The sequence below is a fragment of the Drosophila miranda genome, chromosome XL (assembly GCF_003369915.1).
Source record: "Drosophila miranda strain MSH22 chromosome XL, D.miranda_PacBio2.1, whole genome shotgun sequence".
NCBI lineage: Eukaryota > Metazoa > Arthropoda > Insecta > Diptera > Drosophilidae > Drosophila > Drosophila miranda.
Genome location: NC_046673.1, coordinates 9,643,978 through 10,189,504, shown reverse-complemented (window position 1 = coordinate 10,189,504; position 545,527 = coordinate 9,643,978). Strand labels below are relative to the sequence as shown.

General features: G+C 47.2%; 72 protein-coding genes and 6 long non-coding RNA genes across 133 annotated transcripts; 31 read left to right on the top strand and 47 right to left on the bottom strand.

Annotated features, from left to right (window-relative positions):
• Positions 1–6,695: 6,695 nt before the first annotated feature.
• On the top strand, positions 6,696–7,694 carry LOC108152683 (40S ribosomal protein S10b). The gene is made up of 2 exons (XM_017282186.2): positions 6,696–6,800; positions 7,058–7,694. The coding sequence occupies exon 2, from the start codon at positions 7,059–7,061 to the stop codon at positions 7,539–7,541; it is 483 nt and encodes a 160-aa protein (XP_017137675.1). The 5' UTR covers positions 6,696–6,800; position 7,058; the 3' UTR covers positions 7,542–7,694.
• Positions 7,695–8,282: 588 nt separating this feature from the next.
• LOC108152631 (sin3 histone deacetylase corepressor complex component SDS3) lies at positions 8,283–10,554 on the bottom strand. Its single transcript, XM_017282114.2, has 4 exons — positions 9,973–10,554; positions 9,755–9,872; positions 8,976–9,684; positions 8,283–8,918 (listed from the first exon to the last, which is right to left on the bottom strand). The coding sequence occupies exons 1-4, from the start codon at positions 10,046–10,048 to the stop codon at positions 8,832–8,834; spliced, it is 990 nt and encodes a 329-aa protein (XP_017137603.1). The 5' UTR covers positions 10,049–10,554; the 3' UTR covers positions 8,283–8,831.
• A 5,186-nt stretch (positions 10,555–15,740) lies between these two features.
• Positions 15,741–20,829, top strand: LOC108152655 (heat shock protein beta-1). Of its 3 annotated transcripts, none has more exons than XM_017282153.2 (5): positions 15,741–15,919; positions 19,452–19,481; positions 20,111–20,192; positions 20,267–20,362; positions 20,429–20,829. In XM_017282153.2, the coding sequence occupies exons 1-5, from the start codon at positions 15,741–15,743 to the stop codon at positions 20,621–20,623; spliced, it is 582 nt and encodes a 193-aa protein (XP_017137642.1). In that variant the 3' UTR covers positions 20,624–20,829. The 3 variants fall into 3 exon arrangements, with proteins under 3 accessions (XP_017137642.1, XP_017137648.1, XP_033244147.1); XM_033388256.1 differs by lacking the exon at positions 15,741–15,919 and adding an exon at positions 19,138–19,157; XM_017282159.1 differs by lacking the exon at positions 19,452–19,481 and having other exon boundaries at positions 20,429–20,623.
• Positions 20,830–21,120: 291 nt separating this feature from the next.
• Positions 21,121–22,560, bottom strand: LOC117186927. Its single transcript, XR_004471773.1, has 2 exons — positions 22,470–22,560; positions 21,121–22,416 (listed from the first exon to the last, which is right to left on the bottom strand). It is a non-coding gene; the product is annotated as an uncharacterized LOC117186927 (long non-coding RNA).
• Positions 22,561–22,676: 116 nt separating this feature from the next.
• On the top strand, positions 22,677–24,963 carry LOC108152594 (solute carrier family 25 member 40). 2 transcript variants are annotated; one of them, XM_017282061.2, is made up of 5 exons: positions 22,678–23,270; positions 23,335–23,504; positions 23,571–24,083; positions 24,158–24,239; positions 24,315–24,963. In XM_017282061.2, the coding sequence occupies exons 1-5, from the start codon at positions 23,102–23,104 to the stop codon at positions 24,602–24,604; spliced, it is 1,224 nt and encodes a 407-aa protein (XP_017137550.1). In that variant the 5' UTR covers positions 22,678–23,101; the 3' UTR covers positions 24,605–24,963. The 2 variants fall into 2 exon arrangements, with proteins under 2 accessions (XP_017137542.1, XP_017137550.1); XM_017282053.2 differs by having other exon boundaries at positions 22,677–23,270; positions 24,158–24,963.
• A 497-nt stretch (positions 24,964–25,460) lies between these two features.
• On the bottom strand, positions 25,461–26,874 carry LOC108152701 (putative uncharacterized transmembrane protein DDB_G0285049). The gene is made up of 2 exons (XM_033388899.1): positions 26,631–26,874; positions 25,461–26,561 (listed from the first exon to the last, which is right to left on the bottom strand). Exon 2 carries the CDS (start codon positions 26,556–26,558, stop codon positions 25,461–25,463), a length of 1,098 nt encoding a protein of 365 aa, XP_033244790.1. The 5' UTR covers positions 26,559–26,561; positions 26,631–26,874.
• Positions 26,875–26,934: 60 nt separating this feature from the next.
• On the top strand, positions 26,935–27,589 carry LOC108152691 (coiled-coil domain-containing protein 86). The gene is made up of 2 exons (XM_017282198.2): positions 26,935–27,158; positions 27,220–27,589. The coding sequence occupies exons 1-2, from the start codon at positions 27,010–27,012 to the stop codon at positions 27,509–27,511; spliced, it is 441 nt and encodes a 146-aa protein (XP_017137687.1). The 5' UTR covers positions 26,935–27,009; the 3' UTR covers positions 27,512–27,589.
• Positions 27,590–27,623: 34 nt separating this feature from the next.
• On the bottom strand, positions 27,624–28,570 carry LOC108152639 (L-seryl-tRNA(Sec) kinase). The gene has a single exon (XM_017282129.2). The coding sequence runs from the start codon at positions 28,541–28,543 to the stop codon at positions 27,689–27,691; it is 855 nt and encodes a 284-aa protein (XP_017137618.1). The 5' UTR covers positions 28,544–28,570; the 3' UTR covers positions 27,624–27,688.
• LOC108152697 (mitochondrial import inner membrane translocase subunit Tim10B) lies at positions 28,531–29,255 on the bottom strand. 2 transcript variants are annotated; one of them, XM_033388273.1, is made up of 4 exons: positions 29,137–29,255; positions 28,984–29,079; positions 28,650–28,922; positions 28,531–28,587 (listed from the first exon to the last, which is right to left on the bottom strand). In XM_033388273.1, exons 1-3 carry the CDS (start codon positions 29,155–29,157, stop codon positions 28,671–28,673), a joined length of 369 nt encoding a protein of 122 aa, XP_033244164.1. In that variant the 5' UTR covers positions 29,158–29,255; the 3' UTR covers positions 28,531–28,587; positions 28,650–28,670. The 2 variants fall into 2 exon arrangements, with proteins under 2 accessions (XP_033244164.1, XP_017137701.1); XM_017282212.2 differs by having other exon boundaries at positions 28,550–28,922.
• A 325-nt stretch (positions 29,256–29,580) lies between these two features.
• Positions 29,581–32,976, top strand: LOC117186924. Its single transcript, XR_004471772.1, has 2 exons — positions 29,581–29,672; positions 29,755–32,976. It is a non-coding gene; the product is annotated as an uncharacterized LOC117186924 (long non-coding RNA).
• On the bottom strand, positions 32,806–34,403 carry LOC108152671 (N-alpha-acetyltransferase 20). Of its 2 annotated transcripts, none has more exons than XM_033388259.1 (6): positions 34,264–34,403; positions 34,078–34,193; positions 33,884–34,013; positions 33,678–33,814; positions 33,555–33,616; positions 32,806–33,032 (listed from the first exon to the last, which is right to left on the bottom strand). In XM_033388259.1, exons 1-6 carry the CDS (start codon positions 34,314–34,316, stop codon positions 32,994–32,996), a joined length of 537 nt encoding a protein of 178 aa, XP_033244150.1. In that variant the 5' UTR covers positions 34,317–34,403; the 3' UTR covers positions 32,806–32,993. The 2 variants fall into 2 exon arrangements, 1 of the variants encoding a protein (XP_033244150.1); XR_001774843.2 differs by having other exon boundaries at positions 32,807–33,032; positions 33,159–33,616; positions 34,264–34,402.
• A 37-nt stretch (positions 34,404–34,440) lies between these two features.
• Positions 34,441–36,540, top strand: LOC108152620 (dual specificity protein phosphatase MPK-4). 2 transcript variants are annotated; one of them, XM_017282094.2, is made up of 6 exons: positions 34,441–34,515; positions 34,590–34,758; positions 34,815–34,946; positions 34,999–35,098; positions 35,170–35,855; positions 35,918–36,021. In XM_017282094.2, the coding sequence occupies exons 2-6, from the start codon at positions 34,638–34,640 to the stop codon at positions 36,019–36,021; spliced, it is 1,143 nt and encodes a 380-aa protein (XP_017137583.1). In that variant the 5' UTR covers positions 34,441–34,515; positions 34,590–34,637. The 2 variants fall into 2 exon arrangements, with proteins under 2 accessions (XP_017137583.1, XP_017137591.1); XM_017282102.2 differs by having other exon boundaries at positions 34,476–34,758; positions 35,918–36,540.
• On the top strand, positions 36,526–38,316 carry LOC108152646 (pyridoxal phosphate phosphatase PHOSPHO2). Its single transcript, XM_017282141.2, has one exon. It carries the CDS (start codon positions 36,547–36,549, stop codon positions 37,342–37,344), a length of 798 nt encoding a protein of 265 aa, XP_017137630.1. The 5' UTR covers positions 36,526–36,546; the 3' UTR covers positions 37,345–38,316.
• On the bottom strand, positions 37,385–49,020 carry LOC108152583 (supporter of activation of yellow protein). Of its 2 annotated transcripts, none has more exons than XM_017282032.2 (12): positions 48,417–49,020; positions 45,005–47,451; positions 43,634–44,933; positions 43,229–43,551; positions 41,778–41,881; positions 41,547–41,702; positions 41,012–41,461; positions 40,661–40,936; positions 40,323–40,599; positions 40,062–40,263; positions 39,793–39,981; positions 37,385–39,712 (listed from the first exon to the last, which is right to left on the bottom strand). In XM_017282032.2, the coding sequence occupies exons 2-12, from the start codon at positions 47,408–47,410 to the stop codon at positions 39,042–39,044; spliced, it is 6,354 nt and encodes a 2,117-aa protein (XP_017137521.1). In that variant the 5' UTR covers positions 47,411–47,451; positions 48,417–49,020; the 3' UTR covers positions 37,385–39,041. The 2 variants fall into 2 exon arrangements, with proteins under 2 accessions (XP_017137521.1, XP_017137529.1); XM_017282040.2 differs by having other exon boundaries at positions 48,810–49,020.
• A 3,239-nt stretch (positions 49,021–52,259) lies between these two features.
• On the top strand, positions 52,260–53,649 carry LOC108155292 (pyridoxal phosphate phosphatase PHOSPHO2). Its single transcript, XM_017286011.2, has one exon. It carries the CDS (start codon positions 52,356–52,358, stop codon positions 53,238–53,240), a length of 885 nt encoding a protein of 294 aa, XP_017141500.1. The 5' UTR covers positions 52,260–52,355; the 3' UTR covers positions 53,241–53,649.
• Positions 53,650–53,803: 154 nt separating this feature from the next.
• On the bottom strand, positions 53,804–55,549 carry LOC108155279 (CCR4-NOT transcription complex subunit 9). The gene is made up of 7 exons (XM_017286000.2): positions 55,455–55,549; positions 55,245–55,326; positions 54,807–55,181; positions 54,553–54,747; positions 54,393–54,484; positions 54,137–54,337; positions 53,804–54,047 (listed from the first exon to the last, which is right to left on the bottom strand). Exons 2-6 carry the CDS (start codon positions 55,302–55,304, stop codon positions 54,169–54,171), a joined length of 891 nt encoding a protein of 296 aa, XP_017141489.1. The 5' UTR covers positions 55,305–55,326; positions 55,455–55,549; the 3' UTR covers positions 53,804–54,047; positions 54,137–54,168.
• Positions 55,550–55,585: 36 nt separating this feature from the next.
• Positions 55,586–55,937, top strand: LOC117193152. Its single transcript, XR_004474519.1, has 2 exons — positions 55,586–55,699; positions 55,799–55,937. It is a non-coding gene; the product is annotated as an uncharacterized LOC117193152 (long non-coding RNA).
• A 717-nt stretch (positions 55,938–56,654) lies between these two features.
• LOC108155303 (protein transport protein Sec61 gamma-2 subunit) lies at positions 56,655–57,742 on the top strand. The gene is made up of 2 exons (XM_017286021.2): positions 56,655–56,762; positions 57,216–57,742. The coding sequence occupies exon 2, from the start codon at positions 57,238–57,240 to the stop codon at positions 57,442–57,444; it is 207 nt and encodes a 68-aa protein (XP_017141510.1). The 5' UTR covers positions 56,655–56,762; positions 57,216–57,237; the 3' UTR covers positions 57,445–57,742.
• Positions 57,743–57,954: 212 nt separating this feature from the next.
• On the top strand, positions 57,955–61,029 carry LOC108155262 (signal recognition particle receptor subunit alpha homolog). Its single transcript, XM_017285966.2, has 3 exons — positions 57,955–58,159; positions 58,238–58,888; positions 59,732–61,029. Exons 1-3 carry the CDS (start codon positions 58,043–58,045, stop codon positions 60,827–60,829), a joined length of 1,866 nt encoding a protein of 621 aa, XP_017141455.1. The 5' UTR covers positions 57,955–58,042; the 3' UTR covers positions 60,830–61,029.
• A 52-nt stretch (positions 61,030–61,081) lies between these two features.
• LOC108155269 (26S proteasome regulatory subunit 6B) lies at positions 61,082–62,657 on the bottom strand. Its single transcript, XM_017285979.2, has 3 exons — positions 62,515–62,657; positions 62,368–62,451; positions 61,082–62,301 (listed from the first exon to the last, which is right to left on the bottom strand). The coding sequence occupies exons 1-3, from the start codon at positions 62,548–62,550 to the stop codon at positions 61,180–61,182; spliced, it is 1,242 nt and encodes a 413-aa protein (XP_017141468.1). The 5' UTR covers positions 62,551–62,657; the 3' UTR covers positions 61,082–61,179.
• Positions 62,658–62,899: 242 nt separating this feature from the next.
• On the top strand, positions 62,900–75,524 carry LOC108155248. 2 transcript variants are annotated; one of them, XM_017285953.2, is made up of 4 exons: positions 62,900–63,564; positions 63,888–66,813; positions 66,912–72,354; positions 72,423–75,524. In XM_017285953.2, exons 2-4 carry the CDS (start codon positions 63,939–63,941, stop codon positions 75,100–75,102), a joined length of 10,998 nt encoding a protein of 3,665 aa, XP_017141442.1. In that variant the 5' UTR covers positions 62,900–63,564; positions 63,888–63,938; the 3' UTR covers positions 75,103–75,524. The 2 variants fall into 2 exon arrangements, with proteins under 2 accessions (XP_017141442.1, XP_017141434.1); XM_017285945.2 differs by having other exon boundaries at positions 72,420–75,524.
• A 5,930-nt stretch (positions 75,525–81,454) lies between these two features.
• On the bottom strand, positions 81,455–84,312 carry LOC108164570 (heat shock protein 60A). The gene is made up of 3 exons (XM_017300389.2): positions 84,200–84,312; positions 81,967–83,337; positions 81,455–81,904 (listed from the first exon to the last, which is right to left on the bottom strand). Exons 2-3 carry the CDS (start codon positions 83,335–83,337, stop codon positions 81,554–81,556), a joined length of 1,722 nt encoding a protein of 573 aa, XP_017155878.1. The 5' UTR covers positions 84,200–84,312; the 3' UTR covers positions 81,455–81,553.
• Positions 84,313–85,885: 1,573 nt separating this feature from the next.
• Positions 85,886–89,920, top strand: LOC108165001. Of its 4 annotated transcripts, none has more exons than XM_017301032.2 (3): positions 85,886–86,027; positions 87,597–88,660; positions 88,727–89,652. In XM_017301032.2, exons 2-3 carry the CDS (start codon positions 87,775–87,777, stop codon positions 89,650–89,652), a joined length of 1,812 nt encoding a protein of 603 aa, XP_017156521.1. In that variant the 5' UTR covers positions 85,886–86,027; positions 87,597–87,774. The 4 variants fall into 4 exon arrangements, with proteins under 4 accessions (XP_017156521.1, XP_017156523.1, XP_017156520.1 ...); XM_017301034.2 differs by lacking the exon at positions 85,886–86,027 and adding an exon at positions 86,503–86,951; XM_017301031.2 differs by lacking the exon at positions 85,886–86,027 and adding an exon at positions 87,003–87,360.
• Positions 89,921–90,253: 333 nt separating this feature from the next.
• On the bottom strand, positions 90,254–98,472 carry LOC108159116 (protein ELYS homolog). The gene is made up of 8 exons (XM_017292101.2): positions 98,210–98,472; positions 97,457–98,101; positions 97,072–97,379; positions 96,641–97,004; positions 96,376–96,566; positions 95,462–96,283; positions 90,626–94,562; positions 90,254–90,553 (listed from the first exon to the last, which is right to left on the bottom strand). Exons 1-8 carry the CDS (start codon positions 98,301–98,303, stop codon positions 90,471–90,473), a joined length of 6,444 nt encoding a protein of 2,147 aa, XP_017147590.1. The 5' UTR covers positions 98,304–98,472; the 3' UTR covers positions 90,254–90,470.
• Positions 98,473–98,717: 245 nt separating this feature from the next.
• On the top strand, positions 98,718–103,195 carry LOC108163878 (exportin-5). Its single transcript, XM_017299395.2, has 2 exons — positions 98,718–99,175; positions 99,343–103,195. The coding sequence occupies exon 2, from the start codon at positions 99,375–99,377 to the stop codon at positions 103,071–103,073; it is 3,699 nt and encodes a 1,232-aa protein (XP_017154884.1). The 5' UTR covers positions 98,718–99,175; positions 99,343–99,374; the 3' UTR covers positions 103,074–103,195.
• Positions 103,196–104,719: 1,524 nt separating this feature from the next.
• LOC108161444 (actin-related protein 10) lies at positions 104,720–106,168 on the bottom strand. The gene is made up of 3 exons (XM_017295709.2): positions 105,994–106,168; positions 105,754–105,906; positions 104,720–105,689 (listed from the first exon to the last, which is right to left on the bottom strand). Exons 1-3 carry the CDS (start codon positions 106,062–106,064, stop codon positions 104,777–104,779), a joined length of 1,137 nt encoding a protein of 378 aa, XP_017151198.1. The 5' UTR covers positions 106,065–106,168; the 3' UTR covers positions 104,720–104,776.
• A 281-nt stretch (positions 106,169–106,449) lies between these two features.
• LOC108161434 (CWF19-like protein 2 homolog) lies at positions 106,450–108,953 on the top strand. Its single transcript, XM_017295700.2, has 3 exons — positions 106,450–107,855; positions 107,923–108,645; positions 108,704–108,953. The coding sequence occupies exons 1-3, from the start codon at positions 106,563–106,565 to the stop codon at positions 108,833–108,835; spliced, it is 2,148 nt and encodes a 715-aa protein (XP_017151189.1). The 5' UTR covers positions 106,450–106,562; the 3' UTR covers positions 108,836–108,953.
• A 59-nt stretch (positions 108,954–109,012) lies between these two features.
• LOC108161453 (40S ribosomal protein S19a) lies at positions 109,013–110,063 on the top strand. The gene is made up of 3 exons (XM_017295719.2): positions 109,013–109,094; positions 109,403–109,473; positions 109,543–110,063. The coding sequence occupies exons 2-3, from the start codon at positions 109,403–109,405 to the stop codon at positions 109,940–109,942; spliced, it is 471 nt and encodes a 156-aa protein (XP_017151208.1). The 5' UTR covers positions 109,013–109,094; the 3' UTR covers positions 109,943–110,063.
• A 1,144-nt stretch (positions 110,064–111,207) lies between these two features.
• LOC108159259 (rho-associated protein kinase 1) lies at positions 111,208–122,746 on the top strand. 3 transcript variants are annotated; one of them, XM_017292423.2, is made up of 13 exons: positions 111,208–112,289; positions 112,369–112,403; positions 112,485–112,581; positions 115,725–115,870; positions 115,940–116,196; positions 116,251–118,882; positions 118,944–119,218; positions 119,323–119,516; positions 119,596–119,789; positions 119,845–119,950; positions 120,018–120,242; positions 120,419–120,461; positions 120,592–120,683. In XM_017292423.2, the coding sequence occupies exons 3-12, from the start codon at positions 112,559–112,561 to the stop codon at positions 120,450–120,452; spliced, it is 4,086 nt and encodes a 1,361-aa protein (XP_017147912.1). In that variant the 5' UTR covers positions 111,208–112,289; positions 112,369–112,403; positions 112,485–112,558; the 3' UTR covers positions 120,453–120,461; positions 120,592–120,683. The 3 variants fall into 3 exon arrangements, with proteins under 3 accessions (XP_017147912.1, XP_017147902.1, XP_017147892.1); XM_017292413.2 differs by lacking the exon at positions 120,419–120,461 and having other exon boundaries at positions 119,350–119,516; positions 120,592–122,746; XM_017292403.2 differs by lacking the exon at positions 120,419–120,461 and having other exon boundaries at positions 111,209–112,289; positions 120,592–122,746.
• A 3,188-nt stretch (positions 122,747–125,934) lies between these two features.
• On the top strand, positions 125,935–131,307 carry LOC108160638 (brain acid soluble protein 1 homolog). The gene is made up of 3 exons (XM_017294771.2): positions 125,935–126,259; positions 130,047–130,558; positions 130,641–131,307. The coding sequence occupies exons 1-3, from the start codon at positions 126,243–126,245 to the stop codon at positions 130,787–130,789; spliced, it is 678 nt and encodes a 225-aa protein (XP_017150260.1). The 5' UTR covers positions 125,935–126,242; the 3' UTR covers positions 130,790–131,307.
• A 2,367-nt stretch (positions 131,308–133,674) lies between these two features.
• On the bottom strand, positions 133,675–137,995 carry LOC108160627 (nardilysin). 3 transcript variants are annotated; one of them, XM_033397170.1, is made up of 6 exons: positions 137,971–137,995; positions 137,861–137,871; positions 137,374–137,528; positions 135,552–137,303; positions 135,191–135,475; positions 133,675–135,127 (listed from the first exon to the last, which is right to left on the bottom strand). In XM_033397170.1, the coding sequence occupies exons 1-6, from the start codon at positions 137,978–137,980 to the stop codon at positions 133,963–133,965; spliced, it is 3,378 nt and encodes a 1,125-aa protein (XP_033253061.1). In that variant the 5' UTR covers positions 137,981–137,995; the 3' UTR covers positions 133,675–133,962. The 3 variants fall into 3 exon arrangements, with proteins under 3 accessions (XP_033253061.1, XP_017150248.1, XP_017150243.1); XM_017294759.2 differs by lacking the exons at positions 137,861–137,871; positions 137,971–137,995 and adding an exon at positions 137,725–137,831; XM_017294754.2 differs by lacking the exons at positions 137,861–137,871; positions 137,971–137,995 and having other exon boundaries at positions 137,374–137,824.
• A 9,083-nt stretch (positions 137,996–147,078) lies between these two features.
• LOC108164536 (myotubularin-related protein 10-B) lies at positions 147,079–150,705 on the top strand. Of its 2 annotated transcripts, none has more exons than XM_033397193.1 (2): positions 147,079–147,365; positions 147,548–150,705. In XM_033397193.1, the coding sequence occupies exon 2, from the start codon at positions 147,724–147,726 to the stop codon at positions 150,223–150,225; it is 2,502 nt and encodes an 833-aa protein (XP_033253084.1). In that variant the 5' UTR covers positions 147,079–147,365; positions 147,548–147,723; the 3' UTR covers positions 150,226–150,705. The 2 variants fall into 2 exon arrangements, with proteins under 2 accessions (XP_033253084.1, XP_017155825.1); XM_017300336.2 differs by having other exon boundaries at positions 147,544–150,705.
• A 693-nt stretch (positions 150,706–151,398) lies between these two features.
• Positions 151,399–151,761, top strand: LOC108157134. The gene has a single exon (XM_017289074.1). The coding sequence runs from the start codon at positions 151,399–151,401 to the stop codon at positions 151,759–151,761; it is 363 nt and encodes a 120-aa protein (XP_017144563.1).
• A 29-nt stretch (positions 151,762–151,790) lies between these two features.
• LOC108164949 (glutaredoxin-related protein 5, mitochondrial) lies at positions 151,791–152,546 on the bottom strand. Its single transcript, XM_017300941.2, has 2 exons — positions 152,140–152,546; positions 151,791–152,077 (listed from the first exon to the last, which is right to left on the bottom strand). Exons 1-2 carry the CDS (start codon positions 152,453–152,455, stop codon positions 151,878–151,880), a joined length of 516 nt encoding a protein of 171 aa, XP_017156430.1. The 5' UTR covers positions 152,456–152,546; the 3' UTR covers positions 151,791–151,877.
• Positions 152,547–154,065: 1,519 nt separating this feature from the next.
• Positions 154,066–261,156, top strand: LOC108155864 (flotillin-2). Of its 7 annotated transcripts, none has more exons than XM_017286986.2 (8): positions 154,066–154,164; positions 155,893–156,044; positions 250,617–250,804; positions 252,060–252,098; positions 253,292–253,400; positions 258,413–258,980; positions 259,045–259,228; positions 259,296–259,475. In XM_017286986.2, exons 2-8 carry the CDS (start codon positions 155,996–155,998, stop codon positions 259,473–259,475), a joined length of 1,317 nt encoding a protein of 438 aa, XP_017142475.1. In that variant the 5' UTR covers positions 154,066–154,164; positions 155,893–155,995. The 7 variants fall into 7 exon arrangements, with proteins under 7 accessions (XP_017142475.1, XP_017142501.1, XP_017142511.1 ...); XM_017286995.2 differs by lacking the exon at positions 154,066–154,164 and adding an exon at positions 154,197–154,297; XM_017287012.2 differs by lacking the exon at positions 252,060–252,098 and having other exon boundaries at positions 253,262–253,400.
• LOC108155822 (glucose dehydrogenase [FAD, quinone]) lies at positions 157,807–159,952 on the bottom strand. Its single transcript, XM_017286915.2, has 2 exons — positions 159,686–159,952; positions 157,807–159,616 (listed from the first exon to the last, which is right to left on the bottom strand). Exons 1-2 carry the CDS (start codon positions 159,846–159,848, stop codon positions 157,890–157,892), a joined length of 1,890 nt encoding a protein of 629 aa, XP_017142404.1. The 5' UTR covers positions 159,849–159,952; the 3' UTR covers positions 157,807–157,889.
• LOC108155841 (glucose dehydrogenase [FAD, quinone]) lies at positions 157,850–163,975 on the bottom strand. Of its 2 annotated transcripts, XM_017286961.2 has the most exons (3): positions 163,763–163,974; positions 161,986–163,696; positions 157,850–157,893 (listed from the first exon to the last, which is right to left on the bottom strand). In XM_017286961.2, exons 1-3 carry the CDS (start codon positions 163,920–163,922, stop codon positions 157,890–157,892), a joined length of 1,875 nt encoding a protein of 624 aa, XP_017142450.1. In that variant the 5' UTR covers positions 163,923–163,974; the 3' UTR covers positions 157,850–157,889. The 2 variants fall into 2 exon arrangements, with proteins under 2 accessions (XP_017142450.1, XP_017142444.1); XM_017286955.2 differs by lacking the exon at positions 157,850–157,893 and having other exon boundaries at positions 161,982–163,696; positions 163,763–163,975.
• LOC108155826 (glucose dehydrogenase [FAD, quinone]) lies at positions 169,092–171,490 on the bottom strand. The gene has a single exon (XM_017286931.2). It carries the CDS (start codon positions 171,311–171,313, stop codon positions 169,427–169,429), a length of 1,887 nt encoding a protein of 628 aa, XP_017142420.2. The 5' UTR covers positions 171,314–171,490; the 3' UTR covers positions 169,092–169,426.
• On the bottom strand, positions 173,085–175,365 carry LOC108155815 (glucose dehydrogenase [FAD, quinone]). Its single transcript, XM_017286903.2, has one exon. It carries the CDS (start codon positions 175,238–175,240, stop codon positions 173,336–173,338), a length of 1,905 nt encoding a protein of 634 aa, XP_017142392.1. The 5' UTR covers positions 175,241–175,365; the 3' UTR covers positions 173,085–173,335.
• Positions 178,937–179,948, top strand: LOC108155905. Its single transcript, XM_017287053.2, has 2 exons — positions 178,937–179,054; positions 179,114–179,948. Exons 1-2 carry the CDS (start codon positions 179,032–179,034, stop codon positions 179,754–179,756), a joined length of 666 nt encoding a protein of 221 aa, XP_017142542.1. The 5' UTR covers positions 178,937–179,031; the 3' UTR covers positions 179,757–179,948.
• On the bottom strand, positions 184,652–193,793 carry LOC108155787 (glucose dehydrogenase [FAD, quinone]). Its single transcript, XM_017286850.2, has 2 exons — positions 193,618–193,793; positions 184,652–187,680 (listed from the first exon to the last, which is right to left on the bottom strand). The coding sequence occupies exon 2, from the start codon at positions 187,354–187,356 to the stop codon at positions 185,278–185,280; it is 2,079 nt and encodes a 692-aa protein (XP_017142339.1). The 5' UTR covers positions 187,357–187,680; positions 193,618–193,793; the 3' UTR covers positions 184,652–185,277.
• On the bottom strand, positions 199,973–207,856 carry LOC108155923 (glucose dehydrogenase [FAD, quinone]-like). Its single transcript, XM_017287078.2, has 4 exons — positions 207,304–207,856; positions 202,228–203,141; positions 202,088–202,124; positions 199,973–201,973 (listed from the first exon to the last, which is right to left on the bottom strand). The coding sequence occupies exons 1-4, from the start codon at positions 207,370–207,372 to the stop codon at positions 200,219–200,221; spliced, it is 2,775 nt and encodes a 924-aa protein (XP_017142567.1). The 5' UTR covers positions 207,373–207,856; the 3' UTR covers positions 199,973–200,218.
• Positions 213,381–223,478, bottom strand: LOC108155776 (glucose dehydrogenase [FAD, quinone]). Its single transcript, XM_017286839.2, has 3 exons — positions 222,555–223,478; positions 215,459–215,709; positions 213,381–215,390 (listed from the first exon to the last, which is right to left on the bottom strand). The coding sequence occupies exons 1-3, from the start codon at positions 222,998–223,000 to the stop codon at positions 213,949–213,951; spliced, it is 2,139 nt and encodes a 712-aa protein (XP_017142328.1). The 5' UTR covers positions 223,001–223,478; the 3' UTR covers positions 213,381–213,948.
• Positions 228,739–231,348, bottom strand: LOC108155857 (glucose dehydrogenase [FAD, quinone]). The gene is made up of 2 exons (XM_017286974.2): positions 230,232–231,348; positions 228,739–229,722 (listed from the first exon to the last, which is right to left on the bottom strand). Exons 1-2 carry the CDS (start codon positions 231,202–231,204, stop codon positions 228,830–228,832), a joined length of 1,866 nt encoding a protein of 621 aa, XP_017142463.1. The 5' UTR covers positions 231,205–231,348; the 3' UTR covers positions 228,739–228,829.
• Positions 234,652–236,817, bottom strand: LOC108155796 (glucose dehydrogenase [FAD, quinone]). The gene is made up of 2 exons (XM_017286879.2): positions 236,456–236,817; positions 234,652–236,400 (listed from the first exon to the last, which is right to left on the bottom strand). The coding sequence occupies exons 1-2, from the start codon at positions 236,780–236,782 to the stop codon at positions 234,802–234,804; spliced, it is 1,926 nt and encodes a 641-aa protein (XP_017142368.1). The 5' UTR covers positions 236,783–236,817; the 3' UTR covers positions 234,652–234,801.
• Positions 237,116–237,794, bottom strand: LOC108155915. Of its 3 annotated transcripts, none has more exons than XM_033392983.1 (3): positions 237,565–237,794; positions 237,357–237,515; positions 237,116–237,273 (listed from the first exon to the last, which is right to left on the bottom strand). In XM_033392983.1, the coding sequence occupies exons 1-2, from the start codon at positions 237,722–237,724 to the stop codon at positions 237,400–237,402; spliced, it is 276 nt and encodes a 91-aa protein (XP_033248874.1). In that variant the 5' UTR covers positions 237,725–237,794; the 3' UTR covers positions 237,116–237,273; positions 237,357–237,399. The 3 variants fall into 3 exon arrangements, with proteins under 3 accessions (XP_033248874.1, XP_033248870.1, XP_017142555.1); XM_033392979.1 differs by having other exon boundaries at positions 237,117–237,279; XM_017287066.2 differs by having other exon boundaries at positions 237,236–237,515; positions 237,565–237,793.
• LOC108155806 (glucose dehydrogenase [FAD, quinone]) lies at positions 238,245–240,219 on the bottom strand. The gene has a single exon (XM_033392928.1). It carries the CDS (start codon positions 240,192–240,194, stop codon positions 238,296–238,298), a length of 1,899 nt encoding a protein of 632 aa, XP_033248819.1. The 5' UTR covers positions 240,195–240,219; the 3' UTR covers positions 238,245–238,295.
• On the bottom strand, positions 241,064–243,359 carry LOC108155790 (glucose dehydrogenase [FAD, quinone]). The gene is given in 2 exon segments (XM_017286865.2): positions 241,064–242,027; positions 242,030–243,359. Coding segments are annotated over 2 exon segments (1,959 nt in total). The 5' UTR covers positions 243,318–243,359; the 3' UTR covers positions 241,064–241,356.
• LOC108155831 (glucose dehydrogenase [FAD, quinone]) lies at positions 244,791–249,276 on the bottom strand. Its single transcript, XM_017286944.2, has 3 exons — positions 249,057–249,276; positions 246,646–247,146; positions 244,791–246,577 (listed from the first exon to the last, which is right to left on the bottom strand). Exons 2-3 carry the CDS (start codon positions 247,025–247,027, stop codon positions 245,079–245,081), a joined length of 1,881 nt encoding a protein of 626 aa, XP_017142433.1. The 5' UTR covers positions 247,028–247,146; positions 249,057–249,276; the 3' UTR covers positions 244,791–245,078.
• LOC108155896 lies at positions 254,152–255,613 on the bottom strand. Its single transcript, XM_017287041.2, has 2 exons — positions 255,493–255,613; positions 254,152–255,431 (listed from the first exon to the last, which is right to left on the bottom strand). Exon 2 carries the CDS (start codon positions 255,409–255,411, stop codon positions 254,428–254,430), a length of 984 nt encoding a protein of 327 aa, XP_017142530.1. The 5' UTR covers positions 255,412–255,431; positions 255,493–255,613; the 3' UTR covers positions 254,152–254,427.
• An 823-nt stretch (positions 261,157–261,979) lies between the features above and the next one.
• Positions 261,980–268,787, bottom strand: LOC108163267 (probable 4-coumarate--CoA ligase 1). Its single transcript, XM_017298463.2, has 5 exons — positions 268,352–268,787; positions 264,702–264,912; positions 263,508–264,047; positions 263,325–263,439; positions 261,980–263,255 (listed from the first exon to the last, which is right to left on the bottom strand). The coding sequence occupies exons 1-5, from the start codon at positions 268,631–268,633 to the stop codon at positions 262,613–262,615; spliced, it is 1,791 nt and encodes a 596-aa protein (XP_017153952.1). The 5' UTR covers positions 268,634–268,787; the 3' UTR covers positions 261,980–262,612.
• A 116-nt stretch (positions 268,788–268,903) lies between these two features.
• LOC108163272 lies at positions 268,904–272,441 on the top strand. Its single transcript, XR_001775658.2, has 3 exons — positions 268,904–269,123; positions 271,875–271,900; positions 271,963–272,441. It is a non-coding gene; the product is annotated as an uncharacterized LOC108163272 (long non-coding RNA).
• Positions 272,442–273,075: 634 nt separating this feature from the next.
• Positions 273,076–339,220, top strand: LOC108164890 (potassium voltage-gated channel protein eag). 15 transcript variants are annotated; one of them, XM_033391948.1, is made up of 18 exons: positions 273,076–273,870; positions 300,126–300,840; positions 317,689–317,809; positions 322,019–322,131; positions 322,737–322,787; positions 324,212–324,343; positions 324,810–324,943; positions 325,002–325,145; positions 327,038–327,134; positions 327,208–327,554; positions 327,624–327,779; positions 327,878–327,950; positions 328,942–329,141; positions 331,546–331,798; positions 331,883–332,307; positions 334,272–334,562; positions 335,002–335,019; positions 336,189–339,220. In XM_033391948.1, exons 2-18 carry the CDS (start codon positions 300,762–300,764, stop codon positions 337,419–337,421), a joined length of 3,867 nt encoding a protein of 1,288 aa, XP_033247839.1. In that variant the 5' UTR covers positions 273,076–273,870; positions 300,126–300,761; the 3' UTR covers positions 337,422–339,220. The 15 variants fall into 15 exon arrangements, with proteins under 15 accessions (XP_033247839.1, XP_033247832.1, XP_033247870.1 ...); XM_033391941.1 differs by having other exon boundaries at positions 317,689–317,815; XM_033391956.1 differs by having other exon boundaries at positions 273,077–273,870; positions 317,689–317,815; positions 324,837–324,943.
• A 3,213-nt stretch (positions 339,221–342,433) lies between these two features.
• On the bottom strand, positions 342,434–343,906 carry LOC108165078 (cathepsin E-B-like). The gene has a single exon (XM_017301129.2). It carries the CDS (start codon positions 343,904–343,906, stop codon positions 342,578–342,580), a length of 1,329 nt encoding a protein of 442 aa, XP_017156618.2. The 3' UTR covers positions 342,434–342,577.
• A 3,102-nt stretch (positions 343,907–347,008) lies between these two features.
• Positions 347,009–348,748, top strand: LOC108164612. The gene has a single exon (XM_017300452.2). The coding sequence runs from the start codon at positions 347,156–347,158 to the stop codon at positions 348,641–348,643; it is 1,488 nt and encodes a 495-aa protein (XP_017155941.1). The 5' UTR covers positions 347,009–347,155; the 3' UTR covers positions 348,644–348,748.
• Positions 348,749–348,950: 202 nt separating this feature from the next.
• On the bottom strand, positions 348,951–353,359 carry LOC108164613 (branched-chain-amino-acid aminotransferase, cytosolic). The gene is made up of 6 exons (XM_017300453.2): positions 352,959–353,359; positions 351,213–351,632; positions 350,674–350,904; positions 350,306–350,612; positions 350,084–350,238; positions 348,951–350,009 (listed from the first exon to the last, which is right to left on the bottom strand). Exons 1-6 carry the CDS (start codon positions 352,986–352,988, stop codon positions 349,821–349,823), a joined length of 1,332 nt encoding a protein of 443 aa, XP_017155942.1. The 5' UTR covers positions 352,989–353,359; the 3' UTR covers positions 348,951–349,820.
• An 8,533-nt stretch (positions 353,360–361,892) lies between these two features.
• Positions 361,893–363,012, bottom strand: LOC108158478 (mpv17-like protein 2). The gene has a single exon (XM_017290786.2). It carries the CDS (start codon positions 362,730–362,732, stop codon positions 362,013–362,015), a length of 720 nt encoding a protein of 239 aa, XP_017146275.1. The 5' UTR covers positions 362,733–363,012; the 3' UTR covers positions 361,893–362,012.
• A 218-nt stretch (positions 363,013–363,230) lies between these two features.
• Positions 363,231–364,768, top strand: LOC108158487 (protein yippee). 2 transcript variants are annotated; one of them, XM_017290799.2, is made up of 4 exons: positions 363,231–363,442; positions 363,611–363,833; positions 363,924–364,083; positions 364,151–364,768. In XM_017290799.2, exons 2-4 carry the CDS (start codon positions 363,716–363,718, stop codon positions 364,236–364,238), a joined length of 366 nt encoding a protein of 121 aa, XP_017146288.1. In that variant the 5' UTR covers positions 363,231–363,442; positions 363,611–363,715; the 3' UTR covers positions 364,239–364,768. The 2 variants fall into 2 exon arrangements, with proteins under 2 accessions (XP_017146288.1, XP_017146296.1); XM_017290807.2 differs by having other exon boundaries at positions 363,231–363,446.
• A 40-nt stretch (positions 364,769–364,808) lies between these two features.
• On the bottom strand, positions 364,809–365,500 carry LOC108158502 (mitochondrial import inner membrane translocase subunit Tim9). The gene is made up of 3 exons (XM_017290820.2): positions 365,336–365,500; positions 365,114–365,209; positions 364,809–365,044 (listed from the first exon to the last, which is right to left on the bottom strand). Exons 1-3 carry the CDS (start codon positions 365,393–365,395, stop codon positions 364,916–364,918), a joined length of 285 nt encoding a protein of 94 aa, XP_017146309.1. The 5' UTR covers positions 365,396–365,500; the 3' UTR covers positions 364,809–364,915.
• A 416-nt stretch (positions 365,501–365,916) lies between these two features.
• LOC108158469 (RNA-binding protein 1) lies at positions 365,917–371,307 on the top strand. 2 transcript variants are annotated; one of them, XM_017290763.2, is made up of 2 exons: positions 365,917–366,650; positions 367,317–368,464. In XM_017290763.2, the coding sequence occupies exons 1-2, from the start codon at positions 366,253–366,255 to the stop codon at positions 367,648–367,650; spliced, it is 732 nt and encodes a 243-aa protein (XP_017146252.1). In that variant the 5' UTR covers positions 365,917–366,252; the 3' UTR covers positions 367,651–368,464. The 2 variants fall into 2 exon arrangements, with proteins under 2 accessions (XP_017146252.1, XP_017146263.1); XM_017290774.2 differs by lacking the exon at positions 367,317–368,464 and adding an exon at positions 370,528–371,307 and having other exon boundaries at positions 365,964–366,650.
• A 6,794-nt stretch (positions 371,308–378,101) lies between these two features.
• LOC108164610 (alanine aminotransferase 1) lies at positions 378,102–387,606 on the bottom strand. 2 transcript variants are annotated; one of them, XM_017300449.2, is made up of 7 exons: positions 387,389–387,606; positions 383,903–384,230; positions 383,671–383,809; positions 380,514–380,603; positions 380,171–380,433; positions 379,285–380,108; positions 378,102–379,207 (listed from the first exon to the last, which is right to left on the bottom strand). In XM_017300449.2, exons 2-7 carry the CDS (start codon positions 384,220–384,222, stop codon positions 379,059–379,061), a joined length of 1,785 nt encoding a protein of 594 aa, XP_017155938.1. In that variant the 5' UTR covers positions 384,223–384,230; positions 387,389–387,606; the 3' UTR covers positions 378,102–379,058. The 2 variants fall into 2 exon arrangements, with proteins under 2 accessions (XP_017155938.1, XP_017155939.1); XM_017300450.2 differs by lacking the exon at positions 387,389–387,606 and adding an exon at positions 387,118–387,214.
• Positions 380,995–383,664, bottom strand: LOC117187820. Its single transcript, XR_004472371.1, has 2 exons — positions 381,800–383,664; positions 380,995–381,737 (listed from the first exon to the last, which is right to left on the bottom strand). It is a non-coding gene; the product is annotated as an uncharacterized LOC117187820 (long non-coding RNA).
• Positions 387,607–389,493: 1,887 nt separating the features above from the next.
• LOC108151748 (doublesex- and mab-3-related transcription factor 2) lies at positions 389,494–391,157 on the bottom strand. The gene is made up of 2 exons (XM_017280587.2): positions 390,540–391,157; positions 389,494–389,888 (listed from the first exon to the last, which is right to left on the bottom strand). The coding sequence occupies exons 1-2, from the start codon at positions 390,994–390,996 to the stop codon at positions 389,587–389,589; spliced, it is 759 nt and encodes a 252-aa protein (XP_017136076.1). The 5' UTR covers positions 390,997–391,157; the 3' UTR covers positions 389,494–389,586.
• Positions 391,158–391,644: 487 nt separating this feature from the next.
• On the top strand, positions 391,645–392,177 carry LOC108165179. Its single transcript, XR_001775952.2, has 3 exons — positions 391,645–391,753; positions 391,819–392,021; positions 392,095–392,177. It is a non-coding gene; the product is annotated as an uncharacterized LOC108165179 (long non-coding RNA).
• LOC108165178 lies at positions 391,818–399,259 on the bottom strand. Its single transcript, XM_017301249.2, has 6 exons — positions 399,028–399,259; positions 396,391–396,656; positions 395,101–396,332; positions 394,903–395,047; positions 394,236–394,580; positions 391,818–394,182 (listed from the first exon to the last, which is right to left on the bottom strand). The coding sequence occupies exons 2-6, from the start codon at positions 396,592–396,594 to the stop codon at positions 393,793–393,795; spliced, it is 2,316 nt and encodes a 771-aa protein (XP_017156738.1). The 5' UTR covers positions 396,595–396,656; positions 399,028–399,259; the 3' UTR covers positions 391,818–393,792.
• Positions 399,260–413,938: 14,679 nt separating this feature from the next.
• On the bottom strand, positions 413,939–415,894 carry LOC108163716 (nuclear speckle splicing regulatory protein 1). The gene is made up of 2 exons (XM_017299168.2): positions 415,797–415,894; positions 413,939–415,736 (listed from the first exon to the last, which is right to left on the bottom strand). The coding sequence occupies exons 1-2, from the start codon at positions 415,805–415,807 to the stop codon at positions 414,404–414,406; spliced, it is 1,344 nt and encodes a 447-aa protein (XP_017154657.1). The 5' UTR covers positions 415,808–415,894; the 3' UTR covers positions 413,939–414,403.
• A 66-nt stretch (positions 415,895–415,960) lies between these two features.
• Positions 415,961–417,370, top strand: LOC108163724 (40S ribosomal protein S15Aa). The gene is made up of 2 exons (XM_017299179.2): positions 415,961–416,058; positions 416,785–417,370. Exon 2 carries the CDS (start codon positions 416,787–416,789, stop codon positions 417,177–417,179), a length of 393 nt encoding a protein of 130 aa, XP_017154668.1. The 5' UTR covers positions 415,961–416,058; positions 416,785–416,786; the 3' UTR covers positions 417,180–417,370.
• A 3,144-nt stretch (positions 417,371–420,514) lies between these two features.
• On the bottom strand, positions 420,515–422,215 carry LOC108155609 (peroxiredoxin 1). Its single transcript, XM_017286538.2, has 2 exons — positions 422,072–422,215; positions 420,515–421,443 (listed from the first exon to the last, which is right to left on the bottom strand). Exon 2 carries the CDS (start codon positions 421,441–421,443, stop codon positions 420,859–420,861), a length of 585 nt encoding a protein of 194 aa, XP_017142027.1. The 5' UTR covers positions 422,072–422,215; the 3' UTR covers positions 420,515–420,858.
• Positions 422,216–423,434: 1,219 nt separating this feature from the next.
• LOC108155578 lies at positions 423,435–431,181 on the bottom strand. 5 transcript variants are annotated; one of them, XM_033398686.1, is made up of 6 exons: positions 431,005–431,181; positions 425,422–426,616; positions 425,002–425,251; positions 424,649–424,920; positions 424,323–424,433; positions 423,435–424,266 (listed from the first exon to the last, which is right to left on the bottom strand). In XM_033398686.1, the coding sequence occupies exons 2-6, from the start codon at positions 426,484–426,486 to the stop codon at positions 423,916–423,918; spliced, it is 2,049 nt and encodes a 682-aa protein (XP_033254577.1). In that variant the 5' UTR covers positions 426,487–426,616; positions 431,005–431,181; the 3' UTR covers positions 423,435–423,915. The 5 variants fall into 5 exon arrangements, with proteins under 5 accessions (XP_033254577.1, XP_033254571.1, XP_017141973.1 ...); XM_033398680.1 differs by having other exon boundaries at positions 425,422–426,610; XM_017286484.2 differs by having other exon boundaries at positions 431,009–431,181.
• A 1,968-nt stretch (positions 431,182–433,149) lies between these two features.
• Positions 433,150–447,222, bottom strand: LOC108155592. Of its 3 annotated transcripts, XR_004474733.1 has the most exons (3): positions 447,079–447,222; positions 445,164–445,305; positions 433,290–433,370 (listed from the first exon to the last, which is right to left on the bottom strand). XR_004474733.1 is itself a non-coding variant. In XM_017286513.2 (2 exons), exons 1-2 carry the CDS (start codon positions 444,550–444,552, stop codon positions 433,305–433,307), a joined length of 1,947 nt encoding a protein of 648 aa, XP_017142002.1. In that variant the 5' UTR covers positions 444,553–444,698; the 3' UTR covers positions 433,150–433,304. The 3 variants fall into 3 exon arrangements, 1 of the variants encoding a protein (XP_017142002.1); XM_017286513.2 differs by lacking the exons at positions 445,164–445,305; positions 447,079–447,222 and adding an exon at positions 442,672–444,698 and having other exon boundaries at positions 433,150–433,370; XR_004474732.1 differs by lacking the exon at positions 447,079–447,222 and having other exon boundaries at positions 445,164–447,072.
• A 1,242-nt stretch (positions 447,223–448,464) lies between these two features.
• Positions 448,465–450,882, bottom strand: LOC108155600 (pre-mRNA-splicing factor 38B). 2 transcript variants are annotated; one of them, XM_017286526.2, is made up of 6 exons: positions 450,740–450,882; positions 450,486–450,644; positions 450,282–450,406; positions 450,045–450,180; positions 449,776–449,882; positions 448,465–449,679 (listed from the first exon to the last, which is right to left on the bottom strand). In XM_017286526.2, exons 1-6 carry the CDS (start codon positions 450,747–450,749, stop codon positions 448,840–448,842), a joined length of 1,377 nt encoding a protein of 458 aa, XP_017142015.1. In that variant the 5' UTR covers positions 450,750–450,882; the 3' UTR covers positions 448,465–448,839. The 2 variants fall into 2 exon arrangements, with proteins under 2 accessions (XP_017142015.1, XP_033254605.1); XM_033398714.1 differs by lacking the exons at positions 450,282–450,406; positions 450,486–450,644; positions 450,740–450,882 and having other exon boundaries at positions 450,035–450,126.
• A 1,559-nt stretch (positions 450,883–452,441) lies between these two features.
• Positions 452,442–455,585, top strand: LOC108155566 (raf homolog serine/threonine-protein kinase Raf). 2 transcript variants are annotated; one of them, XM_017286472.2, is made up of 6 exons: positions 452,442–452,628; positions 452,717–453,504; positions 453,586–453,714; positions 453,802–453,942; positions 454,016–454,389; positions 454,473–455,585. In XM_017286472.2, exons 1-6 carry the CDS (start codon positions 452,466–452,468, stop codon positions 455,050–455,052), a joined length of 2,175 nt encoding a protein of 724 aa, XP_017141961.1. In that variant the 5' UTR covers positions 452,442–452,465; the 3' UTR covers positions 455,053–455,585. The 2 variants fall into 2 exon arrangements, with proteins under 2 accessions (XP_017141961.1, XP_017141951.1); XM_017286462.2 differs by having other exon boundaries at positions 452,717–453,714.
• Positions 455,586–455,723: 138 nt separating this feature from the next.
• Positions 455,724–456,368, bottom strand: LOC108155618 (39S ribosomal protein L14, mitochondrial). Its single transcript, XM_017286550.2, has one exon. The coding sequence runs from the start codon at positions 456,287–456,289 to the stop codon at positions 455,795–455,797; it is 495 nt and encodes a 164-aa protein (XP_017142039.1). The 5' UTR covers positions 456,290–456,368; the 3' UTR covers positions 455,724–455,794.
• Positions 456,369–457,480: 1,112 nt separating this feature from the next.
• LOC108163102 (proteoglycan 4) lies at positions 457,481–462,683 on the bottom strand. Its single transcript, XM_017298195.2, has 4 exons — positions 462,662–462,683; positions 462,075–462,346; positions 461,706–462,011; positions 457,481–461,620 (listed from the first exon to the last, which is right to left on the bottom strand). Exons 2-4 carry the CDS (start codon positions 462,130–462,132, stop codon positions 457,989–457,991), a joined length of 3,996 nt encoding a protein of 1,331 aa, XP_017153684.2. The 5' UTR covers positions 462,133–462,346; positions 462,662–462,683; the 3' UTR covers positions 457,481–457,988.
• A 21,343-nt stretch (positions 462,684–484,026) lies between these two features.
• Positions 484,027–486,465, bottom strand: LOC108165183 (sporozoite surface protein 2-like). Its single transcript, XM_017301254.2, has 6 exons — positions 486,182–486,465; positions 485,860–485,977; positions 485,650–485,799; positions 485,392–485,589; positions 485,111–485,329; positions 484,027–485,045 (listed from the first exon to the last, which is right to left on the bottom strand). Exons 2-5 carry the CDS (start codon positions 485,973–485,975, stop codon positions 485,188–485,190), a joined length of 606 nt encoding a protein of 201 aa, XP_017156743.1. The 5' UTR covers positions 485,976–485,977; positions 486,182–486,465; the 3' UTR covers positions 484,027–485,045; positions 485,111–485,187.
• A 369-nt stretch (positions 486,466–486,834) lies between these two features.
• LOC108151071 (putative uncharacterized protein DDB_G0268364) lies at positions 486,835–487,620 on the top strand. The gene is made up of 2 exons (XM_017279453.2): positions 486,835–486,958; positions 487,018–487,620. Exon 2 carries the CDS (start codon positions 487,041–487,043, stop codon positions 487,455–487,457), a length of 417 nt encoding a protein of 138 aa, XP_017134942.1. The 5' UTR covers positions 486,835–486,958; positions 487,018–487,040; the 3' UTR covers positions 487,458–487,620.
• A 2,739-nt stretch (positions 487,621–490,359) lies between these two features.
• Positions 490,360–512,727, bottom strand: LOC108164652. 6 transcript variants are annotated; one of them, XM_033391047.1, is made up of 17 exons: positions 512,355–512,726; positions 509,910–510,824; positions 509,520–509,796; positions 505,167–506,583; positions 503,214–504,114; positions 502,969–503,146; positions 502,728–502,899; positions 497,886–498,425; positions 495,749–497,632; positions 495,574–495,689; positions 495,256–495,264; positions 494,671–494,752; positions 492,816–493,532; positions 492,232–492,752; positions 491,505–492,173; positions 490,782–490,983; positions 490,360–490,718 (listed from the first exon to the last, which is right to left on the bottom strand). In XM_033391047.1, exons 2-17 carry the CDS (start codon positions 510,811–510,813, stop codon positions 490,632–490,634), a joined length of 8,676 nt encoding a protein of 2,891 aa, XP_033246938.1. In that variant the 5' UTR covers positions 510,814–510,824; positions 512,355–512,726; the 3' UTR covers positions 490,360–490,631. The 6 variants fall into 6 exon arrangements, with proteins under 6 accessions (XP_033246938.1, XP_017155993.1, XP_033246945.1 ...); XM_017300504.2 differs by lacking the exon at positions 495,256–495,264; XM_033391054.1 differs by lacking the exons at positions 490,360–490,718; positions 490,782–490,983; positions 491,505–492,173 and having other exon boundaries at positions 492,622–492,752; positions 494,667–494,752; positions 512,355–512,727.
• Positions 512,728–529,304: 16,577 nt separating this feature from the next.
• LOC108150940 lies at positions 529,305–530,841 on the bottom strand. Its single transcript, XM_017279274.2, has one exon. It carries the CDS (start codon positions 530,720–530,722, stop codon positions 529,589–529,591), a length of 1,134 nt encoding a protein of 377 aa, XP_017134763.1. The 5' UTR covers positions 530,723–530,841; the 3' UTR covers positions 529,305–529,588.
• Between the last annotated feature and the right edge of the window lie 14,686 nt (positions 530,842–545,527).

The window sequence follows — 545,527 nt, the reverse complement described above, 5'->3', positions numbered from 1 at the left end:
ATGTAATTTCTTCGAGAATCCTTCGAGAATTATACTCTCTGTATTCATATTGAGCTTCTTAGTAATAAGCACTAATTGAAATACAAAAAAATTTTGAAAGTTCGCTGAAGGATTTTCGATCCATAGCAAATTTGAGGCAGACGCACGCTGAATACCCTAGAGACCCTAGAGACAATTATTATTCAATTATTCTTCAAAAAGTGACAATGATAGAGGCAATTCTCTAATAAATTCTGGGTGGGAATAATGGGTGTATGCTTCAACAGCGCCGTCATAAGAAACCAATACAAGCAGGCAGACCTAAAATGTGTTTTCATTGTGAACTTCAAGCACATTTGCACTCATCCTCATATACATATGTGTATCTTTAGTAGATCGAACCAATCTTTGGTCTGTGTATTCGAAATTATTGATGCCGATAGTTATTGTTTTGACCAATTTATAGCACTCTTTGCAATTCTTTGTTTTTAAAAGTACAAGTACAAGATTTTTGCAACGGATTGAAGAATTGCAGAAATGTGTATTCTATGTGCCCAAAGTTGCAGCAATATCTTCTTTTGTCCAAGATTAGAGATTTAAAATTTTTCCATCCGTAAAAATTGTTTTCAGATGATTTACCAAATTATTTGACCGCCATTCTGACCTTAATAACATGCTTTTAAATTTTCACAATTCATATCCCTTCTTTTTAAGCAAATGGTGGAGTTTTTTAAGTTTCTCTTGTAGTATTTTACTTATAATTTAAATGCAAAATGTAAAATTATATATTAGCCAAATATATTTTTTTGAACCCACTTTTCTTCTGTTAAAGTCCGAATGCACTGCTGCATCGCTGCTCAAACGTTTTTGGAAAGTTATTGGACTGAATAAAATGTTCCTCCCCAGCTTTCAAGCCAAGATTAGTTATAATACTGTTTTAAAAGCCAAACAAATTTTATTCTTTACCTGACAACAGGACGATTTTACGCTCTTTTGGAAAATACAAGAACGAATTGTTGGTCTTTGCATTCCTTGTAAACCGCTCTTCGCTTCATTTTAGCGACGAGATTAAGATCTGCAAAAATGAATTTTATGTTACGAATTATCCGTACAACGAATTTCCCTTGAGATTCGCTATATGGAAGTTCGACTGTATGTGCCAAATACATAATTTTTTTCCGAGAGCTTAGATTTCTCAACTAGCTCTAGCTATATGTTAATAAGACCTTCATTCTGATCCCTTATATTTCTCAACCAGTTTAAGGTACAATTTAATGAGTTTGTGCAAATTAAAATTTTAAGGTTTAAACTGAAATTTTATTTTTAATTTGTATTATACAAATTAAATTACATTTTAATTTATACTTATAGCCTACAAAATTATCGCTTCGCCTACCTCTGCAGAGTGCCCAAAATTTGTTCGTTGTTTACCGGGAGGACAGACACAAGCCGCTGGGACAGTACAGAGATGTCTTGGATGAAGTCGTTCAGACAATGGTATTATGATAAAATAGATGTACAATACAGTGACGAACTTAAGTATTAGCAAAGCAAGACGGTTTCAGTTTGCTGCTTTTCTAAGAGATGGAACACCGCGATTTTTACAGGAAATATATTGCATCCTATAAATTAATAAATTTTCTATATGCTAGAAAAATTGTTATAAGCGTAATTTTACTGTTTATTTCAACAAAATTTTAAACGAAAAATATCTAAAATTAGATGAACAGAAGTAGTACTTAGCACTTAACACTTTTTAATGAGCTTTGTAAATATGATCTTGTGATTTTCTTAACTAGTCACGTCCCTATTTGTGGAAAAGAGTTCGCCCTTAGCTCTAGTTCTGTGTAAGTGTCCAATATTCAATATCAAGGTACTTTCAATGGAATTCATTTATAACTATAACAAACGAGCGAAAAGGCGCGGTCCCTTTGCTCGCTATCAAATCCGTACTTGTTCATTAGTATTTGTATTTGACTGCCTCAGGTCTATTATTAAGATCGTAGAGCAATTAGACCTCTTCCTAATGTGGGTACCCGGCCACATGGACAGCGATGGGAATGAATCCGCCGCCTAACTGACTGGGCAGGGCACTACCACCCCTATCCCATAGGAGAGCGAATGGGTAGAGATGCCAACAAGCGATGGAAGCAAACCATTACTATGGCCATACACTATGGCCATATCGATCCAAGAAATGCTCGGCAGGAAGATATATGTATATTCAGCAGAAAGCAGGCCCGAGACATCACAGGACACTGGCAGATTGGGACTGGGTCACACGCCTAAAGAAGACTGTCAATCCCTTACAATGATTTCTGCAGAAGTTGTTGGGACGAGGAAGAGTAGGAGTCGGTTCCCAACTGTGGACTTGGACTTCTCGGGGGCCCATTCCTTAGGGAAACCAAACCAGGGATAACAGATACTAAAGTCCCGCATTAATCCAAAATATTTATAAAATCTCAGCTATACTGATGCCTCTTTAATGCTTCCGATCAACACGAATCCTGCCTTCAGTCAGATTGGGATTTTTAGACCCTTTGATCATTACACTTTTCTTAATAAGACCAAGACAAAGTTTTCATACAGAAAATGCCACATATTTTATATAAATGTTGGCGATTATAACGTATCAGTCGTGTCAGTCACAAAAAATGATATTTAAAGTAAAAGTACTTAAAAATTTGATGCAAATTGACTTCGAACAGAATCTACATATGTATGTGCCAGACATTCGTGCTGGCTCACCGTGAGTGAGTTTTTACTAGACCCCAAGACGAAAACATTGTACAGTGGAGTCTCGGCGGTTTAAAGTGCAGCTGATAGCAAAGTCTACCCTATATCAGCTGGGACTGTCTGGACGCTTTCGTCATCGTTTCGAGCCGATCGGATAATTCCACTAGCGCCATTGACAGGTGTCTAATCAGCAAGTACCGACTAACGCAATTTATTGGATCCAAGCACCGTCCACGTGAAATATTCTACTTTGGATCTTTCACAAGCACCACTAAAACATACATACATACATATGTAAGTAGACTATGCTTTGATACAGCCATGTTATAAAAGTATAATTTTTAGGGTCAGGGTCTCAGATTATCTGATTTTGTAACACCCAATTCTGCAAAATTGTTCGATCGTTTTAATATTTCCAAGGCCTTTGTAATCACAAATCTTTCAGAATGGCTTAGTAATGAAGACTATCAAAATGATTTACTAAGTAAGTATTTAAGTATTAAAAAGTGGTTAATGATACGGTCGAGCGGGCTGTTGAACTTAGAAAAGACTATAATCAAATACAGACAAAAAAGGAGATTGTATATCAATACTAGGTTCAGGCGGTAGCCTGGGGGAGTGATGAAACCCTCCCAAGCTCACTTGGACCTGTAGAAGGTCCGTTGAGGTGATATCAATACTAAAAATTTAAAAAAAAAAGACTCAATCCGACCAAAGCGATACATCCATAGTGACAGAAAAGAAGATTCTATTTTAATACTACAATTTAAAAAAAAAAAGCCCAATCCGACCTAAGCGATATATCCATAGTACTGCTGCCATTGGAACCATCGGCAAAACATCGTATTTATCAACTATGAGCTCAAGTCTGCACCTCTAAACGTTGCCGAATCGGGCTACAACTTTATATTTTATTGTTTTATACCAAAAATAGCATTTTCAGACCCAGAGTCCCTAGATTCCAGCGCATTTTTTGAAGCTCTTGCATTGCATAGAGTACATTGGAGGAGTATTCCTAGTGAGAGAGTTCAGAAAGAAAGGTATCATTGAGTATATGCCAGTCATTAAAACTCATCTTTTACTGTAAACTTCTAATGCTACTGTGGACATTTTTTACTTAGCTCTAATAATACAATCGCAAACAGATTCCTCAATATGGGGCACAAGATATCGTCCCTTAAAAATGGTGGATGTTACAAGATTTGGCGATTTTAGGGGCATGGTAAACTTTTTAAACAAACATGATGTATGTAAAGTATATAATGGAGTCCTTGAACTATTTATAATAAATTTATTTTAAATGAATTTAAAAACTTAATGCTATGTTTTTATTTCTTTTGTGGCATAGACTGCTATGCGTTGGCGTATCAAAGCAAACAGGGGACTGGGACATAATATAAGGCGGCCAAAACTGTGCTCTACGCCAGCGTCAGCATCTTGCTCTGGTAGCTAAAGATTTACAGCCATTCAGTGTGGCTTTAATACTTTTTTTTTTTTTAATTTGATTCCACATAACCCGATTTTTCTCGTGCAAATTTGATGGGATCGGGCTGTGCCCAGAGAATGGCAACCAGCCACCGAAATTTTGTACAGTTTAGTCCTATCAGAGTGGTTTTTGATTTATTTTGTCAGCTTTGAACAGTATAAATTACGCTCATATTTAATGTAATTGCTAATCTTTAAAAGAAAATCAATTTGTGAGGTAATTGTTAAAGTTGCAGGGGAAATTCGAAAGTATTTAAAAGAAACTAACTTGAAGATCAAGCTTTTTGGCTAATGTCTATCGCTAGACTATATTTAATTTATATTTAATTTATATTTATTTTATTATTATATTTACATATATAATAAATTTCACAAGCGTGACCGGCTAATGCGGGTAAATAATATGATGGATGTATTCCAAAGATCTATGTACTCTTCAGATCCCCTTATCTCAAGTATATCCACTAAGAAAAGAGCAGATTGACATAAAAAACAAACCCTTCCGCGTAATTTCGTTAAGGTCTTCCAAAAATATGCAGCCTTTAAATAATGATTTCAGTTTTGATTATGACTCGGATGAGTGGGAAATAGACTATATAAATCCATTTTCGCTTGAATTAGCTGTACAAAACAACTAAATGCAAAATTTATCATACATTTTTAGAAATAGTTAAATAGTATTATGAACGGATTATTAAGTAAGAATTTGATCAACATAAGAACTGTTTATCAACAAATTTGTTTTATTATTATTATTACATCAAAATTACAACAAAATAATCCATTCCCTTAAAATTGTAGTACTTTATTTATAGCTCTCATGACTTTCCTTTGTGATCACGTATACGCCTTTTTGCCATGTATGGGCTATTGGGGTAGGCGTGGTCAAATGAACTTAAAAATTTGTTCAAATATTTAGAGTGCTATATTTATCAAATATACCAAGTTTCAGCTCGATATCTGCTTTATTCGACTTTATGACACTTATTTGGGAATTCCGCCCAGTGTGCATTGGCAGATCTTTAAAAAACTGAAGTTAAGTTTTGTAAATAAAATTGAAACAAACTTTGTAATCTATTGCTATTGCTGCGTAACTTTATTTTATGAAAGGGATCTAAAAATTAGATCCTCAATGGTGGGCCAAAAAATAGGCCGCAAGAAAATGTTCTTTCTATGAATAAAACATTATTATTAGCTTAAAGAGTACAGGGATATGTTCAATTTTGTTAAATTTATATAACAGCCAGAAGGATCCATCAATTCTTATGGATATCAGCGTTGTAGATGCCAAGTGAATACAAGCGGGAGCGTTTTGGAAGGCGTTACGTAGCCAATAAATTTCATTTTTTCCTTTTGGCTAAGATAATGACTCGGTCTGATCCATTCGGCAATCTGCTAGGTATGGTCATTCTCTATGATTCTGGGTCTTTTTGGTGTTCTCGCATCTTCAAATTGGGGATGCCACAGATTTTCGTCCTTTGTGGGGGTGTGAAATACACTTTTAACAGTATGATATCACAGGAGTCTGGATTGCTCTAGTTTTAAAAATCTGTGAGATCTATGAGCCAATCGGGACGGGCAGATGGACAGACAGACATGGCTCGCGGCTCAAAACTCTCGCTAAAAATTCTTTTTGAAACTTTTCGTTTTATGAATGACACATAATACATATATATATGGTTAATGGTACTGGGATATAGACGTCTGTATGGAAAAAGGTTATAAGCTTAAATTTAAGTTTAAAAGTTGCACTCCAACCGATAGTTGTGTTTGTATAGTTAATATATTTTTAATTAATTAAATTAATAAATTGAACTCTGTGTACTCTGTGCTGGGGTACAGGCTGTTTTTTGGTAAAACCAACAAGAAATTGAAGCCAAACGACATAACTTTCCCAAGCGCAACCCAACGTACTACCGCCATCTAGAGAGAAGCGGAGGTACTATATTGGGCTGAAAGTCTATCGCAGCAACTCTGAGTTTGTGTGCGCGGCTACGAAGAAAAGCGTTGTCACACGGTGACCGCTTACAGTACTTTTAATACTTTTCGGTATTTTTAGGTCGGTATATTATTATATTCCACCGAAAATAATAAAAACTTTGCGCAGTTCAGGTGAAAGATATAATGTTTATTTTAATCCATTGGCATGGATTACAAGAAGAATTTACAATCAGTAATATATGCCGCCATTTAACTCAAGTCGTTCAACTGTTTAAATAGAAGGGGTTAAGTACTCTAAGTTCGATTTCTTATCGATATACGCGATATTGCTGTTGAGGCACCAAATTTGAGGCAAAAAAAAATCTAAGCAATAAATAGAAAATTGGTTCATGGATTGGATAAAATTATGTGGGCATGGCTAAATGTGCTATATAGCTGAGAATATTCCACGGAAGATCAAAAACGATGAATATGTAAAATAGAACTTGAAGTCGTGAGTATATTTACGGTATATTTTTTAAATGAGACGGTATGTTTCGGTATATTTCTGACGGTCGGACGGTATTTTTATCGATAAGTCCGATATCAGCTAGCCACTGACACTGGCTGTCAATTTTCTTTTCCTTTCTTTCCGGTCTCCGCTACATAGAAGACGCAAAGTACGTTAAATTGCTGAAAGTAATCTTGAATTTAAAACGAAATCCGAAGCAGTGATGAATTAAAGAAATTAGCAGTGCCTGTGGTGGCATTCACCGGTGGCATTGCTATTAATGTTGTGCTCTTTTTTTGTTTATGTGTGCTAAAAATGTACATTGGTTGGGCCTCCTGTACCCCCTACTCCTAAAGATCGAACAACAACAACCATAACAAAAGCAAACTAATAAGTTTTTTATTCTTTTTTTTTTTGTTTGTGCAGCATGTTCATGCCAAAGGCCCATCGTGTCGCCATCTACGAGTACCTCTTCAAGGAGGGCGTCATTGTGGCGAAAAAGGATTTCCATGCACAGAAGCACCCCGAGTTGGAGTCAATTCCCAACCTTCATGTCATTAAGGCACTGCAGTCGCTGCATTCTCGCGGCCTTGTCAAGGAGCAGTTTGCTTGGAGACACTACTACTGGTATTTGACCAACGAGGGCATTGAGGAGCTCCGCAGCTACCTGCACTTGCCCCCAGAGATCGTGCCCTCGACCCTGAAGCGCCCTGCTCGCTCTGAAACTGTGCGCCCACGCCCATCTGCTGGCGGTCCACGCGGTACTGGTGATGCCTCCAAGACTGGCGAGGATCGCTCGGCTTACAGACGCGCCCCCGGCGGCAGCGGTGTGGACAAGAAGGGAGACGTTGGACCCGGCGCTGGAGAGGTTGAGTTCCGTGGCGGATTCGGTCGTGGCTCGCGCAACTAAATACGCGGCGCCCTTCTTTTTTTATGTATCCATTAAACAAATGAGGATGTTTAGAGGTTTTCATCAGTCCGCAACAACAACATAAAAGAGTTGTGTTCATGTTTTATGATATGAAAGACGATAAATTATAAAACATACGCAAGTGAAAATCAACGTTTCGTTTCTATTTTTTAAATGTTTGTGTGCAAACCAAGGAATGCCGCTGGAACATTCTGTGCACAGCCCACCGGGGATTTCCGCTTCGACAAGAATTGCATAGTGTCATTGCTGGAGGCTCCAAAACGTTTCTCTATTAACAAACATTGTTTCTCTTAGGATTTGTCCCGTTAGCTAGGCCGACATCGATGTGCTGCTATTTAAACAGGAACACTACTTCGAAGTACTGGTTTTCCACTGGGCTAGGATCCACTAAACGCCGACAGCTCAGCCAAGACTTGGCCAAATCTGGCTGTAAGGATGCAATCTCGGACACAATGACGCTCTATGTAGCCATAAACATATTAAGGCCTGATGGTCGTGTGGTTCTGGTGGTTTGTTGGTTCACATTATTAACTCAGAGTACGACTTTATCGTTTCCCTGTTGCTGGCCTGTCAGCAGATAAAATAGATTGCAAATCTAAGCTACAGAAGATTTCTTTTGCTGCCATGACTTGAAGGCTAGTGGAATACGATTCCAATATTCCTGCTGCCTTTGTAAACCACGATCCTCTGAAGTATGGAAATTAAATGAAATAAAGAATACTACTTTATAAGAAGAGTTTTTTATTATTTACAGCTTGCTAAAAGCATTTTTGTAATTAACCTACGGCTCAGTTCGCACCGAGCAATACATAGAAATGCGTGAAAGCCAACCCCGGCAAGCCGATGTTTGTGTACCCTTCCAGTTCCACTAGTTAATTGATATACTTAAAACCGAAAATGTGTGCTTATCTGCCTTCAGCAGAAACCTAAAATTTGGTTTTTCAAATATAAGCACGTGCCAGGCGCACATTTGAATAAATTTTACTAATCGAAAATGGCAACTTAATCGAATGCAATGATGATAGGCTGCTGATGATTAAAACGGTCGATCCGACCTAGGATACAAACAAATAAACACAGTAAGTAAATGGTATAGGAACAGACTGACAGGACTGGGCTTGGCTGTGCTGCCAGAGATGATTCTATCTGGGAGTAACGATCTGCAGCTGTATGTAAAAGCTTTCTAGCATACGAACTTGAAGGTGGTGCTTGTCTGAGGGGCTAATTGTTCGACCTATAGAACCAAAACTGTTATTGGCACTCTGCTGGCTATCGACGCTTGATCGATATCTTTCCTTTGGCGAGATGCGACATGGCGAGCTTGACCTTGCTCTCGTTCGTGCGCTTCACCCAAACCTGAAAGTGGCAAGCGATTAGCCAAACAAAAAGCAGACAGCTGAGAAGAGTACGTACCACTTCGTTACCGATGGCCGTGATGGTAGCTGCAAATTTGCTCAGCTCCTTGCCCTCTACGTAGACCTGCTGGCCGCGACAGAACCATCGTCGCTCGTAGAGCAACTTGTTGTCCTCGATGCGTGTTTCCACGTAGCTGTTGGCCGGTGGGTCGGCCAGTAGCATGTGTGACTGCTGCTGTTGGGCATTTGTGTAGGAAACAAGGCCGTTCTGCTGCATGGCATTTGGGCCCAAGGGCTTGCCGCGTTGTATAACCTTGAGATCAGATTCGATTTCCTTGTCGTCTAGCTGATAGACTAGGAGCTGCCCGGTGGCTGGTTTTCGACGCTTCTCTATCACCGGCATTGGTTCGTTCGGTCGTCGGCGTAACTTTCGCGTCACCGTCGTTTTGATCTCCATTGAATCGCTGGTCAGCTCCAAGCTATACCGTTCGTTTTCGATCAATCGCTTTCGGTCCTCAAAATCTGATATCAGATTGTCCTTAAGATCCATCATCTTCTCGTCGTATTCCTTCTGGGCGGCCTTCTTCTCCAGAATATAATCCCGTTCGACGCACTCCCGCATGTAATCCTTATATATCTCATTCAGCCTACGTCGCTCTTTCAGCTGGTTGTCCAGCTTCTTAACGCGTTTTATATACTCTGGATGGATGAGCTGATCCAGTTCCTCCATTTGCTTTTGCAGATTGAGAAGCTTGTGCTGGTACATTCTGTGGAAAAGGGAACACAGAATGAGTAAGCAATTTCAATCGCTTATAAAAATCGATTCCTCGGACTTACTGCTCTTTGAGCTCGCTGTTGCTGCCAATGTTGTTGTTTGTGATGTTGTTTGATGTGCCGTTAGTGCCACCGTATCGGTTGGGACTCCGGAACTCTGTTTCACTCGCGTCGTCCGTATCTACAGAATGAGTTTTAAAGCGTTACGGCTAGTTTCTTACTGATAAATCGTTTGCAAGTCTGCTTCTGTTTCGGGTAACACAGCTGCACTACGCACTTACCTTCTTCACTTCGCTCGTCTCCAATGGACTCGTCGTCATAGTTGTCACGTGTGTAGAGGCTGTAGTAGCTGGACATTGTTTTTTCTTATTTTTATTCTTGATTATTTATTATTATTCTTTATTATTCAGCAGTTGTTTATTTTTTTTACAATGAAACCCTGATGAGTATCTTGTGTATGTATGTATACTAGTGATGTAAAAAAACATCGAGGCATCGAGCATCGATGTTTTTCTGCCGATGTTTACTGATATTTTCCGATGTTTTTGCTGATACCGATGTTCAGTGATGCATCGATGTTTTGCAAAACATCGGTAGCTTAATTTCATATCATTGCGTATTTGTCTTTTGTAAGCAGCAACACAGCAATGCCAAAGTAAGTAAACATATTTGACTTAAAATGAATCAAATTTACTATAGATGGTATACATTTGTTTAAATATGAAACTGCGAACGCCGTTAACATCATTCGAAGGCAACCCGTTGTGTGTTTGGGAAGGGTACTGTTCAGTCACAGACATATACCTTATTAATATTACAGAATAGACAGTACAATCTCATACACATATACTCATAAATACAATTGTCCATGTCACTTCATGTCAATGAATATGACGACATGAAAATTACCTTAGCAATTAAGAATAGACAATTGCACTTGTAAACTCGAACCCACCAAAAAGGGTGAAGCAATAAACTACTATTTACTCTATTGCTGCCAAGTAATGAAATGAAATGTAACCACCGCACAGAGTAAGTGAACCCTATCTAGGATACCCACTCCGCAGTCCAACTGGTTCAAGTTCTAGTTGCGACGACCAAACTGTAGACGGTTTATGTACCGAATACAACCCAGCTTCCGACAACACAATTTTTTAGTTTTAAGATTTTTTGTATAATAATAACGCAATAATAATAATTTAATCAAATGGGAAAGTTTTCAAACATCGATACATCGATGCATCGAAGAATAAATCCGATGTATCAATCCAGCATCGATGTTTGATTTTGATAACATCGATGGACATCGACATCGATGTTTTTATTCAAATTTACATCACTAATGTATACACGTATGTATGTATAGTGTGTACACACGCATTTATTTATTCAATGCGCATCAGTGTGACCGCGGATTCTATCAAATATACGGTCTGACCGTCGGATGTATACCGAAATACGTCACAAATTTCGAAATATACCGTAAATATACTGAGGAATTATTTGTATTCAAGTTGTATCGTTGTCCTTATTTTTTATATTCGGCTTAATGTTGCTAGCTAGTTAGTCTCAGTTAGTCTACCATCCCATCCGGGATGTTCCTAATACGCTCTTTTCTATGCGATATTTAGCCGATAGCTTAAAAATGCAACACTAAAAAGCAATCAATGGCAAGATAAAATCATTCGCGCCAAGATATATTTAAAATCGTATTTTAAATTTCAAATTTCATTTTTGAGTATTATGACAGCTTTTGAAGAAGCTTTGCCCCCAATATCAAAAGAAAAAAATAGTTTTGTATACCCTACATACTAATTTACTTTTAATTATAATATAATAATATATACGAATATAATGAACTGTGTGTTTGTCAACACACAAATAAGCCGTTTTCCTAGCTTTGGATAAAATGAATAAACGCATCTAATAGAGAATTTTTCAAAACTTTAAAAAATAAAAAAAACTCAATTTAAAAAACTGGCCCATTGCATGGACAGTTTTAAAGAAAAACTTAATTTTTGGGCTGTTTTTCAACTTTGACTTGACTTGAGATTTTTGTTGTTTATGTTATTTGAAAATTCCTTTATCTATATATAAAAGCTCTTTCTGCGATTTTGAGCCGTTCGGCTTCTAGATCAATTTAGCTGATGCAAGCTCACAAGGAAAAGAGACAAAAAAGGGCTGTAGCTATTGATGATGATCACTACTTTATGGGGTCGAAAACTCCTTACACGAATTTAATATACCCCCAAATCCTTCAGTACAGACTATGTTATTTGCAGAAGATTACTACGGCAACAATCCATCAATTTTGTTAGATTTCGTCTCCCTATAAATAACTATTTGTACTTTTCACTCCCCCACATACATACATTCTCATGTGCACATAATGTATATATGTACACGCATTGTATAAAAATATGTACACGTGTGAGTGTAATGCGTACTTCTGTTTCGAATATTAACAGTTGCCCGCAGTTGCTGTTGTTGACTGGCAAATTTCCGAGCTGTCGTCATGGGAGAACGATGCCAATGGATGGCGACTCTCCGTGCGCCCACGCACACAGAGAGATATCCACTGCCTGGGCTGCGCTATTTGCCCACGCTGAGAAATTAGTGAATTATGTATACGTATGTATATATGTACATACCTCAGCCAGAAATTCCATACTAAATCATCGCGGGCAAATTTTGATTGATTTGTGCATGGGTGGGGGAGGGTCTGGCAGTGGGATGACAAACTATGACTAATAGATCTGTGGAATCATTTTTCTCTCTTTCGTCTGGTTTTGCGAAATCTACTAGAATGATGCTGATGACTAGACCGAGGCATTCGAAACTCGAATGTTCTCGTTTGGCGGGGAAAATTTGTTTTCCGAACAACCAAAAACACTTCTACACGCAAACAAACATAGATATGATGAATATTCACGTATCGTATGTATGTATATACGGTAATCGGCACAGTGATCCTCATGAGCCACACGCCACACACACACACAACAGATGATCTATAATTACGTGCCTATGTACATGCATACATACATATGTATGTACCTAAAATGTATGGATGCGTTGTAGCCTCTGAATTCTTGTTGATTGCTGCTTTGTTAGCTTTTGGCCCGTTGTCTTCGTTGAGATTTTGTCGCCTTCAAGGTCGAAAATTTCGATGAAAATATGTTTATTGTTTGGACAGGGGCATTAACAGCCACGTCCATGTGGGCGATGCCAAGACCAAAACACCTTAACCGCAGCGGCAGCGGCAGCAACGGCGAACGCGACAGCACTGATCGCAAATGATTGTCATTTTATTTTTGTAATTCATGACTTAATCTATTTGTATTTTGATGGACTGGTTTTCGTTGCCCCCGTAGGAACTCAAAATGGAACCAGGAATGACTCATTTGCATATGTACATACATATGTATGCATCCAGCTCAAAAATAATTACTGCAGCGGCACTGTTGCAGCTCATTGACTTGCCATAGCCGTCACTCCATAAAAAGAAAAATCGGTGCACGACACACGATTCTCGAATGTCCTCCTGTATCGCCACTTAATCACCGCAATTTGCATTTGTTTACTAACAATCCGAGACAACGTAGAAATTAACCTGCAACGCCAACGCCGACACCCACGTGGCCTGTTCGGAGAGCTCGCCTCTGACCAATTTGAGGCTTCGGAGTTCTGCCAGCATTACAAACGTTCTCTGCCCTAAAACGGCACGAAGCGTTTAAATCGAGCCGGTTGGCATTGTCACCTGAAGCATACATGCATACAAATATATGGACCCTACGCGTCGGTCATCAACAACAGCTACAATATCAGTTCATCTGTGTAAATCTTTGCCTATTTTAAGTGGTGGAGAAGTGAAGTAGGAAGTGTCGCAGAGTGCTTAGTTTGGCATGCACTTGGATGACAGACACACATGAATGACACGCAAATGTGTATATACGTATGTATGTATGCACGAATTTACTATTGGTCGTCATAAATGGTAAAAACCGGCATTCAAATCAACAATACTCAAAATGATTTGAGTAACATAGAATGCTTCGCCGATAGTTTGAGTGAATTAGTAAGCTCACGTTAGCCTCGGACGAAGAGGTAGAAATGAAATGAGTGGGAGTGAGGGGCTGTTTTCGAATTCATTTGAATGTACTCATTGCCTCATTTGCATATGTACATATACATATATATATATCATATATGTATGCTAATGATAGAATACACAAAGTGGCCATTCGAGTAATTCGAATGTCTTTGGCTCAACCTTTCTTTTTGTTTTGCCCACTCCATTCTAATTAAAGCTTAAACCGCAGCGCCAATATGCACTTTTATACTATTGCATCTTCTAGATATACATATCAGTGTTCGTTTTGTCGTCACTGTAAATGTTGTGCTTGGAAAATGCAAATGCGGCCATAAAATATATGAGTATTGTTATCGATAGCCGTTATTTTTCAGGCAGCTATGTAAGAAAAAATATATTTTTGAATAAAATTGGTTGCTTATTGTCGTATTCCACTACACCTCAGGACCAATATAGTCTGAAAGACGATAAATTTACACTAGGGTTGATTTTTGCAGCTATTGCGATTTGTTTTTTCCAAACACAAAGTTTGTTTACATATGTACATATTTAGCTGTACTGTGACACTGCGGTTTTGTTGCGAGAGTTCCTGTACGTGTACGTATGTGTGTGGGTGTCTCTGCTTGCTGCCATGCAGTCTTTGTTTTTTGCGCTCTCTGGCTTTCTCTTTCAGTCTCTCGCCTATTAGTTCTCTTTTCACCTCTCCCGCGCTCTCGCAGTATGAACGAATAATGCAAAATTAAAACGCGATACGGTTTTCCTTTCAAATCTAATGTTTGTGTCTTTAATGTGTCATTGAATAGTAGTTTAAAATCTTAGAATTCAGTTATTTTGTTACATTTGAGAGAGAGAAACTGAGTAAAGTGGTCAGTGCTGTCAACTTTTCAGCAGGAAAAAAATATGTTCTTAGCTTGAAGAACACGAAAAAAAGCTCAAATATTTCAGAAAAAAAGCGTAGTCAATGGTTATTTTTTATTATTTATTTAAAGTGATTTTATTGATATATATAATAATCGATTTTTGCGTTTGACCACGGCAATGATAACATAATCAGAATCTTTATAAAAGTAAACCTCACTCCAACACTTATTGGTGTCGCTGATGTTTTCCCATTTTATTAAATGAATTTGGCCTTATTTTCGTTCAATTTCTGAATATTATCAGCCTTAAGATACTTCAAAATGGCGGTTATTTAATTTTTCTTAGCGCACACGATTTTTTGACGGAAATTTCGAAATTATCTGGTAAACTAATAGTGGTATTGGCAAATGTCGATCAAAAATAATGATAAACCTGCTAAATTTTTATGTAAACGGTAGTATCCGCAAAAAAGCCATATCTAATGGGAAAAAAGCGAAATCGGCAGCCCTAAAAGTGGTTGAATGGATTCTTGAGAGAGTGGGAGAGTGAGAGAAAGAGAGTACGATTTTGTACAGGCCCTGACAAAATCACGGTATATTATGAATTGGGGTGGATTTTACCTTGCAAGCGTTTGATTTTTTGGCTCGTTTTGCTTGTTGTCCATACCTTTTCTTGCCTTGCTGGCAACATGTTTACTAGCAACATGTGTATTTTCGACCAGCAACATTGCGGGTGTTTTTGAAAGAAAAGGCATGCCCCCAACATTTTTACTATAAAAGCGTCAGCACGATACAGAATTAAATTTAAATTAAATTAAACAGAACTAAAACGCGGCAAATCGTGCGACGCGCTGACACGCATACACGTGCATACATATATAAATATTAAAAATACATTGTATTGCTTAATTTTTTTTTGTTGGTTGCTTCGTCAAGTCCGTTGATTACAAGTGCATAAACTCGGGAGCTCTTCGAACGGGTCCAAGTTAAAGAAAACACCACCACCACAAAAGCAGAAGCGACAACTTCGCCGTGTGTTTTTATTGAGCTATTTGTAGCTCAACGCAACCACCACAGAAACTCGAGGAAATCAAAAATGGCCGAAGCCAATAAGAGGAATATCCCCATCAAACTGGGCGACTTCAGCGTCATCGATACGGAGTTTAGCAATATTCGGGAAAGATTCGATTCCGAGATGCGCAAAATGGAGGAGGAGATGGCCAAGTTCCGCCACGAGCTGATGAACCGGGAGGCAAACTTTTTCGAGTCCACAAGGTGAGCGCCACGGTTTTGGATTTTCATGGATCTGGGGTGCCGGGCACGCTAACCAAATATAATCGTACAGATATCAGCGTACATACATATGTACATGTTTACAAGTGTATATGTGCGTGTGTATTTTCAAAGGTTTCGTTAGCACTTTTGGTCTCTACGCTGCCTGCCTGGCAGCAATGTATCTTGTGCTACATTATCGGTGGCCGGTTTCTCGCCGCTCGTCGGCCGACGCGAACTCATCTCATATTTTCTTGGCACTAAATATAGGCACACATCTTGCCACATTGCCACCACCCCGACCTTCTCGTTCTCTGGAATACATACACACACTTGGCTAAGGCAAGGCAAGGCAAGGCCTTTTCTTTTTTCTTGCCACTTGGCTCTGGGGGAGGATGAGTCATCAGTCTAAATTATCCGTTGCAGTCTCTGCCCCCCCGAACAACTGTCTAACCCCAAATGTATTTGGCGTTACACCCGCCATCACGAGTGCAGATCACAACCCACCCACGCAGTTCAAAGGCGTTTTGTGGGTTGCCATATGATATATCCGATCACCGAAATTTATATATGTATACCTACGATCCCTCTTGCGATGAACGGCCCCATCTCTGGCTAGCAAACGACCTGGTCCCCCCGGGGAGCTTCTGTTTATGCAACCGCTGTTATGGGGCATAACGGAATTCTCTAACATCGCAGCCTTCTACATGTTCATGTGTGTGTGTATGTGTGCAGCCATAGTCTGGCCATGGCAGAAATGCTCATCCTGAGGTGCGTGTCTGTGTGGATACATATACACGTGTGTAAATATGATTTAAATTTGAATATTCACTAAACAAAAAGACAATGCTGCCACTACAGTTTAAAAAAAGATGCAAAAATGTTTTAAGAGCTCACGTCAAGCAAGAAATGATGTCGACACGGACACGAGCATCTCTGGCTTTCTTGCTTCCGACCTCGACCCATGACATAATCGACATACATACATATGGATGTGTGTACTGTTGCTCGCTAGCTGTTGTTGATATTGGCGTTGCCGTGGATGCCACTTCATTTGCATGACCACATCAAAAATCTAGGCTCCAGTCCAAAACAAACCTTGTCTGCAGGACATGGCAAACGGACTCCGAGCGTACGACTCCCTACCAACGCACCCACCGCTGCTCAACTTTCGCGGAGGCCGACCGAAAGCAAAGTTTTTAACAAAAGGAAATTAACCCAAATTGGTTTGTTCACGTAGCCCCACCTGTGCATCTCCCAACATACATACATACATACTCTGTTTGTGGCTCTGCCTGCAGGTGCGCTGGGTGGCGACGGAGACTATTAAAACAAATTATTGATGCGTGGCGACCTTTGGCATCAGCGACTGTGGCGTGTCGTCGATAAATAAGCACCAGGCTAATGGGATGACTCACAGAGCCCAAGTCCCGAATCGTTTAACAGGGATAGCACACTAGCCCCCGCAATTTCCAAATACTTTGTCCACTCTACGCCAAAATAATTCTTATTCTGATTTAAAAAATTTGTGTCAGATGTTCATAGCAGAACATACATGTGTATGTTTCTATGTAAACACAAAACCGATTCGATACAAATATATTTTGAATTGTTTCGGTGAATGTCCAGACATTTTGGCCTCAAAAGCTGCCTCGCTCTTCGATCTTTTGTACTTAACCCAAATTGAAAGTAATTGATTCAATCCGCCACCCGTTTTGTCCATTCAGCTGAGTCGTGCATTGAGAAGCACCTATCGGGACCTGTTCAATTCAATTCAATATAAACCGCATAGCCGGTAGCGCCCCCGCATTTAGTTACCACAAGCGCTTTTAGCGATTCAATTGAATTTGAAAATCAATTGATTCGATCAGCAGATTCCGTCGGATCCCCACGAGCCGCACAATTGTACGTTACACAGACAGATAGAGTGGTGAATACAAATAAATATTTGTTACCAGCTTTCGAAATGTATAAATACAGGGAATATCGATCTTAGCCATGTACATAGTACATAGTTCACATCCATAAATAAATATAAATATATCCTCCTACAACCATTCACGTTAAAATATCATCGTGCACGCTGTGGGTACGGAGTGCAAGGGAGAATGAGCACACAACTATGTACATACACAAGTATGTATACATATGTATGTATGAATGATTTACATACTTGCCATTATTCGCTGCGATGCTGATGATGATAATGAACGAGAGAAGATGATATCATGATAATTTTTTGACATGATCGGTATTTTGTTGCCAGTAATCAATATTTACATACAATTTGTACCCTGCAACCATGTGCTGACACACACACAGACACACACACATTTCCACAAATTCGAGCTTAGAGGGGAAACAACAAAAATAACGCAGTTTTATTTACGCCCGTTCTTCTCATGTCTCTTCCCTTTCCCGTTTCATTAATTTCCTTGCGTTTGGATTTTCAATAACGAAAAAATATGCATGACATCACCATCGGATGCCGGAGAGATAGAGGCACGAGAACATGGCACACTCACACTCTTGCCAACACACCGAATGCCAGTGCCAGCATGCTGGTGTGTGTGTGTGTGTGTATTTGTCAGGTCCGCCAAGAGAATAGGGCGCCCGTGTGTGTGTGTGTGTGTGTGCCAGTTCGAGTGTAGCGAGAGGCACCATTACCGTTTTTGCAGGTGATTGTCTCTGCCTCTGATATTGCCATTCCCTTTTCCTAATTCTCCTTCCCTGTTGATTAGACGCCTCGAGCAGTCCCAATCTAACGGGTATTGGATTGTTCATTCGCGCGACAGGTTTGGTCAACTTTTTTGCACATGACTGCGCAAGATGAGTTAGTAATAGGGTGACGCCGTCGCCAAATCTGCTGACCAGCCGTCTGTCAGTATGCATGCAAACTTCGGCCATCGCTTTCTAGCGATTGTCTCTCTGAGAGCCGAGAGACGTCACCTTATTACTAAATTCACCTTGGTCTGCCCCTGTACAGGCGATCATTAGCCTCGCACTCCCAGCAAGGTCGGCGCCATCCAAGAGAGACCAACCAACGGTTCGACTGATAAGCTCGACGTGAATCGGTACGGAGAGGTGGAGGGGATTGTAGCGTAAGTGCTCGGCCACGACTCGCACACACATACATATGTATTTTCCACATACATGTACACATGCACATGAGTTTCTCCCGCACAGGTGCGTCGCTAGCTGGCGCTAGTCGGTGAAATTGGATCGGCCATTCTGACATGGTGTGAGTGCGAAAAAAAAGCGCAAAGTACATACATTCAATATATGTATGTATGTACACATGATTACCCATGGAGTTTCTCGAAATCTTGTACTGTTGCCCTCTACTAATCGATCAGTAAATATATTTGCATATATCTATATGTAGATGTATGTGTATGAAGATGTGTATTTATCTTGATTGCTATAATTCTATATTTCCCGTTCTTTTTATCGCCTTACATGCTGCTTGAAATGAATTAATTTACCGCAATCATTTTATATAACTATGATAATCTCGTCTTCTATCGAACAAAAGCTCTACCAAAAAAACTACAACAACAACCAGGTACAAGAAATATCTAACTAAAAAAGGTTATTTTTTTGTTTCTGTTTTTAATGGTTTAAATGTTCATCATTTCTTTAGTTTTCGTTGTATTTAGTTTTCGTGTCTAATAATAAGTTACACCACACTAGAGATTGATTTGCATACATATGTAAATGTATATTTATTTCCCCTGCACAACAAATAAAAACGAAAACACATATACATATATGTACAATATTCGACAATTGCCGAGTGAAGCCCAGAATAACTTTTCGAAACCACATTTGCATCACTTGATTGTAGTCTTCCTTTATACATACATACATAGTATGTACATATATTTATTATTTGATTGTGCTACCAATTGAATTCTTCTATCAGCTGATCCATGAGTGGCCTCCAGTGTACTCAAAAAACGGACGCACATTAAATTCAGGTTTTATTTTTAATTTTATAACTTGATCGAAAATATTGTAAGGAAATAGTTTTTAGGCGCACATTCCACAACACTTTTCGCACACACCAAAAAACGAAAAAATTCCCTCCTACTCCCCCTCCCAGTGTGGATAATTATTTTGATTTTAAACTATTTGTTTTCATTTAATTTGATTGATTTGCAACTTTTCTATTGGCTTATGTTATTATTTTAGCTCAACGACAAACTCGGCGCTGCCATCGCGAATCCCCAAGCAACAGAACTACGTGTCCGACATCAGTTCACCCTTGATACAGGTACGTACATCCATGCCATTGCTCGCTTCGATTTTGGTTTGACTTCGATCTAACCTTCTATTGTCTGGTTGCAGGATGAGGGCGACAACAAAGTGCTAAAGCTCCGCTTCGACGTCAGCCAGTATGCGCCCGAGGAAATTGTTGTGAAGACCGTTGACCAGAAGCTATTGGTAAGCACAAGAGGATATTCGGCTTCTTGTGTTGCCTTGCTAATTATGAATTTGTTTTTCGCTTAGGTACATGCCAAGCACGAAGAGAAGTCGGACACAAAGAGCGTATACAGAGAATATAACCGTGAATTTCTACTGCCCAAGGGCGTGAATCCCGAGTCCATCCGTTCGTCCCTCAGCAAGGACGGAGTGCTAACAGTGGATGCGCCGTTGCCAGCCCTCACCGCCGGCGAGACATTGATTCCTATTGCGCACAAGTAAAGGCCATCAAACCATCCCATCCCATCCAATCCCATACCACCTTCCGGCGCGAGAGATGAAGGATCAGATCAGATCGTCACGCCGATAATATTGGATTATCCTATCAAAATGATTAACTTTTTTGGTTCTGACTTAAAGCTATAATATGATACTGACTTACTACTCATAATTAACTTAAATGTAATGCAAATTATTATTAAATTTGATTAAATGATTAAATTAATTCATATTTATAATTTTCGCAATTAAACGTAATCATTTTTGTCGTATTCGCACTCGGACTGTATTCTACATAGTAGTTTCCTCAAAAGAAAACCCATCCCATCCCATCCCAGTCTCGAAGAACATAAACTGGTGGCTGGCGGCTGGTTAGCTACCTTCAAAACTGAGATAGCTGTGGAGAGAGATCAAAAGTGCCTATTTTTCTATGTCCAAATCAAGATGCTTTGGGAATAATATAATACATTTTAGGAAACCACATTTTTTGTAGCTTTACCCAAATAAGAGCTTAGTCTCTCAGTTATATGAAGCGATTGAATGGGTGACGGCTGTCGTACGGCCTGAGATATAAAGTTGGGGAAAAGTCCCGACCAACAAAATTTACAGATCGAGTGAAAGATGGGGAAAGGGGATACGCGCATGGGGGGAATGGAGGTGGAGGAAGTTCCGGTGCATCTACCGGCACAGATTCCAAATCAGGAGCCGCGATACCAGATCAAACCCATGGAATATGTTATATCCGCACTCATCGGCGGACTCATTACGACAATTGTGGGTGAGTAGAGGTCTTGTCTTGAATATGCAAAGCTCGCGTAGTGGCTATGATATTACATCTTACGTTCGTGCACGCTAACCTCCAGTGACGCCCTTGGAGGTGGTAAAGACTCGGGTCCAGACCCAGCATGCGATGCGCCATAAGCCGACTATCTCCAAGATGTGCTACGTTTTCCACAATGGCCTGATGACGCATGTCTGCAAACGGAACACCGAATGCGTGCCAAAACCCGGAAGGGACATCAACAACATGCGTCCGCTACGCGGGGCCATGGTAAGTGCGACAGAAAATGGTGATTGCATGGCATGATTGCTCTCTGGTATCTAATTCTGATATGCCACAGGATGCGCTACTTAAAATAGTGTGCGGCAGCGGAATTGCCGGCCTCTGGTCTGGCCTGAGTCCCACACTCATATCGGCCCTGCCTTCCACAATTATCTACTTCCTCACCTACGAGTACCTGAACAGCTCGTTCTCCAAACTCTACACGAACTCCCGTCAAAGCAGTCAAACAGTGGAGACAGGCCATAAGGGGTCATTTGATTTGGCACATGCACCTTTGGCGGTGCCGTATTTTGTTCCAATGGCCTCCGGCATTTGCTCGCGCACCATAGTCGTAACGGCAATCACGCCAATTGAGATGGTCCGCATCAAGATGCAATCGGGCTACATAACATACGAGGAGCTGTGGCGAGTGATGCGCACCCTGGTGCGACAGCACGGCGTGCTGGGCCTCTGGCGCGGTTGGCCGCCCACAGTAATGCGGGACGCGCCCTTTTCTGGAACGTACTGGGCGACGTATGAGTCAATAAAACGGAGCTTTGCCGTGACTGAGCCTACGTTTTGGTTCAGCTTTTTTTCGGGTGCAGTGTCCGGAGCGGTGGGTGGTGGTGTGAGAATTTTAGCCCACGTTGCTTGATTGTGTCCTTTCCTGTCCTTTCCAGCTGGCTACCTTCGTGACGATGCCGTTCGATTTGATCACGACGCACACGCAGATTGAGCTGGGCCAGGATGTTCTCTATAAAGATTTGTCGTCAGGAGGCAAAACAAAAAATGCAGAAAAAGCCAGACCGTCGGTCTTCTCACGCCTCGCAGAGATCTACCGCAAGCAAGGCGTCCGTGGGCTCTACATGGGCGTTATGCCTCGCATCCTGCGCGTGGTGCCAGCCTGCGCCATCATGATTTCAACGTTTGAATACAGCAAAGCCTTCTTTTCTCACCATAACCTCGATATGAAGTAAACTGGAAGGTGTCTCAGGCGCCTAGACGTTAGCGTTTTTATGTCGAATGGTGAGGCTCAAGCGAAGCTTGAAGGTTTTTAGGTGAAGTTTCATACAAAAGTAGGATCAATTATACCAAAGTTGTCACGACGGTAATGTTTTATCAGTTAAAAATGTACCCAAGCTTTTTTTAAAAAAGGCAAAATAGTATCGACTGTGCCAATCGATAGTCCGGTCACATGGCAACAGCTGTTCGGCATCATCACCATGGGAATGTACGGAATCGAAATGAATCAAATCGGTTGGACAAGATATTTTATTTTTGACCTGGAAGCTATTTCACAATGATTAAGAGGCTTGCCTGATTGCCGGTTTTGTACAATAGATGACAATAGCAACGCGACAACGTGCGCAAACACACAACTTCACATATAATCAGCTTACAGAAGAACAGAACTCATTGACTCGCGTACAATTAAAACCATGCCCATGAGGGAATCGAGTGGGGCTTTTGCGGCCGCGGCAGGCTTATGTGGAGTACTACCGGCGCAAACCCATTCGAAGGCCAAAATGACAGATCCCAGATTTCGCATACGACCCCTTCAGCAAGTAGCATCGGCCTGCACTGGCGCCATGGTCACCGCCTGCTTTAGTAAGTTTGTGTAATGTTCCAGAAACTGTTGAGCTGTTGGTATTCATGATTTTAATTATTGCAGTGACACCCTTGGATGTGATCAAGACACGCTTGCAGGCTCAACAGTCGGCCCTGCTTTCGAATAAATGCTTCCTATATTGCAACGGCCTCATGGATCACATCTGTCCATGCGGTCCTGGCACGCCAAGCCCGACACTGTCCAAGCCTGCTCCGCACTTTTCTGGCACCATTGTAAGTATACAATAGATAGCACAGTCTAGTGTGTGCAGTATTAACAAGTTTTCTGTGATTTTGCAGGACGCGTTTATTAAGATAAGTCGCGCAGAGGGAATTGGTTCGCTATGGTCTGGACTCAGTCCTACGCTCATCTCGGCCTTGCCCTCGACCATCATCTACTTTGTGGCCTACGAACAGTTGAAAGCTCGCTTTACCGACTTCCATTACAAATACTTGCTGAACCTGGACCCAGTTCAAGACTCATCCGATGTCCGTGACATTCCAATGCTTGTTCCCTTGCTGGCTGGCGTGACAGCTCGCATTCTGGCCGTGACCTGCGTCAGTCCTGTAGAATTGATACGCACCAAAATGCAGTCTCAGAAGATGACGCACGCCGAAATGTTTGGCACTATCCGCCAGGTTGTACAGTCGCAGGGACTTCTTGGACTGTGGCGTGGACTGCCGCCAACAATACTACGGGACGTCCCATTTTCGGGCATCTACTGGACCTGCTATGAGTACCTTAAAAGCATCTTTAATGTGGTCGAACCAACGTTTGGCTTCAGTTTCACAGCGGGAGCAATATCGGGATCGGTATGTCAATCAAAGTTGCTACAAAGTATTGAGATTCGAACTAGTGGTAATTAATTGAACGTTAAACATTTTAGGTCGCTGCCATGGTTACCACACCGTTTGATGTGATCAAAACCCACGAACAAATCGAATTTGGCGAGAAGTTTATTTTCTCAGGTAAACCTATTGCTATCTCGGGCGCTGCAACAAGCTCCTCACGCATTGACAATGGTTCGGTTTGCATTACGGCAGATAATCCACCCAGAAGCGTGGCCACAAAGTCGGTGATGGCTCGCCTGTCTAGCATTTATCGCCTGGGCGGTGTACGCGGCATTTTCGCTGGACTTGGACCGCGCCTCTTCAAGGTGGCGCCCGCCTGTGCAATCATGATTTCATCCTTCGAGTACGGCAAGTCCTTCTTCTACCATTACAACGTCGACCAACACAATGAGGCGCTTCTCGCGATACCACACAATCGGAGGACAACGGCAGCCGCCCATGGCTTGGACTCGGCCCCAGGGAAGTGCGACAAGTTCAACTAGCGTCGCTGCCATACCCCACTCCTTCTAGATGTATATAAATGTGTAAATTATGCCAAAGATGCAACCGAATCGCTGGATTGCAGCTATCTGCTGGGGTTATTCGAACCCTAACGCGTTGGTAAATTGTATAGTGAAGCAAAATTTTTGTTATTTTCTTTTTGAACTATGCATGAACCCCGGAAGCATTGTCCCTACGAAATAAGAGGCAACACACCTTACGCTTTCTGCTGGAAACTTTATGGACGGGTGCCATAAGTACCCAGAAATAAAGAAGGCGCCATTTTTTTCATTTTAGAATTTTTCACCCGATACAAAATAAAATATATCAAAATATTATTTTGATACGGCACAAACTTGAATTGCAGCATACAAATGTTTATTTATAGCCGTACTGGGGAGTGTGTGGGGTAGCCAAAACTATTATATATATTAGATAGATGCATGCATGCATAACTGGCGGCCCATAGGGACGGACACAGCAGGATCGACTTTGTTTTTGGCTCTTTCTCAAGAATTTATTCATGTACATATGTATTTTTCCCCTCCCCTCCATAAACCTTATCTTCCAACACGCAGAAATAAAGTCGAAGTATTTTTTGAAATTAAAAAAAAAGACTTCATATATTTCTATATATACTAGGTAGTTTATAAGTAAAAAAAAAAACAAAAATCTTCTTATTTAAGAGATCAAACGTCATACGTCTGTAAAAAAAGAACAAAAAAATTGTCGACACGCTTTCAAAGGTCGCAGTGCTTTAGTTTCTTAAATTATAGTGTGTAATTTACGTTCTTAATTAATGGTATGTATGTAAACGAAATGATATTGAAAATTGTTTAATGTTCCACCAGGGATCGGTTATCCCGCCATATCGACTATGTATTGAAGTCTGTTAGGTAAGGTCCTAACCAAGCTGTTTACCATTTCGGGCGTTATTTTGTTCCATTCCTGAGAGAGTGCTGCTTTTAAGTCATTTTCATCGATTACCGAATGGTTAATCATGTTTTGATCCAAAATTTCCCATAAATTGTCAACTATATTAATGTCCAAGTCATAGGAAGGTGGTTTCATAACGTGTGGACACTTCCAAATAGTCCAGTCCTGAACAGTTGCATCATGATCGATATTATTATTTTGGTAGTAGTGAAATTTCGTTATGCCAAATTTCTGGGCATGCTGGACAACATTTTCTTTCAGTATTGAAAGATGCATCTCTTTGGTAATTTTTCGATCAAAAAACACCAAGTTTCCTATCCCAGCCGCGGAAATACAGCTCCAAACGACGAGTTTTCCACCTTTGTATTTCATTTTCATCTCATGGTGTTCCTTAAGTCCGATTTTTGAGTACACTGGACTAAACGAAGCTACGCCTGTAAATATTACAGAGTCCCAAAAATCCGAGTTTTTCGACAAATGATATTTAGCAAACGAGAGCCGACTCGGTATATTTCCAATGATTGAAAAGTCCTGGTTATTATTGTTATTTTCTATGGTTGAGAAGTCCTGGTTATTATTGTTATTTTCTATGGTTGAGAAGTCCTGGTTATTATTGTTATTTTCTATGGTTGAGAAGTCCTTGTTATTATTATTATGCTCATCGGTTGATAACGCCAGGTTATTTTTAAATACACCTCGCGCTCGGAGCAATCGACGAATTGTGTTCAAACTACACGTTTTGTTAAATGTTTTTTCCACATATTCAATTAGATCCTTCAATGAACTGGATACGGTATGATATTTTACAACTATCAATGTTTCTTCGTGTTGCGTAAAAATTTTATTCTGTGGCTTCCTGGACTTATAGCACACCCGGTTCTCTCGGACGAAACGTGTAACAATTGATTGCACTGACGATCTCGCCATATTAACCATATTTCCGATCTTGCCATATGAGAAGCCATTTTGATAATGTGTAATGACCAATTGGCGTTTCTCTAATGTTGGGCGCGGAGCCATTATCTGTTCAGATCAAAATAAATTGTGTGAAAACAACGAAAAAACCAACAAGGTCGTATATAAAGAATTTACCGCTGTTTTGTGGAAGTGGCGGGACAACTGTTGAATAGCAACGCATGTACTTGTTTACCGAAAAGGTTCTTCAATTTGTATGTTTGTCTGCATAAAAAATTAAAAGGTTTAATTGCCATGTGGTTGATCGTGTTCTTCTGACAGCAACTAACTGTAGTCTCCAAAGTATAATGGTGTGTTTGATACGCAACGAAATTTTGTTGAAATATGTATGTTTAAGCGGCGCTCGTCTGATAGTGTGACCAAGTGCTGCACTGTGACTGCCGATTACATATTGGAACATATGTTTAGTGCCATCGATATATCGATAACTAACCAACACGTGCACTCTTGTGCATTGTTTAGATCGCGTTTTGGACAAAAAAGTTAAGTTTTAGCTATGAGCAAACCTGAAGCCGAGACCATGGACGTTGCAAGCGTCGAAACCACATCACAGAAAAAAGCGAATTCTAAGAAATCAAAACTGCCGGTGAATGTGCCGCGCGGTCAACCTAAATCCAATCGGCCCTGGAAAACTCCGAAACAAAAGTGAGGAGTCTTGCTGCGATGTAATGTGATCAAATTGATTGATTTTGAATGTTTTGTTTAGATTCAGCACAATCAAGAAGACCGTGAACCGTCTGTCGTTTGAAAAGAAGGTAGCCCTGCGTGATGAATTGCGCTACATCAAGGAAAAATCAAAGGAAATTAAAAGTCAACGTAAGGAAGCGGCCGTTCAGCGTCACCAGCGCCGCGTGGAAAACGCAGAGCGTCGTTTGGCCAACGAACGTCGTTCAGAGATCGTCCAAGTCATCAAGAATCCCTCAAAGATCAAACGCATGAAGAAGAAGCAGATGCGTATGATTGAGAAGCGCGACATCAGCCAAGTGAAGGTGGTCTAAGTCGCAAGTGTATAGGAAACCCCACGCTAGAATGTAAATTTATTTTTTGGATAAATAAATGAATAGTTTTAATATACACTTTGTGTGTCCCGCATAGACGTAAATGCAGAAGTACTAGTACAAAAAGAACATTTATTTCTATCATGTGCCGTAAAACCAAAATTAGTGTATCTTAATCTATTTTAACAGATTTACATAGTAATTCAAATCCACACTATCTGGATCTGTCTGCTTGTCGCTCATTTTAGCCCGAAATTGTACTAATATCTCTTTTCGTTTCTCATTTAGTTTCATACTTATCAATTTCTTAGCTTTTGCATCGACCAGAGTCTGTAGATGCACCTTTATGCTTGCCCGCAAGGCCAAATCCAAGCAATGTGCTGGGGACTGCATCTGAGTTTGCGTGGGCGAAGGGACTAAAGGGGACAGCGCCGTGGGCAAATGGAATAAAGAAAGGATGAATGTAAGAATCAACTGTGACACGGATTCAGTGTCTGAATTTTGAAGTGTTAGGCTGCTGCACTCCCAGGCCTCATGACCTGGTGGCTCTAGGCGTTCGTTCATTTTACGTAAAACTAGCTCGGGCACGCAGTCTGCTCCCCGCGTTGAGTTCGCCTGAAGGCAGCTAGCCAACGGGGTCGCAATGAAAATCTGCGAATAGATGCAGCCGTAGGTGCGGCACAGTTGATAGAGCTTATAGCGCATGCTGCGGTAGTAAAAGTTGTCGTCGCACAAGATGAGGTAATCACAGCTTCTGCTATTGTTGGTCGGTCGGCGAACTTCTGGTGGCCAGTCGGCCGCACCTTGGATGTAAGCTATTAGTTTTTCTAAAATTTGTATAATAATTATTCGCTGCTCCCTATAGGCTAATTCTGTATTGATGTGGGTATTGATGTAGTCGTCATAGCATAGGTGAACAATTTGACATTCATGCAGAGCATCCTGCTGCTTACTTAGGAGCCAGTTACTGAGCGACGACTTGCCCGCTCCTGGCAGACCAATGAGCGCAAGCAGACAAATTTTCGGCGGCATCGTGTGTTGCTTTGTCGGTATTGTGTGTATTTGAGTGTCGGTTTCTACGTGTATGTTTTGGTTTGTTTAACTATTTCGTACAAGGAACAGCTGCAGCTTGGCATACCACTCCGGAGTCGGTCTGGTGCTACATGGATAGATTTCCAGGGGCGTTTGGAGGAATTGGCGTCAGCACAGAAGGGCCGGCGGCTGAGGCTTCCTTCTGAGTTTGCTCCTCCTTTTGACGGTCTTCCTTTTGCTGTTGCTCTAACTTTCGGGCATTCTCCTCAACTTCCTGCATGCGGCGTGTATTTATTTTGGTTTGAGCATCCACGTATACTTTCATAATATTTTGGTTAAAGCGAGCGAACTTGGTGACGCATCTGTCCACGCAAGTGTCCTGATTGGAAGTATACCATAAGGTGTGGACTACGAATTAGCAAGCGGACATTTGTACTCACCTCCTCGCCGCCCAACTCGCGCTGATTAAAGTTATCGACGCATCGGTTAAAACACAACTCGGTCACTTTGTTGTATAATGTAAGAAAGTCTTTCATCTGCAAGCGAGTGTGTAGTTAGGACTACCGCACATTCTACCAGTGAACAGTACTTACATTACGCAAGTTGGGATCCATCGCTAAGCCAAGATCAACAAAAAAGTTGGGTTTTAATACAGAAATAGAACAATTAAAATTTGTGAGTCCCTGCGATTGGGAAAACAGCTGGTTGAATGTTGTCAGTCTACAAACAGTGACATCGGTATAGCGATATACCGATAGTATGTGCACATATAGAGATGAGAATCATAAATCGTATAATAATAATCGTATGCACTAAGTGGACAGTTAACAGTTTATTAAATATTACTTCTTTGATAATAATTAATACAATTATAAACTGAGGAACATTCAGTTGAATGATACATATTTTCCTCATTTTAATATGTCACCTGAGCCGCGGTCTGCAGAGGAATTGGTGCCATCAGCAGTGGGTGGGCGACTCTCACAGCTGTCCTCCCCACTACTTGTCGTGGAGGCCCCTTCTTCTGGCGTGGTCTTTGCCGCTTCATCTGATTCGTGTTGGGCTTCTGAGGGACCAACGTCTTCCTTTTCGTTGTCCGCTGCACCATCTCCCTTTTTGTTCTTTACATGTATGTGAAATTGTTCTAGTATCATTTATGGCACAGAAAAACAACAAATTTGATACCTTTTTGCGTTTCTTTGGCTTTTCAGCTTTTACTGCGTGTAGTTCAGCCTCCTCCTGCAATGCTGATTTGTAATTGTCCGGGAAAAACTGACATGCCTCCTTGTGGCCAACGACCGAGTTGGTGCTTACATAGCTCGGACCGTAAGCCATTAACATCGGCAGAGTTGGGGTATTGACTTTGTTTACCTTCAGGACGATCTTATCGGTGCTTCGTGCGTGTACAAAAATCGACGGTTTAAGTTAATTGCGGCAGTTACCGAGATATGTATGTATTTACTTACGGTACGTAGGGTTTTGCATTGTATTTCTCGACCGAATTGGCTATGAACACCGCTGTCTGAGGATTGTCGCTGGTGAAGAAGCCATAAAGCGGAATGTCTTCTCTGCAGGACTCAAGAATATTGTCCAAATCTTTCTTCTTGTAGGCGTCGAATGTCATTATAATGTGCGGTGGCTCCGGGACAGGATCGGGCGGTAGAAAAGTGGATGTTTGTCCCCGGAAATATGTGTAAATTAGAGCTGCATGTGTGCGCTGGTCACTGGGCACCCAAATCGGAGGAATGCGGATGGTCTTATAAGTTTTAGCATCCTCCAATTTCACTTCGTCCTGAGCCTCTACTGCTTTGTTGTCAATCTCGCATTCGCCTTCGTCTTCTTCCATATTCTCTTCATTGCGCTGTTCGACACCTACTATTTCTGCCTCTTTCTCGGACACTGTTGAAGGTCCCACATTAGTTGAGGGCACAACACCAGCACCTCAGCACTTACCTTCTCTTTGGATTTCAACATTAACCTCGAGCGGCACTATTATGGGTGGTACTGTGATCTCCTCCTCGTTGAACTCATCCGGGGGCTTTATAGTCTCCTTGGTCAGCTCATGGGCATACTGGCGCAGCACGTTGGGCGGACTGCCAAGAGCCTCCTCCACCTTCCAGAAGCACATCAGCAGCTCCTTGTCGTACAACTGCTCGATGACGTCGCTCGCCAGTGGATTCTCAGCTGCAAAGTTCACGGTGGTGAAGTCATTGGGCGTTATGGCAAAGACTTTGCGATCCTTGCACTGGATCTTCAGAGGATCGGCCGGCTCCGAGAGCTTCTTGAACATTTCCCGGTTGACTTGTGGCCCAAAGACAGTTATCCCAATATCGGGAAGGTTCTGCATTATGCAATCAGTGACAGACTTCAGGTACTCTAATCGCTTCCTCTTGCACTCTTGCAGCTCAATGTCCTCGGCCAGCCGCAGCGCCTTGTTCTTCACCTCCTGCTGCTCCAGTTCGATGGGCTGTAGTTCGGTGATCTCGTAGCAGTGATGGGCCTCCTTGGCAATGGTTGACTGCAGCATCTTGGTGATAATGGCCACCAGCTTGGGCACGTCTGTGCCGAACATGATATTGATGGCCTTTCCGCTCTATAAAGTACCAGATACCAGATGCCAGAACTAGACTTCTCGCCGACAGATTCACTCACCGTTACAAACATCCAGGTCGGCTCACTCTTCTTGTTAAACCTCTCCAGATAGGAGATGGAACCAGCTTTGCACTATTGGTCAAGCAAACGAGAGAATGAGAATATCCGTTCTTGTCAAGTGTGGGCAAGCAGGCAAGGTCTTACGATGGCCAGCTGTAAGTTGTCGCCTCCGAGCTCCAGCTTGATCTTCCGCAGACTGCCCACCATTCCCAGACAGGGTCCACACCATTCCGAGTATATGTCGAGCACTGCAGAGAATCGATTGCACAGGCATCATAAATCATACATAAGTCCCAGTCCAAGGCTTACCGAGCAACCCGGATCGCTGCAGGAATTTCTCAAACTCCTCGTCCGTACTGATGTCCGCCTGAAGCTGTTGGACTCCGCCCTTCTTTGCCATTTTCCGCACACTGATTCATGATTATTCACTCCATCGCCAGCAACATCCATACATATGTACATACTTAGTGCAACATTAAATATTGATTAAACTATGGTTGTCATGAAGACAATTCTTCAATGCCAAACGCCAGCATCTTCATGAATGTGCTTGAATAAATAAAGTACAACAGTATGTCCATAAAAAAACGCCTTAGATATATGTAGCAGTAGTAGTAGTAATAGAATATCTATGTACATGCATTCCCAATCGGTTTTTGTTGAGCCAAAGACAATAAGTAAGATGAGTAACGCCGATTTGTTCTGCCTGGCTCTAGAGCTGGATCCAGGCTCTCTTGAAAAGCCAGAGAGAGAGCCAGACGCTCTCTGAGGATGAGATTTAACTGTATGTGGGCACACGATTCTCATAAATTTGAGGTCTGCCTGTTTGTATTGGTTTTTTTTGACGGCGCTGTCGAGCATACAGCGTATGCCATATGAGCGATTCTTGCATGGGACAATCGTACCTATTGCAAAATATTACTAGTTTTCTATTAAAAAGTAGCTATTGATTAGTGGACAAAAAGTGGTTTTGTGGCGATCAATTCCAAAACAGATTTTAGCGAAAGTTCTGATAAATGTTGTGCATTTTTTTTCATATCAAAGTTAATGAAATTATCAGTTAATTAGATAAATTAGCTAAGCTTCAACATTTTTATAAAATAACATCCTTAAAGAGAACACGGATATATTAGCGAGAAGGACATTTTACCAGGATAAAACGCCAATTCATGTTTTCTCGGGCTGCAATGGGCCAGAATATACCGTTGATGAGGTGGCCGGCAATGAGTCCGGATCTGTGAGGCATCCGGGCAGCTAAAGTTTCGGCCTGTACAAGGCAGTACGATACCTTGAAGGACTTAAAACAAGCGATCGTTGCAGAATGAGACAAGGTTTAATACCCCGTAGGCTGCAACTCCATTAATTATTAAACTCTCTTAATTTTCCTTGAAACTTGTTCCTTGGAAACGTGTTTTCATTCAAATTTTATATGGCTTATATACCCATATTAATTTATTATTTTTTGTTATTTAAAAAATTAATATGGAATTTCTCTTGTACTTGATAACAGTTAACCAAATAAAAATATAAAATAAATCAAGAAAATAGGTATTGAAAAAAAGGCATCCAAAGCCGAAGGAACACCGGAAACACCCGAAACACTGCTGCACTGCTGTTGAACATGTTTAATTTTTAAAAACTAAATACATATGTACTTATGTGTTACAATTTTGGGCAAAACATAGTCTTTCACAATTCAGAAATCGTCGAAAAACACCGTAATGGGAATTTGTTTTCTACAAATATACGATACGTTTATGTATTTGAATGAGTGAACTAAGGTGTATTGCTGCTAGAGCTAGTGATTGGTTTGGTGGCGCAGCTCGCGCATTGTGATCTGGAAGAAAGGTATGAGAAAATTAGAGAAAATCATACATACGCTCCACATAAGGATACGCCGGCCGTGTTAGATACTTGTTGTGATTTACAGATTTGAACTGAACTAGTTGCTTACGTTATTTACCTTCAGACGTGTTGAACATTCTATTCAAACATGGTTATTTACCGATGCGGCTTAAGAAATCTTTAAATAATTTCAAATTCAATAAAATTATAGAAACGTCAAGGCCTTAGATAGACTAGAGGTATTAATGAAGAGTAATTTGGGTTTTTTTTTTTTGGTGGATCTCATTGTACATAGGCATAGGCAGGCAGTCAATGGGATAGATTTTCTTGTTACCACCGGAAAAAGCTAACAGTTTTAGATTATTTACGAATTGTATCTAAATACTAATCAACGGATAGCGTTTTAATGTACGCGTGCCCTTTTGAAATTATGAATCTCGACCAGTTAGACATAAATGCGAATGCGGGCACTAGTGGGTTCATATCAATTCATATCTATATCTTCCAATCGTACAGGTTGCGTGTACGGTATCACCGATTTCTTGTTGACATCCCTCGATAGGGCCTTTCTCATATCTGCGGTGGGGGAGGCAAATAAATTAGCGAGTCCTCAGTACAGTGTACACAAATCGGTTACCATACGCATCCTCGTCCTGATCGCCCGAGTAGTATTCGAGTATGGTGCGGTAGATGATGTAGCCTAGGTTCTTGTACATGTTAATGGCCACCTGGTTGCTCTTGCGCACAAACAGATCCACAAAGTACGCCCGCTTCCTAGGGAGACAATGCAGTTAAATGATTTGATCTCTTTTCCCTGCTGCGGGACCAAGGCCCAGTAACTACTTCTCCGATATGTCTTCCAAGAAGTTCATCAGTAGGGCAGCTAAACCGAGCCGTCTGTAGTCGGGCGACACAGTTAGAGCCGTCACATGTCCGTGCCAGTTGTCCAGGTGTCCCTCTACTTTGCCCATAACTGCAATGGATAGGCAAATTATATAGGAATGTTTTTGTAGAATATTCCGTGGTGGGTGAATTACTGTAGCCCATTATTTGACCACTAGGGGATTCGGCCAGCTGAAAGTACTCCGGCCACTTCGCCAGGTACTGAGTATAGAAGGAGAGTCCGTAGGTTTCCGTAAGTGGGTCAAAATTCCTAAATAAACACGTGAATACAGTTGGTTAAGTCTTTGCCCTCCTCGCTCCTCTTTGCACACGCAGCTTACACATTGTTGAATTTGAAAAGATCGTCACAAGTGAAGGGTCTCAGCGTAGTCATTCTCACTAATTGAGATTTCAATACATCGGCAGAGCAGCTAACCGGACGAAAATTTACTAAGTTCAGTCAAACATCTGGTAGAGATGCGAAAACGTAGATGAATCCAAGGCCTCCTATTATCGATATGTGAGATATCGGTGTATCGATATAGCAGCAACAATTCTTGAACTCTGTGCGGACGACGAGGATTGGAATTAAGGTAGAATGGCCTCGACTCTAATACCTGATCGATTCGTCTGTATCCAGAATGGTTGTAATCCCAATTCCAAATAGTGAGCACTGGGTAGACTGCATCCCCGAGCGTAACAGTGGTCAATAAAAATGGCGCAAAAACAGCAGACACGGTCGTCGGGCAAGCCGCAGGACTCTGGCTCCTTGACACGTGAAGACTTCGATGGTGGGCCTGTCAGCATCGACGAAATCGAGACGGGCTTGTTTCTGGGTAAGCATTATTGCTGGTCAACGCTTGATTTTGTCACAATCAGGCTGCTCGCTTAGGCAACTTGACGGCGGCCACGCATATGGAAACACTGAAGTCGTTTAAAATCACGCACATCCTCACGCTTGATTCGGTGCCACTGCCGCAGCACATCTTAGAGGCTAGCTTCCTCACAACCAAATACATTCAAAGTAAGTGCAGCCAGAAGGCGTTCGAGTCCCCCACTGAATTGTGCCTTTTCAGTTGCTGACATGCCGCGTGAGGACATCCTGCAGCATCTGGAAAGCTGCGTGAACTTTATTAGCTCAGCTCTGGATCAGCAGGGCAATGTGCTGGTGCACTGGTAAGCATATCGGATTCAGCGTATTCCGCACGAGATGAAAATCAGTTTATAATTTCCCGTTGCCCCACTAGCTATTTCGGAGTAAGCCGTAGCTCCTCAACGGTTATTGCCTATATGATGAAACGACACAATCTGGACTTCCAACCCGCCTATGAGCTGGTCAGGGGCAAGCGACGCTTTGTGCAACCGAATTCAGGTTTTATTACTCAACTGAAGCTGTTCGGGCGCATGGGATGCAAAATCGACCCTAGCTACCAGCGCTACAAAATGCATCGCCTGCGCCTTGCTGGGGAGCAAATGCGGAAGGCCAAGATTCTACCGCAGAGTTTTCACAGCGTTGTGCGTCCGGATCCAGACATAACGCGCGAAAATCCCGAGCCAATTGTTTTTCGTTGCCGACGTTGCCGTCGCGTTCTGGCTTCCAAGTCGCATGTCCTCGAGCACAAGCCGCGCGACAAGCTTCCTCGGGAGGGAGCATCGACGGCTGTCCCAAATGAAGATGCCAGCGGTGAGACTCCGCCGCCGGCCCAGACCCAGGCGGACAACATCAGTGCACCCCGCATGCTGGAACAAGTTGCTGAGCGCCTACGCCAATCTTCCCTGGGCTCGCCCAATCTCGAGAGCACACCCAACCATTGCCGCAGCATGTTGTTTATAGAACCCATTGCCTGGATGCACCGCATTATGCTCAACACGCAGGGACGTCTATACTGCCCCAAGTGTGAGCAAAAGCTGGGCAACTTTAGCTGGATCAATGGTTCGTTTTATTATAAAGCCATCATATACTCTGCTAATATACCTTTAATTATGTCGTTGCAGCCTGCCAGTGTCCTTGCGGTGAGACATTGTCGCCTGCATTTTATTTGATACCTTCCAAGGTGGAACTCTCCAAGGCCGTTCAGAATGTTCAGACGACAGTTTAAATTGGCATTTGCCGTCAGCGTTACAGTGCGTTACAGGAGCAGTGCGCCTAATGCACAGAAACCAAACTCAAATTTTTATTGTTACGCAATGATTACATATACATGCACACATACGTGCATCTATATACATATGTATATGTGTAAAATATCGCGTTTTGCTGCTTTATACGCATTTGCATTGTTTGTTAGATAGTAGCATCTACTCGACTACTTATAAACGTATTTTACATATTTAACTGAACCTTTTGGAAACGAATTTTTCGCTGAATATGAAACATAAGCATATTTCCGGGGACAATACATAAATTTACGCTATCAATGTTGCATGTTAAAGATTCATTTGTCAGCCAATACTGTGTGTGGGCCCGCTTGATTGGATATTGGCCGGAAACATGGTTTCTCTTATGTACATATATAGACGTCTAGACATTCACATAAGCTAAGCCTATAGATATCGATGTGCTCTGACCTGTTGTACGTGTATTAAATCAAAATGGAGTTGTTTCCTTTTCATTCAAATTTAAGATGATTATCATTTCGAAAAGCCTTTTACCTATAGGGAGCTGGCTGTGGCGCTGCCCGCGACCCCTGTGCCAGAGTGGCGAGCCTGTCGAGAATCGCGTTCTGGTCGCCTTTGACTTTGACAAGACGATCATTCAGCAGGACTCGTACCTGGCCGTGAGCCAACTTCTACCGGGGGAAAGGCGCAACATGGCATTGCTGGAAATATTACCGAAGTTTGGCTGGCAGATCTTCATTAACCGCGTGCTCCAGCTGCTGCATGAAGACCACCAGCTGGACTCCAGGGCGACAGCAGTCGGCCAGCAAGTGCGCAGCATTCCAGCGGTGCCAGGGATGCTGCATCTGATGCGTTGCCTCGACAGAAATCCCACCGTGGACATGTGCATCATAAGCGATGCCAACTCGTTCTTCATCTGCGAGTGGCTGGAATCGTACGGCATCAGGTCCCTGTTCACCGACATTGTCACCAATCCTGGCTGCGTCCAGGCGGACGGTAAGCTGCTGGTGCTGCCCTACGAAGACCAGACTGGCTGTGATCTCTGTGTCCGCAATCTGTGTAAGGGCGGCGTGCTGCAACAGATGCGCTGTGGCGATCTCTATAAGCAAGTAGTCTACGTGGGTGACAGCTGCAATGATCTGTGCCCCATGAAGAGTCTCCGCGCCGGCGACGTGGCCTGCATACGGCACGGGTTTGAGCTGCACGGCAGGATGGCGGCACACAGCAATTTGCTGAGTTGCTCGGTTCTGATGTGGCGCGATGGGCACGAGCTGGAGGAGCACTTGCTGCCCAGAATCGCTTGATATGTGCATGATGTGTGTAGGTAGCAAGGCAGGGGAGTGGTTAATGTTAATTCTGCTGTTTTATTCGACTTAAAAATAAATCTTTCACGTACGCATACAATCATTATTCACTTAAAAAAAACTTAAGCATTAGATTTCATGGAAAAGTAGAATTTTACCGAATGCTCAACTGCACTCTGCATCCGCTTCTGGTTAAGTAGATTTGATGCTTACTACTAACTAGTTATTTATTTATTTATCGATCGCTATTGCTATTGCTGCTGCGGCGGTACCAGATATTAGATATGGAATCTAAAATTATTTCACACATAGTTTACCTTTTCAATCTGCTCTGTTATGCTCTGTTCTGCTCTGCTCTGAACGGTTCTGAACTGCTCTGATCTCTGCCCTCTTTCTAGTCGATTTGTTGCCGTACGTACTTGTTCTGTGCTCATGTGCTTACTCTTACTATTTAAAGTTATAAATATATCTGCATGTATTTGTTTGCATCTGGGTGTGTGTACGCTTGTGGTAGCATAAATTACATGTATAATACATTCTTCTTAGCCATTTAAATTACAGAATACAGAATAACTGCTCAACCTGCTCGGTCTGAGGTCTGAGCCTCGAACGAAACTCAATCATGGCTTACAGACTACCGGAACAAAGGGGAAACTCGGTAAAAAACTAAAAACTGATAACTGAAAATTACCCAGTAGTCCAGCACAAGAGGCTACCGGGCGTATGCGCTTAACTACTTACATTGCTACAATCCTTATCTCCTTATAGATACATACACATACAGTTTGAAAAATTCGGCGCATAAGATATTACAAAATCAAAGAGTGTTCCGTACACATATATGTAAATCTATAAAGTACAGCAATGGTGGCTGGGGCTGGGGCAGGGGGAAGGGGGAGTAGGGCTGAGACACATTACGATAACTTAAATACAAACATTAAACACACTATGTATTTCGATAAAAAAAAAAAACAAAAAAAGCCAACACGGAACAGCGCCCATAGCTGGATGCAGTGGCCCATGAACGAGGATGAAACTGCTGACATGCCGCTGCACAGCTATTTGAATCCAGCGTTTCCAAAAAGCGTCTCAATCATGCAGCTCCGGTATTAAGCTAATAATGAAATGTACACATATGCCAGCACACGTACATATGCATATAAATACACTTGTATATACATGTATGTACATGTCCATGTATGCACGCAATTGAACTAATTTAGTTTCTGTGAATCGCCATAAACAAACGTACATAAGTGTGAAATACGAGGGGCTGGCTGTCTGGGCCGGGCCGGGCGATATGCGAAGAGTTCCACATGCGCTCCGCCCACCGAGTGCAGTGAGTGTGTGCTTGTCATGTGTGTGTGAGTGTGTGTGTGTCTGTGTTTGTGTGGGTGTGTTTGTAACATTAGGTAGCAACGTTAAGTAAAATTAGTATAGTACGTTGTACTGACAGTAAACTATAATAATAATAATTATAAATCCTTATTTAGTTTCGCTTCATTTTCTCTCCTCTCCTTTCCTCTCCTTTTCTCGCATTCGTTAATACTATGCATGTGTGTGTTTATGTTTTTGGGGGCGGGGGCGGGACTGGTATTGGGGCTGGAGCTTGGGGAGGAGGGGTTGGTTGAACCCGCGTCCGGCGCTTTCTATAAGTCCGTTAAAGTGCGCTTGCCACAATAACGAATAACCCCCACTCAGGCAACAACCGGAGGCGGCGCTATGCCGATTGCTGTGGCAGCTCCCGTGGCCGCTCCAGTCCCAGACGTGACTGTGAGGACAGGCGAGGAAGCGGCTGTGGCTGTGGCCGTAGCCGTCGCAGTAGCTGCGCTGGCAGCTATTGAAACTTCACTGACTCCGTTCCGGTTGAAGCTGCTGCACTCCATCGTGGTGATACTGGGTGCTGCTGCCCCATGCGGCTGTTGTTGTCGCCTGCCTGTCATGGCCAATGCTGTTGTTGTCGCCTCCTCCTCGAGACCCACCACCGCTGGGCATTTGGGACTCAGCGCAGCCACTGGCCATGGAGACGGGACTTGGCTGCCATTGGCCGTGGGGCTTGAGCTTGGACTTGTTATCAGGGGTACCGTGATCGATACTGCCGATCCGACTGTCGCCTCTGCCTGTCCAGTCTGTCGTTTTGCCGGCTTGGTCCGCGCACACGGCACACAGAACATGGCGGCATGCTCCCGCAGCTTGGTGATGTGGTCGATGCGATATTCGTGTATCCATTTCATCTTTTTGAGTCGCGGCGAGGCCTTCGTCGCCTCGGCCCCACCGGGCGATGCCATTTCAGACACCTGGGGCAGGCCTTCGGGCTTAACGGCGCCACATCGCATGCAGATACAACAACGTTCACAGCTCCAACGCCCTGCAATGTGGATAGATCGGAGATTAGCAATTAGCCATGCCATTAGCCAACCTCCTGCTGGTTGGATGTTCGTTACTCACCATCTGGTACCGTCTTCAGGCCGAGGCAGTAGATGTGATAGCCTCGGTCGCACTGCTCGCAGTACAGCATCTTTCCGGGCCGCTGGCTGCTCTTGCACTTGATGCAGCACTTGCACCCGGCACACTGCCAGTTGTAGTTCCTCACGCGGCCCACCATGCGCTGTGGCATATCAATGCAGCTCGGATGGACTGCAATAGTAATAATGCAGATGATTAGGCATATTCGAGCGGAAAAGAATGGAGGAGGAAGGGAAGGGGTGGCGACTTACCACGCTGTCGACAACTGTAGCAGCGTATGAAGACCTCGGGCACGTCCCTGGCATTGCGGTGCTGCGTGCGCAGGCACACGCCGCAATTTGATAGCCGGGAACGGGCTGACTCGTTCCCTTCATTGTCGCTGCCCGCGGCACTCGAGGCAGCCGTTGAGATGCAGCTACTCGAGCTGCTCGAGTCGCTCTCATCGTCACTGTCCTGTAGTGGAAAGTAGGAATTAGCTTTACGAACTGCTCTAACTGCAGAGAATCACTTACCGTATCACTGCTGCTGCTCGTGTCGCTGGATGAGGATGAGAGGGAGGCTGCGGAGGATGTGCTTGAGTTGCTGGCCGTGCGCACCTTGTCCGACTGCTGCCGCGTGGCCCGTCGACTGCGGCGGACAGAAACCGACACTTTTGGCTTGGCTGCAGGCTGATCCTCGGTTGCGGAGACAGAGACAACGCCGTTGATGCGCTCCAGCAGCTGAGCTTCCAGGCCCGCCTTCTGTGACTGTGTCTGCGGCTTGTCCAGTGATGTATCCAATGGGTGGGCTCTGCAATGACGAATTGGTGGTTTGCAATTTGCGATCCAAAGGATTCGGGGTCAGGGCTTACCTCAGTTCGACGTAATCCAGTTTGCGGTAGGCGAATGAGAACTGGTCCGGCACCACGGGGAGTGGATACGCATAGTCCGGTCGACAGAAAGCTTCATCGTAGTTTCGCGAACCCAGCAGGTCCGGGGGCACCATCATATTCTCCGCCTTGGCTGCCGCCCGCACACCACTTGCAACAGTGCGATATAGGCGGGTGGTCGTGGGCGATGTCTGCAGCTGGGGCTGGTTCATCGTAAAAGTTTGTAGGTCTAGGCAGGCCAGACGCTCGTCTTTGCGGCTGAATAGATTCGAAATGAAAACGAGCATTTTCAGACTCTCTCTTGTGGGATTTTGTTTTTGTCGTTGAACTCACGTCTTGTTGAAGTAAACATTCCATTTGCTGGCCGAGAGCATGGCTCGGTCTCTGGCCTGGAGTCCACGGCCAGGGGCAACCGAGATGCCGAGCGCCTTTTGCTTGGCCTCCATCTCGCGCAAATGCTTGAGACGCATATACTCCTTGTACTCCTCGTACTTGTCGTAGAAGTCTGCGTACATTATGTCCAGTATGTCGGAGGCCCACACGGCGGTGATTCCCAGGTCGCACATCTTCTCGCTCACCAGTCCCTTCTCCTGCAGCCAGTTGCGCTCCTCCATATCGACGGCGCGGCGTGGCAAGTCCGGGTACTTGCGCTTAAAGCTGGTTATCCCCAGATAGAGGGCCACCTGCTCCTGGATCATGAAGGTATCGCGATTCTTGGACGGGCAACAGCCTTTCGGTGGAGGCCAATCGTACTCGGCAATGTTGGATGCCTTAAAGTCCGTGCTGCACGCGCAATATCAGGAAGGAAGGAAGGAAACAGAAGGTTAGTTTATGGAGATGGCAAGTAGGTGATAAAGGATGCACTTACTCTTCGGCCACACAAATCTCCATTTTCTTTTTCTTTGGACGTTTCTGCGCAGACCCAAGGATGGCGTCAACGGATTGACCCTGATTCGAGTCCAGCATGCTTACGTTGCTCACCACCGATGACTGCGACTCCTCGTTGTTGAGGAAATCGGGTTGCCTGGGGAAAGATCTGACAATGTAGTTCCGTTTCTCCCTCCTAGAGGGGGGGTCTCGTTACTCGTTAGAAACTTACTTTTGAGGCGTCAGAGGCGGTTCCATTAGGCACCCCATCATGGATTGGTTGCTGTTCCCAAGATCGGCGCTCATGCGGGTGTCCTCCTCAAAAACTTGGGGCGACTGAAGAGAAGTATTCAATAAAGGAGAAAGTTTAAATATATATCATAATATACTATTTCTTTATATATTTATCTTAAAAAACAAAAATTAATGGCAAGTTTTAAACTCGTACACCCAATATTTGGACCTGAACGCCGATTCTGGAAATCAAATGCAAAAACATTGGGTATGTATGGGTTTAGTATGCATGTCCCGAAGAATCGAATAAGTTTTCATGAATGGCGAATAATATTATTTCCTTCTTTCTTTTTTTTTTGTGTTTTTTAAAGCAAGTAAATTTGTTATTTAATATTAATAAAGAAACATACATATATAAAGAGCCTGTTTTATTTTTATCAGGTGTGTACATGGTAAATATCTACATATTTACAAATTGATCAAATTATTAATGAATAGGAAATAATGGCACACATATACATATGTACATGTGTGGGTATATACGTATGTATATTTTGAAGCTTTTTTGCAACTGCATTTTGCATTTGCACATGTTCAGACATGCAGCAGCACTAGCAACAATCGTGCACGGCATTGCCAGTGTGCAGAAAAAAAAATCAGAGCCCGAAAGCTTCGTCGAGAGAGTGCTCGTCGGATAGGGGCAGCTAGAGCGAGAGAGCAAATGTTCGCACATGACAATGAAAAGCCAGCAGCGATGCTCACAGAAATCAGCAGCAGGTGTGGTGAAGGTGGACTCCCCAGCGAATAAGTGCATCACCAACGCACTCACACGTACACGCTTTCTTGTATGTGCGTGTGGGCGTGAGCCAAACAAAAACTTCAGCTGATTAAAATCGCAGGCAAGCTGATGGTCTTCTTCATCTATGTACATATATATATGTACCGATGTATGGATGTATGCTGGTTTGAACATACGAATTTGCGCGCGACTTTGATTTTAATTACGAAACGATACGACATTTGCATCAGTGGGCGTCTGTAAACGTCGATAACATTTACGTAACAGAGCCCCTAGCAAACAGCGAGGCAAAATGTAAACGCTTTTGCCCCACCGTGCACCGAAATGAGAGAAAAATCCGTGCACTGCACACAAACCATTTGTACCTGTTACATGTCGCCCGCGGCGGGTCACAGCCAGTCAGAACCAAACACTAACGTCCTATAATCAATCAAATCGGCAATCGCAGCTGATTTAATGGCCTGCGACCCATAATAATAACCATCGTTGGCTCGGGTGCATGGAAATATGTACATATTTACATATGAACCGGTTTGCTAGCGATTTAATGGGAAACCAGGCTTGTCCAACCCATCGGTCGCGCTTATGGCCCGAAGGATGCCTATCTCAAGGGTATTGGTAACAGTCGTGTGTGTCCTTCCATCACTTACCGGACTAAACAAGCCTTTGAGCCTCTCCGGATCGGGTGTGTGCTTCAGTCCGCCCACGCAGCGGGGGCGACTCATGGCAATGGCCTTGGCAACGGCACTGGACCCTCGACTCATGCGCGGCGCCCGCGGCTGCGTTGTGGCCGTGGAGGAAGCGTTGCTGGAGCTGCCGCCAGCGCGATTGGATGAGGAGGAGCCACTGTTGCTGCTCCGACCAGCGCCACCGCCTCTCGAGCCACGTCCCCGTCCGCGTCCCCGTGTGGAAGTGGCGCCGCCGCTGGCAGCTCCCATCGAAAGCATTTGCATCGTCACCGCACCGGATTCGTCTGAAAGCGAAGGAAAATACATGTTTAAGGATACATATTCTCCACGTCCCCGGCTTCTTTGCGTTTAGAAGTCTCTTCTTACCGCCAGAGTTTTCCAGCGCGCTGTTATAGTTGTCCTCGTCGTGGGAGTCCAGCTGACTGCCCCCGCTCATGCTGCACGGGCGTGGCGAGCGCAGCTGCTGCGTGGCCATAATCGAGGAGAAGTCGTTGGGCTGGAAGACCACATCCGGCAGGGGATCCGACGACGACAGTATCGTTGTGGGCGGCAGCATCGATGACATGGACATTGTTGAGCTGCTCCCACTGCCGTTGCCGTTGCCACTCCCCAATTGGCAGCTGGTGGCTGGCACCCCGGACGACGTCGACGAGCTGGACGAGCACATGGTCAGATCTATCTGCGCTGCCAGGGCAAAGGCCATGTTGTTGTTGTTGTTGTTGTTGTTCGATTCCGTCTCGCCAAACTGGGCCAGACTGAGCGTTGGGGTAGAAAGTGGCTGCGGCTGCGACTGCTGCTGCTGCTGCTGGAGCGACAGCTTGCTGGCGTTGGCCTTGCTCTGGCGCTTCCTGGTGGTCTTGGGAGTATTGGGCTGAAATGGATTCAACGCCTTCGAGTTGGGGGTCTGGGTGCGCCTCGTGGCTCTCAGCTGGCGATGATCGCGACAAATCACCTTTCCCACTGCGCTCGGCGAATCGTCGACCCTCCCCTGGTGGTCCTCTTGCTGGTCCATCGAGGCGATGGCCGCCGCCTCCGGCAGCTGCTCCTGGCCCGTAGTTACCATGTCGATGGCCAGCCGCTTGCGGAGCAGCTGCACCCGTCGCGACTTCACCGCACTACTGGCCACGGTATCCTGGCTGTCGTGGGTCTCATGGGTGGGCGTGGCAGGGGCAGGCGTGGCGGGTAGCAGATGCGCAGACAGATCTCCAGTTTGATTCCTTTTCGGTCTGCCTCGTCGTTTGCCCGTCGGTGCTGGTGTAGTCATCACCTCTGTCGGAGCGGGTGGATTTCTCTGCCGCTCTGGCTTCAACTCCAACGAGTTGACATCCTCCGCGGCCCCAGACACCGCGAAGGGAGTTCCATTTTGGTTTCCATCCGACGATGCCAAGGGGGGCTGCTGGGCAGGACCTGGACCTGGACCAGGGCCAGGGCCAGAACCGGGTCCTGTTGTCCCGGATGGAAACAGACCGTCCTCTAGGTCTGTGTTGAGAATTCTCTCGTGCTTCTGCTTGCGGGAGCGGTGGGACGGCTGCACTGTCGGCATCTGTAACTGCATCTGCATCGTCTCGCTGGCACTCGATTTCTTGCCAGCCTCATGGCAGTTATGCGTTTGCTGATCGTTCTCATCGTTGTCTGGGTCCAATCGACGCTGCTTGCTGCGCGGGATCTAGAGGAGGAATTGGAGAGCATTAGAGCTAGGAACTGAACAAAAGCAAAGCCGAAAGGCAAAGCACTTACGCTGGGAGATTCGCTGCCGTCGCTGCTGTTGCGCTTCAAGTGATTCTCATTGTTGTTGTCCAGCTCCTCCAGCCTTCCGTCGGCCCCCGGCTGGCGATCCTGTTCGATCCCGTCGTGCTCTCCAAGGAGCTGCTGATGATTGGCGTGGTGATTCTTAACCAATTGGTGATGATCCATGTAGGTGATGTGCGGGCTGCCTTCCGGGGTGTCCAGAATCTCAATAGAATCGATGATGGACTGGGAGGGGCTGGAAGGGCGCGCTGGAGGAACTACGCCCGAGTGCTGAGAGCAGTCCTCATCTACGACAACTACTGCAGCTGCTGCTGCTGCTGCTGCTGCTGCTGCTGCCGCTGCTGCAGCTGCTGCGACCCTAGCACCTCCTCCGTTCGCCATCAGCTGTTCGGTCAGCTGCGGATACTTGCTGGAGTTATTGCTCTTGACGGGGGCAGCGGAGAAGTGGGTCTTTGCCGGACCCGTCAGTTGGCTCAGCAGAATGTTGGAGTTGGGCGACCCAGGGCCGGGCGCTGTGCCGGCTGGCGCCATGTGCAGACGGAGAGGCAGGTGAAGATTATGGGCCGGCGTGATGCGACCAGAGAAGTCTATGGTTGCATGCGCCGGCGAGGACCCTGGCGATGGCGATGGCGATGATGTTAGATCCACTAGATCCACGACGTTGTGCTGCTGGTGCTGTAGCGGATTCGAATTCGGATTAGGATTGGAAGCAGCCGTCTTGTACTTGTTGGCTTTGGTTTCACTTGCCAGGCCATTGCTGGCTGCCGGCTGCAAGGGCGGCAGGTTGTGAAACATTTTGGGATCGTGCTCCTTCGACAGGGACTCGTCAATGTCCATGTCGTCAGAGTTGCGCCGCATCTCGTCCACCATCATCTGCTCCCCATCCGGATCGGAGAAGCCGCAGAACTCCTGGCTGCTGCTGTTCGACTCGCCGCCGTTCGCTATTGGAATGGGCATGGGCATGGATGTGGGCATGGACGTGTGTGTGTGTGTGGGTGTGGGTGTGGGTGTGGGCGTGGCCAGCTTGGAGGCAGCTGAGGGCGGCTTCTCCTCAAGCACGGCTCGGACCTTGTGCTTCGGAGAGCACAGGTTCTTAATGGTTAGCTTGGGTAGGGGCTGCTGCTGCTGCTGCTGCTCGGCCTTGGCGAGTGGTGCTCCGCCATCGGGGTCCTCGATCTCGATGGACTTGGTCTTGATTGTGAGCTTGGGTATGCTCTGAGCGTTGCTGAGGTCATGCGTCATGATCACCGTGTGCATGTGCTCCTGACCGCTGCCGCCCGTCTTGATGGTTAACTTTGGTATCTGCTGCGGCTGATCCTCGCTGTTGCTGCTGATGCAGCTGCTCCCGGCCAGGGTGGTCTTTATCATTAGCTTGGGGACCGTCTGCATCTCCACCATCGACATCGACAGCGAGGACGACGACGACGATGAGGAGGAGGAGGACGAGGCCGATGAGGAGGAGGCGGAGGCGGGCGAGAGGCTAGACAGATGTGCCTCGTTTTTGGCCGGCGTCGCTGACTGACTGCGGCCAAGGCAGTTGGACAGACTGCCGTCTGTCGAGCAGGAACCGGAGCCGGACCCGGACCCGGATCCTGTGCCAGAGGAAGCAGCGGGATTCTCAGGCATTTTGATGGTCAGCTTGGGCACAACGCTGCCCACACGCTCCTCATTGGCTGCCCGGATAGTAAGCTTTGGCACAATGTGCGGTGTGCTCCGGGGATTCGGGGTCGGACGATGCTGGCTAAGACTGCTCAGCTCTTCCTCCGCCTCGGCGCAGGAGGAGGAGCACGAGGAGGCGTCCGCGTCCGAGGCGTCCTGCGGCTTGGCCCCCGTCCCGCTGATACTGCTGGGCAGATGGATGCGCAATGGTTCCACACGTCTCTCGTCTCCCCCGGACTGAGATTCATTTGGAGCGGTATGCGAGTGCTTCGATAGCTTGAGGATAATCTTGTGTCCTTGGCTGCTTCCGCCCCTGCTTCCCTCCTCGCCCTTCACGTCAAGTGCTGTGGCAGCCATGGCTGCGGCTCCCCTCGGTGCTGCTGCAATTGCAATTGCTGATGCTCCAGTAGTGCCTGCAGCAGCGCTTTGGGCATCGTCGCGCGGCGTCGACGGCGGCGGCGGCGGCGATGCTGTGGTGCTGGTTATATGACCCGGCTGCTGTTGTTGCAGTGCCTCCTCGGCTCCCAGCTGCTGCTGCTCTGCATTCAACTGATGCTCCCGCTGTGCCGGCGATGACGTGGAGCTCACGCGTTGCTCCTCCTCGCTCGTGGTGCTCGTCGCAGATTTCACGCTAGAATTGACTCGACCTGTTGACCCCACTGCTATGCCCGTTCCCGTTCCTGATCCTGATGACGATGTCGCTGCTACCATCTGCTGCTGACGTAAATCATTCATTGCTATATCCAATTATCCTGTTGCCGCCGGGTGTCGCCAGCCTGCAAGGAAGAGCGTCAATGTGATTATCCTCCTCGTTACAGTACGTACAGGGGGGGGGTTTTCCCAAGCCATCTTTTCAACTGCAGACAAACAACACTCAAAACTATCCCACACACCATGCATCCATACATCCATTACGGAGAGGTAAATCAATCAAAGAACCAAATTCCCACTCAAGCCACACTCAAGGGCCACAACCGAGTGGGAAAGGAAAAGGGTAAGGATGGTGAGGCTACTGCTAGGGGCAGCATTGGGTACGAGAAGCATGGCTATGATTTCAATATTGATACTGCTATTTTTTAAAGGAAACAGCAACAATTGGAAATATACTTGTTGTACGGAAATACATAAAAGAAAAAAAAAAATGCGCGCAAACTCTCGCAGAAAAACAACAACAAGCACAGTTTATAAATAATAAGCGTTGAGAACATGCGCACACAGCTGCTGCAAAGAAGGCGAGAGGCGAGAAGCGAGTAGGCTGAGCAGAGCCATGGGGAGAGACAGAGCGAGGGAGAGAGCATAGAAAAGAATTGTTGAGAAAGCCAAACGTCTGCTCTGGCCTGTTCTAATGTGTGTTGGCAACACTGCTACCGCACGGGGTAAACTCAACATCCCAATGAAATTCACCACAGTCACCGTTGTTGTTTCTGCTGCTGCTGCTGCTCTTCACTGATGGCTGGATGCATGGAGAAAATACACACACTCAAGCAAAAACACGCTGCACACGAACACGAACACGCACACAAGCACACAACACACATAGTTGAAACGAAACATGCAAGCATCTGCACTATACACCCGCAACTCAATTCCCCTGGGCAGCAGCTTGTCAGCGTTCGTCTGTAAAAAAATGTCTGCATATAACGCAGCAACATCAACAAAAATGTGCAAGGCAAAGCAAAAAAAAAAACAAAAAAACGACGCCGAAACCCTGACCCAAGAACAACAGCAACAGCGAACTCACCATGCGGCAAAATCGTCAGTCAGAGTCAGACAAAAGAAGATGGAGTAGAGGAAATCAATCGCCTTCTCAGCATTGACATAAATTATTTGTGGACATATTATGGTTTTGTCTGCTTCATAGGCCAGCTCATGGGTGCGACATTCTGAGGCACTTTTTTTTATTTTTGCATTTGATATTGTAGTGGAAATATTAAACAAGAAATAAAACACATTTTTAAGCACTCTAGGGGAGACGGGGGCCGAGAAGACTGTAGTCACACATACACTCACTGTGGACCAACACACACGCACACATGTATAGAGTCGCACACAAACAGCGGAGACAAGCGCAACGAGCTCTCTCGGTTGCCGTTGTCCCACTTTCCGTGTATTGGTTTCGTACACTTCCACGCACTTTTAACGATTTGGGCACAGGCAAGAAGACATCGCATGAAACTGTCTTAAAAAAAATCAAATTGCTGCTTTAACCGCGCGAATGCGTAAGCAGACTTGATCGGCACGCATAGAACACTTTCAAGAATTCATTATTAAATTGTATGCTTTGCTTCGCCTGGCTAGTTGTGTTTTTTCTTTTCGATTCCGACGTCGAAAAAGTAATGCTACGGAATAGGGATGTTATACATTGATATCGATGTATCGATATATTTTTGTATAATATATTTGTAGGTGATATTATTTTGGCCGGAAAACAGAAATTTTATATATTTGTGGGGTATATAAACGTATCAAATATGAGTTAGGGACCAATCCACACTATCTTTCTGTTGTTTTAAGTGGTTAGATTAGATGTACCGACTTTTGATTCTACTTATCGATGGACAGGGTAGCTTTCAGAGAAATATCGGTATTTTTGGGCGATCAATTAATGCAGAGCTCGGCGGTGGCATAACTCTATTTCGAAAATAGCAACAAAATTTTAATTTTAATTTATTCGATAAATTGATCAATTTTAGAAGATTGGCCGATGGGCCAATGCAAAATGATGGGCTAAAAGTTTAAACTTTAGACATCAAAAAATTGAACTAATTGGCCGATGGGCCAATGCAAAATTATGGGCTAAAAGTTTAAACTTAAAACATCGAAAAATTGAACTAATTGTGATACATGCTACATGCTGCACAGGGATGAAATTCCTATGGAACCACCTGACGAGGAACGTAACCTGGAACCTGGAAATATTATACTACATTGGCAACTACATAAAGATGTAAAAAAGCTTTACGATTTTAGCGGACTGGGGTCATTTTTGAAAAAAATGTATCTCCATCGATCAGGAATCGATGCTGATCGAAAATAGGTATTTGATAAGGGCTAGACATGTTGCAAGCGAACTTTCTGGATTAGATCCCAGGGTCTTCGGCTCCGGCTCCGGCTCCGGCGTCATCATGAGCCAGCCAGCACACACAATATTGTATTGTATATTGTATACTTTTTTCGTTTTTAGCGGTTGAACTGTTTTTTTGGTTTCTGTTTTCTGTTGGGTCTTGCCATTTCGTTTTTGTTGACTGAACTGACCGGTTTGTAAACCATGTTTTAGTCAACAATGAGTCCTATTCCATACTTTTAAATTATGTACTTAAATTACTGTACTTGGATCGACATAATAATATAAGAAAGCTGGAGAGAAGCTGGAGTCGCTTGAGTGAATATGCCGGATCTATTGGGGAATATTAACACGATACATCGGACATTCTGTCGCGGCCGTTGCCTCCCCATCCCGCTGTTCAGCAGGGTACTGCCATGTTGGTCACCTTAACGGAGCCCAAGGACTAGTATTGAAATTGGTGGTAAACAGTTAGTTTTAATATGTATTTGATATACACCACTTATAATATATCCATATAAACTTAGTTTTTTTTTAAATATACCGCCAAATACAAACGGTTAAAACGGGAACGCTTTTTTTGCTTTCGGCTAATGAAATCGCCAAAAATGTTCTAAAAACATAAAGCTGCAGCAACAAGTTTTAAAATGCATTTTTGACGAATTTCATTCTAATATCATTCATGTTGCGCGCAACACTAATTTTCATACTCTAGGGATACTCTCATCCCAGGCTCTTATGAATGCAGAAACTAGTCAGTCTCTGTTTAAAAGCTATTTTAGTCAGTCTCTGTTTAAAAGCTATTTTAAGCGATATCTTGCAGCTTATTGTTTTCTTACAGAGACCAAGAAGGTAATTAACGAAATAGGGTATGCAAAGGCCTATACTACGGCTTACACGAAACATATCTTCAAATACCAGCAACATGACATGACAACATTGCGACGGTTTTTTTGTCGAACTTTTTTGTTAAAACTTTGTTGTAGAAATAATGCAATAAAAGCAAGGACTAAAAACTAGCCAATCTTGTAGAAAATGTATTCATTAATGGCTGGAAATAATATGGGCAAAGCTAAAGGTTTTAATTAGGCAGCATTATTCAACGGAATAAAGAAATTGAGCAATTGGAACGATTTTTCTCTTACGTTTTATTACGTTTCATTTGTTTGACCATTTTCGCTAAAACCGTTTTTACGCAAAATGCAATAAAAGCAAGTATTTAGAATAAGCCAGTTAAGTAGAAAAATTATTCATGAATCGTATAAAATTATGTGGGCATGGCTAAATGTGCTATATAGCTGAGAATATTCCGCGGAATATCAAAAACGAGGAATATGTGAAATATAACTTGAATTCGTCAGTATATTTGCGGTATATTTTTAAAATGAGACGGTATATTTTGGTATATTTCTGAGGGCTTGATGAACTTCCAGAAAGCTGGATAACGCTTATGAAATACGCAAACATTTTGCTAATTCCATGCACACATACCCTGGAGGAAATGGATGATATAGAATTGCGGAAATGTGTGTCATCCCATGCTCTAATTAATGCAGAAACGAGTCAGTCTCTGTTTTAAACGTTATTTTGCAGCTCATCGTCTGTCTACGGAGACCAAGAACTGGTACTGGGATCAGGTTTTATATACAAATAACTAAATCTAAAACAAGGCCTTTATTAATTACATTTGAAAGCAGCTTGAAAAAAGTATTTTAATATAATATTAACGAAATAGGGTATACAAACGCCCGTACCCTGGTTGACAACAAATGAGTCTGCAAATACCAGCCACATTGAACTCACAACCTGCGACTATTGAAAATTTTTGTTGAAACCGTGTTTTTGTCAAAACAAAAAACATGCGAGTACTTAAAAGTAGTTAATCCTGATTAAAATTGATTCATCAGTCATATAAAATTATCTGGGCAAAACTTAGAGATCTATATAGCTGGGAATATTCGACGGAAGAAGAATAACCAGGAATTATTCGTTATAACTGGTCATACCCTAGCGAAAAGGATGTTATAGAATTGAGAAAATGTTTGTCATCCAAGACTCCGTAGGTATCAGGATCGAGATAAATATACACAAGATACTAATAATGTACTTGAATATGTCTAAAGAATATCAATTTGAGAAAAAGTCTTTATAAATTACGTTTCATCTTCATATAAAAATAACGAAATAGGGTATAAAAATGATATACACGCATAATGTCTTCAAATACCAGCAACATTGCGACTGTTTTTTTTAAACTATTTTGTTTAAGGCTTGTTTTAGCCGAAATACAATAAAAGCAAGGACTAAAAACTAGCCAATCTTGAAGAAAATTTATTCATCAACGGCCTAAAATGATGTGGGCAGAACTAAGGGTTTTAGTTAGCCAGCATTATTCAACGGAATATCAAAAACGAGGAATATCTAAAATAGAACTTGAATTCGTCAGTATATTTGCGGTATATTTTTTAAATGAGACGGTATATTTTGGTATATTTCTGAGGGTCTGATGATGTTAAGCTTCCAGAAAGCTGGATAAAGTTTATGAGAAAAAGTTTAAACAAAAGAACAACGCATCGAGCTGCTGCCCTGTAGTTGGCATTGAGAGAGAAGCAAAAGATGTCCTCGTCGTCGGCAGCTGTCGCTGAAGCCGTAGCCTGCTGTAGGCTGGAAAAGCAGCAACGGCGACGACTGGCAGCCTTCGACTTTGATCATACAATTGTGGCCCAAAATACGGACACCGTGGTGAGGGACTTGCTGCCTACGGAAGTGGTCAGCTCGCGGGCCCTCAACGAGCTGGTGGAGAACGATTGTTGGACCGAGTACATGTCTGAGGTTTTTCGTTTGCTGCATGAGCAACAAGTCACGGAGGCGCGCATTCGCGACACCATCCGAGTCATACCCGAGGTCCCGGGCTTCGTGCGCCTCATCAAGCATCTACACAAGAAACTCAACTTTGACATGATCATCATTAGTGACTCGAACAGTGTTTTTATCGATGAGTGGGTAAAGGCGCACAACCTGGCCGACTGCTTTGTGGCCATCTTCACCAACCCCGCCGAGTTCGACTCTAACGGGCAGCTTCAGGTACGGCCCCACCATCAGCAGAGCGAGTGCAAGCTGAGCGCCAGCAATCTCTGCAAGGGGCGCGTCCTTGAGCACTTTGTCATTGAGCAGGACTTGCGGCGTAGTATCCGCTACGACCACGTCTTCTACGTGGGCGACGGAAACAACGACATCTGCCCCGTGCTGCGACAGCGGGCTTGCGACTTTGCCTGCGCCCGGCAGGGATTCGCCATGGAGAAGCATTTGATTCGGAACCGCAATAAATTGAAGCTACGGGCGCACTTGTTGGTCTGGAAGAGTGGTTTTGACCTCATGGAACAGATGCTGGCTTTACCGCAGATGCAAGTTTCGCAAGTCGACCTTGAGACCGCGGAGGGTCAGGCAGAGATGGCGCGGCGAGCATCGGCAGTCGCCGGTCCAACCAAGCCGACCAACTAAATTGGGAATTCGAAATTTGACATTTTCTCAGCACATTTGAGTGTTCTCAGTGTTTTTTTCTGCCCCTGTCTATTACATGTGATCTTGGAACATGCACATGTATAAATATGCGTATTTATTGATATTGATATATATATATACACATTTAAATGTATGTTCTCGGTGTAATACTAATACAGTCTATATGTGTGCACCTACGTAGTACGTACAATATCCTTTACTTGGAGCATTGTAGTAGTAGTTGTAGGCGATTTAATGATGTTAATGTTACATAGTGGTCTCTCTCTTTTGGCGCCCGCAGCGCCTGTAACTGTATATTTGTAGATGTAATTGTTGTAATTATTGCAAGTCTAATATATAAGTGTGTCCATATTAAATGTATGTGAACGTGTGCGTTACCGTTCCTGCAGATTGTCTCTTTTTAATGGTAGTGGGATTTCAGGGTTGGCATCACGCAGCCTTGCATTCAATTCACCGACCCGACGCCCATCCGAGCACGCCAATCAGAGCAGGATGGCATTAGGTGCATATATTAGAAGCATGAGCAGGAGTCATTGCCAGTGTACGCGTGAGAGCGATAGAGCACTAGCTTCGCGGTATGTGTCTTTATTTATATAATATTTATCTACATTCTAAGTTATATTCTAGTAGCAGAGAAATTTGCTTAACTTATTAACATTACTTTGCTTGTATTCATAATTACATACATCTGTATATTACATTTTTGCTTACGCTAGGCGGCTAGGCTCAGGCAACCTCGTGAAAACTTATTATCCAGGCGTTCTGGCCAAGTTAACGTTCTGATAACTAGTAGATGAAATGAAATTATTATTAGCGATTTGAAAGGAGCATAGTGGGGAGGCAGCAGGCAGGCCTGCAAGAAGCCTATTAAATACTTGGGACATTTGAGATTCGGCATGTCTATGATCTAGGAGCCCAATGGGGACATGCCGATTTGCTGTGGTGTGTTTCCCAGCTCCAAGTTCTTGAGTAGCATTTGAAGCCACTGCTTCGTGGACTTATCGTCCTGCAGGCACAGCGCGAAAGTGCCATCGCGCAGCTGATCCGGCAAGCACTGTCCGAGAGCTTTGCGAGCGCTGTACAAAAATAGTCAGAAATTTGTTGCATTTCATATAGTGCCTTAATACATACCGGGTGTTGTCCGAGAGACGTAGGTAGCAACGCACCACGTGCTTCAACAGACGGGCACACGGCTCTTTTGCCAACTGGATCACCATTTTTCCCTGTAGTGGTATATGGTATATGGTATGACTTGAGCATGTTTGCATCGATCGATGGAATGGATACTTACCAGGGTGATGGCCACATGCGAGAAGCGTTCATAGGTCTGACAGATGTATGACAGGCCCGACTCGTCAAGCAGGATCTTCTGAATGATGAATGTGGCCACAGTCTTGCTTAGCTCCGAGCCGCTGTCCATAATGCTCAAGCAAAGTGGAACGATTTCCGTGGTCAGCAAGAACGTGATAACTTCCTGCTCATCGGTCTTGAAAGATCGGAAGACTTAGTAATGCATTATAGCGAATGGGTGGGGACGGGACCAACCTTAACCAAGGCACCAATGACTCCCAAGCTGGTCAGACGCAAATATTCAAATGGTCTGGTTTTCGAAGTGGTCGACAGAAAGGGGTACAAGTATAGGGGAATCTGCGCCTGGAGGAAGGCTGTGCGTGTCTCCGGATGGGAGGCGACGCACTGCAGCAGGGCCAGGGCATTGCAAACCCGGTTTGACTGATGTGCTGTCAGCGTGGGCGGAGTTATAGACGGATATATGTTAACAATCTCCTGAAGCAGAGCACACGCGGTTCCAAAACTGTTCCACAACATGGGAGCCAGGTCGGTTTCACGTTTTTTGCTCAGCTCCAGGAGAGCGGTCTCGCGCGTGTCCGGATGCGCCAATTCGTTGATCCATTGGTACACCTAAATAACGCAAACCATGGTAAAAATTAATTTGTATCCGTTTAAATTACTTCGCTTTACTACCTTCTCTTGTTCACTTTGCTGCTGCTGAGGATTCATGCAGGGACTCGGCTGCGCACTCATTTCAGTTTCTTGTTTCAATTTGCTTGTTTAGATAAAATGATATAAATATGCATGTAAAAATGTATACTAATTATATGTATGTATGCACGGATCTTGGAAAAAACATATCATTTAACGGAAGGAAACCGGACAACGTGATTTGTTACTTACAACTCTCGATTGAATGAAAACGCTAGTAGCTTGATGCCTTAAAGAACAACAAGAAAACGATTTCTGTGTGTTGGGTTCGAGTTAGTGATGTAAAAATGTTTTTTTGCCGATGTTTACCGATGTTTTCCGGTGTTTGTGCTGGTACCGATGTTGAGCGATGCATCGATGTTTTGCAAAACATCGATCGTTTAAATTCAAATCATTGCGTATTTGTCTTCTGTAAGCAGCAACACAGCAATGCCAAAGTAAGTAAACATATTTGACTTAAAATGAATCAAATTTACTATAGATGGTATACATTTATTTAAATATGAAACTGCGAACGCCGTTAACATCATTCGAAGGCAACCCGTTGTGTGTTTGGGAAGGTATGAGGAGTACTGTTCAGTCACAGACATATACCTTATTAATATTACAGAATATACAGTACAATCTCATACACAAATACTCATAAATACAATTGTCCATGTCACTTCATGTGAATGAATATGACGACACGAAAATTACATTAGCAACTAAGAATAGACAATTGCACTTGTAAACTCGAACCCACCAAAAAGGATGAAGCAATAAACTATTTACTTTGTTGCTGCCAAGTACCTAAGTAAATGCACTGAATGTAACCCCCGCACAGAGTAAGTGCACCCTATCTAAAAATACACTCACATGGAGCCTGTGCGTTCCTTCCCATACAATAAGAGTACCACTGCTAGCTATATAAGGAGATCCATTTGTTCAATAAAACTCAGTATCAGTAAACAGTACCACAACTGCCTGTCACTAATTTTCCCATCGCAATCATCAGAGGCTGTCGCCGTGTCTTCATATCCTGGTTTCGCGGTCATACATCGATGCATCGAAGAATAAATCCGATGTATCAATCCAACATCGATGTTTGATTTTGACAACATCGATGGACATCGACATCGATGTTTTCATTCAAATTTACATCACTAGTTCGAGTCCACCTATCGATACTATCGACTGCCAATGTCATCTTTAGATTTTTAAGTTATAATACATGAAGTTCAAAAGGAAAAAACCCAAATTCAAAGCTAAATAACTAGTTAAGTAAGGTACTCTGTTTCAAGTGACGCCAATAGTAACTAGTAGCGAAATTCTGGAACGAACATGAACTATCGGTGATATGTCAGTCTTAGCCGCTGCATCTGCAATAAGTGGCAGCTCTATGTACCAAAGCAACTCTGGTGTTTGACGTTTTGACGTGGAACTGGCACGATTGTAGGCCGACACGACAACACGAAACGAAACCATTCATTCCAGTGAAAAATTTCAAGCAGTTTACAGGTGCGTGCTTCTTTATTTTCAGTTTTTTTAATTAAAGCATACATTTAATGGAGAAAATTCTTCAAACAAAAAAGAATTCTTACGTCGCTAAATCGATATGGCCACAAGCACTTACCTCTTTTTGTTATGTTTTCGAGCTGTGCATTCTCACCTTTCTTACATGTCTACAAACACTCTGTACACATAATTTAAAGAAATTAAGTTTAAATCATAATATTAGTGATCATTTTGAATTGAACTCTTTAGTCTAAGGACCTTTATATCCGATTCCAACTCAATTGGAAGGTCCAAGCAGAAACAGCAAACAAGATTTCACCAGAGACGTTGTCGTCATCTGCCACGTCGCCAACGTCACTGTTGTTGGCGTCGACGCCGACGCCGACGCCGACTTCGTATTTTGATTCGTGTGAAAGTGTAAGAATTTCATTAATTTTGAATTTACCCTCGTTTCAGTTTCTATCAAATTTAAAAAGTCATGGACAAAGTTGTTAAGTTCGCTGAGCCAGGGCGCGCTTTCGCCAAGGACTCGATCCGTCTCGTGAAACGCTGCACCAAGCCCGACCGCAAGGAGTTCCAGAAGATCGCCATTGCCACCGCAATTGGCTTCTGCATCATGGGCTTCATTGGCTTTTTCGTCAAGCTGATACACATCCCCATCAACAACATTATTGTGGGATCGTAAATGGAGCAGATTGCGAGGGGCCAGAACAATAACAATCATCAAAATCAGCATACATCAAATAGATTTTTTTTCGATATATACAAAACCTATGTGCATTCAGCGAATGTCTTTTCTGATTTCCCCTTTTCATACATGCGAAAGCGAAAGGGTTTAAAATTTCATTCATGTTTCTATATTTAAAGGAATGATCGATCGCGTTAGCAATAAGAACCAATTGTAAAAATAAATGGGTGACATTTTTTCACCCAAAGCGTGCCCTTTCATTAATAAATGCGAGACACATTTTCCACTAATTCAATGATTCGTCTATGATTTCTATTCGACCGGTGGCGCAGCTCAGCATATAATATACCCTGTAACGTGGAATGGCAGTGTTTCCTGCTATCAGTGGAATAATGAATGGTCGATAATAAAACTGAACTAGAGCGTGGAAACATTTCTGTTATACCCTGTACCGGCGCTGCCAGACTGAATATAAAAACATAAACAAACATTTTGACGTTGCCACCCGATGCACAGCCGAGCAGTAGGGCAAGTGACGTGGAATGCTTGAACGAAGAAGTTTCGTATGATTGTATAGCAGGATTTGGTAGCTAAAATGTTAGATTTTGTAGTGATATTCACGAAAGGCGGCGTGGTACTTTGGAACTCGCAGACCTCTGGAATCAACTTCTCGTCATGCATAAACAGCCTAATACGTGGCGTGATATTGGAGGTAAGCACTGTTTTTGCTGTAGCTGTGCTGTAGCTGCTGTGCTCATGCATATTGATGATTGATGTTGTTCGTTGGCAGGACCGGAATACAGAGTCCAAATACTTTGAGGAGGACCACCTGGCGGTGCAGTTTAAGCTGGACAATGAGCTGGATCTGGTGTACGCGGCTGTCTTCCAGAAGGTTATTAAGCTCAATTACTTGGACGCCTTTCTGGCCGACATGCAGTTCGCCTTTAAGGAAAAGTTCGGCAGTATACCGGCCCTGGAGCGCCTAGGCAGTGAATACGATTTCGATGGCGAATTCCGCAGCGTGCTCTCTGCGGCCGAAGAAGCATCCTCGAAACAGGTCAAGGCCCCCAAGGCCATGCGCTCTTACAATGAGTCGCAGAAATCGAAGAAAACCGTCGCATCCATGATTCAGGATGACAAAAAGCCCGTCGAGAAACGTGTCAATATACAGGAGAGTCCGACGCAGTCTAAATCGCAGCCCTCATCACCGCCACTCACAAAACAGGACATTATACAGGAAAACCGTCGAAAGTTGCGCGAGAAGCTTACGCCCACCAAAAAGGCGGCCGATACCAAGTCTTCTGCCAAGCAGGGTGCCTCAGAGAAAGCCGGAAAAAAGCCCAGAGTATGGGACCTTGGCGGCAACTCGAAAGATGCCGTCCTACTCGATCGCTCCAAGGATTCCCCCGAGGATGTTCAGTACCAGAGTATCAGCAATGAGGTGAGCAAACACTACGATCGGTGAAGGAAAAGAAAAAGAAAGAGATGGAGAGTTTTGCGGGGCAAGGGGACTCAACTTGTCGTCCGATCAATCGCAACGAGAGCTAATATTATTATTTAGATCCTTGGATTCTTTATGATCTTTAAAGTTTTAACAACACCATACAACGCCACAACGTGGCAACAATTCGAGACACACGTGTTTCAGTGTGATCTATGAGATCTAGGCTATATCGACTCGGTTATTAATGCTGATCAGGGATCAAGAATAGTAGTACTGGGAACTAGTTCAGTGGTGATGAAATCACTACTTACTAACAGACCACCAGTACTTCCCGGACAAACCCAAACAGATAAAACTCTGTTCATCATTTCCATTTTTACCCGCAATAACCGTGGACATGGGGGCATTGGGGACACCACATCGTTTACCGCGAACTAGTGATATGGGTACCCATCGAATGGGTAGTGAAATGGGTACCGAACTAGATTGCTGAGAGGCGAAATAGGTAGCGAATACTACAGGGATATGCATACCATGCGCTTGTGTACAAGCGATACATTTTTCTATCGCAAGCGAGAAAAATTGTCTCGCAAAACGCTTGCTGCCAGTATATCTTGCGACTTTTATAATCGAAACATTTCCTGCCGCAAACATACGAGTACGAGTATTTCTATCTCATTTGTTCGGTTAAATCTCGCATGCGATATCTTTAGTGAGACTTTTTTGAGCGGGACTCTCGCAAAAGGCACGTTTCTTGGGGATGTGCGACTCATTCACGTTTGTGTAATCCATAATCAAAAAATGTATAACTATAACTAATCACGATCTTTTTTTGGGCAGCTGGTAGGCACCATGCAGGGCGTCATCCCTGACCTGGATGTGGAGAGCGAGGATGATGTGGACAGTGAGGAGGCGTCTAGCGAGGAAGACAATGTGAGCAGCCAATCACCTGCACTGAAGAAGAGCAAGCGCGGAGGCGGTTTGGTGTCCTATTTTAGGGGAATTGTTGGGGGCAAGATCATGTCGCTGGCCGACCTGCAACCGGCGCTGGAGAAGATGCGCGATCATTTGATATCAAAAAATGTTGCTTCGGAGATAGCGGTCAAGCTGTGCGACTCGGTGGCCACCAGCCTCGAGGGCAAGCAGGTGGGAACCTTCGACAGCGTTGCCAGCTTGGTGAAGGAGGCACTGACGCAGTCGCTGGTCCGCATTCTGTCGCCCAAGCGGCGCATCGACATCATACGCGATGCCCTAGAGTCCAAGCGCAGCGGCAAACCGTACACGATCATCTTCTGCGGGGTGAACGGTGTGGGCAAGTCGACGAATCTAGCCAAGATCTGCTTCTGGCTGATCGAGAACGACTTTAACGTGCTGATCGCGGCCTGCGACACCTTCCGCGCCGGAGCCGTCGAGCAACTGCGCACCCACACACGCCATCTGAATGCCCTGCACCCGCCGACCAACCACAACAACCGCACCATGGTCCAGCTGTACGAGAAGGGCTACGGAAAGGACGCCGCCGGCATTGCTATGGAGGCGATCAAGTTTGCGCACGAGACAAAGGTGGACGTTGTCTTGGTGGACACCGCTGGCCGCATGCAGGACAACGAGCCACTCATGCGCTCCCTCTCCAAGCTGATCAAGGTGAACAATCCCGATCTGGTGCTCTTCGTGGGCGAGGCTCTCGTCGGTAACGAAGCTGTCGATCAGCTGGTAAAGTTCAACCAGTCCCTCGCCGACTACTCCTCCAACGAAAATCCACACATCATCGACGGCATTGTCCTCACCAAATTCGACACCATCGACGACAAAGTGGGCGCCGCCATCTCCATGACCTACATTACTGGCCAGCCCATCGTCTTTGTCGGCACGGGCCAGACTTATGCGGACCTCAAAGCCATCAATGTGAATGCCGTCGTCAACTCGCTTATGAAGTAATGAATGAACGAATGAATGAGTGAATGAAGCCGCATCGCATCCATATCCATGTGAAGCAATCTAGACAGATCTCCGCTGCCTAGATGCTAACCTACTTTACATATAGCTCTGCTCTGCTTGATTATTGTTTATCTTATTCCATTTCCCATTTGTTTGAACAATTGAAATAAAATTCCTTTTCCCTTTGTCTGTTGTGAAAATACGTCGGACTTTTTGCGGGCCCCCGGATACGAGACTACAGAAGGCTGCAAATTGAAGCGAAATGCTGTTTATTTTATTACTGATACAACTTTAGGGACAGGGTTGGTACGAAGGGTAAGGGAAGATATTGGGGGACTATTAACTTAAATCTATTTGTAGAACTCGTGCTCCTGTTCGTCCTTCTTGATGTTGTTCTTGTAGCCCTTCTCGAAGTCTTTGGCGAGAACGATGTAACGATTTTCCCGCACCGCGTGCATACCCGCCTCCTGGCAGATGGCATTTATGTCGGCGCCGGATATCTTGTCCGGACGCGCCACGAACTCCTCCAGATCGACATCCTCGCTGAGGTTCATTTTGGACGTGATCGTGGAGAAGACCAAACGCTTCTGGCGGCGATCAGGGAGCGGAAATTCGATCTTGCGATCGAGACGACCAGGTCGCAGCAGAGCTGGATCCAGGGTGTCGGCGCGATTGGTGGCCATGATCACTTTCACATTGGTGGTCTGGTCGAAGCCATCCATCTGGTTGAGCAGCTCAAGCAAGATGCGCTGGACCTCGCGATCGGCACCGGTCTGGGCATCGAAACGTTTGGTTGCAATCGCGTCGATCTCGTCTATGAATATAATGGCTGGAGCGTTCTCCTTGGCCAGACGGAAGACATCGCGCACCATGCGAGGACCCTCGCCGAGGTACTTCTGCACGAACTCAGATCCGACCACACGGATAAAGGAGGCGGTTGTGTGGTGAGCCACAGCCTTGGCCAGCATAGTCTTGCCGCAACCAGGCGGGCCGTACATGAGGACACCGCGGGGGGGATCAATGCCGATCTGTTTGTAGAGTTCGAAGTGGGTTAGAGGTAGCTCGACCGCCTCGCGAATCTCCTGCTTCTGCATATCCATGCCGCCAATGTCGGCATAGCTGACGTCTGGTTTCTCGTCGGGCTGCAGCATTGATATAGAACTGTCCGCCTCGGGTGGCAGCACATCCACCAAGGCATTGCTGTGCTTGTGCAGAGCCACGGAAGCCGATGGTTTTAGCAACTCACGGTCGATGGTGGACAGGATGCGGACATAGTAATTGGAGCCTGTTGTGGAGCCAACAATTCCCGTGTTCTGGTCGACAGCTTCCAGGAATTGTCCAATCACAAGCGGCACCGACTGTATGCGTTTCACCTCCTCCTGGGCATGTAGATATTCCTTCTTAAGATTACGTTGTTCATCCTTGATGTACTCCTCTTGCACCTCTATGAACTCCAAGGTTTTTTGAAGTTTCTGAAACAGGGTTGGGTTCGGTTGTCACTGATCTGTGAGAACGGAAGTAATTGCATGCGTATTTACCTTATAACGCACATACAAATCATCAATGTCCAATTCATCCAAAGAGCTGTGCGCATCTTTCGGCTTTGAATCGCAGAGTTCGTCCTGGTTAATATATAAAAAGTGTTTGTTATGTTATGAACTTATTTATTTAGATCGTATATTTACCTTCTCAGGCATGAGTATGTCCATGTTGTATGGCATATCTGTTCAGTTCGAAGCTATTTTTTATTAACAAATTCGGCCCGAGAAGAGAAAATGACTCGTCAAAAACAAGCCCAAGAGTTCAACTTTATGGCAACACCGAGGCTATCGATAATCATCATCAAAGTAGATCAAGAAACTATTGCAATAATTAATTTAATTATTAATTAAACCATCTATGCATCCACAGAATCAATTAGTAAATGAATGATGCATTTAAAAAAAATTTCTTTTATAGCCATTTAATCTACAGCATTATCCAGTTGAAAGAAGCTGCGTTTGATATTTGAAGAGTATCGATATCTCGATGATTTCAGCTGAACCTGGATATGGGAAAGTGTGTACACACTGCTAACCCGACCATTTTGACGCGATTTCGGAGCCCCACTCTTCTCATAAGAAAAACACATTTAACTCGACAGTATACAAAATCTGATATGTGTGCGTGAACAATATATAAATATGAGTTAAATAGTTAAAATCAAATTAGTGGATAACAAGTGCACGCACCCATTAATGGGATAGCGTTAAATAATAATAAATGGATAAAAATGCTACCTGCAGCCGCCGCTGCTTCTTGTGCAAGAGAGAAAAATCGTTCTTGTTCACCACTGCCACACTCCTCAGTGACAGTATCGTCGTCCTGCTGCCATCGCCATCGCCGCCGTCGTCGTCTGCTTCCCCTGCCCCTGTCCGTTCCTTTGCTCTACGCACGCATCGATTTGGGCTGAACGTTAGATACCTCCTAACGCAGTTGTTAGGGTGGAAAAAAATAATAAGTACATAATAAATAAAACAAATGCAATGCTGTGCGATTCTTTATTTGAGAAAATACTAAAATACAATATCCGGTCCAAGTGGGCTGGCCGCCACACGGAGGGAAACGAAGAATTAAAGTGCAATACCACAGGGGCATGGACAAATAAAACGGAATCAAACGAGCCCCAATCGAAACAAACAAATTGAAACAGAAGGCGGCACATGCAGTCGTTTCTAAATCATTAACGTGAACGGGTAAACACAACAAAATAAAACATAATCAAATATTTATTGGACATATCTGGATATATATGTGTGTGTGTGTGTGTGTGTGTGTGCAGAAGATGTAGGTTCATATTTCACCCATGACTGTGTGCTCAAGCACTCTTTTAGAGTTGTTTCTGAGTGGAATATATGTGCGTGTGTATGCACGTGTACATGTGTGTGTGTGCGTGTGTAGTTTTTGTTTTTCCACAATTTGCCTCTGTCTCTGCTTCTTCTCATATTTGCGGTTTATTTGTCAACAAAAAAAACAAAAAAAAAATATATATCTAAAATTGCATTTGCTCCTTTTCCAGAAATATAAATAAAAATTTGTGCAACGAAACGGTTAATCAAGTGGCTTCCCCATGAAGACTATGTCGCGCTTCGGCCTGCGCCGGGGCTTCAAGTTGTCCGAGGAGCAGGTCAATGGCAAGAATCCAATTGGACCAATAGCGGCGATCAGACCGTCGCCAGCTGGTTCATCCGGACGGAAGAAACGGCAGCTGAGGCACGAACAAGACGACGAGGAAGAGGAGCAGCAACAGCCACTGCCACTCCCACACCCACACCCACACCAACTCCCACTCACACTGGAAGAGGAACAGGAACAGGGACAGGGGTCAAGTGCTCAGCAACAGCCATCACTGATCTGCAGATTACCCCTGGAACGTCTGCCCCGACTGGTGGAGAAGCTCAAGATTCTCATAGAGGACCGGCCGCGGGAAAGAGACCTTGACCTTGATTCTGGCCCGGGGTCCGGCCAAAAGAAAGTCTTGTGTTTGTACTGTGATAGAAAGTTCGCCTCTGGCAAGCTGCAGGGCAAGCATGTGGACAAGTTCCACACGGAGCGGCAGGAGAGGCGCTGCAGCGGTCGGTCCACCAGCAGCTCCGGAAGCTCGCATCCAACCGGAGGATTTCCCGGCTGCCAACACTGCTCCGGCAGCAGGAAGCACTCGATGCTGCCACAGATATGTCTGCCCGTCAAGCATCTGGATCAGCTGTTCCTCCACCTCATCCAGATGCATGCGGACAAGTACTTTGGTTGCCAGCCGTGCCGACTGCGCTTTCAGGATGCGGACCAGCTCACCGGCCACCGCCGACAGCACCACCACCTCGAGGAGCCGCCATCGCCGAAACCCGGACTGATGGGAGCCGACGAGCCGGTGCTCTTTCGCCTTGGTCTCACCCAGAACCGCTTGCCCAGTCACCGGAACCGGCAGCGGCGGGCAGGCGACGACGAGCAGCCGCCCCTGGCCATGCCCCACAAGTCAAGGAGCAGCAGCCGGGCGGCAGCCCAGCGACAGCACCAGCAGCAGCAGCACATGCCGGCGACCGCCATTCAGCCCATGGGTCAAGGCCATAACCATGGGCAATCCCATCCGGACGCAGCTCCAGACGCTGTCTTCCGGCAGCCCAGCACCTCGGCCTGCGTCGCGGTCAGCTCCAGCGGCAGCGCCAACTCGCATGTGTTTGATGAGAACTTCTACAAGGATGTCATCCTGAATGTCCAACAGAATCTGCAGAACTATCTCGATGGACGGCTCCACACCTCCCCCATAGCGTCAGTAGCAGCATCAGCATCAAGTGGCGCCTCTGGCTGTGGCTCTGGCTCCATGACCACATCCACATCCCAATCCACAGTCACAGCCACAGCCACATTCACATCCGACCTGGTTATGCTGCATGGTTCTAGTCAAACGAGCCACGCCAGTACCTACCCGACCCTGCTGACATCGGAACAGTTCGGCTCGACGGCGGAGCTGCTGCCGCCGGCAAAGTTCCGGCGACGGCCCCACACGAAGCACAGCTGGAAGTGGAAGTGGGACTATGTGAAGAAGTTTACGATCATCAACGAGGGCGGGCGGCTGGTGAAGAAGCTGAAGCAGCCCACCTTCCTTGGCCTGCGCGATCTCTCAAAGCTGGACATGTGGACGCAGCTCACGATGCGCCAGAAGCACGATGTCTCGCTCGCCATCGCCCGCAGCTGCAATGGCGGTGGGGGGGCGGATGGGTATGGGGATAGGGACCGTAATCACAGGCAGCTGGAGCAGCAGCGTCTGCTCGAGCAGCTCAATCTCATACTGGACCACCGTCTGCTGCCGCACATCATCCTCGAGCAGAACGAGCAGGCGGTGATTAAGTGCGAGAGCGAGGAGGACCCCAACCTGGCGGACTACGGATGTGTCCAGGGGACGATCCAGGAGGATCTACTGGCCCAGAATTTCGCCGACGAGAGTTTTCTCTCTCTGCTCCAGCTCCAGCCGCGGCAGGGGACCAGCCCCGAAAGGATCATGATCAGGGACAGAGAACGGGAACGGGACCGAGAACGGGACCAGGACCAGGACCAGGACAAGAAGATGACATTTTCTTCGTTGGTGCTGAGCGGAGAGTGGGCGCGACCACGCCTCTATCTGTGCATTTGCTGCGGGGCCAAGTTCGATCAGCGAAAATCGCTGGAGGAGCACAAGACGTTCCGTCACTCGCACATCTATGCCACGCACTACGAGGTGGTGGGCAGGGAGCTGCTGGCGGGGAACCTGCTGCGCCACCTCTTCATACCCAAGCGGGCGCTGGGCCGGTTCGCGGCGGAGAGCAACTGCGTTCGCTGGCCGCAGCACAAGCAGGAGGAGCGCGTGCAGCCCGAGGAGGAGACCACCTCCTCGTCCACCTCCTCCAGATCATCGTTCGAGGCTTCCACACCGACGCCGACGCCCACGCCCATGTCCAATCTGGAACACCAGCAGCCATCGCCCGCTTCCGGGACAGGGACGACCTCCTCCTCTTCGTCCTGTTCGCCGAGCTCGTCCTCCAACTCCACCTCGCACTCCCATTCCCATTCGCATTCTACCTCCACTTGCACGGCCACCACGTCGTCCTCTTCGGCTCCGTTGAGCTGCACGAAGTGCGGACGAAAGTGCAGCGGCCTTATGGATCTCTACCGCCACATGCTGGACTGCTCCGGCGACTACATCTGGTCGCTGGCCAAGAAGCGGAAATACCGCTACTACTGCGGCACCAAGAAGCGTCGCCCCTGCTCCAAGAGGCCGCTCAAACAGTTCTCCAGCCGGAAGAAGGAAAAGCTCGAGGACTCTCTGGAGGGCGACGCCGAGGGAGAGGCAGAGGCGGAGGCCGAAAACGAGGACGATGGCGATGGCGAGGCGGAGGGCGAGGGCGAGTGCGAGGAGAGCGGCTCCAATTCGTCGAAGATGAAGAACTCCCCCCGCCAGAGACCCAGCGATGGTAAGTTTCCAGCAGTTCCATGCAGCATTGACCCCGAAACTGATTCAACTTTCCGCTTTCTTATCCCCCCCCCCCCCCCCCCCCCCCCCCCCTTGCAGCCGAGTCCATACGGAAAATGCTGGAGAACTTGCCCCCCAAGCGCGTCTGCAAGAAGATCTTCCCTGTGGACAACAAGGCCAAGCGCAAGTCGAAGAACAAGTCCATGTCCAAGTCCATGTCCAAATCCATGTCCAAGTCCATGTCCATGTCCATGTCCAAGTCCATGTCCATGTCCATGTCCAAGTCCAAGTCCAAATCCATGTCGAAGCAGCAGAGGAGCACAAAGAAGATATACAATCAGCACCTCCTACGCAACACCCGGTCCTCGGTGGTGGCCGCCGCCTCCGCTGCTGCCGTGGCAGCATCGCAACAGAAGCGATGCCGCCGCAAGCAGAAACAACAGCAACAGCAACTGCAGAAGAAGCAGCAGCAACAAAAGTCAAAATTGGCCACCGGAGGAGCCAAATCCCCCACTCCATTGTCAGCCATTGAGTCAGAGTCACAGCCGAAGCCGGAGCCACAGCCACAGTCACAGTCACAGCCACAGCCGGAGGTAAAGCCCCCAGCCACATTCACTGCCAATTCAAGATCTCTCGTTGAGGCCAAGCCGGCGCTGGCGCTCCTTCAAGTTGCGAATCCCGATAAAGTGCCTCCACCGCCCATTCTGGAGCTGGAGCTGGACCTGGTGCCATGCACAAGGCACGATGCTCGCGAGGCCGCCTCGCCCACGCCCAGCAAGCAGCTGATGCCCACGCCGCCGACCACGCCTGCTCCGGCCATCAAGTCGTCGCCAGTGGCGCCGCGCCTCTCCTCCGCCAGCAGTCGGCAGCCCAGCTCAAATGTGGGGGTGAAGCGCAGCAAGAGGATTAGCGACTGCATCGCCATGCTCACGGGGAAGCTCGAGGAAAAGATGAAGACTGAGCAGGTGCCGCTGCCGCCACCGCCAAGGCCAGCGCCGCCGCCGCCGCCGCCACAACCGCCGGCGCCCGAGAAAGAGGAGGAGAAAGACTGCAAGACGCTGACCCCGAGAGCTGTTGCAGAGAAGGAGCTGCCGGAGGCGAAAACGCCCAAGCGGAAGGCCATGTCGCGGCGCATCATCAAAGTGGATGCCACACTGGGGCCCAGGCACGAGGCAGAGCAAGCCGAGCCGCTGGATAAGCCGCAGGAGAAGCCTCTGGCTGCGGCTGCAGAGCCAGTGCCAGTGCCAGTCCCAGCGCCCGCTGCCGTCTCTCCGCCAGAACTAGCGCCAGTTGTGGCTGTTGCAGTTCCTGCACCTGCTCCTGCACCTGTTCCTGTTCCCGTTCCTCATCCCATTCCTGCTCCTTCTATGGTTCTTGCAGTTCCCGTTGCTGCCGTGACCTCTGCAGCTCCCACATTTGGTGGCATTCCGCGGCGAACCCCCACCAAGGCAGCAAGCAAGCAATTGGCAGTCCCCCCGACGCCCCCCTCGCCGACGGTGGCTGCCCTCAAGCTGTATCCAGCAGAACAGCAACCACAGCCATTGGCCCCACCGGTGCCCTTGCCCGTGCCCGTGCCCCATGCCGCTGGGCCCATGCCTCTGGGCCTGCAGGGGATGGGTGCTCCGTCGGGGTCCGTTCATGGCAACATGAATCTGCTGCCGAAACTGCCCTTGTATCTGCCGCCTGCCCAGCTCCATCCACACGCAAACCCAAATCCGAATTCGAATCCAAATCCGAATACGAACGTCAATCCCATCATGTACGTGGTGGAGCCGCAGCCGCTGAACCTGACCAGCCAGCGCGGATGCCTCCAGAAGCCAATGCTGCCGAGCACCGAACGCGGCGACGGCTGCCACACGGGACTGCACCATCGCTCGAGTGGAATGCCCGCCCGGCGGCAGACCATTTGCGGCTTCGAGGCACGCAACGTGCTGGCCCTGGAGATGGACATGGACAAGCCGCTCGACTTGTCCCAGAAGTCGGCGAGGAAATCTTCACCAGCGCCGGTTGCGGCTCCAATGCGGGTTCCCCAGGAGATGGCGATGCCCATGCCGCTGCCGATGCCGATGCCCATGCAGATTCCGATGCCTCTGCCGATGCCGATGCCGCTGCCCCTGGTAACAGCTCCTGCCGGACCAGCTGCTCCTCCACTGCAAGCTCTTCCAGGGCCCGTTCCAGCTCCAGTTCCAGTTCCTCTTCTCGGGCCAGCGGCTGGTGCAGCTCTCGGGCCGGTTTCATTGGCCTCGCACTACTACTCGAACCTGGACCTGCTCAAGATACCCCAAGTGCGCAATCCTGGCACTGGCACTGGCACAGGGACTGGCACTGCCACGGGGACTGCCACTGGGGCTTCCCCATCCAATGTGATCCTCGGTGGCGCTGCCACCATCCCCGTGCATCTGCCCAAAGCAACGGGCGGAAAGAAACGCTCGGTTGAGGCGTCGGGCGGCAAGAAGGAGTACGGCGGCAAGGGCCTGCCGAAGGGATGCCTGCGCATGGACGAGGTGGTCAACAATCACATTGACGACGCCATCAATTCGGTCATCCTGGCGGTCCAAGCCAGTCTGCCCGACGACGACGACGACAAGGAGAGCGAAAAGGCGCCGCCACAAGTCCTTCATCCGAGCAGGCCGAGCAACTACATCGTCGCCACGGCTGCCGCCACAGCTGCCGTCACAGCCACCACCGCTGGCATGATATTTGCCCCGACCTCGATGGGGGAGAAGGGTCTGGCCAGTTTAGCCGGCGTTCCGACTGTTCCGGCTGTTCCTTCTCCCGCTCCACCCCAGACGGCAGCATCAGTGAAGGCTCTTCTGACGCCAAAGAAGCGTTCAATGCGCTCCAAGACCATCGACTGCCGTTCCGCTTCGCTCGCCCCGGAAGAGCCTCCAGTGGAAGCACAGCTGTATGGCGTCCAGTCCCTGCCGCCAGTCAATGGAGAGACCAAGACGGACGGACGTCTGCCTGCAGTTTACTCGAAAGTATCCGCACCCGCGTCCCAGGCACCGGTGACGCTTGTGGAACCTCCTCCGCCTGTTGAATGCATAAAGGAACATACGCCGGAGCCAGATCCGGAGCCGGAGCTGGAGAGAGAGCTGCAGCTGGAGCTGGAGCCAGAGGTGGAGGTGGAGCCCGAGCCCGAGCCAGAGCTGCCCGCTCTGTCTGCTGCTGATCCTTTGCCTGTCGTGGAGATGGTCCCACTGTCGGCGCCCTCTGTGGCCGTGTCCGTCATTTCCATTGCTCCGGCACTCCCAGCCCTGCCGCCCCTGCCTCCGCGCAGTGTGACGCCGACGCCCACGGTCGAGACGAACTGCAGCTCGCTGCTGGAGGAGCACAGCAGCAACATGAACAACAACACCTCCTCGGGCTTCCACAGCCTGGCGCAGTCCGAGCTGCCCAGCGTCCAGGATCAGTCGGCCACGGCGGCGAGTACCCTGGAGGCGACTGAAGATCTGCCGGCGCAGGAGCAGGTGCAGGTGCAGGAGCAGCCGCAGGAGGAGGAGGAGCAGGCTCCGGTCACAAAAAAGAAGCAGCGACGGCGCAGGAAGAACGAGCTGGCGGCCATTGTGGCCGACCAGCTGCTGGAGAGCTTTAAGATCGACAACGCCCGCCGAGACAACCTCAAGAAGCTGGAGAACCTGGCCTACGAGAAGAGCGAGGACCTGCTGCTGACGGGCATGCTGCTCATGTCCAGCACCAAGCGGAACGCGGCCATGGCCCCCGCCCTGTCCACCGCATCCACATCGAAGCCGTCTCGGAACGCGACTGCGCGAGAGGCGCCAGAGGCGGCTCCAGCTCCGGCGACGGCGACGGCGCCGGCCCTTCCTGTCAGGGGAAGGCCGAAGCGGCGACAGAGCTGCTACTACCGCAGCCGGGGCAAGGGGGCGGGCGGAAAGGCGACCAACGAGAACATCAGCATGCTCAAGTCGACCCTGGAGTCCTTCTCGATCGGGATCGAGAAGCAGCTGCTGGCCAAGGAGGCGAAGGAGGCCAAAGAGGCGGCCGCCCAGCCGGCAGTGCCGCCGGCCGCCTCCATACTGCGGCCGAGCATCCTGAGCAGCGCCGCCAAGAAGCAGATGTACCAGAAGCGGGAGGCGGAGCTGGAGCTGGAGCTGCAGAAGGAGAAGGAGCGGGCAGTTCCGGCCACGGCGGCCACCTTCAGCCGGGATCCTCGCCTGAACAAGAACATACACAAGGAGCAGCCGGAGCATGTGCAGGCCACAACCTCGGCCCTGGCCGCGGCCGTGCCGGCGGCGGGCGACAGCGTCGAGGAGGAGGACAACTACCTCACGGAGATCGCGAAGAACGTGAACGAGAAGATCATGTCGGCCACCACCAACGAGGACTTCGAGTTCGCCCACGACGAGTTCGACCAGGGGGAGCAGGACGGCCGCATGGACCCCGACCAGGACAAGTTCTACCGACCGCAGACGTCCATGAGTGTGCGCAGTGCCCCCAACCTGAACGACGAGCACTCGAACTTCGGCTCCATCTGCGACGAGAACACCAACACGGAGCTGATGGACATGGACCTGGACGACGAGATGAGCGTCTACACGAGCTACTCGCAGGACCTGGGTCGCGGCGGGCGTGGCCGGCGACGCCGGAGGCGGCGTAGCGTCCTCCTCACGCGGCCCAAGAAGCGCACGCAACGCAGCCTCGTCGATGCGGAAAAGTACTCGTGCTCCCTCTGCGGCAAAAGCTTCTTCACGGCCACCTCTCTGTCCAAGCACAACATGACCCTGGCCCACGTCTCGAAGCTGTCCGAGCAGGAGTACCTTCAGTCGCAGACGGCGCCATCGAGTCCACGCCACCTCGAGGTGGAGCCGGACCTGGACCTGGACCTGGACCTGGACCTGGACCAGGGGCGTGGCCAAATGCAAATGCACCAACACCAGCTCCAGCAAGATCCACCGCCCATGCAGCAGATTCGGGCCTCAGTTCTAATGCCGCCCTCCCAGATCATCCCCCATGTGGAGCACCAGCCGGAGCAGCAGCAGTACCAGCAGCAGTTGAACGAGCAAGTGCATCATGTCATCACCGAGGCCAGCCTGCGGCTGCACGACAACCAGCACAGTCCCTCGGGAACCTCCGCCGCCCGCCTCAATCTCAACCCAGACGAGCGGCTCTTCTACGAGTGCTGCAACATCCTCAAGAGCGCCGAGACGCCTCGCCTGTCGAGCTCCACCACGGCGGGTGCGGGTGCGGGCGCTCCAGCTCAACCAACCTCAACCGCCATTCCGGCCACGACGTCCGTGATCGTTACTGCCGGGCGGAAACAGCCGCCACCGCCACAGCCTCCGCCACCTGCACCGCTACCGCCTCCAGCATCGCCCTCGCTATCGCCTCCTGCCTCGCCCTCTTCCTCGCTATCCCCGCCAGCTTCACCGTCGCCATCGCCATCTCCACCGCCACCTTCGTCGCCGTCGCCACTGCCGCCCTCGCTGCCGCCTCCAGCGCTAGAGGCGGTGGTCTGCCATCAGCCGGTCATCCAGCAGCTGTTCCGGAATCCGCCCGCTGTCACACCCACAACAACTCCCACGTAAGTCATGCTTGGTGCTGCCTCGCTCCTAGATTTTCTCAATCATCCTCATCCGTCTCTCCCAGCAGGAACCACAATCGGATGTCGCCCGGCTACTCGGCCATCTCGCAGTTCTCGGCGACCACCTCGCGGTTCAAGACGAAGGCCGCCATGAAGGGCTACGAGAACGTCAACCTGCAGCTGGACATGGTGGAGCTGGTCAAGACCGGGCGTGGCGTCTGCAAGCTCACGGAGCTGGCGGACATCGCCCTGGGCAGCGAAAAGCCTGGCGGCGACTTCATGCCGCACCTTTCACAAGGCGTTCTGCCCGGTCCCAGCGTTACAGCAGCGGCTACGCCTCCGTCGGCCAGCCACCACCATATGCACCACCACCAGCAGCAGCAGCAGCACCACCAGCACCAGCAGCAGCACCACCAGCAGCCGCCGCCAACGCCCACAGGCCACACTCGGACCACGACGACGACGACGACGCCGACGCGACCGGTGGAACAGCAGAGCTCGACTTCGTCGAAAACGATCATGCACGCGTCCATCATCAAGGCTGCGGCGGGCGTGGCCAGCTCGGCGACACTGCCGCCAGCTTGCGGTCGGATCATCATACCAGAGCGGCCGTTCAAGAATATCGGGCTGGAGGAAAAGGCCAGCATCACGTTCCAGAAGCCGAAGACGTGCGTGAACCTGCTCCAGGAGCAGGACAACAACAGCGTTTCCACCGCCAGCTACTCGGACCGGGACGACTATGACTTCGGGACGCTGAGCTGCGACGGCGACGTGGAGCCGGAGCCTGAGCAGGAGCAGATGGTGGAGCCAGACGCCCGATGTGGGGTCAGGACGGATGCTAGAGTTGCGGTGGCGGGGCCGCCGGGGGCTGGGGCAAGGGCTGTGTCCTCGTCCAGCTCGTCGACGTCCTCGTCCTCGACGCAGGAGAACACACGCAGTCGGAGCAGGAGCAGCAGCAGCAGCTCCAGCCGAGCCACGGCCAAGACGTTCGAGAACAAGTCGCTGATCATGGGCCGCATCTTCAAGCACGCCAGCACCAAGGCGGCAGCAGCAGCAGCGGCGACTCCGCTGCAGCAGCTCTCCACTCCGATGGCCGGGTCGGCGCTGGCCAAGAACAAGGCGTTGCCCAAGAACCAGGCCAATCTGGACCAGATCTTTGATGAGCTCCGTGGTGGAGGGGCGGCCAAGGTGCCAGAGGTTGAGTCCCCAGTGGGTCTGGAGAACTGGAATCGGGATGGGGATCATCCCCAACTGCATGCCCACCCCCACCCCCACCCCCACCCGCACCCGCACCCAAACACCCAGCCGCACCATCAGCAGGAGCCCATGTCGGCGCCGGTAGTGCCGACCATGCCAGCAGCCATGCCCGCTCCAAGTGCCCTGCCGCGCAGCAGGACCAAAAAGGCCAAAACAGGTCCTCCGGCTAATTCCCCCAAGAGTAGCAATAGCAAGCCGCCAGAGGTGTCGGCCGCGACCACTGCCCCCGCCACAGCCCCGGCCTCTCGGAAGCCCCGCAAGGATCTGACAAAGCTGCAGTCGGAGCTGGGCATGAGCCCGGAGGAGATCGAGCAGCTGATCGACGAGGGCCAGCGCAAGTCCAAGCGCCGCTGTGCCACCAACCGGGCCAAGAAGCTGGTGGAGACGTGGAGCTCGGACGAGTACGAGGAGTTCCTGTCCACCAAGGACATAATAGCCCTCATCGAGCAAAAGGAACAGCAGGAGCAGCGCCGCAAGCGCAAAACGAGCGAGGCAAACGCCCATCCAGAGCCAATTTGGGCACCAGTGACGCCCAAGAAGACCCCAACGCCCTCCGTGATCGCCAGGCGCAAGAAAAGCGCCGCGAAGAAGCCGCCAGCGGAGCTGGAGCATCCAAAGCCGGCGACCACAGCCAAGGCACGGCAGCGAGCTAAGCCGAATCCTCGGCCTCCCCCTGCCCCAGAGCCGCCTCCGAAGACGAAGTCTAAATCAAAATCGAAAGCTCCCACCAAGGTTAAGACTCCAGCGGCCACAAAGTCTGCCAGCTCGAGGAAGAGGCGCGGCAACGGCAACGGCATAGAGAACGACAGGGACAAGTCGGTTGAGCCCAAAGTAGAGCCACCGGCCAGGACGCGCAGCTCCAGGCAGCAGACCAAGACCCTCGACGTCCCATTGGGGGAAGAGCCATTACAGCGGGAGCCGCAGCAGCAGCCGCAGGCCTTGCCCACGCCAACGCCGACCACACAGCGGTCCAAGTCCCGCAGCAGCAACAGTATAGCACCTCTGCCGCCTCTACCGCCTCCGCCAGCCAGGAGCAGCTCCACCTCCACCGCCACCGCCACAACCAACAGCAACAACAACAACAACAACAGCAGCAGCAACAATAACAACAACAACAGCAGCAGCAGTAACAAGAATCTGAAGACGAAGCGGAAATCCCAGGCGAATAAACAGTCGCCGGCGAGGCGAAAGCGACCGGCGAGCGAGAAGCAACTGTACTACTGGAGCAGCTCCAGCGACGACGAGTTCGGGCGCGTCGAGGCCGATGGGGAGCAAGATGCAGCGGTGCTGAGGGAGCAGCAGAAACAGGAGCGACAGCATCCAGAGCCGCCGGCGGGGAAGCACTTTGAGGAGAGCGAGACGTACCAGAAGCACGGCTGGATAGTGGGGGACTCGCACAAGAAGCTGGTCAAGCTGCTGGCCATCGCCAAGGGCAGTAAAAAGGTCGAGAATTGCGGTGTGAAGCGCCGGACGCCCAAGCGCAAGTGTTAGGAGCCGGAGCTGGAGCTCCAACGGGGGGAGCGGACGGAACTGAAGTCAAATCACAGCCATTAGCCATACCATAGGCCCACAGAAGGCAGCAGCGGCGCGGGCAGCCAATATATCGCTGCCATCGATCACATACTGCCATTATGTCGTCGTTAATCGTTATCGTTATCGTCATCGTCATCGCCATCGAGCAGCATCTCCTCTCCCTCTCCGTTCCCCTCCCTCCTCTTTCCGGCAGGTGGCAGGGGCCCTCAGCAACCGCTTGCGGAGTATATACAAAATATTTTTTCTTTCTTTTAAACATCTAAGCGTTACATTATTTAGGTTTTTTTTTTTTATTAAATGTATTTATAATTAATAAAACGAACAAAAAGCAAACAAAAAACCGAAAAACCAACAAATACACATACATTTGAGCACAACAAGTCAAAAAACGCCGCATGTCTTTGAACATCTTCACATCCTCGGAGCATTGGGCAGGCCTCGTTCAGGATATATATTCGAGGGTGGTCCGATAAGTATCTCAAAGGAAAAACGATACATCTCTTAACATAGTCTCCTTTTAGGTCTTTAACCCATCGGAAAAATACTTCTTCTCGAGGTCTGCAAAGTGGGCCTCCGTGACGGCGACCACCTCCGTATACGACTCGAAATTCTGTCCGGCCATTGACATTCTCAAGTTCGGAAAAGTCGTATGGGACTAAATCTGGAGAATACGGTGAATGGGGCAGCAGTTTGTACTGAAGTTCAATCAATTTGTGTGAGGTGTGGCGGAGTTGTGAGCCGGTACGTTGTCTTGGTGGAAGAGCACTTTTACCTTCGCCAAAATGGGGCCAATAGGGCTATATTGGAACCCTGTGATCGTTTTTCCCTTCTCCAGCTAGTCGGTGTAGAACACACCTTGTGAATCCCAGAAAACTAGTGCCATCACCTTTCTGGCCGATAAGACAGTCTTCGCCTTCTTCAGAGCCCGTTCATCCGGTAAAGTCCACTGTTTCGACTGTTCCTTGGTCTCTGGTGGATGGACTTCCTTCAGGACTCCAGAAACTCCTTCGGATCGCGCTTAAACAGCCTCAAAGACTGCTCTGAAGTGGTTGCACTTGCTGTTCGGAATGAGCAAACGCGGCACCAGTTCCGCCGACAGCTTTCTCATGCCCAACATTTTTTACAGGAGATGCCTACTGTTTCAGCTATCCCGCCAGTACGAAATCGTGGATTTTTGTAAGGATATCCTCGGTGGTAGCCATTTTCGGGGCACCTGGCCGAGGTTCATCCCAAGCCGAAGTGCGATCATGTTGAAGGTTAGGTTAGGTTAAGGCGGTAGCCGGGAGGGGGGGGGATAAGAGCCTCCCGCCCCCAAGCTCACTTGGAGCATGTTGAAACTCGTAAACCAATTTTTGACGGTCGTCATCGAAGGAGACTAGTCACCATACACAGCATCCAAGCGCTCTTTCCCTTCCAAAAATAAGAATCCAATCACCAATAATTATACAATACAAATCAAGAATAATAATTATTCAATAAAAATCAAGAATAATAATTATACAATAAAAACGAGGGGGAACGTTTTGAGTTGCTGCGGACACCGCAACTCTACAGTTATACCCGATACTAAGTCAGTATGGCTCTCCTCCGGCAGACGCCTCTAATATTAAACGACACGACAAAGAGTACGTGCGAGAGAGACAGAAAATCAGTCTGAGCGTGACGTCACGCGCTGCGTAGCCACTGCAAATTGATTTCTTGCTTTTGGCTACAAAAATGATCCGATCTGATCCAGATTCAGCAATCTGATAGATATGGTCGTTATCTAAGATTCTGCGTTTTTAGTTTTCTCGAATGTGCAATATTGTGGATGCAACAGATTTTCGTCCTTTGTGGGGGCGGAAGGGGGTGGGGCGAAATTCTGAGATATACGTTTTATAGTGAGATCTAATAGAAGTGCGGATACCAAATTTGGTTACTCTAGCCTTAATAGTCTCTGAGATTTGTGGATGCCCCAGATTTTTGTCCTTTGCGGGGGCGGAAGGGGGTGTGGCGATATTTAGACACGAAACGGTCAAGGTCCGATATCACAGGAGTGTGGATACCAAATTTGGTTGCTCTGGCTCTTATAGGTTCTGAGATCCTTGAACTCATATTTTGCAATTGGCAAAGCCGACCATGAAACCTGTGTGTTAGAGAGAGACAGAGCGAGAAAGAATGAAATTGTTTTCTTGATTCTGGCTATAATAATTATACGATCTGGTTGAGATCTTACACTCTAGAACATATAGTCATCCTCTACGATTCTTCGTTTTTGGCTTTATCGTATCTTTAAAAATGTGGATGCCACAGATTTTCGTCCTTTGTGGGGGCGGAAGTGGGCGGGGCGAAGATTTGAAATATTTTTGTAGCAGTGACATATCACAGAAGTCTGGATCCAAAACATCGTTGCTCTAGATCTTATAGTCTTTGAGCACTATGCGCTGAAGGGGACGGACAGACGGACAGACGGACGGACGGACGGACGGACGGACAGACAGACATGGCTCAATCGACTCGGCTATTGATGCTGATCAAGAATATATATACTTTATGGGGTCGGAAACGATTCCTTCTGGACGTTACACACATCCACTTTTACCACAAATCTAATATACCCCAATACTCATTTTGAGTATCGGGTATAAAAAATCAAGAATAATAATTATAATAATAATTATTCAATAAAATTCAAGAATAATAATTATAATAATAATTATTCAATAAAATAAAAAATAAAAATTATTCAATAAAAATCAAGAATTATAATTATTCAATAAAAATCAAGAATAATAATTATAATAATAATTATTCAATAAGAAGCAAGAATAATAATTATACAATAAAAATCAAGAATAATAATTATTCAATAAAATTCAAGAATAATAATTATTCAATAAAATAAAAAATAATAATTATTCAATAAAAATCAAGAATTATAATTATACAATAAAAATCAAGAATAATAATTATAATAATAATTATTCAATAAAAATCAAGAATAATAATTATTCAATAAAATTCATGAATAATAATTATTCAATATATAAAAATAATAATTATTCAATAAAAATCAAGAATAATAATTATAATAATAATTATTCAATAAAAATCAAAAATAAATATTATATAATAAAAATCAAGTATAATAATTATAATAATAATTATTCAATAAAAATCAAGAATAATAATTATACAATAAAATTCAAGAATAATAATTATACAATAAAAACGAGGGGGAACGTTTTGAGTTGCTGCGGACACCGCAACTCTACAGTTATACCTGATACTAAGTCAGTATGGCTCTCCTCCGGCAGACGCCGCTACTATTAAACGACACGACAAAGAGTACGTGCGAGAGAGACAGAAAATCAGTCTGAGCGTGACGTCACGCGCTGCGTAGCCACTGCAAATTGATTTCTTGCTTTTGGCTACAAAAATGATCCAATCTGATCCAGATTCAGCAATTTGATAGATATGGTCGTTATCTAAGATTCTGCGTTTTTAGTTTTCTCGAATGTGCAATATTGTGGATGCAACAGATTTTCGTTCTTTGTGGGGGCGGAAGGGGGTGGGGCGAAATTCTGAGATATACGTTTTATAGTGAGATCTAACAGAAGTGCGGATACCAAATTTGGTTACTCTAGCCTTAATAGTCTCTGAGATTTGTGGATGCCCCAGATTTTTGTCCTTTGCGGGGGCGGAAGGGGGTGTGGCGAAATTTAGACACGAAACGGTCAAGGTCCGATATCACAGGAGTGTGGATACCAAATTTGGTTGCTCTGGCTCTTATAGGTTCTGAGATCCTTGAACTCATATTTTGCAATTGGCAAAGCCGACCATGAAACCTGTGTGTTAGAGAGAGACAGAGCGAGAAAGAATGAAATTGTTTTCTTGATTCTGGCTATAATAATTATACGATCTGGTTGAGATCTTACACTCTAGAACATATAGTCATCCTCTACGATTCTTCGTTTTTGGCTTTATCGTATCTTTAAAAATGTGGATGCCACAGATTTTCGTCCTTTGTGGGGGCGGAAGTGGGCGGGGCGAAGATTTGAAATATTTTTGTAGCAGTGACATATCACAGAAGTCTGGATCCAAAACATCGTTGCTCTAGATCTTATAGTCTTTGAGCACTATGCGCTGAAGGGGACGGACAGACGGACAGACGGACGGACGGACGGACGGACAGACAGACATGGCTCAATCGACTCGGCTATTGATGCTGATCAAGAATATATATACTTTATGGGGTCGGAAACGATTCCTTCTGGACGTTACACACATCCACTTTTACCACAAATCTAATATACCCCAATACTCATTTTGAGTATCGGGTATAAAAAATCAAGAATAATAATTATAATAATAATTATTCAATAAAATTCAAGAATAATAATTATAATAATAATTATTCAATAAAATAAAAAATAAAAATTATTCAATAAAAATCAAGAATTATAATTATTCAATAAAAATCAAGAATAATAATTATAATAATAATTATTCAATAAAAAGCAAGAATAATAATTATACAATAAAAATCAAGAATAATAATTATTCAATAAAATTCAAGAATAATAATTATTCAATAAAATAAAAAATAATAATTATTCAATAAAAATCAAGAATTATAATTATACAATAAAAATCAAGAATAATAATTATACAATAAAAATCAAGAATAATAATTATACAATAAAAATCAAGAATAATAATTATAATAATAATTATTCAATAAAATCAAAAATAATCATTATTCAATAAAAATCAAAAATAATAGTTATATAACGTATATAAAGTATAATTATTATTTTTGATTTTTATTGAATAATGATTATTTTTGATTTATATTGTATAATTATTATTTTTGATTTTTATTGTATAATTATTATGTTTGATTTTTATTGTATAATTATTATGTTTGATTTTTATTGTATAATTATTATTTTACCCAATACTCAAAATGGGTATAGGGGTATATTAGATTTGTGGTGAAAATGGATGTGTGTAACGTCCAGAAGGAAGTGTTTCTGACCCCATTAAGTATATATATTCTTGATCAGCATCAATAGCCGAGTTGATTGAGCCATGTCTGTCTGTCCGTCCGTCCCTATGAGCGCCTAGTGCTCAAAGTCTATAATAGCTAGAGCAACGACATTTTCGATCCAAACTTCTGTAATAGTGCCGCCCCCGAAAAGGACGAAAGTCTGTGGCAAAAACGCAGAATCATAGAAAATGACCCTATCTATCAGATTGCCGAATCTGGATCAGATCGGATTATTATTGTAGCCAAAAGTAAGAAATCAATTTTCGGTCGCTACACAGCTCTCAGACTGATTTTCTGTCTCTCTCGCACGCACTCTTTGTCGTGTCGTTTAATAGTAGCGGCGTCTGCCGGAGGAGAGCCATACGGACTAAGTATCGGGTATAAATGTAGAGTTGCGATCTCCGCAGCCACTCACAACGTTCCCCCTCGTTTGAAAGTGATTTAGCGACTACAAGAAATACAAATTGGACGAGAAGTCACAAAGGCAAAGGAAATAGTGTAATTCAATCTAAAAACGGGGATCTAATCCACAGTATTCATGAAACCACAGCTATACTCGTGCCCCTTCAATGCGTTCGATCAATACGAGTCCCGCCTTCAGCCTTCAGTAAAAACCGAATACGAGCACTACGGATTCGAATGTTTCTAAAAAGATTCGGCACATACTATGGCGGAACCCATTTGTGTATAGTACGCATGAATGACAGACAATATTTTCAGCAAAAATCCACCAAGGTTGTGTGCTGCTTTCTCGTTCTCTCAAGTATAGAGTGAGCGAGAAAAAAACTGACGCGATTCGCCACATTCGGTCCGTTTTTGGGCGAGCGAAAGCCGAATCGCTGATCCCTATTAGATCAAACGAAGCGAGTCCCAAATCCCACCGAATCGATCCGGTAGCCCGTCCAATATGTACGTACTGTACGGCCTTCTAGATGCTTCTTTGATGGCGTTCCCTTGAAAGTCTCGCTATGTGTATAGATGTGTCATCAATGTAACTTCTGATTTATTTTAGATTGTATAACTAACGGTATTTTTACATATATAACATGTAAAAAAATAGTAATTAAGGAATAGTTAAAAAAACGTAGAGCACGATGGAGGCGACGGCAGACTATGAAGCGAACGAGGGCGAGCCAGCATCCGGCCTTTTGATGGGTCTCCCATGTTTGCCAAAGGGTAAATGCAAAGCAAAACTAAATTCCATCAAGGAAGAGAATGTGTGTGAGCGAATGAGAATAGCTGGATTCACCGAAATAAAGGATAATGGATAATGGCAGGGCTCGCTGCGACGGCTGGTGTTGCGGAGCCGGCGATGGTGCAGCTCGCTTCTTCTCTGCTGGCGTCCTGCATCATGGCTTAAAAAATAGACTGATTCGCTTACATCATGCCACCCATGCCGCCCATTCCTCCCATGCCGCCCATTCCACCCATACCGGGCATTCCCGGGGCAGCATCGTCCTTGGGGATCTCAGTGACAACAGCCTCGGCCGTGGTCAGCAGAGATGCAACACCGGAGGCATCCGTAATGGCCGTGCGCACCACCTTCGTGGGGTCAATGATGCCCTTCTCAATCATGTTGCCGTATTCGCCCTTCATTGCATCGTAGCCATAATCACCAGACTGAGTCTCCACCTTTGCCACGACCATGGCTCCATCAACGCCGGCATTCTTGGCAATGGTCATGCAGGGCATGCGGAGGGCACGGCGCACGATGTCCACTCCAAGGCTCTGGAAAAGATTAATCACAATATAAGTGAAAGAGTTCTGAAGAAGAATTCTGATCCAATTACCTGATCGGCATTCTGGACGGCCACGCTGTCAAGTTTCTCGATGCAGCGGAGGAGGGCAGTGCCACCACCGGGAACAATTCCTTCTTCGACAGCAGCGCGAGTGGCATTCAGGGCATCGTGGACGCGGTCCTTCTTCTCGTTCACCTCAACCTCGCTGGAGCCACCGACTCGGAGCAGGGCAACGCCGGAGGCCAGACGGGCCAGGCGCTCCTGAAGCTTCTCCTTCTCATATTCGGAGGTGGTTTCGCCAATTTGGTCCTTGATTTGGTCAACGCGACGTTTCACGTCATCCTTCTTTCCCTTGCCCTTCAGCAGCAGTGTGTCGTCCTTGGTGATGACCACCTCGCCCACCTGTCCGAGATCACTGATCTTGACATCCTCCAGCTTGACGAGATCAGCATCATCGCCAAAGACAATGCCGCCTGAGGCGATGGCCATGTCTGTCAGGGTGGACTTGCGGTTGTCGCCGAAGCCGGGGGCCTTGACGGCTGCCACCTGAAGACCGATCTTCAGGCGGTTCACGACCAGAGTGCTCAGGGCCTCGCCGTCGATGTCTTCGGCGATGATCACCAGGGGCTTGCGCTGCGTGTTCGCCAACTCCAGTGCGGGAATAATGCTCTGCACTGAGGAGATCTTTTTCTCCGAAAGCAGCAGAAGAGCATCCTGGAACTCGACCTTGGCGCCCTTCGAAGAGTTGATGAAGTAGGGCGAGATGTAGCCACGGTCGAACTTCATGCCCTCAATCACCTCCAGCTCATCCGTGAGGGTCTTGCCGTCCTTAACGGTGATGACACCGTCGCGTCCGACTCGCTTCATGGCCTCGCTGATCAAATTGCCAATGGCCTGATCGCCGTTGGCCGAGATGGTGGCCACCTGGGCAATCTCCTCGGGGGTTTTCACTGGGCGAGACATTTCCCTGAGGTTATCCTTGACGGTCTCCACGGCCAGCATTACACCGCGGCGGATCTCGACGGGATTAGCGCCCTTGGAGATCTTCTCAAATCCCTCTTTGGCAATGGCGCGCGCAAGAACTGTGGCAGTCGTGGTACCGTCGCCAGCCTCCTCGTTCGTGTTGTTGGCCACATCTTGGACCAGCTTAGCACCGATGTTCTGGAACTTGTCCTTCAGTTCGATCGACTTGGCCACAGTCACACCATCCTTGGTGATCTTGGGCGATCCCCACGACTGCTCGATGATGACGTTGCGACCCTTGGGGCCCATCGTCACGGCCACCGCATCGGCCAGCACATCTACGCCCTGAAGCATCATGGCGCGCACCTCGGCGCCAAACTTCACGTCCTTCGCATAGCCCCGCATCGCCAGATGGCGGCTGACGGAGGTGCGTGCAAGTGCAACAGGTAAGCGGAACATCTAGGGAGAGAGATCAATGGGGTGATGAGAATCAAGAACCGACCAACAAGAAGCTCGTGCACGTGCTCTCGCTATTGTTTGCCTAATGCCAGCATATTCAATTTGGACTATTTACTATATTTAATTTTTTGATAAGCGGGCGGGCGGCTAAGGTACAGTGGTGTTTCGTCATCCGTACGAATCTATTCAAAATGATGTAAGTCCCATTGGATCGGAGAAAAATCCTATTTGCAAATGAAAACAACCCATAAAAAAATGGACTCCTTTGCCGAGAGTTCACTCTAGGAGATACAAGCCCCCACCCTCCCCACCAATCCACTCCAATGACAGCGGCCATTGATAGCGATTGTTCGAGGTCAACACCATCATAAGCATCACAGAGCCTTCCAGAAGAAATCGTTTATGTAACCCACTATACAAGAATAAATACAACTAAATCCGAGGGGGGCCCTCTTACGAAACACTAGAATGCGGCGCGAGGAGGCGTGGCCGATGCCCGGCCTACCCAGTGGCCACATGCAAGTCGCTATGACAAATGTGAAATCGTGTTAATATGCCGGCAATCAGAGGAAAACCATGTGCGCTGGCTCTCGAACATTTCTCTTCAGTGGACAATGTGTGTGTGTGTGCGAGGACCAATCTCTTGTATTAGCATTCATATTTCCCAATAAATGCGAGTAAAATGTCCTCAAGCAACCAATAATGTTATAGAAACACGGTTTGCCGGCTCTTTGCCTAGATTGTTCTTTCTTATATAACCGAATCACACACGCACACAGACCAAAATTCAGCGCAAGCTCCACGCAAATAGAGCAGAAAGCTAGTACGACGTCGCAATCAAAATGTATTGATTATTACTTACTTTTAATAGAATTAGCAAGGTGTTTTAACCGAAGACAAAAACTAACTTTATTTAATTCACTTAAATATTTCCACGCAAAAGAACTTTCGTCGCAGGTTTATCGATACGGTCAGTGTGACCGCGGATTTATCGATATGGTCCGACCCTCAGAAATATACCGAAACATACCGTCTCGTTTTAAAAATATACCGTAAGTATACTGACGAAATCAAGTTCTGTTATACATATTCCTCGTTTTTGATATTCTGTGGAATATTACTATATAAAAAGAACATTTAGCACTGCCCACATAATTTTATCCGATTAAGGAATCAATTTTCTACTTGACTGGTTTGTTTTAAATACTTGATTTGTTTTCTTGCTACGGCAATTGCTGTTTATGCTCTTCAACTACAATACACCGTCTCGTATGATGAAAAACCGAACTTATCCCACTTATGCCCCCTCTATTTAAATAGTTCAGCTACTTGAGGTAAATGGCGAAAACTATTAACGATTGTAAATTCTTCTTGTAGATTCATCCTATCCTTCCCTTTAACTTGCAAAAAAACCCACGAACTCAACCTGAACTACGCTAAAATGATTAAATTTTCATTATTTTCGGTAGAAAATTTAAATACCCCCTTGGCTTATAATAGTTAATTGTTCTCCATCAAGGATTGGAAACCATATTGCTTAATTTTAATGTTCCGTCAAATATTATAAGCCAGATAGAACATTTAGCCATGCCCACATAATTTTATCCGATTAATAAATTAATTTTCTACTTAACTGGCTTATTTTTAATCTTTGCTTTTATTGTATTTATTGTAAAAAAAGGTTTAAACGAAAAAGTTCAACAAAAAAACCATCGCTATGTTGCGTGTAAGCCTAAGTATAGGCCTTTGTATACTCTATTTTGATAATTGTATATAAAAGTATAAATAATGATATGAAGATAAAACGTAACTAATAAACACCTTTTCTCAAATTGACATTTTTTAGACATATTCATGTATATGATGAGTGATGAGTATATGATCTCGATCCTGATACCTATTATTGGTCTCTGCAAGAAGACAAAAAACTGTAACATATCGTTGTGATATTTAAAACAGAGACTAAACTGTTTTTGCCTGGGATGACACAAGTTTTCTCAATTCTATAATATCCTTTCCTAGGAATCAATTTTCTACTTTAATGGTGAACTTTAAGTTCTCATCTTTATTAAATTATCAATAAAATAAGGTTTAAGCAAAAACGGTCAACAACAATTATCACTAAATTAATGTTTGTACATGGTAACTACACATTCGCTCCATATTAATGTAATTACTAAATGTTAAATGAAAAATGATTGGCCCTTTTTTCAAAAAAATTTATATTTTGGCAGTTCTACACGATTTCTACATGATTGGATTAGCAAAATACTAGAAAATACTATGAAAAGAATAAACTTGTTCATGGTGCTCGAGCTTGGTGTCTAAGCTGCCAGCATATGTAATATAATATAATAATAAATTTGGTGGTGATATTTAGTATTAAAAAGCTTATACAATATGGATATTTATTACCAACGAATGCCCGCGTCTTTTAATTCTACTTATCGATATATCGGTACTACCGCGATATATATTATATATATTTATCGATTATAAAATTTGATGTTCAACAACACTCTAAAATCTGTCTGGCAGCACTGGCCGCAATTTCATTGGCAATTTTAAATCTAACTGTAAGAAAATTCGAACTAGCCAAGTGGAACTTTGGTGTTTAAATGTTTGTTAATTATTGACAAGCCACTGTGTGTGGTTTTTCCAACCAGCCGTTATTATTGTAGACACACAAGGTATTGCATGCACATTTACATACTAAATAAATGCACGAACTACTACTATGCCGTGAATGTGTGGTATGCAAGGAGAAGGAGAAAACAACCGACAGCAGCCTTCCAGGCCCAGAGCCATGGCTCGTGGAATGCGGCTTAGCAAGTTGGAAGCCGTTGCGACCATTGATATCGTTTGCTTGTATCGTTTTTCTTTACCTGTGTATCAGTGCATGTGTGTGTGTGTGTGTAACAAAAGCTGTGTCTGTCTGCGCGTATCCATGTGCTGATCAGGTTTGTTGCACAGTGGGCCGCATTCGGGCAACGCAACTTCCTTGCCACGGTGCGGCACCCTATCCAGTGACAGCCTGATCTTTGTACACTGTGGCAACGATTGGAATCCTCATTGGTATTGGTATTTTTGTGGTGTCTGTCTGCCGTTGGCTCGTACCCTCGCTCACCTGTACATTCACGTCTGTGTGCCCGCCCGTTCACTTGTTAACTGGTTGTGCGAATAGCTGGCATCGGCCCCCGGCGGCTAGAATCAACGGCTGATGCGACGCGGACTACGGCATGGACGACTAAGAGCCGCGACGGATAGTCGTAGTTGTCACTCGGTCGTCGGTTGTTGATGTTTTTCAAAAAATAACCATATAGTAATATAGTATATACATATAGTATGTACATATAATCATCACATCGTTCACTTGTCGCCTGCACAACGGCCACGGCGGCTATGTTTCGTTTTGTTTGGTTAATCTGTGTCGACTGGAGACGCCTCCAGGCGGCAGCCTGAAAATTGATTTCACTCACATTCATTACCAATTATCGGAATGTTTCGGCAGTTTTTTGTTTTTTTTTTTTTTGATATGAAAATGGATATGACCGCCATGTAAATGTCACAGGCCAAGAGCCGAAATTAACAAAAACCAAAAACAGAATACAGAGGTAAACTTGTTTTACAAACCTGCCAATTGCAATTCTCCATTCTCTGATCTTTTTTTTGTCTTCTTTGCTTTTTGGCCGAAAATTAATATAAATCCCGCGAGTGTGTTGTCTTTTTTTTCATTATTTTTGTGCTGTGGAAAGTTCTAAATTGTGATAAATTGTGGAGAAACGAAAACCGTTTGCTCAGCGGAATAATCAGCTATATCGCTTCCGAGTAATTGAATGCAAAGTTCCATAGAATCGGTGCAGCTTTTTGGGAACCAGCCACATACATGGCTACTTTCTGTTGTGGTCGTTGTGATCTTTCTGCTGAAATGCAGAAGAACCGTTACAATTGTCCATTGCCGCAGCAGGGCAGCACTCTCGGCGTCTCGCTCCACCCCATTGAAGTTTCCATTTCGATGCAAGCGTGAGAATATTTAGCTCTCTTCTGCTTTTGCTTTTTATTACAAGACTAAAGAACTAAGAACTTATCCGCCAACTAATTACTCAATATACCCACACTAATGTAGTTTTTGTACATAATTTATGGGAAAGTTTAATAAGCATGCATATGTATGCATGTGAAAGTGCAGCGAATGGAAAAAGCAAAAGACAGATCACTACTGAATATGTTTTTCATACACGATTCGAATTCCATTGCAGATAGAAAAAGCGTTGCATCTTTGCTTCATTTGGAATCATCATCTACATATCTGTCCATCATATCCATCCATCCATCCAATACACCTGTTTCGCTCAGAATGTGTAGCGCCGTTGAGTCGGAAGCAAACGTGGCGCCATCTAGCGAGCGTTGAACCGCATTTGAAGCCAATTACAGGAAATGCTGAAGCACGCCTCCAATGCGAGCAGTGCCTCTGCCTCCGCCTCCGCCTCTGCCACCGTCCCGCTGCCCGTGCCACCGGTTACAGTGGCTTTGCCGCTCAATGGACAGCTGCTGCGCACCGCTTCAGCCTGTGCCAACAGTAGCACAAGCAGCAGTAACAACAACAACAACAGCCACAACGGGAACGGGAACGGAAGCAGTGGAAGCGGCAACAACACACCCTCCGTTCAAGCAGGGGCAGCAACAGCCGCTGCAGGAGCAGGAGGAACAGCAGCAACCACCACCACCACGAATGGCCCTGTGTCAGCCACTGCTGCAGCCGGGGCAGGCTCGCCAACACCCGCAGCAGCTGCCTTGGCCAGCACGGCACGCAACATTCACCTGCGACCGCCCCAGCCACAGCCGCAGCAACAGCCCCTGAACATATCCGCTCTGAATGCGTCCACCTGCAGCACCCTTCTCAATGGCGGGTGCCGAGTTTCAAATGCCGCCTCCAATCTTCTTAACATTGCCATGCCAACGACCCCCACGCCACTGAAACCGCTGACGCCATTGACGCCATTGACGCCCCTCACTCCCAATGGACACTGCAACAGCAATGGGAGCCTGCACCATCACACCTACACGAACCAGCACATCCTGGCCAGCAGCCACCACCAGCAGCAGCAGCAGCAACAGACGCTGCCGCTGCCGGCACAGCCTCAGCTGTCCCACTCCCTGATGCAGCCCCAATCGCCACAGCAGCCGCAACATATCAGCCAACTTCAACAGCACAATTACAGCAACTGCAATAATCTGATGGGGAATCCGATGCTCCAGAAGCTGTCCAAGCCCGGACCATCGCCTCGCGAAGCCCTCACCAGCCTGGGTCTGCTGTGCTTGAGTGAGTGCACACAACACACACCATTCGGAGTCTCGTCTACCATCTGACCATCTGATTTGTTTTCAGGTTCCCTGCTTCTGGCGCTGCTCTCGCTGATCTTCCTGTTGAAGATCTCGCCGAATGGGCGCGATGATGCCCTGTCCAGGGGCGTGAGCAGCGAGGACTTTATCATCGTTTACGACGTGACCCTGGCCTTGTGCGCCCTGTCGCTCTCCCTGAACCTCTGTTGCCTGCTGGTCTGCGCCATTCAGTTCCTGTTCGCCGTTAAGCTGCGTTCGCCAGCCTTCGAGGGGCGCGACAACAAGTATCTGGAGAAATCGAGTGCCAGTCGCACGTGTGCGGTTAGCGGATTCTTCATCTCCATCCCGGTATTCCTCACCGGCATCATTCTCTACACCTTCAATCACTTCCACTCGACGCCCGCCATCATCACCAGCGTCCTCATCGGCGTGGGTATCGTCTTTTGCGGCGGCGCCATGGTCCACAATGTGTTCGTCTGGCAAAAGGAGAAGACCATCAGCTATCGCAGTGCCCCGCTGCACGGGACTCTTGTGGGATCGCTGCCACACAACATGTCGCTGCTATCGGCGGCCCAGCTGCCACTGCCACTGCCGCTTTCTCTTCCGCCAGTGCAGTTCCATGCTGCCTCTCCGCCACCACTGGCCCCGCCACCAATGCAGCTGTACCAGGGCCACCATGCCTGCATGCTGCAGCCCACCTCGGTGACACCTGTCTCGCCGAACCACTCGCACGGTAGCTTCAATCCCCTGCTCTGCAACAACACCATGGGTGGCGGAGGTGGAGCCATCAATTCATCATTTCTTGTCCGCCCGGCCACGGCGACGCCCCCCACGCCGAAGCCCATAGGCGGGGGAGCCGGAAGCTGTCTGGTGGGTCGCGAGGCCAGCGGGTCAGTCAGTCCGGGCATCCCGCCCACGCTCGACATGAGCAACATCACAATCTCGCTGCACGAGCTTTCCACGCTCGTCTAGACGAGCACAGCACAGCGCACCTAACCCACTGATTAATCAGTTTTAGACGTTAGCTAGTAGATACAGACATAGACCTAGGCGTAGACGTAGACGAAATCCACCGTAAAACGTTGGTCTGCTGCTGCTGCCAATGTCCCCTTCTTGCCGATTTTCAATCATAAGTTTCATAAGGACAACTGCTGTATATATCTGTACATATCTATCTATTTTAAGTATCGACTTGGAAGTAAATGTAATTTTAATTTTAAATTAAAATTCTACTCAAAAATGTGTATTTTACATTGTGGTGGTAAACAAAAAATTAGCTGATAAAAAATTAAATTTTGGCGCGTAAAAATGAGCGATCCGGCAACACCCAAACGGGTATAGAGGGCGCCTTGTTCAAAAAGAGGACGCGCGCGCTGGGATCATCGGCGATTCGGCGATATCGATAGCAAACGCGCGGCAGGGTAAGTTTAGTTTATCGGATACAAATATTGTTCATTGAAAGTGTTGCCTCAGCATTCTCTCTCGCTCTGCAAACAATGGAAACAATACAAAACTATCAATATTGTTATTGATAATGATTTTATCCCCTATTAAGAAAATCGATAGATAGATATGTACGTGTCCGCCATGTGGGGGAATTCTAACTATTTATTGAACACTCGAAAAGCACATCTGCCCATTTGGCAATTTGTGTCAATACAACTAAAAAAACAAAAATAAAGTAAAGCCCATGTGGCGGCGTAACCATTCAATAATACAAGAGTCTCTAGTGTCTGCTACGTTGCTTGTGGTGTGTGTCACCTTCCTCCTCCTTCAGCGGTGCGTTACCCTCACTTTTCGGATTCGCCATTGCCGTCGACCACAGGCTTTGATCTTAGGCGTTTCTTTAGGGGCACATTGGCCTCGCTGTTCACTAGACAAGAGAAAAAGAAAGAAAATCAGGAATTAATGATTGGCCCGAAAGCAGTATGCCCTGAAATGTTACCCTGCTGCGGAGTTGGTGTGGCTGTTCGCGGGGCTGGCGACGATGCAGATTCCGACGAGGTTCGAATGCGACGAGGACGGAGCTCACGTCCAGTTGTCTGCGGGATGGGGGTGGTCGCAGGCGACTCCTGATCGCTCATCGCCAAGCTGGAGCGTCTGCTGGTGCTTCGAAGCCGCAGACGAGGCAATGATATAAGCGTGGAATCTTCGGGCAATTTCTCCTCGGCTCCGCTTGTCCGGCGCTGCTTTCCGAGCTTTCCAGAATTCACGGGTGGCTCACTGGCACCACGGCCACGCCGGGGTTCGCCTGTTTTTTTCGTCTCCCCGGTCGCCTCCCTAATTGTGGAGGTGGCTCGCTTGGTGCGCGCGGATGTGCGCAGCATCGGAGAACCAGAGTCCAGAGATTTCTGCTCGTCGATCACCTCCAGCGGATTCTTGTGCTGTCCCGAGTTGCGGCGCTTTGGCATCGACAAAGGTGGTGTGGACACGGCTCGTTCGAAGCCGCCCGCAGAGCTCTTGGGCGGACCATCGTCACTGCGCAGGCGCGTCCTGTTCCCAGGGTGGGCCCGCGGGCGGAGGACACGTGAGGTAACTGGCGAAGCTACTGTTGGAGCCCGCTCGTCCTCATTGTCGGAGAAGGCCAACGTCAGACTTAGTTTGGAGTCGTCATGGTCTTCATGGGACGTCGTCTGTGGCTCATCTTCGGCCTGCAGCTGCTGCTCGTCCTTTGATTCAGATTTCTTCTTCTCTTCGGGAACGTTCTGCTGGGCTTCATCGTTCTCATCCTCCTTCTTCACTTCGGGAACGTTCTGCTGGGCTTCATCGTTTTCATCCTCCTTCTTCTCTTCGGGAACGTTCTGCTGACCTTCATCGTTTTCATCCTCCTTCTTCTCTTCGGGAACGTTCTGCTGGGCTTCATCGTTCTCATCCTCCGACTCGACCTCAACGTCTACCTCCTCAATTTCGGGCAGCGTGGCGAGATGCATCTTCTTTTCTGGTGATGCTGCGTCATTACTAGATGAGCATGTAGAACTAGAACTAGAACTGGATTGCGTCGGGGATGATCTAGATTGCGATGAAGTTGACGATTTCGAGTCCGTCTCTGATTTTGAGCTTGATCCCTCTTCTGATCCTGAACCCGAGTCCGAGGCTGCTATGGAGCTTGACTTCGATGGAGACTTGTCCTCATTTTCAGCCTCATTTTCAGCCTCATCTTCAGCCTCATCTTTACCCTCATCTTCACCCTCATCTTCAGCCTCATCTTCAGCCTCATCTTCAGCCTCATCTTCAGCCTCATCTTCACTGCTGCTCAAAATGACGATTGATGTGTCCGTAGCCGTAGCTCCAACTGAGAGAGAGGGGCCGTCGCCAGGGCCGTTCTCCTTCTGGGTCTCATCTTTGAAGGCGAACAGCTCGGCACTGCTGGAGGGCGCCGATTGAGAGGGGCGGGCCACATAGTCACCGACCCGGGTGCCGTCCAGGGCGATCACACAGTCGTCCTCATCATCCTCCTCCTCCTCCTCCAGGGAGCCCTTGGTGGTATCCAGATCATCCACGGTCTCGAGGCTATTGGCCCGGTACAGGGCACGCGGTGAGCCATCCCCGCCAGTGCCGCGCGTTGCCCGTGGACTCGAGTTCTGGGAAACATTTGTGTCGCTGGGCAGAAAGGATGTGGGCGTGTGCGTGACCGAACGCGATGTGGTTATGGAGCCCGTCGACTCAATGACAATCGAGTACATGCCATCGCCACCCTGGATGGTCTCCGGCAGGGTGCGGGGCGAGGAGAGGTTCGACATTTCGCTGCTGAGGCTCAGGGAGGGCGAGGAGCTGCGCTCCTGCGGCGGATCATCGGAGCTGCCCATGTACGTTCGATTGTAGCTGCTGGGCCTCTCCTGCAGCTGTCCTTCCTCCTGGGCCTCCTGCAGATACTCCTCCATCAGTTCCTCTTCCTTCTCCAGTTGCTCCGCCTCGACCTCCGCCAGAATCATTTCATCCTCGATCTCCGGCGAGAAAAGCGACTCCTCCTCCCGCTGCTCAGCTGTCGTCACATCGTATGTGGACATGCCCAGAGTGGTGTCCAGCATTTGGACCTCTTTCTGCCCCTGCTCTTGCTCCTGCTCCTCTTCCTGCTCCTGCAAGTTAACTGATGGCGCATACCAGTCGGACCTGCCCCCCGATGCTGTTGACTCTGGCTCCGTTTCGGGATCATCCATCTCAACACATATGGTGGTACGCTCTGAGATCTTAACAGAGGTGGTGGCGGTGGAGGTTGCGGTGGCCGTACCTGAGGAAAATATCGACTGTGTTCCCATTTTCGAGGAGCAGACGGTGGGGGCAAACTCGTGGGATGCCGTTTCGGCCGTGAGGATAGAGGCAAAGCTCCCAAATCCGCTGCTGCTCTCGCTCTTTCCAGCCTGGATGAGCGAGCTGCGGGGCTGCGGCCCAGCAGGCGGAGCCATGGGGCGGGGAGACTTCTCGAGATGTTTCTCTGGAGCTGGCATCAATCTCGGGCTGACCATCGAAGTATATGGTGAACTCAGGGGCGACATAAACTCATCCTCATCCTCATCCTCATCATCATCCGACTGGCTGTTGTCCGAGGCGAAGGGTAGGAAACCAGCTGGCGGCTCGATTTCCACAATGATCTCGTCAGTCTCCTCCTCCTCCTCTTGCTCCTCCTCATCTTGCTCCTCCTCATCCACCTCCATGGCGTCGCTATCGGGAAAGCCATGGCATTGCAATGGCATTGGCGGCATGAAGCAAAACCGCTTTGGCTTAGCCGTGGCCAGCGGTGGAGTACCGGCCCCTGCGTCGAGGCCCGGTCGCCGCTTTAGTATGGTCACTGGCGGTGGAGTGGTCTTTTGCTGGAGCGGCGGCTGCTTCTTTGCCTGCAGGAACGTCGGCAGTTGGAGCAGCTCACTGGGCTTGGGTTGCTGATCATCATCGGTCTGGTCTTGATCCGATTTCGGATAGAACTTATTCCCAACAAAGTCGCAGACACCCTTCACGAAGTGTTCGCTCAGCATACGGCGCCGCTTGGGTGGCTGCAGGTTCAACTGGGAGCCGCCGCCGCCGGCCTGCTCAGGTTCCTCCTGCTCGCGTTCACGCTTCTTCACCGCCTGGTGGGGCACGGGACGCAAAGTGCGACGGCGACGGGGCAGCTGGCTCATGCCGTACATCGAGCTCCGCAGGAAGGGCACCTGGTGGCAGGGGATCGCCTTGCCCTTCGACGATGAGTCCATGTTGTAGTGCGTGGCCCAGTGGGCGCCGAGGGCAGAGCTCTGAAAGACGCTGCCCTTCAGTCCCCTGAAAGGGTTTCTGGCCAGCTGACTGCTGAAGGGCTCCGGATGGACGTTCTCGGCCGGCGCCACGTCCAGATTCTCGCGGATGCGGAAGTAGTCGCCGGCAAGGGTCTGAGAAACGGGGTTCATCGTTGAGCGGTAGGCAGAGATAATCGCTCGGGTGGAATCGTCGGCGATCTGCCGCTCGGCGGCCACCTCGTCCATCAAGGAGACCGCCTCAATGTACTTGGACTTATGCAGAAGCAGAATCAGCTGAACGCTATCCGTCAGCGGGGTCTTGCACTCCCTGAGCAGGCTCAGGGCGAGCTCCTCCTCCGATTCGCGCAGGCACAGCTGGGCCAGAGCCTTGAACTGCCGGTCCTCGATGCACTGCCGGAAGAAGTACTCCAGCAGCGGCCGGCCCGTTACGTCGTCGTCATTGCGCCGGGCATACTCGAAGGCCTCGGGTATGTTCTTGCTGGCCACCAGGACCTTCAGGTGCGTCAGCGTGGAAAGCGGCCCCGGTGGCCGACCCACCACGCTCATGGCCTCCGTGATGGCGCCCTTGGCCAGGAGAGTTTCCACCAGCAGCTCCACATGCCAGTTCAGATAGGTAAAGTCCGAACAATTCGAGCTCGACTGCAGTCTTATGCATGCCTGGAAGGAATCAGATGGGAGATTCAAATTAAAATTTAAAAGAAATGCAATAAAAATAAATAATCAGCAGTAACCAGCAGGGATCGTTGGGATTCTATTTTTTTTTTAAATATAAATAATGAAATAAATATTTAATTCGGACTTTGAATATTATTCATAAAAAATCCCCATATTAACGCTTTTTTTTTTAATTTTCTTAATACAAATTTAATGCAATAATTTTTGTATCCAATACTCATTAAATTGTAGATTGTCGCTAAAACTGATTAAAATAAACATTTAAAATCAATTTTGGAAATGGTACATTAAATTAAATTTTTTAAAGTAAAAATTAAGAAAAAAATTATTCAAATTTTTAAAAAAATGTTTATTAAATAATTTTTGTTTTATAAAAATTTGGAATAAAAATTATTTTCAATTTTTAAATATAAACATTTAAAATGTGAAACTAATTTTTATTTTTAGTTTTAACCATTTTTTTTTTTTAATTTGTAATTTAATTTAAAATTGATTTAAAATGTTTATTTTAAAAATTAAAAAAGCCGATGTTTTTTTTAATTTTTATAATAATTAAATATAAGAGGTATACAATTTATTTCCAAAAAACATTAAAAATGTGAATTTAATTTAATTTTCTTATAAAAAAATTAAATTTAGTCTACGATTTTATTTATTCCAAATTTATTTTCAAATTGTATTCCAAAAATTAAAAAAAAACCGATTTATTTCCAACAAAATTTGCAATAAAAATGTATCCTGTTCTGGGATAGCCCTTGAATAAATAATGTAGCTCTCCGTTTTCTTTGGCTTTGATTTTTTGTAAACTCTTTTGTGATCTTTGGGTGACTGGTTTAGCTGACTTAAATGCCTAATTGTTTGAAGAGAGAATCGAAACTTACCGAATGATCATCGTGATCCAGGGCCCAGAGGGACTTCACGCGCAACACGAGATTCTTTTTGAGACGGAATCCGGTGCTAAACCTGCTGCTGGGTTTCACTTTCGGCATATGGACATCCAGATCGAGCAGCAAGTACAAAATGACCTCATGCTTGTGATCCATATCGATGTTCGCCGACAGCATCAAATTCATGATGGACTGCGTGTCTGGAGGATACTCCAGGGAAACGGGTACACCGCCGCTCTCTTGGGAAATACGCTGCAACAGGCGATCGATGTAGAGAGTACCACGCCTAGACAAGCCTCTTTCTGCGTAGTCGCGTCGCATCTTCACTAGGGCCGAATGCTGCTGCCCGTCCTCCTCCTTCTGTTCAAGCTGCTGGCCTTCTGGCAGCAGTCCCCAATTAATGAAGTACAGTAGCACTTTCTGGTAGGCATGGACTGTGCGGAGCATCTGTCCATTGGTCTCGATTTCGCTGAGGAGCGAATGAGCCAGGCTGCGCTTGCCCAAACTCGCGATGTACGACTGCAGGCTGTCCAGATTGCCCAACTGGCCGTTTAGCACGCTGAACTCCTTGTGCTCGCGCTCGTCCAGGGGATAGCCGCCGTAGTCAAAGATGCCCTGGCACAGCTCCGAGCAGCGCGCTTTAATCTGTGCGGCGCGCTTCATTATCCAGTTGGTGAGGGTCGACAGGGAGAGTGTTGTGGGATCCCGCAGGTTGCGCAGGTAGCTGCCATCGATCCAGCTCTTTGCACAATTCTTTAGCAGTCCCATTAATCCGTGTTCGAGGGCCACCGAGAGGATCTCCTCATAGATGGCCATCTAAAGAGAGAGAGAGAGAGATAGAGCAGAGGGATGCAAAAGGTGCAAGATAGATACTCGTAGAGTCGTATAGTCGTAGAATGGACTCTCACCTTGGAGAATGTGGCATCGGGTTGGAGCTCACTGAACTGAGGCATGAGGCGCAGGCCAACAATGTTCTTGTGTGTTTCCTCAGCCATCAAGAAGAGCGGGGCCTTCTCCGCCTGGAAGTTTCGCAGAAAGCGCCGCTGCAGCCCCTCATGGACATAGTACTGACAGCCCCCGGCTGTTAGCAGGGAGAAATCTAAAAGAAAACATTACATTAAGCACTTCGCCATCGGCATCGACATCGCCTTTGCCTTCGTACGAGTATCTTACCAAAGCTCAATGAAATGGGATAGAAATGCTCATCGTAGCGCTGCAACGAAATGAAATGCTTAATAGTTGCGGCGTCCAGGTGAAAGCTCAGGCCTGGGGCCTGGCCAGGCAGTGAATAGCCGGCCAGAAAGTTGAAATTCTGGTTCGGGTTCAGGCAGGTGGGCATCTCGTCCTTGTACCACTGATTCATGTCGAAGAGTAGAAGCTTGTTCCTGCCCTCATTGTGCGAGTACCAGCTGAATAAGGCCAGGAGGGTGCCATTGTCGCCGCAAGAGCTGAATGAGGAGGCCGTTGAGCAGCCAAGGATGGAGCAGGGGCCGCTATCGAGCAGCAGATTAGCGCAGATTGCGGTGCTCCTAATGTTCTGTGGAATAGAATGGGACGAGTTCAAAGAGGGGCTCGCCCTAGGAGTCGAAAATATTTGGGCTGACCTTAAAGAGGATCTCCTGGCTTTCGTCATCCGCATAGGAGTGGCTGTAGTGGATGGAATGGAGGAGGGTGGTCATATCGGTGGCCCCACCGTACATGCCGAATACGAAGAGGCAGGGCTTGGGATCATCTCGTGGCACAACGCAGCAGAGTCGCTCAACACTGGCCACCACAAACCCGGGAGGTTGAAGTACGGCGGTGATATGGAAACTATCCAGATCGTAGATCACAATGCGGCCATCCTTGAGGCCAGCGGCAAAGCCAGTGATGAAGTTAACAGATATAAGGCAGCGCACCTCGCTCGTGCCCACTATGCCACATGAGCATCAAAGAAGTGACATTAGAAACACAAACACAAAGAACACATTTAACACACAAAGAACTCACCATCCACCTCCACTGCCAAGTGGCCATAGCAGTCGCGGCTGCATTCCTGTTCTTTCAGCCAAGTATTTATTGCGTGCGTGGAGCACTCGAAGGATTGCCTTCGGACCACCTGCCCACAAATGATCTCACTCAGCGGCAGTCTAATGTTTTGACTGCGACTTTCCATCAGAATGTTGCATTTTATGTCGCACAGCAGAACGGCCCCCTCATTTGTGCCCACCGCCAGGCAGCCATCAAAGTTGCGAAGAAGCGTGCGCTGGCACATCTGGGTGTCCAGAAACGTGAGGGTGCTGCAGTAGAGGCCGTCCAGATCGATGCAGCGAAGCACCTGATTGTAGGCTGTCGAGAAGATGGCAATCTGTGTGTTGGCGTTGGCACAGTTCTCGGGCCGGCTTTCCTTATCGTTCCACGTCTCCAGGCAGACGGCGAGCCATTTCGTTCCGTCCTTTTGGCCAGGGAAGAGCTCCTCCACACAACTGATGCTGCAGCGCTGGCTACTTTCGGCCTCTTCTCTCCAGAATATGTGACGCATAATGCACTTGCCCGCCCTCAGCGAACAGATCAACAGAGTGGCATCGTTTGAGTACCTGTTTGTGATCCATCCCCACTTGCCGCCATTGATGATGCCGCCACCAAAGTTATCCGCTGCAGGGAGGCAGGATTAGAAAAACACCGGCAAACGAATGGCGGGCATGAAAATGAAAATCACAGACTGTGGCTCGTGCACCGCGTCGCCCGTCGCGCTATACTTACGATGTTTGTCACTCTGATGGCCGTAGCCAGGAATTACGCGCTCTGGAAATCCCGAGCTGCGTCTTTCATCTGCATCAATTTCGTACCAATTCATGTTTCACTATATCATTAGCTGGCAAATTCCGCAACATCAATGGCGATATGTGTTTCTATGTAGTAGATGTGCGATTTTGTGCAGTGCCGGTGTTGTTTTTTTTTGATTCACGACGCACGTTTGACAGTTTGCAGGGTTGGATAAGACTCCGATTAAATTTGCAAATTCCGATTAAATTTTCAAATGCCGATTAAATTTTCAAATTCCATATGTTATGGATTTTGCTGTGCCTGCGACATTTTAAAAGTATAGTATATATATATTTATAAAAATAAATATTTCGAAAATAATTTTTAGGCGGGTTTCGATAACACCCTAACGATTGTAGGATTGCGAAAATATCGAGATATTGATGCAAAAATATAGATGGGAGCCACGGCGCAGATAGTGGTGGGAGCTTTTCGATTGTCAACCCTGCCGACCCTGTGCGATTTGCTTGCACATTGTTCTAACACGAAACCGAACCTAGCCGGAAAAAGGCATTTGAGTTTTGAGTAGGCTATATATATAATTCAAATGTGAAATACTTGCCATTCAACGAGGTTTTCACTGGAGCAAACGGGCGATCCCAATTTCATATCCCTTCCAAAATCATCAGTACGTTCCCAAGTGAAGTGAAGAGAAGACAACGGGCCACAACTACAGGCCGACGGCGAGAGGCCACAACAACAAACACACATTGCAAAGCACACAGCTCTGCTCTTCTAATCGCAAAACGTTGTCTGGCGCTGCCTGGCCCTAACCGCACCGCATTGGGGGAAAAAAACGAAAGAACGAACCGACGAAGAGACAACAACAAAGAGGCAGCCAAAACAGCAGCAGAAGGAACGGGGCGCCAAATAATACCGAGCAGAGGGCAGGGGCAAGCAGAGGTAAGTCACATTTGCCAATTGAAATTAAAGTCAAATTAAAGCTGGGCTAAAGAAATCACATGCTCTGCTCTATGGAGAGTGCAACTGAATGAATATACATATACCCTTTCCCTTTCTTTCGTTTTCGTTTTCGCATTCGCTTTCGCTTCCACTTCCACTTTACACAGAGAGGCAGCCACAGCTACAGCAACAGCTAGCGATGGCACACCAGGCAGGCACAGAGGCCTTGGCTGCCGAACTGGCCAAGGCTGTGGAGGTGATAATGCATCCGATGACGCAGCAGAACTCTCGACTGGAGGCATACATGGCCTGCGAGCGATTCAAGGAGGAGTCGCCGCTGTGTGCACAGGTCGGCCTCTTTCTGGCCGGCTCGCCCCAGTTCAATCAGCAGGTGCGTCACTTCGGCCTGCAGCTGATCGAGTACACAATCAAATACAAATGGAATTGCATCACCCACGAAGAGAAGGTCTACATCAAAGACAATGCCATCAAGATGCTGAACATCGGTGTGGGCCCCGCGGAAGATCGCTCTCTGATGCCCCTTAAGAATGCCCTGTCCAAGATCATTGTCGAGATGATCAAACGGGAATGGCCGCAGCAGTGGTCGGACCTGCTGCCCGAGCTTAGCCAGGCCTGCACCAATGGCGAGGCCCAGACGGAGCTGGTCCTGATGGTCTTTCTGCGTCTGGTCGAGGACGTGGCCCTGCTGCAGACCATCGAGTCGAATCAGCGCCGCAAGGACATGTACCAGGCCCTCAACAACAACATGAACGACATCTTCGAGTTCTTTCTGCGGCTCGTCGAGCAGCATGTGACGGCCTTTCGCGAAACCACGCGTCTGGGCAACTTTCACAAGGCCAACGCCCACAGCCGTGTGGTGGAGATGGTTCTCCTCACTCTCAGCGGGTTTGTGGAGTGGGTCAGCATCCAGCACGTGATGTCCAACAATGGCAAACTGATGCATTTCCTTTGCATTCTACTGAACGACAAAGCATTCCAGAGCAATGCGGCCGAATGCCTCGCCCAGATCACCAATCGCAAGGGCCAGGCCAAGGAGCGGAAGCCCCTCATGCAGCTGTACAACGAGGAGCCGCTGCGCTACATCTTCTCATCCAGCCAGATACCGGCCGACACTAGTTCCTCGCTGGCCATCGAACAGCAGCACTTGTTCCTCAAGAAGCTGCTGGCGGTGCTCAATGGCATGAACCAGCAGCTGGTGGCGCTGTGGGGCAAGGACGAGTCGACACAGCGTCCAGTGCATTTGGAGATAATGCTCGAGTGCCTGCTGCTGCTAGTGCAGCATCCATCGCTGAGCGTCGCCCATGGAGCCGCACAGATCTGGCAGCTGTTGCTCAAGCATGAGCTCTGCTCGAAGGACTTTGCCATGATCAACTACATTCCCAAACTGATCCACACGATTGCCCCGAGGATTGTGAAGCTGCCGTATCCGCCGGCCAGCTCGCCCACGAGCCTCACCACAGAGTCGTACATCCGCATGGACTACGACAGCGAGGAGGAGTTCACGCTGTACTTTTTTCGCTGCCGCACCGACTTCCTGGAGATCTTTCGCCTGGCCACCCTCGTCCAGCCCCTGATCACGTACGGCTTCTGCGAGCAGTGGCTGCAGTCGCGGCTCCGCAATGCCGTCGCCGAGAGCGCCGGGATGTCGTGCAGCGTACTGGATCCTGTCTACCTCGAATGGGATGCCCTCGTGAGTGTACTGGACGGTGTGCTCAGCCGCATACTGCTCGTCTCGGAGCGTCCGTCGGTGCCGGCCGGCCTGCGCCTGCTGGAGGACTGCCTGAAGCTGGAGACCACCAATCCGCTGATCTACTCGATCTTGTTGTCCTGCATATCGGCCCTGTTCGTCTTTCTCAGCATGTCCTCGTGCCAGATAACCTCCAACAACTGTGTGGCCATGAACGGAGTCACCCTGTTGCCCCGCGTCCTGGACAAGATCTTTCGCGCCCTCGTCTTGAAGCCGCCCAACGAGCTGGAAAAGGTGCAGGTCAAGTCGGCCAAGAATCTGCGCCGCCATGCCGCCTCGCTGCTGGTCAAGCTGGCCCACAAATACCCGCTGCTGCTGCTGCCCGTCTTCGATCAGATCAACAATCACGTGCAGCTCCTGCTGAAGGAGCCCAACCGGCACCAGCTGTGCCGCGTGATGCGCACCACCCTGCAGGAGGCCCTGATCCTCATCTCCAATCACTTCTGCGACTACGAACGTCAGACGGCGTTCATTGAGCACATCGTGCTGGAGAAGCGGTCCGAGTGGATCTCCTTTGAGGATGCCTTCAAGTCGGCGCTGCACTTTATGCGCTTCGTGGGCCTGGACAAGCCCCCCGTCTTTGCCATTGACAGCGATCCCTCGATTCCGAACCGGACGCGAATCATAGACGCCCTGCATGTGGTCCTGGGCGTTGTCAAGCGATGCACATGGCCCGACGATCCGGACCGGGCACAGCGCGGCGGCTTTGTGATCGCCTGCACCGAGGTGGGCAATCCCATTTGCCGCAATCCGGCTACCAAGCATGTGGTGCCGGTGCTCTCCCACGTTCTCACCTTGATGCGTGTCCTCAACGAGATGTTCACCCCCGAGGCGTTGGCCGCCCTCTCCGAAGGATACCGCAACATACACGGCATGCTCGAGCACGAAAAGAAGCTGCTGATGGGCATCTGTGCCCTGCCAGCCGATCCTCTGGACACCACCATCAAGCGGGAGCCGACCGCCTTCGAGAAGATGCAGACATTCATGATGCTGGTCACGGAGGGGTGCTACCATCTGATGGGCTCGGCGGGACCATCGCTGGGGCGCGATCTCTATCAATTGAATGGCATGGCAAATGCCATCATCACGAATGTCTTTAGCTGCATGGACATCATTCCGGACTACCGCATGCGCCCCATTATCCGGGTGTTCTTCAAGCCCTTCGTCTACTCCTGCCCGCCCATCTTTTACGACGACGTGCTGGTGCCCTTGTTCGCGCATCTGACGCCGCTGATGTGCGAACGCCTCACCAGACGCTGGCTATACATATCATCTCTGTACGAGAGCGGTCAGCTCACTGGCGAGGTCAATGATACCCAGGAGGTGCTCGAGGATCAGCTGAACCGCACCCTGACGCGTGAGTATCTCGATGTCTTGAAGATAGCGCTGGTGGGTGGCCAGATCGGGTCCGATCATGTGGCCTCTGGCGGCGGCGGCGGCACCGCCAATGTCGTGGCCATGGAGAACGAGGAGCACTCGATGGACAGTGCCCCCCAGTCGCGGGCCTCCCAGTCGGCCCTCCTCTCGGACATAATCAGCGATCTGGGCGGGAAGCTGCTGCGCAACGCCCTCATCGGCAACTACATCCTGATGACCCTGCTGAAGGCGATCGCCTGGAACGATGGCATGGTCAACATGAAGGCCGTCAATATAGCGGCCCCAGTGATGCGCTTTCTGGCCGCCGAACATCTGATGGACGAGAACAAGGCGGTGAGCGCCTTCACGGCCGTCCTCCAGGGCATGCAGGTGCATGGGCAGCACGAGGCCAACCAGTCCGGCCTGATCACATTGGGTGTGCAGTTCTACGAGCTGTTGCGCCCCAAATTTCCGATCCTCAGCGAGGTGCTACAACACATTCCCAGCGTGAATGCGGCCGACATTCAGAAGTTCGATGAGAAAACCGCCGTGGCCCCCGTCAAGGGGAACAAGGTCGATCGCGCCAAGAAGGATATATTCAAGAAGCTGACGGCCCAGCTGGTGGGACGCAGTGTGAACCAGCTCTTCCGCCATGAGGTGCAGATCGCCAATCTGCCGCCGATGCAGCCGCACAAGCTCAAGTCCACGGGCAACAATATCATGGACAGCAATCAAAACGCCAATCTGACCAAGCTCTTTGGTTCGGATAAGTGACAGGGGCCGAGGAGGAGGAGAAGGAAGCCCCGTGCCAGCGGAGGAGGAGGAGCAGCAGCAGCAGCCGCTGCCGCAGCCGTACCCTTTGCCGTCACCGTCACCAAACACATCAACATCGAGAACATCAACAGCAACACCAACAGCACCACCACAAACGCCTCAGCCGTGGCCACAGTTCCAGTTCCAGTCCCAGTTGCTGAATCGGGTACGGGTACGGGCACGGGCACAACCATTGCCACGGCCACGGCCACCTCGGCTGCCAAACTAGTGACGACTGAACTTAAAGTAATAGTTAACTAGCTAAGAAGATGGAGCCGCTGTTGCTCTCCGTCTCCGGAGAGGAGGAAGCGCGCGTGAAACAGATGGCGGCGCATCCCAGCCCCAGCCCCAGACCCCAGACCCAAGACCCCGCCTCGCCCCCAGTCCAGTCTTTAAAACAAAAGCAAATTTTAATTTTATTTATTTATTATATTAATTATCTGTAAAATTAGTTTAGTTAGGTCCCAGCGCCCAGTCCCAATCCATGCGCCACGCCCCAGCCATCGCTCCTATATATATTTTTGTTTGTAAATCATGCAGTGAAGAAGGGACTTGTCCACTGCCTTGTTATTTATTATTCGGAATTTGTTAAATTTGCCTGCACAAAGAGAGACAGGAGAGGAGAGGAAAGGAGAGGAGAGGAGAGGGAAGTCGGATAGGATCGATAATACCAATTGCCAATACTCGAAAAACGCTTACGTACAGCCATTAAGCCCGGCCCTTTAATCCGCCTGTGCCTCACACACACACACACACACAAACACTTTTTATATATATAGGCAAAAAATAATGAATGAATTTGTCCTCGTACCCCGGTTCACCCCCGCAGCCCCCGCCCCACAGCCCCCACCCCCTTTGTATAATAGAGTTTACCTAAATTTCAATATGTGCATAATATATGCCTATGTATATTGTAGTTTATATACATACATGCATATGCAATATATATATATATATGGATATGTATATATATATTGTACTACTTATGAAGGGAATACTTATGAAATTACGCTTAGGCTTAGTTGATAGGCAACGATTACGAATTATTATTATTATTATATAATATAATATATCAAAATGTATATGAAAAGAACCCATAAACACACACACACATCCATCCCCCCCTCTCCACACACAGATGGGGATTCCTAAAATCAAGTTGCATGCAGTATATATGTTTAATATTCCTGGGAATATTACATATATATATATCATTTATAACTAAATAAAATTGAAGCACGTTATGGCCCCCATCTCCATTCCCATGCCCATGCCCATGCCCAAAACAGAAACACACACAAAATCGAAATAAGATACAAAAATTTGAAATAAATTTACAAATTCGAAGAGTTGCCACTCATAAACTTCAATCGGGGGATACGTGGGGATGACCTACAGAACGCAGGACCAATGAAAAGGAAATTAAAGTTTAAAAAACAACATACATGACGTGTGCATGATGCTGCTTTCTCGTGGAGCTTCGAGAGGAATCCATCTCAACGCATATAGAAATGTTGGCTTGCTGCCCTTAAAGGACTTTAAAAAAACATCTTTTAATGGTATGTATTATAGAATATCTTCCATCTATTTAGTCTACGTAATACAGATAAAATCAAAATGAATTTATTTAAATAATTTATATTTTTCGCCAAGCGCCTCCCTCTTTATGAGCCCGCATGCCTATTATCACAGAGATTGCTCCAGTCGGGGACATGCTCGTTCTTCAGGTACGTCTCCTTGGCCAGGGATCGTGTTTGGATGAGATCTGTGGCGCCACACAGGGCGCCACCCAGCCAGGCGGTGAAGTTCTGCTTGCCAATGGAATTGAAAAACTTGAACTGCAGATTACCGTGAAAGCGCTCGGCGTAGTAGGGATCGTTTTTGAGGAGGTGCTGCAGCTCCTGCTGGAGGCGTGGCAGCATGCCCTGGACCATGGAGCCGCCGCCGATGAGGAATATGCTTTCGACCAAGGGCTTCCTAGCGTCCAGGGTGCAGTCGAGAATGGAGCGCAGTATGAGATGCGGCAGGCTGTCGCGCTCGTTGTTCGGCTCGAACATTATCTCGTAGACGGTCTCGCGAAGGGCGCCGGGCACCTGGACCGTCGTATCAATATCACAGATGATGTAGTCAACGCTGGGCGGCGGCGTCGGCTGATTTTCGTCTCCGTTGGAACGACTATGGGCCCGCTCCATGGTGGTCACAAAGCACGTACGTACTTTGATGTCCTCCAGGACGCTCTCTGTGAGCAGAGATTCCTTGACGCCCGTCTCCAACAGCTGCCGTTTTATTTCGGCATGAATGGCACTGCCTCCATAGCTTTGGTCCTTGAAGGCGGACATGATTTGAACTCCACTGAAGACTGGCATGATGCTAGTCTCGCTATACCCAATGTCCACGACCACGGCAGTGGCCACAGCCAGCGTCGACAGCGCTATAAGATGAGCCGGCACAAACAGAACCGATGAGACATCGAAATGGACAAAGAGTGCCCGCGCCAACGTCTCCCTGACCACCGTCTGGCCGAAGATGTTCTCCACCACCACGAACTTTCGCTCCTTGGGACTGACCAACAGGTGCCTAGAAACGGTGCAACATATGGTTAGTTTAGTTCTGTTTAACGCATAATATCGATTTGTTCTACTTGAAGAATATCGTCTGCAAAAAGTCTACAATTTGGTCGTAGAGTTCCTCCTTCCGTTCATAGTCAAATAGCCGCTTCGTTTTCCCAGTCGTTGTCAGTACAACCTCCGTGGGCATGATTTTCCGTGGATACGCCTCCCCAGCAAAGCCCAGCCTTCAAACATAGACAAGAGACAGACGCCAATGATGATATCATCTACAACACAACAGAACAGTTTGTCCATCTCATTGCTTTACTCACTTTGTGTAGGCATTTCCAATGTCCAAGATGATTGGGGGCTTATCCTGCATAACACTCTCGTAGATGGGCATCTTGAGGAGCTGGTTTCGGCCGATTTGAAGCTATTTTAATTGCGATTGGATTGAGGGTACGTGCCAAATGGCAAATGTAAGGTGCAAGCAGGCGGTGCTGTTAGGCGCAACAGTCTACGGTGGCGACTATACGGTCCTGAATTGCAAGTACAATTATAACATTTGCGTAATTATTACTTTATTTTATTTAAATTAATCCTAGTATTTGATGAAAAGCAGTAATTAACATTATTTCATTCAACCGCTCTGCAAAATAATTATCTTATTTTAAACGCAAAAATCTGGTGCTGTTAAGCGCACAATTTATTTTATTGCGCGCACAAAGTTCTCCTTATATGTAACATCCTATGCATCGATAACAAAATCTGCATCAGCTGTCGCAGCAAATCGCAGATTTACCACCACTAATCAGTATCAACATTTATGGTCGTCAAAACAACAAAGTTTTCGAATATTTGAATTTCTTGCTGCTTTGAGTAATAGAAACAGTAAAACGCAATGAGCTACATACAATTTGAAAGTGGCAGCGACAAAGAAAAGGCTCGCCAGCAGATAAGGGAAGCCCGCGCCGAGATGCTCGAACAGGCCAAGGAGAGAGCCGGCCTTATCAAGAAGAAGGAGCTCCAGAAGGAATTACGGGGTGAAAGCAATTGGATGCTTCCAGCGGTGGCCAAGAAACTGGACAAGCCCTCAAGTTCCTCAACGAAAAATGCCAAGAAGAAGAAAGGAAAGCACAAATCGAAGTCCAAGTCCTCGAAGGTAAAGAAATCTTCGAAGAAAAAGAGCAGGAAGGTTCAGAGCAGCAGCGACAGCGATAGTGACAGTGACAGTGACAGCGACAGCTCTAGCTCCTCCTCTTCGTCCTCATCCAGCGAAGACCAGAAGCAGCGCAAGGTACGCAAGAAAAAGAAGTCTAAAAGGAGCCACAACGAAGATGAGTGGGTGGAACGCACTCCCGTTTTGGATAACGATACGAGCAAGGATAAGGTGGAGGATACACCAGTAGCGCGCGACACTTGGATGACCAGTGACGACCTTTTGCTGAAAACCTTCTGCAGAATACGCAAGGAGCCAACCAAGCCCAACGACAAGCTACAGCAGATCGATGCCTATGATCCGGCTAAGAGCGGACGCGAGCTGAATCCCTACTGGAAGAGCAATGGAACAGGCCTGCCAGGCTTCCAGAAACCACAGGACGATGTTGATCGCGTGGCAGAGCCAAATTCGCACAGCTCGAGGCAAAGCTCCTCGACACGAGGCTGGCAGAAGCCTTCTTCCAAGTCGCATAGCCATAGAAATAGGCCCTCCGCGCCGAGAAGCAGATCTTCTTCAGAAAGTGCCTCATCTGATGAAGATACTGCGGACAAGGCTGCTGCCCTACCTGCCTGCCTAACGGACGAGCAAATCAATGAATTGGCCGGTAAAGCCATCAAAGCAGAGATCATGGGGAACACGGAGCGTGCAGCAGAACTCAACCAGCAGCTGGAAGAAGCACGCAAAGTACGGGCCGACTTCCTGGCCACTGGCAACATGCCGCCTAAAACATCCGCCTTGCCAAAGAAATCCAAGGCATCATCCTCATCCTCGGAACATGTGCTGCTCACCAAAACCGATCAATGCGGCAATGTACGCCCCCTGGTACAGTCCACGTCAGGCACAGCCACAGACCCCAACTCGCTATATGGAGGCCGCAGGGGACAAAAAAGCCGCAACAAGAAGGTCGACACCCATGTGGATGGCCAACGGGTGAGATACTTCGCAGACGACGATCGTTACGACATCAAGCAGATGGTAAGATTGATCCAAACATAGCTCTAAACATCCGGCTCTAATCGTTTCCGCTTTGTTTCTTTTTTAGTTTGAGCGTGAGAAGCATGCAACGGCCGCCGAATCGAACCTGCAGTACGCCGACATTGTGTCCAAGCACAAGAACCCCAACGATGACCTGGAAGACATATTTGCGGACAAGGTTCGCAAAAATATCTCCGAGGCAGATGTCGAGAAGCGAGAGCTCCAGAGTGCCATACGGGAGGCCAACAGGCTGGAGACCAGCCTGACGAATTGCGAACGCTGCTTCGACTCGCCGAAGCTGGAAAAGCAGCTGATGGTCTCGATGGGGAAGATGATCTACCTCAGTCTGCCCTGGCATGTGGGTCTGCAGGGTGGCCACTGCATTCTGACCACCCTGCAGCACATCTCCTGCTCCACGCAGCTGGACGAGGATGGTTGGGAGGAGCTGAACGACTTTCGAAAGGCCCTAACCCGTATGTTTGCTGCCCAGCGCAAGGATGTGATATTCTATGAGATTGCCAACAAACTTCACAGGCGACCTCATATTAGTGTGCATTGCATACCCATACCCGACAGCCAGGGCGAGATGGCGCCCTTCTACTTCAAGAAGGCCATTGAGGAGTCCGAGCAGGAGTGGTGCATCAACAAACAGCTGGTGTCGCTGCGTAACAAATCGCTGAGAGCAGTCATACCCAAGGGTCTCCCCTACGTCTGGGTACACTTTGGCATGGACTCGGGCTTTGCCCACGTCATCGAGGATGAGGATCGTTTCCCAGCGAATTTCGCACAGGTTAGAGATAGATGGATACTGTATAAAACAGATGTACTCAACTGATATTTACTTTCAGGAAATTATTGGTGGAATGCTTGAACTGAATCCAAGTACTTGGCGTAAGCCGCGAAAGGAGCAGCAGTCGATTGTGAAAGTGAAGTCGTTTGCCGAAAGCTGGAAAAAATTCGATTGTACCGAGGCAGCCTAAGCTGCAAATTGAGCAAATTTGACGTCCGTTTCTCGCTAGTCTCGTTGGTCAATCTTTGCATTCCTGCAGCGCTTTGTTAATTATATGTTGGCATAAATAAACTAAAATTCGTAATTGACTAAGGCGAATCGATATTTCGACAGTGCAACTCTTGGTTATCAACTCTGGTGACATATCGGGTGGCAGCGCTGTCAGAACGAAAAAGCGCAGCCAACTTCGCGCGCCTTGTTCTTTTTTCCGGTTGACTTTAACAAGAAAGGTTGTGCCCGAGTTTCTTTTAAGTGAAACTAAATTTTTGTATGTTTAAAATGCAACAAACTAAATAAAAATGTGCGCCCAATCGGGTGGTGAATGAAGGAACGAGCCAAATGGCCAAGATTCTGTGACATTTCTACGAAACACTCAATTGTAGCAAATCAGCGTGGATTCGCAGTTTTTGTTGTGTCTCTCTCTATTTGCTTGAGTGTGTGTGCGTGTGCGTGTGCGTTGTGCATGGCTCCCGATGATGGGGAGCTAGAACGTGTTTTCGACGGCGATTCTTATTGTTCGTTTTTAATTGTATTTCAGATGCCAGGTGTCACAGTAAAGGATATTGACCAGCATGCCGTTACCAAGGCGGTTGCCGTCTTCCTCAAGAAGTGAGTACGAACTTCAACTGTTTCCAACACATAACCTCACAATTGTTTTGTTTGTGTATGGTCTCGCAGGACTGGCAAATTGAAGGTGCCCGACCAGATGGACATCATCAAGACGGCCAAGTTCAAGGAGCTGGCCCCCTACGATCCCGACTGGTTCTATGTGCGTTGCGCCTCGATCCTGCGCCATCTGTATCACCGCAGTCCCGCTGGTGTTGGCTCCATCACCAAGATCTATGGTGGTCGCAAGCGCAACGGTGTCCACCCTTCGCATTTCTGCCGTGCCGCTGACGGTGCCGCCCGTAAGGCTCTCCAGGCCCTCGAGCACGCCCGCCTTGTCGAGAAGCACCCAGAGGGTGGCCGCAAGCTCAGCTCCATCGGACAGCGTGATTTGGATCGCATCGCAAACCAGATTGTGGTCAAGCAGCGCGATGCCGCCAAGCAGACGGGTCCCCTTGTCATTTCCAAGTAAACGTGGATCGCACATCCAATCGAAGTCTAAAACATTTTTAAGCTTTTTATTTAAGCGTTTCTTGATTGAAGCGTGTTCTCAGAAATGGGAAAATTAAAATGAACCATAACAAGCGAAAAAACGATGTGTGCCACTTATTGTTGTGACCAAATAATCGAACCTCCACGTCCCTTTTCAACATCAGTTCTAAAGGAGTTCAATTTGTGCCGCCTGATTGGAAATGCTGGGATATCTTCTGCCAATTTGGGCACCTATATCGACTTGAAACGCAATATTACTGGTCTAAGTCTGGTGTAAGATGCTTGTAGGTCTAATCCCTTATCATGCTTGCCCTGCAGCGTCACGAAATGGGCGAGGGAATTCATCGGTCCCTATTTTTGTGGCGCAGCCTGGGAAAGCTATAAAATCAAATCATCTATACAATATACGATTTTAGCAGCTTTTTTGAAGGTATACAGTGTGTGATGTTTGTACAAAAATGAATATTTTAAATTATTGCTCAAGTGCAATACCGGCAGATTTAGCCGGTATTTCTGAAGGTGGTGTCGGTGCGTTAGATCCTGTCTTATGCTTCGACCATGACAATGCTGTTGCCGCGTATTACCAGAAATTAGACTCCAGCCATGTACACCATTCATTTCTGAAGCGTGTAGGAATTATTTGCAGCTTTTAAGATTGGTGCCAGCCAATATATCTATCTTCCCAACATTCCGATGTGATGGTGGTTTTCGTGTTCTCCTTGCACACCTCAAAGGCTTCGTTTAGAGCCATTCAAAGGAGTATGCCGGTGATTCCATTCAACTTAAGCATCATCCGCTTGTCCATGTACCCAAACCACTAGGTGCAGCACAGATGTGTATTACGCTAAATTTCGGACATAAAAACACATACTTTTTGCAGCTCCGGAGGATGGGCCTTTGACATTTTTTGTGATAAATATAAGGCCAAAGACAAAATTGAAAATCGAATTAAACAAACCACGATAATCAAAATACATTGCTGTAACAAGTCTTTGTGATTGACTAGGGTAATCGAACTGGTTTCTTTTGAGCTGGTCCCACAGTTCCAGTTCCGGTTCGCATTCGTTCTACCTCAAATACATGGCTGAAAAAATACATGATTATGCTTGCATTATACAATTTTATATTTAATTGCTCCTGACTAATTTGTCATTGTATTTTATTGAAAACCTATGTGAGCAACTCCACTGTGGATTTGTGTGTTCCGATTACTGGGACGTTATCGAGCCGCGGACTATTGAACTGGTTCAATTTGGACCGAAACAACTCTAATCAACATCCGCGCAACTGTTGCAGGCTAACATTGAAAGAAGTGCAACGCGTAGCGTCTAATTAAAATTAATTTCGATAATTGATTGATTTGGCCGCAGCCAAGTCCGAGAAATTGCCAAATTGGCGGACAAAATAGGCGCCTTTTTGCCGCCCTCGTCTCCCTTTGAGTGACGCACGTCGGTGTTCACCGTGCCTTGTTATTGTTGTTGTAGCATTTGCTTTTGCTACGTTCGACGTTCCGACGAAAAAAAGTGTGTTTGTATTTGTATACGTATACATATCAGTGTGTGTTTCGCGTGTGTGTGTCCGCGCTCTTGCCAGTGTGTGTGTGTGAAAAGGTATCGTAAAAATGTACAACAAATGAAAAGTCGAAAACATTGAACAAGCACCATAGATTTTCGTTGCTGCCTCCATCGGCCCAGGCCAGAAGATTGTATGTGCCTGTGCCGTGCTTGCTCCTGTGTCAGTGCCAGTGCCCTTGCCCGTGCCCCGTGCCAAAGCCAAAGCCAAAGCCAGTTCCCGTTCCCGTGCAACTGTTGCATGCTGAATCGCGCCGCGCAGCATTGAGCCAAGCCGAACCGAGAACCAAGGCCAATACCCATCCAAGGCACCACGCACCGATACCACCGGAGCCCCCACTAGGAGGACTTTGCTAAATCCTGATCTTACCTCTGGAACTGTGCTACGCACCTGAAGCACTGAAGCAAAACTTACAAAATTTACTAAATTAAGACCCAACGAACTAGGCTAAGTGCTTGCACACTCTAACACGCACCTGGGAACGCCGTGAGCTCGCGGTGACCCCGCCAGTGTGTCGTCCGTATGTGGCGTTGGCGGTACTCCAGCAAAAGAACCCAGCACCGCCGAATCCCAATTCCCAAGTGGATGTGGTTTGACAGCAGTGAACAAACAAACAGCAAGCGACGCTCGTGACCTCATCGTCAGTAACGGCAACGATCAACAGCGGCAGCTTAAAGCGTGCCCCCCCCCCTACCTACTCACTCACACTCCCACAAATACTGATCCTCCTGCTATTGTGAGACCCTCAAAAAAAGGTAAAATTCGATTTCTAAGGTTTGATAATAGTACGCGAGTAGTACCATAAATAATCAAAAATTTTCGACACCTTTGCAGGGCAACGAGAGCGGCTCGTCAGCGGGACTATACAGGTGAGAGGCAATCTCCACCATTATCATTATCCCATACAACTGCCATTACTCATTCCGATTCTGTTGCGAATTAATTTGCAGGAGCACAGCAACGGCTGTATGCTTGGTGGTGACCACAACAACGACGGCAACTATCCAACTGGGACGTTCTAGCCATGGATGTGGAAAGGCGGCGTCGGTGAGTGAGAATGTGCACGAGATACTACGCTGCGCGTTGCCAGATACGATACGAGATGAGAATGAGATGGCGACCCAAAAGCGACTGTGCTACACTCAATTAATTGTCACCTGAATTGAATGGCAGCCATAGATTTGTTCGATTTGTTAGGCAGCAAATTTTGAGCTTTGCAATGGCAAAACAACAAAATAGCTAAAAAGTAATAGACCGCGCTGGCAGCAAACACCTTCCATAATCTCATGTTCAAAGCGACAGCGACAGCGACAGAGCGGCAATCAAATTGACAAGCGAGTGAACAAAACGGGGGGCGACTTTATAATAAATTTGCCATTTTCGCATTAAAATTTGTAACCAAACCGAACCGAAGCGGGCCAGCAGCGGCTTTTGCTGCTGCTGCCGCTGCCGCTGTTGTTGCACAGGCACGGGCAGTGTTGTGTTGCATCGGATGCGTGAAGCGTGCGTTTTTATCGTTTGGTCCAAAGCCAAAAATCAAGACTAGCACCAGGACCCCAATACCATACCCACCATTAACCATACCGCTGAAAATCCCAGAGGGCGAGGGCGAGGGCATGTGGCCATGGCGAATGCCGGCCGCACTCCATTTGAGCGAGCTGGAACGGTATGTTGCTCTTGCTCTCCACGCTCACGCTTCCACATTCATATCCACATCCACACCCACTTCTATTCCCACTTGCACTCCCCACTCCCTCTCCCACCAACACCCTCGGGCCTCCTGTAACAGTTTCACGGAAGCTTTCGGACTGCCTGCGATGCATATAAATTCTTCAATTTTATTACTCATTTTCCGCCATCCACTCAATTCTCCTACCCAAAAAGCTATCTCTGGTTTGCTCCAAGTACAAATAAGTGAACAAAAACAACAAAATTTATATATATGTATTTACACATGTGTACGTATACGTACATACATATATTTGCGTAACAAGAAAAGCAGAAATTTGCTAAACGCCAATTGGCAATTGGCAATTGCAGTGTGCGCATTTGGTCGTAAAGCCTCTATAAAAACTAATTGCAAAAATTAATTCTGTGTGAAAGAGATTCGATTCGGGAACGCAAAAAATGCGCCCAACCACCCCCGCGCTTTCAACGCGAGAGATCGTATCCCGTATGCTGTATCCCGTTCGTTCAGCGTTCTTTTTCCGAAAAGCTCCGAAGCCTGGATTGAAGCTTTCAATTTGTTCGTACGATTAAACGTACGGGTAAAATGCTTTCCAGCTTATTTGGAAGACGACGTATAAATTAAATTGAAAATTATATTGTCTATAGGTGACGATAATGTTGTCGTCGTTGCCATTGTTGTTGCTTTTGCTGTTGCTGTGATTATGTATTATTATGATTGTTGCTTTTGTTGTTAATAAAAATGTTGTATTTGTTGCTGGCATTCGCCGCTATGGCTAAAACAGCGCAGCGTTTTTTTTTTGTTTTTTTTTTTTGAAAATTCCACTTTCCCAAAGTTGTTTGCGTTTGTTGTTGTTTCTGTTGGCCGTTGCTTGAATTTTTTGTTTTTGTTTTTGGCTTTTCTGTCATGCCGTAAGTGGCGATGATGAAATCACAACAATTCAAACACCTTTTAGTATCAATTTTTTTTAGCGCCGACGACTGTCATCGGTACCGACTCTTGGCTTGGCTTGGCCTGGCCGACCCCTCCATACCTCCAAACCTCGATGCTCCTCAGGCTCTATTCTCATCTCTCTGTACCGATTGCGTTGTGCAAATATTTGCCTCTCGTTTTAGCTAATTGAATTTAAATCTAAGGGTGTAACCAGGTAGCATATTCCATGACCTATAATAGCCTAAGATCCTTCCAGGGCGAGAGCGCTTTCCCATGCCAAGCACGGCATACGAATGTATAGCAAGGCATTCCGACTCTCCGAGTAATCCTGGCTAAGCGACTGGCTACTCAATTGAGGCACTTTCGGACTGGCCTTACCTTATTTTCGCTTAGCTTGGAGCACTCAGTGGAGTAGTCACACGCATTCCCTCTTGTCTTCTTTCCAGCCTTGCCAAATGCTGATCTCTTATTTTCATACATGCATATGTATGTATGCTTGCATGTATGTATGTGCATGTGCATCTGCATCTGCATGTGTCAATGAATGCTGCTGAAGGAGGGGTGGGGAGAGTAGGGAAGGGGTCAGGTTGGATAGTACTACTGCTGCTGCTGATTTTTCTTCTCTCGGATTCATTCAAAACACAAACGCAGCACGAAAACCAAAGCAAAAGAGAAAAATCTCACTGTTGTCTGTCAGCAGACGCAACGCAAAAGTAAGCCATATCAACGTCGAAGTCGCTGTAGCCGTCGCTGTCTCCGTCATCGTGGAAGGCACTCTCGGCATGGCTTGCATTCTTTCCACAATTTATCAAAGTCAACAGAGTTGCGCGATAAAGTCAAGGCCTCCTTCCACTGTTGCTGCCAGCCCCCCCTCAAATACTTATGCATGGGAGCACTCATCTTGTGTACACTCTCCATTGCCTTGTTCTATTTGTCAAAGTTGGTCGTGTGCGCGCTGCGCTGCGCTGTCTCCTTCGCTGAATAAAACTTAATGTCCTAATTATTGTATGATAAAGCGTCCAGCTGGCCATCATGGCGATGGCTGACATGTGCTGTCTCTGTTGCTGTCGCCCATTTGTCTACGATTTACGCTGTCGCTGCAGTTCGTCATAACGGGACCATTCCCAGACCGAGCACCTATGGCTCTCTCTGACTCACACTAACGCTGAATGGGCGCTAGCTTTTCGACAGCAGCTCGTCTGTCCCTCTCCCTCTCTCCCGCCTATCCCTTTGTTTGATTTACTTTTCCATGTGAGAGAAGAGGTGTTGAAGGCTGCAACTGTTCCACTCGCGGCAACGGGGAACAGGTGCGGCGGGGCAGCATCACCAGCCCATTCTCATGAGTAATTTGCGCACTTTCCGCACATTTGTAGTTATTTTTTTGTTTGTTTCTTTGTTTATTTATGCCACGGACTCCAAAGGCTAATAATATATGTACAAATACTAAATAACTTATATCAATGGAAATAATAAACAAATTGCACGCAAAAATGAGGATTCTTGCTCATTTTAACCGACTCTAGGACTCTAATACCATGTCTTTCTCTGTCTCTCTCTTTTCCGTGATCAGAGCGAATACGCTCGAGCGCGAGATGCGCGATCCGACCAGCATTTGCAATGTGGACTGCCTGCTGGATACGGTATCGGCCCTGGTCAGCGACTGCGACCACGACACCCTCAAGCGGCTGAAAAACATCGAACAGTATGCTGCCAAATGTAAGTCCAATCCACCGTCCAACAACCAGAGATTCTATAAAGTCCTTCTCTATCTGTCTCTCTCCACAGATAAACCCCTGGCGCAGAGGATCAATCAGCTGCGCATGAATGTCGAGGACTTCGACTTCATTAAGCTAATCGGCGCCGGGGCCTTTGGAGAGGTGCAACTGGTGCGGCACAAGTCCTCCAGCCAGGTGTACGCCATGAAGCGGCTGTCGAAATTTGAGATGATGAAGCGCCCGGACTCGGCCTTCTTCTGGGAGGAACGTCACATTATGGCCCATGCCAACTCCGAGTGGATTGTCCAACTGCATTTCGCATTTCAGGTGAGTGTCCGGAGCATTCCGTATAAGATCCAAGCTAATCGTATGTGATTCCAGGACTCCAAATACCTGTACATGGTGATGGACTTTATGCCCGGCGGTGACATCGTCTCGCTGATGGGGGACTACGATATACCCGAAAAATGGGCCATTTTCTACACAATGGAGGTGGTGCTGGCCCTGGACACCATTCACAACATGGGCTTTGTGCACCGTGACGTGAAGCCGGACAACATGCTGCTCGACAATTACGGGCATCTGAAGCTCGCCGATTTCGGCACCTGCATGCGCATGGGCGCCAACGGCCAGGTGGTGTCCAGCAATGCGGTCGGCACGCCGGACTACATCAGTCCGGAGGTGCTGCAGTCGCAGGGTGTCGACAATGAGTATGGCCGCGAGTGCGACTGGTGGTCGGTGGGGATCTTCCTCTACGAGATGCTCTTCGGGGAGACGCCCTTCTACGCGGACTCACTGGTGGGCACCTACGGCAAGATCATGGACCACAAGAACTCGCTCAGCTTCCCCCAGGAGGTGGAGATCAGCGAACAGGCCAAGGCCCTGATCCGGGCATTCCTCACAGATCGGACGCAGCGTCTGGGCCGCTACGGCATCGATGATATCAAGGCGCATCCGTTCTTCAGAAACGACACCTGGTCCTTTGACAATATCAGGGAGAGTGTGCCGCCGGTTGTGCCGGAGCTAACCTCGGACGACGATACGCGCAACTTTGAGGACATCGAGAGGGACGAAAAGCCCGAGGAGGTGTTCCCCGTACCGAAGGGCTTCGATGGCAATCACCTGCCCTTCATCGGCTTCACCTACACGGGCGACTACCAGCTCCTGTCCAGCGACACCGTCGACGCCGAGGCCAAGGAGCCCAATTCGGTGAACAGCAACGCCAGCAACAACCATGCCCACGGCCATGGGCACAACCATCGCCATCGTACCTCCAACTCCAACGAGCTGAAGCGGCTCGAGGCACTGCTCGAGAGGGAGCGCGGCCGAGCCGATGCTCTGGAGAAGCAGGACACCAGCCTGCGGCACAAGATCGAGCTGAGCGGCAAGCGTGAGGTCGAACTGCAGCGCATTGCGGCCGAGTACGAGAAGGATCTGGCGCAGCGAAAGAACAACTACAAGGTGGCCATGCAGAAGGTGGAGCAGGAGATCGAGCTGCGCAAGAAGACGGAGGCCCTGCTGGTGGAGACGCAGCGCAATCTGGAGAACGAGCAGAAGACGCGCACACGCGATCTCAACATCAGCGAGAAGGTCGTCTCGCTGGAGAAGCTTCTGCAGGAGATGGAGCACAGCTACAAGAGCGAGACGGAGAACACACAGAAGCTGAAGAAGCAGAACGCGGAGCTCGGCTTCACACTGAAGACGCAGGAGGAGAAGGTGCGCGACATGGTCGACATGATCGACACACTGCAGAAGCACAAGGAGGAGCTGGGCCAGGAGAATGCCGATCTGCAGGCGCAGGTGGTGCAGGAGAAGAACATGCGCTCCCAGCTGAAGGAGCTGCATAAGGAGACGGAGAACAAGATGCAGACCCTCACCAATGACATTGAGCGCACCTTGGTCCGCGAGCAGAAGGCCAAAGAGGATAACCGCGTGCTGCTGGAGAGGATCAGTGAGCTGGAGATGAGCCATGCAAGTCTCGACTTTGAGCTGAAGGCGGCCCAGGGTCGCTACCAGCAGGAGGTCAAGGCCCACCAAGAGACTGAAAAGTCGCGACTGGTCTCTCGCGAGGAGGCGAATCTGCAGGAGGTCAAGGCCCTGCAGTCCAAGCTGAACGAGGAGAAGTCCGCCCGGATCAAGGCGGACCAGAACTGGCAGGAGAAGGAGCGCCAGCTGAACATGCTCTCCGTGGACTACCGCCAGATCCAGCTGCGGCTGCAGAAGCTGGAGGGCGAGTGCCGCCAGGAATCGGAGAAGGTGGCCGCCCTCCAGTCGCAGCTGGACCAGGAGCACAGCAAACGCAACGGCCTGCTCTCGGAGCTCAGTCTGCTCAGCTCGGAGGTGGCGCATCTGCGCTCCCGCGAGAATCAGCTGCAGAAAGAGCTCTCCACGCAGCGCGAGGCCAAGCGGCGCTTCGAGGAGGACCTGTCGCAGCTGAAGGGCACCCACCACGAGGCCCTCGCCAACAATCGGGAGCTGCAGGAGCAGCTGGATGCCGAGCTGTGCTTCTCCCGGCTGTACAAGACGCAGGCCAACGAGAATCGGGAGGAGAGCGCCGAGCGTTTGGCCAAGATCGAGGATCTGGAGGAGGAACGCGTCTCGCTCAAGCACCAAGTGCAAGTGGCCGTCGCTCGGGCCGACTCGGAGGCCCTGGCCCGCTCGATAGCCGAGGAAACGGTGGCCGATCTTGAGAAGGAGAAGACCATCAAGGAGCTGGAACTGAAGGACTTCATCATGAAGCACCGCAACGAGATCAATGCCAAGGAGGCGACGCTCGCCACCCTCAAGGAGGCGGAGACAGAGCTGCACAAGAAGCTCGGCCAGATGGCCAACGAGTACGAGGATCTCGTCCAGCAGCACAAGAAGCAGCAGGACGAGCTGGGCCAGCTGCTCGCCACCAAGGACGAGGAGATCACCAAGCTGCTGGAGAAATGCAAGACCGAGGTGTTGCTCAAGCAGGTGGCCGTCAACAAGCTGGCCGAGGTGATGAACCGACGCGACTCGGACTTGCAGAGTAAGTCCCTATATCCTCCGCAAATATACGATAGCTATTCCATTTCCCCTTTTCCCCACAGAGCAAAAGAGCAAGGCCCGGTCCACGGCCGAGCTGCGCAAGAAGGAGAAGGAGATGCGCCGCCTGCAGCAGGAGCTGTCCCAGGAGCGTGACAAATTCAATCAGCTGCTGCTCAAGCACCAGGACCTGCAGCAGCTGTGCGCCGAGGAGCAGCAGCACAAGCAGAAGATGGTCATGGAGATTGACTGCAAGGCCACCGAGATTGAGCATCTCCAGAGCAAGCTGAACGAGACGGCCTCGCTCTCATCCGCCGACAACGATCCCGAGGACAGTCAGGTGAGTGAGATCCTCGTATCCGCACACACACGTATCCTGCCAATCCGACACATACTCACACAAACACAAACTCCGACCACACACGCGCTCCTGGGCTTCTCTAGCACTCCTCTCTGCTCTCCCTCACACAGGACTCGGTCTTCGAGGGCTGGCTGAGTGTCCCAAACAAGCAGAACCGTCGGCGCGGCCACGGCTGGAAGCGCCAGTATGTGATTGTCTCCTCGCGCAAGATCATCTTCTACAACTCGGACATCGACAAGCACAACACGACGGACGCTGTGCTCATACTGGATCTGAGGTGAGCTTCACATCCTGTGTGCTTGTGTGTTTGTCTGCGCTTGATTTGACTCTTTCGCTTTCGTTTCAAAATTTTGCAGCAAGGTATACCACGTGCGCAGCGTCACCCAGGGCGATGTCATACGCGCCGATGCCAAAGAGATTCCGCGCATCTTTCAGTTGCTGTATGCCGGCGAGGGCGCCTCTCATCGTCCGGACGAGCAGAGCCAGCTGGATGTGAGCGTGCTGCATGGCAACAGCAACGAGGAGCGTCCCGGCACCATCATCCACAAGGGTGAGCACGCGTTAACCATATTTTGATCCTTATTTACTTACTGTTTACTTTTTAGGTCATGAATTTGTGCACATCACCTACCACATGCCCACAGCGTGCGAGGTGTGCCCGAGGCCATTGTGGCACATGTTCAAGCCGCCGGCGGCTTACGAATGCAAGAGGTTTGTGCTTACTGAATACCGAATTTGTGCCTCAACTGATCCGTATCTATTCGATTTTTGTTTTCAGATGCCGCAACAAGATACACAAGGAGCATGTGGACAAGCATGATCCGCTGGCGCCCTGCAAGCTCAATCATGATCCGCGCTGTGCCCGCGATATGCTGCTGCTGGCCTCCACGCCCGAGGAGCAATCGCTGTGGGTGGCCCGTCTGCTGAAGCGTATCCAAAAGAGTGGATACAAGGCGAATTCGTCAAACAACAACAGCACCGATGGCAGCAAGATATCGCCCAGGTAAAGAGAGCCTGGTGGCCTGATAGTCTGGTAGCCTGATAGTCTGGTAGCCTGATAGCCTGCACCGTGACGTTGCAATCGCCCTCCCCTCCGTTCCGAATAAGGCGAGGCCAGGCCAGAATCCGCTACTAACTGAACTAATATAAGCTTATAACTAATCACTGTGCAACCCCCAGGCTTTTGTGTTTCCCTCCGTGTTTATGTCAATAATCTAGAATGGTATTTCTCTCTTTTACTCTCTTCCCCCACCCTGTCTCTTGCTCGCTAATCTTCATTATCATCTCTCCATCATCATCCGCACCATCATATTTGTATTTGCATCGGAAACACCGCTTCATCCAATTGGCAGCCAATCGACCCGCTCCTCCTACAAGCCGTTTGTTGCGAACGTGCAACGCTCCGCCACGCTACCAGCCAACTCATCGCTGAAATGAGCCCAGCAAAGACCAGGACACAGCCCAGCTAGAGGCAAGAGAGTCTCCAGCGAAATAACACAGCAAGCAGCAAGCAGCAATCAGCCGCAGCCAGCAGCAAACAGAAAGCCGCAGCCTGAAACTAGAACTACACAACGGTACTTGAAATTAACGCTTAAACACTATCCAAACACTTGCTAAACAACAGAAACCACACATGTTGGAACAGAACTATGCAGATATATACCATATATTCCCCGAGTACTTTACAATCGAAACTAAATTCAACTTGAAACTAAACTAAACTCTTTGTGTAAAGGCAATTGCTACTCGTCTAACGCTTCTTTAACCCACAAAACAACAAACAAAACTAAAAGAAAAGTGCAGATAAAAGATGGCAGCAACGTCAGAGCGGGCACCGGATCAACCATGAACCATAGATATGTCACTTAGATTGTACTATATATTCTTTATAAATATAAATACTATATTGTATGCTGCTATGCTATTCCACTGAACCGCAACCGCAACTGTGGCAACACACTCAGCACAATGGCCAGCCCAGCCCACAATCAGGAGAGAGCTGTACTTAGTTAAGTGAGGATCTGATCGGATCGGATAGAGGTAGACCTGTCGCAGCTCCTCCTCTTGCGCCATTATACTGGTGCAGAGGGGTGGGGTTCAGCTTCATTTCAATAGATTTTATAACTTGATGCCTTGTAACAATTCTATATATATATTTTTTTTTTTTATAATTTATTTAGCTGCTGTTGTTGTTGTTGTTGTTGCTGTTGTGCAGCGAATCAGATTGTCCAAACGTTGTTCGTAATTGTAAAAAAAAAGAGAAAGATGCAAAGAATTGTGAACGGAACACATACAATAGACAATAGACAATATACAATATACAATATAGATATAGATATAGATTATATACCTAGAGCATATCCTATCCTGTAAGTCAGAGCCCGCTTACAACAACAGAGCAGAGCAGAGCAACCAATCAGCCAATCAACCATTCATCATCAATCAAACAATCAATCAAGCTAAGTTCTAGACCTTTTTACAAAGCTTTAACTTATATTCCATTTAAAGAACACTCTTTTAAAACGTATATATACTAGCATAGACACTATACTATATACTATATACTAGGAGGCGGAACCCTGAAGGATGAACAATCAGTTACTTAAAGCAAATGCAACTTCCCATACATATATATATATATATGTACATATATATATATATATATAGAGCTTGACATGAATCAATCGAAACGAAACTAAGCTGAAAAGCAAAAACGAATCGAATCGAAACGAAGCGAAAAATTCGCCACAGACTTCTAAGTGTGTGTGTGTGTGTGTGTGTTTGTGTAAAAGGCTACATCTAAGTATTAAATATCCAATATGTTCTAGTTCTTAAGCTAAACAAATTATTTATTTGTATTCCTGTTCGATGGCGCTGCAGCCTTCACTCTCAGCACTCTCCCCTCTCTCTCTCTCTCTTTCTCTCTGTCTCTCTCTTTGCCACCCTGTCACTCGCTCACTCGCTCACTCACTCATTTTATATGGACTCTCCAAATTTGAAATTCCTTTAGAGCTCGACACGTTCCATATTGTCGCCTTAGTTTGTTGCGTGTGTTTTTTTTTTTTTTGTATGTGTTTTGTACAGAGTGAGAGGCGGCAGCGAATTGCATTTAAAAGTAATGGATGGGATAGTGCCCCACGAAAGTTGTGCAGAGGGTTATGAGGGCTGTGGGCCCATTCGACGAGACCCGACTGCTGCTCTATGCTCTACAGTTGTATTTTGCTTAGTCGAAAATGAAGTCGAGCCATTGCTTTCTTTTTAAAAATTGTATTTTATTTGTACTATTATTGTCATGATCCATTCGTATTACGTTTATTTACGTTTATGTTTATGTTTAAATATATACTCTAGCTTAAGGCGCGTCTGCAGTTGCATTTCCACCGCAGAATCGGCTCAGAAATTGAACTGCAAACGCCACCCCCCAACCACCCACCACCCAGCCCCAGCCCAACCCGAAACCCAAACCCAACCCCAGACAAAATAAAGTAATAATGTGTATAAAATCAACATTTGACATTTTTATTTCTGTTTTTTATTTTTGTGTTTGATTTGTTTTGGTTTTGTTTTCCATTTTGTTTCATTTTTCTTTTGAGTTTCCCCCAGCAAATCCTTCTAGTCCCCATATCATTACAAAAGTCTGATAGGATCGCAGCGGAGCGCAGCATATAAAACGATGAGACTGTCCCCCGACTACAGGGCCCTAGAAATAGAAGCTGAAACGAAAACAAAAAATTCCTAAGATTGGAATTGGAAATGGAATTTCGAATGCATTTAAATGAAGGAAGTTCAACAAATCAATCATATATTTTATGTACACATATGTATATCCTATGCACCATAGAATTAAGTTTAAACCAAAGTCTGATTAAATGTGAAATTAAATTGTACTAAAAATGTTGTATTTCTTGAGGAGGAGGAGGAGGAGGAGGAGAATCTCCTTCTCCGTATCGCATCGCTGGACACATAAAGAGCCACACCGAACCTGAATCCGATTTTGTATTAGCATTCCCATTGGGATTTGCATATGATTTGGTTTACACATGTTCCACGGCTTCATGGATTAGGGCCTCTTAATGGGACATGGCGATGCACGAGTATGTAGATTGGTGGCTGGCGTAGCCATTGTCCCACTCGGACCAATGGAAATATTTTTACTTTGTTTCTATTTTATTCATAATTTAACAAGTTTCTTGTTTATGTTGTGACGCTTTATATTTTTGGATCTTTCTGGCTTTCACAGGCAACCGATCATTAAAATGTATCTTCAATCTATAAAGGTTTTTTTTTTTTTTGGCAGCTGACATTTTGTAGTTCAAGGTAAGTTGGCCAGTCAGCCAGTTGGCCTGTGTTGGAGCCAGGTGTGGAGATGGAGGCCAGCTAATTAGCATGGCTAAACATCCAAGTGCAGGCCACGCCCAGCCCCTGACTTGTGGCCCCATCTGGCTGCAGAACATCTGCAAAAGTTGGAAGATTAATTATCGCATCGCAAGCTAGGCTTTATCACCCATAAACCGTCATCGCCTATCAGCCAGCACCCTCCTGACCAGCACTCCCCCAACCATCCACCATCCACCTAATCAGTTCAAGGCCGCGACGAACCCACAAAATACATATGCATAAATATTTCTGGCGTTTCTTCTTCTGTTTTTAAAGCTTTTTAATTTGGTGTCATCGTATACTTAGCCGCAGCCCCAGCCCCAGCCACATCGTCATCATATGGCGTGGCACCTGGTGATCATCATCGCCTCGGCCCTGCCATGAGATGCCATGGGTTATTGGTTATGCACACCAAGAAGGATCGCTTTGAGGGGCAATCCTGAAGGTATCCGTGGAGGATATCTCTCCCATCCCATCAGGCCTGGAAACCCATAACCATCAGCTATTGGTACATACATGAATCAGTGATACATTTATCCGTGAGCAGTAATGATCACTAATTTTATTGGAATCTAAACATAGCTTTAGCAAAATGAATAAACTTAGCTAAAAGATGAATTCTTATAAGTCTGTGTTGTCTTAAATGGAACGAGATCATTTCAAGAACTACTAGTATTCCCAAACCGATTTAAATATATTCAGATACTGATTAAGAATTCAGAACTTCTTTTATCTTTTTATTTTTATAATTAATCTTTAAAAGAGAGAGCTCTTCAATAGTATACTCGTACTCATCGTGCATACTTACCATCTTCTTTTTCTGCATCCAAGAGCTCTTCAGAATCTTCCAGTTAAGACTTTCTTGTGCACTCAAAGAAAGAGGCTCTGAACCTTTAATATTTACACTTACAAGAGTGGAAATTGTAAAATATCACTCAAATTTTAAAGAGTTTTATATTTACATGAAATATGGGCAGTATGAAAAAGTCTTTTTAACACATTTATGTTTAAATCAAAGGGAAATGTATTTAATTTTACTAGGATTGTATTAGAGTCCTGTCTGAGCAGGAAACCGCATCGATTCGGTGGTATTCGGTACTCGCTTTTTTCGTTCAGTTAGAATTAGCGTGTCAGCTTTCTCGTTACATCGAATCACTCGCCCAAAACGGACTGAACGGACTGTATCAGATCCGAAGATTTCGGTTTAGTTCAGCGACATGCGACATGCTCCCACTCGGAGTAATCCGAATCCGACTAAACGAGGGATTCGTAGTGATCGGAATAATCTAAGAGGCATGCTTCAATGAATACTGTCGATTCATGCAGGCTCTAGCTTGTGTTCAACAAACCGAATATTCACTTCAATATTTAATTAAAATATTGGTGTGCTTGGCAGTTATTCAGGACTTGATGCATTTGAGCTATTCTTCATTGCAGGGACAGGGTGTCCCTGCCTCATTGCTCCCGAGCTACTCTTAACCTTTCTTTTTGTTGATTTTTGTGTTGTTTTTCGCTCGATCCCCATTTGCTGCCACAAGATTTACATGCGGGACAGATGGGCCTCTCGTTGCGAAGCTGAGACGAGACGATCTCGGGGCTTGGTCTTGATTTCGGGATTTACCAGATCTGCTGTGGCTGCGGCTGTGGCAGGTTGTGCCTAAAGCCGAGGCGACGTCAGCCAAAAATCCAAAACAACAATTGGCCTAAAATCAATAAATTAATTAATAAAATATACAAATTGCAAACCTCGCCTGAACCTCACTGCTGCCAGCGCCAGCGCCACAGTCGCTGTCGTAGTACTATTTGCTGCCGAGATTGGGTTTCTTTGGTTGGTTTTCGGATTGGATTGGATTGGATTCGGGCAAAACCTGTCATAAGCAAAGCCACCAGCCACCAGCCACCAGCCACCAGCCTGGCAACGATGTCGCCGTGACAAATTGGCTGTGAAGCCAGCCAAAGCATAAGGCCCGAAAAATGAAAAAAAGAAAATAACAAAACAAAAAAAACAAGAAGTGCTCCTGCACTCTTTGCATACTTACTCAGGCCAGACCCAGGCACAGTTCCAGCCCCAGTCCCAGCCATGGCAGCATAGATCCGGGGTGGCAGTGGCGGGTGGCGTTTGGTGGCGCAGGCGCTGGCGGAGGCGGCGACGGAGACGGAGACGGCGGCACAGTTGGTTGGCTAGGGCGGTCTGAACCTGTTGTTGGCCAGGCTGAGCCTCAACTCTGGCTGGCGCAGCAGTCGCTGTTGGCGTCGCTGCCGCAAAATATTGGATGGCCGTAGGTTAACTTTGTGCACACGGCATAAGTAACGTTCAGTCTGCCTCTAGAAGTCGATCGTGATCGTGTGGCCCAGTCAGTTCCGCTCAAGCTCGAACCAACTCCAATCTTGTGCCTCTCTGTCTGCCTGTGCCTGTGCCTGTGCCTGTCCATCTATCTGTCGTCTGTCAACTGTCGTCCGTCTTCCGTCGTTCGCTGTTCTCCATTTATAGTCGTCCAATATATTTTTTTCTAGTTTAAGACGTGCGCGCTTATAATTCTTTTTGTTGGTTTCAAATAACTTGGACAAGTTCAATCTTTGTACAAACACACACACACACACACACACACACACAAACCAAGACAAAATGAAGTACTTCAACATGTGAGTGATCCAACAATATACAATAGTACTACTCTTAGCATCCATAAGTACATATATTTATATATTTTTAAGCCTCGACTGTGACTCAAAAACTGCAAGTGACTTTAAAACTTATTTTGTGTAAATCATATGAACATTTTCTACAATACAGTGACAGCTGTAGTGGGCGGATAACCATCGTTGCTGCCGACCCTCCCTCCTTCAAGAAATATGTAGCTTCGACATTTTGCCCCTAGAAATCCTATTGCTTGGCTCCGTTTCATGGCAGAGACTGGGGACTGGCTTGCAACCTTTTTGGGGCACGACTGACTGCCACCAAATGCAGGTGTAAGAAACAGACAGACAGACATACGGACGGACAGTCGTGGCTCGACTTATTGCCAATTTGAACTTTAACACGGCACCGAGACGAGACGAGACGATACGATACTGCAACTCAAACTCAAACTCGAACTGAAATTGAAACTGAAACGTTGAAATTGAAGACGAAAATGCCAAAGTCTCATTACGATGATGATGATGATGATGATCATGCGGCGTGATGCTGATGCTGATGAAGTTGTCACGGGATGGCTGACTTGGCTGGCATTTGCCGGCACATAATTCGCACAAAGAAATGGCAAAAGTTAAGTCCCCACAGACGGCAGTCGGCGGCCGTCTCTCTGCCAAAGGCGATGCGATGATGGATGGCTGATCTCAGGGGGGGAATCTCTCAAACGACTCAAACGACAACAGCGGTGGCTTGTCTCAGTTGGAGATGGAATTTGAGCTTGGATTTGAGTGCGAATCAGAGTTGATTACAAGAAAAGTTTCAAGGTCGTCGGCATGTGAGGCTGCGTTTGCCGTTTACCCGTTTACCGTTTACCGTTGTGTTTTGGTTCTGCTTCTTCTCTATGGCTTTTGTTGCAGTTGGCAACTCTGTCACGCTGGCACTCAACAAATTAAGAATATTGGATTAATTATCAGACGTTTGTTGTTGTTGTTGCTGCTGGTTGTCTTGTCTTATAAATTAACGGTTGCATTTTTAATGCGAGCTGACAAACACACACACACACACACACACACACGCACACACACACATTCACTATGCAGACACTGAGCATGCCTGCATCTGCATACATTTATCGATAAATATATGCATGTGCAATATACTACATGCATATGTGTGTGTTTATGAATGCATGCATATGAAATATATGAGTTAATCGCTGAGTTGTATGCGGGAATTAATCACTCGTGCAGCAGCAACATTGGCTAGACAGAGACAGAGACTGAGACTGAGACAACGAGCTAGCGCCAGGTTGACGCCAAGATCAGGATTTTAGTTTAGTTTCGGTTTCGGTTTCGTTTCATTTTGTTGGTTTTGTTGTCATTTTATTCACGCGAATTATGCAATTTTGTATTTAAATAAATTATACATGAGGGAGTTGTACGGATTGAGATCATAGCCTAGTACATATATAGCTTATGCATATATGTATATGTTTATTCAAGGGCTTTTGCCATCTCAAATTGGCAATTGAATGCATTTTATGAGCCAAAACCAATTCAATGTAAGCCAATCAAAGCCAAATCAAAAGACTCTGGCCACAAACTTGCAGTACACTGCCTCCAATTGGCATCAAGCCAGGGGCCAAACAACAAACAACAACCATTCCAATAGCCAAACACGTACATGCATGTATACATATGTATGTATGTATGTACATATGAGGTGCGACAGACACAATGCACCGTTATTGAGCCCACTTACCGTAAGCCACTTTACTGTAATTCCACATTGAATACGAATTTCGATTCGAGTTCGAGTTCGGTGTCGAATGTGCACGTTTTTAAGCACCCCCACCGCCCCCTCCTCTGTATAGTGGTAGGTTTTAGAGGGAGTGTAATGAGGGCGCCAGGCCAATTAGAAAACGTGCATGGGATAGGCTGTTGTCTATGCATAACTGGGGCAAGTGTCGCCACCGATGGTGGGGGCATCGATTGGGCAGCCGGGAACCAGAATTAGCCGGAACTTCAAGATCAACCGAAAGCCCCATTTCCATATCCGCAGTGACGCCATCGCATTGAACTATTCTGCCAAAATGGTGAACAAATCTTTGCAAAACGAGACAGAAACAAAAACAAACAGAACACAGAAAACCAGAAGTAATATTAAGAGACTCGTCAAAGAAGAAGGAACAACATAAAGATGAAATGAAATATATTAAAAGTCAAACCATTTTGTTGTCTCCATGCTGTTCAAGAAGCATTAATGAAGATGATAATGAGGATGATGCTGCATTAAGCAAGTGGTTCCGCCTTCCCGCCTGCCACCATCGAGAACTTGAAGCGATGCTTATCATAAATTTGCAAACAATGTCGGCGGCTTATATAACTGGTTGAGAGCTTGAAGGCATTTAAGATAGTTTACACAAATACAATCCACCATTTGGCAGATGGGAGCTAGCATCTAGAAATGGTACATGATACGGGTGGGTATTTAGGGACGGATTGGATTGAGTGTTCCCTCCCGTTGGCCCATGCGAAACCGGTTCCGTTGCGAAGAAGCCCTGGCCGAAGTCAAATGTCAGCCGCCCGGGAGTGCAGGAGTGGAGTGGTGGAGTGCGCTCTGTGCCGTGATGTGAATTTCGATTGAAAAGAAGCAAAGCAAAGAAGTTACAGATTCCAGGCACGTACACACACACACCCAACTACAAATACATGTGCATGTGTATGTATGTCAGAGCGTGGAAAGCCAACGCCTTTCACCTTTGCCGTTGCATAATTTTGGCTTTTGTTTTTATCTGCATCTCCAACGATGGATGGATGACCCTAAAATATATGTGGGGATGGGGCTTGATGACACTTCTTGTTGGAGAGGATAACAAAAACAAATGTGCAAAACTCTGAAGAAGCTAAAAATAAAACTTGGCTGTAAAATGCCTTTGGCTTGCACACACATTTTACCGTTATTAGCCAACTGCAATGTGCGCACTTAAATTGATTCTGGCGCGGAGCGCGCGCGGCGCGGCGCTGGCTCTTAACTGGTTTTCTTTTTTCCCATTTTGTTGGTGCCTTTTTTGCATAAGCACCTGTTTCCTTTGGCAATACACACACACACACACACACACACAGCAGTCAGCTGTCCGCCCCCTCCAAGCAAACGGCAAGTGCTGGCTGGCTGGAAAAGAATTTGAAAACGAGTTCGGTGGCCAGCTCTTTTGTTTTGCATAAAATATGGGCAATGAGAATGAGCAGCATCGTAAAACCATCGTCTTCGTCATCGCCTGAAGCACCTATTCGTACGGCAGCAGTGGCAGAGGAGAAGCAAAAGCAAAAGCAGAAACAGAGCAACATTCATTCGCATTCGAATTCGGTTTCGGTTTCGGTTTGGAGGCAAAATCGAAATCGAAAGTGAACAAACCCGTTTGCCTGACCTTTACACATTAATAACTGTTAGCACATCTCGATCTGGCAGAGACGCCGACGAGACGATATCCGAAACTATAAAACAATACACGACAAAAACCACTGAAAACTGAAAACCTCGAACTAATCTTACAGGAAAATAAATGGCATTCAACAGTGGCGAGAAATGTATGGTTAGGCTTTATATATTTACGACTTCAGGTTCTGTACGGAATAACCCGTCTGGCTGGTCAGCCATCACCGACATGTCTTTGAACTGGAAGTCACGAGAATATTTGCATTTCATTGGTGGCTGGTGGCCGGTGCCCGGTGCCTGGTGCTGCTCCTCCTTTTGTTGATTAGAAACTAAACTCCCCTCCACCTCTTCCTTTTCCAGCTGCCTGCTCTTCATCATCTGCGCCTTGTGCTATGGCCTAGTGGCTGCCCAGGAGGAGGGCGGCTCCGGGTCCGTGTCGCCCGCCAAGAGAATTGCCGCCCTCCGGCGACCCGTTGGCAAGGCGGCCAAGCCGACCACCACAACGACAGCGGCTCCGGCCCAGAACGATGCCGGCGAGGGAGAGGAGTATGACGAGGAGGCGGGTCTCGGTGACCATGGCGAAGAGGGTGATGAGGCGGCGGACTCCGCCAGCTCCACGACAACCACCAGCACAGAGGCACCCAAGAAGGTGGGACCTGTCATCCGGCCCTTCCGCTCCAACGACGACTTCCTCAACTCGCTGAAGCGCCGCCAGCAGAACGCCAAGAAGCACCGTGCCGAGAAGGTTCCCGCCAGCAAGCCGGCCAGGAAGAGCGACGAGTCCGCCTCGGGCGAGCAGGAGGATCAGGCTCCAGCTGCGGCACCAGCACCGGCCTCGACCCCATCCAAGGGTTTCAAGGGCAATTCGGCATGTGAGTAGTCGTCGACGGGTGACGGGCGACATGTGATCCGGCTGACCTCTACCACTGTTCCCTGTTTGCTTTTCTCTTTCAGTGAGCCGGCGCAAGCTTTCCAAGCCGGCCAAGGCGACGCCCGAGCAGGCAGTCGATGATGCCGCCGCCGAAGAATCGGAACAGCAGCAGAAGGAGGAGGCAAAACCGAAGCGTCCCATCGGTCGCCTGGCCTTGAGGAAGCGCAACTGAAACGCTCGCTCCTGATCCTCTCGTCCCTTTTCCTTTTCCTTTACCCATGCCCCCGCCCGCCCCCGTCTCCACACTCCATCAACACACCCACACTCATGCCACATAAGCCACACACCCACACAAACATATAAACACGCATACATACATACATACATACATATATGGCTAGCTATATGGCAGCCCGATCTGCCTTTTAGTTTTTAGTTCACAATTGTTTTTTTGTGTATGTATAAAATATTTGTAATTAATTATTTTGTAAACGAGCCTCCTCTCCACACACAAACACAAGCGCACATACACATACCAACACGCACACACACACACACACACATGAGAAACAATACAATCAAATCCCTACCCCATTCTCAATGTTTATCCATATACGCATGTATATTCGCTGCAATATATATCCCGATATATGTATGAATGTGCACAATTATGTATTTTTCACGACCATCCATCAAGCAACCAACCAATCAATCAATGAATCAACCAGTAATAAAAACAAGAAATTTGAATCGATCTCTTTTTCTTCCATTTCGGTCAATCGGGTGACTTCGTTGAGGGATCCGCTAAAATTCCAAAAAAATTCGAAAGGGAACAATCTATATCTGTACATATTAAAGCCCTGCATTAACAGGCGGTATTCACATTATTCGTTCAATTAGATTCGAAAATTTCGGGTTTCCTTTCTCGCTCACTCTCCATTTGATTTTGCTGAGTTTTTGCATTTTAAAACTTTATGTTGTCCCTCGCAATGGCAGTTTTTTGATCCGTAGTGCTTGAACTGATTTGAATCAGACTGATGGAAGGATTCGTATGACCGAAAGCATTTCAGAGGCATGAGTATAGCGATGATTTTATGAATACTGATATCAAATTATATCGCATACGCTCCGAACACTTCTTCCATACTTCCCTTGATAACTCCTGGAGCAATCCTCGGATACACATCTTGTATATACTCAGACGTGAGTGTGGTGTTCGGGTCTCTGCTGTGCCCGGAGAATCGCTGCTTGAAGCCTACAAATATGCTAAGCTGATAATTGTAATCGTAGACGGAGACGGAGACAGAGACGTCTACGGAGGAACATCGTTCATTATGAAATCGTAGCATGCAGGTTATGCAGCTATTGATCAGAAGAGAAGAACTTATCAATAGCCATGAAGACGCTTAGAAGGACGGGCAGGTCGCACGTCACATACTGGAAGGGAGCCTCATAACAAGCTATGACATTCCGTGGAGGTATTCCAAGGCTTACTCCTGATTCATAAACAAGCATAAATCGATATCCTGTAGTACTACTCCGCTGTCTCGTACATGGGTACTGGGGCCAGCGAACTAGTCCGGTTGGCTGCAAAAATGGAAAATGAGTAATAATAAGGTGATGTAGTCACCACATCTGCTCTCTTTCGAGGACCATCTGCATGCAAACATGCAGAAAGTAAAACATTTCCTATCTCCTTTTAGCGCATGTCTCTCTGAGAGCCGAGAGATCGTGTTGATAAAGTGGATGGATGGTCCTCACCACAGCGGACGACACCACCTTTAAGTAATGCCGTCATGGGCTGCAACGTCTCACCAGTGAAAGCAAGTAGAAAGCTGCGCTGATGTTTTCATACCCAGTACTCGAAGATTATAGGGGTATATTCTATTAGATTTGTGGTTAAAATGAATGTGTGAAACGCCCAGAAGGGTGGCTTTTAGCATCAATAGCCGAGTCGATATAGCCGTGACTGTCGGTCCGTCTAGATCTCAGAGACTATAAGAGCTAGAGTAATCAAATTTTGTATCCAGACTCTTGTGATAATACACTTTTACAAGTGATTTTTCACAAAGGATGTAAATCTGTGGCATCCACAATGATGAAGATACGAGATATTTCTGGTACGCAGATGGCCCCTTGATTCGATATTTTGGGTGGTTAAAAAATCTGTTGAGTGTGGGGCTATGGCTATGTGTGAGAGCTTGGATTGTACAGTGCGTACTGGAGGTTAATTTTCCCCGATTCTCCAAAAGCTTGCGGCCAAAAAATTGTTTTTTTTATCACTCAGAACTGATCTTCCTTCCACATTACCAATTGCTGTTGAATAATTTACGACCAAAAGACGTCCACTTGATCTGTTTGAAATGGTTCGTTGCGAAAAGTTTCGTGGTATTTGGGTCGCCTTAAAACGTACCTATACCGTCGATAACTGTTATGTTTCGGGCTCAAATTTATATATAACCATGACCCGTAACCTGTGTAGATGTTATATACAGCTTTTGCTTGGATTTAGATCTTGTTGAAGGCCTCGAACTCCTCAATCTTCTCTTGCAGAAGATCGACCACCTTCTCATCCTCAACGACGCACATGATCTGCAGCTTGTTGCTGTGGGCGGGTTTCTTGGCTTGGCCGGAGCAGCCACTATGGGTTGGTCACCAGGCAACTGATCCAAGGAAACGCCAAGCGTCCAAGCGGATCGCTCTCCGGCCACAAAGAAGGGGCCAATATGGGGGGACCAGCGTTGAACGTGGGCGTAGTCTTCCGCTGGAGCCTTGATCAGGCCATCGAACACAGACAAATCGCCCTTTATGGGGGTGTAGCCGCTGATGTAGCTGTGTTGGCCAGGATGTTGTTCAACTCCTTCAGTCCCTGTGAGGTCTCCACATCACCGAAAGGCTTTTCAGTTGATTTCTTGATCTGAATTCTGAAAAAGAAAAGAGGAAGCACCATGGTCGTAATTTTGCATAATTTTATTACACAATCGAAAGCAATGGGAAGAGCCTCTTTTCTATGTTCATGCAAGAATTACCCAACCCTTAAGACCGCTGCTAGACCGATTGATTGCATATAGATATATCATCATAGGGTTGGAGAAAGGAAACGGGAACCGCAGCAGATTTTACTTTTAGATTTAGGTGTTTATTCAAACAATATATAAAGTTTGGTTGCTCTGTGCATTTCCATTACGAAATGATCGTCTAAGGTGTTCCATGTTTGAAACAAAATGCATTTTAGCTTGTCTCCGTGTGTCCCTCGGAAGTGCATCCCTTGTCTGAATTGGCAGGAGTGTCGTGTCTGCTCATCAAGATTCTACAATAGAAAATGTGGTTTCGATATCTGTATCTGTATCTGGGTCTGGGTCTAGGTCCGAGCGGTTGTGGGTATGGCGTGCGGTATGTTCCGATTCACGTATTGCTTAGGGCATCCTCGATGCGAGCGGTTCGACTGATTTCCTCGCCTTCCTGATTCGCCTTTCGCGTGGGGTATACCTCGAGGCCGCTCTTGAACTGAGAAATGTCTACAATGGTGGAGATATCGCCGTCCTTTGGCAGGAACACAATGTTCATCTTGTTGGCCAGGGCCTCGAATAGTTGGTCGTCGTCCTCGACCATTTCGGCGTCGCCGTCCTCGTCGCTCAGCAGCTCCTGCTCCTCCTCAGCATCCTTGGCCCCGTGGTCAGCGGTCACCATCTTGGCATTCTCGTCCAAAACAGCCACCAGAGGCTCGTCCATATCTACGGGCCGATGTCCGATCACCTGCACCGATAGTTTGCGCAAATTGGTGGCATCTGTTTCGATCAGGAAGCTGATGATGTCCTCCTTGTTGAGGGTGCGCAGTACTTCGACCTGTTTGCGGTTACGATCGAAGAGGTAGTCCCCGTTTAGGATCTCCTCCCAGTTTCGTCCCATTTCCGTGGAGAGGGCCATATCGGCGACCAGCTTCAGCTTGATCAGAGATTCCCTGGTGTGGACGTAATCCTCGATCGGCATTTTCTTGAGGATCTGCAGCATCTTGAGGCGGAACGCCTCGATGCGCTCCTCAACATAGCTGGCAGTGGTTTTTGTCTCCTGCGAATTCACCATGATCGAGTAGCCGGCAATGCCGTAATTGACGCGTACTGTGGCGCCCACATGGTAGCCCAGCTGCTCCTTGGTCCGGAGATGATCGAAGAGCGGCTCATCGACGAACATCATCATCAGGTCGAGAATGCTCTCCACGCGCACCGAGTTCGGTCCGATTTGATAGAAGTTCGTGATCACCGTATTCGTGTCGCTGTGATTGAGGGCGTGACAACGGATGGTGTGGCTTCCCAGCGGCAGCTGCACTGTGTGATCCTCCACGAAACGACTTTCCTTAATTTTCTGACAGTTGAGGCGACTGAGCACCGTATTCAGCACATTGTGGGCCGACTCTTCCGTGTAGTTGCCCTGAATGAGCGCCTGGACGTACAGCTCCTGCGGGAACTTCTGGGCAAATGCCTTCAGATCCTCCAGAGTGATGTCATTGAGCGACTTGTACTTGTCGATTGTCAGCCAACGAATATGCTCTAGCACACACAAACGGATATCCCTAAGGAAGATGATAAAGGTTTCATTCAAGGCATATGTAAATATAGAGAGAGAGAGATCTTACCGATTGAGGGCACGCGGTTTGATCAGGTTATTGAAGTAGGCCTTGCGCTGATTCTTGCGGAAGGCTGTCAGTATGCTCTCATCCAGGGCGTCGGCCACATTGACCATGCCTTGGGCAATGGCCTCCACAATCAGATGGAGCTTCTCGTTGTAGCCGCTGACCTTCAGCAGCAAGCCCTTCTCCCCGGCACTGAAGCTGTAGCTTAGCCCCGCACTGGTTGCCGGATACAGTTCCTCGCAAACATTGAATTTGACCAGCTCTTCGTACAAGGCGCACATCGCATCGCTGTGAAAAGGTAAAGAGTCAGAGTCAGAGAGTGTCTGAAATTGAATGGCAAAAAATGAGATGCGGCTGGGCTTACTTCTTGGCACTCTGCCGCTGCAGAGGTGAGATGAAGTAGAAGGCCATGTAGGCCTCGGGCAGCTCGAACTTGTCGTCCTGTCGGAACCACAGCTCGCAGGTGTCAGTCTTGAGCAGCCTCTTGGGGTAAGCGGGCAGCTCGGGCTTGCCCTTTTCGCTGCAGAAGAGCTTGAAGTCGTGGGCGACAAAGCGATTGGGCTCGGGCAGGAAGAGCTGCTCCATGGGCTGCGAATCGGTCCACAGCTGCTTCCACTTGGCAGGCATGGGCACAGTGGTGTATTCGGTGCCGAACCACGCCTCCTGCTTGTCGTAGGTTATGCCCTCGAACTTGTCCTGCGAGGTGATCATCAGATTGAACTTGAACTCGTTGAGGTGTCCGATCATCTCATTGAGATGCTGCTCGTCGTAGTTGTAGTAGAGCTCCTTGCCGGTGAGCACATCCTTGGATGGATAGTACTTGCTGTTGAAGACCAGCTCCTGGACATTGTCGAAGGCCGGACGCTGGGCCTGAAACCGGAAATTGGTCTCCTCAATGGCCTGCTGCTCTTCGTACAGTTGACGCAATGAGCCGCAGCTGGAGAAGAGCTTCACATAGGCAAACGTGGCGGCGAGCACCTCGTCAATGTGCTTGAATCCCTCGTCTGTCAGGTAGATGCACACATTGAACAGAGAGTACATGGTGTTCAGATCGAAACCGTTCTCGTCTATGCCAGCTATTAGCTGAAGGGCCCAGAGGCGTCGCCGCAGGTAGGCGCATAGACTGCCCTTGCCCTCGTAGCCGAGCAGGTAGGAGAGGAACTGGTCGGGCTTGCTGCGATAGTACTGACGGACGCTGGGCAGCACCCAGGTCAGCTCCACCTTGCACTCGTTCTCCACGGGCTTCACGAAGAACACTTGCTCGTGGAACTCCGGACGGAAGGCTTTGCGATAGTCGAACTTGGTCAGATCGGGCGCCTTGCTGTCGTTGGCGACGATTTCCGCAAAGTGCCGCACCACCATTGCCTCCAGCTCATCGAGGGGCAGACGTGCCTGCAGGCAAACATACATCCGGTTGGCCGAATAGTGCTCCCGCCGGATATCGTGCAGGACCTTGTACAGCGCATCGTCGTCCACGTTGTCCTTGAGTGTCTTCAAGTTTCCCCAGGTGAAGGTGCCGTGCGGAAAGTCGTCGGTGGCCAGGCTGGCCAGCAGTTGGTCGCGACGGGTCTCATCATCTTGGGCAATCTGCTGGAACTCAGAGTCGACGGAAACACGCTCGCGCTGCATGGCCTCCTGTTTCATCAGCGGATGCTTCAGTAGGGCTGTGAAGTAGTCAAGGCTCGAGTCCAAGTGTTTCTCGGCCACCTCGAAGTAGAACAGCGTGTCCTCGCAGTCGGTGTTGGCGTTGCTGAAGCCGCCGCATTTCTTTACGTGTGCATCGAAGATATTCTCCTCCGGATACTTTTCGCTGCCCATGAAGATCATGTGCTCCAGAAAGTGGGCCAGGCCCTGATAGTTGCGCGGCTCCGCGAACGAACCGTAGTCGACCATCAGGGCACAGGCGGCCAACTTCTCGTCGCCAGTTTCGCTGCTTGCTGTGCTGCCGCTCTCCGAGCTCAACGAATTGGTGTCGCTGCTGGAATCGGAGGAGCTGCTAGATTCGCCCAACTTTTCCCCTTCCTCCGACGACTCAGTGCTGCTGATGCCATCGTCGGGAACTGGACTGGGGTCCGAGACGATCAAGGCGTGGAGACCATTGCCCAACACAAGGGATCTACAAAAGCACAACGGGTCAATTAGGGATCGCCCGTCCGTTTGTCCACCCGTCCCCCAAATTCACTTACTTGTACAATTTCTTGTCGTTCTCAGACTTATCAGGCACATCCAGATACGTCACTTGCTGCGCCATTCTAGTGTGTGTTCGATGTTGCCACGGAGCTCGACTGTGGGTTCTTAATAATTGAGTGCTGTTGTCGACTCGGTGTCGCAGTTGCTGCTGCTGCGGTTGGAAACGGCGGTGAAAATTTGTTGAAGAGTGTGTGACGATATAATTTAGAAATTTGATTTTGTCTGTAACGTTACGCAGCCAAAACATTCAAGAGTGTGTTTCACATTAAATTTTGACTGCCGGCGCTTCCTTTCTGCTCTAGTTTCTAGCTCCCCGAATGCTTTGGTTTTGCGGTCGAGCCGCCTACCTTGTTCTGTTGGGTGTTGTGTGTGGGGTATTTGGTGGGGGGGAGGAGGGCAGCAGCATGCAGAATCAGCCAAACCGCCAGCCACGATGTAGGGAGATAGAGATGGAATAGAGATGATCGAGCTATCGATACTTACGGTTGCATTCTCTTAAAAATAAAATGTGAATATATGTTAAAAAAAAAATTGTTTTACATCAAAATTCCTGTGAACTTATAAAATGGATTCAGTATATCTGCTTTATATACCATATTCCATTACACTTAGAGACCACTCTAGTCTGAAACACAGTGTCAGATTAGTCTTGATAGCGCTCGTTCGAAGAACCGTGACACTATTTGTGCGAAATCGTATCCTCGCTCCCACAAGCACAGCCGATTAGATTCTCCAATTTATATCTGCAAAGTCTAACAATTGTCTAATAACAATAACACTGCATGCCTTTTTCGCAAGGTTTCTTGCTTAAATTGCTCTTAAAATGTAATGAATTTCGATCTTTAAAAAGAAAATGTATATACTTAACAAAAATATTGTTAAATGTCCTATTCCACTACTCTTCAATACCGGTATGGTATGTTATGGGCGGTTTTGGACAGAGCCGATAGGTATCAGGGCTGGAGAAGAAAGAGACAGCGGCATCTATAGTGGATCCTGGGAAGCAGTGGCAGAGTTGCGTAGGAGAAAAGGAAACGGGGCGAGGAGGAAGAAAAGAAAGAGTTTCCGGTGGAGAATAGTGGAGGCCGCACGTGCCCTGAAAGAAAAAAAGGAAACAAAATCGGTGATCGTTGAGACGACGATCCCACCAAGACATCAGCGGCAGGCATCAACATCAGCAGAAGCGGCGGACATCGGCAGCAGCATCCCGGTACTGGCCAGGCCGGAAAACTGATGCGAGAACCGTCAGCGGAGCACCGGCACCAAGGAACCGTCAGCGGAGCACCGACTGGAGACACGTTTCTGTCCCCACACACCAGCCCCCCGGGGAAAGAATCCGGACTTCAAAGCAGAAATACACACACACGATTCACACACACCCACCTTCATCCACCCACATCACACACAACCCACGCATGTATACCCTCATTTATAACACATCACATAACATCAACACATTTCGCACATCTACACCCGTCCGACCCACAATTAAACAATATATCATGATCATATAAAAAAACACCACGATCAAACGTAAACATCAGCAAGCATCAGGAAGCAACAACTTTTATCAAAGGGGGCTGCCAATTCGGCCGAAATAGGGTTTATTTTGTTGTTAGTATTTTTGTGTTAGTATTTGTTTCCTTTATATAAACCTAGATTATTAATTAATAATGTTCAAGTTAAATATGAAAATATAGTGGATATAAAAATGAAAATTTGAAAAGAGTCATGAGTGAATAGAAAACGGTAGTTGGGTGGGACGAGAGCGAGAAGAAGAGCGGGACCCTGAATATGAAAAGGGAGCGAATTCAAAAGGTGGCGCTCATGGAAGGGTGGGACCCTGCTAGGGATAACGAAACCAACTATCCCCGCTGACGAAAGTGCCAACGAGGACAAGTCTGTCCTATAAATTAGATTTGTTTTTTTTGTATGTTTTTTTTTTGTTTTTTTGTTTTGTTCAATCCGTCCCCTGGCTTATCGGGTCGGAAACACCCCTGACTTCCCCGTGAGCTAGCTGGGAACGATAGGCCAGGGTGGCAAAGAGGCGGATCATAACAAATGGCGCCCAATGGTAATAGAAGGGATCGATTTTAAACGCGAGTCTTAAAGACCCGGTGTAAAATGGAACCCTGGTAGAACGAAACTCAGCCGGTCCGCGAGCCGGGAATAAATCCTAGCCGTCGTAGCCGCTGAGATGAGTAGAAGAGAGGAAAATGGACATGGTAGTTATGTATCGGAGGTAGAAGGGAAGGAAGTGTGTGTCCCGAGTTGTGGTCCAGGTATTACCAGGTGGTGCTAGCCTCGTTGTCCGACTCGTGGAGCTCGCTGTCTGGATCTGAAAAGAGGAAGAGGTGCCGGAGGATCTGTCGAGTCGTGGTCCGGGTTATGTCCAGAGGCATTAACGTCGTTGTCCGATTCTGGGGGATCCACGGTGATCTGAGGGAGGAAACAGCGAAGGGAGTTGGCACTTAGAAAAAGTAAGCGAAGGTAAATAGCAAGGGGAAAAGAAGGGAGTCCGCTCACCTGCAAAACAATTAATGCAGTTGTCTCTCGTCCCACCAAACAAATTAAAGGTGAATTTTTGTCTGAAGCAGTTTGGGAATTATATGTTTTTTTTTTGTTAGTGATTTAGCAGACTATTGGAAAGCCGAAGCAAGAAAACCCAAAGGGAAATCATTTTTTTTTGAGGACTGACGATTCTCGCTAGCATTGTTTAAAAGCAATTTTAGAAGTAGGCATTAGGCAAGTCATCGGGAAAAGAGTATTTGTTTGGGAGAGGAAGTATTTAGTTATTTAGTGTTGCATTTAATTAGGCGATTAATTGTAGATGTAGGTGTTTATTTATTTGATTGAATCAATTTAGATATTTAGATTTATCAATTTATTGATTTAAATTAACCGATTTATGTATTTAAATTTATTTATTTGGTTATCTAAGCATTGAATTAATTATTCGCTTATTTATTTATTGCACTATTTATTTATTTGTTTTCTCGTTACGATTGAAGGTATTGAGAATTAATTAGCCTGGAACTAATAATAATAAACAGATAATAAACAATCCAATTTATTTATCACCAAGATAGTTAAGTAGATAGGGAATAGACGAAGGAAAGGAGTACGTTAGGAAAATTGGTTGATGAGTGACCCGGAGATTTTAAAGGGTCGGGAAAGACAAGGCGTAGCCCAGAGGCACAGCGCAGGTACCAGCCGTACAACATGCCGACGACTCGGTCCCAGGACGGTAAAGCCGGCAGTAGGCCGGAAGGGCCGTCGCAAGTGGCGGAAAACGTACATGCGGGGTTGCACCAGGAGGACCCAGAGGCCGGAGCGGTAGGAGGTCAACAGCGAACCCGTAAGGACCTGGTGTTACCGTCCGAGTTAAGCTCAGCCGTGAACGCAGCCTTAGCCCAAGCACAGGAGACCTACCGAGCGTCGCTCGGGCAGCAAATGGAAGCGCTGAGATCGTCAATGCAAGCAGACATGCTAGAGTTCATGCGAGAGATCAACGCTGTGGTGGGTTCGTTAAAAGCGGAGCGAACGGCGAGTGATGCGAATGGAAGGAATCGGGGATCAAATGCAACCAGTCTGGGAGGAGGTCAACAGGAAGCACCCGGGAACCAGCAAGCACATCCAACGCACTTGTTCGTGGACAACCGAACATTGGAGGCCGATCAGAGGACCCAAGCCGATCAGAGACCCGTGGAGGAGTGGCTGTTCAACGGGATGGGCGCAGGAGCAAACCCTAACAGGAATCGACCGAGTTTCGGAGAGGCTAGGCAGGAGCAAGTGCAGATACGAAGATGGGGACTTAGCTTCGACGGCGATCCAAAGGGGATGCCCGTGGCGGAATTCATATTCCGGGTGGAGCATCTACAGGCGTCGTACCAGGTACCGTGGGCGGAGGTGTTGAAAGCCTTTCACACATTGGTCAGTGGCCACGCAAGGGATTGGTACTGGATGCATGTGCGGACGGTAGGAATGCCGGACTGGCCGAATCTGAGATATGGTCTCCAGCAGCAGTTTCAAGTTCGTCGGACAGAGTTCGAGCGAGAGCAAGAGCTCAGGGAACGCCGACAACGCCACGGGGAGTCGGCGGACCAGTACATCCAGGAGATGTTGGTGTTGAGGTCGAGATTGCTGAATCCGTTCTCGGATTATGATCTAATAAAGATCATAAAGATCAATATTAGGGATGCAATTTCGAGGGTGATTTATCCAATGCAGATACCAAATCTCCAGAAGCTGCGAGAAGAGTGTGCGGACGCCGAGAAACTGCTGGCGACGCGATGGACAAGGAGCGGTCCAGACCATGGGGGTAGTAGGCGCAGGGAAGATCACAAAGTACATGAATTGGATGCGAACACTCACGACCCGGAGGAACAGACCGAGGCATTGGATGCTGTCCATAGGACGAGGGAATCCGGAGGCGACCGCACCCAGCTGAAATGCTGGAATTGCGCTCAGCCGGGTCACACCTATTTTGAGTGTGAGTCGGCCGTACGTAACCTGTTCTGCTACAAGTGCGGGCTGGCCGGGGTCATCCTCCCTAAATGTCCTAAATGTCGGCCGGGAAACGCGAAAAGGAGCACGACGCAATTGGAGGAGTCGAGTTCCACGTCGCCGCGAAGCAGCCAATAGATAGGCCCTCCAACGTTAAATTAGATACCCCTAAGGAAAGAAGTAGCAATAAGAATATTTACACTACCATATATAAGGTTAACCAAGCGGTATTACCCGAAGCTAGATGGTCCGAGCGCAAGCCGATAAAGGAAAGACAGCGGCAGTACGAACAGGCCAGGAATCGGATAATGGGGGACGAACTCGATGAGAGTATCCGAACGGGAGCAGTCCGAGCACAGCGGGCTCGGGACAGGTTTCAGGGGCGAAAGAGAAGGCGGCTCCAGGTGTGTGCTGCAGTCCACTCGGCAATTCGTCAGGATGACAGGCCATTCGCACGAGTGAAGTTGGGCCCGAGGACGCTGATGGGACTACTGGATACAGGGGCATCGGTGAGCCTTCTGGGGAAAGGTGGCCTGGAACTGATAGGAGAATTGGAGCTGAAACTTCAAGACATAAAGAAATTCTCAGTACAAACAGCGGGCGGCACTCCTCATAAAATACTGGGACATGTGTCGACAGTAATGACGTATGGAGGCCAGAAGCAGACTATGGAGTTGTTCCTGTGTCCCTCGCTGAAACAACCGCTGTACCTAGGGGTCGATTTCTGGCGGAAGTTTGGTCTGGCTCCGCATATAGTAGGCCTAGAACGACACAAGGAATTAGCCGAAATTGATGCTGAGGTGCTGACTAGGAGTAGACCAACGGAACCGCACGAATTGACGCACACGCAGCAGACACGTCTGGACCAGGTGAAGAACAACTTCAGGGCATTCGACACACATGGTTTGGGAAGAACGACGCTCGAAAGGCACGAAATTCAATTAATCGAGGGAGCCGTACCCGTAAAGGAGCGATTCTACCCGGTGTCTCCCGCGGTGCAAGAGCTGTTGTTTGCCGAGGTGGACGAAATGTTGCGCCTCGGAGTCATCGAAACCAGCGAGAGCCCGTGGAGCAACCGCGTGACGCTGGTACGTAAGCCGGGAAAAAACCGATTGTGTCTGGATGCGCGGAAACTAAACAAATTACCCGTGAAGGATGCTTACCCGCTGCAGAGCATCGAGTCAATTCTGAGCCGCGTAGAGGATACGGTGTACATCAGCAGCATCGATTTAAAGCACGCATTTTGGCAGATAGAGCTGGAGCCTGAAAGTCGGACGTACACAGCATTCACGGTGCCGGGCAGACCACTCTATCAATTTAAATCGATGCCCTTCGGGTTGTGCAATGCAGCCCAACGGCTGTGTCGGTTGATGGATCGAGTAATTCCACAACGACTCCGAAGCCATGTCTTTGTATACTTAGACGATCTACTAGTTATTTCCCGGACGTTTGAGGAGCATATACACCTGTTAGAGGAAGTGGCCAAGTGTCTCAAGGAGGCAAACCTGACAATTGGAAGAAAAAAATCGAAATTCGGCTATAAATATTTAAAGTATTTAGGGTACATCGTAGGCGACGGCGCACTTAGGACAGATCCGGAGAAAGTACAGGCGATCACCCAAATACCAATGCCAAGGAACGTGAGACAAATCCGGAGATTTTTGGGGACAGCTGGCTGGTATCGGCGGTTTATCCGAAATTTCTCGGCACTCTCGGCTCCTCTGACAGACTGTCTGAAAGGAAAAGGGCAATTTAAGCTGACGGAGGAGGCAGGAAAATCGTTCGAGGAGCTCAAAAAAGCACTTACCAGTGCCCCCGTGCTACATCACCCAGACTTTAAGAAGCACTTCTTCATCCAGTGTGATGCGAGCCACGTGGGGATTGGAGCAGTTCTCTTCCAGAGGGATGATGAAGGAGCAGAGCACCCGATCGCATTCTTTTCGGCGAAGCTAAGAGGGGCACAGCTCAACTATAGCGTGCCAGAGAAGGAGTGTCTGGCGGCGGTAAGAGCCATAGAGAAGTTCCGTGCATACGTAGAACTGATGCCATTCACGGTGATAACAGATCACGCGAGTTTGCAGTGGCTCATGCGATTCAAAGCACTGGATGGGAGGCTAGCCAGGTGGTCGTTGGCTCTCCAGGCTTATGACTTCGAAATCGAGCACCGCAAAGGAAAGGAAAATATCGTCGCCGATATGCTGTCACGTCCCTTTGACGTGGACGCTATCGACTTCCTGGAGTTCGACACCACAGCCTTCGAGGATGAAGAATACCGAAGAAAAATTGAGTCGGTCCAGAGCGATGAGGATGAATTCCCAGACCTGAAGGTGGAGGAAGGACTGCTGTTTAAGCGCACACAATTTGGCCGGCCGGAATTAGAGGAGTTTTCGTGGAAGCTATGGATCCCGGAAGCCCTGACGAGCACACTGATCCAACAGGCTCACGACAGCGATGTGGCAATGCATGGAGGAATCGCGAGGACACTGGGACGGCTGCGACAGTTCTATTATTGGCCCCGGATGACCGTGCAGGTGAAGGCATATGTGGCTGATTGTAACACCTGCAAAGAAACAAAACATTCAACACAGGTTCACCGTCCACTCATGGGGGCCGAAACCAGAACCGAGAGGCCGATTCAAAAACTGTACCTGGATTTCCTGGGTCCATATCCGAGGACTCGAAGTGGCAATGTGGTCATACTAATAGTCCTCGATCACATGTCCAGATATGTCTGGTTGAAGGCTTTGCCTAAGGCGACGTCTTCGGCCGTGATCCGATTCTTGCACGCCGAGGTCTTCGCGCAGTTTGGCGTGCCTGAAATAGTGCATACCGATAATGGAAAGCAATTTGTGTCAGCTGAATTTTCTCAATTCCTGGATAGGAGAAGCATAACGCACCTGAAGTCGGGGAACTATGCAGCGCAGGCGAACGCGGCCGAACGAGTGAACCAGACTGTACTGGCAGCAATAAGGACATACGCTAGTGAGGATCACACGCGCTGGGACGAGAAGCTGACGGAGATCCAGTGTGTGGCTAGGAGCGCTATACACACGGGTATCGGGACGTCGCCATACTTTGTGTTGTTTGGGCAGCACATGTTTACTAGCGGCCGAGATTATAAATTGGCACGCAGACTGGGCGCCCTAAATGATGCACAAATGTCACCCTTGGCGAGGAGTGACAAGATGGAGATAGTCCGAGATGAGGTCCGAGGAAACTCTCATGAAGCCTACAACAGAGCGAAGAACAGGTATAATCGAAAAGCTCGAGAAATTAGGTACTCACCGGGTCAGGAGATATATAAGCGGAATTTCGTGTTGAGCAAATTTAAAAACAACATCAACGCGAAGTTCAGCCCAAAATACGTCAAGTGCCGAGTGATCCGGAGTATGGGCAACAGTCTGTACGAGCTGGAGACGTTGCAAGGCTCACGTATTGGGGTGTTTCACGCAAAGGATCTGAAGCAGTAGCCCAGGCATCTCAGTCGATGGAGCCAGAGACTCTCAATCTCAGGGTGTGGGCGATGGCCTACGTTTGGGGCCCCTTAATTAAAAAAGCCCGCCTGCTTGGCACTCCCGTTTCGGCGGAGTAATCCTGGAAACGGTAGTGTGGTGTTATGGGCGGTTTTGGACAGAGCCGATAGGTATCAGGGCTGGAGAAGAAAGAGACAGCGGCATCTATAGTGGATCCTGGGAAGCAGTGGCAGAGTTGCGTAGGAGAAAAGGAAACGGGGCGAGGAGGAAGAAAAGAAAGAGTTTCCGGTGGAGAATAGTGGAGGCCGCACGTGCCCTGAAAGAAAAAAAGGAAACAAAATCGGTGATCGTTGAGACGACGATCCCACCAAGACATCAGCGGCAGGCATCAACATCAGCAGAAGCGGCGGACATCGGCAGCAGCATCCCGGTACTGGCCAGGCCGGAAAACTGATGCGAGAACCGTCAGCGGAGCACCGGCACCAAGGAACCGTCAGCGGAGCACCGACTGGAGACACGTTTCTGTCCCCACACACCAGCCCCCCGGGGAAAGAATCCGGACTTCAAAGCAGAAATACACACACACGATTCACACACACCCACCTTCATCCACCCACATCACACACAACCCACGCATGTATACCCTCATTTATAACACATCACATAACATCAACACATTTCGCACATCTACACCCGTCCGACCCACAATTAAACAATATATCATGATCATATAAAAAAACACCACGATCAAACGTAAACATCAGCAAGCATCAGGAAGCAACAACTTTTATCAAAGGGGGCTGCCAATTCGGCCGAAATAGGGTTTATTTTGTTGTTAGTATTTTTGTGTTAGTATTTGTTTCCTTTATATAAACCTAGATTATTAATTAATAATGTTCAAGTTAAATATGAAAATATAGTGGATATAAAAATGAAAATTTGAAAAGAGTCATGAGTGAATAGAAAACGGTAGTTGGGTGGGACGAGAGCGAGAAGAAGAGCGGGACCCTGAATATGAAAAGGGAGCGAATTCAAAAGGTGGCGCTCATGGAAGGGTGGGACCCTGCTAGGGATAACGAAACCAACTATCCCCGCTGACGAAAGTGCCAACGAGGACAAGTCTGTCCTATAAATTAGATTTGTTTTTTTTGTATGTTTTTTTTTTGTTTTTTTGTTTTGTTCAATCCGTCCCCTGGCTTATCGGGTCGGAAACACCCCTGACTTCCCCGTGAGCTAGCTGGGAACGATAGGCCAGGGTGGCAAAGAGGCGGATCATAACAGGTATAAAAAACACGCTAACAAAACGAGAAATGTGCGTAATGCACAACTGATTCCTATACGGAAGATCCAGAAGATCGATTACAAATCTGAGCTAAAGCAAATGTTTTTGTTGGTTTTTGTTTCACAGCCCTCAATTGAAGTGTAATGACTGACTGTTATTAGAAATTTGTTTCGTGAAGATCGATATTTTGGCCATAATTTTCATATATAGTTTTCATCTTCAAGATATTTTCTCTTCAGGATTGCTTTATTTTGAGTCGAGTAATATTAATTAATTAATTTTATGTGCTGAAAATAAGAATTTATTGCATGCAAATTTAGATTTGCTTTATATTTGCTAAAACTTTGTCGAGTCGATAGGTACCTTTGAAACTTGGTCCCTTTAAATATTAGTCATGACGCTGGTATTAGCTCCCTACCCGCGTACGGTCACACTGTCCAAGTGCATTAAGTGTGAGTGCGTGTGCGCGCTTGTGTGTGTGTGTGTGCGTACGTATTAGTGGCGTATAATTGTAGCGACAACGAAAATAAATGAATAAATAAATGCATATTGAAGACGAATGTTATGTGCACATCAGTACAGCATCTATCGGAAAGATGACTAGCTAGTTGATATATAGCTCACACACACCCACACCCACACCCTCACCGATCCCGATCGCTGGAAACGAGAAACACCTCGAGCGGCCGCACACACACATCGAGAGGTGGTGGTGGTAATCGGAACGGTAAGTTCGACTGATAAACTTATCACACAACGATAATTCTAATTTCGTCTATGTTCTCTCTCTCTTTCTCTCTCCCACACCGTCTGTCTAAATTTCTTGTATATCTCCCTCCCGCTCGCGCTCTGTCTGTGGCTTTTGTGTATTTTATATTATTAATATTTTTGGATGTGTGGCACAGGAAGAGAGCTGAGTGCTGAGTAGCGGTAAAAATTCGAAATCCGGAACGGAACAGAACGGGGCCCAGACAGACAGGCAGACAGGCAGGAAATACAAAATAATTGAATATTCAAGAGACGTGCCGTGCCGTGGGCCAGCAGCAACAGCCACAGCAACAATTGCCAGGGCAACAAATTGGACGATGGCCACTGGCGGCGGCAGCATCGAGATGCCAGACCATCGGAAGCGGAACACCTTCACCAGCTATGTGGCGCCCTTGCCGGGAGATATGCGCGCCACGGCGGACACAAATGAATGGTGCCTGCCCAGCGACCTGAGGGACGTGCATCTGGCCCGGCCCCGGCTTCTGCAGGGCGAACAGATTGTGGCCTCGGCCCCTGCCTACATGTACTCGCCCATCGATCCCATGGACAGTGGCAGCGGCAGTGGCAGTAGCAGCAACAGCAACAGTGGTGGCAACAGCGAATCCAATCGGCCGCATAAGGAGGCCACCTTCGGACTGCTGAGCGTGACCAACTTCAAGTTGGCCTTTGTGCCTTTACATGCCAGACGGCCCACGGCAACGGCGCCCCTTTGCGACCTGTATCAGGAGAACCTCTATCTGGGGCGGAACGATGTGACCCTGAACAACATCGACCAGATCTACACCATCGCGGAGCTGGGCAGAGCGGCTAGTGCGCTGCAGGCGGCGCGCATGGCCAGCAACAGCAGCCGCCGGAAGAAGCTGGAGCCCTTCAAGCAGCACACGATCAATGGACGGATTGCCGCGTTGCACATCATCTGCAAGAACTTTCGGCTGCTCAAGTTCGCCTTCCAGCAGCAGGACTCTAAGCTGAGCGGAGTCAGCGATCACGGCAAGCTGATAGCATCGGCCCTGGTACGCTTTGCATATCCGATGCGGCACGATCTGAGCTTTGCGTATGCCTACCGTGAGCCGTACTACTCGACACTCGGCGCCTCGGGGGTCAGCATGTACGCCACGAAGAACGACTGGGCGCGGGAGCTGATCAGATGCGGTGCCACTGAGTGGCAGGTGGTGAGTAGCAACAGTGTCCAGCTGCTGCAGAATCCACTGCAGGCGGGCAAGTACTCCGTGCCGCCGCACTTTGTCATACCCAAGAGCTGCAGCGTCGATCGTTTCCTCGACCTGTCGCGTGCCTTCTGTGACTCCCGTGCCGCCTTCTGGGTCTACAGCTACGGCAGCAGTGCCGCCTCCCTGGTACGCCTGGCCGAGCTTCAGCCAGCGGCCCAACAGGACACCAAAGTGGAGAACATCATGCTGGAGCTGGTGCGCAAGTGTGACGAGCGCAAGCAACTGAAGCTGCTCCAGCTAACGGATCGTCTGCCCAGCACACAGGACGTCCTGCGGGCCTACCAGAAGCTGAGACGCCTCTGCACGCCGGAGACGCCTGAAAAGTTCATGCTGCAGGATGACAAGTACCTGGGGCTGCTGGAGAAGACCAACTGGCTGTTCTATGTCTCCCTGTGTCTGCGCTACTCCAGCGAGGCGGCGGCCACCCTGCGCTCTTCGACCACGTGTGTTCTCCAGGAGTCCAACGGCCGGGACCTGTGCTGTGTGATCAGCAGTCTGACCCAGCTGCTACTCGATCCGCACTTCCGTAGCATCGATGGCTTCCAGTCGCTGGTGCAGAAGGAGTGGATCGCCCTCGAGCATCCCTTCCAGCGTCGGCTCGGACATGTCTACGCGGCGACCAATGGCGGCGAGCAGGTCCTCGAGAGCGAACAGAGCCCCGTCTTCCTGCTCTTCCTCGACTGTGTGTGGCAGCTGCTGCAGCAGTTCCCCGACGAGTTCGAGTTCTCCCAGACATATCTGACGACGCTGTGGGACGCCTGCTTCATGCCCATCTTCGACACGTTCCAGTTCGACAACCAGGCTCAGCGGGTGCGTGCCGTCAAGAACTCGCCGCTGGTCCTGCGTCCCGTGTGGGACTGGAGCGAGCAGTTCACCGACAAGGACAAGATGTTCTTCAGCAATCCACTCTACCAGCGTCAGAGGAACGAGGCAATGTCACATTCATCATCGGCGGGCCTTCAGAGCCGACGCTCTCTGGCCGTGGGCCAGCCGGGAATGGCTGCATCGACGCCGTCGCGCAACACCATCAATCCGCAGCTGTTTGCAACGCATTCGTCGGTGCCGCAGGACCGGTACCTGCTGCCGGCGCACCGCATTTTCGATCTGGCCGTGTGGGACCAGTGCTATTATCGGTGGCTGCCCGTCCTCGACATCCGAGGCGGTGGCCAGGCCCAGGTAGATCTCTTCCATCGCCTGCTGCTCGGCAACATAGCCAAGGTGCAGCGTTGCCTGGAACTCCAGAACTTCGACGATCTGCCCGATGCCTACTACGAGGCCACCGGGGAACAGAGGCCCAACCAACAGCAGACCAGCTCCCAAGACGGTGGTGCGCCAAATGTCGACCAGGATGGAGAACCCATTGAGTACGTAGACGGAGTGGAGAGGCGACGCAAAACGAAGGTGGCCACACCGACGAACAGCCTCAACACTGTCGGGGGCTCCTTGCAGCTGGCGACGCTCTCCTCGTTCTTCCCGTTCGGCAATCCGATTGCCGGAGATGCGCCCCACCAGCTCTACGACATTCTGAGCAGCAGCACGGAACTCTTGCTGGACACCTCGTCCATTCTGGACAGATCGTCGATTGTGTGAGCCGTGTGCTTAACCCTTGTGCGGGCACCCGTACCATATTCCTCCAGTCACGCACAATCGCAACAGCAGACGCAGCCGCACTTGTCGGCAGACTTTGGATCGGATCCACATCCCATATAACCACCCCCATCCCCCAGATGTATACATTGTTCCAATCCGCTGTTTACTTTTAAAGCTGAACTTTCGAAGTATTAAACACAAAAAACACTAACAAGAAACTAACTTTTTTACATATGGCATATCGCTTTTAACAAATTTGATTATTGTTAACTAATAAGCAAGTTATCGCATAAGTTTTTTTTATTATTATTACTATTATTACTTCCTACGTTCCGCACACCACACACAACCAGCAACAAGCAGCACGCAGTGGCTATATGGCGGCATACGTTATAGGGAGTTCAATACCATATAACAAACGACAAGCAATCGACATAAAACAATACGACAAGAGAGAAACAAAACAAAACAAAACAAAACACCAACTAAATCAATATGTATTATATTGTATGTAACTAAATATCGATTAAATATATGTATATTTAAAATAAATCAAAAATTTAAAAAGGTTTTTCTTTCAATTCGTTTTTTATTATTTAAATTAAAGCAGATCTAAAAATAATCAAATCTACCAGTATATTTTTTAATATTTTGAAAATTACTTTGAACTCAGAACGAAATTCAAATTGCTTTTATATTATCACATTTGGTAACATTATGCGATATAGATTCAAAAGATCTTGGTGGACTAATTAAATAGTTAAACAAATATATGTATTTATGTACATAGGTAAATATTTCCATCATTTTCTGTTAATTATTTTTTTTTATGTCTAGCGCTTCTTAATTAAAATATTTTTTTCTGGAATAATAGCTGAAAAAGAAAATAAATATACTTGCCAATTAATGATTAATGACCTTGATGGCCGCTTTCGATCGATTCAATGCTAAAGTATAGGAATCCAAATTCCAAATGATGGTGGGGGCTGTCATTTCTTCCCGAACACACACAAGGGTTAAAGCACGACCCCCGATGTCGATAGTCGATTGATCTTCGATAGACTCTTGACTAAGTTCATTAACAGTTACATTTTGCATGGCATGAACATATAAAGGAATTTCCTAAACGTTGATTAAATAAAGATAAGTGGTAAGTGGAGGGTTCGTCACAGGATGGACACCAAGGGGAAGCCGCAGTTGGAAACGGATTCGAAGCCACAGCCGCAGGTAGAGACCCAGACTGAACTGCTCTCGCATCAGCAATCGCAACAGCTGACGGATGACCTACTAGAAACGACCATACCCCCTCGGCGTCCACGTCGCCTGGGCCCCCCCATGCCGTCCGACGATATGTTGCGCCTCTCCATAGCGGACAATCTCATGCAGATTGTGGGAAATATGACAAATGACGAGTACCAGCGACAATGTTGCGAGATCTTTCAGGTGAGCGAACTGACGCACGGTGTCCACGGCCAGATCCTGGCCGCCCTGCAGCACATAGACGAGCAGCGGCAACGACCAGGTGGTCATAGATGATAGCCCATCAAAATCATGGACAACATAAGTTTCTGTATCAGTTAAACATTTAATAATAAACAATTGCTAATAATTAGGATTGTGGGGAGGTGTAGAGGGTTTTGATCTGGCGCCTACTACTTTTTCTTTTCCTCCGTATTGGGCTCCTGCTTGGCCTCCTCGGCCTTCAGCAGCTCGGAGATAATGCCGACCTTCTTCAGTTCCTCAATCAGATCGCCGCTTTGATGCAATTGCATCAAGATGTCACAGCCGCCAACGAACTCCCCATCGATGAACACCTGGGGGATGGTGGGCCAGTCAGTGAACTCCTTGACGCCTATAAGAAGATTTGCTTGAGTGTAACAGTTCAAACTAGAATTTTAATATGCTGCAACTCACCTTGACGCAGGGCCTCGTTCTGGAGGACATCGTGAGCGTCGTACTGTACGCCATGCATTCGCATGATCTGCACTACGGCGTTGCTGAAGCCGCAGCGGGGTGCCTGGGGATTTCCCTTCATGAAGACGACCACCTTGTTGGTGCGCACCAGTTTTTCGAGCGTGGATTTGTCCACAACATCGGCCGCAGAGGCCGGTGGGGAAGCATCGGCGCTGTACCAGCGGGTGGAACGTGTTGCTGTGGCCGCTACATGGTTGCTGGTTAGCGGAGCACGCGCGTAGCTCTGACGCAACAAAGTTTGGCAAATTCTGTTCATTTTATTAAATTTATTTCCACCGACTTATCTAATTTAAAACAACAACAATGTAGTCAATGAAGGTAGCGATGTGAATTTGACAAACTACTTCGATCGCATCGCATGCAATGTTACGATATTTTGTCTTTTTCTATCGAACTTGATTTGATTTACGGATTAGGATATTCAGGGGCTTGTTTTGGGATAGCCCTTTCGTTTCCAAAGAATCAAAAACGCTTTAATTCGTTGGCCTAGTTAGTCAATCTAATTATCACTTCCTTCAAGCTGCTGATTTAAGACTGAATCATCAAAAGTATCGATAGGGACAGTATTTTTGTTTTCAAGCCTATACATAACATTGCAAGATATTAAGCAGGCAATTTAGGTTCATTTAATATAATTAATATAATTTTTCAGTAAATTATAAAGCGTACGATTTTCCACAAAACTCTGAGAAGTTCCGCCTATCGCACAAAAATATCGTTGCTATTGCAAACAACAAATACCCTAAAAATATATTTCTATATGCATCAATATATATCAAAAAATTGTTCAACGAAAAAATGAGTCGTCATTTTGAATGGCTAAAGGTATGGACAACAGGCAAAAACAGCCAGGGAAAATTGCAAGGTTCGTACAAACCTTACCTCACTGAAATCGATAAATTAGGCCCTTTTTCCCTTTTTCTCTTGTCCATATCCTCTTCTTCCACCCATTATGTAGCAAGTGTGAAGTTACCGTGTAGTTCTGTAGCTGGATTGGAGAAATATCGATGGTTGCGGACATCGATGTTTGCGATGTTTTGGGAGCAAATCATCGATGTTCCATCGATGTTTTTCAAATTTTCTAATTCTATGCCCCCTAGAAACTAGATAACGTTATCCCTGCATTATCCATTTAAGGTCTTACGCTCGGACTAAAGTTCCCTCTAACACATTATATCCAACACCAATTCCCATTATCTTATCAAATTACTAATACTTACGTACCTTTCCTGTATTTAGTAATTGTATATGTATGTATTTTAAATGCATGCTTTGTTCTTTTAGTAAGTTTAAATCTAATTTTCCGCGAATATTAATCTATTAGCTATCTATAATATAATATAAGCTATCGGTTGGCCGGGGAAGGGCTGCGTTTTGCCTGGGATCCGCGCTTAACAGCCTTTTGCTGGTGTCACACGGGCCACTTGATGGTGTAGAAATTGCATCGCCACCTGAAACATGCAGTCATTGCATACCAAAGTGTATATTTAAAATTTTTGTAAAGATTAAAAAATTACATATATTAATAATAAATTTTCTTTTTACACTAGGTTCAGTTATTGAGTTTTGGACTAAGTTTTTTTTTAAAAAAGGATAAGCATAGGAGCCTAGTTGGCAAAAAGTTAGTTGCAATTTTCGATTTTCCGAATATATCTTGTTCCACTTATTAATAGTGGAGTGATAACTGTGGCTGAGCGAAAAGGGGTAGAAATAAATCCTGTGAGCAAATACTTTAAGCTAATTTCATCTCTATATCAAATACATTAATAATAGAGTAAATAACCTACAAGTGCTTCTAGTGTAAAATCGAAAAACATCGATGTTTGAGAGAAAACATAGATGTCTACTTACACCAAACATCGATGACATCGGTGTTAACATCGATGTTAACATCGATGTTTCTCCATATTTAATATTTAATCGATAAGTTTACACTGTTTACGGAGTTTGTGCGAGTTTTGTGCGGTAAATTTTGCACGACAAAATTAATATTAATTAATAAAAGAACAATCAATTAGCACCGATTCTTTGATCAATAAAACTTGTGCGCGTTTGTTTCCAGGCCCATGTTTTTTTAATATATTTTTCTTGCTGTTCTGTGAGTGAAAATGGAATCGAAACAAATGCAGCCGCCTGTGGGATGCTGTTTCCCCTACGCGCGCGATTCTTTTTCGAGCCGGGTCTCTCCCCTACTAATTGTGATAAATCCTATGGTTATAGTCGGAATCGGGGATATACATATATATTGTAGGAGAGGGTTACAGTGGGGCGGCGGGCGGTACAGCAACAGCAGCAGCAGGTCGCGATAACAAAACATTGTTTACCTCCGACGAGACCCCGCAGCGGCAGAGCAACCCCCAATCAGAATTATTTACTAAGGGTTAAATTATTGTCTCAGTGTGTGTGAGTGTTTCGTGTTTTGGTCTCTCTTCTGATTCGGTTTTTTCTATCTTTTTGTTCTAATCTCAATTTTTTGTATACTCTGGTGAGTGGTGCAGGGGCAGACCAGGCAATGATGAGCTCATTGATAAGACACTCTCCCCGCAAACAGACACTCTCCCACATATACTCTCTCTCTCTCTCCATCTCGCTATATTTCTCGTTCGGCTAGCCCAAGCCTCCCCCAAGGAATATGGAGTACGAGGTTAGGCATTGGCCCCCCATGGGTGCACACATATGTACATGAATGCATTAGTGTGGTGCTACACACACGCATAGGTTCTTTTGGCTCTCGTCGAATTCTGGCACGCAATGTCATTTGTTTTTGGATGGCCCTACCCCACCTTACATTGAATATAACTTGCCCGCGCCCAATTCACTTTCAACGTTTACGTCATGTGCCGCCCCGGCCCCGGCCCTGCTCCGGCTACAAACCCACCCCTCCCCCGCCCTCACCAACGGTTGAGCTGTTCTATTTTCTGCCCAGCAATTCGCATTAATTTTATTTGAACTTTGATAAAAATATATACACATGTACATGCATCTTTATTAACAATAAAAGCAAATCACGCGCAAAGTTTATCAAGTGGCACCCCGCAGCGGGGATTCCTACGTGTGATTGAAAACTGACGATTGTTTTTATATTAATTCAATTCCATTTTGCGCATTTCATCTGATCGTCAGTGTGTGTACATGTGCATATGTGCATATACGTATGTATATTTTATGCTAAGCAAGTTGCTGGAGACGCCGCCGCCCCAAAAGCAGAAAGCTTCTACAGTCAGAGATATACAAATACGATTAAAGATGAAAAAAAAACAGAAGAGAAGAAAGAACAAACACAGACAGAAAAGCAACAATAAAAACATTCGGGGAGAGAAACAGTGTAGCATACTTTCGGGCCGCGTCACAAAAAGCTCCCTATAAAATACCCTGGCGGCGATCCTTTGCGTTCGGCAAACCACTTTGCTACCCTCTAAAGTTTAGGTATACCCGATCATCCATTGGATTGTTCATCCAAACATTCCATAGAGCAGCTACAACTTATAGATAGTACAAAATTAGAAGCATAACAATAGGGATATAGAGAGTGCGAACAGGGAAAGTGACAATATCACAGACCAGATCGGAAAATAAACAATACCATAAAGGGCCAAGTGTTTTGTCTGGAAGTGCATCTAGAACTTCGGCTACCGAAGTTTCGTTTACTTTTTTTGTTTCTACGACTATTGTTGTTGTTGTTTCTCCGTTTAGAACAGGAGAAAGAGAACTTTTCGAGAGCAGTGCAGAGAGGAGCTTTTTGGATATAAAAATCGAACAGCAAAAAAATAGTACACCACCCAACCATCCATCCACCATGGGAAACATACACACAACGGGTCCGAATGAGGCGTTAATTGTTTCAGGTAAGTTCTCCCCCTCAACTCCCCATTCTTCTACGAGTATCCGTTCAGCCCTCATTGCAGCAGCACCGCCCCTTTCTGGGGGTTACAGCCGCCTGTTGACTTATTTTCAAACGTTGCAATTAGAAAACCGCATGTTGACAGGGCGACAGGGCGACAGGGCGGCAGGGCGACAGAGCGACAGGGTCGTATAATTGAAGCCAGGGCTGGATGCCAGTGGGAATTTCTTTTTCGATATAGAATATAATATAACATTTTCGTAGTGTTCTTTGAGATGCATTTTCCATATAAAAAGCTGCCAACAGCTGACTGGCCAGTGTGACCACAGTCTGCCGCTGGCTAAATATGCATATGGGTATTGCCATGATGTCAGGACAAATCGTACACGTTGCAAGTGGTAAAAAGGTCAAAATAAGACGGTTTCTTTTCCATTTATAAAGAACCTCAGGTACCTTTTTTGGGCAAACCAATGCTTTCGCATGGGGCACAAATATAAATGGTTTTCGCGGCGATCAATTCCAACGCGGATTTCAGCGAAAGTTGGGGCAATATATTGATGCTAATTTCTTCCAAATGTGCATTGATGCTTTTTTAAAATGGCTTTGATTTGTAGTTTTTTTTTTGTATTGAATTTAAAACTTACAAAATATACCTTTTAGCGGTACTGAGAACATTTTCTGGTATTTTTTTTAGATAATTCAATAGACTTTAAGGAAACATGTTCTTTCTTATAGGAGAAAATACTAAAGGAAAACATGACCATAAAAATACTAAAAAATACCGAAAAAGCGTGCTTTTGCTTATTTTAATAGGTTTTCAGATTAAGTTAATGAAATTATATGTCAATTGGATAGATTGAAAAATAATATCGGTACAAAAGGACATGGAAATGTGTTTATATTGACTTTAGATTTGTTTGCCAGGGTTGAGATTTCCACGCAAAAGCCCGTATGTATTTGAATATTGAAATATTGAAGTCATTTAATCAATGTTTCCCTGTGCCACTCGAACACATTCGTAAAATAATGCGAATAGCGTGGATTTACTGTACAAGTGTCCCATTGCAACACGGGCATACGATGAAATTCCCAAAAAATACCGAAAAATGCAATATTGGGTTTCAGATAAATCCGCAAAATTGCGGCATTCACTATATTCAATAAGTTGTATTTGTTTATTATGTGGGTTGCGGGAACACTTATATATTATGGATCTACTTTTTAATATGCTTTAATATTTCTTAGTCTTCTTCAGTTTCCATATTATAAAATGTTATAATTGGAAATGCCATAAAATATAAAATTTTAATACTAAAAGCTTGGATGAAACGACTACGGTCACACTGCGGTGCTCTGCAGCTCTGGGGACTGGAAAGCTTTTGCCTCCTGTGGGGGGGGATATTGAATGTTTCACACAACAAGAAGGAAAAAGGAAGCGATAAGCAAGAACACTGATAACCACTTGTATGCCCACAACCCTGATGACACTGCATCCCACCCACCCTCCCCTTCTCCATCTAAGCACAGGCACAGACAGCTTCCGAGTCAAACCACCCCCTGTTGTTGCTGTTGATGATGATGCCCGGGCCTGTGCCTGTGCCCGTGCCCGTGCCTGCTGCGCCCGGGCCTGTGCCACATCCAAAGCGGCTTTCAACCCTTGTGCGGTCGCGGTCTTGGGTTAATGCACTCTCCAGGCAACACAACCCCCAGGGCCTACGCCTACCCCACCATCTCCCCGGCTGTCTCGAAGGACAGACGGACTCGTTAAGGTAATTCCATTTAATTAACTCTCCAAGTCGACCTCCTTCCAACTCGCATCCTCGAATCGAATCTATTCCTACACTGCCCTTCAACTCCAGTCGGAGCGTATCATGTCCGCCGCCTTCTCCCCGATCATGAAGGCCGCCGCATTGGTGTGGGCCGTCGGCGGCACGGGAATGATGCTGGTGTCCACCACCCGCAGCCGCCTCATGCCGTGGACCCGCAGCTGGGGACTGACCACGGCGGTGGGATCGCTCGCGGGACCCATGCGACAGGTGGCCACCTGGTGGTGGAGCGTGTACGAGAGGGTGCGGATGGAGCAGCGCCAGTAGTCGTCGGAGGCGAAGGCCAGGGACTCGCAGCCAGGCACAGGGTGTTCCAGGAGGCGGGCGCCAATCGACTGGAGGGCGGGCATCTTGGAGATGCGAATGGCCTCCTTGATGCCATCGAGGATGTACTCCACATCCTCCTCGGCCACAAAGTACTTGGGATCGATTTTGGGCCAGCCCAAGGGATTGCGATCCCGCAGCCACAGGCGGCCGACGCTCTGCGGATGGAATTGCATCACCAGGAGCGTGAAGTGATCCTGCCTGGCCTGGGCCAGCTGCCTGTACATCCTGTCGTAGATCTCGTCCTTGAAGTTTGCGCCCAGCTTGAGGGCCGTTCCCTCGTCGCTGGCCAGGCTCCCCAACACCATGATCAGCTCGATGTCGGGCCAGTCCTGGGGCAGGTTCGACCGGCCGGTCTTCAGGAAGGCCAGGGCCTCCACACCGCCAATGGAGCTGAGCTTGGTGGCCGGATTCCCCGCCAGCAGATACGACAGCACCTCGGCGGCCGTCACTCGGGACGTGAAGGTCGTCTGGCCCGTGGTGTTGGTCACGAAGGTGGGCCCAAAGTGGCACATGTGATCGTAGAGGCGCTTCCCCACTGGCAGAGCCTGCACCAGCGGCACCCCAATGGCCTTGAGGTTGTCGGCCGGCCCGATGCCCGACAGCATCAGCAGCTGGGGGGAGTTGAAGGCCCCCGCCGACACGATGACCTCCTTCCGAGCCTTAAACGTGTAGGCCCTGCTATTGTAGCGGAACTCCACGCCGTAGGCGGACTTGGTCTCCGCATCGATGAGCAGTCGCGTCACCTGCGAGAAGGTGTAGATGTGCAGATTGGACTTGCGGTAGTCCCTCACTGGCTGGATGTACGCCGAGTAGGCGCTGTGTCGCCTGCCGTTGCGGGTGGTGGCCTGGACGTAGGAGACCCCCAGCTGTGACTCTCCGTTGTAGTCGGTGCGGGGCAGACCCGCCTCCACTGAGGCCTCCACGAAGGCGTGCACCAGCTGGGTGCGGTAGCGCACATCCTCGACGCTGAGGGGTCCGCTGTGGTTGTGGTACGGCGACTGCTCCAGGCCCTGCAGCTGGGCGGACTCGCTGCGAAGGAAGTAGGGAAGGACCTCCGCGTAGCTCCAGCCCGGATTGCCGGCGGAGGCCCAGCCATCGAAGTCCCGCCTGTTGCCGCGATTGTAGATCATGTAGTTGATGGAGCTGGTGCCGCCCAAGACCTTGCCCCGGGGCAGGGCGCACTCCTGGTTGTTCATGCCCAGGCAGGAGAGGCGCTGTGGCACAGAGTGGTAGCCCCAGTTGGAGGCCGTCTGCTGCAGATAGCCGGCCAGGACGGGCGTCAAGTGGCTAATGTTCTCCACGCCGCCCGCCTCGAGGAGGGCCACTTTCCAGCTGGGATTCTCCGAGAGTCGAGCGGCCAACGTGCAGCCAGCTGCCCCGGCTCCTATCACAATGAAGTCGTACGTGGCCAGATCCTGGGGCACTGAAGCAGCAGCAGAATTAACATGTATTCGAGGGAGATCCCCGGGGATCTTGGGCTGGGATCACTTACCATTCGGCCGCGTGGCCTGCTCCAGCAGATTGACCAGTCCCACCTGCTGCAGCTGGTCCAGCAGCCTCTGATTGCCGTTCGTCTGGACTCCACTGAGCAGGAACAGCGGCATAAGCAGGCAGCAGGTCAGCCGGAACTGTGGACTCCACATGATGGACTGCATTTGGGCCAATGGTGGACTCAAATGAGCTGCACCCGCGGGATGGGTGTTGCTTTTAAGCCATGGCCCTGGGACCGGAGCCCACTCCCAACGGAGTGACTCAGGCGCCACGGCAGAGGGGCCTTTTTAGGTGTTGCTGCTGCCGCTGTTAAACTCCCATCAAATGCCGTCCCCACCCACCTGTACCTGTAGCTCTGCCTGTAGTACTGCCCGTGCCATAAACACTGCATACCCTGTTCGCGCCTCCAGCTGGGAGCTGCGGTTGGAGGATAGGATGGGGTGCAAATTAACGGGTGCTCCAACGAGACAATCAAAAAAGAGTTAAATAAATTTAATTCATGGACAAAACAATAGAATGAATCATGGAAATATATAACCCAAAGAATCAAACTGGAATCAGCCACCAACTTGAAATAAAAACTGGAGTAAATGAACCGAAGAATAGAATAAAGAATCAAGAAATTAACAAAATAAGGAATGAATTAAATGAACCAAAAGCTCTTGAAAATAAAACAGAAATCTAAAATAAAATAAACAAAAAGGAAAGTTCAACTTACGGAATGGAAACAACATAAAATATAGGTTTAGGAAACTCTTAATTTTTCCTCTAAAACCCAATATATCATACAAAAAACTTAAAAACTTAAAATCCACAAAAAAATATAAATAAATTATTTATCATTGCTAAGATTCAAACAAAAGTGCAAATACAAAACATTTTTTAAGGCATCCGTCTTAAAATATCATGTGCTCAATAAATAATCAAGCTAAATATGTATGTATATATTATTATAATACTGACACTAAAACAAAAATTTAAGAGTAAAAATTTTAATTAAAGAAATATTCAGCATATGTAGGTTGATATAAACAACTATAAAAAAAAACAACTAAAGAACAATTGTGGCAAAACATTAAAAAAAAATAAAAATAAAAATATAAAAAAAAAAATACCAAAAAAAGTGAAAAAAATGAAATAGAATACAATTAAATTAAAATAAAGCAGAAAAAACTAAAACATAAAGCAAACAAAAAAAACAATTAAAAATATATATATACAAAAAAATATAATTGGAAAAAAACATAAAAAATAAATAAAATAAAAAACAAAAAGGAACAATAAAATAAATAAATTAAATATTATTAAAAATATAAAGGGGAAAAAAAATCAAAAAAATAAAAAAAAAATAAAATGAAACAAAAAGAGCATAAATATAACAAAGAATGAAGCAAAATTTCACCTCAGATCGAGAGGAATCAAGAACAAAAAAAAAAAAAAAAAGTAAATAAACAACAGAAATTAAAGATTAAAGAGAATAAAATAAGTCTGATGTAGAGACTAGAAACTGGACCAAACTGGAGAGAAATAGAGAGAGAGGGAACTAAAACAAAAATCAGTTTTAGTTTCCGATTAAAATACGGAAATCCATGGACCAATTAGCAAATCAAATCAAAAAACCAAAGCATAAAAGAAACAAATGCAAAGATTGAAAATGGATTGAAGGAATATCTAATAAAAGATCCAAACTAATTGGATTCTGCATGGATGGCTGGAGAATTATGTGTGGAATCAGGAGCAGAAGTGGCACGGCCAATACAGGGTATCCCCACGGACGATCAGAGGCCAGAGAGTTCTAAGCCTGGCCAAATGTGAAGGGAGAATGGCAAGATTCTCGCTTATTTGTTAAGTGTTGAATTCCATTTGCGTTCGTTTTGGGTTCGTTTAACTTTGGCGCGTGCTGGGCATCGCATCCCAATCCCAGTCCCAATCCCAGTCCCTCTGGGCACGCAGTTTTGAACTGCATTTAGTGTGGCAAATTCCATACGAGTGTATATATACCCAGACGACAGACAACAGACAGGCGACGCACTCACCGCGTGCTCTATTCATTCGCACTGGACTGTCATTGAACTTGATGTCTGATGAAACCAATTCAAACCCGTTTTGGATCGCATCGGTTCGGATTGGATCGTTTGGTGGCTTTATTAAGCTAGGTCATGACGACACCCGACTGCTCTCCGGCGTACAGCGGACTGGTTTGACCCTTTGCTTTCTTTGGGCTTTCTTTCTTTAAGCATTTTATTGACCCATTTACATAGATACGATACGATACGAGTTCTTTCCTCGGCAGCTCCTCAACTCCAGTCGGAGCGTATCATGTCCGCCGCCTTCTCCCCGATCATGAAGGCCGCCGCATTGGTGTGGGCCGTCGGCGGCACGGGAATGATGCTGGTGTCCACCACCCGCAGCCGCCTCATGCCGTGGACCCGCAGCTGGGGACTGACCACGGCAGTGGGATCGCTGGCGGGACCCATGCGACAGGTGGCCACCTGGTGGTGGAGCGTGTACGAGAGGGTGCGGATGGAGCAGCGCCAGTAGTCGTCGGAGGCGAAGGCCAGGGACTCGCAGCCGGGCACAGGGCGTTCCAGGAGGCGGGCACCAATCGCCTGGAGGGCGGGCATCTTGGAGATGCGAATGGCCTCCTTGATGCCCTCCAGCAGATACTCCACATCCTCCGGGGCCGAGAAGTACTTGGGATCGATGCGAGGCCACTCGAGGGGGTTGCGATTGTGCAGCCAGAGACGACCCACGGAGGCGGGGGCAAAGTGCATGATCAGGAAGGTGAAGTGATCCTGCTGCCTGAGAGCCAGCTCCTTGTACATCTTGTCGTAGATTTCCTGCCTGAAGTTGGCCCCCTTGGCCAGAGCCGTTCCCTCGTCGCTGGCCAGGCTCCCGGCCACCTGAACCAGCTCGATGTCGGGCTGCGTGGACGGGGTCCGGGCTCGCGGCACCTTCAGGAAGGTAAGCGTCTCCACTCCGCCAATGCTGGAGAGGAACGTGTCCGCCCGCCCCAGCAGAAAGTCCTTGATCACTGGGGGACCCAAATTGGCGCTGAAGAGTGTCTGGCCCGTGGTGTTGGTCACGAAGGTGGGCCCAAAATGGCACATGTGATCGTAGAGGCGCTTCCCCACTGGGAGAGCCTGCACCAGAGGCACCCCAATGGCCTTGAGATTGTCCGCCGGCCCGATACCCGACAGCATCAGCAGCTGGGGGGAGTTGAAGGCCCCCGCCGACAGGATGACCTCCTTCCGGGCGCGCACTCGATGACGCCGCCCCTGGTGGAGCAGCTCCACCCCGTAGGCGGACTTGGTCGCCTCGTCGATGAGCAGGCGGGTGGCCCGGGCCAGGGTGAGGATGTGCAGGTTCCGGCGCTGCTTCCGTATGGGCTCGATGTAGGCGCGGAAGGCGCTGTGGCGGCGACCCTTCAGGGTGGTGGCCTGGACGTAGGAGACCCCCAGCTGGGACTCGCCGTTGTAGTCGTTGCGCGGATGTCCTGCCTCCTGGGCGGCCCGCACATGGGCGTGGGCCAGCCTGCTGCGATAGCGCACATCCTCGACGCTGAGGGGTCCGCTGTGGTTGTGGTACGGCGACTGCTCCAGGCCCTGCAGCTGGGCGGACTCGCTGCGCAGGAAGTAGGGCAGGACCTCCGCGTAGCTCCAGCCCGGATTGCCGGCGGAGGCCCAGCCATCGAAGTCCCGCCTGTTGCCGCGATTGTAGATCATGAAGTTGATGGAGCTGGTGCCGCCCAAGACCTTGCCCCGGGGCAGGGAGCACCGGTTGTCGGGCATGCCGCGGCAGGCGTGGCGTTGCGGCTGCGACAGGTACCCCCAGTTGGAGGCGGTGGTCTGCAGCGAGGGTGCCATCAGCGGCACCTGGTGCATGATGTTCTCCACGCCGCCGGCCTCGATCAGGAACACACTCCACTGGGGGTTCTCGGACAGGCGGGCGGCCAGAGTGCAGCCAGCGGCTCCCGCCCCCACCACAATGAAGTCATAGCTGCCCAATGGCGCTGCGAATCACAAGAATGCTGGAGATCACTATGGGGAGCCATGGGCCAGGGCCGTCTTGCACTTACCGTCGCTGTAGAGCGGAACATTGACCACATTTCCGATGCCCAGGCGCCGCAGTTCCTCGATCTCGGGTGCTCGGCCTCGTCCTGGGTCGCCATTGCCATTGGGGATCTTCAGAATAAGTCCCAGAAGAACGGACGTCAGCAGCAGCAGCAGGTTCTCCATGGTGTTGTCGTAGCCGTACCTCTGGTTGTGTTACCTCTGCGCCGTTGACTGAACTCTGCGGCTGGCCGGCTGGCCGGTGAAATTGAACTTCTGGTTCGCACAGTGGGCACAGTGGGCACAAAATGAAACATTTTCCAACCACGCAAACACCAACGTACTGGAGCTCGTGTTGTATGGTATTAAAGGATGTTTTTTGGATGGAAAAAGTATCTTTTTTGGAACTATCTGTGGCATGGCACCCATATTGTATTCAAATATTCGGAGCGTACAGAAATCAAGAGGAATTTAATTTGATTTAAAGGCATCAATATTTCTTTTTTCTCTGAGTGTATATTATATTCAAAGAACACATAAATAAATATGCGATGTCGGATGCTAGACCATAAAATTAAAATATTTCTGGATATTAAATCGGTGACCTCGTATGGCTCATGCGCAATAAATACTGTTGCTCTTTCGGGGCACAAAATCATTCCAAATATTTTGATAATCAGTTTTTTTAAAAGTGGTTTCCAGCCACAACTTTGCAAAACAGAATGAAACAGGTTTAAATCTAGATGCGATGGTAATGAGCGCCTCACAATGGAGACATTCTTTGTCTTTAGCACCAATCAGCACTTTCGGATAAGCGGAATATTAAATATTTAGCTCGTACTCGTATGCGGGAATGTAAAATAAATAAATGTTAGATCCACCTATGGATCTTGCCATTTGCCCCACTGTGCCTCTCAAGTGTCGTCGTCGTCTCCGGTTTTGGTTCTCCTCGACTGATCTTTTGGTCTCGTCTCCAACTCTCTCATCGCTGTAGGGCCAAAACGGGCCAAGATTGTTTTTAGAGCCAAGAATTTTTATTGCCACTTGCTAATTTGCTTACTGCTTTCTGCCTGCTCATCCCATGTCGCTCGTTCTCTTTCTCTAACTATATCTCTGTCTCTATCAACAAGTATATCATTGTCCCCGTCTCTGTCTCCGTCTGTATCTGTTTCTTGTGTCTCTTGGGCTATTTGCTTTTGGTCTTTCAGTTTGCATCTGAACCTGGTTCAATGGCACTTGGCCGCGGTGAATTGTTCTGGTTTCTCTTGCGGCTCTGCCACAGCGACATCTGCGGGGGGCGATGGGTATTGTTGAGGGTGAGAGAGCTCTCAGGGGTTGGCTCTGCGGAGTTGGCTTTCCGGTGTTTCCCATGGCGAATTTGGACATTCAGCAAACAAAAGCAAAACAATTTTCGGCCCCGGCCAAAAGGGGGTGGCCACTGCAGCTGCATCAACCACCCCTTGGGGTTGTCCGACAGCCAGCATATGGATGCAGTTAGCCCCCAATCCTGGCCAGGAATCCTCTTACAAATCCGTCTGGCCGCTGACGGCCAGATTTATGGGGGAGTTTATCCGGCTGGGAGTGGGTCTTGTTTTGGTCACGGCAATTGCATGCAATATTCATGTTTTCGAGACCCCGCCCTCCAAGGACCTTCATGAATATTTCAATTTGTGTTAATGAAAACCCAAGGCTGATGGCATGGCTCGTGAATGTGGCCTTTGCAGCTCCCCAGATATCCACCAGAGTTGTCGTTAGAAATGGTTTTGATATCACCAATAGTAGAAGGCCACCTTTCCAGTGTATTTTCTGGTTGATTTGGGTTCAGGGAGTCTTGAAACAGCAATAACTTTTCGATTTATTGCAGTTTCAAGAGCTTTGCCAAAGCGATTTTCAAGAGTAAATGCATTTTATCCCATAAATTAATCAATTTTTGATAAGTTTGGCTCATTTTAATAATCGTAAATATACTGCATTATTTTATACAAATTTTTAAACAAAACGAGGTGGAACGTTGTGAGTTGCTGCGGACACCGCAACTCTACAATTATACCCGATACTAAGTCAGTATGGCTCTCCTGCGGCAGACGCCGCTAATATTGAACCACACGACAAAGAGTGCGTGCGAGAGAGACAGAAAATCAGTCTGAACGTGACGTCACGCGCTGCGTAGCCACTGCAAATTGATTTCTTGCTTTTGGCTACAAAAATGATCTGATCTGATCCAGATTCAGCAATCTGATAGATATGGTCATTATCTATGATTCTGCGTTTTTAGTTTTCTCGAATGTGCAATATTGTGGATGCAACAGATTTTCGTCCTTTGTGGGGGCGGAAGGGGGTGGGGCGAAATTCTGAGATATACGTTTTATAGTGAGATCTAACAGAAGTGCGGATACCAAATTTGGTTACTCTAGCCTTAATAGTCTCTGAGATTTTTGAATATCCCCAGATTTTCGTCCTTTGCGGGGGCGGAAAGGGGTGTGGCGAAATTTTGAAACAAACTCGTCTCGGTCCGATATATTAGGAGTGTGGATACCAAATTTGGTTGCTCTAGCTTTTGTAGTCTCTGAGATCTAGGCGCTAATGTTTTACTCTAAGCAAAGCCGCCTATGCTACGTGTGTGTTAGAGAGAGACAGGGCGAGAAAAAATGAAATTGTTTTCTTGATGCTGGCTATAATAATAATACGATCAAATTCAAATTCTGCAGTCTAAAAGATATGGTCATTCTCTACGATTCTGCGTTTTCGGTTTTCTCATATCTTTAAAATAGTGGATGCCACAGATTTTCGTCCTTTGTGGGGGCGGAAGTGGGCGGGGCGAAGTTTTGAAATATTTTTGTAGCAGTGACATATCACAGAAGTCTGGGTCCAAAACATCGTTGCTCTAGCTCTTATATTCTTTGAGCACTAGGCGCTGAAGGGGACGGACAGACGGACGGACGGACAGACGGACAGACAGACAGGGCTCAATCGACTCGGCTATTGATGCTGATCAAGTATATATATACTTTATGGGGTCGGAATCGATTCCTTCTGGACGTTACACACATCCACTTTTACCACAAATCTAATATACCCCAATACTCATTTTGAGTATCGGGTATAAAAAGGGGGGAAAAAAAGTTCATTTAGTACTTTTTAATGATATTTTAGTTCTTGTAATGCGGCCATATTGTTACCGTTTGTTGGGCAAGTATTCAGAATGGGTTCTAGTTGTTAAAAGTTTGGGAACGAGTGGAAACTTTGTGAGCCGCGGTAGGGGCCGAGGCTCTACTTTGATACCCGTTAATTGGACAGTATGTATGTGAGCTCTTGACTTATGTATATTTTTATAATGATAGATATATTGTATATATTTTTGAACGGAGCACTCTTCTCTTATCCCTTATCGGCTGGCAAAAGTTTAAGGCCTCTACCATTGTTGATGGCGATGCTGAGTTGTAATTTCGAACTGTTTATCTTCATAACTATAATCCAATTCCAAACCAAGAGCAATGCCAAGGAAAGGGCCACTTGTTTATCCACTCTAATGACACTGCTACTGCATGCATGCCACATGTGTTAAGAGTTTTGGGTTCGTCGAGACCCATAAACATAGATATGTATATGGTTTTATGGTCGAACCGCTCATTACTCTATGGTCCGTTTTCTCAAGTGGTCTGTATTGTTTATAGAATGGCCTTTGACGGTTCTTGTTCATGTTAATGAACAACCATTGTCTTACAAGAGATCTTACTGAGATACTGTGGTACTCTTATGTCCTAGGTTGAGTATAAGGGAAGTTTCTATCCCATATTAGCCTTTAATCCATAGATTTATACTGCCCACAGAACCACATTGTCATCTGAATGCAAACGTACATAGATATTCTCACGCAGCAGCCCCGACTCACTCGTCTACAGCACGCGGCGACATTCTTTCCCTATCCCTTTCTTCTCACTCACTTCTCGCACTTCGTGGCATTGATCTTCAATCTGAGACAGTCTTGATCCGACCCTCGTCTTGAACCGATCAAATGTCGGAGCAAACCTATCGATAGAGCCTGCTGTGGCACCTAGCATGCCAAATCAATTGGAATGGATTTCTGTGGCAAGATCGTGCCTGCTTTTTTCCACTTTGAGCTTTGCACAAGTAAAGCTTTTGATTAGCTGAAGCATACTTTTGGGTGGCACCTGCTCTGGAAATTGTTCTCAATCTGTGACTGATTTACGGCCCCCCTCCTTCCCAAGTTCCCGCACCGGGGCTAAGGTCAAATCAATGCAAATTAAACCAAAAATTCAAAACAAAAGACCAACAAAAAACACAGACATAAAACCAAGACCACAAAAATCATTTCCGCAACAATAAAAAGGTATCAAACAGAAGAACAAGACGGACATAGACGAACCCAAAAAAAATAAACACGCTAAAAATTTATTAGCATGAAAATTGACAAAACCACGAAAGAAAAACGTTGAAGATTTTAATAAAAATGAGAGTCAATGTCAATGGGAGTCCTATGCATCATGCAGCACAGCAGCGCCGACGCTTCGTAAATATAATCAGCTCAGAACCTATCGATATAATACATCATGCATCACGAGAATGGATCATACTATTTGTACGCTACATTTCTGAAAATCTGAGGCACGCATTGATGTATCATAATCACCAATCATTAGCAGAACAGTCGTAGAGATTCCATCACTGATCACTGATAACTGATCTCTAAAAGCTGATCACTGATCACTGATAGCTGATAACTGATAACTGATCACTGATAGCTGATAACTGATTGTTGATAACTAATCACTTATTGCTGAGAACTGATCCCTTATACATAGCTGATCTTTGATTGCTTATCACTGATATCTGATCACTGATTGTTGATAATTAATCACTTATTGCTGATAAGTGATCAGTGATTGCTTATAACTGATCCCTTACAGTTGATCACTGATAACTGATCCCTCATAGCTGGTCACTGATAACTGATCACTGATCACCTCTAACTAATCACTGATAACTAATAGCCGATCTCTGATAACTCATCACTGATAACTGATCACTGATAACTGTTCACTGATCACTGATAACTGATCACTGATAACTGTTCACTGATCACTGATAGCTGATCTCTGATAATTGATCACTGATAGCTGATATCTGACCACTGATTGCTGATAACTTATCACTGATGACTGATCAATGATAACTGATGACTGATCAATGATAACTGATCACTGATCACCTCTAACTAATCACTGATAACTGATCTCTGAAAGCTGATAGCTGACCACTGATAACTGATCATTGATCACTGATCAAGTTGTGCTGTCAATTCCCTCTCTCGGATGAATACGCATTAAATGACACATTGTAGAAATATATGGTATATGGTAATCTTAGGAGATTTATTCATGGAGCTTACGGGTCTAGACTTAAATTAGAATCAGTTCAGGCTAAAGAGAGGTACACTATGAATAACAAAGAATCGTTAAGAATGCCTTAACTAAAACTTAAGCCCCCTTCGCACTTGGCCAACTCGGGGAGGTTGATGGAGAGACATAAAAGATGGTAAATGTATGACTAAACAGAATACAAAACAACGATGCAAACGATGGGGACAAGTTGGGGGATGGGCAGTGGACTTTGGCCTTGTGCAAACCGGGCTTAGACCTGATGAAACTTTGGACTGGGGAGTGGAGTAATCACGGGATGAAGCCATGATCCTGCTTGATCATATCGGCCGCCTTTTCGGCAATCATAAAGACAGGCCCATTGGGGTGGCCGGACATGATCTCGGGCATGATGCTGGCATCGGCGACGCGCAGATTGCGGATGCCATGGACCCGGAGGCGGGCATCGACGACGGCGGCCCGGTCCGATTTGGGACCCATCTTGGCGGTGCCCGAGTAGTGGTAGATGGTGAAGGTGAAGTGGCGGACATAGCAGGCCCAGTAGGCCCAGCTCTTGTAGGGATGCTGCTTGCAGGTGGGGATCTTGCGCTCCCACAGCTGGGCGTCGATGGCCTTCATGCCGCGCTGCTCCATCAGGCTGACGGCCTTGAGGAGGCCCCGCACCGAGATGTCCACGTCGTACGGATGGGCAAAGTAGTTGGCATGGATGAGGGGATACTTGAAGGGGTCGCTGCTCTTGAGCATGATGCGGCCGCGGCTCTTGGGCCGCAGTATCATCGGGAAGATCATGAAGGCGTTCAGCGACTTGTCCTCGATCTCGGCAAACAGCGCATCGTATATGGACTTCTTTAGGCCGAAGGCACGCGAGATGGCCGGATTCGAGGACATGGATCCGCCCACCAGGAACAGCTCAATGTCCGGCCAGCCATCCTCGTCGCGCTCATGATCCAGGTCCCAGAAGGCAATGGCCTCACAGCCTCCGGGCGATCCATAGGGCCCCTCCATCCGATTGAATCTATTGATCAGCGTCGGATCGGCGAAGTCCTCGAACTTCAGGGACGTTGCATTCGTGGTGAATGTCACCGCCGGGGCCGTATGGTCCTGCAGGTTGTAGCCCACCGCCAGGTCGGCTATCGGCTTGATGCCCACCTCCCGGAGGTGCTTGGCCGGCCCCAATCCGGACAGCATCAGCAGCTGCGGCGTGTTGATGGCCCCCGCCGACACGACCACCTCCCGGCGGGCGAGCACCTTCTGCACGCGTCCCTCCGTCTGCACCATGATGCCGTAGGCCGTCTTCGTCTGGGGATCGATGAGCACCTTGGTCACGAGGGCGTTCTTCTTCACGTGGAGATTGGTCCGCTTCCCCTTCAGGGGATAGAGGTAGGCCCGGTTGGAGCTCCAGCGGGTCGAGTTGCGGGTGGTGGTGTGGAGGAAGGCGACGCCGTTCTGGATGCGTCCGTTGTAGTCGCGATACTTGAGCCCATCCTGCTGGGCGGCGTCGACAAAGGCCTCCGAGATCTTGGAGCGCCAGTTGACGTAGCTGACCTTGACGGGGCCGTTGCGACCGACATAGTCCTCCTCGGCATCGGGAACGCTGCTGCCCTCGTACTTCTTGAAGTACGGCAGGACGTCCTTGTAGCTCCAGCCGGGATTGCCCAGCGCCTGCCAGCGATCGTAGTCGCGTCGATTTCCCCGGGTGTACATCATGTAGTTGAGCACGGAGCTGCCGCCCATCACCTTGCCACGCGGCCAGTTGCAGCGGTTGTTGTTCATCGCGAGGCAGGCATGGTCCGAGGGCTGGGTGCGGTACTTCCAGTTCATTTCGCCCAGCTGCAGGAAGTGGGCCACAATGGGCACGTCCATGACAAGGCGCTCCGGCCCGCCGGCCTCCAGCAGCAGCACCTTCCACTTGGGGTTCTCCGAGAGGCGGGCGGCCAGGGCGCAGCCCGCGGTGCCGGCTCCCACCACAATGAAGTCGTACTCGGTGTCCAGGACCAGTCCGTTGTCGTAGTTCTCCAGATCGACGTCGGCCTGTCCGCGTCGCAGGAAGTTGATTGTCTCGAAGAGGACATTGTTCTCCTGGGCAGACACCAGAGACAGCAACGAGCAGGCAAAGACCAGACCCAGACCCAGTCCCAGTCCCAGACTAAGATGCAGATTCGTTTTGCTGGCCATCATCGGGCTTCCACTAGCGGCACTCCAGACGAAACAAACCAAAACAAAAAAAAACACACACACACTCCAAGAAGAGAATTCAGAAAAAATTGATCGCGATCGCGCAGTGTTCTAGTGATCGCGAGTGATCGGTGGTCGCGTCTTGCCCAATCGGATTCGGAACTAGTAGTGCTGCCAAACGCTCTGGCCAAGTTCAATTTAATATTAAATTTAAGCGCCGATCCGATCGTGTTGTTGCGAATCTCTCGGCTGCAGCGCTCGGCTCCAGCACACACGAGCGATCGCCAAGAATCTTCAAAAGATTTCAAAAGTTTGGTATACTGGTCCGTGGGCACGTTCACAGCCACAGCCACAGAAACAACAAATACAAGCTGAAATTGAAAGCTCATAGATGGAGATCTGACATTGACTTCAGAGCCGATCGTCATCGTCATCTCTGTGTCTGTGTCTGTCTCTGCCTCTGGCTCTGGGGGCTGTGGACCAAAATGCGGAAGCAAACATTAAAGGGCCTCCCATGGCTAGTCTTGGTAGTTGCTCTAATCCTCTTTCCTTTCCGATTGATATAATTAACACGCTGCGACTTTTTAGGGGGAATTTCGAGACAAAGAAACCTGTCGTGTCGCTCTTTTGGGTATTCCACAACCAGATCGAAATCAAAGGCCTAAACCATGTTGTTCTAAACCAATAAGAATTAATAATGGAAGTGTGCTGATGATTATTGATGATTTCTAGACACTCAGACCTGTCGAATGACTTGCACAACACGAATGGAGGATGATATGGTGAAAGAACTGACTTTATTATTTGAATAGAGAGACTTACACAAGCAGGTGATCATTGATTGAAAGATTCGGATTAAAAGATACAAATATACCTTTTAATTCTTACAAATATACCAAAATATACTTTTTCATTTTCCATTCTACCTTTTAAAGTCTTCGATAATTTATTGATTACTTTTTATACATATAGTCATCGATTAATCATTGATTACTTTTTAGAAAGTCATCGATTTCCTATTTATCGATCATTTATTGATTACTATCATCGATAATTCGTTGATAATATATCAAAGGCTTCGATTATTTTTTAAGTCAGCGATTATTCATTGATTACTATTTTAAAGTCATCGATTAATCATTGATTGATTTTTTTTAAGTCTTCGATTACCTATTGATTACTTTTTATATAATAATCGATTATTCATTGATTACTATTTTAAATTTATTGATGATTCATTGATTACTTTTTAGGAAGTCATCGATTTATTTTTCAATTTATCGATAATTTATTGATTACTATCATCGATAATTCGTTGATTACTATTTGAAAGGCTTCGATTATTTTTTAGCTTAGCGATTATTTATTGATTACTTTTCATAAAGATGTCGCTTATTCATTGATTACTATTTTAAAGTCATTGATTAATCATAAAAGTCTGTCATTTCACAATGTCATTGATGAAGCCCTAGGAACTCCCAATGTTAAAGTCATCATTGATGACTTCAGAATCTCATCGACGACGCGTACTGTAGGATAGATTTTTCCTTTATATTGAATATTTAGAAATATTTTTTTATATTATTAAAAAAATTAATGGACTTTTTCAATTTAAGTAACAGAAAAAGAAAAACGAGCCAGTCTCTTCCTTCATTACAGAGCTTTCTTAACGTTTAAGTCTTATAACAAAACACTTTCTTCCGAATTTCCTGGTCTAAAGTCTAGTCCTTGCTCCAGGGAATGCCCGTGACAAAAAGAAAGAAAAACAAGCAAACATTTGTACATGTCCTGTGCATGACGCGACACATTGATGCTCGCTGATGTTCTATTTATTCCATTCACTACCCCCTCGTACATTCATTCGTCGAATGATTAATTCAAGAGCCCCTGAGATCAGTGTCTCCCTGTCTGTCCCAGATCTGTCGAAGATCCCTCGATCCCCTACCCTTAAGCTATTTGTAATTATTCCACCTATAAGACAAATTCTGCTCCCCGAAAATGCTTCCACCTTTCTAGGATCTACAACTAGAGAACATAGTTGTGATCCTGCTTGATCATATCGGCGGCTTTTTCGGCTATCAGATAGACGGGGCCATTGGGATGGCCCGATATGAGGTGGGGCATGATGCTGGCATCGGCAACGCGCAGATTGCGGATGCCATGGACCCGGAGGCGGGCATCGACGACGGCCGCCGGATCGCTGCTGGGACCCATCTTGGCGGTGCCCGAGTAGTGGTAGATGGTGAAGGTGAAGTGGCGGGCGTGGCAGGCCCAGTAGTCGCTGCTCCGCCAGCGGAGATGGCTGCAGCCCGGCAGACGCTTCTCCAGCAGCCGGGCGCCGATGGCCCGGAAGGCAGGCTCCTCCAGCAGCCGAACAGCCTGCTCGATGCCACGGACCGTGATGTTGAGGTCGTACGGATGCGAGAAGTAGTTGGCGTAGATCAGGGGATGCTCCTGGGGTCTGCGGCTGCGCAGCTTTATGCGCCCGCGGCTCTTGGCGCGCAGGACCATGGGGAAGATGAGGAATCCGTTGGCGTTGCTGCGCTCCAGATCGCCGAACATGTCCTCATAGATCTCCGGCCTGAGGCCGAGGGCCAGCCGCAGGGCCACGTTTGTCTGCAGGCCCCCGCCCACCACAAAGAGCTCCACGTCCGCCCAGCCCTGGGGGTTCTTCGGGTCGTCCAGTGCATAAAAGGAAATGGCCTCCACACCGCCGGGCGTCCGCAGCGGGCCTCGTCCGCGAAAGTAGTCCCCCAGTGCCTTCACACTGAACATCTCTCGGATCTGCAGCGAGGTGGCGTTGCACAGCATGCTCACTGCCGGCGCTATATGATCCTGCAGGTTGAAGCCCACCGCCAGGTCGGCTATCGGCTTGATGCCCACCTCCCGGAGGTGCTTGGCCGGCCCCAATCCGGACAGCATCAGCAGCTGCGGCGTGTTGATGGCCCCCGCCGACACGACCACCTCCCGGCGGGCGAGCACCTTCTGCACGCGTCCCTCCGTCTGCACCATGATGCCGTAGGCCGTCTTCGTCTGGGGATCGATGAGCACCTTGGTCACGAGGGCGTTCTTCTTCACGTGGAGGTTGGTGCGCTTCCCCTTCAGGGGATAGAGGTAGGCCCGGTTGGAGCTCCAGCGGGTCTCGTTGTAGACATTGGCCTGCAGATAGGACACCCGCAGCTGGGTCTCTCCGTTGTAGTCGCCCCGCGGCATTCCCGCCTCCTGGGAGGCCCGAACAAAGGCATCGGCGATGCGAGTGCGCGGCTCCGTGTAGCTGATCTTGACGGGTCCCTGGCGGCCGGGTCTAGTGGGTCCTGGGTCTGCGTCCGGAATGTTCGAGGCCTCGTACTTGCGGAAGTACGGCAGGACATCCCTGTAGCTCCAGCCGGGATTGCCCAGCTCCGCCCAGCGATCGTAGTCGCGTCTGCTGCCCCGGGTGTACATCATGTAGTTGAGCACGGAGCTGCCGCCCATCACCTTGCCGCGCGGCCAGTTGCAGCGGTTGTTGTTCATCGCGAGGCAGTAGCTGGCGGACGGCTCCGTGCGGTACTTCCAGTTCATTTCGCCCAGCTGAAGATAGTGCGCCACAATGGGCATGTCCATGGCGTAGCTCTCGGGTCCGCCGGCCTCCAGCAGCAGCACCTTCCACTTGGGGTTCTCCGAGAGGCGGGCGGCCAGGGCACAGCCCGCAGTGCCGGCGCCCACCACAATGAAGTCGTACTTGGTGAGCAGCTTCTGGTCGTTGTCGAGGGCCTCCAGATCCAGCTGCGCCTGTCCCCGTCGCACGAACTCCATCATATCGAGCATGCTGTTGCTGTAGTAGCTCTGTTCGGTCGCTGACACGCTCACAGAAAGGAGCCCCAGAAAGGCTGCCTGGCCGAGCCAGAGCCAGGGCCAGGACAAGGACCTTTGCGATGTCCTAGCAGTCATGGTGGGAGACAGTCGGACGGACACACTCAAGTCCAGCAATCGACTGGCGCAGTGCACCGCCGGGAGACTACTATCAGCCCTACCGCCGCACAGATTGTTGGGAATCGTTGACAATAGCAGCTCTTGGATCGAACTGTCTGTCCGATGAGCAACAATTATTTCTCTGCCCTGCCCTGCCCTGCCCTGCCCTGCCCTGTCCTTCCCTGCTCTGCCCCGCCCTGCCCCTAACTATAGGAACGTGTAGTATGGCATCATTGGGGGAGGCGCCAGGGGATCGAACCGTCATTGAAAGGCTGAAATTATCGAACAATCAAAGATCGTAAGCATTCCATTCGATTCCACACGATTAATGAGCCCAAAGTCTATTTAAATTGCACAAATCCCCCTCTAAGAACAGGTCTTTCTCCATTTAATTTCACGCTCGAAATAAGGGCTGTAATCGTGGAAGCGATAGAAATTATCTGATCAGAGGTGTACGGTTACGCAGTGCTAAGACAGGGATCAGGGGATCTCATCTGAGACTATCGCATTCGATAGTTGGTGATATCTATATCAAAGGGTTCGGTTGGTTTTTTTGTTTGGTTTCCCTTGAAAAATCAAATTCAGGGCGCTACGGAATATGCATACAAATCGTTTGCTCAAAACGAAAGACGGAACATTATTAAGTACTGCTGATTTATGCATTTTGCATCTTCCATTAAATGGAACCGATATACGAGATATATATTCAGGAACAAGAGCAACAGATCTAATGGGACATCTTTTGTAAATATAGAAAACGTGCTGTTCATCTTAAGGAATGTCTGATATGCAAATCTGGAATAATTGTCACATTTCGTTTGAAAGGAATTGAAAACTTTTTTATTGGAATACAAATTAAAGACAGTGAACATATTTAAATGAAATATTAGATAGAACTCATTTTGATTTAAATAAATAAAATAACATACATAAAAATAATAAATAAATAAATAAACAATAAATAATAAAAAAAAATAATAATAAATAATAAATAAATATAACAGATAAATAAAAAATGTAATAAATAAATTAAATAAACATAACAATATTATTTTAAATGCGGCGCACATTAATCTTAACATAAAATACTTGAAAATAAATTTAAAATATTAAATTTGTGAGAAATAAATTTTGTTTGAATATGAAATATATTTGTTTAAAATATGAAATAAATTTATTTTAATCATTTAACATAAAGATATACTTCTAAGTATACATTTTATTTATTTTAAGTAGTAAATAGGTTTATTTTAAATATAAAATAAATGCATTTTAAATACAAAATATATTTATTTTAATTATTAAATATATTTTTTTAAATATGAAGTATATTTTTTTTAAGTATTACAAATATTTGTTTTAGTATAAAATATATTTATTTTAAATATTAAAATAATATAAAATGAAATAATGTAAAAATTAAATAATATTTAAAATAAATATATTTCTTTTAAATATTAATTAATTCATTTTTTTTTATCTATTTATTGTATGTTTAATATGAAATATATTTGTTTTAAATATTAAATATGTTTATTTTAAATGCGAAATTAAATCAAATATTTGTAAATTAACGTCAAAATGTAGGTGAAAATAATTTTTTTGCGATTTCCACTCTCGAATCATACTTGGCATACATTTTTAAATCTAATTGTAAATAATCTAATACATGTGACTTTTTTCCTAGGTTTAAAAAAATATGGAAAGCGTAATGTTCATCTCAAGGATTGTAAATTTCTGGAATAATTTACACATTCCCAAGGAACTGCGAACATTTCGAGTGGATCAAATAAAAGAAATATCAACATCGAAAGGAATCCCACAAATCTACCTGATACGATTAAACTGATACTCTGATACTCTAGAAAATATATTCTTTGTGAAATATTGATTAAACCAAAGAGCATCCCAAGTGCATCTCTGAAGGGAGGGTCGACAAATTGATGTCCGTTGGCGATGTTCGATATGATAAATTACCAGTTGAAAACACTTGATTTATTTGATTCGAAACGATTCCTCACCACATCATCACAGTGATAGGAACTGCCTCTCACGATTGCAATTACATTCGCGATTGGGTGAATGGGAGTCGGAGGTGGCTGCTTGACTGCCCATAATACTGTTTTGCCTGCCGCATTGTCTAGCGAATAATTTTATAATTATTTCCGCTTGCATGCAAACAACACAGGGCTTAGAATCCGACCCACAGCCCCAGAGAATCGGAGAGCCCGGGCTTTACTTGGCTTGAAAACACACCGAGATTTTAGGCACGAAAACCTGGCGTCTAGGCGACCAGCCGACCGCAACCATATGACATACTACTACTACTATTACGACTACTACGACTCGTAAAAGAAAACAGCACAAAAAATTACGATAAATTAAGATGGTGCTTAATGATTTTTTGATGTGTTCTCCGCCCCAAATGAGATATATGGCTGGTCGAAGGACAGGGGCTGTGGCTGTGGGTCTGGTGTGGGCTTGGACTTGGGAGTTGTTGCTCTTCCTCTCCAGGGAGTTCGACACCAGCAGATCATTCAGCATACCAATGAGGTTCAGCCCAGGCCAGAACCTCTGAGAGCCTCAAGGCCGGGCCAGAACCAGAACCAGAACCAGAACCGTTGACATTCAAGTGCCTTTTGTTGGCCGCAAACTTCGGAGTCAGGGCTCTTGTTGCCGGTCCAACAGTTGGCTTCAAATTTCGCAATTTGTCTGCAGTTTCGGGCCTCAAGTTCGTCAAGCTACTGGCTTCTGGCCGCTGCAACGGCTCTAACGGCAATTAAAGTGTGGCTTTTAAGGCATACAGCATAGCACCATCGCATCGATAGGTATTGTGGCTGTTTCTGTACGCTTCAAGTCAAGAATTTATCCAACAACTCGTTGTCTTTGACCGAGTTTTTCCCAAAGCAGCTTTTTTCTTCTTCTGTTAGTCGTGTTGCAAATTTTATTTTTGGCAAAACCACGGCCCGAGTGCCTCTTGTTTTGGGCCTCGACTTTGTGTGCGAGACATGTTTTTTTTTTTGTTGTGGTGTGTGGCCCATCTGTGCCCCTGGCATTCAGACCGAGATCGAGATTTTCATAGAATTCTATTAAAAAAAGGATGAAAGATGAAAGATTTTTCATTCATTTGACATCTTCATGCGTGACTCTGTGTCCGTTTGCTTATGGGAAATTGTGCTGGAAAAGCCAAAGAACATAGAAATGGAGTGAACAATTAAGTTGGTGTTGACTCAGGTGGCAGCCTCGTTTAATGATCGTTTAATGGTCTTCAGAATGACTGGCATGCCAACAATCGAATACCACCTCAGCATAAAACGGTTCGATTGATTGCTATTTGTTTCGATCACCGTGACGAGGCCACAAATTTGCATATACCCCTGAAGCCCCTGATCGGATGCGGGGACCCATTCTAGAGACCTGCTCTTCCCAAAACAAACCCGTTGTTCCAGTCTAGTTACATTTGGGCTGGGTTTTTGTCTCGCCAAATACCAAAGCAAACATTATCGGGCGTGTTTTTGGAATAATATTTGCCATGGCCGCAGACTGAAAATGAATCTGTCCGGGGGGGATACCCAAGGCCAACGAAAAGCCCACTGTATACACTTTCCTGACTTTGACAGGTAGCATATGATATCTAGGAATCCTTTAGAGATGGGATAGCAGGCCATGCTAGTTCAGTTTACCGTTTACAGTTTACAGTTCATATTTACCGGAGCTGTCGATTAAATCAAAGCTGAGCAAAACGGAGCTCCGTAAAATCAAAATTACTCATGAAAAAAAGCATTGAATTTTAGTGAGTAAATTATTCGCGTGTGTGTGAATGTGAGTCCTAGTCCCCTGTTTAACCCACAGCTCGATGTCGGTACCGAATACAAAGCAGCAGTTACGCGAAATCCTTAAGGCTGCCAGTGTCGGCCCCCAGCCCAGCGATATGGGCTCGGTGAGTCCTGACGATGAGCCCAGCACCTCGGGGCTGGCTCAGCAGGAGAAGGATGTCGTGGGGCTACAATCGAAGGTGGTGAATGCCGTCGAGACGAAGCAGGCCATCGAGAGCCCTGTCCCGCAACGCCAGAGCTCGGCCGACGGCAACATTTGTCTGGATCTCCCGGAAGGCTGGAACTGCTGGACTCAAGGCAACAACAACGATGCGGTGTATGCGGCTTCACCGGTCGTTCCGGTAGATCGTGTATTTCCGATGGTCCCCACTCGCCGTGAGAGCATCTGCAAGTCCTTTTTCTGCAGCCTCTACGACTGGATGAAGCGCATTGCCGCCGGCTTTGGGCTGGCTCCCCCCCAGGAGTCGGTCTCGGGCTGGTACAAGCACTGCTGGGACTCACTCGGATCCGACCTGGATCTGGATCTGCCCCCTAGCCTCGAACTGGACGGCAGCCCCAAACCAATCGCCTCCTCCTCGCCCATGCGTGAGGGCAACTCTAACATCGCTCCATATCAATCCACACAACATACTTTTCGCATTCAAATTGGTTTAAATTGAACACCTACACGCCAATGAAGAAGAGCAACCACAACATCGCTCCATAACAATCCACACAACATACTTTTCGCATTCAAATTGATTTCAATTGAACACCTACACGCCAATGCATAACAATCCAAACAGCATTCAAACTAGTTTCAATTGAAATCAAAATAGACTTTAATCATTGTTCTGATTGAGAATATCTCCTGAAATGATCACTTTTGCTCTTGTTCGTTGAAGACTCTTGTGGCGTTTACTTCTGTTCGAGTAGTCTTGATATCTATGGCCGTGATCCCCCGCGATCATCGTCTATCCATCATCAATCAACACGAGACCACTTTGATCTTTTTGTGCGATCAGTACGGAACTTCCTGGCTTTGTCGCTGCCGATGCCCAGTGTTGGACTTAAAATCAAATAATTGCACACTTTAATGTGCTTTAATGTTGAGCAAACAAAACCGTAATGTTATCTGCTTAAACTATCGTATGTGGCTTTGTCTGTATCTTTGTCTAAGTATATGCGTATTCCAATTATGCGCATTGTGGTCATATCAAAATGTTATTCAACTTTTCTGTTTCTGTGTCTGTTTCTGTTTCTGTTCTGCTTTGTCATGTCAATCATCCGCACAGAGACCGAAATCGATTTGTTTTGGACCGACGAGCTATGGCAATCCACTTTGCTGCGGGGTAAGCCGAAGTCTCTCAATAATTGATTCATTTGGCCTGACTTCCTACCACAAAACATTCCAATCTATTGGATAATAGTCGAATATTTGGGGGAAATAATTGCATTGAATTCCATGACAATATAAATCCCTAAAATCATATTTTTGTATCTCTTTTGGAGCTCATTTTGTGTGAACTTTTATCTCTGGCACTTAATTGGCTTCTGCATTCTTCTGGAGCTTAAGAAAATAATCATTTCAATTTGAATGATTCATGCAGACTCGTATAATACATCGTTCTTTGTGATACAATTATATAAAACACCAAAGGAAGGCTAGTTCTTGATGCCCTTGCAGCACGATACATGTGTACTTCTCAGATACGACATGATTGTTCTCAGTGCATCTGCTGGCGGTGGCTTGTCTTCCTTTTTTGGCTGTCCGTTACTCCTGTCATTTGCCGATTCTATTGCCTTAGAGAGTGACGGAGTGAATCATAGGCGCGAGAAGATGAGAGGCTCTTGAACGTGGTCCTAGGCCCCGAAAGAAGGAAAGAGAGAGGCAGTAAGAGTTGGTAGCAACATCCCCACCAATCACCAAAGAACTAGTAAAATAAAAGAGAACCAAAGCTGATGAAATAAGTGAATCATCGAAAAATGTGTTAATTAAAACTTGACATATGTCTGTATGATATAGTGATCCGATTTCGATCCGATAATAAAAAAAAAATCAAATAACAATTCGTGTTTCACTTTGACCTGGTTGATGGTCTTCTATTTGCAGAATAAATGGAGCTGCTTTCATTTCTTTTTGCCGGAAATCATATTCAGTTTCCGGATAATCAATATTTGTGGAAATTCTTTGAATATATTAGTCGTCTATTTCCACATAGTTTGACTATTATGTAAATGAATGATTCAATCAGAACCAAAAAGCAGCTTAGCCACCAAACTCCCGTTCTGTAAGTGTATCATAAAATGTTATGGTCATTGGTCCCAATTTCCTACCAAAAAAAAAAACCAAGATCGTCAAGGTTGTGTGTGTGCTTGTGGGGTGCCTCAAAGCTTGAAGTGAGGTCTGATGTAACCACTTCAATACGTAACGTGCTGTTCAGGTTCAGTGGGTAAATGGGTCAGGCGAGGCCCTAACACGAACACGCACACTAGCACTAATCACGGTCCAGGGTCGGGTCTCTGTAACCGTCGACCGGTTACAGCTGAAGAGATCGGATTGGTCTTGGGGCTACTTCCGATAGACTTAAGAAAGTTTCCCTTATGAATATGTACATATCATCGTTAATCTCTTAAGAATTTCATGATATATGGAATATGGAAACCAAGCCCAGCCCATTAATAACCGTATTTCCCTCTTCTTTTTCACGTATCTCCCTTACAGGTGAGTGGCACGTCTGGCGTCTGTGCGAGTTGTATGCAAATATTCGAATACCAAAGCAAGTCCAAGACAAAGATCAAGTTCATTGGGTCTGGGTCAACTGCTTGGCGGACCCGGGACATGGCAACGATGGCAGCGATGTCTAACGGGGCACACAACAAGTTTATTGACCTCTAACTGGAACGGTAACACATCAACACGGAAGTAGCTTGGCACCGCACACACTTCCGTTGGCCATTGACATAGTTTCCTTTTCAGCAAATATTTGTTGGATTTTTCGCATATGGATTGTATTTTTATTGCGCTTTTGGCCACGAAATCGCTTATCGGTGGCTGGTCTAGGGCAAAGCTTCAGATCTCTGAAGTGCTCTCTGAGCATTTCACGAGCTCTGCAGTGCAATGCTCAGGTGTCTGGTGTCTGGTGTCTGGAGCGGCGTCTGGTCACGTAGACCTCGAGACGCGCCATCTCCTTCTCTGGGATGCACGGATGGGGGCGTGTCAGGTCTGGGTACTCTCGTACGCTATGTGCAGACGAATATCAATTAAAAACAGGTCGAAACCCCGAGTGGTAAAGTGACTCGAATGGCAGATACTGTGGCTGCATCGGAATCGAATGTAAAGGATCAATTCCCTGGAATAAATAGATCAGATCAGCTGAATGCATGCCCAACGGACCATAGAATGTGTAGTTGAAGAGAAAGCATTATCTGGAACGCATTGAGAAACGGTCATGCCCGAGGCTACGGCGTATCTCGGTGCAGCCTCTCCGGCGGCCAGGCCTTGAACTTGCCTGAACCGCTCCATCTGATCCGTCCAGTCCATTAAAATGTGTGAATTGTGGGCTCGTGTTGATTTTTTTTTTATAAATTCGGAGCTCAGCGTCTCGGACCTTTACATTAATTAGCCATAAATTTTGTGTCTTGAGTTAAAACAAAATCTTTTTAGTCTGTACGTTTTTCGGGGCCCCAATTAGAACATTATCGAAGTACGTCCAAAGTTGGACAGGGACAGGGACTGATCGTTTAGCATGGCTTCGATATCGGAAACTGTTCGGAAAAAAGACATTCAATATAATTTGCGTTGATTAGACCGCGGAGAGTCGATTGGCCAGTTCCGGCTTCCGATGTGTTCGCGTGTTAGCATGAAAACTGTTGACCAAGGTTGTGGTCGGTCCGTTGGTCGGGGCCTGTCAAAAAAGATGATTTATAACGCATTGATTGGGCTGTTGTTAAGTCTTTCGATGTCTGTTTCAGTTTCAGTTTATTTTTCTTTCGGTTTTTCCTTCGGTTTGCTCCGTTTGGGGCGTTCCGTTGTGACAAGTTCAAAGTTGGTTCCCCATCGAACTGTGAAAATGATTGTTTCGCCGTATTCTCAGCGCCCATAAATTAAAGCCATTTTTTCCTGTATTTTTGTATATGGCGTGACGTGACGTGAAGGCGCGCCCAAAGGTTAGGCTATCATTTGTTTTTGCCTCTGTATTGCTGGAGATGGGAGCGTGACTCACATCGTGTGTGGGATTTTTGATACATCAGTAGTGTTTTCTTTTTCCCTGATAAAGAACTCGTGAGGAAGATCCAGGAAGACGATCAACGGGAACGGAATATCTTGTCGGCGGCACAAAAAATATAAACGTAACCTTTGTTTTGTTCCTCATTTCTGCATCAATGCTACCACTGGATATGCTTGATACTGATTAAAGGAATCCGTAAACAGAGAGTCGTTGAATGGAATGGAATCGGTAGTAGCAATCCCTCAAGTTCCCAAATGTTGCCACCTTCTGGCAGCCCTCTTCCATTCATGGTATTCATGGGCTTGCGGCTCTGAAGAGCCAGATATTAAAGGAGAAAGGCGATTGAGATACTATTGATCTATGAAAGATATAGAAATATATGCTAAGGGTTTTATATACCATATATTTTGACTATATCTGCCCATCGATATAATTTTAGATTTTGCTTACACTTTTTTTTCCGCTTAAATTTTGCATGAAACCCCATTGCTGCTGCTTCTTCTTGAAGATTCCTCTCGAGGTCTCTGACGTAGGCTTCTGTGGCCTACAAAGATGCAATGGGTGATGTATAGGTCCTGTTCTGGAACTGCTCCGAGTCTGCCATGGCTTGCTTTTTGGTCTGTTCTGGTATGACGAAGAGTTTGAATGAGTTCCACTTGGCGAGGGATCTGTTTCAAAAATGTGATTCGATTTTATTTGATTTGATTTTAGTCCGCAAATGGCAATATAGGGTCTTCTAAGATAAAAACAATAACAGACTCTCAACCGGAAAACAAATTAAATAAATTAGAAAAACAAAGCACGGCTGAATATTTATTCATGCGGTGGCTTGAACACTTTCTGGTCAGTTTGTTTCTCCTCCTCGCCATCCAGGATGGCCTTAAAGCTGAATGGCTGAAGCTGAATCCCGGATATATTTTGCTCAATTCGGCAAGAGCCGCAAAACCAATAAATGAACCAATAAATGATGCTATATTTTGGAATACCTTTCAAAGGAAAGAAGACGAAGGGGAACTAAAATTCTTCAAATAATGCGCTCAAAATTATTATTTTTTTTAAAATAAATTGATCTAAATTCAGAGTTCTTTGTACAGCTTGCACATGTAGCCGATAGTATATCGACTAAGCTTCCGATGGTGGTCTTTTTGCCACCACTAATTCCCTACCAATTTGTTGGCCACCTCATTTTCGTTGCCTGCTTTTGGGCTGTCTGCGAAATGCCGTGCCTCCCTCCCTCTCGCACCGTGGAGTGAGCTTTCCATTCTCATCCATTCATTTGCTAATTAATTCGTTGCCATAATGTTTATGTTTATGTTTATGCAAATGTAATTTATTAAATAGAGTGTGTGTCGTTTAAATAATGCGCATGCGTGTGTGGGAATGTTTTGTATAAATATAAATAGTCGTAGAATATTAACTTAATCAAAACATAACTTAACGACAAATTACACAAATAATAATGGAAATCTAAATAATATTATTACAAGGAACAAAAACAAACAAAAAAATATGTAAAACAATAATTAACTAAAGCTAGGAATACACATTAATGGAGGCTATAATCTATGACTCGATTTCATCATGCTTCTTTCTGCTGTCTTCTTGCAATGGAAAAGGGTCGGGAGTGGAGTGCGGAAATAGTTGTACCACAAAATTTGTAGAAGAATCCGTGGAGAGCAGCTGGAAATGAGATTCGATTTGGTGGTGTTTCTTGGAGCTTTAGATTTTGTAGAACTTGCAATTGATCCCATTATTGGGATTATTGTGTGGCTAAAACAATTCTTCTAGATTTCTTTGGAGACTGTTGCTGTGATCCGCAGCAATCCCAGAAAAAAAACCCTAATGAATGGCAACATGGATGCTCGTTTGGCGAGAAACAGGGAGAACTCTCTCTCTCTCTCTCTCAAGATTGTTTAAAGCTAATGGACCCCTGAGCACTGATCTGGCGCTGACTCTGACTCTGATCGACCTAACTCTCTGAATAGGTGATGTTGCTGCTGTCGTAGATGCTGCTGCTGTCGACGATGTTGCTGCCTTCAATGATGTTGCTGCTGATGTTGCTGCTGCTGCTGATGTTGATACCTTGTATGCTGCTGGCTGCCGCATCCGTGTCGCCTCCTGCAGGTCGACTCTTTGTGCGCCCAGCGGTGGAGGAGGTGGAGGCCTGTCGCTTCACCTTGTACTCGGGATTGGTGAGCCAATCCTCCTTGATGAGATCGGCACCCTTCTCGGCAATCATGATGACAGGTGCATTCGTGTTGCCGCTGCTGATGGTGGGCATGATGCTGGCATCGATCACCCGCAGGCCGCGCACACCGTAGACTCGGAGGCGGGGATCCACGACGGCCTCGGGATCCCAGGCGGGGCCCATTTTGGCCGTCCCGCACGGATGGTAGATGGTCATCGAAATGGTCCTCACATGGCACTCCAGATAGGCGTCAGAGAGGAACTTGTGCTGCTTGCAGTTGGGCAGTGGTTTGCGCCACAGCCGCGATCCGAACTGCTTGAAGACCTGCGCCTCGGCCACGCGCAGGGCGATCTTGGCGCCCTCGACGAGGGTCTTGGCGTCGAGGGGGTCGTCAAAGTAGTTGGCATCGATCAGGGGGTAGTGAAAGGGGTTGGCCGTCCTCAGCCTCACCGAGCCCCTCGATCGGGGGCGCAGCAGCAGCGGCATAATCGTCCAGCTGTCCTTGTTGGCAATGGGATGGTAGACCTCCTTGTAGACGGACTCCTTCAGGCCCAGCACCTTCTTCACCCGCGCCCCGTTGTCCGAGTTGATCGACGCCGGCGCCATGTGGAACTGTATGTCCGGCCAGTCGACGGTGCGATTGGAGTACGGCGTGTGGACAAAGGCCAGGCCCTCGACTCCGCCGAGGGTCGTCATTGGTCCGCGTTCGCGCAGCACATACTGAAAGGTGACGGCCGTGGGATTGAAGCGATCCTGAATGATGGCCACCGGCTTGTCCACCAGAAACGTGAGTCCGCCCATGCCCACATGGTCCTGCATGTTCTCGCCCACGGGCAGGTCCTGCAGGACCCGGATGCCGTGCTTCTCGAGCTGCTTCCGCGGTCCCAGTCCCGACAGCATCATCAGCTGCGGGGTGTTGATGGCCCCCGCCGAGAGGATAACCTCCCGACGGGCCGCAATGCGATAGACCTTTCCGTGCTTGACGAACTCGACGGCCTGGGCCCGCATGGTGCCCGGCTCGATGATCACCCTCGTGACATGGGAGTTCATCGACAGATGGAAGTTCTTGCGCTGCCGGATCGGTCGCAGAAAGGCCTTGGCGGTGGAGCAGCGGGAGCCCCGTCGGATGGTGCCCTGGGCGATCATGAAGCCCGACTGTTGGGCCCCATTGATGTCGCGATTCTGGTAGCCCAACTGCGTGCCAGCCTCCACGAAGGCCGCCACCAGGGGCGAGTGCCAGGGCGACTCCTGGACCGTCAGCAGGCCGCCCCTGCCATGGTAGGCGTTGTTGGCCAGATAGGGATTGCGGTTGTCCTCGGACTTCTTGAAGTAGCGCAGCACCTGGTCGTAGTCCCAGCCGGTGTTCCCCAGCGAGGCCCAGTGGTCGTAGTCGTTGCGATTGCCCCGCACATACAGCATATAGTTGAGGACGGAGCTGCCGCCGAGCACCCGGCCTCTGGGCCAGTTGCAGCGGTTGTTCTGCATGCCCAGACAGGCCTTGTTCGAGGGCTCCGTCTTGTAGGCCCAGTCCAGTTTGCTCAGCTGCAGATATGCGGCCAGCGAGGGCACGTCCGAGATCTCGTTCTCATCCGGCCCGGCCTCGATCAGCAGAACCTTCCACTTGCGCACCTCGCTCAGCCGATTGGCCACCACAGCCCCCGCCGAGCCACTGCCCACCACTATGAAGTCGTACTCCGGATAGAGGTTGAGCTGGTCCAGTGGCCGCGACTCGGGGTCGACTGCATCGTAGCGATAGTAGGTGATGGCGGCCAGCATCAGCGGTATTAGCCAGAGGCCCGTCGTCACCACGCCGAAGGTCGACTTGATCACAGTCGTTATGAAGAGTAGATTGAGTACCATAATGATCGGGTTTCGGATTGGGATTGGTTATGGTTACGTGTTCGGGATTGGCTTAAGGTTCACGGGATTATGTTCTTCTCTTTCTCTATAGAGATTCCCCTATACATGTATTCTCTGTCTCTGTCTCTCGCTTCGCTCTGCGTTTCTAGCGTTTCTTTCTTTTGTGCATGGCGCGGCTCTGTTCTGCCTTGCTTTTCTCTATGATCCGCCAAGCTGCGTCCTTTGCTCTGCTGCTTGTGCCTTGTGCTGCCTCGAGGCTTTTCTTCTCTCCAGTTTTGTCCCTTGGGATCCTTTCTTTTTCCAATAGTGCTCCTCGTTGGCCAGCTGAAAAATACATAGATAGAGAAACATTTGAGTTGGGTTTGATTTTATTTGATTGGAATATGTCTTGAATTTAGACGTAAGACTATCTGTTCTATCTGTGCTATCTTCTTGTACGGCTTACTTCCATATCTAAGATCAGACTCGGATAAATCTTCTCTTTGCTGTCCGTTAATTCCGGGAAACATCTCTAGGGAGTGGGCAGAGCAAGAGGCTCTGGTATAGAGGGAATCTGTACCATATATATGTATCTCTCCAAACCATTAAAGCAATCCCTACTGAATGACCTCTCGGCATCTCGGCAATGCCTGAGATTGAGAGACTGGAACACACTCTTCTATGGGGTCGAGTCTCGCAGTGGAAGCTCTAAGACCAGGGAATATTAAGGACGGGGTGGGGCACCACAAATCATAAACAGAGGGGGACAAACATTAATGGATTTTTATATATAATAATATTTATAATTCCATATAATACTAGTCTTATATAATCGACACCTTTTTCCGCTAAACAAGCGTTAATGTTGTATGATATTTTTTCTGGACTTAAGCACACGTTTCCTTCAATAAATTTGTTTTAATCTGTCGTATGTTTTTCTCATTATTTTTATCCTACAAAATTACCCATTTTCTGTTCGATTTTGGCTTTTAATATAAGCGTTATTAGGCAATTTTTTAAGTGAAAAAATGTCGAATGAGAGGCTTAACATGCTGCACTTTCCCAAACCAAGGTGTGAGCTGCGATTGCTACGGTCTAAAGGAGCTTCTGGCCTGGTTCTGGCTACACCGCGCACAACCATTAGTTTCGATTGCTTAAATATGATGTAAATTGCATGGCCGAGTGCAGTTGCGGCAGACAGTTGCATCAGCAGACAGCAGAGTGTTGCACTAGTCCCAATAAACCAAAGCGATGTGCCACCGTCCTCCTTTGCCCTGCCTCTGTAATGATTGTGCGTACGTGTGTGTGTCTTGGACTGGACGACCTTGACGATATTCCGGCTTATGTGGAGAGGGTTTTCTTTTATGGCTTACATTTGAATGTAAGTCACGTATGTGGGGATGCATCCACAATGCCCAGATATCTGCCATTTGTTTGTCTTTCAAATTCGTCGGCCGTTTTCATATTACAATATTACAATATTTTGTTGCTATTATTGTTGCTGTTGTTGTACGATCCAACAACAACAACAACAAAAAAGTGATGTAACAGAAACCAAAACCAAATCGTTGCTGGATTTCGGGGGGTATTCGTAATTGGCGTGCTCGATTGGGTAAAATAAATACGAAATTTGGTTGTTGGTTTCGGCTCTTTCTGGCTTTCGGTAAGTATTTGTATTGCGAGTATATTGTATCTTGTATCTTGTGGATGGATAGATATACATTTGAGTGGGTCTCTCCGATCAGCCGGCTCAGGCATTTGCTATTTTTGGGCTTTGTTTTGCTTTCGGGCAGAGGGAGCTGTTGACACATGGCTGCCCGCCATGCCCCGCCGTGGTTACCCGACGTTGCCGCCGTTGTTATCGAGCGGGTGTTGAAATATCTAACGGCACTTAACGCTTGTCTATCCAGTTTACAAATCGGAGGGGTACGTATGTGTATATGGCGCCGGGCGAGATCTTGTTGGGTTGGGAATGCTGGAATGCGGCATGTTACGGGGGAAAACGCTTTCGCGAGTGGGTGAGAAATGTGCCATGTACTCGTCTGTACTGTACTCTGTAATGAGTGTGGGATATCATATGCACCTCCCTCCCTCCAATAGTGCACACTCACATTTCCACTGGGAAATGGTAAGTCCCACAAAAGTTCTCTTAATATTCATCTATCTCTTCGGGACTTATCGTTAAACAATCACGATCACGTTTCCACTCGCTTATGGGAAATTATGTACAAAGAATCAACGTCGTTTGCATTATCCAGGAATGAGTGGAATGGAATGCCTGAAGAGAGCTTGGAATGGCGAACAAGGGAAGGCGAGTGTCGAGAAAGCGGAGGGGGAATGAAGGTGCCTGAGAAAGAAACAGACCAGGAAATAGGAAAGACGGACAGGGGATATGAGAAAAGATAAACGAGTGCAGAATGTAGGCACATAAAGAGCTGAAGAAGGCAGACTAAAGCAAAACAAGTGGAAGATGCGGTTAAGTGGTGATTGAGTCGGAAGGAGAGTCACAAAGGTGATTCATGAGACCCACTCTGCAGTAAAAGGAAAATACTAATCCAACAAATATTCATGAATATCGGGGCGGGAGCTTAAGACCCAGATTTCAACCACCCGAAAGAGACTGGAACGAAAAGGTTGCCTTAAAAGGTTCTAATTTACTTCCTTTTGAAAACAGAGATTACTCATGGGGCTGTGATAGCTATATGTTTAAAAATTACTGAAAATGAGAACTAAAGAAATTGGAACTAGTATCAGACCAAGGAATTAGTGTTAAGAAATGCAATCATCTTAGTGGGGAAGTTTATAAAGCAGTTCTTTGCTCTTCCATAGCCCCAATCAGCACTTTTGGATGAGCGGAATATTCAATAATTAGAGGGGAAGCTAATAAAGTTGTTCTTCGCTCTTCTATAACCCCAATCTGCACTTTGAGATGAGCGGAATATTCAATAGTTAGAGAGGAATAAAGTTGTTCTTCGCTCTTCTATAACCCCAATCAGCACTTTCGGATGTGCGGAATATTCAATAGTTAGTGGGGAAGCTAATAAAGTTGTTTTTCGCTCTTCCATAGCGCGAATCAGCACTTTCGGATGAGTGGAATATTCAATAATTTGCCCTGCATTGCATATTCTTTCTCCATACTTTGAATAACTCTTTGATAAAATTTTCTGTAATTCCTGTAGTTTTTTTCGAAGAATCGTTTGGCTCTGATGTGCTGAAATGTGTGAAAAATATGTCGCGATATATATTTCGATTCCTTGTCATTTCTCTGTAGTCTGTAGTACTTTCCGGAAACTATTTTTTTTAATCCACTAATAAAAGGGAGTATTTTCCTTTCGGAAGACTGTTTTCTTTCCATGATGGCAGATTTTTAAATGGTTTATTCAAGAGTCTCGCCAGTTTAAAGCTTTTCTGTTTTCGCTCTGAGAAGCCCTTTGGGCTTTCAATCGTGTCTTTCTGCTGGAGTTTCGCAACCCTTTGCGTGTCTGACATAATCGGTTTCAATGTCGATTTCTTATCACTTCAATTAGCCAGCGAAACCCGCTCCACTGTGGCGCTGTCCAAGTGAAAGGCCGCCACCCGAGACTGGGGCAACCGCTTCCACTACAGGTGGCTCTCAAACCTTTCCTGGCAGACTCCGACTCTGACTCCGACTTCGGCCTCGACTCTGATCCAACCGCAGACACAGATGCAAGATGCAGAAGCACAAGCAGATACAGATACAGATACAGATACAGATACAGAGAGTGGAACCGTTTTGGGTTACCATTTCTTTTACAATTTCTCATTACTGGCTGTTTTTCATTTCTTGGGGGTTTGTTTTTTGTGCAAAAAAAAGCGACAACAACCACAGCTGAAACAAATTGTTGTAAAAATGTCGAAAAAGCGCGCCACGAAATTGGGTCAGCAGCGACGGTAAACGAGTTTGGCCAAGACAAGAGGGCTGCTGTGATGCCACGGCTCCGGGACCAGGTAAACCTGTTGGCCCGGCCCGGCCCGGCTCGGCCCGGTCCGGAGTTGCCTCTTCCCTCATGGTTACCCCAATCCCCTCCCCGCTACTCGTAGCAGTATTGACATGCGTCATTATAGTGGGGGGAAAAATAGTTTTGTGCCTCTACACTTCCAAAAGGTATTCCGATTTCGATCAGCAGCTCGAAGACGCACTTGAAGATTCAAAAACTAATCATTGGAAACTGGATTCGATGGTTCGGAAAGTATATGTAAAGCGTCGACTCACGACTAGCTGGCTGATGTTTTCTTTGGGCCCGAGTAGCATTTTAGCCAATTAGAGCTTAGCTTCCTGTCCAGCAGTGAAGGCCATGACCAAGCCACTCACTCGCCCGACGAACTCCCGGCTAGCACCCACGCATTTTACGAACAAGCCACTTTGCCAATGATGATTGAGACAATTAAAGTGATTTTCTTTGCGATTTTGTGCGTTAATTTGGTGTAAACAAACGCATGACAAGCGGGGACATGGACAGACAGCGTTGGCGGGGGGGGATAGAGGGGGATAGTGAAGGGTGTTCATGATGATGTAGTGTCAGTGTCAGCCGGTGTCAGTCACCTTGGTGGTGCGGTGCCAAAGCAATTTGCCCCCGGCTGCTGTTCTTCAGATACGACTTGGGGAGATGTCATTGTGTCAATGACTCGATTTGGCCCAACAGCAGCAGCAGCCGCCTTGCCTGACTAACTGTATTCAAAAATGTTGCAATTAATTCGGCGGCAGAGTAAAATGTTTAATTAGTTAGCGGAAAATTTCATTTAACTGCAACAACACCCCGGGAAATAGTGGCAGCCACCATTTGAGGCCCGTTGCCTGCCACTGCCACTGCGTGTCCAGTGTTAATAATGCCATGCACTGCCGATTAATACAACAAATCGAATGAAACTCAAATACTTAGAGAGAGAAAAAGGAAATTCAGGCCGGTGGACAAAACTATCGACAAATTCGATTTCTTTCAAAAATTTCTTGAGGCTAATGATCGTTCGCAGACTCTTATCGATGACAGACTCTCTTTTGAAGTTGAAATCCTACCAATGTGCAGTATTTATTGGCTCAATCATGATTTTGATACATAATTCCAGCGATTATTTATAGCCATATATCGACAGACATCGATGGCCATGGTGTATCGATACATCGCCATGGACTTTATTGAAATTGCTCAATTTCGCTTAAGCGATCAATCAATGATTGAGTATAATTTTACTGCCATTTTGGTCGAAATTAATGGCCAAATCTTCGGCTAAAAGATGATACTTATTTGCGGCTGCGACCACGTTAATGCCCCCTCTTCGACTGTTATGCCACTGGGGCGCGGCTTCAAACTCTCCCACAACACCTCTTTCTTTCCCCTGTCTTTCCCCTAATGTAAATGCTAATTTTTACGAGCATTGTTGTACATGAACATGAACAACAATTGTTGCCGCTGCCTGGGTGGATGTTGCTGTTGCGGCTGCTGCGGCTGCTGCGGCTGCTGCGGCTGCGGTTGTGGCTGATGTTCAGCAGCAACGACGACAAATCTTTTTATTGTCTTGAAAAGAGGGGTCACACCTCCCTCCCCCCTGGAAACAATGACAATGCACGGCTAACGTTGGGGAGTATTGTTGTTGCTGCTGCTGCTGCAACATGTAGCCTACTTTTGGTTCCCTCTCTTGCCATGGCCATCGCACCATTTCTTTGTCTGCTTGCGTTTTACGAGCATGGTTGAGGCATTGTCATAGCCGGTCGGTCGGTGGGTCCTCTGGGGGGTAGCTCAAGCTCCTGTTGTCCATACTCCAGCTATAGGCACTACCTCCAGACTCTGAGCTAAGAGCTCGCTGCCGGGTAACCCCTTGTCGAGCCTCTGTTTGTGATTTGTTTTAGGGTCTCTACATATCTGAATGTACGAGTATGCATCCACTTTTCTTGAATGCATCTCACAGTTCGTTGTTGTTGTAGTTGTTGTAGTTGTTGTTGTTGAATGTATCTCACAGTTGTTGTTGCTGTTGTGGGCAGGCTGAATGACTCTTACGAGATTGTGCAGATTGTGGTCTCCAGCCAAAAACCTGAGCACTGCGCTGGAGTGAATCTTTTTCAACAACAACAATGGTTGCATCAACAACAAACAGTACTTGATCCGTCGACAGACAGGCCTCTCCCCATCTCTTACGCCCTGGACAGCCCTTCGTTTCTCTGCTGGAACACTTGACCCTTCGTTTTTATTTCCTTATGGAACACTTGACCCTTTTGTTTTGGTCACTCGTCACTTTTGTTGTTGGTCTTTGGTTGGCTCTGCTTACTTGCAATTATCGGGCCACGGCGTTTGGCACTTGGTTTTCGGACACTTTCGGCTCACAAGCGGCGTAACAGGATCCTTGCCTGGCAAAAGGATGCAGCAATGCAGGAGAAGGAGGATTAGGAAAAAAAAAACGAAAAAAATATTCAACCGCTGGCTGCGTCTGCGCGGCTGCGTTGCACGTACTCGACTGAATTGAGCGTTTCGCTTGTCGCCGCCAAATTCGGCCAAAACGAAGTCGTCGATGAAGCAACAACACGAAAGCCAGCAAACCGCAAGACCAGCAAGCGGCAACAAAACCAACAACAAGACAGCCCACAAGAGGAGCGAGCGCAGCAAACGGCAACCAGCCACAAGCCAGAGATACGACCAGCGGCGGCTAGACCCTGGCGACACCCTGTATTCTGTGGCAGATGTATCTGGACTGTATGCTGTCTGTGTCTAAAAATTCGAACTTTAATAGCCTCCAATCGTTCGAATATCATTTTATTTTGTCATTACTTTTGATCCTTGGATAAGTCTGTAGATAACACCTCCTTGAGGAAGGAAAGTTCTGAGGAGGAGTTTGAAAATATTAAGAGTTTTTCTTAACAAAATACTGTATTTTTTTGAAAGTTTTCAAGACTTATAGGCTGCGAAAGCTGTTAGGTGTAAGGCTGTAATGGAGTTTATTCAGAAATTATATAGATTTCCGAAGTGTATAAATTATTTAAAACTGCGGAAGGGAGCCTTTTCGGACCGCAAGGCAGACAGAAGACAGAAGTCCGTCAAGAATGCGGTACGAAGGTCGTATGCAATCCACAGAAATATGTATCGTATGGATCCACTGGATCAACCTGTTAAGGATGCCAGTGGCTACCATCTGGTCATGATTCAAAGCGATTGAAAACATACAAAAAGTATGCCAAAAATATGTTAATTTTGGGTTTCTTTTCTAATTGGAATAAAATGTAGAAAAATAATGAAAGGGAGGTTGGATTCAGATCCATCCGTAATGATCCCATCTTTCATAGTCTCCAAAATATAAGGGACTCTGCCTTTGATCCCGATCCTTTCGGGGGGTAGAGATCCTTCTGGCTGTTGCATGCTTTTGCCCGAGCCCAGTAGTCCCTACTTCTATATGATCTATGATTAAGGGGTACAACAAAAAACAAAACAAAACACGACGAGCGAGAGCCAGCCAGGTGTTGCATATTATTGGCACATCGGGCGAGCGAGCGAGCGAGCGTGTCTGCAGTCGAACATGTTCGATGCGCTGATAACGGAATCGAAACTGGAGCTGAGCTCCAGCGAAGCTTTGCATGAAGATGTGTCTCCCAGAAGGTCAAACTAGATCGTGAGGGAAGAGGGGGAGGAGAACAGAGCAGGAGAGAGCGAAGAAATGTTCATATAAATCATAGGAAACTTCATACTAAGGATCAGATCTGATCGAGGGAAACACACTCTTTTCCAAATGAATACAAATCAAATATCAGAACCACTATTTAGTATATTTAATCAGGAAAATATAAGTATTTTAATTTGTAGCAAACCTAGACAGAATGAATAAACTTTAGACAGAGCTAAATCAATAACAATATACCTACATTCAATGGATAACAATCAATAGACTACAAAGAATCGTTTAATAGAGAAAGTCTCAGGCAAAGGACTTGCAAAATGAAGCCCCATTGGAAAACATCTTTAAATATTTACATCATTGGAGTGTTCTTTGATCATTTTTTTCAATATCTTTGATCTTATAAATACATATATTTCATACAGAAATGATGAAAGAGCCCTTTAATGATATAAATATTTAAAATTTTTTTTTCAATGTGAAAATCTTCAAGAAAAAGATAGGATCCAAGCGGACGTCTGCAATCTTGAAACATAATTTACCCAGTAAAAAAAAACCCATCCAAAAAAGTATGTTCCCAAGATACAAGGATAAATCATTAAAGAAATACTCGTAGGTACTGGCAAAAACAAAGGTTACATGGAAATTATTCCAAGAACAAGAACATCTAACACTAGTAGGGGTAATGGGGTCCGTCCGCTGTCCGTCCAAGACTGGAAGTTCTGCTGGCTGTGGCAGGCCGCATTCCACGAATGCCAAGCTCCCTGGAAACAGTCGAAAGACAACCAGAAAATGGCCAAATGGAGTTATTAACCCATAAACATGCCTGAGAAAAGTATCTTTTTTTGCTCTCCCGCTCCCACTCCCTCTCCCTCTCTCGCTTGGATTTTACCGCAGGCAACTGGCTGGGTTTTGTCAACGGGTATAATTTATGTAATCATGGGCCAAAAAAGGAAAAAAAAAACCAAAACAAAAACAGCACAACAGCCGCATGATTTAGGTAAGCTGTTGAAATATGTATTTCATAGCGGCTCTACCTCTATCCACCTCCATCTCTCTATCTCCCTCGCAATCGGCATAGCCATCGCTGTTTCTTTCTCAATTCGCTTCGTTTCGTTTCGTTTGGTCTCTGATATGGTACTTGTTGGGTGTTAAAGTGCAATTAGTGCTGATCAAACAGGAAAGAGAGCGATCTGCAAGGCTCGATAGTGGGCCAAAAAGGGAATGTGGATGCCTTCCGGGCCAGTCCCGGACCCAAAACGCCCTCAAGACAAATGCAATTCCAAAGCGACATAGAGTCACGTTTAATATTGTTGGAATCATCTCTATTAATCTCTAAAAGCACCTACACTTAGAGGCCACACTCATATTTAAATTAAAAATTCGGTCTTTAAATATAAACATAAAGAAATTAAATAGAAATCACTGTGACTCACACATAACACTCTTGAATATCCTTTTAATTTAATATATGGAAATATATTTAATTTAAAATATAAACAAAAATATTTAACTTTAAATAAGAAATATATTTCATTTAAGTATGAATTATATATAAATGAAATATATTTATATTAAAGCTAAAATATTGTATAAGGAAAAACATTTTTAAAAATTTAAATTTAAATATATTTAATTTAAAATATAAACAAAAATATTTAGCTTTAAATATAAAAATATATTTAATTTAAGTATGAAATATATCTAGATGAAATATTTTTGTATTTATGCTAAAATATTGTATAAGGAAAAACCTTTTTTTTTCTTTTTTTTTTTTAATATAAAATTTATATTTTTGGACCAAATTTATTTGAAATTTATTTTGAAATCTTATAAAAATATCGGGGTTTTGTACGAATAATCATCGAATTTACGATGTTTCTTACATTTTACTCAAGAAAACAGGAGCTGTGGGGCCTCCATGGACCCCACCATGTGATTCGATCTGAATAAAAATTAGGAAAATATGTTTAAAACAGGCAAATTGGGTACTGCCGAAATCCCCTCTAAGCTCTCCCGATCCTGACAGATAGGCCCCTGTACCCGTAGAGCCAACTCGCTGTACAAATTTTCCCTAAGCGAATGGACATGTCCAATGTCGCGATTTATATCGGGTGTGTGGTCTCATAATCCCTATGAGTAGGGACGATGATCTGTTCCAGGCATACAGCCCTCGTCTCATAGAGTATCTAAACTTTCGCTTGGCTTTTCGTATATCGGGGAAGCAAGTGCAACGGGCGCTGCATCAGGGGGATGGCCATTGGGGGGCAGGGTGGCTGATAGACAGTGCTCGAGTAGGCAGTAAGGAAGCAGTGCAGCGGCACAAGTACTGCCATAATAGGTCGAATTAAAAGGGCAGCCAACTGGCAGTTCATTCCAGCTCGTTAGCCGCCACCGGCACCACCGTCGCCGCCACCTTTTGCCGCTGCCTTTGCCTTTGCCGCTGCCTCTACCGTTGCTGTTTTTCTATGGCCTACGTGAGGCGCGGCACCTGACACCTTGCCATCTATGACATAAGCAGCAGGCTTGAAGCTTTTTTTTGACAATGCTGGTAGTCGGGCCCCTCGCTCTCGTGCTGCCCCACGGTCCAGTTTGCAATTGAAATTATATGCCTTGAACGATTTGGGGTTTGGGGTTTGGGGTTCGGCTTCGGTTTTTGGAGTGTTTGTGGTGTGGTGCGATGCAGTGCGGGCTGCAATTGCAGCAGCCTCGACTGAGGCTGAGGCTGAGGCACGGCGGCATAATTGTCCGAAATTACACAGAGAGATTATTCAATCCCTGTGCGATACGTGGTGCCCACCCTCTGCTTGGATTTGGTGTTTTTCTGAGACTTTTCGTATGTGTTCGACATCACGTCGCTCTGTTTGCACTTCAATGGAGCCCGCAGAAGGGGGCGGGGGGAGGTGGGGAGGGAAGGCAAAGGTAATCAAGCGAATGCGAGTGAAAATTCCTCAAAACAACTCATAAATCGCTGAGTGGAGTGGAGTCTCAGCCCAAGCACTCGATCAATCATGGGGCAGGGCTCAAACCACATAATTCTCCATTTAATCTGCATATTTGGCCTTTTTTATGCGACTTCCTATCGTAAACCACTTGAATTGATATTATTTTAGTATATCATTCATTAGTTTTTTAATGGATTAGCCGTCCCCACACACCCATCCATTATACCACCCTCGTCTCGACGGGCTGTCCCAAAAGCCCCAGAGCGACTTGAATAGAGATGGTCTCATCGAACTGAACTCTTGGCGGTTTAATGACCCAAATTGGTTTCATCGTTTCCATGACCACAGACACAGATACGTATGGGAGTACCCCATATCCCCCCCCCCCCCCCCCCCCCCCCCCCATCCCATCCCTTGGCAGTGTGTCATCATCGCACATCTGCGGGCACCACTGATGATCATTATCATTATCGTTTGAGATCATTTCGGGTACCCGATTTTCGTTGTCTTTGGCATAACACTTTCCATTTGTATGCGCCGCACCGCCCCCCCGCGTCCTTATCCCTCCAGCCATCGACGGCTATGACTTGGCGTTTCGTTAAAACCAAATCAAATATTTGGTTAAGCTTTGTTTGATATTTCTCTGGGCATCTCTCCCGGCCCTCTGCTCCCTTCTGTGGACTACCGTCTGAAGGGCCTTATATAAGAAACAAATCAAAGCGCTTTGGGTGGTTTATGGTACGGCATTTTGTTTGCTTTTTGTCTGTTATTATTTTCTGAATTTTATTGCCAATACGTGTGTGGTGTTGCTTTTGGCCAGACCATGTGAAATTTGCAATTGCAATCGGCCAACGGCCACCGGCCATCGTCGTCCCATCCCTTGTGCCATGTTCCATTAGCAGACGGTTGATAATTGTCTGGCTAGGCATTGCCCAAAGAGCCAAAGCAAACGGGAAAGACAACACCTGCGAAATAAAACGTGTCAACGCTGGCCAAATGTGTGGTCAATAGCAGCCGTAACCTTGGCACACTTGAAAGCCGCAGAGCCGCAGAAAAGCGAAACTATCGGGCCATCAAGCTGGCAACCCGGAAGCCACGCCCATACGGAAATGCTCGCCGATTTATTTCGGGCGGATTATGCTCGATCATCCGCTGGGGCGGGCGTCGGCCAAGCAACGCCCAGTGCTTATGGCAATCAACAGTTTAAATGGAAACCACCGACACGAACGTGCCCCATCAAAGCGGCTCCCAAAAGGGGTCTATCTGTGGAGAGGTTTGGCAGATTTGTGCTTTCTTTGGTACTCCGTGGTAGGGACATGGTCTTCCTTCAGCTGGCGACGGCACAGCCCAATGAATCATATTAGAAATACCACAAGCTAGAGCTTAACAAAAGCCCAACAGCCATGCTTTTGGTTGCAGCACCGACTAGTCTCTGACTGTGGGGGAAAGTGGTGCCTATACCACAGGCGCTGCCCACAAAATACCCCAATAGAGATGGCACTTGGACACGGCACGATTATAATATAGTGATATCTCATGGGAATACTAATCGCAAACAGCCATATCAAGACAAAGATCAACCACATATTCATTTGAGCGAAGGAAAACTGTATTTCTGTAGGCATTAGAATGGTAGATAGCTTTCGAAAGACTCCCACATACATATTCCCCTACGAGGCCTTTGAGACTTGATATTGTTGCACCCTGTAACCCTACGAGAGTCCTAAATGAACAGGCAAAGGAGTCGATTCGGTGGGATTTGTTTGGTCGGTTGGAATCAGTGTCTCAGCTTTCTCCTTGCATCGAATCCAAGGAAAGGAATCCACCCAAAAAGGACTGCATAAAGCAAGTGTCGCCATTTTTACTATAGAGTTAGTACTAGTCATCTATTTACTAGTGCTCTAGCTATAAGCCCCTTGCTTTTAGCACTAGGAAAGCGAAAATGAAGAAATAAACACAGTGTTAAACCCGAAAATTTCGGTTTTTCTTTCTCGCTCACTCTCCATTTAATTTACTGTGGATACTGTGAAACCTGATGAAGAAAAAAGCGTCAAAACACAACAGAAGTGGGCATATAAATTATATAAATATTTAATAAAATGCTCGATGCAAACAAATAAAAAAAAGGTCTGGTAAATGGTAGATAGTAATTACTAATTAATTAACTTAAGAGACTAAACATAATTTAGACAGCGATTAAGAGGGAGCAAAACGTAACAGGAAATTCATACGAGTATGAGTAGTAATTAATTAATTCACATTTGACTAGTTGAAACATAAATTAGCGATAGATGGGGAATGGAGGACGGTGTTTTGGGCGGCTAGGAGGCCAGCACCGGCGGAGGTGGAGACGGATGCGGATTGGTGGGACGTCGGGCACCCCAGTCCTCCTTGATGAGGTCGGAGGCCTTCTCGCCAATCGCTATGACCGGGGCATTGGGATTGCCGTTGACAATGGTGGGCATAATGCTGGCGTCCACCACCCGCACACCGGAAACGCCGTAGACCCGCAGGCGGGGATCCACGACGGCGGTGACATCCCAGCTGGGACCCATCCGACAGGTGCCGGCCGGATGGTAGATGGTGAAGGTGAACTCCTTGATGCAGCAGGCCCAGTAGGCGTCCGACTGGAAGGGCAGGTGCCGGCAGCCGGGCAGGGGAATGTTGTGCAGCCGGGAGCCGAAGCGCTGGAAGGCCTGCGTATTGGACACATTGATGGCCAGCTTGATGCCCTCGACCAGGACATCGATGTCCTCCTGGTGGGCAAAGTAGTTGGGTATGATCTTGGGCTGTTGCTGCGGATTCCGCGAGTTGAGGCGCACCCATCCAGTGCTCTTGGGCCGCAGCAGGAGGGGCAGTATCGACCAGGTCTCGCTGTGCTGCAGGGGCTTGTACACCGTGTTGTAGAAGCCATCCCTCAGATTGAGTATCTTGCGGATCTGCTCGCCCCCGTCCGAGTTGATGGAGCTCGGGCAGAAGTGGAACTGCACGTCCGGCCAGTCGACGCCCGGGTCCTGGTACTTGGTGTTCAGGAAGGCCACGCCCTCCACCCCCGAGAAGGTCATCGGGCCGCGCTCACGCAGTATGTACTCCATGGAGACGGGTATGGTCTGGAAGCGATTCCGGGTGACTGTCAGCGGGGCATCCACCACAAAGGTGAGCCCCCCCAGGCCCACATGATCCTGCATGTTGTTGCCCACCGGCAGGTCCGAGATCACCGGTATGTTGTGCTCCTGCAGATGCTCCGCGGGCCCCACGCCGGAGAGCATCAGCAGCTTGGGCGTGTTGAGGGCCCCCGCACTGACGACCACCTCCCGCCGGACAAAGACCAACTGCTTGCGGCCGGCCCGCATGTACTCGACGCCAATGGCCCGCTTCTGTTTGTCGAAGAGGAGGCGCGTGGCCTCCGCATGGAGCAGGACGTCAAAGTTCTTGCGCTGGCGCACCGGACGGATGAAGGCCTTGCCCGTGCTGCAGCGCGCCCCCCGCCGGATGGTGCTCTGGGTGAGCATGAAGCCCGTCTGCTGGGCCCCGTTGATGTCGCGGTTCTCGTAGCCCATCTCCATGCCCGCCTGCAGGAAGGCAATCGAGAGGGGCGTGCGCCAGGGGGCCTCCTGGACGGTCAAGTAGCCGCCCGTCTCGTGGTAGGGCGTCTTGGCCAGATAGGGATTGCGCACGTCCTCCGACTTGAGGAAGTACTTGAGCATGCTGTCGTAGTCCCAGCCCGGATTCCCCAGCGACGCCCAGTGGTTGTAGTCGTTCTTCGAGCCCCGCACATAGACCATCGCGTTGAGCACCGAGCTGCCGCCCAGGACCTTGCCCCGCGGCCAGAAGCAGCGGTCCCCCTTCATCGCCTGGCAGTACTGGCGCGTCGACGAGGGCGTCGTCTGGTACTTCCAGTCCAGCTCGGTCAGCTGCAGATACCCGGCCAGGGCCGGCACATCCGATATCTCGGTCTCGTCGCCACCCGCCTCCAGCAGCAGCACCGTCCAGTTGCGCACCTCGCTCAGGCGATTGGCCACCACAGCTCCGGCCGAGCCGCCGCCAATCACAACGAAATCATACTGACGTCGGATCTGAAAGAACAAAACATAGGTGACATTCGTGGGAGACCTCATGGATATGCAAATGGGGGATGCAATGGGATGTATCTGACAATCTTGTGGGCCTGAAGAGCTAACAACACTTACGACAGATGGCTCCTGGACCTTGTTCTCGGGATCGACGCTTTGATAGCGATAGAAATTCATGCCGATCGCCAGCAGCGGGATCATGCCAAGCAAAGACGTCATTGTGCCAAACGCCATGTTTCAGTAATTGTCAAATCCACGGATCTTCCTGGCAACGCTTGGCCGCTGGGGTGGCTCCCGCGCCCGTTGTGCCGCCGGAAACACTCGATCGCCTGCCCGCCTGCCCGTAGCCGTAGCCAATGCCCGCAGCTGAGGCCGGCGCACTCGTGGACAGCGCCGATGGGGCGATGGAGATGGAGCTGGCCGTGTCACTGCTGCTGGCCAGTATCTTTGGCGTGTAGTTGCGTATGCCGCCGGGGCGGGCCGACTTGAAGTGTGCGCGCGCCCGTTCGTCCTCCTCCAGGATATCCAGATACGACTTGATGTACAGGTGGTGGCTCAGGTAGTGCTTCTGCTTGTCCAGCGATCGGTTGCTCGACTTGCTCGATACCAGCGAGCTGGGACAGCCCCGGCTGGAGCCGCCGGTGCTGCTGGCGGTGCTTCTGCTGCTGCAGCTGCTGCTGCTCACCGCCGACAGCGAGGACACCGAGGAGCAGTGGCAGGACGAGTTGTAAATGCCGCTGTCCGAGCTCTGCGAGCAGCTCCTCACCAGATACTTGCTGTTGAGCTTCGCGTAGTTGGAGTCCGTGTCCGATGATTGGCTGGTGCCCGACGTGTTGCCGCCCAGGATCTTGGTCCGTTCGTAGGTCTGTTTGCTCAGATTGTATTTGTGTCGGAGTCGATAGTTCTGGTTGGGGTTCGAGTTAGGACTACTGTTGGTGTTGTTGGTGTTGCTGTTGGTGTTGGTGGAGGAGCTGCTGGATAGGTGGCTGGTGGCTGCGTAGATGGGCTGCTGGCTGCCGCTGTTGTTGCTGTAGAAACTCTTCCTTTGCGGCTGCGGCTGTGGCTGTGGCTGTCGTTTGTGGCTGGGTGATTGTTGTTGTTGGTGTGGTTGTTGTTGATTTGCTTGCTGGGATATCTCCTGGCCCATATTTTGACCGAAATATGAACACAACTGCAACGAGAATGTGGCAAAAAAGGGAATAAATTAAAACATTTGCCTCACACCTCCAATAGATTCGATTCGATTCGATTATATTCTGTTGTTGAAAACTCTTTTCGGACTATCCATTGCAATTGCTCGTCTCGAGACCCACTCGAGGTGAAGTCCCCCTTTGGATGGGATTGGGCAACGCATGGAGTACACACTCGTTTCGAGTGAGTTTCTGGCGTGGGAGCTCCGCTATCGTTAGCCATATACGGGGCCACTATAGCGGAGTAGTTGATGAGAGCATTGTTGATCGAGTTTGTTGTGTGGTTTTGTTGCTGGTCATGTTGCATGGCGACATGCAAGCGGCTTTCGTGATTGTCCGCTTGTCCATCGGAAGCCGCTAACTAATCCAATCTGAGGCCATCCCCTGCCCCCCCCCCCCCCCCCCCCCTGCCGCCCCGGCCTTTGTCAATCGTTGGCCAATAGATGGCGCTGTCGCACGCGCTCCGCGAACAAAAGACTTGAGCAACGAACTTGTTTACACGTTTTTTCGCAAGCAACGGTCAACACAAAGTTATCAAATCGAAATCCAGTGTATAAATATTCAAATGATGTCAGCTGCATCTCATTACCCAAACTACTCCCCTCTATCCCCTCTATCCCCCTGCCCCTGCCCCTGCCCCTGCCACTCGTTGCATCTTTGGGGTCTCTTTCGAGTTTTTTCCTAGCTTGTTTTTCAAGTTCAATGCCGTTTGTCGGGCGGAAAAACGATGAAAAGTCTCTCGGTCTTGGCCACAATCATAGTCTCCGCTGCTGTCCCCTGTCCGCCGTCTCTGTTGATATTATTGTAAAATGCAATTTCGTTATTTTGTTCGTCTATGGCAGGCATCGTCATTAATTGCAACTGTTGTCCAGCTCCAGCTACAGCTTCAGCTCCAACTCCTGATGCTGTTACTGTTGCTATTGCCATTGCTGTTTCTGTTTCTGTGGTTTTTCCAGTCCAGCTCTGCCTGTCCGCCTGTCTCTCTCGACTCGAAGACTCGATCGCAGTGAAAGCCATTCAGAGCCAAGCGACAGCCACAGGCATGGATCGAGCTTCCTACATAAACCGAAGCGCACTGGCATGCAATCGGTTGAAAATGTTTCAAATTTTGTTTTGGATACCCTGTTCGGGGGGGATACTGGCGGACCTGCCTAGGATAATGGTTGGAGCTATTCGAAATCGGTGCAACGTGTATTTTGTTTTTGGTTTCGCTTTTGGAAGAACACAAATCGAAGCAGATGCCCATAAAATATATTCGGAGGCAGTTTCTGCTTAAGTTTGAGCCAAGTCTGGGGACATTTTCCTTCAGCAGTTATGGGAATGATCCAGGAAAGGGTTACAGGTCAGAGGGAACCCCTCTTGGAGCTTGTGTGCAGGGTATGTGATGATTCGCAAGATGATGAAAGTGTCTTTTGTGTTTCTTCTTTCGGGTTTCTTTCTGGGGTATTACTGGGGTATTTCTTGGGTATTTCTGGGGTATTTCTGGGGTATTACTGGGGTATTTCTGGGGTATTTCTGGGGTATTACTGGGGTATTTCTGGCCACCTCTCCCCCTCTCTGGCCCGGCACTCACATAAGGGAAACAAAAACAAAGGACGGGGCTGCGAGCTGCAACTGTAACCGTAACTGTAACTGTCGCCTGCGATTAATTAACCGAAAATAGTTGTCTATTTTTGGAGCCACTAAAAACGCGTATATCTCTGCCCGTCGGAAGTTTCGCTGAGCAAAAATAAAAGCGAAATGGAGGCAACAAAAAAGTAGCGATTTGAACGGCTCGACGGTTGCCATGTAACTGAGCAAACATCAAACATCATCATCATCATCAGCAGCGGCAGAGGCGCCAGCGACGGCAGAGGCAAAAATTAAATCCAAAATTCATTCACTCAAATACCCGTTAAAGACAGACGCAACAGGTGCGTGCAACATCGGCGGCAACAGGCAGCAACGACCAACGATCGACGCTAATTTATGCAACGCCCTTGGGGCGGCCACCCAAAAGCAGTCACAAAAGCTTGACCAATGTAGACCAAGCCCCCAGATTGATGCAATCCCCCCAAAAAACAAACAAGAAAGAAAGAAAAAAGTGCCTCAGGGCCCGAAGACTCAGATACCCTGGGGGATTGATTGGTTGCCAAGGAAAGGGGTTCCTGAAACCCCGAAAAGACCAAAATCCACTGATAAATTGTATTCAAAGTGAAGTACCATTTAACATAGAATATCCCTGCCAACGGGCTCTTTTTTATCCAGGTCTAACACCTATATTACCCTTTGCTAGGGTATCCACTAAATACACAAAAATGTGGTTCAGCTGTAATTTCACAGGCACATCTTTTACATCACATTGATGTCGATGTTGATGCTTCCCTCGTTAGATGTCTGGCTATTTGTCTGTGTTGTTGGTTATGCAATTCACACATTGTTAGGAACTGGTCTCGGTCTGGGCCTCGGTCTGATTCACACCGTCCAGCTGTCGGTCAATTATGATTCGACAGCTTTTAATTATGGCCGCAGTTTATGCGGCATAATTGATGACATTTACGGAGTGCTTTTTTTTTGTGAATCGGTGGCCCTAGACACAGGTCCCGGTGTCTCCCCCCCTCCCCTCCTCTGGCATCAAGCCTCACGTCAACGCTTTCTCGGCAGTCGGCTGCGTCATGGTACCGTGACACATTAAAGAAGCTCAACTCAAGCTTAGACCAGACACACAAACACACAGATACTTTGCACTCACACTTTTGCGGCGTACTCTTGTCGCATTTCCGTGGCGTGTGTGCTGCAGTGCCACAAATGCCTCAATTGGAGGCGACTTGGGATTGGGCTTTTACACTGTCCAGCAGGGATTCGAAGGCAAGATACTAGAAGTTCTCTTCTCTTCCTATCCATCTGACTTTCTATCTACTGAATATATCTGTATTTGTATTATTAAAAGGTACTCTTAAGACATTTCCATAGGTTTTTATCTGAAACATAGCCTTATATTTGATCTGTAAAAGTTTGTATTATTCAAAGGTACTCTTAAGACATTTCCATAGGTTTTTATCTGAAACATAGCCTTATATTTGATCTGTAAAATTGTATGTATCTGGGGGACTCCATCCTTGGAGTAGAGGAAGTTTTTTTTGGCCTATACTTATACATAATTTACTTGAAATATTCATGGCCTACCCTCGGCTCACTCGCTCACCCAAAGCTAGTCCATAGGGCATTCCCAGTTCGTTGGGGCTCGGAGCCCATTCGGACAGGCTCATCTGTGTGTGTTATGGCGCTTTCTGGCAGGTTTCGTTTTGGTTTGGTTTTTTAATTGTTTTATGCATATGCAGTGGCAGTGCCGCAAGCGCCAGTGCCAGTGCCAGTACCACTACCAGTACCAGTGGCAACCAACACGCGCTCCATGATTGCCTCTTTATGGCCGCGACGTGCACAAATTGATAATAATTCGCACAGAGGTGTGAGGCGGTGCCTCTCTGGCGCTGCGGAGCTACCGATACTCGACGGTAGAAAGTGTGAATATTCCACAAACCGCAAGTCCAAGCGGAATGCGAGGCGTGGCTGGGAGGAGTCTTGCATAAGAATGTCACTGGCTCTCCTGCCTTACCGCTCTGCCCTTCTCCAGCTCTCTTTTTCCCGCTCGAGTGTCCGAAATTGGACTTGATTACATAAGTCGAATACAAACAAAAAAAACGAGAAAAAAAAGTGAAAATGATCGCTGTAATAAGTACAGTCGAACTTCTTTAAGTCGAACCATCGTTTAGCCAGACGAGGAACCCCAAATATAAACTTATTGGAATGTAAATATAGTGAAGGTCGAATCTAATGATATTTTTTGAGTTGGAAGTTGGTTTTCCAGAAAATTCCCCATATGGCTAGTTTCGACAGTATTTTGAATGGTCTTCAAGGGGTATCTATGTAAATGTATCTCAGGGGCTTAAGTGGTATCTACTAAAGTTAGTCACGTGCTGAAATATGACATCCATTGACTGGTACTTCAGACGAGACTTTCACTGTACAAACTCGTACATATGTGTGTTGGATGGTGTAAGTGGAAAATAAAGAATAATATGATATGGATATGGCTATGGCTATGGGATGTATCTATCAGTGTTTCGTTTGTTTCGATTTTTGTATACTTTTTGATGCACTTGCCTTCGTTTTTTGTGGTTGGTGGTGGCCCGTCTGTGGCTTTTTTTCTCCCTGCGTTTGTCCGTGCGGCATCAAGTCGAACCCCACGGCTGGCCACTTTCCTTTGTCTCACACACGACCACCATGACGGCTGCTCTCTTTCATGACAAAACAGAAACAAAAATTGTAACAAACAAACAAAAACCAAAACAAAAACTGAGTACAAAGTTCGATTCGATTCGATTTGATTTAGTAGCACAGTAATCTCGAAAGTTTATTTGGCTTTGGCGAATGATTGAGTCGAATTGATCGTAAAAGCACACACGCACACACACACTCGGCGAACGGACGCCGGACACTCTCTGTTCCCCTTTTGATATCTGATGTCGGATTTCGGATGTCTGCTGTCGGATGTCTGCGATACGCACGCCACGAGCTCGTCTTGTTCAATGAGCAATTTGGCCAGGCCGCTGCTTTTTTCGGCATTCGGCATTCGGCCTTCGAAAGCTTTCGGCTTAAAATGCAGACTTACAGCAACAGCCACAGCCACAGCAGAGGCGGACGAAAAGAAAGCTGTCTCTAGACACCCTTGCCAGTCCGTTGTGGCTTTAAATATAGCAAACTATAGTACTAATACATATACTTGCATTTCTTTGTTGCAAAACTCTGCTTCGGAAGAGTATTGGAAGAGCAAGAAAAGACCTGCTGCAACGCTGCTGCCCGACTGCACTTTCGTTTTCGTTTTCATTTCCCTTTCGTTTGGTTTCGGCTGCTGTCTTCGTGTCTGGCGAGTGCTACGTGCTCGGCTCGACGTTTTGTATGCCAATGCATGGCTTTAAGCTGCTCCGAAAGCTCTGCGGATTGGCTCGACTTAATGGTGTAATAGTCGATGGCCAGACAGAGACAGCGGCAAAAGTCGCGGGGGAGAGAGAGAGAGAGAGAGGCCGGTTTGGAGGCTTTCTTTGGCTAAGCCAAAAACTGAATCCGATCGATCGATCGATCGTTGGCCAACGATCATCGTTTTACAGAGTCTGGCAATCAATTAACTGTTTTATTATTCGCGATGCCCAATTCCCAGATGCAAGCGTTCATCGAGGCCGTAAAGGTGGCTGTAGAGCAGCCCTATTTTGGTTTGCGATTTCCGGTGTGTCTGTTTCGAACTCCATTTCCCATTGGCTTAATTGGATAATAATCATAGAAAAACTTATCACGATACGGCCATTCATGTCCCGACTTATTTACTTGGTTCCCTATAGATCCCAGAATTTTTGGGGATTCGTATTCGTATACCGATTTACCCATCATATATCAAGGGTTTTGCTACAAAGTTGGAAATTGAGAATAGATAGTGTTTTGACTTATATTTGTACATTAATATAAAAATATATATTGGATTTAAAATGGTATATTTCATATTTGAAATAAACTTATTCAAAATTTCAATTAAATATTTTTCATATTTAAAGTAAATATATTTAATTTAAAAAAAAAATATGCTTCATATTTAAAATAAATATATTTCATATTTCCATGAATTATATTTCCTACAAATTTAATCTATTATATTTATTTTTAAATGTTTTATATTTAGATTAAATAAAGGCCGTTGAAATACTTTTTAATACATTTTTCTAAAATCAAAATAAATTGTATTTAATTTCAAGAACCGAATATTTAATTAAGACATTAATTTTATGCCATTTTTCTCTAAGTGTAATATGTTTTGAGACCTAATTTTTCCATATTTTCCTGTAATACTCTATATATTTATGTGTCCTTTATTATATACATTGATGATCCATTTCCCTCTGATCCCTAAAGTTGTTCTTAGTTTTTTTGGTGTTTCGTCTTTTCCACTCATTCACTTATTCTCTTCTGGGTTACCATTAGTAGCCTATATCCCTCTTTTTACCCCCTTTATACGCCGCATAGCTAGACATTATCTCGATTGTTCAGTCGTCGAGGTGAGTGCCATGAAATGGTGGCAAGACCCTCCCATCCACCCATCCACCGAGTCATCCAAGCCATCCAAGCCAAACAAGCCATCCACTCTTCACAGATCATTCGTTTATTCGTTTATTCATTAGCAGAGTCAAAGAGTTGAACAACTTTGTGAACTCTGCGAGCATTATCAGGTGCAGTCACAATTGGTCCCCATTGAGGGGCTCCTCATGGGGCTCTATTCAAAGGCCGAAAACAACAAAAACCGAGATACACCGAAATGTCGGGCCATGGGAAGGGGAGGGGGTACAAGGTGGTGGGGCTAGTGGAGCCAGTGGAGAAGTTTCACCCAACAAAGCCACAAGCTGGTTCCGCTATGATCGTATTTACTTATGTTTTACCCGTACTCGTAGTCGTATATTTCTTTCGCCTGCTTCCGACAACCAGGCCAAAAGTTGGGGCCCAAAAGCCGAGCTTGACACTGCCTCGGGGTTTTTTCTGGTGGGTGCGGACTGAAATGAAGCTGGGAATGGAGCTGAGGTTGGGGTTTGGGCTGAGACTGGAACTGTGAGAAGCCCCCATTCGACTTGGGCAACTTTCATTTTCGTCGAGAGATGGCCGCGAAATTTTGGTGTTTTTTTTTTTTCGGACGGTCATTGCGCCGCTGTCTGTGGCAAAGCCATGGCATATAAATATTTATGTGTTGCACTTGAGAGAGCGCTGGAATGGGAATCTGGGGGCCTCCCAGATTTATGGGCAGTTTCCGCGACCCGTCTCCCGACTCCCGACTCCCAGCCGTAGCTGCAGTCAAAGTCGTAATCGCTGCAGTGCGGGTAATTAGCTGTGGCACAGCAGAGCACCACCGCAGCAGCACCCGCACCCGCACCCGCACCATCAGACGCACCAGCCACCCGCTTCGATGGCTTCTTGTAGTGCATTTTGTTAACAAATTATTGGACGCACACCGAAATGCATTATTCAATGCGAATCCGATAGCGCAATGAAATGGTAGCTGGAAATATTTAAAAACAATTGCATCTACGCACCGTTAACTCCTTCGAATCACCGTTAATGCGTACCTAATGGCATCCATCAGAAAACAGCGTGTAATTGCACAAATTGTAATTGGTTTTCGGAACAAGGCGATTCCAATTCCGATTCGGCATTATGGCATTAGCTTTGAATCATCTAACCGCGTCTAATTGCACCAATCCATTGGTATCTGTACGAGTATCTCTATCTGTATCTGTATCTGTATCATACGAGCGAGCATTAAAGACTGCTCTTCACTGGACCCACAATGAGGAACTCTATGATTATGGCTGGGCCTCTTGCATAACATTTCCTTTTTACCAATATGTAATTGCTGGGAAATAAAGCGAGGATACTCACATATGCTTCCGAAAGGGAGGGCCTTCGATTCTATACTGAGTAGCCCTATTCTTTCAACCAGAGCCGGTCCATTCTCTACCATCCTAAACGATCCCTTCTATTGTATATCTCTTCTGAGAAACAACAATTAATGAATGTATTTTACATATTACACAATATTTTAGTCTAGAAATTATGTTCTTCATCCTCTCCCACAATACCATTTAGAGCCCTGCATTTGGTGGGATACGTTCGGTCAGTGAGAATCAGCATCTCAGTTTTCTTATTACATCAAATCGCTCGCCCAAAAAGGACTGAACGGTATCGTCAGTTTTACTGTGTGAGATCCCAAAATTTCGGTCTTTTTTCTCGCTCACTCCGTATTGGATTCTCTGGTAGAGCGAATGATGTGCCTAGGCGAATGCACACGAACTCCGTATTAGGTTTTGAGTAATTTTAAGAGACATACGAACGAAAATCTTAGTAATACACGTACTGCGGATTCATGCAGGGCTCTACATCCTATCAAAGATTTTAGAACACCTCTATTTCTCCATCTCTTTGAAAGAGAACAAGCCGAGTGGGTTCTTTTGATGGGATTTGTATCGGCATGAGAGGCGTCATCTATGTACGATTATATGCCAAGCAACCTTTGATTTATGGGTTATTCTTCAGCTACCGGTATTCCGATCCATTTATGTAGCTTTGGTTATGCCAAGACAGGCTTAAGCTCTGTCAAGTTTGGACACAGCTTTCAAAGTTGTTTCCACTATTTAGCTTTAAGCTCACATTCCAAATAGTTATAGCCACGACTTATAGCTTACTAATATCTGCTCTTCTTTTGTTTCATTACAGGTTAGTTCCATCCGAAGCATATCCAACCACATATGTGGCTGCAAAACTGTAACGGCAGAAAACTTTTCCCATATATGTATAAGCCATACGTAGACAAGATGTAAGTTTATGCCGAATTCCAGGAGCTTTTGGGCTTTCAACTTCCACGGAAATATGGATAGTTTCCCAGCTGTACTATTACCAGTGTCATCTTTGCTCTCAGAGAGTGTTATACAGTACACAGTAGCTTAAAAACTGGCCTACGGTCTATCGTGGCATTAAAACTGTCAGCTTTTATACTTACGAACAGCATTTTATGTGGCACGAAGACGATTCTTTTGTGGCTATTGGAACAATGGGTCCTTCTCTCCCATTATTTCCTCTATTATTTTAATGTTGGGTACAAAATTAAGTAAATTGTATGGCGATAATACGAATACATTCGTCACCAGCAGAAGGCACGAACGCAGCCCTCCTCCCGACCAACCGACCGAGGGGCACTACCGCATAACGCGTGAAACGTTAACCGACCCTATAATCATGTATAAAATGTAATTTTAGCCATCATTTAGGGATCATCAGGGTGACCGTTTATGGGCTATGCTCCTACAATAAGTTGTGGCTTTTATTATAAAATTAGTTGTGGCTTAAATCATATAAATATATATATACAGGGTGCGCCATCTTTGTTTATGTAAAAAGATATCGATTTCCATTATATTCCATATTTTCCATTATAAACGAGGGGGAACGTTGTGAGTTGCTGCGGACACCGCAACTCTACATTTATACCCGATACTTAGTCAGTATGGCTCTTCTCCGGCAGACGCCGCTAATATTAAACGACACGACAAAGAGTGCGTGCGAGAGAGACAGAAAATCAGTCTGAGCGTGACGTCGGGCGCTGCGTAGCCACTGCAAATTGATTTCTTGCTTTTGGCTACAAAAATGATCCAATCTGATCCAGATTCAGCAATCTGATAGATATAGTCATTATCTATGATTCTGCGTTTTTAGTTTTCTCGAATGTGCAATATTGTGGATGCAACAGATTTTCGTCCTTTGTGGGGGCGGAAGGGGGTGAGGCGAAATTCTGAGATATACGTTTTATAGTGAGATCTAACAGAAGTGCGGATACCAAATTTGGTTACTCTAGCCTTAATAGTCTCTGAGATTTGTGGATGCCCCAGATTTTCGTCCTTTGCGGGGGCGGAAGGGGGTGTGGCGAAATTTGGACACGAAACGGTCAAGGTCCGATATCACAGGAGTGTGGATAGCAACCAACTATGGCTCTTATAGGTTCTGAGATCCTTGAACTCATATTTTGCAATTGGCAAAACAGACCATGAAACCTGTGTGTTAGAGAGAGACAGAGCGAGAAAGAATGAAATTGTTTTCTTGATTCTGGCTATAATCATTATACGATCTGGTTGAGATTTTACACTCTAGAACATATAGTCATCCTCTACGATTCTGCGTTTTTGGTTTTATCGTATCTTTAAAAATGGGGATGCCACAGATTTTCGTCCTTTGTGGGGGCGGAAGTGGGCGGGGCAAAGTTTTGAAATATTTTTGTAGCAGTGACATATCACAGAAGTCTGGATCCAAAACATCGTTGCTCTAGCTCTTATAGTCTTTGAGCATAAGGCGCTGAAGGGGACGGACAGACGGACGGACGGACAGACAGACAGACAGGGCTCAATCGACTCGGCTATTGATGCTGATCAAGAATATATATACTTTATGGGGTCGGAAACGATTCCTTCTGGACGTTCCACACATCCACTTTTACCACAAATCTAATATACCCTAATACTCATTTTGAGTATCGGGTATAAAAACATTAGTCAGTTTTCGCACCATGATGCTCTCAAAATATTAGTTTGTTTTACAACCACCATGGACATGCGCTGAAAACTGTGTAGTTGCTGTAAAACTATATAGTACACATGTGAAGACTGCACCCTCTCCATTTGCGATATCAATTTATTATGTGTTCGGTTCGTTTGCATTTGAGAGTAGTCGTATTCTAGTCGAAAGCAAACATCGAATGCTTCCGAAACTATCCAAAACTTAACAGCTAATTGAGGTACTCCAAGTGTACGCGGCGCCAGACAAACAGTAGCTACAAATTAAATTCTAAAAGTAAAACAAAAATATATAAAAATATAGGTATAGGTATGTATAAAAGTATAACGTATAAAGGATACGAAACAAAAAAGGAAAATACAAACAAATTATCATAAATGACTCGATATTTACATGAAGCGCTTAACTAAGACTAAGTCCGGTAGGGATGGGCACGGAAGGGGGATGGGGTAGTGGGGGAGAGAGTGGACAAAAACTAAAGCTTAATAAATACAATTTATTCAACATCGCGGCAATTTGTGCTAAACTAAAGGCTAAGGCAACGCGCGACCTCTCGCACTGGATCTTTTGAGTCCCTTTCCCGTATCCCGTAACCGCAGCCCCAGAACCACCCGTAAGCCCCCAATTGAAACCCCAAGAACTCTAGGAACCCAGCTACGAGCTCGGCAATTCCCATTGACGAACCGCCTCCTCCTGGACATGTTCCATTCGGTCGTCGGTGGATGAGGTCGTGGCATTTCCCGATCTCAGTTCCCGCTTGCCCCTCCATAGGGGTCGTGTGGCCTGACCCTGACCCTGGCCCAGTCGCGGCGAGGGCCCAGAGCTGGGTGACAGCCAGAGCTGCTTGATGAGATCGGCCCCCTTCTCGCCAATCATCACGACCGGGGCATGGATATTGCCATTGGTGATCGCCGGCATAATGCTGGCATCGATCACCCGCAGCCCGGGTATGCCGTAGACCCTGAGCTGGGGGTCCACCACGGCCCAGGGATCGCTGGGCGGTCCCATCTTGGCCGTGCCGCTCATGTGGTAGATGGTCATCGTGTACTGCCGGATGAAGCAGTTCCAGTAGTCGTCGGTGAAGAGCGTCAGGTGCTTGCAATTGGGCAGGGGCTTGTTCCAGAAGCGGGCCCCGAACCGCTTCATGGCCTCCGTCTCGCCCATGGCCACGGCGGCCTTGACGCCCTCCCGCAGGACATTCACGTCGTCCGGATGGGTGAGGTAGTTGTGGTAGAGCAGGGGATACCGCAGCGGGTTCTTGGAGGCCAGCTTGATGAAGCCCCGGCTCTTGGGGCGCAGCATCATCGGGAAGATGCCGAAGACGTCGCGATTGTTCACCTCCCCGAAGACCTCCTGGTAGAACTCGTCGCTCAGCCCGTGGGCGGTCTTCACCTGTGACCCGCCGTCGGACATCACCGAGGCGGAGGTCATCATGAAGTTCATGTCCGGCCAATCGTCGCTGGCATTGGCGTACTTCGTGTTGATGAAGGCCACCGCCTCCAGTCCGATGCTGGAGGTCAGCGGACCGTCCTCGGTGATGGCATACCGCAGGGCCGTGTTGATGTTGACCATCCGCTTCATCACTATCGATATGGGGTAGTCGATCAGGAAGGCAATGCCCCCCACGGCGATGTGGTCCTGCAGGTTCTGGCCCACCCCCGGCAGGTGCTGGACCAGGGGAATGCCGAATCGACTCAGCTCCTCCCCGTGCCCGATGCCCGACAGCATCATGAGGTGGGGCGAGCTGATGGCCCCCGCCGACAGTATGACCTCCCTGGTGGCGTACACGTTCTGCAGCCGTCCGTCCCGGATGAACTGCACCCCCGTGGCCCGCTTCGTGGTGGGGTCGGTCAGCACCTTGGTCACGTGCGAGAAGAGGGCCACGTGCAGGTTGGTGCGCAGCCGGATCGGGCGCAGGAAGGACTTGGACGTGGAGCTGCGAGAGCCGCGTCGCATGTTGAACTGATAGAAGCCGAAGCCCGTCTGCTGCTCCCCATTGACGTCGACGATGTCGTAGCCCATCTCCTCGCCAGCCTGCAGGAAGGCCGGGCCCAGGGGCGTGTTGTACGGCGAGTCCTGCACGGTCCAGGGGCCACCTTCGAGGGGAGAAGAAAGACCAGTTCAGCCGAGAGCTCTGTTTGAAGGAGATGCATGCCCAGGTTACCTGTTCCATGGTAGCGCTTGTTCCTCGCCAGGTACGGATTACGCTGGTCCTCGGACTTGCGGAAGTATGGCAGGATCTCCTCGTAGGACCAGCCCGGATTGCCGAACTCTGCCCACTGGTCAAAGTCCCTGCGATTGCCTCTGATGTAGAGCATTGTGTTGAGCACCGAACTGCCGCCCAGCACCTTTCCCCTTGTCCAGCAGCAGCGATGGTCCTTCATGGCCTGGCAGGCAGTGGCCTGGGGCTGGGTGCTGAAATAAACACAGAGATTTCGAGTTACAAAGAGACATCCAAGAACATGCAGAGTATTTGGGTTAAGGATACCCTAGAGACTCCAAGTCTCTAGCCAAAACAATTTGGGTTTATGGCCGGCTTTATCGACAAAACAAGATACAAGATACAACCAATAATAATTAACCAGTCAACAAAGCGATAAAGCGGCAATGAAAGCCCCATTAGCCAAGCCCCTCTCTGGGAGAGCCGGTCTGGCAAGTGTGGGGCACTGAGATGTCGGACGCGGCTTGACCAGTGGCCAAATTACGACACCACAAAAGAAACGACAGCGACGGCAGAGACAGAGACAGAGACAGAGAGAGAGCAAAGTGTTAAACGCTCATTAGGGCCCACTCGGCCACTGCAAAATCCAAGCGGCAATGAACCATTTGACCTCTACTGGCGCCACCCCCTCCTCATTCACGTAGTACCGTAATGGTTTCGGGTATGCGTATGCGTATCCACTGAGTGGCATTTAGTTTTAACTGCTTTAAGGCCTTGGAGTATTCGAAATGGCTTGCAGCAGTTTGTTAGAGATTGCCCAAGCGGGTTACTCGTAGAAGATTCAGAAACTTGGAGGCTAGAGGAATATATGGATAGAATGAGCTTCAGAAAGGAGCAAAAGATAACCGCAGTCGAGCACCAGGCAAATATTGTATAATCCGCTCACTCGAAAGTTCTGATCGGTATGTTCACATTGAATGGCTTGCTCATTGGCACTGATCCAGATTCATGCTTTCAGAGGCCACAGAAACAGCTTACAATTCAGCGGAAAGTAATATTAAACCCAATTGTGGAATAGGAAACAAAATGCCCCTCAAGGTCCGCCAATCCGCGTCCCGCCTTTCCATTTCCCTTTCATGACCAGGCCTGGTCGCAGATCTTTCGATTGCGTGAGTGCATCCAATGCGAACGAAACAAATTGGCCAACAAAACGTTTTGACAACTATCTGTTTCGTTTCGTTTCGTTTCGCTCCCGTTCCCAATCCCATTCGGAATACCGTTCCGATTCCGTTTCCAATTTGGTTTCCTTAAGAGCGCGCCTGATCGAACCCCCGGAATGAGCTAAACACATAGGAAGACGTTTGTGGCTAATGAAAATACAAATTACAGGCGACAGGCGACAGGCAGCACCAATCAAGATGACAAAACAAAACGAAACAAACGGAAATCAAATGTCAGCTTGCGGAAAAACCCCATCGAAATGATGTGGTTAAAATGCCATGGAGAAAAGCGTGCCCAAAGAGAGGCAGAGAGAGAGAGACAGAGAGAGAGATTAGTTTCGGTGGAAAAGTGGTGCGATGGCCCATCATTCACTTGGCTGGCATTTCCATCTTATCTGCCCTGCCCTGCCCTGCCCCCCATTGATTCACACCTGCCATCGGGGTGGAGGTGGAGGTGGCGGTGGCGAGGGGTGAACGGTGAGGGTAATTAGCATATGACAAGCATCGTCTCAGCTCATCTGTGTATCTGTTGCTCAGTGATTTATGCTCTCGGTGGATCGGCTATGAATATACATTTCCTGTTGCCTTAACCCCGCGGACACCCAAGACCCAGACCGAGCCACGGGGCCGAACCACACGCGACGATGACGAGCCATTAATATGAATTCGCGCCACCGCCGCACCACAGTCCCACCGTAGCCCCACTGTGCCACATTGTTCGGCATAGTGACTTATTGGCTACGTGCTCCAGACACAGGTGCCGCCTGAAATGAAAAGCGAAAGAAAAAACCAGAAAGAAATGCCAGCTCTGGGCCCTCGAATACCCTTTCAGGTTTCCGATTCAGAGTTCTAGATCCACAAGGCATCTAATATACTGCCCATTTGTGGCACTGTAGAGACAAATGATTGACCAATTTAAGGTACTCCCTAGTCTGCCCCTTGCGGCATAACCACTGTACCCCCTGCAAGCGTGGGTATGGAGAAAAAAAAAAACACTTTCGCCCCAACTCCGGCCTCGACTTCCATCTGACGCCCAACTGACGCAATTTGTTTGTCTTTTATTAGCCATTTAACAGTTAACTCACATAAACGTAACAAATTATTATTAACTCATTTCGCTCAGTTTATTTACTCTGTCTGTCTCCTTTTTATGGTGGAGTGCCGTGGAGTCCCCTGATATTAATGGAAAGCAGAAAAGTGGAAAGCCCCACCTCACGGTTACAATTAAATGGGGCTAATGATTGATTGTCCATGCATTCAGACATATCTCTAAGTGATGATACTTTTTTATAGATATGTCACAATTTGTATTTATAGTTTTTTGCTCTATATCTTAAGTGTCTTTTCAAGCGAAAGATAACTAACGCCCTTTGCCTCTAATATTCCTTAGCATTTCGATCGTAAGAACAACGTTTTCGACTGACTTCTTGAGTATTCTACAAAAAATATCTGGAAAATCACCTTAAGATGGTACAATATAGTACCTGTCTAGAGATATATTAAGGTATTTATCAAGGTCATATGGATGCTCGAAGAGAGACGAGCCCAATATATTCCCGCTGAAAGCCCTTTGCGTATTAGGGACTGTGGAATCGGAACAGGCCAGACATTAGGGGCATTCACTCACTTAGCAGCATACAATAATTGCTGCTTGTGAAATGCATATGAATACCGAAATTAGAGTTGATTGCATTGTTGTCGTAATTGTTTAATGCTCGTTAGCCGAATGTTGGTTAAGGCCTTGCCGGCGTTTGGGGTTTTGGGCTTTGGGGTTTTGGAGGTAGAAATAATGCGCTCGTATGGAACAACTGTTGATTGCCTTATAAAAATCACTTAACGGCCGCATTAAGCAGTAAACGGCGCTAGTCAAACGAAATCAAATGTTTTATTAATGGAAATATCATTGGAGTCAAGTGGCGATGCATAATATATAGTGTGTGCCAGATAAATTAAGAGGAAAATCAGACATAAATACATTCATAAGACGTAAGATGAGGGGCAATCAAACACTTAGAGAGGTATGCGATGTGCTTATAAGAATAGAACATAATGCCTTTAGAATTTTTATTATTCAAGAATAAAAGACCTATCATATGAATCCATATTCAATGATCTATAAAGGATATCTATGTCTATCTATTTCTCTGAATTGTTGAGCATATATTCCCCAACCGAAAACCTTCAATTCCATTTTTCCATTTGATTTTCTGTTCCGTTTTGTCCCCATTCCTTTCCGTCCATTACACTTTTAATGAATATTTCATAATGTTGAGTGTGTACATACGATATTTCATTGGTGTTAATTATATTAACAACATTTTAAGGTCCATACTCGGGGAGTGTTATCAACTTTTCGATTAAGTAAAACCATATTTCAGCATTCCTATTAACGAATATTGTTATTCTTTTTTTGGGAACTCCACAGCTGTTTTTATTACTCAGTTGACACACATCGCGGTGGCGTATGACGTAGCCAGTGATGCCTGTCGCCGAGCCGAACCGAGCCGAACCGGCTCCACGTATCTCTCATTGAGCTGTTGCTGTTTCTGTTTCTTCTTTCGATTGGCAACAGTTGGAGTACGAGTACGAGTACGAGTACGAATATTCAGGTGCAATTGCAAAGCTGTATCGGAGCTGTCGTTTCATTTCAATTCGTTTCGCCGCGTTCCGTTTCGTGCCGATTCCATAGCGGCAAACCAGTAACCGCTTAACCCACTTTATCACGTCCGACGAGCCGGTTTGGCCAGCAATTGGCCAGCCTCGAGTGCTATTGGAGTTGGGAAATTGGAAATTGGTCTGGCGTAGGATATCCCGACCAGAGAGCAGACATCCGGCTGCAAGGGGCGTGGACACCCAGTACATGCACACAAAGTTTTGGCATTTACGAACACTGCCAGGCAATGACGATGACATTATTAAGTGTTGGCCGTCAGGGGTCGTCTCTCCCGCTCCGCTCGGATTGCATAATATCCAAAAAGTGGAATTTCTGCTGCTTTTGGGCGGGGATTTAACGAGCCTTCGACTCTGCCTTCGACTCTGCCTCTGTCCACGTCTTGGAGCCCCGCTGGTGTCTGGCTAATCATCGCTGCGTGTATCAAGTCAATAGTAGAACAAGACAGATTTACTGCTGTTGCAGCTATTGTTTGTTGTTGCAGGTTTTTAATTGTTCCCCCCCTCCCCCATTGACGCCCCAAATGGCTTGCAAACGAGTTGCCACAGTCGGTGGCTTTGTTGGTTATGAAATATTTGAAGTATTCGCCGGCAGGCCGTAAAACTTTGATGTATTTATCCCGAAACACTGTGAGGATACACCCATTGGCCTGCTTCTCCTACGGGCGGGACTGTACCTCTCTCCTATCGCAAACTACAACTCAACTTTTGATGGCATCGAATGCATAATACAAATTATTTTATAGCACTTCCTTATAGACGAATACGTAATGTTCATTAATTATGTATTCTTATTATTATAAGATTATCCTCTCTGCATTTCTGGATATGGTAAGGCCAATCCTTCTCCATCGATGTAGTGCAGAACACTCTCGAAAGTCCTCCTTCTCATGGGTTGACCTTGAACCAACCCGACAACAAATTGAAATGAAATTTGGGGCTTTCTCGCACAAGAGAAACTTTTCCTTTCCCGGTGAGTCACATTCGAGCGACGCCATGGAAACGGGTATCGCTCAAGAGAATGGATCGTATCGGATCTTATTTAATTTCAATTCAATTCGATGCAGTTGAATGCAACAATTCGCGCGGAATTTCCTGTTTCTGTGTCAGCCCGCTGTCCGTGATAAATCAGCTTTTTTAGGCACTCAAAAATTCACCAATACATTAAGAGAAACCCTCTTAAAAATGCACCTGAGAAGCTGAATTACAGTGGGTTATACCCTATCCCAAGGGTTCTACAGATTTCATAAGAAAAAGTATAAAAATTTGTGCACTCTTTATTTGATGGCTTCATCGTACAAGTTTCAAGTTAAAAGCCATTCAAGAACTTCGATAGATCGCTATATCTTTTATATCTGTATTATTTGAGATATTCATTTATGTGTAGCTTTGTTTTTTGTTAGGGTATCTACTGCTTCGACGCCTTGAGGCAGATTTCCACAGATCCCATGACTGGGACTGGGTCACAGCTGACTGACGATGGAGAGCGGGCCTGGACGAGACAGGCACGGGCTCTCCAAGCAACGTCACCAGACCCAGCCCCAGTCCCAGTCCCGGCTCAGGCCACCCCGAGTGATGCAACGATTCAGAAACACGCTCGCTTGTTGCCCCACATTGCGCGCTGCACTAAACATTTGTTTCAGTTTCCATTCCATTCCATTGCAGTCACGCAAATTCAATTTGAATGGAATGCAATGGAAACGAAACGCAATGCTAATCGTTATGGGATTCTGAAAGTGAAACTGCAGAAGAGGAAAGGGGGAATGGGGAATGAAGCAGAAGAAGAAGAAGATACAACGAAAACAAAATCGCCGCTAGGCCTCGGACCCAGCCCAAACCATTAAACAGTTAAATGGATTACGGTATTGGTAACGCGAGAGGCAGCAAAAAAACAGAAACAAAAACAAGAAAAAATTCCGAAAATGCCGAAAACTCATGAATAATTGAGCAGGCAGCAGTAGATTTTTGGTGGCCGTAGCAACAGGTGGGACCCGTCACCATCATCAGCTGTTTGCTAATGAAGCCACCGAAATGCCGTGAGATAGAAAACTATTCGAACCGAAATCGAAACCGACCCAGGTCGAGCCTCTGCCTGGGGCCTTGGGGGCTGGGGAGGGACTTCCTAACGGTAGCCCGTTCTAATTTGAAACAGTCACAGCATCTGGTCTGGCGGTAACAATTTTCCAATCATTGCTAACCGAACTGCCGTATAAAGCCTCATTTAATTGCTGTTGGAAAGCACAGAGAAAGAAGCGATCGAAACGATCGTGCTGGGCATCTTTATCTAATTGGAACATTCTGGAGCGCCGAGTGAAGTGGGCAGTGGAGAAAAGTGAAAGATCTGAGAAATCTGGGGAAATGGGAACAGAAGCCGCCACCTGACAGCTCTTAGGAATGTTGTCATTGAACCAAGAAACGGCGAAGAAGGAACACCAATCGGAACGGGGTCTGGAAGGGGACAGCCACAAAGAACAAGGAAAGATTGAAGTTTGGAAGGAATATCAAACAAAGGATCGGAAATGATCATCAGAATCCTTGAATTCCAAATGAAATGCCAGGAAAGGCGCCCAAGATCTCGATTCTTTATTCGAATCAGTAGGACACCTCGAGATCTCTCAGGAGGCGCCCAAGAACTCGATTCTTTATTCGAATCTGGAGAAGACCTCGAGATCTCTCAGGAGCCTGTACTCGTATCCGTTCCAGATCCACTCCCTGCGATTTGTTTGAAGTTAGTGACTCAATCTGTATTTACATATGTCTTGCCTTTCTTTAGTCGAGTGCCGAATGCCGAAATCGTTTGCTATTTGCGTGTGAAGATAGCTCTGGCTCTGGCTCTGGCTCGTACAACACTCGATGTAATATGAAATTTGGCAGGCAGTTGCTAACTAAACGAATCCGGCCTTTTGCCATCGGCCTGGCCTCTGTCTTGTCTTGACTCGCCTGAACTCCACGTGTGCTCGGCCATTCCGGGTCTATTCCAAATGCAAATGATGACCATTTCGGTGAGATTTGCATTAGCTGCGGCTAATGCCCAGAATGGGCCGCGACCACTAATCGAAAGGGCCGAGTCATTGAATGGGTTTTTTCGGGGAGCAAAAGGGTGCAAACAAAAGCATAAACTGGAAACTGGGCCAATGCTAAGGCCAAGAGCCTCACCCACTTTGACCCTCCCACCGCTCACCACTCACCACTCACCACTGACTACTCACCGATACTTCCAGTCCATTTTGCTTTTGTGCAAATAGAGCGAGAGGAGGGGCACATCCGATATGTCCGTCTCGTGGCCGCCGGCCTCCAGCAGCAGTATCTTCCAGTGGCTGATCTCGGAGAGTCGCGACGCGAGCACAGTGCCCGCCGATCCGCCGCCAATGATGATGAAGTCGTACGCCTGGTCCACCTGCGGCACATTGAAGGGCCGGTTCTCTGGGTCGAACAGGTCGTAGTTGTAGTACGCGATGGCCGCTATCAGGAACGGCAGGATGGTCAGCTTGCCCACGCCCACGACGGCGGTGGCCAGCTTGATGGCTCCGGCTATGGCCAGGCCCAGCTGGGAGGCGCCCACGGCGGCCACGCCCGCCGAGGCGGCGCTGCTGGCCTTAAACAGTAGGCCACCCACCGATAAGGCGGCGGCGCCCAGAGCGGGAACAACAACCATTCTGGATCTGAATCGGGTTCGGGTTTGGGCCTGGATTGGGGTTGTTTGTGGCGGTTGGGGGGTGACCTTCTACGGGCTTGAACTTGTCCTCTTTGGATCTCTCGCTGGTACTTTCCCGCTCAGAATGTATCGAAAGCCAAAGCCTGGCACACTTTCATTCGCTCGTCACGATCACAGTGGCACAGTGGCAGTGGCAGGCGCAGTCACGTTCACAATCACGTTCGCGTTCGCGTTCACTTCTGTTGCTGTTGTTATTGCACTTTCATTCGGCGCACACATTGAGGCAAAAAATACCAAAAAACAAAGCAAAAAATCCACACAAAAAAAAATACGCACTCACTAAACACAAAATTCAACAGACACAAAAATAAATATCAATTGTAATAGAAATTTTGTGGCTTGTGTTTGTTTTCTTTTGGGCCGCGCGTCGCTCTTCGTTTCGTTTAGGCCATCCGCCTCGTCTGGCTGTCGCTGCTCTTCTGAGCCACAAAAGCAACTCGTGTGCGACGTTTTTGTCTTTGCTGCTTTTGGCCGGTTGTCCAGCGGGGGGGGGGGAGACGTGGACGGGGACTGCAAGCTTTCTTGTTGCAAGGCGCTGGCAGCGGCAGCGGCAGCAGCAGCGATCAGTTGCGCATGTGCCGTGCCGTGCAGCAGCTTTGGCCCCAGCCATGCGTTCCCGTTTGCTTTTGCTGCCGCTGCCGCTGCCGCTGCTGTTGGGGGCTCCTTTTGCGCTGCTTCTGTTGCGGTTACGACGGCGACGGCGACGGCGGCAGAGAGCATGTGCGCTGTACGTACTCTTTGCCTCTCTTTCCCTCCCTGGCTATCTCTCTCTTTGTATCTTTCTTGCGGTTTCTGCATACCCTTACGAAGAGCAGATCTGCAGACCCAATCAGTTTCAGTACCCAAAAGACTCTATATTTTGTAGGGTAACAAAGGCTTCGGCTAGCTTCTCTTTCGCTGGGGCTGGGGGTCTCCTTTTGTGCTTTTGTTGCGGCTGGCTTTGGCATTGCAAAACGCTTACAATTTTGGCCAATGGCGCTCCTGGGGTCTCTCTCTGACTCCATCGGACTCACAAGTCGGCCACCAGAAGTAGTTCTTGCAAGCCAGTACCAAAATAACGATAACGAGACGTGTGTACAGTCTACACACTAGTGCATTAATAGATGCACACTATGCAGTAATAGATAGGCTAAGAACTAAAGCTATTCCTTGAAAACCATACTCTTATATTCCAACTTTTCATCTAAGAAAGTCCTAAAAGGTCATGCATCAATGTCCGTTACTCTCGTCGATACTCTAACGAGTATTATGCAAAAACTGTAACGAGTACAGACAATGTGACCATCGTTACTCTTTCGCGTGATCGGAATACTACCAGGCACGTGTATCCTGCTTGGATAACCCCCAATCTTCTTTGCTGATTGCTTGGGCTCCTGCTGGGGTCCCCGCCCCCAACTCTACCTGCAGGTGGGCTGTAGGCCAAGTTCACTGCCTGGATAACGCTCTCGCTGTCATTCTGTTCCTGATTGAATAAGAAGCACACTTCGCTGGCTTGGGGGCTGGCCTGTCACGCGAACACGCGTCATCGGACAAATGATATGCACTCGTATACGGATGACATGTGCTCTGCCACAGCCCGTACTACCCTAACAGTCACGCGAACGCGTCATATGACATATCGGAGCCTGTTCTCCATATGCGCATGGTGATGACATGTGCTCCTGTCCTCCTGTTCTCTCCTGCTGGGTCGTGCCTCACGCGCATCCTGCTTGGCTAACGCTGCTGCTGACAGCCGATGGAATGGTCCGTTGCAAAACGTTAACCGTTTGGCGCTCTCGCTCTCTTTTTGCCCGGTTCCTTGGCGGTTTGCCAATGTGATTGCGGTGGCTGTGTGGTTGCGAAACGGTTACGTGGTGGACCACCAGCCAGCAGCTCCTGCCTCGCCCTGGCATTTGCCAGTGGTTTTCACGTGCCCCGCTTCTTGCGGCTTGCGGCTTGTGGCTTGTGGCTTACTTCACAGGCGACCTTCATGCTCGCTTGACAGTTATGTGCGCTCTCCAGTAAGGCAGTCACTCAGGCAGTCAGGCCGCCCCGCTGTGTAGTTGAATCTGCTCACGTAAGCCACCTGACACGAGCAGAGGAGCAAAGAGAGAGAGAGCAGCAGGCAGAACCGATATCATCCATTGATTTTGGCTTGGCATTGAACAAGAGTTCAATCAAATCGGCGGCGATTCAAGTGAAATTTCAGACATTATTTGTATGGATGGTTTAACCGGTTTTTGTTGTTGTTGCTGAACAGATTGTGGGCCAAGCAATTGTCAAATCACGAGCAATCCAAAATGGGGATATCTATTAAAAATAAAACAAGTATTTTTGGTCTTTGCTTATCGGGAAATGGCTAAAGATAGGCAACCATATAATGGGTTCCGTTTCCCGTCTTAAACGGAAACCGACTTTTATGGTTGATTGTTACTGAAAATACTACGAGTTCCATGTAGGATGGGTTACATATGTGCACCTTTCTTTGCCTTCTGTGCATCCCGCCTACCCCCGGCTCACTAGCTTTCAAGTAATAGAGCGAGAAATCACTGTACAAATCATTTTATTCTACCCAGGGATTCGTACACCTTCTATAGATTCTATAGATATAGATCTGGAGCGTGTCGATGCGTCAACGCTGCTCCCATGATCTGGCCAGTGATCTATGGCTGTGCAGGTGTCGAACCAATCGGAGATGTTAAACCGTTTCGGAGCCACAAAATCAATTTCACAGCAATTCTAATCGCAAGCTTGTGCCGTGCCATGCGGCACAGTTTTTGAGGCTTTGCTTTGTCACAATCATCGAAATCGCAGCTGTCCCAATCAGAGCTCGAAAACGTACAAGTTTGTTGCTCTACTTCCACCCACCACTCCCTCTCTCCCTCTCTATCCCTCGCCCTCTCTGACGAAAGTCGTACAAAATATAATGCCCGCAAATTATCGGAGCAATGATGTGACGATCGTTTGATATATCGCAAGTTTGTTTCTTCTGTTTTCTGTTTGGTTTTCTTATCGCTAATGGGGCAAGGTCAGGCCAACTCGGAGTTTTCCCGTGCGAAAATATTTGAGGAAACTCGCTCGCCTCCCGCCCTTCCCCCCAAACTTGACAATAAAAAAAGGCCAAAAAAATAAACTTGTCAAACTCTACAATGAGTTGTGTCTCTCAGTCTCTATCGTTTGTTTGTGTTTCGTCTTGCCTTGATGACGATACTCTTGGCCCTAGGCGAGGCCCAACCCCAGGGCCTAGTACGGTCAAGGGCTTTGATGGATCTTGGGAATGCCTTTGGTTTATGGCAGCCAAGGAGTCGTTAATAAATAACCAATGCAACTCCTGACGAGTGGTCCAAGGCCCATGCCTATGGGGACCATAAATCTCCTGTTTTCCATCTCTGGATTCCCAGGCCTGTAACCCCATAACCCCAAGGCCCTTTAGCCCAATATAATCAACGATTTCCGCCACAATTGCAATTTACTTAGCGCATCGCGCACTTGGGCCTTATGGCCGACAGTTTCCGCCACTTACAGAGTCCCATGATGGAATGGGGGGTCTTAGGTTGCCCAATCAACAAAACAAATTTTAGCTCGCGGGCAATTAAAAGTGAAAATAGTAGAAGGCACTAAGCTGCTCATAATTTGGGCAAAAACAAAGTGAAGAGGCGTCCAAGAGATCTACTTACGTCCCTGTGGAAGAAAGCTGAATGCGAGGGGGTGACATAACACTTGGCTCCATCGACCATCGGTGGACCCGTTCGGTGTTTGCCTGCTGGGGCCTAGTGCTGGTGTGTGTGTGTACTTGACTCACTGAAACAAAATGAACTTCATTAAACGAAGCCATTTATGTAGTAATATCAGCAAGTGGCATGTTACTCTCCCAGCGATGGGCTCGTGAGGGGATCCATGGCGCAAGATGGCCCCTCAAGAGGCTCTCTCTAGCAAGAATGTCTTCCGATCTAACGAGAAAACAAATATACTCCTTTTGAATTCTCCAAATACTCCATATATCGTGAGTAGCGATAGGCTTGTCACGCGCCCATCTCCAGTTTCTATCTCGGCGCGTACATCTCCGTCGGCAGTCGAGTGTGGCCGACTTTGCTGCCCTACGTGTGCCGCACACCGCACACCATACGCCGCATATTGGATGGATGTGGGCTGCAGACAGCAGCGGGCTACTTCAACGGCAAACGAAGCAGCCGAAGAGCATCATTCATCTAATCACATGCCTAAATGGTGGGTACTGTTTTTTGCTGGCGTCATTCCCAGGGCTGCCCCCCCCCCCCCCTCTATCTTGGTCACACATCTTGAGTGATTTCGTTTAATTGGATTCCATTTGCTACCTGGTGTCTTGCAGTGTGGGCAGGCGAGAGTCGCTTATTACGTGCCCTGCCGCCTGCTAATTGTTCCGCAATGGGAGGGCGGGAGATAACTGTAACAAGCCGGGGAGTGTCGACCTTTCACACTGAGCGCATTTATCAATTAAATTATGATTTCCCAATTGAATTTCATCGTTTCAATGTGGAGGGAGGAGTGTGTTCCCGTATGATCCCCGAAGGCGATAAAGGAACTGCTGATTAATACATCAAGTAATGCAGTTCCAGAGGAATATTCTGTCAGAAAGCGTCGCTAGTCTTTTTAATTTACTTGCAAAAGGTGTTCCACTGGAATCCAGTTATTGCTTTTATCAATCAGCAAAGCTATTCACACTTTCATTACATAATTGTGTCCCCTGTGCGCTCCACTTTGCGCCGCATCACCACCCACTAGCCCCCAGTGGGGGTCCCAGCCGTCAGCCACTTGGCCAACAATTAATTATGATTAGTTTGGTATGCACGGCAAAAGCCATTAGATGAACACCGATACACCGAAAAACGCTGCGGCGCGGCACGCTCCGTGGCGCCTGGCACTCCGTCCGTTGGGGGGGCATGGCCAGTGGGCAATGAGTGGCAATCGGTAATCAGCCATTTGCCGAAAATACTATACGCACAAACACACAGCAGCGAAAACCGAGCGAAAAGTGAAAGCTGTCAATCAAAATGGAACGAGCTGAGGGGCAGCGGCCGGCAACCACAATCGCCAGGCAAAGCTGATGGTGCCTGATGATGATTTGCCAATAAATTCCGCTCTGGGTCGTAGTCCAGATCACGCAGCCTCCGGTGAAAGCACCACATCGGGAAGGACAGCTGTTGTGGGAGTAAGAGGCATATAAAAGGGTAGATTGTATTCAGAGAGGCCTTCCAGTTAGTGTTTTCGGCGCTAACAATCATCTCGAGTAACAAATAACAGATGGGAGGCCTCGGCAAATAGTTTATTACAGTTTTAGATGCTCTTTGAAGATCAGCCATCAATTTATTTGTTTTAGTTCCTGTAAATCTGTAAATCAGGCACAAGTATAACACTGCGTATACGTGTTACATTAGCCAAGAAACAAACCGTTTCGGTAGTCAAGTAACGAACCATCTGTGACCCATCCAACTTAGCCAATGTATAAACCTATTTTGTTTCGGGTTTAAGCAGCACTGAACTGATCATGTGGATCATGTAAAATGCTCTGTAAAATCAAAGTAGTATGCGTGTCAAATACGTGTAGAAATGGCGGAATGTTGGCGGGATCTGATCGGAATTTAAAAAGTAGTTGCCCTGTAAAGTCGAATGTTAATCCATTTTCTATGATTTTCACTGGCATACAAAGTGCACTTTTGCAATCGTTCAGATGTTAACCATATATTTATTAATAAAAAACAGAAAAAAAAACCGTAGGTACATCTATGCTAAGAATATCGTTGAGCTTGTTGCTTATAGCTCGGTATGCTTCAGATAATCCTCCTTGATCATGTCGGCACCCTTCTCGCCGATCATGATGCAGGCCGCGTTCGTGTTGGCCCCCACAATGTCGGGCATGATGCTGGCATCGATCACGCGCAAGCCCTTGGCGCCATGGACCCTGAGACGAGCGTCCACGACGGCCGTGGGATCGCCGGCGGGACCCATCTTGGTGGTGCCCACCGGATGGTAGACGGTGGTGGTCATGTGACGGATGTAGCAGCGCCAGTAGTCGTCCGACTGGTAGGGGATATTGTTGCAGGCCGCCAGATCGATCTTGTGCAGCGACGCCTCGCGCTCGCTGAAGGCCTTCGTCTCGGGCAGCCGCTTGTAGATGTTCAGTGCCCGGATGTAGGTGTCCACGTCCCGTTCGTCGGTCATGTAGCCGGGATCGATGAGCGGCGCATCCAAGAAGTTCCTCGACTGCAGCTGCAGGCGGCCCGCGGAGAAGGGTTTCAGGTGCAGCAGGTACGTGATGTACGTGTTGGAGTTCTGGTTGGCGGACAGTATGCTCCTGGCCACGCGGCTGTTGAAGCCGGTGGCTGCCACGTAGCCCTTCAGCTCCGGACTCTGCATCAGGCTGAAGAAGTTGGTCGTCTGGATGTCCGGATTGGGACCCTCCAACGAGGTCGTATTGATGAAGCCCGTCAGGGCGGTGGCCTCGTGGTGCAGCAGCTTGCTGTAGCGCCCCATCAGCAGGTTGTACATGGAGTCCACCAGCTCCTCCTCCGTGGGCTTGCGGGCCGTTGACTTGTCGATCTGGAAGATAACCGGCAGGCTGGCATGGTCCTTCAGGTTGTGGCCCACGGGCAGGTCCAGTTTGACCGGGATACCCACGTCCTTCAGATGATCAGCGGGTCCAATGCCTGGCGATATGGGATTGTGATTAATGATATCGGAATACTCAAAGAACTCTTTAAAAGTTCTCCCTAACGGCTTTTCTTAATGGAAAACTTTGGGATTGTTCAGGTAGTCTCTTAGGTGCTTAAAGGGACCCCTCCTATCCTTGGATTCTTTTGGAAATACTTGCAAGATACCCCTTCAAATCGTCATGAACTGTGGCAAAGATTTCTTTGGCCATGAGGTTGGCTTCTGGTTTTCATCGGATCGCTTTAAGTGCCGAACTTTCCACTCCTCAATCTTTCCACGGCGACTTTACTGGGCTTATCTGCACGGAATATATAGTTCTGTACTGGCTGACCGACCAATCATCAATTGACCTTGCCAATGTGACTTTTTTGGAGCGTTGTTTGGCGCTGATACGTATATCAGATGCCATAAACTATGCTTCCCCTATCTAATCGTATCGTTGGCTGCCGAACGGAGCCTGAGAAGCGTGGCCCTGGATCTGGAGCTCGATGACATTGCAGCTTACCTGAGAGGAGCAGGATCTGGGGGGAGCCGATGGCGCCGGCGCACAGGATGATCTCCTTGCGGGCACGGGCCGTGTACTCCTTCTTTTCGCGATGCTCGAAGGTGACGCTCTCGGCGCGGTTCTCCTTGTTCAGGTTGAGCCGCTTGACGTGGGCGTGGCGCAGGATGTGCAGGTTGGGCGTGTCCTTGCGCAGGTGGGAGCGAGCGGTGGTGATGCGTCGTCCGCCGTCCTGGGTGCCCAGGATGTCCATCTGGCCGACGTAGGAGCCCTCGGTGAAGTCGGGGGCGCTGCCGTAGCCCATCTCCTGCATGCCGGCCCGGATGGTGGTGCGGAACTCGTTGTCGGAGACGTAGTTGTTGAGGCCCATGGGTCCGCCGACGCCGTGATCACCGGGCTTGTAGCCCGGCTTGGTGGAGCGCAGGTCCTCGGCCTTGCGGAAGTGCTCCAGCACCTGGTCGTAGCCCCATCCGGGATTGCCGCGTGCCTCCCAGTCGTCGAAGTCGAAGCGCGTGCCGCGGGCGTAGATCATCGCATTCATGCCGTTCGTGCCGCCCAGCATCTTGCCCCTGGGCCAGTGGCAGCTCTCGCCCTCCATGGCCATGCAGGCCCGTCCGTTCGGCTCTGTGTGGTACTGCCAGTCCCAGTCGGAGAACTGTGTGGCCATGTGCCACGCCACGAACTCCGTCTCGATGGGCGGATCCCCGCCCGCCTCCAGCAGAAGGACGCGCCAATTGGCCTGCTCCGCCAGGCGGCCGGCCACCACAGAACCGGAGCTGCCCGATCCCACCACAATGAAGTCGTAGTCCCCCTCGAAGCCGCCCTCCTGCTCCAGCCAGTCGCCCTGATCCAGGGGCCACTGCTGCTGGGCGCTGAGATCGCAGTATTTGGAGATCAGCGTGTGCACCAGCAGCGACATCAGGGTATTGGCCGGACCCGCCGAGCGGGCGGCGCACTGCGCGCTGAGGTACTCCATGTCTCTGGGGAGGAGGAGGAGCTCTCGTTTGAGTATTGAGTATCCCTGAATTCGTCGGTACTGAGTATCAACCGGCGTTACCGTGTGGCGGTGGCGTTCGCTTTCTGGCGTTGCCCGTGCGCGACTGTTTGGCCTGGCCGTAGAACGGCCGGAATTTGTACGGACGCGATTCGTTTGGGTTTTGTATGCCGGCTGCGTCGCTGCCTCTGCTTCGGCCCCGGCTACGGCCCCTCTCGCCTGGCCGTAAATCACATTTGCATTTGTTGTTCCACATAAATTAGACGCACCTTCCCCCAGCGCACCGGCGGCACTCCCCCTTATCAAAGTCGTGGCAGAGGCAGAGCCCAAGCAGAGACTCGCGGAAGATTAGCTAATCGGCTGTGATAAACCCGAGCGACCCAGAACGGAATTAGAAGCTATATGCTCCTCTGATAAGTGCCTCTGCGGTGTGCCACGGCTTGCTTTCGGCTATCTTTATCTTTATCTTTATCTTTGGCTGTATCTGTATCTTTATCTTTCTCTTCACGGAGGCCATGCTATATGTTCCGCGACTATCGATGGCTGCAATCTACTCGGTTCCTGATTAGGCCTGTTTGAGGGGATTGAGCCTATGTACGAGTTTATGGCGAGTGGATTTCGATTTATCTTAATCTGCTGCTCGTATCTGCGAAAGTCGGGAGTCAAGAGTGTTTTGTAGGTGACCCGCTGACCCTTGGGTGTCCTACAGACCACCCCGGGAGCAGTGGTGTCTCGGATGTCAAGGGATCTTCGAAGAGGTTCCATAGATCACCGATCATTTGTCAGATGTCAGAATAGGAAACCTTTAATCATAAGGATTGCATCTATCGATCCTCTTGGCTCTGATAGGGGCTCTGACAGCATCCACAATCCAAAAGCCGCTCTCAGTAATAAAGTTTGTGATTTGTGGAGCACAAAAAAAGCGGAAACGAATGCACTGACTATTATTCTAACACCCTCTATTACGAGTACACGTTGGAAATTACAAAAGCCATAAGGCAATTGGCAATCCAAACGAGGGGCACAGTCGCACAGATCGCAATGACATTCGATTCATTGGATTCATTCGATTCAGAGCACGTCATCACGTAGAAGACGGTGGCAGAAACTGCAGTTAAAAAGTGCACATTTTATCTAAATATAACACGCTCCAAAATAAATATTCATATATACTCAATTTGTGGGAAATATATTTAATTGAAATACGGAATCGATTGAAGCAAAATATTTTCATAATAATGCCCAAATGTAGGCGAAAACCATTTCTTTTTGCAATTTCTACTTCCGTATCAAATCTCATGGTATACATTTTTAAATCCAAGCTGAGATACCCTTCGAATCGGTCATAGATTTTTAAAATCAGTAAAAATAAAGCGGAAGTATGAAGACTAGTATTTGATAATTGTTTTTAGAACATCTCTCTCGCAGGAGAGTGAGAGAAAAACACCCAGAGAATAAAAGTTATAGAGCCCCGAATTGTTAAAATTTTGCACCGAGGGTGGAAATATTTTGTATTCATTATTCGCCAACGGAATCAAATAATCCTTAGTCCTTGATCCTTAAAAAAAAAAGAAAATAGCAAAATTATATATGGAAAAGGACGAGATCTACAAGTAACCGTCTGACGGCTCCTTTCCTCTGGCAAAAGTAAATGTTTAAAGGGAAATTGTGAAATTTATTTCATATTTAAATTCATATTCATATATAAATTAAATACATTTCATATATAAATGAAATATTTTTCATATTTAAATGAACTACATTTCATTCTTAAATTAAATACATATATAATATATAAATTAAATTGATAATCATATATAAATGAAAAATATTTCATATTTAAATGAACTAAATTTAATATTTTAGTTAAATATATTTAATATTTAAATTAAATATATATCATATTTAAATAAAATATATATCATATTTAAATTAAATATATTTCATATATAAATTAAATATATTTCATATTTAAATGAACTATATTTCATATTTAAATTAAATAAATTTCATATTTTAAAAATTTTTCCTACAAATTTGATACATTAAATTTAATAAAGTGCTTTTATATTTATTTTTATAAATATATTTTTTGGGTATAAAAAAGACTTTTTTTGACACATTTAAAAACATTTATATTTATTTCAAAGTGAATTATATTTAATATTACTACTCATATATTTGTATTTAAAAGCCGCACAATTGATTAAAATATAGGAGTGTCATCTATTACTTTCCGAAGTAATTTTATAAATTTTTTTAATTGATTTTTATTTTTTGTATTTGTTTTTTATGAGATAAATCAGTTTTTTTTTTTATAAATGATCACAGAGAAGAAAAAATACAATTATGTCGTGTACTGTACCTGATAAAACATTCCAGGACACAAATTCAGTTACAAAGAATTTTCAAAAGAAAACGCAGGGTGGGCGGGGCCATTACTCTCCGAAGAAAAATGCCCATAAAATAAACAAAAATGTTGTGTGTGTTTCTTGTTTTTGAAGTAGGTCCCAGATATGTTTTATTGAGAATATTCGTATAGTTCTAGCTAATTAATGGTATATAATGGCGTTATATGTAGGGCCGGTAGAAGTCGAAGGCCTGCTGCTTCCGGAGCTGGGGATGGGGCCGCGACCGCGGCTGCAGTTGGGGCTGCATCTGGGGCGGTCTGGCCATCAGCAGCTCCAGGCGCTTCATTTGGTTCTGCAGGGACTCGATTTCCATGGTGTTCTTCTGGATGCGACGCTGCAGCACTCGGATTTGTTTGATTTTGATTTTCTGCAGCAGCTGGCCCCTTTGGAGTCTCCGCGCCTCCTGCCGACCGAGGTCCGCGCCGAGTTCCTCGTCCTTGGGGATCTGCGGCGGGAGGGGGGGCGGCGGTGGATGGCTCGCGTGCGGCGTCCGCTGCAGGGGCCATAGCGGCAGTCCGTACTCCCGCACAGTGTACTGGTACTCGAGGTGTTCGGGTATCTGGGGCTGCTGTGGCTGCGGATAGGGTGGCGGACGCTTGAACATGTGCTCGCCCCTGACGGGAGCCTGGGTCCGTGTCTGTGTCAGCGCCTCAGGCGCACAACCGCCTTGCGCGCCACTCATTTTCGAAGTGATTTCGGCTCAAGGCAGAACTTGCAACTGACACATGTGGCGTGACGCACGCCTTGCCTCGTATTATAAGAGCCGTATTATTATTGACTGACGTACCAGAGCTCCAGCTCCATCTCCATCTCCAGCTCCATCCCGCTTCCGCTTGCCTATTTTTATGTCCTTTGGGAGGGTGTGTCCTCGCTTTCGGATGCTCTGCTCGGCTCGTCTCGACTCGGCTCCCTTGGGCCTCTCAGCTGATTCAATCCGCATCAGTCAGTCAATCAGTGAGCCCCAAAGAAACGACTGCGATTGCGATTGCCCTCCGTCTATCGATAATCCATCGAAATCTTTAATTGGGATGGCAGAAGGGAGCTCTGACCTTTATTCGCACTCGTACGGCATTTAAATAACTTAAACTATCCCCCCCAGATGGCAAACGTCCGCTGGACGGAGGCGCCTCTTCCGTCAGCCCCCTCATCGGAGTGGGGCATGACTCGACTACAAACCATCCGCGTGCATGTGTGGCTGCTGTTGTGGCTGCACCCCTGCCTGGTGCCAATCCTCGCGGATAAAGTCCGCGGCCCGTTCGCCAATCATCACCGTGGCGGCATTCGTGTTGGCGCTGACCACGTTGGGCATAACGCTGGCATCGGCCACGCGTAGGTTGCGCGCTCCGTGGAGCTGCAGCCGGGGACTGACGCAGGACTGGGCGTCGGCGGGGGGGCCCATCTTGACGGTGCCCGTCTGGTGGTAGCAGGTGACGGTGAAGTGGCTGGCATAGCAGCCCCAGTAGCCGTCGCTGCGGTACTCGTGCCGGGAGTCGCACTCCTCGATGGGGATGTGGGCCACCTCGGCCCGATGCGCCCTGAAGGACGCGGTGCGCTCGAGGGACTCCATGTGGCGGATGCCCCGCAGGACGGTGGCCACATCCTCGCGCTCCGACAGGTAGTTGCTGACGAGGAGCGGCGGCACGGCGGGGTCGGGGCTTCGCAGGCGCAGCTCGCCCTTGGCCTTCGGGTGGGAGAGCAGCACGAACACGCAGAGCAGGTCGGAGCCACTCAGCAGGCCCTGGAGGTGCTGCTGGTACTGCTCCTGGTAGGACAGGCCCCGCAGCAAGATCTCCAGCATGTCGTGGCGGCCGCGCCGGAAGAACAGGTGATGGTACTCCACATCGGGGTATATGCTGCTGCCGTTCGTGTTGACGAAGCCGACCAGCGAGGCCGTGCTGTGGGTGGCCAGGGGCCCCCGGCGATGGACCAGGTAGTCGTAGACGCTGTCCAGGATCTCCTGCTCAGTGGCCGCCTCGGTCTGGCCCTCGTTGAGGCGCAGGAACAGCGGCACGACCAGATGGTCCTGCAGGTTTTTGCCCACGCCTGGCAGGTGCCACTGCAGGGGAATGCCCAGCTCCTGGAGCTGCTGGCGGGGACCGATGCCGGAGCGCAGCAGCAGGGCGGGGGAGTCAATGCTGCCCGCCGAGAGCACCGCCTCCTTGGCCACCTCGACGCGGTGCAGGCGGCCCTGCCGCTCGAAGGTCACGCCCTGCAGCAGATCGCCCTGGAAGTGCAGCTGCTGGACCAGAGCGTGCTTCACGACCTGCAGATTGGGCCGCGTCCCGGCCACCGCTCCCAGGTAGCCCTTGGCCGTGCTCATGCGCTGCCCCTGCCGCACCGTGCCGGGCACATGGCCGTAGCCCGTCTCCGAGCCCTCCGCGAACGCGGCCACATTGGGGACGCCCAGCTCCAGGCCGCCCGCCAGGATCATCTGGTGGATGTCGTCGTCCTGCCGCTCGAACGGGCTCAGCGTCACGTAGCCCTTCGGATGGCTTTCATTTCCCTGCGGCCTCACCGAGCGCTCAAAGTAGGGCAGCACCTCGTCGTAGCTCCAGCCCTCGTTCCCCAGGGCCGCCCATCCGTCGTAGTCGCGCCGATTGCCCCGCACGTAGAGCATCGCATTGGCCGAGCCCGATCCGCCCAGCATCCGGCCACGCGGCCAGTAGGCTCGTCCATCCTTCAGGCCGCGACTGGCCAGCGGGCTGGGCTCCGCGAAGTAGTTCCAAATGAATTCCGTGTGCTGCAGGCCAAAGAACAGGGCCGGTGGCTGTCGAGGAACGGAGATTAACCGCTTGATCGATTGGATTGAGTGTTCGACTCACCTCAGACTCCACTGGCGGATCGCCGCCGGCCTCCAGGACCAGGACCCGCCAGTCGGGATTCTCGCTGAGGCGACTGGCCACCACGGAGCCGGCAGAGCCGCCACCAATCACCACGAAGTCGTAGGGCTCGCCCAGATCGCCCTCGTAGTCGGGCGGCCACTGGCTAGGGGGCGACACCTGGCACTGGGCCGAGAGCAGGGCCTGCAGCAGCATGCTGACCATTCCGCCAAAGAGGCCAATGGCTGGGGCCGCACACTGGCCCGCGGAGGCGAAGGCCTCGCTGAGATTGAGATTGGGACTGGGACTGGGACTGGCTGCGTGCGACATCTGATGTATATCTGAGTGGCAGTCGGTGCTGGCGATCCGCTTATATACCGCGATCCGCGATAAGCCTCTGAGAGGGAGTGAGTACTCCTCGCCGAGGACGTTGACACAGCAGGCCCCTCATTGGGCTACCAGTAGCGAGTGCCACACCGAACGCAGTCCGGACTGTACATCTGAGACATCTGATAACAGTGGCAGCGAGAGCGAGAGCACGTGTCGTGGCCCAACAATGTAAGAGGCAAAGACTCGCTGCCACAAGCCAACGACTCGGATACCCTTCCAAAGGCAAAGAAATACGTTTTTAAAACTTCAAAGTGTAGGTTTTCTTCCTCAAAGGAAAGGGGTTTAGAGGACTCTTTGAGGGCACACGACTGGCCTTAATGAATGTATCTTCTGTAAAGGGTATTCGGAGCAAGAAACCAGAGAGCAGTCTTTAAAACAAACAACATTTGAGGCTCTTGATTGCACGCTTTTATCGCTCCACCGAGAGGGGGCTGTGTCTGACAAAACAAGTTTATAAACTCATTAAACAAACAAAGCAAAAAGGGTACGAGTAACACTTAAAAACAACACCTACACGTGATTAAATTTATAGCTAAATTAAAGCCGAAGCGGGGGGGTCAGAGGCCACTGTTCATGGCTGTCCGTATGAACTGCACGGGGGCCGGGAGCACGGCATTCGCCGCTGCCGCAATCAGACTGCTAACGGGCAACAGATTGAGGCCAGCACTGAGATCTGCAAGGATCGACTGTTAGTTGTTGTTGGGGCTGAAGCCAGCACTCACCCGAGGGATCGTTCAACGGCAGAGGTCTCTGTTCCGCCTCGGTGCCCGTTGCCGCTGATGTGTCCGCCTGGAAGAAGAACTCCTGCGGCCGGGCCAGGCATAGAGGCAACATCAGGGCTATGACCAGTATGCCCATGCTTTGGTTTTGGTGGCTCCTCATCTTGAGCGGAAACTGTAGAACCTCCTCGTCTGCTCAGTGGCGGACGTGAACTGACCGGCGATCTGCCAGCGGCCAACCACGAAAGCCCAGTCTCGCCACAAAACCTTTTCTGCCACTGAACCACCCAAGCCATGGCCCACTGAGGCCCCGAGAAAAACTGGTAAAACTCGTAAGCCTCTGTAAGCCGTTTGCCATTTGGTTCAGTGTCCGCTCATAAATTACATCGGCAGCAGGCAGCAGGCAGCACTTGGGGCCGCTAAATGCTGGGAAATGTCAATTAAATTCCAGTGACAATTGGTACGATTAGCAGATACCCATTCCCACGAATCTCTGCTGCCTCAAGATCAATCGGGGAGAATGCCAGCCACTAACCAAAGCTCCCAATGATTTATGGATGGATGATCACAGGCCAGAGAGCTGTCACTCTCCGGTCTCTAGGAGAACGCCTTAGTCATAGCAAATTCTAGAGTTGTAGAGTTCTAGAGTTCTAGAGAGATGTTCTGGATTCTGAAAAGATCGTTTTGGATCAGGTTTTTTATTGATAAACTTGGCTTGGACCCTGCACCTGCACCTACCACCCACCATTGGTGTAGTGCCGCCAGTCCTCCTTGATGATGTCCGCACCCCGTTCGGCCAGCATGAGAGTGGGGGCATTGGTGTTGCCGGTGGGGATGGTGGGCATGATGCTGGCATCGATCACACGCAGGCCCCGGAGGCCGCGCACCCGCAGGCGGGGATCCACAACGCCCGAGGGATCTGAGGCGGGGGCCATCTTGCAGGTGCCGACGGGATGGTAGATGGTCTGCGAGTAGAACCGGGCCAGGCACTCCCAGAAGGCGTCACTGAGGTACTCCACCTCGGGACAGTTGCGCCACTCGTAGATGTTCATGGTGGCGTTCAGGGCCGCCATGACGGGGGTCTGGGTGAGGCGGTGGGCCATCTTGAGCCCCTCCACCATGACGGCCATGTCGTGGGGATCGTCGTAGTAGTTGGCGTGGATACGGGGATGGACGCGGACGTCGGCGGAGCGCAGCTGGAGGAAGCCGCGCGACCGGGGACGCATCAGCAGGGGCGCAATGACGAACGAGTCCTGGTAGAGCAGCGGCTCGAAGGCCTCCGCATAGTTCTCCAGCGTGATGGCGGCTCCACGGCGCCCCACCATGCCGCCGTCGGCCCCATAGCCGTAGCTGCCCATGAAGAGCTGGACGTCGGGCCAGTCGAGGCGGGCGTCCTGGTAGCGGGTGCTCACGAAGCCCATGACCTCGTTGACGGGCATCGCGTAGAAGAAGCTGTCGGCGCCCCGCAGGAAGGCGGCCACGGACTCCTCGGTGAGCATCTCCGGCACAATGAACGAGAGGTGCCGCTCCTGGTGGCTGTCGAAGGTGTAGATGGCGCCCGAGGTGGAGATGTGGTCCTGCAGGTTGCCCCCCACGCCTGGCAGGTGCTGCACCACCTCGATGCCCAGCGGCTGGAGCTGCTCCCTGGGCCCCACGCCGCTCACCATCAGCAGCTGGGGACTGGCCAGGGAGCCGGCGGAAAGTATGACCTCCCGAGTGGCCCGCACCGTGTGCTTCGCCAGGCCGTACTCGAAGAGGACCCCGACCGCCCGGCGGGACTGCTGCTCGATGATCAGCCGCTCCACGAAGGCCTTCAGCACAATGTCCAGGTTGGGGCGCTGCCAGCTGCGCCGCATGTAGCCCTTGTTGGCGCTGCACCGGAGCCCGTCCCGCAGAGTGCCGTGGGGCGGGGCAAAGCCGGTCTGGGTGCGGCCGTTGAAGTCCCCGTCGGGATGGGCCAGCCCCAGCTGCTGGGCGGACCGCATGAAGATCTCCAGCAGGGGCGAGGGGAAGCGGTAGCGCTCCACGGAGATGGGTCCGCCGTGGCCGTGGTAGGGACTGTGCTCGTAGCCGGGCACCCGCATGTCCTCCATCTTGCGGAAGTAGTGCAGGACATTGGCGTACTCCCAGCCGGGATTGCCGAGCTCCGCCCAGTGGTCGTAGTCGCGCCGGTTGCCGCGCACGTACATCATGGCGTTGATGGAGCTGCAGCCCCCCAGCACCTTGCCGCGCGGCCAGAAGCAGCGCCCGTCCTCCATGGCCAGGCAGTAGCGGTCCGAGGGCTCCGTCTGGTACTTCCAGTCCCAGGGGCTGCGCTGGAACACCGGATACATCTGCGGCAGATCGATCAGCAGCGGCTCGTCGCCGCCAGCCTCCAGAAGCAGCACGCTCCAATGGGGATTCTCGGAGAGGCGGGCGGCCAGCACACACCCCGCCGAGCCGCCGCCCACCACGATGAAGTCGTACGAGTCGCGCAGATCCTCGATGCGAATGGAGCGCACGCGGTGCGGCTCGTCCACAATGTCCGGCCTCTGCTCCAGGATGCCCTTGTTCAGCAACAGAATTACCATGGCCGAGGGCCCCAGGGTCAGCAGGAACCGCCACATGGTCACGAACGTGTTGATCGCCGTCATGGTTCAAGTTTTACTGATCCCCCAACGGAACAGTTGATGGCCTGCCCTCTGGCTCTGACTCTGGCTCTGTGCCTGTGTCTCGCTGACACAGCACTTGCCGGAAACTGCTGATCCCCCCATGCTGTGGCTGTGGCTTTGGCTTTGACTTTGTCTTTGGCTTGAGCGAGTGCATTGACCATTGGCCAAAGTGAAAGACTTCTGCACTCCCAGCTGGAAAGACACAGACACTGTCCAGCAGGAAATCAGAGCGTTAAAAGCGAAGGTCAGGTTGGGGCTCTGAAAGATCTGTCGAATAAAACCTCTAACTTAGAGAGAATAGTTTGCGGCCTGTAGCTGCTCCACCAAAATCTTGAAGTATCTGGAAGATTGCTCGCTACCCCGATAAGATACGGCGCCGGCAGCACTCCAAACACACGGGCTGATCAAAACAAAGGCCCAAGCAAAAAGGCAGCCAAAGAACGATAAGCACATATCTCCATATATGTAGGTATATCTGTATAACTGTATGTATATATGTACATATGTAGACCTGCTTAATATTTATATTTGCAATTGCTGAAAAATGTACTTGGCTCTGCACTTTTCTCTCTCTCTTTAACTTCATTCTTGAGGCAGGAATCAAACATAATATATGGTATCATAGTATCAGAGAATTCCACTAAAACTATTACTCATATGCACTCCGATCAACTCAGCTTTGAATGGAATCAGATCGTGCTGGATCACATTTGATCACTCACTCGAATCACCCTTAAATCCCAGGCTGCTGGACCCGAACAGAGGCCTTCGGCTATGAGTCTTTTCTTTTGTAATCTCCCAAAGCCGTTCTCTGATATCGTTCAACAAAAGAAGGTCTTTTCTTGTAAGCGATAGTGTTTGTATTTTCTTTGAAAAGATAAGATCCTAATACGAAATGGCAGGATCTGGCATATGACCGAGATATGCTCCATCGGGAAAGCAGCACAAATTACTGTAAACTAGGAAAAAAGTGGCATAGAAAAAGTGAACAGAATTCCACTCTGGAGGCAAATCTATTGGTATGCATTTTTCAGGGCTGTTTTCCGGGGTCTCATGTTAGGGATATTGATGCTTTTTAGATGGTTTAGAGGTTTATTTATCTGTTACAATGGCTGTGAGATGGATGGATGGATGGCAAGATCACTTATGCGATCACCTCGTTGGCCTGCTGATCCTCGATGATCATGCGAGCGCCCTGCTCCCCGATCATCATGGTGGGGGCATTCGTGTGGCCCGCCGTGATCTCGGGCATGATGCTGGCGTCCACCACGCGCAGGCCCCGCACCCCGTGCACCCTCAGCCGCTCATCGACGACGCCCCGCGGATCCCCGGCCACAGCCATGCGACAGGAGCCGACCGAGTGCCAAGAGCCCACGTAGAAGTGTCGGATGTAGCACAGCCAGTACTCGTCCGAGTCCGAGTCGCCGGCCAGTTGGTCGCACTCGGCTACCGGGGGCAGCCAGAGCTGGAGGCCGCATCGGCGGAAGGACTTGGTTCGCGCCATCCTCTGCACGTAGCGCACGTAGCGGAGCAGGGTGGCCTGATCGTCGGACTCCTCGCCGTAGTGGCTCTCGATGAGCGGGGCCTGCCAGGGATCTGCACTGCGCAGCCGGACCACGCTCCGGGAGAGCGGCTTGAGCAGGGAGCCCATGATCTGCAGCATATCCGACGCCCGCAGCACCTCCAGCTGGGCCTCGACCAGCTCCGGCCGGAATCCCAGATACCCAAAGCTGCCCGAGCCGCCGCGCGCCATCAGCGTGTGGGCCACCAGCTGGAGGTCGGGCTCGCCCTTGATCGACCCGGGGGCACTGGAGTCATGGAGAAGCTGTTGGCCAGAGGTCCCCTCTGCCCGTTCAGGAGATACTCCGCCACAGATGCGGCGGAGTAGGCGCTGGGCCCGGCCTCCTGGGTGCTGTTGACGGCACAGTTTCGGGTGAAGCGGAGGTAGAGCGGCAACATCCCATGGTCGTGGAGATTCTCGCCCACGGGCAGCTCCCTCAGGGGCGTGATTCCCAACGGACGCAGCTGTTCTGCTGGTCCGATGCCGGAGAGCAGCAGGAGCTTGGCAGAGTTGAGGGCTCCTCCGCTCACGATTACCTCCCGCTGGACCTTGGCGGTGCGTTCGCCTCCGTCTGGGCCATCCAGGGAGTAGACGACGCCCTTGGCCCGGCTGCCACCCTCGGCCTCGTCCAGCAGCACCCGCTGGACTGTGGCGCCTCTGATCACTTTCAGATTTGGTCTCCTACTGTCCTGCGGGTTGGCCAGGTACAGGCGCCCACTGCTGGCCCTCCTTCCCGCATTGAGGGTCACGGGCACGTGATGGGTGTAGCCTAGGCTCGTGCCCGCCACCAGAGGCTGCTGCATTCGCGGCACGCCCAGCTCGGAGGCAGCCGCATAGATCAGGCTGGAGAGCCGTAGATTGATTGGATCCACCTGGAAGTAGCTGAGCTGCAAGCGCCGCTGCAGCTGGCGGTAGGCGAGCTGCACCTGGGGCCAGTCCCAGCCGCGCAGATTCAGCCGTCGCCGCCATCCGTTGAAGTTGGCCTGGCTTCCGGGCACAAAGATGTTCCCGTTCAGGGCCCCTGTTCCGCCCATCATGCGGCCGTGCCACCAGGAGCAGCCATGCGGCGGCTCAATGGCCAGACAGCAGCTGGGACTGGGCTCGGCCTCGTCCAGGTACATGTACCGCTCGTCGTGATGCATCGCGGGACTCAGCGAGAAGATCTCCGACTCGAGGGGCGGCAGCTGGCCCGCCTCCAGCAGCAGGACACGCACATGGGGCGACGACTCACTGAGACGACTGGCCACAATGGAGCCGGCACTGCCTGCTCCCACCACAACGTAGTCGTACGACTCGATCTCCTCCTGCTCCGCCGGCGGATGGTGCTGCGGCGGCCAGGCCGTGTCGTTGGCCAGGGCCAGGCTGGAGGCGTTCAGGGCTCCGGCCACAGACTCCATCAAAGCTACACCCAGGCCATTGCTCTCCACCGTAAAAAGGCCCCACGAGGAGGGAGCTGCCGCCGCCAGCAGCAGCAGTGGCAGAAGCACCATCGCCCCGGAGGTTCCCAGCTTCGCTGGGGGTTTGTGTACACGCTGATCGCACATGACGGACTGTACCGCGTTGGCTGTCGCTGCGTGCCAGGTCGCCTCTCCGGCCACAAAACGGAACGGAACGGAACGGAATGCTGTCCACCGATAAAAAGTTAACAACATCCCGCAGATATATATTATACACATCGGTATTATTTTATATTTCACGTTACTTTCTGTTTGCCCGCCATAAACAGCCATAAATATTTATAGCGTAGCTCCCACACACACACACACACCCACACTCTACGGCTGTACATACGGCTGTACATATGATATGTACATTCCGCGTATATTTACGGCGTGGCTGTGACGCAGTCCCGTCCCACAGGTGGCGCTGTGAATGAACTCCACTGTGGGATAGAGGCCTAGTGGTGGCCAAAAATCGCGATCTTTTCGATTATTTTTGGGTCAAAACTCTGTCTGAGGGAGGTTTATAACACATATGATCCTTAAGACAAGATATTTTTGTGCTGGATATACGGGAGGAGAACATCGATGGTGTTTGTGGTGTGATGAAGAACTCTACAAAAAATGACTGAAAAGAATAAATAAATACAAGCATCAAGTCTTTTTCGTTCCTTTGATTGTTGCCCTCCTCATCATCAGATGATCATTTAAATCAGCTTTTCTCAAAATTCAAAGATTACTCTTCGATCTGCGTCTGCCAGTGTATACGGCTATACTGCAGCATTGCGTCTATTCCGATATCGATAATGTAAAAAGGCTATAACAGCTCACGGAAAGGAATTCAAAAAAGACAACAGATCGAACAGATCGTTTGAAATTTTGAAACGATCGTTCTTTCATTTAAATGGGTAAACGAGTACCAGCAAAAGGTCCTCTTCTGACTACGGAACCAGAAAAACACAAGCATCAGCGGGACTCTGGGCTTTTTACGTTCCCTGGACTTACACCATAAATTACATGAATACCCTAAACTCGCTTACAAATATGCACTGAAAAATGCGCTGCTCAGGCCTTAAAAGTGCTTGAAAGTCTATAGATTCACCAATGATCCTCCGACCATTGTTTCTGCCATCCAGTATATAATTCTTGTATCTTAAAAATTGTACCTGCTACAAAATTTCGTGATTTGAGGGGCAGTGGAAAATATACAGACGAAAAGCGAGGGAGAACGTTGTGAGCCGCGGCAAGATCTGCAGCTCTACTTTATACCCGGCACTTAGTCCGCTAGGAAGCGCACACTGCATGATGAGAGTGTGTGTGAGAAAGAGAGAGAGAGAGAATAAATAAAAGCGTGGACGTGCAAATTGATTCGTTCATTCTGGCTATAAGATTAAAAATATGATCCGGATTCGGATTCGGCAATCTAGAGCTTAACACCTTCAAATATTCGGTCTGCACATCTATCTCTTAATCGAACTGCTGCTCCCAAGCTGAAGATCACTTTCACTCATTAGCCACCTTTTGAATTGAAGATTACCAGTTTTGGATAAAAGCAAAAGTGAACCATTAATATTATATTATCATATTCATTTGAATCGTTTAATCTTACATAAAATTAAAATAAATACAGGCGTTTCCTTAAAAAATACAAACAAAAAAAATTCTATGTATGTCAGGGATAGAGGAGATGTCAATAAATATAATTTTGGATAGGGTCAATCAGACTAAGAAGCTATACAACTTAAACATTCGCACATTCACACACTCACACACGCGTAAGTCCACTCAGACACAGATTCATTCACATTCAGAGACACACGTTCATCCAGACACTCACTCACTGGGGGAATAGTTCGAGCCTAAGACTTAGACAATGGTGTTCTTGATCCAAAACTCCTTGATCATGTCGCTGCCCTTCTCGGCGATCATAATGACCGGTGCGTTCGTGTTGGCGGACACCAGCTTGGGCATAATGCTGGCATCGATGACACGCAGTCCCCGGATGCCGTAGACCCTCAGCTTGGCATCGACGACAGCATCCTTGTCCCAGTAGGGCCCCATTTTGCAGGTGCCCACGGGATGGTAGATGGTCGAGGTGTAGCGCCGCACCATGCACTCCCAGAAGGCGTCGGTGAAGAGCGGCACCTGCTCGCATCCCGGCCAGCGGATGCTGGAGAGCCGGGACCCGAAACGCTGCATAGCCTTGGTCCGGGACAGGGCCACGGCGATCTTGACGCCCTCGATCAGCGTCTTCATGTCGAACTCGTCCGTCAGATAGTTGGGGAATATGTACGGGTAGTCGAAGGGGTTGCCGCTGCGCAGCCGGATGCTGCCCACGCTCCGGGGCCGCAGCAGCATGGGAATGATGCTCCAGGCATCCCGATTGTTGATAGGCTCGAACACGGACCGGTAGAAGGCCTCCGTCAGTCCGTGGGCCTTGCGCAGCTGCGAGCCGCCATCCGAGTTGGTCGATCCCGACACAAAGTGGAACTCGATGTCCGGCCAGTCGAGCGTGCTGTTCGCGTACTTGGTGTTCACGTAGGCCAGCCCCTCGACGCCGCCGAGGATGGTGAGGGGTCCCTGGCCAAAGACGGCGTACTGCAGCACCGTGGACATGGTGTGGAAGCGGTTCTCCACAATGGACACGGGCTGGTTGACCAGGAAGGTGAGGCCGCCCAGTCCGATGTGATCCTGCAGGTTCTCGCCCACACTCAGCTCCTTGATGAGCGGTATGCGGTGCTTGGCCAGCTCCTTGCGCGGACCCACGCCGCTCAGCATCAGCAGCTGGGGACTGTTGACGGAGCCGCCGGAGAGAACCACCTCCTTGGTGGCCCGCACGTGGAAGAGCTTCTGGTCCTTGACGAACTCCACGCCGAAGGCAAGCTTGCTCACCGGATCGATCATGATGCGGGTCACGTGCGAGTTCATCGAGATGTGAAGGTTGGGTCGCAGCCGGGCGGGGCGCAGAAACGCCTTCGAGGTGGAGCAGCGAGAACCGCGTCTCGTCGTGCCCTGGGCAATCATGAACCCGGTCATCTTCTCTCCATTGAGGTCCCGGTTCTCGTATCCCATCTCCACGCCGGCCTCCACGAAGCTGGCCGCCAGCGGCGTGTGGTACGGCGCCTCGCCCACTGTCAGATACCCGCCGGTGGCATGGTACGGCGTATTGGCCAAATACTGATTGGTGTTGTCCTCCGACTTCTTGAAGTAGTACAGGGCGTCGCGATAGGACCAGCTCGGGTTGCCCATCGCCTCCCAGTTGTCGTAGTCGTGCTTCGATCCCCGCAGATACAGCATGTAGTTCAGCACGGAACTGCCGCCGAGCACCTTGCCTCGGGGCCAGTTGCAGCGTCCGCCCTGCATGGCTAAGGGATAAATGAGACGAGCTTATAGTCTCTTGAGTTCATAATCTGGAGCCAATCTGTCCACTTACCCAGACAGGAAGTGCCCGATGGTTCCGTCTTGTACTGCCAGTCGATCTTCGATAGCTGCAGATAGCCGGCCATTAGGGGGACGTCTGTTAGCTCCGTCTCGTCGCCGCCCGCCTCCAGGAGCAGGACATTCCAGTTCTCCACCTCCGTAAGACGGTTGGCCACCACAGCCCCTGCCGACCCGGCTCCTATCACTATGAAGTCATAGTGATCGAGTATCTCGTCGCCGCTAACATCGCTGGGCTTCGATTCGGGATCCATGATCTCCTCGTACTGAAAATAGGCCACCGCCGCCATCAGCATGGGGATGAACCAGCTGTTGCTGGTGGCCGCCGTCACCGCTCCGCCGATCGCCGAGGCGGCTCCCACAATTGCCGAGCTCATGTCTCTCTCTCGCTCCGGGGATGGAATCTACGTATATGGGTCGTCGCTTGATCGTTCCTCTGGCTGTCTTCCAATTCCAAGCGATCTACAAAGTACGTACGATCCGATCCGAAACGTGTCTGTAATGGCAATTGAAAATTTCTTAGAGTGGGGGGGAGTGGAGCGTAGTGGAGTGCAGTGGAAGAGTGGACATGACATGAAAAGTCGCGTAGTCACTTAGTATGTAATCGGGTTAGGCGATCACCAGGGATCGAGTGAGCGGAGGTCGGGGGCTTAGCGATCAGGAGCCGATTTTCATGCCGCTTCCATATTTCAATCACGATCTCTCATCGATTCAAAGATTTCGTAACTTGCATTTGTTATGCATACGCTTCGTCTTCGTCTTCGTCTTCTACGCTGGCTCCGACTCGGACTCTAAGTATTACAGTCCCAGATAATCGTGATCGCTAGATCTGTAAGCTCATTTGTAGGCTTGATGGTCTCTGATTAGCACGCATACACAATTTTACATAGTCGTACACCCTTTGGACCCAATGGGGGAGAGTTGCCGCCTCGGTAATGATCTTGGAAAGAGTATACCTCTTTTCTGGTCATTCTGGGGGATCGTCATAGTATCTCTGTGATCAGGAGATAGCCTTTCCATTCTAAACTCTATAATTGTGTGGGGTTATCAAAGGTTTCAATAATCCTTCGATATCTACTGTTCCAATGATGACAGTTTTCTAGATCTGAAAGCTTCCCTTGAATTTACTTTTTTTAGGGTATCTCTCGGCCACCATGGGAGCGGGTACCTCTGCATCTTTCTTGTCTTATGCTGCATTGTCTTTTCGTTGCACGTGTTTCTTAGGCCTTGGAGACGGCTCTGGGCAGCGGGGTATGGGGTATCGTCTCCCGCTTAAAAGTGAAATCTCCAACTCTATTATAAAACTCTACTGGGGGGCAATCGACAAACAAAAAAAAATAAGAAAAATTTGAAAATGCCAGCCACTTTTCTTTTACTCACAAGCGAGTGGCATGCAACCATTTTGTTGCACACACTCACACACACACAGCCTCCACCTCTCACTTGCAGGCAACTTGTTGGAATGCTGCATGCTTCTGTTTCCCAGCTTTCTGCCACAACATTTCCTGTCGCCAATTTTTGCATAATCTGACTTCCAGCAAACATGGGATATGGATATGGAAATGTTGTTGCTGTTGCTGTTTCTTTGGATGCTAGGCAATTACAAACATGTTGCTGTTAGCTGTTGCTGCTGTAAACTGGTTGGCCCTCTGCTGTCGGCTCTGCTGCGCTGAGAGTTGAATGTGCGCTGCCGCTGCGGCTTAAGCTGCCGCCGCTGCCGATCAAGTTCAAGGTACAACATTCAACCAGCAGCCATGGCGCTGCGCTGCCAGCTAGCGACTGCTGCTGGAGACCGCAATGCGAATTCGAGTGCCAATGGAGATGGAAATGGACATAGGAATAACCTGCTAAATAGTTTGTTAAACAGCGCCAAAGAGAAATGCATAACAACAGAATAGACGAGAGCACAGAAGAAGTGCTAGCTTCGGGCAACGAAGCCTAAGATACCCCGCAAACTCTTTTCTTTCGGAGAATCAGCGATTAACCTTAAAACTTCAAGCCGTACAATTTCTTGCAGCGATCCTGCATTAAGAAAGATCTGGAACAAAATGTCTCTCTCTTTTCCTTGCGCTGCCTAAATCTGGCAAAAATCGAAACACCCTCTACGCACACCAGGGTGCTCCGAGATGTACAGCTGCTGCTCGTATAACAACAGAGAGAGAGAGAGAGACGAAGAGCGTCACACGACATACGACATACGTCGTAAGCCATGAATCACTTTCGTTGAGAAAGCTTCTGCGTAGGCGTCGCTGCCGCAGTCGCAGCCGCAGCCGCTGTTGCTCTGCCGTCACCGTTACAGCCGGCGTCGCAGAGCAGAATTTTCGTGCGTATTCTTTTTCGGAGCCTGGTTCTTATTGACTTTGATTTCTTTTTTTGGCCGCTGGCACACTTTTGCTGCTTACTCACTTGGGGGGGATGGATGGATGGATGTTTGGAGACAAGTAGAGATTCTAGGAACTATGAATGACAGTAGAGCGGAGCGCGTTGCCTTCGACTGATTTGTTTGTGCTTTTTATGCACACTTTCTTTCCGCGTATGTTGGTGCGAGTTCGGAGATTCGATTCGATTCAATGCGATGCGATGCGCGGCCGCACGTTTTGAGGTTCGGTGGCCAACTGGGCAAGATATGGAGAGAGGGCCCCGCTAGAGAAGGCCACGGAGCCAGTCGCGCCACGCACTCTTTCTCCCGCTCTCTTTCGCCTTGGGCAGGCTCTCTCGCACTCTCCAACACTCTAGCTCTCTTTCTCTTGTTGGCCATCTCTCACTGACTGGTCTGGAGAGTGCGCATTGCGCATGCGCGGCCTGCATGTACTCGGTACTCGTACAGACGGGCTGGCGGAGGGGCCCTTGACAAGGTGTCCGTTAGTTTCCACCTGAAATGGCCAATTGGCTGCACTTCCTGTTTGGCTTGTCGCAGCAGTGCTTCTTGGATGGCCAACACTCCCCGACGTGTTTGCCGGCACGTAGACACGCTCACACAGTGCCTGCCGTCTTGTATGCGTGTGGAGAGTGCTGGCGAAATGCTTTCACTCTTATTTTATGGTCAACTGGCCAAAAGCTCGCCCCGACCAAAGGTGCGTACTCTCTGACAACACCTTTTTGTGGGTCACTGTGGCCACCCAGTGACGTCAGGCAGTTAAATGCGTTAAATGCACAAGTAAATGGAGACGATGAGAGAGGCAGCACACCCTTCACACTCTTCAATGTTCAACAGAAAAAAACACCAAATACTCTTTTAAAAACCATTAAAGTATGAAGTACTCAAACCATCACCTGTTTAATAATATTTAATATTCATTAATATATTCCCATTACCAATACCAATAAGGTAACATTTAAAACCCTTGCCTAAACGCATAGTCTTCACGATTCCTATTAGATTCACAAGAAACTATATACCGTTGTTTCTTTCACTTCCGTTTGGGGTCTTGAGCTCGGATTATAGCTCCCTCTACCATATTATATACACCACTAATTCCCTTCCTCTTCTTAAATACTCACATACCTTTCTCATAATTATTAGTGCTCTTAGTAAAGTTAGTTCCTCGCTTATTAGTCCAACAGCTATCTTTCCTGCATGTTCGCGATCGGTTCGGTTAACGCGCGTCATGCGGCAGCGCCCCTCGGTCGGTTGGGCGGGATCCGAGCGTAACAGCCTTCTGCACGGAAAGATGCAGTCATTGCATATCAACGTCCAATCAAAACATGCTCCCATGGGTGTTATCCTGGTATTCCCTTACAAGTGTCGGGGAATAAATGTTCTCTAGCTATAATATAATATGTATCTAAGATAAGGAAGGCCATGACTGAATCAAAAAGTTCTGCATAATTTGGAACTGGGTTTTAAACATTTTTAAGCCACAAAATTAAACTAACTTTTAACCCCTTTTTTCTACCAATTTGACCCATAGTATACCGTTACTTACCATCTCTCTCTGTCTGTCTCTGTCTCTGTCTCCCTTTCAGGTGGCTGCTGCGGCTCGACGAAGAAGCGGACCATCGTCGGCGGATGGGCCTGGGCCTGGTGGCTGGTGACGGACGTGCAGCGGCTCTCGCTGAACGTGATGACCCTGAATCCGATGTGCGAGAACGTGGAGACGGCCCAGGGCGTGCCGCTGACCGTGACGGGCGTGGCCCAATGCAAGATCATGAAGGTACACCCCATCGTTCCCACAGCGCCCCCGCCCAGCCAAAACTCTTGGATTTTCTGTATTATTTCCTTCGGTTTGTTTGTCGAGTACTCCGGCAACCCTTTATTCTTCTGCACCACGAATCGAATCTGAACGAAACTGATTGAAGCTTGATTGATTGGCCCCCAACCCACCCAACCCCACCCCCGTTTTCTTTGAGTTCTGTATGCTAGCTAGATTTTGTTCCTTTAACGATTATCCCGATGCATCCCCCAGCCCTGTAGAGAGAGAGCCCGATCCCAGGGCTGGTAGCAACGTAGAGATTTGGTATCCCATCCCGCTTGCATCTTAGTATTTAGTCTAGCCCTAAGCCGCCGCATCCGTATCGAATGTATTTTAATCCAACATTTGGCTCTTTGTTTTGTACAAATTCTTTACTGTTCCGATCTGAACCAAACCCGCCCCAAGCAACACCCCTAACATCCCAATCGAATGCATATTTAGCCCTGCAAGCGCCCCAACTCTGCCCGACACCAAGTAAGTTGAGAGATCACCCATTCCAGTGGTCTTTTCATGTAGCCCTAGCCCTAGCTCTAGACTTAGATGTCGCTGTATGCTCGTACACGTATTTAAAAGTAGACTTGCCAAAACACACTCGCTTCTTTTCTTTGGTTTTCCACTTGAATTTTCCTTTTGGATTCCACCCTTGTTTCTTTTTGATCAGTTTTTAGATTCTATCGATCGATTTCGATTGATTATTTGATATTTCTGTCACTGAATCTGTTCATGATCCCACATCCCAGTCTTTTGTTGATGCTCTTTTGATCCAACCATTTTTCACCCTTTTATTTATATGTCCCTAAACTATTCGGTAATGCTATCGATCGATTATCGATTACTTGTATTTTAATCCATTTTGTACTCGATCACTCAATCATTCGATCGACCTGATGACTAACTCAATCATGTGATAACCCGATTATTAGATCACTTGTTTATCCGTGCACCCATTCGATCACTCCTCCGCCATTGCCATCACACCTATCACTGATCACTGATCACTGATCTCTTTGATCTGTGATCTTTACTGCACCGCCTGTAAATAGGGCACGCGAATCACAAAAGCACTCGATGACTCGATGTTCGATCCGATCGACATACGAGTGGTTTGCTTTTTCTAATTTTTGGTCTGAATTATGATCGATGCATTCGTGATATATGTAGATGTATGCCTCCAAATTATGTTCCATTACTTAATTATTTCAATTCGATTTTGCAGTCATCTTCGTATAAGAATAGCGATTATAATAACGACGAGGTATGTTTATTTGATTTCACATTGAATCTTGTTTTGAAACTGTTTTTGGCCTGGTGTCGAGTCCTGTTTAAGTTCATGCCATCCATCTTTATCTTTATCATCTTTATTTTTCTTTCTGTTGCTTTTATCAATCACTGGGCCCAAAACACACACACGCACACACACGTACACACACGCACTCACATAGGGAATATCCTTTGAATGTCCTTCATTTGTTCCGTAATGTTTAATGCATGTTTCTATTGTTTTTTTTTTGGTTGGCTTGGTTCGATTATTTGTTCATTTTGTTCTGTTCAAAGTCATTCAATCATCATCATCAGAAGATGAGGTAGAAGAAGAAGAAGGAGAAGGAGAAAGACAAGTACAGTCTACAAATAATTACAATTAAAACTACAACAAAAAAACAATGAATAAACGAAACGTAAACCTTGTTGACCTTTGTGTTCTACACTTTTTTCTCTACTCTCTTTTCACCAACCACCAAATCAACCAAAATCAACCAAAATCAACCAATTACCCTGCCGATCGATCGTTCGACTCCAACTCAACTCGAATCCACCACTCGAACCAACTCGAATCAACTCATCAAACTAATCCGCAACTAATTGTAAATGATATCGACAAAATTTAACCACACACCAACACTCACCAACACACACCAACATACGCATCAATTAAACAACAACAATAATCATTTCGAATTGAATTGAACAAACAATATCTATATACAATACATATGTATGGTCTACTCGAAAACTGCTCCTCTACTCCGTTACTACTACTACCGTTACTGCTACCGTTACTGCTATATGGTTACTGCTGTTACCGTTAATCCATGTATCGCTCTCTATTCTCTTTGTATCTCTCTCTCTCTCTCCCTTTATCTCTGACACACACACACACACACTGTCGCTGTGTCTCTATGTGTGTGTGCTTACGTGTGTGTGTGCGTGTGTATGTGTATCTACGTGTGCATGTGTGCTTGTGTGGGTGATCTACAACAACAAAACCTCCTGCGGATCCAACAACCACAAAAAAAACAATAAAAATCGATCAATCGATTAATCGAAATGTTACCATTCTATCAAACAACACACACACACCCATACATTACTGACACATACACACACACACCACCCACATACTGCCACGCCCACGCACAGATGATGAATGTATATTATTTCCATCATCAGGCCGACGAGCTTCTGGGCACTGCTAGTGAGCAATTCCTGGGCAAGAGCGTCAAAGAGATCAAGCAGACGATCCTGCAGACCCTCGAGGGACACCTGCGCGCCATATTGGGTAAGTTCAAAGGGATTCGAAGTGATTCAAAGCGATTCAAAAGGATTCGAAGCGATTCAAAGCGATGTGACCAGCTATAGCTTGGAACATTCGTCCGAGTAAATCTGTTATTTTGTAATAAACTACCTACTAAATTGATTTGTGGCTAATATGTACATATAGGAATAAGTTCACTGTGGAAAAAATGAGGTTACAGGCCAGGTCGAATAGATCGCCTGCCCTTCTTTATAGGTTGAACCATACCCCCAACATTGAACATGCGATCGACTAAGCTTACAGCCTAATTTGTTGTGCCAAGTATACTCTCACTGTTGGGCTATGCTGATGGGCATGGATTGAGAATTGGCAAGCATATGGGACACAATACAAAAAGTCTATCAGGAGTCGTTGGTGCGAGATGTCACTAGGTGTCAAGGTGCCTGTGTCGGAGGCTCCTATGATGTATACAGAGTCTGATTAGAAATATGAAAGCTGACAAAAAAGAGCCCATATCTAAACACAACGCACACCCCAGGCTGACTTAGCTAATCCATTGACCGGATCCGCCTTGGGATCGGCAGTTCAACTTCTCTACGGAGTAGCATAAAGCACGTCCATGGGGTCCCATGGCATCTCCTAAAAACTGTACTCGGAGCTTGTCGAAAGCTAGCCGATAGAACCTTTTTGGCAGTTATTTTACAGCAACCTAGTCTGCCCAGAGTACCGCCCTACCAGACCTTGACCACACTCCTAGTAATAGACCTTCCAATGGTTTCTGCTGCTGAAATTACGAGTACAATTTATTTGTAGTGCATTGAATTTGTGTGCGAGTATCGTCTGGTAATGCATTATTCTTGGTGTTTCGATTGGCGTGTTTTGTTTTTGTTTTAGTGCCCCTGTTAGTCATCTTCTATGTACTATATACTAAATACTATTTACTATTTACTGTGTCTGTTTTGGTCTGTGTGGCTCTGGAAAAATAATCAAATTTTGAATAAAACTAAAAAGAAGAAAAAATAGACTAAAACAATCAACATCAATATCAAAGCTAACGACGGTAGTAGACGTTGATGTTCGGCTGGTCGAACATGTTGATGTTGTAGTCCAGCTCGTCCAGCTCCCGCTCGATGTCGATCTTGCGGTTGCGCACGCGCAGCGTCGGCACCGACACCGGCAGATGGTTGTACTCGGCGATCAGCTTGTCGTACTTGAATCGGGCCTCGTCGAGGGCAGCCTTGCGCTCCGCGTTCGTCATGGGAGCGTAGTTCTCGTATCCAGTCTGTGCCTCCTTCGGGGGCTGCTTGGGGCCTGGGTGGGGGTGTGGCATTATCTCGCTTTGGGAGTGACGGCTTGCCTTGGCCCGGACTTTGTCTGCCTTGGACTCCTTCACACCTCCGGCACTTGACTTGACTGTGGCATTGGACTTGACTGTCGCATTGGACTTGACTGTGGCATTGGACTTGACTGTGGCATTGGACTTGACTGAGACGTTGGACTTGATCGAAGCACTTGACTTGACTGTGGCACAGGACTTGACCGTCTCCTGGGATGGCGATCTCTTGCTGTGGCCGCTCTTCAGTGTGGCTGTAGATATCACGGTCTTTACAGAGGTATCACTGCGATGACTGAGAGGAGCATCGCCATCGCCGTCGCCGCGCTTGGATTTTGTGGAACGTATGGAGCGCTTTGAAGCCCTGGACACACGCGAGCACTGGGACACAGTATCGTCGATGTCACCGTCACCCCCACCGCCACCGCCACCGCCACCATGGTTCCTGTCCTTGTTGCACTGACACTCCGGGCAGTACTGGCCGGGGCGGCCATGGTCGAAGGCGTAGGGCTGCGTCAGGCCGCAGCGAAGCTTGGATGACTCGTAGGAGGCCGGGTAGCCGATAGCCGGCTCCCGACGACGCATCTGTCCGTGGGGGAGCAGCTTTTTCGGATAGTGCAGCACCACGGGGCGCCACAGCGGAGCCCGAAAAGCCGACGCAGCCGCCATCTGGCCGTGACTGTTGAGTACCGTCTTGGACATAATTCGTTCCTACCTATGGCCTGGCGGCCAACCGTCGAACGTGGAAAATTATTGTCTCGTAGAAATTTAAATATATTTTACCTTGGCTCACTTTCACCAAAAACCAAAAAAAACAAAGCGAGAAAATATTTCCGAAAAATATTATTTGAGATTTTTGCTACGTGTGCGTTCTGCTTCGAGTGTAAAAATGTACTGAGCTCTGGGTGCCGGCTGCCGCATACATCAGAAAGGGATAGAGTTTGGAAACAGTGCCTGCTTTAATTCGTGCTTTTTCTCCCTAAAAGGAATTCCTTGACATTGCTCTGCTGTAGTGATGGCAACGGGGTCGATGCACACCCGATGTTTATCGATGTTTTCAAAAAAAGACAATAGAGGCAGAACTTTTGGATTGGCCATGGGATGACAGGATCATTGAATTTTTCGAAAATAAATAATGCCCTGTTATGGGGACTCGTGAATTCTTAGGTACACCATTCCCCAAGTTGTATCTTCATGATTGGATAATATGAATCTTTTGATTGAGAGAGAGAGAGAGAGACTCACCAATTTGAGTCTCCTTTAATAAATAAAAACAAAGGGAAACGTTTAAGAATGCCGTCCTCTATTTCTGGCAAAGTTTTTTAAATTGAGTGGAAATGCTCAAAGAATACTTCTCCAAATCCTCGTTTCGCTAAAGCATATTCGACTATGAAGAAGTTGATTCGCCGCACAAATTTACCATAACAGAACGGACACGAACACTACTGATTGTGGTATATTTACGCTGAACTACTAAAAAGATATCGGAAAGAGCTGATTTATTGTTAGATATTTGAACATTTTTGGGTCTTATTTGAACACAATTCGGAACTGAGTTTCAAGTAACATCCTAGTGGTATTCGACTCAACTATCGAAAACAATTACCCGGTTTGAGGTCAGCAATCGTATCAGAATTGTCCTGGAAAATTTGAAGACTTGTAAAATCCGTTCAAGAAGAACGGATCGGACCTTGACATGAATCAGCACTCGGTTGAAGGTCAAGACATTTGCCCCTTCCATTTGCAAGGAAATTGCAGATTGGGAGCATATTGACGCTTTTCCCATGACGTCAAATGTGGCTGGTGTCTCGAGCCTGATTATACTGGAGAGGGGCCGAGTACCTGCTGGATGAATGTCCCCATATTCTGCAGGAGCAGGAGCAGAAGCAGAATCAGGATTCCCAGGCGGCTCCTATGGCTAGTCCATCCTGCCGGAACGAGATGCAGAATCATCTGTCACATTTTCAACCAGAGAGAAAAACTGGAGCAGAGGCAAACAGAACCTATAAGCTTTCATCTGGCATGGGCTTGTATATCCGTTTCCTATTCAGATGACGATTACGATTCAAAAACTGTGCCAGATTTGTGGCATTTGCTTGGAAATCGTTATGGCAAAAGTAGGGCTGGAGAGGCTTACTGTTTCTCGTGCATCCGCACCTGGCGCCGGAGCAGAGGTGTCCCATTTGACGCGTCTCGTCACCCCATGACAAAGTCAGTGCCCTCTGGGTAGACACAAAGGAGGAGAAGGATAAGCAGCCCCGATGGTACCGCAACCCAGTACGAACCAAGTGCTGCAAGTTCTGCCAGCACGGCCGTGTCAAGTGTCCCGTTTGCAACGGATAATATAAGCTAATTATTCAGCAATCCCATTCCCTTAGATGTGGCATGTTCCTTAATTGAACTCAATTAAATGGTACTCGTACACCTGGTAATCCCTCGAGTATATATGTATATTGATTGATTGTCTGTGTGGCAACTGAATATGTAATCAAGTACTCGTAAATACTTGCATTCATGAATCGTGTTTTATTATAATATCATATCTCGATGCGAATTGATTTGCAAGAGCGATAGAGGTTGTTCCCGATAATCGAACGTTCGAATTTTGTGCTCTATCTATGAGCATCTCCCTAACCTTGCTACGTTCATTAAAACTGATGGACGACATTCGAAAAATCAGCGGGGAGGCTGCTGCCTCTCAACTTTTGCCAGCTCTTTTTCTCTAGATCTCGAGCCCTCGCTCTGCCCAGTCCATGGCTTTCAATTAAACCCAATTCGAGTCTAGGGCTTGCGCGCTGTGGGCAAACTTTTACGAGACCCCAACTCAAGGTACCTCCGCTCTCAAGGTAGTTTTCATAAGCGCGACTACAACAATTACAAGGCGGACAGACAATATCAATTTGAGTGCGAATACTGAAACGATTACAAAACCACTAAGCAAAGCCGGGTCCGGGCTGGGGCTAGGGCTGTGGCTGTGGCTGTGGCTGGGGCTGGGACTGCGTCTGTGGCCTGTGTCTGGGGGGAGGGGGGTCTCTGTCTCGCGTTCGATTGCGGTCCGATGTCAGTTGCGAGCTCAACGCGACACGCTCTGGTCGTGGGGTCTCTACGGGTCTCCGAGTCTCCGATTCCAATCGCGTGTGAGAATTTATACGTGCATACTTTTGTTGTGGGTGGTCGACCGGGGGTGACCTTGACCACAGGGGATGAGAACTGGCCTCCGAAGAGGATTTGATCGCTGCAACTGGATTCGATTCTTGTTCGGACTCGGACTCCCGTGAGTGACGTCAGTTGGGCTATCAGTCTGATAAGGCCACCGATAAGACTGCGCCAAATGACGTCAGAGCGAAGACAGAACAAGAAAGAGCTTTGATTAAAAGCTACCAAAAGATAGATAGATAGATAGATAACCACAGCTGTGTACGAGTAGATAGCCTGCAAGCCAATAAGTAGCCCTGAGCCTCCGTGGCGCGCCAGTTGGCTGGCGACATGTCCGTCGTGTGGATGGGCGTCTTCAAGGTGGCCATGATAGTGGGCGTCACCAGTTTGGTGGTCAGCCGGTAAGGCAATCGATTGATTCCAAACCACCACCAAACCCATTCCCATTACCACCCCTATCCACACCCCCAAGCTCTTGCCTGACCTGTACAAGTGCCATCTCATACACCATGCCTCATACCGTTTTCCATTCTGTTCCGCTTTGCAGGAACGCTTACAGTCGAAGAGGTGTACAAAGACCGCGACCAGTTCGCGGCCTTGGTGCGCGAGGTGGCCGCACCTGACGTGGGTCGCATGGGCATCGAGATACTGTCCTTCACCATCAAGGATGTCTACGACGATGTGCAGTACCTGGCCTCCCTGGGCAAGGCGCAGACCGCTGTGGTGAAGCGCGACGCCGATGCCGGAGTGGCGGAGGCCAATCGAGACGCCGGCATCCGGGAGGCCGAGTGCGAGAAGAGCGCCATGGATGTGAAGTACTCGACGGACACCAAGATCGAGGACAACACGCGCATGTACAAGCTGCAGAAGGCCAACTTCGATCAGGAGATCAACACGGCCAAGGCCGAGTCGCAGCTGGCGTATGAGCTGCAGGCGGCCAAGATCCGCCAGCGGATCCGTAACGAGGAGATCCAAATCGAGGTTGTCGAGCGCCGCAAGCAGATCGAGATCGAGTCGCAGGAGGTCCAGCGCAAGGACAAAGAGCTCACTGGCACCGTCAAGCTGCCAGCCGAGGCGGAGGCCTTCCGACTACAAACCCTGGCCCAGGCCAAACAGTGAGTCGAAGCCCCATTATTGGAAGCCCTTCATTGATATTCATATTTCATATTACCCCAACAGATGCCAGACCATTGAGGGCGCCCGTGCCGAGGCGGAGCGCATCAGGAAGATCGGTGCGGCCGAGGCCCATGCCATCGAGCTGGTCGGCAAGGCCGAGGCGGAGCGGATGCGGATGAAGGCTCATGTCTACAAGCAGTACGGCGATGCTGCCATCATGAACATTGTCCTCGAATCGCTGCCGAAGGTCTGTCCACTATTTGTTGACTCTATTTTTGACACTAAAAGAGTATTAATCGTAAACTGTTCCGCAGATTGCTGCCGAGGTGGCTGCTCCCTTGGCCAAGACGGAGGAGATTGTCCTGATCGGAGGCAACGACAATGTGACCAACGATGTGACCCGCCTGGTGGCCCAGCTGCCCCCCTCGATCAATGCCCTCACCGGAGTGGATCTGTCCAAGGTGCTGGCCAAGATACCCGGGGCCAAGGCGTGAGACCTAATGGAATGGGACATCCAGCACATGGCAATGACAACGTAACGCACCGCAAAGGAATTGTAACTGACAAGGAACGGAGAAAGATAGAGAAAGATGGAGCTAAACAAAGAGAGAGAGAGAGAGGGATACGGAGGGGAGCTGGCATTTGTTAGAGCGAGACGCAGTGCGGAAGCAGCATCAGAAAAACGAGAGGCGATGCCGATCGCAGCAATCGATCGATAAACGCAATCGAACATAGCAAAATGTACTCCGATATTATATATATTTACAGATATGTGTTTGTCATATACTGTGTGCATGTGCGCGAGTCTGTGTATGTGCGTGTGTGTGTGTGTGTGTGTGTGTGTGTGCCTGTTCGATGTAGTAGTATATCCGTGTAACAATCAAAAAGGACGAACGTTAATCTCAGCTAAAGTTATGCATGTCGTACGCAGCATTTTGTGGCCTTTTCTCCAGATAACAGAATCAAATACAAATAAATAGAAGTATGAGATTTGTATAACTTTAACCAGCAACAAAACAACTAAAAAAAACATACATTAAGAGAATTGTGCAGAATCTTAGCTACTTTATATATACATATATATACACGCATCTACTATATATACTTATACATTATACTTATACTTAAACTATGAAATTGTGCTTCGAACCGAACCCACTGGGGTTCCCACTACAAACAGTGTTGTGTAGGGCCCTCCTTTCGATCCGCTTACTGGCTACACTGCTCAAAATAAGCAGAAACTCTTGCATTTCCAAACTGTTCAAGCTACTGAAACTGCCTTCGAACGTGACGGTGAGAATTTATCCAAAGGAGAGCCACAGACAAAGAGAGACTGGAAGAGATCTATACGTTTCTGATCCTTGTCGCTTCACAACACTGTTTATTCTTCGGGACCGCCATAGCTTGAGCTCTTCCAACACTCAGACACACACACACACACAAACACACTCACAAGCACACACCCATGCACACAGTGCAACCGATACGTATTTGTATTCAGTTTTTGTGCACAAAAAGAGAACCGATTGTACCATTTTATGTCTCATATGTATCGAATCTTTTTGTTATAACCCAGTGAGGTCCTATTCAAGATATTCGTCTCGATATACGTATTTTTTTGTGGTTTTTTTGTTCTATTTATATTATTATTAATATTATTATTATGTATTCTCTTGTACATGCACGAGTATGTATGTAAATGGATGCATTTAACAAATTTTGGACTTAATTTTTGCACTTTTTAGCAAAACTAACAAAATTATATACCAAAAAAAAGAGAGAGAGAAGGGGAATCAGTTTTGTTACACTTAACTGGAATTTAGTTAAAGCAATTTTTGTGAGTTTTTCGAGACCCGATCCGTTTTGTTTTTCTAGCGTAATTAACCTTAATTTGTTTAAGCAATATCCCGAACGATCAGCTATCAAAATCAGCTTACATTTGCAGACATATATGTATTTACTATGTATTCACACACACACACACACACACACACACACACATTGAACACACACACACCCACTAACACATATATATACATATATTTTTTTTTCTATTGTATATTAAGTGCAAGTAATTCACATAAATCGTAATGCAGCGTACAAGAACAGCTAAAGTGCAAGAAGACATCTAAACGAAAAGGAACTAAACTAAAAACTAAAACTAAATAAATCAAATCTTAAATTTTGTGTATTTTGTCGTAAATAAATAAATTGAAAAAGAAATTCGCCGAAAAATGCTTTGAATCACATAAAAGGACCGTCTTCGGACCGGATTGTAGGATTGTAGGCTGTGCCGTGAAAACTGAATCTTTTTTGAACTCTAAGCTTATTTTTGTAACATCTACATCATATACTATATTTATGAGCACTTAGGCAAGGTATTATGTATGTAGAATTTGCAGTGCCCTACGAATTACTCAGAAATGTTGAAATCTGTTACCGAAAAACATTGCTTCAAATCAGACATGGGAATATTGTAGTACTTATTCGGTTTTGCTTAAAGCAGTTTAACAAAAGATTAATGTAACTCTGCTCATTTGAAAAGAGACCACCCACCCGGCTCTATTAAGATACAGTAATGCTGATAGCTTTAGGCGCTAAGTAAACTAACGCCTATCCTGGCGATCCTCAATACCACACATATGTATGTCCATATATGTATGTAGAGTGGACTTGACTTTCAACCTATCCAGACGGAACTATTCATTTATTTTGTGGTTTTATTTCAATCATGTGGCACAATATTGTCTGGGTTTTTTGACAATTTGTAGGCCCATCAATCAAATGATACTTTTTGGAGTGACATCAAATTTGAATAGGTGCAAAATGTCTGCTGGTAATAATTGATAAAATACAAGTAATGTGATGACGGATGGGGGTAGGGTTTTCCAAACAAAGAAGAGATTCTTTTAAGGCTGGGCCATTGCACTTTCAGAGCCATATCCTAGGGATTCCCTTTCGAGTATGGCCTGACCCGACCAATACTCAAAACAATTTGTAACTTGTTCATTCCGTCTTTATTCTCAAATATTATAGCACACATATCATATACATTTATGGATGCATGCCATATGCCAGCATCTCTTTACCATACATTTAACAAACAAATATATTTTAGGACACTATACAAAAAAAAAAATTAGTTGTGAATATCATAATTTCGTCTATAAACTTTGAAATATCAACGCTCCAATACGATCTGGGTCCGTCATTAAGTATAATAAAACGATCTGATCTGATCTGATATATATATATATATGTATATAGTGTAATAGATTATAGTTTTAGAGCTGATGTATGGATGGTGGGTAGGGGGTAGGTAAGGGATAGGGGCTAGGAGGTAGGGGGAGTGGAAGAGGGTGCTTACACTACGAGTTCAGCCTATTCTACTCTTACAGACTATGGACCAATCGAATGACTAATCGAGACCTACTTCTAAGCCTAGGACTAAATGTTTTCGAAGGTCTAAATGCAATGCTCACACAAGCCCGCACGGGATCAACTCTTCGGACCAGGGCCAACATTGATGGATATCATACACACATTATAAAACAGACAAAAAAAAAACGATTGAAAAATATATATAGTACTCGTACTCGTAGATCCCGATCTAGGGAGAAGTGCTTAGGGCTCAGTCGGAATACTGAGCCTTGAGGTCCTTGCGCAGTATCTTGCCGGTGGGATTCTTGGGCACCTCGTCCACGAAGATCACGCCGCCTTCGAGCCTCTTGTAGTGGGCCACGCGCTCGGCCACATAGGCGGCGATGTCCTCGGCCGTGGCCTCCTGGCCCTGCCTGAGCACGACAATCGCTCGTGGCGCCTCTCCGTTCAGCTCGTGCGGGATCCCAAAGACAGCGGCCTCGAGGATCTTCGGGTGGTCGCGGAGCACCGCCTCCAGCTCCGCTGGGGGCACCTGGAAGCCCTTCACCTTGATCAGCTCCTTCATGCGGTCCGTGATGTAGAAGTAGCCGTCCTCGTCGTAGAAGGCCACGTCGCCAGTGCGCAGCCAGTTGCCCGGAAAGAAGGTGACCTGGTTGGCCTCCTCGTTGTTCAAATATCCGGACATCACCTGAGGTCCACGCACACACAGCTCGCCCGTGGTACGGGGTCCCACACCCTTCAAATCATCGCCATCCAGGGGCACAATCTTGGCCTCAGTAGAGCCTGAAAGGATGCCCGTGGAGGCGTAGCGTGTATTGCCTTCTGGTGTAAGAAGCACAACAGGCGAGGCCTCGGTCATGCCATAGCCCTGCTTGAAGGCGACCTTGGGGAATCTAAAAAGTGGAATCGAGAGTGTTATTTTAAGCATAAAGCATAAAGGTTAAGATGGGCATGGAACTCACTTCTGCAGAAAACGCTCTACATCGTGCTGGCCAATAGGTGCGGCTCCGCTCATCACAACTCTCAATGCGGGGGCCGTCGCCTCATTTATATTGGGATGATTGATCATAAAGAGCGCTGGAACAGACAGAGGATTCAATTATTATCATTCCGCCATCGTGCTCTAATCGTATTCATGGACTCACCGATGGGCGGTACAAGATTCAAGATGCTGCCCTTGTACTGGTCCAGGGCCTTCATGAAATCATCCGGCTTGAAGGCCGGCATTGTGGCCAGCCTGGAGCCCTGGCCGAGCTTGGACAGCATCACCACAGTGAGGCCGTAGATGTGGAAGAAGGGCAGCACTCCGGGCAACGTGTCCTGGACGCTCAGGTTTAGGGTTAGGGCGGCCTGGACCTGTTCGCAGTTGCTGGTGATGTTGTTGTGGGACAGCATCACGCCCTTGGGCAAGCCCGTGGTGCCCGAGGAGAAGGGCAGGAAGACCATGTCGTCCGCAGTCGCCTCCTTCGGCACCTGCAGGTCATCGTAGCGCACATTCTGGGTACTAATCAGCTCGAAGAAGTCGATGGCTCCCGCGGGCAGGGAATCATCCTGCCGGCTCCGGATCACGGCAATGGGCAGCCGTTTACCGGCCAGCTTGCAGGCCTCGTTCAGCGTTCCATAGTTCTGGACGGTGCCCACGATGAGATTCGCCGCGCTGAAGGTTAGCTGGCGGGCTATCTCCTCTGCAATTGATCAAATGGGAGTACATACAAATGTTAATGATGATCTTTCGACTTTAGCCCCGAAAAACAGAGAACAACAGATTTCTACAACATACCCATAAGGCTTAGTGGGTATTGTCGTGATAAGGAACCGTACCGGGCCGTGCCGCCTCTGACGCACTTGACAGTTCCCAACTAAACACTTTTCTCGAAATACATATATGTATACATACATATGGTATGTACACTTGATCTCATTGTACAGCTACACCGAAAGAAAAAAAAAAGTCCTAAAGTACCTTGGAAGATTAAATGAAATTGATTTGATTATCCATATAGAAAAAGGTTCCCTTCTGGATTATTGAAGTCATTTCTCGAACATTTCTCGAATGTTTCCCATAAGCGAACGGACACTTTGCACAATGGTGCGTACAAATTGCAAGTGCCATCCCTGATTAAATACGAATGGACATACGAATACGAGTTTAGGATCCGATTTGTACTGCTTGAATGGATAAAGCTGGAACCACCAGCATCAGCGAAGGTAAGTCTATCTACTATCTAATCAACAGATCTGTTGATGCTAATTGGCCGAATATACTTAGGTATGTACATGCCATATAGCTTATCTCTGAACACAACTGTACGAGGAAACAGCAAACCGAACCCACTTACCAGCGGTGTAGATGGGGTTGACGGTGGTAACCGTCAGGCCGGCCTCGATGGCGCCCAGCGTGGCGATGGGGTACTCCGGCAAATTGGGCAGACAGATGGCCACCACGTCGGGCTTGCGGAGCTTGAACTTTGTCTGGAGACGAACCGCAAAGGCGGCACTGGCATCCCGCATCTGGGCGAACGTATACTGGCGATCGGTGACGACGCATACCTGAAAGGACGAACGGGAGAAGGAACACAGATGAGTTGTGATTTCAGTTCAGAAACAAACACGTTTAGGTACTGTACACAGAAAAGTGCATTCGCTGGACATTCAGAAGCCTTTTTCGTGGCTAATCAGTTAACCACAGGCCCCAACCTGACCCTGGCTTCCCTTCCCTGCCCCTCCACAACCATACAACCGGTTCGGGGCTAAGGTGAAGGTCATCAGCATTTGCCAAATAACAGAGAGACAAAGGGACGGAGAGAGGTAGAAGGGTAGAGAGCGTTGATTGTGGGAGGGGGTCCGCCGGTTGGGTTATGCGGATTGCCGATTGTCCACATTAAATTTGCGCAGTCCGATATCGTATATGGTTAAAAATAGGCATTATAAATAGCGACAGTGCTCGCCCCAAACAAAACCAACAACAATGATCATATCAAAACATTTTTAAGTAAACTCAAACGAAAGAAAACAAGGCATACGAATACTCGCACTCAAGTGCCGAGGTTGTTGATACCCTTCCACATTGATTGTTCCGCGCAGCATATAGTCATCCGACTTGGATTCAATTTGGCTGAGCACGCGAGTTACATACATACATATGTGGGAATATTTTCGGAAACCACGATGTTTTTCTTAGGAATACCTATGTATGTATATTTTATTCGATACATGTTGGGGTTACATTGGGGTCTTTGGTATCTGAAATGGCCAGATTATTCTTCGACACAGCAGTGTTTTCTTTGTGTGCTCGACAGTGTTTCGCGATAGATTTACATAAATATATACATACTCATTCATATGGGTGGACTATCTTCAGGAACTGGACTGGCTCGCCGCCCGATCCTTGCTGTAACAGCCTGCTCTGTCTGGTCGAACGTCATACCCTTTGTTAGGGTATCGCAGTGCAAACACACACCGACACACACACACACCCAGGCACGTCGTAATAAACACAATAATAAGAGAATCATTTCGTGCATTTGTCGATCACCGCTCTGCACCCCCACCCGCTGCGAGCATCAAGCAACGCTTCGCTTCGCCTCGCATCGTTCGGCTGCTTGTGGGGGCACTGCGACGGTCCAAAGTTCAGTGGGGCAAAGTACAAAGTCTGCAAAGTCTAAACGAGTCGTGGCGCGCCTCTCTCTTCCTCTCTTTACATACACACCTCTACCCAGCACGCTCTCTCTCTCTCTCTCCCGTAGAGCGGGAGAGCGGGTTTGTCTATTGGTATCTCTTTTGCTCTGATTTCGTGCTCGTCAGCGACGGACGCCGCTGCGTTTTTTGACTTCTCGTGCCGGCAGAGCAGCAGCAGCGGCGTACAGAGGCTGGACCCCATTGACTGCCGGCCACCGCCGCTGACGTCACAGCGCAAACAAAATCATCAAAATTTGGTCAGAAAAAGAACGGAAAAAGAGATAACAGCGTAAATAATTATACAAAGAAAAACATTTTATGACCGCGACCAGTCGTGAATTTCGACAGGGATCAAAACGGGTGATCCGTACTCGTGAATTAGCACACAAATCGATCGATCGGAGGGCTACAGTGGAACTGCATTCAATAACGAGGGTCACCCAAATGCAGTGCTTCGATCATCGATCTTAGCCGTCTCTATTTCAAAACAGATATAACCGAAGACCGACAAGATCGTATAAAATGGGTCGAATATTTGATAAAAACAGGCCTACGTTGTATCGTATAGTAGGTCTCATATGTACATAGTGGGATCGATCGATCTGTTAGTTAAGCCCCCTGGCTGGGCTTTTTATCTTGTGTCAACTGTATCGCCTTGGTGCTGGGGGTGGGGGGGGTAGCTAGGGCATAACTAAAGAACCTTTGGACCGGACTCTCGGGGCCTGACGCTTTTAATTGCATTTAATTCAACAATTGGCCCCCAGCTCACACATGTGGCTCTCTGCGTGTGTGTGTACGTGTGAGTACAGGGTGATTACTGGGTTATATCAGTCCCCCCCTGGCACATCACCTCACCCACACACTGCACACACTGCAATGATGGCAATAAATTTCAATGAAAATTATTTGCACTTTGATTTGCACAAGCCCAGTGGGAGCGAGAGAGAGGGAGAGATCGTGCACAGAGTGAGAGCGTAAGGGATAGAAATCTCAAAAGTGAAAATTGTAAACATTTGGCGAAGGTCATCGCCGCCTCCCATGTAAGTGGAGAGGGAGGGTGGCGGGGCCCTGGCTATAGGAAAGTTATGCAATTGCCTCCCGAATCCGAGTGCTAACCGGGGGGCACGGGGATGGGCATGTGGATGATCTGTCATACGAGACTCGCTTTCCATTGTGTCAGCTGGGCTTTACTCGAACGACAGCCACTCGACGCGATTCGTTTAATCGTGCCCCTCCGTAGACAGTATTTCTTATCTGCAAGCATTTTGCCACCGGGCACTACTCGACTGGCATTCAATGAGCCGTAAACGTACGGGTGGACAAAAACAGAACAGGGGCCCAGATGAGAACCGGAACAGTAGTCTGGCGAAAATAGCACGCTCTTTGCCGATCTTTGAGTTGTGAGTAAGAGTAGTACATTTCACTTTCGCCGCTATCATCTGCTCGCACTTGTACTCGTACTGGCTTATCAGCTGCGTCCGAACATTACGCTTGTCGTCCGATAAGCAGGGGGGGCATTAATGACCCAAATAATCGTCCAATGCTATCTGACTGATAGCGAATAATCAGACTGATTACAAATGCGTATTGTATTCCGAATGGGCTGGGGCACAGATGGGCGGCGGCGGGAAAGCAGCGATTCCGATATTGGACGGTCATAAAAACATCAATTTTTGCCTGCACACTCGGATATGTATAGACTGGCGCGCCGGTTCAATAGCCCTGGGTCATAAACAAACAAAGGGGGGTCTGGTCGCGAATTGCGATTCATTCAAATCGGAATTCTCTAAAGTGATTTGTGGGCCAAATATTTTGGGGCAGGTTAGCCTTTAGTCGGATAGTGGGGAAGAGAGAAAATCTTTTCTCTCAGGATTTCCCAGAGAACACCCTTCGGAATCTCATGGAGAAATTCCAAGAAAAGATAACTGTGACTTGAGGATGGACCTCCAAGGAGAAAGCTTAACAAGGAGCGGATCCACTCCACTCCACTGCACTTCACTCATTGAAAACCTTCGAGGTTCTAAGTGGAAGTATTTCCATGAAGTACCCGTGTTCAAGGAGGTATCCGAGTGATTGCCGAGAAAACATAGTACTTCAATTAGAGTTCTGGGTAGAACTCCATACCAAAAGATTAATTTATAGATGAAAGAGAACCCCACGGACGGATATTTGCCACCAGAGATTATAGGAACGAAATACATTATATCTGGGAAGATTCCAGAGGGGTAAAGTAAACCGCACTTGACTTTCGATTGCCTCGCACTTGATATAAAACTTTGCACTGGGATTATTATTATTGTCAAGCACTTACCGCTGCCGTGCGGCTCTCCCACTTCTTAAAGTCCCGCCAGACGTACTCGTGGAGCGGCACATTGGGCACTACGATGGGGTCGTAGGGGGAGGTCTTGTAGTAGCCATCCTCGGGGCTGTAGTGCAGGAACTTGTCCGTCTCGCTGTCGCCCTGAGCTCGCGCCCTCTCGGCGCTCACCGTGCTGGTGTTCCTCTGCCGGCGTTTGGTCGTTATCGAGCGTGTAGCAGCGCTGCTCAAGGCGGAGGCGCTGCGCAGACGCAGCAACTGAGTGGCTGGATACATGGTCTCTCTGTGTGTGTGTGTGTTTGTGTATTTGGAACTGGAGTCGAGTTTGGAATTTGGTTGGGGCTGCTGCTGCTGCTGCTGCTGCTACTTCTGCTTCTGCTTCTGAGTGGTGCCTAACGTCTGCTGCTGTCGAGTGTTGAGACACGACTGTCGGCTGGCGTCGCAGTGCGGCGCACAGTAAATGCCTGTTGCTGGCACACAGACGCACCCACACTTGCACGCTCACAGACGATCGCGTTGGCGTTGCCGCTGGTCCTCTGCCCCTCTGCTCTGCTCTGCCCGTGCCCGGCTGTACTCTGCTGCGTCTTTATCCTCCTTTGCAATGTTGCACTGCACTCGCTCTCACTCTCTGTCTCTCTCTGGCACTCTCCCGCTCACCGGCCGGCTGGGCTGCTCTCCTCTAGGCGGCGACAGACTATTTAGACTGCAATTTCTGCATCTCCCTCTCTCTGGCAGTCTAGCACTCTAGCACCTCCAACCTGTAACTGTAAGTTGAAAGAATTTATACATGTGGTAATAAAACGAGAGAGTGGCAATACAGAGAGAGTGGGGCACACTACACAGGGCACTCGATGAGCGGGAGGGAATGCCTCACCGTATTCTGTCCACGATGCTATTCTCATTCCTTACTATTTTTCCTATTTCGATGCCGGCAAATCGGCACTCACATGATAAGGAATCGAATCCGCGAGCGGACAGGTGTGGGTGGTGAGTGGGTGTATTAGTAATACTCCTGAAATCTGAAATCTGGTGTTGCGGCTGTGTTGGGCCTGACGGCTGTGCATTTACGTCCAGCTTTCTTGTTGTCTGCGCATGACGGGGCAGTCTTCCCCGTTATCGCTGCCTCGGGTAATATATCCCACAAATGTTGAACCTTGATCGCGGCGTGGCGGTGACTCGAAGCTGATATTCGTAATCCCAAACACCTCTACCGCCTTGTAAATTCACAGATTATCTCAATCTCCCGCAGCCCCCCACCCCCACGCTGTCTCTGGGGAGTGCATTAACCTCCGTATGGGGAATTTCTATGTGTGAAATGGAAATTTTGTCAAAGAAATGAATTCATTTCATAAGCAGGAGACCAACCCCACTAGAGCTCGCAAGTAGAAAGCAATGCGAGAGCATTGATACCCTCACAGGTAGAACATTCTTTTATGATATGCGAGTACCACTCACAAGATTTTCCCACCAGACCATGTAACGAAGGCATTTTGTTATTGTGCAGCAGAGCTGTTTACTTCTCTACGTGACAAACATCTGTTCAAAGTTACGATGCTCTCTGCCATTGTATAAGAGAAGAAAGCAGAGGACAGTAGATGAGAGTAGAGGAGAAGAGAAGCAACAGCGACAGCAACAGCTACAACGTGAGCATAGCTCAAGGCCAGAATGCATTCCCTCTCGCTCACACTAATCTGGCATGCACATTGCATTGCCTCTCCCCATTCCATTCCATTCGCACCACGATTTGCATGGCTTTCTCTGCTCTCTCGCTCTCCGACCATCGTACTGTCTCTCTGCTGCAGCGATCCGCTCTCTCTCTCTATCTCTCTCTCTGCGTCTCTCGCATGCATTCTGTGCGAGAGAATGCACTGACTTTTACAGTGGGCGCTCAAAAATTCTAAAAAAAACATTATTCAACAGTTGAATGCAATCACTTGCACTGTGGGCCAGCTGCCTTATCAGCGACTTTTAGGGGTCGGTCTGTTTGGTTCGCCCTGATATAGTGCTTGTTTACCCAGATGCAGAGTCGTCAGTGCGCCGCCCACGCTTTGCACTCTCTTGGAGAGAGTGAGCATGCTGAATTCGAGCGCCTCGCGTTTCGCTCTCGACCTGTTTATTCAGACTGCAAACGGTCGTGTGAACTTTGTACCCAAGCTCAAAGTCGTCGTCTAAATTGATGGTCCGTCCCACAGTCTATGCCGCCGCCGGAGCAGCAACAATACCAAAACCAAAACATGAACGAAAGACTGACTTCGGATGCCGAAGCCTTAGATACCCTTGCAGGTCCATCGTTCCAACGGCCGCTCGTTCGATCAAGCCCGTGAAACTGCTTTGGAACATAATATAACAGAACATTTCCATCCGCATAGGATCTAGTATACCTTAAACTTTGTTTAATTGATCGATTTCAAATAAATGTGAAACAAATGTTCCTTTATACTGCTGGCTGATGCTTTTTTCTGCGTTGCACACATGTGGGTAAAATGATAATACCCGCTTTTCGAGCACATATAACAAAATCCGAAATGTTTATCCAGGCAAACCAGTTTTTCTTGATTTCATTGATGTTTTGTTGTTGTTGCTTTCGCTGTGGGTTTCGGGTGCTGCATTTGTTATGGGGCCTGCAATACGACTGCAGCTCCAACTTGTTTACTGTTTTGCTTTCAGCTCCACTCAGCTAGCACTCCCCCTCTGCCATCTTGCCAGGCCTAAGCTTTGTTTTCGAAGGGATTTAGATTTCACGGAGCGCAATGTCCAAGTTTTAGAGTGGCTTTATCAGTTATGGTTCGTCGTCTTATTATTGTTACTATATGAGTATATTCCTATTTTTTTATTCTTACGAATGTATATATGTACATATGTACATGGTATATACAAAGTTTTGCCACAGGTTTGCCTCGCACACACATACAGAAACGAATGTCTTATGAGTTAAATTTATAATCTCCCTTTTTGGGGTTGTGTCGCGCTCAATGCGTGTTTTGGAACTGTGCCAGTCCACGACCAGGTCCACGTCCCCCAACTTGATGCTTCGAATGAGGGTGGGGCAGCATTGGGGGTTGGTTATACCCGCTACGCACTCAGGACGGGGGTGTGCTACTTTCTCGCACCTGTTGGTAACAGCCAGAAGAAACTACAAGTGTTTAAGATCTAACCAGAAGCGAATGGCAATCTTTTCGTGTAAATGTGTGGGTCCTGAATCGTGGATATATATATTCAAATGAAGTCAGAATGCATATAGAAACCTATATTTGTAGGTAGATAAGCGGTATTCCAGATAAGAATTTGCTTCGAGATTTAAAGTTTCGCATATGATGGAGACCTGCACAATCAGAATCTTTTAATCTTTTTTAACAACCGGATTTGTTCTTGTTGGATCATCATGCATGCCCAAAAGCATCCCAAACCAAGAGGGACCCTCCATAGTGGGTGTCCTTTGTGCCTGGCAGTGCCAGATCTATCCATCTCATCCCTACAAAAAAGTAAATAATAAATACAATTTTACTATATTTTTCAGCGAATGCAAATCGGCCGCCTCTGAATGTATGATTTTTATGGTTATGGAAAAAACTTGGGAATAATTCTTGACCCTTTTCTGTTTTCAGATTTCCAACTTTACCAGATTGAATGACCCAAGAAGAAGAAGAAATGATTTTATTTTCTAAAAATACAATCTTTTTGGCTCCGAGAAGCAGTTGGAAATTAATGCTGTGGCGTATAGGCCAGGGGTCGGCACGTACAATATACATATGTACATATGCATATCCACATGCAATGACAACCAGTGCTAACACGTGTACGTGAGCGGCAACGCACTTTCCTATGCACATTAGACAGGGCCTTGCCGACCGCTGGCATAGACTTTGGAATCCGGTACCAAATGATACGAAATACATGACAATTAAAGCTTAATAATAGCAAAAAAATAACAAGAGGAAGAGATATTTAACAATAAATCAATTCCAATGTGTGGTATCAACAATTAATGTCAGATTAAATAACACTGTAGGATAAATATTGTAAACAAATAAGATATCAATCCGACTCTTGTGCTGGATCCGACCACGTTGCGCTTGAATATATTGTTTATAAATAGAGCAAACGGCACGTAATATTCCGCTGCCTCTTATTGCACACATTTCATTTCCTTGAGCAATGGCTGGCATTGCTTTCCCGATTCTTTCACTGTGCGACAATCCTCAAACTTCGAATTTGTAGAGAATTTTTCGCCCACAATATCCAAGTAATAAGCATGTGGGTACCCTTTTCATGTAGCGGGTATCTCATAGTCGTAATATTGGTTCCTCCTTGGCTCATGGTAGGATGAGGGAGTGTCTTAGCTGCTCCCACTCCCTCCACAGTGCGTTGACGCCGACGCATAACGGGGCATTGGTCAGTGGCAGACGACCAGATGGCGCTACACAGGAAAGGAAGCTCGCCAGACCGCGGGCGGGCGCCACCGCCGAAGCTCGGCTCAGCGCTGCAAAAGTTGCATTTCGAAATTAAGCTTGTTGGCGAGGCGAGCTTTTGCGGTAAAAGCCCCGCTTCAAGGGGGGGGGGGGGGTGGGGGTTCTGGTGGGACGAAAAGTGTGCTGTGCTTCTGAGAATATGGCCCGTTCCGTTCGATGCCGCCGGAGCACGCGACGAGTTCGTAGTCTACTTTTAGGTGCGTAGTCGCGCGCAACTCGCGTCGGAGTCTCGGGGAGTCTCATACAGCGGGCGACATAAGAAAATAAATCAAATAAAAGAGCAAATTAGGCAAACATTTTTGTGTGCTGTTGTCATACGCTGTGTTGTTCCCGTTCTTTGATGTTGTTGTTGTAGATTTTTTTTTTTGTATTTTTTTGGCTATTTTTTTTTTTGTATTTTTTTCGCGAAGAAAGTGCATTGCAACGGAATGAAATGAAATTGAAATCATAACGAAACGAAACGAAATGAAAGTGCAGCACAGAGCGGGGCGCGCACGTGCCAGTGGGATGAACGGATGGGCACCTGGGTCGGTGGCGGAGGTGTGGAAGGGGGTGTTCGTTCAATAGATCCGGATCCGGAGTTGGGTGGGGAGTGGAGTGGAGAGGAGAGGAGAGTCCGGCAATTGTTGCACACACGCTTTACCCAATCATCATGTTGTTTCTTGTTTGTTGTGTGCTTCTTTCTGTTCCCTCCGTTAATGCGCCCCCTTTCTCACTCTATCTCCCTATCTTTTGTCTTTCCGCCTCACCTCCTCTCCTGCAGTGCAAACAGTGAAATGCGGCAAGCGCGTTAAAAGTAATCAAAAATTAACGAAAATAAAATACAAGAAATTGCAAAAGGAAAAGGAAACCCAAAAACAAAGTGCAGAAAGAGCCACAGAGGGAGAAGAAAGCTGAACGGTGAAGGAGCAGAAGAAAGCTGAAAAGCAGCAGCATCAGTAGTGTAGTGGAGCATCGGCAGCCACAAGGAATATTACGGTATATCCACCCACAAAAAAAAAAAGGCAATCAAAGAGCTGAACACCAAAAAACAAAAAAAAAAAGGTAAATCCACAAAAGAAAGCGAATATTGTGTAATGAAGTTGAATTTCTTTTGGGTGGAAAAAAGAACACACACACACACGCACACACCACGAACAATCAGGACGGTTGGGGGGGGGAGGGGGGGGGGCCGGTTGGGGTGTTGGGGTGTTGGGGTGTTGGGGGGTTGGGGGTTAGAGGCCAATGCGAAAGTGATACGCATCATGAGGATAGATGGGAGGGGAGGAGGGGGCGGCAAACGCAAAGAAAGCTTACCCAGCGCGGTGCAAAGACAGAGAGAGAGAGAGAGAGAGAGCGAGCGAGCGAGCGACCAAGAGAGCGGCGGCATAAACACACTTATAATTGTAATTGTTGTTGCTGTCTGCTGGCATTGTCTGCTGGCGCTGCTGTCGCCTGGCGCTGGCGCTGGCGCTGTCTTGGCTGTCTCTGCCTGCTGGCCCTGCTTCTTGTGGCGCTATTTTGACTGCTGTCTTCGTTGGAGCCGCATAAACGCTGAACGTTGAGCCTTGAAGCAACCCAGAGAGGGAGCGAGAGAGAGAGGAGAGCGTGAAAGAAATCGAATCGAAGTTGGTTCAGGCAGAGGCAGCGGCAGCGACAAAGGAGCAAGCCAGTAGGCAGGCAAAAACAAGGTATATTTTTGTGCGGTAAGGCCAGTGCCAGCCTGTGTACGGCCGTAACGTACACGGAGTGCAAACGATAGAAGAAAGGGCATTCAAAACCAACGTCTGCTGAGGAGGATGGTCTCTCTGTGTAGCGCTCACCTTTTGTGAATACCCCTTGGGCGAAACGAAGTTAAATTTGCGTGCTGCCTGCCATTGTTGCCGTTGCCGTTGCCGCTGCTGCGAGGCTTGTTCAAAATGTGTGTCAGCCGAAAAGAATGAACAACATTCCCTCGCTCCCCACTTCTTGCTTGCCCCCACTCTCCACTCCCCAATCGCCACTACACCCTCCACCACCTTGGAGCGCTCCTTTTGAATGCGCAATTATGTCAGCGTTAGAGGGAGATGATGGGGGAAGAGGCACGGAGAGGAGAATAGAAGAAAACTACAACAATTGGTTGCTTTTTCAAGTGCAGCACACACACAGAGGCACAGGCACAGGCACAGGCACACACATTCACAAGCACACATGAGCGAGCGCAGGCTTTGCTTTGCGGTTGCATAAGTGTCAACCGCAAAACACGCGTACAGTTTGACAGCCACTGGCACACACACACACACACACAAGCAAAGAGTGTCGCGTAGGAGCGAAAGGGGTGAACGAGATGGCGATGGCGATGGCGATGGCACCTACCACCTGCCCTGACAGTTGACATCGACACAAGATTGATATTGATGCTTTTTACACCCACAATAACACAAACACACACACACACACACATAAGCGCAGAGAGAGACAGAGAGTGGTAGCAACAGGAACAAGGGGTGGAGGTAGCTACTTAAATATTTAAAGAAATTGCTAAAAGGTAAACGAAGTTCTCGGCATAAAGGGACCGGGAAAGGGAGAACGGACAGGGAAAGGTAGTGTGGGGGGGGGGGAGTGGGGACTGAGGAAAGGCAACGTGAAATTGAATGGTTCCGTTCTCACGAAATCCAGCCCACAACCCCCCGCCCGATAACCGTTAGACATTCGGCAGCGTCGCAAATATGCAAACAATGCCGAATGCCGAATGCCACCAACACAAATGTCGCGCAAATCTTAAGCAAGTTTTTCCACCTCCCCCCCCCCCCCCATACCCATTCCCCAACCAAAAAGAACAACACAAAGAAGGAAAACGAAAGCCCAATGACACGATATGGTCGCATACCCTTTACTCTCGGTACTCGAGACTCGACACAGGAAGAAAAGAGGAAGCATTGCTCTTCAGGATTATCCAAAAAATACTTGGGCATCTCCATGGATATTTTACATATAATTTGTATATAATTCTGTTTCGAAACTGAACTATTTTAAGCAATTATAATTTTAAGAAAGATGATTCCTGATAAACAAGAAAAATTCCAGAAAAATAGTCCAATAAATAAGCTAATATCGGATATATTTTTATTTATTTATTTATTTAATTAACAATTATCTGCTAATAATGGAACTTAGTTACAAAAGGAGGAAAGATGAGAACTTAAAAGTTTTTTAGGGATAGTTTAGGGGATAAGGTATGACAGAGGGAGTTATAGTTGTGGCATATAACCTTAAAAGGTTCATATTGTTAGCTGTTTTGAATCCAAGAACCATTTTCCCCATGCGAATATACTTGAAAGAAAAGTATACCATTTTGGATTAATTCAAAACCAAAATTTCGCGGCATTCCATTTAGGTAAGCCACTTCAGTTTTTGGCCCGTGCGGAATGCCATTAAGAGTGTCCCTGAACCTGGACACCAATTACTGGGCTAATTAAGAGTTAAAAGATAACTTTTGTACCACTTTAAAGGGGCACAGTGGGTAACAGTTGCATATACGAAAAATGCATCGGTAAATAATAAGTAGACAATTGTGATATGCATAAATGACAAGCCGCAGTCCAAATATCCACCACATAGCCACAAAAGCGCTACTGAAACTTCGACACTTTCGGAAATTGGAATGTGAAAAACCGCAAAAATAGTGCTAGCCACAGGAGTGCCAGTAAAACTAGCACTGCCACGAAATATATAAATAATATAAACCAGTGCCCGTACCTCGTGGGTGTACGTATATTCTACGATATACGATATATGTATGGACTCTAAGGACTGGGGAGCATACCTTAAAATCTGCTTGGCACTTTCACTCACATATGTATATGTGGGTACATAAGAGTACATACCCGTATAGTAGTTGCCTAGGCTGTTGGCTGTTGTCTGTTGGCTGTTGACCCTGACATGGAGTTCATATAGTGTCAAACACACTTCCCCCCAGGCGTCTTGGCTGTTACATACACCTAAGCGAATCGGATACACCCTCGTACACGGTTTCGTATCGGGTATAAAAATAACCACCAGAAGAGCACAACAATTTTGTCACGCATGTGTCGCTCTGCATGTATGTGTGTGTGTGTGTGTGTTTGTGTGTGTTTTGGCCAAATGAAAAGAGCCAAAACATTAAAAATGTACCAGCAGCAACAACAGCAACAACAGCAACGAGGTCCAAGCTGACGGGCGCCGCAATTTGCTGTTAACATAAAATAAATAAAAATAAAAATAAAAAATAAAAAGCACACACACACACACATAAAATATATATATGTATATGTGCACATGTATGGGCATGTACAATGTACAATTCCGTACGAGTATAGAATGCCGCTGGCAGTTGACTTTTGGCGTTGACTGTGCCGCCCATTCCCAGCCCCATTCCCAGCCCCTGTTTGACTGCTTTCGGGCGAAAATTTTCAATTTTCACTTTTTGCATATTTAATGTGACAAATCGTAAATAAGATTTGCTGGCAGGGTAACTGCCAAAAGTCCTGACCAGGACATGTCCCAGAATCTGCCCGGAGTCCGTGAATGGGCGTCTAAGTGCTCTACTTTTGTGGCTCAACGTTAATAAACCGTAAGGCCCCCCCAGATCCTTTGGGGGGAGTCCTCAAGCCGAATCAAATCAATCAATCAGCTAGATTGATTCTGGAGAGTACGTGCTTCCTCCTCCGATCGGTGGTATATGGCTTTATAATAGTTTGATGTGCAATTTGAGGGCCACTTAAGTATATTTTTGAATCTGCGAGTGCTACTGGAGAGGGAAAACGATTTAAAGCTATTCCGAGTAGCCTTTGGTCTTTGGTGCAGTCGTTGTTTAATTCAATTTACTGTGGCAATTTATTGGCAGAATATATGGGAATATACATATATATATTCCAGCACGGCAATCGGAGCTTTGTTTTATGCCTGTTATCCGCTGGCCATGCGGCTTCCGTTTCCGCTTTGCAGATGGTTTGGATGCAAAACAGTATTTATCGATAGCCAATAACCGCCGGAGCTGGACCACCTGCTGACTTCCTGTCCTACGTTCTCGTTCTCGTTCTCGTCCTTGTCCTCGTTGACCTTGTCCTCTGGTCGGTGGCTGGGTGGCTGTTGGGCTGCTTGACTGCTTGGCTGCCACTGGCCAAGATATGGGTTGTCGTATCAAAACAAGTTTATTAACATTCCACTGACTATCAAATCTACTCTGAGCAGGGGGCAGGGAGCAGGGACTAGGGCTGGTGCCACTGCCCCGTGACCCTCTGGGCAGGCATCTGCCAAGTTGCCTGGAGGGAGGACAATTACATGTGTAGATACATATGTAAAATGTTGGCAAGGAGCCCGCAGTCCGGGCGGGCGCACAGTTCGGCAGCCACTGGGCGCAGGGTTTCGGGTTCGGGTTCGCCGCATTGTCGCCTAGTCGTTGGCCATTAAATGAAATAAAGAATCCCATAGCCAAAGCCTGCTTTCGGCGGCTCCGGAAACAGAAGCTGGAACTCAAAGGAAAAGCCACTGCCAAAGCACGTGCGCAATATGTAAATTTATTTGTTCTTTCTCTTTTTCTGTTTCTTTGCTCGCAGAGTGCTTTTTGGGTGTATTGTATAAGCGATGGTGTATGTACGGATCGGGGTCAACAGTCACAGTCGCGCCGTGTCCCTGCGGGCCCTAGGGCTAGACCAATCAACTTTCGTACTCCCAGGGCGCATTGTGTTTTCTTGTGGAGGTTCTTTGGCCCGGATTCTGTAGAGTTACAGATCGGCTCTCTTTCATGCGAGAAGGAGTCAAAGAAGCTGTGGCAGAATCATTGGACTCATTGGAGTCTTGCAACATTCGACTTAGAATCGCTTAGAAGGGCAAGACACAGGCAGCACTTGAATTTGGGTTGGCTTTTCGGTGCCTTTGGCTCTGCCTCCTTTTGCTTTTGGCCTGGTCTAGATGGTGCTGGTGCTTGATGTCGGTTTTATGTTAATGTGCGTTGGCCAATGCCAATGCCTGCCTCCCTCTGCGTGTGTGTGTGTGTAAGTCCCTAAGCGGAACTCTCTTTATCTCTGTCTGCCGTTCCCCGTCCGCCCACAGCCCACAGCCCACAGCCCACAGCCCACAGCCTACAGCCTGCTGGTGTGTCCTGGTGTGCTGCCATCCTGCTCTCTGTCTGTCTGTCTCTCTCTCATGTGCCTGCTCATTGCTTTTAATAGCCAACAACACGCCATGCATTAATTTATGAATTTCGTGTTCTACCGAGTTGCTTGCTCGTCGGCTGCCGGCTGGCGGTGGGCGGTGGGCGGCTGGCAGGGGTGGACCTGCGGGCCTGGCAGGCGCGGCCCTGCCCGGAAAGCTTTTAGGCGAGACTTGCGAACAGGCCGCAAATATAATTAAAATCAGCCAGGATTCCCCGTTAAAAACAAAACAAAAACGAGGAGTGTGGAGAGGGGGGCGTGGAGGGGCTCCAAAAGTGCTCCCAGACAAATGCAAATAAATGAGTACCCTTACCTGTTACACAGCCTTCCCCAAATGCAATCTGCCAGCCCGCACTCCCACTCCTGCATCCACTTTCGATTTACTCTTGACATATTCTTCAAGCCGGGGACGGCTCCCTCACTCTCTCTCCCTCTCTCTATCCAGTGCTTGTCCAACTGTCGACGCCAGCCTGTCGTCCGCCCAAATGTCGCAGCATACTTTTCGGCTGGCGCTGTAAAACTATTACAGTTATTGCCGCTCGGCTAGAGCGGGAGCGGGAGTGGGAGAGCGAGGGAGACATAAGTAGGGCATACATATATGTAGGGGCCGGCCTTCTTCGATTTTGCGAAAAGATTATTTTCATACCCCAGCGGATGGCCGGGGTCTTCGAAGTTTGCCTACTGCCAACTGCGAGCATATTTATGAACAGATCCGTCAGATACACGCACACATATGTACATATATGTATATGTACGAAAGCAGTAGAAAGTATAAAGCCCTCCACGTGTCCGCGTTTCTATGGAAAAATCTCTGTCCTCAAAATATACATAAATACTATTAAATTCGAACTTAATTCGGATATAAATCATACAGGAAAACAACTACCAGGATCCTTTAATGGAATGCCGAATTTATAATTTAAACAATGGAATGGAATCCCCTACTGTACCATGGGAAATCTTAGTAAAAATATATATACAATTATTATTTTTTATATATTTCTTAAGGCCTCATTAGCTATAGCTCCAACTAATGTTAATATTTAGTTTTAACTAGGCTTAACCATTATTTAATAAGGCAGTTTTTGGTTCAAGACAACAGAAAGTTCTTTATTTTAAGTTTTAGCTCATGGTATATTGGAATCCGAGTCCGCGCTAGTTCTTCAATCTGATGTCTAATAAGCCTTCTTAACATTCCGCTTAACATTGCTAAATGACTACCTAATATATGCCTTTATTCCCATCTCTTCGATTTCAAATTAAGCCAAAGGAGATGGCCCAAGGATCCATCTCATGCAATTTGGTATCTTTTCCCGCCGAGGACTCAATTGGGACCCTTCTAGACTTCCAATCTTCGTTCCTATGAAAGTACTCTCTTGAAAGCCAAAGAATTCCCATTTATCCATCACTCGCTTCTGCAGAGGAAGACGAGAGCTCTCGTTATCTCGTTCCTTTTGATCCTCTCCGAGCGAGTCTCTCTCTCAGTCGAACATGTCTTAAAGAAGTACAGAAATACAGGGCAACAGAGATATGATATCATATGATACACATATGATATTTATTCGTGTATGTGCATTGTACATGCGTAGTAGCTGTATTTATATGTGAATGTGGCCTCAAGGCTTCCTCTGTTGTGTCCAACCCTAGCTTTGATGGTGGCTCCTCGTCGCGCAGGAATCCTTTCAGATAGTCCAACCAGTCGGATTCATCGATCTCTGGCTGGATTTTGGCCACTGGCGAGTGCAGCAGCTCGACGACCTGTTGGGAAAAGCCCTCCAGATTCAGGAGGCTGAATGGACCATTGCGGAACCACGTTCGAGTAGGTCACACTGTCCGTGTTGCTGGCCTCCACAACGAGCGGGATAAGGCGCTGATACATGTACAAGCAGGGGAAAGAGTTTAGAGGCCTGTACATATAAGTATATACTCACCTGCAGTATTTCCAGACGGTCGGGGTACAGGGATTTGCTCGCCGCCATCTGTCGCACAATATTCGTGAGCCGCATTCTGGCATGGATGGCTAAGGGCTTTGTTTCCTCATTGAACATCTCTGACTCGGCCTGGCGCAGACGGTTGTGGTCCAGCCAGGAGAGGAACTCCCTTTTCCAGGACCCAGCAGTGCATGTTCAGCACCTCGAAGATCCGCGACAGGCGTGTCCCAGGCAACATCCAGACAGAGCTTGCCACTTGCCCAGTCGTAGTCCCCCATTTCGAAATCCGAAAAATTGAACACTCTCCCGGCAAGGTCTCCTCCAAGAGATCCAAATAGAACTTCATATTTTGCGGCCCATCGCCGGTGCCGCTGCGCTGGTGCGGGTGCGATATTTCAAAACCTTCTGCAGTTTTTCCACGGATATGAAAAGGCATTCATCTGGCATACACATCGGAATACACAGACCCCGAGGTATGGATATCCTGCCATGGAGGCACTGTACTCTGTCTGTATTCTGTCAACATATTCCATGCTGTTTCCAAATGAAGTGGATTTGTTGACTGCTCCCTAACTCCTTAACTGATGTGCGCCTTCTCAATGGACGGTTAATGCAGTTCATTCGAACTTCCTTGCTGCAAAGTTCTTAGGAAACTATGGATACATGGATACATGGATACATGGATACATGCAGTACACATGGCTACAAGGATACAAGGATACAGGTGGTCTTTCGGTCTGCGAGGGTATTCGCAGCTTCGATCCACGGCTTGTGGCTTTCCTGCTATGAGTATGGTTGGGCTTTTCTTTTCCGTTTTTCTTGTCCTTTCTTTTCTTTCTGTGTCCTGTGTTCTGTGTCCTGTGTCCTGTGTTCGGGTTGTTTGCTTTGCTTTGGCCTATTGTTTGCTTATCATGTTCTTGTGTGTTTGTGTCTGTGCGAGTGGAGCGCTTTCTTACTATGTCAATATTTTTTGGCGTAAGCTTTGCTTTTAGCCCTGACAAGTAAATATGCCAGGCAGCAGAACAGAGCAGCGGAATAAATTGGCCAAGTCTCAGCTTCAGCTTCAGTCCGGGGTCCCACTCCCTGGTCCCTGGTCCCTGGTCCCTGGTCCTTCTCTCCCTCTCTATGGAAGGACAATGCTTCCTCGCTACTACTCGCACTATCCCCCCCTGCTCCTGCTCCTGCTCCTGCTGCTGTCCCTCCTCCCCTCTGTCTTGGCCTGGTCTGAAGCTCACAAGTGAATCGTTTGCTGTTGTTGTTGTTGTTCTTCGGTTTGGTTGCGCGTCGCGCAATCGAAAAACTTTTTATGACACAATTTCCTTTTGTTGTCATTTTTCTTGCGTCTTGGCCCGTTTTTTTTTTTTTTCTCTTTCTGCTCCCCTTCTTGGCACACTTTCGATTTTCGATTTCGCACTGCGGAGTGCGCTGCAGAGCGAAGCAGTGGGTGGTGGGGCGGGTGGGGCGTCTGGCAGGGACAACTGAGTCATTCCGTGTGGGCCGCCAGAACTTCAAATGGCAACAGGAAGGAAAAGGGCGGTGGTGGGCGGGGGCGGGGCGTTGCAGGGTGCCTGGGTGCCTGTAGACGGGGGCTGCTGCTTCTATATTTAGAATTTTTCGGAAGGGCTCTGTAACTGGGTCCTCGTCCTCTCCGGACACAGAGGGGTGAAGGGATGGAATGTGGTATGTGGAAGCGGCACAAGGATACACTTTCCACTCCCTCGTGGCGGGTGCTGCATTCAATGTAAACGAAGTTGCATGCAGCAAATGCCATGCAAAGTGATTGAACATGCTGGGCGGCAGGGTGGCAGGGGGCAGAAATTATGTGTTGCATACTTACGTGCGCTGCACTGACCTTGCGTGCTGAGTTCCGAGTGCAGGATGAAGGGGTGGCAGGTGGCCGCCAGAGGGAATAGGAATATACGCGAAACGAGCGACAGAAGAACGGCGAAAGGAATGAAGCCAAAGAGGTTGCAAGATACGGTGGCAGCGGCAGCGGCAGCGGCAGTGGCAGTGGCAGTGGCAGCGGCATCGGGCAAAGACTTGGCCAGGTGCTGCTGCTGCTGCAACACATATAATGGCTCTCTCCCTCTGTCTCCCTCTCCCTGTCAGTCTACATGTGTACTTTTGGTCTCTTTTGCACACCCTTTATGGCGGCGAGGGGAGCGGGCGGGTGTGTGTTTTATTGCATTGCCTGCCCGTTTTGGGCAACAAAGTCTAATTGGATAGGGAGACAGGGCCAGAGAATGGGGCGGGCGGGTAGGAAGACAGCGGCACACAGATAAAGAATGGGGCAGAAGCAGAGTAAAGCAGAGAGGCAGGGAAAGCGCCAGCCTAGACCAAATTAATCGATGAAAAAGATCAAATTCAATTTGCCACAGTTCCTCAGAAGCAGCAGCACTGAAAGAGGCAGACAGACACACAGCAAGACAGAGGGGGGCCCAAGGAAGGCGACGGGAAAGAGGGGAGGCAAGGAGGCAGGGGCACTCAAGTGAGCCGTGCGCTAAGGCCAAAAGCTGATAATCCGCCGCAACAAAAAAATCAAATCATATATGCCAGACACCAGCCCCCAGCCCCCAGTCCCCAGACCCCAGAGCCACCCCGAGCCCCAGAAAGCGGGGCAAAAAGGGTAGCGCCTAATGGCTAGCGGTTACCGGTTCTGAACGATTGCTCGACTCAGCTCAAGATTACCGATTCGTTACCGATTGGAAACCGAGAATGAGCGTGTCCTAAGAAACCAAAGACATTTAAACATTCAAAAACCGATGTGTAATACCCCAAATATATTATTTGGACGTTGATATGCAGTGACCATCAGTGGCCCATCATACAAAAACAAATACCAATTACAAGATACGAGATATACATATAGTAGAGGTACATACATACATATATGGTTCGTAGGGTCGTAAGACCCTGAACGGTTCGTGCAAGGAATAAGTCGATCTACAAAGCGAAGCTACTAGTGGATCAAGTGGATCGAATGGGAATACAATTATACGTACTCAGTTCAAATCTGAATACAAAAATGAAAGACACCGAATAAATATTAAATGTAACGAGTTCCCTTTTCAAAGCTCACTTTTCCATAGCCGGTCGGTCGCTTTAAGGATTTTGATTAGATCAAATGAGTCCCTTTGTTTTTCCCGATTCCAGCAGTGCTCCTTCTCATTATGAATCCAATACCAATATTTGGTACCGCCATCTTGCAGGCCCTTCCTCATTTTCTTGTTATTTATCTCCGCCTCCCAGGCACTCTAATATTTTTTTTGAATCTTCATTTCCATTTGTTGTACCCTTGCAGAAGGTATTCCCAATTTTAGCCATTGGAAATATGACAAGTACAAACACATGTACAATGGCTCGATTGTGAATCCGCGAGAACATATTTTCGATGTCAAGTTAGTACGATATTCCTCTCAAAGATCGTGTTCGTTCCCCTTTCTTCATCACAGTTCCATACGTTTTTAAAAGAGAGGGTATCAAAGAAAGCGGCCATTCTCGTTTGCCTTTTTCAAATGCTTTGGCTGGTGCTGGATTCTGAAGAGCCCTCGGCTGAGGCGGCGTCTAATTAAGTACAAAATTATGAATAAAAATGACTCATTCAGAGAAGCACAAAGACAAATAGAACGCATTATTCATGCCATTCGAGGCATTAGCCGGAGACAACGCAAATGAAGCGACTGAATATGCTTAGGGGGACGGAAGAAGGAAGAACTACGGTACCGGTACGTTACTTTCACCAAAGATTGTACAACATGTACCAGAATGTTGCCTGAGGGACGGTACCAAATACGATAGTTCTTCATTAGCGGAGTCGCGCGTCTGGGCAGCCGAGTCGTTTCCAGAATCCTACAGCACATGCAAACACAGCAAAGGCGCAGAAACGATGTACGATGTACATATGTATGCATGTGTGTATGTGTGTGCTTTTGGGTCTGGTATGCACAGAGTCTGTGGCGAACCTCGCACAAGCGAATCGCTCAGAACGGAATGCCCAATAATACAATAACAAATTGCATGCCTTGGGTATGACGAGGCATATTTTCTCCGAGGCCTGGGCCGAGCCCTGCACTCGCTCGGCGTCTGTCGTATGCATTTTGTTTTTGCTTTCCGTTTCAGCTACCTGCGGCTAACGAAAGCAGCCCTCGGTCCGAGGCGAAGGATGGAGCAAAAGAGAATTGAAACAGCAGCAGTGCGTCGCGCGGCCGCACAAAGCTGCGAAAGAAAATGGAAATGGAATTTGAAGAACAATGAGATGTGTGCAACTTTAATTGTATTTTATGCGACAGCAGACGCCATTTTATTTTTTTAGAGGCTTTTGTGGCCCGAAAGAAGGAACAAAGTTCATTCCGATGGGGGTTTCTGCTTAGTCGTCGTCGTCCTCTTCAAAATCAAACTCCATGTATTCCTCATCCGACGTCATCGGCATCGGCCTCCTCATTTACCTCCAAAGCTGATCCGTCGACAGGGCTGACGGCGTAGAACTGCATGACAAGGTCCGGGCAGCGTTCCATGGCATCTGTGGCGAGCACCAGGTCGGGCTGATCGGTGCCTTGCCACTCCATGATGAACATGAGTGGGCCCATTTCATAGGTTGCGCCCAATATTTTGTGTGGCGGCAAGCCACGATCGAAGCCGTAATTCGCATGGGCCATTCCGGCGGATGTTTTCGGCGAATTTTTGTTTGCTTCTTCTTCTTCGTTTTCAGCGACTCCTCTGGGAAGTTTAGGGGCTTTTCCACTGGCTCTATCCCAGTTTTTGTCGCTCGGATGGTATTGGGTGTTCCTTCTGCTTTAAAAATTATTCCGTGCCTTCGTTTTGACAATACTTTGTCGCCTACGTTCTCTGCGGAAAATTCTGGAATTTGTGTGGTACGCGATACGATAGGTAAGCTTATCTATCGGATATCGCTAGTGATGTGAGATGATATGTACGAATATAATATATATCGTGATATATATATAATAATATATATCGCAAAAAGAAAACAAGAAACAAAGAGAAAATCCATAAAGTGATAGGAATATGAAGCTTTTTAATTTGGAACTATTATTTTTATTTATATACCTATTTTTATGATCTATTGCTGAGCTGAATCTTAATCTTTATTTTCTATCGGAAAGATTGTTGAGGAGGGGGCAAATAGTTTTAGACAGAGTGGCAAGGCCAAAATTTAAGGTGAAGAGCTTAGCGAGGAGGGGCGCCACCTGGTCGGGGGATCCTGGAGAACTATCCTGGCCACGTCGTGCGGGTCCCTCGCCCTGCTAGGGAGCGAGAGAATAGCATTAGTTATTTATTAAATTTATTTACTTCAATTCTTTTTTTTGTTAATTGTTAAAATTGTTAAAATCATAATTTAAGTCCGTCCATATTTATTTATATATTCTTCCTTATATACATATATGTAATTATTTATATTTATTATATTAGTTATCCATATCTATTTATTTATATGAGCACCCCTTAAGAAAAAGATGAGGAAGGCATGAATAGGCAGGCGTAGGTTAGTAAAGGTATCCATATGTAAAATTGTGAAGTTGAGATGGAAATTATAAGGAGGAGCCACAACAGCGAGAGGCTGAGAGGACTGCTGCGCATGGCAGGGAGATTCAGAACATTATGATCCGGATCTCAGGTAGGGTGGGTACGTTGTCAGTGCGGTCTAAGCGGAAAATGACTCGCAGGACTCCTCCACCAGGTAACCTCAAAGGACAGATGCAAGGCGGTGATACACCTGGCACTGAGGGGGGATCTAGGCGACAGCTGGAATTTTCCTGGGCAATCGAACTCACTGCCCTCCGAGATTCTGTCAGGAGTAAACGTCGCCATAGCGCAAGGTCAGGAGACGTGGAGAGGAAGATACCGTGAGTAGGACGCTGCAGGAGGAGATCCGTCGCGGCTTTATGGAGCTGATGGGGGCGCCCCTGCGTCAGAACGTGGAAATGATCGAAGACCTGGGATTGGGAAAAGACCAGACCGTCGTTGGGAGCAAGAATAATAATGGTGATCAGCAGTCTCCAGCTTACCTCTGGCAGGAGCCAAACATAGGAACCATGCCCAGGTCACAGTCAGCCTCAAGGAAGCCGGCAAGGCTGAGCCAGAACTGGCGCCGTGGAATAGCCGATGCAGATCTGGACCCAAGTGCTGGAAGATATAGACAGGAGACATCGGTAGACGGTGGAGTGGTACTGGCAATTTGACCGAGAACGGCCTGCGAAAGTATGTGAGGACTTGAAGGACGAATGGGTGTCCCGGTTCCGAGTTTGAGCGAATCTGTAGAAGAATATTTTAGAGCGATGCGCAGGCTGGCGGCTACACTCACCACACCCTTGGTTGAGTCCGAAACGGTGCGAGTCGTGAAAAACGGACTCGATGATTAGATCGACGAGGAGCAGAACGCTATCCCAGAGTATTTGCCGAAATGCAGATCAGAGGACATCCGATTGCTGGACTCTTAGATACTGGGGCATCCGTTAGTGTCTTAGGAAAGGGCAGTCGTGAGCTCCTTGCTGACCTCGGAGTAGAGATGGATCCCCAGCCTCTGGGGAAGACAGGTCCATAATCGGCAAAACAGAACTCTGTGTGGGATACAGCGGAATGAACAAAGAGATTTTGTTTTGAATATGCCCGTACCTAGAGCAAGCCATGTACTTGGGTATCGACTTCTGGAGATCCTTCGCGTTGGCTCCCACAGTCCTCGCAGAGGTGTTCCCGACTCAGCTCAGATCAAACGTTTTTGTTTATCTGGACAATCTCTTGGATTTCCCCCGGATTTCCAGACACATCTACGATATCTTCGATTGAAGACCTCGTCAATCCTCTCCGACTTTGAGAGGTGATCCACTCCGACAACGGAAAGCAGTTCCTGTCGGAGACGTTCATGGACATGGTCAGCGCCTCCGGGATCCACCACACGCGCACAGCAGTCTACCCGCCGCAAAGCATTGCAGCCGAGAGAGTAAACCGGACGATACTCACTGCAATAAGGACGTATTTGGAGAAGGATCACAGAGACTGGGACAGATGTTCCTGAATGGGAGCTGCAATAAGCTGGCGAGGAAGCTGCACGCCAAAGACCTAAAATTGTAGCGACAATTACAGTCTGAGTCACAAGCAAGGGAAACGCACTTACTTGGGGAATATCCGATTAGTAGGTGTAAGCTTACTTTGGGCGCTGCAAGACCCTAAGCACCTCAATGTCCGTGAGAGCTTCAAGTTTTCATGGAATCTAGCAGATCTTCGATGCTTGCGAATAATTCTACGCACAAAGAAGCCGCGAAAGAAAATGCAAATAGAATTCGAAGAACAATGATAATGAGATAGACAATAATTGTATTTTATGCGACTGCAGACGCCATTTTATTTTTTTAGAGGCTTTTGTGGCCCGAAAGAAGGAACAAAGTTCATTCCGATGGGGGTTTCTGCTTAGTCGTCGTCGTCCTCTTCAAAATAAAACTCCATGTATTCCTCATCCGACGTCTCGTAGTCATTAACAGGCCCGGCATCGGCCTCCTCATTTACCTCCAAAGCTGATCCGTCGACAGGGCTGACGGCGTAGAACTGCATGACAAGGTCCGGGCAGCGTTCCATGGCATCTGTGGCGAGCACCAGGTCGGGCTGATCGGTGCCTTGCCACTTCATGATGAACATGAGTGGGCCCATTGCATAGGTTGCGCCCAATATTTTGTGTGGCGGCAAGCCACGATCGAAGCCTTAATGCGCATGGGCCATTCCGGCGGATGTTTTCGGCGAATTTTAGTTTGCTTCTTCTTTTTCGTTTTCAGCGACTCCTCGGGGAAGTTTAGGGGCTTTTCCACTGGCTCTATCCCAGTTTTTGTCGCTCGGATGGTATTGGGTGTTCCTTCTGCTTTAAAAATTATTCCGTGCGGTCGTTTTGACAATACTTTGTCGCCTACGTTCTCTACGGAAAATTCTGGAATTTGTGTGGTACGCGATACGATAGGCAAGCTTATCTATCGGATATCGCTAGTGATGTGAGATGATATGTACGAATAAAATATATATCGTGATATATATATAATAATATATATCGCAAAAAGAAAACAAGAAACAAAGAGAAAATCCATAAAGTGATAGGAATATGAAGCTTTTTAATTTGGAACTATTATTTTTATTTATATACCTATTTTTATGATCTATTGCTGAGCTGAATCTTAATCTTTATTTTCTATCGGAAAGATTGTTGAGGAGGGCGCAAATAGTTTTAGACAGAGTGGCAAGGCCAAAATTTAAGGTGAAGAGCTTAGCGAGGAGGGGCGCCACCTGGTCGGGGGATCCTGGAGAACTATCCTGGCCACGTCGTGCGGGTCCCTCGCCCTGCTAGGGAGCGAGAGAATAGCATTAGTTATTTATTAAATTTATTTACTTCAATTCTTTTTTTTGTTAATTGTCAAGTTAGTACGATATTCCTCTCAAAGATCGTGTTCGTTCCCCTTTCTTCATCACAGTTCCATACGTTTTTAAAAGAGAGGGTATCAAAGAAAGCGGCCATTCTCGTTTGCCTTTTTCAAATGCTTTGGCTGGTGCTGGATTCTGAAGAGCCCTCGGCTGAGGCGGCGCCTAATTAAGTACAAAATTATGAATAACGAGGGGGAACGTTGTGAGTTGCTGCGGAAACCGCAACTCTACAGTTATACCCAATACTAAGTCAGTATGGCTCTCCTCCGGCAGACGCCGCTAATATTAAACGACACGACAAGGAGTGCGTGCGAGAGAGACAGAAAATCAGTCTGAGCGTGACGTCGGGCGCTGCGTAGCCAGTGCAAATTGATTTGTTCCTTTTGGCTATAAAAAGGATCTGATCTGATCCAGATTTAGCAATCTGATAGATATGGTCATTAACTATGATTCTGCGTTTTTAGTTTTCTCGAATGTGCAATATTGTGGATGCAACAGATTTTCGTCCTTTGTGGGGGCGGAAAAGGGTGGGGCGAAATTCTGAGATATACGTTTTATAGTGAGATCTAACAGAAGTGCGGATACCAAATTTGGTTACTCTAGCCTTAATAGTCTCTGAGATTTGTGGATGCCCCAGATTTTCGTCCTTTGCGGGGGCGGAAGGGGGTGTGGACACGAAACGGTCAAGGTCCGATATCACAAGAGTGTGGATACCAAATTTGGTTGCTCTGGCTCTAATAGGTTCTGAGATCCTTGAACTCATATTTTGCAATTGACAAAACCGACCATGAAACCTGTGTGTTAGAGAGAGACAGGGCGAGAAAGAATGAAATTGTTTTCTTGATTCTGGCTATAATAATTATACGATCTGTTTCAGATCTTACACTCTAGAACATATAGTCATTCTCTACGATTCTCCGTTCTCTGTTTTCTCGTATCTTTGAAATTGTGGATGCCACAGATTTTCGCCCTTTGTGGTGGCGAAAGTGGGCGGGGCGAAGTTTTGAAATATACTTTTAACAGTGACATATCACAGAAGTCTGGATCCAAAACATCGTTGCTCTAGCTCTTATAGTCTTTGAGCACTAGGCGCTGAAGGGGACGGACGGACGGACGGACGGACGGACGGACGGACGGACAGACGGACAGACAGACAGGGCTCAATCGACTCGGCTATTGATGCTGATCAAGAATATATATACTTTATGGGGTCGGAAACGATTCCTTCTGGACGTTACACACATCCACTTTTACCACAAATCTAATATACCCCAATACTCATTTTGAGTATCGGGTATAAAAATGACTCATTCAGAGAAGCACAAAGACAAATAGAACGCATTATTCATGCCATTCGAGGCATTAGCCGGAGACAACGCAAATGAAGCGACTGAATATGCTTAGGGGGACGGAAGAAGGAAGAACTACGGTACCGGTACGTTACTTTCACCAAAGATTGTACAACATGTACCAGAATGTTGCCTGAGGGACGGTACCAAATACGATAGTTCTTCCATAGCGGAGTCGCGCGTCTGGGCAGCCGAGTCGTTTCCAGAATCCTACAGCAAATGCAAACACAGCAAAGGCGCAGAAACGATGTACGATGTACATATGTATGCATGTGTGTATGTGTGTGCTTTTGGGTCTGGTATGCACAGAGTCTGTGGCGAACCTCGCACAAGCGAATCGCTCAGAACGGAATGCCCAATAATACAATAACAAATTGCATGCCTTGGGTATGACGAGGCATATTTTCTCCGAGGCCTGGGCCGAGCCCTGCACTCGCTCGGCGTCTGTCGTATGCATTTTGTTTTTGCTTTCCGTTTCAGCTACCTGCGGCTAACGAAAGCAGCCCTCGGTCCGAGGCGAAGGATGGAGCAAAAGAGAATTGAAACAGCAGCAGAGCGTCGCGCGGCCGCACAAAGCTGCGAAAGAAAATGGAAATGGAATTTGAAGAACAATGAGATGTGTGCAACTTTAATTGTATTTTATGCGACAGCAGACGCCATTTTATTTTTTTAGAGGCTTTTGTGGCCCGAAAGAAGGAACAAAGTTCATTCCGATGGGGGTTTCTGCTTAGTCGTCGTCGTCCTCTTCGAAATCAAACTCCATGTATTCCTCATCCGACGTCATCGGCATCGGCCTCCTCATTTACCTCCAAAGCTGATCCGTCGACAGGGCTGACGGCGTAGAACTGCATGACAAGGTCCGGGCAGCGTTCCATGGCATCTGTGGCGAGCACCAGGTCGGGCTGATCGGTGCCTTGCCACTTCATGATGAACATGAGTGGGCTCATTGCATAGGTTGCGCCCAATATTTTGTGTGGCGGCAAGCCACGATCGAAGCCGTAATTCGCATGGGCCATTCCGGCGGATGTTTTCGGCGAATTTTTGTTTGCTTCTTCTTCTTCGTTTTCAGCGACTCCTCGGGGAAGTTTAGGGGCTTTTCCACTGGCTCTATCCCAGTTTTTGTCGCTCGGATGGTATTGGGTGTTCCTTCTGCTTTAAAAATTATTCCGTGCGGTCGTTTTGACAATACTTTGTCGCCTACGTTCTCTGCGGAAAATTCTGGAATTTGTGTGGTACGCGATACGATAGGCAAGCTTATCTATCGGATATCGCTAGTGATGTGAGATGATATGTACGAATATAATATATATCGTAATATATATATAATAATATATATCGCAAAAAAAAAACAAGAAACAAAGAGAAAATCCATAAAGTGATAGGAATATGAAGCTTTTTAATTTGGAACTATTATTTTTATTTATATACCTATTTTTATGATCTATTGCTGAGCTGAATGTTTATTTTCTATCGGAACGAAGCATCGTTTGCAGCATTCAATGATTCGATAGTTGCGATTATCGATGGTCGCTCATCGCGTTGCACCATCAAGTGAGAGACAGTGCCAGTGACAGTGTGAATTCTCTTTGGGCCGAAATGCTCCTCTTTAAGGAATGTCGAAGCCGAAAATAGACTTTCTTTTTTGCACTTGTCTCGGTTCGGCTCTGTTCTCTCTTGGGTCTTGGCCTAATGAAATGGCTGGGCTGCCCTACTTTGCCTGCCAGTCCAAGGCGCCAAGGCCCCAACTTGGCACGCAAAAGCCAGGCCCAAGAACAGAGCCCAGGGCATGGGCTGACGACTTGGCAAAATCAAGGTTAAGTATATGTATTTATGCGCATATACAAGTAAAGCTGTATAATATCCATGCACACTCGCACAAACAAGGATACTTCCCCAGAAGTGGGTCTTTATAGAGCTACAGGAGACACCACTCGGGGCGGCTTGGGGCGGGGTTCTTGCTTTTCTTTGCTCCAACAGGAAATGTCAATCAATTAGCCCAACCCAGGCCATTTCCATCCCAGTCCCCAGCCCAAGGCCTTCGCCTTCGTATTTTTGTATCTGGTCTGGGCCTGGATCCTGTCCTGATTTGGTCCCGACTTGACTTGGGTCTTTGACCACAGCTGATTGCACTCGCCCGCTGCCCGCAGACTGCGTATCTTTGGCGACTCTTTAGCTTTTGATATACATTTCCATTCGCGACCCTCTTTCGGCTGATGGAGTGGACACAAAAACAACCAGCCTGACTTTAACAACTCCCCACTTTAATTTATACGCCGGGCTTTGATGGCTCCGCCTGGTTTACTTACGAATCCTGTCCCTTGTCCCCCAAGAGAAATGAAAGCCAGGTAGCCGGCAGGAAATTCACTCAACAAAGGCCTAATGGCCTTTTCATAGCTGACTTTCAGTGGATTCAGTAAGAGATTTGCACTGGCATTCATTTTTGAATATATTAATCAAGATTTTCCATTTCCAAAAACATCTTCAAAGCTTTTGAAACGTTTTAATATTCACAAATGATTCCTGATCCAAGAATCGAGCTACATATATATGTATATACCTATCTGTATGTTGCTTTGCATTTATTTCCATTATTTCGATTATAAGCATTATAATCCATTCATATCGCTGTCTCTGTCTCCCCCTGTCTCATAATATGAATATTACATGATAGAAACATCTTCTACAGGCAAAATTAAAATATGATTTGTATTACGCTGCCCTCTCCCTCTCCCAGTTCCACTGCCACCCCTCCGATCCGGAACCCCATGCGAGTATTAGCCATCCCCCAAGAGAGGCGGCTCATCGTGCTTCTCCAGCCCAGAGTCCATTGTACTGTGCCCATCGAATCCTTGGTCTGTTCTTCGTCTGCCGAAGGGTCTGGGAAAGTTAGTGGATCCCACTCCCTTCTCTGAGGCCACCCTCCGGTCGGTCGGGGGGGCCTATTGTCCCCCTGAGCTTTGTTTTCTGCTTGCTGTTTTTCTTTCCATTCTTTTCTATTCTCTGGTTTTTTTTCGCCTATTTTTCCACCAATCTCCCCCTTTTGTTTGGTTTTCCTCTGCATTTGTGTTTGTGTAATTGTTGCAACAATTGTGCTTTCCGAATAGGATAGAAAACCAGAAGCAGAGCCACATGCAGAGCCAACGTTGAAGGGACGGGGGTTTTGGGAGACGGGGGTTTGGGGGGACAAGCGCACGGTTGTTATATGAGAGACAGCAGGGAGATGGCGGGGGCGTGTACGGTAACAATGTTTTTCCCATAGAGCTTAAAATTTGTTGTCAAAGCGAATATCGGGGAAAAATGCCAGGCAGGTCCCCGTCTATCCAGCTCTTTTATTTCATGGGAATGCCATGGAATGCAATACCCACGAACGGGTCGAACGGGACGGACGACTCTTCACGAAAAACGCATTTAATGAAATGTCAAAAACATTAAGAGGGGCATTCCCGGAACAGATCTGTCCCAGAGTGGAACCATAGCGATGACCACAAGTAATTGGCAGACTCAAACTGAACTTTTTTTGCACTGGAATTTGCCTGCCATTGCCCCCAGCAGCTTTCCCGCTTAGATTTTCCTCCTTTTTCACATCCACAGGGCCCAAAAAATGAAGTGGATATGGATACGGTTAACAAAGCCAATGGCAAAAAGTTTATACATTTTTTAAAAGTCCACAATGGTAGAAAGTATCCAAAGGTGAGACCAACACACACACACACACAGAGAGAGAGAGAAAAGGTAGGGGTTGATCCGGGAAGGTGGGAGCTTCCGACTCTATGTGGTGGAGGGTGGATGGTGGCTGGTGGATGAGGCGGCTTCATTTTCTTGATGACACCATCTCATTAATAATGCCAGAGCTCTATTAATATTTGAAGCCAAAACGCAGCACACCGGAAATTAAATCCAAATGATGGAAAGGGAAGGGAAGGGAAAGCAGGATGTTACTCTGCCTGTCCTTATCCTAGGGGAAGTCCCCTCCTAAATTGCCTTCAATTCGCCCTTTATCCAGCTCTTAAAATTATGCAATCAGTATGAATCGTTGCTGAACCACTCGAGTGCGAGTATTACGGGTATAATCGTACTTCTACCTCCACTACAATTATCCGTAAAATTGTAGCTACTAATTATTGAAAAAGCCGGAGCAAGCCTGAGTATTTTATTTGATTTGAATCTCCTAAAAGAAAGGCGGGTCGAATTCTTCACTGATAATATTTTCATATACAATTTACTAAATACAGAGCTGCTTCCTCTCCTGCACTTGTCGTTAGTACTTGATTAAACCAATAATCTTTATGCATCATTTATTAAATTCATCTCGATCAGGAATGCCCTTTGCTCTCACGAGTTCTCTGTGCCTGGGCCATTCGAAACGAATGTGTCCTTTCACTTATGGGAATGCAAAGCGAATCGCATTACATGGAATGTGCCCCGCTCTACTCCTTCTGTAGGTACATACTCGTATGTACACACCGTCTCATTCCGGTCTGATGAAAAACGATTCGATGGGATCAGCTGTCGGGGGCCCCAAGGGCGGCCAACCCGCAACGCAACCCCACCGTCGTGCAGCTGCCTCTTGCCCCCTGATACGTTCGTGTTAATTTTTATGACGTACTTGAAGCGAGCCATAAAAAGAGCTCCGCCAAACCAGATGGGAGGACTGGGGGCCGAGAGCTTAGAGCTGCAACATATTAAAATGTATAGTCGCCTCCAAGCCCCAGTCCCTGGTTCATCAGCGCTTTGTGGGGCAAGGTGAGCGTCATCCTGTGGCATCGTTTGTCCTGTTATGTTCTCCGCTCTCCCTGCCACCTTCCTGGCCCGTGTGCGGTCGGTCACTCGCTCGACAACGTCAGCAGTCCAAATCCAAAGTAGTTGCCGCTGCTGCACTGACGCTGGGGTCCTTAGTCCTTGGTTCTTGCCACACACACACCCATCAGAACTCCACTCGGAGAAACAGGAGCACCAGCCAGACCCCACCCGGCACCGGCACCGACCCCGACCCGGCCAGGCTTGTGGCAAGTGTGTCAAGCCCTTGGCGGGGGAGGCCCCTGCCTTTATTAAGGGATGCTGCGGCTGCAATGGGGGCAGGGGGCAAGGCGAGGCAACATGCCATTTATTATACATTTTATATTTATTATAAAATGGGCGACTGCCGAGAGGCTCGACTCTTTTGCCCCTCTCCTATATCTATGTTTATGTATACTTCTTTGCTCTCCACATTTGGGCCTGTGACGTCAGCAATAATATCCCCCACTCTATGGCAAACGAGTGCCACTATTGCCGATCAATTTTCTCGTAGAAGAATGGAGGAGAAGAAGTCGAGAAGAACCCATTTCCCGTACAGTGTCTCCCCCACAGAGAGTGTCATTCTTCATTTACAGTCGTCTCGGGGGAGGTACAGTGCGTTTCGCACATGAGTGACAGTGCTGGTGGAGCCATGGGATGAGCTGCGAGGGCACAAGGAGAGTGTTTCAGCAGAGATAGAGGATGCAGTTGTTTGGCCCTTGGCTGGGGCTGGCCACTGCCACATTTGAATCGCACTCAACAAGCTAAAAATATCAGAGATTGACGTTGGGCTTTGGAAACATTACAACACACCAACACAGCAACACAACAACACAACAACACTACAACGAGATGTGTGTGAATGTCCCTGACTATGACTGTACTCATCCGTACGAGTAGCCAAGGAGAGCCTGGAGAGTACAGGACCTGCACGATGCTAAACTGGCATGAATACGAAAGAGAAGATTACTTCGATTGGTGCCACACCAACACACACACCAGCAGATGCCGATGTGGCTCTAAAAGATTCGTTCCACACATCCCCAATATTTTCCTTTGCCTTTGGACTTTGGACTCTGATAGTATATCCTTTTGCAGTTCATTAGTGCTCCATCAAGTAGAGAGGACTCTGGCTATGGCTCTGACTGTGGGTTAGCCATGAATTAGTCTCCATTATTGTGCATCCATGGAGCTGTAACTTGCAGTTAATTACGAGGATATGCATTACCAGAGGCAGAGAGAGAGGAGGAGGTTGAGGTTGACCAGGAGAACAAGGAAACTTGTGTCGGGATAAGCCAAGGAATAAATGAATGCAGCAGCATTGTTCGGAAAGTTTCTACGGAAATTCACCCCATTACGCTGTCCTTCCATCCCCAACTGGGCCACTGGGGCAGCTCCTCGATCTACTGTCCCGCGTGCTGTGGTCCTTCTGCTTCCACTTCTACTCCTGCTGGTGCTGCTGTTCCTCCGTAGCCACGCATTAAAGCCGGAAAATTCATAAATGCCTGAGAGCGTTTCTCGTTTAGGTTGGAGTGTGCTGCCTCTAATAAGCACTTACTGCAGCAACATGGATGGCAGCATGGATGGCAGCCAGGACTCTGCAGCAGGCACAAAGAAGCTGTCTTGGCTGTAGCTAGAATTTTAATGAAATTAAAGATTACTGAGCTCAGCCATCTGAGGCGAGCGAGGCAAGCGACGCAGGCGAGTGGGGCAAGTGGGGCAACTGTCGAGTGGCAGCATCCAAAGGGGTTTCGCTTTTCCGCACAGAGCAACAGTTGGGGTGGCGATGGGGGGAGTCAGTAGAGTTTTCCGAGGAAAACTTTAACAGCGTTCACTTTCGTAAAAGAAATTTAAAATGTCTAATGTTACCTCGGATAATTGTGCTCGTACTATGGGTGGAATGATGAAATTCATGCAAGATTAAACCTTGCTCACACGAGTACTCCGCTCCAATGGATAGCCAAATTATGAATATTTCAACATACAATAAAATACAGTCATGCTCCCATGAATAATCGTTCCGTTTGCTGTAGAGCTTAGAGCAGTTGGTGAGGAGAAAGCCGGATGACTTTTTTGTAAATACCTTTGAAATGAAATGTGCATCATTTGCAAGGATATCATTCGTTTGAATTATATTTCGAAGTGAATACTACATGGGATGTTTGGATGCCACAATTACGGACCATGGCACTAATATCCCAAATATGTTTTTAGATCTTTCAACCCGCCTTTAGTGGTGTACTTGGAGCCAGCTTTTTCTGTGCTTCGTTCAGTAAACAGCTAACAGGCAAGATTCCTTTCATTGGATGTCAATGTCGACTGTCAAGCTAGTGAGCTTTTTCGCTAGCTGTTGACATTGGTGACCCCGACGTAATTCAGTTGAAGGCCAGGCTCTCAATGTGGGGACTATTTGCCAATAAATATCATAAATATCATATCCAAATCATAGTGGTGCAGTCTTACGTGAATCTTTATAATTGTTTCCTATGGTGACCCCGACGTGATCCCGTCCAAGCCCGAGATTTATGGCTGTGCTTGGATCTGCTTCTGCTCTAATATTTAAGGTGTTTTTTTTCTGCTCCTCTTGAGGCTTGATGTAAATTCTAGTTTACTCTCGTTCCCGTCTAAGGCTCTTCTAATTTGTAAGCCACCACTCTATCCATTCTATCCACTGTTTGTTCTCTTACTGATCCTTCGCTTTCATTTCTTATCTTTCCCATCTATCCCTCTAATTATGCTTCTTTTGAGGCCTCATTTCTGTGCCTGCTCCGTTTGCTGAATCTGCTTTTTTGGTTCTCGTATATCTGGCTGATTCTGCTCCAGTTGCTTTTGAATCCTGCTCCTGCACCTTGCAATTAGTGCGTCTGTCGCTTGGCTGCACCGTGCTTCATTGCTCGAAGCTGACTTTGTTATCGTGTCTTCGGTGCGTAGTGAATCTGTTGATGCAGTCTGTCATCCGTCCTCAGTCTTGAGTCCTCAGTCTTGTACTTAAGAGCTTCACAGCTACCATTTATAATTGCTGTGTATTCAGGCATTCCCAGAATGTAGCCCAAGCCCAACCCCAAACCAATGCCTCAGTGTAGATTGCACATAGATTGTTCAGTTAGGTTTCCTAATTGGCAATACGAGAGCTGGATAATTGACATCTCTAATTGCCGGGCAGGTTGACTGCTGCTCATCCGTTTTCCAAGTGCAGTTCACAAAGGTGGCATAAAGGAGTGTTCAATTAGGATTCTGATGGGGATGCGGGGGATTCCGAAGGTTCGAGTGGGAATAACCATTTGATTTAGCCAATTTATGCTTTATTGTTTTGTGCTTAAGCCAATCGTAAGCTCTTTTCGCTCTCTCTCTATCCAACATCCTGTATGGGTCTCAGTTACCTCCGAGACGTGCAGTAAATATTACGTATACGATACAGTGTACGGTGTACATAGGAGTGTTTGCCATAATTAATTACAAGAGTGGCCAGAATATCGCTAAAATCAATAGATTTACTGGTTACGGGGGCAGGAAAGGTTGAGTGGATTCAGGGACTGAATAATCTTATGGCTGCAACAATGCAGCATGCAAACGTGCACAAAATGTTTACATAAATTGAATTATAAGCCCCATTTGACAGCACTTTGCATTTTGCACTGCATTTGGACAACGAAAACTATAATGGCACAAGAACTTGAGCCGGCCTTATCGCCAAATCCATTTAATGTCGCTCAATTAAAGGCAATATGATCAATTAGGCGATAACGATTGGGCCCCAGCCCCAGCTTCACATTAGCTTTAATTTTCCACTTGATTAAACTGCTCATATCACAATGTAATTAATTTTCCACTTGTGACAGTATCTGATGCCGTCCTAATAGGATTCAACTCTCAAATGGGATTCAAATTTATTTCTAATAGGAGATATGCACGTACTCGTTGAAAAGCATCAGAGCATTACACATTAATGCTGCTGAGTAGGATTAGAGTAGGATTTCTCCGTTTAAAGGCTTAAATATAGAAGGTCTAGGGCTTAATAATTGGAGGGCGTGGCCGTGTGCATGTATGCACTGAGAGCGTAATTAAATTGAGCGCGACCGCAGATCACCTAAGAGCATTCGAATAGACGTTGTGAGAAGAGATTATGGTCCGAACAGCATCATCGATAGCTTCTATGTATCTTCTATATGTAATCATATCGCTTATGAAGTCCACTTTGAATTTGCACACGAGTATGCATAAATATATCCATCATTCAGTTAATACATATATGTACAATGGTGTCGAGTTTACTTAGCTCAAATCTTCCTCCCAGGCCAATGCGAGTCCGTCCGAAAGTGCCTCAGTAGAACAGGGATTCTCGCATTAAGGCGAGTAACGAGTAACGAGTAACGAGTACCACGACGAGTACGAGTATTTCCGACATCTCAGAGTTGTCCAAGATATTACCGAATCGGAATGCAACTTTCAGACATCACTGGCCCTGCTCCGCCTTTATTTCCGGGTGTGGCCTTACATTCCACGAATCGAAAGCTCTCGGAAAACCATGCAGTAATATTAAGATGAGTTCTTTCAGTGGGAATTCCACTTGCCAGTCGTTTTCCCAACTTTTTTCAATTTTAATCTGGAAACATGCTGAATTTTTCTAATGCTGTATCGTACCTCTATTTTTTCTCTCTCTGTTTTACTTGCAGTGCCATATGCAACCGATAAGACTGTGTGATTGGTCAAGTGGTGAACAGCTCCGACAGCGGCGGATTAAAGTTGTGGAGGTTCCCGTCCCCGTCGTCGTCGCCGCCCAGCGATTATCGAGTGATTGAGTGAGACGTGAGACGTAAGGAGCGAGAATTGGGAACGAGACCATCGAAATGGCGGTCGGCCGGGGCAGCAGTGTTGCGGCGATGCCCAGCGATGTCGTCGTTGCCCCCTCGGACAACTGCTGAAGCAGGAGCACAGAAGCTGATGAGGCGCCACACCGATCAATAGCAATCGAACATCAATTGATCCAGCTGACGAGCGGACGAGCGAGCGCACTGCGACGACCATCCTCCATCCAGCCATCGAGCCAAAGGATATCCGCTCTCGCACTCGCATTCGCAGTCGCAGTCGGAGTCAGCGTCGCATCGGACCATCTATCCATCAGCTGACAACTGTCACCCGTCATCCGTCAACTGTCAGAGCGACTCGCCGGGCGACTAGGCGACTCGGCGAAGACCAGTCCAACTGTCATCGGCCGAAGCGGAAGACCAGCGGACCCGGCCAGCACGGGACAGGACAGTGTCGGTACAGTGTCGAGCAGTGCCGGCGCAGCGTAGCGTGTAGGCGGCAAAATGCCTGGCGGACGACGTGGACTGGTTGCGCCGCAAAACACATTCCTCGAGAACATCATCCGGCGCTCCAACTCGCAGCGTGAGTACCCCTAGGCTTTGGCCTTTAATTTCTCTACAAAATATTTCAGAGAATGATAGTCCAGTTGGGAGACTTTATTTGCCAATCGATAAAGGCTAATTCACAATTAAATCACAAGAATGGCTGGTGTGCTACCCGCTATCGAATGCCCAATGTTCTCGTACTCGTTGGGTGCCTCCGATTGGTTTCGGTTATCGAATAGTGTCAATTATTCAAAAAATTACAATTCTGCTCGCTTTCACGTATCCAATTATCGTTTCTCGGTTACCTGGCATTGCGGTTTCCATTGCCAGCCCGCAGGAAGGAGGATTGGGGAGGCAGCAGATAGCAGGGGGAGTGCCAGCAGGAGGATGCAGGAGGAGTGAGAGTGGGTGGCGGAGAAGTGTGAAATGAATTTTCCGTTAAGTTGTCAGTGCGAACAGGAAGCTTGGATTCTCTGGAACTGGAAGGGATGGGGCCAGCAGATGGTGTGGCATGCGTCCGTGCATGTGCTGTGTGACGAGATGGGGGCAAAGACTCTCCGATTGCTATAAATAGAACAATCGCAGGCCCACCAAACCACCGAACCACACACCACTGACTGACTGACTGAGTGACCGTCACACAATCAAAGGGTGCGTGCGTGTACGTGTGTCCGAGGAATGTCCGTGCTGCGAAATAGAATTTTCGGGGCTAGATCAGCGGCGGTGGCAGGGGCAGCAACCAGTTGCGGTCATTGACAACACTTTCAATTAGGGAAGGGGCAACCCGCTGTGGCCCAGTGAGTGGGTTCGCCTTTGAGGCCAATTGTGGCTTGGGTCTGGGCAAATACCTGATTCGAATGCGATAGGCCCTCTGCATTCAATCGGATGGCTTGCACAGCTTTCACCGGGAAAACAGGTAACAGGCAGAAGCAACATGAGCTCATACATTGCCCACGAGCATGGGCAAACAAGTCAGTGGACATATGCCAACCATGTCCTGCAGCACACATGGCCATGGACTGCCATGGAGTGCAGTAACTACAGGATAATTAACAAATCAGACTCCACGAACCTCTCCCATCTCCACTCTTTCGCTACTCTTGCCCCATTTCGGGGTTTGGTCTGGGTCTGGCAACATTTTTCGGAACCAGACGACGGTCGAGTGCTCATACGGAAGCTAAAGAGCTTATTAGTCGAGGGACAGACAGGGTGACAAGTGACAGGACTGGAATGGCATAGACGGCAGATACAGATGCAGCAAGAGAGAAACAGATAGGGAGACGGGCAGGCAGCTGGATTGTCAAACAAATTGATGCATAAGTGTCGCCTGGCCAGCAAATATACGGACCAAACTGCAACCAGCTAGAGCCAGTAGACCCCCAAAGGAGCCATCAAAAGTTGAAAGACAAATGGTTATGGGAGACTGGAATGGGAGGCCAAAGCTCCACCATCGATCACTTAATGAACCCCAATGATGGCCTGGGATCGATGGGACCTCCGGCTTCACCTCGTTTGATATCTAATCAGTATAGGCACTGCTGAACTGCTGCTAATAGTTTTAATTGAACTCGTTTCAAGGCAGGGTGTGGTGAAAGCCTTCCAGTTCGATTGAGTGGCTCTGTAAGCCCAGATCTGTGGTTCGATTCGGTTCATTTAGTTTCTTGAGCCTCCCGTAAGCTCCTTTTGAGTCAATTCCCCTTCAACTCCCAGGGAACGGTGAACAATGGCCACAATAGTCGATACTCGATCGATTGGGGTAGACCCAAATGAGGATTGCCAGCTGAGACTTGACAGTTGACAGTTGCCTCACTTTCTCTCATACTCTCAATGCTCTAATGGGCATAGATTTCATATGCTCCTGCACGAGTCCTCCAGCTCGCTCGAGCTGTCGAAAGCGGATTACTCTGAACAGCAGCCGAATGAGAAGACATAAAGCCTTTTCCAAAAGGATTTCGTTTGGCAGGAAAAGTGAAGGAAAAAGTAAAAGGACAGCAGGGACAGGGACAGGGACAAGGACAGGGCCCCAGCAGGGCAAGAGGAACTGAAATGAGCCAGCTTTTAGCTAGCTGCTGGGACTGGCCTGCTCCGCATGGAAATGTGAGAGCGTAAAGTGAAAATGCCATAAAGGAAATGCACACAGGCGGAGGAGAATGGAGAATGGAAAATGCCGAGTGCCGGGTACCGGGTACCGGGTGCCGGGACCTGAATGTGTAAGTGTATCATATTAAGGCGGGAAAATTGCGTTTATACTTTCAGGCCCAGGAACAGAATGCAAATGGTTGGGGGAATGGCAAAGGGAAGCGCAAAATGGGTCGTCAGGTGAAGCAATAGATTCTAATGTGATTTTCATGCCAAGCACAAATACAAAAGTCGAATGAAATGCGGGACACGGGCAGAGGCTGAAGTGGAACAGGTAAAAGCTGAGGGGGAAGCAGTGGTGGAAGTGGAGGCTGGAGCAGAGGATTATAGAGCAGCCATAGACGGAGCTCAGGGAATGCCCAAAAAGTGCGGGGGCATCACTTAACTATTTATAGCCGTCTCTCGCTCGCTCCAAAACTCCCTCCCATATCGTCTCATACACCAGAATCCCATCTTTCGGATACGGTCTCAAAGTCCGAGGCGTCGATGGCCAGGGATATTTGTATTATTTCTTTAGCCGCACTACCGTCTGCCTGTCGCATACGACTATCTTCTCAAATAATTTTCAAACAAAGGTGCCGCAGCAGCAATTAGTAAAATTTAAAAAAAAGTTGTGAAGCAAACGAAGACTCGACTGAGGGCCCAGCATTTTGATGGCCTTGGATGCCATTGTATCCTGTAGATTCTGTAGATTCGAGTTGAGTAAACAGCCAACAGATAAATCTACGATATAGCTACAAAAGTGAATAATAAATAAAATGAGTATAGGGGTATATTAGCCTTGTGGTGAAAATGTAACGTCCAGAAGGAAGCGTTTCCGACCCCATAAAGTAGCCTCATAAAAGTAAAGGGAATCACCATATCTACCAGATTGCCGAATCTTGACCAGATCGAAATATTATTATAGCCAAAAGTAACAAATCAATTTGCAGTGCCCGTCGACACGTTCAGACTGATTTTCTGTCTCTCTCGCACGCCCTCTTTGTCGTATCGTGCAATGTTAGCGCCGTCTGGCGAAGGAGAGCCATACTGACTATGTATCGGGTATAAATGTAGAGCTGTTCCACCTCGTTTTTTTTTGGAAAATATATTTTTGGTGCTGAGGCAATTGATATTTTTGAATGTCAATAATTTTCGAATGATGTATCTTAAAAATCGTTTAAAATTTTACCCAATTATTGTTTTATTTATTTATTATATTTTATATTATACTATTTAATATTTTATTCTTTTTTTAATTTTTATATTAAGCTCATTCTCACGGGACATGGATCTGGCGCACGGGTTACTAAAAGTTCATAAAAATATACCGTTAGCCAAGATTGAACAATTTTTCTGGTATTTTTGTACAGATGGTGGAAGAACTTTTACCATGTATCATCTTTCGTTTAGAAGATTTATTATTATATAAAAAATTGACAAATAAAAACACAGATAAGATAGTTAAGTTTCAAATTTATATCGGTACGGAATTATATGGAAATGTGTGTGTTTTATTGGGTTTTATTACCGCGATTGTGATTCAAACTCGAGCACACGACCTGCCGCAGGATAGATTCTGTATTCCAGATTCTGAATAGTGTTCAGGCGAGCAGAGGCACTTGGCAGATATTTTAGAATTTGGTCATCCTTTTCGTGTGCCTCTCTAGAAGCCTATTTGTAGATTTCATTCATATTTTCTCTCTCTAATTTTATCCGATTTTAAGCGAGCTTAAAGAACGTGAATGTGACTCAGATCTGTAAAACAGATGGAGTTAGATCTCCCAAATGCGCAAGTACGAGTATGTATGAGTACTTGCATTTATTTAAGGTAACACTTGGAATGAGAATGCTAGTGCATGATGGCTGCTAGCTTTCTGCCACCTGGTGGCCGGCTTTCTGTCGGATAAACTTCCAGTTAGCGTTACTTCCGACAATCGTTCATTGTCGAAATGCAATGCGACTCCTTTGGGGGAGTATATGTGTATCTGTATCTGTATCTGTATCCCATCCCATGCATACTTCCTGCATGGACATTGAGGAATGGGCCCATGGAATATTCAAGTATCTCCTCATTTATCTTCTGAATTTCGGTATTTTCTCTCTTTTCACTGTCTGCTGTTCTGCTGCTCTGCTGTTCATTTGCATAAACCAATCGCATGCTGAAGGCAGCACGGGGCAGACACGAGACTCTGATAAGTAGACCCCCCAAAAAGGCCCCCATCTTGAGTCCTTTCGCTATCCTATGGAGCCATACATTCCGGCCTGTTTGCTTTGCGTCGATGGGTCGATGGCTGCCTCGAAGTGTTTTCCCCCGCCCCACCGTTTTTCCCCAATTTGCGCCATTTCGTTAACCAAAAATTGACCAAAGACACTGGAAAGTGGCAAGCCAAGCCCGAATGGAAAGGGAAAGGGAAAAGGAAAGAAGACGGAATGGAAGAATGGAAGGAAGGCAGGAAACGGCTTGGGCAGATTTTTTAATTAGTTGACTTTAAGCCTGTCCTGTCCCCTGTCGGGGCAACCCCTTTCGGGACCCGATCGATTGGTCCACAAGTTGCAAATAGGCAAAAATTTGTGTGTTGTCCTTGTTTGGCAACAAACTCATTAAAATTGAAGGAAAATCCCTCCCCTTCCGCCGCCCTAACAGAGGAAAACGACCGAAAGCCAAAATCCACAAAAATCCCGCCTGGTCCGGTGGCAGGCACTCTTTTTTCCAGTAGCTTATCTGCGGCAGAGGCACACTGAGGGAGACGGCAAGAGATTGTCATCCCTCTCCGGCCCTTGTGGCTGTTGCTGTGTTTTTCTGCCCCTGTTTGCCTTTTTTTGGGGCTTGTCACTTTTGCGGTTTGCCTCGCACGTTTATCTCGAGTGCACATTGCTCTGCCGCTGCCTATGCCCCACTTTGGCCCACTCTGCTTTGACCTTTAGGCGCTCGCAGCAGCTCGACACTTGGCGTGTGCTGTTTGATCTTCGTCGGCAGGCCAGAGCCAGAGCCAAAGCCAAAGCCAAACAACATTAGCAAGAACAACACGAACAAGAGACAGCAGGACAACATGGCAGGAGGACAACATGGCGAGCCACTGGATGGATCGAAGCTTCAGATACCCCTCACGAGGCTAAAGGCTTTATCTTGATCTTAAGAGAACGTATATATGGATCTGCTTCGATCCAGCCCCAAGGGATACGAGTCCCATCCTGACTGATGGGCGGGCCATGGATATCTCCATCCATTGATGCTGATTGGGATATTCATGGGTACCTACTTTCCAGGGTCGAATGGTCTTGCCTTTCTATGTGTGTGCGAGGGTATCCAAAGTGGCCAAATACCAGGCAGGGGCAGGGGCAGGGGCAGGGGCAGGCCACTCATCTTTTGGCTTTGAAGTTGACTTTCTGCTCCCTGCAAGGAGAGTGTTATCCCTGTCGTTGACAATTGATTACGCATACGCCGCGTGGCCCGCTAAAAAAGTGCGTTCGATATCCATCATTGGATGGATGTGTTTGTCTAGGTCAACGCTGAGCGCTTTGGGATGGCTTTCGATAACTGAATAAGCGATGAATCAGCAATCAGCAGGAAGCCAAGGAAAGCTGAAGGAGCCCGACAGAAGCTGAATAGAAGTGGGATGAAAGCAGCGACAGTTGCCAGCGAAGGGAGCATCTGCTTCGTCGATTGGCTGCAGATAGTCGAAATACTTGAGAGGCTGAAGAGCATGAAATGGCATTGAAAGCTTAAATGGAAGAGCACAAGAAGGATCCTCCGCGGAGGAACTGCCACAGGAAGAGTCTCGAATATACGAGTAGGCATTTACCGCATCAGAATCCCCGGAACAGCAATGTCAACCCAACATCCATCACACATACTGGTGTACACAGATGCACAAGCCACGGAATTCCTGCCACATGCAACAAGCCACAACGCAGCATAATGGCCAGGTCGGGGCGAGGCAGGGCAGGGCAGGCCAGGGCACGCCCCCGCAGGCCAATCGGTTAACAATTGCAATTATGCACAATCATTGTCTGCTGTCAGACGCCGACCCACCGACCCACCACTCCACCGACCCACTGACCCACGCTCGACGATTTTTCCCTGCTTTTCCGGCCGTGTTTATTATTGATTTTCATTTTTCATTCCATTTGTTTTTGCCCTCCGTGTGCACACCCTTGCCCTTCCAAAGTGTGCGGGTATGCCGTTTCCGATCTGACACTTGGCCTCCGACCATGGCAAACCAGTGTTTCAGTTTAAAGCCTAAGGGCCTTCATCGATTTATACAATGATTGATGCTCTAAAGTGCGTGTTTCGGCTTAAGCTAGTAATCCGTGAATGCAACCTTTGGAGAGTAATCCTTTGCAGGTCTTTTAGGCCACGGGACACACGAAAAGGATGACCTTCCTTCGCCTGGTCGAAGCTGAAGACATATTTATACCTATAATTTCCATTTATATACTCTTGAAAGAACATTCGATTTCTATGAATCCCAACCAGCTTTCGTTTTAGCAAGGGTATCAAAGGGTCGGCCATCGAGGCTATTCTTCCCTGATGTTTGTCGTTTGTTCGTGTAAATTAACGTCGAACAGGGGGCCAGGGGCAGGCGTGGGGGTTGGTAAAAGGGCAAGGACGTGGGGAAGCGTGGAGGAAGTGGAACCCGGAGAGGGGAGGTTTGTTTTGCCATTAAATTTATTGATTTTGGCACTGTCCCCCCTTCTCGTTATCTGGCTCTGTTCCCATTTGTTACCTTTTGCCACCTTTGCCTTTGCCTCTACCTTCTGCTTTTGCTTTTGCTCTTGATTTTGCTTTCCTTGCCTTTGCCTTCTCTTTGTGTCTCTGCGTGTGCTCTGCTCTGCTTGCGTACTCAGTTCTGCGACACTTAACATTTCTCATTGTTTGCTGGGTTTCTGGTTGCTGGGTTGCTGTTTGTTGCTGCTCCAGTTTTGGATACCCTTGCAAGGGGTATTACAAGTTCGGCCAGAGGTCTCTTCGTTGAGCAGGAGTTCCTCTTCGTAGTTCCAGAGGCGTTTCCCGATCAAGAAGCTCTTCGCTGAATGGACTGGATCTAAGGTACTAGGCCGTGCTAACATCCCTCAACGATCGCGTTTAAGGGATGAGAAGAGTATAAGCGAGGCCGGTTTTCCTTTCTGTTTGTCAAGCTCTGGCTCTGGCTGTTGTTGCGTCTTTGACCCGTTTTTTTGTGGCCGGAAATGCGCGAATGCACCCCATTACTCACCGGCCTCTGCGGCCTCTCCGCCTTAAGGTTGGGTGCCTTATCGCCGCTTGCCGCTTGCCGCTTGCCGCTGGTCGGCGGCCACTTTTCGGGGACGGACCGCGAGAAGGTCAAAGTGGCGTGGCACCCTCAGAATTAGCCAATGCAAAGCGAAAGCAAAGGAAAGGCAATGGCAGTCATAAGAATAATCTGCCCTGACCTGCTGGAGGCGGCTCCACTCGAATCGACCTGGACTGTGTGGCCTGTTGACACCGACACGAACACGAACCTGGACTCGGACTCGGATTCGGACTCTGACTTTGGCGTGCGGCATTAAATCAAAGCAAAAATAGAGGAAGAGAAGGGAAAAAGAAACAAGGGGGGAGGCGGGAAAACTAAAATAAATATGAAAAGCAAACAATGTTGTTGTGGGAGGGAGGCGGAGTCGGATTTTTCGTGTCATTCGGCTATTGTGTGGTTCCCAGGTAAAGTGCGAGTATATTTCGCGCATTAATCATACGCCATGTTGTCGCAATGGGCTCTCGGGCTGTCGGAGCGGCCCCTCCAGCTCCAGGTCAAGCGTAATCATAACAATCAAGCCGCCAATCAACGCCCTACAAAAAGGAGTGAAGTGTTAGGATACCAAAGGTTAGAGAGGAGAGTATACAGGATTGAATACAACAGGCAGATAGATATATGTAGCACCTAAGCAATCTTCCTCAATCGTGCAATAAATTTAAGATATAGATATTATGTTCTCGGATATTTCTCGTTCTTTGGTGGAAACCAACGATCGATGGAAACTCTCCTTATTGGTCCGCTCTCATAAACTAAAAGGTCGTTCGGTTATTGTGTGGTTCCCAGGCAAAGTGCGAGTATATTTCGCGCATTAATCATACGCCATGTTGTCGCAATGGGCTCTCGGGCACTATTCAATTAATGGGTATTCACAGGTCGAGGCCCTCTGCTCTGTGGCCTATTCTACGCCTCCTCTGATTCTTGGCCACCTCTTTGTTCTCCTTCTGGTTCTCACTCTGCCTCTTCTTCTAGCTCTGAGCTACTTCTTGAATACTTTTTGGGGCTCGCGTGCAGCTCTGACCTTTGCGATGGAAATTCCATAGAAATCAATGCTCAACTCGAGGGGTTTCAATGCCATTGGACGCCGCCTGACCATCCCGACCAGCTGGCGATAATTGTAACCCCAATTGTGGCACCTGTGCCAGCCACCAGCCACCAGCCACCAGCCAGCAGCCCCTCCGGCTCAAGACTTGCGTAATACATGATTTTCCTCCATGATTTTCTCAGGCCAGTCCTTCATCTTTGTCTCATCTTTACTCTCGGATATGCCATTCACATATTTCGCAATATTATCAACATGAGAACAGAGCCAAATCGTTTTAATTAAGCCACAGCGTGAAGCTACAGGCAAGAGAGGACGGAGACAGGGCAAGAAACGCTGGGCAGAGACATAGACAGAGACAGAGACTAGTGGCACCAGTCAAACGACACTTAGCATTAAGTAAAAGGCCATTTAAGAATGGTCAGCGATTGGGGAATGGGTAAAGCGCAGGCCAGGGCAGGGCAGGGCTGAGCAGGGCAGGGCTGGGTCCAAGTCCAAGTTTCGCTGTTGGCCCCAGTCAAATTGGATTAAGTTGTTGTACTCGTAGTTTCTCCTTTGTTCGCTGTGCTCCCACTGCACAATGTATGTATCTGTATCTGTATCTGTATCTGTGTCTGTTGGTCTGCCTCTGGCCAGGTGGCGGATAGACCAGCATAAGAGCGACCTTTGGTGACCGAATGTTGTCGACCTACAGCTCCCATCTGCGGGGCAAACATCTGCAAACATGTTTTAAAATGATGTTGGCTTATCTGAAAATATCTGGTCATATCTATTCATCTGTTTTTCCTTTGTCCAATTTTAAGAGCAACTTATCAAATGCCAAGCTTGTAATATTGTTTAGATACAAAGATAGATATAAAGACTTATGAATAGGATAAGTCGTAGATAAATGGTGGGAAAAATGAATGAGTTAAGGACGGTGAAGCGATAAATGGATAGATATATAAGTAGATACAAATAGCGATGGAAAGGAGGATTAATAAAAACAAACAAATCGCATGATAAAAGATAGATTGTAAATGAAATGATATATAAATATGCGTGTTTATTAGAGATATGTAGATATAGAGAGATGGATGATTTGTCCATTTCAGAAGGATAGATTCATATTGGATTCATATATCGATATATCATCAGAAAAATATGTAGTTTGATGGATAGGTACATACTTACTCGTTTATTGAGTGATACACAAGTCGAGATAGATGGACTTATGACTACAAAAATTGTGTTCTAAGCATCCGTGGATATCGTTAAAAAGGTGAATGTTAATGCAAAAGTATCCTCGACTGAGATTATTCAAGATTTTGGCAAGGATGCTCGAGAGGGCCCTGCACAGGGAAAATGTTGCCAAGGAGCAAGCCAGAGGTTTGTTGGAACCCTCTTCTATTTTCGGACGAAAGCAAATTCAGTACTATTACGGATCGTTCGGATACGCTTATGGGGGAAATGGAAAAACAGATTACTTTAAATATTGTTAAAAATGGAGGAGTCATGTGATGTCATGCATAAAGCTCATGACAGCCGCGTATTTGGGAAAAGAGTGGGACGCCAAGCAAGAAAGAGGATATTGGTTGAAGAATAGAGAAGACGCAACCAAAAACCCGATCAATGCCATGCCAAAACAGATTGGTTTGGCATCCAGATATTAGAATCCGCTAACATGGTTGATTTTTGATGACAGGCTCTTAGAACAGGAGTAAACTGAAAAGCTATGGCTGGGCCAACACTTTCTGCGAGTAATCGGAGAAATAGATTGCAAAGAAAGCGTTGGGAGCATTCGTTAGAAAAGATGGATGCTCCATCGTTGGCTCAATTTAATCGCGTGCTAAGCAGCGTTCGCTTTCTTTCTGTCTCTATGTGTTCTCTCTTTTGCTACCCCACTAGTCGCTGTGTGGCTAATTTGCTTTTTTTTATCAATAAAAAGTGTAGCACGCTTTTTGGGGCCACTCGCAGCACGCAACGCGTCCAAAATGCAAAAGAGAGGCGACAACAGAGAAAGAAGCACACACAAAAACACACACACACACACACACACATATGTACATATGTATGCTTGTATATGTGTATATTTTAAACTAAAACTCGATCTTGCACTTGGCGAGCCAAAAGAAAAGTTGGCAGCAGTTTTGGGGCCGACCGACTTTGTTGCTGGGCGGGGACCAAAAGTTTACGCAATCAACTTTTTCGCATTTTTTTCTCCCCCCTCCCCACACACATACACACACACAGCGACACAGGGAGAACGGAAGAGAGAGTTGGGAGAGGAAATGACGATGTCGACGACCAAAACTTTAATGTGGCATCAGCAAAAGCGAGTCGTCGCAACGAGGCGGAGCGTGGCAAACCAATGGCGCCAACAGCTCTTCAAGTGTGTGTCTGTGTGTGTGTGTGTGTGTGTGTTTGTGGGTTGACCAACTCTCACACATAGCGATACATATACATGTACAGATACAGATACAGTCAGGGTATGTGGAAAGGAAAGTCTACAAAATGCTGGAAAAATTTTTAAGCAGAATAATATTGGAATGACTGAATCGGACCGCGCGGCATGCCCCGCGGGCAAAATTAAATCAACCGTCTGTGGTGTCAGCGGAGATGGTGGGGACCGGTTTATTGGTGGGGCAGCGGACTTGGCACGAACACACCATTGACCTTGAAGTCAAATGTCCACAAAGCAGTCACAGAACATGGAAAGCAATCAAAACAGGTGTGAGGGAGGAAATGGAAATGGAACGGAACGGAACAGGCAACGGAAATGGCATGGCGCATATCGAGGGATCTGGGGATATAATTTAGCCTTAATGTGCCACTGATCCTGGGCTCAATTGATGGCTGAAACCGTTCTCGCACTCTCCCTCTTTGGTTTCTTTCGAGTATGAGCTGAATATTGAATATTCCGCTCATCCGAAAGTGCTGATTGGTGCTTTGGGCAGAAGGTGTCACCATTGTCATGCGCTCATGAATCTCTGAAATGCAGCCACCAGCAGAACCATTGATCGGCTTGCTCATTGGCACGGATCCAGAGGCAAACCTGTGCCAGAAGTCCATTCGTTCGGAATTGTTTGTCGGTTCAGCTAGTTATATATCTTAATATACATATATTTATTCCGCAAAGACAGAAACATATACGTCTCTCTCTCTCTCTCTCTCTCACTCTCCCTCTCTCTCTCTCTCTCTCTTTCTCTCTCTCTCTCTCTCTCTCTCTTTCCGTCTCTATCTCTCTGTTTCTCTGACTGTGGAGCTGTGGGGCTGTGAGGCGTGTGGTTGAGTGGTTCAGTGGTTGGATCGCTGCTTCACACTTAATTATGCAAATTTAATAACAAACGCCAAGTGGCGCACACAGAGCGAGAAAGGGAGACGCACGGGGAGGGCTCCATGAGGTATATTATAAATGCCATTATGCGACAAGTGGCAGCGAGGGCGGGAGAGGGAGTGGGAGCGGGAGCGTGGGCGGTAGCGGGAGGGTTGGCCGTGGAGCGAGACTGAGGGATGCGAAAATAGGATGATTTGTATGAAACTTTGTTGCAATTCTTTTAAAGCATGCCCCAAGGAGTCGTAGCAGCAGTAACAGGGCTGCCTAATCAACGCGGTTTGTCCCCGACTGTTCTCCATGCCACCCTTTTCCCCTTTTGTCTCTGTCTCTGCCCCTGTCTCTCTTTGCCACCGTGCATTCTCCATTTTCCATCTGGCGCTAATGTAATTAAATCGCAATGCTGACAGGGCCGCGCCTCTTTTTCACTTTTCGGACAATAGAATTTATGCACTCGACTGTTCCTAAAAGGGCGGCTGTCTGATGGCTGTCAGAGGGGGGAGGGGATGGTTGAAAGAGAAAGGATTAAGGGGGTGGGGGGTGGCCAGAGCGCAGCAAAATGACATTGGCCATCTGGCAATCTGTGGCCTAATAGCAGCCCCAAAGGGCAGGGCTGGAAGGGGCAGGGAGGGGGCTGGGCCGGGAACATTAGGTGTGCATAAGGGATAATTGCAAGGACCGTTGTGCCGCCTCAACCGTATAACGGTCGCCATTCATACTAATGTCATAAAAAGCCCCGTTTCGAGTGTGTGCTAGTGTGTGTGTGTGTGTGTGTGTGTATGTGTGGGACAAACTCCGAACAAAAGCAACGACAAAAACGACAACGAAAATGGCAAATGCAAAAACCACAAAACAATAATGGAAAAATGAGCCGCAGATAAAGACACAGGGCGAGAGCGACAGAGACAGAGACTGAGAGTGAGAGAGAGAGAGACAGAGCAGAGATTAGGGAGATTGAGGGGAAGGCAAAAGTAACCGAGCAGGAGAGGCCGTGCACAGTGGTTCCACCTGTGACGAAATCTCTCTCTTCTCTTCTCTTTTCTCTCTCTTGCCTCCTACGGTGTGATAGGAGTACAGAGGGGAATACAGCAATATGGGGTTCCGAATTCGGGGCTTTTGAAGATAACATTTTTAGAGCTTGGCATCATAGTTTTTGGAGCAGAGATCTGGTCAAATCTGATAAAAGATGCTAATAATTGCTAACTTTCAGAGCTCTAATTGTTTTTTCTATCGGCTAAATGGCTTTAAAATCGAATTACCTGCAAGTGGCCCATGACTCGTTTTTAGAGAATTATTTGCAGGTGTTTCAAGGCGGTACGAGATCCATTGAATCCAAGGTCCAAGGTTGATAGCCCTTCCATCCCAATCCTTTTGATAGCCACCGCTTTGGTACCACTGTGCGGCGGCCAGGCGGAAATGAAAGTTTTGCAAAAATTGCAACCAGATTTGCATGTGTATAAGTGGGTCCCGGGCCCTGTGTGTGTGTGTGTGTGTGAGGGTGCCAGTGCCAGTGCCAGTGCTAGAGGGGGCAGTGCCATTGTGGGAGAGTGGTGGTTGCTTCATGGTGTATTTAGTTAATGGACTAGTTTTGTTCTATCCTTCGGAGGAGGTCCCCTTCCCCGTTCCCGGGCGCGCCCCACCCAGGCCAAGGCCTCTAACAAATCCACTTAGGTGGACTCTTCTCGGGCTGCTGCGGTCTACCGCACACATCCAAATCAATCAACGACAGAAGAACAAAAACAGTAACTTTTCCATTTTTTGGTCAGCTTACAACTGTAAATGTTGCACGGCTAATTGGCAATGGAGGAGGATGGAGGGGGGCCCAGGAGAAAGGCCACCATTCAGCGGTGCTGCGCCATCAATCATCGAGTAACATGGGGGACCGCCTGCCGCGCACAGACCCCAGACGCCCCCAGAACCGAGAACCGAGAGCCGAGAGCTGAGTACCCAGAATCCAGATTCCAAGTCCTTATTTTGTTTTCGACCTATTAATATTTCAGGTTGAGTTGTCGACGAGCCGCAAATTGCCAAAGGAAATGAGTCCTCGATACTCGATCCTGATTGTCTCCGGCTTGCCTTTTGCATTTTGGGTTTTGTCTGCTCGCAGCTGGGGCTCGGTTTTCAAATCAAATCAAATCAAACCCCAAGCCAAACCAAAAAATCATTAATTAAAATCTAGCTTTCCTTTGCCGTCCCTTACCCCGCGATGTGAGGGACGGTTGTAAGTGTCAACGTTGACATTTATAATACATCATCCATAATCGAGAGCTCATAAATGATTGGGCAATCAGGCAATCAGGGCGGTGGGGCAGTGGGGCGGTGGGGCGGACATCCATCGGTATCCTGGCCACGGGAATGCTCGCTGGCGGTGTGGCTGTGGCTGGCTGTCAATCATGCACACACATATATGATATATGTTTACACAGGAATATATTGATGTTTGACTCCTCTGAGTTATGGACATATTCAAGCTCCAAAGGATGTTTTGGAAAAGAAACAGTTTACTTAAATACGATGGTACATTTACTAGATTTGTTAGGTATGCTAAGTAACCGCTACTCAAGCAAAGAACATTATTCGCTTGCATTCGAGTATCGTTACTGCCATCGCATCCGCTGTGGAGGTGGCTTTCAATTGGATTTCCTCTTCGTCTGCCGATGACACCGGAACAGATTCCGTTCGCCATATTCCACTCTCGTTGCTCCATAATCCGGTTACCGTTTCTCCACTTTGGGGACATTACGGGTTGCGGTTGGCCTATAAGAATGCGCGGCTTAGAAAGAAATCGCGGCCCGGCAAATTGCAAAACTTTGTGCGCCAGCTTTGAATGCCATTAAGTGCTGTAGCCGCAGAGACTAGGCGAGAGACACACAGACGCATTGCCTGCCAAGTTGGCATATTTAGCCACATTCCACACCCCACCCACACCGCCCACACCGCAATCCCTAGTAAAACGCTGGGACGTTGACATAATGGCAAAATCAAACACGCACACAATGCCGACGCGTCGGCAGCTGGACTGAGGGGTTTATGCGTTGCCAGAGCAACATAATAGCAAGTCGTGATATCACTCATATCCCTTCCACTCGCACTGCAGGGCACTGCTTGGGGCTGGCCTCCAGGCATCTGTTCGCCCAGTTCCCAGTGCAATTCTGTCTCATCTGCTAGCTGCCGTTCTGCCATTAAATAGTTATAGCAAAAACAATGTCTCTAACTATAGCAATTAAACGTACCATTGAGTACGAAATGGAATAACATACATAACAGTACGTTTTCTTGGAGCAATCAGGTGACGAAATCTGATGGAAAAACATATGATCTGCTACTAACTGAATCACCGGCATAAGAGTAGAGCCGCGGCCTCTGCCGCAAACTTCCCACTCGTTTGTATTTACAATATTTCTCCACGTATAAACGAGTTGAGAGCCTCTCGCCGCTCTCCTCTTTGGCCTGGTGACTCTCCATCACCTTTCAGAGCGTAACGAGATTGCCGGCAAAGCCACCTACTGCCCACTCCGTCGAGGGGCAAATGTTGACACTGCAAAGTAGCAAAAGCTGTTGCTGTTGTTGTTGTTGTTGATGTCCTTGTTGCTGTCATAGAACAGCAGATGTGTCCATGTGTGTGCATCACATAAATATGCATTTCCATTTCCCAACAGCAGCCACCGAGCCATTGCATGTGCATATTTTTATACATATTCATTGGCTTGGCCATGTCCATGTCAATGTGGGTTAGTGTGCTCCTGCTGCAGCTCCTACTCTCACTGCCACTCCCACTCTCTCGCCCGTGTCTGGCACCTGCAACACGCAACTCTGGCCATGCAATGGCTTCATGCCCATGCCCCATTTGCATACTCAGCGCCTACCGTCCTTCTCTCAACGCCTCCTCAGTCCCGCCTCCCTATACAATGTCAATAAAAAGTAACATCAACTGATTTTTACTCTGTTCCGCCGCTTATCGAATTATAGCACATTGCATGGTCCTGCACGAACAGAAACTAGACTCAAATATAGCTGGGGACACAGCTAAAAATAGCATTCAAAACATTAGCCATACATACAATATATCTTAAATCTGACGACACTCTTTGGTGACACTTTGAGGAAGGAAGCTGGAAATGGAGCCAGCTTGGAACCTGTTGATCATTTAGCAAAATGGATAGAGACGGGAACCCAAAGCCCTGAATTTCAACCTTATCAAAGAAGGAAACGGATATGAATATCAAAGAACTCGTCGAAGCTTATGCGTCGATGCGAGACGGCACAGATATTCGTACGAACACGAATTTAAATACCCATAAATATGAAGAAAAAAATGTGATGTAGTGAAACAACAAGCTATAAATGAATGGGGAGAAACGGAGGTATATACAAGGACAGGGAAAGAGAGTCCGCTTCAGGTCGATGCCATGTCCGTGTCCGTGTCCGTGTCCGTGTCCATGTCCATGCCGTGCGATGCCAGCGCGTGGTTTGCACATGTTACCTGCTTACAACCTACCCGTTCAACGTTCAGTAATAAAAACCACCATTAGTCGACTGACTGACTGACTCACTAACCGACTGAGAAGCAGACTGAATGACTGAGCAATTGAGTGCCATTCGTTCGATGTGTGGGGCATGGGACATCGGGCATGGGGCGGGTGCAGTCAATAGAGCGATATTTATTATGAATGACAACATTTGAAATATTCCAATTACGGGCAAAGTACGAGTACTCTGATAAACCTCCATGGATAAGATATGGGTATCCAACTAAATAACTTACATACCGACTGACAGCAAGCTACATACGAGGACGAGTACGTCGACGAGTACGAGGACGAGTACTCGTACGAAAGGTATTCTTGAGTACGAGTTTGCAGGTGGGGTACACATAAAATTCTCGCTTTGCGGACTTAATTTATCAATAGGTTTCTTCCAACATCGACATGTATCCCATACTAAATGCTGGTTACAAATAAACAACGTAACTCGTTTAAATACAGCAAGAACTTGTACTCATGTACTACAAAGTAACTCGGTTGCTGACACTGATATATATATATACAGAACTATTATTAATAAGCCATGAAGGATAAGCCATGATAACTTATTTCGTATACACTCGTTTAATAAGATAAACCTTTATTTCTCTTTTAGCGGACAGCTCGTTTCTTTTGGCCAACGCACAAATCGTCGATTTTCCGATCGTCTACTGCAATGAGTCCTTCTGCAAGATCAGCGGCTACAACCGGGCCGAGGTCATGCAGAAGTCGTGCAGGTATGTGTACGTATTGCCGATTTATTCTCACTCCGAACTCGCTCTGTTCTCGTTGTTGTTTCTCGCTGTTTCTACCCGCTGTTTGTTCTCGTTGTTGTTTACATCACTTTTCTCTCATCTTATTACTGTTTTTAATGGTCTTACGGGTGTTACCCCTTATGTATTACATATGTACGCGTATGTATGAAAATGGTTAATTTGTTCAATGTTTTAATTGAGATATTATTGGTTTTTATTGTCACTCAATGCATGCATGAAAGAGTCAAAGAAATCTATCTACTTAGCTGAGAAATGCACTATTCTTATTTCTATATGCTCGTATATATATCCGCATGTTTGCCATCTGTCTGATAGCCATTAGATAGACCATCTATCGGGCATCCTGGCAAATACAAATCTTTAGCCATGTGCATATATAAGACGGAACCGCAATGATCATCTAAGCACCATCGATCTGCAGGGGTTTCAAGTCCGAAGCCTTTCCTTTCCCCAATTATTTTCTTTCGCTTTACACAAACTACCTCTATCGTTCTGTTTTTCTCCTTGAATATCCCTTTCGTTTTGCCTTTATCGCTATAAGCCTTCATGTACAAATATTAGCTTTCTAGCAGTGCTGCTCAAACTGTAAGCTGCATAATCCTACAGAAAGAGGGGAGACGGGCAGAAGGACACAAAGTCAGAGTCAGATTCCGGAAAGAGTGGAAGGAGACGGATGGGGGTAGGGGATGTGCAGCTGCCAGCTAAGAGGATTGCCAGAGATTGTAAGAGATTTCTGCTGCGACGCGTCGCCTCTCGCACTCCCTCCCAACACCCACTGCCAACCACACCGTCTATCCTGTCATTAACAGCATTCTTACGCACCTGCCCTATGCCCTGCCCCCGGATCCCATTAGAGCAGAGCCCCATCCATCTCTGGCCGTGTTCATCTGCTTAACGGCTTATCCCCAGCTGTTTCTGGCGAACAATGAAAGCGGAGACTGAAGTTCATTTATTGTTGTTCCTTTTCCCTTTAATTAATTTACCTTTTATTCGCAGCCAGTTCAGCCATCGGCGGCGACCATTAAAAAACCATTCCCGAACCTTAATGCACTCTGCTGCTTAATGCAAATGGACAGCTCTTTCATTGTACTCCATTTACTATCGTATCTCGCGAATTGGCAGTGTGCAACAATTAAGGCAGCTGCAACTCGACGACTCGCTGCCCCCCGAGTGTTGGTGCGAGTATCCTAGCAGCCTAGTTAAAGGTTTTAGCCCTCTCATAGGAAGTTTGGGTCTTATATTTTTTTTTTTTTTCATTCCCCAGTCCCATTCCCATTCCCGACTGCTTTTCAAATTGCCTTCCGGTCCGGTTCCACACACAAATGCACGAGTACCGTGCAGACTGGGGATGGGTACTGCGGAGAGACAGACACATCACATGCACAAGTGTTAACTGCATTTGTTTGCTTTAATTTGCGAAGAACTTTCCCCGCCACTCTCTGACCTCAAACAGGGCCCTCATAAATCAACAAGAGGCAGCCCCCCCGTCCATAGGCCCATGGATGCCGTGAATCTCTCGAGAATTGTTTGTAATTTGCAGGCCAACAAAATTGCCACAGCGACTCGGGCAAACACACACAAAGAGAGTGGAGTAAAGTGCCCCTATTCCGCCACTACTCAACCCACCCCACCCCACCCCACCCCACACTCTCTATCCTACTTGCAGCATCAGCGGGTGATTCCCCAGTTGCTTGGCCCCGAAAAAACCATAAACTTTTTAATGCCAATCTACCGTTTAGCTAGAGATATGCATACACCTCTCCACCTCTCCCTCACCCTCTCTCTCTCTCTCTCTCTCTCTCTCTCTCTCTCTCTCCTTCTCTCTCCCTCTTTCTCTTTAAGTGCCAGTGTGTGCTCCTTTGACCTAGTTTTTTTGTTGTTTCTGCTGTTGCTCTGCACTGCTCTGTGGTCGAGTGTGAGAAAAAAGAAAAAGATTAGCGAAAAATAAGCAAAAAGAAAACGAAACTCAAACGAAAACCAACGCTGACCAACGAAAACCAAACTTAGGCAGAAAATAAAAAGAGAGAGAGAGAGAGGGAAAGGGAAAGAGAAGGAGGTGGGAATATAAAGCGGAAGAGAAGGAAGGAACAGATATAGTATAAGCGGCTAAGTAATCGTTCACTGATTCTTTTGATGTTTCCCGAACTGCGTTCTCTTTCAATGCAACTTGGAAGCACTCCAGCACCACCTCCACCTCCACTGGGCGGTAATCCCCTCTGCACAGTGAAAGCTCTCTTTCTGGGGCAGACATCAGCCGTACAAAAGATAGATGTTAGACTGAGAGATAGCCTTCAGAGACTAGAGACATGTGTACATGTGCCAGGGGTTCTATAGACTCTCTAATACAACCTTCGCGCTCATCCGAAATTGAAAATCAGTTGCCAAATTTTAACTTTTGGTATGGTATCGAATATCCTCAAACAAAATGTATTTTGTATAAGCTGTTTGATATACATAAGAGTATATTTCGCTTAATTCTTACGATTCTGACAAAAAAGGAACATCGTTCAGAGGGACAAGTTTACTTAGAACCAAACTGATGTCTCGGTCGAGAAGACTAATACACTTAGTGGGATCTGATCGGATCGGAAATCCTTTCTTCTGTTCATTAGAAACATGTGAACATGTGTATCATACGCTCTTTAAGGGTCACCTCCAGACATCTCGTACACATATGCAGTGCAGCAGATCATCCAAATGTAGTAAGATGTAAAACCATGAATTATTTGAGGGAAAAAATGCCATGTTGCTCCTTCTGGTGGAGCCGTCTTATGGGATACAATATTTAACATGCACAGCTTTATTTCGATCCAGTGAGATATCTTTGCTTCCACTGCAAATGCACGCGTCTGCTTTTCACATATCCATGTACCGGGGGACCCAGGCTAGAAATGTTTGCTTTTGTAACCCAATTTTATGTTTTTTTTGTCTGGGCTTAAGCACACACCCACATGCACCCACATCCACACACATACAGACAAACTCTGCACTGGGATAAAAAATAGTTTTCGAGCTGAGCGGAAATGAGTCGGCCGCTGCTCTCTGCAGCACTGCCCGTGACGGCGTCGTCGCCGATTCGCTCGAACATAGTTTGTTGAACTTTTGTCAAGGCACACACACACACACACACACACACACACACAAACACAAAGAATAGAAATTAACTGTTCCACGCGCTCTGTGTTGTTCCCCGTTTCAGTGTTGTTTCGTTTTTGTTTCATTACCGATTCGTTTCGTTGTCGTTTCTGCTGACGTCATGGCGTCATGCGATTCGAGCGAGTGCCCAGAAGTATGCAACGCTTTTTTCGACTGCAACTGTTCCCCCCCATTCATCAGATCACGTGGAGGGGGATGTGGACGATGATGATGCCATCGGAGGGATGATGGCAGTATCGGAATTCCAAGCATGTTGCCAACTTTCCCAAGCAATCAACATGAAAAGAAGCAAAAGTTTCGCCCCAAACTTCTGCCGAAAACATTGAGCATTAAATATTTACTTTTCATGGGAAATTATCCCAAAACGAACACCAGCGGTCGGCCAGGACACCTACAATTCGGCCTTTGCCTTTGCCCTTGCCTTTGCCTTTGCCTCGAAATGAATTCTGCATTGAGGACTCTCTCTCTCTCTCCCTCTCTCTCTCTCTCGGGAGGCCAATGTATTAGTCATTCCATTGTATTGTGGATTCCTGGCACTGCCAGCTTTCTAGAAGATGTTTCTTTCGGACATTCTAGTATTTATGAATACCAAAGATGTTGCTGTCCGTCCAATTGATATTTCACTCTAACATATATATTAAGAAAATTCTCCGAATCTGGACTAAACTTAGGCCAGGTATCGTATCCGTACTTCTTAGCAGCACTTCCCGAGATGGCCGACTCAATGGGGGAATATATTTTCGGCATTTTACTTGCTCTGAATTGGAAATGTACCACCATCTAGCTTCTTTTATCCATTCTGGATTGTTCTGAGTTTCTCTGAATTTTTTCTGTTTTCAGTTTTCGGTTTTTATTTTTGCATGTGCATGTATCTGTTAAATCTGTGTGTGTTTTTTTCCCTATGTGGCATGCTTAAAGCTAACCAAGAATAATACCTCGTTTTTTCTTTCCATCTCTCTCTCTCTCTCTTTCTCTCTCTGGTTTTGCTCCCACACCCCCGGAACTCCCATCCAGATGCGGCTTCATGTACGGCGAGCTGACAGACAAGGAGACGGTGGGACGGCTGGAGTACACGCTGGAGAACCAGCAGCAGGATCAATTCGAAATATTGCTCTACAAGAAAAACAGTGAGTACCGGAACACCGGAGCACCTCTAGCCCCAGAATCCCAGCCACCCAGCATCCCAACATCCCAGAATCCAGCCGTAAATCTAGTCCGGCTACCATTCGATTTGTGCGTATGCTTAATGACTTGTGTCGGATCTGCTGATGGTAGAAGGTAGTCCCAGGCAGTCCCAAGTTGAACCCAAATCAAAGTCTCCCCAACACCTCCCCCCCCCCCCCCCACTGGTTGGGCCATACATTATTTGGATTTTAGCTCGTTGTAAATGGCTGCAGTTCGTAGACTTCGTCTCCGGGTCGGGACCATTCATAATTCATTCGTGTCCGGGCTCCCACCGCATCCCACCACCGTAATTTAATTCGTGTGCCGTCCCAACCCCACCCCACACCGCTCTAATGCCAACAAATTGGGTCTGAGTGTGGGCCATCAATCAACCCGAGAAGACCCCCATCCCCATGCCCCGACCGTGACCCCATCCACCTGTAATCCTGTAGCCGACCGCCCAGCCAAATCAAGTGGAATCAAGTGTAGGCCCCCCACCTCGTATTGCCAGAGAGCGGCCTGGAATTGGCCAACTAATGAAATAACGCCTTCGAGTATCAATTTTCAGATGTGCAGTGTGGCTGCGCCCTCTCCCAATTTGGCAAGGCGCAAACACAAGGTAAACCTTCATCAAGCTTATGGCAATCCTTGGCAGTCCTTGGCAATCCTTGGCAATCCGCCCGCACCTATTCGAGCATTCGCATTCGTATTCGGGCTTCCTGTTGCATGTTGCATACGGGGGGTCAGTGGGTGCATAGAACGGAGCATTAACTATGCATAAATCAAGTGCAGCCACTGGAGCATCAACAGATGGAGAAACAACAGCCACAGATGGACCAGACCAAGTGCTGCCGCCGCACCAAATCAGGTCTCAATTGAAATTGAACTCGATTCGGAACTAAAATGAGTTTTCAATCGAGCGGCAGCAGCAGATCTAAGCAAAATATTTTCTTTGTGCCTGCCTGGGTGCCTGCCAGTCCAATGGACATATATATTGGATTCGGGCCAAGTTAGGGCTGGGGCTGGGGCTGGGGCTGGGACTGGGGCTGGGGCTGGGGCTGGGACTGGTGCTGGCCCGACAATAGCAAAACTCAGCCGCACAAACAATAGGCGGAAGCTGCGGGAAATCGAACAAATTGAATATCGCTGACAGGTGTCTCTGGAGGGAGAATGCGCTGGGATTCCTACGGATAGGAATGGGTATGAGGATGAGTTTGGACAGCTGACAGCCGAATCAGGGCGGGGGCATTGTTGAATAAACAATAGCATAAACATTAACCGGAAACGAATACCGGATGAGGAAACGGAAACGGAAGCAGCAAATTGCGAATGCAATTAGAGAATAATTATGAATTCCCCTACACACTCTCACCTACGCACGGACACGGACACCAGAGGCAGAGTCCTGCCTCCATGCAAATCGAACTGCAATTATTTCGGATGCCAGTCACGCCAGCGAAAGGCGGAGCTCAGGCACAGACAGTGCCTCACATAACCATCAAACTCTGCCACCAGTACAGTGCAAATATTTTGTAAAGTGGAGGATGGAACAGGGGTCTTGGCTAATCTGTGGAAACAGGTTCCTTTGAAAACACAACAAACGAGTGAATACTGAATCAGCCATCGGCCATCAGCAGCTGTCCTACGATACGACTATTCAACGCACTGTACTGTACACGCATGCAATTTTCATGGCACCCTCTGCATTCTGCATTCGGTCTTCCGTATTCAGCACCCAGCATACATTATCGAACGTTCCATATCAATAATTGCAATCCAATTGCAGTCTGTCTGTGGGTCGTGGTCCATCTGTGTGGCTTGGCAGGGGGAGGTAGGGGTTGAGGGGTTGAGTTGTTTCTGTGGGCCTGTTGTGACCTGAATTCGAATGGGATTATCTATCGTTTGGAAAACGCAATCGACTGCAATGGCAGAGCCCAGAACGAGTATTATCATCATTATCCCCCATCATCATTTTCCCGTCCCCATCGGGATTGGGATTATGGACAATTGTTATTAATTTCGCCTTTGTTCCGTCCACGGCAGAGACCCCACTATGGCTGCTGCTGCAGGTTGCGCCCATACGGAACGAAAGGGATCTGGTTGTGCTGTTCCTGTTGACGTTCCGGGATATAACGGCCCTCAAGCAGCCCATCGACAGCGAGGACACCAAGGGAGGTAAGTGCATATCGTCCATTCGTACAGTAGCATCCGATCTGTTCAATCCAAGATCCAATCCAATCCAATCTCTCACTCTGAGGGACTTGGGTATCCATTCCGCACTCTCTTATCACTCTACTGTTCTGCTCTTTCTTTCCATGTCTACACACGCACACACACACTTGCACCCCGCACACTTACACACACACACACACAACACACACACACATGTATATAAACGCTTACACAAATTGAACAATTTCAACAACAATTCAACAACAAAAACTCAACGAAAACTCAACAACAAACCCAATTCGATCTGCAAACAATCTATGTATCGTATCGTATCGTATCGTATATGTTCTCTTCTAACTGTATCGTTAACTCTGCCGTTTTTTTTTGGTTCGTCTCGCTCCGTTCCGTTACGTTTCGTTACGTTACGTCTGTTTCTTGGTGTCTGTGTCGGTGTTGTCATCCATTGTAGCGGTTAATCTATTTTTACCAGTTTTAGGTCTCTCGAAGTTCGCCAAGTTGGCCCGCTCGGTGACGCGGAGCCGCCAGTTCAGCGCCCATCTGCCCACGCTGAAGGACCCCACGAAGCAGTCCAACCTGGCGCATGTGAGTGTCCAATGCCACATATACCACATATACCATATATCCCCTTAATCCACCGTAGATGATGTCACTGAGCGCGGATATTATGCCACAGTACCGACAGGAAGCGCCGAAGACGCCGCCACACATACTCTTGCATTATTGTGCATTTAAAGCAATTTGGGACTGGGTGATATTGTGTTTAACATTTTATACCGCCATCATGGTGAGTGATTCTCCACCGCAAGGTCTCCTCTTCAGCTGTCTTCTCCCTTAAGGCTTGCCCTCCAAAATATCCTGAAACATTCCTTATCATTTGGCTATACATCTGATCTGTTCCTAGATCTTTCCTTACCTTATTTCTTTCCTTTTTATCTTCTGTATCCTTTATTTCCGTTACTCTGCCTTTTTTCTCTGAAAATTCCCTTCCCTGCCATCCAGCACTTGCATAGTCCTCAAACACAAAAAACTGGAACTTTTTGTACCCCCTCCCTGCTCCCCTACCTTCCCACACCACCAACATTGTGTCAGACGAGGACTTAAACATATCTTTTTGACGAGAAAGAGGAGGACTTTGCCTGGCCTTAGAGTGCCCATCACTCAATGCGTGGGGCATATATGGCATGGCATGGGCATGCCCCATGCCCCATGCCACACAAAGCAGTCGCCGTCGTCGTCGTCGCTTGTCTGCTCAAATTGTGCCTATTTCCGTCAAGAAGATGTTACAATTTTCGCTTAAATTGCGCTCAGCCCAAGTTGCCTCACATGTGGCCTCTGGGTGCCTCTCTGTTTTCTTCCAAACCAATGTTGCACTTTCTTGTTCCGTTCTTGTTTTAGTTTTTAGGTTGAGGCACAGTTTTCGTTCTTTTATTGTTTAATGATATTCTGCGGTAGGAGGACGAGTACTCGTATTTTTTGCAAGTCCTGTTTAGTTACTGTCACAACTTTAAGATTAACATTGCAGAGAGCTCCTCTGGGGTACAAACATTCCTAGAAGAGTGCTGAAACAAAGGAGGGAATTTCTCAGAGGTAGAAGAAACCAAAGCAACCGAATTGATTGATTGTTGGATTGATCAAGGGATATTCTGATATTATTGCAAAGCCTCTATACTTCGAATCGATAATGGAAACTAATTATAGTCTAAGGTCGAATAGTTCACACTCTTGAGACATGCAGCTGGAACCAGCAACATCTGACTCAATGCTTTTGGTTGTCCGTACCTCTACGCTTCGGATTCACATGGTATTTGCCATCATATAATAAGCTTTTTTCATTTAGTAACATCTGAGGTCTTCCCGATGGAAGAATCCCATCCAAAGCACCTCTTTTAATGGCTCTGTTGTGTGGCAGCAGCTTAAAGCAAACGCCTCTCAAAGCCACACTTGCACTTTTCCGGGATCGTATGAGGCTCGAGTGCAAGTCAAGAAATCAGATAATGCTCTTTGCCAGAAATTAACGTTAAGACTGGGAGGTAAAGGAACAGGCAGGTGGCAGGTGGAAGCAGGCAGGAGGCAGAGGCAGACAAGTGCACACACATTTACATGACCAAGTGGCTTCTCAGACAGAGGCTGCTCTCCAGCCCTCTTTTGAACACCATTCTACCCTTAGCCGTATTCGAGCCTGAGCTTTATGGGGACTGGTGCTGGGGCTGGGGCTGGAACTGGGGCGGGGCGAGAGGCTGCTATGTTTTATGTGCTTAAATTAATATGCTCAGCTTTGTAGCAGAGGCAGAACACACAGGAAGGGAGGCAGGATGGCGGAATGGCAGGGCAGACAGACGTGTGTAATACAAGCAGCCCCCCACCCAAGCCCCGCCATGATAAGAGGCTTGTAACTGCCACTTGGGGCAACTGTTGAGAAAGCAACAATGGGCCAACTGTTGCTGCTACAACGAAGATTCAGTGCTGCGAATTACAGCGAAAATCTTCCGTGACAAAATCTACAGAAGCCAGTTTCCGTTCCCATTCCCTTCCCAGACTATAGACAATCCAATCTTCAATCCATACTTTTCGTATGACAAAAATACGAGTAGTAGGGCTAACCTTAGCCCCGCCCTTGTGTGGAAATCTTTCACTCTAAGAACTTGATCGATATGTCTCTGTTGATATGTCTTATAGGTGCCATACAATGTAGCGTTTAAAAATAAAACCTCAGAGGATGTTTCCCTTCTCGTGGTCGATTCCATAGTCGATGTTATATTCTTTATAGATATTGGTAAGTTGCGGCTCTCTACAGGTACGGAAATCCTTTGGCAATAACTGGTTCCTTCCCTCTCAATTATGTTCAGTTTTAAACTTCCACACCACGTTTGTGGGCCCGGGCGGAGAGGTGGTCAGCGATCCGAAGGTGATACGGATGAACTACCTCAAGTCGTGGTTCATCATCGACCTGCTCAGCTGCCTGCCATATGATGTCTTCAATGCGTTCGACCGGGACGAGGACGGCATCGGGTCCCTGTTCAGTGCCCTCAAGGTGGTGCGCCTCCTGCGGCTGGGTCGGGTTGTGCGGAAGCTGGACCGCTACCTGGAGTACGGGGCTGCCATGCTGATCTTGTTGCTCTGCTTCTACATGCTGGTGGCGCACTGGCTGGCCTGTATTTGGTACTCGATTGGGCGCAGCGATGCGGACAATGGGGTAAGGCCCCTTGCCTTCTGTATCTCTGAAGGATAATCTCTATTTTTCTTGAATGTTGCCCCATCAAAGATCCAATACAGCTGGCTGTGGAAGCTGGCGAATGTCACGCAATCTCCGTACTCTTACATCTGGAGCAATGACACGGGGCCGGAGCTGGTGAACGGGCCGTCGAGGAAGAGCATGTATGTGACGGCCCTGTACTTCACCATGACCTGCATGACCTCGGTGAGCGGGGCACAGCCCTGAACCAGACTCAAGCTAACCTCAAATGGATTCCTCAACTCTCTCTCTCTCTCTCTCTGTATTTCTCTACCCATCCACAGGTTGGCTTTGGCAATGTCGCCGCGGAGACAGACAACGAGAAGGTGTTCACCATCTGCATGATGATCATTGCAGGTGCTGTGTTCTTAACACGTTCCGTTGCCGCGTCCAAGTTTCTGAATACCCCGCACACGCGTCACGCTTTTAAATAGAACTCGATACCGATACCAATCTCGATTCTGATTCCGATTCTCGCAATCATTATTTAAAAGCTAAGCAATCAATTTGCGCCGCTAGAACTAATAAACTGCTCCAGTTGGTATAGCCTCATTTAGCCAATCACAGTTCGACACACTCTGTAGCCATTTCCATGTCCATGTAGCGCTCTTTCAGCATTTATCTACATACCACGAATGATTGAACTGTCCTGTCCATCCTCTTCCTTCATCGGCTCTGTCGTCATCCAGTTGCACACCGTTTTTCGTCATGTGTTAACTCTATACTCGTTACATGTACACGTTACTCGTTACACGTTACACGTTACACGTTATCCGTTACACGTTAGTGTAATCTGTGCTGTTAATCGTGGCTCATTCTAGGCAAACGCAATATCTGTTTCCTCATTCCTTCACCTCTCACTCTGCCTGAGTTACTGCGCAGGCTCAGCATTCGATCAGCCAAAGGGGGGCTACGACCTCAGAGAATGCTGCGCCTATGCAGTCCCTTGCAGACTTCCCCCTCATTTGTGCCCATATTCTGGCTCTTTTCATCCCATTTGCGTGCTAGTCCAATCTGTGGCATTTATTAACGTTCTAGTCGCGCACCTGTGCGTCTTTATTTTTTCACAGCGAGTAGTGGAATCAGCGAGTATCAGCGCACACTGATACATACATATATACTGCCTATATGTGTCGTTCACATATCACACTAACACCTAACACCTTACATCGACACATCCAGTCCAGTGTTATCTAGCTGTGTGTCTAACGTTTATCTACAACAAGAAAGAAACTATTCAAATCGAACTCTCTGTACACACCCAGCTTAATCTTAATTATCACACTCTCTCTCTCTCTCTCTCTTCCTCTATCTCTCTATATATATATAAATTTGGTTGCGTTTATAGCTCTGCTGTATGCCACAATCTTTGGTCATGTGACCACCATCATACAGCAGATGACCTCAGCGACGGCCAAGTACCACGACATGCTCAACAACGTGAGGGAGTTCATGAAGCTGCACGAGGTGCCCAAGGCCCTCAGTGAGCGCGTGATGGACTATGTGGTCTCTACGTGGGCCATGACCAAGGGTCTGGACACCGAGAAGGTGAGTAGTTCGTAGTGGGTTCACATCCAGACGTATCCGAGGCATGCCTTTCTGATGGCTGTCTATACGGGAGATCCCGATCCCCCAGAGCAATGACTCCATTAGGTCAAACAGATCTTAGTCCCAGGGGCTGCTTGATCTTTCATATTGCCAGCCAGCTTTTAGCTCCAAGCTTCATTCCCAATGCATAGAATCATGGTGAGAGAAGGGACTTACTTTCTACATTCATAATCATTTAGTTAGTCCCAAATTTTTGGGAGCTCTATGCTATTAAGTATTATATAAATACCTACCCGATTACTTTAGGTAGTTAAATTCTATAGCCTATAGCACTTCAGCCTATCACTCTTTCTATCTCAACCTTGGCATATACACACACGCTAATGAATACATTATTCATCCACTCACTACTTACACTCACTCACTCACTCGCTACTTATTACTGACTTGTTCTCATACTTTCTCACCCTTCTTCACACCTTTTACCCCCTTTACTCGACACATAAGGCACTTGAGTTGTCTCTTAATTTTTCAAATGCTATCTTTTTACTTTCCATGTCCATACTTTTCCATCTTTCAGTTGAACTACTCGCTAACTTACGGCAAGTGGCGACTCGCCAGCGAACATGCCACTCGTCGTAAGTTTTGTTTCTTCTCTGGTTTTGACCACCAACATCTGCCACATCTGTCGTATCCCGCTAGTGTATATGTTACATTCACTCACAGTTTTATTACTCGCTACTCGCTAGCCTATCACTCGCATCTCGCCCTCGCTAGTCTTCATAGCCCGATGTACAGATACACCAAACATACATAGAAACACACTACACATATTATCTCTCTCTCTCTCTCCTTACCTCTCTGTACTCTGTCCAGTACTCTCGACAAATCCGCTTTGGGCGCTGCTTTTCCGCTTTGCTTTCCTTTTGCTTTTATTTTGAAGCCGCTTCTCGCATTGTTAGGCCTAAGATCAGAAACGCTTTGCCAGGGTGCCAGGGTGTCAGGGTGCCAGGGAAAGTGCTTTTCCCGAAAAACAGAGAAAGCCCACTCGTACTCCTATTCGTATTCATAAACTGTTCGAGAACCCATGCAGCCCACCCACCCACAGATGCAGGTCCGAGGTAAGCTGTGTGTGGGTTCATATAAAGTGTGTACATATGTATCTGGAAACTGTCTAAGTATCCCTCGCATAATTTAAGCTCTCTCTCTCTCTCTTTTAAACTAACAACAATTTTTGACTAAAACTTTAGCTAATCGATCGAAATCTGTGTGTTCTCCACGTGTTTGTGTTTGCCCGCGAGCGAAATCCGGGCCAAAACGAAAAGCGTCCGTCAAATTCATGCCTTTAGATGAACTTGAACCAAACAGCGCAGCGCCCCCTCCTTTTCCCCTTTCCTTCACTCCCTATTCCCAGTTCCTTGCCTCCCCACCACCCACCCATCATCTGGAAGGGGGTGCGTGCGCACCCATCAATCTGATATGAAAACGTGTTTGGTTCAACTGATAACGAGAGTTTACCCAACCAATCGAATGCCAAATAAACTGACCTTTATACCTATTTCGTTGACTGTAGTTTGTGCCGCAATTAAGTTTCCCCAACTAGGCCCCTCCCCCTTGCCCCTCCACTAGTCCCAAGAGCACGGCTGCTTCCGTGGGGGGAATCTCCACGAAGCAGCCCCAAAGCACTCAACACACACACTCACACAACGACACAGACAGTCACAGCAACACACACATGGAAAGACAGATAGACAGACACACCCACACGCACAAACTTGTTCAATATTGTATGTGTCTTAGCGTACGTGTCCGTGTGTGTCTCGATAGCCACTCGAGAGCGAATCAACTCTCCAAGGACACATCCCGACAATAAGAGACCGCCGGGCTGCCACACTGCTGATAAAATGTACCCAAGAAGATGTCCATTATTTATTAATATCTTAATAGGAATTTGAATAAGAATACACTCGATAGAAACACACGCTACTTATTCGTTGGCGACTACTCGTTCGTTGTCATTTTCAAAAAGGATGTCAGTTATCAGTACATGTATTTATGGTACACCCGATTCGATTCTAAATGCATTGAGTTTTAGTAAAGTTATAATTCCTGGATTACTTGCCGGGGATACCCAATAGAATAGTTTGGTCATTTCGGGCAACAACTAATTGATTCAGGTGGCAACCGTGGCTGGTCCTGGTCCGTACATAAAGCACATGTGTATGTCCTAGTCAAATTTCTTCAGCTGAATCTGAACTACCACCGATATAGGGTTGAGGCCCACCCAAAGCCAAGTCAGATCCCCCTAGAGACGGTTGGTTAACACAGCCCACACTCAGACCCAGACCAATCCAATTCGAACCCAATGAGAGAATGCCACTCGCAACTCATTCACAATTCGCAGGTACTAAACTATTGTCCGAAAGATATGAAGGCTGACATATGTGTTCATCTAAATCGCAAAGTATTTAACGAGCATCCGGCATTTCGTCTGGCCTCGGATGGTTGTCTCCGCGCTTTAGCGATGCACTTCATGATGTCCCATTCGGCGCCCGGAGATCTGCTCTACCACACCGGCGAGAGCATCGACAGTCTCTGCTTCATTGTGACAGGAAGCCTGGAGGTGATACAGGACGATGAGGTTGTGGCAATACTGGGTAAGCTATATATCCAATTCAATGCCAATTTGCTTCCCCCCCCGATTCCACCTCCACTTTCGATTCGTTTCGATTCTATTGCAGGCAAAGGCGACGTCTTCGGCGATCAATTCTGGAAGGACTCGGCCGTTGGCCAGAGCGCGGCCAATGTGCGCGCTCTGACCTATTGTGATTTGCATGCCATCAAACGTGATAAATTGCTCGAAGTCCTCGATTTCTATTCGGCATTTGCGAATAGCTTTGCACGCAATCTGGTGCTCACCTACAATCTCAGACATCGACTGATTTTTCGCAAGGTGGCCGATGTGAAGCGCGAAAAAGAATTGGCCGAACGGCGTAAGAACGAGCCGCAATTGCCCCAGAATCAGGACCATCTCGTTCGCAAGATCTTCTCCAAGTTCCGGCGCACCCCCCAGGTGCAAGCCGGCAGCAAAGACCTCGTCGGTGGCGGCACGGGCTCTGGTCAGAGCGATGTCGAGAAAGGCGACGGCGAGGTGGAACGCGTTAAGGTTGGTACAAGAGCATATTCGCCTCTCTCTCTCTCTCTGTCTCGCTGTGCATTCTGCTTTCGATGTGTTCCATTATATGCTTTCCGTTATCGTTATTGTTATCGTTATCGTTATTGTGTAGTGCGCTCTTTGTGTTTCACCTTTAGTTTACGTAATTTCTTGTTGTTGTTCACAGATTTACTTTCTTTGTATCCTTCTGCAGAGGTTGTATCCTAAAAGGATCCTCATATAGAGTTTCTGCCAGCATGTCCGATAGTTTAACTATACATATGTATGCCTTGTAAAGCGCTTATATTGATCAAATAAGGCTTATCTGTCGAGACCAACAGGATCTCCTTTTCATGTATCTATAATAGAGCCCTGCCGGAGTCCAGAGTATATATACTCATGCCTCTTTAATGCTTTCGATCATTGCCAATACTCCCTTCAGTCAGATTCAGATCACCTCGGATCACTAGAAACTGAGTTCTCCTTAATTATTGTAAGTATAATACAGAGCGAATATTGTTGTTTTATTTGGCGTGAGACATTTTCCAGCTGTATCTGAATTAAAATTTCAGCAGTGTAAAGCAAGACAACGTACGCACACACACAAATAGGTACATATTTTTAGGCAGAGGTGAGCGAGAAAAAAAAACGAAATTTTTGGATCTGACACAGTAGAAAGTCCGTTTTGGGCGATTCGATACAACGAGTAAGCTGAAACGCTGTCAGTCGATAAATTCGTATTGTAGAGAATGCATTGAACATTTCGAAGATTAATAGCCCTGCCACAGAAAGTTTAGTTAAAAATGTCTCTTCAGCATTTTTGAATTTTGATGAATCTTCAAGGCTATTTATGACTTCGGTCCCCGAAGAGACATGTATGTATCCTGATGTTTGTTTGCTTTTACTTTCGTTTAGTTTGGTTTTTTTGAAGCTCACACTGAGAGTACACAACCCGAAGCTATGTCTTATTTCGTTTGTATTCTGTTTCCGGCCATGTTTGTGTTCGTGCTATACCGCATATCCAGTTAACCAAGTAATCAAACTAACATTTCTTTCGAAGCATTGTCGTTAGCTATGTAACTATCCACAATTACACAAAGCTCCAGCCACAGCCACAGCCACACTGCCCCGCAGGCGATCCGCAGGCACAGCCGGAACCACCAGACGTGGCCAAGTGGAAGGTGGAAGGTGGAAGGTGGTAGATGGAAGGTGGAAGCCACCGCTGTGGCTGGTGTGTTAGTTCTAGTTGATAATAGTTTTTCTTGAATCGTTGATTTGCTTAACCGATTAATTATTTACCAATGATGTGATATCTGTATTAAAAGTGACTTATGCTCGTTGTGTGTTTTTCTTTGTCTTTGTCTTTCTTGACCATGCTTTCGCATAACTGTTTCCATAACTCACCACTCAACCACCTCACTGGATATAACTCACCACAACCCAACACACACCCACACCCACACACACACATGCTTTGCCACACAACTGTACCGTGCCGCGGTCTAAAACTATCTCTATCTCTGTTCTTTACATGTTGTATTTGGTTTCTGTTTACTTTTCGATTATGTTATCTTCTGCTGTACAAAATTGATTGTGAATTTGGCTGAATTAAAATCACCTTAACCTCAAATTGAACCAAAATCAAATTACTAACGGAAAATTCTATATTATTTCCCTTCTCCCAACACACAAACACACACATACAAAACTTTGCCAAATGAAACCGCAACTCCTTTGAAACTCCTTTCCCATTCGGCGATATCCAACACACAATTTTTCCCTCTCTCTCTCTCTCTCTCTCTCTCTCTATCTATCTATCTATCTATCTATCTATCTATGTATCTTCTTTCTCATGTCTTCCTGCTTTTGTCAAAATATCTTGCGCTCGACCATCCCACCAAACAAATGCTCGTTAAATCTAAACAAAACCAACAACAATCTACAACCTACAACCAACAATCAACAACATATACAAGAAGCTACCAGCCAAATTGACATTAACCGAGGACTCACGCATCCTAACGACCGCCGCCGTACCATCACCATCGCCATCACCCTCGCCCTCATCGGGTCCACCATCTGCGCGGAGTACCCGTGCCAGCAAGTGGGGACGCCTTCTGGGCAGTTCAAGCGTCGATTCAGCTAGCGACACTAGCGCCAAGGTAGCCGTCTCGAGAAGTTTGAGCGCCCGCGAGAGTCTCCGTGAGAGCACTGCCCAGGCGCGGCAGAGTAGTACTTCGAGTAGCAATGGTGGACAAGGCAACAAAGTAATTACCGTTAATCGATAACACTTAACTGCTCAAGGCTCAACATAAACAACACATATAAACATGAAACAGTTCGAAGATTAATTTTAAAATTACATATCTATATTTTGGATTTTTAATTTGATTTGATAATTTGATAATTCATAACAATATAAACACACACACACACACAAACATACCCCCACTAAAACACACCTACACAGATATACGTAAATATTAATTCGATTGTCTATCTTGGGTTTCCATTTTTAATAATAACTCTTTCTGTCTTTTTTTTGCCATTCGTTTGCTCCTCCCCCGTTTTGAAATCCGTTAATAAAAACGATTCCGATTGCGCGACTCGCTACTCGCCACTCTTTACTCGCTCATTTTGCGTACCATTTCGTTAATTCTTATTTCTGATCAACCATTGATAATTGTTCAACATCCAATCGAAAAGCATTTACAATTAAGCAAAGTAAGTTCTCGAACAATTAGTTTGGTTTACTGTTATGTTAGTTGGCTTTCCCACACTCCAGCACAAGATTGACTGCGATCGATTAGCGATAAGCGAAAGGGCGGGCATAAACAATCGTTGGCGGTCCTTGGACATAGATATTCCGATATCCGATATGTATTTATGACTTTTTCGATTGCTCGGTGAATCGGTGACGATCTTTCGAAATTTAGTTAACGTATCTAGTTTCGATGTATGACCATATGGCGCTATATTTCGAACTTGAAGGATACATGTCTTAAGTGATGTTATTGCCGTTGCTAAGCCACAGTATCGCTAACTGGCCCGCCCCGCTAATCGGCCAATTTGAATGTAGTGCGCACCACGCCCACTCAAAATACACCCTCACACACACACACACACACACGCATACACAGACACCTGCCTTTAGAATGATTACTGCCGATTGCTGATTCTGAAACCAATTGATATGTTTTCTATTCTTCCGTTTATCGTTGACTCTTTTTCTCGTGCAACACAAAAAACAATAAATAACAAAAATCAAATTTTGAACAACCCACAAACATTGCTTGCCTTGCAACAACAACAACAACAACAACAACTGCAATTAACAAACCAAAAAAAACTTCAACAACAATTAAAAAATGATTCCGAATTGGGCTGCAAATCGAACGAACTACTTGCTACTCTGAAACCCTGCCACACAACCGATTGGAAACCAAATTGCACCATCCGCCTTTCGCACTGCAACAATCGAAACATCTGCAACAACAACTCTGAACAACCAACAACAAACTGAATGAATGCTTCAACAAAAACCAACCCGAAACCAACTTTTGCAACTAACCCAAAACAAAACAACAACAAAATCAAATCTAAACCGAAAAACAACCTTAACACTTTTCTCACTTTTCTCCCCCAACCGAACACAACTGTACCTCAATCTCAACCTCAACCTCAACCTGCTGCCTCGACCTGAACCTGAACCTCTGCCTCCGCCTCTGCCTGTAACCTCAACCTCTTTCTGCCTGAATCTGAATCTGAATCTTTACCTGTCCAATGCCTACGCCTTCGCCTACGCCTCCGCCTCTACCTCCGCATCTGCATCCGCATTGGCATTGCCACCTGCATCCATCCTGCCACATCGTTCCATTAAACGTCACCTTCAGGTTTTCCCAAAGGCGCCCAAGCTGCAGGCGAGCCAGGCGACGCTCGCCCGCCAGGATACCATCGACGAGGGCGGCGAGGTGGACTCCTCTCCACCCAGTCGCGACAGCCGTATAGTCATCGATGGAGGGGCGGCCTCGGTTACCGTTGGAGCCACTGCAGCAGGGACGGCAGCGGCAGCAGCAGCAGCGGCAGCGTCAGGAGGTGCGGCAGTCACAGGCCCGGGCTCATCTGGTTCTGGAGGAGGGGCCGGAGCAGTGACGGCGCTGGTGAAGGGAGAGCGCAACCTGGCCCTGGAGCGAGAACGCCAGATTGAGATGGCCAGCTCGCGGGCCACCACCTCGGACACGTACGACACGGGCCTGCGCGAGACGCCGCCCACGCTGGCGCAGCGAGATCTCATCGCCACCGTCCTGGACATGAAGGTGGACGTGCGGCTGGAGCTGCAGCGCATGCAGCAGCGGATAGGCCGCATCGAGGACCTGCTGGGCGAGCTGGTGAAGCGGCTCGGACCGCAGCAGGGGGGGGACAACAGCAGCGGCCAGACGACGCCCGGCGACGAGATCTGTGCGGGCTGCGGCGCGAGCGGCGTCGCGGCAGGTCCAGGAGCAGGACCAGGGCCAGGACCGGGGACAGGGCCTGGGCCGGGCACGCCCACGACCCCGGCCACAGTGACGGTCACCACGCCCGTAGACACTGTGATAACCATCTCATCCCCCACGTCAGCAGCGGCACGAGGGGCTGGGGCTGGCGCTGGCAGCGGTCTACTAAATCCAGGCGTCCCAGTTGTGTCGAGCGCGGGAGGCAACGGCCTGGGGCCACTGATGCTCAAGAAGCGACGCTCGAAGAGCAGGAAAGCACCGGCGCCTCCTAAGCAGACACTCGCCTTGGCCGGCGCGGCCTCAACGACCACAACTCTGACGGGCGCCGCTGGATCTGGTACGACGAGCGTGGCAGCGTCAGCGTCACCTGCAGCGGCAGCAGGGGCAGGCTCTCCCAGCGGTGCTTCTCCAACGGAACTGCTGCACCTGCGGCTGCTCGAGGAGGACTTTACGGCGGCCCAGCTGCCGCCCTCGACACCAACAGCCACGACCCCGACATCATTGGCCACGCCTCCCGGCAGCGGCACGCCAGCGGCGGGTAGTGCCACCACCTCGCCCACGGGCCCGCCACCCACGCTACCAACGACCACAGGCAGCAGCGGTCCAAGGAGCGGCAAACGGGAGTTCCTCTAGCCCAAGATTCTGTTGCGGCATCAGTCTTCGGCTTCGGCTCCGGCTTCGGGTTCAGCTTCGGCTTTGGCTTCAGCTTCCGCGGAGAACATGGAGAGCATGGAGCAATAAAATAAGCCACTATGGGGAGAGGGATGCTCCCGGCCATGCCCATGCCCACGCCCACGCCTATGCTAGTTAGACTAAATATATATTAAGATAATTAATGCTGTAACCTGTAACCTCAAGAGCTAGACTAACCTCCAAAAAGCTCACTGCTCCAACATGTATCTCTCTCTCTCTTGCTCTGAATCTATCTCTCTCTCTCTCTCTATCTCTCTCTATGTCTCGATGTAAGAATACCTTTCCATAACTCGTATCTCGCTTTTCTCTCACCGAACTAAACACACACACACACACACACTGAATGGAAGTGCTCGATACTTGATATTCGATACTTTAGCCCATTAGCCGATCCGCGATGATTAGCGTTAGCGATAGAGATAACGATTACGATTAAGGCAGAGCATATTGCTTACGATTTTGCTACATTTACTGCAATTATTTACCTTTATACATGTACACGGATATACTAAAGGGGATAGGGATATTACGTAGATAACGTCACAGATGGACAGACAAGGATGATACGCAGATACGGTTAGTTGTATATACATGGATAACTTTGTGATAACTGCTGAAGTGCGAAGGGAGGCGAACAAAACAGAAAGAAAGAAACGAGGAAAGCTAACGACAGAGATCGATCAATGCCCGTGAATTGTACATAGCATATAGCATAGCCTATACTCATCCTGCGAGTAGCCTAGGATTCGTATTCACACACACACACACACACGCCCAAAACCCCCCCGAAGAGAGAGCTGGAGGAGAAGATCCCAATGGGGATTGATATGTACATACAGACATACTCGTATGGGTATCTAGCCCGTCCTATTACTTAACGAAAACTCGAATGAAGAGAGAAACTCGGATTGAAGAGCACCAACCACTCTCGCAGCACTCGCACTACTCGCTTGGCTCTCCTGTAGGCTTAGGCGCGTAGGTAACTCAACGAAGATACTCAAGAATGGAGGACGAAGCTCCGCTCCCAGTACGAGATACAACACACAAGACACACACTAACAAAAAGTTGCGACAATCGACAGACCTAAGAAAAGAAAATAGGTAACTAAGAAAAAGAAACAGAAAAAGAATAAGAAACTACCTTTTAAAGAAAACCTCTTCAAATAAAAGAGCAAACAGAAAAACCAAAATTTGTATAGAGCTTGTAAATATTTGAATTACGAATACTATTTGGAAAACATACAGACATACATATGTATATGTTAATGTTCATTACACTCACTCTCAGACCTACACATATTTTGTGATACAAAAATTAGCTGAAAATAGTACCCAAAAATAACATAAATATTTGTTAACGCTTATACCCGAAGCAAAAGCAAGAGGAGGGCGCAAAGAACATTTGTTAGAGAACTATGCTTTATGTAGCATAGATCAAACTAGAATATATTGTATAATGGTACGGATATCGCAAAGATGCAAGTATACAAATACTAATGGAGATGTGTCCTGAGCAGTTGAAAAGTTTAATGGCAAGGTTTCATTACGTTTAAGTCGCCAGAGTCGCCAGAGTCGCAGTCCACTCGAAGTTCGTTCTGTTCCTGTTTGAGGTTCGATTTTGCCGTACATATACTCCTACTGTAGAGGTCGGTAGCAGACTTCCCATTCCCTCCCAAAGCAATACGAATACGAACTGTCTTCCTGCCATTGCTGGAGGTGTGGGGTTGGGTGTCTGGGGATATGGGTTGGGTTGGGTTGGGTTGGGTTGGGTTAGGGCTGCTGCAGATACTCGTGCTAGTTACTTAGTTTTAGTGCGATTAGTAGTTTTGTTCGATTCGATTCGATTCGACAGCATTTTCATTGTGAAATCGGAAATCACACACACACACACACATATATATAAATCCAATACTCCAAAATGAATCAAAAAATTTAAATAGGAATAGCGAAAAACCAATTTGTTGCATACGCTTAGGCGCTCATTTCTAGTCGAAAGTTGAACGAATGTAGGACTCAGCGGGGTCAAACTGTACATAGATTTTTTTTAAATATAAATATAGCTATTAGTTATTTATTACTAGGCGAACCGAACTAACCAGAAGAAGGAATAAGCCACAGACTCGGTCTGACTGGTGAGCCCAGCAATATGTATTAGTATTTCGAGGGCCCTTGAGTCGGGCCTGATGGTAGACACTTTATATACATCTTAGACTGGGATTTTAAACTCATTCAAGGCTTCCTCTACATCCACCTCTTTACCTTTCGCCCGATCGCTTCTGGCCCTTTGTTGGTTTTCTTATGGGTGTCTTTTAGATCTAAACTACACAGAGCCTTATACATTTATGAAACAAGCAACTAACCAAAAGCAACTAAAGCAAACAGCAGGAATGAATTCAACAAGCTAGAAACATGAACCTATACTAACATTAACATTAACATTAGCATTAGCATTAACTTTAATATTAAAAAAAACAGACATGAAACAGACGTAAAACTAATACCGAATGTAGGTAAGAAAGGTGCAATTACAATTTTTAGATCAAGCTAAGCGAAAACGCGAGCAATTTAGTCGAAATTTATATTGAAAAATTTATATATGTACGAGTATGCATACCCATACAGACGAGGAATTGCGAGTACACACACATTCAGACAGAGATGTACATATATACTCCCAAGCCGGCACACAACACTACACACACACACACACACACAGAAATGTCTAATGGTGATGTTCTTGCCTTCACTTTCGCCTAAAAAACGCCCCAATTCAGTCTGATATATATATAAAGAAGAAGGAGAGAAGGCAGACGAAGGTCCGTTCGGTTAGAAGAGCCAAAGAAACTGATGTAGTCGTATGAATATATAGATAACATACACGTATATATGCTTATACATACATATGTGTATATATATATGTGTGTACGAGTATTTTCAAGATTACCTCTAGTTACACCTAGAACGAGAACGAGAACAACCTAACAAAATTAAGCTTTTATACGCCAGAATTTTTTTCTAAGAAAAATACAAACAAGAAAATACTCAAGAATATACATAAAAAATACAAAATAAAAAATCAAATAAAAGCCAGAGAAGAGAGAACACGCCACTCAATTAAACAAGAATACCGTAAATGAAATTAATTTAATTATACAATACAAACAAAATAGGTCAGGAATGATATACATAGACGAAAGCCTTAACCCAAAATAAGAAAAAGAAAAAAAAAAGAAAACAGAAAACAGAGAAAAATAATTAGTCGCGCCTCGTTTTTGTTTTTTTATTTTGTAAGTTCCACAGCAAAGCTAAGCAAAGAAAACCAAAAGTACGAGTACTATATACTAAATATATACCGACAAAATACCAAACCAAACAAGCAACTAACTTAGCATTATGCTCTAGATTCTAGAACAAAGAACCAAAATTTTACAACAAAAACAACAACAACAAAAACAAGAACAAAAGCGAGAAAGCAATGTTAAACATTTTCCACCAATTTGAGAAGCATAGTTGTTAAAATACCTTTAAAATACCTATAAAATACTGAAAACGATTTCGTACACGCGCCCTTTTGTTTTTAAAACGTCGTAAAGCTGCCTATTTATATATTTACAAACAAACGAAGAGAAAAACAAAAAACCAAAATACACTTAACTACAAATTAAACAAACAACAACCAAAAAAAAAAAACCAAATAAAAAACAAAAAACCAGAAAAAAGTACATATTAAAATAGCTAAATTCCAAGTAAAGTGAGGCAAAACAAAGCAAAAAAAAAAAAACAAAACGAAAACAATTCAAAATAGTTTGAAATCCATTGAGTTTTTATTAAATTACGCCCGAACTTAGTGAATCCAGAAAAAAGGCTTTGCTGATCAGATTTACAGCTGTATACACACTCAGATTTATATATACAATATATACCTACATATATGTATGCATAGTGTGTATGTTTATCCCATTTGAAGCTTTCTAGGGAGTCAGAGAACAAGCCCAAAATCGAGGACATAAATAGTTGTAATGTTTATTTGAGAATCGATGGATTAATTCCTGTAATTAGTATATGTACAGTTACATACTTGATTATTGCCCTACATTATTCGAGCCCCCACACACACACACACACTCACACACAAACACTCATATTTGAGGTTAGTAAAGATCGAGCGAATCTTAAAAGTAACAACCCCTTAAAAAAGAAGAAGCAAAAAACAAATAATTTGCAACATTTGCAGAAAGCTAAAACACAATACGCGAATGAAACAAAGACAAGAAAAGAGAAATACATACATAAATGTTTTTTAAAAAAAAACCCCAAAATATTGTTTTCTATCACGGGCGAATCCTTTCACTTACGGTAAGTTTTAACCTCAAGAAGGTCATCGATCAAGCTCAAATGTTTGCTTTTCTTACCATTGAAACCATTAGGAAATATATAGGTAGATGGGCAGGCTCATGCTCACGACAAGTTGTCTTTTCCTTGCCCTTAAAGGAGCCCTCCAGTTGCAAACGAGAGGCTCCAGAGTTGGAAAGGGAAATGGAGATTAATAATCGCCCCCTCATAATTTTCTCCTAGGCTTACTGCCTAGGATCAACTCTAGGATATCTGTATATCTGATATGTATTTTGTGAGCTGAGTGCCGACTGACAGACCAGGAACAGATACCACTCACCGAAGACATCACCCATTAGAGCGGATTCCAAACAGATTACGAACTCGTGTGGGAACCGACGGGCCCCAGATACTTCAGATCCAGATCAGTTCACATTTCAGTTCTTTCCGGGCTCTGTCCTCCATTTTTACAATAACTCACGGGGTTCAATTAGGCCCGCTCACTATGCGATCGGTGGTTCCCCGCCAGAGTCAAAGCTCCTCCGCCATTCAATTAGGTTGGGTCTGGGCTTATCTGAATCCTCCACAGCGGGATTTGTAAGTACAACTGACATTACTCATATCGTATCGTATCGTTTATTTGGAAAAAAAAGAAGCGAGCTATGGGCCACCGATATTCGTGTTATCTACAATTCATGACTAATGTTCCACTTTGGGCTGTAAGTCCCCCGTGTACTTTTAAGTAATTCATAGTTCGGATGCGCTTAGTTCTGCAGGTTGAACAGCTTCCACAGTCCACAAAGAGCGGCTAGGGAGAGGATCTTCCACAGTGAGAGGGCTCCCAGAACACGCCCGGAGTTCACTGAGGCGAATCCCAAGCGATTGTTGCCCAAATCGAACTCCGTGTAGTGGCGGCCGATGAAAACGTCGCCCAGAATCCAGAAATCAATGTCCTCTATATACGTGATGCCCAGAGTACATCCGCCATCCAGTTCCACGAAGTACGCACTGGGCGGGATCTGGAAGGGTACACCGCTGATGGTGATGGTCAGGGTGGGTAAGTATGAAACGGATGCGCAGTCAATCTCCTGATTGACTAACGATACGATCTTCAGATAAGTGGAGTACGGAGCAATGAGCAGTGAGGTGCCCGTATCGGCCACTGCCTGGCAGTTCGTGCACAAGGTAGTGCCGTCAAGAGTGACGCCGTCCATTTGGAACTGCCAGTAGTTCTGGTTGGAGACGGGAGCATAGACGAGTTTGCCGGCATACAGCGAGGCATCGGAGCCGCCCAGGATGAGCTCTCCTCCATAGCTCGCCACCGAGGTGCCATTAGTCTCGAGGTAGAAGGAGAACACGGGCGTATCCACCAGATGATCGGTCCACAAATTGTAGAAGGGCGGCTGAACACCGTCCACGGCAAGACTGTTGTAGGCCATGCCAAAGATGCCGTCGAACGAGGAATCCTGCATGGCAGCGCCCGTCTCTGTAATGGCCTCCCCGAAGGTTTGGTTCAGAATTTTCAGTCCAGCCACGGTCACCACATCCGTGGAGAGGATGCCCGCAACGCTGCCCGAGCCATAGGTGATGGAGAAGGAGGTCCCATTGATCTGATACGTGGTGGAATTCGCGGAGGAGTACTGCGAGTGGTTGTAGCAGTCCAGGCTGTAGCAATTCACGCTGGGAATCCACAGATTGGCAGACCCCGTGTCGAACTGCACCATGAAATTCTGAGGCGGCGTTCCTATGCTGATCTCGCCGTAGTACTGAAAATTCAGCAGGTTTGAAAGCGTCTCCACAGAGTAGTTTCCAGCGGGCGTAGTACTGGTGCTGTTGGTGCTGGTGCTGGTGCTGGTGCTATTGGTGCTGGTATTGCTCTGCACTAGATTGTATTTCCTCGATACATGCTCGCGTTCGGCCATGAGACTTTGGCGGGTCCGCACATATTTATCCGAGCGGCGCACGGGTATCCGATGCAGGGCGGAGCATGCTCCTGCCACCAAGCCCAGAAGGGCCAACAGGACCAACGCCTTGCCGTGGGTCATGGACATGCTGCTTCCCCGAATGTCTTCAACTAACTGTTGTGCCGCCATAAGTTTGGGCTTTTATAGAGTCGTGGACAAACACTGGCCACTGGCCTTTCGTTATCGACTGCGATTGCGGGAATCAATCAAATAGTTTTACAAATTTTCTTCAGATAACGTTTCGTTAATAGTTCAAGACTCCCTATTGAGTCATATGTCATCTAATGCATATGTTCAAAACTCGATCAGTGAGTCAATTAAATTATTTGATGGATTTAGATAGATAGATAGCTGGCAAATAGATAGAGAGTTGGTCAATCATAAGCGAAACCTTATAAAAAAAAAACTGAGCAATATCGACTGGAACCCAATGGAATGTCTTGTAGAAATATCGATCTAAAGAACAGCCTTTTAAAGAAGTCGTTTTTGGAACTAGAAGCAATAACTGATCGAGCACTCAGCATCAGAGCGTCAGAGAAATATAAAATGAGGAATCTACGAATTTTTTGATGATGCAGGCACCGAGCGAGAGTCTCGTCTCGCCCACTCCGCCTGGGGGCGCCACTGCACGAGAGTACTGCTGTGTACATCTGTAGTTCTGAAGGAGAAAATACAAGACACTCTGTCTCGAATCAATCGTGTTCTTAAAGTGTAAATCTGTGCAAGCATTTCTTACACCACCAGGACATAGCAAGACACGAAGATTTGGTCCACCATCATCTGAATATGATCCGCATGGACGCAGAGTGGTTCTGGGACCTTGAGTACATCCAGTTCGAGAGAAACGGCCGTTAGGTAAAGAGCAAGATGATGAGCAAGTGCGTGGACTCTCTGGGCACCAATTCGCATGATCAATGATCAACCCAAAAACCAGAGTTTGATACCTGCGAAGGAAACCACCCTTAACCGTTGCTCACCCCCAAACCGGTCAAACAGGTCATCTCTTTCGAATGAAACCTGCTGTGAAGGTTTCGTGATTAACTCTGTACTTTCTCCGATCATTTTTTATTGTTTTCCGCTGGTCCTTAGACGAGAAGTCAGTTCTACGTCCCACATACGAGTACTATTACCTGCCTTCATTCTGTCATACAGTTAAAAAGCAAGCAGGTTTTAAGTGGATAAAGAGAGTGTCATTTAGAAAAAACCCTTAGTCCTACTCTAATAGTGAAAGTGGTTGGTCAACACACATCAAAACAACAATCGTGTGGCAGCAAAATGGAAGCAGACATAGTGTGTGACCTCTGTGCTGAAGCTGTCAAAAGCAAGCAGTTTGTATCTCATTACGAGAGATGCATGGGTCCCCGAAATGCCTTTGAGGCTCTCATGAGCAATGGGACAACCAACAAACACTCTGAGACTCCAAGCATTCTCTGCACAGTTTGCGGAGAGAGTTACCGTCCGGCTCAGGAAATCCGGCATCTAATTTCTGAAAGGCATAAGAATGCTGCAGCCGCTCAACTGAAGGACAATGAAAATATTACTTTAATTTCAACGAGGTCGCGATTTGCATTGAAATCGTATCGCGTTCACTCCAATAAAGGCGACCAGATTGATTTAAAGGAGTTGTATAGTCAATGTAAGGAGGATATAGTAAAAGTATTGCTGTGCTGTCTCAGTGAGTACGTAGCAGTAAAGCTGAATCTAAAAGTACTTGGACCCTATGTCAAGCAAACGGATGACGACTCTGGAATACTGGAAACAAGGCAGCACTTCGTCACGGCCTACATGTCTGTATATGAAAATGAACTGACGATCAACAAACTGGATCAAGCAGTCGAGCATTTAATAACTTTGAGCAGTAGCTTCCACGAAAGAGATTTGGTTTGGGCAGTACAGATTTTCAAGTATTTTGAGCTCACGATAATCAGGTTGGAGAATGTACCTGGAAATGGACACGTTCGGGCACCACCAACAATTAAATCCCGAAATGCCATAATTAATGTTAAAAGTGCGGATGCATTTTGTTTCAAATGGTGTGTCTTAGCATCTTTGGCCTATAGCAGACACCTAATCACTGCATTTAAGACATCAAAGCAAAAGGTATTTGCCCGAAAGAAACTAAGCGACCCATGGTACTATATACTGGACATCAGTCGAGACATCATTTACTATGCAGGCCTTAGAGTCGATTTTTCAGGGATTGAGTTTCCAATAACACGCAAAGGAATCAAGCGCTTCGAACTGAACAATTCGGACTTCAGCGTCAATATATTTGAGGTGGATGCCACTGGCAAATTTGTGTTCGGCCCCACAGTACGCACAAGCGAAATTCGGAGCCGACACATAAACCTATTGGGCATAAATAATCAAAATAAACAGATTACCCACTATGCCCTTGTAACGTGCATGAAGAAGTTGCTGTTTTCACAATCTAGCAAATCGCATAGGTCGGCATATTATTGCCAGTATTGTCTAAAATTGTATTATACCACAAATATACACCACGAAGTGTGGAGAAAATGCTGCTTCTAGCCGGAAATAAATGCTAAAACTGTACAAATCGTGTGCGAAGGAACTGTTCCAGCTATGAAATGGAAAGCAATTTCTTACATGACAATAATAAAAAAAACTAGAGAACACTTTAGACTGTAATTGTAAAAAAAATGTCCTAACTATACCTATTGTAACTTAACCATGACCGCTTTAAAATTAGATATAATTTAGATAATGCTACATGAGTACAAAAATATTACACATTCGCTTTATACATAAATTAATAAAAACAAAAAAAAGTGGCGGTGGCCGAACGCCAGAGCCGAAGACCCTGGGAACCCTATTGAAAACCGATGATCCCAGCTTCCAATAGAGATTACGAATTCTTTTTTTCCTTCTGAGAGCATATTTCATTATATGTTTATCCGGATAAGCGATCCAAGACTTTCACCTTCACTTTTCCGTGTACGAGCGAACCAATCAGGATCGGAGAGAGGCAAGCAAGGCTTGGAGCGCTCTCTTCTGGCTTTTCAACAACATTTTAAGAGAGCCTCAACATAAAATAAATGTAGGGTCCGATAGTCGTGCAACTACTTACATATTGGATAGATGGGATAAGTGGGATATATGGGTTAATAGTAGCCTGAAATGAGCAGGAAACACCAAAACTAGCTGGCGTGTATATCTTACGTCCAATCCAATCCAATCCAATCCAATCCGATCCGATCCGATCAGATCTGGCCATTCGAAAGCTGTCGCTGGACGCCCGACTCGGTTGCAACACATATTTTTAGCCTAGGAACACTCCATAGAACACTCTCTCGTAGCACATTGGGGAGACCAAATCACACTCAAAAACTATTTTACATAGAAGCTACAGCTACAATGCAGCCAGCCATCAAAGGCGATATCTGGAAGCAGCAGCGACGCAGCCGGTATGGGGCTTGGGACGACCCTGGTGTCTCAATGTTTGCGGTCGTCGGCCAGGAGCCCCTCGATAATATGCTGACCATGATGACGCCGCTGCCGCTCGGGACCAGCGACTTTGACAAGGAGGCCTATCCAATGATTCACAAGACGTCGGATGCCGATAACGCGGTCTTTCGCACTGTCAAGTTCCAGGTGGAGCAACTGGCACTCAATCGAACATTGCAGATGCGTCCGAAGGAAGAGCAGAAGCGCATTGACACCGAAATCATGCGGGCCCTTGTGAAAGAGCGCAGAAGCGAGATGGTTGCGGCCAGTCGGCGCATACAGCTCCAGCGGAACGTGCCCGAGCTGCGCGACCTGCAGCTGGAAATAAACGTGGCCAAGACGGCCCTGAGCGTCAGGAAGGGCATGCTCTCGGATCAGAAGCAGAAGTGCCTCAACAAGAAGGCTGAGCAGGACGAGGCCCGTGCCCAACAGAAGCAGCTGGAACTGCAGCTGTGCAAGGAGCAGTTGGTGGCGGAACAGAAGACCAAAGCCTTCCGTGAAGCACTGATGAGCCAGCTTGCGGAGGCAACCAAGAACCGCCTCCGGGAGCAGCAAGAAACCCGGGCAAGGGAGCGACGGGAGCTGCTCGAGTTCCAGAAGAAGTACGCTCTAGAGCTGTCGCAGGAGGCTGAGAAAATGGCACTGCAGCGCAAAGAGCTCCAAGAATCCCTGAAGAAGACCAGCGCCCAGAAGCAAGCCACCCTCGAAATCGAGGCAAGAAAGAATGTGGGCCGCCCCCAGCGTGGGATCCTCGACTCGTTCGGCCCGAGAACGGCCGCGTTCGTGGCCAAGGACATGAAGCGCCGCGCGGACGAGATCCAGGCTAGAGAGATCAACAGCGCACGGCTGGGCGCTGAACTCAATCAGATCCGACGCGACCGGGAGACGAATGACGAGCTGTTCATCGATCTGCTCGAGCGCGAGTACCATGCCAAGGACAGCCAGAAGGTCTTGGAGAAGATTGCGGCCCAGCAGGCCGCGAGCTATGCGAACCGCGAGCAGGTGGTTCTGCAGCGCCAGGCAGCCAAGTACTTCCGGGAGCAATGGGCTGCCATCGGGAACAACATCCCACGCGACTCGACCTCCTTTGGCGAGCGTCAGCACCTCCTGAACGTCGACCGCAACGCCATGATGCACAAGAAGAATATGCAGTGCCACCATGAAATGGTTGAGCTGGCCATGGCCAACAAGCACCGCCGTAAGGCCGACGCCGAGGCGGTTCGTAGCATTACCTCGGCATTGGCCCAGCTCCAGAACGCAGAGGATCTTGCCGTGAAAGAGGAGCGACTCCGTATGCTCCGCAGCGAGCCCCGGGAGGTGCTCAACGCCATACGACCCTTCGCCCTCACCGCCAGCGAGCACACGGTCCTCAATCTGGAAACCAGCAAACGTATCTGACTTACACATTCCGCATATTACCCATTCAATGCCAACATATGCTGAGGCCCAACGAAATCTATTAAAGAAATTCCTTTCTTCCCCCTTTAGGGAATTCAATTATTTAAGTTATATTTCAGTTAGCTCTCCTCCTATTGCTTGCCATTTCAGGATTTATGAGTGTTGAAAACACAGTGAGAACAGAGCATCGCAGGGAAATGCTGATGCGGCAAGGGCCGCGGCTTTACTCTTATAGCCGGTGCTCAGTCAAGTTATTCCATATATTTTAAACCACCCAATCCATTTCGGCAACGGAAACACTTGCTCCTCCGATTTCGGTTTGGCTTTGTTCAGTTTTTCTTGTTTATTCATCGATTGATTCGCTTAACAACTACATCATAGTATACTAGTGTACATCTCGATTCAGATATGGTTGTGTCCTATTATAAGAGGGTCCTTAGAAGGTCTCTCTGCAGAGTTGCGTTGGGGGCTTAGGTATAGGTAGACGGGTTAGCTTTAGCCACAGCTCCTCTCGCGCTGCTTTTACCTCCAAGAAGACTTGTCTTAGCAATCAGTTCCTATTTGCGATCCACGATCCTTGACAGCTTACAGACTAATAAATGCATTTCGCCTCCGGTACGTTTTCAACTTGTTCCAAAGTTTTGGTTTCCGTTTTGTTTTGTTTTTTTTTTAGTTTAAGTTTTTTTTTAGTTGGTAAAATTTGAATTGATTTCGATGCTGCTTGGAAGTAAAAGCGCAAAAAGTTGATCCAAAGCCTCAAAAAACAAGCAAAAATTATAAAACAAAAAGCACTCACACTCACTCACACAACAAGAGATTAGAGAACAGAGTGAAAAAAAAGGTTCTATAAATAGCATTCAACCGGTTGGAATATGTACAATAAACAAATTGAATGGAAATCTATTCCATAATATAAATAAATAAATATACAACTAAATGCAACTTAATCGAATGATATATAGACATCTATATATCGACCCTCAACTTATCTATAGGGATCTATTTATAGTAAATGCACGCAGCGCAACAAACGAAACAAAATTCGAGCACCCACAGAACACACGCACACTATCTTCAACTAAATCCTACTAATACACAGTACAGGGGAAGGGGATAAGGATTGGGGGAAAGGATCAAAGGATTTTTGGATTTAAGGATAGGGGGAGAGCTAAAGTGCTTAGTCAATCACCATCGACCAGGGATGATCCACCCTGCCGTACTGGATGTTGGTTAGCGTCTCGCGGATCAGCTCGTGGACAGGCTTCTCCTGCTCCATGGTGGGGACATAGAGGTCCTGGCCAAGGTAGTTGATTCGATTGACGGGACTAACAACGCACGCAGTGCCCGCACCAAACAGCTCCAGCAACTGAAAGCACAAGGATCGAAGAAAAACTCAATTAGAACAGGAGTCAGGGCCAATGCAATCATCAGTTCGCTTACCCTTCCTTGGTTGAGCAGCTCACAGACCATGGGCATGGTGATATTCGCTTCGCGCACCTTAAACTTGCCCCACTGGCGGGTCATGTTCAGGATGGAGTCGCGTGTAATTCCCGGCAGGATCAGGCCACTCAGTGGCGGCGTTATCAGTTCTTGTTCTGAAATGAAAATGGAAACGGAAATGAAAACCAAATTTATGGTATTCTAGTGCCAATCGCTACTCACCTCCTTGATCGTTCACGTAGAACATGAAGATGTTCATGGTGCCCACCTCCGTCAGCTGGTGATCTTCACCGTACAGCCAGAGCACCTGCTGGAGGCCCCGTGACGCCGCCTCCTTCTGCACATTGATGGTGGGAGCGTAGTTGGAGCCCATCTTGCGATTACCGACGCCGCCGGGCCAGGCGCGTGTATAGGCGGGATCGGCCAGCAGGGAGACCGCCCCCGAGGAGCCAGTCTTAAAGTAGCTGCCCACCGGACTGAGAATGGCGTAGAGCAGGGCCGAGTCTGAGGAAGCTACACCCAACGTGGGCTGAGCGAGGATCATCAGAGATTAGTTATCAGATCAGATATCAGGGATCAGGAATACTCACATCGATGCCAATGAGGGTAGGGCGGATGTACAGGCTGGCGGTGTCCGTGTGCGGCACCCACTCGGAGTCGATGGTTAGCAGGCGGGACAGGCACTGAACGAACTCCTTGCCTTCGAAGGTGGGAAGGCCGGAGCGCTGGGCGGCCAGGTTCATGCGGGCCATGTTCATGTCCGGACGGAAGATGCGGATCTTTCCATCGACCCCCCGGTACGCCTTCATGCCCTCGAAGAGCTGCAACGAATCGATCGATCAGTCAGTCGCCTGATAAGACACCCTTTGGCAACAGCCAGCAGCCGCTACAGCGATCTGATGAGATGAGATGAGATGGTATGCCGATGACGATGGTGATGGCAATGACTCGACTAGACAGCATAGATCACACGTGTCGTTGCGTGCCGTCCGCCTTGTCTACAGTTGCTGCTGGGTCATCCAAAGATTACGATACGGATGGTTGATGGTGTGTGGCGGGTGGCGGGTGATCGGGTGAACGAAGGGTGAGTGGCAGAGCTGAGCCTGGAGTGGAGAGCGGTTGAGCTTACCTCTACGGCGTAGTGCAGGACCTTGGCAGCGGGATGCATGACCAGGTTCTCCAGCGGCGTGATCTCTGGCTTTTGCCAGCCGCCTAGGCTCTTGTGGTAGTAGATCTTCAGCATGTGGTCGGTGAAGAGGCGGCCAAAGCCAAGCTCCTCATCGTTGTCCGGCTTCGGCTGTAGCTGTTGGGGCGTGGCCAGGCGCACCGTCAACTGTGAGGCCTTGAATAGATGGCCCAGATCCTTGTCGTGCTTGACGGGCTCCGGGGCATGTGTGTACTGTGTGTTCACCGAGGCGGTGATCTCAAAGTCCACCGAGGTCTTTTGCAGCTGTTGGGCCGCCTGGGCTGCCTTCAGCGACTGGTTGCTGCACAGGCGAATGGACTGGGCGATGAACTTGATCATTCGATGCTGGTTGCGGAAGATGTCCTGCAATGAAAAGAACGTATACGGCACACGGTCAGAATGTACGCTCCACCAAGTTGAGTGACTCTAAAGAGTTCATGATTGTATGCTAATTTTGGTCTAGACCCAAAATTCGATTTCCGAAACATCAAATCAATTTGCACTCTAATTAAAATCCACTTTCGATTTGCATGCCAGTCCGTCGCCGTTCACCCAGAGGAGTGGGAATGGGAATGGGGTTCAGCAGGAACTTAACCCGTCTAGATTCTGGGTCAGATCTGTGTCGCTAATCAGCAGAGTTCGGCGGAGACTTGTTTTGCTGATGCCTGCCCTGCGCCAAGCTGATCTTAAAGCTGATGAAATACCCCAAACTATAGACTAAGCCTTAGCCCCGTTCAATGCCAAAACTAGTCCAAAACTGCCATCATATGTCGCTGACATTGCATCAGCCGAAATATGTTGTACAAAACAACAACGACTCGTTAGTATGTATGTATAAACATAAAAAATAGAGTTCAAAAACTGGTCGACTAAATGTCTGCCAGATCGGGGCTTATCTCTCCCTCCGCCACCAGTCGTAGCCCACGATCTGACGCCATAGATTACGAGTACGCCCGAGAGGGAAGTAGATAACATGTCTCCATAAATTCCCAAAATAAAACATAATGTGCTCTATTTTTAATGGATCAGAGAGTGGGCACTGGGCACTGGGCACTGCTCCCCAAGTGCTCGCACAATAGCTGATGAATCAATCAGCATTAATGACTGGAAATACTCTCTACTGGGTTTAACAGGATTAAATGGAGTGGACTCAGTACGAATACGTTTCACCATTTTTTGAATGGATTGTCGCCAGATTCTTCGAGAAATTCGATGGAAGACAATCACTTTAAATAATTGCCAGTACAATGTTCTCCCATTTCGGCTAGAAGACTTCCAGTTCATTCACTTTGTTTTATAGTATAGACTTAAAGTGTTTCTGGATGAGTTTGCTGTTGCTGCTTTGGACATTGATAAACAACTCAGCCGAGCGTTGTGATTTCCATTTAGTAATACAGATACAGATACAGGCAAATACAGATTTCAGACTGTTGCCAACTTGTTAAAAATTGTTTAATTAGGCTGCGCGAAGGGAAACATAATTTATGACCTGTCTGAATTCAGATAGGAATATTAATAGATTTAGATGAGACGTCGATTGGAGCTGGAGAGTTGGATTTCGCGGATGGTAGCATAATGTCTTGGAATTCGATTTCGACTGGATTTCTTTTATACATAATTCGGTTCAAGTTTGGACGGAGCTCGCTTAGATATTTGACGGTATTTCTATTGATTGAACAGTGTACAAACCTTTGCGTTTATTGCCATTTTGGTAGTCATGTTGCTGCGTATAAACTTTCTTTCCCGTTTTCTCCGATCTCGCAGACTCTCTTCGGTTCTTCTCTTCGCTTCGCGCTCTTTTGGCAAAGTGTCTTTCGGTGTTTGGGTCTGCTTTAACGTTCACGTTCTCGTTCTCACTTGGGCCCGAGCCTGTCCTTTGCACTTTGTCTCACTTGAATTGATTTATTGTTTCGCGTTCAGGGAATTGCACTTTACCGCACTCGAACACAGCAACAAAAAAAAGCTGATATATCATAAAGTTTAAATATTTAATTGGGTTTCGATTTGCTTCTGCTTTGCTTCTCTTCAGGTATCTGGTATTCTTCTCGCACATGTGTGTCTGAACGAGTCGCTGCACGAAATGAGCTGCTGCCGCATTGCGCTCCTCTATCTATAGCCGCCGCGGCGGTGGTCAGCACTTGGGTGTGTGTGTGTGAGCAGCTCGTACGATTATCAGAGAATCGGAAGAATTGCTTTCGAAGAGACGGCGTTCGGCGGCAGAGCGCCCTGTTTACCGTTGAAACCTAGCCGCAGATTAAGAGAATTTGCGCAGAAAGCGCGAAAGAGAGGCAGCCAATACACTGTACACTGCACTCACAAAGTCGAATAAAATCAGTTCAGTTTTCAAAGCGCTCCTCCTAACATATTTATCAATTGAAATGTATATCCTCCTGTGGCACAGCAAAGTTTTCCCGAGTGGCCAATTTTCGTGTTGGTCAGTGTAGCCCACAAGACACACAGCACAGCATAAAATCGAATGTTTTTACTTCCTCTCTCGCTCTGGCTCTCGTCATCGGCTCCCGTACGACTCGTGTTTTTGAAAACACGATGGACGGCCCCCATGGTGGGGCGGTGGTGCGGGACAGTAACAGTACCCCCCATGGGCTGTACGTACTTATTTGGACGCACCAATCCGACGACGATCTTTGATAGGCAACGAAATTTTTTTTCTTTCATATTTTTTTTTCAGCTATTTTTTTTTGCTTTTTGGGACTCGGCGCAAAAACCAATTTCAGGCCATTATTTTCAGTTGATTTTGGGTGACATTTTTGTTCGAGCTGAATTTTGGGCGGCTTCTGGTAGTCTCTTCTAGTTTCTCTAGTTCTTTCTTTGTTTACTCGGTTTGGTGCCCGTGTACTTTTCCATTAAATGTGAGAACATAAATAAATAAGTACTATATGCCCAGGTACATACGATATGTATTTACATATGTGTATACTTGTGGAGATATCCGTTTTTTTCCTACATATGTATGCTCCATGGGGGTTTTTCCAGTAAACCGCATAGATAATGCTCCGCCAGTAATGAAATCAATCATTAAGTTCAGTTTCTTTACTGCTACCACTATCTGCGTCCGTTTGCCCTAGGAAAGCTACGGAAATGATCGAGATCGTGGTGGTATGGAAAATCGCTGTCTAAATGACGCACACATGTTATCGCCTCTTCCTCTCCTACTACCTGGCTAAGGAGCAGTTCCGTTTTTTTTTTTTTTTTGTCGCGTTTCTCCTTTTATTGTGCGAAAAAAATTATTTTGGGAAATATATACATAAAGGAAAATTGTTTTTCCACTCAGCTGAACAACATGATGTGCACATTTCGCTTTGTTTTTTGTATTTGTAGTTTCCCAAACTGATAAGGCACGTTCGGTCCCCGTTTTGTGTTGTTTTCCAAGCAACAGATTGTGCAAAAAACACACTCGTGAAAGGTTACATATGTGCATACCTAGAGCAGACACCAATTTGAATCCTGGCTGATGCAATATCTAAATCGAGAACATCATGATCATAGCTTTTATGCTGCCCACCGCCATGTGCTTTGGGTGTAACTTAAGAGAGCAGAGAGCATAGCTTAGAGCAGTGCGCTAAGAGCACGCATTACAGCGCGCTCTCTGTACGTGCTCTCTTTCTGTGTGTTGTTTCTCTTTGGCTGCTGCGCTGCTGCTGCTGCTGCTGGTTGATAAACAAATAAATTATCGTTGTCCTCATCGTCTTCATCGCTTCATGCCTATCGCGCTATACAAATACGAATAATTTCAATGTCAATGTACTGGACAGACTGTGTCTCTGTCTCTGTCCCTCGCACTCGCTCTCGCGCTCTGTAGCTCTGACCCTGCCCTGTTGTAATGTGTGTCTGTGGGTCTATCTCTCTCTCTCTCCGTCTGCCCATTTTGGTCTCCTCCTCTCCTTAGTGGGTCAGAGTGGCTGTAGCTGACCTTCGACTGGCTTCTTTCCTTTTCCTTTCGCTCTAGCATTCTCTCCCCCTATCTTCGTCGTTCTTTAGTATGGGGTGTTATTGTTATTAATAATATTTTAAGGCGAAGATCAACAAAATTGCACGAAAACAACTTGATAAACGATTCCCACGTGCATGCGTATGTATGTGCTCGTATGTATATTCCGACGTAACTGAAAGATAAACAAACAATAAACGTGCACTGAGCGAAGTGTAACGGGAATGGGAATGGGAGGCGCAGGTTATCCGATAGACAGGAACGATTAACGGGTGCACCGCACATCGAGAGCAAAAGTCACTGAACTGCTTACACTGCTTACATTCGAAGGCATGATCAAGGACGCCCACATTTGTGTGAATGACTGTACATACATACGTACGTACGTATGGAGGGGTGTGTCCGTACAAGTATACAATATCTCACTATCTGCATGTGTGGGTGAGTGTTTTTGGAGGCGCGTTCGCTTCAAACGGGCCCACTTTTCTCATGTACATATGTGTGTATAGATATATATGTATGTATATTCAACGTCGCCACATGAGGCGTATGCGTAATATGCTGCCTTAACCTCCCCCCACTGCCCTTCCCCACTCGCATCGACTGACATGTTTTTTCCCCTGAATCTTTGCAATCATTTTGTTATTGTTTTGATGACTTATTTTCGATCCGTTTTCCCTACCTTGATAACCAAACGCGTCATCGGAGAAGCACAGCATTCGGACTCGATCTCATTTGCATATACGAGTATACCCGTATAGCCCCAGAGTGTATTGGATTCTTGAAGAGGCAAGAAGGGAAACCAGAGGTCAGCAGCATCCTATGCACACTGCGTAGGTTAGGAAAGTGGTTTGCCTGCACTGGAATGTGTGCGATCCCTGGTATAAACCTATCTCAAAAAGATATTACTTGCATATTCATGCCTGAGTAAAGTCTATTGCCCACTCACTTAGAGATATGCACACTGACATTTGATTGGTATAATTAGGATCATCGCTATTTCAATCACTAAAATGCAAACTAGGAAGTTCGAGTGTATATCTTTTCTATCTATTCTGTCGAATCATAGTAGGAATATCTCTTTCTCTGGTTGTTTTCGTTTCGTTCTGTAAATATTCATTATGTTTTCACCGGAAATGTATCACCTTGTTGTTGTTAACCCAAAATTGGGCTTGAGTTCTTGCTAATTCGAAATCGAAATCGAATTTGCAAATTACGCACTTGATGGGTGCGAAACGGTGGCAGCAGCGGGGTGAGATGGTGGCGGAGGGTGGTGGCGGTGGTGGTGCATATGTACAATGACGTAAAATCGGATTGGGGTTCAGCGGAGATCGAGCTATTTTAATCGCAGCCAACAGCCAACTATGTCGAGGCAATTGGAACTGCGGCACCCCGCTTAGGCATGCGCTGCCCCTACCCCCCCAACTCTCGAGTCCCGAGTGATCCAATTCAATGCGATTCACAAATTCAAATATCGCTTTGTTCGTAATGCTAGGGGGCTATAGGGTTTTACGGACGACGCAGTATCAATCGTATGATATGGCTACGATATAGGCAGTTAAAGGTATTTGCTGCCACTTAAAAAACTGATCAACTGATCATCTGGCTCTTTTTTTTTTTGGGGCCTTATCAATCCTCTGACGCAAGGCCCTGGCACACGCCCTCCCCAAAAACGAAAGAAAGAACCACTCATGCTCAGTTATCAACTCCACGCCCACTGTCGGTCCCCGCGATCACAAGATACACGTTTCCGGAGCTTTGGCTGTCAGGGAGTGCGGAGAGATAAAACTGTCCCAAGCACAGATACAAATACAGATACAGAGCACCACATGATCCCGATCGGTTAGCTAGGTTGATGAATGCGGCTTTATCGCAGAAGCCCCATCTCCTGCCCCATCCCCTGCACCACACGACACCACACCACACCACGCAGCCAGTGACAAATCATTCAAGAAGCAAAAAAATAAAATAGATAGCACTTTAGTCAGCAGACCATCATTGGGTTGGGAATCCGCAAGTCATTTTGAGTGCGGATATGGGCACGTATGTACATATATCCTGTATATATAGTACATATAGGATACGTATATGCTCTGACTTTTTCTACGTATTTTCCGAATTTATTCAGACAGTTATGGGAAATTTATGAGTCGCTTGACCATGTGAATGAATCCATTGGATCGGTATAAATTCAATGGAAATTTTACTGCTTTGGTTGGAATTATTTGCGGTTCTCCAACAAGAAATGACATTAACCTTACCCTGAACTTGATTTATTCCTTTAAGATCTGCTCTAATACACGTACTATCCCCTCTACTGGGATAACTTTAACATTGGTACAATATAAATATACATATGTACATATATACATATATAGGATGGATGTTTATTATGGCCAAGAATCGTGGGCGGTGGAGCTAAGTGATTTATTTGCTTACGCGAGAGCTTTCTTTATTTTCTTGTTCGACTGTCGGTTCTCCTCGCTCTCATCCCACAATCCACAATCCATATACTCGCACATTTTTTACTGCTCAAGGTCTTGTCCCGCCCTGCCACATGCCAGCCAACTCCACCGTCCCCATGGTAGCCTCCAATTTTCACTGTCGATCTTTGGCATTCAAAAATAGCACTTATGAAAACAGAACAAAATGGAGAAAATAAAACAATCATATTTTTTGTCGGTGTTTACCAGCTGCGTTGCTACTATCTCTCTAATTGATTCTTTTCGGGAATTCTTTTCAAGGTTAGGGACAGTCGTAGGGGTATAGTATGTACACAGATTCGCAAGCAGTGGATAGATGATAGAGAGAGAGAGAGCAAGTTGGAGGATCATAACGTTTTACGATATTTTTAACGATCGCTCTTTATGACCGGTGCCTGATCTCGTGTCCAGATCGCGTGCGGCCATCGGTAGAGGCCCATAGAAAAAAGTCCCAAATTTAATGGAACCAACAAAATACCCACTATATTCCTATGGAAAGTCAATGACACGTGGGGCGCTCAAAAGAAGAACAAGACCTGAAAAAGTAATGTACGAGAATGTTTGTGCTTTGGTGTACACACTCAGATCAGCAATTATTCGTACACCCGACTCACCCGATAAGTACAAAGGTCCGCCGAAAGGTCCGATTTCCATATACATGTATGTACTTTTGAGCAGAGAGTATTTTCTAAATTTATTAAGTGTAACCAATTGACATATATTTTCATTAGCTTGGATCTAAAAACCTATTAACTTAACCAACAATTTTTGTATGGTCATGTTTTCCTTTACTATTATCTCCCATTAGAAATGTCATAGATATAGGATATAGATAGAAGTTTTTCCATTAAGTCTCTCTAACATATTGAACTATCTATACAAATTCCCAGAAAATTGGGCCAACCTTTTATTATCACGGAATCTGCTAACGTAACGCCAGATGACTCCGCTGATTTACATATAGCAAACAGAAAGCAAGAAAGGAAAACAGGAAAAGAAAAAAAGGTCTTTAAGACCTTACATTCGATTGTTGTAATTTTTCTGGTGAATATACATAGGGCTTCCTTTCGTATTATTCAACTATAAAATGCCCACAAACATACAAGTATGTACATATATGTATGTATGTGCTCGGTTCTTAAAGATGTTAAGGAATACACAAAAATATCATCTCTGGGATAGAAGATTCTTTCCACCATACTTTGCATCTGATGGTACTGCACTGTACTGGATTTATATAAAGATTGTGCTTTGCTCTTGGGGGCTTACGAATAAATATTGGGCAAAGTGTTAACTGTTGAAATTCTCTACTTCTGCCACCATTCGATACTGGCAGGGTATGAGAGAGCGTATAAGGCCAACCAGAGCGAGAGAGGGGGCTAGGGCTTGCTTACATGGGGGGGGGGGGGGGGCCATGTTTAAGAGTGGAATGGAAACACTTGAGTGGAGATCTGATCTTATCCTTTGCTCTGCAGCTAGCATACTTTTGGGTGGGCCAACCATCGATGAGCATCCGCTAGTTGATCAGTTGTTTTTCGTTTTTTCGTTCAAATCTATGCTAAATGCTAAATGGTTACACACACACACACACACACACAGAGACGATCACCCACCATTTACATAGGTGCTCGCAATTTACCTGCGCGTGGCCGGGTCGAGCGGGCGAGCAGTCAAAAAAGCAAAACTTGATTCGGCAAAACGAACAAAAAAACGGCACACAAAGAAATACGAGAAATAATACGAACAAATATGTGTCTAGTTGGCAAGTCAATCAGTCAGAAAACAGAGGCAGAAAGGCAGAAAGACAGACAGAGCGACAGAGCGACAAAGCGACAGACAGACAGCAAGTGTCCAAATGAAATACTTTGTATCGTACACACACACACAGGCACACTCGCCTCTTTGTGTGTATGTGTGGCACCTGTTCGAATCTGGCTGCGTACATTATACGCGCTCTTTGCCCGCCGGCGCGCGACTCTTTGGCTCTTTTTGCAAACATTTGGGCTGTCTGTATGCTGCGCGTGTGTCGCGCTCTTCGGTACCGCCTGCGGCTTACCACATTCTTCTCTGCTCTCTCTGTGGGCCCAACAGTCTTGTCTTATATAATAAACGTACACTTGTACACTTCTTTTGGCCGGAATTGCGAGACGAGCCCTGAAATCTGACCAATCCGCAAGCGCTGGCCGATGAGTGTGGATTATCTCACACACACACACACACATGACAGATGACGCAGTGCGTCAGCAGATATGCCAGATACATTCATACATATATCTGTTCTTAATGGGTAAATAGTGTCTTTGCTGGGGAGACGGGGGGAATAACCAGATGAATCTAGATGGGATGTCTATTTATGTAAATACTAACACACACGTAGGTATGTGTGCTTGTAGGTATTGTATATACATGTGAAGTAAAGATCCAGCTTGGATCATAATTATAACTAATTCTTTTCCCTTATAATAACTATCACCATTATATGTTCATATACATATGTATGTATGCATGTATCTCTTTTAACAACCATGAAAGAGAACGGTAAAGCAATAGTCTGTTTGTTCCATAGATTGTTATATCACTAATGTAGGATGTATCGATGAATGTTTTAAAAAATCTTTACCCAAAAACAAAATTAAAACAATAACAAATTAGAGTATCATAATGCCCGATGCTAGACTTCTTTTTATTGCATATAATATGGTCCATGACATGATTTAATATATTTATACCATACATATGTACGTATGTACAGCCCTGCCCAATCACAATACATATTTCTAACGACATTCTGTTGCTAACTGGCTGCTCGCCGAAACTCGTCGATACAAAAAATTTCTGGAAAAGGCCCCCCAAACTGGTCTCTGATCAGACACAAATCCAAATCCAAATACATAAATAAATGCAAAAAACAATACAACAAGAAAGCTCCAAATAAATTGAACGCAAATACATTCAAATTGATGCCAGACCAGAGACCAGACAAAGGCGAAACAGTTCGCCATTTACTTTCGAGTAGCCTCAAAGAAACTTCGATTTGTGAGACCCATCAAATGGCATTTAATTACGAGTCTCTCGCTTATTTTTTATAATTTGGGAACTTTCATTATCAATGTCAAGCACGATTCTAATTAAACGCTTTCGAATTAAAAAAAAAAAGCGAACGCTGAAAGTGATAAGGTTTGACGGCTGTTCGTTCCATTAATGGCTATGGATATGAGGAGAAAACTTACATATGTATTTATGTTGAGCAGGGAGAGGGTGTCCTGATGCGTCCCCCGAAATAGTTTCAGCTGATTCCAGGTGGTTTAATGTTTTCTAAAAACTTTTTTGTGGTAGAGGGGCCTTCTGTAGAGGGCACTTCCACAGCCATTTACATTTCCATTCGCACTTGGAAATATAGTTTAGCTGACAAATTGATTTAAATCTTTACAATATAGTTCCTATTATTAGTCAAAGGACTTTTCTGAGGATGTTCTCATCCCATAATTGATACCAAGGAATTTTTTAATTGCAAAATACTCGTTCAGCTATTGATCTATACAAAGTACATAGTAAGTAGGTATATTTTTGAATGTTTCGTACATTCTCGTCCACTATCAGTCTCCTATCGGTTAATGGGATGGGTTTCGTGATTTATTTTTAAAGTCGCTGGCAACCAAAGCTTATCAATCTATTGGGTAATGTCAGGGGGAAGCAGGTGCGGAAGGAGAAGGAGAAGGAGGGCAATGGGGAAGCTCAGGAGGTGGGCCTGGCATCGCGTGTTTGGGACTGTTGCTAGAGGGTCTCTTATCGCCATCCACTGAGATCGATGTGCGTCATCGCGTTTGGATCTGAAGCCTTAAGGGCTTCCCACTGGCACAAGTCCTGCTCTATATAGTACTCCAGTTTCAGCTCCATTGGTCATTGTACCCGAAAGTCCATTGCAGTTACTGACATATGGCAGATCGGTATTCGGTTACGCTAGTGATTCGAACCGGTTCGGACAGCCATTCACCAAGCATTCACGCATTACATCCGCCGAGATCTAATTGCACAGTCCCCGTACTTATGTGTATGCATATAAACCACATGAACATGTGGATCAAACTGGTTGGTTCGACGCCAGATTAATCAGTCTTCAGTCCGAACGAGGCCTTCCTACATGGCCCGCATCGGGGTGCACTTACTTCAGACATACATAGATCAACAAAATCTTTGGCGTGGCCGAGTGTACCGTACATAGACTCGTCTGTATTTACAAGATTTTCGAAATAAATAGTTACAATACAATGCTTCGTTTGCTGAGGTAGTGGCGCTCGCAGACAGTGCCTGTTAGGGAATTTTTTTGATGTGCGACTTTGTGTGCTTCACCTTCGACGTGAGCACGTCGTAGCCCAGGCTGATGATGTTGTCGTAGAAGATGCGGTAGTGGGTGGGTATCCAGTAGAAGTTTATGAACTGCGCCGCCGGCCACACTGTCCACTCGGCCGCGTACAACTTCCAGGCCTTGTCCTTGATCTCATCCCACACCTCGTGCTTGTCCTTCTGCTCGAGTAGTCCTAGGGTGACAAAGAAGACGCTGATGTAGACGGGCGAGCAGATCAGCTGGTCGAGCACAATTTTCTTGGCCACCACGCGCATGCTGCGGCCGGGAATCCGCTTGTCTAGCATCTTGTACCAGAAGTGGCAGATGATGCCCACGGTGACACCGCTGGTGGCCATGTGGCTGGTGCGCAGGCTGTCAAACCGTTCGATCTCCCCACTGTAGATCTCCAGGTGTTGCTCCATCACATCGCCGAGGCAGCTGAGCGTCAGCGAGATGCCCACGTTGGTGAACAGCAGGAACCTATTGCTGAACGCTCTGGCGTGCCACTCACGCAGCTTCTGCATTAGTTTGGCGCGAGAGCGGAAGCCGGAGCCGGAGCCAGTGCCAGAGCCGGTGCCAGTGCCACTGTCTGTGGCAACATTCCGCAAGAGGTTCAGTCTGATGAGGCGCCCGCTGCTCGCCACCGTTGAGAAGAGGATCCGGGCCTGGCAGCGAAGGGATTGCATATTGTTTGTTTGTTATGTGCGAATAGTTTGGAGGAGTGTGGACGTAACAGAATACGGTTTCACGGGTCGGTTGGGTTGAAACGAAATTTACATGGTCGCCAATGCAGCGCGTTGCAGCCACAGGTCGGTCCAAAGGTTGCACTGTTGATGTTTAATTTATTCTAAACCTAATTTAAACCGTTTTGTACATGATTTTCCTAAATATTTAATAGACTTGACTTTTAAAAGGCCAAAAGGCCAGAAAAACAGGCCAACAACAATCACGTGTAGTAGCAGCTGTTCAACCAGGGCTGGACATGCTATCGACCCATCAACCGATATGTACAATGTCACTGTAACTCAAAACGCAGCTAAAATGTCTCGAAACTATATATATTCTTAATGGAGATATCGTTATAAATCATTATATTCACCTAAAGTAATCGTAGTAGCAAATAAATATATACTTGATGCTTTATTATATCGATGGCTCAATCGATAGTGATATCGATAGTAGAATATTGCGACAACTCTAGAAAGCATTCCATTGCGTTTTGTTTTCTTTTTTTTGCAAGCGTCGCATTAAACAAGTTGTGAATCTTAATCGGTGATTGTCAGTAGCTGCCTTGAACCCGCCTCCCACATCAATTGTTATATCTGTAATCGTCCGTCTCCTGGGTGTCCACTGCTGACCGATCGCAGTCAAGAGTCCACCCAACAGCTGGGGTGAGGTATGTATGTACATATCATAAGTATGTATGTATGTGTAGCTTTTTGTTGTGCAAAGTAAGGCAATTAATGTACTCCAAAACAAAAGCACAGCAGATAAGCATTACAACGATTGCATCGCGCACTGTCATAGCGTCTGGGAATAGCACTTTAACCATTTTTCCGCCTAGATTCCAAGGCAAACAAAGGAACGCTGCTACACACAAACACGGCCGCAATCACACCAATCTCTAGCATACACACACTAACGCACTGGGGGAAAAAGTGAGGGAGAAATGGGACGCGTATTTCTGGAGCACCTGGGAGGCCTGAAGCTATTCAACTGCGCCCAGTGCCACACGAACCTGACCAACCGCAGCCAACTGATCAGCACGAGATTCACTGGAGCGACGGGTAAGCCACATCACTCCATAACCCATTGAGGAGTTATGCAACGGATGGCAGCTGGAATTGCATTATTATTATATCTCAACGCTTCCACAGGCCGTGCATACCTGTTCAAACGCGTGGTCAACCTGACCTTCAGCAACATCCAGGAGCGTGTCATGCTCACCGGGCGGCACATGGTGCGCGACGTCATGTGCAAGAACTGCGGTGCCAAACTGGGCTGGATGTACGAGTTCGCCACCGAAGAGTCCCAAAAGTGAGTATCCCGATCGCACTGATAGGATCCGCACCCTAGCTCCTTCACTCCGCTCCTCTCGCTTTAGATACAAAGAGGGACGCGTCATCCTGGAGTATGCATTGATTAATGAGGCCGAGGGCTTTCCCGCAGAGGCGCCCACCACGAGTCACTGAATCTGAGCAAGAACAGTGCTAGCCGCTGGCATACCAGTCCAGCCCGCACCAATTCGCACCCTGAAGAAAGCATAAGCATGCATATGGCGAACCGAACCGCGCATAACCCTTAGTATTGAATAGCAAGCCGAAGGCGAGGGCTTTTATAAATTAAGCCTAACTTAGAGAACAGATCGCCGTAGTCAATGATTGAGCTCCGTGTCCGTGTCGTGTCTGTGCCCAGAGCGGGGAGCATGATCATCTCATCCCGACAGAAGACGAGCCTATGGCACTGTCTTAACGATACTTAAACGTAGTTTTAGGCATTTAGCACATAAGCAGCTGCGGCTCCGCTCCCCTATTGTAAAATACGTCATGAGGCTGAACTGCTAAAAGGTTCGGTTCCGGTCGCTGCGGCACCTCACAAAAGGCGAGCCAACCAAACGATTGATCCGAACAGATTACCCTTAAATAATCACATTTGTGTCTTTTTTTAAACGAGATCTCTAGCCCGTAAATAAATCAACAATAAAGCACACTGATCCATCGAATATTACAACAATTTAAGGCGCTTAGCTGTTTGTTCTTTGGTTCTTTAGTTGTCATCTCTTTATTTTTGGTCACAAATGCATTCATTTCTATAATTATTGGTGTGTGTCTATTGTGTTTCTTTTCGTCTAAAAGTAATATCTCTAGTTTTATTTCCGAAGCTTTTTCTCCATGGCCAAAGCATTCTCGTTGGCAAGCAGTTGGAATTCCTGAAAGCGCTGCGACACCCGCTGGTTCATCTTCAGGTACTTTTCCATACAGTTCAGCGAGCATGCCTTCTGCAAAAACACCAATGCCGGATGGATACTGGTCAATTGACTGAGCGAATCTCATCTCATCTCACTTACCTCGCTCTCCTTTACGTCACGGGATGTGAAGTCGCGAACGCAGTCTGTGAAGCACATCTCGGATAGACGGTTGTAGGACAACAGGAAGTCGGAGAACTACATGGGTGGATCAGCGGTTAGGTTAGTGAATTTATCCACAATGTGTATAGACCATCGGCTGCATTGCATCACGTTGGGAATGATGTTGCGGAAATCAGGCGCGAATAATGCCTTTGCACTCACCGTCTTCATCTGCTCCTTGTCCAGCTCACTGAGAGCAATTTTTTCCGGCGTTTTATCCATGTTCTTTTGTTATGTTTAATTGAAGTTTTCTCAATAATTCGTTATTCAAGGGGAATTGAATTTAATAATATCGTAGGGACAGCTGTGCAATGTGACCGCTGACCCTCAGAAATATACCAAAACTATGTCACATATTTCAAAACATACTGTAAATATACTGACGAATTTTTTGTATTCAAGTTGCATCATATTCCTCGTTTTGGATATTCCGTGGAATATAACTAGCTAGAAAAACCAGTCAACCCTAGAAATGTTAACATGGATCTACATCGGCTATTTATTTTAATAAATATAAGCAGGTGCTATCTACAAAAAGAATTTGCAAACAGGATTATTTTCCGCGGTTTGATTTAAGTTGTTATCCAGTTTAAATTAAGGGGGCTTAAGTGGGCTAAGTTTTTTCATCGGTACATTTACGGTATATTGTCACAACGAGTCGGTATATTTTGGTATTTTCGGAGGTGGAAATTTCCGCCCAAAACGAAATAAAAATAGCATCGACCGCCAGAAAAACGACTGCACAAAAGTACGCCACCCTTGCACGGTGGAGGCCAACATAACAGATAAGAGGACACAGCGGCAGCAGAAGGAGGAAGAAGCAAATTCGTCAGTGTATTTACAGTATATTTTTAAAATGAGGCGGTATATTTAGGTATATTTCAGAGGGTGATAATCCGGCAGCCATCTTTTTTTTCAATACAATCAAAAATTTTCTGCTGGGTGGCTGGGCGTGTCTTTCGAGTGCTGGAAATCTAAAATTTTCAGCAACGCAATAGCAAGTGCTTTTAAAAAAACAAAAAATTGGAAGCATTAAGTGTTTACAAGCCGTAATAAACCCACTAACACACATCGCCAAAATGCCACGATACCGGGAATGGGACCTGGCCTGCAAAGTCTACGTGGGAAACCTGGGCTCATCTGCCTCCAAATACGAGATTGAGAACGCGTTCAGCAAGTATGGACCCTTGCGCAACGTTTGGGTGGCCCGCAACCCGCCAGGCTTTGCATTTGTGGAGTTTGAGGACCGTCGTGATGCAGAGGACGCAACCCGTGGCCTGGACGGAACCCGTTGCTGTGGCACACGCATTCGCGTGGAAATGTCTTCTGGTCGGTCACGCGAAGGACGAGGCGGTGGCGGCGGCGGTGGTGGTGGCGGCGGAGGAGGTGGCGGTGGACCGCGTCGTGGCGCCCGAAGCGGTAGTGGGGGCGGCGGCGGCGGTGGTGCCCGTGCTGGGGACGGCGGTGGACGATATAGGTGAGTCTCGGCTATAGGTTATGAAATTATTAATATGTTCGTTTCCATGTGTAGGTGCTTACACACACACAGAGCGCGCGCATACACGCATGCAGATGTGCATGCAGAATATTTATGGTGCCATCGGGACGTGCATGTGTGCGTGCGTATGGTTGCGAAAAAATCGATTTTAGTATACATACACAAGAGAAAGAAAATTAAAAAAAAGAAAGAAACATTGATTACATGTACATGTCCATGCCTGGTGCGCGCCGCGCAGAGTGGCGTCTGCACAGTGGGGAACGGAACAGTCGATTGCGCACAAGTCGTCCGAGGTGCCACTGTCGTACATTGAGGGTCAGCAGCCGTGACGTTAGCGTCAACGTCCCGTCCTCCTACGCCCACAGGCAGATGCTAGGCCTCTTTTGCATGCAAACTTTTAACCTCATCCGCATCCGCATCGCTGTGCACCGATGCATCATACTATTCTTATGCTTTTCACATTCATATCGCACAGACTCGGCCTGGCCGAGGGTGGGGTAGAGGTTAGGGGAAGGGGGAGTGGTTGAACAAAACCCAAAAACAAAAAGAAAAAACCTTTGAAAATTATGTTGTGTTTTTGTAACTTGCAATGAAAAATGGAACGAATGGAGCCAGTTTTAATGTGGTTTCACAATCATTTTGCAGGATCAAGTCTTCTACTACTACAAGCACAACAACAACAACAACTACAACAATAAGAACAACAACAACAGCTACTACTACTAGAACTTCTACTACTCCTCTTCCTTCAACAAGAACTACTACTACAACAACAACAACCACCACCACCACCAGAACAAGTTCACGTCTCACAACTACTACAGCTCCTGCTCCTCCTCAGACACACATTTCACCACCAACTCCAACAAGAACACCAACAATACCATACACCACATCCAACTGCAAACGAAAGTTGTGTGGCTTTAGTATGATATTTGCCGATTTCTGCTACTTCAACAAGTTCGATATATTCCGTTGACAGCAACAAATGACGATTACAGCAACACTAAATGCACACATGCTCCCTTCCACCACCACCACCACCACAAAAACACCACACCACACAACTACCACTACCCCCACCACCACCCACAGGATGGGATGGGATGGGATACCTGGGTGCAGTCAGTCCAGTCCAGTCCACACCATCATCAACAACAACCAACAACTAGAGGCTATGGCTATGGCTGCAACAGCAATAGCAAAAACGAAAAATCAGCACACCCACCCACCCAACCACCCACGACATCTCCAGACATCAGTCATAGTTCATTTTGTTTTCTTTTGTTTCTACCGATTTATGTTCTGTTGCAAGCAAATCAAATATTGTTGACTGCAGCAATCAGCAAACGCGTGCAACTGTAACCACACTAAAAACAGAAGCAGCACAGCAGCAAGTGCGACAACAAGAACAGCAACAAAGCCAGCAACACTCTAACCATAACTGTTCCAGAATATCCATCCGAATCCAAGTCAAACTCCAATTATAACTCTGTACAGAAGCACACACACACACACACACACACACACACACTCAAAACCGAACACAAACGAAACGAAACCCAGATACAGACACCAATTCAACCCGATCCAATCCAAGCCCCATCCCAATGCAATCGAATCCAGCAACGCTTCATTCAGGCAACTTGGTCCAACGTCAACGTTCTTAGGCCTCGACTACTTCTCTCCAGAGCTTCAAGTCGATCGAATTGTCCCCAACCTCAGCCACCATCATCACCAATCAATCAGCACCAAACAACCACCACATCATTTGTCATCTTCAGCGCAGCCTACCAGCAACAAAAGCTACAGCTACAATTACAACAGCTAATACTACTACTACTATTTACTTCTACTATTACAACAAAAATTCAACAACAACAGCAACAAGAATCAAAAGAAAACACCAACAAGATTTGAGAGCTGGCAATGGAAGTCGATCCGATCCGATCAGATCCGATACATTCCTTTGAGATTGGCTCCCCTTCCCGTTGCTGGCTCTTGTTGGTACTGGTACTGCGCCAACTCAACCTCCCAGTAATTGCACCTGTTCCTCTGCTCACCTCTGCTCAAAGCTCAAAGACCAATCAATCAAATCAATGAATGAATGAATGAATCCAATCCAATCCAATCGATAAGCTCTTGGGGCTGCTTGAGGCCTTCACGCTAATGCCATTGCAAAGCAACCCTTCTTCAATCGCAGCAAGTATGAAACCTTTCTTGGCCGCCAAGCAGAAGCGCAGCTTAACCCAAAACCAGCAATCACAACGACTGCAGCGAAGATGCAATGTTTGGTCTAAGAATACTCGTATTAACAGCATTAACCAAATGATCTATTCTGTATTTTGTTATTTAACTATTTTTTTTTCTTTTTGTATAGTTTTTGTGGTACGGTTTCGGTCTCTGTTTCTGTTTCTGTTTCCGTTTCCTGTTTTTTTTTTTTTTTTTCTGTTCTTTTGATCGTTCTCCTCTTTTATTTTTTGTGTCTTGCGATAAATGTTGTTCACGCTAATGGTCTGCTCTATATATCTGTATATATGTATGTGTGTGCATGCAAAAGCCCGATCAACTCAAAGCAAACCTCTTCACCCACAATGCAACAACCGCCCAGCGCAACCAAGCAATCAAATCAATCAATCAAGCAAACACCAGGAGCTAGAAGGCCCTCGACTTACTCGTCGTCGTCGTCGTCTCTACTCGTCTCTGCTCGTCTCGTCTCGTCTCGCCCTGCTCTGGTCTGGTCTGGTCTCGTCTCGTCTCGTATCTCCATCTTAAGCATCGCGGATGGCGGCGTCTTCAGCTCTTTGGGAGCGCACCACCACCACCACCACCACTACCACCACCAACCAATCATTCCTCCACAGTTGCCGCTTCTACTGATGCTGCTTCCACTACTGCTTCTCCATCCAACTCCGACCAACTTCTTCAGCTGCAGCCAGAAGGCGATAAAATAAGCAAAAAAAAAAAATACTTTATGTATATATATATATATATATATATATATGAAAAGAAAAGAAAGAAAGAACAGTCATCACCAAAACCACCAAAAACAACACAAAAAAACCACCACAGTACCACCAATCCACAACCACAGACACTTAATCAATCGAAATCAGAATATCAGTATCAGAATCGTATCAACTGTCCTACAACTACAACTACAACAACAACTCAAGTACAACTCAACTACAACTCAACAACAACAGCTACTATTACTACAACTACAACTACAACTACAGTCTTCTCAGTCTGCTCTGATCATCAACCAACCAATCAATCAACCAACTAAGCAACCAACCAACCAATCAACCAGTCAATCAACCACCAACCAACCACCACCACCACCAACTACTTATGTAAAGTCACACCACCACCAACGCTTTCGTAACGGGGCCCAAAAGTCTGCCACAAAATCTGCCACCTCAACTCAAATCTCGACCACCTCAACCAAGCTCAAGCCAGCTCTCAGCTCTGCTCAGCTCCAATCAGCAGTCCGCTCCAATCAACTCCGCTCAGCTCAGCTCTGCCTCCGTTCAGATCAGATCAACTCAACCTCCAACTCGACCTCGACCTCAACCTCAGCTCTGCTCAGCTCAACCCACAGTCCAGCCCAGCCCGACTCTGTTCAAGTTGTGTGTGTTGTTTGATCGAGACTACATTCTCAACTATCAACTTTACCTACATATTAAGGAATTGCTAATTATTACATTCATTTTCAGTCAGCGACAGTACAAAAACTATTAATTTGTATTTCTCTCTCTCTCTCTCTCTCTCTCTTTCCTCTCTCTCTCTCTTTTTCCCGCTCTTTCTATCTCCATCTTTGGTGGCCCTCCCCCCCATATCCATATAATTTCAGATCAAGGTCCCCAAGAAGGTCAAGGACACGCAGTCGCAGCTTCTCACGGGATCGTCGCAGCCGTTCCGACTCCCGGGATCGGCACTAGGAGGCGAGGGATACCGTTGCAGCAGATTAAACCTATACATATATATATAAATATATATATATATATATATACACACATACATATATATATATATATACACTTACACAGGCTCACCACACCTCCTTCCCCTTTAAAAAATAAAATAAAAACACCCCCACAGTCACATAGAGATAGTAGAGCGCGCTATAGTTGTGGCCGTAAAAAGTTATTGATTCACCAGACAGCAGCTACGAAATTCCCTTAATCCTGAAGTAAAAGCCATCCCTATGTGGATGTAAGTTTAAAATAATTGTAAATTTTATCAGTTTATTGGATGCCCCCCTAGGGGCGGATTAAGTAAAGTTTGATCGTAACAGTAAGACCCACAACGTAATTTCCTCCTTCCCATACCCTACGCGCATCATGGCCAATTGGTAAGGAGGGAAGCGGTACAGTACGGTACACATTGGTATATAGGAGCTGAGCACATGTTAGACTCTAATCGTCAGATCAGATCAGATCATGCAACAGCAACAAACAACAACAACAGAAACAGCACACGGAAGAAGAACAATGAACAGAACAAAAGGTAAATGCGATTTAACATTCATGGACGCATTTTATTGTTATTTTTTTGTTGTGTTGTTTATTTCAAAATCTGTCGTAACACAAAATGTCTACAAAAAATAAAAATACAAAAAAAATACTGAAAATTAAAGCGAGTTTCTATTAAACGAAGATGGGCCATTTATATGCTTAGCCATGGTTATGATCCAAAATGATTGGAAAAAATATCAGCCAGGTTTTGATTATGTAAGCCTAACTATGCAATCAAATAAGAAAGAGACGGACTCTGTTCTCCATGGAACAGAGCAGGATAGCAAGCTGTTTAGAAGTAGATGTATGTACTACCCTTGAAAAAGATATAAAGTTGGTCAGAAGAGTGTAACGCACAGAAGGAATCATCTCAGACCCCATACATACACACATATGTATGTCTATATATTTATGCATATATATACATATATGCTAGAAAGGCTATTTTAACTGTAGAGAATCCGTCCAAACGTACCCTGATTTGGTCGATATCGGACCACTATATATAATCATAAAGCAGCCATGGTAATGATATATGCCCCCTCGGGTGTGTTATATATTGGTTCACCGAAAAATCGACCTTTCAAATGCTATATGCTTTAACCCATTAAGGGAAATTTGGTATTTTTTATAATGTAAAGACTAGACCAAATACTTTATACAGCATAATTTTTTGTGGGTTACCTTAAAAATTTCAGTTTTAAATAAACAAGTTTCTTAGTAGTCCGAAAAATTATAATCGCGCAATCGTTTTATACAGTTTCTTTGTGCAATAGAAATAAAATTAACAGCGATATTTTAACATCGATTTTAAGACTTTGTGAAAAAAAGTGACATGTTTCCAAAAAAGAGAATTTTTGTATTTAAATAGCCAGGCTATATCTAAGGTGCTACTATGGTCTCCAAAGCAAACATATCAAAATTTCATCAAAACCGCACGAGCCGTTTAGGAGCGGTCTATATTGGGTTAACGCTATTAAACTCTTTAAACTGGCTGCTGTCGAACCATTAAAGCTGGCTGCTATACAACTTTTAAAGGTGGTGTCTATAAAACTATTAAAGCTAGATGCTATGAACACACAAGCCCGTCAGGCTGTAGGAAAATAACTATCAAAAAACATTAATATGCAATAATATATAATATTAAACCAGTCACAAAACTACTCTCATAGAGATCGAACGTGCCTACGCTAACTAAAAGCTCATCGCAAAACCTCGCACAAAGCAGAATCACCAACAACTACCAACAATTATAACTAGAACAGTAACAAACACAAATATTCAATTAAGTGACATCCTAACGGAATCTAAACCAGAGGCGCCGTAATGGGGGACCCCCCAGATCGAGGGCCTAGACTCTCTCCCCAAATTGAAACCCTTCTACAAACACCTGGACCGAAATTCGTCAACATCTCGAGAACAGATCCTAACAAAGACCTTAACCTGGTATCCCCCTTTCTCATAAAAAAACAAGTTGACTACACCTGTGGAGGTGAAGTCGAAATCTGCAAAAAAATAAGAAACGGAACAATTTTGATAAAGACGAAAACAAACATGCAAGCGAAAAAACTAATACACCTAAAATCTCTTGCAAGCGACATCAACGTCAACGTCACAATACACAACTCTCTTAACTACTCAAAGGGCGTCGTTTACTCTAACGATTTAAGAGGCATTGAAGAAGACGAAATCCAATTAGAACTTGCGCACCAACAGGTGTCCGAAGTAAAGAAAATCTTGAAAAGAGAAAACGGATCTCTTAAAGTGACTGGCGTCTGCATATTAACATTCAACCTACTACCCCTACCGGAGTACATAATGATTGGATACCAAAGAGCCCAAGTCAGGCAATATATACCACTTCCAATGAAATGCAACAATTGCTTCCAGTTTGGACACCTCCAAAAATTCTGCAAAAACAAAAAACTTTGCTTCAATTGCGGAGAGGACTTTCACATTGACACGACCACACAAGAGAAATGTAACAAAACCCAGCACTGCATTAACTGCAATAACGACCAGCACTCTTCGAACCCACATAACTCCACCAGCAAAAAATGCCCTATCTTTATCACTCAATACGAACTCCAAGCAATTAAAACCACAAACAAATGCGACAACAAAACAGCCCTCTCAATACTACGGACACGGAACACAGATAATACACCCCACTTATTCTCTTCAGTCACCAAAACCACACAGGCCTCTACGCATTCCCAACAACAATACACAGCATCACAACATCAACACACTACACCACAACAACAATAACACACAGCATCACAAAAACAACAACACCCCCAGAAAGCATCCACATCCAAACGCTAAACTGTATCGTACTCTGATATCGACTCAGACATAGACAGTAAGATAAACACCCTATCAAATTCCAATAAAAACAGCACAACCTCTAACAATGTAAAAATTCTACCACTAACTACCACTAAGCGCAGATTAGCAGCAATTAAGGCTGCGGAAAAACTAAAAAGCTCACGCAGCAAAAAAAAAAGACAGAAGAACCCCAATACTGACGCCTTGAGTAGCAACAACTGCTCAATGGAAATAGAATCCGACTAAAACTAACAGATCAAGTAAAAACAACCCAAATAATCAGCACTCAAGAGATAAAAACTTACAAAAATGACTCTGACAATAATCCAATGGAACCTTCGAGGCTACATAAACAACTATAATGAATTACAAATTATTATTAAACAATACCAACCGCATATAATTGCATTACAAGAAACACATTTATTTAATATTCACAATATACCCATTCCCATCAATTTCTCACTTTACGCTAAAAACTACTCACCCAATTTTTGGGGAGCAGCAGTCATCATACACAACTCAATCCAATCGAATGAAATACATTTACAAACTGACTTCGATGCAACTGCTATTGAAGTTGAATCGAAGAAAAAATTTAAAATAATTTCTGCATACATTTCGCCAAGCCAAAATTTTAACGAAAGTAACCTACACAATGTTCTCAGCAACAACTCAAGCTCACTTATTTTAGGTGATTTCAACAGTTGGAGCAAACTTTGGGGCTCACCAAAAAATAACGCAAGAGGCAATACAGTAGCCAAATTCCTAAATAACACCAACTTTATACTCTTAAACGACAAATCCCCCACACACTTTACCACACACAATACATACACACATATTGACCTATCATTTTGCTCTCCAGACTTATTCCAATACGCTAACTGGAAAATCATCGACGACCTTCACGGAAGTGACCATTTCCCTATCCTCATTACACTCTTTAACAATAACAAACAGAATAAAACACAAAACAACCCAATCTTCAAAATAAACTCAGCCAACTGGGATGCATTTAAGGACAAAACTGATTACTTTAATACAAAAAATTCGCCCTCAAACAATATCAATAAAGAATCATCATGTCTAAATAAAATTCTACTACAAAGCGCCCATCTTACCATCCCACAAACATCAATTAAAACCCATCCCAGAAACGTTCCCTGGTGGAACAATGGACTGCAAACTCTCAACAACGAAAGAAAACAAGCATGGAACAAACTAAAAAAACACATTACAACTACAAACATAATTAGATTTCGAAAAGCAGCGGCAAAATTTAAAAAAGAAATTAAATCTGCCAAAAATAAGTCACTCTCCTCTTTTACTTCAGAAATCCAACCACAAACAAAGACAAGTCAAACCTGGTCAAATATAAGACGCTTTTGTGGACTGAATAATATGAAAAACATCCATACAATTATCCATCCGACCACTTTACAGCCAACTTCAGATGATCCCTCCATTGCCAATTCATTTGCTGAATACTGGTCTGATCAGTCCAAAGATTCCAACTTCTCACCCATGTTCACTAACAACAAATATTCAATTTCAACATATCAAAGCTCTCCTCCATCGCAATCTGCTCAGAAAATAGAATCAGATATCACTTCCATAGAACTTTCCTCCGCACTCTCAAGCTTAAAGGGCCATACACCAGGTATTGATCGAATCTCCTACCCAATGATTGCAAATACATCCCCAGCAGTTAAGGATAGAATTTTAAAACACTACAATAATATACTTAATAACTATATACCCCAAACTTACAAAATAGGTCTTGTTATACCAATAGCTAAACCCGGCTGCATCAATACATCAATAACCTCATACCGCCCGATTTCTCTAAACTCTTGCTTCGCAAAAGTTCTAGACAAAATCATAGCCAAGAGGTTGTGGTGGTTTGTTACTACAAAAAAACATATACACACAAATCAAGTTGGTTTCAAACGTGGAAAATCAGTTACAGACAATCTAGCGTACTTAGATCATCTGATAACTGATGCATTATCCCACAAACAACATTTGTCAATAGTGTCATTAGATTTCAATAAAGCCTTTGACAAAATTGGACTACATGCAATAACTACGCAACTCCAAGAATGGAATATCGGCCCAAAAATACTTAACTATATAATTAATTTTATGAGCAAGAGAAAAATCAAATGTCGCGTAGCAAACAACCTATCGAGCACTTTTCCTCTGCATAACGGAATCCCCCAGGGATCACCGATATCAGTTATTATATTCTTAATAGAATATAATAAACTAGCAAACCTCATTACTATCCAACGAAATCTCACATTCACAGCCTATGCAGACGATTTTCATATTATTGTCAAATTTAAAAAAAAACCAAACCCAAGAAAATTTAAATCTCGATGATCTATTCCAAAAAATCGACGAATGGTGTTCGTTTTCAGGCTCATCCTTATCATTTGATAAATGCAAACACTTACATATATGCCGTAAACATAACTGTAAATGCACAATAACAACAAGAAACCTAAACATTCCGAGCGTAGACCACTTAAAAATATTAGGACTCACATTCGATTCAAAATATAGATGGACTAGACACATAGAAGACTTAGCTAGCTCTCTCTCAAACAAAATTAATATAATAAAATGTCTCTTCAGTAACAAGTTCAATTGCAATACGCATACACTAATATCAATCACAAAAGCAATAATAGTTTCTAAAATTGACTACGGACTAGTATTTTACGGCAATTCCTCAATAACTTGGCTTAAAAAAATTCAAACCATCCTAAACTGTGCAGTAAGGATAGCTTTGGGAGCATTCAGGACAACCCCGGTTACAAATCTTTTAATGGAAGCTAACATAAACACAGTTGCAGATCGACGTGACTTTCTACAAGCCAAACTAATAAAAAACCTTTATTTTCCAAACAACTCACCTCTTCACAAAATCTCAAAGTCCCTCCAAAGCAGAATCCACTTCAACAACAAAATACCTTCAGCAATAACTTACTCACTACAACATTGCAAAAAACAAAACATAAGCCTTCTCATAAAACCCGAGATAAAAACTAAGCTACCTTTCTGGAAATTCCAACCAAATACCATAAATACCGAACTTGATAAACTAGACAAAAATAATACACACTACTCTATATACCAACAACACTTTCTTACCATCAAAAACCAATTTAATGATCACACTTTTCTGTTTACGGATGGATCAAAAACCATAAGTACCACATCATTTGCAATCACAACGGAAAAAAACACCTTAAAAGTGGGCTTACTACAAAATTTTTCTTCAATTTACTCTGCCGAAATCATAGCCATATTCGAGGCAATACAAATTGTTAAAGCTATGCGCGGGAAATATATGATATGTTCAGACTCTCTATCCTCTCTTCAAGCCATAGGCAACCCCGATAACTTCAACTATTATGAATCTAAAATTAGATCTCTTCTAATGCAACTACATCCAAAAATAAAACTACTCTGGATCCCAGGTCATAAAAACATAAAAGGAAATGAACTAGCAGACCAAAAAGCGAAATCAGCTTCAATAATGCCCCTTACATACACACACAATAACAATATATCAGACATTAATAAACACCTCAAGACAAAAATGCTTAAAAACAAACTTATAAAACTAGAACAAACATCGAACTGGTATCAATTTATCAATCCCAACCAAATAACAGCCGACAAATTCACCAAAAGACTAGACCAAAACACCACATCAAGGATAAAACAAACAAAAATAATTAGACTAAGACTAGGACATACAAGAATAACTCACCAACATTACCTAGACCCTACCAAAATAAATACTTGTACGCATTGCCTGAACAACGTTCCAGTAACTTTAGAACACCTACTCAAAGACTGCCCATCCTCACAACTCACAGACATACGTTTCAAAATCTTCGCTAACAATAATCCGCTGACATTCCTCTCTAACCCAACTAAAACTGAAATAGACCTAATCATAAAATATCTAAAAGAATCCAACTTATATCCATTAATCTAACTCTAATATAAAACCCATGGAATACATCTCACATATAATAAATATAATATAATAAACATAACATAATAACAACATAGCCGAAGGTCATAGTAACCAGTGCTATCACTAATAAGCTAGGTTAATAGTTTTAACTCTAACCTCGCTGTAAATAAATAAATAAATAAATAAATAATATTAAACCCAAAATGAACTTATCAATTTCGCAGTGATGCGGCGAAGGTGAATATCGAATATAATCGATCATACCCTCGATTGAAATTTCGTGATTCATACAAAATTTACCTTCAGAAATTTCTAAAATGAATAAAAGATTTTATTTTATTCAAAATTATATTCAAATTTCCATATGCTTTCGAATATAAATATCGGATACTACCGATTATATTTAAACAGTTGGTCCGTCCCATCAATAAAATAATGAATGAATGAAATAATGATAATAATGAACCATTCCTTTTGAATGATTACTGATGGAATATATTTAAGTGCACTGAATACTATGCCGTAAAGATATTTCCTATTTCAGTTCCAGTAAAGTTCCCAGAAAAGGTTTAACAATAGTAATGTTTATATATTTAATAGTTTCATGTTTTGGTTTTCTTGTCTTTTAACGAATAGTAATGACTTTTAAGGACATGTACATAATATGCATTCGTGATCGAATCGAGGGATAAAAACATACATATATGAACGAGTATGCACGTATAGGATAAATATATGCTAAACAACTTTTCTATAGAACAATATCCGGATGCTTCTTCGCTCGGCCAACGAAAGTAATAAAAAACTTTTTGGCTCCAACAAAATTATTGTCACTCCCCTCAAACCACTTGGATTTGTTTCCATTCCACGATCAAGGATCGGCACACTTGTCTTTTCTATAAACGAACGATTGGCTACAGCAAATTCAACACTTTAGTTAACGACTAATTAAAATGGTGAAAACAGCGATGCCGAAACCTGAACAAGATCCAAGGATAAAACAGAGTAAATCGTTATGGAAGGGAAGGCTGTAGAGTATACAGTATTACTATATATAGCATCTATCAGAGACCTGAATGAATCCACAGTAAACATCTTTCTTTTCCTTTGAGGCTAAAACGTATTACAATATTCTGATAATATACGAGTTATATATACGAGTATGTATGTGTAAAAAGGCAGTGCAACTGCTCTTACATTATTTAAATATATCGCAAAAATCAATGAACCAAAGAATCAATCAAAGTTTCACTTTCTGTGGATTCATGCAGTTATTCAGTACAGACATATCATATGTATGTATGTACAAATTTCACACGTTTATATATTTGATATATAAAATACAAAATAATGAAGAGCAGAGACACAGTAGAAGTCTATGGCAAATAATAAGAAATTATAATAGTAACAAAAAACAAAAAAAAAACTAGATAATCCTTAGCGTGGGGGGATCAGACACTCTTAACACAGGCAGGCGGCAGGAGGAGGAGGAGGAAGGGTCTAGGGAAGGGCTACAAGCAGTGTGTCCATCTCCATCTACTTGTACTTCTTCATGAAATCGGCGTGGAATACACGGAACTTCTCCATCATCAGTTTCAGCTTGTCCGTCTGCGGCAGGATCGTGCTGCGGAAGTGATAGGTGCCGGGCTTTTGCCCGAATCCGCTGCCAGGAACAATGCAAATGCCTATAAAAGAGGGAAATAAATTAGATAAGCTCGGATCCGAATCGATGCGATGCCATCATCAGTAGTGCACCACTCACCGCTCGTCTCGAGGAGCTCGAATGCGTAGAAAACATCGGGTGCCATGCCCTTGGCCTTGGCTGCTTCGATCGCTTTGGGTGGGATCTCGATCTGGGGAAACACGTACATTGCCCCCTGGACGGGATTCACCTTGTAGCCCTCGAAACTACTGAGAGTCTTGTGGACGAGCTCTGCGCGCTCCTTGAGGGCCGCCAGGGTGGCGTTCTTCTCTTTTTGGAATAAGTCGTACGAGGGCTCGCCGGGCTTGGGTGGATTGACCAGAGCACTGACGGCCACCTGACCGGCGGTGGTGCTGCAGAGGGCAGCCGTAATCGACTTGGTGAGCATGGCCTTGACCTGGGGGCATAGGTTGACCACCTCCATGTATCCGCCACGAATGCCGCACTCGCCGAGGAAACCCTTCGATGTGGAAAGGAAGCTGACCAGCTCCTGGCTGCGGTAGGGCTCACCCATCTCGTAGGCGACCTTCTTGAACGAGTAGAACTTGGAGTTTGTGTCGTAAACGTTGTCCTGGTACACCTCATCGGCCAGCAGAATCAGCCCGTTATCATTGGCAAACTTGATGACCTCGACAATGTTATCGCGGGTCAGCACCTGACCGGTGGGATTGCCCGGATTGATGACGACCAGAGCGCGTGGATTGCACGTCTTCTTGGCCTCATCGAAGGAGCGCTGCAGCTCCTTGCGGCTCAGACTCCAGCCGGAATCCTCCTCCAAATAGTAGTCCACCTTGTCCATGCCATACTCGGCAATGGTGGCAGAGTACAGTGGATACTGGGGAATGGGCACCATCACGCCAGGTGGCTTGCCTCCCACCTCAGCGCTGCAACACAAGTAAGAGGTTTGATTAGAAAAGGGTTTTGCCTGGAATGTGGCACCACTTACTGGATCAGCGAGAGAATGCTCTTGATACCAGGCGAGGCACCGCCTGTCAGATAGACATTCTGCCAATCGCTGGGCACTCCGCCGTCGCGCTTCTCAATATAGTCGACCACCTGGCGTCGGACCACCTCCAGTCCAGCCGAGTCCGTGTACGAGCCCACCGAGTGACCCTGGCAGTTGGCAAGAATGGCGCGGGCCCGTTTCTTCACATCCTCGGGATAATCGGGCGAGTCCAGCAGTCGGGGCTCGAATGTCAAGGCCAGCAACTGTAGCGAGGAATGAACAGATAACCAACCATATTAAGGACTGGATTCCTGGGAAAGTTATCTCCGAGTCTGATCCTCACCTGACGCAGGAACGTCACCGGCTGCTGTCCCATGGCATGGCAATCACCGATATTGGCCCGAATCACCTGGTCGAACGGCTTCTTTGCACCCTGCAATCAAATTCAATCAAACGAAAGGGAAATTATACGTATTATGGTATTATTGTTTGTTGAGTGAATGAATGTTGGATCAGCCCGAGACCCAGCCCGTGCACGAGGCGTATCAAATGAGCTTTTAATTTGTGCTCTCTTCGCCATGCAAATTACGTTCAATTGGTGGACAGACACACACAGTCACAATCCAAATTGGTTCACCCCGTAATTGCAGATGATTTGTGTTTATTCATTGATTATTTATGATACGATTCCCCCCCCCCATCCATAGAACTGCAATGCGGTTCTAATTAACGTTTCATCGAGTGCCTAGGACTAATCGGTATACGATATCAAATTATCGTATGAAGAGTGGAGTGCCTTTTGCAGATATTAAATAACCTTGAAATGAAAGCAAAGCTTGTTCTATTTTGGATTACCTATGTCTTATCTATCTGCATACAATGTTTATATATATATTTTTAACCTGTTACTTAATAGCGACATATGACAACGCTTCTGTTGGTTCTGCCCTGACACACAGGGTGGAATAATTTGCCAAGACATTGTCAACAATCTAACACACAATTTGCAGGGCATTTGCAGGGGCCTGCATTCATTATATGTACATATATGCATGTAGATGGCGGCTTGGGTTGCTTCACTCCGCTCGAATGGGCAATTTACCACACAATTGCTGGGAAGGGGCTTTCAAATGAGTGACCCAGTAATGGATATGTAAAATGATGGCCGGGGGGGGGCCATTGTGGGGCTGCAAGTGAGCGTTGGCGTTGCCGGTGGCGTTGACGTCATCCAGTAGTACATGTCAGTGTAAATATTGAATAATTGAGGAATTCGCAGCACATCACGACGAGCCACAACAAGTTCCCCATGAAGGGAATGCTCTGGCTCTATATTTTCTAGATTCCTCACCGCAAACACTCGCCCAGTGTAAACGTACGCTCGTGTGGAGATCTCTGGCCCACCTTATCGAACCTTATTTTTGTTTTCAATTTCGTTAAATTGCTGATAAAGGTGTTGCCAAGTCGCCAGAATACGTTGGGGATGTGTATGTGTCCATGACTGTCGTGCGATTCCAATAAGGGGGATTTCACAAACAAAAGTTTGTTTATAGCTAGAGTTGCAGTGCGTCTACCATATCAATATAAATATTAGCGTAAAGTGCATATACATTATATATTTGGTATACATACTAAATAATGTGCTGTCTCTCATTGTAAATGTTCTGCTGCCTCTCTACAACCGATAGGATTGGGTGTGTAATTGCACGTAGCACAGTCTCCCCACCTGCGGCCTCTCTCCAATCTCGAGTTTCAGGCTTATTCCATCAATCAATTTGCACTAGTTTGTTGGGTTTTAAGTGGCTGCTATATAATTGATAAGTATTATGTGCTGTCGTATATAGCAGGTATATTGTGTATGGCGTAAGGCAGAGCCATATAATCGTACAGGCTATTGCGATCGGCGATCTTATCGCACTAACCGGGCCATAACAATAATAATATGTAATAACAATTTGCCAAATGTCAAATGGAAGTGAAAGCAAGTACGATACGAACGATAGCCGACAATCCGACATCCCAAATGTGGGATACCTAAAACACCTGAAGTCGCGAAAAAGTTAAGACAGCTACAATGTACATACCCTTGTGCCCTATTCGGCACAGGGTATTATGACCTTGGCAGAGGGAATAGGGAATGGGGAGACTCCCCCCATCATTCACATAATCCACTCAATGCACTCAAGACGCATAACAGAATATAAACTGACAAAATGATAAGAATGTCGGCTATTACCATCTCCTCCCCTGGGCCATGCCGCCGCATGGTTTTGGCAAGTGGCCAAAACGTTCTGCTTCATCCTGCAGCAGGCCGAACGGAATTTGATAGAAGCACAAAAGAACAAAAAACAAGGCGAATCGAAGCAGATCAGTTAGGCGGCGTATAAGGAAATCAATCGCAACGGGGGCGGAGCAGGGGGAAACGGGAACGTGAACAAGCTGTCAGCGACATTAAAATACAAATTCTGAAAAGTCAGCGCGGGGCAAACAATGGATCTTATAGTACATAAGCGTATAAGTGTGCATATATGTATGCATATGTATGTTGTGGGTCAATGTGCGCCGTCGCTTGGGCATATTTCGAAGAGAATTTTGCTTAAAGTATCCAAAACAAACGGTACAAGTTTACAAAGAGAAGGGAATAGCAGGAGAGGAGTATATGCATGGGTGGGGAGGCATTAAGCACACACACACTGACAAAGCTTATGCGCATGTTTTGTCTCTGTTTTGATATTTCTTGCTCTTTTCGCACTGATAACAGCATCGCAGCCCTTCCCCGCCTACGCACACTCTTAGCTTGTTATGTAAGCACAAGCTAAGGGAGTTGAAGGCCGTTCTATTGAGCCTGCACTTAATTGAAAGCGGCACAATGGGTATAACAATAATTAAAAACTTCCCATACATGCATACGGACGGACATACACATGTAACACAAAATCCACAGAAAAGCGACTTGAAAGCAAAAGCGGAGATTAGGCAAGCTCTTCATCGGCAATCATTCACACGTACTACATATCACATATGTACGTTTAGGTATAAAACGATATATCTTATTCTCCGAGTCTCCTTATGCCACTCCAAAGTTCATTTTAATTTTGGTTATACTTTTATCACCCATAAAAGCATACCTCTTTGAGATAAAGAACATTTAGTTACGACTTTATCAATTTGGTGCTTACTTTTGAGGGCCTCTAAGCGAAAAAGTCACATCCTCTTTTCCAATTTCGACGAATGAACGAACCCCCACCTCTAACAGGTGGGCGCAATGCAGTCAGTTGCCCGTGAATGATTTGGCAGCGAATTCCCGCCTACTAAAGCGTAACGAAAAGGGCGGCAAAGCGAACAAACGCAAACGCACTAATACACTAACACTTTGGATAGACAATAAATGCGGGCTTTTGACGGCCATTAAATTGGAAGACACGACACGGCGCGGTGCGGCGCATTTGACGTGGTGTTCAATTACTATATACACGCTTGCCCCAGGCGCCTAGCTCACTCACCTTTTCAAGCTCCTTTTCGATTTCGCCGGCTCGTATCACCAGAGGTCCACGCACAGCATACTCCATGGTGATGAAGTTCGGATTGATGTTCTCCAGTTGCAGACATTTCGCTGGCATCTTGGTGCTGGTTGAGAACGAACTATGGAGCGGAAGGTGGAGGAGTTCTCACTTTCGTTATTAAATTGTATTTCACTTCTCAGACACGGCCCAAACAACAAGAGGGACAACTAACCGACGGGCGTCAAACGGTGAATGTCTACCCCCAAAAGCTTCGGATTGAATGCGGCTGCGGTGCGACGTCGCTGTCGTTGTAGTCATGCTTGCTGCTGCTGCTGCCGCTGCCGCTGGCTCTGCCGACGCTGCTGTTGTGGATTTTTGAACGCTATGTATAAACGATTTCCAGCGTCGAATGACGACACTGGGCGTCAATTTTGATTGTTGCTGCTGCTGAGGATAGGGCTGGCGAAGTGGCAAGGCGGCGGCGGCCCTGCCAGACATTGTGGCTGCCGCACGTTGCATGGCGCTGGGTTTGTTAATTAACAGACGGCTCATTCTATTCTCTGAAATTATTCGAAAATTTTATGTTGAATATATATCGATATATCGATGTATTGATATACATATATTTTTTTTGTTTTTTCTTAAATACGGTTTGAGGTTTTCTCGGCACATGCAAAAGTGCTGGCTGTGAAAGGGTGTGAATGTATAAGAGTATAACACACTCGCATAAATTATAAGAGTCGGCATTCCGGCTCTCTCTCTCTCTGTGTTATCGGCAGAAGCTGCTCAATAAAATTGTATGCTTATCAATATAAAATAAGTAGATTATATATTTATTGGCCTCTCTTTATTGGTGCCATTGTTTGCCAAGTCCGTAGTTTATATAATTCAGAGATACAAATTACACGCTCATTACAACTGCCGTTAACAGTTCAGTTAAATGTGCCGCTCTTCGGCAATGACGCGCTGGCAGTGCGTATGCACATTTAGCGGAGACGCGAACCCCAACTGACAGCTGCATTCGGGCGCGTAATTTTACAACTGATATTCAAATTTGAATCAGTTTCTTATCACACTGTTACAATCGTAAAGCCCATTATCGCTGTGGATGTTTTTAGTTGTTCAGAAGCACCACATTAATTTGGATTTTGTTTGAATAGGAATTACGTACGAATAGGATTTATAGTATACGCGCTTTAATTCAGACTATATTTCGCGTGCTACTATACTCGCACGTTCCCCTATCAGTAGCCTGTACTTTTGACTTTGAGCCGGAGCGGGGGACTCTTATCAGTGACGTCCCTAGGCCGAGCTTGTTCATCTACCGATTTCCACAGATCCATAAATGTGGCAAAGTTCTTCACATTTCAGAATTTTGCACTTTGAAACGGCAGTTACGTAATGCAAGCTAGCAAAAAACAAGCAAAAACCAAAGGCAAAGACAAAGAATCATTAAAAACATGACAATGGCCAGATATCGCAAGGTATATGGCGGAATATTGGTGTAGATGTTTTCAAAATGTGGCACAACTGATGCGCACTCAAATCAAGCGTCAATCAGCCATCCCACAAAATGTTTGCTTTCGTTTTAGCGATTATATATATTATACTGTATCTGTATATGGCACAAAACATATGTGTTTTTTTTACATATATGTATATACACGTACCTCTTGCGGGAGGGGTGTTGTTGTTTTCTTTAGGAACAAGCCAGTCGAAGCCGGCTGAACCTTAGAACTTGTTTCGGCGAAGATTTGTTTTTTGAGGAACGGAACGCACTTGAAACCGGTTAGGGATTGATGGGCGCACAGCAGAGCCAAAAATAGTGTATATATGTATGTTTCTTTAATGTGAAATGCAAATTTATATATATCGCCAGCCATAGGGAACGATACTGATTATGCGAACCCAGAGAAAGCTCCCAAAACGATTGCCTGGAACAAAAACACAGCAGAAGGATCATTCGAAGTGTCAGTCAGAGTGGAAACAGCTGAAATATGGGACATTTTTCTAAGAAAAAAAGTGGGGGCTGGGCTCAACTATAGTAAAAACTAGTAAGGAATAGCAACACCTTCAGAGCTGAACCAAAACAGAGCCCTGGTTAAATATAATTGCAGATAGTATCGGAATAATTTATATATAATCTCTGTATGAATGTACATATGTATGTATGAAAAAAAAAAAATGAAGAAACCCAAAGGAAGGGTTGAGAATAATGGGGATTATCTGGAAAAGTTTATACCCACTGAATATACAGAGAAAGCTGTGGGTGGTATCCATTATATGTAAGACGTATTTTTGTGAAGAAAAGCCAACAAAAGCTAACAATTTTCCGTTTCAAAGAGGGGATTTACGGTCTGGAAGGGGTCTAGAACTTTCTTTCCTCTTGCAGATTTCTCTTTGTGGGTTTCACTGTACTCGACATTGTGTGCTCGAAATTTGATTTGTTTTGGGTCGCTCGGCACACACATTCTTATGCAATGGTGTTCCAAAATATTTGTGGACTTTGATGCAGCCACATGCCACAGTGCCACCACACCCACACCCTGACAATCCCTGGGAATTTAGAGGGTTTAGACCGTATATATCAAAACTGGATAAGATAGGGATGATAACAATTGAAACTAATCCGCGGCGAGAGTGGAGAGTGGAGAGAGGAGAGGACGTGGCAACTGGCACTTTGATTGAAATGTCAGAACAGGAGGTGGGGAAAATGGCAGTGGCAATGGCAGGGTCGGAGCTTCGCTAATTACTTGCTAAACAGCTGCTAACGCCTTACGCACACGCACACGCACACGCACACAAACACACACACATACTCAAGCAAAGAAAGACACAATGAATCTCTATTGAGCAACAATTGTCGGCTTTTCACAGTGTCGCGCATGGTGGAATAACATAGGGTGAGGCATATTGCAGGTCTTCAAGTTACATAGCATACATATTTAAATCTCCCTTTCGTTCCGCTCCCCGTCTGTTCCTTCGGGCACTGGAATATAATCACAATACGCGGCGCCCGGAGATTGCTCTCCGGTAATGCCACTTCACCTGACATTTGACACACTTTGGTAAACGTGCACGCAAATCAATTAAGGGCGTCACGCAAAACGATAAACGGTGTACGGAGTACGGTGAACCGTTGTTAGGCAGTAAACAAAACCACAGTTAGACGGAAATTGGCGATAATTGAACGTGCCACACACAAATCACTTTCACTAAACAGCGTCGCACTGTGAGGAGGTTAATTGGGAGCGGCGGGGGGTGGGTGGCTCGATTTTTGGCCCAATAAGAATGTTGTCGCCTGTATGTGTCCGTGTGTGTGTCGGTTGTCGTGTGTATGTAGTTCAAGAGCAGAGCGTCCGTCAGCCTCCAAGTTGGCAGAGCTCGATCGATTTTTCTTTGCCGAATGCAACACCTTTCCTCCTCGTCTGGGATGTTGCAACTCACCTTGAAGATGGGGCTAGGTTGGGGGGTTTATTGTTTTCCCTCCCGATTATCTAATGATCCCAAATGCTGCGGATGCGAACCGCGGACTGCTCTGGTGGGACGGACACACAAGATTGACCCTCAAAAATCAAGAGAGAAACGTTGGCATGCATACAACCAATGTGGAAAACTTAAACTTATTAATAAACTTATCTACACCATCCCTATATGTACAATATATGTATATACATGTAAATAATAAATATTAGGTTTGGTTGTGTGCGTGTCGTACCTGGCGCGCGCTCGCGTATGTATGGGTGTGTTTATGGTCGGTAGAATGTGTTCCAATAAGAAAATCAAAGCTTGGCCCGTTCTGCCTCTCGCTCCAATTCCGCTGAAGCAACTGCGGCGGCGGTAATGGCAATCGATTGCTCGACAAATTCTTCGACAACAGTGTGTACAGTTGTTGTTTTTGTTATTGCTGTGTTTGCTTATGTTGCATTTATCAATATAACGGCATTGACCGTCCGTGCGAAAAATAGTGCGCCAAGCGATAAATTTGTATTGGCCCCAGTGTGACCGCGGATCAAATATACGGTCTTACCCTCAGAAATATACCAAAACTACGTCACAAATTTCAAAATATACCGCAAATATACTGACGAACTATTTGTATTTAAGTTCCATTAAATTCCATCGTTTTTGATATTCGGTTGAATATTACCAGCTAGCTAAGACCCTCAGCTCTGAACTCATAGTTTTATCCGAATATTAAATCAATTTCCTACAAGACTGGTTAAATTTTAGTTTTCTTCTTTATAGCATTGCGTATAAAATAAGGTTTAAACAAAACCACTAAACAACAATTTCGACAAAATTAATTTCCTTACATGGCAACTACACGCTACCTACACAAGTGCTACATACTAACTACATTTTAATGTAATTAGCACCTGAAGGTGCTTAATTAACTGAATGCTGTAATTAACCTGAAGAGGAAATGTGTACGTTTTAAAAAATGTTGCCATTTTTGACAAGCCTCTTTTTTCGACATTTTTGAAAAATTTATGGCTAACGATCAGGAATTCGATGCTGATCACGAAAAACAATTTTATCTGGCCTAGGCCATGGCTCTAAATGGTATTTCTACACGATTTCTGCAAGGTGTGTGAGCTTGACATGGTGGCAAGAAAATCAGAAAAATCGATCAAGTATACGGTCGGACCCTCAGAAATATACCGAAATATACCGTCTCATTTTAAAAATATACCATAAATATTATGACGAATTCAAGTTCTATTATACATATTCCTCGTTTTTAATATTCCGTGGAGTTTTACTAGCTATATAGATCTTTCAGTCCTGCCCACATAATTTTATACGATAAATTTACCTATTTTCTACTTGACTGGTTTGTTTTAAACACTTGCTTTTATTGGATTTTGCCTAAAAAAGGTATTAGCGAAAAAGGTCAAGCAAAAAAAACGTTAGCAAATAATCGTTCGTATTGTTCAATTTTGATATTCCGTTGAATAATAACGGCTTTCTTAAACCCTCAGCCCTGCCCACATAGTTTTATTCCATTGATGAATCAATTTTGTGCAAGATTAACTACTTTTAAATACTCCCATTTATTGTGTTTTGACTAAAACACGGTTTAAGCATAAGAGGTCAACAAATAGTCGCAATGTTGTCATGTCAAAGTTGCTGGTAATGAAGACTTGTGCTTATCAACCGGAGTATGGGCATTTGTATACCCTTTTTCGTTAATTTAAAAGTAAGATATTTTATAAAGAAATTTTCTAAAATTGATATGTTTAAGACGTGTTCATGCATTTGATTACCTTCAAAATATCGTTGAAATATCTTTTAAACAGAGACTGACTAGTTTCTGTATTAACTAGAGTCTGCGATGACAAACTTTCCCGCAATTCTATAATATCCATTTCCCTAGGGTATGCAGAATGTTGCCCATGTTGCGGGACATTCTGCTCGTTTTCACGGCACTTAAGTCTAGCCCATTAAAGTTAATGCCGCAACTTTTGTGCATGGAATGATACTTGTTTCTACCGACTCATACACGATTTAAAGAGAGCGAAAAAGAGATCCTTCACCGATTTGAAGAGAGCAAAAAGTGCCGAGTTGTGCGCGCCAAATAGAAATTGCTTGAAAGTGAATGAGCGAAACGGATTTAAATACAATCCAGTGGAATAAATGATGTAGGAAAGCACGAATTTCGATGTTCAAATTTACAGAAATGTATATAAACACCGCTAATTTATCATATTTCAAAGTTTCGCGGGCATACTCCCAATCAGCTTTGACGAGTGGACAGTGCTGGTAAGTTTGCAAGTTTGCCAGCACTACAAATAAGGCGCGTAGATTCAATTCGTTGGTTGGTTTTATTTCCTAAGAAACTTAGTTCTAATCAAAAAAAAGTTCTCCTTAACTGTTAAATATGTACAAAGGACGCCTGGCTTTAAGAATTAGCTACGTGCTAATGCCCATTATTGACTCAATTGAAAAGCTCAGCTTTGGCTTCTTCGCCGAGGCGTGTGCGGGCGGCGTGGGTGTTGTCGTGACGGCGGCTGCGATGGTGTTGGAGGCTGTGAATGGCGGCGGCCCCGATTGATGCATGGCAGCAGCAGCAGCAGCAGCGGCAGCGGCATAGAGGGCGTTACCGCCCAGCGTCGCCTCCATGGCGTAGTTGAGTTCCGGATCAGCGAACGCGCGTCGCTTGCGCATTCGCTCCATCAGCGGAGAACTGAACGTGGGAAATCTTTGCTTGTACTCTAGAAAGAGACAAATAAGAAGCGAAGCCGAATAAGTAACGGTGCAATGGGGCGTTATCAGTGACGGACGGAGTACAAATTGCCGTAATTCGTTCAGCCGCCCGGATTCTATTGGGTCGGGGTTTTTTTGGGTAATTTGAGCGGCCCTCGGCCCAGACACACTGCCCAGACAGCCTGGCACCAAATCGGGAGACTGGAGACTGCAGTTACTCGGAAACCAGATGGTGGTGGACTGCAGCACAGAATAACAGTACGCTACGGTACGAAGTGAAGTCATTTGTTGGTGTTGCCACATTGTGTTTTTGTCTCAAGAGGTTTTTCCGTTTTGGTCGCGTATCCACTTACAGAATGTGTCCACGGACAGCTCAAGTGATTGGAAATGTGCGTACGCGTACACACTTCGGGGCATCCAATTTCCAATTTCCAATTTCCATTGTTTCTTTTCTCGAGTTTTAATAACTTGCTCTTGCTGTTGTCATTGCCATTGTTGTTGTTGCAGGGAATCAGTCATTTCCTGTGCCCCGACAGACAGGAGAGGATCTCCAATTACTCGTCGCCGAGCCAGACAGTCTGGCACCGCATGGCACCGATGGGCGATGGGCAAGTGGATGGGAAGGGTGAGGTGGGGAGGGGAGGGGATCTCTTACTAACCTTCCATGGCTGCTGTTATGTGCAACGTGGACTGTTGCAGGTTGCGCAGCCGCTGCTTGTAGATCCTTTTCTGGGTAATCAGTGCCTGGCGCGTGGCTGACGAGGAAGTGGATGTGGAGGATGTGGCGGCTGCTGCTGAAGGTAGCGCTCGTACAGGTGGTGGCGACGTTGAAGTTAAGAAATCCTCGCCCTCGCTGCTGGATGCGGTGGCTGGATGCGAATGCTGGACCTGGGCGGACGCCTCCAGGGCCTCCATTGTCTGCTGGCGGCGCAGGGCCACCTGGGCGGCCATCACCCGCTGGCGATCGACGACCAGCTGGCAGTTGGGGCAGCAGCACTCGCGCCAGCGGCACAGCTTCTTGTGGCCCTTGACGCAGGAGATGACCCCGTGGTTGCGGCAGCGGGCGCACTTGGGTGTGCGCAGGAGGCGGCGTTCCTTCAGCGATATCTGGCTCATCCTTGCTATCACGGTCGCGGCTAACGATCGACTGAAAGGATCGCGGCCGAGTGGCGAACATTTAAACCCAAAGCCAAAGCAAACGCAAACGCATACGATGACAGCGACCGCAACTACTTGACTACCAGATCCGACTCCTCCGTGGCAGACAGACTGTCTGGCAGTCTGCTCGGGCTGGCTGCTCCGGCAGCGTCAAGTGGTCTGGTCTGGTCTGCCCTGCCCGGCCTGCCATTGGCTGCTAATCGCTGCCCCTAAAAATAGACGCTCCAATGGCGGCCCAGATGTCTCGCATCAGCATCAGCATCAGCATCCGCATCAGCATCAGTATTGTATCTCTATCTGTAGCCGGCACATCTGTGTTTGGACAAAGGCGATCATCAAATTGCATATTGATTTGCTTTCCACAAATATCTTTAGATTGCTACAAGTCGATACGACTACGGGTACGAGTACGAGTATATTTGATTCAATTCTGGTTTATTTGTATAACAATTTGTAGCATTCATTAGCTTATATAGTTGCCCCTATACATATGTATATATAATCGTTCTATATAAATACAAATTCAACACGACTTCAACTAGTTTTGTAACATTAGTTTAGCTAAAGCAATCAATCAAATCAAAAATTCAAAAAAAAAAAAAAAAATTTGTTTATATTTACTTTTGTGTACTTTGCTGATTCGGATTCTTCAGTTGATTACGAGTATATATGTTTATTGGTAAATTGTGGCAATGGACTTGCCCTTCCCATTTTGGTATATATGCATACAGTGCGTTTCACTTCTATAACGGCAAGATTTTAATGGAATTTGTTTCGCAGATTGGATTGTCGAATTCTATCACTCAAAGAATGATAAATATACTATCGAATACATATGGAAAAAGCTCGAAAGGATTATCGGAATTGAGCTATGGTGTAATTCGATTATTTTCCAATAAATTGTAATCAATAATTGTCTGAATAAACCGACTTACAGTCCCATAGTCAGGAAACGCACTGTTCTGCTCTTCTCTGCTCTTTCGGTATGTATGTATTGTATACGTATGTATATTACGTGTGATTTAAAAAATGATTTATGTAACAAGAGTTTTAAAGCTTCAGCTAGTCTAAGAAGTGTGCCTGGTTCTCGATTGGTTGGTCGGTTAAAGGGGAATCGACTGGAAAAGTATGCTCTGGGGATGCACATGATTTTCCACATAATTTAATAGAGGAAGAGAGAGGGAGAGGGATCGCAAGGACTTTGATTATTGTTTGATAATAACGCCATATAAATACATGTAATTATAAATGCTTGCAAAGTTATTGTCCTTTACCGTTCAAAAAACTCGATTCTAAATGGAAATCCGTACATCTGTGTGTGTGTCTGGTTATGTAAGACCCCTGACTGTACTGTTTCAACTAAAGTCAAAACTAATTGCAGAACTAATTGCAGAAAATGCAAATCACATAAGAAATCTTGCTCCCTTTAACGACTACAAATATCTAGCATAATAATACTCGTACATTTTGTTTGGTTATGGATTGCTATAATCGTAAATACATGCATACTTTGATTTGGTTTGTTTCTCTGTGGAATTCATTTCGTATCATATCATCATATTATATCACAATGCTTAAGGGGTTTAACGCTTCTCGATTGAGTTTCAAATTCAACAACGATTGATTGCCAAGTGACGATCTATCTATAGAGTTGTACGAGTAATATATAGGTATGTGTGTATATAACAGGCTCACAGGTCGCTTGGCTAGCTCATACAGCCCACGGAGATAATCATACATATTTTGCTGTCATTGTTCTGTAAAGTCACTCCATGCCAATTTACTCTGTATTCGGTTTAAGGGATTACAAATCTCTGAGTATAGATTCAGAATTGGGCAATGCTGAACATATTTTACATATTAGAGCCCCACAGTATTCATAAAATCACAGCTATACTCAGGCCTCTTCAATGCTTTCGATAAGGAAATTTGTGTGCTGTTTGTGTTTTCTCGTTCTCCCTACCACAAAATCAAATGGAGAGTGAGCGAGAAAAAAAAAAGGAAATTCCTGCTTCGTTCAGTTCGATTTAAGCGACTGTTTAGATGGAATGATAAAGCTGACGCGAACGAAGCGAATACCGAATTCTGTTCATGCAGGACTCCAATACATTAAGTATGTCAATGGATCATCAATGGAATACACAACCATCCAAATATATATATATGTATAATTACTTCCCCGGCTGCATGCGACGATGAACGCAAATCTCAACAAGTGCGGGAACTCTCTGACTCTGACTCTAGTCTGGTATATCAAAATGCATACATATGTATAATAAATCTTACATTCGATAACAATTAGTGCGCGACAATGTTAATAGAACTAGTTAATAGGCTCGTTTGTCCTTTGGTGCGGGTTTAGGTTCTCGATTAGATTATCTCTATTAATACTTTGAGTATATTTGTTTCTAGTCCTATGCTAAGACCCTCCTAAGACTGGACTTGGGGATACACGTGTACATAGGTAGGGGAAAGCAGTAGAAAAGTAAGAAAGTTTCATAGCTAGGATTTAGTAAATGCAATTTAGAGGAGGGTTCCATCCCAGACAGCACTCTGTCTCTCTCTCTTTCTCTTTCTGTTTGCATATCAAAGGGTTCACCAAACAACGGAGTAGGAGTGGGAGTGGGATTGGGAGAAGGGTTTTCCAACTAAATACGCTAAATTTAATGCCTCAGCGCACATCAGCGGTGGAGCGAGAAATCTATCCCATACGATCCCATACGATCCGATCCGATCAGAGGCACCGCACCGGCCTTAAACGATGCTGTTCCGCTTGGCGCTGGCCCGTTGCAGAGTGCTCTGCATGGCGGCGACCACAGCCTCGGCGCCGCCCGTGAAAATCGGCTGATTGACGGCCCGACGGAGGACATGCCACATGGCAACAGGTTTGCGCAGCGAAGAGAGCATCTGATGCCAGTGCCGCAGTCCCTTGCCCACCGCACAGCTGCCGGCAATGACATGGCCCAGCGGCAGAATACCGCCTTCGGTGGTCACGCCGAACACGGTGAGCCTCAATTGGGCCGTCGTCAGGCTCTGGGGTGGCACACTGAAGATCATTGACTCGTTAAAGATGGGGCAGCGATCCTTGCGCTTCAGCGAGGTGCGCTTCTTCAGCACCTTCTTCTCGTTGTTCATCAGGTAAACCTGAGACCAGAAAGGGTTGCATTAAGGGATCACTAAGCTATAATCATCCATACCTTCACGAACACATTCTGCACGATGTCCGCGCTGGGCTGTTCCACATCCAGCTTCAGGTTGCGCGCCTTCACTACCACAATGGTCAGCCGCTCCGCCGTCGGCAGGTAGCTCAGCGAGAACATCAGCTCGCCCCAGCGGGCGTTGCACTTTCGCGAGTCCGACAGTGGTATCCAGGTGGTGATGGGCCGCGGCAGCTCCCCGATCTCCATCTCCGCCTCCCCAATCAGCGTGTGGGCGGGCCCGTTGTGGTACAGATGGAACCAGAGCGAGTGCCGCACCTGTTTCTTCTGCAGCCAGAAGTTGAAGCTCTCGTTGTAGCTGGGCGTCAGCGTCGAGTCGACCACCTGAATGGTTGGCAAAGCGGAAGTTGCAATGGGAGTAAGTGTCAGTGTACTCGAAAAGTCTAGGAATAAAATAGCTTTGTGTGTAACAGCCAGAAGGAAGCGTTTACGACCCCATAAAGTATATATATTCTTGATCAGCATTCATAGCCGAGTCGATATAGCCATGTCTGTCTGCCCGTCTGTCCGTCTGGGTTGCATATAAGCTCATTTTTGTGTTGATTCAAGTTACTTCAAGAGAAGGAAAAAGACTAGAACCAAAGAGCTTTCAGCTATCGTAAGGTGGCTCTAAACAGGTTGCTCTACATCCATAAAATGTACTCACTTTGGTCTGCATGGCGCCAGGGTGATCGGGCACCAGATAGATCCGCACAAACGTATCCAACGACTCAACACTAAAGGGACAAATGAGTCCCTTGGCCTCCAGCACACTCACAGTCAGCTCCATGCCCACGCTGCTGATGCTGTTTCTGCAGGCAAAAAGGGAATGAGTACCAGTTGGGAACTGGGGAATCTTGCCTACTTGTCATAGTGCAGGCCAATGCAAAGATATCCAGTTATCTGGGTGTAGGGCTGATCCAGCTGGTCCAGGAAGAGGGTGGAGTCCGAGTTGACCGAGTCGCAGGAGATGGCCCGCTCCAGGTTGATGCCCTCCAGGGATCCCGATGCGGAGCTCGCGTCCAGCGACATCTGCGAGCTGTTGCGCCTGCCCAGGCCCAGGCTGAGTGTCGAGTCCTGTCGCATTAGAGAGCGGCCAAAGCTCCAAGTGCCATTTCCGTTCCCGTTGGCCTGGCTATGGCCATTGACGTGAGGCCCGTTCTTGCCCAGCTTGCGGAAGAGATAGTCCTCAGAGATGGTTTTCTGCAGCATGTGGGGGCCCTTGACGCGCTGCCCCAGACCCGTAAATGGATTCGTTGTGTTGTGGAACTTGAGCAGCCGACTGGAGAGGCTCTGCGACTCCACGAAGGGATTCCCATTGTGCTGGGGCTGCGTAATGGCTGGTGCAGCTGCAGCGGGAGTTGGGGTTGGGTTTGGACTAGTATTAGGTGCTTGAGCTTCAGTTGGCCCTGGCTGCACGTGCTCAATCGACTCGCAGAGGAAGGGATTTGTGCTAGAGTTACGGCGCTTTAACGCCGGCGTGCGCCTCTCCACCCCGACCTGCACCTGGGGCTCCACTTGCTTCGCCTGCGCCACCTCACCGCTCCGGTTGATGCCCTGCTGTAGGGACACCTGCCGCTTCGCAATTGGACGTGGAATGGCAGTGGCCGACAGGTTCACGGAGGCGGAGGTTGTGAGTCGGGGGGGCGGTGCTTCCAGAGGCTGTGGCAGCACAGTTCCGCCTGCCCCGCCGCTGGAGCGGAGGGGCGAGCGCAGACAGGAGCGGCCGGGCTCCGGGCCGGCTGTTTCCGCTGTCTCGGCTGTGGGAGAGGCCAGCTCGTTGACTTGGCTAAAGGAGAACGTCACGGTCTTGCTGTTGGGTCCGGCGCTATTCGGGGCCGGAGCCGGGCGCAGCGGTTGCGGCGGAATTCCAACATCCCCTTGGGGCAGGTTCCACAGCGGCGTGGTGGCCTCTAAAGTGGAGGAGGAGGCCCCAGACCCGGCCCCGTTGCCCGTGCTCCCACCCCCGCCGGCAGCTGCCCCACCACCGTTCAGCAAGAGCAGATGCTGGGAGCGATTGTGGTCGTCCTTGTCGATGGTATCGAAGCGCTTGAAGCTGCCGCTGGTGCTCAGCAAGAACTCCGAGCCCGATTGGATCTGTGGTGAGCATTGGTCAATCGATAACAGTCGATCAGGCGATCGGGCGACAACTTACACTGGCCATATAGCCATTGGCATGGAAGAGCTTGTGCTTGTGGTTGGAGAGGCCGATCTTCTCCTCCTTGCTGGACCGCATCCGCATCCAGCTGGCCGCCCGGTGCCCCAGGCAGTGGCAGGCGAACAGCAGGCCCATGATCAGCACCAGGAGCAGCAGGGCCAGGCTGGTGAAGGTCATTGTCAGGGACGGCACCCTATCCATGCTGAGTGGCTCTTCCTCTCTGCTGCTTCGATGGATATCCTCTACCAGTCGGTGGTCATTTCCTGAAAAATGGGGAAATGGAAAGGTGGGGAAGCTCGGAAATGAGTCAGTTTCATCACCATAAAAAAATAGAAACGAAAATAAAACCCAAATGTTTTCATTGGAAAATGATGTGTGGAATAGTAGGGGTTGGGTTGGGGTGGAAAACACTTTCATCTCGCATCGCTTTACCGTCGATACAGACGATTTGCCTCATCGGCGAGGTGTGGGCGTGGGCGTGGGCGTGGGCAGGTGCCCGTGCTCTGGTTCTCAATCTCAAATATTGACAGTTTTCCGAATTGAATTTGTAACCGAAGACGCAGCATTGCCACATCAAAGCGAAGCGGCGAAAGAGGTGTCAAGAAGGGCGAGCGGGCGGTCGACAAACGCTGACAATGGATCACTGTCGCTTGGCTGCAGATTGCCTGCCGGCTCTCCCACGCCTAGAACTCTCTGCCCTACCTATCGTTGCCAAGCACAGCAGAGGCACTCAAGAGTTAAGGCAACGGGACTTAGGCGAGAGTGTTAGCGGGCGTCGTGAGGGGAGAAGCAAACACTGACAATGCATTGCACTCTCCACAATCTCTCTCCCACTCTCTCTCCCACCAGGCACTCAACGGGATTTCAGTAACGGGGCTTAAACGGGGATTATTTCTCCGGCCGAATGAAATTGCTTTTAGAGCTGCGAAGTGAATGGTTCATTAAAACGTTGTATTAAGTATAATCTATTTATGCATGAAGGGGTTGCCCTGCCCAGCCCCAACTCTTGTTCAGTTCATTGAGCTTTTGTTTAATTATTCACGGTAATAAATACGTGCATTATAGCCCATCGCCCGATCGAGTATGTACCCTATATGGCAAAGTGTGCGGATTAAAGAGAGGGTCTCCTATGTCCCATTCCTGTAAGGACGCTCCCACATACTCCCCCCATTCAGGCCAGCATAGACATTCCCCACATACCCTCTTCTTTCATTGTGCGATTCCTTTCTGGGGGCTCCCACTAAATGCGCTGCGAATCGCATCCGCAGGACTTTCGCTGCATTCAGCTCTATCTACCCCCGACTACCCTCTAATTAGGGGGTGTAATAATCGGTTAATCAGCCTTTTCCAATCTTCCGCTCACTCACACACATACATACTACAGCTACTACAACTACTACTACTCTGCCAGCTTAGTAGAACTTTTGCAGCAATTGAGGTACAGGGGGCAGGCAGGCAGGCAGGCAGGCAGCAGTGGCAGCATCAGCACAGTGCCACTTTTCATTAACCTACTGCGAGGTCATTCCACTGGCTCTGTCTTTTGTTGCCGCTTCAGCACGGTATTTGTACACATGTGCATATCTGTTACACACATGCATAAATGTACATACATATGTATGTATGTATGTACTATCGCATAGGCCTGAAAAGTGTCACCACATAAGCCAATAAGCGAATATGCGGAAGAGGAAGAAGATGGGTACTGGGAAGTACTGCCGGATGGTGACCCCTTTTTCGCGGCTGCTCAAAAATGGGACACTGTGGAGAGCCGTTGGACCGTTGGGGAGGCACAACAAAAGGCACCCAACAGAAGTAAAAATAAAAATGAACTCTAGTCACGTCACAAGACAACTGTAATCGGTCTCTCTATCCTCCCTCTCCCGCTCGCGCTTCGCGGACAGAACCTTCCTTCAACGCTTCGCTCATCATCTTTCTACCGCCTTCCCTCTTCCCTCCGTCACTTTCGTTTGTACTTTTTTGTGGCTCTCTCAACGGCGAATGATGAAAACAAAAGAGGAAGGAAATCAGAAAAGAAATGTTTTTTATGGTGAAATGAAGAGTGTAAAGCAAACGAAAGTCAAAGTAATCAAAAAGTGGCAGAGCCAGAGGTTTGGGCAGAGGTAAGGGCAGCGACAGCGACAGCGGCAGCGGCAGATGAAGAGGTGCCGTGCCGGCAGAGAGAGGTCTACTCATAGAAATAGCAGAAGGCAGAAGCGAAATCAGCGGCAGCGCAAGATTTGCTGGCAGAGGCAGAGGCAGCGGCAGAGGCAACGGCAGCAACAGAGCAAGATAAACCACAAGAGGAGGGAGCGGAGCGGAGCGGTTGGGGTCGGGTCGGGTCGGTCCAAAATCTAGAGCAAGTTGGCGGAATTGCAGACACATACGCACGGTCACCCACATTTGTACACACACACACACATTACAGCTACTACTATGAACTCTGCCAACTGCCACAATTACAGTTCATTTTCGGCTTACTAATTTTCGAAGGCTGCAAAAACCAGTAAAGATAACACCTGAACTTATAGGTGACTCTTCCGAGAGTGCTCCCTGTCCACAACTACAACAACAAAAACAACATTAAACAAAAGACAACAACAAAAGAGTACAGCAGCAGCAGCACATATCGCTTACCTTTTGCTTGGCTTCTCTTATACACAGGGACAGGAGCACGGTACGGCACGGGTAACTGCCATTAACAGTTGTTCATCATTTCACACTTTTAACAATAACTGATTTCGCGGCTGCACCAATAACAGGAATCACACGAAAGGGGAGCACCAGCAGCAGCAGCAACGAGGAAGCAATACGCTGTACATTTTCGCTGAACCGTTTGTGCAAAAAGTCGCGGCCAACTGAGTGGCGAAACAGAGCAAAACAGGAAGGGACAGCAGTAACAACAAAACTTTGGTCTACTTTTTGGGTGACCCACAAGCTTTCTCTTTCTCACACCACTCACACACGCACGCAACCGATAAGCCGCAATCGATAGGCAGGACGGACAGGGTTTGTGTCTTGTCCTGTCCCAAAATGAACTTAATTTTGACCTAAATTGAGCTTTGGGACAAGAGAGGACCATAAAATGTTTAACCATACCATTTTATACCATACCATCAGCCATTATGGCGGCCATTATGCCAAAGTTATACCATTATGCCATTCCATTATGGCTGGTCAAATCCAAAAAATGTACCATAAAACGCTAAGCCATACCATTATGGCTAGTCGCATCCATGAAAATGTACCTAAAAATGCTATAAACCAGAGCTGAACGACCGGATAATACATACATGGAACAATAATACATAGCATGGTTTTTGGGGCTGGGGTTTCTGAGAGTCTGACTTTACACGAGCTTAAATAGCTTTTACAGGGCGGCTTGTTTTGGAACGATTTTGCTTAAGTTCAGAAGGTTATAGATGTTACGATGATTTTATACCTTATACAGGTGGAATTCCTGAGATCTTAGTTCAATTTTGCTATGCTGTGCCCGAGTCGTGTGTCGTGGCCCGAGAGCATCTCTTGGTCTTTACTCTAACGAAGGGGTAGATTTAATGTGGACTGCAAGCTTCCACTTGCCGCTGAAAACAGGGGACTTGGCACAGCTTTTAAGAGCTGAATAAGCGCTGTCAAGTGTTTTGCAGAGATGTAACGACTGCGCATACGTAAAAGCTACATATGTATTGGACGAGAGGGTAGATACAAGCCGACTGTTATACACAACAGAACAGGGGATTTAGCTGTGCTTTTAAGCTTAACAGTGCTGTTCAGGGCCTTAGCATAGCTGTTACGAAGTTTAGCAGCGCAGCGCAACTGCAGCGCAGCTTTTACATATATATTTAAGTGCATGGCTGTTAGGCGACATCCAAGCTAAATCTTCACTTTTCAGCAGTGCCTATCAAATCTATACATGAGCTGTGTATCTCTTCGCCACTGCCCCGCAACTCGCTGCATAGCTGTGATGCCATAAGCGTCGCTGTTGAAATATTAGCCGGGTTTTTGCGGAAATTCCTATTTCTGCCGCACTGTTAACTCTTCACGAGTGGTTGGGCTAGCAGTTATATAACGGAGTTAACAGAGCTGTTATAGAGTCAGAACAGCTCTTCCCCAAGATGTTAGACCCTTAGCAGAGCTGTTGACTTTGACACCCCAGCAGTGCTGTTGTTGGGGCATTCCCCTGAACTGTTAAACATTTAGCATAGCTTCTAAGGCGTTGCCGCCACTGTTAAGACCTTGGAATGCCATTACGAGGCTGCATATCTGCTGCTTCGGCCCCGTCAAGGACTCTTACCACCAGCATAACGATGACAAGGCAACACCTCACCTCCCTGCATCCTGGAGCGTGCAGCTTGCCCCCAGCATCTAACTGCAGCCATGACAGCCACTGCCACAGCCACTGCCGTGTGCAGGTCATGTGGATCCCAAGTAGTAGCACAGTTTGACCTTACGCAATGTTGTTGTTGTTACGCTGCCTAATCCCGGAGCCGAGCAAGGCTGAGCCCTTGCTGGCAGCCTTAATGGGGTTAGATAAATACGAGAAGAATGGCGAGGGGATAAGGGGGATATGGGGGGATATGGGCTTGGGATTAGGCACATTAAAACTTTGTGCAAGTTTTCCATCGGGCTCATTTCATTGGGCTCTGTGTGTGCAGAGTGAAATTATTTGTGGCCCACTTCTGGGCCCCAAAAAGCATGCTTTATTAATTTGTTGCAAATGCTTTTCAGCGCAATATTTGAAGGGAAAATGCGATGCATTTTAATTTGGCAATTTGCGGTTTTCATTTGCACGAATAGTCGGGCAGGGAGGGGTTTTGGTGGATGCGGGCTGGGGTCTGGGTGGAGACCTATTTCGGGCAATTCAAATGAATATTCTCTAATGAAAAGCGATTCGAATTGATAGCCTTTTGACGCGCCTGGCCAGTTGATTGTCGGCAAATCAAATTGATTATGGCCAACACTTTGGCTCCACTGGTCAGGGCCAGGTCCAAATCTAGGTGGCCAGCCAGCAGCGACCACAGCAGATAAAACAACAATAAAAAGGAATTAAAACAAGCAATGTAAATGCCTTTGGGACAGAACAAAAAAGAAATGTTAGCATTGCATTGCGATGCACAAAAAAAAATGCAATGAAATGAAATGAAATGAAATAAGGCTGGGAATTGTTTACGGTTTCTATGAAATGTGGCATATTGTGGGGCACGGTACGGTCACGTGGGGCAGGCTCGGTTCTGCTGCTGCTGGGGCTGCTGGGGCTGCTGGGGCTGGCCCGGGGGTTGAAGAGTCAAAGTCAAAGCAAATAAATTGTGCAAATTGTGGTAAATTGAAACTGACACAAGCACAACAATTTCCATATCGGTAGCTGTATCTGTATCTGTAGCTGTATCTGTATCTGTAGCTGTATCTGTAGCCGTAGCTGTATCTGTGTGCCGGCATTTGTGTGCCTAACAATATGTATAATAATTCTAAATGCCAAAATGATTTCAAATGCAATTCCAATTGAATTCGCCAACAAAACTTGCATCTACTTGCAACCCCTGGCCCCAGCATCACCTCCACCTCCACCTCCGCCCATGCTCTTGCTCTGTGCATTGATCAGGGCATTACGAAAAAGTTTTAGGCCATACAAATAATGGCAACCCTTCAGCCACTGCTGCCCCAGCCGCAGCCCCCGTCCACCACCGAGCCCCACCAGCGACACAGCAGCCCCAAAACTCCTGCCATTCCAGGCAGAAGCCTATCAACCGGGCACGTCAATTCATGAGAAAATATTGCACAAATGCCGAGAGAAACGAAACGAGAGCTATATACAGCACAAACACAAACACACACACACACACACACAAACACAAAAACAAACACACACACACGTACACAAACACAGTCACTCAGTCACAATCACAGTCACAGTCAGAGAGAGAGTAAGCGAGAGAGCGGGAGAGCGGGTGAGCGGGAGAGGGAGAGACAGGCCAACTCGTTGGCCAACAAAGTTTCTTCCCTCAAATCGGGCAGTGCACCCTGGGAAATGTTGCCACTTTTTGTGGCAATTAATAACTTCCAAGCGAAACAATATTTTTTTTTTTTTTTGAGGGGCGTGGGGGGGCGTGGCAACTCTTTTTTTTTAAAGGGGAAAATGCATCTAAATTTTTGACTAAACTTTCCCTCCCAGTAACGAGGGATTTTTTCTTTGCACTTGCATGCGCCTGTCAAAAATAGGCATGGATTTTGTTTAGATGAAAGTTTATTGATATTATTAAATCGTGGCAGTCTGGTAATTGTAAAAGCAATAGATTTTAGATCTCAGGTGATTCGTGCTGCTGCTGCCGCTGAAAATTATGTAAGTCTGGCTGCTGCGATTCTCTTTTTTGCGACTTCTGTGTGTTCTCCTTCTGCCGTTGCTATTTATCTGCTGTTACTCTGCTGTTATTCTGCTCTTGATCTGCTGTTGCTGCTGTTACGCTGCTGTAACTGCAGCTGATCTTCTGTTAGGGCTCGCGCACACTGTAGCTGAAATCGGAGCTGAAAGCGGAGCTGATAGCTGATTTATAAGCTCTGAAAAAACAAACACACTGCACCGGTGCAAGTGCGCACATTGCAGACTGAGCTGAGCTGAAAGCTGAAAAAGCTCGCTGAAATCAGCTCAGCTTAGTTTGATCGATCAAGCATGTTTGTTTTTTCAGCAAGCTGATTGCTGATTTTGTTCAAGTGTATTGGTTCATAAGTGATCGTAAATGGGCTGCGAAACATTGTTAAGCGAAATTATGGTTAACCCAGCGCTGGAGAATAAGCGGGATTATTAAAAATATTTGAATAATAGTTTTATTTCTATAATTTCTGGAAGGCGATAAATTGGGCAAAAAAGTTTTATTATTACCATTTTCATATGTCAATAATAAATATAATATACTATGTCCCCAAGTACAGTAAACGCTCGAAAGACATCACAATGTTTATTATTATAAAAAATAAATAATAATTGAAATATGTAATATTAATTCGCAGTGGCTTTTAGCTTTCAGCAATCAGATCAGCCGACAATGTACGCACCTGCAAGCTGATTCTGCCTGAAAAAAGCTCTCAGATCAGCTGAGCTTTCAGCTCCGATTTCAGCGCCGATTTCAGCTCCGCTTTCAGCTATAGTGTGCGCGAGCCCTAACTCAGCAACGATTTTGTGTACTGTCGCAGTCATTGGCAGCCAAGGATATTCGCCCATAATAATCTCCGGTTTGCAATTTAGCCATATCTATTGACAATTGTCTTGAGTGACACATCAAAAGAGTCCTTGGATTTTTAATCAGCTTTAAATCAATACCTGTAATTTCTGCGCAGATTTTGAGGTGACTAAAAGTACGCCGGATGTCGGTAGGGCCATTATTTCGGCTTCCAAATCCGCCAATTCTTAAAAAAACGATAGCAAAAGCGATAAGATGCCCTTATCGTCCTCAGAACAACAACAACAACTTTTTAGACTGTAAAACAATTCAATATGGAGTCCTCTTTGAATGTTAAATGGAGAAGATTTAAATATTCCCCAATACGCATTAAATATTATGGTTGGAATAGGTTGGACTCATTGTGTATGCCTCCTCAAGGACTCATTTTTGTCAAGAAATGATACTCGTTAAACGATTAATAATTACACAAAATATAAGGACAATTCCTACAGTTCAAAGTCAGAAATACATACTACATAACTCACTGACTTAAATCCATTGTAAAAAATCTCCTTGAATTGTTCAATTTATCTTTTCAACTTGCAAAAAAAAAAGTTATCGTTGCAAAAACCCTCGCTACTCGCTATTAAACAGCTGTTTTTGACATCTGTCAACTTAACAGTGGTGCGCTCACTGGAGATTAATGATCGGCTAAAAATATATTCTTTTAATGAGTTTTAAAGAATGTTTTGTGGCCACAAAAAGTTGCAAAATTTCCCATAGTGCAGTGGCAGCAGCCCTGTTCCCAATTCCGTTCTTGCTCTTCCATTCTCTCTCCCTCTCTCGGTCTTGCTCTCTGTCTCTCTCCTCTCCCATCAATTGACAACCCAATTAACTTAGAATTACGGGATTTATATGGGGAAGCATTTCAACGCTTTGTGAACCGAAACTCTTTTCAAGTTGCTCCTCTGAATGGAAAGTAGTTCCCCTCCGAGTGCCAGTCGATCAGGCTTTGCCGCTTCTGGTGGTTCCATCAACAACACTCACAAAACTGATAGGTCCGGTCCATCCTTATCCCATAAAGTGCGAGAAACGAAAAGGTATACATAGGCTGTAATATATTTGGAGAGTGGGAGGAACTATATGTACACTTCTTTTGTTTAAAATATTATTTTATGGTCTATTATTTCTTGGTCCAGGCCAAATGCCAGTCTTAATTATTTGCAATCTATAAATGTGGTTTTTTAAGTGGCAGTGCCCTGAAGCTGTCTATCAATTAGCCCAGATTTGGGGATGGAAAGGTCAAAGAACCTGCTCCAATTTTCGTGAACTTTCGAGGTCTGCGAGGGATTTGCTTCAAAAATAGGATAGGCCTCCAAACCGCAAACACTTTGGCTGTATCGGCGTGCCTGATCTTTTTTGTTGGCGCAGTGTACCACGTACCACGTACCAGTCGCAATCCTCTGGTTCGCAATCCCATTGTTTCCACCACAGACGGACAGATGGACAGATGGACAGAGCGAGAGACAGAGGCCCCTACCGCCTACCGCCTACCGCCTACCGCCTACCGTCAGGCGAGGCCTTCACTCTAATGAGCATAATCTCGTCATCGTTGCCTCAAACTGACCCATTGATGCAGGGACTCTTTGTGGAGCATATACTTACATATAGCCACCATCCCATCCACAAACACACACACACACACACACACACACATAGTCATCTGTGGGGAATATTTGGGCGAGTGCATTCTGAAGCGCCAGATGACGTTGCCTCGACATCGGCGTATCCGTTGCCCAGCTGAATGAATGATATGCCAGTTGCCTCGGACAATGGACCACCTGACTGCCCTGCCCTCTGCCCTATGCCCTCTGTCCTCTGTCCTCTGTACTTTGTCCACTGTCCTCTTTCTGTGCACTGTGCCCTTTGCCACCGCACAGCACAGCCCCGACATTCCTCCATTGCTATCCACCCGCAGCACACGCATAGAATGATTTGTCAACAAAAACCGAAAACGAGTGACAACGGAAACAAAAAGAGCAGAAAAAGCCCGTAAAATAAAAAACGAAAAAAACGGACGCAAAAAAAGATTCGCCGGAAAGGTAAGGAAGTCCCATTGAAAAGTCCGTGCTTTTGTGGCCGGAATGGCGACTATGACAGGGACGGGACAGGAACAGGGACAGGGCCAGAGACAGGGACAGAGACAGAGACAGGGATAAAGATGTGAATGAGGATGTGGCTGTGGATGAGGACGGGGATGGGGATGAGAGCTGGTACTATTTGTCAGAGCTCCATCTATCCACAGACATGTGTACTCGATGGCCATAGATGTCAGCCAGATGGACTCTTTCTGCGCCTTCCCATCGACCACCACTTTTCGAGTACGAGTATATATATCGTGGATCGGATCACTGGCGACAGCTGGGCTGACTTTTGTGGCGGTGTATCCATTACTAATGACGGCTGTGACTGATTTGCCCTCACTCGAACCCACTCGGATGCTGTATCTACTGCTGTATCTGCTCTCCGGTGTGACAAAGTTGTTTGCCTTTGATTAGAGAGTGTGACTTGACTTGAATAGTACCTTGAGTCTATCTCTGCCACGTCCAAATCTGACTGCGACGACTGACAAGTCAAGACTGTGAATGGAAATTGATTTGCATGTGATTGGAACTTGACTAAATGGCTGTGACTAGAATCGATCGAATCAGTAAAAGAAAACCTATTCTATATCGTTTACCAGACTTCAAATGAGGACAAGCTTTGCACTTACTGGAATGCATTAGCTGGTTAGGAGTGGATCGTCTTGCTCGCTCATTCCAGTGCCCACTGTACCGTACCGAAACATTGTGCCATATCCTTAGCTCATGCTCTTCTTTGCCAAGATGAATTTGGTAATGACGCTGTCACCACATCTGCTCTCTTTCAAGGACCATCCTTTTGTCAGTATGCATGCAAACGTGCAGAAGGTACAACTTTTCCTCTCTCTCTCTCTCTCTCTTTCCTCTCTGAGAGCCGCGAGAAAGACTGTTGAAAAAGTGGATGGTCCTCAGCACAGCGGACGACGTCACCTTATTACTAAATGTATATCTCTTACGATCTCCAATGATTAAATTGGACGGACCACTAACTCTCTTTTCGGGTCCTATTTTGCTCAGTACGTGTGTACGTTCGTTGTGAGTGTGAGAAAAGAGTATTGACAACAAAACAGATCATCAAGTAAGACCCGAAAGAGAGGGAATCCACCGCCTGGTATACCTTCATCATGATCCAAGCTGCTCTCGCACTCTATCGCTCCCGATTGAAGATTGCATTTGGTCTTAAACAAGCACTTGTCTTCCATGGAATCGTCGCACATCTTGAATCCTATATGAGTCTTGGAATGTCACAGTGATTGTGATTAATCCTTCGAATGGGAATGCGATGAGACTTGATTTCGAATATGATTAGATGAGAAAACTTGAGGTGACCCAGCAGTGATTCAGTTACGAATACAGTGACTTTAGTGTGAAGAAACATATGATTAGCCTCTGCCAGTGACAGTGAGGGATTATCCAGAATCGAATCGAATTAAAGTATGGAATGGGAATGGTACTCGTATCAGACTAACGGGGGAATTTCTACCAATTTAAAATCAATTTAAACTTTAAATTAAAGTGGAACTCGTGTGAGCTGGTCCTCTGCCCTCTGCACGTCCACGTCCTACCACTGGATTGTTCCAATTTCCAACAGTCCAACAATTCCCTTTCTCCGCCGCCCCACGCCCATTCCGACAGTCCATTGATAAGAGAAGGCAAAGAAAAACAGGGCATACTTATGTGGGCGGGGGCCAAGTTATTAAAATCAACAGCCATAAATTAGCATATTTTATGTTTGTCTAAATATGAGCATCCCACTCGAGGCAGCCCTACAGACCCCACCCGGGTCCGGGAACCCGGGGACCAGCGACCGGGGCCCAGACCCAAAAGCTGAGCGAATGTGTGAAGTTTCGGCCTGTCGCATGTCCGAGGATGTCCTGCGATGTCCTTTCTGGGGAATGCAGGCCCTGCCAGACCCAAAAACGAGACTTCAGTCGAATCCAGAGCAGGGCAGAGCAGGGCAGAGCAGAGCAGAGCAGGACAGAGACTGGACACCGAATACGAGTGCTATAAGCACATAAATCAGGACAAAGCAAAGACAAGAGTTGCACCACCATCCCCATCCGCCCCAGAAGTACAGCACCCCCCCTCTCATCTGACCAGCAGCACCCACAAGGGAAATGGTAATGTGGGGTAGACTGGAGAGTAAATGGGGGACTCTGCCAATGGACAAACAAGTGAGAATTTTACATTTTCCTAGCCAAAAAAGAATTTATGCAAAACAAATGTCAACAATGGGGAAAGGAGCTGCAGAGAGGGGCTAAGGGTGGGGAATGGGGCTGCAACTGCATCTTTGTGCTTATTCGGAATCACTTGCAAATAGCATTGTCGATAATCCCCAAAAACATACAATACAACATATAATATATCTCGAATGTTATTTTGGTATTCTAAGCGATGGAAATGTTGGAAGATTTCTGCAAATTGTACATCAATATAAACATTGTTTGTGTTTTGCAATCCATTGCCCCACCATTCGATACTTTGATATACAGCCAGCTAATCCTTCTTGAGCGATGAGGAAATTTGGAAAAATATCTGGCAAAAACAGGAATCGATTCAATTTGCACTTGGACTTTCAAAAACCGGCTTAAAACTTTATATATCGATACATCCCTGGCTGAAAATGCATCCCAAATCAACCACGCCCCCCCAGCAGGAGAGTCCAGTCAACAGCCCACCCCAAGCCGCGCACTTTGCGGGTCCACAATGCGACATTATCTGTTTTAATTGCATAATAAAGCACTTTTAATTAGGTTTTTATATAAGACCCAGCGACCCAGGCACGGCCACGCCCCCGCCCACGCCCACGCCCGTGCCCATGTCAGCGGCCACGCCCCTGCCGCCTAACAACCGCAAAAGTCGTAAAGTGTGAGATGAGCATGAGAGCAGTGGCGTTGGAGGAGGAGGAGGAGGAGGAGTGCCGCAGATGTGTTCAGATGGAATTCGGTTATACCAGATCAGCGGTAAGAGGGGGGGGGGGGGGTCGGAGTGGTACTGGGTGTGGGGGGGAAACGAGACGCGCAAAACATAAAACAGAATCTCATTTAACAAGAACGAAAGACTCGCCTCAGGGGCCGAAGCTCTTTATACACTTTCAGATCTATCGCATACACTCATCGTATCCTATTTGGGTTCTAAAACACACACAAAAAACTTTCGTGTAATAAAATATGTAATCCAATAGAGTACATTTCAGTTCCAGATCTACGATTTTGTAGCTACTTCCTTTCACATAGAAATGGGGGAAAATTGTATATCGTTTATAAAGAACAGATAATATAACAGATGATTTTTCTTTCTGGCCTCCGAAGATTTCTGCGACCCTCTGCAAGGGTATAAAAAAACATCTCGTGAAAGAGGGTACGGTACCAGAGAGGCGACAAAGGGGTAAGGGGTGATGATGATAATGTGGTGAGGAGGGGGGTGGGGCGGATGAGGCGGGTGACAAAAACTTTGGCTGTCTATAAGCTGCCCATACACACACACACACGCACAAGCAGCAGAAAAAGAGCGAAAAACAAAAAGGAAAGGAAAAGAGTTCTGAGAGCGGGTGAAAAAGTGTAAAACTTAATCCAAGTCCAGCGAAGCTGCAGGCACGCAATGTTAACTTTGGCTTAGCGATGGCCTCAGCAGAATGCAGGGGGGGGGAGGGGAATCTCAAAAGTGTGTGTGTGTGTGTGAGCTCTGAGAGCATATAAACGACCTTCAGCCTTCAGCAACGGAAGCAGCGGGAGCTCTGGCGCTGTGTTTGTGCTTCAATTATGCCAAAAATGCGCACTGACACGTAAAAATAATGCATACTTGAAGGCGCGCCACCAAACCGCACACTACTACACACACACACACACACACACGAACACAGAGAGAGAGAGAGAAAGAGAGAGGGGCGACAGAGTTGACAATGCCCGAGGAGAGGCTTGCCAGATGAACGGACGAACGGACGGCTGAGCAACCATGGCAATGCATATAACATTTTAATTTCCTGCTTATTAGCCGGGCCACGCCCGCAAAAGGCAAACTAAAGCAGGGCCCCGTTACCACACCTCGTCTCACCTTACCGCATCACACCACAGCATACCAGCACACCATCCACTCACACTCCCACTGCCACTCCCACTGCCACCACACACGCAAACAACGAACGCCCGCAGCAACCGCAACCACACAGTAGGGGTTAAAGGAAGTCCAGGGGAAGACCTGCAGGAAGACCTAGAAATGCAAAAGTTTCGACTCGCAGATTACCATTACCCAGCTCTGAAACTGAGATTCTTGAGCAGCACAAGATTGTGGGGTCGGGGAAAGCTTTCCACATCCACCACATAACTAATATGCATATCCCTAAGCTCTTTGGGTACCTATCGGGTAAGAAAATGGACAACCGCATGACAGCCGATTACCGAACCATTAAAGAAACTATAATTTACTAGAAAATAGAGCCTGCAGCTCGAGTAATCAGCTTCGGTGGAGGGAGGGAGGGACTCGGTGGTTAGAATTGTCATTCCATCAAAATGCTCGCCCAAAACGGACTGAATCCCAAAATTTCGGTTTTTTCTCTCGCTCACTCTTCATTTGATTTTCTGGTAGAGAGAACAATAAAATAATCTTTTTAAGACTCTAAAGCTGACGCTGAATCAATGAACTAATTTGAGAAAATACGGTTCAAGACGATTCGATTGCTGTGGATTCACTAGAGACAGTTTTAAGAGCCTTCAACAAAGTAAGGCTTCATTCCGATGACTGCATTTTGGTTCTTGATTAAAAAGGGCAAGAAACTCGGTTCAAGAAATACATATTTAAGAACAGTATAAAGTTTTCACACACAAAAGCTGGTGTGTATTTCCCAACCCTTCATTGCGTCATAAACTATCCATAATTGTTGTTACATACATACATATGTATATTGATAAAGAACCATGTTAATCCGAAAAAGTGCAGTTCCTGATGGAAAACAAAAAGAACAAAAGCCTCCCGCACCCGTGCACAGAAATCTCACAGCTAGCAGCATATGGAACACCCTACTGTAAAGGATTATACATAAGTACACCTTGGAACTGCAGTGGCGAGGGGCAGAGGAGAGGGGGAACAGTGCACGGCACGGGAAAAGCATAATGAAAGCAGACGAAAATGGCGTATTTATGCAAGGTGCGGTTTTCCTAGAGAAAATTCTCGCAAAAGTTGCCCAATTTGTTTCAGTGGCGTTTGTGCGGGGCCCACAAAGGGAGGCTGGAGCGAGAGAGATAGTGAGTGTGAGTGCGAGAGAGCCGGAATGCTTCACCTCGTATTACTACACTTTGCGGCAGAGCTTAATCTGAAAAGTAAAGTAAAATAAAGCAAAAGTAGAGCATTTAAAGCAGAGGAAATGGCTCTGGCAGCGGCAGCGGCTTAAAGCAGCGGCAGAGCACAGGCAGCGGCAGCGGCTTAAGGCAGCGGCAGCGGCATGGCAACAGAGCTGCCAGCGAAACGAATCTACCCCGTGACCCAAGCAACTAACGGTATATGCGAAGATGCAATGGCAAAGATACAAGAGGCTGACAGAGCGAACGCTCTATATATGTATGTATGTACACATGTCTGTGGTGTGTGTGTTTGTGCACGGTCATGTGCACATGTGTGTGTGGGATGCGTTTTGTTTGTCATGAGCGCGGTTGGCATCTAGCCTACTACCCCACCCTTCAACACCTCACCCCACCCCAGCCAGTTTTTCATTACACTCTCTGTCCAATGCAGCAAACGAAATTTTTTTGGATGCGCCTCACCGCGCCGCGCATTGCTTCTTGCCAAAAGGCGGCTCGGCTTTTTCTACTTTACCCACACATACACACGCACACAATGCACACACGATATAAATCACCAGCACACACACACACACATAGTCAGGCTGTCAGTGGCGGTTGAGTAAGTGGAACGGGAGAGCAGGAGAACAGGAGAGGGACCTAAATGTGCTGAGCAAGTCTCCACTCTTGGCCCCCACTAGTCTACGGCTCTGTCGACTCTGGATAAGACTAACTGCCGCTGCCTGCTGGCTCTCCCGGTCCCCCGCCCCGCCACTCCATTGCGGTGAATTTACCCCTATAGCCACTCCGCCCCCCCCCCCCCCCTCGAGGCCCAAACTGGCATTGAAAATGTTGATAATTGAATTTACACGTGAATGATCACAATCTTGAAGCCTTTACTAGGTTCTACCCCCCAGTCGCAGCCCCTGCGCATAACACCCACCCCCATGGACAGAGCCTGTAGAGGAGGGAAAGGAGAGTCAGATTGCATCAGTGCAATTTGGCAGAGGCCAAAGCGAAAAGCCAGAGCCAAAAGCAGCCAAACCGCCGCCACAGGCCCAAGTAATTATGATCGTAAATTGATTAAGCAACGAAGAGCAGCAAGCCAAAGAGAGAGAGAGAGAGCAGCGGAGCCAAAAGAGGCACAGAGCGCATAACGAACGAACAACGGGGTTAATGGAATTACAGTTATGTAAGCGCTGTCCTCTTGTTCTCGCTCTCCCACAGCCGCCACTGCACTGCCGCTGAAAGAGATTTGCATATTCGTGGATCAGCTTAATGACCAGACCCAGAGAGAGAGAGAGAGAGAGAGAGTTACAATGTCTTCAAGATGAAACAAGGAGCTTCGCTGCTCAATTATGAAATTTTAATGCGTTTTAGTGATTAAGGGATTTGCTCTAAGATTCGTAGGCACACTTGTAAGTTCCTGCCTATTCCCCCAATCTGTTCCCGAATACAGTTCCTGCAAAAACAGAAGTGGGTCATTCCAGCAACTGAATACCCCGAAAAACAATCAATTAGAAAGGGCGAAATAATCACACCCCACTGCTCTGATCACAGCCATCAATCAGACAGAGATAGCCATGCATGTGTGCATGTGTAAGTGTGCGAATGCCGCACTCTTTCAACCGATACGATCCGTTATGCGGCAGCAAACTTGACGGAACGGAACAGAGCGGAACGGAGCGGAGCGGAATGCTCATTTCATATCAAATTAATTTGCCTAAAATGTAGAACACAAATCTCGACTGCAGCACAGACAACAACAAGGACAGGAACAGGAAGAAGAATGAGAAGGAGAAGTAGCGGCAGTGCCAGGAAATGATGAAGAGGAATGTAATGAAGGAGCTGTAACGACAACAACAACAACAACAGCCGCAGCAGCGGCAGTAAAAGAAGACATGTGAGATTGATGACACAATCAAACAGGTATGAGGGAGAGAATCACATTCATAAAAGCAGGCAAGAGTTGAGTGTGCAAGCGAGAGGGCCAGAGCCGCGATGCAGTTGTTATGCGGCGCGGTGGAGTGTAGTGGTGCGGGGCACAGGGCCTTGCCAAATGGAAAATGGATTTCACTATTAATTTCGCTGACGACGACGACGACTAGGACGAGGCCGACGACAAGGACGGAGAGCACGTTGACGACATCAAAAGCGAAGCATCCGACTTGACAGCCAGGACGCAGATGCAGATGAGGACGCTGCCGTTGCCGTTGCCGTTGCTCCTGCTCCTGCTGCTGCTGCTATGGTCTACTATGTCTGCAATGCGCCGGACCCGCTTCCTAACCATGTCATAGCCCATGCCCGGGCCTTGCTTTTCCCCTCCATTTCTTTCCTTTCCATTCCTTGCCTTTCGCTTTTATGGCGCGCGGCCCACAGCCAGCGCATCGCAGAGCAGCGCAGCGCAGCGCAGCGCAGCACAGGCACACCTATTTTCAAAAGGGATTTCCAGCTTTTGCGGTAAAATGAAACAAAACACACAAAAAAAAGAGAGAGAAAAAAAGAAAACTAACGGCAACTTGGCTCTTTGTTATTTGGGCGTTTTGCAAGTTTTATTTTTTTTTTTCTTTTTTTTTTTTGTTGGTTCTTTTGGGTTTGTCGTCGTCGTCGTCATACAAAATAAATGGAATATCTTCGTGCCATGCTCTGCCTCTATCCCCCTCATCTAGAACCAGCTTCTCTGGCTCTGTCGCCCATCCACATCCAGGGTTTCACTTCCACTTCCACTGCTTCTTCGCCTTCCTCTTCTATCCGTCATGCCATAGTTGGCGCCGTGAGCTTTTTATACCCTATTCTTTTGGGTAATACCTAATATAACCCAACCCAAGAAAGCATCTCTAATTTCTTGTATTATAAGAACATTTATGTATGTACAGTGCACACATGTCTATATAAGTCAAGGGATACCCCTTGGTTGACCAATAAGCAACTCCGGAATTAAGCAAATGCTTTTTGTTCATAATATAACGAAAAAACAAAGTGACTACACCATTTGCAGTTTATTGTTTCTCTATATGACTCAAGGAAATCAGATCTTGATTTATTTAGATGCCATTGGAACTACTGATCGTATGACAAGGATTTGAACGGAAAGCCGCTTTTAACAATAATAGAAAATCCTGCAAGGGTATCTACAGTCTCGACCCACGAGGCTGGCATTATTTTCTTATCTTGCTATTTTTGTAAAGCGAATGAAGAGGGGAAAAAAGGAAAATTGCAACTTATGCAAAATATTTGCACCAGGGGGTTTCGCCGCAGAAGATGCCTTTGCGGACCGGACCGCAGCATGAATGGCGGCCCGGCCATGCACATGCATAAATAATCTATGACACGGGGGACAAATTGAAATTAACATATTAAGCAAACAATGGACAAATCATTTTTTGTTCTCGTGTTTCGGCTCTTTTCCATTTTAATGCGGTGCCAAAACTTGTATAATTGGATCTCAGCCCTGGCGGGACTTCTTGCGCACCTGATAGCGGGCCAAGGCCGCCTCGAAGACCTCGCCTACGGTCCGCTTGCGCCATATGAGAGTACGGTCGACGGTCGGCTTGGTTACGGTGGGGATGGGCAGGTTCTTCAAATCAATATCCTGCCCATCGTCATCCTTTGATTTGTATTTGGGATCTGCAGTAGCTTCTTTACTGGCAAAGTACTGCAGTGGCGGCTGTGGGAGAGCGAGAACAAGAGGACTGCGCTTACATAACTGTAATTCTATTAACTCCATTGTTCGTTCGTTATGCGCTCTGTGCCTCTTTTGGCTGCGCTGCGCTCTCTCCTTCTTCTTGGCATGGTCTGGACTCTTGGACTGGTCCGACTTATTTCCCTGATCCTGGTCCTGGTCCAGCTTCTTAGTCTGCTTTTGCTTCTTGGCCTGTGCCAGCTTCATATTCTTTTCCTTCTCATCCTCCACCTCATCTTCGCTGGAATCATCAATGCTGAAGTCAGAGTCCGCATCTATGTTGTTGTTCAAGTGCGCCTGGGAGTTGGTTGCACTACCTGGCTTGTCTTCAGTCGGATCTGGAACTGAGTTCGGCTTGGCAGGAGACGCTGCTGGAGGCTGCTGCTGCTCTTCATCCTCAGAGGCACGGCGTTTTCTGTAGCTGCGGTGCTTTGGCACCTCCGCTTTAATGGGCTTGTAGGCCACTTCCTCGGTCGATGGTGCTGTCTTGGGCTTGACCATTGTATCTGCGGTGCCCAGTTTTTGCTCGTACAGATGTCTGTAGAAGCCGTCGAGGTCCTTTTGCTTGGTCACATCTCCAATGGCCTCGAGGTAGTCGGCCCGCTGTTCTTTTTCTTGGAGCTCGCGCACGTACTCAAGCCTTTTGCGATACGCTGCTGTCACATAGGTGTCCTTGTCTTTGTACATTTCGCCCTCAGCCTCGCGGTCCTTCTGTACTTGCCGCTCGACACGCAGCTCCTTCTCTAGCTTCCGCCGCTCGGCGTGCTCCATGAGACGGTTGATGTACTTGGCCTTTCGGGGCTCCTTACTTTTGGTCAGCTTGGCCTCGTCCCGTTTGTTCTCCATTTCGTCATAGAGCTCGTCGTACTGGAATATGGTGGGATCCTCGGCCAGGGCCTTCTCCTGCATGCGGCGTGCCACCCGACGCTCCATTACACTGGGTCCTCCGGTCACGCTTGCTTTCGGGCGTATTTGTGGGGCATTATTGGCGCTGTCGTCCGACTCGCTGCTCTCGTCGAATACGGACGGTTTGATGGGCGGCTTTGCCGGCCTGGCAGCCTCCTTCTTTTGCTGCCCCGGGATTATTAGGCCATACCTGAGATCATCATTCACCCATTAATAGTTATTTTTTTAATATATTTCAAACAATACTCACGGTTTTGACATTTCGTATTGTTTTTTGTTTTTTAAGAACAATGTTTATATTTTTGCAGTGTGACCGCAAGCTGTTGCGCCCCAAACGCCAATTTTTTTTTAAATTGCGGTTCGTTTTGCAGCACTGGCAGCAGTAGCAACTCTGAGTGCGTCAAAGCAACTCTGGCAGCTGTCAAATGTCAGATCCAGCGGGCTCGACTTCCTCTTTCTCTTTTCCGATACGTTCGCGGTCGTGTAAATTTGTGTTTGCAAATCAATCCTAGGTAATCGTCGCTTAATTTAATAGATTTGTTGAAATAAAGCCAAAAAATGGCTTGCCAAATGTGCTCACTATGGTTTATACCATAGATTTAGTGCGAGCGCGATGCAAAATATGTGAAAAGTGTTATTCTTTTTATATTTTTTTATTGTGTGCCGAAATTTATGGCAGTACTTGTTGGCCGAGAGTGGTTAAACCGAACACTGTCCGCTTGGGGCAATGTATAAACAAGACATTGTCCATCAATGAATCTAAATAACATTTATGGTTTTTTTGCCAATTTTTTTCTGTGTGGCGGCGTTTTTTGGCTGTGGTTCCTGCCCGGAGAGGGAGATGTCAGCTGTGTGTGCGGCTGCTGTTGTTGCTGGTGGTTGTGTGATTGGGCTGGCGCTTTGAGGGCTTTCGGCCGCCGCAGCGGGCTTGAGATGAGAATCATCCGAAGCAGTGTCTGGGGGCATTTGCAAGCCGGCAAATGTATGGTGCCCCTGCCCTGCCCCCAAAGGCTGTCCTGTCGGGTAGCTGTTGTTGTTTACACTATGTAACACCGATGCCCAGGCAGAGGAACGCACACAACCACAAGCAGGCATACGCACACATACACATAGACAATGGCGGCCGCCCTGGAGTTGTTCTTTTTCATGTATTTTGCACGTGCTAGCTTTTCCACAGTTTATTTTTTTGTTCTGCGAGAGCCGTGAACTAATTTGTACTCTCGTTTTCACATTTGCAGCCATGGTGCGTATGAACGTATTGGCCGATGCCCTTAAATGCATCAACAACGCCGAGAAGCGTGGCAAGCGCCAGGTGCTGCTGCGTCCCTGCTCCAAGGTGATCATCAAGTTCCTGACTGTGATGATGAAGCACGGCTATATCGGCGAGTTCGAGATTGTCGATGACCATCGGTCTGGCAAGATCGTGGTGAACCTCACCGGTCGCCTCAACAAATGTGGCGTCATCTCGCCACGGTTCGATGTGCCCATCAACGACATTGAGAAGTGGACCAACAATCTGCTGCCCTCCCGTCAGTTCGGCTACGTCGTTTTGACCACCTCGGGCGGTATCATGGATCACGAGGAGGCCAGAAGAAAACATTTGGGAGGCAAGATCCTCGGCTTCTTCTTCTAAGCGAAGGAACCGGCGTCGTCTACAACCTAATGCTAAAGCGTATGTGTGGGAGTTGATATGTAGATTGTTGTTTTATTTCACACGAGCCTAGGGCCGAGGAGGATTTCATTCAAGCATAAATTAGTTGCAACAAAACTGAATGTTCACAGAGTTAACGCGAAATAAAATGATTTGATACATATTAATATTAATCAAGATTTTTTTATGTAATTGTACATGTAACATGTAAGCCGAAAAGATGAATGAAAATAATAGTAAATCAATCTGACAACGTGATACCAACCCAAGCATCTCTGTGTATAATTGGAGTGGCGCCAGTAACGGAAGCCAAGAGCCGGTGCCAAGTGGATCAGTGTAAAACGCATAGCGTGGACCAGTAAGACCTCGAAGAAGCTGTTCTTTATTTATGATTCACTGCAGGCACTCCTTACAGAATCGTATCGTATCCTGTACGGTTATATCATTGACAAGGCTGAGGAAGGGATAACCGTTTTTGGATCAGGAACGAAGAGGGACGATGTAGCGCACACGCACTGTGTAATTGGAACCAGGAAGGCAAAGCCCTGGCTGCAGCCAGATTCGTGCAAACATCAAAACGGACACCCCTGAGGTGTCGGATCAGGCTATATTTGCAGTCTTTTTAAAGAGCGCAAAAAACGAGCTACAGTCTATCAGCAGTTACGAGTATCTATTAGATACGCGCTCGCTGCTTAATTCCAAGAATCAGAACAACTGCATAATTTTGAATGTAAACATATTGGCGGGAAACAATTCTCGCAGAAAATAAAACAGCAAACGGTCACACTATACTATGTGTTGTACACCGATAATTCCTGATGGCATTAATCGAACATGAATCAGCTGTTCATTGGCCCTGCCAACCGATTCCAGTTTTGCAGCTGTCCCGCCAAATTGCAGTTGGATTTCAAAATAATAATTTTATGAGCAATCTTACGTAAACAAAACCGACACAAATCAATTTTCACTTAATATCTCTTCCATTACCTGCTTAAAAGTTCTGCTCGTACGAAATTGCTCTTGCTCAAATTAGAGCTAATAAGTGTGTGTAAGAAGCAAAGCAATTTTCCACAACAATTCCATTATAAGTATATAGAATTCTGATTGTATGCAATCAATTAGACGGAAAACCCTGATTAGATTTAAATTAATAATGACAATCAATCGGAATTGCAACGAACACATTTCCGACGATTATCTATCCTGATAATTATAGGTTCTTTCAAACACCGGCACCCCCCAAATGATGAGTCCAGAAATTGTTTCAATTTAATTGCAATATACATACATATATTTGTATCTACTCATCAGCTATGGCCGGAAAAATTAACTACCGACCTGCGTTGCGTGCGGGGTCGGTCCCAACACAAACATAATTGCTGAGCAGCCAATCTGTCGATATCTACGGCAGGGCGGACCAACAATGGTAGTAGCGCCCACGTCCACCCCACACCAGCCCACTCATATCTGGCCATCCATCGCGGCTATTAAAAGGTCATAAGCAGCTGCAGAATTATTCATTTCACATTTGATTACCGCATGCCAATACTAGAACGAGTATGACTGCGTCAATTTCAATTATGTATCTAGGAGTACGAGTATTGGCCATATTTTTTTTCCACACGACCCAACCTTTGCGGCATGGCTGAAAATGGCTGAAATGGTTGCTCAGCAAACCAGCAACAGCCCACACCAGACATACCGATTATCATTTGATTCTTGCTTTATCAGTCTATAAAATAATCAAATAGCACGACTGACAGCACTCTACTCGTATATGAATTATATACTACACGAGTACGTATGTATATGTATGGTCTGTACTTTCCGGTTGCGATTGGGTATTTCAATGTCATTTGATTTCAAGTCAGTCCGAGGAGTCCTGCTTTCCATTAGAGTAAATGCGTTTTTCCACGTTCAACGAAATAGGTCCGTTGGAGCCAGAGCGTTTGTACAATCAAGACAGTTGAAAGTCATGCAGGCCCAACGCCCTCAATTTGGCTCAGACGGAGATTATTCCACTTCTTTTTTTGTTTGTGTTTCTGTGTTCAGGAAAGTTTTTTTTTGCAGTAAACGGTTTGGCTCTCACAGCTTTCTGGGCAGTGATTTAGCAAAATCGAAACAGCATTTGTAATTTTTTCCTTTTTTCAGCTGTCGAGATGCTTATGAATATGAATAGCGTTAGTTTTTTCTGCGATAGTTGGCTAACATGCTCAGGTAAAAACAAAATGGGAAGGGGAATACGCGGGACGCCGAAACTGAGATGCTCTTGTCTTTGCCCAAGCTCCAGAACAAAGGCGCTTCACAGTTGCATTTGACTGTAACAGTTCTCTGTTCTCTCTATCGATATAATACAGATTTTATTCTTGTATTTGTATAGTAGACCGTTTTGTTTTTGTTGCTGCCATAGGAACTATGCATCTGCAAGGGTATCCAAAGAAAGCCATCGCTTCTTTTGGTTTATTTTATTGTGTAGTAGTAAAACAGTTGCTAACATGCGAACGAACATTTTTCTCGCCTGACAACTGATAAGCGCCAACGCAATGAAATAGTAAGTATACTCTTTCCGTATAGATACAGTTAGAACGCTGCGATCGCACCATTTGAAAGGGTTCGTTCTGTTCTCTTTTCTGGTAGCTTCGATCGGCGACACAGTAACAGCGTTGAAGCTTTTTCCACGATTCGCAGCAGCTGGCTGTACGAATGCATGTGTGTGCATATACATATGTACGGACAAGCACACTTACACGCATTTGTGTAAACTAGTTTGGCCAAAGAGTAACCGAGACAGACAGACTGAGGGGCAGATCGTGTGATGCGCTGCGCCACACGTAATGGGTGGACTCTAGGAAAAGCGGGAGGGCTTGACACGGAGCGGATCGCAAGCACAACATCTCACTCCATCCATCACTTTCGCACACACAGAAAGAGCCCCGCCGAGACCTGCTTAATATGCAAGACATCCACGTCACCTCTCGCTTGCACTTAACATTGAAAAGAAAAACGGGAATCCAAAACGGGAATACCGTGGCGACAGGGGAAGTGCAGCGTAACCCACTGCTGGCACTGTGTCATAGTCATCCATCAGCTGCTGGCGCTGCAACTGCTGCTGCTCTGTGGACTTGTGACGTTGGGTTCCGGCATTCTCGGCATATTAATACTCCGTATAATCGCCGGCTGCTATTTCGCAATCGGCTCGGTCTATGTCTGGGACTTGCGATAAAAGCCCCGCAAGCAGATAAGCAGGGCGAAAGTCCGTCCGTCTGTTGGCCGGAACGGGCCCGGACCTCCCCCTGATAAAGACCCACGTGTGCATCTTAGTATTCAATACAGTTTTATTGAGGCGAAATTACAAAATAAGAGCAAACTCAAATAAATCACTTTCCGCTTAGGTAATGTTTGTGTGTGTGTGTTTGGTGTGTTGGTGTTGTGTGCAATGCAGAGGGAGAAAGAACAAATTATTTCACAGTTTCTGTTCACAAATCATAATAATATGCATGTACTCGTATATAGATGACGAACTAGCTCTAGGGTTAGTGTTTATTATATGTATATTTAGGGTGTTCAAATGTGTGCGTGTCTGTGCAATGCGATTCGAATCGTCCTGGACTCGCCAGAGGCACAGCACCGCACAGGCACAGCCCCACAGATGATTAGCTTCTTAGGAGGTGGTGGAAAAGTACTCCTTGGACTTGGTGGGGTCGGCCACCATTGTCTTCTGGCCGGGCTTCCAGTTGGCTGGGCACACCTCGCCGTACTTGTCCGTATACTGGAAGGCATGGACGAGGCGCAGAGTCTCCTCAACGCTGCGGCCAACGGGAAGATCGTTGATGGTGATCTGGCGCAAGTTCTGCTTGTCATCAATGATGAAGAGGCCACGGAAGGGAATGCCGGTCTCCTCATCCAGAACACCATAGTCGCGGGCCACCTTCATCGACTTATCGGCCAGCAGCGGAATGTCCATGCTGCCCAGACCGCCCTGCTTACGGGCGGTGTTGATCCACGCCAGATGGGTGAACTGGCTGTCCGTGGAGCAACCAATCACCTCGCAGTTGATTTTGCGGAACTCGGCAGCACTCTCCGAGAAGGCAATGATCTCCGTGGGGCACACAAAGGTGAAGTCCAGCGGATAGAAGAACAGCACCAGGTACTTTCCCTTGTAGTCGCTCAGTTTGATGTCCTTGAACACGCCATTGACTACGGCGGTGCCGGCGAACTCGGGTGCGGATTTCTGCAGTTGGGGCATCTGATGGGGAAAGAGAAAGGGTTTTATATATTAAGTAAAAGCTAAGCTCAAAGTCACAAGATGGCGGGTGTTTAGCCGTCGTGCGGCGGTCCGAGCTAGACAGGGCACCTATTTATGTATGTATGCATGTATGTAATTGTAATGGAGGTGGCCGAATATTTCTACCAATTGAACTTTGGGCACGTTTTAGTGCGGATGTAGCGGTTTTAATTACAGAAATCGGAAAAATTCGCCGCATTTTGCGCATATTTTAACCCTATTTCGTGTTCTTTTTTGACTAAAATTTGTCTATAGCCGGCACACACTACGAGTGTATGTGTGCGAGTGTGTGGTGTGTGCGTGCCTGTGTGAGGCTGCGTCTGCCCTGTGTGTGCGTGTAGTGGTGCTCTTGAACGAGGGACGTGCCAATAAAGCACAATGTGAAAGAAAATGACTACGAATGTTCGGTGCTCAACAAAACTTGTGAAATAATCTGCGACTCAACATCATCATCGCAATCATAACTATCAGCACACACAGCAACAACAGACAACTACGGTAATGGTAATCATGATTGGTCTTACACTCCACAGTAATTTCTCTTTGACTTTGCCTAATATTTGCGAAATATTCATTGTCGGACACTCACTTTAACCTGTTGGATATAGTATGTATGTAATTGCTTGACTTCCGCTTTGGGGTCTCGGTCTCGGGTCGATCTGAGATGTGGTCGAAAATAACCAGAGAAAAAGCACAACCTTCCGGCACGGTAACGAAATCGCGAATGGAGCGAGATATTGATATAGTACAGTATATGGTTAATCAGTGTTGCCATTTTAGCTTATTTTAAGCTAGATTTTCTTATTTTAAAACCAGATAGCTTGAAAAAAATTTGATATGCATAGCTTGAAATCCAGCTTATTTAAAAGTTCATTTAGCTTATTTTATCTTAAAATAATTAGTACAAAAAAATTGTTTTTTTTTTTATTTTATTGTAATATTTGTTAATTTTTAGCGAGAAAACTGATAAAAATCATATTTCTTGTTCGTATTTTGGTATATCATCCAATTTTGTGTATAAATGTATAGTAATTTTTCGTTGATAAATTTTAGTCACACTACAGTATTGCACATGTTTACAGATTTACATACGAAAAAATGCCGAAAGTGTCTTATAATCAAAATTTCCACAATTTCTGGTTAAATTTTGATGAATTAAAGCAGTGTCCACGCAATGTGCCAACTGACCAAGGCAAAAATTGGGGCCAAGTTGTGCTAAAAAACATATTGCGTCTATTGCAAGCATGGCACAAACTAACAAAATACCTTTTGTTAGAAAGTTTTTTAATTTTTAGCTTATTCTAGCATATTTTTTTCTTCAATCTAGCTTATGGAGACTCTCAAAATCTGGCAGCACCTCCCTCTCGCTCTTTGCGCCAAATGTGTGCTTCAGGCGCTGCTCACTATCGATAAATGCGCGTTTAAGAAAATTACCAGATTATGTTGGGATTTCATTAATTATTGAAAATTAAATCACTAGCACGGGCAGCTAGTAGGCAACAAGAATTCGGACATGGACTTCAGAGCCGCAAAGACCAATTATTCATCCTGAAAACATCGAGACCCTCGAATGGCGCCACCATCGATTTATTTTGCATGTCATATTTATATTAGGTAGCGACGGCTCGGCGAGCTTTTGCGGGACATCATTTCTATTATGGTGCATGTCGAACGAAAAAACCCACATGGGGTTAGGGGTATGCTATCGAATTCTCATGAAAACATTACAATTTTGTTCAAACATGTCTTGAACGTACGTAACTTTTGATAACTGAAAGCTAAATTGTTCCCACCTTCTTAAGTTCTAGCATGGCCGCCCGGCAGCCGGCAGAGAAAGCTTTATCGATAGATGCGATAGCGGCCGGGCGCTGGTTATCGCTTGCAGTAACAGTGTGGCGGGCGTATATCGTCTTTAAATTAGATTCACCAAACAATTCAAACACACGTTTAGCGAAGATTCGGATTCGAACTGAATTTAATAGTGCACAATTAGTATGTATTTAGTAGGTAATCGCATTAACGTTACATTAATAACACTAAAACTAAACTGCTTTAACATTATGCGTACATATTATAATTCTGGTTGATTTAAATTTTTGCTACATGTATTCGTGGTTCGAGGGGGTGCCATGCCGCGGCTTAGAATGTGAATCTTTCATAAATAAATTACTCTACCGAACAGCAAGGCCAAGCTCTTGGTCTATCGTATAGGTATATTCTGTTTCAGTCTTTTTCTTTAAATTTAACGGGTTAAACGTATGTAGTTTATAAAAAAAAACAAAAAAAATAGTTGTCGTAGAAGATAACTATTTTCTAGCCTAAACTTAGGTTTTGGGGGAATATTCAATCGTGTAATTGTGTTTCGTGCAACTCAGATTGCATTTGTCTCAGGGGCTCAGCCCCGTCACCTCCGATGCTCCAACGAATTTGGGTTTACTCATCGGCTCCTCCTGCTGCACCATCCTCCGCAGTAGCAGAGGCATCATTGCTGGATGGTTCTGCGTCCTTTTCCAGGGCCGCCTGCAGCTCGACGAATATATCAATGAGATTGTTGATGCCAATCAGGTAGCCATCCTCATGGTTGCCCACCTTCCAGGCCGAATAGTGGTCGATGTGCAGCTCGGGGGGCAGGGACACCGTCTTGGCAAAGTCGATCAGCCAGATGCTGGCATGGTTATGGTCGTGGACAAACAGGAGGGAGCTACCGATCACCTCGTGCGTCTGGAAGAACTCTGATACGGCCAGAGTGGCGCGGATGGCGCGCAGACGCTGAATATAACGCGGCTGTTGAAGGGATAATGCAATCAGTGGATCAGTGGATCTTCCCTTGGGGTACCTACCAGAATCTGGGCATGGCCGCTGAGGAACTCCATGAAGGCCAGCTTGATTTGTTCGCGTGACTTTGTCGTTTTGAAATCTTTGGAACTGGTGCCATCGCTCTTCTTGATACCCTACGGAAGAGAAAGAGAAAGAAAACAATCAGTTTCAGAATACGATTCGAAAGATATTTTCTGATGGCTATATCTTTTATATGGAACCTTGTCATGCACACGACATTGATTTGGTTTTTGCCTTCGATCCTCGAACCCACTTTCGAATCAATGGGAACAATGGGAGCAACCGTTGTGATAATTATACTAGTGACTGGGGATTGGGGAACACCCACCTCGATGCGAAAGCCCAGCGTAGCCGTGCTGGAGATGGTCTCACGCCAGACCATGTACCGGGGCTTGGTCACCGCCTTGGCCGCGTGCTCCTCCAGTGTGGGGGCCTGGGCGTCTATCTGGATCATCTTGTCGTACATGTCCTTGCGCAGCTTGGGCTTCTCCTTGGCCTTGGACAGCTCCTCCTCGAGGTAGGTGCGCACACCCACCTTGCAGTCCATCACGCATGGCTGGACATAGTCGCTCAGCAGATCCTGGAGCTGCAAGTAAACTGCTGACGTGGAAAACAGCGGAAAGACGGATCAGAATGGGAAACCAGTAACAAGTATGGAAAAATGGATAAAGTGGAACTCACGGTCACCATCTTCGCTGGTCACCTGACCCTTAAAGACGGGCACATAGGGCCGGAGCAGGTCCTGCATAAGGATCTGAAAACACTCCTCTTCTTTGGGGCAAAGCTTCTTGAGGACGGTGCCCGGCTCAGGACCGGCCTTGAAGTTGCCCTGATGCCCGGCCAGTTGGACCCATGGATAGCGCTGCTTCTTGTACGTCTGAAAGAAGGGCGTCCATTGCACAATGTTGCGGATCTTCCGCCAGCCAGAGCTCTGAAAAGATCAAACAAACAGAAGAAGGGGATTAGAGATCATATCAGATCAGATCTGGTCAAAACATCCACAGGAAACAGATCCTCCCAACGAAACGATCAAAGGTTATCGGATGGAAGAAGAACACCTACGGGTGCTGCGATCAGGGACCTCTCTCTGGAGCTCCTTACCTTCTTTGTGCCTGGTACCCCGCCACCGCCAGCCGCCGTCGCTGATGTCGAGCCGGAGGAGGCGTCCGGGGCCCCCGATGTGGAGACATCCGAGTCCCACTCGGAGCTCAGGTCATCGCTGCTGGCATACCCATAGTCCCGCGGCATGGGCACCTCTAGCAACGACTTGGAGTACTGGATGTAGCCCGGACACAGACTCTGGCCCAGCGGCGAGTGGGAACGCCTAGGTCCCAGTCCCAGACCCAGCCCCGTGGGTGATGTGGGGGAACCTGAACCCGAACCAGAGCCCCCCAGGGGCAGCGAGTGTTGCTGCGAGAGCTTCCGGCTGCCGGCCAGATTCAGATTGAGGTTCACGTTATGCGCCACATGGTCGCCCGAGTTGGCCGTGATGCTGATGGTCGGCATCGAGAGCTTCTTCTCTGCCCGCTGCCGGATGCCGTGGGCCTGCGCAAAGGCCAGGCTGCATTTACGCGACTGCATGTTGTTGCCGGAGAGCTTGCGGCGGAAGAGCTTCTTGACGGTGGCGGATGGCGCTCCGGTGGTGGTGGTGCCGGAGCTGCTGGTGCCACCGGCGGTGTGGGCCTCTGGGTGGCCATTGTTGGTCTCCGCCTCGCTGCCCGCATCCGCATCGCTGTCTGCGGCCGCCTTCTTGGGCGCATCGCTGTCCTCGGCATCATCCTCGTCGTCATCGTCGTCGTTCTCCTCGTCGTCGAAGCGCAGCTTGGCTATGTCCTCGGGCGACATGTCCGGGAAGTGGAGCAGCTTGACGGTCACCTTCTTCCCCGCCTCATTGTAGTACACCTCCTTGGCGCTCATCCTGTCAAAGTCCTCGTAGATGCGGACCTGGGGCGATGGCGGCGGCGTGGGCGGTATCTGATTATGTTTCAGGGTCGAGCTCTGGAGTGGCAGCGATCCACCAGCGGATAGTGGTGTCAGCAAAGGCTTCCCGGCACCGGCACCAGCACCAGCACCAGGACCAGATCGGGGCGAGCGCGTGGCTTGCGGTGGCGACTTCTGCTTTTGTTTTTGCTTCTGTTGGGGTTGGGTTAGGGCACACACGGACATTTTACGCGACCTGCGTCGGGGACAGACGCTCGATGCTCCACTGTCGCATTAGACGGGCCGATTCCGACTCAAAGGCTGATTGCTATCAGTGCAAATGCAACTGCAACTGCAACTGCAACTGCAACTGCAACTGCGGCACAGATGGAAACACAGAGATAGAGATACAAGGATAGAGAGAGGCAGCCTCATTGCCGATGCTGGGGCTGATGTGGACGTGGATGTGGATGTGGATGCTGGGGCTGCTGCATTTTTGATTTTCTGCACAATTTGCGAACCCGTTCGCGCCTTAACCGCTAACAGCGCTCGCGTAAACCGTCAGCACAGCCATCCATCCATCCATCCATCCATCCATCCAGCCACCAGATCCCTCCTCAATCTCCCGTCTGCCGTCTGACGAGTGATTGGGCTCCAGCGATGGGAATGGGTCTCTAAGCAAGCCGATACCCTGTACCGCTCGAGGGCTTTCACTCGTCAAGTGCCAAAATGAGAGAGAGAGAGAGAGCGAAAGAGAGAGAAAGCGAGTTGACAGTAAAGAGAGACCGGAGAGAGAGCGGAGAGGACCTCAAACATCAAGATCTTAAAAGTAAATGCTACATCGATAATAAATTCCATTTCTACGGTATAAAAGAAATCAAAGACCCTACTGGATCACGGAAATCTAAGGGTTCGAAGAACTCTTAACTGGAGCCACCCTAGAGCTGTCTCCAAAGTTGAAATCTGTAAGGATTCTTTCAGATATTTTATCCGAATGTGGAAGGGAAAACTATCTTTCAAGTCAAAGAACCAAAGGGATCTATCTGTCTTTGCTCTGAGGGTATTTTCGCTTCGTTGTTGCTGATGGCCGATGGCCGATTGCCGATTGTTTTGCTTGTCTGCTTTTGGGGGCTGTTGGGCGCACACATCAATCAAAATTGATTAAATTTAATACACATGTATGTGCCATGTAACAACACACATGGAAAATGAGACAAAACAAAAACCATTCGCAAGTAGGCATTGTCGAAGCGTGTTGGCATCTTGGCAGCTCCATCTGCGGCATCCACACACCATCGGTGCCACAAGCCACAAGCCACAAGCCACAAGCCACTAGCGCTAGAAGCTTGGCGCAGCAATCCGCCAATGGGACCGGCCGACCGACCGCAAGTGGAAACCGCCCAGACCAGAGCCAGAGTCGGGCAAGGCAAGGCAAGGCAAGGCAATCCGAAACCCAAATCGAACAACACATTATGATAATAATGGAAATGCCAGCAGCAGCAGCACTGAGCTGCTATCCAGTTACGCCAGCCAGTGCACACCGCGACAGACAGACAGACAGACAGACAGACAGACAGACAGACAGACAGACAACAGCAACAACACTGAATAATGTGGCATATACATACATACATACATATAGTATAGTATGGTATACTGAAATTTCTTTATAAAATTTGACGTCATTCGCAAAAGTTGACGCTGTCGCCGCTAGGCGATAACGAAGCAACACAACCACAACCAACAACAACACCCAATAGACGACAGACACCAAACGACAACCGACAACCAACCGACAACCAATCGACAACCAACCGGCAACTAGTGGAAACCTTGGTAGAACACAGCGTTAGGTGCTATTTCTGTGCTATTTCAATCATTGATCGATCAAGAGTCTCTGGTAAATTAGGATATTGTATCTATAAGTACGGCCTGAAGCAGCAGGATTGTAAGCCCAAAAGATTGAAGTCCCCACACAGTCCTGTTTCTATTTAAAAGCTTTAATTTTTACTAAGATTCCTTTATTGAATAGCATCTTACGGTACACTCGTATTCGTTCGTAGAATGTGTCCTTTCGCTTATGGCAAATTTGGGAGAACGATGAAAAACCTTTTTAAAACCTTAGCACAAACCTTCCCTTAATCGAAGTTTGATTCATGTTCCCCTTTGTATCTCTGTATCTCTCTCTTTTAGTCCATCCCATCACCATTTAATATTACCCTACTCTAGTGATCATTTCTCATTTGAATTCTATATCTCCTGAGGATATTTCTTGGTTGTTGTTCTGATTCTCTCTTTAGCATTCCCTTTGCTTTGCTAGCCCCTCTCTTCGCTGACACCGCTCTTCCCTATAACGGAACTATCTTCTTGCTCGACTCTCTTAAATACGAGCGGATTTATTGGATTCGTTTCGATCGGAACGGAATGGAACGGAAAGGAACGGACTGGTGTCCGATCCGTCCTTAAATACAAATTTGCTGTCCGTTATCTAATAAACACAATTGTACAATCTTCGATGCCGTCAGCAGCAGCAGCAGTGTCGACGATAAAGACTCGGATATACTCGATGTGGGAGAGACACATGTACGGGGGGTATGGGGGGCATGGCGGGTATGGGGGGTTATGGGGTATAGCGTATGGGGAGGCATGTACCGTGCATATAGATACATTTATCGGAGCGTGTGTGGGGGTACGTAATGCCTGGAATCTCCTCCACACCCACACCCACAACACCCGACGACAGCCAGCCGCCCCAATCGAAGCAAATTCAACCAAATGGACTCTACGCGTTTAATGCGCACCATTCACATTCGCATAACAATATCTCTCTCTTTATTTCGTTTTTAACTACCAAAAGTTTCAAATTAATAAAGTAAACATTTTTCCCCATTTTTCTCCCATGGCATGTGTGCTTTGATACCCTTCCCCCCGTGTAGGGTATTGGCTGTGTGCTCTCATATGTTCTCGTGCATCCGCAAGATAGTCGCATGAGGAAAGTACATACATACAATATGTGTAAATAGGTGGGAACCATTTCAATTGGATCATTATATCCTATATCCAACGGCAAGTTTCCAAAGAAACGATCGCGTGTTCTATTTTTTTTTTAAATATATACTATACATAGCTTCTATAGAAACGTTTGATCGTTTAGAATGGGCCGTTTGGGCTCAGAAATCGTTTGAATGGAATTGCAAAGAGGATCCAATGAAGCTTTTAAATCTTCAGTAAGGTAAGTCCTGTTTAAAAAGGGCTCCCTATCAAGCCCGGTAGGAATTCCTCACTCTTTGGAACCTCTTAACTGTGAGATTGTGAGGGTATTTAAAGCTTCGCCTGATGCTCGAACCTGGCTTTCCTTTCCTTTACTTTCGTTTCGTTTTTTTTTTGTTGCCATTGACGCACAGAATAAATGGTTTTGGCTTTGGGATTCGATTTTGGGTGATCGGATGGATCGTCATGTGGGTGGGGTGGGCGCCTCACCGCCGCGTCGGATGTTCATGAATCGATCGCCACACCAATTAAGGCCCTGGGGCCAGTGCCGAGGGGGCTGGGAAGGGATGGCATGGCCGAGGGTTTAGTTCCATTTTTGGGCGCTTAATGAGCCTCAATTGCCGAATATGCTATACGAAAATAAACACGATTTCTGTATGCGTTTGTTTGCCTTTTCAATTATATAATTCACATCTGAGATACCCTTGAAGAGACATGGGACTTGGTGGCTACTTGGACTTTGATCGCAACGCCTGTGTGTCTATAGCTAACTGGCCGTGACTGTGCACAGATCCTTGCCGTACTCGTGTTTGTGGAATGATCGAAAGAGGCGCTTCTGCAAGGGTATCAAGCGCTTCGGCCCCCTCCGCCCCGAAAGCTAGCTTGGGGGAGGGGTTGTGGATCGTGTTCCCAAACTGCGTAGCACTCTAGGGGTAGAGACGAGACGGTGAGGCAGTGCCAGCGCCTGCGGAGGTGTGCTTAGGGGGCGGGAGAGAGTTCTCATTGACGTCGTCGTTTGTGTGGCTATTGTTATTGTTGTTGATGTTGATGTGTAAATGTTTACATAAACTTGAATAGAATGAATTTTCGGTGCAAAAGTCAGTTTTTGTCTAGAGCTGTTTCGTATAAAAGTTTTTGTATTGAATATGCCCGTCTGCCCCCCCTCGATTGAATTATAGATATTGATTCCCGAGGCTCTCTCTCTCTCTCTCTCTCTCTCTCTCGCTCTTGTTCTCTCTTATCATTTATTTCTCTTTCTCTGTGATAACTTCAAGCTCTCCCTCTCTCGCTCTATGTCGCTCTGTCGCACTCTCTCTGGAGGGGGCTTTGGCGGCGCGTGGTTCAATTAACACACTTTACAGCCAGCCCCCTAAAAAGTTGAAGACTTTCTTCCGTTTTCGAAAGACAACAAAGCTCGCACATCACAAAAACACAATCAAAAACAAACACACAAATACATACACACACTAACAAACGCACAACGAAAACAAAAACAAAAACAAGAGCAACAAGAAACTGTTCCAAAACCAGGCAACAAAATATTTTAATTAAAATAAGAATAAAAACCAAAAAATATCAGAATCAGAAAAATGATAATTTTTGGAATTTTTGTGTGTGTGTTTGATGCTGTCTTCATATTTTGTTGTTGGAGGCGCTTGACGCGGTCGGTCGATCTGTCGGTCTCTGGCCAATGCCTGGGAGAATGACACGGAGAGGAGAGCGAGTGCGGAGGCCCAAGGAGAGAGTGGAACACTTGGAACACATGTATCGTACACACTCGTATACAAAGCTTGGAGAGAGCGAGAACGGTATACGGTGGAATCACACGCGGAAAAGACACGGCACGATGAGAAAAGACGAAACAACGGGAGCCCGAGCCAGCCGCACGCGATCGCTGCAAAAGCTCAACTGGTCGACTCTGCTCTGGAACTGAAACAGAAACCGAAACCGAAACTGAACGGAACTGAATTGAATGGAGCAGAGGCGCAGCACAGCACAGCACAACAGAGCAGACAGTCAGCCGACCGACCGACCGACCAACCCACAGAGCCGCCCCACCGACGACGAGCACCGCCAGCAAAAGCAGAAGCAACGGGATCGGGTGTCCTCCTCCTTCTCTGCCTCCTCCAACTATCGTACAATGAAAACCGAAATGAAGCTGTGCAGAGAGAGAGAGAGAGACAGAGAGAGAGAGAGAGCGAGAGAGAGGCTGGAGCTGATAAGATGGGTAGGGTGGTTGGGTGAATGCGAAGTGGAGAGGAGTGTCGACAGTGTGGGAAGAGGGTGCAGCACCAGCAACAGTGGGAGGAGCACGTCAGACGTAATTGCGAAATTATCGAGCGTTAGGAGATAAATAGGCCGAGATGGGTAAGGGGGAGGTGGGACAGAGACAGACCCAGACCCAGACATCTGATGGATTACTGTGGTGATGGTGAGAGGCAGGAGGAGCAGAATTAAATAGAATGAATGTGAGGCACAGATTAGATGGGGAGGTGGTGGGACACAGACACACAGAGATGCGTCCAATTAGAAGTGGAAGTCCGAAAGGAAAGATGAATTTGATGAGAGGCTATATTGAAGGGGGGTTGGGGATGGAAGGAGGTGCGATGTCATTGAAGAGATGGTCTCTTATTAGAGGATGCATTGAAGAAGGTGGCCAAATCGGGTCTGGGTCTGGTTTTGGGGATGGTTCAAAGCTCAATAGTTGGCCAAGAGACTTTACTTGAACCGAGGGCCAACGGTATGACGTAGTTTCTGATTAGAATGTCATGCAACAGGGTCACCGATCCTCGAGCCAGAGCTTGGAAATCTATCAGACAACGTTTCCAGAACTTATTCTGACAGAATAGAAGATACCAGATCTTCTTTAATGAGTACCCCAATGAGATTCCCAGTGGGAAATATCTTTTAGCTTCTTCAACCTTTCTGCAATGCAGAGCAATGCAAAGATCCTTCCTTTGCCGCAATTAAACGTGAACTTTCTCCAGAGCAAAACAGAGCAAAGAAACGGAGATCGGTCTTAGGAGAAAGCGTACATTATATTCAACCGAAGATCCTTTGTCGAGATCGATGATTACTTTCTCCAGCAAAGCTCCATGCGCGCGCAGCTTTTTCTCATAGGAGGTGCCTACTCCTCTCTCCAACACTGTTTCTCTCTCGCTCTCTTCATCACTCTCTCTGCGCCTTGGCTTACTTATCAGTTGAACAATCTCATTTTCACACGATCCCCGCTTTACGCATCAGCGACTCCTCTCTCATTCTCCCTCTCTCTCGCTCGCTCTCTCTGTAATTATCTCTCTCGCTTAGCCGACTTCTGCGTCAGCGGCTTGTGACGTCAATGGCATCGGAGAACAGCTTTCGCACCGGACCGGTCCAACAGTCCAATCCAAGGGCAACAACAAGCCCGAGAAGAGAATCAAGAAAAAGCTCGATCGCCGCCCGCCACCCAGATATGCGATTATTTCGCCTTAGCGAAGACAGTAACCAATCCGCTGGGAGAGAGCTTTCCCAACGCGTTCGTTGGTTTCGGGGTAAAGCTTTCGGGGAAAACTAATCAGACCCCCCGACTCTTACCTTTTTCTTGGCCGCCTCCGCAGCACTGATCACGTACAGATCGACAATGCCCAGGAGGCAGTCGTCGCAACGGCAGACATCCTCGCCGAAGGCCAGCGAGCCCAGGCTGCTCGTCGAGTCCAGGGAGTCGGTGCGTCGCAGCCGGCTCAATATGGAGGCGCCACCAGCGCCCACCAAGGACATGCCCGCTATCATAGGACTGCCACTCCCCGAGGCCTCGCCCGGAGATGGGGGCATAACGGCGGTGCTCGGGGCGCCACCCGCAGCGGCAGCAGCGGCCTCGATTTTGCGCGCCAGCAGCTGCTCCATGAGCGTGCGCGGACGCGATGAGGACGGAAACAGGGCCATGTCTTCTGTTCCTGCTCCTGCACCTGCTCCTCCTTTACGTCCACCTCCGCCGACACTTGCCACTTGAGTTCTTTGCCTAAGTCTTTCGTTACTTCCCTCTCTCTCTCTCTCTTTCTCGCTCTCTCTCTTTCTGTTCACTCTTCTGTATCTTTTTATTGAATATTCCCGGAACGGAGCGGAATCCAATCCCTATTAATTAAGCGTAACTTGCAACATACCTGTAAAGAAAGCACAAAAAAAGTTCAGGGTTAGTGGAAGCTTTTATCATGGGTTGAGCTTTTTTCTAGGAAATATATGAATATTTCAGGTATTTTGGGTGAGATTTTTCGATTATTCGTATGGGTCGGATGGGTTTCCAGCGTCTCCTTGTTCTAATACTAAAACTTTATTTATTTTAATCCTTGATTTCCAACTTTTTAACTACCACTTATAGGACCTGAGTCGTACAGGCTCAAACTGGATCACACAACTACATATATGCTCTTTCATCTTTCATTATGAAATATTTTCCATGCCCTTATTTCTGATTCTGATTCTGATTCTGTGCATTCGTATTTCAGATAATGCTGCTTCCTTTCTGAAAGCCTCCATTAATTATTTGAAAATCTTGAATCCAACTACTCAACGCAATCTATCAGATTCTTTGAAGGGGCATCATAAATTACGTGTATGATCGGAGGTGCAATCTAAAGACGATCTCTAATCTTGGTCGGATCTTTGTCGGTATCTTTTTGTTATCGTTTTGATGGGCTTCTTGGAGAGTTCCTTGCCACATCCACATCCACAAGTCAAATATTTATGGGCCACAATTTGTTGTCTGTCGCGCGCTTATCTGCGATCTGTCGAGCAAAAGACAGAAGGATGCCGATGGAGCTCTGAGACTGACACTGACACTGAGCCAGAGCCAGAGCCAGAGTCGAGAGACGTTGGGGCGTTAGAAGTGGCATTCGCTTAATCGTAAAGCCGATAAAGATTTCTTGTTAATTAACAAGAAAATCCAACAGAGACGGAGATACTGTACAAAGTTTTCCCATTTCCCATGGCAAAAGCCCAAAAAGAAAAGAAAAGAAAAAACCCGTTGAAGCTGCCCCGACACTGGCTGTCTTAGCCACGTCTTTTGCCATGGCTCCTTAGCCATGCCGATTGCCGCTGCCTGCCAGTGGCTGCTGCCTGCTGGCTGCCTCTTGCCGGCTGTAGTCGTCATCCGCATCATATCGCCGCATTTATGCGCACATAAAAGTTAAATAATAGATCCAAAAGATACATTTGCCAGTCTCCCCAGTCCCCAGTCCCCAGTCCCCAGCCACAACTCCTACTCCAACTCCAACTGCAATTGCTCCAACTTTAGCTTCAAGTGGCAGCCCGTTGCACGTTGCACAGTCCGCAGGCTGCCCCACCAATGCTGGTTGGCTCGTTGGTTGGGTTGCCCGTTGTTGTTAGCCAAATGATTTATAAGCGGCATGCCACAAATCGTGTTGTTGGCTTTTGCTTTTTGCTGTTGCTGTTGCTGTTTTCTGTTGCTGTTGTTATACCCTGACCATAAATCCGAAAAAGGGGTATTACAATTTAATAGTCTCCCCAAAAAGAGCCCCAAAAGAGCCTCAATGTTAACATTTAACTTGAGGACAATAGATATTTTTAATTGAGGGAAAAACAATGAAATTGTGCCCTCAAGCGCTCAAGAACGGAAAGAGTATTCTCAATCACAGGACATTTCCTGACTTAGGGGCTCTCTCAGAAATCCTACAAGTACTATTTATACACACTCGTACACCCAGAGAAAAATAGATTAGTGAAAAATCTATGCACATTTCATAATTAAAATAAATATATGTATATTTGAAATATATTTCCACAACAAATGCGGTATACATATTATGGTAAGTTTATTTTAAAGTCTTTTTATATTCTCTGGGTGTAGAAGAATATCCGTTCGCTTATGGGAAATTGTGTACCAAAATCAAACAGCAAACGATGGAAGGAAGGACGGGGGGAATGGGCATAGAATTAAATAGAGCACACCGTGTTCGTCTTGGACCTGGACCCCGCATCGCTTTAGTTTTTCATCGCTTTTCCGCCGCTTTTCAGCTTTTATTTGTGTCTGTTGTTGGTATTGCTTAAGCCAACTGTCTTGTACTATTATGGGCGCTCGTCTTATCAATAATTTATGTCAGATTATACCGTTATGTCACAATAAATTAAAGTTGGCAACTTATTTTCCAGACTCCACTCCGTCCGACAATCCGACCGTACGACAGTCGGTTGAACCGTCGAACAGTCCGTTTTGTGTGTGCATTTGTATTTGTATTTGGCTTTTTAGTTTTTTATTATGGCCAAATCTGTCAGTTTAGTGGCACATTTGGAAAAATGCTTTGAAAACTGAACGTGCCACCGTCTGTGTCTGCCTCTCCCTCTATCTATAGCCAACCACTGTACTCCACAGCACTCCACTCCACAGCACTCCATGGCACTCCACAGCACTCCAATGCACTCCAATGCACTCCACTCCACTCCAGTTGCAGTAGCGATTTTTCCAGTGGAGATCGAGATCGGGGCACATCTTTGGGACGTTGGCGTGCGGTGGCAAATTTCACTGTCACGCCTCGTTTTCAATTAACTTGTTGGCGGGGACCGCCGCCGCAGCGTCCATAAATCAAATGAGTCCCCTACGAAACCACGAACCAGTAGTCCTCCTCCTCCTCCTCCTCCTCCTAGCAGTTCCCATCTCTGTCCTGCTGCTAACTGAATTTGATTTATGAAGATCGCTTCATTTGGCTTCTGCGGCAGGGGCAGCGGCAGCGGCAGCGGCTTTGCCTCCTTTGGTTGCGGTTGCTCCATGTCAAAGTTTATCGACGGGAAGCGGCTGTTGGCTGCTGGCTGTTGGCTGGCGGCTGTTGGCTGCTTGATTAATGCCTTTGTCGGGTCTTTGAGGCCCCGATCGTCTGACTCTGGCTTTGGCTTTGGCCACTGTCCAGTGACCATAAAAGCGCAACTGCGAGTGCAACTGCAACTGCTGCAAGCTGCTGTTTATGGAAGTTGCATGTCTGCTTCTTTGTCGCTCACTCATTTCCTCTCTAGAGCCTCTGTACAGCGCCACACTGGGGTCAAAGCACACAGCCAGGACCTTTAGTACTTATATCTATAAAATCGGACCATAATATCTATCTCTTCTTAACTTTTAGAAGCCTTGGGAACGGGGAGGTTAGGTGTTATTTTAATGTAATCAGAATTTATTTATCTTTCAAGCCCAAAAACCCAAGAAACCCCGAAAACAAAAACTCACTCTTTGTTGCGCTCCTCCATTGGACTCCTCCCAGAGCAAACAATCGTAAACTCGGAATCACAGAAACAGAAAACTTATCAACAAACAAACAAAAATATGTATATTTCAGCCGAAAATAATAATAAAAGGCGGCGCGAATAAAGGCGGGCGAGAAGATCGAATCGAAGCGAATGAAACTGCTTGTGGATCAGATGGGATCGTATCGTATCGCACTCTGTGTGGATGTGGATGTGGATGGTATCGCATGGGGGGACTCGCACTCGGACTGAGATCGGGTCGGACCAGCGATCGTTCGCTTGTTGACTTTGGAACGGTGCACGCGCAACTGAAGTCGTGGAAGTGGCAGCAGCCGCCAGCAAAGCTTCGGGCCGCGAGAGGCCGCGACCGAAGGCAGGCCAGGCCAGACCAAACCGAAGAGCTGCAGCCGATCAGCCAAGAGTCAAGCGATCGATGTGGGGCTGGCTGGCAAGAGGAGACCCTCCTCTTGGTCGGACTGTTTGTGGTTCTGTCTGTGACTCTGGCTCTGGCTCTGTCTCTGGCCCCGGGTCTGGGTCTGACACTGAGGCCTAATCCCAGGCTCTAATCGCCGCATAAATCAGCAACGACATGATGGAATAATGACTCTGATTGAAACACGGCAAGGAAATGGTGCGACAAATGTCATGCAGATGAAGGGTCCACAACAGAGCCAGCTCTGGGCCTGGGCCTGGGTCTGGGCCTGACAGATCCTCCGACAAGGCGACTAATTGCGGCGGCAAATTGCCTTGCATGCATTTGATTTGCATAATGCAAATTGCAGCTCGTTCTAATCGGTAGCGCTCGATCTTGGATCGTGGGGTCCCCCTTTGCTCCACTCCCACCCCTCTCACCATTCTGGGGGTCGGCTTGGCTTTATGACAGACTTCGGCTGCGGCTGTCACAATATTTGTACGGTATTAATTGACCACTTGACGCCCCTCAGCCACAGAACCAGCAGCAGCCGCAGGCACACCCCCATCCCCAGTCCCCAGTCCGCAATCCCGGAGGAGGGCAGAGCAGGCGTGGCAAGGAGAGGAGGGGAGGGGAGGAGAGGAAGAGAGTTTGTTTAAGTGTTTTATGAAGTCAGACAGATGGTCTGGCCAGATAAGTGAGGCACTGGCTCTGTGGCTCCGCTCCCAGAGGTATGGCATCGTATGGCATCGCACGGCATCGCTCATAGCCTGTCATAGGCACCAGAGACCAGACCAAACCGAACCGAACTGAACCGAGCGCAGAAAGTTGAGAGATACAAAGATACATACGGAATGAGGCAGGATGGGAGCTGCAAAGCTGCAAAGGTGCAACACTGCAACTGGAGCCAAAATCGAACCAAAAGCTATGCCTCATACTCGTATTCGTACCCGTAAATGTATCAAATTTCTTTATCTTTTCATCGGTTATCTCTGGGGAGAGCGATATCTATTTCCAAACATTTATTTACCCCTTATCAACTGTTGCCTAAACATGCCACAATCTTGGAGGGGCGACTGCTAGCGAGGCACCACTGTACTACAGAATAAGTAAGCGATCAAATGGCAATAAGCAGTTGGACAAAAATTTCCTGGAATTCTGGATATTCTGGCATTGCTTTCAGCTATAAGACGAAGAAAAAGCCACAACAACTGTTGGCGGTGGCTTCTACAGAAGTAATACAATATTTAACTAATTTGTTCAATAGCAATACTTTTACGTATCATAACGTGTATTTTGTTATTGCATTCTCGGGCATTCCATGTGCTTCTAGCCGGCGTCAGTGCAATGGGAACAATGGGAATGGGCAAGCCAGCCACCTCATATTTCACTGATGGTTAAAGGGATTCAAGCAGCGGAGTCCTGCCCTGTCTATGAGGCATCTTGAAGGAACTAATTGGACGAAGAAGCCCATGTCCATGTCTTCTCTTGAAGTGTGGACTACAGTAGGAGAAGCGTGTCTACCGTGTAGATCAGCCCCGGAGCCTGCAGTTGTTTGTTGCTTGCTGCTTGCTGCTTGCTGCCTGCTGTTTGCTGCATGTTGCATGTGGCGCGTGTATTTGCGGCGGGTGTCGCACGTTGGGACATGCGACATAACATAACCTTTAAGGCCATCTACAGGGAGGAAGCCAAAGGAATGACAAATATGCTGGACACGCAAGTCGCAACAACTTTTCTGGCCACTGCAGTGGATTGGATTGCTTGGATCGTGGATCGGGGGACAGACAGCCAGACTGCGATTCGATTCAGAGGAAATTGCAAACGAAATAAGCCAAGAACATGTACATACGAGTTTGTACAAGAACCAGAGGGAAAGTGCAACAGGGAAACGACCGAGCAACAACCGACAACAACTTCGACAAGAGCAAATGACTCGAATTGCGCGCACACCCGAGAGACCCACCGATCGGATCCGACCCGGCACGGCCCGTCTAGAAGAAGGGCCTTGGAGCCGGGACGGTGACGGGGACGGAGACGAGGTGCCGCGGAAGCTGTTTGCTTCATACTTCTTGACTTGCAGTTCAGTTACTCACACTTCGAGGGTGATTTCGATGGATACCCTCACTGTTGCTCGCCCAACTTTGAGGATAACTATGCAGAGTACAATACAGAAAGAAGCAGTGCCCACATCTCCTTTCGGGTGAGCTCGGGTCGAGTTGATTGAAATTTTTTAGAGAGAGATTATAGCAGAGAGGTCACGTCACCGAAACCATCCAATCTATGTACATATATTCATATCAGACCACCTTTTTTTGTAGCAAATGCCAGAAATCACAGAATCGAAAATGGTCTCTTTATCCGTTCGCTTACAGGAAATTTGTACAGCCTTGGCCGTCTGGAATCAGAATATTCATAACAATATCGAAATTTCGACCTCTCCTTCGTTGCCCCACGACCTCTAGGCCTACAAATCGGCACCCGCAAAAGGTAGTGCCAAATGCAGTACAGATTGTACTCCCGTTACCCAATACATTCTTTTATGGTTTCATTACAGAGTGCTCGCCCTATATCCCGCCTCAGAGAAACAATTGGTATTATCCAGGAAGTGTTTCTTATTGAATACTGAATGTGCCAGGGTATCGGAGCCGTCGGCTTGCCAAAGCTTACATTGAGCTCTTATTTCTTTGTGGCTTCAATGACTCGGCATTGTGGCAGGGTGGCAGGGTGGCAGGGCTTGGGGGCATGAATGCGATGTAATTTACTTTTCGACGATCTTCATTGCGATCGCTGATGGGCGGGCAACCGCAGTTTGCTGACGTCAACGGAAGTTGTCGCTTGTGCGAAGGCCAACATTGTTGTACCAAGAAGTGCTCCCAGATCCCAGATCCCAGAGGCAGAGGGAGAGGAGGAGGAGGAGGAGCAGGTTGTTGCAAAAAGCCAGTCAGATCTCAGCGCTAAATCGATTTCTCACACAATTAGTGGGCGTCATAATTCCCCATTCCCCAGTTCCAGCACCACTCCATTCCATTCCATTCCACTCCGCTCGAAACGAACCCAACCCAACGCGAGACGAGACGAGGCGAGGCGGCGCTGATGTGTTGATTAGATATGAGGACGGGGCCGTGCCGATCGGCTGCTGACGGATGTGCACGAACAAGCCATAAAAGAAAGAAAAAAATAAAAAATAAACTAAAACGACACGATCCAATAATAATGGTAAATGCGCTCTGTCGGTACCCATCCATCCACAAAAAATTCTACGACGTCAGAGCTTTCATCATGATCACTCAGTCGATCCTCAGATGTAAAAAAGTTCTAGCAGAAATGACGGGGAACAGCAGTGCATAAGTACACCAGGTAGACATTATAGTTTCGTGAATTTTTAAGTGCCGTAAACACTAAATAGTTAGATCTGCTTGGGTTAGATCTTGAAGCACTCTGTCGACTGTCGATCCAAGACTGGAAGGAGTATAATCTTTGCCTTCGCCAGACCTCAGACGTCATTACGACCATCCCCAAAACCCATACCCATACCCATACCCATACCCAACGAGAGTCAAAGGCTGATATTATTAATGATCATGACTGGAGCGATTTCAGCTCGTAAACAAAGGCACTCCAGAGCTCTAGTGACATCACAGCGACGTCAGCAGTCGCCAAAGCCAAAGCCCAAAGCCCAATGCCGAAAGCCGAAAGCGCAAAGCCAGAGAGGCACCCACATGCCCGGAGGCTTTATCTTTAAGTAAGCAAAAGGCATTTCCATGAATCCCACGCCGCATTGGACTCACCAACGACCACAATAGCAAAACAATACCTCGCGACAGTCTGCCGTCTGCCATCTGCCATCTGCCCCATGCCACATTTCCACACCCAATGCCCCCCCCCGCCCTGCACCGTTCAGATGGAATGCAAAGAAAAACTAAACAAGATCGCCGTACCGTACCGTACCGTACTGTCCCCTGTCCCCTGTCCGCTGTCCACTGTCGTGGCGGTGACAAGTGGTGATAAGGCGGCGCACGATGACAGCCGGCGGCAGAGTGAGTAGGATACTCGTACCAGGAAATGGTGGGCCATTTCAAACACGGTAGATATCGGACGAAATATGTATATATATGTGCATATATGTACAGACGCGGGCATCGCATCATCATCATCTGTGGGTCTGACGGCGAGCAGGGAAGAATGAGTACGAGATGATATATTCATTCCAGATAATTCCCTGACTTTCTATAACTTAAAGCAAGAATGTCTGGGCTACGTGTGTAGGCTCATTCGAAAGAGCAATTCCGAATGCGAAATCCAGCTAATAATTGATGGAATGGAACTCAAATGACACAAAAAACCCGACTCCAAGCCGGAACGGGGGGGGGACTGACAGTTCAAACAGTTCCATGACTTATTGTGTAATCCCCCCAGCCACCCCGTGACGTAGATGACTCTCTGGATACATGTGCATATCATCGAAGATCTAATGAGACCTACGGACACAATTCTTGTGGGGGAATCACCCTCCACCCTCGTGCAGGTATCGTATCGTTGGTATCCCTAACGATTATGGCCTTTGTGGATTGCCGAGCCGAGGGCATACTATAACTGCCAAGGAGATAAACCCCTCTGGCTGATAAGCGCATAAAATTATTAACAATACACATACATATGTAGGTCTGGGACACACACACACACACACACACACACACACACCTCAACCTGTGATAAATATCCAAGCGGATGACTTTATTATCATGCCAAAATAATTCGGTTTCTAATACTTTTATTCGGTTTTACATAACCCAACCTATCCCCACACTTCCACTCTCTCTCTCTCTCTCTCTGTTCTGCTCCCTGTAGCCTTTGCTATGTACATACAAATATGTATGTGTGTATATAATATTTATCTATAATACGGTACATAATACATTAAGATAAGCTCTGTCCTCGCTCTCGCTCTCGTTGCTTCGCGTTGTTGCTGGCGCTGCTCTGCCTTTTGCCCGTTCTAGATAAAAGGGAATCATTTTTATCAAAGCACCCAATTTCAACATCATCCCATGCCCATGCCCCATGCCCCGTGTCGCTCCAAAACCAACAAAAATTGAGTACAATACACAGAGAGAAACAGAAAAAAAAAAACAAAAAAAAAAGAAAGTCAAAATTCTCGGGAGAGCGAGGGAGCGAGCAACAGAACCTCATTTTGTGATAAGATAAAAATCAAATTAATTAACAGCCTTTTAAGCAATTGCACACACACACACACACACACACACACAGTCGTACAAATATGCACCAAGGGGTTATCTCTTTGGCTCTCGTTCAGTCCTTTCTTTGTTTTTCTTTTGCTTCTACTTCCACGGACATAAGAAAAATGAAAAACACACTATGTAGATATATGTATAATATATGTAATGCACATAAATACATACATACATATGTATTGATAATAGTATATTGTTCCTATATTCCTATATGTGTATATCCTTAGCCCTAGTCTTTAATCCAGCGCATCATTCAGTTCTGCCTAAAGCAAACAAAAAGTACATATATTTTAGGGATTATTATTAACAATAGTATTCAACGATCTATGTACACACATACATATGCATGTGTGTGCACATAAACAGTGACAACAACAAATACTGTTTCTATATTCCTAATCCTAGCTTCAACTACAGTTATCCCTATGCTATCCTATCCTCTGCTATCCTTCGCTCTTCCTCCTCTCTATTGTGGCTCTGTTCTGTGTGCTTTAATTTATAGATTGAGATTTCCCATTACTGTATGTTGTCGTCTTCATCGCTGGCGCTGGTGCCTACCTTCTTGGTGCCATCTCGCAGCAGCGTGGCAGCCAGCATTTCGCTGAGCAGACGGTGTGGATCTTCCTCTGTCGCTGTGGCCCTCTCCCCAACACGATCCCTCTGCGTCTGTGTCTGCTTCTGTGGCTGTGGCTGTGGCTGCGGCTGTTGCTTCTGCTGATCCTCCTGTTCCGCTTGCACCTGCAGCTGCTGCTGCTGCTGCTGATCCTCCTCCTCCAGCTCGAGATCCTCAATCACCGGTTCGTCCACCTCCACCTCCTCATCGTCGTCCTCGTCGCCGCTGGTGCTGTGACTGCGACTGGACTTTCTGGCCAGGGCCACACGAACGCCATTCACAATGCACTCGCCGCCGTCCAGGGCGGATATCGTGGAGCCGCAGTAGTAGAGATTGCTGCAGCTGCTCGCGGCACTGACATCCGACTGGCCTTCGTCCTTGGCAAATCCTTGGCCCATGCCGGCGGCCGAGGCTGCTCCCGCTTCCAGCGAGCAGCGGCGCTGCCCGCGGGACCGCTGCAGCCGAAAGTACTCCATCTCCTCCATGCTGATGCCGCAGGCGGTGATGTCGTCCGAGTAGTCGGACACCACCACCGATGGTGTGCGCACGTAGCGCACCCCGGCCCCCAGCTCGCTGAAGCAGCTCTGCGTGGACTCCCGCCTGGAGCCGGGTGGAGCTGCCAGTGCGGCCACCAGTCTCTCCTCCAGCAGCACCTTGGTGGGCACTCCAACGGCACCGACCAATCCCCCGGTACCGGTGGGCGAGGTGAGGGGCGACGAGTCCGGCAGAGCGGTGGGCTCGGCCAAAGGCAACAGGGCCGGACGCAGCGGCAGATCGGTGACGGTCAGGGTCATGCGACGTTGGGGCGGAATTGTCACCACCTCGATGTGGACATCGTCCACTTCCAGGCCCAAGGCGGAGTCGCTGCTGGCGCAGCGCGTTACCTTGCCCTTCCGGGAGCGCGAGGTGGCGCCCACTGTAGCACCGGAATCCTCGTTGTCGCTGCTGTAGGGACTCAACCCGCCCCCGGTCACATTGCAGCCCTCATCCGAGTTGGCGGCACTGGTGGCCGTTCCGCCCGAGGCAGCGGCTGCCTTCAGCTCCCGCTCGCGTTCCGCCTGCTGTTCCTGCTGCACAATCATGGCCTGGAATTTGTGAATCAACAGCTGGATGGGTTTCACTTGCTCTTCCGTTCGCCCGGTGTTCTCCTCTCCTGGGGTTTTGGCTCCAGTTTCAGTGCCTGCGGCTCTTTCTGTTGGACTTCTGCTCGTGGGCTCTTCTATATGATGGATAATGTCCTTGAAGAAGGCGGCACGGAGTTGAGCCTTGTGCCTGGCCAGACGCTGCAGACGCTGTTCACATGGAGCGGTAGATCCGTTTTCTTCGTTCCTTTTATGCCTCTCTTTGGATGTTGCTGCAATTCTAGTTCTTGGTTCACTTTCTTTTGCTGTTGCTGTTGCTGTTGCTGTTGTTGATGTTGCTTTTGTTGTGGGTGTTGTTGCTTTATGGTTGCTGCTGCTGCTGCTGGCGATCTGCTCGGATCGCTGTTGTGTTGTATGCTCCGCCGCCGCTGTTCGAAAACTAAAAGCCGTTGGCTCTGCCGCTTCGAATTTATTTTCCACGTTAACCGTTGCCAACGCTGTAGTCGACGTCGCTGCCGTTGCTGCGGCCGCTGCCGACGTCGCTGTCGTTATCTTTGGCATGACATCGAATTTGAAAGCGGGGGCGGTGGAATAAAAACTCGAACCGTCGCGAACATTGCCGCCGCACGCACTCATCGCTGTTGCCGTCGCCGCCGCCGTCACCGTCACCGTCGGGGGGCAATATAAACGCGGATTTCCCTTATGGGAAATTGGAAATGAAAGCGCCGCTGCTTTCGTTCGCATCCAAAAAAACCATTCTACCGTCCGCACACTTCAAATGGCACCTGCCGTTGCCGTCGCTAAACTGTTGGGCCCGGGCTCGGTTTTGGTTTCGGTCTCGGTCTGGGGTTCTGGGGGTCTGGTCTGCTGCCTGGCTGCCTGGCTGCTGTGGTGCGGGGTGTGCGGGCTGTGTGGGGTGGGGGGTGGTGGGCGGTGCGGGTGCAGGTGCGGGTGCGGTGCTGGTGCTTGCGGCTGTTTTCTGTTGCGGGTGTATTGTTGATAGTTTTTTTTAAGTATGTTTTTTGTTGTATGTACATATATTTGTGATTGTTGCTCTGACGATGGGGCTCTATTGAATTTTTGTAATTGCTCATTGCCCCGACACCCGAGCGCGAGCGCGCCCGCGCACCCGCAGCAACAGCTGCTGCTAGTACAGGACGGGGCGGGTCGGGGCGGGGCCTCTACTGTTGGGGGTAATTGTGATCTTGAAACGTTGACGCAATGTGCAATGATCCCGCGCACGTACACACTTACACACAGCCACTGGCAGACACTTGTAACTGCTTATACATACATTCATACATAAGTAATAATACATATGTATGTATTATGCACATGCATATGTATACACGTACATATTTCGTTTTTGTTGCTGCGCTCCAATTGCTTTGCTAGTGTATATTAACTTGAGCGCGTAATTGCATTTAAGCACAAAGCACACACGAGCAAACACAAACACGCACGCACACGGGCAAAAAACAGGGACTGAGCTGAGAGCTGAGAAAAAGCAGAGACAGAGATAGCAACAGCAACAGCGACAGCACAGCGATAGCAAAAACGGCCACAAACACACACACACACGCACACAAGTACCGTATGACAGCACTGACAGGCAACTGACGCACAATGGGATGAAACGATGATTTATTGCCCCATCCCCATAAGATTCGCTTGTAATCGCTGTATATAGTACATGTTAGGGATAGTAGTCCCATACATATCTATACAAAATTAATTATTCATTCACCCGTTCGACGACTAATTACGACCGCTATCGCTGACAGAATCTAGTATGCAGGGAATCCGCTATAAACGCACGTGATTCACTAATTGCGAAATCATCACGGTGACCCATTGTGCAGTGACGCCGCGGCGATAGAGCACTTTGTTCAACACCAGCGCTGTGACGTCAGTGGGTGAATACGCAGACGCAACAGCGCAGCTTGACTCAGACAGGGTATCCAAAGAGCGACCATGACAAGGGCGTTGCGAAGCGATTACTCAACTCCACCCACTCTTCGCCTTGCCGTTGCGGCTATCGTCAACGACACTTGACGGCGAAATTGCCGTCTTTCGTCGCAGGCAACGGTATACATAAAGGCCGAAACATTGATACCCTTGGTGATCGATATACAGTGATCGGAGCCTGGTCTTGCATAGAAACATAGAGAGGGAAATGGTTTTATCGACTTGGTTTCTTATGCTGTGTTTATGTGCGCATCCTTCTCATCTCCTGGCCCGTTTTAATTAAGTGGTGTTCTCCCTGCATAGAGTATAAAAAGCGGCGGCAAGCAATTAAAAAAAATCCAACTTTTTGTTAATTTTCTGTGATTTGTTCACATTCGTTCTTGTTGCTGTATTTTTTTGTTGGTTTTTTTTGCTGGCTGACAAGACGCACGGACGCTGGGTGCTGACGCCGATAGGCTCCGGGGCGGAATGACGTGGTAGCAGCTTAAAGTGATATCCCCCCTATCGCTCCTCCCTCACCAATGTAGTTGTGAAATCAAAACCACTTTAGGTTTACACACCTGCGATCGAGATCGATATACCCGTGTGTGTGAGTGTTCTGTATATGTGTGTGCATGGGCAATTACGTCAATGCATTTGTCGAAACAGAAACACAAAGTAAACAAGAAAAAAACTGAAGGATAATGACCAGTCTCAATATCGTTCTCATTCTCTCACTCTGGCTGTATCTCTCCCTCTCTTTTCCTCAGCGCATTGTGCTTTTGGCCCAGTGACCGAAATCTCCGCAATAAACTTTCAAAGCTTCCCCCTGCCTGACCAAAGTGTATTACCGTAAGGTGAGGACGGACTCCCCAGAGAGCGCCCCAGAGAGTGCACACACAAAGAGAGCGGGAGAAAGAGTGGCCAATATACATATGTATGTATGTTTTTGCAAAGGCAGCTTGGCTTTCTCACAGCGGGGCTTGAAGAATGGCTAATGGCTTGATGAGTGAGGATTGAGGTACCCTACACTTCACACACTAACATACACACGCAATAACCATTCCGTCGTCTCAAAATGGTCAAAGCAGGCCATTTGACGCGCGCATTCGCAAACGCGTAGATTGTGTGCCGTTTATTGTTGTCTCATTCATTCTGGTTTTATTTGTTCATCGCTGCCTGACATTGATCATGCCTATGCTTTCGGTGTCTCTCTTTCGCTCTGTGTGAGTGTGTGTGTGTCTGTGTGCGTGCCTTCGAATTAGTGAAAACTATAAATGATGCCCGCGCGAAACTGTTAATTGAAAAGCACATGCAAATTACATTTCTTGCAGAACTCAATTTTCGTTTCGCTCTCTTCGTAACGGTTTGGCGCGCGACCAGCCAGACGCCGCTGCTGCTGCAGTTGTTGCTGTTGTTGTGTGAGGCGCGGGGCCTGCGCTTGTTTCGCGATTCACTGTGCGCAAGCAACTGAAATCCGAAATTCGAATTCCGAAATGTGCTCACAGGTCAAGAGGAGAGGCTTTGGGGCCGCTGCAGCTAATAATCTACGCAGCTCGGTCGGCAGCAAAGCTCGGCTCAAGCACAGCTCGAATTTTGACTGCACTGGAAAAAACGGTGCCTATATACCCTTTCAAAGCGCTATACTAATCCTTTGCAGCTTTGGAAAATGCATAAAGGGCTCCACTTCCTATAATACCGAAGGATTCATACACCAATTCCTTCACGCGGAAGGCTAGGTGTCAAACCCAGATCTAGTTGGGGCTACGCTGATATTTGTAACCAGCAGAAAGCTGAATTTTCTGGGACTGCAGAGAGATGATGATTTTGAGTATAAAGCACCGCCGGCACGTCCCTAATTTTGTTTTTAGCTATCCTCTCCGTTCTGACTAGTCCTTATGGCCTTTACAATAATTGGTAGGTGTGCAAGACCACCAATAACATCCTTGTGTTATGTGATAAGCAGACAGAGCGACCTCTCTATGTTCTGTACCACTCTCAAACCCAATAACACCAAGGACCACGTATGTTCGACGACAGCCCATATCACCCGCATCTAGACCCGTCGACAAAGCCGCACTCTGAAATGTCATGAATTTTTAAGTTATCCGGCCTGGGGTTTCCTGAAATGTTATCCGATTGGTCAATAATTAATTTTCTAACAAAAATACATACTTAATTGAAATCACACCCTTTTCAACGGTCATTTACCAAGCAAAGGAGAAAATTATAAAAACGCTTTAAAATATCGGGCAATGCAAAAACCACTTACATATTGATTTCCTATCATATCCGTATCTTAACCAATGATCGCTGATGTCCAGTTAATTGTCTAATTTTAAACGACGTTCTGAAGGGACTTGAGATCGGGAAAAGGTTTTGCTTTATATTATATGTGAATCAAGATTGTTTAAATAAAGTGTTTACCTATAAATAAAGATAAAGCGAAGAACTTGTAAGAATAACAACGGGGAAATTCCACTTTGATATCATTCTGATATTGGCTTAAAATCAAATAACTTTCCCTGTAACAATCGATCCGAAAGTTAAAAATAAGCTTCAACCAAAATAGTCAAACTATTGTGGGTATCCTCATGGTTCAGGGGAATACGATCAAAGGAATGATCTAAAGGTGATCTGTGGTCCATCATTTCAGGCATTCCTATGTCCAGGACTTGCCTAGCGTATCTATTCGAAAGGACAACTGGCTTAAAACAAAAATGTTCTTCTTTATTAGCATAAAACACAACTTGGAAACTATTTATCATTAAGGGTGTAGTCACAAATCAGTTAATATACGTATATATATATATATAATAAATATTTATATATATATATATATATAGCCATGCTGGTGTTTGTCTGTATGTGTATGTGTGTATCTGTGTCGAGGCCTGTTTTAACCTGAGTACGAAGCCCACCAGTCTGCCGGGGCTATCCGAAAATGAGTTCAACTGGTCTTTAAATAACAAAAATAATTGTGTAGTGTAGTAGTTCTGTGGAAACAAATTGAATTAGAGTAAACAACAGCTGAAGAAGGACGAGGTGGTTGTGAGAGGGCTGTGTATGGCGCCGGTGTGCTGATCACCGGCGACGACGCTCTCGCTCTCGATCCCGCTCCCGATCGTCGGGGTGATCGTTGTGCCGACTCTTGCTACTTCGCTCCGAACCGAAGCCACCTCTTCCGGATCCCCCGCTGTCTGCGCCGCCGCCACCGTCACCAGCATCCCGTTTGCGGTCGTGACGCTCCGAGCGGTGGCGGTTGCGGCTGGGACTTCTGCTTCGGCTGCGCGAGTAGTGTCTGTGCTTGTGCTTCTTCTTGTGCTTGCTGCGTTGGCGGTCGTGATCCTTCAGCCGGTCACGGTCATGGTCACGGTCCTTTACCCTTTCACGGTCCCGATCCCCAGACGAGTGGTAGGGTATAGGTGCCGATGGCAGCGCCGGTGGGTAATCTTCATAGCCTCGACCCCGTGCATACGAGGAGCTCGATGAGGTGGCATAGTAGTCGCGATCATCGTGATCATTGCGATAGTTTATCGGTGGATATCCTCCGACTCCATGGCGAGAGCCGAAGCCGCCCATAGCTTGTCCACCACCACGACCGCCGCGGCCACCTCCGCCTCCGCGGTCTCCCCCAGCGTGGCCGTGACCACCGCCATTACCGCTCTCATGGTATTCCTGGTAATCGTCATCGGGGCCTGCAGTAGCAGCGGTTGCAGCCGCAGCTCCAGCCCCACCACCCGGTGGACCTGTGACCGGGCGTCCGGAGCTCAGCTGATTGAGGGTGATGCCCTGCTCGCGGCAGTAATCTCCTATTTTGCGCTCGATCTGCTTCTGTATGGGCACGGGTATGCGCGGAAATAGCGTGGAGAACCAGTCCAGCTTGGTCATAAACTGGTAAACCATCTGGCCAATAGTCATAACCTGCAGATGGAGGAGATAAGGGATCGTATAAAGTGGAATTCGTTGACTGGACAGCAATGGGTAACATGTGATTGGTGGCTCATACAGTTGACTCACCTGGCCGCCGCCTGCCTTCACATCAATCTCCTCCTCGTCCTGAAGATAGTCCTCGTACCAGTCATACAGGTCCCCGGGAGGCTGTGTGTAGCGCAAGTACATGAACCCTTAAATGGAGAGGAAATTGTCATTTCATTGGCATCATCATTTAAGTGGGTGGGGGTGGGGCCTGGGTTTGGATGAGGGGAAGGGGTCTGTTTTTGCTAAACAGGAGCAGGAGCAAGCGACGGCATGTGGCGGCTGAACTCATGCGACTTACCAACACCTACCTAGTGCCCGTATGTAGGCCGAGTCTGTGTGATTGAGCAGTCCGTTGATCTGCTTGCGCGTCAGACGCAGGGTGTACAGCTTGTAGAGCAGACAGTACGCGGTGGACACAATCCCGCCCGCTCCAACGCCTCGCACCTGCAAGGGGGAATAGAAACAGAGAATGAGCCACCATTGCGCCAGAAGAGCAAACGAGGAGCATCGCCAACGATTAGCGCTACATTTCATAAACAACTCACACCGCCGCACATGCCGGTCTGGCCGGAAGTCTTGCGGGATCCGCGCTCCCATGGCTCCATGTGCTTCACCTGGTAGTAGATCTCGTCAACGACCTCGTGGTAGGTTTTCAGTTTAAACAAGTGCACTGTAAGGGGAAACGGGAAACGCCGATCAAATATATGTACATAGCTTAGTTCGCAGTGGGACTCCTCCCGGACACGCACCTTTGAAGTAGCTGGAACTTTGGATGTTGGCGAGGATCAGTGGATTCAGGTTCATTGAAGTCTCGTTGCCCCAGAAAGGTAGGGTGTTGTGCTGCTTGCCGGCCTTCTTTCCGCCAACGCCTGCACCGCCGCCACCGGCCGAAGATGACGCCGAATACTCTGCCAGCGTTAAAGGGAGTCAGAGAGAGACGCGACCGTCAATTAGCGGGTGATGCGGCGACGGGAGCCCGCTCAGGGCCAGCACGAAAACTTACCTTCGTCCATTCCTGCTGCCGATCCGCACTTTAAAACATCAATTCCGCAATTTTCATGCAGTTTGTGCGCGCAAAATGGCCAAGAACCAGATTTGCAAACGTTAGCGAGCGTGAGAAAATGCCTGAATTGGCGATATGTATGCGTTGCCTATCGCCGTATGGCCGGGGCTTATCGATATAAATGGCGCGCATATATCGTTGCAGTCCAGATAGTTTTCGAGAATAATATGGTGTTGGCAGAAGAAAAATTAATGAAATAAAACTAAATAAAATTGAAGCACACAAATATACTATTACCATTGGAACATTATATTTGATTTCTAATTGCCACAAGAAAAGATAATTTATTTGTTAGCGATGAATCGTGCGGAGTCAAGCCACTAACCATGCAGTATAGAGATGTGCCACTTCATACACCGAAACATATCGCAGAGCGAATCATCAGTATAAGATCACAGGGTCTTCGTCTCTGGCGTTCGGCCAGCGCAACGCGCCCTCTTTTTGGGTCTGTTGAGTTTTCATATATCATCGAAGAGTAAAAAAAAAAACATCTTCCATATATCTACATATATCTGTCTCCCCTCTTACATCAAACATGGCGTTAAAGCTGTCTCAGTTGTGATGAGCGTAAAGTAAGACCGAAAAGAGAGTTTGCGGAATACCTGGTATAATATCATCAGGATATGTCCATTCAAAGAACACTTGCAGGCTCTTGTATGTGTGTGTACATGTTTATTTTCATTGCATTTGTATCAGAAAAAAAATTATTTCAAATATGATGCGCAAGTATGATAAAGCTGGGCTGGCTGGCTCATGATGAAGACCCTGGGATCTAATTCTGAAGGTTCGCTCTGCGATATGTTTGTTGTATGGCACATCTGTACCCTGCTACCTGCCGATAGAAGCGGCAATCGGTGTATCGGCGGCTTGCCACCATCTCTAGCTCCTGTAGTAATTATCCTTTTGAGCCCAGCGAAAACCCTCAAGTTCAGTCAGCTTCAGCCAGCAAGTCCTGTGTCCTTAGTTAGGGCCCAGCCGTTTAACATCTTTTGGAGGACACAACCTTGGTTAAAGCATCGGTAAGGGCCGGCCAGACCAGTCAAAGGCCCCAACCAAGTCCAGGACTCTGGAAGCTAAGCTGCGCGAAGGTACCCTGTCCGTCCCACAAGTAAAATACGGTGGAACGGGGACCGGGGACGGCGACCTTCATATTAAATAATACATGTACATACCTTAGCGTGCGTACGGGGCCAGTGTGCGTGCGTTTGTGTGTGTCCGCGCGGTCGTGTGTGGGTGCATTAGAAGACCAAAAAGATATCAAATAAAATAATTAAAGAAACACGCACAAAATAATACGCATTGCAGGTGGCGTTAAAGTTTTTTTTTGCTGCAAGGCTAAACCGAAACCAACAAAAAAAGGGCATCGCAGAAAGGCTAAAATGCAACACCCGCTCCCCTGTCCTGCTGCATGCGGACGTGGGTGGCACAGCAGCGCACTCTAAACGCAAGCGCAGACCAGCAGCCGAGCAAAAATAGCAAACATCCCACAGTCACGGCCACGGCCAATGCGAAGGTGAAGCCAACAACACCATCACGAACAGCGACACCGACACCGACCACCCATCACCGACCCGACCAGAAGGAGAACGGAGCATTGGAGAGCGGAAGGACAGGGACAGCGGTTCAGGGTCATGGTCAAGCAGCTGTAGAGCCATAGATTGGGACCATGTCGAGCGAATCGTCAACGGAGAGCGACAGCGAACTGTACGACCCGCTGGCCGAGGAGCTGCATAATGTGCAGCTGGTCAAGCATGTCACCAGGGAGAACATCGATGCCCTGAACGCCAAGTTTGCCAATCTCCAAGAGCCGCCGGCCATGTACTTAACAGGTGAGTGGCCAGGGCAGAGCAGGGCAGGACAGGGCAGCCCTTTCATGTAAAAATTCTGTATTAATTATGTATGTTTTTTGGATTGCAGAATACCAGGAGCTCACATCGAAGCTGCATGAGCTGGAGGCCAAAGAGCACGAGCTGATGGAGCAGCTTAATGCGTTGCAGCAGGAAGACGATGGCAGCCAGAGTGCCGCGGACATGCAGCAGCAGCGCAGCGCCGCGGATAGGGATCAGCCGCACTACCAGAACCAGACGCAGATCCTACAGCAGCAGCGGCAGCTGGCGCGGGGGCCTCTGGCCTACCATGGCAGCGACCTGACAGACAGCCTGATGTCGAACCCCGGCTCCGGTAGCACCAGCCAGTGCGGCACGCTTACCCGCCAGCCCAAGATCCTGCTGCGGGCCCATCTGCCCAACCAACAGCGCACCTCGGTCGAGGTGGTCGCCGGCGTGCGACTCTGCGATGCTCTGATGAAGGCGCTCAAGCTGCGCCAGCTGACGCCGGACATGTGCGAGGTGAGCACATCGCATAGCGGGCGACATATCATACCGTGGAACACGGACATTGGCACGCTGCATGTGGAGGAGATATTTGTGCGACTGCTGGACAAGTTCCCCATTCGGACCCACACGCAGCATCAGATCATACGCAAGACATTCTTCTCGCTAGTCTTCTGCGAGGGCTGCCGGCGGCTACTCTTCACCGGGTTCTACTGCAGTCAGTGCAATTTCCGCTTCCATCAGCGGTGCGCGTCCTTGGTGCCGATGCTGTGCCAGCCCTTTCCCATGGATAGCTATTACCAGCTACTGCTGGCCGAGAATCCGGACAACGCCCTCGGGTTTCCCGGACGCGGCACGGCCGTCCGATTCAACGTGAGTAGCCGCAGCCATAGCCGGCGATGCAGCAGCAGCGGGAGCAGCAGCAGCTCTAAACCTTCTGCAAACCATCGACAGGGCCGGCCGCCTCGCATAAGCCAGGACGACCGCTCCAATTCCGCTCCCAATGTGTGCATCAACAACATCCGATCGGTGACCACTGAGGTTCAGCGCAGCCTCATAATGCACGCAAGGCCGCCATTGCCGGTAGGTGCCCTCACACCTTTCGCCTTTCGGAAACGCCTCTTTAAAACGTATCTCTGTCTGCTTTTATTTATGTTTCTGCTTCTCCAGCATCCCTGCACGGATCACTCGAACTCAACTCAGGCCTCGCCTACGAGCACTCTCAAGCATAATCGACCCCGTGCCCGATCCGCCGACGAGAGCAACAAGAACCTGCTGTCACGTGAGGACAAGAGCTCCGAGGAGAATTGGGTATGGCAAAGCCGGAAGCGATATAATGTATAATGTCAATGGAATTTCAATTTCCTCCATGAATTATTTGCAGAACATCAAAGCGGAGGAGATTCTAATTGGGCCGCGCATTGGTTCCGGCTCCTTTGGTACCGTTTATCGGGCCCATTGGCATGGACCCGTGGCGGTCAAGACCCTTAACGTTAAGACGCCCAGTCCCACCCAGCTGCAGGCCTTCAAGAACGAGGTGGCCATGCTGAAGAAGACGCGCCACTGCAACATTCTGCTCTTCATGGGATGCGTCTCGAAGCCATCGCTGGCGATTGTCACCCAATGGTGCGAGGGCAGTAGCCTCTATAAGCATGTCCACGTCAGCGAGACGAAGTTTAAGCTGAACACGCTCATCGACATTGGCCGGCAAGTGGCCCAGGGCATGGACTATCTCCATGCCAAAAACATTATACACAGGTGAGGGGAAAACTACTCGAAAATAATGGACACTCGTGGTGATGGATGATGGGATTAATCGACTTTCTTTTGACTGCCTGCAGAGACCTGAAATCGAACAACATTTTCCTCCACGAGGATCTGTCGGTGAAGATTGGCGATTTCGGGCTGGCTACAGCGAAGACCAGATGGTCGGGCGAGAAGCAGGCCAACCAGCCGACGGGCAGTATTCTTTGGATGGCACCGGAGGTGATACGGATGCAGGAGCTGAATCCCTACTCCTTCCAGTCGGACGTGTACGCCTTCGGCATTGTGATGTACGAGCTGTTGGCCGAGTGCCTGCCCTACGGTCACATCAGCAACAAGGATCAGATCCTGTTTATGGTGGGACGCGGCCTGCTGCGACCAGAAATGAGCCAGGTGCGCTCCGATGCCCCACAGGCATTGAAACGCCTGGCCGAGGACTGCATCAAGTACACGCCCAAGGACAGACCGCTCTTCCGCCCGCTGCTCAACATGCTCGAAAATATGTTGCGCACGCTGCCCAAAATCCATCGCAGCGCCAGCGAGCCCAATTTGACGCAGTCCCAGCTGCAGAACGACGACTTCCTCTATCTGCCCAGCCCCAAGACGCCGGTGAACTTTAACAATTTCCAGTTCTTTGGCAGTGCCGGCAACATCTAATTTGGTTGTGGAGCGGAGCGGAACGAGGCGTGGCGTGGCTGCTGTACCTGTACTTACGAAACTTACAAAAATCTGTAACTGTTTGTTGAACTGTTTTTCTCATGGTTTTTTTCCTGTACATAACTCGTCCTGTGTGAGCGAGAGACGAAAAGCGAGCGAATCAGAGGGAGACGGAGACAAAGGACGGACGCAGACATTCAATCAGAAGGAGACAGGATACGAGTAACGTAACGAAGGAGAGTGTCTCTCTCGCACATGATGACAAGTGGACGGACCAACAAAAATACCAATACCTCTGTGCTGCTTCTGCTTATTCTTCCATAAACCCCAATCCCCAACTCCCCCCGAACAAAAACTGATAAACGTGCATTTCTGTTACTGTTAACTGCAACGCCCATGTGTACATACCTTGCAACATAATTTATTAATGTTAAGCCCCCCACAAACTAAACTAAACTAAACTAAAACTATGTAAACTAGCTGATCCACTAGCGATTACATTAAACACATAATACATACAATACTACAAAAAATTGCTTGTCTTTCATGAAATTCTCCGCGTACCGGCAGTCGGACTTGATTGGAAAGGAACACGTACCGTGGCTGTGTCTACACATCAGGCACATCAAAGGCATTGCATTCCTCCCTAGCAACAGGCAACGAAACACACATACTTTCAATATAACAAAGCTGTTTATTCTTTACACAGTCAGGGGGTGGGAAGGATGTACAACAATAATGACTAAACATAGCGACTGGCGATGGCCAGAACCTTGGTGTAGTCGGCACCCTTCGCCAGCGTCTTCTCCTTGAGTATCGTCCGCAGGACGGTGGGTATCGGTACATGGATGCGTGTGCCCAGCGGCGAACCATTGTCGTCGATCAAAACCAGGTTATTGCTATCGAATTTGGGCTGCTTGGGCTTCTGGTTCTGCTTCAGGCCGACCAGGATGCCCTTCTTCATCTGGCCTTTGATGGCCACCAGCACTTTGTCCCCAATGTAACCGACGCCGCGCTTATTGTACACATGGATGCAGCGCGGCGGGCGGCCCTCGGCCATGGCTCGCTTGCCGAGATCACTGTTGTCCACCACACGGAGGCGGGCCAGTTTCCGTATCTCATAGCACGCCGGCGTTGTGTGAAGCAATTGTTGCTGGCAGGTGACGGCCCTGGCACTGGCCGTGATTGTCGCTACTGGCAGCGTGGTGGTCAGACGCTTCAGGATTTGTAGTGCCATTCTGTTGTTGCTCCTCGCAGCTTTTCTTGTTTTTAATTCATAAATACGAGATATATTATACAATCTTATCGATACAACATATCGTCCGACCCTCAGAAATATACCAAAATATACTGTCTCATTTTAAAAATATATACCGTAAATATACTGACGAATTCAAGTTCTTTTTTACATATTCCTCGTTTTTGATCTTCCATCAAATATTACCAGCTATATAGAAAATTTGGCCATGCCCACATAATTTTATCCGATTAATGAATCAATTACCTATCTAACTGTCTTGCTTATTTTAAGCGCTTTCTTTTATTGGATCTTGTCTGAAATATAATGGCGAAATAGGTCACACAAAAAAACGAAACCCTTAGTTCAGCCCACATAATTTTAGGCCGTTGATGAATAAATTTTCTTCAAGATTGGCTAGATTTTAGTCCTTGCTTTTTTTGTATTTTGGCTAAAACAAGGCTGAAACAAAATAGTTCAACAAAAATAATTTTATTTTATTTTAATGGGGTCGGAAACGCTTCCTCTCCCACCGCAAATATGATATACCCCATAATCTTCGTGTACCGGGTATAAAAACCATAGCAATGCAATGAAGCGGGCCAACAGCATATACATATATAGCGTTATGACACTAGATTTTGCTAGCTGACTAACTGCAGAAACTAGGCTTACGGGATAAGCATGCAATGAGATCGAGAATAATATGTGCGTTCAGATCGCATCCCACAAAACAAAACACATGTTCAACTGCTGCGCGAAGTTTACGGCTGTAAAAGTCTATCATGCTATTTTGCTCTTCGCAAAAAATTTAGCATGGTCATAACGTCACAACGCTAGTAACAGCAGACTCTGCGCTTAACAGCACACTCTCTAATTAACAGCACGCTCTTAATTCAACAGCGACCATTTTGGCGGCTTGGTGGCTTTTAACAGTTGTACTTGAATATGAAAACGCCAGTTTTTTTTTTAATGTTTTTTAGTTATATTTATTCACTTTAATACAATGCCATATATATATATACAAGCGCGCCAAATGCAACTTCTGCAGCGGCTATATGTGTGCTTATCTATAATCCTTTAATAGCATTATTAACACTGCTGTTACGGATGCTCGCTCCTCGTTTTTGTGCTATTAGTTTTGGGTTTTCTTGTTTGTTTCGACACGACTAAGTAGACAGACCAGTCCCATTGGTTAGAAAATTGGTTACTATAATTCACTATGACATACAAAATAATATATATTTTTAGGCATAATAACATATTTATATACTTTTCCTTTGCTTTCGTTTCGTTCCCTCTCGCTCTTTTACTTCTTCAGTTTCATCGACTGTTTTTTTTTTGGGTTTTTGTGACCTAATGACTAAAACAAAGTGTTTTAAAAAAAAACTACATAGTTCATAACAAAAACTAAGATTAGTTAAAAAAAAATTAATGTGCTTCGGTACACAAAAAAATACGGTTTAAAAAAAAACACATTCTCTACTGCAGCTTCATCTTCAGATATACAACATCCGTATTCGTTTTCGCATTTCGATCCGATCGGATCCGATCCGATTCGAGTTTTCGGATTATTTACATTGGAAAAATTAAAGAATTAAAGAAATAAACAGTAAATTTTGAGGCTAATTTTCTGCTAATGCTAATCGATAAAAAAACAATACAATTTGTGCTCGTAATCTTTTGTGAGTCCGGCTGCTCAGGATCGTTTGAGCTCATCCTGCTTGAAGTTTCGTATCGCGTCTAGCAGCTGGGAGCGCGGATCCTCAGAGACTTGACTGCGTCCCGCTCCTGTCGCTGGACCTGCCTTCAGGGGCTTCAGCGATACTCCCATTTGCGGTGGAGGCGGTGGCGGCGGCGTCGCTGTCCTCGTTGCAGCCGCTGGCGCGCTTGTGGATCGCAGCTTCACCTGGAACTTGGCTGTCTGTGGCTGTGCCTCAGGCTTTTGGAGCTTCAGCTCCACCATGCTGGTCACTTGGTTGGACTTGGACGGCGGAGCTGGCTTCGGTGCTGGGACTGGCGCTGCGGTGACAGTTTGAGTTGCAACTGCAACTTTTGCCGGCACTTCGACTGCAGTGGTAGCTGGAACTGGAACTGAAGCTGGAGCAGGAGCAGGAGCTGGAGCTGAAGCTGGGATGGGAGCTGCAGTTGAGGCTGTAGCTGGACTTGAAGACCTGCCATTGACCGAGACACGAGCACTCTGGGCCTGCTCCTGCTCCTGCTGCTCCCTGGCCAGCATGCGCTCCTTGAAACCCGTCCGCCGCAGGGTGCTCTGTCCGAATGGCGCTGGAGAGGGATCGACTGGGGCCTTGCTTCTCTCCAGGGTGGAAACCGGCCGTGGCAGTGAGTTGATGGTCGCCTGAGTGTAGGCGTCACCACCACCACCCGCGGGCAGGGTGAAACGATGGCTCTTTGCGGGTCTGGGCAATGTCGAGGATTCGACTTGGCCTGGGGACGTGTTGGTGTCTGCAGAGGCGGCCATTACTTGTGGCTGAGATGGGGATGCGGGAGCTGCGACTGGAGCAGGGACGGGTGTTGGTTTTGGTGTTGGTGCTGGTGTGGGTGCTGTTGCCGGTACTGTTTGGGATGCGGATGTGACATCCCGCAGAGGCTTGACTGTTATGGGTACATGGTACTCCTTGCGCTGCGGTATCCCCATCCTAAGTATGGGCGAGGCCACCTCGATGGTTAGTTTGACTGGAGACGGAGCTGGGGTGGCGCCGGCTCCCCCGAATATGTAGTCGCCCTCGTTCTTGATGGCCACCTGTGACTTGGGTCGTTCGCTCCATGCCCCAAAATTAATGTTCGGGGGCCCGGAGTAGCGATATTGGGGCGGTAGGGGTTTCGCAGCTGGCGGGGCTGCCGTCTTTACAGGGGATATGACTGTCTGTTCTGGTTCTGGTGCTGGTGCTGGTCGCAGGGCGACAGGGCTGACTGGAGAGGCACTTGGAGTGGGTATGGGTGATGTCCGCTCCTTGATTGGTTCAGTCGGAGATGCCACGGTGACTGGTGGGGACTGTTCCTTGGCTGGGCTGGCTCTCAACGAGGCTGGAGACGGCTGTTCCCAGACTGCAGAAGGACTCTGTTCATTCACGGCTTTGGCACGAGAAGCAACTGCTTCCTGGACTGTCTTGGCTGCAGGTGGAACCATCTGTTGCTGCTCTTTCACGGCCTTAGCTGGAGGGGGAGACTTTTCCTTGAGAGCCTTGACTGGAGTAGGGGATGGCTCTGGTGGTTTTTCTCCAGCTGCTGCCAGTGTTCCTCTGGCAGATCCTTGTTCTTTGGCCTGTCCAGATGCCGAGGGCTGGCGCTCCAGCCTGGCGACTGCTGTGGGGCTGCTCTTTGGTTGATCTAACAGCAGGGCCACCTGCTCCACCACTTTGGAGGGGGATGTGGCTGCGGACGCTGATGCACTGCCACCGCCGCTGCTCTCGGTCAGGCTATTCTTGCGGGAGTTCAGGATGGTCTTGATCACCTCGAAGCTCTGCAGCGAGGGCGTCTCCCCGATGCTCAGTTCACTGGAGGAGCGTCTTGGACCTGCCGCGTTTCCCAGTCCATTCTGATCGATTTTATTGAGAGATATGTGGGAGGAGCTGCGCTGGCTTAGGGATCTGGATGCCCTCTCCTGGGCTGCTGCCGCCTGGAAGGAGTCAGAGCGACTGACCTTCGCGGAAGTCGTGCTGGACGTGATCGTTGTGGACTTGGCCGTGGCAATGCTGAAGTTGGCCAAACGGTTCGGCTTTGCTGCCTCGATCTCCGCCTGTTCGGGCTGCTTGCGGATGAGCGTGTCCAGGCGTTGCTGCTGGATGATGGCCGACAGCTCGTCAACGATTTCGTCCAGCGGCGAGCCGGGATTGGGGTTGGGGCTTGTGGCTACGCTTTTGGTCACTCCGCGGGCATGCGGATCTGAGAAATCCGGTGGCGGGGAAATGGGCACCGAGTAGTTCCACGAGGAGAGCGATGTCTGTTCGCTGACGCTGGTCGGCGTGGCCAGAGTGGAGGTCTCCTGCTGCTCCTCCTCCTCCTCGTCCTCTTGGGCGGCGGCTGTCAGAACCGCCAGCTCCGCCAAACTGTTGGCCAGTGGCTGCTCTCCCTTGACGGATGTCTGGCAGAGCTTGAAGTTGTACACCTTGATGGCCTCGTCGTCCTCCGAGCTGGACTCTATGTTGGACTTTTCGGGCTCCTCGGCCTCGGGCTCGGGCGAGGGTGAGGGTGCGGGCTCTCCGATGCCCGAGTCTGCCTGCTTGGAGCCCGCATCGTTGTCGTCCTCCTCTGTGGCACTGCCCAGGGAGCGAGGCTCCGGTGTGGGCGTCCGGTTCAGCAGCACCTTGGACACGTTCTGGGATGCATTTATGGGAGCAGCGGCTCCAATAGTTGGTGGGGAGCTGCTCGGTAGAGCGGGAGTTGGTGTGGGAGGAGAAATGGGTGTGGGTGTGGGTGTGGGTGTGGGTGCGGCAGTGGGCAACGGGGTGCTGATCCGCGGTGCTGGCTGCGGTGTGGTGGGCGTCAGCGTCTCCGACAGCGAGTTCGTGGTGGAGGCCAGCGATATGGTATCCGCTCCGGAAGCGTTTCCATTGCCGTTGGCAGCCAGTGCACCCGCGAAGCCAGGGGGCGGGGCCGGTGCTTTCTTCTTGATCTTCAACAGCCGATTGCGGGGCGCCGGCTCCGGTCCCTGGCCCTGTCCTAGGCAAGAAAGTGTGCTCGTCACCGAGCCCCGTGTCGAACCGGCGGCTCGCTTCAGGTCGAGCGTGGCGTAGTGCCCGTCGGCGTCCACGGCGTCCGCCGCATCCGCCGGGGATGCCTTGGCGCTGTTCCCATTGCAGTCCAGCAGCTCCGGGGGCTGGCTGGACAGATTCGGCGTGGACATGCACAGCTGTGGACGCTTCACGATCACCGCGTACGCGGGCTCTGCCGTGCTCTTTGGGGCTCTTGCCGGCTCCGACTCCGGCACAGACTGCTCCGGGATGCAGTGCTGGCTGGGCGGGCGTGGGGCCACACGCTTCTTGCGCGGCGGCGGCGCCATCACTTTGGCTGGCGGGGCGGGCACAAAGACGGGTGTGCGCGTGTAGTTCATGCCGGTGGAGTCCATGGAGTTGAGGGAATTGGTGGAACTGTATGGACTGGGCGTCTTGGCGGTGACCTTCGAGTGGCGGCTGCTGCTGAAGTCCGAGCTGCTGCTCAGCGAGTCCCGGGCGGTGCCCGTGCGCTGGAACTTGGCAATGGCATCGCCGTTGTAGCTGTCATAGGAATCGGACTTGTGGCACAGCCGAATCTCTGAGAGGCCCACAGCCCCGATGGTCGACTCGCAGCTGTACACCTGACTAGCATCCACTATGGGAAGAGAGGGAGAGAGTTACGATTTATTTGGTGCACTTTTGGGCGGGGGAAGGCCACTTCTTGGACCTCAGGACCTCACCTGGACTCCGGAACTCGTACTTGTTCAGATCCAGCTCCTTATTGTCGCACACCAGCTCGAGGAGCTTGCGCAGCGGCACTCGTGCCCCCAGCCGGACTACATACAGCTGGTCCTTGGGGAGCAGCACAGTGATGCGGAAGGTCTGCTCGAAGGGCGCATTGCTGGTGATCGCCGGTATGGGAGTGATTCGATTGTACTCCAGCTGACTAGCCTCATTGATATTCATCTCCTTGGACAGATGGTGCAGCTGTGTGCTGGACTTGGACAGGTTTCCAATCGATGCGCTGTTGTTGCTGCCTGATTTGTCTATGGACATGGAATATTGGTTAAGGGAATCTCAATCCAAGGGGCTAGGGGGGGGGTGCTTACCCTTTTTGCGGCCAAACCAGCGATTGAGTGTGGAGAAACCGCCCTTCATGTTGCTCATTCTTGTGCGGGGGCGTGGCGTAGATCCCTTTCCGTTGCCTCTTTGTGGGACTGCGATCCTTTTTTTCCACTGTGGTTCTTTCTCTTTTCCTTTCGTCTGTCGATTGCTTTCTTTTCGATTTATTTTGTACGTTGGATGGGTGGTGGGGGGAAGGTTTCGTAATATATTCCTAGAGCATACTAGAAAATGGCGTGCGATTTGTGCGCTGTGAAATCTGCAAGTGAAAAGCAAAGGCGAAAATTCAACAACTGCCTGATTACAAAACAATGAATGGCCCCACAAGCCCCGCAGACCCCGAAGACCCAAATGCCAAGACCAAGACGCCTTCGGGCCTCAGGCGCTTATCAACGCCGCCCGATAACGCGCGGCTGGGACTGTGGCACTGAGGCATGAGGGGGCTTGAGGTGGGAGCCTTCCTTATGGTTTCTTTAGTTTTTTTTTTATCAATGCGTCTCATGGCTAACGTACGCACGAACCCCCTCCCCTACCTACACACACATACACACCAAATAAGGCAATAGAAACTCACACGAGTATACAGCCAGTACCAGGAATACCCATTCGATGATCTGTCCTAGAAGGTATGTTCCAAAGTCTACGTGATAATTGATTGCATACAGATATATATTATTTAGAGCACATTCTCGTCGACATTGCTCGGAGATTTACAGCTGTTTGACAGCCCGATGGCAGAGAGATGCACAAGTCCGAGAGTGCAAAAAAGAAACCCGTCGGACCCGTGAATGCAAAAACAAAATACATGTCTTGTGCGTGTGCGTGTATTTCTTCGTCTCTTCTGTCCGTAAGAATTTATTTCAATAGGATATTACGGGGTAGTCCCATGGTCGGGATATCCACTGGCTTTTCATAGACTATTTGCTTTATCAATTTCAATTTCGTTTTATTTGTTTTCAGCGCCTGGCTTAGTGCTTAATTGTTCATCGGCCGGCTATATAATGGCTAACACTCACAAATATCTACATATAAGCACACACATAAGTAGACTTACGGCGGGGCGAGCGATAAGCTCTCAAGAAAAATCGAAATCGTCGACGCTACGCGACTTTCCAGCGGATCGGAGCGGAGTGTTCTCTGTCGCGTGCGTTTTTCATTTGCACACAATGCAAAACGCGAAGGCGACTTCGATGGGGAGGCTAACGAGGAGGAGGTGTCGGGCAGGGGAGTCGCTATTGTCTATTGTCTAATGACACAGTTAGGCAGAGAGTGCAACAGTGTGCGGCATGGCCATGCAAATTACCGGCAATTGCTGCTGCTGCAACAGCAAACGGCAAACAGAGACACACTATACATATTTGCATACTAATTTCGTGACTGCCCAAAGGACAGTGCGTGCCACAGATGTAGGGATACCAGTGGAATCCAATCCATCCATTGTCTTAATACGAAGGATCATTTGTTGGTATTCGTTGAAGAAATACACCCCTGCATTTCGATAGCATACAAATTTATATTTAATGTCTGTACATATTTAATTGGAGAGATATCAGAGCTCTTTAAAATACATATTCTTCAAAATTATACTCTCCATCAAACATTTATAGCGCTTTGTGGTTCTTAACTACATTATAGTCATGAAACGCACTGTATGTCCATATGTTTTGGCACGTGCCCCGTCCCACCTTGAATCAAATCGATTTGTGTTTACTTTTTAATGAGCAGCCCCAACTAATTAGCCGCAACTATTAGTCCACCTAATTAGATTTACTCGCAGAACGCAATTGGGAGTCATCTTGACTAGTTAGTGCAGATATGGTACAGATATCGCTTTTGAATCGAGGTACATATGTACATATATCCAGCACTCAACTGGGTGTTCAGGGATGATGGGAAACATGCTGATGATGCGATGCTTCTCTTACGAGTACCTTTAAGAGATCTCAGTTGTTGGAACGTTTTGTTAGATTTAATATCTGTTCCAATCATTCCTTACTCTAATTTATGACGGTGGGAATGACTTCCACATGAAGGGGCACATGGCACAGTCGCTAAAGTGAAAACAACATACATGTCGTGCGTCGTGTGCATGACATGGCATGATGCTGTTCGACTATACAAGGTACTGCTTGAGGAAATACAAGTTCTATCTAAAATCAGAGCCATGTTCACTGTCTTTTTACATCTTTAACTTGAATCCCAACTTGTACTCGTGGGTATCCCCCACATCGAACTAAACTGTGCTCTGTCTACCCACCTGTTCTGCGGTTTATCAATTTGCGCAAAACACTTTTACAGTCAGCCACTAAAATTCCCCTTGAAATAGCCATGAGTAAGTAAAAATTCCTCGGCTATCGAGAGGCGACGCTGAAAAGGTTTCTTGCCTGAAATCATCACGTTCCATGAACATGGCTTGCTTGTTGGTGTTGGCCAAAATAATGAGCTTGGCTAATAGCTAATCACCACACTCCACACACACAACAGCTGGGACAAAATGTGTTTATTTTTAGGGCCTTTTGAACCCGGCTAATTGAAATAAAAATTTAATTGTCTTTGGATGTTTTTCGGGACGAACTTTGTTCCCATTTTATGAGATCGAGAGAGTCATAAGATATGTACGAGTACTATCTTACGATTATGTGTATCTTAAATATCTGCATTATCTTTAGTAGACGCTCATTTATAGCCAGATGATTCCAGCCCAATCAGGTTGAATTTTTTTGCCCATTCATGAGCCTCTTCCATCGTATATATAGGCCATCAGATATACTATAGGTAGTACGTATATAGATCTGCGATGACTATACTATATAACATATATGCTGGTATATAGGCCGCGATGAATCAGAGAAGTGTAAGCTGCAGCTGAACAATCAAGCGCACTCGAAAATGATTTGTTTTGCCTGGGACGAATCGGATCGCCGATTGTTAAGTAACTCTCTCGAGTGGGACACACTCTACGGTCTACTCGTATTGTAGCTCTGTTTATAAGTACATATGCTATCTAGTATAAGGTGTAACGTGTCTAATTGCTGCTCTAGGGGTCAGATCGATTCCTGTTTTTGTTTTTAATTGGCTCTAAGTGGGATTTCATTGTCAGCACGAGGCCTTAAAAGCATCCAAAAGGGATGGAACATCAATACAGAAAGTACAACGAAATATCTAAATATATATGGTATTTAGATATTTTCTGGATAAACTTTCATCAATCTCAAGACCTAAACAGATTAAGTCCAATCCTGGGCTTAAGGCACTCTAATTTCTCTCTTAAAACTTAGTTTAAGATCTTAACTGCAGATCATGGAAAATGACAGCTCTATAAGAGCTTTAGAGTTGGATAACCTCTTAGGTTCTTATAACAGAGCCCAGCCGCCCCATGCCTATAATTGTATGTAGATTTTACGACATCTCCAAATATGTAGGAGTATATGAAGAAGACATGGATCAATGGGGAGCCCTAATGGTGGCTGGCCGTTATTTGCACAATATATTGGCAACTTTCTACCGTTATGTGTGTGCCTAAATAATTGTATGTACTGTGTGTGGATGGAAAGCATTTATAAGGTCTTGGAGCAGCGCAAATAAGGAAAATCAGAAGTGCAAACAGAAGAGCCGATGCGATGGATGGGCGATGATTAATGGCTAATGCTGAATGTTCGGAATGTTGTGAGGGGTTCCGTTCCGTTCCATCATGGGATTATTTATAGGTAGATGTTTCGCTTGGCTACTTTACGTATCGTATCGTTTTTATTGCGATTTTATTCGATGGGTGACACTGACATTGAAGTTTGGCATTGCATTCGGTCGCCGTAGCAGTCTCTGGCTCTGGCCCAGAGAGACTGAATCAAAGTTAGGCGATGATATCATGCTGGATAACCGACGTGAGGGAATTTTTTTTTTCTTTTCTTGAAATTTTATTGGCGCTCATCATTGTTTCTTTATAATCATCATTCTGTGTCGTCGCTGCTAGCGAGCCGGCTCAACTAGTCAGCTATGCTAATTTCTTTGGCCAAATCGTAAATTGATAAACGACCAACGACTCATACACTTGCGGAAACACCAGTGGAATGACTTTCCCAAGTCGCCGTTCCCGTTCCCGGCCCAGTCCCAGTCCAGCGTCTTTGCTGTGTTTGCGATGGCTTCTGCTGCCTGACAACTTTATCTGGGAGTCACTAAGGTGGGTCGCCACGGCTGGGGGCGCTGGGGCCACTGACGGGGGGAGGGGCACTGCAGCAGTTACTATCAAGCGAGCGATACGCATGACTAATCCCAAATATGCTAAGCACCGCCACATCTGCTGACAGTTTTTGGCTCCTTATCTAAAAAACATTCATACGTACATATTATACATGGGTATGTATTTAGTATTTCAATTGGTGCCGCAATTTGAGCCGCCACTTGATTAGACCGATGCAAAGCGTTAGCTGCACGGTCCACCATCCACGTAGCACGTACCGCCCCTGGGACTATCATGGGTCGTACGATAACTAACAGCTGTCGAATACATGGCATCCAATAGGAGACGACTGTCAAAACTTCATTGAAACTTTGTACCGGGCGTCGTTGGTCTGACGTCTGTATTACTTTGGGATTGATTTGATTTGATTTGGTGGGATGGGTTGGGTATTCTACGCACGAGTATTGTTGGGCTAATAATGGATGGGAGGCGCTCCAGGAGCACAGATGGGATGGGATCAGAAGTGGAACGGGTTCAGGTCTCAAGACCCAGAACTGGATTACCCAAGAATAATGGAATTACAATTTCGCAGATAACGATACTCCCACAGCTGGGCAACAGAGTGCACTACCAAGAAGTGTCACAGTCTAAGCCAATCGCGGGGCTACGTGACGCCAGGCCTAGTCCCATTTCGGGGGTAATACAGTTGTTTTTTTGCATTTACTTGAAAATTCACTTGTTATTGAAGTTTTTTTCTCCAGTGCACTTTCTTTGCAAGCTTTTGTTTTTTGCTGCCTTCTCCGCACACAGCTTTTGTTGTTGAACAAAACTGCACGTTGTTCATAAACAAAAAGTTAAGGCACTCACACTGGCACATACACACACACACACACACACACACACGCAGGTAAAATCGAGCAGCAGTAAAGCAAAAAAAAAAAACACAAACTGTTTAGAACTGCGTACTAACTGCGATTAGCGGTGCTTTCTACTCTCGTTCTCGTTCTCTTTCTCTCCCCTTGGAGCACACTCTTTCTATAGGAAGAGGGAGTGTAAGCGGAGCAACTTTTGCGAGGCGGCCAACGTTGGAAAAACAACTGAAAACAAAAAACGCGCAAATTATGCACAGAACACAACAGCAAAAGACAGCTCACACAAACACACAAAACACACACACGCACACATTCTCTGAAAGCCGACGGACACACGGACACACAATAATAGTAGCAATAATAAAGCAACGGTAACTCTCTAATAATAGAGCCCCGCAGGCAAGAGTTGAGTGCGCGGTGCGCTCAGCTGTTGGCTCTCTCACGCGTCATTCGCGACACCACACCACACCACACTCACCTAGCCACTCCACTCTGTTCTTTCACCTCCCTCTCTGCGTGCTTGAATGCCGCTGTCGCTGCTGCTGCTGCTGCTACTGCTGCCTCTACTCTTTAATCTTATCAGCAGCGAAAAAACAAGACAGAAGGAAGAGCTGCTTCGGAACCGCAGCTTTTGATACCCTTCCAAGTCGATCGTTCCCCTTGACTGAGATATTTATTTAAATTTTAAACAATTTCACAATTGTTCTCGAAATATGTGTTAGAAGGGAATGGCAAACGTAGCCCTACTGATTTTTGATCACTCTGATCGTAGGAAGGAAAGCTATGTACCGATGTATCGATAGGTTTTGGAGGAAACAAAACACCAAGCAGCCTAATTTGTTTTGCCAAGTTTTTTCCCTTTATCGTTTTATTCGATAGAATATATAAAAATACTTTTAGTTGAAGTACATATTTTCCCACAAAAACTTGTTGTTCTTATGCAGTTGTATATTGCAGTTAATTTCCAGTCAGAATTAGTGTTTTTATTGAAATAGCATGCATGTACATGTATGTGTATCGTGTCGATTGCTGAAGCTCTCATCGCAGGGGCATTGTAAACAACTGGTCGAAACCATGATGCAATTATACAAGGTGGTCTCGTCGGCAAAAGTTAGTCCCTTAACGTATGCTAGCAATAAGTGCGAGTGAAGGGCACATAGTATAGTGAGTGTGAGTGAGACGGTATATGTTGATGTTGATTAACCCTTAACAGGCCCGTGGGTTTTAAAATTTTAAAATAAAATGATTTTACTGATATATTAATATTTAAATTTTATGCAGCCATTAATAATTTTTCTTCAACATTTTTAGTTATATTAAAATGTTCTTTTACATAATATATAAAGATTACTTCTAATTCTGTGGTATTTTTTTTATATGCTTTTTATAATTTTGTTGTTGTCGGGACATAAGGGTTAAGAATATATTAAAAAATTCGTCCGTGAACAACCTTTATCACAAGCAAGCATGCACTGACGATAAGGGACAACACGAACGAACTTCGGCTCCCGACGAGACCACCTTGTATAATTGCATCATGGTCGAAACAATCACACCTTCTGAAAGGGTATACTGACAGCAGCCGCGAAGAGGAGAGCGGAGGTGAAAGGAAAACTGCATACTCCACGTACATGCACACTCTCTCCACACTGTCTCCCCGCAAATTACCATTTATCTGCAGAAACAGTTTTGTTATTGGAGCTCCCGCTCGCTCTCTCTGTCTCTCTATCCCTGGGGTCTATCTGCTTTATGCTTTATGGCGGTATCTTCACTTGTCGCGCGCGTTGGGAAAACTGAACTAAACTTCAGGCCAAGTGCGTTGCATAAGTCATATGATGACGCCGACGACGACGCCAACGACGACGCTGGCAGCAACGTCAGCGCTGGCTGATGGCTGATGGCTGACGGCTGTCAAATTGCGCTAGCTTCTTTTCCATTCTGATTGACGATTTGACGACCTTCGTGGGGCGCCCCCAAAGCCGCCTGCTATCTGCATCGGGTATTCGTCTTCCAGTGTGGGAGTCGCACTGCCACCTTCTTGTACTTCTTCTTTGATGGGGCGCTCGGCGCTCCAGTCCAAAGTGCCACCGACGCGATGACCTCCCACCACTCCACTCACTCCCCACAGGAGGAGTGCCCCGGCTAATGCGTGACCATTTTCAGCTTAGGAAGGAAGCCTCACCCAGACGCACACATCCACTTGTGACATCATCATCATCCACGTATACTCTACCATCCACATCCATCGACCTGGCGCGGCCATCGACAGGTTGGGTAGACCATAAATGGCCATTCCGCCTGACTCTAGGGTGTGCCATCTCGCCCATCGCCCAGCGCCGTCGTCGTCGCTAAATTCTTTGATTTCTAATTATGTACAAATCTCGCGTGGTACGACTATTCCATCAAGAGAGCCGCATTTTGATGATTTATTCAGGCAGACAGCTCTAAAAGTGTTTCTAATTTGTTGTATGTATTATGTATGTAAATTTCGTAACAATCTATCGATCTGTTTGGGTAGAAAGAACTTGCCAAAAGGTTGTTTTTGAAATCAAACCATTTCGGTTATTTTTTGTTGATACAAATTTGAGGAACATACGGGATCGGGTTTAGTGTTGATGCATTAAGGATCGTTAGTCTACTATCTAGGATCTCTGGATCGATCAAGTTCTGAACGAAACTTCCCAATGGTCCAGTGATTCTATATTGTGTTTACCAGATTTAGGCCAGATTTCATTGGTATGACTCTGCGCCGTCATCGATCTGATGATGTCTGGGCCGTGTTTTCCTTTCGACTTGTATCTAAATCACTTAAGGTTTGTTTAACGCACATTTAAGTGATTCGTTGTGGGGAAAATCGTTGGTGCTATATCAATGTATCAACGTGGTGTGTGCCATGTGTGTTTTGCAGTTTCCGCTTATCAAAAACCACTCGATAATGTACAGCAAAGGAATGCCAATAAATTCCCAGCGACTTACTGGGCTCTTTAGCTGGAACCCCTGCTGATAGTGGCTTTCGGCTGGGTTGGGCTGGGCTGGGCCACATGTCCGAGAGAGCCAGAGCACTTGGCCAGAATTTCGAGGGCGCCAGAGCGCCACAGAGCCAACGAATCACCCAAAACAGCCAACGAAAGCCAAAAACCCAACTTGACAGTCAGTTCTACATAGTGTGTTACTTGTACTTGTTGGGGCACGTTTCGGTGATAACCTCAACCTTAACACACAACTTGGGCAATTGATGTTTTCAGGTTCGGTCGTATTGAAGGTTCCCTCCGGGGCCTCTGTCTCTCTCTGCCCCTCTCAGTGTCTGATTGGGGGCGGTGACGTTGCTATCGCATTGTTATTTTGTGTACTTAGTGTAGTTCATGCCACACTCAGTTATAAGAGTGCGAATACCTCAACGAGTACGTACAGACAGACTTATCAACATCGAGAGCTGTGTATCAACATTTCTCTGCTGCTTGCAGCGTGGAGCGTAGAGTAGACCAGACCCAGACCTCCTACCCTACCCTACCCTACCCCTGGTATTGGGACTGGTACTGGTACTTGGTGACCCCGTTTTCGGGGGAATTCTTGAGCTGTTTCTTTGCCGCTTTTTGCTTTGCCCCTCATTTTTTTTGGCAAAAAGTGGCACAAACTCATTCCGAGCAAGAAGTGAAGAACGGAGAAACAGCCGCGACATAAACAAGTTTCGCGAGCGGCAAATTCGACAATGAAACCATATGATCAGCGTAATGATAGTTATGATGATCATTCAGCCTGATCTGGCTCTGGTTCTGGTTGTGGCCTGCCTGGCTCTCTGGCTCTCCGTCTCTGGATCGTTGGAGGCTGCTCGAAAAAGAAACAAGAAATAGATTTAGAAATCCAGCTTCTCTCGGTTGCTTTTCGCTTTTACGTTTCTGCCTTTCCTCAAATATTTTGCGGCATGCCTCATCGCCTGACATCCATTTGATGGCCTTTCTGGCCGCTCTTTCTTTGGAGCGGGAAATGCATTGCATAGCTGATCTACATGCCAGCACCGTTAGTCGTGGCCCTTTTTCTTTTCTTTTCTGTTTTGTTTTTCTTTCTCTCTTTTTGCATGTCTCACTTTAATTAGACTTCAATCAATGCCAGAGGCAAACGTCAGCGCCCTAGTAGAAGACGACGACGACGACGACGACTGCAAATCTGACGTCAGTCATTAAGACCTGGCAGAAGTAGAAGCAGAAGCAGAGTGGAATGGATTGGAATGGGGTCAACTGCAGTGCCATCAGCCGTAGACCCCTTCGCACAGTCACAGAATCCCCCCCTCTCCCGCCCAACCGTCACCATTTTCAGTGCAACAATCTGTATCTCTGTATCTGTATGTTTGCATCTGAACCGAACTGACAGTTGCATGCGTTTGCTCGATGACTGCGTCGACTGCTCCAAAATGATTCGATTGCGGTTGCCATGGAAGTGCAGTCAGCTGTCTGAGCAATCCTCTGTCTATCAATCTTCGGCCTGGTCTAAAGATAAATACACACATGTGTATCGAGTATCTGTAAAGGTACAATGTAGTAATGTAATTCCTATGCAATACATCGATTGTGTAAGATGTAGGCGTTTCTATTCATACATAATATTCAATTTGTATTTATCTACTCGTAGATATTCCCTATCATTCGTTCAATCATTTATTCCAAGGTGGGATATAGATACAGCATGTATCCATAGCTGCATCTATATCTGTATCCCACCTTGGACCCTGCTCTAAATACTAGTAACCTTTATTCGATATGGTTTGATGTATGTCTGGATTTGTTCTCTGAGAAGTGATTCTTACTCTATTTCCAGCTAAGAGAAGGTGTTTTTAATTTCTTAACGTTTAAGGGGGTACAAATATTGATACACCTTTAGTATTTACAGCTGGATGTTTCAGTCATACGGGTGTTCTATGAGGTTTAGTTCCCTTGAACTTGAACTTGAGGACAAGAGGACTTGAGAGGACAGGAAACAAAGGATCGAGGGTATCGAAGAGGGAATGTTGTGCCCTCGATCCTTTGCTTCCATTTCTTTCCCCCAGATAGATATGTACCATATATCTCCATGTATCTATGGATATTTCTCTGTTTCTCGAACTCTGTCGACAGGTAGGTACATATGCATAGTCGGACAGTAGATACTCACAAGTACTGTACTCTCCCTTGCTCCTAGATCTAGCGTTTTGTGGCTCTGGCCAGCTGCAAGTGTTTGGCATGTTGAATGCCTCAAATGCCGCCCAATAAATGCAGCTACAGCAACGGTCCAGGTCCAACCTGTCACAGTCAGCCAAGATCGGGTTTTTCTTTTATGATTTTTGTGTTTTTTTTTTTTGGGTGTTTGAGTGTTGCAACTGCAACAGCCACAGATACAGCCAGAGCCATAGTGCTTCACAGCCTCACATTCACATCCACATCCAATTGCCAGCCGAGTGCTGCTCATAATAATTTGTTGAAGTGCATTTTCCACATTGCAATGTTTGGCAGGGGGCAGGGGACAGGGGACAGAGGGGGCGGCACCAAGAGAAGATGCAGGTTTTTTATGCCCCACTCTATTGCTGACCAAACGGCAAACGACTGGATGTTGGTGCCTGGAAGAAAGTGAAGCGAAATCAAATGCAACTGCAGCTGCCACAACAGCAGCAGCAGCAGCAACTTTTGCTTCTCTCTGGATGGCTGGCTGGCTGGCTGGCTGGCTGACTGGTGGATTGAGGCGGCTTTCTTACTTGGGTAATAACTGGCTTGCATTTCATTTGAAAGACGACGCTTAACGCGTTGCCATAATTGTAGTTGTAGCTGTGGCTGCAGCCCACAGATACGAGATACTCGTACAATTGTATCTGCCTCTGGGCTTGCCAAACAACCTTGACATGCAGCTAAACTAATGGCAGGAAATTGTCGACAAGTGCCGCGCAATCCCAATCCCAATCCCAGGCCCCAACCCAAGCCCAATCCCATCTCTAAGCCCAGTCCCATCCACTCATCCATTCCAATCTCTACCCGTTGAGACCCACACAGAGATGTGCCTCGACTTGGGGCCCGGTCTGGTCGCAGATTTTTAATTGCGCCTCGCATCCAACCGGTTGCCGCTGCCACTGCTGCTGCTGGAACAATTGCCGACCCCTGCCCGATCCCCCATCCCAGCGCCAAATACATCTCTCTTTCTCTCTATCCATATCCTATCCGTATCTATATCTATGTGTATCTGTATCTGTAGCTGCAAGTATCTGCATCTGTTTGGCAGCGACTGAAAAATGCGGCTAACTTCATTTGGCCATTTGCACCGATGGATCATGCCACGGACAGCCGCCGAAAGAGACGCGACAGCGACAGCGGCGGCGGCAGGTACCGCTCTTACAGCAGCATTGCACCGCTGCACCAGGGGCGGGGGGGCTGGGGCATTGAACCAGCCGCCGAACAAATGTGGCTCACCTTGGCAGCACATATCTCCCTCTCCCTCTCTCTCTGTCTTTGTTTCTGGTTGTGTTTGGGTGTGTGGGTGGGGCTGCGGCTGCGGCTGGGGCTGGGGCTGGGCAAATGTTTATCAATGAAATTGGACAGCTGAATGGGTAACTGGGTGGCCAGGTGGACGCTGGACACTTGGACACCAATTAGTGGGTGAACAGAGTCTGAAATTTCCCAGGAATGTACGAGTGCACCCATAGGAAGGTCTTCCAAGTATCCCTTTTGTTTCGAATGGATTCGAATGGGTTCCAAAGCAATTCGAATGATTGCAAATATGGGTGTCTGTTTCATTTTTCTGTGAGTGTATATATGCTCCCTAGTCCAGCACTTCAATGCATTCTACTGTATCTATTTCTAAGCCATTCCCTAAGGACGTGTACATTTGTTTGTCTCCAACGTAGTCCCATCCCAGGGGAGTCCTAATCAGTCGGAACTTTATCAAAGTGTTTATTGTGCATTCCAATCGGATATTCAAGACCAAATCCCTGCCATTTGTTTGGACATATGTGGAGCGGAGCGGATATGATATTCGCTTTCCGTTGAAATCCAAGCCAGTTCTCATTCGGAGCCCCCTTTCGATCGATGGATCGGATCCACCTGATGGATGTATCGGATCGGATTACCCGTTGGATTCGCCTCAAGAAATTCTCCGTCTCCGTCTCGGTTTCAGTTTCAGTCACGAGAGATGAATTGCAAATGCAAATGCAAATGGAAATGAAATTGGAAGATGAGCTCACTCTCTGTGGAATGCAGGTCCGAGTCGGACTAAAAAAACAGTTCAAATCTCGAAATACAAAAAAAACACAATAAAATACTCGTATTCGTACTCGTATTCGTACTTTGCCAGAAAGGTGGAATGCATGCAAAAGATGAACGAACGGGGGAGTGTCGTTGGCCGGACTTGGAAACGGACACGGACTTGGAGACGGACTTGGAGACGGAGAGCAAGATATCAAGAGAGGGAACTGTCAGCGGACATGACGTGGGCCATATATATCCATCTCGGATAATGGCCATCTGCCCGATAATGGCCTTTGAGGCATTCATTCAGAGTCATTGCGAATGCAAGTCACATCGCTTGGGCTGTGGGAAACTACCAGCAAATTGCCTGCTCTGACCTTGAAATGGACCCCGGCCACGAAAAGTGCTACATGATGGCTAGAAAAACGATCCAAAGAGATCCGAAAACCACCACCAGGCACCACCAAGCACTGGCACTGGCGCTGCCAATCCACCATAATGACGACGATGTCAGGGCAGAGAAAGTAGTCGGCCAGTAGTCGGCTGGTAGTCGGCTGGTAGTCGGCTGGTAGTGGGTAACCAGTTGGCTGCCAAGATGGCAAGAAAAAGTAAAATTATTTTAGGACAGGCCACCGAGATAAGTATGTCACCTGCAGCGCACCCAAGGCTCGCCGCACCGCCCCGCACCGCACCGCACCGCTCCAGACCCGATCCCCGATCTCGGATCCGATCAGACCAGACCAGACCAGACCATACTCGCACCACACCAGGCCAAAACAGCTGTGAGAGCCCGCACCGAAAGCCAGCTCCAAAACTGGTCAGGAAATTTTTCTGCAAGCGGCAAGTGGTGGGTTTTACTTTCTGCCTAAAAGGCTAAAAAAAAACGGAAGGGTGACTTTTGCCGAAGGCTCAAATACCCTAATAGAGTGTTCCAATTGGGCTTTTCTACACTCGAAGAAAGAAAGACATTAAATATTCACCCTGTTTTAAACATTACAAATAGAGTTTTTAAAAGCCCATTCAAAACACTTTAAAATAAATATAAAATATATACAATTTTTGGTGAATATATTTAATCTAAATGAATATCTCAAAATTTATAGTACAATCATTTTCTTTTTTCAATTTCCAAATATTACAGTCTCAGGGCTCTGTATGGAGTATTTATAATGGAATCATTAACCATATTTTGCAAACAAATGATAATCATTCTTCGATAAGTAGTAATATAAATATCAAAAATACTAGATACAAATAAATAAAACATTTTTAAGTGTATGTATATGAAAAATCAATATTTTGAGGTTTCATTCATACGGGCAACGTTTATCTCGATGATCTATTGAATAGATCCAAAGAACAGTATGGGCTCTGAAATCTGGGGAGATCTGTAGAGGTAAGGACTGTCTGCAGTCGTATCGTTTATTCCGATCGTCATGTTATGGCAGTGCCACCAACTTCTGGGTAGAGTCATGGTAGCTCTTTGGAGAGGGCATGCAACACACACATATCGACAGCAAGTCTCCCAATCCGAATCCGCATACTGGCCAAACAAGTTGGCTCCCCGTCCCCTGATCGCTGGATGCGTGTTGCATGCCTTGAAGCAGGAAGCACTTGCAACACTTGCAACACGCAAGCCCCGCTTGATTTGAGCTCTGTTTCTCCCTCGGTTTTTCTTTATTTTTTTTTGATCATTTGGTCGTTTGGCTAATGGAATTTCAACCAATCTCCGCCACCAACCCAACTCCTTCTCCTGGGCAGCGGCGGCAGCGGCGACTTATATAAATTATTAGACCAGCCTTTGGCTCAGTCATGTCACGTAGCTGTAAATATAAGAGCGACTGCGTCTACGTCTACGTCTGGGATTGCTGTTGCCTTTGAAGATTATACAATGATGGAAATGTGTGTTTTGGGAGCGTCTCTCGCTTATGTGCGACACGTCCTCAGGTGGCCCGCGTTCGAAATTAGATAAACCTAATGGGATTTCAATCGCTTTGGGGTTTGTCTGTAATACAGGGGGAGTTTCTGCTTCGAATGGCTAAAGGTTTACCAATAGATCTTATAGTAATCTAAAGGTTTGTGAGGATCTTGTAAAAAAAATCTACCAGTACAAGACATGTAGATATCCCAATTCCAATCTAAAAAGAACGTTTTGCTAGGTTTATCATTTAAGACGGAATTTCTACTTTGGGCCAATTCCGTCTATGGCTATATCTCAGCCAGATCACGTACGACACCATAGCCGACCCGATTATACAATATATTGTAAGATATTTTGTTTATAAAAAGGGGGGCATGGTATGGTCACATTTGGGCCGTATGGCGGGCACGTCTTCTCGGGTGTCTGCGGCCCTTGCCTTGCCCAACATCTGCGGACCTCACGCTGACCCATTTGCCCCAATGCGAGTGCTCAGAGCTCCGCTCACATTTCAGCCGCTTCTCGCCACGATCCACCATCCACCATCCACGATCCACGAGTATTTCTTTCTTTCTACACCTTTCTTGTCATTTCGTTGCGTGCTCGTTTCTTTTCTTTCCTTTTTTTCTGGACATTTTCAATGTCAGCACGCTCTTTTGGGTGACAATGAAATCAGCTTTTGGTTCCTCTATTATTCTTTTTTTTTATTTTTTTGTGAGTTGCGCGTGTTTTGATTTCTTCAGCGAAACAAAAGGGAAGCAAACCAGAATTTACACAAAATTTTATGCAAATGTCTCTGCCAGATTTGCATAAAGAGTCGCCATAAATCCAAGTCGTTTCATCTCTTAGCAGTTTTCAGGTTCAAAGCCATTAAGTAATAATACAAATCAAACGCCAAACCGCGTGAAAATAAAAGCAAAACAGAAAACACACAGATTAAAGCGAGGGAATGAAAATGATGCAAGGGCTGGAGGCCCCCACCTCCCCCCCTCACGAAAGAAATCACCCAAATGGATCGACACGGCTCGACGGGCACGACTCAGAGCCTTACTCCCCGTTCCCCATCCAAAGCCCATCGAGCCCGTAAACACAGTTGCAAATCGAAACGAAACCGAATAAAGCGTATATTTCAAGTGCATTTCCACACTACCCAACACTGAGCCCTTTCCAACACTCGGAGATACAGATACAGCTCCCATCGCTGCGCCTGCGCCTTGTCACTGCTTTACTGGTAATTCGTTGAGCTTTTCACGCTTTCATACTCCACAACACAATCGAGTCGAGTGGCAATCGAAAAGGGAAAATATCAGAAGCCTACTGGACTCGTAGTGTGGCCCCTAATTGAGGTGCTTCCCTTTCACTATTTGCGATGCAGAGATGCTAGATTCCAGATCATCGATCATTGATGTAGAAATATACATACTATTCTTGGGAGATATATTACCAAGTATTAAATTATTCCAATTATTTCATTTGACTCTAAAGGTTCCCTTCAGAATCAAGTGGAGAGTGAGCGCGAAAAAGAACCGAAATTTTCGGATCTTATTTTCAGATTTTGCTTCCCCGATTTTTCCCCAGTTCTAATTTTCCCTGGTGTGAGTTTCCCCTTCCCCTATTTACAGCTGCTAATGATCTTCCCTACCTTTTTTTGGCACGTGGTTTTGTATATGTTTTCAATTTTTGTTTTCCCATTTTGTGTGAAAATTTTGTTGTGAAAATCTTTGAAGCGTCACAGAAAAGGTCTAAAATATCAACAAAACAGCAACAAAGTGTGCTTAGAAGGGGAGCGGGGGAGGAGGTGTATGTACACATATGAAGAGAGAGAGGGAGAGAGTGTTGGCGGTGGTGGTGGGGAGGCGAAGGGCGTTCTCATCATATACCGGTTTATTCGAGGCGAGTGTTGGTAAACACGTTTGGCGTTTGACGTTTTGGTGTGCGACCGACCGCCTGCCCTTGTCAAGGTCATTCCCAGTCAAAAGCTGCTCTCGATCAAAGGCGAATGCAACTTTGTTTGTGGACAATGTACGATGGTTCGATGATGGATCAGCAGCATGGCTCTATTGTATAATAAATACGGATGTCCCCACCAGCACCAGCAGAAAATCACTTAAAAACGCTTTTTGCTTTTTTTTGTTGTTGGTGCCCCGGCGGCCCCTCGAGTTCAATGACTTTGCATGACAATTGGTTGTTGGTGTTGTACTTATGGATGTTGAATGTTGTTGGTTGGTAGTCGTGGCGGCTCGGGCAAAAGCCCAGAAAAAGCAACAGCAATTAAAAAGACGTTAATTTGTCGACTTTTGTGGCCACGAAATTGAATTTTCAACTGACCAGACCAATTCCCCGTGATTAATAGCACAGGGGCAAAAGCAAAAGAAAAAGAAAAGAGAGAGGTTTGCTCCAGAAGTGTGCCATCTCTCTCAGGTATCTCAGGGGCTCCCCATCTCACCATCTCTTCTCTCTTCTTACTCTTTCTCTTTCTGATAATTACCTAGAACCAAACGTACCAAAATTAATGACAGAGAGCGGAGTCTAGATGACGTTACAGCTGGACGGACGGTCACACTACGCAGTCGTACAGTCAGCGAACTCTGCACACACAGCCACACCAATTCATGCTCGTGCCTGATTCTAATTACTATGTATGGTCCATGTAAAGAGATAGTAACAGAGAGAGAGAGAGGGAGAGAGTGTGAGCTTTTGTGCCCGTGGAGTGGATCAGAGACAATGCACAGAGAACGGAGAACAAGAAGTCCATTGTTATTGTGCGCCACACATCGCCATAGTCGAAGAGAACAGAGTGGAACGGAGAAGTTCAAGTACCTGGTACCCGGCACCCGGTACAGAGGCATTACATGATACGAGTGCCTCTATCCTATAGATCTCATAAAGGAGGAAGTCTTTAACGAGTAACGAGGTGTGTGTGCTCGCATCTGTGCCCACAGAGAATTCCGCTCCCCCATTCCCATTCCCATTCAGATTTCCCGGTATCAAAGGTAAAAGGGGATCATCGACTTTAGACTGTACGCGTACCGGAGTACGGTCTGGGGCTTACTTGCAGTCATTAAAGATTTAGAAAGGCCCTAACATGATTACCCAAAATCGAACGAAAGTGAGAGGCGACCGACAGGTGGGGTGAGAGAAAGAGAGAGAGTGCGCTTGAATGGGAACACGGAATCTGATGGATGGGATTCGGGGCAAAAGGGAGAGAACAATCCATGTTCCTATGACATAAAAGCACCATTTCGCTAAAGCTACTTACTGTACGAGTAATGACAGTGCCATCTGAGTACGAGTATAACCAGTGTAGTGTTTTGTACCTGAAAAGAGTTGAGTTTTTTCTCACTCAGATGTGTTTTACGAGCGATCTCCATCCCATCCCATCCCAACAACCTAACAGCCTGCACTTAAAAAAATGAGTCTGTGAAAGAAAACTTAACAAGAGAACCGTTGGAATATACGCAGAAAAATGCCAGTGGATCCCCCCAAACAGACTGACTTGGAATGAGGGTCGGAAAAGTTTATAGAACCCTTTGTCAAGGGTGGACAAATACGAGCGAATTAATGCGCAGTATCCTTCCTGAATGAATATGGAATTGCGCGTGTGGATCTCAATGGGTAGGTAACCCTAGAAGCTGTCTCCGTCCCCTGGTTTCCATTCAAATCGAGTTGGGCTTTAAGCCCCTCGCTGAGGCTGAGGCTGAGACTGAGGCAGCTGCTGACACTTTTTCCTTCAAAGGGGAGGCAAGGCACCTTTTCTCTTGGTCTCTGCCTATTGCGCATCGGTGTGAACGGGGAACGGTGAGCGGGACTGATTCTACAGCCACTGTACTGCCACTGCTACTGATGGGTCAAATACCTTGGGAGCAACTTAACGAGCAGGCATGCCCGTCCGTCCATCTTTTTGTTTTCTTATTGAAATTGTTTATTGTTCGTCGGCTGGGGATGGGGCTGTGGCTGTGGCTGTGGCTGGGGCGATGCAAATGTATGAAATTCAATAAACTGCGAAACCAGTTTATCTGCGGAATCAGTTCATTTCAGTTCGGTTCAGTGCTTCCCAGTGAAATATTTTGGGCAAAAGTTGCCAAATAATATAAGCTATACGTAAACACAGATGTATAAAGATACAGATACTCGTATCTGTAGATATACATGTCCCAATCATCACCATCACCATCGCTGTTTGTTGTCTTTGTCGCCGCTTTTTGTTTGCGTTTCCTTTTATTTGATTTTTTCCCCCCTTTGCCACATTTATATTATTATTATTATCATTTTTCTTTTTTTTTTACATCTTTTGCGTTTGAGTTTTTATGGGAGATTCAATTAAAATCTTTTGACCAGCAATTTCATAAATTTACGAAGCCAGCCTAGGCCCCACCGCCACCGCCACCGCCAACACCATCTCCAACTCCAACTCCAACCAGTTTGATGTTAATCAATTTTCGCAACTAATTTTTGCACTTGCCATTTGGCTGATCATTCAAGCTGGCTGTGCACCATCATCCATGCTGTGGCAGCTATTGTACACTCTACAATCATTTGTGACGTCAAAAAGTGCTCGTATTCATCACGAAGATATTACAAGTACCTTCCAGTTTGAACTTGTTCTAAGAACTGTCCGATTACTCAGCTGTTGATCAGCTGATCATGGCTATAGCTGTATTACACTACCCGTTTGCAAGTGTATGGTGTGAACATTGGTTTCCAAAAGGAAACGTGCGCTTAATATACCCCTATAAGTATCAACGGGTATTTACCTTTGTTCGGTGTTTTTTTTTTGTATTTCCCACTTGGTGGAAATTACTTAATATGCATTTAGCCGCCGTGCTTTGACCTTAGACAGATGAGGTTGGACCTGATCGATAGATGGATAGAAGCGCGATAATAGAAGACCAAAAGCGTTTCCGCTGCGGTTTCCATCCCATCATCTCCATCATCATCATCATCATCAGGGGCAGTTATGTGACCAGCTAGCTGTGGGATAATTATTATCAAATGCTGGACTTAGACCCGGAGCTGGAGCTGGAGCTGAAGATGGAGATGGCCAGCGGCAGAAATTCTTGTTCTCACCCAGAATCGGCAGAAACAGCAGTCGCAGCAGATCGGATGGACGAGAGAGAGAGAGAGAGAGAGGGAGAGAAGAAAACGCTGACGCAGAGAGCTTTCACTGCTGCCTCAGCGCAGGGCACAGAGCCGCAGAGGCTGGAGTCGGAGACCGACCGACTCTATCTGTCATTTTGATTTTCCGCTTTTTGCATGGCACTGTGGGGCAAGCTTTCTTATTGGGAAATTTCATTCCTATGATTTTGAGGGGAAATAAGTGGAGATGCCGACTAGTGAGTACCCGGTACTGAGCTCTTTTAGAGAAGTACACATCCATTCAGCATACCCTTGTCTGTATTACGGGGTACAGGGTATCAAAAGCAACGATTTGTTAGGCTTTCATTTCTCAGTATTCGACTGCATTGATCTGGTCCTGTGGCACGGCCCGGCACCACTGTGCAGCGTGCAAATTCCTTACAAGCCCCGGAACCCCCCCCACCCGCAAGAGGTGTTGTGTGCAGCACCGGCATAATTTACTGTTTTCAAGCACTGTCTTTTGGCTGGCCTTATCCGCAGATCTGCTTTGTGGCGTTGGAGCTGTTGCAAGTGAATCTCCAAGTAGTAGCTGCCACAAAACGGAAGCAGCAGAAGCAGAGGAGGAGGAGGAGGAGGAGAAGACGACTTACCTAGACAACGACCTCAATTAGCAGACTCTTTGGGTCTGGGCTCGCCATGGTTCTAGCTGGAGGGGGGCGCTTCACTTCCCGTTAGTTCACATGCATCTATATGCACGGTATGGGCACACTGGCACACAGCAAGCGCGCGTGTGGTCACACTCGCATATAGTGCAGTACTCTCTCTCTCTCTCTCTCACTCTCGCTTTGGGGTATATTCGTATATTTTTTTTGTTGAATTTTCGGTAAGCACTTTCAAATCGATTTGAACGTTAAAAAATAGAAAATAAAGCAATATACTCGTTTTTATATATTTCCAAGACGCCGGCACACACACAAAAAAACACACAGACACGCACACAATCGCAAGCACGCGACAAAAAAACAACGGGAGCACACGACAACCGTTCGCCCAATTAAAAGCCAATGGGAGACATGTAATGTATGTAAATGAACCGCAATGCCGGTTCACCGGAGTACGGGGCACGGGGCACGAAGCACGAAGCACGGGGGGACTTTCGCGAATTCTTCTCGACGGCGGCGGCTTTGCGATGCAAAGCGAAGCGGTGCCCGGTCTGGGGCGAGCGAGAGTGGCGCGGATCGAACGTCCGTTCGGCATGGAACTCGTTTCAAAATTGAAACGCTCGCACTCGCACTCAGCTGAGCGAGTCGAGCCGCCACCAAAGCTCTGTGGCTGAGGCAGAGACAGAGGCAGCGCCAGCGGCAGCACCAGCTGTGACGGCGCCGCTTAGCCGCGCTCTGGCTACTGCAGAGAGTGTGCTCTGGGCTTTCCTCTCTCTCTCTTTCTCTCTCTCTATTTTTCTGACTGTCGGTCGGTCTGTCTGTCAGTCGGTCTGTTAATGGGAATGTGCATTGGCTCTATGCACGCACGGGGCCCAGCCCAGCCCAGCCCATTGCCCCATGCCTCATGCCACATGCCCCATGCCCAGTCCAATCTACAGCCCAGCCCAGGTTCGAGCCCCACTGGAATTACAATTAATTTGCTCGATGTTCTTGTTGTTGTTGATCGCTTCGCTGGATAGAGAAAGAGAATGAGAATGGAATTGTTGGTATGGGATCACTATACACAGAGAGTCCTGCACAGCCATACACATCATGCCTCTCTAATGCGTTCCATCATTACGAATCCTCTATATGCATCTCTCTAATCCGATAGAGAGTTGGCCTCCCTTCTAGTATTCTATATTGAAATTAAAACTCGCATATAAGGCACATACCGAATAGCAAGATTCTTTAATATGTGTAGAGTATTACGAATTGCTGAAGGGTTTGAGAGGCCATAAAAGTTCAAAGTGATGATTTGATGGTACGGTTGCGAACTAAAGTTGTCAAAAATATATCAAAATATCAATATACTCGTATATATATCCGTCCCCGCTAAGAAACGCAGCCCTGAGAAGGAGACGTACTCCATCATAATCTTCGTCGAAGGCGTCTCTGCATGAGCGAGCTCAACTCGGACGTGTGATTCCTTGTGGAGGACCCACTACGGGGTCATGTCCGCCTCCCGGAGGCGCCGTTGGGCTGACTATTTCCACACTAAACATAGATGCTCGGCTTCGAGTCTGTCTTATCCAAAAATCTGCAGGGGAATTCTGTCATCAGCAACGTGAGCATGCTCCTAGATACAGTGCGCCTCTTGACGAACTGACCGGGAAATGGGTCCTTTGTTATAGAACATTGGTCTCATTCCAAACGCTGTCCAAGAAATCACTTAGGGAAGTTCTGCGGCGGCACACTTTCATTGCACAAGCGCTATGTATTTTTCAATCTGTGTGCAAATGGAGCCGCCATGGCCTCGATCGTGCGTGTCCCACTCATTACTGTCGAACACCTGATGATTGTGGTGCGTCCCACTGGGATCATCGAGTAGGAAAAACTACTACTACGCCATCGCTAATGGGATCAGCACTGCGAATCTGCGAATCCATACCGTGCTGACGTGTGTCCAGGGGAGGATGCATGATAATCAAAGGCAATGAGATGATCGAGCTGAGGTAGACATGTACTAGAGCACTAAAAGCAAAAGAAAATCTAAAAACCAGCAAATTTATGTGTTGTTTTCTCGTTCTCTCCACAGAAAATCAAATCAAGAGTGAGCGCGAAAAAAAACCGAAATTTTCGGATCTGACCCAGTGAAAATGAAGATATGTGCATCGTTTAGTTCAGAGAAAGCTGATATGCTGATTGCCTGTTCATGCAGAGCTCTAATCCATAGGTATGTCTTAAGGATAACTGACCGCAGAACTATTAATCCTAATGGTCTTAATAACAAATAAACATCAAAGAATATCTTAACGAACATGCAGATGGATTGTTTGCATAAACGGTGGACCCCAGGATGTGTCGAAGTTACTAAATGAAAAGTTAAACTAATGAATCGTAAGAAAAATAATGGTTTTCCCTACATATATGTCACTGTAGAAAATTTTGAAAAATACGAAAAATATATGCTTTAAGACGTTATAGCATTGTGGCGGCAAATTCCCACTATACGAGTCTTGCTGGTCGTTCCAGTAGGATTTCAGCTGGTGGATCGAATCAACCATAAATTCAAACTGCTTAGGGAGCTTCTTCCCGCGTCTGCCGCGACCATGCCGGTAACGTTGTCCTCTGCGTCTACGGAAAGGTGGAAGGTTCAATGGGTCCACAACAGCCTGCCTCATCACCAGATTCTGGGATGGGCCCACAACAGCCTGCCTCATCACCAGATTCTGGGATGAGTCTACATTGGAAGCTTGAAGGGCTAACGGTGCTGCCAGATTCCACATTTCTGGAGTGCCTTCCAGACCAAAATACTACCCGATGCTTGTAGTGCCCATGGGAGCGCCTCCTTGATAAGGATAAAGAGGACTGTTAGGGGATACCCAGACGCTGGGTGCTGCTCCAGTCAAATCTTGTCTGTTGGCAGCCGCTGCAGCTGCATACGTGGTTGGCCCGTCATCATTTTGATGACAATTAATATAAGAGTTTCCATCTGCAGACGTCTCTGGAGGAGCGTCATTTTGAGGGGTATTAATACTAGAGAAACTGGCTCCATTAGCCGCCATCGGCCTTTAAAAAAAAGAAAAACCAATTTAAATCTACAGCCCAAGGTTTGGATCTAAGGACACACTCACGGATCGGTATCTGTCGGTTCTGGTGCTGGTGAATTTAGCAGCTGATCGGGATTTGCAGCGATGGTATAACCAAATATCTAAGTTAATTGTACGCCAGGGCGGAATAGCTGATTATATCCAAGTTCAGCGGTATTTGGTATTTTTGGATTCTCGTAATTTTGGAGGGTTTTATTATCAGAGCCATTGGACCCAGCTGGACCGCCGAATTGATGGCTCTGACTGGAAAAAGAAAGACACCATTCAATCTACAGCCTGAGGGGGGGATCTAAGAACACACTCACGGATTGGTATCTGTCGGGTTTGGTGGATTTGACTCCCGACGAGAACGATTGGATCCAACTGCAGAAGCGGATGGCCTGTCGCCATTTCGACGGGATTTGTTACCAGAACGATTGGGTCCAACTGCAGCTATGGATGTCTGATCGTTATATTGATGAGCACTATTACGAGAGCGATTGGATCCATAAGTCGCCATCGGCCTGTACAAGAAAAACTTCATTAAATCTACAGCATACAGAAGAATCTAAGGACACTCTCACGGCTTGGTATCGGTCGGATTAAATGGATTTGAGCGATGGGGTCCAACAGCAGAGGGTGAAAGCTTTCCGACATTTCGACGGGCATTATTGCAAGATCGATTGGATGGCTGATCATTACGAGAGCGACTGGATCCATTAGTCGCCATCGGCCTGTTCAAGAAAAACTCATTTAAATCTACGCCCAAGCAATGGATCGAAGAACACACTCACGGATTCGGGTCACAGGTCGGATCTGTCGGATTTGAACCGTCATCGTGGCGCAAGAATTCGTTCAGCGCCAAAGTTGTACCACGGCGCCGTGCGCCTGGGTTCTTTTTAGGAGGCATGGCTGGCAGTAGTTCAACAAAATGTTAAAACAAAAAAAGAACAAACAACAAACCGTCCAGTTGCACGTCAGGCAGGCAGGCGTTACCCCTGACTCACGGCCCGCTAGAAGGCGCTGGCGCAGGCGCAGGCGCGGCGACAATCAACGGCAACAGCGATGGCGTCTCCGTCACCAGATCGACGCAGAACAACACAATTTGAAGCTCACCAGGCTCGCCCTACGAATGTTGCACGAAAAATATGTATGCACAGTTCAGTTGCCGCGGCAAGTATTATTTTCGGCCGAATATTTGCCCTAGACTTTGCTAAACAGCGTGCGGTGCGGCACTTTGTATTTTTGTAGTGTATCGCGCGAAAACTACTCTGGTTTTTTTCACGACGATATATGTATAGTTTGTTCAATTTAAAAATGTTTACAAATTTTTCGTATGCTGACTGTCTAATGCGTTGGCACAGAATGTTCGAGACTGTTCATGTTCTACTACTTGACAGCAAGTTCCAGGAAAAGCAGAGTTGACATGACAATGCATCGACAGGAAGTAGAGATGCTTGTATTTTTTGTATTTTTATGGAAAATTACAGCTGATAAATAGTTTAGTTAAATTCTATGGGTAATTGCTGATTAATTGATTGGCTTGAAACATTCACGGTTTTGCTTCTACTTGACAGTAAGCTCTGCAAATGGTGCAGGGTTGCAATGCGAACGTATCGACCGGGAATGGCGAATGGCAAATGAAGTTCTAGAATGTTCCATTGCCAAAGCCACACATACATGTGTACATATACCTGCACATATTCACATATGTGTGTGCGCAGTCAGCTTGAAAAATTCTCCTAACCTCGTGTCCGTCAGAAATATTCCTTCGACGTTTTTGGACGTGTGCTCAGTGGTTTATTGGAAATTAATTATTAATTAAATAATTCAAAAGTTAATAATTAAATCGATCAAATCGAAAGGAAGAAAACTTCCCATTTTCACGAAAAGGTCACGAGAAATACGCTTTCGAAGTCTTGAAGCCAAATACTGAGTCTATTTCGTTCCAGGTCGTAGTAATACCGCAGCACCCATGGATATTGAAGCCGGGCCTGAGCCGAGCTGCTCAAAGCGAAGCAACGGGAATGATCCAGCCGATGATAAGGATAACGATATGAGCGTTAAGCGCAGCCGCCCCGACGATTCGAATGAATCCTTGTCCCTGCCTGCCGTTCCATTTGCTGGAGCACAGGACAGCGCAATGGATTACGAGATGCAGGAGCAGCAGCAGGAGCAGCCGCAGGAGCAGCCGCAGGAGCAGCCGCATGAGCAGCCGCAGGAGCAGCAGCAGGAGCAGCCGCAGGAGCAGCAGCAGCAGGCTCCGTTTCCGCAGCAGGGTCCGTATTTCCCAGTACATCCGAATCGCTTACATGTGTTTCACTGGGCTATGCTTCGTCATTTTGCGTACATTATGTCATTTAATGATAAATATCATGGACGTGACGGCTAAACATATCCCCTCGAAAGAAAAACTGCCAGAAACAGGTGGAACAATAATAAATCTACAAACCAAAGAGGGAGTAAAAATAGCAAACGGGCAACGATGAACTATCAATAAAAAAATATATAAATTTGTATTTATTCCACAAGGAATTATACCCATTAAAAAAAAAACAAAAGAATAGTATTGTACCTCTACTTAATATGCAAACATCAATCAATTCTTGACTATAACTTGATGAGTTACTTCTTAACTAACTCCTGTTTCGCTGAATGCTTTCATCTTTCCATACTTTCTCTTACCTATACGACAATTACTGGCGGAGGTAATGATCCATTTATCCCTAAATAACCCCTTTGATGATATGTATTGTAGCCATCATATTGTGGGACTATTATTGCAAACCAATGCGGAAGGCTGACCACAGATCGGATCCCTTGGGAGCAGTACTATTCAAAGACAACAAAGATTCATTCCCCCACAACACAATGTTGCACAATTTAATTAATTAATTCAATATTTTCCATATATTGCAGTGCTGTAAACTGGATGAATTGGAAAACTTCCTCAAAGCATAGACTAAGGTGCCTGCAATCATTTTAGCAATCACCAATGTCGCCTGGTATAGCATAACTACCACATCTTTGGATGCGACTTCAGAGCGAAAAATGGCCACGACAAGGACCACAATGACGGCCGCGCAGAACAGCGAGAGCACCAGCCGCAACAACCAAATTATAATATACCACATGATCAGGAAGAGCACTATGCAGCCGATGAGCGAGCCCAGGTCCGACGCCATCGATAGCTGGTTCAAAAATTCATAGATAGTCTTGTAGAACGGGCCGTTCTCCAACTGGGTGGGTTTTCGAAGCTGGCAGCTGGCTAAGCTGAGGTAAACTCCAAACTTGAATGGATTGTCCAAACATTTATTGTTATACTGTGTGCATTTAATAGTAACTAAATTCAAGATTTCATATCTACAGATACTAAAAAATTGTTTATTTATTTGAATATTAAGGGTTGTTTTTCGAGATTTATCCATCGAAAACCGAAGCCAGCCAGAAGAAAATACATGTCGTGTGCGAGAAGAAGAGGCACTCTGCACTAAAATATGGAAAGGTATGGTAAATATTTCGTAATATACGTGAAACAATCCGAAACGTAATTAGAATTTACTAAAAATATTCGATTGATGAGGTTTCACTGGTGGAATCCTGTGAGGGAGTCCTTTTGGGGTAAGAAGCCTGAAAACAGAAGAGATCCCAGGAATGCAAACCAATGGTTGATCATTTCGATTTTGATTTATTGTATATTGAATTATTTGTATGTTTTGTTTTTTTTTTCTGTAATTTCATCTTTAAATAATTGAATTTCTTATTGAATTTCAAGAGGAAAATTCACTTCTGCACTAAAATACAAGATTCGACCCCGATCGCAAAAAAAATCATCCATACCCTATATACATGCACATATGTATATGCATATTCGAGTATCCCGATTTGTGAGTGTGTCAGTGTTTGAGTTTTACAAAGAAAGTTACTGAATACTGAGACACTGTTCGTGGTACGTGGTAAATGGTGCTGAATCAATGGATGCCATGCCCCAAGAGTGTGGTGTGAGTGGTAAATGCCTAATAACACGTACACGTACACGTACAAGTCCACTCTATTGAAAATTAATTCGTATATCAATTAGTTAACTACGACTAGAACTAGTTAGATTCATGTATAATATATGTATATATTTATTAGATTTTCTATTAAAGCTGATAAATGTACTTCATCGTTTGTCATTATTAACTCGTATAATTTCTTAGCATCTCAGCGGAGCGCTGCTCTCGGTCTCGGTCTCAGTTTCGATCTTAATCTCAAATATTTTCGATTTCATTTTTCAATTTCAATGTGAAATAAACTACAAAGTTTCGCTATACTTTTATAAGACTCTGATGAAAAAGTTTCCTTGTAAATAGTTTGAGAAAAATGTGGAATTTAAATTCTTAAAATTCATTAGTGGCATACTACTCGTACTGACTGCTGACTGCTGAAGCTGATGCTGATGCTGATACTGATGCTGACCCGATGCTGACATTGCTGGACAATTGCAAAATGCGTAAAATGTATGTATAAAGAGCACTACTTTAAGCTACCAATACAATAGTTCATTGAATACGTAAGGCAATTTCATTGTTAATTGAGAACTAGAACTAAACGAACACGAACCAATATCAAAAGCGCCCGGAACAACCCAACTGCTAAGCTACTCCGTACAGCTACTCGTACACGTACACGTACACGCACACGTACACGTACACGTACAATGCTAATGAATGCTCTATATCTATCTCCTCTAAAAAATAGTCAGTGTAAACATTCGAATTCTTCTATATCTTCTATGTATATTCATTTGGCTGGATTGCATGTGTGTTACGAGTAATGTGTCTCTGTGTGTGTGTTGTGTCTTGTGGGGAGAGTGAGTTACTCGTACTGTGCCCCAGTAGTTGTATGCCTCCTCACTGCCAACTTACTGCCATTCGTTGTCTATATCGTATTTGGCTTGGACTGAGTTCTTTGGCCTCCTGCCTCCCGTCTGCCTTCTACTGCCTTCTACTGCCTTCTGCCGACTGCTGGCAGGAGATTCGTTTTGGACGCAATTGGACGTCTAGAGTGGCCCTGTGATCGATCCCAGGATTCACTACCTACAAAGTTGTATCAAAAAACCTAACATACTCGTACTCTACTAAATATTTTCCCCCCTTGTTGCTTGTTTCTTGTTTCCTGTTTCTTGTTGTTGGTGTTTGGTAGTTTTGTATTTGCTCAATGCCAGTCCATTGTTGGTGTGGCAGCCCGCTATTAGATCCGGACATCCGGAAGTCCGTAGCAGCAGCAGCAGCCGAATGCGCCACTGCTACTTCCGTGGCAGCGCAACACAGGCCACTAGCAAGTGAGACCTCAAGGAGAGCCGACGTACTGCCACGGACATAGACACGGACTCCAGACCATCCGTTCTCCAGTCAGTTGGCTGCCCTTCGGATCCGTCGTGCTCAACTTATGATTAACTAAAATCTACCCACAGAACACAATAAAAGCTATTAAGCACTGGCTAAGGATCGCACTGGGATGCTGGATGCTGGGTTCTTCCGAAAATCGTTTGGACAAAGAAGGGGGGGGGAATGGTGACACCTTAACCAGCGACTATTTGGGACACGGAGTTGGTGCGTCGGCGTTTGGTGATTTGTTTCCACAGGCGGCGATTCAGAGATGGCTTGTCCTATATAAGTGTAGCAATGGGTCAGTGCGATTGGCAAAGGATAATCATGATTTCTCTGCTTACGTTGTCCTTGCGCGGCGACATTTGTGCCATCTCCGCGGGTTCGGCTGCCTGCGGCAGCAGGCTGCTCTGACTCTGTGCCTGGGCATGGGCCTGGGTCTGGCTCGGTTGGGGCTGCTCGCCAAGGGCTCCGTCGGAGTGATTGGGGGTGCTGCTGCTGCTACTAGCGGTTATCTCAGAGTTGCGACGCTTAATAAAGTTGATTCTGTAAACGGAATAATATTATATTTTCACACGTTCATCATCCCATAGGTCGTTGAATTTCGGAGCAGACCAACAATAACAACATGGAACACCCCTATCGGCTAGTCCCACGCACACTCTATGCACACATTTTGTTTTTGCACTCTCGGGAACTTGTCGCTTTTGCGTCTGGCTCTCGGAACGATGAGATGTTATTTGTGTGGGCTACTGGCTCCTATCGGGGTCACCATTATTTGTTTAATCCCTACTGCTAATTTGACATGGAATATAGGACATCGTTAAAGACGTTATAGACGTCTATAGGTCGACTTCCGCACTTAATTGTCGAGATTTTCTGTCGTATTTTTCTACAAAGGGTGCTATTTACATTTGTGGCCTTGGTCACCTTTTTGTGATAAGATCGCACTTTTAGGGTCCACAAAACTAACAATAACCATAGAACTTTAAGAGGCTTTACACGTGCTATTGAACCTATCGAACCTAAGATGGTTCCCGCCCACTTCACATCAGATTCCCACTCACAATCGCTTCGACTTGTCCACTTCCGTTTCGAGGAATGCTTCAGTCATTGTTGTTGTGGTACTGGTGGCTACCGCTCCGTCCATCGAAGTAGTACTCATCGTCCTCGTCAGAGAAGCTGCTGCTACTGCTTGGGTGGGCGAGGAAGAGTCGCGTTTCGATGCCATCTCCGTCATCACCGTACCCATCGTCATCGTTGCCACCATCGTTGTGGAGGTCGTGGATGTCTCCCTGACTTGACAGCCACTCCTCGATTGAGACATGCAGTATATCTTCTCGCGTCTCGCTAAGATTTCCAGATCGCCTAATTTGCTCCCGCCTCTGCTGGAGCTGCAGGCGGTGCTGTTGTCGGCGCCGCTTCCGCTCCCGGCGCCGGCTCGACCCGCAGATCCAGAACCGGTCCATGGACCTGGACTGGCCTGCTGGCTGCGTGGATCGCCTCCGGCACGAGCTGAACCAGCGGTACGAGGACTGCCGTGGCTGCTGCTGCTGTGGTTGCTCTGGACGGAGGCCGAGAGCGGACGTGGACGACGGTTCACCGTCGGCGTGTCCATCTTTGAGTTGCGTTGTTGAGAGTACGATATGACAGCCTCTTTTGGCTGCACCCGATTCGTGGCTGAACGACTCAATAAATCGCGACCCGTCAGACGATGAAATGTGGAGAGGTCGTGCCTGCAAGGATATCGTTTATCATGTTTATATCGAAACAAAGGCGAAGAGGACTGCTCACCCCAGAATAGTTGTTAGATCTGGACCAGGCTCGTAGCAGATCAAGTCCTCGTCCCCTAGGATGTCGTGATTGAGGGCCAGCCGCATTTCCAGCCTTGGACTTAGACCGCAGCCAGCGTGGGGCGCTGGGGCAGCGTGTGCCGAACGCTGAGCGTCTCCGTTTGCCCCCGCCTTCGCCTGCGCCTGCGCCTCCACCTCCGCCGGTGGTGCCGCCGCTATAGCCGGGCTGCTCTGACGGTGGGTGGGACTGGGGCTCGCCCGGCTCGGCTTTGGTATCCTCGAGGCTGTTGCTGATGAAATGGCTGAGGCGGGCCTGGGTGCCTGCCCCAGCAGGCAGGTCTCGATTATCGTTGACGATGGCCGTTTTTGGGACGGTGCCGGCGCCGGCGTAGAGCTGCTGGTAATCGCCGCTGGCATTGTCCTTGACCCGGTAGCGATTGGGCCCGAAGCGCTGGCGGCGTCGCCGACAGCCGCCGAGGAGCCACTGTCAGCAGTAGCGCCAGATTTTCTTTGAGGTGGCTCCTGTGGGCACACAAGATGGGGTCAAAGGCAAGTAGGATCGCAGGGCTGGAGGATTGGACTCACCGTTTTGCGTGGGGCAGCGCTTAGATTGGTCTGCGTGAGCAGCAAGCGACGCGGAGGCGGCGGCGGTGGTATAAACCTCGCTGGCCTGCCGCTGGCTCTGCCTCCGGAGCTCGTAGTGTCGCTCCCGCTGCTGGTTGTTGTAGTAGTCGACGAGGGAGCTCGACTCGCCGTCGTCATCGACGTCCTGCCCGTTGTCGCTGCTGCAGCCGGAGGCGGAGGCGGCCGAGATGATGGCGTCGTGGTGGAGTTCTCTTTCTCTATCTCTGGGCCTGGACCTGGCCCTGGCCCACTGATCGTAGCTGGCATCGTGTACGGCCTCGTCGTGTGCGATGCGGCTGTCAAGGGTATAGAGGGGCGCTGATCGAGCAGATACTCGCAGGATAAGGCCACCACTGGCGGTGGACCCACTCGTTGTACTGGTGGTGGTCGTGGTGATGGTTCCATCTGCGTGGTTATGGCCGTAGTGGGCAGCAGCATGGTAGTGAGCAACGGACGTGGCCCCAGGTTCGGTTGCAATCTCTGCTGTTGATACCCCAGATGCCCCTGCTCCAGCTCCAGTTCCAACTCCAGCTCCTGCTCCAGTTCCAGCTCCTTTTGATGCTGATGCTGATGCTCCTCCTCCGGATCCTCCTCCCGATCCGGCACCACTGGGGCTGCCTCGTCGCTTGAGCTTCCAGCTGAATCCTCTAGGTAGTGGCCATTTGTCGTTGCTTCCCCCTACCAATTGTTGGGAATAGAATTCAACTAATCAATTCTGGTTTAGATAGAGCTTCCTGCTTGCAGTTTGCGCTTTGCGCCTGGCGCCTGGCGCTTGATGTGGATGTTGATGTTGATGTGGATGTTCTGAGGATTCTGAGTGGATGCGGTTCGGTGGTGCGTTGGCGGTACGTAATTTCGATTTATCGGATTGGGGATTGGAGTTCAATTTGGAGATCGGTGGATCGGTGAGCAGTCGTCAATCGTTCTCGCTGTCATCGTCTCTGTTGTCGTCGTCCCCGTCCAGGCGTGTGATGGTTATGAGCTCGCAATATTGCAGTATTGGCTAAAGCTTCACTAATTTCACTACGACTTTCTATTTGATATATGTACGAGTATATATGAAGTTGTACACACAATGCCAGTTAGCGATAGCGATAACAATAGCGGCAACGATAACGATAACGATAAGTTTAAGAAACAACAAGTTTAATTAAGTTACACAAAAATACATGAAAATAGCGCTCAGAGAGATTGCGGCAGGCAAAAGGTACAGTTTACACACAACAAATATGAATATATAGTGTAAATACAGATAAATGATTGTTCGATTGTTTGATTGTTTGATTGTTTGATTGATGATGGTGCGGAGATGGTGGTGGATTTATCGATGGATGTAGATGAGCGATAGAGCGAGTTGCAGCCGTTGATGGTTGGTGGTGTGGCATATGAAAATGAAATTATAGACAAAATAGAAAGACAAACCAAAGTGAATTTAAGTTAGTTCATTGAGTGTTTGATAGATAGCTAAATTGATGGGTTGGCTTAGGCTACATGCAGGTGGAGTTATATGCAGATCATCGCTTCGGAATATCTCTACAAAGTGATACTATATGCCATATAGAGTGGACTCTATAGCTTTTTGCAGGGGCATTTCCGCTTCGGTGTACCGAAGACTTCTGTCTCTATTGTTTTTGCTTTTGAGGTGGACACTGTACAGTTGCTTCAGGCAAGGACGGCACTGCCATGCATGACATTGCGTCGCGCCAGTGTTGCCATGCAGAAGAATCGCACAAGAAACTTTGAGCATGTTGTTTTTGGTTTGGTTTTTTGTTTTTTTTTGGTTTTGATTTTGGGATTTGCTGTAATAACGACCCACCTTTTTGATGTCATCGCTGTCCTGCTGGGTTTTCTCTTCGTCGCTCTCGGTCTCCTCCTCGAAAAGGGGCTCAAGACGACGTCTAAGCATGACATGTATCGATATACGGTTACGATATACGGTTCGATACGATTCGATAATACGTATGATGTATGTATGGCGTATAGTATGTAAACAAATTTCAATTTGAATTTAGCAATATTTGATCGATGTTTTGATTGGATTCGATATATGTATGTGTGCTTGTGTGTGTCGATGACATAGTACTCGTAAATGATGCATCAATTTTTGAATAGATATACAAATTATATATGTATGTATATATATAGATAGTAGATACGAGGATACACTACATAAAGAGAAAGACTATCCGCCCTTTCGTGTCCGTTGGTCGTTGGTCCTCGATCCTTGATCTGGCTATGGCTATGACTAGAGTCTAAATCTAACCCGACAATGATTGAGCAATACTATAGAGAGATGGATGTACGAGTAGATACACAGATACGAATCGAATTGGGTTGTGGGCGGGTGTGGGTGTGGATGTGGTTGGTTGGGGTGAAACGAATGGAAACGAAAGAAAAACACCTGTAAAAGCTACGAAAGAAAGTGTCCAAAGGAATACACAAAAGAAGAGAATTCGTTTACTTAGTTAGAGTGGGGCTAATGGAGGTACTATCTCTAGAGTTTTTATCTATACGATATACGAGTATTGTATTGTATTGTATTGAATATACGAGTATACGAGTAGATGGGCTCATGTCTGGCTGCATACTGATGCGGCTTTAGCTGCTTATGGGTATAGTCTAGTGGCTCTACCAGCTGTGTGTGTGTGTGTCGCATAAGAGTATTATAGCTAGGAGTGGATTCGGACTCGGATTCGGGACTCCACTCCACCCTACATACCGTGGCAGCAGTCCCCGTATGGTGCTGGCCGTCATCGGCGGGGCCATCAGCAGCTCGTCCATCATCAGCTCCGTGTCATCGTCATCGTTCAGCGAGGTGCTCGACTTGGTGGGTGACTAAAGGGCAGTGTAAAGATTATTCGATCGCAGTTCCCTATGAAGGCACTGCATCTTACCGAATGCGTGTTCTCCGAGTTGATCAGCTGCATGTCGTTGTCTTCGTTGTCCCCGCCACTGGTGGGCGTGCCCCACACCTCCTCGCCGCTGGTTGCCCCCGAGGTGCACTCGTCCATCTGCTCATCCGTCTCGGAGGTGGCCGTCTGCTGAGGCTGCTCCTGGGTATCTTCGGCACTCCAGCGACCCAAGTACTTGTCGATGAAGGCACGCGACTCCTCGAAAAAGGACATCTTGTCGGAGACAAAGGCCCCGGCCCGATTGGTCCAGGCTCCACTCGCCAGCACATCCCCATTGACCATGGCACGCGCTGGAGTCGAGCTGGAGCAGGCGACCAATTCGTTAAGGTTTTGGGCCAGCGCCTTTTCCGAGGCTGCGTCGTCTTCATCCTCCTCCTCATCGTCATCGTCCACATCGTCGTTGTGGGGGCTGTCGTCGTGGCCATTGGAGGTGTATTGCTCTAGGTCGTCGTCCAGCTCGTCGGCCTCGTCCATGCGATCGTCAGAGGGCAGCTTCTCCAGGCTGGACATCGTGCCGAAGCGTCTCAGTGCGTTGGTCATGGGCCTGTACGGAGGTTCCTCGTCCAGCGGCGACTCGTCGCACGAGTCCTCAGGTATGTTCTCAATGATCGCCTGGCGCGGCTGCTTCGTTGTAGTGGTGGCCGTGCTAGTCGTGGCCACTCCACCCACTGGCGCTTCCGCTCCTCCTCCGCTGTTGTCCCACACATGAGTGCTCGTCTTGGTAAGCACGGCATCGGGCGTTGGTGGCACCACGGCTATCGTGGGGGCGTCATTCGGTTCTTCCCTCTGATGGAGGACTGAAGGTGGCACCCGCTCCCCTTGCCCACACAGCTTGGCCGCCGGCGCAAACTGGGCCAGTCCAATCAGCACCAGCGACAGCTGCTCATCCTCCTGCCGCTGTGCCGCTGTCACTGCGGCTGAGGCTGCGGCTGCTGAGGATGTGGATGTGGTGGTGGCGGTCTGTTTGGGCGACTCTAGGAGCTTGCAGGTCTGGTGCTCCATCTTGTCCGGCGAGAGTTGGGCGTGCGTGAAGTCCTCAGGAGTGCAGCGGCAGTGGCAGGCGGCATATTTGGCTGGTGACCCCGACACCGAGCCGGATCCTCCCGATCCCACAGAGTGCGGGTGGGCTGTTCGTTCGCTGCTGCGCATGATCCGTGCCGTCTCAGTGATCGTCACTATGGCCTTGACCTGCTGGTTGGCCCGTGGCCTTGCGGGCTCTTGGCACATCTGGGCCACGATGCGAGTGCGTCGCGGTGGTGGCAACGGCTTCGGTGAACCGCCTGAGCAATGGCCATTTGCCATAGCCATTGGTGGAGTCACCGTTGCCCCCGATGTCACCGATGCCACCGATGCTACCGCCGTTGGCTGAGGATCTAGAATTCGTAGTTTGGAGCCATCGCCGGCGCTGCTGCTGCTGTTGGGAATGGCGCCAACGCTCTCGTCCGTGGCCTCTGATTGGGAGAGGGACAGTTCGTCGGTGATCAGCTGGGCTACATCGCTCTCCGTATCGCCGGTCTCCCGGCGACTGCTGCTAGCGACTACCTTCGATGACAGCTCCCCCGTGATGGTGCTGCTGGACATGCTGGTCACGCTGCTCGTTCCGGTGCCTGCTCCCGTGCCCGTGCCCGTTCCCGTGCCCGATCCCGTTCCCCCAGCCATCCCGTTAAGCTTACAGCATCGGTTCGGCGAGGACTGGCTGTGCTGCACCTTGAGGGAGTTGCAGAGGAGAACGGGCGTAGAGCCGGAGCTATTGATGCCAGCGGCACCGGCACGACCGCCGCCGGGTCCGCTCTGCTGGCAATTCTTGTGGCAGTGTCGGCAAACGGCCAGCTTGTCCAGCACAATGGGGCTCGAGCGTACCGTAATCTACAGGGACGGATGCGGAAGATAAAGCAGGGGTTAGCGGGTTATCGGGTTATCGGGTTAGCGGTTACTGGGAGGCGACAGGTGATCTTTCGACTTTGAGTGGGTGGCTTTAGATTTTTGTGTAGTATCGATTATGGAAAGACAGTTTTAATGGGTGGACTTTGAGGGGATCGATGTGGATCGTATGCGAAACTATGGTGATCTTTTTCATAGCATACTTTCAGGCTGGACGCAAAATCTAATTTCCTCTCACCTGACTGTCCGATGTGGTGCTGTGCGACTGACTGATCTGGCTGGTCACACCCTCCGCCTCCGAGTAGATGTCCGAGGCGGCACTCATGCTGAGCTCCTCAACGCCGCTGAGTCGCTTGCCACCGAAGTTCGGCTTGGCCAACATGGCGCCGTTCTCCTTGGCCAGGTTGAGCTCTTTGGTGCGCTTCTCGAGCTGCTGCCGCGTCCAGTACGTGATGCGCTCGTCCTGTTCACTGTCGCTGTTGAAGATCAGCTGCTCGTCCTCGGCGGTGATGTTCTCCTGGGAGCGGGCGATGGCCGCCAGTCGGGCCTGCTGCTGCTGCTTGTCCAGCTGGCCCTTCATCCAGTTGGCCAGGTGCAGGGCGCTCGACTTGGGCGTGCCGGTCTTGTTCAAAATGCGGCACTTCTCGTCGATCAACAGCTCGATCTGCTCCACGGCATGGCCGTGTGCGTGTGTGTGTGTGTGTCCGTGGGCGTGGCCAGCGGAGGCGGCCGCCCCTGAACTCCCGGTGTGGGCATGGCCGTGAGAGCTGTTACGCTGCTGCAAAAATAATGGAGTGTAAGTGACTGTGTGGCCCGTGTCTTACCTGGCAGGAAGAACGGGAACGTGAAGAGGAACTGGAACACCACCACCCCGCCCACAACCCACCCACCGCTGCCCGAACGCTGCCCAAACGCTGCTCGAACGCTGCCCAAACGCTGCTCGAACGCTGCTCGAACGCTGCCCGAACGACGCCCGAACGACGCCCGAAGGCTGCCCGAACGCTGCTTGGCAAATTAAAATTTGTGATGGGCTCATTGGAACATTTGGAATGGTTTTCCAAGTCTTGGATGGTCTTGGATTCTCTTGGATTTTTGCTTTTGCTTGGATTATCTTTTGCTTTTGCTTTGTTTTTGTTTCTCTTTTTGCTTTGCTTTGCTTTGACTTTTGAGGTTAGTTTGTTGCTTTTGCATTTGCTTTTGCCTTTGGCTGAGATCTTTGATCGATTGATTCAACGGAGAAACGGAACGGAAAGGAAATAATAATACTCGTACGACCTTCTTTTTGCTTTGATTAAAAACGCTTGCTCTCTTGCTCTCTCTTGGAAGTTGGTAATTTGATTTACTAGTGGGGGGGAAGGTTGTGGGGCGGATACAAAACGGCACAACTAACGGCTACAAAAATGGTAAACGGTAAACAGTTAACGGGAAATGTACAGTTACAGTTACAGTTACAGTTACAGTTACAGTTACAGTTACAAACGACAACAACAAATAAGCGATTTAAGATTTAAAAGTTGAAAGATTGGAGGTGGAAAATTGAAGTTGGAAATTGGAAATTGGAGAAGAATTAGTAGAAGAAGCAATTCGAACTTAAAACTAAAATTGAGTCCATCACAATTTTTAATTTATCAATTTTGGTTTTCTCTTGGTGTTTTCTTTTTTGGTTTTGTTTTTGTTTTGTTTTGTTTTTTTGTTTCTGGGAAAATTGATCTTGTTTCGGTTTTGCTTTAGGATCGACCAATTTTTGTAAGCGCAGGATTTGACCAGGATCTAGATAAATGCGGAGCGATATTGGGCAACGTTTTGAATGAGTGCTCGGTGGGTTTCTACTTGGTTAACTCTTTAGTTTTGTTTTGTTTCTTTTGTTATTTTTGGTTTTTTTGAATGAAATAAAAAGAACAGCACAAGCGTTTTTAGTCAAAGAATCATTTGGTTTTTTATTTTTTTATTATTATTATTTGAATGCATCTCGTTTCTCATCGCAATCGCAATCTCAATCTCTAAGTCGATATCGATCCTCTCGTATTACGAGTATGTAAAGTGGCAAAAAACATCAAATCAAAAATTTCTAGACGTACATACAGATTACACATAATACGAATATGAATGAATATGTAGATGTATATACTATATACTATATATGGTGTATAGAGAGATACATATTTTGGTTATTGCTCAAGGCACACACGAAAACCGAGCCGCAAAAGACCACGCGGCGTATGCTTGATATTCCTTGATACCATAATCCGTTAAAACTTGCCACAGACGTAGACGTACAGGTGTGTGCGTGTATAAAGGTTAGACCGGAGACTAGCTAAGAGTCGCCAGAACATCCTGGCTGGACGGCCTCCCGTCAAGGCTAAATATTGCCCTGCCATACAATTATTCTGAAGGAAGAAACTATTTTTACAATATTCCCCCCAAAATAATGCCCACTGTGCAAGCCCTCAAATGACCGAATGAGTGAAGGAATGGGTAATGAATGGGTGGATAACGATTACTTTTAAAAGGCAACAAAGTGCTTGTCATTGATAATTGACCTCGATATCGACAGATGGATCAGATACATATGAACGAGTGGGTTCCCCTTCCATCCAGCCAAGAGCCCTGCGACGACTGAGCAAAGTTTCATTACAGCTATAGACATAGGTTTATATAGTGTGTACTAGCTAGACGTACTATATACTATACACTATACACTATATAGTACTATATAGTATGTTATGTATTCTATACTAAAAGGAAGATGTTTGAACAGTTTGAAATGCTTTCGGGATCGGGGATGGGGGTATCGGGAATCGAATCTAAGAATGGCAACAATATTTGGCTAATGTTTAACTTAGAATACGAGAGGGTTCCGCGTCCCGATCTAGATACAGGCTAAGGTAATATAACAACAGCAATAACAGTAATAAATTTTCAATTTGGCTACAAAATGGAAGCATTTTTTAACACTAGATATAATAATTTGTTTGGTTTTTTTTTTCATTTTCATTTTGATTTTCATTTCGATTTTGTTGGATTGGCAGAAAAGTCTCAATCAAAATGGATAATACGAATTGGAGCGACTAGGAGAGTATGGAATATATGTATGTATATCGTATATAATGTATAAACGTCTTGTAAAACGATCTCGTCCCCCCCCAGAAGGTGCTTTGGGGCGTTCTTTTTTCTTGCTTCAAGTAGGTGCGTGTATATTTGACTAGCTATAGCTATATGGTATGGCTATATTGTAACAAATGTACTCTAAGTGGGTATATATGTGACTATAAGTGGTAAGAATTAAGTACTAGCGTTACACACACTTACAACATTGGTGTATTGAATAACGAGCATCATCTTGGGCACTCTTCGTAGTGATACCTACTATTTACACTCGATTCAGAATCGACTTGGATGGAACAAACACGATTACAACGGAGGGTTCTCAACGGGGCTATAATTATGCGTACATACTCGTATGTACATCGGTTCTCTGTCGGTGTTTAATTATATACATATATGTATGTACAATGCGCAAAGCGAGCAAGATGGAGAGGCATAGCAAGGGTATAGGCACGTATGTACAATACTCCAGGGATAATCGTAGTCTCACATCTCACTCATGGCCATTCGATTGATCATCGAGTAAGGGAAGACGAGTACCCATGAATACGAGTAGGAGTACGAGTATAATCCAGTACCCGTTTTCCTCAAACTTCAAACTGTGTTGCAGTACAAAGCAAGTCTAGCAAAAAGGGAGTTGCAGCTGGAGTTGGCCAAAACCAAGGCCACAACCAGAACCAGAAGCAGAGCAATCAAGAGGGAACAGCCGATGAGGTAGCAAGAGAGAGAGAGAGAGAGAGAGAGAGAGATATAGAGAGTAGAGTAAGGGTAAGGGTAAATGTAAGGGTATCGGTTAAGGGTAAGGGTGGATCAGTGGTAGTTTGTCGGTAAGCTCGTCGATTCAAAGATTGTCCATGGTCGGGAAACAGGGGTCTTCTTGGAGCCCAGGGTCTCCCCGATCTCCCGGGACCGTCGTCACAGTGGCGGTGGCGTCCGTCTGAAGCCAAAAGTCAAATCACAGATCCAGGGAGTCCGGTGGCGTGGGCTTGGTGGGCAGCATGCCGAATGGATCATCGTCCACCACCACGCTGTCATCGTCGCTGTCCTCGTCATTGTCCCCGTCACCGTCACCGTCGCCGTCGGGATTGTCCAGGCCCACTCTCCCGTCACCCAGGAAGATGCACTCCTCCACATCCGTGTCGTAGCACGGATCCAGGTTGACCTCGTGCAGCTGCAGGTCCAGCTCCAGCAGATCCCACGAGCCCCCGAACTCGGCCAGCGGAATGTTGGTCTTCCGTCCCGTCGTCCCGCCCGGGGGCACAAAGTCATTGGAGAAGGCGTCCGAGTTGCACTGCTGCGAGCTGGGCGAGATGTTGGGCGTGGGCGTCTCGGGGGTGGTCAGCGACACCTGCCCGCCGACCCCCACACTGGCGGCCTCGTCGATGAAGGAGCGTCCCACCGAGCTCAGGCTGAACTCGAGCAGCTTCTGCGAGGGGGGTCGCGCGGCCGTGGCCACGGACAAAGACACGGACACGGCCACAGGCAGGGGCTCACTACTTGCCTCCGGAATGGCCGTGAGACACTTGCAGCTGGCGCTGGGCAGGGACAGGGATGGGGCCGTGTTCTGGGTGTGGGTGTGGGCCGTCAGGCTGGCGCTGCTGCTCAGGCAAGAGCTCATTGAGTTCGTGTTGAAGCGCCGCAGCGAGCTGTCGCCTGCCCCACCGCCCATCACCGTCGCCGTGGTACCCACACCGTTGGGCACAGAGCCGCCACAGGAGCCATTCGAGTGGCCGTGACCGTGGCCGTGGCCTTCGCCCGGTGGGAGGCGGGCTGGCGACGTTGTGCGCGAGGGCAGCGAGGCGGAGCACAGCTGCGACTGCAGCGACTGCAGCGGCGTCTGGGTGGCAGCGCAGGCACTGGTGGTGGCGCTGGCGGTGGTGCTGGTGGCGCAGCTGTGCCGCACGGCGCTGGCCAGCCTCTGCAGATTCTCGTAGGAATCGCCGCTGTCCAGGCGCTTGCTACGAAAGAGACGCACCTGCTGTTTCTGCTGCTTGAGGTTGATGCTGTCCAGCGATGGCAGCTTCATCGAGGCCATCGAGGCGGAGGTCATGCCAATATCACTCAGTGGCACCAGTGTGTTCAGCACATCCGGCGAGTCCAGGGGGCTGGACAGGGGCGTCGAGCCTAGGGCCGCATTCACCAGAAATCTGCGTGGAAAAACGGGAGTACATCGATTAGGATGGTTGCCCCGTTGGGAGAGATCGCGGACAACCTACATTTGGCGCTGCAGCAGGTTCTGCCATACGGCCTTCAGCTCCAGGGAGGGAGCGCGCAGGATAAGGCTCTTGCGGCGGGCGCCCCTCCTCGGTGTCCGGCTGAGATCGGGGGCGCAGTAGCCCGTGGGGCTCTCGGCCAGCCGGCCATTGGGATCGACAGTCAGACGGAACTCGGTGGCTGCGGAGGGGAATCGAATAAGTCGAAAAGGGCATCAGGGGGTATTGGGGTCGAGAGGGGTACTCACTCTTCTTGCGCATGTGAAAACAGGAGTCGACCACATTGGCTAGGGGCACGGGCTCCTCGGTGATGAAGAGCACCCGATCGCGGCTGACCTTGGCGAAGACGATGATGTCGCTGAAGAGTAGCGTCCAGTATGGCTTGATGGAGCGGCCCTCGACGCGGGACAGATCACCGCCGAAGATCCACTGGCGGCCCTGCACGGCCAGCGTGAAGGGCTTGCACTTGGTGAAGACCATCCGCGACTCTAGGTCCTGGAGCGTGAGCAGGGGCCGGCCCTCGCCAAGGGGCTCCATGAGGCCGCTGCTGACTGTGATCTCGCGGTAGGCCGCCTGCAGCTCCCCAATCACGCTGCTGAAGTTCTTGTGCTCCTCGGTGTCCACGTGACAGTTGCTGGCCAGCAGCTGCATCAGCTTGAGGATCTCGCGGAAGTGCTGCAGCGGCCGGTGGATGAACATGGTGAGGTCCGGCCGCTTGCGCGGCACCGCCGGCTCCGTGATGAAGGCTATGAACTCCGAGCCCGTCTGCCGGGACTTGTTCACCAGCACGCAGTCGGCCCGCTTGATGCCGTTGCAGTACTTCTTGTAGGCCGCGCATATTGCCGTCGTCTTGGACAGGTACACCCGCGAGGCGAAGTTCATCTGCGGCTCCGGCTCCTGCTGCTGGTGATGGTGCTGGTGCTGGTCGCCGCTGCACAGCTGCTCCAGTATGTCCTCGGCGATGCGGAGCAGCTCGTCGATGTTCTGGAACAGCGTCCGGTGGTCGTTCGGCGAAATCAGGTCCTTCCGCTCTAGCAGCGGCTGCACAAATCGGTCCACCCCGAAGTGCAGGGCCGCCGTGAAGTTCTGTTCCCGGCTAATCAGCTGCAGGAGGAAGCGACGCCGGTTGTCCGTTATGGGCACAATGGACTATCCCAGGGGAGATAGATCAGAGGTTAAGGATTAGAATCATCGGAGAGGAATAGTGCCCAGGGTATAAGAAGTATTCATGAGGTTTGATTGGGTACCCCTTTTCGCCTGTCTTTTTGTATTCTTATTTAGTTCGAAACAGTGGTTCGGATTGATCCGAAAGATATATACTATCAACTATAGGGACCTGGAATGGTTAGATTTCGGAATGGATACGTCCAGAGCATACATTCATTTGAATGTTCGATTATAATCGAAGAGAATCAAAGGCTTCACGAGAGTTTTTTCTCTTTCCTTTAGTTGGGAGGGATCTTCTTTATATAGAGCACGATTAGCAGTGGCAAGGATTGGGTTACATGTACCTCCAGTACTTTCTGGAGTCTTCTATCAGTGATAATCCATTCCAAATGAAGGAAAACCATATATTCGATATGGAAATACATGGAATACATGTACCTCCAGTATCTTTTTGTGTCTTCTATCAATAACAATTTATTCCAAATGAAGGAAAATTATATATTCAATATGGAAATACATGGAATACATGTACCTCTCGTACATTCTGGAGTCTTCTATCAATACCAGTCCATTCCAAATGAAAGAAAATTATATATTCAATATGGCAATGTAAGGAAGCTGGATCATTGGGATAAAGGATTAAAGGAAATAAAAAAAGGGCACACAATACACATGTATGATATAAGTCCATGATATAGGTACTATAACCATCTTCCATTTAATAGAAATAAGTAAAATAATATAAAAAAACAAACACAAATAAAATGTTGAAAAAAAATGTTTATTGTCAAGCGTTTTGTTTTGGGGGTGCCTAATGGGGGTTGGGTGGGGAAAAAAGGCGATTAATAATAGTAATAGTAAGTAATGATAGCCAGCATGTCGATTGCTTAAACTCTAAAACTAAACAATAATCGGTCTGCAAGTATGTACATACAAATAGCAAAAAGAAAACACACGCATTCAAAAAAATATCCCGGGATCGGGGGGGTTGGGGGATTGGGGGACTCGGGTTAGACCAAAACGCCCTTGCCTACCTCCTTGCTGAAGGTGACCTGGGGCAGGTGGAGCCGCCGCTTGGCGGCCTCAATGGAGGAGGTGGTGCCGGAGCAGGCGGTGGCCGGACGCGAAAAGTTGTTGCTCAGCTGCGGCTGCGCCTGTGGCTGGGCTGGTCTCGAGCTGCCCGTCCGCTGAAGGCTCATCATGTTCGTCGGCTCCTCACGCTCCAGGCCCAGGACCAGCTGCTGCCGGGATTGCATCTGCTGCTGCTGCTGTGTGATGGCATTGGCATTGGAGGTGCCCAGGGCCAGGGAAAGACCTGCTCCCATGCTACCAATTCCTGTGGCCGTTCCCGTTCCAGTCCCTATTTCCGTGCCCGTTGATGTGGACAGGGATGTGGCGGCGACTGTTGCCGTGGTGGTGGCTGTGTCTATGGCCATGGTGGCGCCCGCGCCTGACCTTCTGAATATCTCCAACGTCAAGGTCGAGCCCTGCGATCGTATCAAATTCAGAACATCAGCCTCGGGCATCGTGACCACATTGTGCTTGTCGACGAAGATCACATAGTCGCCAGGCAGAATGCCGCACCGGTCCGCCGACATGCCCGCCTCCACCTTCTCGACGCGCGGCGGGTGCGTCCACACGATGGAGAAGCCGAATCCCCGCTCCTCCGTCCGCGTCAGACGCCGGGTCATCGTGAACGGGGTGCGTCCCAGCTGGCGCTGGCCGCTGCCGGCGCTTCCTCCACTCCCTCCACTGGCCATGGTCGACTGGCGCCTGCCGCCGCCGCTGGCTCCGTTCAGGTGGTTGGCATTGCTCACATTGGCATTCACATTGCAGATGACACTGGCGATTGCCCCCCCTCCGCCCGGTGCTGCCCCACTCGCCGAGCCTCCCGTGTTGCCCGCGGCGCTGGTGGTGCTGTTCGCATTGCCATCGGCGGGCGGATCCAGCTCGAGGAAGCGCAGAAAGAGGTTCTCGTCGGCGTCCCGCTGGTGGAGGGCCTTCTTGCTCAGCTTCATCGGCTGCTGCGGCTGCATTAGGCACTCGTCCCTGCCCACTGTCGTCGTGCCGGCCATGCTGTCGATGCTGATGCTGATGACCTCGTCCAGGTTCATGGCCGCTGCTGCCGCCGCCGCAGCCGCTGCTGACGACTTCTGGGGGGTAGCTGTGGCTGTGGCTGTGGTGGTGGCCATATCGGATCCCTCTGCCAGTGACTGCTGCTCCTGCTCCTGCTCCGGCTCCTGCTCTTCCTGGTTGCTGCTCCTGGAGGTGGCTGTGGTAGTGCTCTGGCTGCTGCTACTCCTGCTGCTCCGGCTGCTGCTGCTGCGACAGCTACTAAGGCATGCCTGCGACTGAGACTGCGACTGCAACTTGTAGGACCCGGTCACGCTGTGGCTCTCCGCCAGAAGCTCGCTCAGTGGGAAGGTGCTGCTGCCCAGGAACTCGCTGCGTCTGTGGGAGGATCGAGAGAGAGGAGATCTTTAGTAGGCGCAGGGCAAAGGCAGGAAATGTGGGCGGGGAGGGGGTTTTAATCAAGTGGAAAACCGTTTGGGAAACTAATCGAAATACACAGAATCCTTGGATGGAAGTGCTGGAGAAGCTGCCTAAGAATCAACGGAAATGGGACATGAACAACTTATTGTAGATTATTCACTGAAAAGGATCAGTCCTTATGTAGAGATTTAACTATTTTAAGAGCAGAAAATGTCAACTAATGAGCTACAAAATCTGTTATCATCCCTTAGAAGGACCTATCAGGAAAAGAACAGACCTCAAGTGGACTTTTCAACAACTAGATAGATTTTTCGTGAATCACTTCGATTGTGAGGGATTTCGTATATTGATTGAACACCCTATAGATTCTCACACCAGCCCAAATGCCGAAAGGGTAAAGGGTAATTACGGACCGTAACGCCTTGATTGGATAATACCAATTTTGGACACTGTGCGTCACGTTGCACTGACATTTCAATGGCTGGTTTATTTATAAGCCGTTGATGGTGGGGTCTTGCTTCCGCTTCCGTTTGTGCTTCGCCTTCTAGCCCCACCAGTCGCCTCCACTATCTTGGGTGAGACAGCGGCCATCGTACGTGACATAAATCAATTAGCGGCCCTAAGCTGGCGTCACATTCTCTGCCACATGTCGGTGCGGCATACACCGTACATCGTACACCGTACACGGCCCGGAAATGCGCTTTGCCCGGCCAATTTTGATGGGTGGTTGCGTGGCCTAGAGAGCGGGCTGGGGGCGCTGGACAATGCCTTGAGGGTCTATCTACTTTTGCTGCGGCTCGTCCTCGAGAACCAGCTCTAGCCGTAGCTCCTACTGTAGCGTTGGCTCTCGCCTCATCTGCCTCGTTTGCCACTGGCCACTTTAGCTGAAGTTGGCGCGCGTATTTGGGTCACTTTTATTGATTTTCGTGGTTCGTGGCTGGTGGTTGGTGGTGCTGGCAGCACGGCACAAAGTACGAGTGCGAGTACGAGTACGACTAGAGTGTGGGGTGAAGTTTTTCTGTTGTTTGGGGGCTCTTTGCTGTTGCTTTTGCTGTTGCTGTTGCGATTGCAATCGCGATTGTCTGCAAGGCAAGGACCGCCCACTCAAGAGTGGCCGAAATGGGGGCATGACATTAAAAATGTAATGCGAATAGTGGCAGAGCCAAAGGCAAAGGCAGAGCCATAGCCAGAGGCATGGGCAGTGGCAGCGGCAGAGACAGGAAGGAAGGTGCAAGGCAGCGCCGAAAAGCAGGCAATGAATAATTTAGCCGTCAGTCGTTTTGTAAATTGACTTAAAGCGCTCGAAAACGAGTCCTTTGGCCCAACTATTTTCACAATTTACACATTTACCCCTCCTCTCTCTAGCGTGGATGTGTGTGTTTCTTTCAGTGCGTGCTACATTATGCATGCATAACAAATAGAAGCGACTCTGCCACACACAGAGAGACACAAAGTAAGAGAGTAAGAGAGACAGAGAGACAAAGAGAAAGAGAAAGAGTGGTTGTGGGAATGGGAATGGCAGCTGCCTGACATTCCCGGGTGTCCATTTAGCTCAATTAGTTGTCCGTCAGCGAAAGGCTTGCGGCTTGCGGCTTGGACTCCGGTGCTCGGTGCTCGGTGTCCGGTGTCCGGTGTCCGGCTACCGTGTGCTGGCGTGCGTGTGTAACGGGGTGACCATTGCATAACTGCTAACCAAATCGATCTGCCATCAAATGACACCCAACATCAGGCTCTGGAGCCCTAGAAGCTGTGCTGGTCAAGTGGCGCTCTGCTCTCGAGAGTTCCTTGTCCTTGTCCTTGAATTTCAATTAACTTTGCTCCGTGGAGCCGCCGTGGCTCATAGAGGAAAAGCACAACGCTCGTGCACGCACATGCACGTTTCGAGTCTGTCATACTTCCTGCTCGCACACTCGCACACTCGCACACTCGGACTCACGCACACGCACACGCACGCACACTAGCACTCGCCGCTAGAGGAGCACTTCCTGTTCGCATTAGACTAGCAGCATGCCCAAAATTATGCTACACTTTCCAAGCGGCCCTCACTCATACAGTTATATAATTTCGTGTTGCCTGCCGCTGGGGGCTGGCCCTGCCACTGGACACTGACGGCACTGACAGCACTTGCACACACCGGATGTGGCACCTTCTTTCAACTCGAATCAAATAAAGCCAGAGAACTATTTGGTGCCAGAGGAATATGTCGATGTCACACACTTTTTAGCACATTCGCTACGATTGCTCGGAGGTCGAGCGTTGCCAGGCCGTTGCCGTTGCCGTTGCCGTTTCTCCGATTCTCGGTGCTCGGTGCTCGGTGCTCGGTGCTCTGTGCGGTTCTCCCTGTTTGCACGGTGCTTCTGTTCAGCGTTGCGCGAGCTTGGCACTCCAACTGAGAACTGGAGAACTGGCGGGCCGCGGCGCAGGTCAGCCCAGAAAATTCAGTTGAAAAGGCGCTGGAAGGGCAATGCGCATGACCTGGATGTGGAAGGTGGAAGCCGGATGGTGGATGGTGGATGGTGGAAGGCTCCCTCTGTGGGGATAGCGGGTGGTAATGGTAATGGAAATGGAAATGGGGCTGGGGTTGTTTATGTGCAGGAAATGCAGCAGGCGCTATAAGTACCACGAGGCCAGAGAAAAACGTTACAATTAACCAGACGCCAGACCTTAGTCTTTTGCCTGCTCCAAGTCCACTTCCATCCACTCCAACCCCACTCTACACTTCACTCTTTGCTCTTCACTTGGGGGTGAATGACATGGCTCAAGACGGAATTGACTCAGTCCTGGAGTCCTGGAGTCTCGGAGCTGGGGCGAATCATTTAGGATGGTGTATGGGGTAGGCAATGGGCAATTGGCAATTGGCAGACAAACTGTTTTGTGACCTTACTCGTACTCACTTTAAATGGCGATCCCGATGCCACACGGCCAGCTGTAGCTGCCGATTGGCATGGGCGAACTCCAGCTCCTCCTCCTCCGGATGGATGGGGAAGCTGAAGCGCTGATCGAAGTACGGCCGGGTCGAGTGCCGGTGGACAGCGGTGCGCTGGAAGCCAGAGCTCATGGCTGGCTGGACTGACTGGGCGGACTGCTGGGCGGGGGCCAGCGCCACCTTGACGTAGGCATAAATGCCGGTTCCGGTCCCATGAGAACGCCGCAAATCACGACAGCGAATGACTGAAAAGGCACAAAAGAATGGGCGATGAATACCAGAGGTCAATCATAAGGTGCTCTTTCACTGGAGTGGCATGGCTACAGGTAGACATGGGGACGGACGCCTTGGGACTCACCGTGTACGTTTAGTTTCCGCTGCTTGGCATCGTAGACAATGCTCAGATCTATGCTTCCCCGCTGGCTGTCACTGTCGTCGCCTGCCGGAGTACCGGTGGTACCGGTAGCAGCACTGGAGTGGCTCGACGATGTGGTGGAGACCATCGAGCTGCGCTTGGCCAACTGCTCGTCATCGTCCAGGTCGCTGGACGTGGAGCTGGAGAAGCTGAGGCAGCGCTTGGTGCTGGGCACGTGCTCCATGGGGACTTGCGTCGTGCTCTGCCTCCTGCTCTGGCTCCGGCGTCGACTCTGCTTCTCTCTGGTGGCTGTGGTGGTGGCTGTCTTGTGGGGGTTCTTGCGCCGCACCACCCGCTGCCGCTTCAGGTGGGTGGGGGTGCGCACCTCCATCTCATGGACACTGGTCTCGCTCCACTCGCCGCAGTCCAGGGCCACTGCGGCAGCTGTGGTGTGCTTGCAGCGCACCTCCTTGCGCGCCGACTCGATGATGGCGTCCAGCATGCGATCCAGGGTGGTGTCCCCCATCCGCGAGGACGACAATTGCGAGTCTTCCAGCACAGTTCCTCCCACAGCACCACCTCCGCTGCCATTGGCAGCAGCCCCCAGTGCGACCCCTGGAGCTCGGGGCAGGCAGCGGAGAGCCGCCAGCTGCGGGGTGGCCTGACGCGGTCCGCTCCCCTCGCTGAAGCTGCGCCGCTGCGGACTCTTGCCGTGGACGTGGACGTTGCTCAAGTCCTGCAGGGCGATCAGGCTGGCGTTGCCGAAGGGGCTGCTCATGAAGTGCACGCCGTAGTTCTCCTTGTTGGCCTCGCCCCCAACGCCCTCGCGCCGGCGGCCGCGCGTCTCCTCCACCACGGCACTGGCGCTGGAGCTGGAGTGCCGATGCATTCGTGTCATGGTTGGCATGTCGTCCCTCCCTAGGGGCAGAAGAGGAGAGAAGGGTTAGCTTAGGCTGGGTTCTATAAGGACTTAAACTTGGGCGAATGATACTACTTCTGGTAGTATCTTCTGATGATCATTTCTAGATTCTTGTGGCAGAAAATTGTTGAGGTCTGTGGCATGGTTTCTTGGTTCCTTGGATTTATGGGCAGCTGGCAGCAAATAGGGGATCGGATCAGGACAACAACGACAGATTCTGGTTTCTTTCGTTCTTTCTTGGGTTTTTGTTTTTGGAAACTTCCAGACAATTTTGATGCAAAAATGGAAGAAAACGCAGGGCAAAAGGACCGACAGCGGGCACACAAAGCAGGAAATTTTGCAAATTGTTTTTGCGGCAAACGAGTTTTTCACGTACTCTGAGGCGAGGTCCCTCGTCTTCCTTTATCCTTGAGGCCTCGCTCAGCCTCGTTCCCGTGCGCGCTTTTGCGATTTCAGGTTTGCATTTAAATTGAAATTAAACTTATGCTAATTTGCAAACAGATTTTTTAAGCGCTGCGGTTGCCAACCATAAAATTGAGCGAGTCGCGATGTGCGGCAAGGATCCTGCTCTGCGGATCCCAACCCTCTACACTTCCCAGTGTATCTGTGCATCTGTGTAGCTGTGTATCTGTGTGCGTGTATCTGTTTGGCTGTGCAACAATTACGCCCCAGCATAATGATGCCATTTTGCAAAAAGCGGCAATCGGCAAAGCCAAAGGGGGACTCAAAAGATCCGTCCCAGATCCTTGTCTTTGTCCTCCAGATACACGCACACGCACACAGGCACACGGGCACACATTCAAACACAGGTCTAGAGAAATGGGTTTTCATGTAATCCATAAACGTCACCCCAGAGATGAAAAGCCGAGCAGAATTGCACGAGAACAAGAGCTGCAGTCGTTGCAAAGGCGAGCAAAAAAAATATTATTCTTCCTACCCAAAAATCGGTCGATCTTTCTCCTGCCTTGCCCCCCCCATCCCCGTCCCCGTCCTTTCTCTTCCGTGTGACTTGTGCCTGGAGGATTAGCTCGGGGTAGCAGCAGCAGCAGCAGCAGCAGGGGAGGAAAAAACAGCAACAAATTAAATGTATTAGACGACGCACCACCCCTTTTCTTGTGGGTCTCCTTCCGCCCTGATCTGGATCTGGGTCTCTGGGTCTCTCTGTGTCTGTGTCTGTGTCTTGAGGGGTTAGGGTCTTAGGGTTTTTTCTCCTCTGCTTCCCATTTTCCCTCGCCAGCCTTTTTTTCTGGCTAAATTAAAATTAGAGCTAGAGCAAAGACAAACACGACGACTGTCTCATGGGTGCGATCGTTATTATGTGTGCGTGCCCTTTTGTCCGTGTGTGCGTGTGTGCTTGTGTGTGTGCCAGGTGTGCCACGGGAAACCGAGCAGGGATTGAAGGGATACCGAGCTTATCAAGCAATCAATTGATGGATCGATCATTCGCTGGGTTTTATTTTCGAGCGGTTCGAATGACCGTTTGATCAGGTTTGCTGCTTAATCTTCAATGTACGTATACGGTTACTCACCTGGAAACTTGATCTGTTTTGCGACTAGGTCGCCTTGTGTCCTGCACCACAGCTCTCTATTCGCGCTCTCTATCGTCGCTTCTCGAAGGATTCCCAAAGAAACACAAGTTGCCCAAATAAATGGATTTTGTAAGATTTGAAATTTTCACAAAGTTTTAACAGAAACAAAAAAACCCGTCTTTAGCTTTCCAAAACGAGGAAACGGAAAAAAAGAACTGCTGCTGGGGATATTTTTATATATTTATAATAAATTTCGAGTTGATTTTGTTGGATATTTTTTCGGGATATATTATCACTACTTTTCTGAATTCAGAAAAAAATTCGACACTATTTGCGTTGCTTCCTTATCCGTGGCCGAAAGAGTATTGATGCCGCAAATTCCGCAGTGCTTCCGTTTTCCCATTGTACCCACCCGAAGGCCCGGCATGTTGCCCAGTTTCTTCATTCATGTTGCTGGTTGTACGTACTCATGTTGCCTGCAAACTGGTTTGGACTGGACGTTTTTATACCCTATCTGATCCAGTTCTTCTGTATGCGTCTCAATAAATGGCACTACGTCCAAAATATGTACTCAGAATTACCTGTTACTACCTTATTTGGTTGCACCCATCCGACTGCCACATTTCCCATCCATTATCTATTGATTGAAAATATTCATATGCATATTTTATATAACTTATGGCCCCCAGAGTTTTGTGTGTTACAAACATCTCGCCAATTCGATCATATAATATCCATATTCCAAAGGCATTCAAATGTTGCCCAACTCTGCTTGAATGTTGCTAGCAAATGTATCTACTGAGCACGCGCGCCGTTCGGAAAAGCCACCACTGCGCAGGCGCACTACCGAGAGAGAGAGAAAGAGAACGAGCGTGAGCGCTCTCTTGTCTCTTTGCATCGGATTGTAACGGAATCTCAGCTGGCCGACAAAGGAATGGCGCAGGGGAGGAGAGTCATGTGGAACTCTGCAGATCTACAAAGAAGTTTTGGTATTAACCGGTACTCAAAAGTTCTGGAAACTTATGATATCATATATGTTAAAAGATATAGTTGATCGTCAGACCAATAAAATATCCCACAAATAAGGTAAATCCGAGGACTTAAACTTTGACTCCGACTCATCTGAGAGTAGCTTCAGCCACCCGCCGACAGGCGGCGCCAGCGAGTGAAAGTAAGAGAGCGGCTGCCTGTTGAGCCGGACCTCCTCTCTTACGTTTCATTCCGGCTTTCTCTTCCTGCTGAGCTACATTTCTCTTCTAAGCAGGTAAATCCCTGCCAAACGGTCTGTCAAATGCCTCCTTTGTCCCCCCCGTCCTGGCTTTGCCTCTGCCAACGGCGGACAATGGGCCAGGGCCAGCTGTCGGGGAACTGTAAAAAAGAAAGGAAACCCACACGGCGACGTCGCAAGGTGTCTTAGCCCAGATTTGTCTCGTGTGTTGTCCAAAAAATATCTGGAACAATTGTCGTTGAGGAGAAGAGAGTAGAGAGGGAGGGGGAGAGGGAGCAGAAGCCAACAGCAGAAGTCGGGACTACAAAAACAGTAGCCTAATGTCTCTGTCCAGCGGGAATCTTTATAGCCCTCTCACTCTCACCACTATCACTGTCTCCCTCTCCGCTGGTCATTACTTTCACTTTGATTTGTACTTGGTCTCGGGACCGGAATGGGATCGCAAAGGGATCGCATTGTGCGTAGGCGAGCAATTTACGAGCGAAGCTTCGGTAAATATTTGTCCAGATGCCGGCTGCGAGCAGCAGCCTTCTTGGCCATGGCCCAGATGAGGTCTCGTGCCTTACATTAGCAGCCGCTCCGCTCGGCTCGGCTCGGCTCGGGTTCCGTCTTTATGCGCGCACTGTTTATGTGACGTCTCCTGTCGATCTTCAGATTTTACGAGCTCTCACATCAACTTTTGACCCATTGACCCATTCAATGGTAATACGAATGGCAATGCGATTCCCATTCCGATACCCATACCCCGCTCCGATTGCGTATTCCTTAAGGATTGTGGGTGTACGAAGGTGGTGGTGGTAAGGGGCTTGGTTCGTGGAAGTCGGTTTCCCTGCCGCTTGGGTACTTCACAAACGGTTGCTCGATCACGCAGCTCCTTGAGTCCGTCAAGAGTCAGTCAGTCGGTCCCAGGCAGCTGTGATCCTGCACACATAGATCGATAGATTTGTTATGTCATTGTGCCACTTCGATTGCAAATGACTTTCCGTTCCGTAACTTACTGTTCATCAGCGACAGCGGCAGGAGAGTCCTAGTCCTCGTTCTAGTCGTTTCTATACCCTCTCTATATGGCCATTTTAAAGATATATGTACTATCAGATACTATTCTCTAGATATTATTATGAACTATTAGCCATATTCTTGGTCTATCAGCAGTTCTTTAGATACTGTTTTGAGAAAGGCATCTGTTGTAGGAGTCTCCCTACCTTTAACTTCCTTAATAAGCTATATCTATGTGTCTTCAAGATGATCTCCCTCTTTGAATTGAAAGCTCGGTCGAGATATCCTTTAAGATATCAGATAAACTTCCCCAATAAGTCATATGTACATCCATATCTTTATCTCAAATGGCTGACCCGTTGAGGATCATCTTTCGGAACATTCAACCCATTCAAATCAAAATCCAAGTCCATGTTTGCGCTTTTCATGGCAGATACTGAGGCAGAGATCTTTGTCTCTGTAATTGATACGATTTCCATGTTTTTGTAATTCGCGCTTCATTAAAATCAAAATTAACAGCAACAACGCCGGCATCAGCATCGGGGATCGAGTTTTGATGGAAGGGTTACAGGAGGATGCCCTGTCTCTGTCTTCGGGGTGGATTTGGTCCAGGCTCAGGCCGGGGCCCAGGCGGAGGCCACTTTGGGTGTTTTGCAGTTTTGCAAAACTGATCTAAATCGATTATAAATTCTGAGTCGGAGTCGGAGTCGGGGCAAGGGTTTGGCGGATGGCGGATGGGTTTTGGCAAACTAATTGCGAATGCATTAGGCATAAACCCTTGACTCGAACGCATACGGGGATATGCATATGGGTGGCCCGGATTTGCCTAATTTGTGCAGATTTGATTTCGGAATTCGGAAACTTGATTTCGGCGTGTAAGCAATAAATATTGCCGATTAAGGGATTTTCTGGAAATTTGCATGCAAATGTGGGAAAAAGTGGAAATTGCAAATGCAGTGAGAGAGGGAGAGGGAAAGGGAATGCAACATGAGGCAAGTACAAATGTGGATAAGGCATTGATGGCGTTTGATTGACAGCCCGGCGACAAGACACGGACACAAAAAGGACTACAGAACGAGAGACTCCGATTCCGATGTCCCTGTTTTGTTGTGATATTCACTTCATAGACACACAAAAATCAGAAAACAGAAAGAGATGGAGATGGAGATGGAGACGGAGACGGAGCTAAGGCTGAGGCTGAGACTGATCTGCTTTTGCTTGAAATTTGATAAATGACCAAAAAATGGCTATGGAAACGGTCCTCAATGTCATCAGATCGGAGATCGGAGCCCAGGAGGCATCACCCTCCTCCTACCCAGAGCTAGAGCCATAGCCAGACCGAGACCGAGACTGAGACTGAGAGCCAGACAGGCAGCAGGGACTGGGCGAGGGTGAGGGTGAGCGGCAGACCCTTCTCAAGACTGCATTTTGAAGAAATCAAATTAGTGCAGCTTTTTTCCTCTTTCCTCTTTCCAGTTTCCAGTGGCTCTGGAGCTGCTAACAAATTTAACAACGTTTTTTTCCAACCTCCTTACCGCCGAATTTGCATTTCTCACAGCGCTCAGAAAGAGAAAGGTTTCGGGCAGAAAGAGTTTGAAAAAAGGTTTATCCACCCGAAAATACAACACCAGAAGAGGCAAAAAAAGGGTAAAAAAAAAAGAGTTGTCTGCAATGCAGTGCCCGAAGGTCCTAAGACGACCTCCGTCCTTCGTCCTCCTGACGCGTCTTGTGTCTGCTTCACGAGTGCGTTGCAACTGCGCTATCTACCTCCTCGTGGCTCTGGCCGTGGGCTCGTCGTACCCACAAATAATTCTCAGACATTGCGGCGCCCTCAAGTAATTTGACAGCCAGCTAAAAAATAAAAAAAAACCGAACCGCCAAACAAAAAATGAGATTCGAAATAATGCAACTCACTTTTTAACCAAAAAAAGACGAAAAAAAAACCAAACGAATGAAGGGAAAAGAGCGGAACTTGTTATGCAGCATGTCAAGTCCCCGAATGACATTTGCCATAATGATTTACGAGACCCAAGGCACTGATCTGCACCGATCTGCCCGGCTCCTGCCCAGCTCCACTGCTCCCGGAAGCGGAAAATGCAGCCGGAGCAGAAAGAAGAGCGGGAAGATCATCAGCCGTTAAAAGATCATTCTAGTATGGTATGATCTCCTCTGATCCACCTTTTATCCCTCTGCAAGCTTTCAGCTATGAACGGTTTTCAGTTGTATAAGTGATCAGTGATCATTGATCATAAATAGAGTCATGCAGCAGCCTATCAAATCGATTTATTTCAACTAAGTTAGCGTCAAGAATCATTTGGCTGGACCCCAGCCCAAGTCCACGGACCATTCATAACTCATAGCCTGGTTAAGAGTATAGTCGCAAATCCAAGAATGAATCATATTTTTGCACATGGATTTTTCACTGTCCAGCGCCAAAGGACAAAGACAGCGGAGGTCCTTGCAAGATGGAAAATTTCATGGCTAATTGCGAGCGTGTCCATTGGTCAGCAGCTGCTTCCACTACTCTCTACTCTGGACTCCCTAATCGCAAGGAAGAGTCGATCGAAGACCGGACCACACTGAACTGCCCCATTTCGAACGATCGCTGATTAGTTGAGGCTCCGATCTCGAACTGACTTTGATGGAAGACGATCAGACCCTGACTGATTTGCATTCTCACGATTTGTTTGCTCGACCTGACACGGCGGCCACAAGACACCCAAATCAAGGGGACCCTCGAGGTATGCCCATGCCCACGGCCAGGCCCCGACAAATGAAGTAATTTCATGTAAATTACGAGACAGCGCCCTGTTTACCGATCACTAAACGAGCCATAAAAAATCCACACAGACAAGAAAACGTACCCAAAAAAAACACACAAAAAAAGATAAAGAAATGGAATAGAAACATAAAAAAATATACATATACATCGCATAGGAAGTTGCAGAACTCAGTAGGAAATCTCATTAATCTTTGAGGTAGATTGGGAATCGAGGGATATCGTAGAGGGAGAGGGATATCGCTCGCGATATGCAAACGTCGTGAGGGTCGGGTCGATTCGAGTCGGAGAACAATGATCAGCTCTCTCCAATAAATTTCCCTTTGATTTTCTATTAAAATCTGTTTGTTCTTGTGGTCAGTGACGGTCGGTGATCATGTCCTGGAAATTCACGCACCGCTGATCTTTGGGACCGGCCTCCTTCCACGTTCCTCCTGCATTATGACGATTCTGTGGCGATCTCGTCCAGTTTATGACAACTTCATTAAAAACGATTTAAGAGTCGCCGATCGCCGTGGGAAATTATCGTCAAATCCGCACCGAATCTTAGGAACTTCGACTATGGCTACCAGAGTTAATTCCGGCCGCAGCCACATCGGATCAGAGTACAACCGTATACAGTGTGCGTACAGTTGACGATGGCGCAAGATTAATGATGAGGCTCGGAATCGGCATTGGAATCGGAATCGTGTCAGGGAAAGGTGTCAGCCGCAAGCTGCAAGGGCAGCACGAACCGCATCCATGAACTGTGTTCAGTTCAATTTACTAACAAACTTGTCACGCAATGCCACACTGGCCACACCATTAATCATTCCCATCAATCCGTCAAGCAGGGAACGCGTCTCCCTCTTCTCTCCTCTCATGCGGTGGTGTGGTTTGGTTTGGTTTGGTCTGGTCTGTTGTGGTGTGGGTTCCGTTCCTGATTGCTTTACCCGGATTGTGGGTAGTACGAGTAGCTGTCCAGGCTACTCAGCCGCCTGACATTCTAATTAGTGCTCGTTGACAGCTCGCCCCCGGTAGAGACAGGAAGCAACGGGCAGAGATCAGTGAAAACACTTCATTTGAATGATTACCGGGCAGCAGGAACGGGTCCAGGCTGTGTCCTGCGGCTGACCGAAGGTGCTTAAATGAGTCATTAAGCGATGCTCGTAGGTGGCAGATCGATCCATCGATCGGACACTTCCATCTGCATCCGCTGATCGATCGTTTGTGATGATCATTCATTAACCCTGGAACGAAAGTGTGGGTTGATCACTAGATCAGGATCAGTATGGTAATTGTGTTTGGCATATGCTAACGATCTTTGACTGAAGTGATCTTTCATTAACCTTCATGACAAAGAGCCACGGCGTAGAGTGATTCTAGAAGGATCTCATACGTGTGGGACCTATTTTACTGCTTGGATCCTATTGCATCTCAGTCTAGAACACAAATTTCAACTGAGATCACGTGATCTGGCACGGCAAGGACTGCACTCTAATCACATCCCATTCATTAGCACACTGAGTGGAGGCGCCCCGCTGATCGAGAAGAGCCAATTCAGCTGGAGATCAGCCGAAGATCAGCCCGACCCAAGCTCGGTAATCTCATTCTTGAGCAAAAACCCCGAGGATGCCATCAACTTCGACCCCCTGTCGTTGCGCTTGACCAAGGAAATAGGTTTGTTGGTTTTTCTTCTATTTTTTTATGACCCCATCGCAGCCATACCCCTCCATACCCCTGGGGGTTGCGTTGGGCAAACATTGTTGTCTCACTTTTTATGGCATTTTCCCACTTTTTTGTGGACATTTCGCTGCGGTCAATATTTCTGCATAATTCTCCCAGTGATTGGAAAGGAAATGGCATGAGGATTGGCATGCCGTTGGGGATGGGAATTGAAGCGGCGGCGCATTGAAAAGAAATTAATGTGAAATTGAAAAAAGGTAAACGAAAACGGAAAAACTGGGAAAATGCCGAATAGGAAATGGGAAAGGTAACATGCAAAATGCAAAATTGAAAACAGATGAGATGAGATGAGAAATGAGGCGCAGCTCATAAACTAGCTGGCAAACATTGTTTTGATGACACTCAGGGGCAGTAAGCCAGCGATCATATCGGATCAGATCAGCCACCCCTGTACCCCTGTAGCTCTGTACCTTGGTACCACAGTCCTCTGTTGCCTGTCTCCTGTGTCCTGTATGGGCTGTATTCCCTGTCCCACGTCACTTTCTCTCCCTCCCCAACCGATGCATGGGAGATGAGACGTTCCGTATTTAAATTTTCGCAATCCATGTCAGCCTGTGACGAATCCTGGCCCGATTCGTTGCACTTAATTGGCCTGGCCAGAGCCCCAGTGAGAGACGGGAAAGCAGAAAGTTAGGGGAAATTTATGCGCCATAAATTTCGATATCCCAATCGATATGATCAGATGATAGCACAGTTATGGCCTCATCCACAGTCCACAGTCGGTCCTCCACAGTCGGTCCTAAATAGCCAATGATCAGAGATCAGAGGCAATGATCATCGCGATCTTCAGCTCAGTTGCAGCTCTGGCTCTGTTGGACATGGAAAAAGGGTTTCAGGTGGCAGACGTCGACGCTGCTGGGAGTTTACGATCGAAAAAGATAGCATGGTTCATTTATAAGGTAGCAGAATGGTAGAAAATTCGAATTAGCTGTGGGTTGGTGCTCAATGAATGGAGAGGCATTCCTGAACAGAAACAATCAGCGTGTGATTTCTGGAATTTTCAACTTCAATGCGATTCGATCTTACATATTTCAGATATTTTAAAGAAGTTTTCCTAGGAAAAAGCTTCCATCTTCAACCATCATTTGGATGTCTGAAATCTACAATTTCCAGAGATTCGGGAATGGTACTTCGTCTGGAGAGGGCTCTTAGATGATCACTATCACTGCAGAAATATAGACCAATCAGAGACAAGACTTTAAATGGAGTTACTACTGACTCTGGAATGATTTCTATCCGGGATCCGTACGAGTATCCGTAGTAGAATCGTGGTAGAATCAAAGATCATTGATGATACATGTATGGCACCTAATTCCATATGCCGGCGATTACTTGAGGCTGTCAAAGGCTTGGCCTTGGCCTGAGGGCGTATCAGTTGGTCGCCGCACCGATCCGATCTTTATCTTAAGTGTCGCCCAGTTGGATAGAGGAAGGGTTCTGTTCGGTTCTGTTCTGCCCGGTTCCGTTCTGTGGCAACAGTGGCACACAGTGGGCGCTGACAGTCGGAGCTGCTTCAAATTTATGTGGCTCTAACTCATCCGCACAATTGTCGCTGGTCGCTTGTCGCTGGCCGCTTGTCGCTCGTTGCTGGTAGGTGGCCATATGTCGCGTCTGCTTCTTGGTTCCGCTTGTTGAAGAAGTTTTTCCTTTAGTTTTAATTTAATTTACATAAATTTCATTGCTGGCTGCTCAGAGAAATTAAATGAAACGGTCGCGGTCGCGGACCCGCACACTTTCCAAAGAATGCGCAATTGTCTTCGCTGTAACTGAAGCCGCCTCCTTGCTGCTTGCTCCCTGCTCCCTGCTCCTTGGACTTAGCCTCAGCCTCAACTATTATGCTAATTACTCGGCCTAGTTGCTCGACCCACTAGGCCAGGCCTGGCACAAGGTGACATATGCATTACGCTACGAGTGCGCACCCCCAGCCTCACCCTCACCCTGGCTCTCACCCTCGCCCGCACTCGAGGACGCGGTACACCACGTGCCCAAGGTTGGCTGGCCGGTAAATGCAAATGCAAATGAGAGGCGAAGGGTGCGACAATAACTGTAATTAAACGCGACCATTGTTGCGGTCACTGTACCAGCATGCCTCTCCGGCCATACGGACCACCTCCACCTCCACTTCAGAGTGGGCACGTGGTCAGCCCAGCGTTTGCTTTGAATGTTGTCGAATGGCCCAGTACCCGGGAACGATGAAAACGCGTACAGGGACGGAGAAACGTTTTAGATTAGCACCGATAGCCGGTAAACCGAAAGTTGGGCCCCGAAACTGGGCGTTGACTGTCCACTCAATGCAATTAGTTTGGTACAGAGCCCGAGCCCTGCTCAAGCCCCGAACCCAGCGATCACCAGCAGCTGCTGTCCCCGAGATGATCTATGGGTTCGCTCTATCTAGGTCGGTAGATCAGGGCCACAGCGCTATCTGTAGTGGACCAACACCAAACACCGAATAATAGCCAATTAATCGATTGTTAAGCAATCTGAGGCAATTTGTTCACTTTCCATCGCTCTGATTCGAAATGGATACAGTGGGGATCTGGATACAGGCTCCTCGTAACACTACTATGGGTATATATAGTTAAGGCAGTAGAGACAATGTTTTATTACGAGTATTATTATAATCTTATGAAAAACATAGTGTTGTAGGCGATATCTCAGCTCAGTTATAGAAAGATCACAAATATTAGCACGATTTTTTGATAATAAAGATAATCCAGTGATAATTAAAGCAGTCTTAAAGATACAGACCATAGCCAGTACTCGTATGAGAGAGGATCTTCCCATACTTTTTTGTATGGGAACTCTCTCTCTCATTAAATTCTTATAAATAGCTCCCCGCACATTCATTACCCGTCGCTTAAGAACTTTTTTGACAGCAATTAGCAAAAGATCAGAGCCCACAGCTGCTTTCTCTGCCATCCCAAAGATGGTACGGGATGAGATGAGATGATCTATGATCGAATTTCGCTTCTTTACTTCTACTTCCCTCTGGACTTTCTAAATGACGTGACTTGAGCATTTTATCAACGCTTCATTTGCCACTTTTCGCCAAAAAAAAATGCACCCAAAAAAAACTAGGAAAAATGGGAAAAATGCTTTGTTTGTCTTGCGAAGAAAGGAAAAAACAAACCCTCCACAAAGGCAAGTTTAGCAAGGGGTTTACTGTGGTTGATTCACACACCCAACATCGGCAACAACAAAAGCGGGAGAAAAACCAACAACACAAAATCTATTCTATTTTTTTTGTGCGTTTTCGACACATTTTTTGTGCGTGTCGTTTGTTTTTTTTAATTTCCAATGTAAGAAAAATCGTTTTTGTTGCGCCCTTTTGTGTGCGTGCGGCTTTTCAACAGTTTCAACAGTTTTCCTTCGCATTTCCATCAGTTTTTTCAGCGACTTTTAGGGTTTCCTCATTAGCCGAGCGCCGTTTAATTTGTCACGGCGGCTAAATCAATCGCGACTCCTCATTAGCGGCGCCGCAGTTGACAGCCTGGCCAATCGAATGGCCATCGAATGGGGCGACTACAATGGGCTTTAGTTTTAGGGCCATTCGCCACTCGACAATCGACAATCCACAAAGAAGTCCACAGAAGGGTGCCTGGAGGTCGCAGCTTTAGTCGGTAACTAAGCTCATTCGAGTACCTAAACAATAGCCAAGCTCCAAGCTCCAATGTATTAGTTGGATAATACGCGCGACGCGTCATGCGGCAGCGCTCCTCGGTCGGTGTCGGCTTTTTGTGCCTGAAATCCGCGCGTAACAGGCTCCGGCTTTGTGTCGCTTGGGCCACTTGATGGTAATCGTCTACCTAAGCCTATCTTATTTCCAAACATAATCTTAATCGTATTCGAATATGAAACGTGTTAGATGTTCGATAGATCTTTAAAAACTAAACATTTGGTTTAAATGATTCAATAACACACTCTAGGCCTTTTTTGGTTCGATGTTCGTCACAAAGTGTCACAATTGTATAATTGTAATCCCCTTCGATCAATAGTTGACTGAACTCTGTAAACCGAAGTGGTACTAAAAGCTCTGATTACTGACCTCACCCTTTCCATTACCCGACTCCTTTCGATACTTTCTACTCCATATATATCGAACGTAGCCACTCGATAGCGCGACTAATGGCCTTAAGGCTGAAAGTTAAGTAATGAACTTCATTTAGAGTGGGTTTTGGCTGTGGCTGCGGCTGGGGCAGATCCTTCAGCGTCCAGTCGCGTCACGTGCGCCCAATCATAAGCGCTACGCCGTGGCAAGGCCGGGTCCGGGAATTAGGCCCGGGGCAATGACGAGTTAAGTGCCCCGCGCCGCTTTTAATAGCACATAAATTAACATAAACGACATCGGCTTTTGTTTTGCCAATGACGTTGCACGACTCGCATACAAATACGAGAACGAGAACGCGAGCCAAGTGGAAGTGGAAGTGGAAGTGGTGCCCGGTTTCCGAGTCCCGAGTCATGGCTTTCCGGGGTGGTGGCACTGGCACCCACTGCGGTTTTTGTTTGCCCATCAGATAGAAATCTGCATTACCCCCGGGGCCATTGCCACCCCTTCCCCTGCACCTTCTCCCACCCTTGCCCTCCTGCCCGTTGCAGCTTAACGTTGAAAGTTGCTTTCACCCCCGGCACGGCACGGCACCGGCGCCGGCGCAGGCGCAACGGCATCTATCAGTCGCTAGATCCGACGAAATTTTGGCACAGTGGGCCACGCAAGTAAATATTTTATGATTGCCGCAAAATGCATTTCTGAGCGATTCGCCTAAAAGTTATAGCAGTTTAACATAAGCAATTTATTGAAAACAGATTCCAAAATTTCCCTCAGAAGGAGGGAGCCAGGTTTTAGCCAAATTTTGTAGACCTTAAGGCAATTTTACTTAGCGGTTCTCGAAGTTTTTGTGAAATTAGACACTTTATAAGCCTTAGAAACTGTTTGAAATACTGATATAAAATTCATGTATTTTCCTAGGCATTGAATATCTACCTGAATAAATTTTAATATCTCAATAAATATATAATAAATATAAAAAAAATTTATAAAAAATTTAAAAATACAAAATAAAGCTATTATAAATAATGAATATAAATATCAATGATAATCTTAAATTTTTTACAAATTGTTCCAGCAAAAATGCCCACGCCACCCACTGTGCCACAGTGCAACTGTGATACCGTGTGGGGAAAAAAATGAATAAATAAATAAATGTGCTTTGGCTTCATCAGACGATTAGCGCAGCTCAGCAGCGATGCCGATGGCGATGCCGATTCCGATGGCGATGGCGATTCCGTTTCAGGACAGATTCGTATCATTTAGTCGCGTTATGACCGCTACACTGAACAAATTTTGATAATATTTACTCGACTGCAACATATTTCTTTTTAGCAAATATTATTCTGATATTTTATAGTAGATTCCATGGGAGTACATAGCCATCTTTAAAGGGAAACTGTTATTACTTCTATTTTGATATTGCTTTACAATTGATAAGAAATCAAGTACAAGAAGAGGCTATCTATGGGAAATCCAACACTCTTTTGGAAGCTATATGATGAAGCTATATAGCTGTTGATATTGCTTTGCAATTGATACAAAATCAACCAAAAGAAGATGCTATCTATGGGAAATCTATCATTCCTTTGGAAGCTATATATCTATATGTAATTTTGCTGAGCTGTGAAGAAACATTCTTGGACTGTTGTAAATAATATACCGACTCGATAATGGTGTTAAAACTTCGTGTAAAAGAGCTGGCAAAGCTTCAACAGAGGACTGCACAAATGGACAGAAGGATGGTTAAATAGGGACATGTCTATACAGGGTCCGCTGTCGATTATGTACAAGAATAAGGAGTATAGTATAGTAGCAAAGTGCGGCTATACCCAGACGAATTTGATGCTCTTCTCTGCTCGTAGCTCTGCTCTCTACAGTTCCATGTGCTCCTGTGTATCCTTTATGCTGGGCTCTCCTGTTCTTTGTCCTGTAAGCGGCTCGGGCGCGCCGGCGCAGCAAGTCAAGTGCGAATTATGTCAATCAGCGATCGGATGGACATGGGACATGGGACAGGACACGTTCTCTGGTGCCCTGGGACCGTTAAAAAATGTCGCTTGCCACGCCTCCCCCTTCTCGTGAGCTCCTCCCCGCCCCCGTGGAAGCATCCCCTGGATATGCGACGCGACGCGACGCGACGCCGGCTGTCAAACTGACAAAGTGACAGGCAAATGTCAGCGATTTACAAAACGTTTAAGCTTCGAACATCGCTCCCCGCTTGTCCACTTCACTGCGCAACAACAACAAAGACACCAGGAGAGGAGAGGAGAGGAGAGGAGTAGGGAGGAGAGGAGAGTGGAAAAAGAGAGCTACTTTCCTAGTGCCTTGCTGGTTGCCTTTATCATTTTCCCCCTTTTACCCTGTACAATTTTTCCACTTTTCCGCGGTTGCCGCCTGCTGCACTCGACCCGATTCGAATCGACTCTCGTTCATATTTGTTTTTCATAAGCCAGAACCGGCACTGGAACACACAAACAAAAAATGTAAATTTTCACCCAAATATTAAAGGAAGGGGTGGGGTGGGGTGGCACTGGCACTGGCACTGGCACGCGTGTAATCGCCCGGAAGCGTTTCATTCTCGAATTATTCCACACATTTTGATACCCTTGAAGCGGGGACAGGAGAGGGTACGACTTTGAACACCGTATGCCAGCAACGCCGAATAGTAAGGATACTCAGGAATCATATGTATCGTCTTGTAAGGACGAGTATTTCCTAAATTATGAATAAAATTTGATCAAAATCAGATGTCAAAAGAACGAAACTGCAGCAGGGTATCAGGAGCTTCGGTAGCCCTTGGCAGGGCAGCCTTCTGTTCTAGTTTTTCATGACCTTCATCGCATGCGCAGCCAGCCAGTCACCCCCTTTGGATCGGACCATGCAACGTGCAACGCCATCCAGACGGACGGGATGCCTTGTAACCGTGTTGCGAGTACAGCGGGTTGAACACGACTCCGAAAGCTTCCTTCCACTCGCCGCCCAAAAGAATAGTTGCATCATTAGTTATAGTTATAGTGCAGGCTGCACTCCGGCATCACCCCTGCCATTCTGGCAAAAAATTTGCATGACTTCCTCCTGTGACCTGCGGCATAGTCGGCAGGCGGCAGGCGGCACGTGCCTGTACACGTGGCCTGCTGCGGACCAACTGTCGCCCTGTCGTCCCCTGCCAAATGGCCGAGTCATCTGCCCACTCATCATCATCACCATCTGATGGTGATCGGAAAAGGAACCACCCTCCGCACTTTTGACTTTCACACCGAGGCCGCCACCGATCCATCTCGAGTGCCCACTTCATCATATCCCATCTCCCATCCCGATGCCGATGCCGATGCCGATCCCGATTCCATTGCTAAGCTAATTAACAGACTTGCAAAAATTCATTTCATTTTGCTTTCTTTGGTTTCCTTTTTTTCGCATCAGAACCGCCGGCGGCTGTGGCAGCGACACGCAGCGCAGCGTTGCAACAAAATGTTGCAACAACCCTTTCAATGTGCACAGATTGCAGTGGAAAATTTGTTTATCATTAACAGATTTGAGATTTCAGCTACCACGCTGGAAAATGAATTATAATTATGCCGAGGCAAGGGCCTACCCCCGTTCGGAGAGGAATGTTCGCGGGGAGATTTAAATATTAATGGTATGCGAGATTCGAGGCTGATGCTGCCACACGCGGCGCCTCGCCCAAAAGGGGATTTCCTTTCGATTTGGATGCCCATTGTTTGCATAATATTTGGCAATTATTGGAACACACTCACTGACAGTCCCGGACAAGGCACGGAGGATACCCGGGACACCCGGGATACGTACTCCTAAGCCGGCTTACGTGCATCATCAGCTTTGTCCGCCAAGGTAAGGGGTAAGCAGAGTCAGTTGGAGTTGGAATTGGAGTTGGAGAGCAGCCTCGGATATGTAGATGGAGATGGAGATTTTGCAGCTTGCTCTGGCTTGGCCTTGCCCCGCGGCCAGTGCCATTTGTGGCAGATTCTCCTTCTCGAATCGTGGCGGGTTGGAGGCGCAAAAGGTTCCTTCCTCAAACCATTCATTTCGCCGGAGGCACGGCCAGGCACTGCCAGCGTCTTGTTTGTCAATCAGAAGAAGAAAAAAAACAACAAAAAACAGAAGATGAAAATGAAAACGAGAAACGAGATCGTTTGGCAAATGCGTTTTGGCATCTGGCGAAATCTGGTCCTGCCCCCGAGCCAGGGCTCGCGAATCCCTTTCAGCCACTTCCTCTTTGCGGCCAGCTGTTGATTAACTAACTGCATAATGAAGGAGTTGGATAGAGTACGCCGAGCCAGCGAGGAGGAGGGTGAGCCCGAGGAGGCTGATACTCTGAGACGCTAAGGCTCCGGCCGAGGGAGTGGCAGATGGGCGGACCGCAAACACAGAGATTCAGACAGAATGGGCCATCGATTGACTGGATTGCAGTATTTTGCATCTGGAAATCACTTTTGGGAAAAACATTGAAGGATATATAAGGATAATAATTACTAAAATATTATGGAATCATCAACTAACTTAGCGATCCTTTCTCTTATTGTACCTGCCTTCAAGTGGTTTCCTTCCTCCCCAACACTCAGCGACAGGAACCCCAACCCCCCATCGCTCGCTGTGAGCATTTGTTTTTTTTTATCACTTTTACAAGCAATTAATTAAATTTTTATCGATTAACCAAGTGACACGCAGGGCCCGAGACAACAAAGGCAGGAAGGAATTGGAGAGGCGTAGAACAATAAAGGAAATGGAGGCGGAGGCGAAGACGGAAACATGACTGTTGTCACGGCCAAGAAATGTAAATTCGTCTCATCTCTGGGCCAACAACGAAGAAGGGTTGCCCGAAAGGGGTGTGGCCCGCCAGCGATATTAGAAAATTGGTTTAACGATGCGGGTGAGCACAGCTGGCAACGGAGCGGATCGGATCGGATAGGATAGGATCGGATGGGATCGTAGAGCAAGTGCCACCACCAGCAGGCAGGGGATTGGGAGACGGGAGACGGGAAACGATACAGGTTACCGGGAAATGGAAAATGGGAAACGGAGAATATGAACAATAAAATGTAATTCAATTATCTGTCGTGGCCGTCGCTGGTATCGCAGTCTAAATGGTCTACAAATTAGGGGCAAACCCACAAGAATGCGAGAGCCGATGACAGGTCATGGCACAGGTTGTTACACCATCAGCAGCGGCAGATTAAGCGGGCTCCTGGGCTCCTGGGCTCCTGGCTACGGGCTCTACCTAAACCCGGATCGGACTGGCACTCAAATCGAGTTACAGTGCCAAAAACGTGTGCGAGGGCGTCAAAGTGTTAACAAGTGTCATGTGTGTGTCTCTCTCTCTCTCTTGTGTCTCGTGTCTTGTGTCCTGTGTCCCGTGTCTTGAGCTACTATGAGGCTGGAAACAAGGGAATTTTGGACAGCTGGTGCCGCTGCTTGTCTACGGGGGCGTTGAGCCAAGACCGCGCTGATCCGCATTATCCCTGCTGGCCGAATGCCGAATGTACCTGCTCTTTGATCATTGATCTAGGGACACGCTCCTCATTGTTCATCCTCGCTGTTGTTTGTTTGGGTCTCCCAGCACAAGCAAAGCCAATCGGTTGGTCAGGCAACTGCGTAAATATGCGACTCTAGCACATCCTTTTTTGTGCCAAACTTTGGCAAAGACACCATAGATCCTGGTTTTCCATTTAGCCAGACGTATTGCGTATAGAACACCCAATAACAGAGCTGCAATGATAATGATATCAGGCCTTTCTCCGAGTAGCTATCGAATTTACTAGACGACTTCTGTCCGAACCCCAGAGGCTGGGTCTGCGTCTCAAAATATTGTCTAAGAAGGGGATTCTTGAGCGAAGAAGAAAGACAGCATAGATCCAAGATTTCCATTTAGCCATTGCGTGGAATATCCTATAGAACACCCAATAACAGAGCTACAATGATAATGATGATGATATCAGGTCTCTCTCCGAAAAGTCATCGAATTTACTAGACGACTTCTGTACGAACCACAGAGGATGGGTGTGGGTCTCAATATATTGTCTAAGAAGTGGGTTCTTAAGCGAAGATAGTTTAACCCACTAGTTTTTGGTGGGAAAATGTATACTCCATCAAATATAATCTACTTTAGAATCATAGACCAACAAATTTTCGAATTTCGAGAATATTTTTTGTAAAATTGCAATTTATTTATATGATACGATGATAATAAATATTTCTTTAAAATTAAATAATGAAAAAAATGGTTGGAATACAAAAACTACATAACGGCAGCGTGCAAAAAAAAATGATGGAAATAAATTACTTAAGATGAGAATACTTGTAAAATAATTGGGAAATATGTACAGGAATAGAAGTGGGACTTAGTTTAGGCTTAGTAACTAGTTAAGCGTCGTGGTTAAGCGTTTTCCCCCGTTTGTCAGCGTCGGCTTTCTCCTCATTATCTCTCGTTTCCTCGATTTCTCTCTTTAGACATATATGGATGAGGGCAGGGCCAGGCCCACCTCGAAGTAGTTGCGCTCGTCGACCTTGTAGCGCTTCAGCGGCGACTCCTTGGCCACCAGTGACGCCGGCTGGGCCTCCCTGCCGCGCTTCAGCCTCCTCACTGGCGTCTCCAGGCAGAAGGTGTTGTCCCCCCCCACAGTGGGAGGAGCAGGAACGGGTGCTGGAGCAGGCGTGGGAGTGGGCGTGGGCGTAGGCATCTGGAGGAGCACGTGTCGTGGCAACTTCGTCACTGGCGAGGCTGGCTCCGGGGTGGGGACCAGGGTCAGGGGCAGGCCGAGCGGCAGCGGTAGGGTGCCGAAGCTCAGATCGCTGGCCGGATCGTCGCCAGCGGCGTAGGAGGGCGACAGCATCACGACGCCGTCCGACTCCAGCTGCTGTTTGACCAGGGTGCGGCGCCGCAGATTGAAGGTGGAGCGGCGCGGCTTTTTCTTGGCGCTGGCATCGGCCTTGCAGGCGGAGTCCAGGATGGCGTCGATCAGCTTGTCCAGGGTCTGGTCACCCAGCTGGGCGGAGGAGGGCGGCTGCGGTGTGACCGGGCACTGTGGAGCAGGCTGGACCGTAGCCGGCGGCGCCTCCATGGTGGCCACAAAGTCCGCCTCCAGTTTGCGCTTCTTCAGCTTCTGCTGCTGCTGGTTGTTCCCTGCAGCCGAAATGTAGCGGGGCTGCTCCAGGAAGGGATCCAGGGGCGCCAGTCCCCGCATGGCCAGGTGCTGGCCGCTGGGCAGCAGGGTCGCGGCATTGGGGGAGTACTCCTCCGCATAGCGGGGCAGCGTGCTGGCATAGTGGACGCTCTGCACGCGCTGGTATTGCTGCTGCTGTCGCAGATGGGGCGAGGCGGAGCGCGGCTCTGGCGTCACGTTCCGTATGTCGCTGAGCGGGGCCAGGACCAGGGGACTGTTCCTCAGCCGCACCACCGCCGGCACTGGGGTGGAGGTGTAGCCGTAGTCCATCCCCAATACGTTCTCCTTGTTGGCTATCGTGGCCCTGCGCTCGCGCCGCTGCCGGCGCTGCAGTCTCCGGGTCTGGCTGGGATGCTGGATCTCCTCCGCTGCGGGCAGCTCGTTCAGGCGCTGGGCCGAGGCGGTCCACTTGAGCATGGTTGGGTTCGTCGGTTGGTGGGCTCGTGGGCTCGGGAAAATACAAGATACTGCTGCGATCCTAGATCTCTGTCGACTGCTCTCGACGGCTCTCGCTGACAAACTGAAGCGGTACGGGGCGAGGGCTGCGTTTTATACCCCTCGCATCCTTAGGGGTTGTTGCGCAAGCGCACCCTGCAGGGCCAAGGACTCTGAGAGTGCCCTGCCTCTCCCTCTCTCTCATTCTCGCTCTCTATCCCTGTGCTGGTTCACCTCCTCTGGCATTGCTTTCTCCACAAATTTTGGGAGTTCTGGCACTGGTACTGCTACATCGTGCTAGTCCCTGGTACGAGTATGCCTTCCGACACCTCAACCAACTCCTTTCCCACCTTCCTGGCCCATTCCTGGTGCGGTTCAGCAGTCCCGTCCCGAAATGACGTCCAGATCCCTATCAGGCCAGACATCGCTCAGTTATTAAATTTGCTTTTATTCCCCCGCGCTCAAGGAAGTTATCGTTTCCTTCCCCTGCCCTTCCTTCCCATTTGAATGTCACCGAGAGGGTCGCGAGAGCTTCAGCAACAGGCCCTTTCGCCACTTGCCCAGGAGCAGCCAGGTTAATTAGCCAAGCCCGGACGGGCCCGAACAGAGCGTAGATCGGACAACTTCCTGCGACTGGGGCAGCTCCTGCCTACCGTCCTCCTTGCCACTTGTCTCACATCAGCTATTAATTGCGGCTCTTTAGCGGCCACAAATGACAGTTGTGCGAGTATACTCGTACTCACGTTTCTCATAATTGAAAATGTTCGCCACTTCCGGGAGGAAACGTTGGAAAACGTTAGAAAACGCTCGAACGTTATAACGTTGCAAACGATGAGAACCAAGGACCTGCACTGAAACATTCCCTCACTAGTGGGGTCAGATTGGAGAACTGCCAAGCTCCAGAAAAGAGAAGTCAGATCTGATCCTGCTAAACAATATGTAGCATATATCTTCATGTTTCAAGTGGATTCAGATAGATTTGTTTTACTTTTAGTGATGATTCTGCTGTCGCCCTTTGCTTGTCATAAAATAACAAAGTTTCCTGAAGGAATGTCGCATAAGAATGAAATCCATGCGATCAGAAATCTCTAGTGGTACTCCCTACAAAGGGCCCGCAAAAAAGAAGCTCAAGTGAATAAAGACCATCTTCAAGAAGACTTGCGTTCAAATCTAGAACTACTCGTATATCAAATAGTCTTCCAATCAACTGAATTTCTTTCGGTCTTATAAACCTTATAGGTCTCTGGAGTAAACGTAAGGTAAATGCTAAGAGTGTCGTGGGAGATCGTCTACAGATCGACGCAAGGAGAGTCGAAAAATATGAATATGGAAATAATAAACAGATCTAAATTATTGATGACAGATCAGTATCAGTAATAACTGCCCACATGTGTCACTGTGACTGTGGCTCTTGACCAGCTGTTGGGCCTACTTGAGCTACGCTTCCGACCTACGGGTTCTTAAGCGCCACCGAACCGCCAGTGAAGTGATCGCTAAGTGATCTTCAAGGGATATTCAAGTGAGATGGAAGTGATCTTCAAGTGATGAGCAGAGCACAGTCATGTGAGGGATCGTCAGAGTGGACAGGCAACGATCTCGTTCAGCCATCGATCGGTTCAGCGATCACTCAAAGTATCCGTGACCAAAAGTAGGTTATCTAGCGAAGGATCTACATCTAGGACCAAAACCACTTTCTTCGGGCATTTCTTCGATTTCATCTTTCCCTCATTTCTCTGATATCTTTATTTGCGATCTTCCCCGTAGATGGAAACGGAGATGGAGAAATATTGCTGAAAGATTGCTCCTAGCGAGGATCGTATATTTCGCACGTTTCATTCGCCTCTTTTTTTGCGGTGAAAGTTGTTTGCTTTTCTTCGCTTATCCCTATCCTTTGCTCTCATTGTTTGCTCTGCTCCGACTATCTTTCGATCGTCTTTGTGCCTGCAACACAACGGCACAACGGCTGTGAGGGTTAGTTAATTGATTGCCCCGTTCCATCCGTTCCGTACCTATGTATATCCCCGAGCAGAAACCGCTGCAAATTTCTCAACTTTTCAACTCTTTTCTTCGCTCCCCTGCGAAATCCCATTTTGGTTTACTTTCTGCCTCTTTTCTACGTTCTCGTCTCGGTGCCGCCGGTAATGAATATCCTGTCTGTCCCCTTTGGCGCGGGTTTTTTTGTGCCGTTGAGTTATCGCTGTTTACATAGCCGCACAAAAGGATTAAATGGGTTTTTGAGAGAGTTTTCGACCAAAAGAGATCGAAGCCGATCGATGCTGGGGATCCCCTTCTCCACCGTCTCAGCCACAGGGCCTAACGTGTTGATTAATTTGATTTAACGAGCATCCTTTCCCAAAGAGGCGTGGCCGAACATGGTCCCGAACTGTCTTCGTTTTCTCCGATTCGATCCGATCCGTTTCCCTGGCAAAATTACCATAATCCTCGCATTTTCTGCGGCTTTCGAGCACATACATCTATAAAGAAATGCACAAAAAACCACTCAAATTTAATTTGAATTTTCGTCGGCTTTTTGTTGTCGCTTTTTAGTGTACGACGATTTTACGCTTAATTAACGGGGACAAGAAAACGAGTGCCTGTTGAGGGCCAGCCGAGGACCCGACCCGGCCCGGCCCGTCCGATCACGATCGCTATGCAAATTGCCCGCAGGAGAGCAGAGAGCAGTGCGCATGCATTTTGATACCCTTGCAAAGGGTGTTATGGACTTGCAATGCAGAGCAGGAAGTATCCTCGTCTTCTCATCCGACTGCATCACCCACCATAACCTGTTCGATCTGTTAGGGTATCAAAAGCTTCGGCCCCGAAGCTAGTCTTTGTCTGGTGTTTACTCGCCCTCTTCTCTGAGCGCGTCCACGAAGTGCCACTTGACTTTCACTCTTTGCCTTTCATGAGCGATTCGCATTTGCATTCGCATTTGCAATGGCAATGCTCAATGCTCAATGGGGCATAAACCTGGCGATTCTCTCACTCTGGTTCGCTGCCTGGCTCGCTCTCTCAAATCCACGCCACGCCACGGCACGGCACACACTCTCCTCTCGCTCGCTCGCTCGCTCACCTTTGCATATTTATTCGCTTGCGATTTCGATTCCGCTTGCGCATGCAGCCCTTTACCTCTCCTCTGATCCTGCGGCAGTGTGTTGTTGCAGGAGATTAATGCGTTTCTGCTTTGCATTGTGTGCGAAATTTATTGACATTTGATTTGCTGCGCCGCCGCCGCCAACAAAACAAAAAAACTGATTCAAAAAGGCCCAAAGTGTATCAAATGTGTGTCGCGCGGCTTTGTTTGCGTTTTGCATAAGGAACGGAGGAATTGAGGAATGGCTGGAGGGGCGACAGCAATGGAAAAGGCAAAAAAGGGGAAATGGGAAAGTGAAATGTTTAGGACTTCATTAACCGATTTGTGAAGATTATGGGGAAAATGGTACTCGTATTATCATAAGCAACGGAACCACACAAAAAAGAATGATTTATTGATTGCAGAACTTATTTTTGCACTATTATAGGCCAGAAATGATATAATCCTATGGTGTCCCAAGGGACACACTCTAGCGCCTGCGGCAGATTGGAAATGGAAGAATGAAATGTCAGGACTTCATTAACGGATTTGTGGGGACTATAGAGAAATATAAAAATTGTATAATCATACCGAACGGAACGGAACCCACGAAAAATGATTAATTGATTTCATAAGTTTTTTGTGATCTATTTTTTCGCCAGAAATGATCTCATCCGAGCGTATCCCTTAACACTGTAACGCCTACGGCAGCCTTTCCCAGGGGGACGAGAGGCTGGTTGCCATGCCGGCTCTGCCATGAGTTGGCAGAACCGTGCAGCATAGGTACATAAAGGATAATGGCAATAACGGACCCGAATACCGGCACGGCCCGGCCCGGCCACTGCCGTGTATGTTTACGCTCATAACTTTCCAACTCAAAAGTCGACCAACTGTCAACTGTCAAATACGAGACAATTTTCAAACGAACGCAATTCTGTGCTGAAATTGCCCATTGTAGCCCACAGGAGCAGCCGACGGAGCTGGAGGAGGAGGGGTCGGGTCGGGCCCGAGTGGAAGTGGAAGTGCGAGCGCGCTCAGACTTGATGTGACCCTGAAAAAATAAAGAGCGCAGAAGATGGAGATGGAGAAGCAGAAGGAGAGCAAGCCAATAGATGAGCGAGCAAGACAACAGGCAAGGCAGAGAAGACATGCAGCAGGAGAAGAGAGCGAGCGTGAGCGAGAGCGAGCACGCAAGACAAGACAATGCATGCCATAATGAAGAGCACACACACAACGGGAGATGTCTGCTGCTAGAGCGACGTCAGCGGCAGCGGCAGCAGCAACAGCAGCAGCATCCAACAAGCAGAAGTAAATTACGACAATTCGAGCAGCGGAGAAAAGGAAAGGAGAGGAAAGGATGCGGCCTGAGTGACGTGCCGCATGCCTTTCCAGGGGGAGCGGGAGCGGGAGGGGGAGGGGAAGTGGGCAAAATGAGAAGAACAAAAATTAAAGAAATTGCATGGCCGTAGGGGATGGGGAAGGGGAAGGGGCGCAGGGAACGGGCTGAAATTATGGCAAATAATTTAGAGCAAAAATTGAGAGTCCCACAGGGACAGGCAGGAAAAAGGGATCCTCGGGCCCGATCCCTGCATCGCGGTCCTAGTCGAGTGTGTACCTCTGCCCTACCCTACCCAAGATGATTGCATTTCTGGGTTTGTTCGTTTGTCATTTGCCTCGCTGCCCACAAAAGACACGGCGCGCCGGAAGAACCAGCAAGCAGAAGCAGTGGAAGCAGTAGAAGATTTCCTTGCCCCTGCCCCTGCCCTCCCCTCCCCTCATAAATTTGCAACAATTAAAAATAAAGTTAATTAAAATTTATGTGCGACAGTTTTGCACACTTAAAAAAAGATCGCAACAGATCGTAGCGGCTCGAGGACCGACTAGGCCGGGCCCCTTCTAATTGCTGGGTGTGGCCAAGGTCCTGAATGGCCTCAACGACCCACTTAAAAAAGTGCCGAGCATTACTATATATGGGGCGGATAGCGGATAGCTGAGGGACAACGAACCAAAGTCGAGTCCGAAAATGGCAGAGCCACTATGAGACATCTTCATATACACCTCAGGGAATGGGGAGTCCTTGACCACTTGAAGTGGAATCAAGTCCACAGAGCTCGGGAATAGATTAAAAGTATTCAGGAATATTTGTAGTCTTCATTTTCATGGAATATTTAGTAACAGTTTAGTAGTTTGAACTTTTTTAAAACGGAAGAGCATTCGACTAGATTCTAAGTAAAGAGAAAAATCTATGGATTTAAAGACGAGAGCAAAAAGCGGCAAGGTCCGCGGATCTACTTTTATACCAGGCACTCAGTCAGTATTGATTTACGAGTATGTGAGCTTATGATTTATGCAACTTATACAATACTTTACAAAGTTTTATACTCGTAAAGAAGTATTCCGTTTTCGAACGTTATCTAGAGATTTTGACATGATCATTGAGATCAATGCATTGACCTTGGCTTGAAATCAATTCCCATACAATTAATAAATGATATGATACAAGATATTGGATTGAAAGTAAAGAGTTGCGTACAGTTCTGTGCGAAAGGTAACCGCTGTGATCGGTTCCTTTGGTCGGGCGGCGCCTCCTTTGCATACCACAATTGGCGCCTCTGGTTTTATGGCCCGATTCGGCAATCGAGATGAGCTCTCGAGGTGATCTGCATTCGTCTAGAGCTCCGCTTGGTCCAGCTTTTGTTCGGCTCACGAGCTCTTGAAGGAAAACAATAGGGTCCTGTCAGAGCTGATGCGCTGCCGATGCGTAGCCGATCGTTGAGCAGATTTATTGGCCTCGAAGTCTTTGTCTCAGTCGCAGGCTCTAGAATGGCCGCACGTTCCACACGCTGTGAGGATGCGAGTCTAAGAAGCGTGAAAGTGCCGAGCCGAGCCGAACCGAGCCGAGCCGAACGGAACCTTCTAGCAGCCGGACTGCAACAAAGGATCTGTCCACTCACCGGTCACAAGATGAGCCAATTTCATTTCCTTTCCGCAAAAATTGCCCAAAACGTATTCCCCTGTCCGGCTCACTAAATTAGAGCAAATCCCAAGGTCTTTGGCGGTGCAATGTGCTTCGGCTCGGTTCAGTGCGGTGGTTGTAGGCAGCTGGCCGTCGCGGCTACTGAGATTAAGGACGATCGGACGTTTCGCCTATTATCCTTTTGCGGCTGCGGCTGCTGGAGGAGCCCGATTCTGGCTTTCTTCTGGTGCTCAGCGAAGAAAAATCCCCTATATGGAAAACCAATTAGGGGACGGCGACATCGCGGATGTCCAGCCAGCTATGACCCTGAGAAAGCAGTCGAGGAGCAGAACTTAACCGCAATCATTACCGCATTCCCTTGCACACTCCCCCACAGAAATACTGAAATACAGAAAGACAGAAAGAACTTGGCCCTAGCTCTTCTGCTCGTCCTGTCCCGTCCTGTAATTGTCGGAAGTGCAACTACTTACGATTAGAGGCTGACTTGGACTATCCGCTTGGCTGACTCCCTCGCTCAGCGTCTCTCGCCGAGACTCTCCGATGGAGAGGATGTCTTGAGGTAGTCTTTAAGTTAATTGCTGCATTTAGTGAGGACACCCGATGTGGGACAACGATAAGGAACTCAGTAACTGAGTAACTGGGGAACCAGCGCAGCTGTTCCAAGGGAAGACGGACCCTTGCGAGGAAAGAGTGTGAATGTGCGCTGATCTTGCCACAGTTGTCTAGGCCTAAGCCGACTTAGTTCAGATTTGTATTGTATTCGGTCCGTGTATGTCCTGACGGCTGGTCAACTGCCTATCCCTAACCCTATCCCGATCCCAAACTCTCAACCCCTTAACCCTTTCTTTACTGATCTGCTTCGTGTGCTCATAATTGAACTGTCTTTGTCCGGGACTGGGTGTCAAAATATTTGCCGGCCCTCTGTCTCCTTCCCCCCGTCTCCTGGCCGCCCTGCCCGATCGGACCTATGCTAATTCCAGGATGTGCAACATGGATTTCCATGTCCGTAAAATATGATTGCTTTTAATCCTTTTGTCAAGGCGATGACAAATAAATATTTCCACGATGTCATGTCAAAATACCAGCCCGAAAAAGGATTCGCTCTGTCTCTTTGGCCACGGTCACGGATTTTCATTTTTCATTTCCATATTTCCATTTTTTTCGGGTTCTGTATTTTCTGAATTTTTTATGCAAATTTCACTGTCAGGGGGGGGTAACGTCACTCCGTCACTCAGTCGGACCCAGGACCCGGGACCCGGGACCCAGGACCCAGGACTCTGAGACGGAGACAGGGCCCTGAGCCCGAGGGCCCCGACGTTAAGTCCATTAAGGTGTTACATGGCAACAATCTTTGTCGAGTAATTACAGGCTTGTTAGCTATGGTTGCAACAACATTGCTTTCTCCTTTCTCCGATCTCTGAGGGTGCGGAGTTTTTTTGCTCCTCGCTCCTCGGCTACGTGGGAAATGTTTCCTTTTTTTATGCAGTCGGTTTTTTTCCTGGCCTGTCTGTCCCAGCGCATGAACATCACTTATGAGTGTTTGGGCGAAAACAAAGGGATCAGATGGATCGGGAGGATCAGCGCGAACAAGAAACGAAGATCAGTTGTCAATCAAGGTGGCAGGAAATTTCCATATCGATGAGGGAACCGGGCACAACCCAAACATATTGCATGGCTAATTAGCTTACAAGGACACTCCCTGCGTAGCCCTCTCTCTCTCTCCCCTGAGGCGGTTCGTGCCGCTGTCTCCCACTTTTATTATTGTATAATTTGTATTTAATATACTTTTAAAGGGTCAGCGTTGGTTGGAACATTTGGAGAACGGAAGCGGACTTCCACTGAATGCTCTGCAGGGTTTTCGGGGAAAGTGAGTAGATAAGTGGAAGTTTCACTGAAGAACCAAATATGTAGATCTAGGCAAAACTATCGCTAAACTATTAATTGATTGTCCGTCTAAGAGAGACGCTGAAACTCTTGGGAATAAATTTAGTCGTCCTGCATCAGCGATGGGTGCTGTACGCCTCATGCCATCAGAATCCAGACTACACCGCGACCCAAATGGACTAAAAAACATCAGTGCAGTGTAGTTTTCTATCTGCACCTGGTTGAAAGTGCCATGATAGCCATGAAACATCTCGGACAGGACTCAATCCACCCCCCCTGATGATAGCGCCGGCCAACCAACGAGCCCGAGCCCGAGCCCGAGCTCGAAATTAAGAAATTATAGAGCGCTCGGGCTCGGACAAAACGCTGCATGACCAATTAAATGTAAACCGATCAAAATAGTTCAAACAACTTGCATACGGGCTGGAGCTGGAGGGAGGGGAGGCAGGGACAGCCACTACGTGCGTATCAATAAAAACAAAAAAAGAAGGACATCGGGATCGGATCGGATGAGATGATACGGTGAGGAGCCGGGCAGCGTCATCTGGTCAGCGATCGTTGTCGTGTTGGACAATTTAATGCAATTAGTGCGATATGCGATGGTCAGTGTCTATCGGTATCGGTATTCCATATCGGTAATTACATAATTACAGACATAGACACAGCGCGTGTCGATTGGAAAGGGAATGGGAATGGGAATGGGTATGGGGGTTGTGCTGCCCCTTATATCCATATCCATTGTTTTCCTCCCTCTCTCTCGCGGCATTTGTGTGTGGGTTGAGTTGAGTGGAAGGTGGAAGGTGGCACATGTCATGCTTCGGCTTTCCAGTTCCGATTCCGATTTCAGTCGGCTGATTAATGATATTACATAATCCCATTAGGCCTATCGCTACCTCGGGCATTTCCATGCCAATGTGTGTGTGTGTGTGCATCTGTAAGGGTTTTTCAATTCATGCAAAAAAAAATACTCTAAGGATGGGCTAGCTTCGATGGGTCGAAGCTTCAGATACCCTGACGGATCCATTGAAAACTTCGACTGCGTTCTATGAATCCTTAAATTCAACCAATCCCTAACCCGGATCTATAGCAAATATCAACTTGAACACCACTCTTTCGTGGAGTCGTGCTGCATTCTCGTGGCGGGAAAATGCATTATACCCTATGCGAAGGGTATTAAAATCGGAGCTCTGTTAAATGCAATCAACCGCAATAATCGCGAAAGCAAAAATCGCAAAAATCGAAAAGAAAAACATTAGCGCCTAATGCGACTTAACCACCACCGCCTGAGCCGTGGAACCGTGGAACCGTGGAACCAGGGATCGGGGGTCTGGGCCGGCCCCCGCCCCAGGCGGGCTTGGCCTATTCCCAGCCCAAAAAAGAAGAGTACTCGTACCTTTTTCCAATGATGATGTGTTAATTTCATTTGATTGACATCTGTCCGGGTCTGACTACCAGGTTCGATCAGTGCCTTCCGCATTCCGGAGGATTCCTCCTTAAAAAAAGGAACATACGAGAGACCCGAGCCAGACAGGACACAGACCATCCCATCTCTTGACTTGTCATGTAAATCTCGGGACATTCCCGTTGTAGCTGGGGATGGGGATGTGGATGTGGATGTTGTTCCTTGTTGCGGCTGGCCAAGCATGACGCGACATTTTTCGGAGCGGTTATTGTAGCGCTGTCATAGGACATTGTCTTGATTGAGCTGTCAGCGGATGACAAGTCACAAAATCAAAACTGGCCCGAACCCACTGCGAAGAGGTGGAGGCGGGATACCGGGACAACTTCAAGTAAGTAAACAGCTCGGGCTCTCTTCGGCCCGAACTTGAAATGGATCGCCCAAGAGATCCGTACGGGTTCGTAGGATCCGGTCTGGAGATGTTGACAAAACTTTGCTCGGATACTGCGGATGGCAGATGCAAGCTTCTCAGATAGGGACCAAGGACGAAGGTCCCAGATACCAGACTCCCGATGCCAGCGAAGGGTTATCGATGTTGTAATTTAAGACACTGCAATTCATGACGTTTAAATTTCGCAAATTGTCAGAAATTATTGCATTCGATATGCAGCGAACAAAAACCCAAAGATCGCAATGATCGCAAAGAGAAAGGTAAATTGTGCAATGAAGCCAACATTTTGCATGCCCTCGGCCGTTGATGGGCTTTGATGAGCTCTACCCCTTGACTGACGCGGCGAATGCTGGAGGGGGGGCCTTCTAATCGCTCGGAAAATGCCCAGACATCCCTCGACACTCGGTCCGTCTTGGGTTGGCCCTTTGGCAGCCCTTCTAGTGGTGTCGCCAGGAGTGTGTGAAAAATTGATAGACTTGTCATTCGGCCCGGGCTGGGTGGCGTCCTTGCGGGGTGGAAATCTGATGTGATGCCAGTCCGTTGTCCGTTGTCCTCCTTCTCGTAAAGTTGCATAAATGTCAGACGACTGTCATGACAACCTCTTGTAAACGCCCCATAATTTTTATTATTAATGGCACAGCCTTCCATAATCGATGAGCGAGTATACCCCGTGTCTTATATGAAACCATCGATTCGTGATCAATACACTGAATGCTGGAAAGAGTTAGATTGGTATGGGTTCGGTAGGGTTTCGGCAAAGACACATTTTCCAACCTTTTCCATCCCAAATGTACTTCTACTTTATTGCATTATCTACTCATTGAATTTTCATATTTTGGCATTAAAATGCAGAGCTGGCACAATAAAATATTGAAAAATATATTCCACTTGACTCGGAAAATCATGTACCTTTCAAGATCCATTGAAGATCCCTAAACTATAAAAAAGTTCCCTTATATCAGTTTTGTACGGCTTTTTAAAGTATTTACAGCACATAATTCTTTGAATCTAAATTCTATTGCTTGAATCTTCTTGAGTTTAAGGATCAATTTGTAAAGCCTTATGAGCTTTCGAATTTGGAACTTCACTCCAGAAATTTGGTCTTCTGGCCTCACCCCAAAAGTTTCGTTTACATGACGCAGTACTGGACAAGACTAGTAGACTCTTTGCCCGGATCGTCAGAAGCAACACCAGCAGCAGTTCCATCTACCCTCCATACCCCACCGTATCCCCAGATATCCAAGAGTATATTACGCAGTGGAGTTGCTGGGCACAGTAGGACCCATATAGTTTCCATATGGATATACAGAAGTACTTATTATTATCTTTTGATCCGATCAGTAAGATTATATGGAAGATCCGTTAATGAAGCTAAGCCTTTGGTGAGTCTTGTTTCCCAAATCCTGTGAGGGGTCATCGTTGCTCCGCCCAAATGTTAAGATATCCTTCTTTAAAGGATCCCCATAGGATCTGTTTCGATGCTTCTCCATTTCACCGAATCTATCTCTTGCGAAGTCATATCAAGAGCTTCTTCTCCGGGATGAAAAGCTCTTTTTATGTTGTTTACGGTACAGAGTATATAAATACATAGGAATTTTAAATCATTTCCTCACAAAATCCAGTAGACTATTCGGCAAAAATTCAGGGGTCATCAAAGTCCTTTGACCACATCTTTATAAACGCAAGCACGCCAATGGCCCTATTTACCATGGTAGAAATTTGTTCAGAGATCTTTAACTTGGAGTCTAATATAGCACCAAGATCATCAACCAGGGTGAATACTACATAGTAGGGTGATATTGTAGGTGGATCTATCTTATCTTCAATCTATTGCAGCCAATTTCAATTTATTTCAACAAATTTCAATCGATTTCAATTTATTTCAGCCGCCTTCAACCTAGTTCGATCGCCTTCAACTTATTTCAACCGAGCTCAATGAACTTCATTCGAATTTAGCTTTTTTACGACACAAGCGGGAACGGTGTGAGCCGCATCAAGGGTCGCGGCTCTACTTTATTAAAAGCCGTTCCATCGCGAATTTCAAAAGCATCACAAGGGGAAAGTTGTGAGCGGCAGCTCCGACTCTATGGGGTCAGAAACGCTTCCTTCTGGGTATAACACACATCCACTACCACCACAAATCTAATATAGCCCTATACTCTTTTTGAGCATCGATTATGAAAGGGCAAAAATATTCCAAAAATATGTCAAAACCATTCTTCCGAATTCATGCCTCAATCATTTACTATCATTCGGCACCAAATTGAATTTGAACAATTTTCATGAATTTTCACCGGTAAAATTAGCTCCTCATCGGTCACAGTAGTTCAATGATTTTTAAAATAAATTAAATATTATTAATTAAAATATATTATTTAAAAAATAATGTTGCAAATTTGGGGTTCACTTATGTTTCGAGGACAGTGCTGCGAAAGAATGTTGCAAATTTAGGAGTTCATATATGTTTCAAAGAAAATGTTGCGAAAGAATGTTGCAAATTTTGCAATTTCAGCTTCCATTTATGGCCTACTCTTGGGCTGAACGCGTATTATACCCGATACTCAGAGAGTAGATATTGTAACACCCAATAGAAGGTGTTTCGACCCCATAAATCCTTGAACAGCATCAATGATCGAGTCAATGTATGTTTGTTGTTTTCTTCTGGGCGTTACACACGTCCATTTTCACCATAAATCTCATATACCCCTAATATACCCTCATATTGAGTATCGAGTATAAAAATGACTTCCATTTAAGAACGGTGGCAGAAATAGAATATCCTTGAATCCAAAGTGATTGCAAACGATCCGGCCGATGGCGAGGATATATGACACCTTCAGATCGTATAGGAAACGGCGGGGTTATGCTGTAAGCAATTAAGTCAGATTCATTTAAATAGTATGGCATACTTTCAGGCTGATTTGAATTAATGAAGTATCTTTTGGGCTTGGTTTATTTCCTGGGAAAGTAGGTCCTTCGCTGATCAGGCCCTTAGGGTCTGCAAATAATTAATACTTAAATTTTCTTCATATTATTAGTTTTTGTTACGTCTTTACTACATTTCAGCCAAATTCAACCTGATGCAATCAACTTCAGCTGAATTCAATATAGTTCAACCCGGTTCCATCGACATCAGCCTTGTCCAATCAGCTTCAACTTGCTTACAATCTATTTCAATCGAATTCAACCACTTTCAACTGAATTTCAGTCGGGTTCCATCAGATACAATCGATTTCGAACCTACAGGTCTACAACTTAAGTTTTACCTCGTTCAGAATTGTTCAATTTAAGTGGTTTCAATGGTTGGTATTGATTGAACTCCTTCCATGCAAACCAATACTGATTGAATATGCCATCAATCGTATATTTCAATTGAATGGAGGGATTCAACTACACTGACAATATCGATATCGATATCCCATTCCAGCTCCTTTGGCTATATCGGCCCGTTGATGATCTCCGGTTTCGTTGCCGGCACTCCCAGCCAAAAAATAGTACACTCCACTCCACTCCACTCCACTTTCTTTTGTGTTTGGAAATTATGTTTATTGATGAATACTTGCATTGTTTCACTTGCCTTACTTTTGTATCGTTTTATACATGCAACGGTATGGTCTGCTCCTGCTCCTGCGCCTGTTCTCTCTCCGATCTCTCCGATTTCGGCTATGGCAAACTGTGTGTGTATCTCTATATCTAACATATATGTCTGTATATCTATGTTTATTTGCTGTCAATCTGTTCAATCTGCACACAACAATCAAAAGTGATGGCAAACGAAAGATCTCTTTATTATATTGTATGTAATCTTAGACATAGGGTTTCCTCTACATATTGTAAGTGTGTACATATGTATGGGTCGATATACGCAAAAAAAACACATGTACATATATATATAATATATTACGATCGACAGCGACAACAGAGATACACGCTCGTATCATGTCTATCGATAGAACTTTGCCAGCAAATTGCAAATTTCTGCTAATAAAGTGCCTTATGGGATATACATACAGACACACATGGGATGTACATACATATCGATCATCTCTATGTGTCGTCTATGCATATCCGATGTGATGTGTGATGCTGGAATTAAAATTTTTCTATACCACTTAACGCCTAGGGGATTACCATATACCATCCATATAGAGATCTTCTGAAACTGATACTCTTGCTGAGTTCTTATATATTTTTGTCAATATTTTTGTTTTATTGGGGAACGTGAGTGGGAGAAACTTCATTTGTGATTTAGCAGCTGTTTCTCAGATGTTTTCAACTGCGCTCCTCCGCTCAAGGGCATCAAATAATTTTGCTAATTCCATTAATTAATTAATCGATTTGTTCGATAGTTCGGCTGCTCTTAGACTTAAAAGATGTCAACAAAAACGACGCCAAGTGTCTGTTCAAAAATATATCATGTATATGCGTCTGCCTTCGATGTGCGCTTTTCATTTTTGGGCTGGGTTCATAAATTTCAACTAGTCAAAATAAATGCGACAAAAATTTAATTTAGTTTACAATTTGTTCATAGTTTTCAATGATTTTTCTCGTTTTTTTCTTTTTGGTTTCAGCAAATGTTGCGCATATGTTTTGTCAAGGAAATGGGGAGTAGTGGGGTGGTGGATGTGGGTAGGGAAATGGGTGGTTGTATAAATATTTGCACTATTTGTTATATGTATATATCAAAAAAATCGCATAGTTCTTGTGTGTCTTTGTACTTTGTTAGAAATTCACGCAGATATGCTGAGAAATAATCCAACCGAGTCAGCGAATCAATCCAAATCCGAATCCAAATCCAAATCCTATCTGAACCAAAGTTTGTTGCCCGAACAATGCCATGCCATGTCATTTCCCTCATTTCCATGATTCGAATGGTTCTCATCTTTTGCTCACAGTTCCGCCGTTTCCATTTCCATTCCATGCCATCGTTTCATTCCTAATTCCTATATTCTAGATTTGTTATCGTACACAGAACTTATATGCTACATACATATATTATGTAT

What these genes read in the sequence shown, in the direction of transcription:
- LOC108155787 (XM_017286850.2), bottom strand. Translation starts at nt 187,356, where the DNA reads ATGGTACTCAATCTACTCTTCATAACGACTGTGATCAAGTCGACCTTC.
- LOC108152646 (XM_017282141.2), top strand. Translation starts at nt 36,547, where the DNA reads ATGATTATCATTTCGAAAAGCCTTTTACCTATAGGGAGCTGGCTGTGG.
- LOC108158487 (XM_017290799.2), top strand. Translation starts at nt 363,716, where the DNA reads ATGGGACGCGTATTTCTGGAGCACCTGGGAGGCCTGAAGCTATTCAAC. An exon ending in GAGATTCACTGGAGCGACGG is followed by an intron (nt 363,834 to 363,923) that starts GTAAGCCACATC and finishes ACGCTTCCACAG; the next exon opens with GCCGTGCATACCTGTTCAAA. An exon ending in GCCACCGAAGAGTCCCAAAA is followed by an intron (nt 364,084 to 364,150) that starts GTGAGTATCCCG and finishes CTCTCGCTTTAG; the next exon opens with ATACAAAGAGGGACGCGTCA.
- LOC108152631 (XM_017282114.2), bottom strand. Translation starts at nt 10,048, where the DNA reads ATGTCCAGCTACTACAGCCTCTACACACGTGACAACTATGACGACGAG. An exon ending in AGACGAGCGAAGTGAAGAAG is followed by an intron (nt 9,873 to 9,972) that starts GTAAGTGCGTAG and finishes CTCATTCTGTAG; the next exon opens with ATACGGACGACGCGAGTGAA. An exon ending in CGGCCATCGGTAACGAAGTG is followed by an intron (nt 8,919 to 8,975) that starts GTACGTACTCTT and finishes TGCCACTTTCAG; the next exon opens with GTTTGGGTGAAGCGCACGAA.
- LOC108158469 (XM_017290763.2), top strand. Translation starts at nt 366,253, where the DNA reads ATGCCACGATACCGGGAATGGGACCTGGCCTGCAAAGTCTACGTGGGA. An exon ending in GACGGCGGTGGACGATATAG is followed by an intron (nt 366,651 to 367,316) that starts GTGAGTCTCGGC and finishes ATCATTTTGCAG; the next exon opens with GATCAAGTCTTCTACTACTA.
- LOC108155600 (XM_017286526.2), bottom strand. An exon ending in AAGTTCCAGCTACTTCAAAG is followed by an intron (nt 450,407 to 450,485) that starts GTGCGTGTCCGG and finishes TTCCCCTTACAG; the next exon opens with TGCACTTGTTTAAACTGAAA. An exon ending in AGACCGGCATGTGCGGCGGT is followed by an intron (nt 450,181 to 450,281) that starts GTGAGTTGTTTA and finishes TCCCCCTTGCAG; the next exon opens with GTGCGAGGCGTTGGAGCGGG.
- LOC108151748 (XM_017280587.2), bottom strand. Translation starts at nt 390,996, where the DNA reads ATGAGCCAGATATCGCTGAAGGAACGCCGCCTCCTGCGCACACCCAAG. An exon ending in CATAACAGCAGCCATGGAAG is followed by an intron (nt 389,889 to 390,539) that starts GTTAGTAAGAGA and finishes GTCTCTTTCTAG; the next exon opens with AGTACAAGCAAAGATTTCCC.
- LOC108155248 (XM_017285945.2), top strand. Translation starts at nt 63,939, where the DNA reads ATGAAGACTATGTCGCGCTTCGGCCTGCGCCGGGGCTTCAAGTTGTCC. An exon ending in CCGCCAGAGACCCAGCGATG is followed by an intron (nt 66,814 to 66,911) that starts GTAAGTTTCCAG and finishes CCCCCCTTGCAG; the next exon opens with CCGAGTCCATACGGAAAATG. An exon ending in ACACCCACAACAACTCCCAC is followed by an intron (nt 72,355 to 72,419) that starts GTAAGTCATGCT and finishes CGTCTCTCCCAG; the next exon opens with CAGGAACCACAATCGGATGT.
- LOC108155279 (XM_017286000.2), bottom strand. Translation starts at nt 55,304, where the DNA reads ATGAGTGCGCAGCCGAGTCCCTGCATGAATCCTCAGCAGCAGCAAAGT. An exon ending in TCATTGGTGCCTTGGTTAAG is followed by an intron (nt 54,748 to 54,806) that starts GTTGGTCCCGTC and finishes CGATCTTTCAAG; the next exon opens with ACCGATGAGCAGGAAGTTAT. An exon ending in CGTCTCTCGGACAACACCCG is followed by an intron (nt 54,338 to 54,392) that starts GTATGTATTAAG and finishes ATTTTTGTACAG; the next exon opens with CGCTCGCAAAGCTCTCGGAC.
- LOC108163267 (XM_017298463.2), bottom strand. Translation starts at nt 268,633, where the DNA reads ATGTATCCAGCCACTCAGTTGCTGCGTCTGCGCAGCGCCTCCGCCTTG. An exon ending in GGGAGAGCCGCACGGCAGCG is followed by an intron (nt 264,913 to 268,351) that starts GTAAGTGCTTGA and finishes TCGTCCTTTCAG; the next exon opens with GTATGCGTCGTCACCGATCG. An exon ending in CAACCCCATCTACACCGCTG is followed by an intron (nt 264,048 to 264,701) that starts GTAAGTGGGTTC and finishes GATCAATTGCAG; the next exon opens with AGGAGATAGCCCGCCAGCTA.
- LOC108155826 (XM_017286931.2), bottom strand. Translation starts at nt 171,313, where the DNA reads ATGATGGCCAGCAAAACGAATCTGCATCTTAGTCTGGGACTGGGACTG.
- LOC108155905 (XM_017287053.2), top strand. Translation starts at nt 179,032, where the DNA reads ATGAAAAAAAGCATTGAATTTTA. An exon ending in AAAAAAAGCATTGAATTTTA is followed by an intron (nt 179,055 to 179,113) that starts GTGAGTAAATTA and finishes TTTAACCCACAG; the next exon opens with CTCGATGTCGGTACCGAATA.
- LOC108165183 (XM_017301254.2), bottom strand. Translation starts at nt 485,975, where the DNA reads ATGCCTCCTAAAAAGAACCCAGGCGCACGGCGCCGTGGTACAACTTTG. An exon ending in CCGACCTGTGACCCGAATCC is followed by an intron (nt 485,800 to 485,859) that starts GTGAGTGTGTTC and finishes TTTCTTGAACAG; the next exon opens with GCCGATGGCGACTAATGGAT. An exon ending in AATCCGACCGATACCAAGCC is followed by an intron (nt 485,590 to 485,649) that starts GTGAGAGTGTCC and finishes TTTCTTGTACAG; the next exon opens with GCCGATGGCGACTTATGGAT.
- LOC108150940 (XM_017279274.2), bottom strand. Translation starts at nt 530,722, where the DNA reads ATGCTCAAGTGGACCGCCTCGGCCCAGCGCCTGAACGAGCTGCCCGCA.
- LOC108164652 (XM_033391047.1), bottom strand. Translation starts at nt 510,813, where the DNA reads ATGCCAACCATGACACGAATGCATCGGCACTCCAGCTCCAGCGCCAGT. An exon ending in TTTTCACATGCGCAAGAAGA is followed by an intron (nt 503,147 to 503,213) that starts GTGAGTACCCCT and finishes TCCCCTCCGCAG; the next exon opens with CCACCGAGTTCCGTCTGACT. An exon ending in AACCTGCTGCAGCGCCAAAT is followed by an intron (nt 502,900 to 502,968) that starts GTAGGTTGTCCG and finishes TTTTCCACGCAG; the next exon opens with ATTTCTGGTGAATGCGGCCC.
- LOC108159259 (XM_017292403.2), top strand. Translation starts at nt 112,559, where the DNA reads ATGGATGTGGAAAGGCGGCGTCG. An exon ending in GATGTGGAAAGGCGGCGTCG is followed by an intron (nt 112,582 to 115,724) that starts GTGAGTGAGAAT and finishes TTCCGTGATCAG; the next exon opens with AGCGAATACGCTCGAGCGCG. An exon ending in ACGATCCCGAGGACAGTCAG is followed by an intron (nt 119,219 to 119,322) that starts GTGAGTGAGATC and finishes GGGCTTCTCTAG; the next exon opens with CACTCCTCTCTGCTCTCCCT.
- LOC108155796 (XM_017286879.2), bottom strand. Translation starts at nt 236,782, where the DNA reads ATGTCGCACGCAGCCAGTCCCAGTCCCAGTCCCAATCTCAATCTCAGC. An exon ending in ATCCGCCAGTGGAGTCTGAG is followed by an intron (nt 236,401 to 236,455) that starts GTGAGTCGAACA and finishes GTTCCTCGACAG; the next exon opens with CCACCGGCCCTGTTCTTTGG.
- LOC108160627 (XM_017294754.2), bottom strand. Translation starts at nt 137,624, where the DNA reads ATGTTTTGGCTGCGTAACGTTACAGACAAAATCAAATTTCTAAATTAT. An exon ending in AACGACAAGAAATTGTACAA is followed by an intron (nt 137,304 to 137,373) that starts GTAAGTGAATTT and finishes GTGCTTTTGTAG; the next exon opens with ATCCCTTGTGTTGGGCAATG. An exon ending in CAGCGGCAGAGTGCCAAGAA is followed by an intron (nt 135,476 to 135,551) that starts GTAAGCCCAGCC and finishes ACCTTTTCACAG; the next exon opens with CGATGCGATGTGCGCCTTGT.
- LOC108159116 (XM_017292101.2), bottom strand. Translation starts at nt 98,303, where the DNA reads ATGAATTGGTACGAAATTGATGCAGATGAAAGACGCAGCTCGGGATTT. An exon ending in GCCAGGAGATCCTCTTTAAG is followed by an intron (nt 97,005 to 97,071) that starts GTCAGCCCAAAT and finishes TCTATTCCACAG; the next exon opens with AACATTAGGAGCACCGCAAT. An exon ending in CCGATGCCACATTCTCCAAG is followed by an intron (nt 96,284 to 96,375) that starts GTGAGAGTCCAT and finishes CTCTCTCTTTAG; the next exon opens with ATGGCCATCTATGAGGAGAT.
- LOC108161444 (XM_017295709.2), bottom strand. Translation starts at nt 106,064, where the DNA reads ATGCCCATCTACGAGAGTGTTATGCAGGATAAGCCCCCAATCATCTTG. An exon ending in ATTGGAAATGCCTACACAAA is followed by an intron (nt 105,907 to 105,993) that starts GTGAGTAAAGCA and finishes CTATGTTTGAAG; the next exon opens with GCTGGGCTTTGCTGGGGAGG. An exon ending in TTGCAGACGATATTCTTCAA is followed by an intron (nt 105,690 to 105,753) that starts GTAGAACAAATC and finishes CACCGTTTCTAG; the next exon opens with GCACCTGTTGGTCAGTCCCA.
- LOC108161453 (XM_017295719.2), top strand. Translation starts at nt 109,403, where the DNA reads ATGCCAGGTGTCACAGTAAAGGATATTGACCAGCATGCCGTTACCAAG. An exon ending in GTTGCCGTCTTCCTCAAGAA is followed by an intron (nt 109,474 to 109,542) that starts GTGAGTACGAAC and finishes ATGGTCTCGCAG; the next exon opens with GACTGGCAAATTGAAGGTGC.
- LOC108163878 (XM_017299395.2), top strand. Translation starts at nt 99,375, where the DNA reads ATGGCACACCAGGCAGGCACAGAGGCCTTGGCTGCCGAACTGGCCAAG.
- LOC108164610 (XM_017300449.2), bottom strand. Translation starts at nt 384,222, where the DNA reads ATGAGCCGTCTGTTAATTAACAAACCCAGCGCCATGCAACGTGCGGCA. An exon ending in CGGTGACGTTCCTGCGTCAG is followed by an intron (nt 380,434 to 380,513) that starts GTGAGGATCAGA and finishes TCCTCGCTACAG; the next exon opens with TTGCTGGCCTTGACATTCGA. An exon ending in CGAGCTCCTCGAGACGAGCG is followed by an intron (nt 379,208 to 379,284) that starts GTGAGTGGTGCA and finishes CCTCTTTTATAG; the next exon opens with GCATTTGCATTGTTCCTGGC.
- LOC108152691 (XM_017282198.2), top strand. Translation starts at nt 27,010, where the DNA reads ATGAGCAAACCTGAAGCCGAGACCATGGACGTTGCAAGCGTCGAAACC. An exon ending in TGGAAAACTCCGAAACAAAA is followed by an intron (nt 27,159 to 27,219) that starts GTGAGGAGTCTT and finishes TGTTTTGTTTAG; the next exon opens with ATTCAGCACAATCAAGAAGA.
- LOC108155896 (XM_017287041.2), bottom strand. Translation starts at nt 255,411, where the DNA reads ATGTCCAAGACGGTACTCAACAGTCACGGCCAGATGGCGGCTGCGTCG.
- LOC108155822 (XM_017286915.2), bottom strand. Translation starts at nt 159,848, where the DNA reads ATGCAGTCCATCATGTGGAGTCCACAGTTCCGGCTGACCTGCTGCCTG. An exon ending in GCAGGCCACGCGGCCGAATG is followed by an intron (nt 159,617 to 159,685) that starts GTAAGTGATCCC and finishes CTGCTGCTTCAG; the next exon opens with TGCCCCAGGATCTGGCCACG.
- LOC108155864 (XM_017287003.2), top strand. Translation starts at nt 155,996, where the DNA reads ATGGGAAACATACACACAACGGGTCCGAATGAGGCGTTAATTGTTTCA. An exon ending in CCCAATGCAAGATCATGAAG is followed by an intron (nt 250,805 to 252,059) that starts GTACACCCCATC and finishes TCGATTTTGCAG; the next exon opens with TCATCTTCGTATAAGAATAG. An exon ending in ACCCTGGCCCAGGCCAAACA is followed by an intron (nt 258,981 to 259,044) that starts GTGAGTCGAAGC and finishes TTACCCCAACAG; the next exon opens with ATGCCAGACCATTGAGGGCG.
- LOC108164613 (XM_017300453.2), bottom strand. Translation starts at nt 352,988, where the DNA reads ATGACTACCAAAATGGCAATAAACGCAAAG. An exon ending in CTACCCTCATTGGCATCGAT is followed by an intron (nt 350,613 to 350,673) that starts GTGAGTATTCCT and finishes ATCCTCGCTCAG; the next exon opens with CCCACGTTGGGTGTAGCTTC. An exon ending in AGCTGCTCAACCAAGGAAGG is followed by an intron (nt 350,010 to 350,083) that starts GTAAGCGAACTG and finishes TTGTGCTTTCAG; the next exon opens with TTGCTGGAGCTGTTTGGTGC.
- LOC108155566 (XM_017286462.2), top strand. Translation starts at nt 452,466, where the DNA reads ATGTCGAGCGAATCGTCAACGGAGAGCGACAGCGAACTGTACGACCCG. An exon ending in GCCGGCCATGTACTTAACAG is followed by an intron (nt 452,629 to 452,716) that starts GTGAGTGGCCAG and finishes TTTGGATTGCAG; the next exon opens with AATACCAGGAGCTCACATCG. An exon ending in ACGCAAGGCCGCCATTGCCG is followed by an intron (nt 453,715 to 453,801) that starts GTAGGTGCCCTC and finishes CTGCTTCTCCAG; the next exon opens with CATCCCTGCACGGATCACTC.
- LOC108164949 (XM_017300941.2), bottom strand. Translation starts at nt 152,455, where the DNA reads ATGAACAGAATTTGCCAAACTTTGTTGCGTCAGAGCTACGCGCGTGCT. An exon ending in GAACGAGGCCCTGCGTCAAG is followed by an intron (nt 152,078 to 152,139) that starts GTGAGTTGCAGC and finishes ATCTTCTTATAG; the next exon opens with GCGTCAAGGAGTTCACTGAC.
- LOC108165001 (XM_033386547.1), top strand. Translation starts at nt 87,775, where the DNA reads ATGCTGAAGCACGCCTCCAATGCGAGCAGTGCCTCTGCCTCCGCCTCC. An exon ending in CCTGGGTCTGCTGTGCTTGA is followed by an intron (nt 88,661 to 88,726) that starts GTGAGTGCACAC and finishes ATTTGTTTTCAG; the next exon opens with GTTCCCTGCTTCTGGCGCTG.
- LOC108158478 (XM_017290786.2), bottom strand. Translation starts at nt 362,732, where the DNA reads ATGCAATCCCTTCGCTGCCAGGCCCGGATCCTCTTCTCAACGGTGGCG.
- LOC108155831 (XM_017286944.2), bottom strand. Translation starts at nt 247,027, where the DNA reads ATGAGCTCGGCAATTGTGGGAGCCGCCTCGGCGATCGGCGGAGCGGTG. An exon ending in ATCGGGCACTTCCTGTCTGG is followed by an intron (nt 246,578 to 246,645) that starts GTAAGTGGACAG and finishes TTTATCCCTTAG; the next exon opens with CCATGCAGGGCGGACGCTGC.
- LOC108155292 (XM_017286011.2), top strand. Translation starts at nt 52,356, where the DNA reads ATGTCCTCGTCGTCGGCAGCTGTCGCTGAAGCCGTAGCCTGCTGTAGG.
- LOC108164612 (XM_017300452.2), top strand. Translation starts at nt 347,156, where the DNA reads ATGCAGCCAGCCATCAAAGGCGATATCTGGAAGCAGCAGCGACGCAGC.
- LOC108152683 (XM_017282186.2), top strand. Translation starts at nt 7,059, where the DNA reads ATGTTCATGCCAAAGGCCCATCGTGTCGCCATCTACGAGTACCTCTTC.
- LOC108155923 (XM_017287078.2), bottom strand. Translation starts at nt 207,372, where the DNA reads ATGCCGCACGGACAAACGCAGGGAGAAAAAAAGCCACAGACGGGCCAC. An exon ending in AAGCGTTGCCAGGAAGATCC is followed by an intron (nt 202,125 to 202,227) that starts GTGGATTTGACA and finishes TCGCTATCAAAG; the next exon opens with CGTCGATCCCGAGAACAAGG. An exon ending in AGGTCCAGGAGCCATCTGTC is followed by an intron (nt 201,974 to 202,087) that starts GTAAGTGTTGTT and finishes TTGTTCTTTCAG; the next exon opens with ATCCGACGTCAGTATGATTT.
- LOC108151071 (XM_017279453.2), top strand. Translation starts at nt 487,041, where the DNA reads ATGGATATTGAAGCCGGGCCTGAGCCGAGCTGCTCAAAGCGAAGCAAC.
- LOC108164890 (XM_033391941.1), top strand. Translation starts at nt 300,762, where the DNA reads ATGCCTGGCGGACGACGTGGACTGGTTGCGCCGCAAAACACATTCCTC. An exon ending in CCGGCGCTCCAACTCGCAGC is followed by an intron (nt 300,841 to 317,688) that starts GTGAGTACCCCT and finishes TTTCTCTTTTAG; the next exon opens with CGGACAGCTCGTTTCTTTTG. An exon ending in GCGAGGTGGAACGCGTTAAG is followed by an intron (nt 332,308 to 334,271) that starts GTTGGTACAAGA and finishes AACATATACAAG; the next exon opens with AAGCTACCAGCCAAATTGAC.
- LOC108155592 (XM_017286513.2), bottom strand. Translation starts at nt 444,552, where the DNA reads ATGCGAACGAAAGCAGCGGCGCTTTCATTTCCAATTTCCCATAAGGGA. An exon ending in TGCGAGATGGCACCAAGAAG is followed by an intron (nt 433,371 to 442,671) that starts GTAGGCACCAGC and finishes CTTTCTTTACAG; the next exon opens with GTATGTTGCAAGTTACGCTT.
- LOC108165178 (XM_017301249.2), bottom strand. Translation starts at nt 396,594, where the DNA reads ATGGATAGGGTGCCGTCCCTGACAATGACCTTCACCAGCCTGGCCCTG. An exon ending in CCAATGGCTATATGGCCAGT is followed by an intron (nt 396,333 to 396,390) that starts GTAAGTTGTCGC and finishes TGCTCACCACAG; the next exon opens with ATCCAATCGGGCTCGGAGTT. An exon ending in CTGGCGCCATGCAGACCAAA is followed by an intron (nt 394,581 to 394,902) that starts GTGAGTACATTT and finishes CCAACCATTCAG; the next exon opens with GTGGTCGACTCGACGCTGAC.
- LOC108155618 (XM_017286550.2), bottom strand. Translation starts at nt 456,289, where the DNA reads ATGGCACTACAAATCCTGAAGCGTCTGACCACCACGCTGCCAGTAGCG.
- LOC108165078 (XM_017301129.2), bottom strand. Translation starts at nt 343,906, where the DNA reads ATGGCGGCACAACAGTTAGTTGAAGACATTCGGGGAAGCAGCATGTCC.
- LOC108152701 (XM_033388899.1), bottom strand. Translation starts at nt 26,558, where the DNA reads ATGGCTCCGCGCCCAACATTAGAGAAACGCCAATTGGTCATTACACAT.
- LOC108155815 (XM_017286903.2), bottom strand. Translation starts at nt 175,240, where the DNA reads ATGACTGCTAGGACATCGCAAAGGTCCTTGTCCTGGCCCTGGCTCTGG.
- LOC108155269 (XM_017285979.2), bottom strand. Translation starts at nt 62,550, where the DNA reads ATGCCATACAACATGGACATACTCATGCCTGAGAAG. An exon ending in ACATACTCATGCCTGAGAAG is followed by an intron (nt 62,452 to 62,514) that starts GTAAATATACGA and finishes TATATTAACCAG; the next exon opens with GACGAACTCTGCGATTCAAA. An exon ending in ATTTGTATGTGCGTTATAAG is followed by an intron (nt 62,302 to 62,367) that starts GTAAATACGCAT and finishes ACCCTGTTTCAG; the next exon opens with AAACTTCAAAAAACCTTGGA.
- LOC108163724 (XM_017299179.2), top strand. Translation starts at nt 416,787, where the DNA reads ATGGTGCGTATGAACGTATTGGCCGATGCCCTTAAATGCATCAACAAC.
- LOC108155303 (XM_017286021.2), top strand. Translation starts at nt 57,238, where the DNA reads ATGGACAAAGTTGTTAAGTTCGCTGAGCCAGGGCGCGCTTTCGCCAAG.
- LOC108160638 (XM_017294771.2), top strand. An exon ending in TTTCAAGGGCAATTCGGCAT is followed by an intron (nt 130,559 to 130,640) that starts GTGAGTAGTCGT and finishes TTTCTCTTTCAG; the next exon opens with TGAGCCGGCGCAAGCTTTCC.
- LOC108163102 (XM_017298195.2), bottom strand. Translation starts at nt 462,132, where the DNA reads ATGAGCAACATGAAGGGCGGTTTCTCCACACTCAATCGCTGGTTTGGC. An exon ending in CTGGTTTGGCCGCAAAAAGG is followed by an intron (nt 462,012 to 462,074) that starts GTAAGCACCCCC and finishes CCATGTCCATAG; the next exon opens with ACAAATCAGGCAGCAACAAC. An exon ending in GTACGAGTTCCGGAGTCCAG is followed by an intron (nt 461,621 to 461,705) that starts GTGAGGTCCTGA and finishes CTCTTCCCATAG; the next exon opens with TGGATGCTAGTCAGGTGTAC.
- LOC108152620 (XM_017282102.2), top strand. Translation starts at nt 34,638, where the DNA reads ATGGCGCAAAAACAGCAGACACGGTCGTCGGGCAAGCCGCAGGACTCT. An exon ending in GGCAATGTGCTGGTGCACTG is followed by an intron (nt 35,099 to 35,169) that starts GTAAGCATATCG and finishes TTGCCCCACTAG; the next exon opens with CTATTTCGGAGTAAGCCGTA. An exon ending in CAACTTTAGCTGGATCAATG is followed by an intron (nt 35,856 to 35,917) that starts GTTCGTTTTATT and finishes ATGTCGTTGCAG; the next exon opens with CCTGCCAGTGTCCTTGCGGT.
- LOC108158502 (XM_017290820.2), bottom strand. Translation starts at nt 365,395, where the DNA reads ATGGATAAAACGCCGGAAAAAATTGCTCTCAGTGAGCTGGACAAGGAG. An exon ending in ACAAGGAGCAGATGAAGACG is followed by an intron (nt 365,210 to 365,335) that starts GTGAGTGCAAAG and finishes CCACCCATGTAG; the next exon opens with TTCTCCGACTTCCTGTTGTC. An exon ending in GTGACGTAAAGGAGAGCGAG is followed by an intron (nt 365,045 to 365,113) that starts GTAAGTGAGATG and finishes GTGTTTTTGCAG; the next exon opens with AAGGCATGCTCGCTGAACTG.
- LOC108152655 (XM_017282153.2), top strand. Translation starts at nt 15,741, where the DNA reads ATGGCCGAAGCCAATAAGAGGAATATCCCCATCAAACTGGGCGACTTC. An exon ending in AACTTTTTCGAGTCCACAAG is followed by an intron (nt 15,920 to 19,451) that starts GTGAGCGCCACG and finishes ATCGAACAAAAG; the next exon opens with CTCTACCAAAAAAACTACAA. An exon ending in TCAGTTCACCCTTGATACAG is followed by an intron (nt 20,193 to 20,266) that starts GTACGTACATCC and finishes GTCTGGTTGCAG; the next exon opens with GATGAGGGCGACAACAAAGT.
- LOC108152671 (XM_033388259.1), bottom strand. Translation starts at nt 34,316, where the DNA reads ATGACTACGCTGAGACCCTTCACTTGTGACGATCTTTTCAAATTCAAC. An exon ending in TGGTCAAATAATGGGCTACA is followed by an intron (nt 34,014 to 34,077) that starts GTAATTCACCCA and finishes TATCCATTGCAG; the next exon opens with TTATGGGCAAAGTAGAGGGA. An exon ending in TTGGAAGACATATCGGAGAA is followed by an intron (nt 33,815 to 33,883) that starts GTAGTTACTGGG and finishes TTGTCTCCCTAG; the next exon opens with GAAGCGGGCGTACTTTGTGG.
- LOC108164536 (XM_033397193.1), top strand. Translation starts at nt 147,724, where the DNA reads ATGGCCACTGGCGGCGGCAGCATCGAGATGCCAGACCATCGGAAGCGG.
- LOC108155262 (XM_017285966.2), top strand. Translation starts at nt 58,043, where the DNA reads ATGTTAGATTTTGTAGTGATATTCACGAAAGGCGGCGTGGTACTTTGG. An exon ending in TACGTGGCGTGATATTGGAG is followed by an intron (nt 58,160 to 58,237) that starts GTAAGCACTGTT and finishes GTTCGTTGGCAG; the next exon opens with GACCGGAATACAGAGTCCAA. An exon ending in ACCAGAGTATCAGCAATGAG is followed by an intron (nt 58,889 to 59,731) that starts GTGAGCAAACAC and finishes TTTTTTGGGCAG; the next exon opens with CTGGTAGGCACCATGCAGGG.
- LOC108152639 (XM_017282129.2), bottom strand. Translation starts at nt 28,543, where the DNA reads ATGCCGCCGAAAATTTGTCTGCTTGCGCTCATTGGTCTGCCAGGAGCG.
- LOC108155806 (XM_033392928.1), bottom strand. Translation starts at nt 240,194, where the DNA reads ATGACGGCGATCAACACGTTCGTGACCATGTGGCGGTTCCTGCTGACC.
- LOC108152594 (XM_017282053.2), top strand. Translation starts at nt 23,102, where the DNA reads ATGCCCATGAGGGAATCGAGTGGGGCTTTTGCGGCCGCGGCAGGCTTA. An exon ending in CATGGTCACCGCCTGCTTTA is followed by an intron (nt 23,271 to 23,334) that starts GTAAGTTTGTGT and finishes TAATTATTGCAG; the next exon opens with TGACACCCTTGGATGTGATC. An exon ending in CGCACTTTTCTGGCACCATT is followed by an intron (nt 23,505 to 23,570) that starts GTAAGTATACAA and finishes GTGATTTTGCAG; the next exon opens with GACGCGTTTATTAAGATAAG.
- LOC108161434 (XM_017295700.2), top strand. Translation starts at nt 106,563, where the DNA reads ATGAGCTACATACAATTTGAAAGTGGCAGCGACAAAGAAAAGGCTCGC. An exon ending in GTTACGACATCAAGCAGATG is followed by an intron (nt 107,856 to 107,922) that starts GTAAGATTGATC and finishes TTTCTTTTTTAG; the next exon opens with TTTGAGCGTGAGAAGCATGC. An exon ending in TCCCAGCGAATTTCGCACAG is followed by an intron (nt 108,646 to 108,703) that starts GTTAGAGATAGA and finishes ATTTACTTTCAG; the next exon opens with GAAATTATTGGTGGAATGCT.
- LOC108155609 (XM_017286538.2), bottom strand. Translation starts at nt 421,443, where the DNA reads ATGCCCCAACTGCAGAAATCCGCACCCGAGTTCGCCGGCACCGCCGTA.
- LOC108155776 (XM_017286839.2), bottom strand. Translation starts at nt 223,000, where the DNA reads ATGGTTGTTGTTCCCGCTCTGGGCGCCGCCGCCTTATCGGTGGGTGGC. An exon ending in AAAATGGACTGGAAGTATCG is followed by an intron (nt 215,710 to 222,554) that starts GTGAGTAGTCAG and finishes TGTTTATTTCAG; the next exon opens with CACCCAGCCCCAGGCCACTG. An exon ending in CAAGCGCTACCATGGAACAG is followed by an intron (nt 215,391 to 215,458) that starts GTAACCTGGGCA and finishes CTCCCCTCGAAG; the next exon opens with GTGGCCCCTGGACCGTGCAG.
- LOC108164570 (XM_017300389.2), bottom strand. Translation starts at nt 83,337, where the DNA reads ATGTTCCGCTTACCTGTTGCACTTGCACGCACCTCCGTCAGCCGCCAT. An exon ending in CCGTCCAGAATGCCGATCAG is followed by an intron (nt 81,905 to 81,966) that starts GTAATTGGATCA and finishes AATCTTTTCCAG; the next exon opens with AGCCTTGGAGTGGACATCGT.
- LOC108157134 (XM_017289074.1), top strand. Translation starts at nt 151,399, where the DNA reads ATGGACACCAAGGGGAAGCCGCAGTTGGAAACGGATTCGAAGCCACAG.
- LOC108155578 (XM_033398686.1), bottom strand. Translation starts at nt 426,486, where the DNA reads ATGTCCGTGTGTGCCCTAACCCAACCCCAACAGAAGCAAAAACAAAAG. An exon ending in GGGTACCAGGCACAAAGAAG is followed by an intron (nt 425,252 to 425,421) that starts GTAAGGAGCTCC and finishes TGATCTTTTCAG; the next exon opens with AGCTCTGGCTGGCGGAAGAT. An exon ending in GCGGCCATGCCCAGATTCTG is followed by an intron (nt 424,267 to 424,322) that starts GTAGGTACCCCA and finishes TCCCTTCAACAG; the next exon opens with CCGCGTTATATTCAGCGTCT.
- LOC108155857 (XM_017286974.2), bottom strand. Translation starts at nt 231,204, where the DNA reads ATGGAGTACCTCAGCGCGCAGTGCGCCGCCCGCTCGGCGGGTCCGGCC. An exon ending in CCAGATCCTGCTCCTCTCAG is followed by an intron (nt 229,723 to 230,231) that starts GTAAGCTGCAAT and finishes CCATATCGCCAG; the next exon opens with GCATTGGACCCGCTGATCAT.
- LOC108155841 (XM_017286955.2), bottom strand. Translation starts at nt 163,922, where the DNA reads ATGGAGAACCTGCTGCTGCTGCTGACGTCCGTTCTTCTGGGACTTATT. An exon ending in TGTTCCGCTCTACAGCGACG is followed by an intron (nt 163,697 to 163,762) that starts GTAAGTGCAAGA and finishes TGTGATTCGCAG; the next exon opens with CGCCATTGGGCAGCTATGAC.
- LOC108155915 (XM_033392983.1), bottom strand. Translation starts at nt 237,724, where the DNA reads ATGAGGAGCCACCAAAACCAAAGCATGGGCATACTGGTCATAGCCCTG. An exon ending in GCCGTTGAACGATCCCTCGG is followed by an intron (nt 237,516 to 237,564) that starts GTGAGTGCTGGC and finishes CGATCCTTGCAG; the next exon opens with ATCTCAGTGCTGGCCTCAAT.
- LOC108152697 (XM_033388273.1), bottom strand. Translation starts at nt 29,157, where the DNA reads ATGGATCCCAACTTGCGTAAT. An exon ending in TGGATCCCAACTTGCGTAAT is followed by an intron (nt 29,080 to 29,136) that starts GTAAGTACTGTT and finishes ACTCGCTTGCAG; the next exon opens with ATGAAAGACTTTCTTACATT. An exon ending in GCGAGTTGGGCGGCGAGGAG is followed by an intron (nt 28,923 to 28,983) that starts GTGAGTACAAAT and finishes ACTTCCAATCAG; the next exon opens with GACACTTGCGTGGACAGATG.
- LOC108152583 (XM_017282032.2), bottom strand. Translation starts at nt 47,410, where the DNA reads ATGAATGATTTACGTCAGCAGCAGATGGTAGCAGCGACATCGTCATCA. An exon ending in ACGGCAGCGAATCTCCCAGC is followed by an intron (nt 44,934 to 45,004) that starts GTAAGTGCTTTG and finishes TTCCTCCTCTAG; the next exon opens with ATCCCGCGCAGCAAGCAGCG. An exon ending in CCGCCTCTGACGCCTCAAAA is followed by an intron (nt 41,703 to 41,777) that starts GTAAGTTTCTAA and finishes ATCTTTCCCCAG; the next exon opens with GCAACCCGATTTCCTCAACA.